Here is a 576,716-nt window from a genome sequence, read left to right on the forward strand (position 1 = left end):
GAAGATTCCCAGGAGAAGGAAATGGCAACCCACTCCAGTATTCTTGCCTGGAGAATCCCATGGATAGAGGAGACTAGTGGACTATAGTCCATGGGGTCGCAAGAGTCAGACACGACTTAACAACTAAACAACCACAGGATTACTGGTTTAACCTCTCTGCCCTTAGTTTTCTCAAACATTAAAGAGATTATTAATACATACTTTATAGGATTATTATGAAAACAAATGGAAAGCTTCTTTAAATTTCTTTGCAATGATCTGAAACATAGTAGATTTTTAAACAAGTATTGTCACTTTAAAAAGTATTGGCACTGGTGACTCGATGGTGAAGAATCCACCTGCCAATGCAGGAAACACAAGTTTAATCTCTGGTCTGGGAAGATCCCACATGCCAAGGAGCAACTAAGCCCTGGGCACAGCAGCTAGTGAGCCTGTGATCTAGAGCCCATGTGCTACAACAGCTGAAGCCCTCACATCCTAGATCCCATGTTCAGAAACAAGAGAAACTACCAAATGAGAAGCCATGCACCGCAGCTAGAGAGTAGCCCCTGCTCACCACAATTAGGTGGGCTTCCCTCATAGCTCAGTTGGTGAAGAACCTGCCTGCAGTGCAGAAGACCGGGATTCAATTCCTGGGTCAGGAAGATCCCCTAGAGAAGGCAATGGCAACCCATTCCAGTATTCTTCCCCGGAAAATCCCATGGACAGAGGAGGCTGGCAGGCTACAGTCCCTGGGGTTGCAAGAGTCAGACACGACTCAGCGACTAAACCACCACCACCACTACCACCACCACCACCACAACTAGAGAAAAGCCAGAGCAGCAACGAAGACTCAGCACAGCCAAAAATTACACAAAATAAAATGAAATTTTAAAGTACTGGCACTTAATTCTTTACACCTTTAAAACTTGATTCAATAAAGATTTCCTGAGTTTCTATTGTATATTATGCAGCAACTGCAAGACGGACTTGAAATGTAATTAAGAAAAAATCTTTCAAAAGCTAGATTGGGGACAAATGTGTAAATAGCCACCTGCAATGTGATATAAAAAGTGCAATCTTAACAGAATGGACAAAGTGGAAACACAAAGAAAGGAATGATAAATTCTTTCTTTACAATGTCAGAAATGTTTTGCAGAAGTGGGAGAATTTGAACCTATACTTGAATGTAAGGAAAGAAGCGATATGAATTTGCAAAGTTTTGAATGCAAACAAGGTCATGTAATATTGATCTACATGAGACCCATCTATCTGTTCACTCAAACATTTATTGAAAGCCTGTTTACATAGTAAAGCCCACTTACTATGTGCTAGGCCACAAAGACAATACACGTGAAAAAAATTCTTTATCATCATCACCACGTACATTTGCATTCACTGCTAGCCTTGAATTTGCTTATAAAAGACTGTAAGCATCTAGAGGGAGATTCATACCCCAAGTATTAAGGAATCCTCTGGACAACTGATGAAGGGATCATTTCATAGACTGAGGCATAATCCCTGCTTTCATTTTTTCATTTTTCTGACAATGTGTTAGGGTCACAAAAAGGAGAAGACATGATTTCTCCTTCAAAGAGCTCACATAGTGATGGATAAAGAAGGATACTTTGCTTTTTTTCTTCTGAAATTCCCTGTCTTTTTTGGGAAAGGTATTAATGATACTTTATAATACTTAGGCAGGTTTGTAAAAATGATCACTGAGATCATAACTCAGTGCAATAGTAAAGTACAACAGAAATTCTAGCACTGTCGCCATTTTTCACAATTTATGTCACAAATGAAAATTTGAAAAATCTGCATTATCATTTCATTTTTCTTCTTTACTCCACAAAATTAAGATTTCAGCCCAGGTCAACTTTTAGGCATCAACTATATGTACTGAATATTCAAGTTTGCACAAGATATGTTTGCCTTTGAAGAGTCTACAACTTAGTGAGGGTATGAAATCATCTGTCTGTAGAGATTATGGCAAAATTCCTTCTGAAAACTTATTGTCTGAAAATTCAGAGGGAAGATAACAGAAAGCAAAGTAGAATTTATTAAATTGTTCTTGTAAAGCACCTGCAGAATCGTTTGTATCCTAGTTTCTGCAGTCACATAAGAAAACCAAATTAAGTGTTGGATTTATTGTCTGCTTTGGATTTATTGTCTGCTTTGGGCATCTTGACAGAGGCTACTGTGTAAACTTAAGTCTTTGTTTCCTTGGAACTGTTGGACATAGGCATCTTGTATTTCTCACTGAGAAAATTTCTACCAACAGACAAAGGAGATTAAAGCAATAAACTAATTGGAATGCCTTAAGGAGAACTGGCATTCTTCCACAATAAGACAGCTCTCCTGTGTCTCAGACCAGATTGTATTTTTTGAAAATCCAGCCATTCTTTTAAGGGACATCCTGAAAACATAATAGCACAGAAATATGTGAATAAAAACAGTGGAAAAAGTGTATTAGGCAAATATCACTCGAAAGAAAGCGGGTGTAGGGTGTAAATATCTGAGAAAATTGAAAGCAAAGACAAACAGAGATAAAGATGGCAACACAATAGAAAAAGGAACAAGCCACCAAAAAGATACGACAATCATAAACTTTTATGAGTCTAACAATGAATCCAAGCCAAACCAATGGAAAGGCAAGTAGAAATTGACAAATCCATCATAGTAGGCAATTTCAACAATTCTCTATCAGAAATAGACATATCAAGTAGGAAAGAGAATATTTCAGCAATAAAATTAATAACCTTGGCACAAATGGATGAGTATAACATTCTGCACTGAACAAATAAAATACATTTATATATTTTCAAGTGTACATGAAACATTTACATAAATTGATCACAAATGAGTCATAAAAGAAATCCAATAAATTTTAAGGAATTATCTACTAAACACATTTCCTCACTGCAAAGCAATAAAGTTAGAAAGCAATAATTGAAAAAAAACTCCAGATGTTTTAAAAGTTTTAAATACATTTCTAATACATCATCATAGAAGGATACATGATAGAATTTACAAAATATTTAGAACCAAATGACAACTAAGTGCTACATATCAAAATGTGTGGGGTGAAGTCAAAGTGGATCTTAGAGGGGAAATTAAGAGCCTGTAGGTACATTTATTACTTTTTTTAAGGACTGAAAATAATTCAGTTAAGAAAGTAACTCAAGAGATTAGAATAAGAACAGAGTAAACTTGAAGAAAGTAAAACGTAAAACAAGTAACAGAAATTGATAAAATAGAACATTAAGAAGAAGCAAATTAACTAAAAAAAAAAAACTGGTCCTCTCAAAACAACAACAGCAACTAACAAATTCATGACTGTCTAGCAAGGCTTCTCAAGAATTCAAAACAACTTAGCATGTCTATCAACAGAGAATTATGGACTTTTCATGCAATGAAATGTATACAATAGTCAGAAAGAAGACTAGAGGTTAATGATCAGCATGCAGAAATCTTAAAAACATCTTCAGCCAGAAAAAGCAACGTGCAGAATATGTATAAATATATCATTTACACAAATAGAAGCATGCAAATCAGGACTATATTCTATTTTGGGGCACACATGTAGGAAAAATATGCAATCATTCCTGGGAAGTTATGGGGATAACAAAGAACAAAACTGAGGTAAATGTTACCACAAGGAAAAGAGGGAACAACGTAAACAGGATTGGGAATGAGGACAAAGACGGACGCTTTGTCTGTGTCTGCATTGTTTTCTCTTTGAACAACTGAAGGAAATAGGCAAAAAGTTAATATTTGCTTAAGCAAGGTTCAGTTCAGTTCAGTTCAGTCGCTCAGTTGCGACCCCATGAATCGCAGCACACCAGGCCTCCCTGTCCATCACCAACACCTGGAGTTCACTCAGACTCACGTACATCGAGTCAGTAATGCCATCCAGCCATCTCATCCTCTGTTGTCCCCTTCTCCTCCTACCCCCAACACCTCCCAGCATCAGAGTCTTTTCCAATGAGTCAGCTCTTCGCATGAGGTGGCCAAAGTATTGGAGTTTCAGCTTCAGCATCAGTCCTTCCAATGAACACCCAGGACTGATCTCCTTTAGAATGGACTGGTTGGATCTCCTTGCAGTCCAAGGGACTCTCAAGAGTCTTCTCCAACACCACAGTTCAAAAGCATCGATTCTTCGGTGCTCAGCTTTCTTCACAGTCCAACTCTCACATCCATACATGACCACTGGAAAAACCATAGCCTTGACTAGACGGACCTTTGTTGGCCAGGTAATGTCTCTGCTTTTGAATATGCTATCTAGGTTGGTCAGAACTTTCCTTGCAAAGAGTAAGCGTCTTTCAATTTCATGGCTGCAATCACCATCTGCAGTGAGTTTGGAGCCCAGAAAAATAGTCTGACACTGTATCCACTGTTTCCCCATCTATTTCACATGAAGTGATGGGACCACATGCCATGATCTTCGTTTTCTGAATGCTGAGCTTTAAGCCAACTTTTTCACTCTCCACTTTCACTTTCATCAAGAGGCTTTTTAGCTCCTCTTTACTTTCTGCCATAAGGGTGGTATCATCTGCCTATCTGAGGTTATTGATATTTCTCCCAGCAATCTTGATTCCAGTTTGTGCTTCTTCCAGCCCAGCGTTGGAAGTTACTCTGAGGTACTCTGCATAGAAGTTAAATAAGCAGGATGACAATATACAGCCTTGTTGTATTCCTTTTCTGATTTGGAATCAGGCTGTTGTTCATGTCCAGTTCTAACTGTTGCTTCCTGACCTATATACAGGTTTCTCAAGAGGCAGGTCAGGTGGTCTGGTATTCCCATCTCTTTCAGAATTTTCCACAGTTTATTGTGATCCATACAGTCCTAAGTCACTATAAAAAGCTTGCTTTCTCATTGGAGTATAACTGTGTTACAGTGTTTTTAGCTTCTGCTGTACAAGGAAGTAAATCAGCTTCATGTATACATATATCCTGCCTCTCTTGGACCTCCCCCCCATCACTTCCCAATCCCACCCATCTAGGTCATCACAGAGTGTTGAGCTGAGCTCCCTGCACTGTAGAGCAGGTTCCCACTAGCTATCTATTTCACACATGGTAGTGTATATACGTCAATCCTAATCTCCTTATTCATCCCACCCTCTTCTTCTTCCTGTCTCCACGTGTCCATATTCTATGTCTGCTTCTCTATTTCTACCCTGAGAATATGTTCATGTACCATTTTTCTAGATTCCTAAATGTCCATCAATAGATGAATGGACAAAGAAGGTGTGATATATACACATACATATATATATATATAAGCCATATAAACTAAGCCATGTCGTGTGGGGCCACCGAAGACAAATGGGTCATGGTGGGGAGGTCTGACAGAATGCAGTCCACTGGAGAAGGGAATGGCAAACCACTTCAGTATTCTTGCCTTGAGAACCCCATGAACAGTATGAAAAGGCAAAATGATAGGATACTGAAAGAGGAACTCTCCAGGTCGGTAAGTGCCCAATATGCTACTGGAGATCAGTGGAGAAATAACTCCAGAAAGGATGAAGGGATGGAGCCAAAGCAAAAACAATACCCAGTTGTGGATGTGACTGGTGATAGAAGCAAGGTCTGATGCTGTAAAGAGCAATATTGCATAGGAACCTGGAATGTCAGGTCCATGAATCAAGGCAAATTGGAAGTGGTCAAACAGGAGATGGCAAGAGTAAACATTTACATTCTAGGAATTAGCAAACTAAAATGGACTGGAATGGGTGAATTTAACTCAAATGACCATTGTATTTACTACTGTGGACAGGAATCCCTTAGGAGAAATGGAGGAGCCATCATGGTCAACAAAAGAGTCCGAAATGCAGTGCTTGGATGCAATCTCAAAAACGACAGAATGATCTCTGTTCATTTCCAAGGCAAACCATTCAATACCACAGTAATCCAAGTCTATGCCCCAACCAAAAACGCTGAAGAAGCTGAAGTTGAACAGTTCTATGAAGACCTACAAGACCTTTTAGAACCAACACCCAAAAAAGATGTCCTTTTCATTATAGGGGACTGGAATGCAAAAGTAGGAAGTCAAGAAACACCTGGAGTAACAGGCAAATTTGGCCTAGAGGTATGGAATGAAGCAGGGTAAAGGCTAATAGAGTTTTCCCAAGAACACACTGGTCATAGCAAACACCCTCTTCCAAAAACAAAACAGAAAACTCTACACATGGAAATCACCAGATGGTCAACACCAAAATCAGATTGATTATATTCTTTGCAGCCAAAGATGGAGAAGCTCTATACAGTCAGCAAAAACAAGACTGGGAGCTGACTGTGGCTCAGATGAATTCAGATTTAAATTGAAGAAAGTAGGGAAAACCACTAGACCATTCAGTCAGTTCAGTCACTCAGTCATGTCTGACTCTTTGCGACCCCATGAATCACAGCACGCCAGGCTTCCCTATCCATCACCAACTCCCAGAGTTCACTCAAACTCTTGTCCATCAAGTCGGTGATGCCATACAGCCATCTCATCCTCTGTCGTTCCCTTCTCTTCCTGCCCCCAATCCAAACCAGCATCACAGTCTTCTCCAATGACTCAACTCTTCACATGAGGTGGCCAAAGTATTGGAGTTTCAGCTTCAGCATCAGTCCTTCCAATGAACACCCAGGACTGATCTCCTTTAGAATGGACTGGTTGGATCTCCTTGCAGTCTAAGGGACTCTCAAGAGTCTTCTCCAACACCACAGTTCAAAAGCATCAATTCCTCAGTGCTCAGCTTTCTTCACAGTCCAACTCTCACATCCATACATGACCACTGGAAAAACCATAGCCTTGACTAGATGGACCTTTGTTGGCCAAGTAATGTCTCTGCTTTTGAATATGCTATCTAGGTTTGTCAGAACTTTCCTTGCAAAGAGTAAGCGTCTTTTAATTTCATGGCTGCAATCACCATCTGCAGTGATTTTCGAGGCCCCCCCCCCAAATAAAGTCAGCCACTGTTTCCACTGTTTCCACTGTTTCCCCATCTATTTCCCATGAAGTGATGGGACCAGATGCCATGATCTTCGTTTTCTGAATGTTGAGCTTTAAGCCAACTTTTTCACTCTCCTCTTTTCCTTTTATCAACAGGCTCTTTAGTTCCTCTTCACGTTCTGCCATAAGGGTGGTGTCATCTGCCTATCTGAGGTTATTGATATTTCTCCCAGCAATCTTGATTCCAGCTTGTGTTTCTTCCAGCCCAGAGTTTCTCATGATGTACTCTGCATAGAAGTTAAATAAGCAGGGTGACAATATACAGCCTTGACGTACTCCTTTTCCTATTTGGAACCAGTCTGCTGTTCCATGGCCAGTTCTAACTGTTGTCTCCTGACCTGCATATAGGTTTCTCAAGAAGCAGGTCAGGTGGTCTGGTATTCCCATCTCTTTCAGAATTTTCCACGGTTTATTGTGATTGACACAGTCAAAGGCTTTGGCATAGTCAATAAAGCAGAAATAGATGTTTTTCTGGAACTCTTTCACTTTTTCGATGATCCAGCAGATGTTGGCAATTTGATCTGTGGTTCCTCTGCCTTTTCTAAAACCAGCTTGAACATCTGGAAGTTCATGGTTCACGTGTTGCCGAAGCCTGGCTTGGAGAATTTTGAGTGCTACTTTACTAGCGTGTGAGATGAGTGAAATTGTGCGGAAGTTTGAGCATTCTTTGGCATTGCCTTTCTTTGGGATTGGAATGAAAACTGACCTTTTCCAGTCCTGTGGCCACTGCTGAGTTTTCCAAATGTGCTGGCATATTGAGTGTAGCACTTTGACAGCATCATCTTCCAGGATTTGAAATAGCTCAACTGGAATTCCATCACCTCCACTAGCTTTGTTTGTAGTGATGCTTTTTAAGGCCCACTTGACTTCACATTCCAGGATATCTGGCTTTAGATGAGTGATCATGCCATCGTGATTATCTGGGTCATGAACATCTTTTCTGTACAGTTCTTCTATGTATTCTTGCCACCTCTTCTTAATATCTTCTGCTTCTGTTAGGTCCATACCATTTCTGTCCTTCATCGAGCCCATCTTTGCATGAAATGTTCCCTTGGTATCTCTAATTTTCTTGAAGAGATCTCTAGTCTTTCCCATTCTGTTGTTTTCCTCTATTTCTTTGCATTGATCACTGAAGAAGGCTTTCTTATCTCTTCTTGCTATTTTTTGGAACTCTGCATTCAGTTGCCTGTATCTTTCCTTTTCTCCTTTGCTTTTCACTTATCTTCTTTTCACAGCTATTTGTAAGGCCTCCCCAGACAGCCATTTTGCTTTTTTGCATTTCTTTCCCATGGAAATGGTCTTGATCCCTGTCTCCTGTCCAGTGTCATGAACCTCCGTCCATAGTTCATCAGGCACTCTATCTATCAGATCTAGTCCCTTAAATCTATTTCTCACTTCCACTGTATAATCATAAGAGATTTGATTTAGGTCATACCTGAATGGTCTGGCAGAAGTGCACTGGCTGAGATGGACTGTGCAGCAGAAGTGTGGCGGAGAGGAGCTACCCATGCCCGAGGTCAGGGATGGTGGCCAAGAGGAGCAACCCCACGTCCAAGGAGCGGTGGCTGCATGGGCACAGGAGGGCTGAGAGGAGCTACTCTACGTTCAAGGTCAGGAGGGGCAGCCGTGAGGAGATATCCCTCGGCCAAAGTAAGGAGCAGCGGCTGAGCTTTGCTAAAGCAACCATGAAGAGATATTCCACGTCCAAGGTAAGAGAAACCCAAGTAAGATGGTAGGTGTTGCGAGAGGGCATCAGAGGGCAGACACACTGAAACCATAATCACAGAAAACTAGGCAATCTAATCACATGGACCACAGCCTGGTCTAACTCAATGAAACTAAGCCATGTCGTGTGGGGCCAACCAAGACAAATGGGTCATGGTGGAGAGGTCTGACAGAATGTAGTCCACTGAAGAAGGGAATGGCAAACCACTTCAGTATTCAATACTGAGAGATATCAATAACCTTAGATATGCAGATGATACCAGCCTTATGGCAGAAACGAAGAGGAATGAAAGAGCCTCTTGATGAAAGTGAAAGAGGAGAGTGAAAAAGTTGGCTTAAAGCTCAACATTCAGAAAATGAAGATCATGGCATCTGGTCGCATCACCTCATGGGAATTAGATGGAGAATCAGTGGAAACAGTGTCAGACTTTATTTCGGGGGCTCCAAAATCACTGCAGATGGTGACTGCAGCCATGAAATAAAAGATGCTTACTCTCTGGAAGGAAAGTTATGAGCAACCTAGATAGCATATTCAAAAGCAGAGACATTACTTGGCCAACAAAGGTCTGTCTAGTCAAGGCTATGGTTTTTCCAGTGGTCATGTATGGATGTGAGAGTTGGACTGTGAAGAAGGCTGAGCACTGAAGAACTGATGCTTTTGAACTGTGGTGTTGGAGAAGACTCTTGAGAGTCCCTTGGATTGCAAGGAGATCCAACCAGTCCTTTCTAAAGGAGATCAGTCCTGGGTGTTCATTGGAAGGACTAATGCTAAAGCTGAAACTCCAGTACTTTGGCCACTTCCTGCGAAGAGTTGACTCATTGGAGAAAACCCTGATGCTGGGAGGCGTTCGGGGCAGGAGGAGAAGGGGACAACAGAGAATGAAATGGCTGGACGGCATCACCAACTCGATGGACATGAGTTTGAGTGAACTCCGGGAGTTGGTAATGGATAGGGAGGCCTGGCATGCTGTGATTCATGGGGTCACAAAATGTTGGACACGACTGAGCGACTGATCTACTGAAGTGACTCCTCTGTCCATGGAATTTTCCATGCAAGAATACTAGAGCCAATTGCCACTTCCTACTCCAGAGGATCTTTCCAACCCAAGGATCAAACCTGCACCTCTTAAGTCTCCTGCATTGGCAGGCGCATTCTTTACCACTGTACCACCCGGGAAATTTAGCCCATGCTATCCAGCAATACAATTCTTGCCCATTTTCATTGGTCGGTTATTTCCAACAGGTTTCTCCTCAAGCACCCACAGCCTTCCATCTCATTTGTTCCACCTTTGCCTTGCCTTGCCATTTTCCCATTTTCAGGTTTTCTCTCAACTCCTACCTTATCTTTTACCTTCCTTGTTTCTTTAGTCTGAATGGTTACAGATGACAAGAATGGTCACTGACATCTTTACTTCCCCAGCGAGTCCGAGATGGGCTCACCACAGAAGATGGTAATCCCATTTCTTTTGTGAATTTACATTGTATATGTTGACCATATAAATATAAATAAAGCAAGAAAACTCAAACTGGCCTATTGCACTCTTCTGCAGTTTATTAATCCTGAGAAAACTGGTGTAAACTCCCCACTGAGGGGGAGAAAACTGTTCCTGAAAATCAAGGACCCCAAAGTACACATGCATATCGGTGAGACTCAAGAGCATGTAGTTTAAATAAAAGCAAATTAAATACATTAGTGTTTATCTTGGCATCACTGAGACTTACTAATAAAAAGAATTCTTTTTCTGAATGGAATTATAATGAATACAAAAAGGTGAAATGCTTTATTAAATTACTGCCATCTTCCCTCCAGGTTTGGGTTTCCCTCATGGCTCAGACAGTAAAGTATCTGCCTGCAATGCAGGAGACCTGGGTTCAATTCCTGGGTCAGGAAGACCCCTGGAGAAGGAAATGGCAACCCACTCTAGTACTCTCGCCTGGAATACCCCATAGACAGAGGAGACTGATGGGCTACAGCCCATGGGGTCACAAAGAGTCGTACACGACTGAAGTGACTTTACTTTCACTTTCTTTCCCTCCAGGTGTAGGATATACTTTTTGACATGGCACAAACCCCATGGCAACATTCGCTCTAACAGAATTCTGAAAGCACTAAGTTTATTTCATCAGGGTTTGTTTTTTCATGAAATAATCCTTAAGCAAGTATTCTGGTTCTCTGCTTCTCACTTCCTAATTTGAACTGACCTGGTGACATTTTTTTTTTGGTGGAACAATAGGACAGAGATTGATACGATCCCACTTGACTTAATGTCTTTGAGTTAATATGAATAATGTTGGATGATTTGATATTAAAATAAAAATTTCAGGGACTTCCCTGGTGGCCCAGTGGCTAAGACTACAAGCTCCCAAAGCAGGGGATCCAGATTCGATCCCCAGTCAGGGAACTAGATCTCACATGCCACAAAGGAGACGTGGCACAGCTAAATTAATTTTTAAAATAAAATAAAAATTTTAAAGCAACTTCCTAGACCTTGAATTTGGAAGACAATGCCTTTCCCCAGTATTAGAAATGTAAAGCATTTTAAAGTTGACTGTGCATTCTCCAGAGAGTTTGGTTTCTATTGAGCATGATTGTATGAAAAGATCAAGCCCCAAATAGATGAGAAGAAACTGAAAACTGTATTATGTTTCATTACAGAGAGATATGGATCCTATGCATGCACACATGCTGAGTTGTTTCAGTTCTGTCTGACTCTTTGAAATCCCATGGACTGTAGTCCACCAGACTCTTCTGCCCGTGGGATTCTCCAGACAAGAATACTGAAGTGGGTTGCCAGACCCTCCTCCAGGGGATCTTCCCAACCCAGGGATCAAACCCCTGTCTCCTGTGGCTCCTACTTTGCGGGCAGATTCTTTACCACTGAGCCACCAGGGAAGTCCATAGATCCTATAATCTAGACTAAATGAAATGGAAAAAGACTTTGGGAAAGACATGGCACCAATATTTAAATAGTCTAGAAATGGTGATAATTTATTCTTCTTAAAGCTGTCCAAGGAGGAAAACTTGGCAATGTCCTTTCCATGGTCTATACAGAGATTCACTGCTTCATGGTAGAATTCCTTACATTTAATAGAAACCTTTGAACTTTATGCTATTATGAATACATTCCAGGGTTTAGTATATTTGTGCATAAAACTTCTTTTCTGTGGTTAGGTTAATTTATTTAGGGAAGTTTCTCCAAATTTAATTGGTGAATAGGCATTTAAAGCCTCATTGAAAATAGCCAAATGCATAAACAAAGATTATACCAATTTACATTTCCACCACCAAGAGATGAAAAAGCACATTTCATCATATACTTGACGTCCAAACTGCTCTTGATGCGTAAGAAACGTACTTTGGGTTGCAGGAATCCACCAAGACACCAAGATACCAAGATACTAGCAGGATTTGGTGCTTTCATCTTCCTTTCTTCAGATGGTTTGGAGAGTATAAAACTGTTTTTATTATTATGAAGGAGGGCTGAAGAAGGGTAATCTACTTTGTAATTCAGTATCATATGGATTGTGTGATCTTCCATACATTTCTATTGACTTAACAAATCTTTGTTTATCTATTGCTATGTTCTATGTTCTAGGCTTTGTTTTAGACTCTGGGAGCAAAAATGGTTAATACATATTATTGTTCTCAAGATAAAAGTTACAGTTATAACTAAACTCTTCATCTAAATAGCATATAGCAGTGGTCAAAAGCAATTTGGGTAGTGGCCTATTACAATAAATGATTATTGAGGAAAGTCTTCTATACTATCTCTGTTAATGTTATTTCTAAACCATATTTCAACAAACATTTATTACTCCCTGTCATATGCAAGGCACTAACCTGAGAAATGCAATGTGAATCTGATAATGTGTGAGACATTAGACTCTTGAGAGTCCCTTGGACTGCAAGGAGATCCAACCAGTCCATTCTAAAGGAGATCAGTCCTGGGTGTTCTTTGGAAGGAATGCGGCTAAAGCTGAAACTCCAGTACTTTGGCCACCTCATGTGAAGAGTTGACTCATTGGAAAAGACTCTGATGCTGGGAGGGGTTTGGGGCAGGAGGAGAAGGGGACGACAGAGGATGAGATGGATGGATGGCATCACCGACTCGATGGACGTGAGTTTAAGTGAACTCCGGGAGTTGGTGATGGACAGGGAGGCCTGGCGTGCTGCGATTCAGGGGGTCACAAAGAGTTGGACACGACTGAGCGACTGGACTGACTGACTGAGTGTGTCTTTGTTGTTGTTGTTGTTGCTGTTTAGCCATTCAGTTGTGTCTGACTCTTTATGACCCCATGGACTGTAACCTGTCAGGCTCCTCTCCATGGGATTCCCCAGGCAAGAATACTCAAGTGGGTTGCCATTTCCTCATCCAGGGGATCTTCCTGACCCAGGGATCAAACTTGAGTTTCTTTGTCTCCTGCCTAGAGGCAGACAAATCTTTATAGGTCTCCAGTGTTTCTTTACATCTTGTGAACAGAGATTTGGTTCCAGATCATCCTTTCAAGGATGTGTGTATAGTGAACTGCCTTAGATGGTAGAGTTAATGTCTCCCTTTGGAGCAGAGGGCACTTTCAGTAATGTCCGATAGGAAAAGTAATATCTCCATTTTGGGAAAGGGTTTGCTTGTTAAAGATTTGGCTCTCAGGGTCTCTTAGCTATAACACAAACTCACTGTGCATGGAGCATCACCCTGGGCCATTCTGAGTCACCCCATCTATGGATGTGAGAGTTGGACTATAAAGAAAGCTGAGCACTGAAGAACTGATGCTTTCAAACTGTGGTGCTGGAGAAGACTCTTGATAGTCGCTTGGACTGAAAAAATCCTAAAGGAAATCTGCCCTGAATATTCATTGGAAGGACTGATGCTAAAGCACCAATACTGAGGCCACCTGATGCAAACAACTGACTCATTGGACAAAGACCTTGACGCTGGGAAAGATCGAAGGCACAAGAAGGGGATGACAGAGGATGAGATGGTTGGATGGAATCACTGACTCAATGGACATGAGTTTGGGTAAGCTCTGGGAGCTGGTGATGGACAAGGAAGCCTGGTGTGCTGCAGTTGATGGAGTCGCAAAGAGTTGGACACGACTGAATGATTGAACTGAACTGAACTGAACTGAATTGATGGAACTTGGGAGACAAGGAGAACTGGTGTGAATGTGAAGTTCGTGTTGCCTGATGAACTAAGAGTAATAAATCCCTTGTCTCTGATCCAGGAGTCTCCTGTTCTTTGGTCAGCATCCATGAAACTGTGGCAGACCAACTTGTTGGCTCTAAAATAGGTAAAATCTTGGCAGTGCCAATCAAGAAGTCTACTATTTAATCAGGAGTTTAAGAAAAGCACAGAGATAACCATGACACATTACAATTATGGTCACAGTTATTCAAAATACTATAGAGAAGGGCAAAATTGATTCTGACCAAGAGACAGTTAATTTTTTTTAAATTTTATTTATTTATTTTAGTTGGAGGCTAATTACTTTACAATATTGTAGTGGTTTTTTGCCATACACTGACATGAATCAGCCATGGGTGTACATGTGTTCCCCATCCTGAATCCACCCCCAACCTCCCTCCCCATCCCATCCCTCTGGGTCACCCCAGTGCACCAGCCCTGAGGACCTTGTCTCATGCATCAAACCTGGACTGGCGATCTGTTTCACATATGGTAACATACATGTTTCAGTGCTATTCTCTCAGATCATCCCACCCTCGGCTTCTCCCACAGAGTCCAAAAGAGTGTTCTATACATCTGTGAAGAGAGAGTTTCATGTAGGAAGTTAAGGGAAAGAAAAGGAAATGCCTCAAAATATTGTCATTCTCTTCCTATTTCTGTGAGCATTCTTTCTCAGTGTTATCTTCTGGCTCAGCATCTGTTGTTGGAAGCCCCCAAGATTCTGTCATTGGCCCACTTCTCTTGGCCATCTACATCCTTTGGGGAATTTTATCCATTCACATGACATCAGCTGCCCAATTATGCATCTTGACCCTGCATGTCTTTCCAAACTCCAGCTCTCTGTTTCTGATTGTCTACTTCACATCTGGATATTTTACAGGTGACTCAAACTTAACATGCCCACAACTGCACTTATTCTCTCATCTTCCAACATATTCATTCATCTCTTCCTTCCTGTAACTGTTGAAGGAATCATCGTTTCCCGGGCCTCATGCAAGAAATCCGCACAGAATTCTCACTGCTAGGCTGGCATGGGGTCAGAACAAAGAAAGTTAGTTTAATAGTTATCAGCCTGGGGTAAATAATGTCGCTAGAGTCAGTTAAGTATTGATACTCTCAATAAATTTGGACCTGAGAGTTGTCCTGTCCTTTCAAAGTGACTCTATCTCTAATCTGATCCACAAGGGATTGACTTGACAGTTCAACGTTACTCTTTTTATTTAATTCTTCTTGGAGTATAATTGCTTTACAATATGGTGCTAGTTTCTGCTGTAGTACAATGTGAATCAGCTCTATGTATACATATATCCCCTCCTTCTTGAGCCTCCCTACGCCCCAACCCCACCCTTCTAGGTCATCACAGAGCCTTGAGCTGAGTTCCCTGTGCTATACAGAGCTTCCCATTAGCTATCTATTTCACACATGGTAGCTCATATATGTCAACGCTACTCTCTCGATTTTTCCCACTCTTCTCCCCTGCCCCACGCCCTGATTCCACAAGTCTCTCTATGTCTGAGTCTCTGTTCCTGCCCTGCAATTAGATTCCTCAGTACCATTTTTCTAGATTTCATATATATGTATTCAGTTCAGTTCAGTTCAGTTCAGTCGCTCAGTCATGTCCGACTCTTTGCGACCCCATGAATCGCAGCACACCAGGCCTCCTCCATCACCATCTCCTGGAGTTCACTCAGACTCACGTCCATCGAGTCAGTGATGCCATCCAGCCATCTCATCCTCTGTCGTCCCCTTATTAATATATGATATTTGTTTTTCTCTTTCTAGCTTATTTCACTCTGTATTTCAAAGTTCTCGTTGGCTCCTCATCCTCATCCTTGTGCTCCGTGTCCTACCCACACTGGATACTGCACAGATCTGTTTGGTATCCAAGGGATTCACAGTCATTTTTGGAGAGTTGTTTTCTCCCATGAAGTGAATTAATAAGCAAGTTCTGAGGATTTTACCTCCTTAATAAGTATCCTATATCTGTCCCCTTATTTTTATTTCTAGACTCCACTGTCCTGTTGCAACCTTTGAACACCTATGACTAGCATCTTCTGCTGCCTCCTGTGTCCTCTATTTCTTTCTTGTATACTCTTTCTATAATGTTCTCTTCAAAAATTCAAACCTAAAAAATTCAAACCTGATGAAAATTCTGTGCTCAAGATCGCACAGTACCTCCCATGATTGACACCATAGGTCACTTACTATAGGTCCTTTATGATAAAGTTCAACTTCCTTCATAGGACAGACAAACCTCTCCATGATCTGAACCCTACCCAACTCTCCAGCCTCATCTCAGCTACTCCATCCCTCAAATCTCAAGATACAGCAAAATTACCCTGATTTTTAAAATAGTTATTTGTTTGGCTGCACTGGGTCTTAGTTATGGCACGTGGGATCTTCGCTTTTCATTGTGGTGTGCAGAATCTTTTAACTGCAGCATGCGGGATTTAGCTCCTCAACTGGGAATCGATAGCGGGCCCCCTGCATTGGGAGTGTGCCCTCTTAGCCACTGGCCCACCAGGAAAGTCCTTATATTGTACCAATTTTAATTCTTGCCATAAAATATGCTGCTTCTTGCCTCCAGGCTATAACTCACATGACTCCTTTTCCCTAGGGTTCACTTCCTACGCTCTCCTTCTGTCCTGTCTTGACTTAGCTAATTCATCCTGTTGCTTATTTCTCTATTGGTCATCTCCTTGAAGAAGTTTGTGAGGTTCTTAACCAATTCCTTGCTGAGTAAGTCTCAAAATATCACTATGCATCTCTAAGCCCTACCATGCTGGATTGTAATTACCTTTATTTCCTGTGTTTCTGGCTCTCTTACTAGATTAAGACACTTGGGAGCGAGAACTCATCTTTGCAGCCCTATTGGCTTGAATGGTGCCTGGCATATAAGTATTCAACAAATATCTATTGAATGATGACTAGAAAGATAGAAGAGTGAGAGATGAGCTATGAACATTTACATAGGTATTTAATTAGTGTACATTTAAAATTTTAATGAATGGAAAAATGGACAGACTATAGTATGGTGCTCTTTTGAAAGGGTATTATTAATACCATAACAAAGATATCAACAATAAGATAGATTTGGCTGCTATTCCTTATTATTATAAATATTTTCTTTTTTTCCTGCTAAACTCCTGGTAAATTAGTCATGTAATAGATACATTGGAACATAGTCAATACTTTCAAATTGACATATTTAACCTTTTGGCATGGTAAATACAAGCCTTTATAATATCAGCATGCATAAAAAGCAAAGTTTGTATTAATATTACATATGTTTGTCCTTCTTTTCTTTCTTCTTCCCCCTCTTTCTCTCTTCCTTTTCTTCTTTTATACTGAATTCATTTCCACTTATATCAATTCAAAAATGTACTCTAAGAGCAGGAATCCAACACTTTGGGCATTCATTGAGGTTCAGTGCATCCCTGGAGGATAATCCCTGGTAAGATGGTCTGGTGGGCAGGGAATCTGGAACTTATTAAGGCGCATAACTCAGAGATTCCCAAGAAAAGGGAAGGTCATTTCAGCACGTCCAGGGTGAGTGAGTTTCGTACATAGGGGGCAGGGGACTATTTTCCAGGGCCAGCATGGGAGAGTCAGAAATATCGTTAAGAAACTGTATTAGGGCTCTCCAGAGAAACAAAACTGTGTGCATGTGTAAGTATATGTAGCATATATGTGTACATATATATGCCAAGAGATATAAGGAATTCAGAAGCCTGGGGATGTGCTGTCCATAAGCTGGAGACCTAGGAAAGCCAGGTCAGGTGTTCTCAGATGTTAGTCCCATGGTGAGGGCAGGAGAGGACCCATGTCCCCACTAAAGCTGTCAGGCAGAGAGCGGGAATTCTCCTTTTCCCCCATTCTGTGCTCTAGCCATGCTTCTCAGTTGATGCGCTGATGCCCACCCACAGTGGGGAGAGCAATCTGTTTTGCTCAGTCTACAGCTTTAAATGCTAACTCATCGCCCTCATAGACACATCCAGAAATTGTTTAACCAAATACCAGGGCACTGCATGGCCCAATCAAGTTTACATGTAAAATTAACCATCACAGAAATAAAGCCCTTTTTTTGTTTAAAAAAATCTTTTATGATATCACTTATATGTGGAATCAAAAAAAAAGAGGGGGTACAAATGAACTTACAAAGCAGAAGTACAGTCACAGATGTAGAAAACAAACATAGTTGCCAGAGGATAAGGTGGGGAGGGATAAATTGGGAGATTGGGATTGACATATACACACTACTGTATATAAAATAGATAACTAATAAGGATCTGCTGTATAGCACAGGGAACTCTACTCAATACTCTTTACATGAGAAAATAATTTTTAAAAAAGAGTGGATATATGTATATGCATAACGGATTCATTTTACTGTACACCTGAAACTAACTCAACACTGTAAACCAACTCTACTCCAATAAAAACTAAAAAGAAAGTCTCTCAATTTTGAAAAATCATGTGACACAGGACATTTCCAAATCACATTTTGGAATACATATCAACATGGTAAAATGAGTGATAAAGTTAGACTACAAAATTATGTCACAGGTTGATCCAAATTAAATAGGTAGAGACAAATATATATATTATAAGTAAAAGAATATACATCAAATATAAACAGTGATAAATCGTTGTTATGCAGTTACTAAGTCCTGTTCGACTCTTTGTGACCCAATGGACTGCAGTATACCAGACTCCTCTGTCCCTCACTACCTCCCAGAGTTTGCTCAAATTCATATCCATTGAGTTGGTGATGCCATTCAACCATCTCATCCTTTGCCACCCACTTCTCCTTTTGCCTTCAACCTTTCCCAGCATCGGGGTCTTTTCCAGTGAATTGGGTCTTCACATCAGGTGGCCAAAGTATTAGAGCTTCAGCCTCAGCATCAGTCCCTTCAATGAATATTTAGGGTTGATTTAGTTTAGGATTGACTGGTTTGATCTCCTTGCAGTCCAAGGTACTCTCAAGAGTCTTCTCCAGCACCACAATTTGAAAGCATCCATTCTTCAGTGCTAAGCCTTCTTTATGGTCCAGATCTCACATCCGTACATGACTACTGGGAAAACCATAGCTTTAACTATATGGACCTTTGTCAGCAAAGTGATGTCTTTGTTTTTTAATACACTGTCTAGGTTTGTCATAGCTTTTATTCCAAGGAGCAATTGAATTGTAGGTTACACTGTTTCTTAACTGTATGTTCTATATTTTAAAAATTTTATGAAATAGACACCTAAATACCACTTTGGAGAATTTTAACTTTGTCTCTGAGGTGGGAGAAAGGCATAAACTCTTTAAGAGGTGAATTTGGGAGTGAGCAGAGTATTTACTCAGAGAAGGCCATGGCACCTCACTCTAGTATTCTTGCCTGGAAAGTCCCGGGGATGGAGAAGCCTGGTAGGCTGCAGCCCATGGGGTCGCTTCCCTTGTGGCTTAGCTGGTAAAGAATCTGCCTGCAATGCGGGAGACCCAGGTTCAATCCCTGAGTTGGGAAGATCCCTGGAGAAGGGAAAGGCTACCCACTCCAGTATTCTGGCCTGGAGAATTCCATGGACTAGTCCACGGGTCGCAAAGAGTCGGACACGACTGAGCGACTTTCACTTTCACTTTCACTTTCATGCATTGGAGAAGGAAATGGCAACCCACTCCAGTGTTCTTGCCTGAAGAATCCCAGGGACGGTGGAGCCTGGTGGGCTGCCGCCTATGGGGTCGCACAGAGTCGGACACGACTAAAGTGACTTAGCAGCAGCAGCAGAGTATTTACTGGAGTTGTGCATGATCTCAATTCTAAGTAAACGAAGGTGACACTCCAGCCTCCATAAACCGGGAACCTGAGTGTGAGAGCAGTCAGGGAAGAAAGATGCACCCAGTTTGGACCAGGGGGGTCAGGGGTCCAGGACAGGTGTGCCACATAAGCATATTCTCCCTGTCTTTCTCTTTTCACTGCTTACTTCAAAGAGGGGTAGAAACATATCTGATGGCCTCTCTTTAGAGGATTTGTCAGCAGGGAGCTAAAATCTCATTATCTTTCAAGGGAGAGGCTTAAATGTGGAACTGCCTCTGATACTAAAACTCCTTTGAAGCTTCAGATCACTGGAATACCAACAACAAACTTGCCCACATCCTGTGAAGATTTCTGCACTAAGAAATATTTATTAATAATTATTATTTGGGCAACAATATAAACAAAATGAAATGTTGTCTGCCTGTGCTTTGTTGCATTAAATATATTTACTAAGAAAAATATAAATTATCTTATGAACCATACACTTTTCTTTGTGGAAAGAATCTGAGCTTATCTGTTGATACTTCACAAGTGTTACAGTCAACTAAGCTATTTCTTTAACCAATATGTTAATGTATGATTGCTGCTGCTGCTAAGTCATTTCAGTCGTGTCCGACTCTGTGCAACTGCATAGACATCAGCCCACCAGGCTCCACCGTCCCTGGGATTCTCCAGGCAAGAACACTGGAGTGGGTTGCCATTTCCTTCTCCAATGCATGCATGCATGCTAAGTCGTTTCAAAAATGTATGACTAAAAACTATTAATACATGAAAATTAGTACTTAGTGATTAGTTAGTAATTGTGTTTTATTTTAGTAAAGTTCTTGAAACTGCAGAACTATAGAGCTAAGCTATGAATCACTTAACCACTCCTTTGGAAAGCCTTGCACGTAATTTACAAAGAACACAGGAGCCAGGACCACCGCGAATCACCAGCAGCTTCTCAGACTGACATCTTGTGTTTGCTTGGGAGGAAAAATACCATCTATAAAGAGCTTGCTTCTTCATAAACCCAAACCCATAACCTACAGAGTTACACACACACACACACACACACACACACACACACACACACGATGATGATTTTGGTAAATTCAACAATTATATTGTCATTTGCTTTTTATATTTGTTATAATTCTTGAATTTTATAAGCTCCTACTTTAGCCATAATGTTCCCTGCTTTACTAAACTGTAAATACTTCAAGCACAAAAAAGGGCTTCCTTGGTGGCTTGGTGGTAAAGAATCACCTGGCAAAGCAGGAGATGTGGGTTCGATCTCTGGGTAGGGAAGATCCCCAGAAGAAGGAAATGGCAACCCACTCCAATATTCTTGCCTGAGAAATCCCATGGACAGGGCAGCATGGCAGGCTATAGTTCATGGGGTTGAAAAGACTTAGACATGATTAAACAACAACAACGCACAGAAGAATTATTATTTAAAAGGGTGGTTTTAATACTTAGGCTTGTGTTATGAACTGTAAAATAAAATCAGTGGATCATGAATACTGCTAAAAATTAAACAGTAAAGAACAGATTAAAAGATCAGGATTCAGTATGCATTAGAAGCACACAAAAAAGCGATGTTCTGGAAAAATTTGTTTTGATAATACATGTATGGGTATACTGGGTTGCAATGTGATACATATTTTTACATATTTTACAATGGGAATACATTGTGCATGTTTTCAAAAAGCAAGCATGCCCCACAAAATCCATTTTGCAACTGGGAATATTTCTCCTTGATATGGATATCTTCCTTTAATATTCCTATATTGACACTGTACTACAGATATTAGTCAATGATCTACTTAAGAAAGGCAAGCTCTATATGGAAAGCAGGAAAGGAAGAGATGACAAACCAAAATTCTGAATATATTTTAAAATCCTTCCTTAAAGTACCCATATGGGATGTGCTTCTTTATGGCACTTTACTTTTCCATTTATACATTCTCTTGATAGACAGATAGGATAAGAAGTTTGATTAGTTTACCTGCATGTAGAGAACTTACTATGTGCCAGCTGCGGAGGATGCAAATATAGTAAAACAAGCTCTTCTGAGGGTGAAATCCTGGCAAAGGAAACTACAAACAAGGTAATAAACAGTAAACTAATAACACACTAACAATTTTAATATGTTGTAACTGATGGGTCCAGAGGCACATTTCCAGTTCAGTGACAAAATTGCAGAACTTGATTTCAGTAAATAAAATTTAAATTTTCAGATAAGTGAGAAGAACTGGGGGCCAATCTAATAGTAACCATTGTTGTTATGGAATCAGAGCCTTAAAAATCTTAAAAATGTCTAGACCTGATAAATGTTAATCGTTCATAATCCAGATGTGGTATCCTACTTAACAATAAGGAGGAGGAAATGGCAACCCAAGAACTCTAGTATTCTCGCCTGGAAAGTTCCACGGACAGAGGAGCCTCGTGGGCTATCATCCATGGGGTCTCAAAAAAGTTGGACATGACTTAGTGACTGAACATGCACACACTAAATGACACAGAGTAAGGACGACTTGGTTCAATTCAACACTAAATGAGCCCTTTCCATGTTCCAGGCATGGTAGCAAGACCTGGAGAAACAAAGGTGAATAAAAGACACTTTCAGTGACCATGGGTAATAATGGTCTAGTAGGAAAGCCAAACATAAAATCAGATGGTAAAGCACAGAGGAATTAGCACAATTAAAAGTGGAGTATTGCCAGGTATGACAGTGACAAGGGAAAGAGAGGGTCAGCTCTTTGAAGGAAACAGAATTTCATGGAAAAGAAAGGAAGAAAAGCATTCCAAGCCAAGAGGACCGCCTCTTCAAGGGCTTGTATTGGGTTGGCCGATAAGTTTGTTTGGGTTTTCCCATAAGTTGTAATGAAACATTTCGGCCAACCCAGTATTAGCATGGCATATTTGGGCAACTACAAGAAAGCACTGCTACTGTCTACTACTACCACCAGATTGTAAGGTATCAGCAGGTAGTCAGTCAAGATGAGGCTGGAGAGGACACCCAATCACATAAAGGAAGAATATTTTATACAGACAAAGGGCTTTACACTTTATTCCACTGACACTGAAGATAAAGACATTGTATAAGGTTTTAAGTGTAGAGTGACTTAAGTTAGGCGACAGTATGGACTTTAGTTGACAGGGAAAAGAGCTTAGAGACCCAGAAAACACCAGGGCTATGAACTTTAATATCACACTTGACTGCTAGCCTATTATGTGACCCAGAACATTCTGATATAAAGAAAACCAACATGTAATGTTTTTATCTCGTATAGCAGATAATGCAGAGAATTAACGAATTATGCACGTATAAAATGAAGCTTCACAGTTAGGAAGTCATGAAGCGCCCCTCATAGGAGTCATATAGTATCATATACCTGACTCACTTCTGAGCTTATCAGCATATCAGTCGTCATGGCCACTGCCTGGATTGGCTGGGTGACAGGACTGGCTTACTGTGGAATTAACCCCACAGACTCTAGCTTTAGGGACAGAGGTTCTACAGGCGGGAGCAGTCACCTGGGTTTTCCATTTGAGGACTGATGCTCTCTGCTACTTGCCAGATATAACTGTTCTTCCAAAATCGAATCACTCCCTCACAGCTCCGTTTGCCTCTCTAAACTTTGCCCCTTCAAAATCAGTACTTCAGGACTACCCTGGTGGTCCAGTGGTTAAGACTGAGTGCCCAAATGCACGGGGCCTGGGCTCACTCCCTGGTCAGGGAACTAGATCCCGCATGCTGAAACTAAAGATCCTGCATGCCACCACTAAGCTCCTGTATGCAGCGGTGAAGATCCCAAGGGCCGCAACTAAGACTTGGCACAGCCAAATAAATAAATAAATATAAATACGTTTTTAAAAAGTAGTCAGAAAGTTTTTTTCTTTTTAAAGAAAACAAAAGAAAAAACCCCAATACTTCTTTCAGCCCTTCCCATGTGTCAGTGCAGTGAAAGCCACTCAGTCGTGTTTGACTCTTTGTGACCCCATGGTGGACTTCTCCAGGCCAGAATACTGGAGTGGGTAGTCCCACTTCAGTATTCCTTTCTCCGGGGGATCTTCCCCACCCAGGGATTGAACCTGGGTCTCTCAGATTGCAGGCGGATTCTTTACCATCTGAGCCACCAGGGAAGCCCAAGAATACTGGAGTGGGTAGTCTAATCCCTTCTCCAGTGGATCTTCCTGACCCCGGAATCCAACTGGGGTATCCTGCTTTGCAGGTAGATTCTTTACCAGCTGAGCCACCAGGGAAGCCCTCCTATGCGTCAGGCCCTGTTCTGAATGCTCAACATATATTAAAGGATTACATTTTCATATCAACCCTATGAGATGAGAACTATTATTTTTATCTTAGTCTATTTGGGCTGTTATTACAGACTATCATAGACTAGGGGGTTTATAAACAACGGAAATTTATTTCTTACAATTCTGGAGGCTGGAAAGTCCAAGATCAAGGCATTGGTAGATTCTGAGTCTGATGAGAACCGTTTTCTTTCTTTTTTTAAAAAAAGCCTCTTGATGAAAGTGAAAGAGGAGAGTGAAAAAGTTGGCTTAAAGCTCAACATTCAGAAAACGAAGATCATGGCATGTGGTCCCATCACTTCATGGGAAATAGATGGGGAAACAGTGGAAACAGTGTCAGACTTTATTTTGGGGGGCTCCAAAATCACTGCAGATGGTGATTGCAGCCATGAAATTAAAAGACACTTACTCCTTGGAAGGAAAGTTCTGACCAACCTAGATAGCATATTCAAAAGGAGAGACATTACTTTGCCAACAAAGGTCCGTCTAGTCAAGGCTATGGTTTTTCCAGTGGTCATGTATGGATGTGAGTTGGACTGTGAAAAAAGCTGAGCACCGAAGAATTGATGCTTTTGAACTGTGGTGTTGGAGAAGACTCTTGAGAGTCCCTTGGACTGCAAGGAGATCCAACCAGTCCATTCTAATGGAGATCAGTCCCAGGTATTCTTTGGAAGGAATGATGCTAAAGCTGAAACTCCAGTACTTTGGCCACCTCATGCAAAGTTGACTCATTGGAAAAGACCCTGATGCTGGGAGGGATTGGGGGCAGGAGGAGAAGGGGACGACAGAGGATGAGATGGCTGGATGGCATCACTGACTCGATGGATGTGGGTTTGGGTGAACTCCGGGAGTTGGTGATGGACAGGGAGGCCTGGTGTGCAGCAATTCATGGGGTTGAAAAGAGTCGGAGAGACTGAACTGAACTGAAAATTTATTAATTTTTTTAATTGAAGGATAATTGCTTAGGGCCCGTTTTCTTGTTCATGATCTAATCATCTCCCCAAATCACCACCTGGGTATTAGGTTTCAACCTAAGAATTTGGGGAGAACACAAACATTCAGCCTATATCAATCATCCCCATTTTTTCAGAAGAGGAAACAACAAGTTGCCCAAGCTCCTGAATAGAAGCAGAGTCACTAATCAAAGCCATGCCATCTGGCATTGGAGTCAATATTTTTAATCACCATAAAATGCTGCCTTCCACAAATCTCAATTTAAAACGTATTTGGCAGGAATGAGGGACCAGTACATTGAATTTTGCTTTACAGAAAATTTTTCTTGGGGGTTTCTTTTTTGTAAACTGTAAAATCTTGTAAGTTTTGCCCCTGTACCCAGTTGTTACACTTTTATGTGAGTGGTTTGCACTGGCCCAACAATCTTAAGACAACATGTCTCCCCATATCATGTTTGGAAGTGCAGTCCAGTCAGACTGAAAGAGTACTCTTCTCAGTTGATTTTTTTCCACTACAGTTTAACCAAAACTCTCGTCTTACAAATAAAATCTTTCTGAAGCAGTTCTACCACAACTGGAGATTATATAAGATTTTAGAGCTCATTAAAATTTCTTTCCTTTAATACTCAAGGTTGAAATGAAAACTCTTCTGCAAGGTCAGCAATAAGAGCAAATCTAATGTAAGTTTTCTATTGATTAAAAAAAAAGTTGATTGCATTAATCTTTTTACTTTTTTATCTTGCCTTTAGGTCATAAGTTACCAGCGCTTTCATGGGAAAGAACTACTTTTCCCTATTCCCTGAAGCTTTTAAAGAGGATGTAATAGTAGAAAATTATTATTTTTTTAAATATACCATTTAAGGTTTAAGGATCTACTAACTGGCTGAAGGACCCCTGACCCTATCCATTCTTAAATGTTTCTTGAATCATTTTTGGAGCCTGAGCTTAATTTTCAGAAATGAGTAATTACTTAAATAGGAAAAAAATAGCTGGCATTTGATTGCTTTTCAGTTCAGTTCAGTTCAGTCATGTCCGACCCTTTGCAACCCCGTGGACTGCAGCATGCCAGACCTCCCTGTCCATCACCAACTCACAGAGTTTATTCAAACTCATGTCCACTGAGTCAGTGATGCCATCCAACCATCTCATCCTCTGTCATCCCCTTTTCCTCCCACCTTCAATCTTTCCCAGTATTAGGGTCTTTTCAAATGAGTCAGCTCTTTGCATCAGGTGGCCAAAGTATTGGAGTTTCAGCTTCAACATCAGTCCTTCCAATGAATATTCAGGACTGATTCCTTTAGGATTGATTGGTTGGATCTCCTTGTAGTCCAAGGGACTCTCAAGAGTCTTCTCCAATACCATACTTCAAAAGCCTCAGTTCTTCGGTGCTCAGCTTTCTTTATAGTCCAACTCTCACATCCATACATGACTACTGGAAAATTGGTTCCTTTTAATTTTTTAAAATTCTTCTTTCTGTGAGCAAAACTTCCAACTTTATGGACCTCTGATTCCGAGTGAAAATGTCAGTCTCTCAGTCGTTCGCCTCTTCACCACCCCCTGGACTGGAACCTGCCAGGCTCCTCTATTCGTGGAATTCTCCAGGCAAGAATACAGGAGTGGGTTGCCATTTCCTTCTCCAGGGAAGATTCCAACCCAGCGATCTGAACAGGGATCACCTGCATTGGATGCGGATTCTTTTCCGTCGGAATCACCAGGGATTTGGAGTAAAACAGACTAAAAACTGCCCCCCCACCTTTTTTCTCCCAAGACTTTTCTGAAAACTTCACATCAGTGACACAAAGCTGAAAACTTTCAGCAGAAGATTTTGTGAAAATCATCTTCAGTGCTTCCAAGGGGGAGGACAGGGAAAGTGTGAGAAGCATCTCCAGGGTTTTTCTGTAATTGTTATGGAGAGGTTTATTCATTGGCACAGACCTAAGCTAGCCATCTGAAAGGCAGTGGTTGTTTTCAAGTCCCCCTGGGTGGGTGAAGCAGGTGTTTGTTTTGTCTTCCATGTATTGTACACTGAATGTGTACTGAAAAATATAAAGAACTGATCTATGTAACCCTTTCACCTGGCCACCACTTGCCTCTGCTGGTGTGTGTGCTGTGTGCCAAGTAGCTTCAGTGGTGTCCCACTCTTGTGGACCTATGGACTGTAGCCTGCCAGGCTCCTCTGTCCATGGGGTTCTCCAGGCCAGAATACTGGAGTGGGTTGCCATTTTCTTCTCCAAGGGATCTTCCCAACCCAGGGATCGAACCCAGGCCTCTTATGACTCCTGCATTAGCAGGCAGGTTCTTTACTACTAGTGCCACCTGGGAAGCCATTATTTTCCTGGTGTAAAATAATCTTAAAAGAAAAAAAGTAGCACTTAAAAGTTAGGATGTGCTTAAAGAAACAGGAATCTTACAGCTACCTCTGAGCTCTGTCTGCAGGGAGTAGGCCACAGTCAATATTGGGGAAAACAGAGTGTTTATCACAGAAAGTGGACTGTGGGCTTGAATCCAGGCGTATCTATCTACAAGTGCTCAATCTTGCCAATTTACCAAATGTCTTGGTACGTATATCTAGAAAACGAGAATTAGTCCAACCCTGGGAGAGAAATGAGTGAGAAAAGCATGTGACAACAGCTGGTTCCCGTCGCCTCCCAGTAAATTGGCGTGTCTGTGGCTGTTGGTCTCAATCCCCGCCGTCTCCAGCAGCTTGTCGGTAGGTACAATGAAGGTGCCAACCCGACAGTCATCTTCCCTTGTGTGGATACTGATAATTCGTTACCTTTCTGTTTCTCGGTGATTAGGCCTTTTTCATTCCTCCTTGTAGCCAGTCTGGTGTAAAATAATCTTAAAACTTGAGTGTAGACTCAAGGGGGTAACTTCCAGCTGCTTTTCTGGAGAGTTTTAGGACTGTCGGGGCGGGGTGGCGGGAGGCACGCCAAGGGATGGATGCTTTTCCCAGCTGTGGCACTCTCAAGAGATGGGCACCACACAGATCTCTTGCGCCCTATAACAGCAACTCCAGCGCCACGGTGAGGGATGGACAGAAAGGGAGCTACATCTTCAGGACAAGTGAGATTCCCGAGCTCGCCGTGTTCCTCCGGGCAGGCCCCGGGAAAGCGAAGGAATGCGGGCGTGCGGCGGCGCCGGGCGAGGCTGCAAGGCGCCGGAGCGGTCGGACGGGGGAGCGAGAGCTAAAGCTTGCGGAGCGCGCCCAGACGCCCGCCGGATCCTGGAGCCGCCGCCTAGCCGAGCCCGCCCGGCTGCGGGGGGCGGGGGAGGCCGAGCGGGAGGCGGGGCGGGGCGGGGCGGGCGGCGCCGGGGAGGCGGGGGCGGGGTCTCTCCGAGCTGCGCAGGCGTTGCTCGCACCTTGTTGATTAGTCAGTGCTGGGAGCGCTGCTATGGCGTTTCTCAGACCCGCGGCTCCTCCTCACACGCTCCAGGCGGAGGGAAGGAGGGGTGAGAGGAGGAGGAGGCGAGCGGGCGGCCGCCGCAGCTGCAGACCCGGGGCCAGAGGAGGAGGCGGAGCGGGAGCCGCCGCAGCCACCCCGGCCGCCGCGGGGCTGCTGCCTGTCCTCTCCGGGCTTGAGGGCACGCGGGGCGCCCCAGCCATGCCCCGCAGCGGCAGCTGAGCCGGTCGCGGGCCCCCTCCGTCCCTCCCTCGCTCCCGGCTGCCGCAGCCGCCGCCGCGCCCCCGGGCTGCCCGCGGCCGGAGTGCCGGACGCCCCTCGCGCGTCCCAGCTCCGCGAGCGCGAGCAGCGGCGGCCGCCGAGGCGCGGGGTGGTGCCGGCGGCGGGAGCGCGGGGCCGGAGGAGGCGGGGAAGATGGACCCGGCGCCCTCGCTGGGCTGCAGCCTCAAGGATGTGAAGTGGAGCTCGGTGGCCGTTCCGCTCGACCTGCTGGTCAGCACTTACCGACTGCCCCAGATCGCGCGGCTGGACAGCGGTGAGTCCCCGCCCGCGAACCGCAGTCTTGGCTGGGCTGTGCGCGCCTGAGCCGGGGAGGGTGGGACCCTGGGGGGAGTGGGGTGCCCGCCCCCCAGGCGTTGGACTTGGCCCGCGCAGATGCCGCAGCCCTAGCGCGTCGCTCTCAACTCCCCCCAGCAGCAGCTAGAGATGTGAAAATCAAAGCCCTTGCAGGATAATTAAAAAGGACGCCAAAAAAAAAAAAAATCAACATTAGGGAAACCTCTGCAGATAGTAATCTTGGAGGCGAGCTGTCCCTCCCTACCCGCCTGCAAGAATTACTCAACCTGAGAAACCCTGAAGAGTTAGCTTAGGTAACTTTCTCACAAAATAATTGTGCTTTGGGTGGCATCTTTATTTTGGCAACTCTCCCCCGCCCCTCCCCAAGAAGGAGCGGATTTTAGGGGGAAAGGTCCTGGATGACCAATGAAAGAGATCACATTTCTCAGAGACCTTTTATTACAGCTTGTCTGTTTTGTTTAAGTCAACTGAAAGTAATTTAGAGCTGTGTGTAGCAAATGTTTTTAGTAGAGGTGATGGTATGCTTAAGGTTAATTATTAGCTTAGCGCATTTCCAGTCTGGAAAAAAAACTGAAGTCCGGAAAACCTGTATTGACCTGGAACCTGAGCTCAAAACTAAGACATGCTTGTGTTTCCTGAAATTGACAACCAGAGACTAACCCCACGTTTCCCAGCTGTTTGTTCTGCAGGTTGACATCTGCAAACAGGTAGATAGATGTGCATACTGTCAAGATACTTTTCGGTTTGAGAGCTGTGACAGACAAGGTGGCAGTTTAGGTGTGTTTTTCCTTTTGTGTTTTCGTAATAACTTCTGTTGATTTTGGCTTCATGCGGTTTCAGACTGTTTGCAGAAACAAGCTGGCCTCTGCTATGGGGCTGCTTGAAGCACCTGGGCCCAGGCCGGCAGGCAAGTTGATAAAGCTGAGCTCACGCCAAATCAGCACTGAGCAGAAAGGTGTCATTTCTGCTCAAAGGACTTGGGTTGCTCCTTTTTCTCTGGAGTCCAGGCATGTGTAACATGAGACGTTATAAGCATCTAAAGGCATTTTTGTTCCCTTTCTTCTGAGGAGTTAGATTAGACGTTTGAAGTACTGCTGTGAAAAATAAACGCAGGAGAGTTCAAGATCACTGTAAAACAGTCTCGCCGTGCTTACTAGCTTTGTTTAATTGGTGGTGGTAGTCGTGGGCATTGGGAATAAGCTAGGAGTTCTGAAACTAGTGATGAAGGGCAGGTGAGTTCAGGGATGGTCAGGTGGTATGTTTTGAGGCATTTCTGCTTAGAGTAGGAGTGCTTTAAATATGTGTCTGCAGGTCTGAATCAGAGAGAGTGTGTGTACTCTGAGTTTCATTTATTCTTACATTGTGTGACATTGTGTATACTGAAAGGTTATAGGATTCCTCACTTTTTCCTCTCTCTCATCTCTGCTCACTTCACCAAAACTTAATAGCTAGATGGTGTAAAAGTCACCCAAAAGTTTCATTAAACAAAATTTTAAGAGGCTGAATGTCAGTTGCAGACATAACTTTCAGCTTTACAATCCACTTTCTTCTCTCCCCGCCATTCATAAAAAGGATCTGAATCAGCAGTGTACTCATCCCACACTTCTTTTTCAAATTAGGACGTGGGTAGCAAGTCTTAACAGTGTGTCCTTTCAAGCTGTGGAATGGATGTTGATCATTATGTGTAATTCCAATTCCGTATTGTAAAGTTTCTCTTATTACTGCTTGAGGATCACAGTGGCCATGTACAAATTTGGAATCATAGCCAAATACTGCTTTATACTTTGGTCCTTTCACTTAGTCTCATCTTATTTAAAAAAAAAAAACAACTTTTTTTAAGCTACATGCTGTTTCATGGGATGATGGCTGTACCATATATCGAGTCCCCTGCAGTGGACACCAAAGCTGCTTCATTTTATGAATTTTAAGTTGTGATGTAATGAATACTCTTATACATAAATCTATTTGTTTGGGTTAGGATATATTCCTCCCCTGCTGAATAAACACGTAAATCCTTTTTAAGTCCTTGTTACACATTGCCAAATTGCTTCAGAGACTAAAGGTTGTACTCATGCTCAAGGGAGAATCATGGGAGTAGCAGCTTCCCTACAACCTTAAAATAATAAGTATTTTACAAACAACTAGAACCAATAAAATTTGCTAATTTGAAGGGCGGAAAGTGTTAGATTACCAATTAAATTTGGATAGACTTTAAAAGAGTTGGTCATAGATTCCATGTTTATTTTTTAAATGTGTCACAGCAGTGCACAGAACACATTAAGGACATGCCGCCATGCTGTATGTGAAATTTGTGCAGCCCTCATCCCTGTGTATGTCCTTTTGCCAGCTTTAGTGCTGCAGGTACATTTTACACACACACACACACACACACACACACACACACACACACACACACACACACACACACACGCACCCTATACTTAGACATGAAAGGTAGTCATTTTCCAAATCACTTGTTTTCAGAGAGGTTAGAAAGGAATGGAAAAACATGGCAGTAGTTGACATTACGCCAAGAGGAAACTATTGGCTGATTTTAAGCAATCATTAAAAAAAAAATCAAACATCTAATTTCAGAACTGTTGATTATTGGATGCCTACTATGTGCTGGTCTGTTTCTAAGTGCTTGATATATCTTGTCTCAAATCCTTAGCACCCCATTTTAAGGACTTTGGGAACCTGAGGTTTGGAGAAATTGAGCAACATACCTAGTAAATGATGGATTGTGATTTTTAGCCGACTTTCCAACTCTGAAGACAGACCTTTTATCTTAAACTGTACTACCTCCTTATACTAAACAGGAGTAGATTTAGAGTAGGTCTAACGTCTGCTCTAAAGAGCCCCACTGTCTCTCTTGAGAGCTGGAGGACCGGAAAGTCAATATTTTTAGAACAGAGTAGACATCGAATTAAGTGCTGGCCTCATCCATCATATTTAGACGATTTTCTGCTTCCCAAAGGAGTGGCTGAAAAGCGGTAAGGGGCAGAGAAGAAAGTAAAGAATCAGAGAAAGAAGGCAAAAAGTAGAGTCTGAGGGTCTAGGATATGTAGACATGCCTGTTGAGAGCACTCTTTAGGGCGTTTGCCATACTTAACATACTAACTACACAGTAATAGCTTTCCAGTTCTTTGCCTCCTGCATGTCACTCATGAATTGCCAGACACAGTCACTATTCCACCCCCAGTGGTGAAATTTGTCATTATTTAAGATAAATACAAAATTAGTGAGTCTTTTTTGCCTGGGAAATCCCATGGACAGAGGAGCCTGGCGGGCTATAGTCTGTGGGATCACTAGAGTCGGACACGGCTTAGCGACTAAACCACCACCACCACCACAGTGTGGCCTCATGAGTCTGGAGACCAAAAGAAAAGTACTCTAGAGGTTCTCCTTAAGAAACACATCTCTTCAGCCAGAATCTAACCCCATTCTGCAACACAGTTAAAATCAGATATTTAACCTCATCATCAGTCTTGGAAACTGTTGGCTGTAGAACCAGGTTCAACAAATGTTTTTATGACCGACAGGGTGGAGAGAATACTGATCCTCACCCATCATCAGCCCATCCACACTTAGGGGTAGGTAGGTGGGGAAATTGTTCTTTTTCCTCTGTCTCTTCAGTATTTTTTCTTGGAAGTGCTCTGAAGAGTTGTTCTTCAGCCGTGCTCTTTCAACTTTTTTGCTCTTACAGCGCCTGAAAGATTCTGTAAAAGCCTGTACTCTAAACACATTTCTAAATTAATTGCTAAAACTTTTCATCTTAAATAGTTTAATAGTTTTATATAGTTGTACAGTTTAAATAGTTGTAGAGGGTATCTTTCATCATACTGTCAACACTGACTTTTCAAGTTATTGCGTTGTTTAAAAAACTCTAGTAGAATCTATTTTTGATTCCCTCATAACTTCTCTTATAGCTCAGTTGGTAATGGGCTTCCCTGGTGGCTCAGAGGTTAAAGCATCCGCCTCCAATGCGGGAGACCTGGGTTCGATCCCCGTGTCGGGGAGATCCCCTGGAGAAGGAAATGGTAACCCACTCCAGTATTCTTGCCTGGAGAATCCCATGGACAGAGGAGCCTGGCAGGCTACAGTCCACGGGATCGCAAAGAGTCAGACACGACTGAGTGACTTCACTTCACTTCAGTTGGTAAAGAATCCGCCTGTAATGCGGGAGACCCTGATTCAATTCCTGGGTCGGGGAGATCTCCTGCAGAAGGCATAGGCTACCCACTTCAGTGTTCTTGGGCTTCCCTTGTGGCTCAGCTGGTAAAGAAAGTGAAGTCACTCAGTCGTGTTTGACTCTTTGCGACCCAATGGACTGTAGCCTACCAGGCTCCTCCTTCCATGGGATTTTCCAGGCAAGAGTACCAGAGTGGGTTGCCATTTCCTTTTCCAGGGGATCTTCCCAATCCCAGGATCAAATCCGGGTCTCACGCAATGCAGGCAAACGCTTTACCCTCTGAGCCACCAAATCCATCTGCAATGCGGGAGACCTGAGTTCAATCTCTGGGTTGGGAAGATCTCCTGGGGAAGAGAAAGGCTATCCACTCCAGTATTCTGGCCTGGAGAATTTGGGTTGCAAAGAGTTGGACACGACTGAGTAACTTTCACTTCACTTCATATTTGATTCTCAACGTTATTCATTTTTGAAATTCATGAATAAGTTCTTAACAGTTAAAATTTTTACGTCTTTCCTTTTTTCTCCTTAAATTCATATTTCCATTTCCTTTCTCCTACAGAATTTTACTCCAATGGAATATAGTGGTTTTTTTTTCTGTTAGAAGGAAGGGTTTATTACTTGTAGTAAATAAAGAGAACACCAGAGATCTTTCCCAAAGCAGTGTCTTATTGATCACTGCCTTACTTTCTGTACCAAAAAAAAAAAAGAATATAAATCAAAAACTAGTATTTCGTATTTCATTTGGCCACAGGCCCTTTTTATTTAAATATTTCAGGTTGTTTAAAACAAAGAAGTGGAAATTACCCGTGTTAGGAAAGGAGATACTCAAATGGTGGAGACTTGCACTCCTCAGCAGGGATCAGCATTTTCATTTGTTCTTTTGTTAGTCGCCCTGGGATCTTTACACCCTGGGGTAATGCAGATTAGAAAGATCTGGTGAAAGTTGATGCAGAGGAACTGCTTTTGTAAAGTGGGAGAAGGACCTTTGGGAGGGGGAGGTAATGAAGGACAGCTGCCATTCATCCTGGGAGGGATGTTCTTCCATCACAGTTATAGTTTCAGGCAGATCAGTTTTTAGACAGGAGAATATTTGAAAGTTGGGTACTTGGAAATTGACTCACTTCCCTGATGACTCAGACGGTGAAGAATCCACATGTAATGAAGAAGACCACTGGGTTCGATCTCTGGGTTGGGAAGATCCCCTGGAGAAGGGTATGGCAACCCACTCCAGTATACTTGCCTGGAGAATCCCATGGACAGAGGAGCCTGGTGGGCTATAGTCCATGGGGTTGCAAAGAGTTAGACATAACTGAGCGACTAAGCACAGCACATAGTTGTGATGATGAACCCCTTGGGAAGTGTTGGCTTTGCTTCAGACACATACCCTAGTTCAAAGAATGCTTGTCTACAGCAGGAAAAATGAGTGTATGGTCCTGCTTGCTGAAAGAAAGAAGACCAAGGCTGCATGAACTGCCAGGGAGAGAGAAATAAAGATGGTAGGTGTTGGAGGCAGCTGCATTGGGTGGATAGCTGCAGTTTCTCTCTCCTCGCTGTGGAAGAAGCAGAGTTGATTCCAAGCCCCAGGTGTGTGGCATGCTGGGGGCTTTGGTATTTGCTTTCTGCTGAGCTTTCTGTTTTATTGACTATGCCAAAGCCTTTGGCTGTGTGGATCACAATAAACTGTGGAAAATTCTGGAAGAGATGGGAATACCAGACCACCTAACCTGCCTCTTGAGAAATCTGTATGCAGGTCAGGAAGCAACAGTTAGAATTGGACATGGAACAACAGACTGGTTCCAAATAGGAAAGGAGTACATCAAGGCTGTATATTGTCACCCTGCTTATTTCACTTCCATGCAGAGTACATCATGAGAAATGCTGGACTGGAGGAAACACAAGCTGTAATCAAGATTGCCAGGAGAATTATCAATAACCTCAGATATGCAGATGATACCACCCTTATGGCAGAAAGTGAAGAGGAGCTAAAAAGCCTCTTGATGAAAGTGAAAGAGGAGAGCGAAAAAGTTGGCTTAAAGCTCAACATTCAGAAAACGAAGATCATGGCATCTGGTCCCATCACTTCATGGGAAATAGATGGGGAAACAATGGAAACAGTGTCAGACTTTATTTTGGGGGCTCCGCAATCACTGCAGATGGTGACTGCAGCCATGAAATTAAAAGACGCTTATTCCTTGGAAGAAAAGTTCTGACCAACCTAGACAGTATATTCAAAAGCAGAGATATTACTTTGCCGACTAAGATCCGTCTAGTCAAGGCTATGGTTTTTCCTGTGGTCATGTATGGATGTGAGAGTTGGACTGTGAAGAAAGCTGAGCACCGAAGAATTGATGTTTTTGAACTGTGGTGTTGGAGAAGACTGTTGAGAGTCCCTTGGACTGCAAGGAGATCCAACCAGTCCATTCTGAAGGAGATCAGCCCTGGGATTTCTTTGGAAGGAATGATGCTAAAGCTGAAATTCCAGTACTTTGGCCACCTCATGCAAAGAGTTGACTCATTGGAAAAGACTCTGATGCTGGTTTGGATTGGGGGCAGGAGGAGAAGGGGACGACAGAGGATGAGATGGCTGGATGGCATCACTGACTCGATGGACGTGAGTCTGAGTGAACTCGGGGAGATGATGATGGACCCGGAGGCCTGGCGTGCTGCGATTCACAGGGTCGCAAAGAGTCGGACACGACTGAACAACTGAAATGAACTGAGCTCCTTTTCTTAACTCTACCGTTCAAGTGCCTGGAGGGCTGATGGAGCAGAAACTACTGTGGCCACTCAGATGGCTGTGAGGCTCCACGCGGCTGTTTGAAAGTGTCACAGGTGTTTCTAGATTCAAGTGTTTATCTTTGAAATTTTTAGTGGGCACTCATCAATGCTTTTATTGGATTGGAGATGATTTTCTGAGGATCTGTAGTTGAATAACTGTTAGCAGGAAAGAAGTGCCTAGTATCTTATACACAAGGTAGGTTTTGAAGAAAGTCTCTTGAATATTCTTTTATATACTGTCATTTTCCTCTAGTTATCATGTATTTGAGTTGGCCATGCATAACAGGATCTTGTGTAGGACAAGTGGATGGTTATCAACATTTAGACTCGTAAGATGAGATTTGGACGTGGCTCCTTATTTTAAACGCTCTTGCTTTTCAAACAAGATGTCAATTTTGAAAGTCTTAAGGGAGTATCCACGTGACGAGAAAAAAAGAATCTTGAGATGCTCAGTTCATCTGTAAAAGGAAACCTGGTTTAATCATTGTGATTGACTGTATCATAGTTTAAAGAAAGTATTTTAGTCTCTTTACCTCATTTGGCTTCCTTATTGAAATAGCAAGTTTTAGTCGACCAGCTTGTAAACTCATTTATTTTTGTCTGAGATTCCTGAGGTATCTGTCTTTTCACTAACAAAGCTGCAGTTCTAGGAAGACTCAAACTTCTTGTCTTTAGCAGGACTATCAATCTTAAGAAAACCAGCCATTATATGCAACTTGAAAAATAACTCTTTATGTATTATTTTGTCATACTTGATAAAATATAAAATGCTTGCTGAAATATTTTTTAAATCTCATGGGATTAATTCTTCTTTAGATGACATTTCCACATGAAGTTGTTTCCCCATATCTCAAACCTCCACCCCTATTCCCAGTTTCATAAAAACATTTACCCAAATTTCATTAAAAGTATAAAAAAATTAATAAATTATCATGATTTCCCAGCTCCTAGCACGCTTCCTGGTATGTAGGAGGCATTCAGTAAGAATTGAATAAATGAATGAATAAATCTCAGTGTTAAAATTTTTAAGGCTCAAAATAGATTACTAAAGCTGTCTATGGCCTCTGCAAGTCTGGCAGAATTTCACTTTTGTTTCGGTTGAGACACACAAACTAAGGTGATAGGTCCTACAATTAGCAGTAGGAAAAGTAGAGACTGGTAAGATCATGATGAAATAATGATCCTTAGGTTCATTAGTTATCCATCTTTAAATTATTTCTAGCAATTAAAGCTCATTTTTTAAAGGCCTTTTTTTTTCTTTTTGTTTCTTACTAGTTCTTTCATTCTGAAATTCAGATGCCTTCTTCACATATTACATGTAGTATGTCATTGAATTTTTAGCCTTGTATCACCTAGAATGCCATACATCTTTGGAGCTAGTCAACTCTTATGATAAGCAAGAACCCGATTGGATAGCCAGCTCACCATTTAACTATCCATTGGTTCATCTTCTCAGAGCATCAGAAGCTCTTAGAAGTTTTACTTCTAAGCAAAGCAAGCCGCTTGGTTTAAGTAGTGTTGCAAAACTACTACTGCTAATTTGGTACAGTTGTTGTCTTCCTAGAATAGCCCCAAGATTGACTTGAAACCATAGTCTCTTAATCCCAGACAGTGAGTTTCCTTTTATGCCATTGCAAGAGTATTACATAGTGGTAGGAGGAGGAGGAAAACCCAGTTTTTCCTGAGCCCTTTTCTAGCCCTGTAGATGAATTACTTTATAAGGCAAGTCATTTTAATCGATTCTGCTAATTTTTAAACCTACTTTGAAATAAATATTTAAATACCACTTGAGCTTTGATGGCTTAATGGTTGTTTAATGAATATCAAGTTATTGAATTTAAAATGCAATGTGAAGTCTTATAGTTATGAAGTTGTTATTTAGGTTAATATTTAACACATACAGTAAGTTATGATTAGATCTGATTATAGCTTAGGGAGGAATAGAATTGTGAGTAGTGCTTATGTGTGTATCCTTGTGAAGATTTTTGAGTAATAGGCTGTGTTCTGTTGTTTTTTTCCATTCAGTAAAGAAAAATTTCCTTGGTCAGTTTTGTTTTTTTTTTTCCCAAGGTGATAATTTTCTCAGTAATAGATGTTAAGATGTTAGAAATGAAACTTTGCCCTTGATAATTAGTTCAAATTGACAGTATTTTCCTCCTAGCAGGAAACTAGATTCAAATATCTAAAAGTAACTGGAAAAGGGTAAATATTTACTTTGCTATTTTTAAACGTATCTGTTATCTTGTAGGTAATTAGGAAGCACTGGTTGTAAGAGACTTTGTCATCCATTCAAAAAAAGGTTAATGAAATGCCAGAGGAAATTCACTTGAATAACTCCAGGACATTCATCCATGCAGATGCCTCTCTCTTCCTTGAGTGGGCAAGTAAGGGATGGCTAGAATCAAAGACCTAATATGTATTTCATTGTCATTCCTGATCCTCCATAGTTTATCTTATGAAATCTTCACTTTGTTTCAGGTTAACATATAAAGTAATGAGGAATCCATTTTTACCTTGAATCACTGACTCACAAAATCAATGACATACCACATCCAAGTTAAAAACGACTTAATTAGTTATGCCTAAAAGAGAGAGAGAGAGAGAGCTCATGAAGGTTCAGATTACTTAAAAATAACATAAAGCTTTATTAAGATATTTTACTTTTATTTTTTCCTGTTTATTTTGGTCCACTCTTTGGTCCATTAAGAGGAAGGGAGCCACGGAGAGTAGACAGGATCAAGAGAAAAATTTTCAGAAGCTTATCATGGCCAGGTACATCACTTTAGGTTAATTTTAACTGTATGTAACAGGACCAAAAAATAATAATAATAATAATAGCAATAATGGCTTATCCAACATGGAGATTTCTTTCTTTTTCAAATAACAAGAGTCTGAAGAAACATGGCCCAGAATGACAGGGGCAGAATGACAAGAACCTAGGCTTCTCATGGCTTTCTGCTCTGTCATCCTCAGCAGGCCGTTTTCACTTCGTGGTTCTCAGTGGCTGCTGGAGCTCTAGCCATCATGTCTGCATCCCAGATAGAAGGAAGGGCCCAAGGGTATGTCTCACCATCGATCCTGCACTGCCTTGCACTCACATCTCATTGGTCAGGACTTACACACTCCTATGTGGACAGGAAGGCGAATGGAATCTTAATTGGGCACAGTGCAGGAAAGGGGGTCATTGAATATTGGGAGTTACCCATCAGCCTCTGCCTTTTAAGTTTTTGCCTTGATGCCTTTCCTTTTCTTTCTTTTTTTTCTTCCTTCTACCCAGAACTTACTAAAACAGTCATGCCTTGGGCCCCAATTCCTAGACATTTCGTTGTTTGGGTTCTTCTGCGGTTAAGAGAGTAGGAACTTCTTGCCCCAACTTTTCTCTCTTCATCCTTGAGCTGAAACCTTAAAAGCGGCTCTTTATTAGAGGTGGAAGTACTTTTTCAGTAAGCATGAAAAGTTGTATACTCTTAAGACGTTGTTAGAAGGCACTCTTGCATTCTTTTTTAGTTTGCCTGCTTTTCAGATTTTGCCCTTGACCTGATGCACACAATGGGGATAGTTGTCCAAGTTTTAAAACTATTTCTTTTGCCAGAGAGGCTTAGTGGTTGTTTTTTTCTTTTTTAAAAACATACTTACTATACCCCACCATCACCCCCAATATCATTATTATAGAGAGTTTTACTATAGGGAAACATAGACAGAAAATGACAGAAGTGAATATCAATGTTAATTCTAGAGGTTATATAATTGTTATGTAACCATTATTAACATTTTCCTATTATGCAGGCATGCCACGTACATGGAGAATGTATATAAAGTGAAACTAAACTGTATATGTGCTTGGTTGCTAAGTCATGTCTGACCCTTTGCAACCCCATGGATTGTATAGCCTGTCAGGCTCCTCTGTCCATGGAATTTCCCAGCAAGAATACTCGAGTGGGTTGCTATTTCATCCTCCAGGGGATCTTCCTGACCCAGGAATGGAACTTGAGTCTCCTGCGACTCTTGCCTTGGTGGGAGGATTGTTTACCACTGAGCCACCCAGGAAGCCCTAAACTGTATATGAAAGCGAAAGTGTTATTCCTTCAGTCATGTCCGATTCTTTGTGACCCTATGAATTGTAGCCTTCCTGGTTCCTCTGTCCACGGGATTCTCCAGGCCAGAATACTGGAGTGGGTTGCCATTCCCTTCTCCAGGGGATCTTCCCATCCCAGGGAGCAAACCTGGGTCCCCTGCATTGCAGGCAGATTCTTTACTGTCTGAGCCACCAGGGAAGCCCAAACTGTATATAAAACTTAAAATTTTACATTATATCATGAGCATTTTCTTTCATTATTAATCTTCTTTGAAAATAAAATTGTCATGACTGAATGCAATTCTGTTGTTATCAATTAACCATTATTTATTTGACCATTTTCTACTTACTAGACATTTAGTTTTGAATGTCATTTTATTTGAGGCTATCTTTATACTTAAATTTGTCTGTTTTACACATCGTTCATTATTTGAGGTTCCTGGAAGTGGGATTAAAAATTTTCTGTCTTTTTTCTTTTCTTTTTTTAGGTTGCTGATGTGTTTTGCTAATTGTAGCCAGGAAAGGTTGCACCATTAGCAGTTAATGAACATCAGTCTACATCACTGAACATCAGAGTTTTTTTTCAGTCTTTGCTAATGTAGATGATCTAAAAATTGGTACTTTTTCTAATTTGCATCACTTTGAAGGCTACTAGAATAAACTCAATGATTGCTTCATATTGTGAATTTTATAAGTTATTTGTTCAGTTGTTTTTGGTAGAGTTTTTTTTTTTTCCTCCAAAGCTCCTGAATAAAAATGAAATCCTAGTGTCCTTTGTTCTTTTTTTTTTTTTTTTGGTAGGATGTTTATAATAATCCCTAGGCTTCATGGGGGTTTAATCACTTTATAAACTTCTGTTCCATTTTTCTCTGGTTAACGTTCATAAATAGGCATTACCTGTTTCTGAAATTGAATAATTAGGGTTAATTTACTTCTCTTCATCAAGTTGGATATTGGATTTAAATGTTATGTTCCGTATTGCATTGTGGTCAGTCAATAATCTCATGAAAATCTTGGTAAAAACCATATTGTGTGTTAGCAATTACAATTGTACACTATTTAAGTTCAAGTCATGGATAGTTCCTCATTGGTACGTCACTGTTGGCAAATTCCTGTGCATTGCCTAAAACTAAGCTGACAGACTAAGTTCACCACTGTTTGATTTTAAAGACTAAGAATGAATGGACATGTGTATGAAAATGTCATTATTTTTGTGTGTAATCTATAATGAACCCTGAAGTGCTGCATTTAGGGCAGTTAGAGTTTCTGTTCGATTTCCTAGTCTCTCTTTTTGTAAGAGTTAGGTTTCAGCAACTTGAGAGTCTGTTGAAGCTTAGAATCTTGAGTATGAATGCAGGAGAATAAAAGCTAGAGATTCACAGATAACTTCAAGACCAGGAGGGAGGCAAATGTGATAGTTTGAATGTCATTTCATTTCCTCTGCTGCATATCTGTGCAAGTGTCGACGTCAGTGTAATGGTTAAGAAGGGAGCCAGAGATAAGAGGAGGCAAGCTGGGTTTAATTCTCTCTGTGTATAGGCAGTGATTGATGGGGGAATCAAAAATATTTTCTGTTGCCAGCTTGACACCTGAGAACTCTATAAATAGTTGCCTTTATCAGAAGGTTGAGGTGGCAGTTGCTGAAAGCACAGTATAAGATGACTTTAAGAGAATCTTTTAGCATCAGAGAAGAAGCCTCAAGCCAACTTCACAGAGGATCAGGGAATTCTGAAATTGTTCTTGCCCTCCCTCCAGTCTGCTCTCTTCTTGACTCAGTTGGGAAGATGTCAATCTGAGCAGGTTGTTCACAGTTTGAGTACAATCGATGTCAGAGGAGTTTCATGCTAGTAAATGAAGACTAGACAAGGAAGGAAGAAGAGAAATATATGAACTAAGTTATAAACATCATTTACAGTCTATCTAATTTTTTAAATTGTCACAATGAAATAGAATTTCATTTCTCCCAATTATAAACATCGTGTATTCAATATTAAGAATTTGAATACATGGAAATATGTTAAAACTTGAGGTTATCTGAGGTCCCACCACCCTGAGATAACCGTGATTGTCCTTTCATGCATCCCCTATTCTCCTCTCTCCCACACTCTTATAATTTCAGAGAAATGAGGAATTTTAGCTACCACTTTTTTTTTCTCCCTTCATGTCAACCCTCATGCCTCCAATCCAATCCTGTCTACCCACACAATCCACTTTAATAATCCAAGAGTTTGCTTCATATTTCCTCCCTACTCATATAATCCTGCATTGACATTAGATATGTAGTCCACCCTTAGTATCTTTGGGAAATTGATTCCAGAACTCCTACAGTTACCAAAATCCACCGATGCTGAAGTCTGTATAGTAAACTGGCCATAGTATCCATGGGTTCTATACCCACAGATCCAACCAACCTTGATACAAAGACATATACTGAAATAGGAGTCTGTCCTTGCTTTGTGAAAATGAAATTGTATTACATCTATTAATACTTCTTTATTTTTACATACTTCTTGGCTTCTTGTTTATGTCACTCTTGAGAATCTTTCTCAACCATCTGGTATAAAATAAATTCATTCCTTTTTAACAGCTGCATAATATTCCATGGTGCAGATCTACTCATTCTTCTGTTGATTGATGTCCAACTTATTTCTAGTTATTGGCCTCTGTTAATTATACTTCACTAAACCTCCATGGATGTAATGTCACGCATTTGTTCATTATTTCTATAAAATTCTGTGGTTTCTATCACATACCTTTTACTTGTCCCCTGAAACATCTTTGATGACTTTGTTTTCCTGATTCTCTTAATCTCACATGCACGGATGAAAATTAAATCTTTTTAGAAGAAACAATTTAGGGAAAGTAGGTGTTCTATCCCAGTGCATGCATGGTAAGTCACTTCAGTTGTGTCTGACTCTTTGTGACCTCATGGACTGTAATGAGGCCCTCCAGGCTCTTCTGTCCATGGGATTTCCCAGGCAAGAATACTGGAGTGGGTTGCCATTTCCTCCTCCAGGGGTCTTGCTGACCCAGGGATCAAACCTGCATCTCCTGCATTGCCAGGTGGATTCTTTATCACTGAGCCACCTGGGAATCCTCTGTCCCAATATCAAAACCCAATTCGCATAAGTGGAACTGATTTAATAGAAATTGCTGAAATGCTGTCTGAAAAAACAATACTCATTTCCATTATTGATGTATGAGAATACCATCTCTCCAAATCTGTGACAACCATTAGATACGAAGTATACAAGCAGTATTTTCCAGCCTAATGGATACAAAATAAGATCTTTGCTATGTTAAGTTGCAATTCTCTGACCATTAGTGATTTGTGTGCCCTTTTTATGTATCTGTTTATCACTTAGAGGTACTCTTCTGCAAATTGAAATAATTTTTACTGGTTTTTCTGTTGTATATTTATTCCTGGCGATTTCTAGATGCCATTTGTGTATTATAGAGATATATTTTATTTACATTTACTGAATATGTTGACTTTGTTTATATTATATATATCCCTTCAAGAGCTTAAATTTTTTATTTAGACAAGTCTCTTTTTCCTGTGTTTTCACTCTTGGCTGAGAAAGTGACTCCTGGATTGTATATGCATTTTCTTAGATATTCTAGGAAGATTTTTTAATTTTAAGTCTTTAGTCTGTCTGGAATTAATTTTTGCATATGACATAAGATTTTTATTTTCTTCCAGACTGTTGTTGTGCCAGTCCATTTATTCAGAAGTAGGCCTACTAAATTGAACTATCTTTGTCAAATTTGTTCTGTTCTTTAACAGTAGAAAATCCACACTTCACCCATACTTGTCTTTCAGGGATTGCCTTGGGATGTGATGTGAAAGCATATATGGTTACCGAAATCTGAAAACAATCCCTTTATTCCCCAAAGAAAGGAGTTTGGCTAGATCTGCCTCTAACCTTGCTTTACTCTTCCTTTCCAATAGCTGTGGGAGGCCTGAGATTTGTTTTTCTAAAGAAAATTTTAATTCATTTGAAAGTCAGTGCTACCCTGGTGAGTCTGGGAAATGATAGTAACTTGTTAAATGCCTTCTGAAAGCACAGACCAGATGCTTTGGCAATAAGTTTTCTCCAGGGAAGGATTTGTTTTAAAATACTTTACTAAGCTGGTGTGTGTGTGTGTGTGTGTGTGTGTGTGTGTGTGTGTGTGTATTGATTTACCTCATTATTTTGGAGATGAGGAGCATACTTCACACACTATTCTTAATGTGTATGTGTGTTTCTTGCTTAAAAATCCCATATTGACTCACATCTGTTCATTTATAAAGGCTTAAATTTCTCTTATGTTCCGTACCTCCCCACAAATTGTGGATGGCGTTGTCTTCCTCATTCCTCTTGATTTCATGTGCAAGGAGCAAAATTAAATCTTTGTAGGAAAAACACGGGGAAATGTGGATGTGATATCTCAATGTCCCAAACTGCATGAAAAAATGAGAAAAAAGTGCAAGAGGAGAATTCATAGAGATCATGCTTTGAGACTTTTTCTACTGTATGTTGTGACCTTTGTGCAAATTTACAGCAAAATCTCAATCCTGCGTTCCAGAAAGTCCTCCAGACTTTACGAGCTTGGAGTCAGGTGTGTTTAAAAGTTTCATCACTTCTCTTTTTAGATGTCTTTCTAAGCCGCCCAAGAGCAGGGATCCTGTCTTCTCTTTCCATTGTAACATTTCACAGGGTCTACTGGGGCTACCAGGTGCGACCCTGCCCCATGGACCTCCGGACACTCCGGCTTGTCCCTGTTTGCAAGCTCTGCTCCCAGACACACACAGGTGTACACACTGTATTCTTCTGACCTTTTAGCAAGTTCTGGACTTGAAAAGAAATGACAATAATTCCAGCAGCCACATCTTTCTGCTTCAGCTCAAGAGTTTGAGTCTTTCCCAGTCTTCTGACTTCTCAAACTCTCTCAAGCCTTAAATAGACCTAATACGCATTTGTACTCAGTCACTCTAGTGTCTGACTCTTTGCAACCCCGTGGACTGTAGGCCCCGCCCCCCACCGGCTCCCCTGTCCATGGGATTTCCCCGGCAAGAATACTGGAGTGGGTTGCTGTTTCCTCCTCCAGGGGATCTTCCCAACCCAGGGATCGAACCCATATCTCCTGTGTCTCCTGCATTGCAGGTGGATTCTTTACTGCTGAGCCAATGTCTTAATTTAGGACTTAGTGAATTGTAATTACATGTATTAACCTCATGAAAAGGTGAAAAATATTCTGAGGCTTAGTGAAGCCAACTCACTGTAAAAATATTGTTGGTAGACCATTGATATTTGGCTGTACTGTTTAATCAGAAGATCTTTAATTTGTAAGAACATACGTCAGAGTAGAAATGAACATATTTCACTGGTTCTAAGGTACATGTTTCAATATCTATGAAATTGGGATGCATCTGATAATTAATGGCATCTCATAGTTTAATCAGCAGCATTTATTCTTCTTGATTGTTGTAAAATAATGATTGTATTACAAGTGATGGCATCCTAAATTATTTGAACTGGGATAGTTTCATGGAGTATCTTTGCATCAGATCATTTCAAGTGCAAAGCATATGTGTAAAACAAGGACTCTTAGTGGATGTCACGCTACAGGGTAGAAGATAATCCAGATTGAAAATCAAGGAATGTTCCGTGTAATCCATCTCGAACTGAGAAAATATCAGGGTCACATTTAACACTTAACAGACAAGGCAAGGTTCCCTGTTGTATACAACCACAGCATAATTTTCCATCATACCACATTTTCCAACTTTAAAATGTTTGACTTGTTATAACCTCCATAAGGCAGAGACTGTGTCTTTCATGTTCCCCATTGTGTTTCCAGTGCCCACTTTGGCAACAGGAGGGCATTCAGTAGAACTTGCTCTAAGTACTCTTCAATATACAGTGCGTGCACGCACACACACGCGCACACACTCTCTCTCTCTCTCACAGTGTAGTGAGTTGAATGGCAGCTTCCAAAAAGATATGTCCAAAGACATGTCCATGTCCAGATCACAGGAACCTGTGTGTTAGCTTCTTCGCAAAAGAAATTTTTGCAGATGAATTTTCAGATGCAATCATTTGAGATGAAATCAGCCTGGATTATACAGGTCCACTGACCTGTGTCATTCCAAGAGGAAGGCAGAGGGAGTTTGAGACAGACTCAAGAGGAGGGAGAGAATGGAGCGACAGAGCCGCAAGCCAGGGTTTACCTGAAGCCGCCAGATGCTGGAAGAGGCAAGGGAGCACAGTCTCTCCAGCGCCTTCCAAGAAAACGGTCTTGATTTTGGACTTTTGGCCTTCAAAACTGTGAGCATAAATTTCTGTTGTTTTAAGGCACTCAATGTGTGGAAATTTATTATGGCAGCCAGAGGAAACTGCTGTATATATATATACACACACACATGCACAGAAGCATACACACATGCACAGAAGCATACACACATGTGTGAACACACACAAATTTTGCTGGCCTCTAATTAAACTCTCAGATAATATTTTTTTACATTAGAAGCTATAAATATATAACTTCCTTTTCTGGATTTCCCAGCGTGGACTTTACCCTAACATCCATCAATAGGGTGATGGATAAGCAGGATTATGGAATGTGGTTTTCACTCCGTGTTTGCTGCACAGCTGGTGGCTCACATACTCACTGTCTTATCAGCATAATGTTAAGTGCTGGGAACATGAAGGTGAATAAGCGCCGTTCTGATGCTCAGGGAATTCCGAGGCCCACTGAGTAGGTGAAGTGAAGTGAAGTCGCTCAGTCATGCCCGACTCTTTGCGACCCCATGGACAGTGGCCTGCACCAAGCTCCTCCATCCATGGGATTTTCCAGGCAAGAGTACTGGAGTGGATTGCCATTTCCTTCTCCAGGGAATCTTCCCGACCCAGGGATCAAACCCAGGTCTCCCTCATTGTAGCCAGGTAGATGCTTAGAATTAACTATTGTCATATAATAAGCATGGACATGCTTCATCCCAGAGGTAGGTTAATATTGCCAGGAGCTCCGGAGGCAGATTTCACAGAAACTTTATTGACCACTGAGCCAGCCCCAGACAGAGTGAGTAGGATTTCAGTGGGTTTAGAGGAGGGAGGCTGCTATTCCGGCCCGAGGTTAGGAATATCCTGAACAGAGGCGTGGAAGGGGGTGGGGGGATCTTGAAGAGCTGTCACATGTTTATCCTGTGGCTTAGCTGATGGCTGTTAGCCTTTCCCCCGCCTTCTAGGACACAGATAACAGGTGGTGTGATAACAGACTCCCCTGCAGCGTATCTGCTCAAGTCCCACATCTTGGTGCACTTCAGTGTGAAATAGTAAATAACAAACTGCAGCGACATGTTGCAGCCCATGTCTGCCCGTTCTCAGACCAACAAGGATTTTTTTATTTCCCTAATAATGTGTGAGCTGCAAATATTGGGAGCCATCTCTGGAGAGGCTCCCAAGAGGGGAGAATCATGGGCCATGTGCACTTCCTTGCCCAGCTAGTGATAAACAAAACTCCATGTCTTTCCGTCTCAAGAAAACCTGTTAGAGAACAAGCTTGTGATTGCTGTGACAAAGATGAGAGAAGGGAAAGGGAGTTTGGGATGGACTTGTGCACACTGCTATATTTAAAATGGATAACCAACAAGGACCTACTGGATAGCGCAGGGAACTCTGCTCAGTGTTACGTGGCATCCTGGATGGGAGGGGAGTTTGGAGGAGAATGGATATAGGTGTATGTATGGCTGAGTCCCCCTGAAACTATCCCAACATTGTTAATTGGCTGTACTCCAATACAAAATAAAAAGTTAAAAGAAAAAAAGAAAACTTGTTAGGGTTTGTGAGTCACATTTTCGTAGAGGAACTTGAATCCATTCCAGTTTTTATTTTAAGAATAAATTTATCTCTCAGACTTCTTCGTATTTCACTTAATCCTAGTACTGAGCAACATAGTCTCCAACCAGCTGCGTCATCACATCACGGTTGCCGATGAATGTTTGGAGAAAGAGCTCATCTTTGTTCCTGTGCTCCTTGCACGGTCCCCCTATGGAAGCACTCCTCCACTGGTGGTTAACATGAACCAAGGGGAAATGTCAGAAGGCTTTTGATGTGGAAAATCACATTTAGATTTTTAGAAGGATCACTCTCGTTTCATTTTGGAAGGTCACTTAGAGCAAGAAGAAACTGGAATTATAGAAAGGCAATATTTGGAAGCTATGGGGTTATAATCCAGGAGAAAGATGGCCTCCAGCCAAATCTAAAATGGGACTGCAGAGGAGGGGTGATGCAGAGAGGTGATGCCCTGGAAATAATTTTCAAGGTGAGATTTCCAGGATGGCCGAGTATGAGGAGGAGAGAAACGTTCAGGAGTCCTGAGGCTCCTGGCGCGGGTGCTGATGTCCTTGTCAGAGGTGAGAACACAGATGGAGAAGCAGATTGCAGGTGAGGCCATTAGTCAGGGTAGGCCAGGTGCGGCTGTGGTGTGTGTACTGGGCTAAATCACTTCAGTCGTGTCTGACTCTGTGCGACCCTATGGACTGACTGTAGCTAGCCAGGTTCCTCTATGAATTCTCCAGGCAGGAATACTAGAGTGGGTTGCCATGCCCTCCTCCAGGAGATCTTCCCAACCCAGGGATTGAGCCCATGTCTCTGAAGTCTCCTGCACTGGCAGGCGGGTTCTTTACCACTGGGGCCACCTGGGAAACTTGTGGTCTGGAGGCTGTGGTTCAGTTCGGTTCAGTCTGTGGTAACTGCTCCCAAATGTCAGCCTGTGAAGACAGCAGAGGTTTGTTTCTTCTTCGTGCTCCTTGTTTATCATGAGCTGACCGAGGGCTCTCCCCTGGGTCCTCATCCTCCCTGTAGGCCTGTGCTGATGCTTCCACACCTGATGAGACAGGAGAGCAAATACGCAGATCACGCACTGGCCCCTTAACGCATCCACCCAGCAGCGCTGCCCCTCACGTTCCTCTTATATTTTGTTTTTCGTGGCAGATCCCATGGCCACATCTAACGTCAGAAGCATGGAGGTGTGCAGTCTTTCCGTGGACCAGGAGTGTGACTCTCAAGAGTCTTGTGCTAATTTCTGAATATGTTGAGCTTGAGGAATTTATTTAAGGGAAATTCCGTTCAGAAGTAATTAGAAGACTTGGCTTACATCTTGAGAGAGTTCAGGGCTAGAGGAATAATGTTGGGAGACTTCAAAGTAGTGGTCATAAAACAGGTCGTGTGAGTGAGTAATTCATCAGGCTGGAGTAGAACCTGTGCTAACGATGGTAGGAGATCAAGGTTCATAAGCTTGCGGTTCCAAATGTTGCAACCCCAAAGCCGTATTATTATTCTTTTAGCTGTTTAAGTTTTAAATAATTTTAAGTAACTGTTGGCATAGGGGTTGAATTAATCACTTAAGTGGAGTTTAGCTTTTTCATACTCCAAAGTTGCTGACTTGCGTGTAGTGCTTTAAAAGATGCCTTTAAATTTTGCTGTGGGATTTCGGCCAGTTTTCTGGCCTGGCAGGGAGGGGAAAGTATTGCCAAGGATAGCTTCTGTAGTTTGAACTGAAGATCAGTTATAAGTTGATGGATACTAAGATTGCTGAGTACTCAGATAAATTAGAATACCGTATAAAGTGTTCTAACTGGTTGTGTCTCAGACAGAAAGGTACGGGCTTACCCTTGCTGTAATGATCTCTTTTCATAGGTCCAATTACTGGCAAAGGGAGGTAGTTAATAAGACTTTTCTCCACTGGCCAGTGTGCATGCATAAAGAGACATGCTATTTCTCTTCTCCCTCCTCTTAAAAGATTCTTGCGCTTTTGCCTGCCTGACCTCCATAGTAGTCTACACACCTAAGTTACACAGTTATTGATCTTTTCATACAGTCTTTTCAGACATATGTGATTACCCCAAATAAACTCTCCTCCCTTCAAGAGTATGTGCTTAACAGGAAAATTAAAAAAGAAAAAAACAATCAAGCCTGGTTTAAGGCATGTTACCATTATTTCTTTGAAGGAAACTGCAAAGTTACAACAGCAGTGATGGTTAAAATGACCATTTTGGTCTTCACAGTTGATGCAAACGAGTATTCGTCAGACTTCCACTTTTTGTTAGCACTGTATCTTGAATGGTTGCAAAATAAAAAAGAAGGAAGCGATGCCTATTACCTTCTTGTCCCAGACTCACAAAAGTATTAAAAGCAATTCTTCCTTATTCTTCCTCAGTCAGGCAGAGCCATTGGTGTTGACTCCTGGATGATAATTATAATCAACATTTATTGAGGGTAATGATGGTGCTGGTTGTTGCACAATAGTTTATATACATTACTGCATTTAATTCTCACAATGGCTCTTTGACATAAGACTACCTACCAGGAACAAGAGGCTGAAGGAAAGGAAATCATTTGCTCAAAGTCACATGGCTGGAAAGCTGCTAGCTGGTTTGAGAACCCTGCTTCCCTCCTCTCCTCTGCTTCTCCCAGTTCTCTGACCCACAAGAATTTTTCCTCACTCACGTTGCACATTGTTGTTCAGTCGCTCGGTTGTGTCCGACTCTTTGAGACCCCAGAGACTGCAGCTTGCCAGGCTTCCCTGTCCTTCACCATCTCCCAGAGCTTGCTCAAACTCATGTCCATCAACTTGGTGACGCCATCCAACCATCTCATCCTCTGTCATCCCCTTCTCCTCCCGTCTTCAGTTTTTTCCTAGCATCATCAGTGTCTTTCCCGGTAAGTCATTTCTTTGCATCAGGTGGCCAAAGGATTGGAGCTTCAGCTTTAGCATCAGTCCTTCCAATGAATATTCAGGACTGATCTCCTTTAGGATGGACTGGTTTGACCTCCTTGCAGTCCAAGGGACTTTCAAGAGTCTTCTCCAACACTACAGTTCAAAAGCATCAATTCCTCGGTGCTCAGCTTTCTTTATGGTCCAGCTCTCACATCCATGCATGACCACTGGAAACACTAGGGTCCTGGAGAACTGTTAGTGGAAGGTGATAATTCAGCAGGATTCTGGGAATTGCCTGCCAAGGGAGGTTTTCTGTTTCAAATGTTTGTTGTCTTCCTACCGCTTTCTCCCCAACAAGAAAGACTTGGGGGAGGAGGGGTAGAAACTGCCATGTGAAACTGAAATAAGAACTTTCTTCGTTTCGCTCTTGGCATTTAAAATGCTTGTTCCTTAATTGCCTGCCATGGTCTATGCATGCATGTATATTGGGTTGGCCAAAAAGTTCATTTGGGTTTTTCCATAGCATCTTATGGGACAACCTGAACGAACTTTCGACCAACCCTGTGGGTGTGTGTGTGTATTTATATACATAAACCCATATGTAGAGTCAAAGCCTCTCTCACCTTGGGATAAGAATGACAAAATGCCAGCCTTTCCAGAGAGCGTCTGCCCCTGATGTCCGTCTGTCACAAAGTCCACCACTTGTAGTCAAGTCCCTTCCTGTAATTGAGGAGTATACTGTATTTTATGATTACAGTGTGATATCGCAAGTGCTTTGGAAACCAAGTGAAAACAGGTAGATCAGTGTCATCCAAGGTGATAAGAAAGAACACGAGAGGTGCCATCAGGGCCTGTGGTCATACTTAGGCTCCGACCCCCGCAGGTCCTCCCCGCCCCCCAGTACACATCTGTACCAGGCAGTGTGTTCACAGTGTGTATGGATGAGAACAACTTGATTGGGGATCCTTGCCTGACTCGTTGGAGATCTGATGAAAGCGGCAAATCGACGTGTGCATTAACCCAGTTTGTCGCATAATTTCCAAGTGTTGCTTATCTGTTCACCTGTCGCCTAAAGCCAAGGGCTCAGAACCCCGAATTAGCATGTCCTATCACGGCACAGGATGTGGGCACCGTAGCACAGGACAGTCACAGCCGCATTAGGAGGGGAAAGGAGCACCCCATCCTAGGAGTTTATGACTTTTTAAAAAAATATATCAGATGGCTAGGTAGCTTTCCTTACGTTGGGGCTTCCTCCATAGGGAGTGGTGGTGGTGGCAGTGCCCCAGGGTGGAAAGTGGTGATTCTCAGAAATGGAACTTGGTGCTATTCACACAAGGCTGATTTCACTCTACTTTAGTTCCCCCCATCAGAGAGCACCCAGAGTTTACCCAGGTAAACTGTGACCCCTGGGGACCAGGTCTGGCATGCTGCCTGTTTAGTAATTGAAGTTTTACCAGCCGCACATTCACCTGTCGTCTCTGGCTGCTTTTGCACTTGAATACTAGAATTGAGTAGTGGCTTTATAGGGAAGCACTCTAAGAGGACACACACATTAGTATAACTTTTTCTTCTCATATAATATCAGTGTAGTGGTGAAGTCTAGAAAACTACATTTGTGTTGCAGCAGATGATTAGTAACAACCTCTTTGCCTTGGTTCAGTTCTCTTTCTTAAATTGTCCAGATCTGCTAGAAGGGTTGTAAACATCAATATAATTTTCAGAGATCGGGGAAGCTTTTTACTTCTTTGAGATTGGTGTTGTTTATTTACATTGATGAAAGTAGAGATGTCTGTACTTTGGACTGCAAGATCAAACCAGTCAATCCTAAAGGAAATCAGTCCTGAATTGGAAGGACTGATGCTAAAGCACCTGATGCAAAGAACTGACTTATAGGAAAAGACCCAGATGCTGGGAAAGATTGAAGGCAGGAGGAGAAGGGAACAGCGGAGGATGAGATGGTTGGGTGGCGTCACCAACTCGATGGACATGAGTTGGAGTAAACCCAGGGAGATGGTGAAGGACAGGAAGGCCTGATGTGCTGCAGTCCATGGAGTCGCAAAGAGGTGGACACGACTGAGCAACTGAACAACAACAAGAACGAGATCTCCCTAGATTCTGAAAAATGAATTCATCTGGACAGACTAGTCTTATGTACACTCACATGTAATAGTGGTTTAATCAGTGGCAGCTTATCTCTTTGGAAACAGGACAAGAGAGATCTCCAGATAACCCCCTTTAGAAATAGAGCAGTTTTGATTATTTATAACCCAACCTCTATGTGAAACGGTTTAAGTTTCATGCTGGGCTGGGTACTTGTTGGCCCTCTCAGAATATACTTAGTCAAAACAAACTGAATTATTTAGTGTCATTACGTAGCATAGAATCAGGAAAGACAAAACCATTTCACTAATCACACACAATGAATTTCAACAACATAACTTCTAAACTGTGTGTCTCTTGGATTATCCATAGTACTTCTTTTCATTAACGTCATTAAAAATTGTCTATAGAAAAGAAAATTGCAGTTGTGGAAAACTGTCTTTGATGGATAAAGCAGATGGAAAGAACAAACAAATACAAGGCCTCTGGCCTCACAAAATTTAAACTTTAGTACTTAATCTTTTAGTACTTGTATTATATCAATGTTTACAACTATTCCAATAGATTTGTATGATTTAAGAAAGAGAACTGAATCAGTACCAGTTCAGAGAGGTTGTTATTAATCACTATTGCTTTCCTGCAAAACAAATGTAGTTTTCAAACAGTTGTAGACTTCACAAAACATTGATAGGTATGAGAAGAAAAGAAAAAGTTACATTAATGTGTATATTGCCTCTTTAAGAAAGCTTGCTTTTCTATAAATGCAAATAATTTTTTTATAATATTGACAGAAGGAGCAGTAGGATTATGACAAAAAATTTACTTGGTTTCGTTTAATACATTTGTAAACATGAAGAAGTAAAATTTGAAAATCGAGAATCTGGTTGAATGATATACAGCTAATGATTTCTTATTAGAGCTATAACCAGAAAAATAAAATTGTCTTAAATTTGGTAATGCATATTCAGAGATTCTTTGGCTTAAAACATGGAGGAATAATTTGTATAGTAAATGTAAATGAATGATCAGAAACCCACTCATAAACTTCCTACTGAATGTAAATTAGATGGTGACGGATGCTGTTAATCTCTGTGAAACAGTTGTGACTGCTGTTTGTGTCTGCTTATAATAGGTGCAGCAATGTAGTGTTTTGTTTTTTGGTTTTTTTTTTGGTTAGCATAAGTAGTTTTAAAAGCAGCAAAGTTGCATGTATTTAGTTCTTTGTGTGTTCAGTACAATCAAGGCCATTGATGGCTTGTGGCAGTTGAGCCTCCTGGGATGATGTACTTAGTAAACATCTCTTAATAAGGTAACTGCTGCCCACTTACTGTTGGGAGATTGTGCTTGGTAACACTCAACAGGTCTAGATTTTTCTGTTTTCATTCTACACTTCAGAGAGTTTCATCTTCCCAGTGCCTGGAAAATTTAGCTTCCACATTACTCACCTAGCATAATTATAGGAATTGCAAGGGGATTTGAGAAAGTGTTGGTGGAAGCAATAATAGTCAACTCAGGAAGTCTCCTACAAGTCATCGTGATAAGCTCACAATAACAGCAGTGTATGAAAGAAAGAAGCACTGCTACTACATTTGTTGACTTCCTGCTGATTTTTGTGTTTTGTGGGTTTTTTTTTTGGGGGGGGGCGGCAATTGTTATTCTTTTGATCTCCAGTTATACATGGATTTTTCTCTCCAGTTCCCTCCTGACCTTGTGTGTGAATTTGAGAAATTAGGGAGCTTTTCTCAATTTGTTCACTATGTGGAGGATCCTCGTTTGCCCAGGATAGTCCCAGTTTGCGTCCCTTGTCCCAGAGTAGTATTAGTAGAATCCCCTTTCATCTGTGAAGGGCCCTGGTTTGGAAGATACATTATATGGAAATCCTGTTTATAGGTGAGGGGGAGATAATACACCACCCCCCTCCCCACCGCCCCGTCTTGTGATATCTGGTGATTGTATGAAACAGTATGAAAATGACCAGCATGATTCTTTTGGCTTACAAAAAATGAAAAATAAAATTTCCATTACAGTAAATTACCTTGAATTCTATAACAATGATGAATAATTTTGTTGATAGTTATCTTACATATATACATATTATTCAGAAGTGGTGATAGATGGATAGATATCTTTTACATACATATGTATTATAGGGAAATTGCTGTCTGAAATAGAGAATATTTTGATGACCATTTATGGTGCATCAGGAATCAATACTCTGTTTTGAAAGCAATGCTTACTCCTGTGTTTGTATCATTAGAAATTTTGCTTGCACAGCTCTGTATATTATTGTTTAATGTCCCTATCTGTTATTTGAATTAAATTGAAGGCTCTGGTGCCTTGTGGCAGAGCAGGAATTAAAATTTAGAGCAATTCTTATGATGCCTTTTACCTCAACATTACAATTCCTCGGATAACACATTTTTGCAACTGAAATAATTTGTGAGACTTAATTTCTGTCATGCTACTATGATCTTATATTTTTTGGTAGCAAAATGGATGTAGTTTAAGACCATATGACTTGATTCTGGGATTATTATATATGCTAATTTGATATTTGGGATTTACTGTAGGGATTTAAAACTATTTTTAGAAGGTGGAAGTAATTTGTCATGCTAGAGTAAGATGATTAATTGTGCATTAGAATCCTGCAAAGCACACTGAACATATTTATACATAGAACTTTGGCAATTTAAGCTAGGAATCTTAATCTTCAGCCATTCAGCTTCACTTAGTCATCTTTCATTAGAAGATTTCTGGTTTATATTCAAAAGCAAGAAATTATTCATGAATTCTAAATATTACCATATATAATAATTTAACAAGACTATTTATACCCTTCCTTCTCCTTCCTTGCTTCCTGCCTTTCGTCCTCCTTTCCTTCCTCCCTTCCTATAACAACATGAATGATGCTCTGGGGGGCGGTGTATGTGCCTCCATTTGAGGCATACTCTGCTGTTAGGTCTTTCTGATGGACTATCTTGGTTGTTATTCAGTCGCTAAGTCGTGTCCAACTCTGTGACCACATGAACTGCAGAACACCAGGCTTCCCTGTCCTTCACTATCTCCCAGAGTTTGCTCAGACTCATGTCCATTATGTTGATCATGCCATCCAACCATCTCATCTTCTGTTGTCCCCTTTTCCTCCTGTCCTCGATCTTTCCCAGCATCAAGGTCTTTTCCAATGAGTTAGCTCTTTGCATCAGGTGGCCAAAGTATTGGAGTTTTAGCATTAGTCCTTCCAGTGAATATTCTGGGTTGACTTCCTTTAGGATTGACTGCTTTGATCTCCTTGCTGTCCACAGAACTCTCAAGAGTCTTCTCCAACACCACAGTTCAAAAGTATCAATTCTTTGGCACTCAGTCTTCTTTATGGCCCAACTCTCACATCCATACATGACTACTGGAAAAACTATAGCTTTGACTATAGATGGACCTTTGTTGGCAAAGTGATATCTTTGCTTTTTAATGTGCTGTCTAGGTTTGTCATAGCTTTTCTTCCAAGGAGCAAGTGTCTTTTCATTTCATGGCTGCAGTCATCATCTACAGAGATTTTGGAGCCCAAGAAAAGAAAACCTGTCATTGTTTCCACTTTTTTCTCATCTGTCTGCCATGGAGTGATGAGATCAGATGCTATGATCTTAGTTTTTTGAATGCTGAGTTTTAAGCCAGCTTTTCCACTCTCTTCTTTCAACATCATCAAGAGGCTCTTCAGTTCCTCTTCACTTTCTGCTATTAGAGTGGTATCATCTGCATATCTGAGATTGTTGATATTTCTTCTGACAATCTTGATTCCAGCTTGTGATGCATCCAGGCTGGCATTTTGCATGATGTACTCTACATGGAAGTTAAATAAGCAGGGAGACAATATACAACCTTGATGTACTCTTTTCCCAGTTTTGAACCAGTCTGTTGTTTCATGTCAGGTTCTAAATGTTATTTCTTGACCTGCATACAGTTTCTCATGAGGCAGGTAAGGTGGTCTGGTATTCTCATCTCTTTAAGAATTTTCCACAGTTTGAACTGTCTAATCAGTAGGTCATAAATTCTTTTCTCTTCCTAAAAGATACGCTGAAAGGTCTATAATAGTTCTTTGGCCTTTTTGTGTGTGTGATCCTAAATGAAAGCTATAAATCTTTTAAAACAATTCTATAATTCACCCTTCTTCCTACTGAATATAGATTTCCCACCAGCATCTGTTAGTCCAAAGTATTGGAGCTTCAGCATCAGCCCTTCTAATGAATATTCAGGGTTGATTTCTTTTAGGATTGACGGATTTGATCTCCTTGCTGTCCAATGGACTCTCAAGAGTCTTCTCCAGCATCATAGTTTGAAAGCAACAGATGGTGATGCCCTTCTCCAAAACTAGGAAAAATGGCAGGCCTGGGTTGGGTAGTGGAGAGACTGGATGATGCCATCAGGGGCTGGATGTGCTGAGCTTGAGCTGATGGACGATGCAGGTGAGATGTAATTCAGGTATTTACTTGCTCCCGTCCATGAGCCCAGGTGTTCTGGGATCACATACAGACATTGGGTCCAGGCTGATGGTTGCGAAGGGAGGCAGAATATATACCTCTAGGAGGAATTGTTTCCTGTGCTAAATCTTGAAGGACAGAGAGGAATTAGCTAGCGAAGGGGGCTACTGTGTTTTCCTTTACCTTTCTTACCTGATGTGGCCTCCTGTTAATCTTTGAAAGTTTTACCCTTTTAAATGTTTGTGCTACAAGCACATAATCATTCAGTGTAGAATTTTCTGAACCAGTCCTTAGAAAAGAGACATAGAGAGGTTTTTCCCTTGCACAGTGGGAGCTTAATTCATCAGGGCTGGTTGGAAAGATCTGGGATGGCATCTAGCACTGTTGAGTGGCTGACGTTTCCAGGGGCAGCTTGGTTCTGCTGCTTTTCTGTTCCTTTTTGATCCTCTTTTGTTTTTGGAATATTTACTCTCTTGACAGTTATCCCTCACGTAATGACTGTACCTTAACCAGGATAGAATATGAAATTTCTAGTGACTCCTAAATGTGCCCTGGGATTGTTGCCATGTTTTGAGATCTGGTCTGATGGTACAATGACCTCTTTGAAGCTGGATAGGGCCTTCTATCTTAGCCCAGGCCAAGCTGTTGACACACAAACTAAGGCTCACAGGAAAACTGGCATTTAACAAACCTGGGTTCATAACCAGAGCAGGACCTGGGACCCCTATCCTTGAGCTCGATGCTATTTCCACAGAGTAGGTAACTTTTTAAAGCACTAACAGCTTTGTGCTGTGCTGTGCTGAACATGGAACAACAAACTGGTTCCAAATAGGAAAAGGAGTATGTCAAGGCTGTATATTGTCACCCTGCTTATTTAACTTCTATGCAGAGTACATCATGAGAAATGCTGGGCTGGAATAAGCACAAGCTGGAATCAAGATTGCCAGGAGAAATATCAATAACCTCAGATATGCAGATGACACCACCCTTATGGCAGAAAGTGAAGAGGAGCTAAAAAGCCTCTTGATGAAAGTGAAAGAGGAGAGTGAAAAAGCTGGCTTAAAGCTCAACATTCAGAAAATGAAGATCATGGCATCCGGTCCCATCACTTCACGGGAAATAAATGGGGAAACAGTGGAAACAGTGTCAGACTTTATTTTTTTGGGCTCCAAAATCACTGCAGGTGGTGACTGCAGCCATGAAATTAAAAGACACTCCTTGGAAGAAAAGTTCTGACCAACCTAGATAGCATCTTGAAAAGCAGAGACATTACTTTGCCAACAAAGGTCCATCTAGTCAAGGCTATGGTTTTTCCTGTGGTCATGTATGGATGTGAGAGTTGGACTGTGAAGAAGGCTGAGTGCCGAAGAATTGATGCTTTTGAACTGTGGTGTTGGAGAAGACTCTTGAGAGTCCCTTGGACTGCAAGGAGATCCAACCAGTCTATTCTAAAGGAGATCAGTCCTGAATGTTCATTGGAAGGATTGATGCTGAAGCTGAAACTCCAGTACATTGGCCACCTCATGCAAAGAGTTGACTCTTTGGAAAAGACTCTGATGCTGGGAGGGATTGAGGGCAGGAGGAGAAGGGGACAACAGAGGATGAGATGGCTGGATGGCATCACTGACTCGATGGACGTGAGTCTGAGTGAACTCCGGAGTTGGTGATGGACAGGGAGGCCTGGTGTGCTGTGATTCCTGGGGTCGCAAAGAGTGAGATGTGACTGAGCGACTGAACTGAACTGATGCTAAGTGGAGTCAGTTGTGTCTGGCTCTGCATGACCCTATGGACTGTGGCCCGCCAGGCTCCTCTGTCCCTGGGATTCTCCAGGCAAGAATACTGGAGTGGAGTGCCATGCCCTCCTCCAGTGAATCCCAAGGATGGAACCCGGTTCTCTTATGTCTCCTGCGTTGGCAGGTGGATTCTTTACCACTAGCATCATCTGCGAAGCCCCACTAACAGCCTTATTGAGGAATAAGTCACAAACCATGAACTTTGCTCTTTTAAAGTGTTCAGTTTGGGGGTCTTTGGTATATTCCAGAAGTTGTATAACTGTCACCACTATTTTTGTTGCTGCCAGAAGAAACTTCAGACCCAGTAGCAGTCACTTTTCACCCTTTCCCTTGCTTCTGGGAACTACCAGTCTGCTTTGTCAGGATTTGTCTGTCCTGGACATGTTGTCTGAGTGGAGTCATGCAGCACGTGGCCCTTTGTGACTGGCCTCTGTCACGTAGATAGCATCATGTTTTTAAGTTTCATCTATGATGCACTGTTTCGGCACTTCATTCCTTTTTGTGGCTGAGTAAATAGTCCACTGTATGGATCTGTCACATTTTATGTATCAGTTCATCAGTCGCTGGACGTTTGGGCTGTTTCCACTTTTGGCTCTTATGAGTGCTGCTGAAAGGACTTTCAAATACGGTCTTTTGTGTGGACATATGTTTTCATTTCTCTTGGACATGTGTATGCCTCGGAGTAGAGTTGGTGGGTCATATAGGAACTCTGTGTTTTATCAGTGGAGGAACTGCCAGATTCTTTTCCAAAATGTCTGCACCATTTTACATTCCCACCAACAATGTACGAAGGTTCTAATTTCTGCACATTATTACTGACTTTTTGTTTATAGCCATTCTAGAGTGTGAAGTGCTGTCTCATTGTGGTTTTGATTTGCATTTCCCTAATGACTAATGATGTTTAGCATCTTTTCATGTGCTTGTCCACTTGTGTGTCTTCTTTGGAGAGATGACCGTTCAATTCTTTGCCCATTTTAAAATTGGGTCATTTGTTTCCTTGTTGAATTACAAGCAATCTTTATGTATTCTGGATGCATGCCCTTTATCAGATATATGTCTTGTAAATATTTCCTCCCATTTTGTGGGTTATCTTCTCACTTTCTTGATGGTGTTTTTGGAAGCACAAAAGTTTGAAATTTTGATAATTTCCAGTTTATCTGTTTTTTATTGTCATGCACTTTTGTGTTACATGTAAGAAACCATTTCTTAATCCAAAGGCACAAATAATTTATTCCTATTGTATTCTTTTTTTAAGGTTTTTAAAATAACATTTATTTTTTAAATGTTAACACGTGCATAATAGGAAACAAAAAACGCAAGAAGCAAAAAACAAAGTCATCCATAATCACAAGTAGTTTACCATTTGACATGTTCTTGTAGGTTTCATTTGTGTATTTTCACAGCTAAGCATTAATTTTTATGTAATTAAGACCCTACAGTTATGTATCATGCTGTTTCACACATCATGAATATTTACCATTTCAAAGTCCGAAAGCTATGAGTATTTTGATAACCAAGAATACACTACACCAACTCAGTCTGGCAGGAAGAAGAGTCATCTTGCCTTTCTTCTATTGTGTTCTTTTAAAAGTTCAATAGTTTTAGCTCTTACATTCAGGTCTATTGAGTTGATCCAGTTTTAGTTGGTTTTTTATACATTACTTCTAAGTGATGACTTTTTTTGTGCTTCCCAGCTATTTTATCTTTAAATTATTAATCTTTCTAATGTTTCAGTTCATATGAAGTTACGTGAAAAGTTTTAAGAAAAAGTCTTGTTTTCGCTCTTCTGGGTCTTATGTTTGGTCTTTTGAGGGAATCTACTTAATGACATACAGTGATTAATTTCAACTTTTTTTTTAACCTAACGCTATTGTGAGCTGAAGAATACACATGTTCTCTTTTACAGTAGCAAATACAAGTCAGTGTAGTACTGAAGACTCTTGCTCTGTTAACCTGAACAGTTGGTCTCTGTTCTAGGACAATGTCTTCATTTTCTGAGAACATTTGTTTGGGATCTTTCAATGAAAGCATCTCTCTTTGCATCAGTCTCTTATCTGCACAATGAACAAAGCTACTGAGTAGAGGGCAAAAAGCTTAAAACATGCAGGTGACTTGAAAACCGCCACATCCCATGCTGTAGCGCTGAAAATTTACATCCAAATCAAAGCTGAATTTGGGAAACTTCACAGTCTACTCTTCAAATAACACGCTACACATTTTTCTTGTAAAGTCATTGATTATTTTTATTTTTCATTGAAACAGGAGGTTTTTTAGTTCTATAATATGCCTAATTCACACAGCGATACCGCTCTTTTTGTAAACACTGTTTTAAATGTAAGGGTGTCAATCTCTCTTTAAATGTACTTTATATTTCAAAGAGCTTCCGTTACCCTGAAATAGCACACGTTGACTGCAAAGCAATGGAATTTTCGTACTGAATTCACATAAATTCGTTTCTATTCTTTAGTCATTGTTTTGTTATACTTTGCTTTTCACGTTGTTAAAAATTATTTTGCAATAAATAGCTTAGCTTCTTACTTTATGGTGATGAATATCAAAACTGAGAATTATCCAGTAAATTCTGTCATTGTGATATAAAGGGTAACAGGTCTTATATAAATCCACAAGAGTTTACTTAGCAGTATTAAATAGAACAACAGATTTTCAGTGCTGCTTTTTATATTTTTAAATAGTAGATCAATAATGGTTTTCATGTAGCAGTTCAAGAACTTAGTTTAGTAGTTGGCAAAGCTACTTCTAGCCACTTCAGAGGGGTTTCTTCTTCAAAAAGAAATCAGTTTGCACCTGCCATGGACATGGATGGAAGCAAGGTTCAGCCTCATGGGGCTGCCTTCTGGGGCTTGCTGATGACCTGCCCCCAGCGCTGTGACAGCGACCTTTCCGAGGAACTTGGTAGGCGGCAGCTGGGACAGGAAGTTTGCTGTATTTTGGAATGCAAGCGAAAATATTGGTGCATTGTCATCTCCAGAGGACTCTCAGAGCACTTTTCTTTGTCTGCGAGGTCAGGAGGGTGGGCTGTGTAAGGAGAGATTACCATGTGGGCTGGCCTGTGTCCGAAGAAGGAACCTATTCAGATTTGGGGCTGATTACGGAATTGGAGAAATAAAGCAGCAGTAGGGGCTGCTTTTGTTTCCGGATATGAGGAAAGGCCTCTGTCCAAAAAAAAAGTGTTTGTGTCTGTGTGTGTGTGTCTGTGTGTGCGCGTGCATGTGTGTGTGCGCGTCCTCAGTTGTGTCCAACTCTCTGCGACCTCATGCACTATAGCCCACCAGCCTCCTCTGTCCATGGAATTCTCCAGGCAAGAATACTGGAGTGGGTAGCCATTTCCTTCTCCGGGGGATCTTCCCAACTCAGGGATGGAACCCAAGTCTCTGCGTCTCCTGCCTTGGCAGGAGGGTCCTGTACCATTGAGCCACCGAGGCATCCCAGTGAGCAGTCACTAGACAGAGAACACGACCACAGAAGAAGTCCAGGTCAAGGCAGCAGCTTTCCTCCTCTGGTTCTTCCGTTTTTTTTTGGAAAAGCTGTATATTTTTGATTGGTGATTATTGGCCACAGCTAACACGTATTAAGTGTTTATTCTGTAACAAGTAGTGTGTTTTTGTTTCCTTAGTTGGGTTATTTAATCCTCATAGCAGCAGCATGGAAAAGGCAATGGCATCCCACTCCAGTACTCTTGCCTGGAAAATCCTGTGGACAGAGGGGCAGTCCATGGGGTTGCTAAGAGTTGGACACGACTGAGTGGCTTCACTTCCATGCATTGGAGAAGGAAATGGCAACCCACTCCAGTGTTCTTGCCTGGAGAATCCCATGGGCAGAGGAGCCTGGTGGGCTGCAGTCCATGGGGTTGCTAAAAGTAGGAAACCGCTGACTGACTTCACTTTCACTTTTCACTTTCATGCATTAGAGAAGGAAATGGCAACCCACTCCAGTGTTCTTGCCTGGAGAATCCCAGGGACGGGGGAGCCAGATGGGCTGCCATCTATGGGGCTGCACAGAGTCAGACACGACTAAAGTGACTTAGCAGCAGCAGCAGCACAGAATGAAACACTGTTATCCCCACCTGACCAAGAATGGGGAATCAAGGTTGTCCATGGGATTGGCTGCCAGACCCCAAACTCTTGTGAAGTTTGGGGAAAAGTTTTAAAATCTTCTTAGTTACAGTAGATACTGCTGCGGCTGCTGCTCAGTCACTTCAGTCGTGTCCGACTCTGTGCGACCCCATAGACGGCAGCCCAAGGCTCCCCTGTCCCTGGGATTCTCCAGGCAAGAACACTGGAGTGGGTGCCATTGCCTTCTCCATACAGTAGATACTACTTTCTGTATATTTACTTCAGTATTCTTCCTGGGAAATCCCATGGACAGCAGAATCTGGTGGACTATAGTTCATGGAGTCGCAAAAGAGACAGATATGACTTAGCAACTAAACAGCAAAATGCATGTTACCTGAAGACTTGGTTCTGTACCCCTAGCCTTCCTCAGAGGATCTTTTTCTCTTTCAGAGATCCTGTAAGAACTGGGATTCTAATGTCTCTTTAGGTCTCTGAAACAGCTTCTGATGTGGATCAATTTTAAAGCCTTTATTGCATTTATTACAATATTGCCTCTGTTTTATGTTTTGGTTTTTTGGCCCCAGGAAATGTGGGATCTTAGCTTCCCCACCAGGGATCGAACCTACACCCACTGCGTTGGAAGGGGAAGTCTTAACCACTGGACCACCAGTGAAGACAGCTTCTGCTAGTTATGATTGTGATTCTGTATTTCATTGAATCTTACAAAATTATCAACTAAATGGCAGTATTATATATATAGCTAAGAAAACAAATGCCAAATAAACTGGAACAGTGCTGTTTATCACCTACAATTTTATTTTATACTTGTATATATACATACACTTGTATATACTTGTATAAAGTAAGTAAAGAGTAAGTTATCCTCTTTGAGATTACTTATAGATTTTTTCATTCTTGGGCCATAGAAACAAGGAAATATATGGGAAACAAATTAGGGTATTTCTCAGTCTTCTTTACATTCTGAGCGGAACTCTTCAGCCTCATTTTGCCACTCAGCTATAGATGTCTGTGCTTTCCCACACAGGATGGGCCTCTGTGTAGTCGAGAGCATTGTTGAGGCATCATCTCTTAGGAATGCTCTACCGTTGTCTCTAGGATCTCCAAAACTACAGCTTCTAATGCGTGTATGCACAGGAAATGAGAAGACATCAGAACCACCACCTAGGCAGCAGTGATGGTGAAGTGCAGGCCAAGTTTGGAGATGCAGGGTAGAGTCAAAATGTGGTGTTGTAATATTAGAGGAAGAAAACAAATCAAAAGCCCAGACTTCTTAACTTCATCACCTTTACTGGGGTTCATCATTTTATCTCCGGAATGTGCTTATGCTAATTATGAGTAATGATAACAAGGAAACAGGCAGTGTACTATTTCCAGTGTTATGTATGGCTGGTTGGTGAATTCACTCTGGACAGTTTGCTAGGAAATAGCAGCAGTCCTGGGATCTGAAGCTAGAATGTCTCATGATGTGGAGAAGTGTCAGAAGCCCGTTATAGTCACATGGAAGCTGTGTGAGCTTCAGCAAGGTACTTCTCTGTGCCCCATTTTCTTCATCAAAAAAAAAAAAAGGATGTTTACACCTCAGAGTCGTTTGCTGTAGTGAATTAATTTCTGCAGTGTGTTTAAACCATTGCTGCCTCAATATCTCTTGGTCCAAAAGTGGCCCAGAATCAGGCCCAACCCACAGGATGTAAATCTGCTGAGCCTTCTTCAGTTGTGGAGCTTTTATAGGACTGGAGAAATCTTCCGAAGCATTCCTATCAGACATACTTTTACCTAAGCAGTCATGGGCTTTCTCCTTTACAGATTTCCGCTTTGGGTGCTTGATGGGTGAGCCAGTTCCATGCTTATCTGTAGTCAGACTGGAGCAGAACCAAGGCTCAATTACTTGTGTACTTCTGCCTTCCCCCGTGTTCTTTGGGCAGGGGTGGGAGGGTGGAGAACTCAACTTCATGTCTCTACAACTCCTCATGTTAAATACAGAAGTTGTAACTAACCCCACCCCACCCCCAACAGTGTGTGTTCTTAGTCATGTCCAGTGTTTTGCAACCCCGTGGACTGTAGCCCACCAGGTTCCTCTGTCCATGGGATTCTCCAGGCAAAAACACCGGAATGGGTTGCCATTCCCTTCTCCAGGGGACCTTCCTGACCCAGGAATCAAACCTGCACCTCCTGTATCTCCTGCATTGGCAGGCAGATTTTTTTACCACGGAGCCACCTGGGAAGCCCCAGTTGTGAATTCAGAGCAAAGCAAATGGGCTTGGGAATTCAATAACCTGCCTTCCAGTGGCTGGCAAGCCTTCCCACCTGAGTTTTGTTCTGTCTAACAGAGAAGCTGGTACTTCAGAGAGCGGTTGTGAGAACCCTCTGCAGTGTTACAGCTTCAGCTCTTAATCTTTCAAATAATAGTGTTAGCCCAGTAAAGTCAGTAAAACTCAGTCACAATTAGACATCCCACCTTTGTCTAAAGCAGGGGTGGGGATGGGACCAGGGATCAGATGGGGACCTTTTCCAAACCATTCATGCTTCCCACCAAGAGTCCTTATTGAAATGAGTCACTCTTACTCATCAGGGCAGGGGCAAAAGACAATGTCCTGCTTCTCTTTCCATCCTCCAACCCTAAAACTCTTGCATGGGGGATACGAGGCCCCCAAGTTATTCGCCTTGAGAAGATCAATGCTTATTTGAATGATAATCATTTTAAAATCTTTTTTGGCAACCATCAAAACAGCCTTAGGAGGTAGTATTGTTACAGTTTTCATCTTACAGATAAGAAAACTGAGATTCAGCAGTTAGGTAAGTGCCCAGAGATAAAAGTAAAAGTTAAGTTCCATCATAAACTTATAAATCAGCCAAAGTCAGTTCCTGGTTTTCGTGTTTCAGTGTCATTTTTCAGGATGAGGACTTGACAAGCTTTTGTTCTTGACACTCTGTAGTTCCAGGGTCAGGAGAGAATGGGGTCTGTCTTCTGCTTCTGACCCCCCCTTTCTCAGCACAGTTTGTGAGATTCATAGCTCCCTGAGGGGAAGGGTCAGGCTGATAAGGGGTTCAGCTGCCTCCAGGGCCGAGGGGCCGTGTGGAGAAGTGCTAGCTGTCATCATGGGAACCAGGCACACCGCCAAGGTGAGGAAAGTGTGAGGGCTTAGCAAGACCTTGTGGAAGGAAGTTCATGGATCGAAGCCATAAATTCACAGGGCTGGTGGCTGTCCCAAGGCTGCTAGTTCGCTTGTGAGCCGAGGGTTAGACCAGAGCAAACAGACTTTCTCTGCCAGATAAAGCATGTTTATTTTTGTCTCTTATTTAGTTGTATGTTGTAGGCCTTCTCCCTTTCCTATTTTTCGCTGAGAGTTGAAATGGCAGCTGAAGTTCATTCCTTCCAAGTGAAAAAGAAAGAATATAGAAATGGGGGGGGGCGGGCGGCCCACTGTACGTGTTTAGTGTCTTGTGTTTTTGGTGGGAACAGTAGTTCAATTTATTGTTTTTATTCTAGGCTTTAGAGTAGATTTTGGTTATTCTGAGCTGTGTGTGTGCTCAGTTGCTCAGTCATGTCTGACTCTTTGTAGCCCCATGGACTGTATCTTGCCAGGGTCTTCTGTCCATGGGATACTCCAGGCAAGAATACTGGGGTGGGTTGCCACTTCCTTCTCCAGGAAATCTTCCCAGCCCTGGGATCAAACCCGAATCTCTTGCTTCTCCTGCGTTGGCAGACAGACTCTCGACACTAGCAGCACTTGGGAAGCCCCTATTCTGAGCTATTGGCTATCAGTTCACCGTTGTGAAGAGACTAGTCCAGTCCACTCTGGATGAAACATGAGGATAATAAACATTGCATAAAGGTAAGCTCAATTTGCTTGGTTTAATGATGTAAAGAGCACAGTTCAGTTCAGTTCAGTCGCTCAGTTGTGTCTGACTCTTTGCAACCCCATGGACTGCACAGTACCTCACAATTACACGCCAGGCTTCCCTGTCCATCACCAACTTCTGGAGCTTGCTCAAACTCATGTCCATCGAGTCGGTGTTGCCATCCAACCATCTCATCCTCTATCATCCGCTTCTCCTCCTGCCTTCAATCTTTCCCAGCATTTGGGTCTTTTCCAGTGAATCAATTCTTTACATCAGGTGCTCCATAAAGAGCACAGGGATGGAATAAAAACCCTTTTCCAAGTAAGTTAAAACTGAAACATTCTTTAAAACACCTGTTTGAATTACTTGTATTGGATTTTTAAAAAGAAAGTGGACACAGTGACTAAAGGCTCATTTTTGGTCCCATTTTCTGATGTTTGAAAACCCCCTCATTTCTGTCTCTTGGTAGGTAATTTTGTCCCTGTATTTGAAGGCAGGATGGCCTTGGCCTCAGGGTCATTCAGCCTGGTAGCCTGTTTCAAGATGTAATCGTCATCCTTGATGTTCATCATCCCCGGCTTTCACTTTCTTCTTTACCTCTAAACAGTCTAGAAAGTCAGCTTCTACCAGCATCTCCGGTTGTGGAGTTTAGACACCAGAGAGCTTGGGATCATGTGTTGAACGGTTGTAAAGGCTAGAGTTGCCTTCACCTCCTTCCTTTCCATATAGGACTAATGGCAGACAATTTTCATCCCTTTACACATGGTCTCACTCAGCTCTTTAGCTCTTTATCAGGTCCCCAGTAACAAAATCCAGGGGCTAGAAGGAAGCTCCAGGATAGTCCCACCTTGTCCCCATCGTATGATGTTATGGGAGGAGGCAAGAGCTGGAGGTTACGTCTTGCCTCCAGGTCCCTGGCTGAGTAATGGTGGAAATAGAACTGAAACCCATGTCTCCGGCTCTGTCTGGTGCTATTTTAACCATAACACATTACTTTGGTTAAACTTGTTTGTTTCCCAGCTGTCCCTTTTGTCATTGTAATTATCCTGTATCATTATAATGGCTTAAAATCCATGTGTGACGGGAAGAGCCACGTGATACTGTGACTTTGTCTTAACCCATATAGGAAGGGCTCCCTGTGTTGCAGAGGCAGGATTGACAGCTAGACGTGGCATTTCTCCATTAATTCCATGGTAACTTTTAAAGTCAGTGAGGGAGCTCGGATTTGAATCTGTCTGTCTTTGAAATCTCTGCCCCCTCAGTACCTCACAATTACATTTTCAGAATAAATAAACCTCTTATACTTGAGGTTTTCTTTTTAGTTTTAAATCTAATCAGGATAATGTATTTTTCTTGAAATATTACCCTGCTTTGTTTTAATTTAGAAATAGAATTCAAGACAAACTCTTGGAATGAACAGTGGGATGCATGTAAGCGGTCCTGATAATGAGGCTGCTTGAAGTTACAGAAATGACATCTGGCTTAAGCGGCTTCATCAGGTTGAATAAGAGAGGACATTGATAATTGGCTACAAAAAGAGGCCTTGTTTGTACTCGGAATTTATGTTCCAGCGGTTAGCTTGGAGTGTTTCTTTTACATTAGAAAGATGTAGATAAATATAAGTCCTTTTCATGTAATAGTTAATTTTCTTGCTTGTGAATCACTGGGTTTAAAACACAGCTTTACACACGTTCATCTAAATGAGTAGTAAGGCAGAGCAGCTACAGCGAGGACCACAGTGGAAAGCTGCGGTGGCTGTGTTCTGTGTTGTTCCGTAACTTCCTTGACCTTTGGAAGCTCTCAAGAGAACAGCTCTGGTGGGGGCTAGTTCTGCACGGCAGCTCTTATTAATACATCCCTCCCCACCCCCACCCGCACCCCCAACCCTGAAATTCTTGCATGGAGAACACAGATCTAAACCTCTTCCACCAGTACTTTGCTTTATCATTTGACGACTTAATTAGTTCTGCCTTCTTTCTTTCTTTCCTCCCTTATCACACTCAGTCCCTTTGGTGCCTTTCTCTGTTCTTCTCAGCCTCTGAAGTTGTGCCTTTTATCTGAGGAGAATGACTCAGTTTTCTTAAAAAGGCAGTAAATACAGAGAAAGAAACGTGGATATTATTCAGACCTGAGATGGAAGCTCAGTTCTGCTGCTTAACTATCTGTGAGACCTCAGTGACGATGTTTTTACTTATAAAACAGGGCTAGCAATACCTCCTTCAAAGGTAATAAAGATTAGTTAAGATCCTGTAGGAAAAGACCTAAAACTGCTCCTGGCACACTCCAGGAATTCAAACCTGAGTATTCCTCACACCTTTCACCCTTTTTCATGTTCCTTTGTGAAATTAGGCTTCAGTTCAGTTCAGTTCAGTCGCTCAGTTGTGTCCGACTCTTTGTGACCCCATGAATCGCAGCACGCCAGGCCTCCCTGTCCATCACCAACTCCCGGAGTTCGCTCAGACTCATGCCCATCGAGTCGGTGATGCCATCCAGCCATCTCATCCTCTGTCATCCCCTTCTCCTCCTGCCCCCAATCCTTCCCAGCATCAGTCTTTTCTAAAGAGTCAACTCTTTGCATGAGGTGGCCAATGTACTGGAGTTTCAGCTTTAGCATCATTCCTTCCAAAGAAATCCCAGGACTGATCTCCTTTAGAATGGGCTGGTTGGATCTCCTTGCAGTCCAAGGGGCTCTCAAGAGTCTTCTCCAACACCACAGTTCAAAAGCATCAATTATTCGGCACTCAGCCTTCTTCACAGTCCAACTCTCACATCCATACATGACTACTGGAAAAACCATAGCCTTGACTAGACAGACCTTTGTTGGCAAAGTACTGTCTCTGCTTTTGAATATGCTATCTAGGTTGGTCAGAACTTTCCTTCCAAGGAGTAAGCATCTTTTAATTTCATGGCTGCTATCACCATCTGTAGTGATTTTGGAGCCAAAAAAATAGTCTGACACTGTTTCCACTGTTTCCCCATCTATTTCCCATGAAGTGATGGGACCAGATGCCATGATCTGAGTTTTCTGAATGTTGAGCTTTAAGCCAACTTTTTCACTCTCCTCTTTCACCCTCATCAAGAGGCTCTTTAGCTAGTTCCTCATCCCTTTCTGCCATAGGGTGGTGTCATCTGCATATCTGAGGTTATTGATATTTCTCCTGGCAATCTTGATTCCAGCTTGTGCTTCTTCCAGCCCAGCATTTCTCATGATATACTCTGCATATAAGTTAAATACGCAGGATGACAACATACAGCCTTGACGTACTCCTTTTCCTAATTAGGCATAGTGACTCTTAATTTCATGAAGTAAGTAGCATCTTTCTCTTTTTCAAAGACTACTTGCTTTTCCTCGTGTAATAACAGTTTTAAAAAACCAAGTTTTTATTTTATGTCATTATTTTTGTTTAATTACTGCCATTGATTTCTACATTGATTTCTCCTGTTATGAAAATAATCCCACATTATTGGTTAAATATTCTGTGGCATATTCTGTAAACGTACCTACCAGGTATAATGTTTCTGAAGACAAAAATGGCCTAGTTTTCAAAAAACCAGTTTAATAATGTTAGAAAACTTTTGCTTTACTTTTTAATTTTGTATTCTGAAATAATTGTAGATTTGCAGGAATTACAAAACTAGTATAATGAGTTCCCATATCCCCTTAACTCATCGTTCCCTAAAAATCGTAGTTGTTGCTATTCAGTTGCTGAGTCATGTCTGACTCTTTGCGACCCCATGGACTGCAACACCCAGGCTTCCCTGTCCTCTGTGCTCTCTCCGAGTTTGCTCAAGTTCATGTCCATTGAGTTGGTGATGCTGTCTAACCATCTCACCCTCTGCTGCTGCCTTTTCCTTTTGCCTTCAGTCTTTCCCAGCATCAGGGTCTTTTCCAATGAGTTGGCTCTTCACATCAGGTGGCCAAAGTATTGGGTCTTCAGCATCAGTCCTTCCAGTGGATATTTCCTTTAGGACTGATTGAGTTCCTTTAGGACTGACTGATTTGATCTCCTTGCTGGACTCTCAAGAGCCTCCTCCACCACAGCAATTCGAAAAGCATCTATTCTTGGTGCTTAGCCTTCTTTATGGTCTAACTCTCACATCTGCACATGACGACTGGAAAAACCATAGCTTTGACTGTAGGACTTTTGTCAGCAAAGTGATGTCTCTGCTTTCTAGATTTGTCATTGCTTTTCTTCCAAGGAGCAAGCTTCTTTTAATTTTGTGGCTTCAGTCACCTTCAGCAGTGATTTTGCAGACCAAGAAAATAAAATTTGTCAGTGCTTCCTCTTTTTCCCCTTCTGTTTGCCATGAAGTGATGGGATTGGGGTCTTCCCAGGTGGCACTAGTGGTAAAAAATAATCCGCCTCCCAGTGCAGGAGACCTAAGAGACACGGGTTCGATCCCTGGGTCAGGAAGATCCCCTGGAGGAGGGCACAGCAACCCACTCCAGTATTCTTGCCTGGAGAATCCTAAGCACAGGTGAGCCAGATGGGCTACAGTCCATAGCGTTGCAAAGATCCGGACATGACTGAAGTGACTTAGCACACATGCATGCGACAGGACTGGGTGCCACGATCTTAGTATTATGTATGTGGAATCTTAGCTTTTTCATTCCCTTCTTTCACCCTCATCAAGGGTTCCTCCTTAACTTTTTTTTAATAACTTTTTTTGACTGCACTGGGTCTTTGCTGCTTTGTGTGAACTTTCTCTGGTTGCTGGGAGAGGGTGCTGCTTTTCGTTGTGGAGTACAGACTTCTCATTGCAATGGCTTCTCTTGTTGTGGAGCACAGACTCTAGGCACGTGGGCTTCGGTAGTTGGAGCACACAGGCGTTTAGTTGCTCTGCAGCATGTGGAATTTTCCCAGACCAGGGATCGAACCTGTGGCCCTGGCCTTGGCAGGTGGATTCTTACCCACTGCACCACCAAGGAAGTCCTGTTTCTCCTTAACTTTTGCCCACTCATCTTAGCATTCATCTGTGGATCTTGCTTGTAGAAATGTTGCAGGGTTTGCTAATAATGATTTTCTTTTTCATTCATTCTGTCTACATTTTTGAATTAGAATTCTTCTACAAGGAAGATTTGTCTTCTCATGTTTACTTATTAATTATCATTATTTATATCAGAATGAATGCATGGATATTACTTTTATCCTTTGGGTTATAATTTTATATTATCATTATTTACTTAGTTGCTCAAACTGTTCCAGCTTTGGCCACAGGGAGTTCTCATGGTGGTTTCTGTGTCCTTCAGAGTGCCTCCATGTCCTTTTTAAAAGCCCCCTTTCTTTCTTTCTGACACTATAGGATGTTCCAGGCTCTTTTTATGTTTTCGCTGCCTCAGGGTTCACTTCTCCAAGGAGCCCCAGTTCCTCTTAATAAAAGTTATGTTTATTCTCCTGGAGTGTCACTGCTTGTAGGCCTCTCTGCAGACAAAGTTAGGGAGTATATGTATGTAAACTAACACATGTATACACACGTGTCTTTATCTCTCTATGTATGAACTGGAGGGCCCATACTATATAACCTCGGAGTCGTATCTAGCACAAGGTTCGTTTTAACCTTCCTCCTTTGCTTATTTTTAACTTCTTTTTCCAGCAGTAAGAAACTGACTTTCAGTAACAAAAACCAATTGACCATATCTGTGTGGGTCTATTTTTGGATTCTCTGTTCTGTTGCGTTGATCTTTGTGTGTGTGCATTCACAAATACTGCACCATCTTGATTATAGTAAGTCTTCAAATCAACCAGTTTGAGTCCTCTGACTTTCTTTGTCTTATTCAAATTGTTTTGACTATTCTAGTTCCTTTGTCTTTCCCTATAAGTATTAGAATCTGATTGTCTGTGTTTACCAGTAAGACTCCTGCCAGGATTTTGGTTGAAGTTGTATTAAATCTGTACATCATTTTGGGGAGAATTGATATTACTGAGTATAATGAGTCTTCCCATCCATGAACAGGCTGTCTCTCCATTTATTTACATCTTTTGATTTCTTTCAAAGGTTTTCTAGTTTTCAGCGTACAGAAACATACCTGTACCTGTTTGTTTGATTTATACATAAGTTTTTCTTTCTTTCATTGCAGTACTGTTGTAAACAATGTTATGTTGGAAATAGACAAATCTTAGGGGGAAAACATTTATTTTACTATGATGTGTGATGTTAGCTTTGAATTTTTTTTCGTAATTTCCTTTATCGAATTAGAAAGATTCTCTTCATTGCTGAAAGTTCTTTTTTTTTATCATGAGTGGGTGTTGTATTTTGTGAAATGCTTTTTCTGTATCAATTGAAAGTGATCATGTGTGGATTATGTTTTTATTTTATTAATGTGGTAAATTACATTAGTTGGCTTCAAATATTAATCTCGCCATGAACTCTCAAGATGAATTCCTGGTGGAAATGGTATATTACTATTAATTTAACATTTTGTTGAGGATTTTTATCTTTTGAGGTATATGAGGGGTATATTGATGTAATTTTCTTTTCTTGAGCTGTTTTTGTCTGTTGTCAGAGTAATTCTGACTTCACAGAAAGAGTTTGGGAGTAACTCTTCTGTTTTCTAGAAGGGATGTAGAATTGATGGTTTTTTTTTTTTCAGTGTTCGGTAAAATTTGGCAATGATTTGGCCTCTGAGACTTCTTTTGGGGGAAGGTTTTCTAACTACAACTTTAACTTGTTGAAAAGACCGATAGGTTATCTGTTTGTTTGTTTGTTTTTTTTCTTTCAGTGAGTTTTGGTAGTTTGGGTTTTTGAGAAATTATTCCATTTTGTCTATATTGTTGAATTCACAGCTGTAAATTATGTTCTACTTTGTTTTCCTTTTCATGCCTACTAGGTCTTATTGATAGCCCTACTCCTCTGTTGTTGATAATTTTTCTCTCTCTCTTTTGTTCTTTGTCAGCCTGGCTAGAGATTTATCAATTTTATTGATTTTTCCCCCCCAAGAACTAAGCTTTAGGTTTGATTGATTTTTTTTCTCTATTTTTCTGTTTTCAATTTCATTGATTTCTGCTTTCATTTCCTCTTCTTAACATTTTAAAAATTTCTGCTCTTCCTACCGTCCTTCTGATTGCTTTGGGTTTCTCTCTCTGCTTTTTCTAGTTGTTAAGGTTGAAGCATAGATTGCTGATTTCAGGGCTTTCTACTTTTATAATACAAGCATTTCATGTTCTAAATATCTTCTACTACTGCTTCATTAGTATCCCATGTACACTGAAAATCCCGAAAGACATTGTTATAATTTTTGCTTTTAACCACCATACATATTTTATGGGAATTAAGAGGAAAAGGATAGTGTATTATATTTTGATATTCACCATTTCTGTTGCTTTTCTTTATTACTGATGCTTCTTTCTGGTACCATTTCTCTTGTTTGAAGAACTGTCTTTAGCAGTTTTTGTTTTTGTTTTGAGTAAATCTTCTGGCCAACAAATTTTCCCTTAGTTTTTCTTCATCTGAGAACATCTTTATCTCACTTTCATTTGTTAAGGCTATTTTCACTGGATGACAGTTCTTTCAGGACTTGAAAAATGTTCTACTTCTTTCTGGCCTCCACAGTTCCTAATGAAAAGTCAGCAGTCGTCTCATTGTTTCCCCAGGCAGCAGGAGAAGGCAATGGCACCCCACTCCAGTACTCTTGCCTGGAAAATCCCATGGGTGGAGGAGCCTGGTGGGCCGCTGTCCATGGGGTTGCACAGAGTCGGACACGACTGAGGTGACTTAGCAGCAGGCCACTATAGTGGTTCTGCTTTCAGGATTTTTGGCTCTGTTTTCCCATGTTCAGCAGTTTGATAGTGTGTCAGAGCCTGGATTTCTTTGAGCTTGTTCAGGCTGTTGCTGGCTGAGATTTTTGAATCTGTACATTTGTATCTACCAGGTTTCAAAGCTTACAGCCATTATTTTTTCAAACCTGTTTTTCAGCATGTGCTCTTCTTTTTCTTCTTGTGGGACTCTGATAACACGAATATTAGACCTTTTGGTATATTCTTGTAGAATCCCGAGGACCTGGTCAGGGATTTTTGTCTTTTTTCTTTCCATTGGATGATTTCTATTGATTTATCTACAGATGATGTTTTCCTCTATGAATTCTATCCTGGTATAGACTCCATCAGTTAATATTTCATTTTAGTTGTATTTTCCAGTTCTAAAATTTTCGTTTGCTCCTTTATATTTCCAGATTTGGGAGAGAGACCTTTTAATCTCTTCATTTCATGAGTGTTCACTGTTACTTCTTAAACCATAGTCTTAACAGCAGCTTTAAAGTCTTTGTCTTATAATTCCAATATTTGGGTTGGTGTCTGTCTTTTTCAAGTTAATATTTTCCTGGTTGTTTGTATGCCATGTAATTTTGGTTCTTAAGTGGGACGTGTTGAATATCCTGTTACGAAATTCAGAGTCTTGAGGTCTTGTTTAAATTTTAAACAGAAAATTGATTTGTGTTTTACTTTGTGTTAGCATTCATTCAACAGGTTAGGTTTAGGTTACAAGTTCCAACCTGCTTAGAAGGCAATGGTTCCAGTGGCAGTTTAGTTTTCCCAGCCTTTTGCAGTGCTGATTGGGTCTGACTTTCTTGTGCCCCACCCTGTAGCCAGTCTGGGTCTGGGCACTGGTCTACACTGCAGTTAATGCCCAAGGTGTTTGGCCATGTGCAGCTTGGAGGTGAGCCCAGGAGTCCTGTACAACTTTGGGCAATTTCTCTCTTGAACTCCCTTTTCTTTGTGATTCTAGTAGCATTTTCTGGCTTCTTGGTGCTCCCTTTCCAATCCTCTAGCCAAGAAGTCAAAGCTCTGTGTTTTTCCTTTCTGCCCTGCACTTCCTGCAGTTGCATTTGTGCCCAGGACCACATTTCGGGAGGACAGAGAGGCAAAGAAGCTATGGTAGAGAACAGACTTAGGGACATGGTGGCAGCGGGGTGGAGAGAGGGGCGGGTGGAGGCGGAGTGGCTTTGGATGAATTGAGAGAATAGCACTGACATATATACTCCATCATATACACAATACATAGCTAGTGGGAAGCTGCTGTGTGGCACAGGGAGCTCAGCTCAGTGCTCTGTGATGACTTCGCAGGGTGGGATGGGGTGGGGGGGAGGGAGGCTCAAGGAGGAGGGGATATATGTATACGTATAGCTGATTCACTTTGTTATACAGCAGAGGCTAAAGCAACATTGCAAAGCAATTATACTCCAGTAAAATAAATACTTTTTTTTGTAAAGCAACAGTGCTTTGCCCATCCTCTTGGGACTACCACTTCACTGGTCAGAGAGGATTCACCTCCTCAGAGTCTTAGGGACACGCCCAGCTCCTGACACCACTGCTACCGGACTGCTTGAAGACTCCGGGGTTCTGCTGCGCCAGCCTCTTGTCCCCTTCCCTAGTATGCCTGCTTCCAGTTGCTTTTCAGAGACCTCAGAATCCTACACCATGCATTCTGTCTGGGGTTTGTGATTGCAGTCAGTCGAGAGACAGTGGCATTTCTTACTGTATCTTACCTGGAATCTTGGAAGAATCTAGAAAGGCTGTGGCTCCCCTGAGGGTGCCAGTCAGGTTGATGTCCCCTTGTTTTCAATGTATTTGCTTATCTGTTCAACCATAGAGAGAGAGTCTGTGTGTGTGTGTGTGTGTGTGTGTGTTGGGGCTTGGAGAGAGAGAGGTTTCTGAACCCACACTTCTATGGAAAAACAAGTTTGATGATCAGTGTGCAGTATTTGTGTACAAGTCTTTTATTCTTTAACATGAAAATAGCAAGTAACAAACATGGGTTTCAAATCTCCTAAGGTCAGCTCCTTCCATCCCCTTCAGTGTGTTTATGTGCACAGTTCACCCGTAGTATGGTCAGATTCAAATGCTAAGAGAATGGTTAAAGGTTAGGTTTCACGTTTTTAAGATCCTCTGAGCCACCAGCACAGTCCAGCATGACTGTCTTTGGTCTGTTTTCTGGGTCTGAACGCGTGTAAAGCTGTGCTTCAGCGTCGCTTCTTTCTCCCAGTTACCAGTCTCCTCTCACTTTGATTTCACTCAGCAGTGCTGTTGGCCATTCTCACAGCAATAATGTAGTAAAGACTGACATGTAAACAGTATTCTGGGGCTTGGTTGGTGATTATGCCAGGACGATTGACCTATAATGTGTTTGCTAACAGAAAAGGACAAGGCTGGCTTCTTGAAACTTCCTGTAACATCCATTGTGTTCCGGAGTTCACATGAAGATATAATACTACTGTGACATGCTGTCGGAAACCGAATCCTTACTATATCAGGCCTGGATGCAGTAGCGTGTGACTGGATTTCACCTTACTGGATTGTGACAAACCACTATTTCTGGTCTTTTTCGAATGTGTTCACCAATCTTCGAGGTATAGAAAGTTGTTGTTCAGTCACTCCGTCCTTTCTGACTCTCTTGTGACCCACGGAGTATAGGAAGTAGCCAAGTGTTTAGCTCATTTTTGTTTTTTATATGTATACTCTAGGCTAATGACAGTAAAGATTAAAGAATGTCATTTTCCCCCTGCATCAGGAAGGGGGTGAGCTGAAAAGGCTATCTGGATCAGTGCTTTTCATTAAAGAAGTAAAGTGTCTTTTATCCACGTAGATTAAAATGTTGTCAAGAACCGGAGCCGGAAACACAGCCGGCAAACTGAAGTGCTCTCTGGCTTGTCTCAGCTTGGAGTCACTTTTAGGATTTGACAGTACTGCACTGTGAGACTCAGAAATATCTTGGCAGCACCAGAATTCAGAATGGCGTGCAGCCTCTCCTTGTGAGGGGACTGTGGCTGCCTTTGCCTTTTGTTTTGTGAAGGGACGCTTCAGGCTTGGTTATTGAATGCTGGTGACAGTGGTTCTGAGGTGAGCATTATTACGCACAATGCTGACGTTGTTTTATGAACTACGTATATTTGATTCACATGAAAGTAATAATCCCAAGTGGTAGATTATTGGTGTTAATGTCACTCAGATGATTTAGAACATCACTGGGGAGATTGAAGAAGAGTGAATTTCCAATAGCTAGTGTAGAATGATACACAGTTTGAATTAACTTGTTACTGAGATAGGAAAAGCCTAACAGTGAATACAAATTTGAACTGGGTCATCTCCGTTCATTCTTTGATAGAGATAATAAGCTGTAATATCAGCAGTAGATTCGAGATCTCCAACAGTCACTTTGTCCTTTTTTTTTTTTTTTTTTTTTTTTACCACCCAGTAGTGAAGGGAAGTGATGATAGGTTTAGTTTTTAGAGAGCTCTCTGTTCAGGGAAAGGGGCAGTACACCGAGAAACATAAAATTCATCCCATAAATGCTTTTGAAGAATACAAATTTTTGCTGGGGCTCTGCAAATGATAGAAACAAACTCAAGCTCCCTAATCGGAAAGAATATTGTAGTATTATGAAATGCAAGGGCAAAAAGGTAGTAGAGGATGAGACAAGGAAATGAAAAGATGGAAAATGATCTTATTGGCTCATCTTGGGTCACATGCCCACCCTTGAGCTGATCAGCTGTGTCTAGGAATTCGGGCATGTAGTCCAAATGTTCTGTCTGGGATTCCTTCTCTGTGGGAAATAAGTGACATGTAATGGTTAAGTGTTAATCTAGACAGAACCCCCCAAAGTGATCTATTACACTAAATGTTTAAACTTGCCAGCGGATTATAATTAAAGCCTGTAATAGTGTGTGACCTTTAGGAAGGTTACACAATTTATCAAACTTGCAAATATAGTAAGCTTTTCAACCATGTTCCTTTGCAAGCTATCGTAATGTTCTAACAGTTTTCCTCCATGTGGCTGCTCTATATCTCAAAGATCACTGCATTTCTAATGACATTTTATTGTTTAAAATGGATGACTTCCCTTTCCTCTTACATGACCCATCACCCTTTTCAGAGCTCTGTATACACGCTTTTCCTCCACGTATAGTCATGCTTTCTCACTCAGTTTTTCTGAAATTACACTAAACCTCTTCCCTCCCTTTATTCATACTGTTGTGTGTTGGCACATTTTTTGAGACCTAAGAAATTTAACTTTCACATTTAGAAAATATAGCTTTAATGTATTAGTAAATGATGTGGCATTTTTGAAAGGTCACTTTTTTTTTTAATGGTTGGAAGGAAAATAGGAAATATTCGTGAGTCATTTCCATTCTCCGTGAGATTAATGTCAGTGTTTTCCCTCTAAAGTTAGGTGTTTAATTTCAATGCAGAGTATCACTTATCTCCATATGCCTGACTTTAATCTTTGTGTCATGACAGACTAAAGTGATACAGCCCTTTGGAGTAGAAGTTTGCATGTGTGGTTATGGGTGGTAAGCATGTTGCATCTGCCAGCTTTTCTGTTCATGCTTCTGATGGTAGTGGTGTTATACCCAGACCACAGCTACCTTAGATGTCCCTACGGTCAAGTACTATCCTCTCTCTCTCCAGCTCTGTCATTTATTAACAGAGTGATCTTGGGCTAATCATTTCACCTCTCAGAGCTGTTGTTTTTCTCATCTGTAAATGTGGGGGGAAGAGTTTGTAGAGTTATTGACCTTTTTTTTTTAATATTGTTTTTTAAAAATTGGAGTATAATTGCTTTACAGTGTTGTGTTGGTTTCTGCTGTACAATGAAATGAATCAGCTACATGTATACATATATCCCCTCCCCCTTGGGCCTCCTTCCAACCTCCCTCCCTGCAATCCCACTGACAGAGCTATTGACCTTTAAAAACAATGCTTAACACAGTTCCTGGAAGTTCATTGCTGTTTACTTAATGGTAGTTTCTGTTAATTTTTAGATGACATGTGTTTCTTATAAAATATAACTTCATTAATGAAAAGCTCCTATGCAGTTAAATTGATATCCATTTTACTGCTTTGCAGTGGAATATGGCTTCTAAACGTGGAGCTCCCAGAAGCTATCATAGGAAGCTGGGGCAATGAGGGAAATACAGGCATAGGAGTGAACTGATAAAATAAGCGGCCAGCTCACTAGCTATTCAGGTCATGTTGAATTGATAGAGTTGATTACACTGTGAAAGCTCTAAATAGAATCAAAAGGAGGAATTCCTGTAGAATTAAGTCATAATGCATTTGAAGGCTGAAACTCAACGTACGTGTGATAGAAAGAACAAACCGGCACACAACAAAGTGAAGGTTAAATTGAAGTGAGAATTGCTGTCACCTGTGTATTTTACCAGGGCTTCCCTCGTAGCTCAGTCGGTAAAGATCTGCCTGCAGTGCAGGAGACCTGGGTTCGACCTCTGGGTGGGGAAGATCCCCTGGAGAAGGAAATGGCAACCCACTCCAGTATCCTTGCCTGGAAAATCCCAAGGCCAGAGGAACCTGGTGGGGCTACAGTCCATGGGGTCGCAAAGAGTGGGGCATGACTGAGCTACTAACACTTATCTTAGATCCTGAGATGCACATTTTAATGTCAGTAAGAGTATACAGTTTTTAAGAGCAGCGAAATAATCCTGCTTTGCCCACTATTGCCCTCAGGCCACTAGCAGAATATTTTATTTTCTCTTTTGGGCTCTAGAACTAAAGAAAACTGGAAAGGATCCAGGGAAGAGCGATAGCAAGACCCAAAGGACTGTAAAAAATAAGGCCCATGAGGAAGGGGTGAAGGAGTTGTGAATCTTCCGTTTGAAGAGAAGTTCAAGAGGCCACTTAATAAGCCTTTGCATGTGTGAAGGGTTGTCATGAGAAGGATACTGAGCAGTTGTTTCCTTTCTCACTGAGAACTGAGGGAAGGGGCATGGTTCCAGCGAGACATAGGTTAGATAAAAAGGATGACTCCTGGAGGAGAAGAGCAAGGCGTGAAATCTCTGGTCAGAGTAGCTGGCCCGTGTGTCTTTGACTGGACTAGACGGCTTGAGTCCTTGACTGTTTGGCTGTGTTCTTTTGAGGTCAGCCACGCATCGTCACTGAACTTCTGTGGACTTAAAATCTCAGCTGCAGGTGCAGCAGTTTAAAATCTTGTACCATGTTGTATTTCTTGATTCTTCATGCCCATCTCTCTTCTTTATCTTCTCCAGATTACAAGATGATACAGAGCACAGAATGAATTCTTGTAGCCACTAAAGACTCTCAGACCTGAGTAATGAGCAGACTACTGAGGGAGGTGGCCCCACCACGATGTGTATCATATATACTTGGAATCACTGTTTACCTCAAACGGTAGTAAATTACGTTTGAAAATAACTCTTTGGGACCTTCCCTGGCAGTTCAGTGGATAGGACTCTGTGCTTCCACTCCTGGCGTGGGGGGGCGGGGGCGGGCCCGCCCAGGTTTGATCCCTGGCTGGGGAACTAAGATTCTGCATGCTGTGTGACATGGCCACAAAATAAATTTGAAAAATAAATAAAAATAACTCTCTTCCTAGGGAAATCTTCACAGTTGTTAATGGGAAAAGTCTCCAAAGAAGATTTTTGTGCCACGATGACAGTTTAACCAATTGGTTAAATCACTGTGTTTCCTATCACTAAATATGGAGAAGGTTCTTTTTTCTTTTTTTTTTTTAGAGTGGGAGCCACTGAGTTAATAGAGTTTAAAAGCGGAATGTATAGAAAATTCTAAGTACATTGATAGTGGACTGTATGAGTCAGTGGTAACTAATTGATGTATGCCATCCCATTGGGGTGAAAGCAGTGGAAGGGAGGAGCCGGGTGATGATTTGGTTGACACTTCACTCAAACACAGACACTAAATTGGGACTGGCACAGAATTTTAAGTGCCTTTTTTTGGGCCTTACTGTTGTGATCTTTCTTTAGAACAGCCCTGATACACCCTTCAGAAGGCTGGCCTGCGAGGACGTTGTCTGTGCCAAATTACAACACAGAACAAGGGGCTGTTCTGTTTCATTTACTGAGAATACTGCTTAATAAGTACTATTTGACAACATGCTGAATTTAGAGAATGTTATAAGGATGTTTCACGCAGGAAAGTGGGTAAAACATCTGATGTTTACAAGTTCTATTTATATGTACATTGACAACAGGGTAAAGCCATGCTTAAAGCTGTATTTTTAAAATTTTGTTCATCCATATGAATGTATATACTGAGAGAAAATGATTTTATCCAGTTATATATACTTCATATCTCTATATAGTTAATGCCAATTTTTTTTCTTGTTGGTTTGAGATGTATCAGGCCCTGGTAAATTGATTTATCTTAACCAAGTTCATGCAATACTGATTTGTAACCTGGGATATTTCCCTGATTGCTTCCTGTCTCTTGACCTTGACCTCATCCTAGTGTCTTAGTATATAATCATAAGTAAAGGGAGAAAGAACTCAAAATTTTTAATAATATTTCTACATATATTTCAGTGACATGTGTCATAACTATCTCAAGTTTAATGTATCATAGATTGTAGCTCATGAAAGTACTTTTGTGAGACATTCAAATGTAGTTCTATTTATTAATAAACATCTACTCTATAGTCAGGAATAACTTATGAAATAATCATGTGTTGAGGTGTAAAATAGCATAGTGATGTTGTGCCTTCTTTTCTAGTTAGGTTTCTTTCTTAAATATGCTTTAAAAATAAGATAGGGCTTAGATATTCCCAGTGCCCCTTGCAATTTGAAGATTGTGTGCTTCCCTGATGTTGAGCTTGTGTGTAGCACACAATACCCTCCCTTCCCTTTCTTTTCCTTACTTAGGACCTAGTGCAACACGGATGAGCAAAGCGAACACTAGAGTTAAGAGAGAGAGAGAAAGATATAAGGATATACAAAACAATTAACAAGTGGCTAGTTTTCAGTGCTTTAAAGAATGTAAACTAATGTTGTTCAGTTACCTAGTCATGTCCGACTCTGCAATCCCATGGACTACAGCGCTCCAGGTTGCCCTGTCCCTCACCATCTCCCAGAGTTTGCCCAACTTCATGTTTATTGCATCGGTGTAAGCTAGTACCCCCCACCCCGCCACCTTATATTTTATTTTCTGAGTATCTGGCAATTATGTGGCATTTGTGATTCACAGAATGCACTCATCAACATCCTCATTTAATCCTCATTTAATCCTCACAACAGTTTATGAAAGAGGTGCTGCTCTTCACATTTCAATTAGAAAACTGTCTCCGAGATGATTGTGGCTTCCCTGGGATGACACAGCTAGTGTTGGGCCAAGACTCAGACTCTTCCCTCAGACTTCAGAAGCAGCTGTCTGTCTGTTTGTTCATCACAATATTCACTTGGGCTGGGTTTGCTCTGAAACTACAGTGAGACATATAATTTAGGTGAGCTGCATATGTGTTTGTGTGAAATCCAGGTAAATCATTTATAGAACAGGCGGTTTCGTTTTCCTTTTCATCTGGCATAATGGGATTGCATGGTTTTAAGACCAAGAACCAGGAAGTCTTTGCTTGCCAGTAACTGATTGGGAACTTTGTGTCCTTCTCTTCAAACAGAAAATGAAGGCTGGTGATGTTTAGGTTCTCCAGGCTTCCTGCTAGTTCTGAAATTCTGTGATTCCACATTTCATTATTACTACTCCATTTAGAATTTAAAAAAAAATTTTTTACATTCACTTTTTCCTAGTTGTCGATGCCTGGGCTCCACAATACTGTGGACAGTGACTGACACTGTGAAATTAAAAGATGGCTGCTCCTTGGAAGGAAGGCTATGACAAGCCTAGACAGCATGTTAAAAAGCAGAGAGATCACTTTGCTGACAAAGAGCAGTCTAGTCAAAGCTGTAGTTTTTCCAGTAGTCATATACAGATGTGAGAGTTGGACCATAAAGAAGGCTGAGCACCAAAGGATTGATGCTTTCAAATTGTGGTGTTGGAGAAGACTCTTGAGAGTCTCTTGGACTGCAAGGAGATCAAACGAGTCAATTGTAAAGGAAATCAACCCTGAATATTCATTGGAAGGACTGATGCTGAAGCTCCAATACTTTGGCCACCTGATGAGAAGAGTTGACTCATTGGAAAAGACCCTGATGCTGCCAAAGATTGAAGGGAAAAGGGCAGCATAGGATGAGATGGTCAGGTAGCATCACTGACTCAATGAACATGAATTTGAACGAACTTGAGGAGACAGTGAAGAGCAGGGGAGCCTGGTGTGCTGCAGTCCATAGAGTCACAAAGAGTCAGACACAACTCAGTGAGTGAACAACAGCAGCAGCAAAGTAATCTATGCCAGGGATTAATAGGCTTTGAGTTTTGGATAGTATAGTAGCAAAATCCCAAATTCTATTGAATAAGAAATAAGATCACATGGTAAGACACTCATTCGGAATTTAAAGAGTGAAAATGACTACAGACCACCAGTTATACAGGAGTTCCTTCCCCAAATGTAAATTGAGCATTAGTATTAAGTACTTGGGCTCCCAAGACCTTGAGCATGGAAGTGTTGTTCAGTCAGTCGCTCAGTCATGTCCAAGTCTTTGCAACCCCATGGACTGCAGCACGCCAGGCTCCGTTGTCCTTCACTATCTCCTAAAGTTTGCCCAAATTCATGTGCATTGAGCAGGGAAAGCAAGCTGACAAATATGAAATGTCATTACAAATAGAAGGATCCTGGGAGGAAGGAGTACAGAGTGCCAGGAGGGGGAGAGAGGGAAACCGTTTCTTCTGTGGGATGGAAAATAGAAGGAATGCACCAGTGAGGACTTCACTAAGAATGAGATTTTCCCAGGGGGAGAAAGGATAGTAGACCATCGTAGAGGCAGAAGGAAGCCTGTCAGAGAAAGCAGATCCCTTCAGGAGACTTCTTCAGAGAACCCCAGGTAGTTCTGTTTCTATCACATGCCGGAGGATGACTTCTTGGGGAGATAAGCTACATCCAGCCTGGGCCAGTCTTGTATGGACTTGAAGCTATCCTAGGCATTAAGGAGACATTTGATGAAATGTCTCACAGACGGATGAACTGATCTCTTGCAAAAGTGGCAGAGGGGAGGCAGCATAATTTCAAGTTTAAACAACTATGGGGGAAGGGCACTCTAGGCAACAGGATAAGCCTGAGAAAAGCCCACAAAGACCCAAGATAGATAGCACACGGGGCTGAGCTTGTCTTCACCCAGGGGTTTCTTTGGCCCTCTCAGGCCTCAGACCTTCCCAGTGTCATTACTGTGGCCAGGTCAGGAAGGCCTCCATGCTCTGCCCCATGGATTTCCGACTGTTTTCTCTTAGCAGTGAAGAGCCGTAGAAGCGTTCCAAGAAGAGTAGTAATGAGAGCAGATTTGCATTTGAAAGACTCTAATTGCAGCAAAATGGAAGCTGGGTTAGAGGGGTGCCAGGATATAGATGGAAACACCCTCACAATATCCCACTGAGATCTGTTGGGAGCCTGCCTTCAGTGAGAGCAGATGGGATGTATAGAAAGGGCTGGAGCCCAGAGAAACTGAGGCAGAATAACAACACCAAAATATTAGCAGAGATTTATTATTGTTCAGTCTCTCAGTCGTTTCTGACTCTGCGACCCCACGGACTGCAGCACACCTGGCTTCCCTGCCCTTCACTATCTCCTGGGGCTTGGTCAAACTCATGTCCATCGAGGCAGTGATGCAATCCAACCATCTCATCCTCTGACATCTGCTTCTCCTCCTGCCTTCAATCTTTCCCAGTTCAGGATCTTTTCCAATGAGTTGACTCTTCAAATCAGGTGGCCAGAGTATTGGAGCTTTAGCTTCAATATTAGTCCTTCTAATGAATATTCAGGGTTGGTTTCCTTTAGGATTGGCTGGTTTGATCTCCTTGTAATAACTTGCTGAATTACACACCAGCACGTGGCAGTTTGGGGATGTGAACTGAAGCAAGCTGTTTCTACAGTGCACACCCTTAATGACTACATTCTGTTGCCCCTGGATTAGTAGGCACCTGTGAGATTTGGTGAGGGGCTGGATGGAGGTGACGAGGGAAGAGGTCCCACCAGCAATGACTGCCTGGTTGACTGGGGGGGTCCAAGGAGGGGAGCTACCCTACACTGAGATGGGAGGAGTCAGAACTCTTGGAAGAAGGATCATCATTGTGGGATATATCTAGTTTTCAGGTTCTGATGGGGGGCCTGCAGCTGGTGATACTGGACATCAATTAGATACATAGACCTGGAGCTCAGGCTTGGCCTGTGCCTGACAGTTGTGTATAGTTCTGAGTGCACTTGATATCAGGACAAACCAACAAATTGGCAAAGCTGGATATAGTTTGAGTGACCCATTCACATGGTTTAGTTGCTAAGTCGTGTCTGACTCTTGTGACCGCATGGACTGTAGTCCGGCAAGCTCCTCTGTCCGCGGGATTCTCCAGGCAAGAATACTGGAGTGGGTTGCCATCCCCTTCTCCAGGGGATCTCCCTGACCCAGGGATCAAACCTGGGTCTCCTGCCTTGCAGGCGGATTCTTTATAGTCTGAGCCACGAGGCTCAGACGCTTTCATGATTGACCCTTTATCTGAAGGACTCTGGGTGGAGCTTTAGGCTCTTTCTGTATCTCCCCAGAAGTATTTTATAAATACTTCTCTACATATGTCCACGCAGCAGAAATACTGAGGAGGGAACTCCAATGTCACAGTAAGTGGGACTAGTCTGGGGAACCCCTCTGGCTGGTGGATTCTCTGTAGTAAGGACAGCTCCAAGGCAGAAAAACCTTCCTGTGTGTGAAGCCAATGCAGTTAGATACTCTGTAGCTCTCTTGTGTTCAGCTTTCTTTACAATCTAAATAAAAAGTATCCTTCACAGACCTCCCAAAGGTGTACGGTTTCCTGGTGGTCCTTGGGACAGATGAGTGAGGCGGTGGTCAATTTAACTGCCAGGATGGCAGCTCAGGGTCAGCGTTGTGATAGCCAAAGAGCAGAGGAGTCAGCGGATTAGGACACACATACACTGTCCCTGCCCCACTTCTCTCTACTAATGCTGATCACTGCTCTTCTGAGCTGCAGTGTTACCATTTCTCAGCTTAGTGTGTTTTCCATCTGTTGCCCTAATAGCCACATCTGCAGTGAATTAAGGCAAATCCTATTTCTCTTCCCCTTTTCTCTTTTAAAATCCTGAGCCAAGTCTCACTGGTTCTTTTTTTCTTCTTCTCGTTAATAAGTGTGTTCATCGTTGTGGGGGTGGCTCTTCTGTGCTGCACAGGCTTTCCTCTGGTTGCCATCAGTGGGGGCTGCTCCTTGTTGCTGCTCTTGCAGCGGCTCCTCTTATTGCGGGGCATGGGCGCGGGTCCGTGGGCTTCGGTAGATGCAGCTCGTGGGCTCAGTGGTTGCGGTCCCTGGGAACCAGAGCACAGGCTCAATGATTGCGGCACACAGGCTTAGTTGTTCCATGGCATATGGGATCTTCCCAGATCAGGGATCGAACCCGTGTCTCCTGCATTTGCAGGCGGATTCTTTACCACTGAGCCACCAGGGAAGCCCTCCCTGGTTCTGTGTTACATGATCCTTTACATGGTCCTTCCAGCCATTGCAGGGAGATGGGGACGTCTCACCCTCTCCATGTTGTTATCCTCCTGCTTAAAGTGATTTGAGGGTGTAATTTCTGTTCCTCTTCCCTTCATTGATTTAGTTCTTGGTGATGTTATATTCTGCTGTAGAAGATGTTTTGGATGTTACCCGTTGGTGTGGTGAGCTCAGTTGTGTCTGACTCTTTGCAACCCCATGGACTGTAGCCTGCCAGGCTCCTCTGCCCATGGGATTGTCCAGGCAAGAATACTGGAGTGATAATGCCATTTCCTCCTCCAGGGGACCTTCCCAACCCAGGGATAGAACCCGAGTCTCTGCATCTCATGCATTGGCAGGCGGGTTCTTTACTGCTGAGCCACCTGGGAAGCCGGTTATCTGTTGAAGTGGGCCTGTTATTCCCGTTTCACATGTTTACGCTTAGCACAAGAGCAGTATGTGGCTATTCTCTAGCAGAGGTGGGACTGGGACCTAGAACAGAAAGAAGTGTGTGGGATTGGCTGGCAGGTGTTTTTCTAGAACATAGCAACAAGGAGCAGTTGGCCGGACATGGACATCAGAGTCCCACCACTGCAGTCTGCAAGGATGCCAAGAAGAAAATATCTCATTTTTGACTGTATGACTTGGGAGTAGAAAACAAAGGCTGTCAGTTTTATCACATGTGTGTGATTGTTCTATTTTAGTGTCCTGGGTTTTATTTAGACCCTCTACTTAGATTTCTCTTGCATCTAGAAGAAAAACAAATATTGAAATGGAAGAAAATATTCTCTTTTTATTAAGTTAATGGAATAACATTTCTGGATACTGGTCCCCTGGATAATTCATAAAGTTATTTGTTTCTTAGAGCTGGAACATGAAACGGGATGAGGTAGAAGGTGTTTTTGTGTTCATTTCTATTATCTCCACATCATTCAGGTAAATTTCTTTAATTAGGTATGCCCTTGTCTGAAGAAAGTAAATGTATATATGTATGATGAACTACATTCTGGTTGTCTCCTGTCCCGCTCGGCAAGCTTAGAACATTCTGAGTCATTTGGTCACATTCACTTACTGACTCATGAATAGATGTTGGTTGTGGGGAGCCCCTCATTAATTGAGCCAGTCTGTGCTTTCAATGTGAAAACCTTTCAGGTGTTATTTAAATTTAACATAATTTAACATTTACTAATAATGACTGTTATGAATAGTTGCCAACATAATTTTGATCCATTGAAATAGATTTTTCATTTTAAAAAGTATATGTGTACATAAAACACTTGACAACTCATGCAGCTGTATCTTGCCTTTCCTCAAGCCAGCTAAATAGTCCATGTCTCAGATTACCCATTTAGGAAATGGCCCTGTGTACAGAGGATTAAATGTCAAAGTGATTTTTTTTTCTTGTTTCATTTTGCCTCAGATAATTTATAATTTATCTGTGAACAGTATAGTTGGTTAGGGGATGTAACTAACCAACTCAATTGATGATGTCTTCCCATTAATATCTGTAAATTCCTGGTTTAGTGGTGGGGGTTGGGGGCTTCTGTTTTGTGTGTGTGTGTGTGTGTGTGTGTGTGTGTTTTAATGAAAGGGTTTTTTTTTCCTTGGTTTGTTTTCCAGTTCTATTTCCTACTTATTAGAGGCCTCTATACTTTTAGGCCTACAGTATCTGTATAGACTTATCTATAAAATTAGGTGAGCTGATATTTTTAAAGCTTTTGGCCATTTATTTTCAGTATTTTAACATGGTGTTCTTTCACATTGAAGTTTTTTATTACATATATTCTGATTTGTAGAGGTAAAGCATTGTCTTGCTTCCACCTTAAAGGCAACCCAGCTGGAAAAATAGATATTCGGATGTTATTTGGCATCTGCACTTCTTGTACATTACCCTCTCTTATGTGTACAGAGAATATTAAAATTCAGTGGTTTTGTGTATTGACACTGGAAACATTAGATTTTCAGCAGTGGTGGATGTGTGAATCTTTGTTTCTATTTTTCAAAATCTTGTTTGGTTTTCTTTTTATGGCTGTTCAGGATTTTTGGAAATCAACTTAATATGAGAAAATTCTAAAAACTGTCAAATATGTAATTCAGATATTTTTCTAAGAATGTGTCTTCTTTTACAACTTCTATAGCAGTAAATCATAGGTTTGGGTTTGATTCTTCAGTATTTCATGTTTGTTTTGTCACATAATAAAGCTCAAGGGACTCTAAACCACATTTGAAACTAAAAATGACAGTGAAAATCCTGTAAGTGTGACTTACAGCTCAGTTTGTCCTCTTGAAATAAAATAGTTGGATTTAACATGACATTTGTACCTGGTGAAAATCATGGCTTTATTTTAATAGTTGATGTGAAGCATACAGTGCAAATTATAACACATTAATTATCAGAACATTTTCTCGTTGGAGGAAGAAACTACTGTGTACCTGGGCCTGGCTGGTAAAAGAAAGGGAACTCACTGAGGAAGGAAATAAGTCAAAGGCATATTATTCACGAACCTTCTAGCTATACAGTACTGTCCTGAGTCCTTTATGTTTATCCTCATCCACTCATCCTAACTTCCTTATAGTATTTTTTTTTTAGCATTTTATTATCTTCAGTTCAGTTGCTCAGTTGTGTCCAACTCTTTGTGACTCCATGGACCACAGCACGCCAGGCCTCCCTGTCCATCACCGACTGCTGGAGTTCACCCAAACTCATGTCCATTGAGTCAGTGATGCCATCCCACCATCTCATCCTCTGTCGCCCCCTTCTCCTCCTGCCTTCAATCTTTCCCAGCATCAGGGTCTTTCCCAATGAGTCAGCTCTTCACATCAAGTGGCCAGAGTATTGGAGTTTCAGCTTCAACATCAGTTCTTCCAGTGAACACTCAGGAGTGATCTTTAGGATGGACTGGTTGGATCTCCTTGCAGTCCAAGGGATTCTCAAGAGTCTTCTCCAACACCACGGTTCAAAAACATCAATTCTTTGTTGCTCAGGTTTCTTTATTGCTTTCTTTATTGTTCTTTATTATTTATTTATTATTTATTTTTGGCTGTGCTGGATCTTTGTTGCTGTTCGTGGGCTTTCTCTAGTTGTGGCAAGCAGAAGCTTCTCATTTGCCATGGCTTCTTTTGCTGTGGACCACGGGCCCTGGAGCTCTCGGGCTTCAGTGGTTGTGGCTCACAGGTTTAGCTGCTCCATGGCTGTGGGATCTTCCCAGACCAGGCATCAAACCCATGTCCCTTGATTGGCAGGTAGATTCTTAACCAATGGACCACTAGAGAAGTCCCTCCTAACAGTATTATTACCGTCATTTTAACTATGAGAATTCTGAGGCTCAAAGATATTAAATAGCCTAGAGTCACACAGTTAATAAATACTCAAATCTCAATTCAAACCTAAATCTGCCTCCGAATCTTAGGCTATTGAAATCCCGAACTGTCTTCCCCCTAGCATCTGGAATCATCATATACTCATTCGAATTAATGGAAGCAAAGAGCTGCAGGCAAGGAGCAGGATCCTAGGAATGTGCCTGGTGATTTGGCCTGCCCTCCCATCTGAGAGCTTGGTCTCTGAAAGAGTCTGAGATGATACCTGCCTGCTCAGTGCTTGATCTCGGTGTCATTTTATGGTGTGAATTTCGCCTCACACCATGTGATAGACAGACGCACATTGCGCTGACCGAATGCATCATCGTAGGTTCACTGTCTAACATGGGAGGACACGTGGGCTGTGTCAGTCTTACAGAGAGAGGAATGTCTATATTCTGCCTTTTAATGGATTGCCAAAGTGTCATTTTCCCATCTTCCTCGCCTGCCAGAAATGTGATTCCAGGGTATGTGCCAGACGCTGTACTAAGAGATTTAGTATATTGTCAATGTTTGTAGAAATACTGGTACTACAATGGCTCACCTGTTTTTCTAAAAATCCCTTGACATAGAATTCTTATCTTTTAAACATTAAGTACAGTATTTCAGAGCATAAAATTTCAGATTTAAGTAGGCATACTTCTGTTTTCTACAGCAGGAGTATTATTCCTGGTAAATCTGCTGTTGAAAAGGGAGTCCTTTGCCCCAGGGTTCATTTGAAAAGAGGTAATAATATATCCTTAATCTCTCTGTCTCTCTCAACATCTTTCTCTTCTATTTCATACATTCCTTTTTGTTTAGATTTCGCCATGGAGTTCTTTGACTCCCGTACCACTTAGTGCTTTGTCTGAATTCATCTCTATTTCTGTTCTTCTTGGGATTTCACAGTAAAACATAAAACGTGAAAACTCTTTCTATTATTTAGAACCCAAGGTTACAATTTTGGGGCCTTTGAACAGAGTATTCATCTAAGGAGGGGATCTTAGTGTAGATTTGTGGGTTTGGTTTAGGGTGGGAAGAGATCAATAGGAGATTTTTAAAAAACAAGTCTTTCTAAATATTCTGCTTTCTTTGAGGTGCTTAAATACTGAATAAGACCTTAGGGCTTTGTTTATACTTAGACTTATTTAATGTGAATGCTCACCCATTTCTACCCAAGAGTGTTCATTCAGAAAGCATTCATTATATACTTCTGTTCCACAGTGGTTTTGTGGAATGCAAACCAGAAGAGAAACAGATGATGTTGGGCCTGAAGAGGTGATAATCTGGTTGAAGAGACAAGGTTCCTGGCTGTTTCATGCCTATGCATTCAAAGTAAAGATTGACGCAGATTTAATGGTTCTAAGCATTTGTTTCATCTTTCTAAATGTTTGATACTTTCCACTCAGTAAAGGAACTAAACATCACTTTTAGGCTAACTAACTGATCATTTAAAAAATAGTCTCAACCTAAAAGTTGAGAGTTATATTTTATTTGGTGGGGATTTTTAGGACTTCAAGCCCTGGAGACAGTGTCTCAAGTAACCCTGCGAGAACTGCTGCTGGGAGGTGAGGGAAGGAACCAGGTTACATAGACATTTTGCAACAAAGGGCAGGTAGTCTAAATCTTTAAAGATAATTGTTAATTAAAGAAAACTAGATATCCCATGTTAAGGAATTTAGCAGTATGTATGGGAAGATGCAAGAGTCTGGGCTCACTGAAATCATTCCTTTCATTTGCATCTCAGCTATCCTGGGTTAGTTGTTGTTCAGTCATTTAGTCGTGTCCAACTCTGCAACCCCATGGGCTGGCAGCACACCAGGCTACCCTGTCCTTTACCTGAGTTTGCTCAAACTCAGGTCCATTGAGTTGGTGATGCCATCCAACCATCTCATTCTCTGTCACCTCCTTCCCCTTTTGCCTTCAGTCTTTCCCAGATCAGGGTCTTTTCCCATGAGTTGGCTCTTTGCATCTGGTGGCCAAAGTATTGGAGCTTCAGCATCAGTCCTTCCAGTGAATATTCAGGGTTGGTTTTTCCTTTAGCATTGGGGAAATTTGATTTCCTTTAGATTTGATCTAAAGGTTTGATCTGCTTGCAGTCCAAGTGACTCCCAAGAGTCTTCTCCAACACCACAGTTCAAAAGCCACTTCACACCCACTAAGATGCTTATAATTCAAATTAAAGATGGATAATAGCAAATGTTGGACTATGTGGAATAATTGGAACTCTCATTCATTGCTGGAGGGACTGTAAAATGGTGTGGTCAATTTGGGAAAAAGGTCAGGGAGTTCTCAAAAGTTAGATATAGAGTTACCATATGACACAGCAGTTCTACCCCAGGTATATATCTCAGAGAAATGAAAACATATGTCCATACGAAAACTTGTATACAGATGTTCTTATCAGAAGTATTCAGTAATTGCCAAAATTGTAAACAGCCCAGATGGCCATCATCTGATGATTGGATAAATAAAATAATATATCCATATAATCAGATATTATTCAGCCATTAAAAGGGATGAAGTACTGATTCATGCTACAACATAGATGAACCTTGGACACATGCCAAATGAAAGAAGTCAGACACGAAAGTTCACACACTTTATAACTCCATTCCTACAAAATTTCCAGACAAGGCAAATTTATAGATACAGAAAGTAGTGGTTGCCTAAGGCTGGGGTGGGGAGTAGAGACTAATTGTTAATGGGTTTGAGATTTCTTTGGGGATGATAGAAATGCTCTATAATTAGATGGTGGTGATGATTACACAACTCTGTGAATATACTAAAAGCATTGAATTGTAAACTGCAATCAGTGAATTTTCTGGTGTATTAAAGATTTTAAATGCATATTTATCTTGGAAATCACGTACACTAGTTGCACTGCATCCCATTGGCTATAACCTAGTTACAGAGTTACACCTACTTGCTGTGGGGCCTGAGAACAGTATCCTGGGCAGCCATGTGCCCACGAAGGGAGTGTTTCAGTGAGATATTATTGCTGCTGCTGCTATGGCTGCTAAGCCGCTTCAGTCATGTCCAACTCTGTGCGACCCCATAGATGGCAGCCCACCAGGCTCCCCTGTCCCTGGGATTCTCCAGGCAAGAACACTAGAGTGGGTTGCCATTTTCTTCACCAATGCATGAAAGTGAAAGTGAAGTCACTCAGTTGTGTCCTACTCTTAGCGACCTCATGGACTGCAGGCCACCAGGCTCCTCTATCCATGGGATTTTCCAGGCAAGAGTGCTGGAGTGGGGTGCCATTGCCTTCTCCAGAGATGTTACTGGGTCTCTAGCAATCTCTGCCACTTTCCAAGTTAAAGGTGAATCCTAATTTAAAAAACACAGCTACAGTTTATTATGGTTAAGTTGATAATCATGTTAGATGTAAAGCTTCCCATGAGCCTGAAATAATAACTTGGTTTGTTTTTTTTTTTTAACATTTTACATACAAAGAGAAATCTGACAAGGCAGAATTTTCCTTATTTCTTATTGCAAGATATAAGACCAAAAAAGGAGGTAATTACCTTTAATTTCATCTGGTAGGTAAATGTATGGGAGCTAAATAATGAAAAATGACCATGTTGAACTATCATCGGTGGTTTATCGATACCAGGTGGGGGCAGGTGGCTTGTTCCGCTCTATATTAATTAAGGAACCCAGACTGCTGGCAGCTGAGCTATCTTCAGCTTGTTCCAAGATCTTTCTGGGAATCAATATTCAGCCCGTGGCCAAGGAAAGAGCATAAAGGATGGCCTGTGGGCAGTGTTTGTGGGTCAGGACAGGAAGTAGGAAATGTCATTTCTGCTCCCACACATTGGCTGAGCACTAAGTGACGTGACACCGCTTATCTGCGAGGGGAGTGGGAAAGAAAAAGAAACCTGCCTGGTAATCAGCTCCTGACATCAAAGATATTTTTTAAAATGTTTAGTGAGAGAAATGCAGTGCTTTGAATAGTTAATTCAGTAGGTTTCCTTTATACATGAAAAGGATTTTAAGGTCAAGTAAATAATTAAAATTAAACAACACTATTAATAATGAGGAAGTATATGTACAGTATTATCACTTGACTGGCTTTCCTTTTAACATTGGTAAAATAAAGCCATGTACAGCTGTTAAGTTAGATTTGTAGTAAGAAAGACGTAGAACATGTCATTTACCCATTGTTGATAGACTTAGGTATGACATTAACAGTCTGTGTCTAAAACAGATTTAAATAATGCCCAATTCAGTAAACCTCATTCTCAGTATTAACAAATCAGATTATTTTAGTGGGGCCTTATTAGTCAGTTAACAGATATTGCGAGTACCCACCACAGAAAGGGTGCTACTGATGTCCTGAGAGGAAATCAAGCTAAAATGATACTTTACGAGAGAAAAATAAATAGCAATATAAGAACATAGTCAAGTGGGGTACTGTTAGTTGCTCAGTCATATGCGATGCTTTGTGACTTCAGGGGACTAGAGTCCCCCAGGCTTCTCTGTCCATGGGATTCTTCAGGCAAGAATACTGGAGTGGGTTGCCGTGCCCTCCTCTAAGGGGTCTTCCCCACCCAGAGACCAAACCCATGCCTCCTGTATGGGCAGGCAGGTTCTTGCCAGTGTGCCACCAGGGAAGCCCCAGACGATATATTATTTTTCAAGCAAAGCAGAGTCAGGACTTAAAGGATTAACAGTATGTGTCGTCTGTGGAGATAGAGCCTGTTACTCTGGTATGAAAAACTGCACCAAGAACAAAGACACAAATGTGGAAAATAAAAAAACACTTTAATTTACTAGCTGCCAAAATTACAACACAACTTAGAGAAGTGAGTGAGTCACTCATTTGTTCCATGTGACATGAGAACAGCAAAAATAAATAAATAACACCGTATTTACTTTCTTCTCTGCATTCCACTCAACCTTAATACAGAACTCATCTGCGGTAAGTTAACAGGTTTAATATCAAAACATTATCAGTTGTCATCGGAGTACAGTCGTATTTCATGTTTAAAAATAAGAAAGCATTTCAAAGAAATTTGGATTCTGCTGTGCCAGACACGAGGACTTGAGCTGATTCAGACACATTCTTGAGTAATTCATGTATAAAGGTACAGCAGTTATACACTTACTCAGACACATTCAGTTGTAATGAATTTCATTACAGTTCAGACAAAGCTAAAATAGAAAGCATTAAAAAAAAAAACACAACCCATAAGGTTCAATGTTGGGGAGAATACCTAAGTAAAGTTATTATAGAATACTTAAAAAGTGAAACAAGAAAGGCAGTTGCCTGAGGTGGGGGCTGAGGGTGGTGGGCAAAATGGGTGAAGGGGCAGGTGGGAGCCAAAGGCGAAAGTTTCCAGTTATAAAATGACTAAGTCAAGAGAATTCGATATACAGCATGGTGACTATAGTTAATATGATTGTATTGCACATGTGAAAGTAGCTAGGAGAGTGGATCTTGAAAGTCTCTTAGAAAAAAAAGAGCAACTGTATATAGTGGTGGATGTTAACTGAACTTCTTTTGGTGATTATTTTGTAGTATATTTAAGTCAGATTGTTAATATTTATGCCTAAAACTAACACCATGTTGTGTCAGTTATGCCTCAGTTAAAAAACAAAAAAACCATGAGGGCAGTGAATCCGGGCTGTTTCATTGCATTGCTGTGGATGCTAGTAGAACCAGATGGTTTAGAGAGGATCTCACACATTGGAGAAAGAAATGGCAACCCACTCCAGTATTCATGCTTGGAGAATCCCAGGGACGGGGGAGCCTGGATGGGATTGCACAGAGTCGGACACGACTGAAGCAACTTAGCAGCAGCAGCGTCCAACAGCACGTACGGTCTTGAATGTCTGTTCCTTATCCCCATGGTTCTGAAGGGTTTTCCCTGGTGGCTCAGACAGTAAAGAATCTGCCTGCAATATGGGAGACCTGGGTTTGATCCCTGGGTCAGGAAGATCCCCTGGAGAAGGGAATGGCAACCCACTCCAGTATTTTTGCCTGGAGAATCCCATGGGTGGAGGAGCCTGGAGGTCTGCAGTCCATGGGTCACAAAGAGTCAGACACAACTGAGTGACTAACACTATTAGGATAGATGATAAGCAAAAAAGTTACAAAATTAGTACAGTTTAAGTGAAAAATACTGGTATTCAAAGCAGGAAGACATTCATAGAGCTGGTCTATCAAGAGCCAGTAAGATGAGTCATGAGTAAATAGGGATTGGGAGATAAATTCAAATATAAGGCATTTCATTGCAGGAAAATGAGAGAAAGTGAGAGGAGGGCCCAGATGTATGAAAGTGCCGTGTGTATGTGGACCAGAGAACTGTTTTTTGCTCTCCAGTATATGATGTGGGGAACATAAGGTAAGAGACTCTTAAGAACTAGATCATGGGAGTCTTGACTATTGGGCCATGGAATTAAGGCCTCCTTGTGGCTGGGAACCTCTGAAGGCAGATGGGAGTCGAAGAAGATGAGCAGGGCTGTGTTCTTCCGACAGTTTCGTCTGCAGCAATATTTCAATAAATTGAAAAAGTGAAGAATAGAGGATTGAAAGCCCAGTCAAGAGGTTAGATCTATGAGAGCAGGTACTTGGTTCACTGCCGTATCTCTAGGTCCTAAAACATAGCTGGTCCTGGATAAGTATTGAATAAATGTGTGATGCCTGAATGAATAGCATGGCAGAAGTATGCAGAAGGTTAAGTCTGGACTCTGAGCTCAGAAGAGAAGTTAGTGACTGGCAGCATGGATTCGAAAGTTGTCGGTAACTAATTGGACCATTGAGAGATGTATACGATTGTAAAGGAGAGAGAAAAGGTGAACAGGCTAAGGGGAACATTGATTGTGTGTGTTTCAATCGTTGAGTCATGTCCAACTCTTCGCGGCCCCGTGACCTGTGGCCTGCCAGGCTCCTCTGTCCATGGGATTCTCCAGGGAAGAATGGAGGGGTTGCCATGCCCTTCTCCAGGGGATCTGTCTGACCCAGAGGTTGAACCTGTGTCTCTTGTGTCTCCTGCATTAGCAGGCAGGTTCTTTATCACTAGGACCACCTGGGAAGCCACTTGGGAACCTTGATTAATTCCTATAATTACAATTAAAAGGGGAGAAAACTAGGAGCAGGTAAGACGGAGACATCAGAAAAGTGAATCAGGAGATTATGTTGGTCAAACAGATAAAGGAGCACAGTTTGTGTAAGTCCAGATTATAAATATTTATTTTAAATTTTGAGATTTTTTTTTAAGTGGACTGACTTTAAAGAAGCCATAGATTTAATGTTCCCCTAACATGAGAAATGATTTTAACAGGTTGTGAGACTTGAGAATCAAGGGCAAACCAGTCAAATATTTATAAGTATATCCCAGATGTGGGGAAATTCAGGATGGCACTAACACAAAGAATGTAACACACAGTTCTTTGAGAGTTCTTTTTACTACATCTTTGAGCTAAATATGTAAGTTTTAGCATGTTATACATAGTACTTAAGCAACAGGATAATTATAGCACAAAAAAAATGTTTACTTCATGAATTCATTTAAATAGTGTCTCTATTAGTGACCTGCCCGAGGATATTTTAAGTGATTATATTAAGCTTTTTTTCTTAGACAATTTTTGTGAGACTTATTTTGCCTCAAGCAGGCACTTGGTTCAGTTGTTTTAAAAAATGAAAAAGACATAAGCTAAAAAATAGGCATCGGTTTCTTACTACTTTATGGCTGCAGCAATCATTCTGAATCCTCTTGATAGAGTGTTTACTGCATCAGCAAGCGGGAGGATTTCATGTTAAATTTTCTGACTAACTTCACTGCAGTTGCTTCTTAGCTGCCTCTTTAGAGCCCACTGTGGAATAAAATTAAAACAGTTTTTATGGACTAACAATTTAGTTGCAGAAAATGACATTTTCTCTTTTCCCTGAATGGCACTGTGTATTCCTTCGGAGTTTCCTGCACACACCCCACGGCTCTGGTTTCTCCTCCCTCATCTATCTCTTATACACAGTTGTTGTTTAGTTGCAAAGTCGTGTCCAGCTCTTTTGCGACTCCATGGACTATAGCCCCACCAGGCTCCTCTGTCCATGAGATTTCCCAGGCAAGAATACTGGAGTGGGTTGCCATTTCCTTCACCGGGGATAGAACCCATGTCTCCTGAACTGGTAGGCGGATTCTTTACCACTGAGCCATCGGGGAAGCCCATTTTTTATAGTACCACCACTTTAATTTTCCTGAAGCAGAATTTTGACAATCCAAAACTCTTCAGTGGCTCCCTATTCCACCTCATTTAAGCCCAACTCATCCATCACAGAAGAATCAACCCAAATGCTGTATATTCCCCGTTAGCACTTTGTTGATCCTCTCTGCTAAAGTCCCCACCTGCACTCTCAGTATCTTATTCCTCTTGCAATAGTGTTCATCCCATCCTGCCTTAGGTGAAATTACGAGAACGTATCTCACCCAGGAGAATGAGGGGCAAGGTCTTCTTTATATTTTTGCTCACTCCCTGGTTGCTTTGTGCATAAAAAATTCTCAAGTGTTTGGTGGTCATCATATTGTCCACATTAAATATGTACAGTTCTTTGAATATCATTTATAACTCAGTAAATCAGGTGAGGGGGTTGTTTTTTAGTGTCACTGTTTTTGGATTTTTGCGTAAAATCATACCTCTTTATTATTTTCATAATGTTTGGACAAAGCTTTCTTATCTAGGTTTTTTGTTTTCCCTAGAATTTCAAATGGCCTCTGCTTTTTTTTTTTTTCTTATTGACTAAAGAATAATTTCCTTTTTACACTTTCCTCAAGCTTTTTCATCCCCTCAGTCATGCTTGCAAGGCTGCCTCTCCAGCTGTTTTTTAAAAAACGCAAAATAAATACATGTTGTTGGATAAATAAATGAGAAATATCTCAAAACGACAAACTTGCAAGTGCCTCTTCTTTCTTGTATGTTCCTGATCTCTTACCCCTTTCCCGTGGTGCCTTTCACTTTGTAATTCATAATTTAATCATTCATTTGTGTTAATGGTCCTGTCTGTCGCCTTCCTGTTGGATTCCTGAGCATCCTTAGGGCAGGGCCATTTGTTTTGTTTGCTCCTGCATCTCAAGCACTCCGAGTAGAGCCTGTCTTACGGGTTGAGTCAAGGAGTGAGACTTGAGGCCAAAGGTCGGTGTCTTCCTATTTCTTGGGTTGTCATTGGTGGTTTTCAAAGGCAAAGGACTGTGGTGTTGGAAGAGCAGAGTAGTGAGTGGAACCATGGAGTGAGTATTCTGCCACTTATGAGAAAAGGACAAGCTTCTTGACTGCTCTAAAGGTCATTTCCTCACCTGGGGAAGATTCATAGGACCTAAATTACAATGTTTATGTGAGGACTGAGTTTTAGGGAGAAAAAGCTTCCAATAAAATTAATAGCTGACCTTTACTGATTGTTCCTAACATGGTCAGACGTGTGCTGCACCTTTCCATCACTTTCACCGCACGTCTTCACAGCTGCTCTGTGAAGCAGGGACTGTCGCCGTAAAGAGACAGTAAAGAGAAGGTTCCTGCCCAGGACCATACAGTGGCGGGGGCAGGGCTCGGGCTTGACCAGGTCTGCGGGGCCTAAAGTGCAAGGTTGTCACACCTGCCTCCTGGGTATATGCCCTTCCTATCATCCTGCCTCCTAATGGAGAGTGCCTAGAAGGCTGCTTAATTTCTCCTTTGGTGCAGCCATTCCAGATCTTTCTTTCACACTTGAGGGATGCAGAGGGCCCATGAGTACCAGTGGTCCCCTGGTGGTGGCTTTATGAACCTCGTCCTCCCACCATTTGTGACTCTGATAACCGAGTTGATCATTACAGCTTCCTCTACTTTATTTACTGAAAAAATACTGACACTTTAAAAATGTTTTGTAAAGTCTCTGAATGCCATTTCAGAACACCAGTGAAATCAATAATGAATCATTTATTCAGATGTATAAATATCAATATATTTAATATATTTTGACATCTTGATATAATGGCAAAAATAAGGAAGGCATATTGTTTTCTGTATAAAGCAGTTAGCCTCTTCAGGTTGCTGTTCTTTTGGTTGGTCCATTTTTTTGACCATTGAAAAATTGTAAACCAGGGTTAGTGGGGGGTGGATTATTTTAATATCCAGAAAAAAACATTTTTTAAGTTTCAGGGGATTTCTCATTTGAAATAGTTTGTTATTGGGTCAAATGCTGAAAAGTTACTTTAGAAAGTATTAAAATGAAAAATAATTTCATTTTATGTTACAAAGTTTCATTATTTTCAATTGAGTGGGAAATTTAGTAGGAGGCCAGAGAGAATTGGCAAAACATAAAATTTTATTGTTTTATTGAAGGATAGTTGATTTACAGTGTTGTGTTACCTTCAGTTGTAGTTACAGTTACATATCAGTTCAGTTCAGTTGCTAAGTCATATCCGACTCTTTGCAACCCCATGGACTGCAGCATGCCAGGATTCCCTGTCCATACCAACTCTCAAAGCTTACTGAAACTCATGTCCATCTAGTCGGTGATGGCATCCATCCATCTCATCCTCTGCTGTCCCCTTCTCCTCCTGCCTTCAATCTTTCCCAGCATCAGGGTCTTTTCCAAAGAGTCAGTTCTTTGCATCAGGTGGCCAAAGTATTGGAGCTTCAGCTTTAGCATGAGTCCTTCCAATGCAGGACTGAATTCCTTTAGGATTGACTGGTTTGATCTCCTTGCAGTCCAAGGGACTCTCAAGAGTCTTCTCCAACACCACCGTTCAAAAGCATCAGTTCTTCAGTGCTCAGATTTCTTTGTGGTCTAACTCTCACATCCATACATGACTACTGGAAAAACCATAGCTTTGAGTAGACGGACCTTTGTTGGCAAAGTAATGTCTCTGCTTTTTAATATGCTGTCTAGGTTGGTCATAGCTTTTCTTCCAAGGAACAAGCACCTTTTAATTTCATGACTGCAGTCACCATTTGCAGTGATTTTGGAGTCACCCTGAAAAAAGTCTCTCACTGTTTCCATTCTTTCCCCATCTATTTGCCATGAAGTGATGGGGCCAGATTTCATGATCTTAGTTTTCTGAATGTTGAGTTTTTCTGAATGTAGAAATAACACCAGAAAGAATGAAGAGATGGAGCCAAAGCGAAACAACGCCTAGCTGTGGGTGTAACTGGTGATGGAGTAGAGTCCAGTGCTGTAAAGAGCAATATTGCATAGGAACCTGGAATGTTTGGTCCATGAATCAAGGTAAATTAGAAGTGGGTTAAACAGGAGATGGCAAGTGTGAACATCGACATTTTAGGAATCAGTGAACTAAAATGGACTGGAATGGACAAATATAACTCGGATGGCCATTATATCTACTACTGTGGGCAAGAATCCCTTAGAAGAAATGGAGTAGTCCTCACAGTCAACAGAAGAGTCCGAAATTCAGTACTTGGGTGCAATCTCAAAAATGACAGAATGATCTCTGTTCGTTTCTAAGGCAAATCATTCAATATCATGGTAATCCAAGTCTATGCCAAACCACTAATGCTGAAGAAGCTGAAGTTGAACACTTCTATGAAGACCCACAAGACCTTTTAGAATTAACACCCAAAAAAGATGTCCTTTTCATTATAGGGGACTGGAATGCAAAAGTAGGAAGTCAAGAGATACCTGGAGTAACAGGCAAATTTTCCCTCAGAGTACAGAATGAAGCAGGGCAAAGGCTAACAGAGTTTTGCCAAGGGAACGGACTGGTCATAGCAAACACCCTCTTCCAACAACACAAGAGAAGGCTCTACACATGGACATCACCAGATGGTCAACACCAAAATCAGATTGATTCTGTTCTTTGCAGCCAAAGAAGGAGAAGCTCTATACAGTCAGCAAAAACAAGACTTGAGATCTCTTCAAGAAAATTAGAGATAACAAGGGAACATTTCTTGCAAAGATAGACACAATAAAGGACAGAAATGGTGTGGACCTAACAGAAGCAGAAGATATTAAGAAGCAGCAGCAAGAATACACAGAAGAACTATACAAAAAGATCTTCATGACCCAGATAACCACAATGGTATGATCACTCATGTAGAGCTGGACATTTTGGAATGTGAAGTCAAGTTGGGCCTTAGGAATCATCACTACAAACAGAGCTAATGGAGGTGATAGAATTCCAGTTGAGCTATTTCAAATCCTAAAAGATGATGCTGTGAAAGTGCTGCATTCAATATGCCAGCAAATTTGGAAAGCTCAGCAGTGGCCACAGGACTGGAAAAGGTCAGTTTTCATTTCAATCCCAAAGAAAGGCGATGCCAAAGAACGTGCAAACTACTGCACAATTGCACTCAGTTCAGTTCAGTTGCTCAGTTGTGTCCAACTTTTTGCAACCCCATGGAGTGCAGCATACCAGGCTTCCCTGTCCATCACCAACTCTGGGAGCTTACTCAAACTCATGTCCATTGAGTTGGTGATACCATCCAACCATTTCATCCTCTGTCCTCCCCTTCTCCCGCCTTCAGTCTTTGCCACTATCAGGGCCTTTTCCAATGAGTCGGTTCTTCACATTCATCTCACATGCCAGCAAAGTAATGCTCAAAATTCTCCAAGCCAGGCTTCAACAGTACGTGAACCATGAACTTCCAGATGTTCAAGCTGGATTTAGAAAAGGAACCAAAGATCAAATTTCCAGCATTTGGTGGATCATTGAAAAAACAAGAGAGTTCCAGAAAAAGTTACATATATTCAGTTACATTCATATTCTTGTTCAGGTTCTTTTTCATTATTGATTATTATGATATTTTGAATATAGTCCCCAGTGCTGTTTTTCTTTTTTATATTGAGTAGTGTATATCTGTTAATTCTGGACTCTTAATTTACCCCTCTCCCTCACCTTTCTCCTTTGATAAACATAATTTTGTTTTCTATGCCTATGAGTCTCTGTTTTGGAAATAAGTTCACTTGCATCATAGTTTTAGATTCCAAACGAAAGTGATATCATATGATATTTGTCTTTCTTTGACTTAACTCCATTAGTATGATAATGTCTAGGTCCATCTATATGGCTACAAAAGGCATTATGTCATTCTTTTTTATGGCTGAGTAATATTCTATTGTATACATATCCCACATCTTCTTTATCTTTTTATCTGTCAGTGGACATTTAGGCTACTCCCATATCTTAGCTATTGTAAATAGTGCTGCAGTGAACATTAGGGTGCCTGCATCTTTTCAAATTAGAGTTTTGTCTTTTCCTGATATTTGCCCAGGGATGGGATTGCTGGATCATATGTTAACAGTTTTTAGTTCTTTAAGGAACCTCTTTACTGTTCTCCATCTTGCCTGTAACAATTTACATTCCCACCGACAGTTTAGGGGGGTTCCCTTTTCTCCATACCCTCTCCAGCATTTATTGTTTGTAGACTTTTTGATGATGGTTATTCTATTGGTGTGAAGTGAGTAATACTTCATTGTTGTTTCGATTTGTATTTCTCTAATAATTAGTGAAATAGCTCAACTGGAATTCCACCACCTCCACTAGCTTTGTTCATAGTGATGCTTTCTAAGGCCCACTTGACTTCACATTCCAGGATGTCTGGCTCAAGGTGAGTGATCATACCATCGTGATTATCTGGGTTGTGAAGCTCTTTTTTGTACAGTTCTTCTCTGTATTCTTGCCACCCCGTCTTAATATCTTCTACTTCTGTTAGGTCCATACCATTTCTGTCCTTTATCGAGCCCATCTTTGCATGAAATGTTCCCTTGGTATCTCTAATTTTCTTGAAGAGATCTCTAGTCTTTCCTATTCTGTTGTTTTCCTCTATTTCTTTCCATTGATTGCTGAAGAAGGCTTTCTTATCTCTCCTTGCTATTCTTTGGAACTCTGCATTCAGATGCTTACATCTTTCCTTTTCTCCTCTGCTTTTCACTTCTCTTCTGTTCACAGCTATTTGTAAGGCCTCCTCAGACAGCCATTTTGCTTTTTTGCATTTCTTTTCCATGGGGATGGTCTTGATCCCTGTCTCCTATACAATGTCACGAACCTCCGTCCATAGTTCATCAGGCACTCTATGTATCAGATCTAGGCCTTTAAATCTATTTCTCACTTCCACTGTATAATCATAAGGGATTTGATTTAGGTCATACCTGAATGGTCTAGCGGTTTTCCCTACTTTCTTCAATTTCAGTCTGAGTTTGGCAATAAGGAGTTCATGATCTGAGCCATAGTCAGCTCCCAGTCTTGTTTTTGCTGACTGTATAGAGCTTCTCCATCCTTGGCTGCAAAGAATATAGTCAGTCTGATTTTGGTGTTGACCATCTGGTGATGTCCATGTGTAGAGTCTTCTCTTGTGTTGTTGGAAGAGGGTGTTTGCTATGACCAGTGCATTTTCTTGGCAGAACTCTATTAGCCTTTGCCCTGCTTCATTCCATATTCCAAGGCCAAATTTGCCTGTTACTCAAGGTATCTCTTGACTTCCCACTTTTGCATTCCAGTCCCCTTATAAAGAAAAGGACATCTTTTTCGGGTGTCATTTCTAAAAGGTCTTGTAGGTCTTCATAGAACCATTCAACTTCAGCTTCTTCAGTGTTCCTGGTTGGGGCATAGGCTTGGATTACCGTGATATTGAATGGTTTGCCTTGGAAACGGACAGAGATCAGTCTGTCGTTTTTGAGATTGCATCCAAGTACTGCATTTCAGGCTCTTTTGTTGACTATGATGGCTACTCCATTTCTTCTAAGGGATTCTTGCCCACAGTAGTAGATATAATGGTCGTCTGAGTTATATTCGTCCATTCCAGTCCATTTTAGTTCACTGATTCCTAGAATGTTAATGTTCACCCTTGCCATCTCCTGTTTGACCACTTCCAATTTGCCTTGATTCATGGACCTGACATTCCAGGTTCCTATGCAATATTGCTCTTTACAGTATCGGACCTTGCTTCTATCACCAGTCACATCCACAACTGGGTATTGTTTTTGCTTTGGCTCCATCCTTTCATTCTTTCTGGAGTTATTTCTCCACTGATCTCCAGTAGCATATTGGGCACCTACCGACCTGCGGTGTTCCCCTTGCAGTATCCTATCGTTTTGCCTTTTCATGCTGTTCATGGGGTTCTCAAGGCAAGAATACTGAAGTGGTTTGCCATTCCCTTCTCCAGTGGATGTGAACCGTGAACTTCCAGATGTTCAAGCTGATTTTAGAAAAGGCAGAGGAACCAGAGATCAAATTGCCAACATCCGCTGGATCATGGAATCAGCAAGAGAGTTCCAGAAAAACATCTATTTCTGCTTTGTTAACTATGCCAAAGCCTTTGACTGTGTGGATCATAATAAACTGTGGAAAATTCTGAAAGAGATGGGACTACCAGACCACCTAACCTGCCTCTTGAGAAACCTGTATGCAGGTCAGGAAATAAGTTAGAACTGGACATGGAACAACAGACTGGTTCCAAAAGGAAAAGGAGTACGTCAAGGCTGTATATTGTCACCCTGCTTATTTAACTTCTATGCAGAATACATCATGAGAAACACTGGGCTGGAAGAAGCACAAGGTGGAATCAAGATTCCCGGGAGAAATATCAATATCCTCAGATATACAGATGACACCACCCTTATGGCAGAAAGTGAAGAGGAACTAAAAAGCCTCTTGATGAAAGTGAAAGAGGAGAGTGAAAAAGTTGGCTTAAAGCTCAACATTCAGAAAACGAAGATCATGGCACGTGGTCCCATCACTTCATGGGAAATATATGTGGAAACAGTGTCCGACTTTATTTTTTCGGCTCCAAAATCACTGCAGATGGTGATTGCAGCCATAAAATTAAAAGACACTCCTTGGAAGGAAAGTTATGACCAACTTAGATAGCATATTGAAAATCAGAGACATTACTTTGCCAACAAAGGTCCTTCTAGTCAAGGCTATGGTTTTTCCATTGGTCATGTATGGATGTGAGAGTTGGACTGTGAAGAAAGCTGAGCACTGCAGAATTGATGCTGTTCAACTTGGACTCTTGAGAGTCTCTTGGACTGCAAGGAGATTTAACCAGTCCATTCTAAAGGAGATCAGTCCCGGGTGTTCTTTGGAAGGACTGATGCTAAAGCTGAAACTCCAATACTTTGGCCACCTCATGTGAAGAGTTGACTCATTGGAAAAGACCCTGATGCTGGGAAGGATTGGGAGCAGGAGGAGAAGGGGATGACAGAGGATGAGATGGCTGGATGGCATCACCGCCTCGATGGACATGAGTTTGAGTAAACTCCGGGAGTTGGTGATAGACATGGAGGCCTGGCGTGCTGTGATTCATGGGGTCGCAAAGAGTCGGCCATGAGTGAGTGACTGAACTGAATAATTAGTGATGTTGAACATTTCTTCTTGTGTCTGTTGTCCATCTGTATGTCTTCTTTGGAGAAATGTCTTTTGATATGCCCATTTTTTAATTGGGTTGTTTTTTTGATATGGAACTAAGTGAGCTGTTTTTATATTTTGTAAGTTAATCCCTTGTCAGTCACATTGTGAATATTTTCTCTCATTCTGTAAGTTGTCTTTTCATTTTCTTTCTGGCTTCCTTTGCTGTGTAAAAGTTCTTAAGTTTGATTAGGTTCCATCTGTTTATTTTTGCTTTTATTTCCATTAGTCTCGGAAGCAGATCCAAAAAAATATTGCTCTAACATATCAAAAAGGATTCTGCCAATGTTTTCTTTTCCTCTAAGAGTTTGAGAGTTACATCGTCTTACAATTAGGTCTCTAATCCATTTTGAGTTCATTTTTGTATATGATGTTGAAGAATGTTTTAATTTTATTCCTTTACATAGAACTGGCCAGTTTTCCCAGAAACACTTGCTATAGAGACTGTGTTTTCTCTATTTTGTATTCTTGCTTCCTTTGTTGTAGATTAATTAACCATAAGTGTGTGGGTTTATTTCTAGGCTTTCTGTTTGGTTCCATTGATTTATGTGTCTGTTTTTGTACCAGTACAGTACTAAAACATGTAAAATTTGAAAGGAGATTATAAGCATTTAATCTCAAGTACTGTTCAACAGAGAGAGATAAACTTAGAGATAAATTTTTTTATTTTTGGTAGTTATATTGTAGTGATTAAGAACATAAGCTTTGGGCAAATTCCCTGGCAATCCAGCGGTTGGGACCTTATGCTTTCACACACAAAGGCCTGGGTTCCACTCCAGTTTTAAGGAACTAGGGTCCCACGAGCCATGGTGCAGCCAAGAAAAAAAAAAAGAGCGTAAGCTTTGGAATCTGACCTAGGCTTGAATCTGCAGCTTTCTGCTCATTAAATCTGTGTGCTTAGACTATACATTTCTGTTTTAAAAAGTGATTTTGTTTATTTATGTATTTATCACATCTGAGCTGGGTCTTCGATACTGCATGGGCTTTCCTCTAGTTGCAGAGAGCTGGGGCTCCTCTCTAGTTGCAGTGTGCAGGCTTCTCCTTGCAGTGGCTTCTGTTGTGTGGAGCATGGGGTCCAGGCCAGGTGCACTTCAGTAGTTGCAGCACGAAGGTGCAGTTGTTGCGGCTCACCAGGCTCTAGAGACCAGGCTCAGTAGTTGTGGCTCATGGGTTCAGTTGCTCTGAGGCATGTGGGATCTTCCCAAGTCAGGGATTGAACCCATGTCTTCCATGCAATGGCAGGTGGATTCTTTACCACTGAGCCACCAGGGAAACCCCTATACTTAACATTCTGAACCTTCATTTTTCTTGCCTGTAAATAAGGAACAATATCTGCCTCATAATGTTATTCTATTACATTGAAATAATATATAAAACATTTAATTAGATGTGCTCAGTATATTGTTGGCACTCAGTATGTGTTTATTTTATTATATTATTGTTGAAATACCACTAAGATAGAATGAGGTATTTGACAATCTCTTTGCAGATAAATGGGAAACATTTTTATGGAATCCTGTGTATAGTTGTCAACTTGGCATGGAATGCCTTTTTTTAAATTGCTGACTCAAAAGTGGACTTTATCTCATCTTGGGATGAACTATCAACTTCTCCATTAGTGAACTTATAACTAATGAAATTGTGTTGCAGAGAATGGAGTAAGCAGATGCTAATTCTGTTTCTTATATAAAATTTGTTTTCCAGGAGAATGCATAGAAGGGCTGCGGGAAAATGACTACCTTCTGATTCACTCGTGCCGTCAGTGGACCACCATCACTGCCCATAGCTTGGAGGAGGGCCACTATGTCATTGGGCCAAAGATAGAGATTCCGGTACATTATGCAGGTAAAGCTCCTCTCAAGGGACAGGGCCAGGGAAGGGTACTTGAATATGCTAATTTTCTCCTCTACGGTGAGAAAATAGGAGAGTTATCTATAAACTAGAGGATATAAAGACTTGGACAAAGAAGAACAAAACACCTTGGTTACCAGATTCATTTTGTCATGGGAATTTCTAATTAATGCATGTACTTAAGCATGAATTCTTTTTTTTTTTTTTCTTTAATGATCTTGTGCATTTTTTAAACTTTTTATTTTGTGCTGGAGTATAGCCAGTTAACAATGTTGTGAAAGTTTCAGGTGGACTGCAAAGGGACGCCGCCGTACATGTACCTGTGTGCGTTCTCCCCCAGACTCCCCTCCTCTCCAGGCTTCCACATAACATTGAGCAGAGTTCCCTGTTAAGCACAAATTCTTCTTAGATATTCATAAAATAAAAATGTTACAAAGATCTTCTTTGGAAAGGCAGTCCATATGTGTAGGCAGCCTCTGAGCACAAGGATCTCTGAATTAACCTGAGCACAATTTGTGAATGACTTTGATTTACCATTGCATAAACAAGCATTATGGTCTGGTTTTAAAAGTATTGAAAAGTCAGATCCTGCACATGTCCTTCTGCAAAGGAGCATTTAGAACAGACAGCAGAGGTGACCTCACTGCTTTAGTTGAATCAAGATATTAGCTTCTTTCCTGCCTCATTGGGAATTCCATTCAGTGTAACATGTTACTGTTGCATTTATTTAACTAATTTTTAACTAGTTTAGTTAACATATTTGTTAACTAATTTTACTATTATTTAACTAATTCCTTTCCATGCCATTTAACTAATCTTTCTTAAGGGCTTTCTAAGTACTAGCACTGTTCTAGGAATTGAGGATCCATCTAGTATCTTGAATCCATTTTCAATAGTGGCAGTTTATACATGCAGTTTTTAAAAAGCATTTTATATATATATATATATATATATATATATATCCCCTATACTTCCTTCTGTTCCTCGTAGTTCATTATGTGAAGGCTCTTTTTCTTTTTCTCTACTATCATTAATGTTTCAAAAGTCTGTAGCAGGACGCCCTAGACCTCTGTCATGTTTTTGAGCGAAACCTCTGCATTGCCCAGAGAGTTGTCTGTCTGGAACAGGGGCTTCACTGTATTCCCGCTGCCTAGAACAGCAGTAATTGGTATGTGCTCAGTAAATATTTATGGGATGTAAGAATGGTTTGGTCCCCCTCTTGTTTCTAGGAGTCTTCATTGCTGGATATGACCTAGGAGTCACTAAACTTCTCAAAATCCTTATTACAGAAAAAATTTTAAGAAAAGATTTCTGTTGCCTGAAACCCTGTCCTAGAATTCTCTTTCCCAGCCATAGGAGTAGCCTTCATAGAAAAAGGAGGAACATACAGCTACAGAAAGTGTTAAGAGTGAGCTTGGGAGCCAGGCAGAGGGACAGAGAATGAACGAGAGCCTCCACCTGCCTGGCCTCTCCTGCCAGTGGTCACATGACAGGTGAGTTCCATGCTCGTTTTAGCCGGGCCAAAATGATGGCTCCGGTAGTTCGTGGAAAACCAAGGAGGAAGATGTAAGGTTGTGATTCAGATGAATAAATTTACCTAATCGGTTGTGTTCTTTCAATAGACTGGCTTTTAGTCTTTCCCCCAAACCCTTGTGAATAGCTCTGTGGCATTGCTTGTCCCAAACGAATGTTGTCATTTGATCAGATGTGCAGATTTCTTTAGAGACCCCATACGCCACCAGTCTCTCTAACTTACTGCTCAGAGCTCTCATGCTCTGATTCTAGTCCGCTTCTCCAGACCTAGCTTTTCCACTCTGAAGAGCGGGCCTTCCCCTCTGGCTAGCTTAGTCACTTTCCTGTGTCCGGGACACTCTGAGTGCTTTTCCGTGTAACCATTCCCCGGCCAGAGTTGCCTTCCTCAGCCCTGCTTCCATCAGAGCCTGTCGTTTCATCAGGAGTCGTCCCCATGTTGTCTCCTGATGTGTTTCCCTTGTATCACGTGCATTTGGTTTCACTGCATTACCTTTTCCTTGTGCTTAGTCACTCAGTCATGTCCACTCTTTGTGACCCCATGGACTGCAGCCCACTTGGCTTCTCTGTCCATCGGATTCTCCAGGCAAGAATATGGGTGTGGGTTGCCATTTCCTCCTCCAGGGGATCTTCCTGACCCAGGAATCGAACCCATGTCTCCTGTGTCTCCTGCTTTGCAAGCGGATTCTCTACCTGCTGAGCCATTGCCTGCACCCATACTTGCCAGTTGGACTGTACACTCCTTAACAAGTGAGACTAATTCAAAAAGCCTTTGTGAGTCCTTTGGATCTGTACACAAAAGATACAATTCTTCATGGCTGTGGATGTTCCATCCAGGGATCTCAAACTTGGCTACATATCTGGGAATCACCTGGGAAGCTTTAAAAATGACTGATGCATTTTCCACTTCCAAGATTCTGATTTAATTGGCTTTGAGTGTGGGCTGAGCATCAGGGTTTTAATAGCTCCTCTTGTTATTCAGCCAAGGTTGGAAATCCTTTGTTCTGGAGTGGGCATTCACTGTGTCAGATGATGAGATTTCCCCAAACACCTGCAAATACTTGGAAATGTTTTATTGTTCTAAATATATATATATATTTTTAACATTCATCTTCCATTGGGATAAAAGGTGGTATGTCAACAGCTTACTCTTTATCTGCATGAAAAGTGATAGTCCACTTAATTGGGAACCCCAGGCAGTATATTGCAAATGACACTTTTTCATTTTTAAAGTAAAGTTGAGGTGCCCAGGCTAAAAGGAAACATGAGCACCAAGATTGCACCACTTTACATGAAAAGAAAGAAAACAAAGGAAGAAAACTTTGAAATGGAACTCTTAGTTCAAGTTGCTGTAACAAAATTCCATAGACTGGATGGATTGTAAACAAAAGAAATTTATTTCTTGAGAAGTCCAAGATCAGAGTGCCAGCACATCTGATGTCTGGTGAGAGCCCACTTTCTGGTTCTCGGATGGTTATTTTCTTGCTGGGTCCTGATATGGTAGAGAGAGAGAGGAAAAAGAAGAGACATCAAGAGTGAGAGAGAACAATCAGCTTTCCCAAGTCTATTCTTAGAAGGGCACTAATCTCATTCATGAAGGCTCCACCGTCAGGACTAATTGCCCTCCAAAAAACCCACCTCCAAATTCCATCACATTGGGGATTTAGCCTTCAGCATCTGACTTTGGGAGGATGTAAACATTCAGTCCATAGCAAGGAACCACTGTTTTATGAGACTTGATAAAATCATTTCAAAGAACATCCTCAGGTATATTTTATTTCAAAGGATTTATGACCAACTCCAGCCTTTGGAAGAAAGAAAGCATAAAGTAAATAGTGGAGGCTAAAAATACCATTTATGTCTCTGGTTTACTAGTGTTCTAATTTTAGTTATTAGAAGAAACACTTATTCATGCATATTTCACTAATTTGTTATAACTTCATTTACATTGAGAGTCATCACTCATTCTTTGAGAAAAATTAATTAATAAATACATTTGATGTAGGAATAAAATCTACCAGCTTTGTAATCAGCCTAGTTGGATTGCTGATTGTGCCACTTACTATGTGTATTTGGGCAAGTTACTCCACCTCTCTGGATCTAAATTTCCTCATCTGTAAAGTGGAGACAATGAGTGCCTTTCTCTTTGGGTGGTTGTGAAGATTAAAAGAGGTGATGCCAGTTAAGCACCTTTCTGAGTTCTTGTCAGTATAGTCACTCAGTCGAATCTGACTCTTTGCAACCCCATGGCCTGTAGCCCTCCAGGCTCCCCAGTCCATAGGATTCTCCCAGGCAAGAATACTGGAGTGGGTTGCCATTTCCTTCTTCAGGGGGTCTTCCCAACTCAGTAATCATACCCCAGTCTCCTGCATTGCAGGCAGATTCTTTACCACTGAGTGAAGTCGGAAATGCTTACTATTAATACTTACCAAGTGCTCCATGGTGTTAATGGTGGTGATTATCGTTTCGATAGCACAGTGTTTCTGAAGATTTAACTCTTGGTTTTGAAGTACAGATTACAAGTTGAATTACTTTTCTGCTCATTAAAGCAGATTGACACCCCTCAGAGTTGTTTTGGCTACTGTTTTGTTGTTGTTTTAAACTTCTTATTTTGAGGCTGCAATAGTATGATAGATTCCTTTATATTATTTACCCATTTTTGACCATCATTTTGCCATGTTTGTTGTATTCTTTTCCATCTCTTTCTCTACATGTGTGCACACTCCCACACACACCCATATTATTTATTTATTTACCCCAAATCTTCGGAGCAGACCACACACATCCCCCTTGTACTTCATTATGTGGTTCCTAAAAGCAAGGATATCCTCGTATGTGACCACAGCAAATTCAGGGTGTTTAATACTTTGATTTAATCTGCAGCGCATGTTCAGGTTTTGTCATTTGTCCCAGTAATATTTTTTTCCCTCCAGGACAGCCTCTAGTCTGAGACCACTTACTGTTTTTTCCTATCGTGTCCCTTTAGTCTCCTTTAATCTGGGACCGTTCCTCAGCCTTTCTCATGTTCCTTGACAATCTAGAAGCATGTGGGCAAGTTGCTTTTTAGAATAACCCTCACTTTGAGTTCCACAGGCTCTTCATGATTAGATTGAAATTATGCACTTTGGGCTGATTGTGTCCTCCTGGGTGAAATCACATCTGGAGACACGGGTGTCCCTCTATCCCTTATTGGTGACCTTGATTTTGATCACTCGGTTAAGACATCTGATTTCTCTGCTGTATGATTAGCATGTGCTTTGTGTTACTGGGAAGTTTGAAAGATTCTTTGAGATTCTGTGGGTATCCTGTTCCTTCTCTAACTCCCTACCCCCTTTTATTGAGCAGCTGTTGATGATACCTGTCTGATTCAATTGGTACTTTGAAGGTGGTAAAATAGTGCATTTCTAACTTAACTCCATCATTCCTTCTTCTGTGTGTTGTCGTTCTGCGTAAGGAAGAGCTGTTCCTCTCTCCCACTGTGCCTTTACTTACCTGTAATTATCAGCATGGAGTTACAGATTCTTTCTTCATGCAGGGGGTCAAAACATCTCCCTGTCCTTGTTTATTTTGATGCTCGGCTTGTCCATATGTTGCCATTTGGGTACCAGCTGGCCCATCCATCTTTATGACTTGCCGCCTTTGTCCTTATTTTCTGGTATAGGTGGCAGCTGTTTTTCTCCTTCTCAGTGTACCATTTCCATCGGGGCCACTGCGCTGTCCCGTCCCAGGCAACACCCCTTACTTTGTGGTCTGTCTAAATGGTGTCCCTTGGAGTTGTGCAGTACACAGCCTAGGCAGCCACACACAGCTCTAATCACATATATTCCAAAAAATAGCAAAACTCAGCATTTCTAGAAAAGTCACAATCCCGAGTGCCTTTCCCATATTTTTAATCAGATTTTCATGAAATTCTTCATGTGAAAAGAAAAGCTGTCATAAAATTTTCAGAGAAGAGAAATACGACTTGAAGTTCTTATCAGAATTACACTCTCACGTGGTAGTGATAAGAATCACCTTACTCTGAATTCTGAAATTATTAGATGTGCTTTGAGAAAAAAAAATAATAAAGACATCCCTCTTTCTGACAAAGTACATTTTTTATTTGGAATAAAAAGAATTTTCTTAGTTTAACAAACAGTTGATTCCGAGAGAGAAAATGTGTTTAGTCAGCATCATGTATTTTGCTAAAGCAGAGAAACCACTCAAGAAAAATTGGCATAGGGTTTAGAAATGTGATGGCCACTTTCACACGCATTTTAGTCAAAAGGCATCACAGATCAATTTTATCCAAGCTCTAACTCCTTGTTGCTACCGAAAGGGCAAAGATTTCCTATGGAATGTACAACGGGGAATTCGGAATTTTTCTGCATCCTCAGACCATCTAAACTCCTGCCTGGCCTACTCCACTGCTAACTCACCCTGAACATCTCCTACCTCCCCAGTTTATCTTGGCTTGTTAAACAACAACAACGAAACAAAACAAAATTCTTTTTAAAAATTAGAAAAAGGAACCTAGTGCAACTTAATTATAGCCAATAGTTTGTAAAGATGAATGATCTCCCTTTAACAGTTCAGATTTCTCTTCGTCAAATTCCTTTTGTCTCTACAGTTCAGAGCGATCAGTCAAGCTCACTCAACATTGCTTACACTAAAGCAAGTGTCTTGGGTTTAGGCTGAACCTTCCTAGGGTATTAGCCCTGATTTGGTATTCACAATTTGACATTTTGTCCGGTAAGACTAATGTAAACTTCAGACTCCACAAAAAGCTGGATATGCTGTTGCCTCTGGAATTTGCCCTTTTAAGCTCCAAGTTTCCAACTTATAAAATGGAAATTTTCCTTAGAAAATACCGTGAACATTCTCTGAGCTCTAATTTGCGTTATTGACTCAACAGCTTCCCTACCTCAAGATGAGTACTAAATGATGTTACCTCCTCATTCTCACCTCTCTCCTGAAAACTAGCCAGAAAGAGCTGTCTGGGGACAGATCTCTGAGAAGTCAGATGAATGAGAATGTGAGGCGTCTGTGTACCCATGGCCCACCACTTGGGGAAGTAGTGGGATTCTGCCTGGGTTTATGAAAATGCACATCATTCAGTGGCATGCTTGGTGTCTTCACCAAACAGACTGCCACTTGAACATAAGCATCTGAGATAAACCCCCGCCACATTTGGCTTCTATTTTTAAATTCTCAGCCTCCTGCAAATCCAGTGACTCTTTAATAAGCTAAAATAATCTCAGTACTTCCCTCCTCCAGTCAATCCTAAAGGAAATCAGCCCTGAATATTTGCTGCTGAAGCTGAAACTCCAGTGCTTGGCCATCTGATACAAAGCGCCAGCTCATTGGAAAAGACCCTGATCCTGGGAAAGATTGAAGGCAAGAGGAGAAGGGGGTGACAGAGGACGAGATGGTTAGATGGCATCACCAACTCCATGGACATGAATTTGAGTAAACTGCAGGAGATAGTAAAGGGCCGGGGAGCCTGGCATGCTGCGGTTCAGGGGGTCGCAAAGAGTCAAACACAGCTTAGCGACTGAACATCAACAACAGCTTCCCTCCTAGCTACAATATGTACACAAAGAAGTAACAGTGGAACCCAAGGTTAGTTAGAATTGCTTATGAAATCTGCAGGGCCCTTAGCAAGCACCTGCATTTATATCAGCAGTACCTGTTTTTAAAAATGTAGGATGTGCAGTGTCTGTCTCTCAGGCAAAATTATAGTAATGTGATATCTAACATAACCTTGAATTGTAATCACTGAACAAAAGAAAATGTTGAAACAAGCTAATTTTATTCTCCTGGGTTGTGAGTTTAATTAGTGTGAATCATCCATTTATAAAAGTAACTACTTGTTTAGAGCAGTATGTGTACTTTCCCTGTTACATGGTGTAACGCTTATGTGATAAAATGGAAAGTAACCAGTCTGTCTTTTAAAAAGTCCTCAGTACAAATATTGGGCTTCCCAGGTGCATCAGTGGTAAAGAATCCACCTGCCAGTGCAGGAGACTTGGGTTCGAACCCTTAGTCAGAAGATTCCCTGGAGAAGGAAACGGCAGTCTTGCTTGGGAAGTCCCATGGACAGAGAAGCCTGGTGGGCTATACTCCAGTGGTTTGCAAAAAAAAAAAAAGAGTCAAAGATGACTTAATGACTAAATAATAACAGTACATGGCAAGCAATATTATCCTAACCAGTTTTGCCAGTACCAGTAATAAATATTAGCTAAGAAATAACCCTTTTTCATAATTGAATCTTTAGGTCACAGTTAACAATAACTTAATTTTATTCATTGTTGCTTCCCTGGTGGCTCAGACAGTAAAGAATCTGCCTGCAATGGAAAAGACCTGGGTTTGATCACTGGGTTGGGAAGATCCCCTGGAGGAGGGCATGATAACCCACTCCAGTATTCTTGCCTGGAGAATCCCCATGGACAGAGGAGCCTGGCGGGCTTCAGGCCACAGGGTCGCAAAGAGTCAAACACAACTGAGCAACTAAGCACATATTCTTTTGTTGGGCTTCCCTGGTGGCTCAGTGGTAAAGAATCTGCCTACAGTGCAGGAGACACAGGAGATGCGGGTTCAGTCCCTGGGTTGGGAAGATCCCCTGGAGGAGGGCAATGGCAACCCGCTCCAGTATTCTTACACTGAAAATCCCGTGGACAGAGGAGCCTGGTGAGTTGTGGCCAATGCGGTCACAAAGAGTCAAACACAACTGAAGCAACTAACCACACACACACATTACATTCTTTGCTTGTTTGTCTTCATGTAACTTTCACAACAAACCCACGAGACAGGTTCTATTTTCTGTATTTGTGCACCAGTGAGAACTGAAGTTTAAAGACATTAAGGATCTTGTAATATTACCCAGCTAATGGGTGTGATTGGAACTCAGGACTTGCAGCTCCACAACCTGTTTCCCTCACCGCAGTTCCTCTTGAATGTGCTAGAAGGCACTTCCACACGGAAGTCATCCTGACCATCACAGAGAAGAGAGATCTGTTAGAATTTGCTGGTAAATTTAGTAAAGCTTCTGCTCTTCTCTCCTTTCACCCAGCTCCCCACGTGTATCCTGACTCTAGGGGGAAACTAAGGAAACGTATATTTATCTTGACCTTTTCTAGATTTATAAGTCATCTGCATACAGGTGACATTCTCATCTCTCAAGTAAATTACAGAAAGTGGCAAAGACAGAAGAGCTGCATGGAGAGCCCGGGGCCGGGGAGGGGATGGAAGGAACCTGGGGGGCTTCCTACCCAAGTCTGGAGGCCCAGGGAGAGGGTCTTTTAAGTGTGACTGAGGACATTGGTGGTCTTCTAATGGACATTCTCAGTGAATAAATGGGAGAAAAATCAGACTTCACGAGGGGGTTAAAAATGAGTGGAAGGTGAGACAGCAGGCATGGATAACTATGTTTGTCACAGTATGTTAAAAAAAAAAAGCTGAGGGAGAGGACATAGGAGTGAAAGGCTTCTAATCTTTTTTTTTTTTTTTTAACAATAACAGAGTTGGAGGCATCTTTCTTGGTTGGAGGATTACTCAAGAGAGGATAAAGGGGGAAACTAATATAATAGCCCAGTGTCTAGGAAGTTGTCTCTGCCGATGTTTCCACTTCTTTGTGATGTAGTTGGCGTAGCTACTGTAACATAATGTTTGTGGTCAGAGGTCGGATGAATTGTTTCTTTCACACTTGGGTGTCGCCCAGATGTTTTAACTCAAAACAAAGAATTTAATGTAAGCATCAACCTTTGATAGAAGAATGACTTGAGGATTGTTGTCAGCCTTTGGTATAGCTTTCTAGTTTTACTTCTAAACACTTAAGAATAATAACCCAAGTAAACTAGAATGTGAGTGGTTTTCATCCTGAGATGACATTTGGGAATTATCTTGATTTTGTATTAGGTGTGATTCTTGTGTTACAGTTTTGAAGGAAAACATCCTTATTTGTTAGAGACACACTGAATTATTTAGGGGAGGGGAATATGATTTTCATGTATAATATACTTCAAAATCAAACATCAACAGAGATGAATATTGGGCAGGCTGTTCAAGTTGTTTAGTCTAGGTAAAGGCTAGATGGTATTCATTTTTTGTATGTTTCAAAATTTTTTGTAATAAAAAGGGGAAAAGGACTCCCTGACAACAACCAGCAGCAAAGTGAATTTTTGTGTCCAACTCTTCAGTGGTATTCGTAACAAAACCATTCCTACCTCAGTCCTTGAACCCTACTTACAGCCTTAAGTAGTTTCTGGAGGGGTAAAAGTTCACCTTTCCCTGGGTTGTTCTGTTCCAGGGTCAAGTGTAGAAACAGCCCAGTGCGAGGTGAACCAGAGAGAAAGGATTCTCTTTTCACGTGGTGGAACCATCCCCAGCCTCCTTTGGGGGCTTGATTGCTCCCAGTCCATCGGCTTCTAGGGCTTGACCGAGTTGGTGGTGGTAATTTATGTATAGAGGCGAGGTGGTGGGTGAGTGTGTGTGTGTGTGAGTGAGATTTGAGATGAAAGGAAATTCTTTTGCATTAGTTTCTCCTTAAAATCAGAGCTCTATGGGAGAAATGGAAAGGGGGCATATGAGTAAATACGGGGCAGAGTCGGTCTCACAGTATGTGGCTTTTCTTGATCTATAAACATCGGTAAAAAACTTTCATAAAATATGAGAATCCCTCGATTGCTGTGTTCACTTTTCAGCCTGTTTACTCTCATAATCCTTGAAAATCACATACTGAATCTACACACACAAAATCTAAGCTCTGAAATGTAAAACAGAGTATGCAAACAGGGATGGTGTTTAGAGTTCAAAACTCCAGGTTGCTGTTTTCTCTCTTTTCTTCCCCCCGCCCCCCAGCTTATATGTCAGTCCCGAATGGAAAGTTAGTACTTGAAAGAAGATTACTCCAGCTCGAGTCTGGTTTAACCTATGAGATGATGTGATTAACATCAGGTGGAAAGTTTGAACAAGCTGCCTGTAACCACGCTGTTAATGGGGTGTTTATAACATGGGTGGGGATGGGTTCGTCTCACTTCGTAATTTGATTTCCATGTTGGATTTGTACCTCCGAGAGGTGGTGTAACCTTTTCAAAGGTTGCCTTTCAGCTTTAAAGAATTGCTTTGAGGGTTTTTTTTTTTGTTGTGGTGGTGGTTTTTTTTCTTTGCGGAAAACAGGCTTCATATGTTCCAAAACTGATGCAGTGCTGGTAAAGCTTCATGAAGTCACTTTGCTCCGCAACCCACTCCAGTACTCTTGCCTGGAAAATCCATGGATGGAGGAGCCTGGTGGGCTGCAGTCCAAGGGGTCGCTAAGAGTCAGACACGACTGAGTGACTTCACTTTCACTTCTTACTTTCATGCATTGGAGAAGGAAATGGCAACCCACTCCAGTGTTCTTGCCTGGAGAATCCCAGGGATGGGGGAAGCCTGGTGGGCTGCCGTCTATGGGGTGGCACAGAGTCAGACACAACTGAGGCGACTTAGCAGCAGCAGCAGCACTTACCTTTATGACTCACCCTCCAGGACAGTCGTGTGCTGGCCTTCTGTTAAAGCTGTTACCCAACTGGGGAGTTATCAGGTGCGCTATCCACAGTGAAACGACAGACCACGTGTACCGTGTGAGCCTTTCTGACATTTAGGGCAAGAAGGAGATGATTCAGACACTCACATGTGCTTTTTTCCCAGAAGGTGTACCTCAGCAAGGTCTTCAACCTGTTAGGACTGGTTTACAGAACATCATGGGGTTTTGTCCCTAAGAGTGAGTCAAGCCAATGAGTGAGCGTGAGACAAACAAGAAACACAGAGCTCTTATCTTCTACACGTGAAAAATTGTTGTAGGTAAATGAGATGCCGTGGGCACATCAGTGTTTGAAATATTCCCTGTCTCCCCTCATGTCTTTTGCATCGCGTGAGCTTAATATTCAGTGGCCGTTGCATCTTTCTGTACAGTCCTTCACAGCATTTTCATCACCTCTGCATTCTTTATTTTTCTTTTTAAATTTTATTTTGTCTGCGTGGCATACTTTGTTGCAGTGTGCAGGCTCAGTAGTTGCAAGGCTCTGGCTTAGTTGCTCTGCAGCGTGCAGGGTCTTAGTTACCTGACCAGGGATCAAACCCGCGTCCCCCGCATTGAAGGGTTGATTCGAAACCACTGGACCACGGGGAAATCCCTCAGCTTTCTTACTTGTAGTAGTGAGGCCAGTCACCCAGAGAGGGAAATTTCAGTCCCTTGTCCACCTCATGCCTTTTTCTCTTTGCTCCTCAAAGTAATTGTGTGCCAAGTCTTGGCTTGTTTTTTTGTTGCTGTTGTTGTTGGCTTTTTGGTTTTGTTTTGTTTTGTTTTTTGTTTGCTGTGCTGGGTCTTCATTATAGCACACTGGACTTCTTTAGTGGTGGCATGTGGACCTACTTGTGGCATGAGCGATCGAGTTCCCTGACCAGGGATTGAACCCAGGGCCCCCTGCATTAGGGGCTCAGAGTCTTAGCCACTGGACCACCAGGGAAGTCCCCTGGCCAAGTCTTGTGGACACCACCTCCACAGCCCCTGCCGAAGCTGCTCCCCTTTTCCAGCCTGCTCTCACTGGGTCTCTGAAGACCCTCATGCCTCCTCCCTGTCCCCATCAGTCAGATTATTCTTTCTCAACTGCTGCTGTTATTTCGCCACTGACCAGGTAAGTACAGACTCTCTTCTAATCAGGGCCAGAATAGACTCAACTGGGAGCGCTGGTCTCTGATCCACACCTTGCCAGGCACCAGCCACAATGGCCTGTTTGCTATTCCCCAAATGGGCTGCACCCGCCTGCCGCACTCCATGCTGATCCTAGTCCTTGGATGGCTCACACTTCAGCCACCCCCAGCTTGTGAGCGTCTCCCTCACACACCACCTCCCTCAAGAAGCTTTTCCCAGTTTTCCACACCATATATACAGATAAGGTCCTTCCTGTGTGGAATCCTGTAGTAATTTGTGTCCAAGAGCATTTATTTCATGACCTTATTCTCCCCGCTTCTAAAGGCTCCTTGAGGACAGTCCTGTCCCTCATAGAACCTGGCACAAGCTTGGATGGTTTAAGGGCTCACTAAATATTTTTGACCGCATGGAACTTGAGTCATCTCTAAAGAATGAACTTTTTTTTTTCCCAGTCGGTTTACAAAGATGCCTGAGATGCCCAGAGAACAGTCTGATTTCCTTTCCCCTTGAAGCAGGCAGGTGTGGCTCTGAGCCCTTCTGTGACAGTGAGAGGGATGATTGTGATGCTCTTGATGGAGGCTCCAACTGTTGAATAAGGAGAGAGCAGTTCTGGTGGGGATGCGAGGTGAGGCCCTCCGGTCACCATTCCGGGAGAGGAGTCTTGACCGAGTGCCAGCTTGAGCAGAGCTGTGGGTTATGGACAGTGGTAAAGATAATTCAAGTGCTTTGTGGGTGAGAAGAGTGTTTGGAAAGGAAGGTTAGAAAGTCAGCTTGGAACAGATTTGAAGAGATTTGAGTTCTAGGATGAATAACAGGAACAGTAGTCTTTGTGCCTTGGAGGCAACAGCCCTCATAGTCTGTCTTTCAGAGGCCACCTCCTCCTACGCTGATTCAGAATGGTTGCTGAGAAATAAGAGAAAGAGAATAGAAAGTTGTTTGAATAGCCTGATGAAAAGATAAAGAAGACCTGACCTAGGCTGGAGGAAGTGCTGATGAGGTAAAAGTTGATATCGAGATGCAGGGGACAAGGAAAAAGAAAGATAATTCTTCTGAGTGTTTGGGTTTTTTTTTTTTTTTGGTCCAGTTTTTAAGAAAGCAGATTTTTGTTTTCAACCTCCCAGGCATAGGCCTTTCTCATGCATGCTTTTTCCTAATGGCTTTCATTTGTTTCTACCATTTTCTTTTTTGCTAAAAACACTCTTGCCTCTTAAAATGTTGTCAACAAAATAAATTTCAGGTTCTTCCTAAAAATAAATAGAGTAGGAAAGTAAAGATTAAGATTTCTTTTGAAGTGCTTTTGTGATCTTTTGGGGACACTCAGGGCCTTCTAGTAGATGTTTCCCATCACCTCAGGTACAGGAGGTGCTAGTGGTAACCTGTCTGCCAATGCAGGAAACGTAAGAGACATGGGTTCTTTCCCTGGCTTGGAAAGATCCCCCAGAGGAGGGCATGGCAACCCACTCCAGTATCCTTGCCTGGAGCATCCCGTGGACAGAGGAGCCTATCGGGCTACGGTCCATGGGATCGCAAAGAGTCAGACACGACCGAGATGACCTAGCACACACGCACTTAGACTTCCACATTGACAAGAATGTGCTCATCCTTTTAGTTTTTGAGCCTGCCAGGTAGTCAGGGATAGGAGTTCCAATGAAAAACGTGTTTGATACAAGGCATCAGATGAAAGGAGGGGAAAAAAATCTATACAAAAATCTAAAGGTCTAAAAGATTGATACCACAAAGATTTAATAGTTTGGCTTATATCTGGCAGTTACTTATTTCCTCCATGCAGTAGGAATTCTTCGTTCTGTGTGTCAAAATCTAGGAAACTTGAGTTTAGTGAAATAGTCTGGTCGTATGTTTCCATTGCTATGATAAAGATCTTCCTCTGTGAAAGGGAGTATGTGTTTCATAGGTTGATTTGTTAAGATCAAAACGTCTGCTGTGGAATCTGTCATAATTCTTAATAACTGTTACTTCCTTTATTTAAGAAAAAGAGTGTTTGTTTTCTTTCTTTGCTTTAACATAGACCCAAGTGCTCACGGAGAAGGCAATGGCAACCCACTCTGTACTCTTGCCTGGAAAATCCCATGGACGGAGGAGCCTGGTAGGCTGCAGTCCACGGGGTTACTAGGAGTCGGACACGACTGAGCAACTTCACTTTCACTTTTCATTTTCATGCATTGGAGAACGAAATGGCAACCCACTCCAGTGTTCTTGCCTGGAGAATCTCAGGAATGGGGGAGGCTCGTGGGCTGCCGTCTATAGGGTTGCACAGAGTCGGACACGACTGAAGCGACCTAGCAGCAGCAGCAGCAAGGTGCTCAACCAAGTTTGAGCAAGCAAGTTGTGAACTTCTACCCACCTCCCCTTCCCCAGGACATGTGGCAATACTGTGAGACACTTTTGGCTGTTGCAACAAGGGGAGGGGGACCTACTGTGACCTGGTGAGTAGAAACCAAGGATGCTGCTGATTATCCTGTAAGGCCCCGGAGGGCCTCCACTACAGAGACACCAGTGGTGCTGAGATGGAGAAAATCAGATAGCAATAATCATGTTGTTATTCAGTTCAGTTCAGTTGCTCAGTGGTGTCTGACTCTCTGCTACCCCATGGACTGCAGCGCGCCAGGCTTCCCTGTCCCTCACCAACTCCCGGAGTTTACTCAGACTCATGTCCATCGAGTCAGTGATGCCATCCAACCATCTCATCCTCTGTCGTCCCCTTCTCTTCCTGCCTTCAATCTTTCCTAACATCTGGGTCTTTTCAAATGAGTCAGTTCTTCGCATCAGGTGGCCAAAGTATTAGAGCTTCAGCTTCAGCATCAGTCCTTCAATGAATATTCAGGACTGATTTCCCTTAGGATTGACTAGTTAGATCTCCTTGCAGTCCAAGGGACTCTCAAGAGTCTTCTCCAGCACCACAGTTCAAAAGCATCAATTTTTTGGTGCTTAGCTTTCAGCATAAAATAGAGAATTTTTCAGCATAAAATGAGAACTTTTGATAATACAGCAGAAAATAAAAACTGATACAATAATATTATTTTATAACATTATATAATACATGTAACTGTAATATAATATTATTATATCAGTTTTATTTTATTTTGACAAAAATTCTGATTTTGCACAGCAGCTGCCAGGCAGACATGTCTTAGGAAAAAAATGTCAGGGTTGATTTGTAAAACATAAGAAGTTGCCCAGACTGAAAAAAAAGCATATGGAGCATTTTTTTGCTGTTCTCAAATTTCTGAATGGACACTGCATTCTGCACACACTCCCTGCTCCTGACAGCAGCATGGGTGTCATGGCAGGAAAATTCAGGGCACAGTGAAGGTTAAGACCCCTTTCAATACAAAGATTTGTTTAGCCTCCAGGACTACCCTGGCCCCTTCCTTCTCCCTTTTTATTAAAAAAGAAAAAGGTATATGTGTAAATGCCTGGAGTACGCAAATTTTAAGAGAACTAAAACGACATGGTAAAACCTGGTCTCTCTACTTCAGACTGCAGTATGTATGTATGTGTATAATATATGGTTCTTCAGATGTTGTTGAAATTAAGAATTTTATGTGTTTTATCTGGGGAAGGGTCCAGATCAGCCCTGCCTCCTCCAAATAGAAGTGTAGCATCATTTCACTATTGATCATCATTTCTCTATTGTTATAGCTTCTTTCTCATTTTAACAGAGTTCAGGCAGCTGCATAGGGAATCCAAGTCTAGGGGCCGAAGCTGCGCTGAAGCAGTACTGTTGCAGGTCTGGGGATCTTTCCAGACCCTGACTGAATAACTGGAAACACCTCCTGGACACTGGGCAGTGGGTGCAGAGGGTGGACAGACAAGTGGAGTGGAAGCAGTGTGTGTGTGTGGCGGGGGTGGGGGGGGTGGTTCTTTATCATACAGACCTGTGATGTCATTTCATGGTAGAAACAGGCCCCTTCCCAGATGAAAAAACCAGGGCTCTGGGATCCTGGCCAAGGTCCTGCTGTCAGTAGGTGGAGACTGAAACCCAGAGCCGTCCACCCATGAAGCCTGCCCACTACGCCCACAGCCTGCCTGCCACCTGCCCCGGGGGCCAGGTCACAGACTTCTGACAGGCCTTCTGGGTTTGGGTTGCACCCTGTCAGCATAAGCTCACCTCCATGATATTTTTTATCTGTGTTTCAGAGATAACCCTTTGGTAGCAGGTGGGGACGGCCCTCGGTGACTAGCAAATTGCATAGGTAAGGTGGAAGAGCCAGTATTACAGCCCATTGTTCCCGGGGCTGCTCCCCAGTCTATCCCAGCAGGTGGGTGAGTCTTGAAGAGACGGATACTATCTCAGGAATGAGACAGTGCACTGACTGGCTACAATTATCCTCTCTGTTTTTCCATCTTCCTCTACCTGGAGCCCTCTCGTCAGCCAGGACACACAAGTACTGTCCTTCCGCTCGTCCAGCAGGAAAAGCTCACAACTTTGAGGGTGTATTGTTCCTCCTCCCTCCCATGGGAGCGCCATGCAGAAAGGCCTCCTGTGTGTTCCCAGGGTGTAGAAGGGCTGGGGGTAAAAACCACGAACCCTATGTCCAGATAAAATGGCAGACAGCAGGGAAATGTCAAGTATGAAGGCACTGAAACTGAACCAGAGAATTCCCGGTATACATAACTTCACCTCAGCCCTGCTCTGCTCTGAACCCACACTCGTGGGTGGAGTGTTTCGTGGCGAGTGTGTCTTTTCTGTGAGGTAGTGGAAGGACTGTCAGGGGTGCACTTTGCCTGTTACAGGAACCATTAAGAAGCTGGTCTCTCGTTGATGCTGTGATTGTGGGGCGTTCCTGTGTGGCAGCTGTCGAGCGTGCTGCTGTGTAAAGAGGTGACGTCACTAGTGCCGCTGGTGTCCGGTCATCCCCGTCTGCTGTCTTAAGCAGCCGGGCACTCCAGACCTTGAATGACACTGAAGTGGCAGGAGCCTCCTTGGGTCAGCTCTGCGATTGCTGGCAGGCTCCAGATCATGGTCTCCTCCTGTCTTATGGCAAAAACCAATGCTAGCAGTGCAGTCTGGAAGACGATGAGGGTTCCTACTTTGATCTCTGCTCTTCTGTGGCTGTCTCAGTCCATTCAGGTCCCTATGACAAAATAATCACATACCAGGTGGCTTAGGAACAGCAGAAATTTACTTCTCACAGCTGTGGAGGCAGAGAAGTCCAAGGACATTGTGCCCATGTGGTCGGGATCTGGGAAAGGCCCTCTTCTGAACTGCAGATGGCTGACTTCTTGCTGTGTTCTCTCTTGGTGGAGGGGGCTGGAGAGCTCTGTGGGGTCTCTCTTATGAGAGCACTGATCTCATTCATGACAGCCCCCTCTCCTGACCTGAACATCTCCCACGAGTCCCACCTCCTAGTATCATCACATGAGCTTAGGATTTCAATGTATAAATGGGAGGGGGGAGAACATATTCAGTCCATAGCAGTGGCTTAACTGCTTGAATTTTAGTCCCCAACTAGAGTATGTAGTCTACCAAAGTGATAGTGTAGGGAGGAAGTTCATTGATCTGTTGCAACTTCTTAGGGGCTTTGTGATCATTTCTATATGTTGTCTAACTTTGCAGTGCCTCAGTTTCATCAGTTATAAAATAGGGGAAATAATAAACTATATATACTTGTTTTGAGACTTCCCAGGTGGGTCAGTTATAAAGAATCCACCTGCAATGCAGAAGATGCAGGTTCGATCCCTGGGTCGGGAAGATCCCCCTGAGAAGGAAATGGCAACCCACTCCAGTATTCTTGCCTGGGAAATCCCATGGACAGGAAATCTGGTGAGCTCCGGTCCATGGGGTCGCAAAGAATCAGACACAACTTAGTGACTAAACAAAAACAATATTTGTTTTTCAGCTGAAATGAGCTTAAAACTGATGCTTAGAAGAGCACCTGTCATATGCTGGGCATATGTGTTCTGTACAGCTGTTACTGTGTAGTTGATGTAGTAAGATAGAAAGGAAATGAGATTTCCAACATTGGAAAGGAGGAGAAAAACATATGATTGTCTCATTAGAAAATCCCAGTGAATCAACTGAACCAAAGATTATAAATAACCTTAGAATTTAGTGGTCAGATACAAGGTTAGGTTATAAAATCAATAATGCTCTCTAATACACTAGAAATCACTGAGTGGAAAATGTAATTTTTACACTGCATCCACAACACATTCTCATTTCCCTTGAAGGACCTTTCTCTTGATCTCAATGAAGATAGTTAAGCTTTGAGATGTCAACACATCTGTTACTCTGTGAGACAGGTGTTTCTTTGTTGGCATATGAAAACATGTTAAATCTTACGTATAGATTTGTTTTAACATTTAATATGTGCCTCCTACCTTTACATGGAGGATCTTATTTACAGATTTCTTCCAAAATTCTATTTTGAGATATCCTGATGAGTTCATACTATACTTTTAATTCAGTCATTTGTCTGAACATGGGGATGTGTGATGAGACAGTTTTCTTAAGATTATGGTCCAGATTTTTTTTAAACTAAGTGCATGCAAACTCTCTGTTAGAAATTAACCTTCCTGGCAACCTGTGTGTAGCTACAGTGGCGATTGTGGTAGTTCTTGCTCTGAGATGGACATAAGTCTCGACAAAACCTATGGATCACTCTACAGACAAAGTAGATATAAATTGGTTTGCAAAACTGAAAAAGACATGTGTACTCCAATGTTCATTGCAGCGCTATTTACAATAGCTACAGCATGGAAGCAACTTAGATATCCATCGACAGACGAGTGGATAGAGAAGCTGTGGTACATACATACTATGGAATACTCAGTTCAGTTCAGTTCAGTTCAGTCACGCAGTCGCGTCCGACTCTTTGTGACCCTGGGGACTGCAGCACTCCAGGCTTCCCTGTCCATCACCAACTCCCAGAGTTTACTCAAACTCACGTCCATTGAGTTGCTGATGCCATCCAACCATCTCATCCTCTGTCGTCCCCTTCTTCTCTTGCCCTCAATCTTTCCCAGCATCAGGGTCTTTTCAAATGAGTCAGTTCTTCCCATTAGGTGGCCAGAGTATTGGAGTTTCAGCTTCAACATCAGTCCTTCCAATGAACTGATTTCCTTTAGAATGAACTGATTGGATCTCCTTACTGGCCAAGAGTCTTCTCCAACACCACAGTTCAAAAGCATCAATTCTTCAAAGTTTAGCTTTCTTTATAGTGCACCTCTCACATCCATACATGACTACTGGAAAAATCATAGCTTTGACTAGACAGACCTTTGTTGGCAAAGTAATGTTTCTGCTTTTGAATATGCTGTATAGGTTGGTCATAACTTTTCTTCCAACGCGCAAGTGTCTTTTAATTTCATGGCTGAAGTCACCATCTGCAGTGATTTTGGAGGCCCAAAAAACTAAAGTCTGACACTTTCCAATGTTTCCCCATCTATTTCCCATGAAGTGATGGGACCAGATGCCATGATCTTCGTTTTCTGTATGTTGAGTTTTAAGCCAACTTTTTCACTCTCCTCTTTCACCGTCATCAAGAGGCTCTTTAGTTAGTTCCTCTTCCCTTTCTGCCATAACAGTGGTGTCATCTGCATATCTGAGGTTACTGATATTTCTCCTGGCAATCTTGATTCAAGCTTGTGCTTCATCCAGCCCAGCGTTTCTCATGAAGTACTCTGCATAGAAGTTAAATAAGCAGGGTGACAATGTACAGCCTTGATGTACTCCTTTCCCGATTTGGAACCAGTCGTTGTTCCATGTCTGGTTCTAACTGTTGCTTCCTGACCTGCATACAGATTTCTCAAGAGGCAGGTCAGGTGATCTGGTATTCCCAAAGAGTTTTCCAGAGTTTGTTGTGATCCACACAGTCAAAGGCTTTGGCATAGTCAATAAGACAGAAGTAGATGTTTTTCTGGAACTCACTTGGTTTTTTGATGATCCAACGGATGTTGGCAATTTGATTCCTGGTTCCTCTGCCTTTTCTAAATCCAGCTTGAATATCTGGAAGTTCATGGTTCACATACTGTTGAATATTACTCAGCCATGAAAAGGAACACATTTGAGTCAGTTCTAATTAAGTGGATGAGTGAAGTCAGTCAGAAAGAGAAATATAAACATTGTATTCTGACGCATATATATAGAATCTAGAAAGATGGCACCGATGAATTTATTTTCAGGGCAGCAATGGAGAAACCGACATAGAGGACAGATGTATGGACATGGGAGGAAGGGAGGAGGGAGAGGGTGAGATGTATGGAAAGAGTAACGTGGAAGTTTTACAGTACCATATGTGAAATAGATAGCCAATGGGAATTTTCTGTATGACTCAGGAAACTCAAACAGGAGCTCTGGGACCATCTAGAAGGGTGGGATGGAGAGGGAGATGGGAGGGAGGTTCAGGAGAGAGGGGACATGGGTGTACCTATGGCTGATTCTTGTTGATGTTTGACAGAAAACAAGAAAATTCTGTAAAGAAATTATTTTTCAATTAAAAAAAATTTTATATTTTAATAAAAATAAGAGAGATTTTTAGGCTTAAATTTTTTTTAAGTACATATAAGTTGGTTTGAAGAGCCAGAACAGGTATGAATTACTTTCTTTTAAAGTCTATTCACTGTTAGAATCAATTCCAAATCATCAGAGACTACCCAGATAGCTCAGTGGCTGAGGATCTGCTTGCCAGTGCAGGAGACGGAGGTTGGATCCCGCAGTCGGGAAGATCCCCTGGAGTGGGAAGTGGTAGCAGTTTTCTTGCCTGAAAATTCTGTGAACAGAGGAGCCTGGCAGGCTGCAGTGCGAGGAGTCACAGTCAGATGTGACAGAGCCCACAGCATGGGCGCGCGTCACCAGATCTAACGTCCAGCTGTTGCCTTTCATCGAATGATTTCTGGTTTGACTGCCTTTGAAGGGGCTGGGGGGTGGGAAGGATATCTAGGCTGACACCCACCCGGCTCCTCGGTCCATGGGATTTTCCAGGAAGGAATAGTAGAGGGGGGTGCCATTTCCTTCTCCAGGGGATCTTCCTGACCCAGGGATCGAACACCCCATCTCCTGCTTGGCAGGCAGATTCGTTACCACTGAGCCACCTGGGAAGCCCACTTGGAAGTCTTTGGGTGCTACCTTTTCCGTGTTACAATTACAACCTCTTGTCCCATTTCCTAGTAGAGTCAACCCCAAGCCAAACCCAATGGCCATTGGGCTGACTGGGCCAGTTTAACCAGTATTCCCAGTTCTGTTGAGATTGTAGCCCCACACTAGAGAGCTTTGTGCGTTGTTCCTTCCGTGGTGATGAGACAGGAGGCAGGTGTGGGAGCTTTGCAGGGTGGAACTTGCCCCTCTGGTGACTCACTGGGTGCTGCCCTTTGGGTGTAGCTTGTTAGTACTGCCTTGCAAGAGGTTGTCTGACCTCAGGAGGTGGAGCTTCCAGGGTTCTACTCATAAGACTGCCTGTTTAACCCCCTGGAAATATTTCAAGTGGGTAATTGCTCTCCACCTTCTAAAATCAATGGATTGGGTGTGTCTGTTTCCTCAGCTGACTTTTCTACATTGTTTCTCAGAAGAGCTAGTGTTGACAAAGGGTAGTGCATGTCATAGAGATGTTGGGCTTTAACTGTGCTTCTGTTATGAGTACACTTATGTTATGTGATTCTGATAACTTCAAGAATAGTTTCAGTGTAAAGATACAGCTTGCTTTATTAGTATATAATAATTTTGTAGACAATATTCCTTAAGTCTGTGCATTATTACGTCTGTGTATTTATGTACAGGTGAATGTCATTTCCTTGTGCTTCACAGATAGTGCTTTTTTTTTTTAAATTGCAAGTTTGTGGCAGCCCTGTGTTGAGCAAGTTTGTCAACACCATTTTTTTTTTTAATTTTTTTTTTTAGTTGGAGGAAAATTGCTTTACAGCATTGTGTTGGTTTCTGCTATGCAGATCAGCCATAAATATACATATATCCCATCTCTCTCGAGCCTACCTCTTCCCCCCATCCCACCCCCTCTAGGTTATCACAGAGCACCAGGCTGGGCTCCCTGTGTTATACGGCAGCTTCTCACCAACTGTTTTATGCAGAGCAGTGTGTATGTCTGTCAACACCATTTATTCCAGCAGCATCTGTTTTAGATGAAGGTATGTACATTCTTTTCTTAGACATAATGCTAATATACACTTAATAGATTACGGTAGAGTGTAAACATAACTTTTATATGCACTGGGAAACCAAAGAATGCGGCTGACTCACCTTGTTGTGATATTTGCTTTGTGGCAGTGGTCTGATATCTCTGAGGTATGCCTATGTGAAATGTCAGTGCTGTCTATCTCTAGGTGGTGAGCTTTCAACTGATTTAAAACACAAACCAACCCAAACCCCACCTCGGAGCTCCTCAGCCATACCTCCCTGCGTCTCACCTCTCCTTTACCTCCTAACCCACTGTGGCCTGACTTTTAGTTCTCATAGCTTGGCTGACATACTAATAGATTTTACTGAGGTCCTCTGTGCATCCTGCTTTCTACATCTCGTGGGCATTTTCCAGTCTTTTCCTCACCAGACCTCGCTGCCACAAGTGAGCTTATTGTTTGTTTTTCTCCTTGACATCGTGGACTGCCAGGGCGTCAGCACTTGCCCCTGGTTCTGAGCTCTGTCTCTCTGTGTCATCCACCCTTGGTGCTCAGTGTCACCCAGAGTGTCATCCTTGGCCCACTCAGCTCAGTGGAGCTTGTTCTAAAGCTGCCACACCCGCCCTTAAACCCGCTCTTCTTCCTGGATCCTGTTTGGTGGCATCACGTCCCAAGCCAGAAATCTGGGAGTCTTCCCACGACTTCATCCCCCACATCCTGTGAAGAAAAGTTGCCTGATTGTATCTCCTCTATGTATCAAGTGTATCCTCTGTTAAAAAAAAACAACACATGTCTATAGCCTTCATTGAAATCCTCTTGGTTTTTCACTTACAGTGGCCTTTGGACTGCCTCCAGTTTTGTTCCCCTACAATCTGCAGCCCACACAGTAGCTAAACGGTCCTCGACATTTAAGACACATAATATTTTCATTTATACACCTCACACCTTTGCTTTAAGTCGTTCCATGGATCCCCAGGCCAACAAGAGAAGGTCAGTATGAACAATTAAGACTCTGTGACTTCGATCCTGCCCGTCCAGTTCTGCGTTTGTGCAGTTCCCACACCTGCCCTGGCTTTCCTTTGGTCATGCCCTCTTCTCTGCCCTGAATGGTCATCCATCATCCAGGAAGCCGTTCTGGCCTTCTTGTAGCCCTCTGTCTCTGATGTTGCATGTCTGCATTTATAATTGGCCTTTTCCCCAGTAGATCTTGAGTTCTTTGAGGACGAGTACAGATCTTCCTTTGTATCGCTAGTGCCCACCAGAGGACCTGGCATATAAGACAATAAATCTTTACACTAACAATGTGCCTATGGTAGTGTGAATTGCCGATAAGAATTAGGATATATAAAGATTTTCAACAGCAGATAGTTTAAATATAACCTCAGTGTTAATATTACCTTGGCTTCTATCGTTGATCACCAGCCTGTGTGTGAAGGTGAGGAGAATTGAGCTTGAATGTTTTGAAGTGGCACACGCAGTATTTAAGCTGCTCTTGTTATATGCCCTGTACAAGGTTTAATTTATTTTGAAATTTTAAATGCAAGGGAAACAGAAATTTGGGAATCTTGAAAAGAATGTGGCTTATCATTTGAGGAACATTGGCTTAAATAAGTTCACAAAACATGACTGCAAATTTTGGGAGTCATGCCTGTAGTAAAAATTCAGTTCAGTTCAGTGTAGTCTCTCAGGCGTGTCCAACTCTTTATGACCCCATGGACTCCATGCAACACGCCAGGCTTCCCCTGTCTATCACCAACTCCCAAAGCTTGCTCAAACTCCTGTCCATCAAGTCGGTGATGCCATCCAACCATCTCATCCTCTGTCCTTCCCTTTTCCTCCTGCCTTCAATCTTTCCCAGTATCAGGGTCTTTTCCAATGAGTCAGTTCTTTGCATCAGGTAGCCAAAGTATTGGAGTTTCAGCTTCAGCATCAGTCCTTCCAGTGAATATTCAGGACTGATTTCCGTTAAGATGGACTGGTTGGATCTCCTTGCAGTCCAAGGGACTCTCAACAGTCTTCTCCAACACCACAGTTCAAAAGCATCAATTCTTTGGCACTCAGCTTTCTTTATAGTCCAACTCTCACATCCATACATGACCACTAGAAAAACCATAGCTTTGACTAGATGGACCTTTGTCGGCAAGGCAATGTCTCTGCTTTTTAATATGCTGTCTAGGTTGGTCATAGCTTTTCTTCTAAGGAGTAAGTGTCTTTTAATTTCATGGCTGCAGTCACCACCTGCAGTGATTTTGGAGTACCCCCCAAAATAAAGTCTGTCACTGTTTCCATCGTTTCCCATCTATTTGCCATGAAATGATGGGACCAGATGCCATGATCTTAGTTTTCTGAATGTTGAGTTTTAAGCCAGCTTTTTCACTCTCCTCTTTCACTTTCATCAAGAGGCTCTTTAGTTCTCTTCACTTTCTGCTATAAGGGTGGTGTCATCTGCATATCTGAGGTTATTGATATTTCCCCAGGCAATCTTGATTCCAGCCTGTGCTTCATCCAGCCCAGCATTTCTCATGATGTACTCTGCATATAAGATAAGTAAGTTGGGTGACAATATACAGCCTTGATGTACTCCTTTTCCTATTTGGAACCAGTCTGTTGTTCCATGTCCAATATAACTGTTGCTTCTTGACCTGCATACATATTTCTCAGGAGACAGGTAAGATGGTCTGGTATTCCCATCTCTTGAAGAATTTTCCAGTTTGTTGTAATCTACATAGTCAAAGGCTTTGGCATAATCAATAAAGCAAAAGTAAATTTTTTTCTGGAATTCTCTTGCTTTTTCTATGATCCAACAGATGTTGGTAATTTGATCTCTGCTTCCTCTGCCTTTTCTGAATCCAGCTTGAACATCTGGAAGTTCACAGTTAATGTACTGTTGATGCCTCACTTGGAGAATTTTGAGCATTACTTTGCTAGCATGTGAGATGAGTGCAGTTGTGTGGTAGTTTGAACATTCTTTGGCATTGCCTTTCTTTGGGATTGGAATGAAAACTTACCTTTTCCAGTCCTGTGGCCAGTGCTGAGTTTTCCAAATTTGCTGGCATACTGAGTGTAGCACTTTCACAGCATCATCTTTTAGGATTTGAAATAGCTCATTTGGAATTCCATCACTTCCACTAACTATTCATAGTGATGCTTCCTAAGGCCCACTTGACTTCACCTTCCAGAATGTCCAGCTCCACATGAGTGATCACACCATTGTGGTTACCTGGGTCATGAAGATCTTTTCTGTATAGTTCTTCTGTGTATTCTTGCCACCTCTTCTTAATATCTTCTGCTTCTGTTAGGTCCATACCATTTTATGTCCCTGTTGTGTCCATCTTTGCATGAAATGTTTCCTTGGTATCTCTAATTTTCTTGAAGAGATCTCTAGTCTTTCCCATTCTATTGTTTTCCTCCATTTCTTTGCACTGATCTCTGAGGAAGGCTTTCTTATCTTTCCTTGTTATTCTTTGGAACTCTGCATTCTTACGCTTTTGTAAGTACGTCATTACAAACTAGTCACATTTATTTCAAATTGCCACAGAGTAGTGCATAAGTGCTCAGGCAGTGGAAACTCATGATTTTCTTCATCCAGAACATAGAGAAAATAGATATTAAATCTTAGGTACTTTCTGATGATGCTTATAGCAACTTACAGCTCGGATGGAAAAGTTATCTTCTTCGATGCCCAAATTTCACAGCTAATGGAAATGAAGGACATACACATTAATATCCAGAGGGAAGACACCAAAGTGACGACTGTGTCAGAGTGATGTTGGAAGAAATCATTGATGTCATGGTTGATTTATTTTTTTATTTACAAAGTGCCCCATAGTGTGGTTTAGTTAATCACATTAAATACAGTGTGTTCACTTTAAATCATACCTGACTCAATCCCCCCCCCCCCCGCCAAAAACACCTTGATATTTTCAACTAAAAAGACTGTTTATTAGCTACCATAGAATTATTATCCTTGCATTAGGATTGACATATATACACCACCGTATGTAAAATGGTAGCTAGTGGGAAGCTGCTGTGTAGCACAGAGAGCTCAGCTAGGGGTTCTGTATGACCTAGAGGGTTAGGATGAGGGGGACAATGGGAGAGAGGTCCAAGAGGAAGGGGATATATGTCTACATATACACAATTCATGTACAGCAGAAACTAATACCAATTATACTACAATTAAAAAAAGAAAACAAACCTCCATGTAGACTTGAGGTGGGTATGTATGCCTGTGTGTGTGTATTTTACCTGCAACAAATAACATTATCCACAAAGTCTTTGTCGGTACTGAAAACAGAAGGGAAGAGTTACAGGTTAGTAAGCTTTGAAAACCTCTCTACAAGGCTGATGTCTAACTATCTCTTCTCTGAAAGATGCTGGCAAATATTTTTAACATAGGCAGACTTTCAGTCATTTGGATCTTTGTCCAAATTCACGATGTGGAAGTTTTTCTACATCGTTTAAAACAAAGCATATGGGCCCTGAAATGTGAATCTACATCCGGCACTCGTTTTGTCTTTCACTCATTCTCAGAATGTCTGATAGCATGTAGCCGTGCCAGAATATAGCTACCCTTCGAGCTGACGTGTGGGAAAGTTGATCCAATGAGAGGAACACCCAGCTGCTGTAACAGTTTCCATCTACCTTCACGAGAAACAATGGTGTAGGTGTACCATTCAAATCAAGTGCAGACTAATTGTTCACTTTCTAAGCGGGCAATTACTACATTTCATGTTGACTTCCCAAAGCAGATTTTTCGTGGTTAGCAATGCTTATTTATTTTTTTTTTAGATTTTTTTCTTATGTGGACTGTTTTTAAAGTCATTATTGAATTTCTTACAGGGTTGCTTCTGGTTTATTTTTTGATTTTTTGGCCCTGCGGCATCTTAGCTGCCCAACCAGGGATCTAACCATACTCTCTGCATTAGAAGGCAAGGTCTTAACCCCTGGACCACCAGGGAAGTCCCATGATGAGTGATATTTAAATGAAAGTGCTAAGCAGGAATGCCTTTTGTTTAATTTCACTCTTTATTGATAGGGAACTAGATTTCTCAGATTCCTGATCAAAATGCAGAGGCTGTTTTAGAAAAGCCATATTCTTGTGCTTGGGGTGAGTGGAGAGGGGAGAAAAAGGGGAGGAGGAGAGGAAGAGCATGTGAATGAATAGGTCAGAGGGTCAGGGAGTGATGTAGACACGTGGTGGTGAAGGGTCTTTATAGATTCACTTTCATTTCCTGAAGTTAATACTTTACCTCCTTAGGACTCAGCACCAGGGTCTGCTGAGACTTGATGACCTTAATATATGAAAGATAGAGTTTCCATAACCTAAAGGTTATCACTGAGGCAGTAGGAACAATGATGCAGAAGAGGAGAATGGTGGTTTTACCAATGAGGAAATATTGAGACATCTCTTTCAGTTCTCCAGCATAGCATTTTTTGCCTGATTTTCCATGAAAGTTACTTGTCTGGCACCAACTGTGACATATAATGAAGGGATGTGAAGATCCAGAGATTCATAGAAGTTCTATCAAGTGTTGAAATAATAAATAGCTCAGTTTTGATCACTGGTCCTCATGTACAGGCAACATTCACTAAGCACTTTTTTCCCCTCGGTGGATGCCCAAGGAGGTAGGCAGTGAAACTGCTCAAGCTGATACTGTCGTGGTGGGTGCATGTCACTACACATTTGTCCAGACCTCTACAGTGCACACTGAGAGAGCCCTTAGCTGTGCACTTCCATTGTGTATGCGTAGGTTCATCAGTTTTCATAAATGTCCCCTTCTGGTGGGGATGTTGATAACAGGGGAGGCTGTCCTTGAGTAGAGGGGCCAGAAAGCATTTGGGAAATCTTGGTACTTCTCAGTTTTGCCGTGAACCTAAAATTGCTCTGGGGAAAAAAAAAAAAGATGGGTTTGTCAGGAGGAGGAGATTATTTTCGGAGTGAACACCTCATATGTGTCATAGTCTTCTTGGCACTGACTTACCTCCCCTCCATCCCACAAGCCCCAGATTAATCTTGCCTCCCATGTACACCCTCGCCCGGCTCCCTGGGCAGTTTAGTCATCTCTTTGGTGACCGACCTTGCTCTTCTTCCTTCCACGTAGCCCTTCACTTTAAATGGTTATTTTGTTTCATGAGTGTCTCCCTGGCTTGCTCAGGAGTGGGGCTAGACCTAGTTCATCACCCTTGTATCCCTAAAACTTAGGAGGGTGCCAAGCTTGAAAATACTCAATAAAGAAAGCAAAGCAAAGTAAAATAAAATTTGGACTTTGGCAATGAGGACATTTATTGAGGGATTGCTCTTCTTGCATTTGTTTTAGCAGAGAGGTAATCTGGAAGTTAGGTGAAGTGTAAGAAGTGTCTCAGAGGAGAACATGTGTTCTGTAAATCATTGGAATTGGGGTTATCCCTAGATGTTATAAGGGCTTCTCTGGTTGCTCAGTGGTGAAGAATCTGCTTGCCAATGCAGGAGGTGAAGGTTTGATCCCTGGGTTGGGAAGATTCCCTGGAGGGGGCAGGGCAACCCACTCCAGTATTCTTGCATGGAGAATTCCATGGACAGAGGAGCCTGGTGAGCTACAGTCCATAGGGTCACAAAGAGTTGGACACGACTGAAGCAACTAGACATGCGTACACGCACTAAATGTTATAAAATGAAATATCTTAGGAGAAGAAAAAGGCTTAGTCTAGTCTTAGGATCAGTATGTAATTTTAGTCTAAAACAACCAGTTTATTGCTACTGAGTTGATAGTAAGGAAAACCCTGTTCTGACCCATGTATCAGCTGATATGTAAGAACGAGCCTTGACAGGTAAGAAACTCTTGACCCTCATGTAATAATATCTACTAAGGAGTGTTCTTCTACGAATCAAAAATCAGTATCTGACATAAACCCTGATCATTATTGCTACTAGTTAAGTTTCTCTTACTAGGTTTGAAAACAGTAGTTGAGCAGTTTTATTTAGAGGGAATTTTCTTGGGCTTTGCAGAAGACCAAGGAATATACATAGATATATCTTAAAATAAAGTGAAGTGTTTGCCATTTTTGTTTGGTGTGGGCCTTTTTGTTGTTATTGCTGTCAGTTTTGGTTGACAGGAATCAGTCTGAAACTCTGAAGGGCAAGCTTATAAATTAAGAATGGTAGCACTACTAGAAGGCATAGGGAAGAGCTTGGGGGTGATTAAGATGTTGTTCTGGTGGATCATCACCTTGCCCTTGTCCATGCACCTAGTATCAGTAACTTCTCTCCATTTAAGAAAAAAAAAATTTTTTTAATAAAAAGTACTATTATCCTTTAGAGTAGCTGGTTTTCTTTCTTTTTTTAAAAAAAAATTCAGGGTGTTCACTGTGAAACTCTTGACCTTCATATAATGATATTTGGTTTCTCAACCTTACATTTCACCTGTTGGCCATAAAAGCTGTGTTATTACTGAGGACCTAAATTCCACCCGCTGGTTTTTCCAGAATATTTGTAGAACTCTCTCAACCACTAAGAGCTGCCAACCCAGCTTTGGTATGTAGACCTCCCAGCTAGCCGGAAGCAAAATATAATTTAAATCGCTCTTCTCTGTTGCATAACTGCCCTTGACTTCGGCACTTAGTTTTCCTTAATGGCTTTAATCAAAGTTTATCTCGTATTATGATGTAGTGGTTAGACTTTCTTGTAAAAAAAAAAATAAGGAAGAGGATTAAAAGCTACTTTGGCTTGGCTTCCTAGTCTTTGTCCCTTTAGGTTTTGGAGTGGATGGATCTGTGTGAACAAGAATTTCTCTGTGATATACAGGTCCCTTCCTCTAAACATATAGATATGTAATACACTTTAAAGACTTTCTTTCTTTCTCCTGGGGTAGCCTTTGCCATAACTTTATTTATAAATTCATTTGTACAGCAGATATTGGGCGAGGATCTTCTGTGCCTGGCAGTGTCCCAGTCTCTAAAGCGCTAGAGAACCGTAAGCCTGCCAGGGGTGTGTGTTGCACTGTAGCTAAAAAATAGCACTGAAGAACATTGCATAGAGCTCCCTGGCCATACAGTAGTTTCTCATCAGTTATTTATTACTTATTGATATACATAGTATCAATAGTGTGGGGATATATGTATCTGTGTGTGTGTCAGTTGCTCAGTCATGTCTAGTTATTTATTTTATACATTGTATCAACAGTGTGGAGAATATATGTATCTGTGTGTGTTCAGTTGCTCAGTCATGTCCAACTCTCTCTGACCCCATGGACTGTAGCCTACCAGGCTCCTCTGTCCATGGAATTTCCTGGCAAGAATACTGGAGTGGGTTGCCTTTTCCTCCTCCAAAGGATCTTCCTTATAGCTAATACTGTGATGTATGAAACTAACATAACACTGTAAAGCAACTGTACTCCAATAAAACTTTTAAAAAAAGAAAAACTAGCACTAAGGAGGGAAGAAGATTACCAGGTGGTGCAGGGATAAAAAACCCACCTGAAATGCTGGAGCTGCAAGAGGCGTGGGTTCGATCCCTAGATCTGGAAGATCTCCTGAAGGAGGAAATGGCAATCTACTCCAGCATTCTTGCCTGGGAAATCCCACGGACAAAGGAGCCTGGTGGGCTACAGTCCATGGGGTAGGAAAGAGTCGAACACGACTGAGCACACAGGGAAACCCGAGGCACTTCATCATTTAGAGGGGGCTGCGAGCTGAACTTAGGTAAAGTGGGTAGAACTGCGCAGTGGTGTTCCTGCCGGGTCACAGTGTGCAGAGAAGAGAGAAAGTGTATAGGCAAGGAGAGAGGGCAGAGCATTGCACTGAAATAAACTTATACATTTGAAACGACTGAAGCCAACGATTTGTTGAAGGGAAAATGGAGAGGTAGAGCTAGGTTGGTAAATAGGAATCCAGTCTGGAGGACCATCTTATTTTCTGTTTCACTAAGGACTTTCAGTTCAGTTCAGTCACTCAGTCGTGTCCGACTCTGCCACCACATGAATCGCAGCACCCCAGGCCTCCCTGTCCATCACCAACTCCCAGAGTTCATCCAAACTCATGTCCATCGAGTCGGTGATGCCATCCAGCCATCTCATCCTCTGTCGTCCCCTTCTCCTCCTGCCCCCCAATCCCTCCCCAGTATCAGAGTCTTTTCCAATGAGTCAACTCTTTGCATGAGGTGGCCAAAGTACTGGAGTTTCAGCTTTAGCATCAGTCCTTCCAAAGAACACCCAGGACTGATCTCATTTAGGATGGACTGGTTGGATCTCCTTGCAGTCCAAGGGACTCTCAAGAGTCTTCTCCAACACCACAGTTCAAAAGCATCATTTCTTCAGTGCTCAGCTTTCTTCACAGTCCAACTCTCACATCCATACGTGACCACTGGACAAACCATAGCCTTGACTAGACGGACCTTTTTTGGCAAAGTAATGTCTGTGCTTTTGAATATGCCATCTAGGTTGGTCATAAGGTCCTTCCATGGAGTAAGCGTCTTTTAATTTCATGGCTGCAATCACCATCTGCAATGATTTTCAAGCCCCCCAAAATAAAGTCTGACACTGTTTCCCCATCTATTTGCCATGAAGTGATGGGACCAGATGCCATGATCTTCATTTTCTGAATGTTGAGCTTTAAGCCAACTTTTTCACTCTCCTCTTTCACCCTCATCAAGAGGCTCTTTAGTTAGTTCCTCTTCCCTTTCTGCCATAAGGGTGGTGTCATCTGCATATCTGAGGTTATTGATATTTCTCCCAGCAATCTTGATTCCAGCTTGTGCTTCTTCCAGCCCAGCATTTCTCATGATGTACTCTGCATAGACGTTAAATAAGCAGGGTGACAATATACAGCCTTGACATACTCCTTTTCCTATTTGGAACCAGTCTGTTGTTCCATGTCCAGGTCTAACTGTTGCTTCCTGACCTGCATATAGGTTTCTCAAGAGGCAGGTTAGGTGGTCTGGTATTCCCATCTCTGTCAGAATTTTCCACAGTTTATTGTGATCCACACAGTCAAAGGTTTTGGCACTGTCAATAAAGCAGAAATAGATGTTTTTCTGGAACTATCTCGCTTTTTCGATGATCCAGCAGATGTTGGCAATTTGATCTCTGGTTCCTCTGCCTTTTCTAAAACCAGCTTCAACATCTGGAAGTTCACGATTCATGTATTGCTGAAGCCTGGCTTGGAGAATATTGAGCATTACTTTACTAGCATGTGAGATGAGTGCAATTGTGCGGTAGTTTGAGTATTCTTTGGCATTGCCTTTCTTTGGGATTGGAATGAAAACTGACCTTTTCCAGTCCTGTGGCCACTGCTGAGTTTTCCAAATGTGCTGGCATATTGAGTGCAGCACTTTCACAGCATCATCTTTCAGGATTTGAAACAGCTCAACTGGAATGCCATCACCTCCACTAGCTTTGTTCGTAGTGATGCTTTCTAAGGCCCCCTTGACTTCGCATTCCAGGATGTCTGGCTCTAGGTGAGTGATCACACCATCGTGATTATCTTGGTCGTGAAGATCTCTTCTGTACAGTTCTGTTTATTCTTGCCACCTCTTCTTAATATCTTCTGCTTCTGTTAGGTCCATACCATTTCTGTCCTTTATCGAGCCCATCTTTGCATGAAATGTTCCCTTGGTATCTCTCATTTTCTTGAAGAGATCTCTAGTCTTTCCCATTCTGTTCTTTTCCTCTATTTCTTTGCATTGATCACTGAAGAAGGCTTTCTTATCTCTTCTTGCTATTCTTTGGAACTCTGCATTCAGATGCTTATATCTTTCCTTTTCTCCTTTGCTTTTCGCTTCTCTTCTTTTCACAGCTATTTGTAAGGCCTCCCCTTACAGCCATTTTGCCTTTTTGCATTTCTTTTCCATGGGGATGGTCTTGATCCCTGTCTCCTGTCCAGTGTCATGAACCTCCGTCCATAGTTCATCAGGCACTCTATCTATCAGATCTAGTCCCTTAAATCTATTTCTCACTTCCACTGTATAATCATAAGGGATTTGATTTAGGTCATACCTGAATGGTCTAGTGGTTTTCCCTGCTTTCTTCAATTTGAGTCTGAATTTGGCAATAAGGAGTTCATGATCTGAGCCACAGTCAGCTCCTGGTCTTGTTTTTGTTGACTGTATAGAGCTTCTCCATCTTTGGCTGCAAAGAATAGAATCAATCTGATTTTGGTGTTGACCATCTGGTGATGTCCACGTGTAGAGTCTTCTCTTGTGTTGTTGGAAGAGGGTGTTTGCTATGACCAGTGCGTTGTCTTGGCAAAACTCTATTAGCCTTTGCCCTGCTTCATTCTATATTCCAAGGCCAAGTTTGCCTGTTACCCCAGATGTTCCTTGACTTCCTACTTTTGCATTCCAGTCCCCTATAGTGATAGGGACATCTTTTTTGGGTGTTAGATTTAAAAGGTCTTGTAGGTCCTCATAGAAGTGTTCAACTTCAGCTTCTCCTGCACCTAACCTCGCGCCACTAAGGACTTTAAGCAACACCTAAGGAATATAACTTGAAAGAGTTCTGTACTCCTTCCACCACCTCCCTAAACCCTCCCCTATGTAACACTGGAATTCCTCCTTTCATTTTTTCTTATCCAGTGCATTCCCTCCATAGGTTTAACTCATGCTGGAGGAAAAGAAAAATCCTTTTTCTATTGCGTTATTTTAATGACACTGCTTTCTTTCTAAGATCAGCGCTCAGGAAGGCCTTTTGATGAGGTGCTGTCGGTCAAGGGGATAGGTAACCAAGAAGCAACTGGAGTCTGAAGCAGGGGGCATGCTGAAGTGAGACATGGGAGGGGAGACAGGCCATGGGAACAAGTCAGGAAGGGCGCTGTCACCTTCCTTAGTGTTTTGATCAACTCTCCCTCCTCTTTTCCATTTCCCCATCATAACATATACAGGGCATTCACCTGTTCTGTCCATAGTTCTTGAACCCAAAATTGAAACCATGATTTTAGGAAAGATTTTTGTACCACTTCCTTTGAGATATGTAGACTCTTACTGGATTTACAGGAAGTCTCCATGATATGTTTGTATCATGAAAAGAATATTTGAAATCAGGGTGGTTTCTGTGCTTTAGTATAGCCGTGGGTGTGGAATGATGGTATTTCACGATGATGTGAATGACTGATTTTTTTTTTTCTGTTGAATAAATTAAAATATCTAGCATTGCCAGAGTAGAACATCAAAGTTAAAGGCAATCGAAATGATTTTTAGTTTCTCCATAAAAATAAAGTTAATTCCATGTGTGTGTGTGTGTGTGTGTGTGTGTATATATATATATATATATATATATATATATATATGAAGGTTCTGGTTAGTATTTTAAATTATTATTCGGAGCCAGTGTTCTTTGCGAAGGTTAGAAATGAAAATTCCATCTTAGTGTCTCTTGCCCATTGTTAAAAGTTCCTGTAGGTCGTCAAAAGGGGTAAGTTTTAAAGAGCTGTGGGTTTGAGTTTTTGCATTACTCTGTCATTTCATGAAGTTAACACTCTGGAGACTGATTTCCTCCTCACTTTATTTCTTGTGATCTTACAGGTACATGGTATGTTCTCATATCTTACAACTTTCATCTGATTATCTTCATCTCATGTGTCCTTTTCCTACATTTTCCCACATTTTCTACTGTTATAACATTTGCCTATGTTTATAATTTTCTATATGAGTTAGATCAGAGAATTGTGGAAGTGTATTTTACTAACATTAATGTATTTACAATTTTCAGTTTTTCTGTTAGCACCAGCATGTCGGGCTTTTACACAATCAGTGAATATAGTTCTTGCTTTGCTCCCACACTTCCTGTGTTGCATGCTGTGTGGGGGAGGGGAGGATAGGGGTGTACACTTATGGCCCTGAGATGTTGAAATGTTCCTTTTTATGGAATCAGAAAAATGACCTTGACCTGAGTGTGTCTTACAGTCAGATTGATCAAGGGCTTCTGTGATACTTCAGAAAGTTTGAGAAGTTACCCGAGCCTCTTCAGAACAACCCTCCCTTCTATGTGTTGATGACTGCAAATCTACAAAGGCATTGTAGCTGATGAAAGTTCAGAATGTTACAGTGTTCCTGGCGTTGGGGATAAGGGAATTGAGTCAGCTCATTAAACCTTTTCTAACATTTGCATAAATTTTCAAATCCTTCATTGAAGCTTGATTTGTTAGGAATAAAGCCTGAGACCTAAGCTTTCAGTGCCCAGATCAAAAAAGATCTCCCACCTAGAGTTGAAATCTTAACTGAATCAAGAGAAATTCTAAAGAAATTTATTTTACACTTTTAAAAATTTTGTTTAATTTTTAATTGAAGGATAATTGCTTTACAGAATTTTTTGTTGTTTTCTGAAGAAATTTTATATCAGTTTTACCAGCTATAAATAGCATGTAAGATGATCACTGATAACGGTTTTAATTATATTATATCATTTATATATAGAATCTAAAAAAATAATACAAATGAATCTATACACAAAATAGAAGCTATCTTAACAGACATAGAAAACTGACATGGTTACCAAAGGGGAAAAGAAATAGGGGAGGGATAAATTAGGAGCAGGAGATTAACAGATACAAACTACTACCTGTAAAACAGGTAAGCAACAGATTTACTGTGTAGTGCAGGGAACCACACTCAACATCCTGTAATAACCCACAAGGAAAAATAACCTGAAAAAAGTTTAACTGAAGCCCTTTGTGCTACATCTGAAATCAGAACAACATTGTAAATCAGCTACACCTCAGCCAAAAATTAATCACTGATAATTCTAACCAGGATGGTTAACTGTACAACTATGATATTATATTCATTTTATAAAGAAACAGTGGTGAGGTAATATCCAAAAAGTAAATTTACTTTTCCAGAGGAATGAAGCCATGATAGAGTTAATGAGAAGGCAGTTGTTTTTTTTTAATATTTGTTTATTTATTTGGCTGCACAGGGTTAGTTGTGGCATGTAGGCTCCTTGTTGCAGCATGTGGGGTCTAGTTCCCTGGCCAGGAATCGAACCCAGGACCCCTGCATTGAGAACAGGGAGTCTTAGCCACTGGACCACTAGGGAAGCCCCAGCAATTGTTTTTGATTTTCTGAAAATAATTGGTGTTCTAAAGGTTTACTGTGTTCTTAAACAAGACTTTTTTTGCCTTGACACAGAAAAATATTTTTTCCCTTAAGAAACACAGGTATGCTTTTGTAATCTTGACAAGGAAGATTGTGGTATATCCAGTTTCTCAGGAATATTAATATTTTTGTTGGGCTTCCCAGGTGGCCCAGTGGTAAAGAATCCTCCTGCCAATGCGAGAGACACGGGTTTTGATCCCTGGGTCAGGAAGATTCCTTGGAGTAGGAAATGGCAACCCACTCCAGTAGTCTTGCCTGGAAAGTTTCTTGGACAGAAGTGTCTGGTGAGCTCTAGTCCATGGGGTCACAAAGAGTTGGATACAAGTGAGCAGCTGAGCTTGCACGCATGCACTGTTTTTGTTAAGTAAGGCTCATCAGGTTGGGCTGAAAACCAACCCCTCCATGTTCTTTATTGATGGAACTGAATACTTCCAAACTACAACTCCTGTTTATTGTAATTTAAGCAAATTTAATATGTGAATTCAGATATGAAGATGTATAGATTAAATGATTGCATATTTGCCATAGGACTCCTTGAACAATCTAAGAACTCCTTGAACTCCTAAGAACAATCGAACCAAATATGTACAGAATTACTCACTGTAGATGAAAATGTAGCTTTTCAGAGAGGTACACGCATGGATAGCTGTATAATCGGTGAATACTACTGGTTTCAAAATGCAAACTCGGCTAATAAGCAGCTCTTCTTTCTTCAGTAATACACATTCTTTTGTTTTGGTGTTTAAAATGCCTAGAATTTTTCTCTTTTGAAACAAACTGGAAGTGCAGATTGTAGTATAAATAGATGAAGTTTTTTCTTTAATATCTTGCACAGCATTAGATATTTGATCCCAGTGAGTACTAGTTATCACTGGATTAAACCATAGACGTTTGTCTCACTTGTTTTCCAGTTGAGCTTTTCAGTCATTTCTTCCTCTTTCCTATAATTTACCTTTACAACTGAAGTATGAAAAACTGAGAAAATCACATATTCCTTATGTCCATTGCTGATCAGCTATATATATTTAGCAACTGGAGGAACATTATAATTTCAAATATTATTTGTAACTTCAGTTCAGTTGCTCAGTTGTGTCTAACTCTTTGCGACCCCATGGATTGCAGCACACCAGGCTTTCATGTCCATCAAGTCAGTGATGCCATCCAACCATCTCATCCTCTGTCCCCTCTTCCCCTCCTGCCTTCAATCTTTCCCAGCATCAGGGTCTTTTCCAATAAATCATTTCTTTGCATCAGGTGGCCAAAGTATTGGAGTTTCAGCTTCATCATCAGTCCTTCTGATGAATATTCAAAACTGATTCCCTTTAAGATTGACTGGTTGGATCTCCTTGCAGTCCAAGGGACTCCCTTCTCCAACACCACAGTGCAAAAGCATCAATTCTTCTGCACTCAGCTTTCTTTATAATCCAACTCCATACATGACTACTGGAAAAACCCATAGCTTTGATTAGACAGACCTTTGTCAGCAAAGTAATGTAATATGCTGTCTAGGTTAGTCATAGCTTTTCTTCCAAGGAGGAAGTGTCTTTTAATTTCATGGCTGCAGTCACCATCTGCAGTGATTTTGGAGCCTAAGAAAATAAAGTCTGTCACTGTTTCCCCATCTATTTGCCATGAAGTGATGGGACCAGATGCCATGATCTTAGTTTTCTGAATTTAAAGCCAATTTTTTTCACTCTCCTCTCACTTTCATCAAGAGGCTGTTTAATTCTTTGCTTTCTGCCACAAGGGTGGTGTCATCTGCGTATCTGAGGCTATTGATATTTCTCCCGGCAATCTTGATCCCAGCTTGTGCTTCATCCAGTCTGGCATTTCGCATGATGTACTCTGCATGTAAGTTAAATAAGCAGGATAACAGTATACAGCCTTGATGGACTTCTTTCCCAATTTGGAACCAGTCTGTTGTTGCATGTCCTGGAACTCTTGCTTTTTCTATGATCCAACAGATGTTGGCAATTTGTTCTCTGGTTCTTCTGCCTTTTCTGAATCCAGCTTGAACATCTGGAAGTTCTTGGTTCACTGTTGAAGCCTCGCTTGGAGAATTTTGAGCATTACTTTGCTAGTGTCTGAGATGAGTGCAATTGTGCAATAGTTTGAACATTCTTTGGCATTGCCTGTCTTTGGGATTGGAATGAAAACTGACCTTTATATAACTTAAAGCACATTTAATTTAGGAGTGCAGGAGGAGTTAGATCCTTATAAACCCACTAAAAATCTTAAAGATGTTTTTACAAAGGACATGAAAAGGTCTTACCCTAGAAAAATGACAAGCTCCAGAGAGGTCACGATTAACAGGGAGGCCTGATGTGCTGTGATTCATGCGGTCACAAAGAGTCGGACATGACTGAGCGATTGAACTGAGCTGAACTGAGGGTAAATGTACCAGTATGGAAAGAGGGTGTCTATAGTGAAGGTGATGTAAGGGTGAGGAAACTATCCTGGAATAGGAATTCTGGTGTGGGAAATACTGAAGACCATAGCTACTTAGTATAAATATTGAGAATCTGCATGTTCAATCATGCTACCTCTGTATTATGCCTTCCTACCCTCCTTGCCAGGCCAGCTGTGGTAGTTGCTTGTAGCTGTTGAAGGTGACGGAAATGATTTATAAACTTTTATTTTTGTGTGATTGCTTGACAGTAGTCATTGTTAAGCAACACATGTAGATGATTCCACTTAAATTGGCGACACACACTAATGTAAAGACGTGCACTGTACTCAGCTATTAAATTATTAACCTGGCACCTAGGTCTTCAAAAGATGTTTGAGTGACTGGTTTCCATTCCTGTTTCTACCTGTTGATTTAACTTACTGATGCTGATTCGATGTGAGGTAATCATGATACGTTTTATAAATTCTACTAGGAAACATGACTGGTTGACAAATGTTTATAAAATAATTGACTTAAATAAGGTATTGGGAAATTCTGAAATGCTGATGTAAAGTTTTTCATAGAATGTCTTAATTCCATTTCTTATTCATTGGAAGTGGGAGAGTTGAATGTCAGATTTGCAAATACTTTGAAAATAATTTTCTATCTAAAATAAAAACTTAGAGGGATAACTTGTACACCCAGATGAATTTATAGTTAATGATACTATTGAAGTTAATAAGTAATATTCAGGTGGATTCTTCCTTCTGAATTTCATTGAAGAGATACAAATATCGAAAAATATTTTAATTTGGGAATGTCATCATCTTTTTGATTGATATTTGCAGTTGATCAAAGATTTGCCTTCCTCATCGTGCTTAACTGGCCCTAACATTAAAAACAGCTAGAGTTCTTAGGCTCTTGCCAACAAGAACTGTATGAGGAAGTGAGTCAGGTGTGTGTGGTTATGGGGTGGAGCTGGTCTCAGATTTCAGGACTATCGCTAGGTGCTTCCTGCAGTAGATTATCCGCATATGAATGTGCTAGTGTGTGGGGTGATGAAGGTGGTGGTAGTGATGACTGGGAGGAAAGAAAACTCATCCATCTAGGACCAGACAGAAGTATGCCTTGTCTTCTTATGGTTGGGCAGGATCTAAGGATTAGATAACAATCAGAAGTCTGTCATCTCTGAGAATTTCAGTATTTTAAAAAGAGTATTAAGTAGAACTGTATTTCCACCTAACTGGAAATGCCACCAGAATGAGAATATTTCTGTTTGGGGTCTGAAACAAAGAGGGGTGGTGGTAGTTTAGTCGGTACGTCGTGTCCGACTCTTGCAACCCCATGGACTGCAGCCCACCAGGCTCCTCTGTCCATGGGAGTCTCCAGGCAAGAATACTGGAGTGGGTTGCCATTTCCTTTTCCAGGGGATCTTCCCGACCCGGGGATCGAACCCTGGTCTCCTGCATTGTAGGCAGATTCTTTACCAACTGAGCTTCAAAGGGAGAACCCTGATTAAATGTGCTGATTCAGCACAAATGTTTAATATTTGCTCTTTCCCCAAATCAAGAAAAAATGAAGTGCAGAGCAAGTAGGGTATTGTTGACTAAAAAAAATGTACAACTTGAGAGTTGTGAGTGAAGTTTTATTTGGGGCAAAATGAGGACTGCAGCCCAGGAGGCAGCATCTCAGATAACTCTGCGAGACTGCTCCGAAGTGTCAGTGGGGGAAACTCAATTTATATATTGGTTTTGGTGAAGCGGGAGTTCAATGCCATGCAGCACTCATTTGATAAAAGGTTTTCTGTTAGTCATGAGGATCTGATGTCACTGTGAAGGTATTTAGTGCTTCTCTAGATATGAGGAGATGCAAGGATTGAGATCATAAACTCTATTCCTAAAAACATCCAACTGTCTAAAGACCTGTTCCCAGATTCCCTGGAGCACAGAGTGCCTCACTCCACCCTGAATCCCCTCGGGGGCTGTTGAAGGTCAACAGCCAAGCAGCCTGGGGCTCGGTCTCTGCAGAGGCAGACGGCAGATGCCTTTGTTGTTCAGTCCTTGGCACTGCTCTTGGTGAGTGCCAATTTGTAGTTGACAGTATAGACCCTTAAGGATAAACAGAAAAGAAGAGATGGCAGAACATGAAAGATATTAACAAGCCTCTAGTATAAATCATGGAAATATCACCCATAATCTTAAAATTTTCAGTAGAAAGAAACCATAGTGACGTGGAGATGCCAGTATTAAAAACAGGAGCTTTGTGAAAGTCAGAACACCCCATTTAATCCCCAGAGCCCGCCCTCAACTTGGCTTTGTGATGTTTGCTGGTCAGTCTAACTCTTGAATGTAGAAGGATTACTTTTTGCAAAAGTGATCCCCCAGAAAAGAGTCTATAGATACTAACATTTGGGGGTTCCCTAATAGGATGCTCCCCAGGTGATCAGCCTGAAGTGAAATTAACCAGTCAGCAAACCCATTCACCTGCACAGAATTTCCCGTATCTGAATTTTAATGTCTGTCTCAGATGAAGACTGGCAATAACCACAGAGCATCAGAGTTGTGGGGAGTGTCTGCAGCAGGACTGTCCAAGCAAACCACACACCAAAACAAAGAATCTCAGCACAGATACCATGCAGGAATCAGAAGAAAAGTTCCTTAATTTTCTAAAAGAGATCAAAGGCTAGAAAATGTTTATTAAACCAAAACAAGGTTTAAAAAAAAGTAACAAAATAAGCAAGGTCTTCTTTCAGAAATTACAAATATTGCAGAAATAAAGAAATTCAGTGGAATGATTATATAACGTAAGTTGAAGAGCTTTTCCAGGGAGTAAAATTTTGTAAAGGGGAGTATAGACTAGGAAGGAAGAGACACAGTGTAGGCAATGTAAGCCTCAATGTTTGAATAATAGGTGTTCTAGAAAGGGAATGAATGTGGGTGATTATCAGTATCATTTTTTTTTTAAAGAGAGAGCCAATACCTGATATGTTTGACCAAGTTTGGGAGGGCTTTTATACTTTGAATTAACAAGAATTAGTTACTCAAAACACAAAGCAGCTGTATGGCAGTCATTTACCCGGCTGTGGGGTGGGAGGGGGATTAAATATTACACAGGAAAGAATATGTAATCCATTTGGTTCCACTGTGACCTGTATAATATAAACACTGAATTTTGATTCTAATGCCCACATTAAATTGTCATGGGACCTAATTGGGTGGTTTAGGGCAGGAAAGCATAGAGTGAGTGTATGTGGTGTAAATAAACCTCCTATATGACAGGAAATCAATAAGTGATATATACAAGTGATACGTGTTTAGAAACCCAAAGACGGATATCAGGAGAAATGCTCAAAGAGTTAAAAATGAATAGCTCTGGGGAGCAGGAATCAGGTTGGAAGGTGTGAGGCGGGAGCTGCTATTTCTCTTTTTATTATAAGACACTTAGTGCCATCTGACTATTAAAACTATGGGCATGTTTTACTTTAAAAATAAAAGCAGGAGACAGGTATTGCAACAAAGCCTACCATAGACGGTTTTGGAAGAGCATATGGAGGTCACAGCAGGCGTGATGTGAACTGAGTGGACATCCGGGCAGTGTGAGGAAGACTGTGGCCGCCTTGGGTCTGGCACCCGTGGTTTGCACAGGGTTTGCCCTTCCTGTCCCGGGCGCCCCACGCTTGGCAGAATCCTCTGCCATCACTGTTTCAGAATTCTCGATAATTTAGCGACAAGAGGCCCCACATTCTCATTTAGCCCTGGGCTCTGCAAATTATGTAGCCAGACTCGCTTCTAATAGATACATTGTTTGAATTCTGTCCTATTGAGGTTGCTACTCCTTCCTTTGACCCTGACCTTCCAGTGGCCTGTTTTCACCCAGGCATTGCTGTGGCTGGCCTTAAGGGTTGGAGTAAATTTAGGTTCCTCCCAGCAAAGTTTAGAAGTCATGAATTACCACCTCCAGAAAACTGCCCTGGTTGGTTACTAATCTTTTGTTAGCTAATGCTCTTCTTAAAGAAGATATCTGACCAAGAAAGATGTTGTTGTGGTTGGTGGTGTTTGTTGTTGTCCTTCAGTCACTTAAGCCGTGTCTGTCTCTTTTGAAATCCCATGGACTGTAGCCTGCCAGGCTTCTCCTCTGTCCATGGGATTTTTCAGGCAAGAATGCTGGAGTGGGTTGCCGTTTCCCTCTCCAGGGAATCTTCCCGACCAAGAGATCGAACCCGCATCCCTGACAGACAGATTCTTTACCACTGAACCACCAGGGAAGCCGTTGGTGTAGTTTAATAGACCTTTTCTTTCTTTCTTTTTTTAACAGCAGTTTACGTTTGCAGCAAAATTGAGGGAAAGGTATCAAGATTTCCCATATATTCTTGCCCAGACATGCATGGCCTCTCCCATTATCACCATCCCCCACCAGGATGGAGCATGTTAAAATTGATGAACCTACACCCATCTCTATCACCCGGAGGCCCTAGTTTAACATCAGGGTTCACTCTCAGTGTTTCAGTCCATTCTGGCTACTGTAACAATACAGCAGAGTAGGTGACTATAAATAACAGAAATTTATTTCTCACAGTTTGGGAGGCTAGGAAGTCCAAGATCAAGGCCCAGGCCTGTGTCCTCACATGTGTAAAGGGGGCGGGGGCTCTCTATGTTCTCCTTTGCGTGCATGCTGTCGCTTCAGCCATGCCTGACTCTTTGCAAACCTGTGGACTATAACCTGCCAGGCTCCTCTGTCCATGAGATTCTTCAGGCCAGAATACTGTCGTGGGTTGCCCTGCCCTCCTCCAGGGGATCTTCCCAGTCTAGGCACTGAACCCCATGTCTCTTATGTCTCCTGCATTGGCAGATGGGTTCTTTACCATTAGTGACACCTGGGGAGCCCCAGGTTCTCTTTTATATGGACACTAATCCCACTCATTAGGGCTCCACCCTTGTGACCTGACCATCTCCCAAAGGCCCATCTCCTAATGCCATCACATTGAGGATTGGATTTCAACATATTAAGTGGGGGTGGGAATGTGGACACATACTCAATCTATAGCAGCATTGTATATTCTGTGGGTTTGACAACTTTATAATGATGTTTCACTATCATTTTAATACCTTGCAGATTGTCTCACTGCCTTAAGAATCCTCTGTGCTCTGCGTGTTCATCCCTGCCTGTCCCCAGGCCCTTGTTATTTTTAATTCTGAACTATATACTGAATTAAATGGTTTTCTTAGGAAAGGATATCCGGACTTCCATCAGAGAAGTGGAAAGCTAAGTTACAGCAGCATTTTAGGAGGAAGAAGTTGATGGTGACCCTGAGGTATGAAAGGACTCCCCTCAACCAAGGAGGACACAGAGAGGACTAAAATCAGGCCCTTTCTGGTCTCACTTGACGTCTTATAGTGAGCAGCGCCCTCTGTAGGCAGGTCTCATATCCTGACTGGTCACCAGGTGCCTGTTGGCACATCCCACCTGTGTGTTACTGTCAAGACCAGTTTGGGGATGCATGCACATCTGATGCGCTCTTTTAAAGGGTCTCCTCTGTGACCCATGAACTGACTGTCCAGTCTGCTGCTGATCTGACCCATGCATGTTGCTTGAACTCAGAAGTGGAGGCTAAACAGAGTCTGTCATGTGTGTTCAGAGGACCAGACAGACAGTGCCAGCCGAGAAATAGTGACCCGTTAGTGTTCTTGCCTGGAGAATTCCAGTGACGGGGTAGCCTGGTGGGCTGCCGTCCATGGGGTCGCACAGAGCCGGACACGACTGAAGTGACTTAGCAGCAGCAGCCATAAAGTGAGGAGGCATGTTTTCCTCTTTGGTTTTAGTAAATTCATTTTAAAAGCAGTTTCCAAAGAGGCGCCTTAGAAATGTCTTAAGCAGTAACAGCCACAGGAGTCTTTGTGCAGCCCCCAGAGTGATCTATCTGAAATGCACTGCTAATTTGGATATATGCCTTCTGCTGTATTTATCCAGTTCAGTTCAGTTGCTCAGTCGTGTCTGATTCTTTGTGACCCCATGGACTGCAGCACACCAGGCTTTCCTGTCCATCACCAACTCTCGGAGCTTACTCAAACTCATGTCCATCGAGTTGGTGATATCATCCAACCATCTCATCTTCTGACGTCCCCTTCTCCTCCCACCTTCAATCTCTCCCAGCATCAGGGTCTTTCCCAATGAGTCAGTTCTTCGCATCAGGTGGCCAAAGTATTGGAGCTTCAGCATCAGTCCTTCCAGTGAATATTCAGGACTGATTTCCTTTAGGATTGACTGGTTTGATCTCCTTGCAGTCCAAACTTTTTTATTAAAAGTTGTTATTTTTTGTTATATTGATTCATTAAAATTATTTAGTTATAACAGTTACTGTTTAGTATGAAGGAATAGATATGACTTGTGACTTGGATGAAATTTTTTCTGTTCTTTGTATTTTTTTTCCTAACTTTTTAAAAACTTCTTACTGGTTTTTTTTTTTTAAAAACTTTCTTTTGGAGTGAAAGTGAAAGTCGCTCAGTTGTGTTCAACTCTTTGCAACCCCATGGACTATATAGTCCATGGAATTTTATTGGAGTATATATATTGGAGTAATTTTTTATATTGGAGTAGACTTCACTTTCACTTTTCACTTTCATGCATTGGAGAAGGAAATGGCAACCCACTCCAATGTTCTTGCCTGGAGAATCCCAGGGATGGTGGAACCTGGTGGGCTGCCATCTATGGGGTCGCACAGAGTCGGACACTACTGAAGTGACTTTGCAGCAGCATAGCTGATTAACAATGTTGTGATAGTTTCAGGTGGACAGCAAGGGGGCTTAGCCATATATATACATGCATTCATTCTCCCCCAAACTCCCATCCTATACAGGCTGCTACATAACATTGAGCAGAGTTCCATGTGTTATATAGGAGCTCCTTGATGGCTATCCATTTGAGCTAGAGCAGTATGTACATGTTGATTCCAAACTCCCTAACTGTCCCTTCCCTTCATCATTCCCCTTGGCAACCATAAGTTTGTTCTCTGAGTCAGTGAGTCTTTTTCTGTTTTGTATTATAAATGAGTTCATTTGTATCATTTCTTTTTAGATTCTTTCTGCATGTAAGGGATGTCATACAATATTTCTCTCTCTCTGTCTGACTCTTTCTCAGCATGACAACCTCTGGTCCATCCATGTTGCTGCTTCTTTCTTTCCATTTTAGATATAAACAGTTTCGTAAAGGGTGAGAAGCTCTGATGCAGGGAACAGAACTCACATGGCGTGCCTTAGGGTACTAGCTAGAGCTGATGAAACAATTGGAAACCAGCCTCTTTTCTGTTTCTTAGTGGCTTTTCTTCATGTCCATTTGGTCATATGCCTAACACTGTGCTGGACACTGGATACACAAGGTCAAATAAGACACTGTCATCTGGCAGCTCCTGGTCCAGGGAGCAGAGGCACTGATCAGCTCCACATTGCGATAGAGGCAATAAATGAAAAGGTCAAGGTGTCCTTAGAGCCAAAAAGAAAGAGCTAAATTAGGTTCAGTTTAGGGAAAACATTTTGAGAAATTGATTTGTGAGCTGAAACCTGAACGATGCACAGAAAAGTAAGGGTGTGGCCATTTGAGTCAGGAACATACTGTTAGTGTAAAAGGAATCCACAGGGGGTCAGTGTCCCTGAGCTCAGGACAGGAGGAGAGGTAACACAGCACTGAACAGCCAAGGCCGTAAGGGACCACATAGCCAGGACCCCAAACTCCAGGAAGGTTTTTGCTTTGAACTCATACATACAGCAGAAGCCATTAATTCATGAGGAAAGGTTTTAACAGCAAAACTGTTTAAGTCTTGGATCTTCAGATATCATCATGATGATGGTCCTCTTTAGGAGGTAGCTCTCACACTTTACTGGAGATTTTGGCTTAGATAAACCTGGGTTCAGATTGCTCTTTGTGAGGGCAAATGGCTTAATTTGGTGATCCTCAGTTGGCATGATAATACCATATACCATAGTAGAGATTGAAAGACCTATGTGAGGTACTTGTACACTGTCTGACGCCTAGTAAGTTCTTAACAGATGGTGGTGGTGGAAATAGCAGTCGTCATCTTCGTTGCCGTTGTTATGTTTTTGAGGAATTTAAACAAGAATAAGTGGGCAGAGGAGCAGAGTAATAAATAACCAAACTATTCGGCCATTAAATAGGAAAGATAAATAGAAGAGCATGTCCTAAGAATCAAAGGAAGGAGTGTTCAAAATTACAGTTATGTAATTATCTTTATGATGGGAAAACTCAAAAAGCCCAGCAGTAGAACTTGAATAATTTCACTTTTTTTCCTCCTGGGCATTTTTACTTTGTACATTTATCACCTTAAACAGCTTGTAAAAGTTTAGAAAGCATACATGGAAGATGAATGTGAATGTTCATAAGACATAATCAAAAATCCCTGATCTATCATTATTAGTACATTTGGAATTAGTCATTTTTCTCAAGGAGAAGTTTTTGGAGACTGTAACTTTTTTTTTTTTTAATTGGAAAAAATTGCTAACCAGACCTGCTTCATGGTGATTCATTCTTTTCCCATTTTGTGCCTTAAAACAAACCAAGAGGCCAGATGTTTGATTGCCTAAGATGAAAGCCGTTTCCTTAGAAATCCTGAATGAAAGGGAAGTGCTTCTCTAGAAAGGCAAGGTCTGTTTGGAGGTAATCATGACCTGATTCAGGCAGTAGAATGTGGTTGTAAGAATGTTGCTCATAGCAACGAAGAGCACTTGAAGATATATTCATTTTCTAAAATAAGCCTTCTCTAATATTAAGTGTGTTTGGAATTTTCCTGAACTCTATTGAATGTTCTTTTTTTTCAACAATTGTGTGGACCTAAGACATATTCGGTTTGGTAGGCTTGTAATTTTTTGATTACTTCTGTTTGCTTAAAAAGCCTCCGTTTCTTTTATAGAATATTTCTTTACCTGCTAACACACTCCTCTTTGTTCTGTCTGTGAATGTAAATCAAACTTTGTCAAGGTATTAGGGGAAAAAAGCCCTTCATTCCTCTGGATTTATAAATATCAGGATGAAACCAGTAATTTTTAGCTGTCATTATTGAAGAAGATAAAAATGAAATAATGTCTAATATGTTTGTATGTTTGTTGAATTTTTTCCCCCAACTCCTGTTAGTAACTGAAACATTGAGCTGTAAAGCTCTAAAACAAGAGTGGAAAGCTAGTAATTTTCCACTTTCCTCTCTGTTCTTAATTTCTTAAAGTAAAATATATGAATAATTATCATAAACAGAAATCCAAGTAAAGCAGCCATATCCAAAATGTTTCTCTTCCAAAGGTACAAAATACGAAAATTTTATTCACTTACCTAAATATACAATTCTCAGTGCTGTCATTTTGTTCTTCATCATATGCTTCTTGTTTCGAGAGTTTTCTTTGTGTGTGTGTGTGTTTTAAGAGATTAGATATAGATTTGTTAAATAGTATAACTGCTGGGTAGTTTTGGAAAAACTTAGAATATCATCAGATTCAGACATGAGCTCTTCAATGTGGATAATGATCTTAGGACTGTTTTCTCTTAAACATTTCTTTCTTCTATCTCTGCTCCACGTTTTCATTCTTTTAATGGCCTGGAGAAGGCAATGGCACCCCACTCCAGTTCTCTTGCCTGGAAAATCCCACGGGCGGAGGAGCCTGGTAGGCTGCAGTCCATGGGGTCGCTAAGAGTCAGACACGACTGAGCGACTTCACTTTCTGTTTTCACCTTCATGCATTGGAGAAGGCAGTGGCAACCCACTCCAGTGTTCTTGCCTGGAGAATCCCAGGGACGGGGGCGCCTGGTGGGCTGCCGTCTATGGGGTCGCACAGAGTCGGACACGACTGAAGCGACTCAGCAGCAGCAGCAGCAGCAAAGACAGTTTGTGGAGTTTTCTGGAACAGAGTCTGGTGGCATAGCAATCTCTGTGGTAAATTTATCATCCGGCAAACACAGTAACTTCTCCTGCCGCTCCCTCTTCGCTTACCTTACCCATAACATTTGCTTTCTTACAAAGTATTTATTTAAACACGGTAAAGAGTAGAACACTGGAGGGAAGTCATAGGACTAGGATTCTAACTGTTGGTCTGCTGTGTGACCTCACGCAAATCATTTGACCTCTCTGGGCCAAGTTTAACCAGTGAAGCAAGGGAGTTGGCCTTTGCTATCTTTGTGTTCTCTTCTAACCCATTTTGGGGTGGTCAAAATGTCAATCCTACTTTCATAGAGGTTTAGAGAGAATTATAGCTTGTTTCTTCCTTAGCTAAAGTGTGTTATTAAAATTTCAGATTTGCACTGTAGATAGAAAAGAAACAAGTTTTCATGTGGAGGTAGTCCTGGTGGTTTTACAGTTAATTTTGGATTCTCCCAGATGAAAACTAAATTCTTCCAGCCATAGCTGTCTCTCCTTTGCCTTAGTGTTCATTCAGTAATGTAGCAAATATTTGTTGACCTAATGTGCTGGGTACCAGGCACTGAAATAGAATGTATTGTAAAATACAGTTGTCTCAAACTTGATGCACCTATGTATTTTAATATTTTTCTTTCTTAATTTCAGATAAATCTATTAGCATTTAGAAGTGCCACAAAATCTGTGAAACTTTTTCACATAATCCTTTCCTAATGCTATTTTGCTTATATTGTTAAATAATATTTTTACCAGTAACAGGAATTTCAGTGTAAGATTCCCACAACATAAACATGGGGCAGAAAAAGCAAATCTGTGGTACTGAATTATTAATTTTTTTTTTTTACTGCAACTTGATAGTTCTAATGAATTTGTTGGTTTTGATTCTCAGGATGACTTATACTTCACATATGTTATCTGTGGTTCCTTTGGCTTCCCTAATATTCATCAATTTCTTAACACAGACCCATCTAAGACATCATGTGTGAATCATTGTATTATTTGTAATGATTCATTTCCTAACCCACCAGCTTATTAATAGAAGACTTTATAAACTTTCTAATAAGAAAACTGTTTTCTTGACTTCTAAGAGTTCTCCATTATTCCTTCCACTTCATTTCCCCCTCCTCTTTTTCTTTACAAGCTCCACTCCTCCCCTGCCCTGCCCTTTCCCTGTGTTAATTTCCTCCAGCTTGCCGTGCTGTGCTGTGCTCAGTCCCTCAGTCAAGTCTGACTCTTTGTGGCCCCGTGGACTGTAGCCTGTTGGGCTCCTCTGTCCATGGAATTCTCCAGGCGAGAATACTAGCATGGGTTGCCATTCCTCCTCCAGGGGATCTTCCCGACCCAGGGATCACACCTGCGTCTCTTGCGTTTCCTGCATTGTTAGGCAGGTTCTTTATCATTAGTGCCAGCTCTATAAGTTCTAAATCAGAAAGGTCCAGGCTCCATTGACAGGCATTTCCATTTACTCATAGGACAGCATGGAATCGTTTCTCATTCAAAAGGCATCTTAGAATCCACTGTAAAGATGCAGTGATTTCCATATAGTCACAGCGATTAAATAATCATGTCCTGGACAGTTTCTAGAAACATACAGCCCTCCAAAAGTAAATTCAGAAGAAATAGATAATTTGAATAGACTGATCACTAGAACTGAAATAGAGTCTATAATTTAACTAACTCCCTACAAACAAAAGTCTAGGACTGGATGGCTTCACTGGGGAATTCTACCAAACATGTGAAGAAGAAATTATGCTGATTCTTTTCAAACACTTCCAGAAGATTAAAGAAGAAGCAATGCTCCCAAAGTCATTCTATGAAGTCACCATCACCCTGATACCCAAATCAGAAAAATACAGGACCAAAAAAGGAAAATCACAGGCCATTATCTTTGATTAATAGAGACGTAAAAATTCTCAACAAAATATTAGCAAGTCAGATTCAATAACACATAAAAAAGATCATACACTATAATCAAGTTGGATTCATCCTAGGTCACAAGGGTAGTTCAACATATGCAAATTAATAATGTGATACACCACACCAACAAAAGAAAAGACGAAAACCGCATGATCATCTCAACAGATGCAGAAAACGCATTTGATAAAATTCAATGTGCATTAATGATAAAAACTCTCACCAAAATGGTGGAGGGAACATATCTCAACATAATAAAAGCTATCTTTGATGAACCCACAGCCAATATAATACTCAATAATGAAAAGCTGAAAACTTTCCCACCAAATCCTGGAACAAGGATTCATGCTTTCACTGCTTCTATTCAACCGTAGTATTAGAAGTCCTAGCCAGAGCAGTCAGACAAGAAAAAGAAAAGATATCCAAGTTGGAATGGAAGAGGTAAAATTTGTCATTATATGCAGATGACATGATACCCTACATAGAAAACCCTAAAGACTCCCCACAAAAACCAATAGAACTGATAAATTCAGTAAGGTAGGATACAAGATTAACATATAGAAATCCATTGCATTTCTTTACACTAATAGTAAAATATCAGAAAGGAAAAAGTTATTTTTGGAGTCCTTTTAAAATATCACCCAAAAAAAAGGAAATACCCAGGAATAAACCTTACCAAGGGAGTAAAAGACTTATATGTTGACAACTGTAAAACATTAATACAGGAAATTTAAGATGATTCAAAGAAAAATATTCCCATGCTCCTGGGTTGGAAGAATTAACATTGTTAAAATGGCCATCCTATCCAAAGCAATCTATAGATTTAATGTGACCCCTATCAAATAATCCAGGAAGTTTTTCATAGAACTAGAATAAATAATATAAAATTTATGTGGAACCAGAAAAGACCCAGAATTGCCAAAGCAATCCTCTAGACAAAGAACAGAGCTGAAGGTATAACCCTCCCAGACTTCAGGCAATACTACAAAGCTACAGTAATCAAAACAGCATGGTTTTGGCACAAAGACAAGACATATGGATCAGTGGAACAGTATAGAGCCCAGAATTAAACCCACATATCTATGGTCAGTTAATCTTCTACATAGGATGCAAGAATATACAATCAATAAAAGATAGTTTCTTCAGCAGGTGGTGTTGGGAAAGTTGAACAGTTACATGTAAATCAATGAAGTTAGAACACAGTCTCACACCATACACACAAAAAAACTCAAAATGGCTTACAGATTTGAGTATAAGACATGACACCATAGAACTAGAAGAGAACATAGGCAAAACATTCTCTGACATAAATTATACCAATATCTTCTTAGATCAGTCTCCCAAGGCAAAAGAATTAAAAGCATAAATAAACAAATGGGACCTGCTGCTGCTGTTAAGTCGCTTCAGTCGTGTCCGACTCTGTGCAACCCCATAGATGGCAGCCCACCAGGCTCCGCCGTCCCTGAGATTCTCCAGGCAAGAACACTGGAGTGGGTTGCTGTTTCCTTCTTCAGTGCATGAAAGTGAAAAGAGAAAGTGAAGTCGCTCAGTTGTGTCCAACTCTTAGCCACCCCCCATGGACTGCAGCCCACCAGGCTCCTCCCTCCATGGGATTTTCCAGGCAAGAGTATTGGAGTGGGTGCCATTGCCTTCTCGTAAATGGGACCTAACCAAACTTAAAAGTTTTTTCAAAGAAAAGGAAAATGAAAGTTGCTCAGTCATGTCAAACTCTTTGCAACCTGCCAGGCTCCTCTGTCCATGGAATTCTCTGGGCCATAATACTGGAGTGGGTAGCCTTTCCCATCTTCAGGGGATCTTCCCAGCCCAGGGATCAAACCCAGGTCTTCCACATTGCAGGCAGATTCTTTACCATCTGAGCTACCAGGGAAGAAAAGGAAACCATAAGCAAAAACAAAAGACATCCTACAGACTTACATGTGGGATCTAGAAAAATCATACAATTGAACTTACTTAGAAAACAGAAACAGATTCACAGACATAGCAAACAAATGTATGGTTACCAAAGGAGAAGGGATTAGGATTCGGGGACTAACAGATACACACTATTATATATAGATAACCAACCAAGGACCTACTGTATAGCACAGGGAACTATATTCAGTATCTTATAATAACCTATAATGGAAAAGAACCTGAAAAAGAATGTATATGTAAAACTGAATCACTTTGCTGTCTACCTGAAACTAACACAACATTGTACATCAACTGTACATCAATCAAAAAAAGAAGAAAAAAATGTCATTTCTCCTTCCATGATCCATCTTTGTCTTTTTATCCTTAATCTACTGTCAAACTGCATTATTTTTAATGTACTTCTACCTAATGCAACTCAGAAGTTAGTCTATAGGTAAAAATGATACTTACATAATCAAAGAAGAAATTAGTAAATTAAGCCAGTTACTTGAGAAGTTATTGAAGTGTAACAAATTCTTAGTCCTTTTAGGTGGGCCAGGGTCAAAAAGTTGGCCATACTCCAATGAAATAGCTTTTATGTAAATAAAGAGTTGTGCTCAAAGGCCAACTAGAAAGTAAGGGGATATACTTCATGTGGCAGGATTGTCACTAAGAAATAAAAGTAGCATTTTAGGATTTCTCTGACCTTCCACTGCTGTATCATCTATGCTGAGAAAATACTTCACACATAATAGATATTTATTGGAAAAAGTGTTCCCGATTTTATTAGCTTCTAATCAGAACTTGTTTGTACATTTCTTTACGTCGGGACATGTTAAAGTATTAATTTAACATAAGTGGAATAAAAGTGGAAAATCATGTGCATGTACACTCTCATTCTAAATAAAATATCAATATAGCTTTTATTTCCATATTAACATCTGACTCTTCTGAAACCTGAGTGCTCTGTCAGAAGCAACAGATGGTCTGGTTGGCGAATGGAAATTTATAATTGAAAGATTTAGTGCGAGTTGGTTTCTCATTAATAAAAAAACAAATAATTGAACTCATTTGCTTTGTTATTTGTATTCACGGCCCCCTTGTGTTCTCAGTTTGTACCATGTATGTGTTCCAGCAGTTCCCAAAGGGAATTATTAATAATTAAGTAGTATTAATTTGTATCTCGAGCTCCTCTATCCCGTGGCTACACCTGGAGAGTGTCTTCTTCCTCAGGCCCCAGATCAACCTGTCCATCCTCCACTCTTGTCCTTCTAAACCCATTTTCCATGAAGATCTTTGCCTTCCCTCATAATCAGATGTGCTCACAGATCTAGTCTTTTTACTCCTGGGAAAAGAGAAGGTTGATCCACAGAAAGGAGGGAGGTAACCTCTGGCTCCTAGCTGTGCTCACTGGCGACCCCTTAGACCCTGCCCTCTCCTCTTTCTATTTCACTCTCTGCTCCATCTCACCTTCCTGTCCCTCGCCACCTCCTTCCACAGTCCTATTCAAGCTTGTCCTCTCCAGATATCTGGTTTTGTCCCTCATCTCCTGACTGTGGCCTCTTAAGGGCGACTCCCCAGCCCTCCGCAGCGAACACCCCAAAATCCTCTAATAGTGACTGGCAGTGGCAGGGTTCTGGGCTCACGGTGGCAAGACAGGGTTCCCCACTCTCAGGCCAGTGTTGCAGCACAGGAAGGTGGGTTCTTGCCCCTCACCTTGGGGTTGGCCTTGGGTGCGTCTCCCCAGCGTTCTGTGGAACTCTTGGTCCTGTCTTAGCGTTGTTATGTTTTAAATCAGGTCTTGTGTGCTGATCTGGCAGCATAATCCCCAATTTTAATCTTGTTTCTCTGGAAGATGTTAAAGTTTTGAAGAACTGGCTAATAAATGAACTTCTGGAATACCCATACATTTGGAAATTGGTGCCAGCCTGTTTCTGATAAGGGTCTATCCTGCAGCTGCTCAAAAGGGCTTTGTTTGGGGTGGGGGTTGAAAGAGAAGAAAGGGTTGTTCATTTTCCTTTAAACATTGAGAATTTTTAGCTCTAAAAGCACTTTTTAATCTTTTTAATTTACAGTATTTTTCCCTTTAAATTTGGGCATTTTAGACATAATACATTTGTACAGAAAAAAACATGTATTTCAGACACACAGAATTCCATAAATCTACGTGTCAACAGCTGTGTACCTACACTGAAGAAAAGATTCCCTTTCACAGGCATTTCTTTATGGCATGAAAACTAATATTTTAATCCATCTTTTCAAAGAATGTACCGAGAATTTTAATGTAGGGTAGGCAGTCAGAATTGAACTGTGGTATCACGTCGTGCTGAGCAAAATTTGGTTCTTTTTTTTAGGTTAGTGATGTATTCTGTTAGAGGCCTGAACAAAAAAAGAAGGTATGGCTTTAGAAATACTTACATTTTCATTTTTCAGGATATTACTCAGAATGTTTATTAATCAGGTTTCCAGGACATCAAATTTTAAGGTCATCGTTTTTAACTACCTCCCTCCACACTTCTCTTGGTTGAAAGTGAAAGTCACCTACTCATGTCCGATTCTTTGCGACCCCACGGACTGTAGCCTACCAAGCTCATCTGTCCATGGAATTCCCTGGGGCCAGAATACTGGAGTGGGTAGCCTTTCCCTTCTCCAGGGGATCTTCCCAACCCAGGGATTGAACCCAGGTCTCCCACATTGCAGGCAGATTCTTTACCCACTGAGCCACATGAAGCGTATATTCATGAACTTGATTGAACTGTGTGAAACTTGTGTCCTTGATCCCCACTATAAAGCTTTTCATGGAGAATGTCTGAACCTTTATTAATGTATTGTTTATGTCTGAATTAAATTAGGGCCAAGAACTGTAATTGTTGTTTTCCTGCTTGCATCAATACTTTTACATAAGTTCTCTCTACTGATAAATTTGAGTCAGATTAGTGAGTAATAAATCTAAAGATAACCTTTTAAAACCATTGGAGAGCCAAAAAATAAATATAGAATTGTGATTAAAAGACACCCAAACACATTTCATATGGTCCCAAAGTACTCTTTCTAGTTTAATGCAATTGAATTAAAATTACTTCCTAGTTATATTAAAATAGCATCACTGATAACCATCAACTCTTTTTTTTTTTCAGTGATGTAAGGAAATATAACAGTGCACTATAAAATTTAAAGTTGAACCTGAAGTTCAACTAAAGGACTAAGAAATTAAAAGTTCCTAGAAGAATGTTCATATCAGCTTTCTCTTGCAAACTGTTTTGCTAATGTTTGCTGTCTTTCCAGTTAAAAAATGGTATATACCATTGAAAAACAAAGTACATTTATCAAAAAGTAGGAACTTAGCTACTAAATTGTAATTTTATTGAAACATCGTACTCTACATCCCCAATAGGCCATAAAACTTAATGTGGAACAGAATGTAAAACCTTGACCAGTGGAATTCATGTGTTTTGAAACAAGAAGGCCATCACTTGGTTTGTTTCCACAGTATGAACTTTGATTTTTTTTAAAAAACTCACATTATTTTTATTGTATGAAGTAGAAATGAAAATTCTTCAATTTGTAGTTTGCTAAAATAGAGAACAAATATCTGAATAAGAACTTTTAGAAATAATTTGCAACCTTATAAGAGTTGACTTGACATGTAAAAGCTATTTTTAAAACTGCATTTAAAAACTCTTTATGTTTCTTAAAAAGAGTCTTATCTTTAGTTTGAAGTAGTAACAGCTAGACCTCATATATCACCAGAAATATTGACACCCACAAGTTTGAGTAGAAATGTGTTTTTTTTCCCTTATACCAAATTTAAATGTCTTTGGGTCCATATTTAATATCATAAAGACCCTGACTCTGTTTTTAAAACATTTGGGGCAAGAATGTGCTAATATTAGCCAAAAATCCTAATCAGGGTAGTTCTATTGAGTTTGGACTCTTATGGGTTATTTTATTCTTACTTTCCAAATTGTGAAGTGGTTATATTACTTTCATAAATAGGCTTTTTTTAAATCTCCGTGTGTATGTATATTTAGAGAGGAAAGAGACTCTGAATGACTCATTCTGAAAGGCGGGGGGTGGAGGGGGGGTAGTTTTAAACTTTCCAAATAGCTTTCTTTTCTCCTTTTCCCATTTCTTCCCTGAAACTTGTCAGTTACTGTACATAAAAAGCGTTCCCTTTATTTTAATTATCTCTACTGGTTGCCAAGGTGTAAATCAGAAAGCCCAAGTTTTCTCTGTCCGCTTCATAAACAAGACTCAGTTTTGCTTCAGACACTTGGAGCCCTGCCAAAGTTGTCATGATGATGTCAGTTTACCAAGAATGTTCACATTTCTCATGCTGTGTTCCACATTCCCTGGACTCGAGCAAATGTCCTTTTAGAGCTCATTTAAGTTTTAGGGTTGGATTAAAAATGCATGCCTTGATTTCAGTACTTTATGCTACCTTTTCAAAATCAAGGATCCGTTTTTAACAGCATGACAGTTTACATGCCCATGATCATTCTGTATTTGTTGGTTAAGAAAATACAGAATGACCAGACGTTTATCAGGTGGTAAAACCAGTAAGACTTGCCTGTCTTAAGTCAGTTGAAATTGTATCAATTTAGTATTCCCTCATTCGGCAACTGTTTATCTCATATTCTAATTCATTATATGTATTTCAATATATTTGTTGATTTTTCAAACTTTTATAAATAACAATGGCTTCTACCTGTATTTGGAAAGGCATAGTAAGTAAGTGTTAGTCGCTCAGTCGTGCCTAACTCTTCACGACCCCATGGACTGCAGCCCACCAGGCTCCTCTGTCCATGCGATTTTCCAGGCAAGGATACTGGAGTGGGTTGCCGTTTCCTTCTCCAGGGTATCTTCCCAGCCCAGGGATTGAACCCAGGTTTCCTGCACTGGAGGCAGGTTCTTTACCAACTGAGCTACAATATGTAGTCATTATTTGGGCTTCCCAGGTGGCTCTAGTAGTGAAGAACCCGCTTGCCAATGCGGGAGACATAAGGGAGGAGGGTTCGATTCCTGGGTTGGGAAGATCCCCTGGAGGAGGGCATGGCAACCCACTGCAGTATGCTTGCTAGAGAATCCCATGGACAGAGGAGCCTGGCGGGCTACAGTTCATGGGGGTTGCCGAGAGTCACATCCATAGTAGATATTACTCAGTGTACAGAATTACTTGACATCTTACAGTACTTCTTAGTTCTTGGCTAACTGATTGGAAACCACTATGCTATAGATGGTTATTTCTAGTTTTTTAATAAGTGATTTTGGCCAGTAAGCGATAAACATTAGAAAAACCTGACAATTTTTGAAAATTATTTAGAGAAATAACTGCATGTGAAGTGAGTAGTTTAACTTTTTAAACTCTATTGGAGAAGTTACGAGGACCCTGAAAAGTTTAGTTCTTCCAGTATTAAAAATGTATGTGAATTTAGTTTTATGAGCTCTCAGAGAACACACATTTAATATAAAGTCTGTTCTATTTTATGTCTACTACATTCTGAACAGTTTGCCTGTTAGGAAATGGACATGATAAAATCTGTGAAATATATTTGTCCTCGGACAGAAATCTCTGTAAACACCAAACAGATGATGTTTATATGGATTTCTTAGTTAGGGTTCATTAATGACCTAATTAGCCTAAAAAATAAAATACCGGTTAATAGTTATTTATGGTATGAATATATTTGATCCTTTTTATATCCTCTTATTTGAGTTGGTAAATTACATATTTACTAAGTGGAAAGGGGGGTTTTCCTTTAATATTCATGTTCGTATTGAGCTCTGGTTGCCTTTCTAGGCTGAGGTTGCATGTTGCCTGCTTTTCACTTCTCTTATGAGGATGTAAAATGTAGAGTTTTCTTGTACTCACCCAGTTTTGATTCATCCAAAATAATGAAACTTTTTGAGACAGATCCCCTTGCCAAATCGAAGACAGGTATTGTTAATCACAGGCAGAACCCTGGCCCTCTGCCTTTCTCATTGAGTGGCATAATGTATCCTTTTGATAATTTCTAGAGTAGTTCCTTGTGGCTTTCTACAAAAGTTTAAACTAGGCAAATTAAAATCTAGTTTGAATTCAGAGATTTTTAAATCTCTATTTTAAGAAATAATTGCAGATTCCAAAAGTAGTTTTCAAATTAGCAAGGAGGCCTCAACCAGTGTTTCCTTCCTGTCTTAGAACTCCTCATCACGTTCTCTGGAATGTCAAGAGTAAATTTACAGAGCTTAGAAAGGAAGTCCAACCGGGTCAGACTTCCAAGTCCTACCTTCCCAGAAAGTAATTCATGACAGTGACAGATCATAGTTAGTGAATTGCTTAATGCATGTTTATATAATGGAATATCATCAAGGTCTTCAAATTAAAAAGATAGTAACCTGGCCTGAAAAGAGTACCAGGACTAGTATCTGCTGGCCTCAGGTTTTGTTGTGCTGTTTTCAAGATCACCATTGTCTCTCTAGGGACTGAAACTGTCTCATAAACCCTGTTATAGTCCTTATTCCCACTTGTAGCCAATGCACAAAATACAAATACATACAAAAAAATACAAAATACATGAATATTTTTAATTGGCATCAATTTGGTCCTTTCCTGTGATTTTAATTAAAGTAGTTGTTTGTTTTCTGCATCCTATGGCATTTCCTAAAGAAGAGTCCTTTTCTTCCAGAAATCTCTTTAAATGGACCCAAATTCATCCTCTGTTATCCAGAGGATGGTTGAGTACAAGTTGCCTCCAGGAGCTTCCCAGGTGGCGGTAGTGGTAGAGAACCCAAGAGATGTAGGTTTGAGCCCTGGGTCAGGAAGATCCCCTGGAGAAGGGAATAGCTACCACTGCAGTATTCTTGGACAGAGGAGCCTGGTGGGCTACAGTTCATGGAGTCACAAAGAGGAAGCTGGTGGGCTGCAGTCCATGGGGTCACACGACTGATGACTGAGAGCACAGTTGCCTCCATTCACCTTTGAAAGGTTGCTTTTCTCCACCTGGCTCCATTTCATACTTCTCTTGTCTCCTTGTGTCTAATATGATCTCTCTTCATCTTTCTTGTTCACAAGCAGCCACCCGGAGTCCTGAGAAGGTCTGGCTCCACAAGGATAGGACACTAGTCCTTGGCTGCAGAGCAGTGCTTTCCACAGGCCAGAATTGCACTGTGTGTTTCGGCTGGTTGTTTTTAATGTTCTTGTTACTACACTTTAATCTCTTACTCTCTCAGGGATTTCTTTTCATCTTTAAAGGTCTTAAGGTCGTTGTTTTTTTTTCAGTTGTACGCACACTACTAACAATCTGAGGACACAAGGTCTGCATAGTTACATCCCTGAAAGGCCTTAAACCTGGCTCTCCTAGTGAGGGTTTGTATCAGATTTTATATCCAGATTCTCTTTCCAAACAGAAATGTCGTGCGAACAAAGCTGACCAGGTTGAACTGAACTGAGATGGTGCTGATCCTCTGTCTCCTGCCTTCTCTTTAACCCTGGTGACAACCTCCTTCCCTTTTGTGGGAAGTTCTTTTCAGACCTGCCACCTTCTGCAAGGCTTGTTCTTCCCTGCAGTTCAACTCTGCTTTATAAACATTCTTCTAGTGTTAAATTTGTGTTCGGGGAACCTTGGTGAAAGTTCTTGAGTCAGATGCTGTGAAGTTCTCCAAAATGCAGTGACTCTTCACTTTTCAACGTGTGAAACACAACCAGGGAGTAATAACTCAGTCATTTCTCTGATTCCCATAACATTAATGCATTTAATATAAGCAGCACAGTAAACCATTTGTTCTCTTGACCCCAAAGGACAGCCCAAACCCTCTGGGTGTGTTGGAATATTATTTTTGTATGTGGTCTGAAACAGAAGAACTGTCAACCAGGGCTTGGATACATTTTCAAAATACTAAGTTATCTTTAACAACATCTATCCCTTTATAAGAGGATTTGCTCTATTACTGATGAAACATATGCAGAATACTTAAGAGAATTCTCATAAAATGATGGTCCAATTGTACTGGGAGTGCTTTGGTAGAGTCAAGCCAATTAAGGTAAAAGATTTTATTTTCTATAAGGGGACCCTGATCTATCATTATGTTTAAAATTCTATACTCACTTGACTTAGCTGCTTCCTCTGCTAGTGCTCATGCTCTGTTGCTAAGTCGTGTGCAACCCTTTGCAACCCTATAAATGGTAGCACACAAGCCTCCTGTGCCCTCTACTATCTCCTAAAGTTTGCTCAAGTTCATGTCCATTGAGTCAGTGATGCTAGCTGATCATCTCATCCTCTGCCGTTCCCTTCTCCTCCTGCCTTCAGTCTTTCCCAGCATCATGGTCTTTTTCAATGAGTCAGCTCTTCACATCAGGTGGCCAAAGTACTGGGGCTTTAGCATTAGTCCTTCTAATGAACATTCAGTGTACTTCCTTTAGGATTGACTGGTTTGATCTCCTTGCAGTCCAAGGGACTATCAAGAGTCTTCTCCAGCACCGTGATTCCAAAATATCAATTCTTTGGCACTCAGGCTTCTTTATGGTCCAGCTCTCACATCTGTACATGACTACTAGAAAAACCATAGCTTTGACTATATATGGACCTTTGTCGGCAAAGTGATGTCTCTGCTTTTTAATATGCTGTCTAGGTTTGTCATTGGAAACAGAGACTTTATTTGGGGGGGGGGCTCCAAAATCACTGCAGATGGTGACTGCAGCCATGAAATTAAAAGATGCTTGCTCCGTAGAAGAAAAGCTATGACCAACCTAGACAGCATATTAAAAAGCAGAGACATTACTTTGCCAACAAAGGTCCATCTAGTCAAAGCTATGGTTTTTCCAGTAGTCATGTATGGATGTGAGAGTTGGACCATAAAGAAAGCTGAGCACTGAAGAATTGATGCTTTTGAACTGTGTTGTTGGAGAAGACTCTTGAGAGTCCCTTGGACTGCAAGGAGATCCAACCAGTCAATCCTAAAGGAAATCAGTCCTGAATACTCATTGGAAGGACAGATGCTGAAGCTGAAATTCCAATACTTTGGCCACCTGATACTATGAACTAACTCAATGGAAAAGACCCTGATGCTGGAAAAAATTGATGGCAGGTGGAGAAGGAGACAACAGAGGATAAGATGGCTGGATGGCATCACTGACTCAATGGACATGAGTCTGAGAAAGCTCCAGGAGTTGGTGATGGACAGGGAGGCCTGGCGTGCTGCAGTCCATGGGGTCGCAAAGAGTTGGACACGACTGAGCAACTGAACTAGGTTTGTCATAGCTTTCCTTCCAAGTTGCAAGTGTCTTTTAATTTCATGGCTGCATGCACCATCCACTGTGGTTTTGGAGCCCAAGAAAATAATATCTGTCTCTGCTTCCACTGTTTCCCCTTTTATTTGCCATGGAGTGATGGGGTCGGATTCTATTTCCTGTGCTCATTGCCAGTTTCACCAAATGAGCATTACCTTATCAAGATTGTAGTGAGAAGACTTCCGAAAGGTTTTCCTTTTTTTTTTTTCTTAGTCTACTGGAAGAACTTAGTATTGATTGGAATAGAATTATTTTGTCCTTTATCTTTTTGGCTCAGTCAGTAAAGAATCTGCCTGCAATGCAGGAGACCTGGGTTCGATCCGTGGGTTGGGAAGATCCCCTGGAGAAGGGGATGGCTCCCCACTCCAATATTCTTACCTGGAGAATCCCATGGACAGAGGCGCCTGACGGGCTACAGTCCATGGGGTTGCAAAGAGTCATACATGACTGAGCGACGAATGCACAAGTTATCTTTTTTATATCATAATTTTTTATTCTACTGATTTATCATTGAATGACATTTCTAATTAGCAACTGAAAATTTTGCCAAATTTTATATTGATTTAGATTTCAACAATTAAATGAGATTAAGTATGATTGCTGGAGAGGATTTCCCATGCCGTGTTAGTAATACTGGATTCCTAAGAGTGGTCTCCTAGTACACAGTCATTTCATTTAATCATTCTCATTTTAACCTTGTCCAAATCCCATGACTTTGTAATTAGTCTGTCCTGGGTTGACTGTGTTTGATTTGCTCATACACTTTACTTATCTAGTTTGCCTATAGACTATTTTATTGTAGGCTATTCACTAACTGTCTAATCTGTTACTTCATTATTATAGATTTATGGACAAGCATATGTATGTGTTTTATCATCTAGTAATGTTTTATTTTAAAAGTATTTTTGTATCAGAAATCCCTGTTTAATTTTGTACCCACATAGTTTAATTTCCCCAAAATTATTCAAGTAATTAGGCATTTCTAGATATAGTAAATTGCTGTTTATTCAACATAGTATTTACTTTTTTTCCCACTTAGTGTAATTATTGATAATTTCTATGAGAAAGCTAGCAGTATAAGACCAGGTTTCAATAAGATTGTAGCTTTTTCAATCAAAGTTAAGTTTGACATCTGGGTCCAAAAAGAGGTCCTGTCCCAAAGAAACAGGCTGACAGTTGGGGTATGGAGGTGGAACAGGGAGGCAGCGCAGTTGTTTGGATATAATGCAGAGGTGGTATTAATACCACTTACCAAGCTGGGCATTTCCAAGGCTTCCTCCTGAGTAGGATGTGAGAAGACCTGAGTAGGCTGCACAAAGGCCCCTGGAGATCTGAGCCTTGGCAGAAACAGAATATGATACAAAGACTGCCAGTGTGAGCAGGAGGGGGTCACACTGTGCCATCCCCACCCCTGCCCAGCCCACCTCCCCCCACCCCCCTGCCGCAGTGCTTGGGATGAAAGGGAACCAGGCACTGGTCCTGTGTATCCGGGCATGGGGGAGAAGAGCTAGGAGTGGGAGGTGCCTATGGAGATCTGGGACTGCTGCCCTCAGCAGGCGGCCAGGAAGTGCTGGCCTGCTGACACATCCATGTGCTTTCTGACTGCTCAAATGGCTCTAGACAGTGCTAAAGATGGCAACCACTATTCCCTATGAAGAGTAGGTACTTGTTTAGTCAACCAGTCATGTCTGACTATTTTGTGACTCCATGGACTAGCCCACTGGGCTTCTCTGTTCATGGCATTTCCCAGGCAAGAGTACTGGAATGGGTTGTCATTTCCTTCTCCAGGGGATCTTCCCAACCCAGGGATCGAACCTGCAATCCCCCACATTGCAGGTGGATTCTTTACTGATGAGCCACCAAGAGAGCCCAAAATGCTTGTTAGACAAATGGTAATATGTTACACTAAAATATGTAATAATCTGGAAGATACAAAATTGATTATATGAAGTACAGGTTTGGTTTCGTTTTAATCAGCTTGTCTTAAAGTGCTCTTGTGAACAATTCTAAAATTCACATGGAACTGCAAAGGACCATGCAAAGCCAAATCAGCCTGAAAAGAAGAACAAAGCCAGAGGCATCAGAGTTCCTGATTTCAAAATATGTTATGAGGCTATGGTAATTAAAACAGTATGGTATTTGTATAAAGACAGACATACAAACCAATGGTACACAGTAGAGAGCCTGGAAATAAACCCATGCATATATAATCAATTGACCTTTTACAAGAGTGCTAACAGTGCACGATAGCAAAAAGATCATTTCTTCAATACATGGTGCTGGGAAAACTAGCTATCCACATGCAAATAAATGGAATTGGACCCTTATATGACACTATACACTAAATTCGACTCAAAATGGATTAAAGACTTAAACATAAGACCTGAAACTGTAAAATCCCTAGAAAAAACATAGAGGAAGAGCCTCTGGACATTGGTCTTGGCAATGACTTCATTGATAATGACACAAAAAGGACAGTCAACAAAGGCAAAAATAGATAATTTCCAAAATATATGAAGGATAAGGAACTCCTGTGACTCCATAGGAAAAAAAAAAAATCTGATTTTAAAATGGGCTAAAGACTTGAATAGGCATTTCTCCAAAGAACAGATATAAATGTCCAACAGTATATGAGAAGATACTGAGTGTCATTTGAGAGATATTTCAGATGTCCATTTCATCTTTAGAGAAACACACAAATCAAAACCACAATAAGAAATCATCATACCTGCTAGAATTGCTGTTCTTAAGAAAATAATAAAGTATTGGTGAAGATGTGGATAAATTGGAACCTTGTACAATATTGGTACCCTGATGCTGGAAAAGATTGAAGGCAAAAGGAGAAGGGTGCATCAGAGGATGAGATGGCTAGAGAGCATCACTGACTTAAAGGACATGAATTTGAGCAAACACTGCAAGATAGTGTAGGACTATCTGTAACCTCATGGGCTACATGCAGTCCGTGTGGTCTTAAGAGTTGGACACAACTTTGCAAAGAGTTGAACACAATGCAACTGAACAATAGAAACACAATATTGAGGGGAATGCAGAATGGTACAGCTGCTATGGGAAACAGTATGGAGATTCCTCAAAAACTTAGAACTACCTTTTGATCTAACAGTCTAACTTCTGGGTATGTTTCCAAAACAACCTAAATGTCCATTGACAGATGAATGGATAAAGAAAATGTGGTCTTGTATGCTCAAGGATTGCAGTAGGCCCTAACAAGTTGCTTCTTTCCTCTGCCTATCCCTGCCCTACCCTTTTCTCCATTCTGGACCCAGAGTATGAGAAACTTTAAAATACTGCTGAGGTTAAGGGCCCCAACCATCCAGAGTAGAAAATCCACTGTATAACTTTACAGTCAGCTCTTGTGTATCTAATGTTCTGCAGATTCAAGCAACTGTGGATGCTACAATAAGTATTTATTGGGGAAAAAAAAATTGTGTAATAGTAGGCACATGTAGTTCAGACTTGTGTTGTTCAAGGATCCCCTGTGCAAATCTGATCACCTTACTCCCATGATAAACAAATTCAAGTGGCTTCTGGTTGTACTTAAAGTGAACGTTAAAATTTCCCTTCTATAGGAAAATAATTTCAATACATGTCAGTTCTTTTGTAATCTACTTGGTTTTACGTATTTGAGCACAGAGTAAAACACTACATCAGTCCTTAAGGGTGTAAGGTTGGAGGCAGGGCCCATTTGTGGCCTTAGCATGGTGACTAAGAGCCTAACTCTAGGACTAGACTACTTGGATCCATGTCCAGCACGTACTTACTAGCTCCACAGCCTTGGGCAGCAAGAATACTGGAGTGGGTAGCAGTTCCTTCTCCAGGGGATCTTCCCAACCCAGGGATTGAACCTGTGTCTTCTGCATTGCAGGTGGATTCTCTACCATCTGAGCCACCAGGGAAGCCTCACTTAAACTTCTTTGTATTATCAGGTTAATAGTAGCATGAAAGCATTTGGAAGATGCCTAGCATCTAGTAAATACTACACATTAGTAGTTAATTTCCTATTAATTAACAGTTAATTTTCCTCTCTACTATTGAGTTGCTATAATAAATATGCTTTACTTTCACAACACGTCAGTTTAGAAAAAAGTTTTAAAGAAAAGGGGAAAAAGAGATCCAAAGATATCAGAGGGCAGTTCTTATTACTGCCTGCCAGGCACTGTGTGCCAGGCCCTCGCCTATTAGAAACTTCATCTTATGCTACTTTCCTTTCCTTTGCTCTTCTGGACTCCCAGAACTCCAGTCTTCTCATTTCCTGCAGCCTGACCTCTACTTATCTTTCAGGTCTCAGGTCAGAGTGATTTCTCATGAAGCCCTTTCATTGGCCCCTTAGACAAGGCCAGATACTCTTGACCTTATAGAAGTTTTTTGCTTAAAACAGCATTTATCCAAATTGTAATTACATATTTCCTTGAGTGATTGCTTAGTGCCTGACACTCTGTCCCTTGACGAGAACCTCTCAGAGGCTAAGACTGTTCGCGTCACTTCCCATTCCATCGCCAGTGCCTAGCACAGCAGTTGACAAACTGAGATGGAGAAGTGTGTTCCACGGAACCACCAGGTCTGTGTGGGGAGCCCCTAGGCTCTGTGAGGACCTGGCCTCAGGAACCTTGGGGAGGAGGCGGGGCTGCTGTGTTTGGAAGGATACTGTCATTTCTGGCAAGGTTTTGAGTTGTATCCAGATCTTGGGGAAGCTGGGGAAGGATGTCAGCCAGGGCCATGATTATAGGATTAGGTTGCATTTTCAAGCGGTCACTCCAACACCAGGGAAGTGGATGGGTGGGTGGAATACAGAGCCAGACTGTAATTCAATTCAGAGATAAAAGTTGTTGATGCTCAGAACTTAGACAGCAGGGATGGAGCAGAGGAAGCAACTTCGAGAAATATTTGGATGGAAGGACTGATATTATGTGATGGGGAGGATGGGGGGGCTGTGTTGGGGTGATGAAGACAACTTCTAGGTTCCTGGCTTGTATTTCTTTGTGGATTATCACTTTCTTTTGAGAAGTTAAGAAACAGCAGGGTAAAGATCAGATTTAGAGAGAAGTACTCTGAAATGAGACTTAGGTATGTTAAATGCATGTGAGGCACCCTTGAGGAATTGTTTAGTGGAGGCTTAAAGTAGAATGGGCTCTGGAGACACAGATTTAGGAGATGTGGATGTGGATGCTGAAGGTGTGGGTGCGTGGTCCACGCAGCAGCCATTCCCGCAGGCCCAGCCCAAGCCCATTGTCTTCTGTAAAGAAATTTCAGTCTGCAGGGATCCCAGTCCTTCTGCCTGTTTTGCCCAAATTATACAATTGCTTAGAACATGCCAACTTGGGCTATAGATACAAACTTTATGTGCCCCTAAAGATAGCCACTCAAGCATCTTTTTATTTCAGTAGTCTTTCTTAGGGGCCTGCAGAGAAACTCTTACGAACAGAAATGTGAGTCCTGCCCCGTGAGCTCTCCTTGCAGCACTGGGACAATGTTTTCACATAGTAGGTATGCAGGACTCATAGTAGGTGTGCTTCTTTAGCCATTCATCGTGGGCTACAGCACTAGCAGGCACATCAGCAGCTGGTATGGAAGCAAAGGACATAATAAATTTAGATGATTTGGTGGTAAATAAAATTAAGGGTGAAACCCAGTATGGTAGTCAGGCTTCTCCAGAGAAACAGAACCAATAGGATTGAGGTGGGGGGTGTGTGTATGAAATAGAAAGAGATTGGTTGTTGGCAAGTCACAATCTGCAGGCAAGAGACCTAGGGAAGAGTTGCAGTTTAATTCTAAAGGCAGTTGGCAAAAGCCCCCCTCCCTCAGGGAACCTGAGTCTAATTTCTCAAGGCCTTCAACTGATTGGATGAGCCCCAACCACATTATAGAGGGCAGTCTGCTTTGCTCAGCCTTTTCATTTAAATGTCAATCCAATCCCCCAAAAACATCTTCACAGAAATTTCTAGAATAGTTTTTGACCAAACATCTGGGAGCCATGGCTGAGCCAAGTTAACACACACACAATTAACCATCACACTCAGTAGGCTGCCCTTATCTGTGCCATTAGCCTGCTCCAGAGAAGCTCTGAAGGGCTGCAGATCTATAAAAGACACTTTGATCATCTACAGCTTGTATGTATAGTAGCCAAAACATCCACAGTTTTGAGGGCTTTAAAGAACCAGAGGTCTTTATTACTTACATAAAGTTCAGGAGCTTTGCTGTCACATTAGGGGTATTTAAGCATCATGGCTTCCTTGTTTGATTTTGTAGTTTGCATTGCCTTTCAAAAGGGAAGTGCATGCCCTCACACTCAGAAATCAACAGTTCATGGTTTGTTTCCCATTTTACAGATGAGGAAACTGAGGCACCACTATTAGATTTCATACCAGATTTCTGGCCATTAAATGGCTGGGTTGAACCTAGGTCTTCTCATTTTAAATCAAGCCTTTCTTCTCTCTTCCTAACCCCTTGTTCCATAACATTTTATTTCTAAAAGAAGAGGGAGGGAGTGTGAGAGAGAATATGAATGAACAGGAGAATGAATATTTACAGAACTCCTACCTGAATTCAGGATGGGAGAAATAAAAAATTTTACCAGATTATGGGCTTGCCTTGATTCCTCTGGGCTATTTCACGTCAGAGGAATGCAGGTTTGCCATCCACTCCTTTCTAGTTCGGCATTATGCATGACTATATTTATGGACAAATAAATATGGAAACGCTAAAGAAACCACCTCCTTCACTCTCTGGGTCACCCTCCCTCCTGCCCCATAGCATTTAAGAGTGTTTTCACAGTCATCGCGTCTGCCAGGTTTGGATCCCATGTTATGCCTCCTTCCACTTTGTTTGGTTAGTTAGCTAATGTGTTTTGCATTCAACCAAGGAAATTCAAAATACTGTCTCCAAGAGAGCCAGCTAAGGGAGAAGTGCTGTCCAACTTGAGTGAGTTCTTTGAGTGATGATTGAGCAAACCACCCACTAATTTTAGGCTGGGAAAGGATGGGGCACAAACCAAGTTTTCAATAGAAAATAACGTCCTGCTAAGACATCCTATGACCCTTGGAAGTATCTTCTGGCTCTCCAGCTCTTGGCCATTCGGAAGGTTCATATCCCTACTCATTATCGGATTAAGCGTGGTGAAGGCTTCAGTTTTGAAAAGGTAACTTTCTACGTTAGATCATCTGGATCTCAAAGGTCATGAAAGTGAAGCTTGTCCTTCTTTCCGATGACTAATGTAGGTGGGAAGCAGTTGTCCTCAGGCACGCGTAAATGGATGAGCTGAGCCGTAGCACACAGGGCTACAGAATTTTTGTGTTACCACTTTCAAGCTTATATAGCAGATACTAAATTGTAGTGCACAATGTGGATTCATTGGCTGTACTTACGTACAAAAAAGTTTTCACAAAACTTCGCTGTGAACATCATCTGCCTTGGTTTCATTTGGTCTTGCACAAGAAAATTGCGTGTGGCTTTATTAGTCCCAATTCTGGCATCTTTTGGAGCTAAGAACAAGCCAGTAAAAATAAAACATATGTTTTCCAGGGATGGATTTCCTAGAGACAATACAAAAGCATAATGTATCTTTGCATGGAGTAGAGAGATGACATTTAATAGTTTATAGTTCTAAACTTCTTAGATTATGGATTTAAAGCTGTACAGTACTTGTCTTATAAAATAGGTGGAAACAAAGGTAACATTCATCTAAAGACCCTTGGACTGCATATTTTTAGCAATTACCATTTTCAGTCACTTGCTGTCAGTCAGGGGACTGATTCTAGCCCGCTGTGTTACCTTCATCTGCTAATATTATTTAATCCTGTTAATCTGTGAAGTCACTGGTAGGATTCTCACTTTATAGATGAAGTTTCAGGGAAGTTAAAGAGTCTCTCCAAGGTCTTGCTGCTGGTCAAGTAAAGTTCTGCTCTGAAGCCCAGGCTTTTTCTAGCCTTCAGCTTCACCTCATTACAGTGTTCAGATTGATGTCATTAAGTTCTATGACCGTTTATGACCCATATTTGATTTTTAGTTCAGCAGAGCATTTGACTGGGGGGTAAGTCAGAGCCAATGGATATTTGGCTTGTTGAATCCTATGGTTGCTATATGCTAACTTAAATAATGAAATACTAAAAATCCCCGTGTTTGCATTGTTGATGGCAATCAATATGTTTCAATTTTTTAAAAAAAGTATATTGTCAGGGGATTAAGATATTTAATTCAAGAAGCATTTGTAGAGCACCAGTATTTGGTAGGTGCTGTGTGATTGATTTTTTTCATGCATTGTGTCTAATATGATTTATACAACATTCCAGCAGTTCTTAATTATTGCTTGTTTACAGATAAGGAAGTAGTAGTAGTTCAGTCACTCAGTCACGTCCGACTCTTTGTGACCCCACGGACTCCAGCACTCCAGGCTTCCCTCCATCACCAACTCCTGAAGCTTGCTCAAACTCATGCCCATTGAGTCACTGATGCCATCCAACCATCTCATCCTCTGTCGTCCCCTTCTCCTCCTGCCTTCAGTCTTTCCCAGCATCGGAGTCTTTTCCAATGAATCAGTTCTTCACATCAGGTGGCCAAAGTATTAGAGCTTCAGCTTCAGCATCAGTCCTTCCCATGAATATTGAGGATTGACTGGTTTGATATCTTTGCAGTCCAAGGAACTCTCAAAAGTCTTTTCCAACCTAGCTTCGAAAAGAATAATACTTGGGGAAGGATGCTGTGCTTAGTCACTCAGTCGTGTCCAACTCTTTGGGACCCCATAGAGTGTAGCCCGCCAGGTACCTCTGTCCACGGGGATTCTCCAGGCAATAATACTGGAGTGAGTCGCCATGCCTTCCTCCAAGGGATCTTCCCAACCCAGGGGTCAATCCTAGGTCTCCCGCGTTGCAGGCAGATTCTTTACCATCTGAGCCACCAGGGAAGCCCAAGGATACTGGAGTGGGTAGCCTATCCCTTTCTCCAGGGGATCTTCCCGACCCAGGAATCGAACCAGGGTCTCCTGCATTACAGGAGGATTCTTTACCAGCTGAGCTAGCATGGACGCATACACAACTAGTAAGTCGAGCTGAGGGCTGCACTGGGGTCTTCTGACCTCATGTCCATCACTCTTGGTCCAGTGTTATTATGAACAGTTTACAACATGCTCTGTTGCCACTGTGGTCACCCTGCCATCTCTCAACCCACCATCAGCCCAACCCATCCCTGTCCTTTGCATCCCTCCCTTGTGAATTTCAGATAATTTAGGCATCAACCCAGGAAGCATTTCCTGAGTTGTAACTAGAATTGTCGATGGGAAATCATGCATCTAAAGAAAGTACTGTATTATGCAGCCATTAGCGGTTTGTGGAGGGACCTCCGCTCTTCAGAATTCATTTCACAGAAAGCAGTGGAGTTAGCTCTCAAGCATTTCTGAGAAATAAAGACAAGCGGTGGATACAGTGTAGTTCAAATCAGGACAACTCATTACATCTGCTGTGGGTGTTTAAGGAGGCCTGAGGTAATTGAACATGGTAACTGTGTTGCTCTGTCAGAGGGGTTTCACTGACACTTGTTTTGTTTTGTTTTCCCCGAGCCCATAATTGCAGAAATATTCTCCCATGGTGATTAGTTCCCAATTTAAAATGGACTGTTTCATTAAAGGTAACTCCATAATGAGACCAGTGAGGACCCAAGCTGTGTGCTTAATGATAGTAATTCCCTCCTCACTTGCTGCTTGACCAAGTGCACAGAGAAGATGGAAAGCAGAGCCTTCCCCTCAAGTCCTGCTTGAATCACAAGAAAAGAGGAGGTCGAATTACATTGCCTTTAAGGTCCCTTCCAGTGTTAGCATTCAGTGATTCTTTGGAATACTCACCAAATGGAAGTTCAGAAATTGATTCTGCTTTCACACCGGTGAGGGAAGAATGCCCACAATTGAATACCAGATTAGAAGCTGCAGAGAGGAAATAGTTGTCTTGAGTGAGTTCTTTTTATTGGAAATCAGCCTTGTACTACTGGACAGGAAATTAAGTTCTTGTCTGGGTCGTTAATCATTGTGCCGATCTGAAAATTGGCAGTGGCGGGAGGAGGTGGCTCTATCTGAAGAGGAAGCAAGGAGTGGGCAGAAAGAGTGATCCTAAAAGCTCTCCTGTCCAAGGGCGCACTAGCTGGCAAAGACAGGGTGATACCAGCCAGCCCCGTCAGGTACAGATGTCTCCAGTATTTCTGCTGAGTCTTCTGTTTGTTCCCGCACATCTCCTACCCCAAGGTGAGAAAGAGAAATAATCCTAGGATTTTTCACTGAAGAAAGGCAGAGAAGTGATCATGTAATGGGGGTCACGTGAAAAATCAAGTATTAGTTGCTCAGTCGTGTCTGACTCTGCAACCCCACAGAGCCCGCCAGGCTCCTCTGTCCATGGAATTCTACAGGCAAGAACACTGGAGTGGGGAGCCATTCCAGGTGTAGATCGAACCTGGGTCTCCTACATTGCAGGCAGATTCTTTACTGTCTGAGCCACCAGGGAAGTCCAGTGGGGGTCATATTTCCCTCTTTACCTCAAGAGGGATGTTTTAAGGGAGGAAGTCAAGATTGGGTTATCTTTAGTTCTTTTCATAGTTACATTGATAAGAGACAAAAAGAAAAAACAAAACCCACAGCAAAAATATGAGTAATAAGTTATGCCACGTCAGGACAGCTTGTGTCCTTCAAAACAACGCCCATCTCTTACTTTCTCTCTTTTCCCAAGTGGAACTCCACTCAGGAAACTTGGAAAGCCACATAAAGTTGGGGCTTTCCTCTTGGGCTTGAAAAGTATGGAGACCATTCTTGCTTTCCTTTTCCACCCCCACCCCCAGTATGTAACTGTTTGAGTGTTTGCACTTTGCTATTTATTTTTCCTTTAAGTTGAGAGGTTTTGGTAAATAAAACTTGGCAGCAGGTTTTATTTCCACAAAAATTACAATTGTGACATCTCAGGGTGTCATCTGTCTCCAAGCTGTTCCCAGTGGAGTCTAAATATACCACTGGGCTTTCTCATCGTTCCTCGGAACTGCCTCGGAAATCTGCACCCCTCAGGGTCTGACTGACTAAGCCTTCGACAAAGCTCTCTCTTCTCTTACGGATTTTTCTGATGGGAAAGTAGCTAAATTGGGTTGGGAGTTGAAGCATTTGGCTCGGTTACAGCTTGTGTGGGGCGTCAGTCTTTCTCTGTCTCCAGACACCTGCTCCTTTCTGGCTGTAATTTCACAATGTTCTTAACTGCTGAGTGTACAATATGGTCCTTAGCATCCTTGATGAATCCTGCCCTGAACTATCCTCCCGAGCACTGCGGGGGCGGGCCTGCATGGTGACAGTGAAGGTTTGGTGGAACAGAAATAGACTTTTGCCTTCTACCTGCAGATCACACTCCAGCCTGCATGCAGATGGGCAACTTTTTTCTAAACTTGTCACAGCTGCTCCCCCACCCCACCTCCCTTGGTGAGTGCCTAGATATAATTTCCAAAATTTAAAAAAAAAAATGAAATCACCAGATGATACATCCTGTCAGTGCAGGAGGAGTACTTTGAGCACCTAATGATGAAAAGAATGAGATCTGCTGGCATGAAGCAGCCGCCTCTTCACAGGAAGTCACATAGACTTGCAGTATTTGGGGCTCTTTTGAATGAAAAAGAGTAGGCTAGGTTTGGGGCTTCCCAGGTAAAGAATCTGCTTTCCAATCCGGGAAACTCCCTGCATTGGTAGGTTCGATCCTTGGGTTGGGAAGATCCCCTGGAGGAGGACATGGCCACCCGCTCCAGTATTCTTGCTTGGCGAATCCCATGGACAGTGGAGGGTGGTAGGCTACAGTCCAAGGGGTTTCGAAGATTGAAACATGACTGAGTGTGCACGCATAGGCTAGGTTTCCAACTTGTTGAAGTTTATCTGCCTAGCTCTAGAAGTAATATAAGTGACTCAGGAACTCTTGATGTTCTGACTTGGAGAACCGGATCCCAGCAGTGCCTGGAGGGGTCTTGGTTTTCTCAGCCTGCACCCCCACCTCCTGAAACCTGACTCTTGAAGTCATGATGACTTGTCTCAGTCAGCCCTGGTCTTCTCCGATTCTGCTCCTTGACTCTGTTACGTCAGACACTAGCAGGGACCATCCTTGAAACTCCCTTCCCTGTCTCGGTGGCAGTCCACTGTCCTGGCTTCCTTCACTTCATCTTCTCCCTCCCTTCGGTTGTCTTTGGTTCATCCCTGCCGTGTGGGTCTCAAGATTCAGTGCCTGCCTCTCACTTTCCCCTGCTCCCTCTTTCATTCTTTCTCACTCCCCTCTTCACATCTTCCTTTCTCCACAGAAAACCTAACCCTCCAGGCTTCCACTGCCACCTCCTGGAGGGGACTCTTTACTCTTGACCTCTCCCATTCCAAAGCTGTGCTGCGGCTGAATACACTTCCACTTTCTTATTGTCTCAGCTTCAGCTTAACTAAGGAAAAGAACTCATTTTTCACCCCCTAAATCTCGCAGGGTCTGGTTTTGTGATTGCCATTTCAGTCCATGGCCTAGACCACCACGTTGGTCCCGCACACTCCTACCCCTCTGTGCGGCTGTTCCCAGGGAGGGGCTCAGGCAGGCGTCCAGGGACACGAGTGTATGAAGCACTGAGTGCCAAGCCCCGTGCAGGCCGCTCTTCTGGGCTCCTTCCCCATAGTGCTCCCCCCTTCCTCTCAGGTGGTCGGTGGGAGGGACCCCACGCTGTCTCCCCGGAGATGGGAACAGGCATATCGCCCTTTCCGGCTCTGCAGACATCCCAGGACTGACTCCGTGCCCTTCGGAATAGGAAGAGGGGCTGGATTGTCCGTCCAGGCTGCCTGTGAGGGCTGCTCCCTTGGGGATTTCAGGACCGGCATCTTCTGCCTTCCCTCCTCCTTTGCGCCCCCTTTTTTGGAGTTGCAGGACTTGGGTCTGGGGTGCTTTCTCTGTGCCAGGCACCTGTGGCCTGCCTGGGGGAGGAGAGTACACATGGCTGGCGTTGGGTTTGGCGCTGAGTCCAAAAGAGGGAGAGAAAGGGAGCCAGGAGGAGTTCAGTGTGCCTGACCCGCGGCACCTTGGCTCAGACACGGGCCGCTGGCGCTGGTTCGTTCAGCGGGTCTGTCGTGCACATCGCGGAGGCGGGCAGAGCAACACGCGGGACTCAGCGCCAGCGCTCACCTGTGAGGGGAAGACATCACTGTGTGCAGCTCACTCTCTAGTTCTTACTTAGCTGGAACTGGGATAAGTGCTTCGAGCGTGTGGCAGGCACTCGTGGGTCGGGGCTGCTTCGCCGTGCCGTCTGCCGGCGAGGGGTCGGTGCCGGGTGGCCGCCAAGCAGGGCGCACGCCCCGTGCGCCGGAGGGGACATCCCTGGCAGCAGAGTGTCCAGGTCTGCCTCGGCTCACCACCCGGGAGCAGCTGGAGCCCCCCCACCTGGCTTCCCACCTGTCACCAAAGCCCATCGGGCTGGCCCTGCGCTTGTCATTCCCACCTGCGGTGCCTCCTGCGCTCGGGTCGGGGTTAGCGCCGTGCTCTCTTCTCTGATAGGTTCTGTGAGGAGTTGTGTCTCCTTGAACTCCATACCTGGCACTGGAAGTAGCGGAGGCTGTCTTCCGCCCCCGCCCCTAGACAATAAGAGTTGACAGTGGGCCCGGCAGGCTGTGTTGTCACAGCCCTCTGGTGATTTCAATGTACACTGCTTTGGGAACCACAGTGTCCTTGCCTGGAGAATCCCAGGGATGGCGGAGCCTGGTGGGCTACTGTCTGTGGGGTCCCACAGGGTCGGGCACGACTGAAGCGACTTAGCAGCAGCAGCAGCAGCAGTGGTGTGTCTCCCTTAAAATTTAATGATGTGTTGGACTTCGATGGTGGTCCAGTGGCTAAGACTCCATGCTCCCAATGCAGGGGGCGTAAGTTCCATCCCTGGTTAGAGAATATCCTGCATGCCACATGGTTGCAGCCAAAAAAAACATTTTTTAATTAAAAAATGATGTTATCTTATTTCTTATGAAATTTTCTTATTTTCTTAGAAAATATATCTTACTTTCTTGTAAAGTGTGTTAATAGTTTGTTTTCACAATGAAATTATTAAGTCCATTATTTTACCAACATTCATCTTTTTTACGCAGTGTTATTAACAGGTTAATATACATTGGGATGGGCTTGCCTGGTGGCTCAGACAGTCTTTACTGTCTGCCATGCTCAAGACCTGGGTTTGGTCCCTGGGTTGGGAAGATCCCCTGGAGAAGGGCATCACAACGCACTCCAGTATTCTTGCCTGGAGAATCCCCGTGGACAGAGGAGCCTGGTGGGCTGCAGTCCCGCCAGAGTCATACATAACCGAGAGACTAAGCACAGCACAGACATTGGGATACAGCCCTGGAATTTTCACCCATTTCCATATGACTAGTAATTTCGTCTTGGTCTGCTTAGGAATCCATGGTATAAGCAGAGCAATGGTAAATTCTTCACAGTCTCTGAAACCAGTTGAGAAGTTCTTACTGGTATAGAGTACATAACACAGGAAAGGCTGTAACCCCAAAACCATTCTTTATGTGGGAGGGAAATGTTTTAAAGATGATTAGATTTTTGCTACTCACAAAAGGAATGGTAATAGAATTGAAGGAAGGTACTTAGTTTGATGGAAATGATGAACTAGAAGGAGGAACAGATTTTTTGTGAGTTAAAATACTTGGTGAGGTTGGAAGGTATTTCCCATTCACTTCAAAAGCTAGGGTCTGGTTATGTTGGCATATATCTCAGTGGGGGCCTGTGTGAATTTTGAAGAGTACTGGATGGCAGCAGTTGTTTCCAGAAAAAATATTTTAATGTGTTGATCAAAGTCAGTGCTTGACCTGTCAAACATTCAGAGGTTCCCCTTTTCTTCTTTTTTTCCTTCCCTTCTTTTGTTCTTTTCTTCCTGATATATTAAATAAGCATTAAGAAGTGATAGAGTTCTCTGTCTAGAAATAAAAATGTGGGGGGAAGAGTGAATTTTATTCTATTCCAGGCTGATGGTTGTTTACCTTCCCACCTTTGTATATGCAACCATTTAAGTGTGTTTCTTATGCCTTTTTTCTTTGGATGTGTTTTTACCAAAGTGCAATGATTTGTGTGCAAATATTTTAGATTTACATAAATTACACGTTTTAAGTCTCATATTTCTTTTTTTTCCCATTTGGCAGTGTTCTAAGGATGCTCTGTGTTTTTAAAATTCATTTTTATTTTAGGGCTTTCCAGGTGGCTCAGCAGTAAAGAATCCGCCTGCTATGCGGGAGATACGGGTTCGATCCCTAGGTCGGGAAGATCCCCTGGGGAAAGAAATGGCAACCCACTCTAGTATCCTTGCCTGGGAAATCCCTTGGACAGAGGAGCCTGGCGGGCTACAGTCCACGGGGTCACAAAAAGTCGGACATGACTTAGTGACAACATTTTTATTTGACTGTCTGTTCGTGTGCTTTCCTGAGGATGGGCAGCAAAAGTCATGCATTCTCTTTATGCTGCTGTTTGAACATTTCTTTGGGATATGAACCCTGGAATGAAATTGCTGACCATAGAAATATGTAGAATTCATTTAACTACCTGGGGCCAGATTGCTTTCCAGAATGGCTACCCCAACTGTTCCTGCCACAGTCTAACAAGATTCCTTACCCACATCAGCAACAAATATGATGTGAAGTAATAGCTCTTCATTTCCATTTATTTGACCATTCAGTTTCTTGTCACCTGCTTGCTGCTGCTGCTGCTGCTAAGTCACTTCAGTCGTGTCCGACTCTGTGCGACCCCATAGATGGCAGCCCACTAGGCTCCTCTGTCCCTGGGATTCTCCAGGCAAGAATACTGGAGTGGGTCTTTAGCAAAGCCTGCTTATTAGTCAGTTGTCTATTCATTTTCTGGCCCACCATTGTGTTTATGATGGTGTCTTTTTTGGTGATATGCAGCATTTCATTGACTGTACTGTAGCCCACCAGAGTCCTCTGTTCATGGGATTTCCCAGGCAAGAACACTGGAGTGAGTTGCCATTTTCTCCTCCAAGGACTCTTCCTGATCCAGGGATCAACGTGCGTCTCCTGCTTGACAGACAGAAACTTTACCACTACCAGGGAAGCCCGGTGTCATCTTACTATTAAAAAGTGCATAGTGCTCTTTGCTGAGTATTCTTGTACTTGTGTGGTCTAATTTAATCTTCGCAACCATCACATTAAGTAGATGTCAACCTCAAGTACTGCAATTTTTGTTTGTTTTCATTGATACCTGTTTTCTTCATTATAAACTAGTATTATCTAAGTATAGTGAATTTTCTATGTATACTCTTGTACATGGCTAAATATTGGGGTTTCATCCCTCTTCCTAGGGGCCGAATATTAATGAAAATAGTGATAAGCCTTTGTATCAACATGGACATAATCTAATTTTCTGATGATTTTTATTTGATAGCCATCAAATTGATCCTTTCTGATTAGCCATTATTTCCATTCAGCATCTATATAGGATCTTAAGTGTTCTAAATTCATGTGGTAGCCTTCTGACATCCCTGGCATGTTAAATGTTTTTGCTTTTTATTATATAGTTTTAATAATACTGCTTTATATCCTCATTCATTCTAATTTTTAATTTTCCTTTGTTTTTTAAAATGTAATTTAATTTTACTTAATTTTTTTTTTTGATTGGAAGATAATTGCTTTACAGTGTTGTACTGGTGGTTTTTACTTTTAAGGAAATAAAACTCTAAAACCAGAAAAGGAAAAAGTCAAAGACGCTTAGTATAGTTTCAGAAATCACAGTCTCTGACTCAGCCCTAATTGTTCTTTTTAAATCTCCCCCAGTGATTTGGGTTTATTCGAAGCCTGATTTTACATTAGAAGCAAGAGTATTTTTATTTGGAACGTGTTTCTATGTCCTGACAAAGTCACTCTCCCCTGTGAGAGTCCTTCTTTCTAGCCTTGTTTATCCGATCAGACATTCCTGCCAGGAACAGCCCTGTTTACATAACTGCCCTCATTGGACGGAGTATTTTACTTAGCGCAGCCCTGCACTCACACCACAGCCTGTTTAACATGGAACAAGCACAGATCTGAAGCGCACTAGAGAATGCTCAAGATGTTTAATGTGCGGCAAAGAGAAGTGGAGGCGTTTGGATGAAAATGAAGCAATGCAAGAGGGAGCAAGAACAGGGCAGAGACCAAAGCAAACAAAAGGAGAGAGGGGTGTTTTTTTGGTGGGCAGGGCTGGAGGGGAAAACATGCTGGTTCAAGAGTGTGGGACAGCGGTGTCTACTGTTTGAAAGCATGTCATTCAAGAAACAGGCTTCCCAGGTGGCACTAGTAATAAAGAACCCACCTGCCAATGCAGGTAGACATAAGAGACCTGGGTTCAATCCCTGGCTTGGGAAGATCCCCTGGAGAAGGGAATGGCTGCCCACTCCGGTATCCTTGCCTGCAGAATCCATGGACAGAGGAGCCTGGTGGGGTACAGTCCATGGGGTCGCAAAGAGTCGGACATGACTAAGCGTGACATGACACACATTCATGAAACACTTGGACAGAAATGGAGACCCAGGTCTCAGAGCCCTAGCATGGCTATTGCATCTCCATTTGTTAATTAAAAAGGTTTAACAAGGACAAGGGGCTCTTTGTCATGTAGGGCCTTTTCCTTTGACTAGAGTTTCCATCTTTTACTGTAGTCTTGGCTGATTTCTAGTAACGTAGGACTCTGATCCACAACACTGCTCACAAATGTATTAGAATAATCGTATTTTTTCAAGTGTTTATTATTTCGGTTGTGCTAGGTCTTCGTTGCTTTGCCCGAACTTTCTGCAGTGAGCTTAGTTGCAGCGAGCGGGGGCCACTCTCTAGTTGTGGTGCATGGGCTTCTCATTGGGGTGGCTTCTCTTGTTGCAGAGCACAGGCTCTAGGCCCCTGGGCTTCAGTAGTTGTTACTCACAGGCTCAGTTGCTCCATAGCATGTGGAATCTTCCCAAATCAGGGATCGAACCTGTGCCTGATGCATTGGCAGGTGGATTCTTAGCCACTGCGCCACCAGAGAAGTCCTGTATTTTTTCCCTTTGGCTGCACCGAGTCTTTGTTGTGGCACACAGGCTTCTCTTGTTGCGGCTCACTGCCTTAGTTGCCCTACAGCATATGGGATCTGAGGTTCCCCAACCAGGGACAGAACTCGAGTCCCCTGCATTGGAAGGCGGATTTGCCAGGGAAGTCCCAGCGTGAGACATCTTACTCGGAATTGCTCTTCACTGAGCAGAGGGTGCAGGAGCAGCTTGTCATAGAAAAGGCGACCTTGGCCATCTCCCGTTCTCTCTCTTTCCCAGAACCAGTCTTTTCTCATCAAGCGGCTGTGCTCCACTCTGCACCCTGTCTTCCGCCTTGCTCTCTCCTGTCTTCCTCCCAGCTACCTGGCTTCCAACTGTGCCACTTCCTTAAATTGAGAATGCTTGGCAATGGCTCCTGCTCTTCTGGAGTTTTGCCCAGACTAATATAAGAAGGAGCCAACACTTTTCTCCTAGCCCGTCTTGCATTCTGAAGAGTCTCATGATTGCACTCCTTTTCTTTCAGGACAAGTTCCTCTTGGTCACATTTGACTGCTCTCTGATGGTCGTTGAGCCCTCACCAGGTGCTGCTCATCAACTGGAACCCTTTAGCTATGTTCAGTCATCCCAATAGCTGATGTGGGTGTTGTTGCCCTTGTATTCTGGAGCTAGGAGACAAATGGGAGGAGTGGAAGGCTATGACCTAATCCGGGCTGCACAGTGGGAGGGAGAGCCAGCTCCAGAAGTTCATACACTTAATTGCCGTGTGAAGATGTGGAGGCAAAATGATAAGTCATGAGTATGTGCTGAGCCATGAGAACAGAGCACACCTGGCACCCAGAGTGTCGTCGCAGCTTAGAGCTCTGCTCTTACCTTACCCGCAAAGCCTTTCAGGGGTTGCCCTGCTGGCATGTGCATATGTATGTGTGAAAGTGAAGTCACTCAGTCATGTTCGACTCTTTGTGACCCCATGGACTGTACCCTACCAGGCTCCTCTGTCCATGGTATTTTCCAGGCAATAGTACTGGAGTGGATTGCCATTTCCTTCTCCAGGGGATCTTCCCAAACCAGGGATTGAACCCGGGTCTCCCACATTGTAGACAGACGCTTTACCGTCTGAGCCACGAGGGAAGTCCCTATATGTATATGTGCATACATATAAATAGATGATGTGTTTATGTTTACACACACATTTACTTCATTTTGGGCTTCCCTGGTGGCTCAGACGGTAGAGAATCTGCCTACAGTACAGGAGATCTGGGTCTGATCCCTGGTTTGGGAAGATCCCCTGGAGGAGGGCATGGCTGCCCACTCCAGTGTTCTTGCCTGGAGAATCCCTGGAGCCCCTGGCAGGCTTCAGTCCATGGGGTCACAAAGAGTCAAACACGACTGAGTGACTAACACTCGCTTTCGTACTCTATTTCAGTTTTAGCTCCATAAAGTTCCAAACTAATTAATTTTAGTTCCAAAATTAAAAGGAAGGGTACATCTACATCCTGTCCCCACGTATACATAGCCTCACCCATCATCAACAGCCCCCACCACAGTGGTACCTGTGTTAAAATTTATGAACCTACATTGACACATCATTATCACCCAGAGTCCACAGTTTATGTAACAGTTCACTCTTGGTGTTGCCCAGTCTGTGTGTTTGGACAAAAGGATAATGGCATGTATCCACCATTATGGAATCATACACAGTACTTTCACTGCCCTAAAAATCACCCGTGCTCTGTCCATTCATCTCTCCTTCTCCACTAATCCCTGAAAACCACTGGTCTTTTTGCTGTCTCCATAGTTTTGCCTTTTCCAGAGTGCCGTATAGTTGGAATCAGAGAGAAGCCTAGAGCCTTTTCAGACTGGCTTCCTCACTTAGTAATAGGCATTCAGGTTTCCTCTGCATCTTTTTATGGCCTGTCTCATATTTTGTAGTTAAAGGATTTAATGAAAATGTACCCCTGACCTTTAGAAGTGCCACTTAGGACCTGTAGACTGTGTTTTTATTTCATTCATTTGCTAGCTTTTCCATCTTAAGTCCATGCCCTAAGCCAAGGTGGGTATTAAAAAATAGGCATGGTTCTCCCAGCCGCCTCTGATTATGCTGAGTATGCTCTACATCAGACTTTTAAGAAACTATTCGTGTTTCTCTGCATGGAGCTTTAATCACTTCAGCTTTGGCCTGAAGGTTCAAAACTAAATCCCTTATAATCAAGGCACTTTTTTTCCTAATGAAAACCACAGCTTGAGCAGCTGCTCGTGTTATTGTCTCTCCTTTGTGGTCCCACTGGTGTGTGGGAGTTGACTGTCGGGCTGTGGAAAAGGGAGCAAATGAGAATCCAAGAAAGGGGTCATGTTTCAATAGAGGAAGGACGGTGGAATGTTAAAATCCTTGAGTGTGCTCCTCGCCCTCCCCGCACTTTGGACATGCAGTTTGGCTCTCTTTTTCCTTTTTAAATACTTCCATAAGGCGTGGAAGAGAAGCACATATCGTATGAACCAGAGTACTGAGAATTCCTAGACCTCAACTCTGAGTCCACACAGAGTGCCTTCATTTTTGCCTGGAGTTGTAAGATGACAACAGAGCTTGAAAGTCTGGCTGGATGTCATGTACGTCCATATTTTTTTTGTCCATCTGTATCAGTGGGGTCTTCCTTTTCGTTTGTCTGCTTGAAATTGCTTATCATCTGTGGGTGATTTTTTTTTCTTGCGTCAATTTCTATATCTCATTTTCTTTTTCAGATTTGTTGCCATATCTCCTTTACACCTAATTTTCTCTTCCCTGCTTCCCATTTTCTCTTAACCTTTGTTTTCCCATTCAGTTTTTGGTACTATATGATTTTCAGTTCTACAAATAAAGCTCGAAGTTTTACTTTTGCTGTTCATAAGTTTTTCATCTAGATAAATAGATCATTTTCTCTTTCTCTAAAAAGATCCTACCTCGAATCAAACTGTTTTTTTACTTATCAGAACCTTGTGTTTTGTTTTTTTTTTTTTGTTTTGTTAATGTGGGCTTTTGATCCCTAATAGCAGCAGCTGCTTCATCCTAGCAACTAGTTCCAGTGTAAGATTTTTTTTTAATGGCTTTATTGAAGTGTCATATATATGTGTATATACATATATATGTATATATATTTCATAAAACTCATCCATTATAAACATACAGGTCATTGATTTTTTTTAATTTTTCTGCAGCAGCTTTATGGAGGTATAATTCATATACCAGTGCCAGAGATTAAAAAGAGTAGCTAGGTTCTGTTCCAACCGACTGGGTGAATTATCGGTAACACCATGTACTTTTCATGCTCCAGTCACCCTAAGTTACCCTGATATGAAGATAGGTTTTATCTTGTAACCAATTGCCAGGGTCATATGGGAATTAAAGGAAACCAACTGAGTAGCCCTCCACACTAGCACAGCAGTGTAAATAGTGAATGACCCTTCTTCCTACTAACTTGGGGGAATTTTTTCCAGTAACTTACAAGGCACAGTCACTTCCTCTCCCTGTTGACCTCATCCTGAGGAGGGTGGTACTGGTGGTTTGGGGCAGCAGCATAATCAAGGTGGGCTTGGGGTGAGAATGCATGAGTGATGATCTTGGACTTGCTGTTGGCTTGCTGTGACCAAAGGTGATTCTCCGATAATCCTCTCCCACCACCGCGGACTGTTGAGTGAGGTGATATGTGCGCGTGAACACCTTTCGAGTCAACTCAGGCTGGCTGTGGAGTCACCCTGACCGGGCTCCCGTCCAGAGGTTCAGGCTCCTTTTTCTTTCCTATTTTGTGTTCCCACATGCTGTGGGGTCTCTTTCTTAAGAAGCTGTTCGTTGAGCACTGGAACGTGCTTCTCTCTTCTCATGCTTTGTCAGTGCTGGCGTTTAACAAGTTCAGGCCTTCGGAGTCAGGCAGGTCTTATCATCATTCATTACCATCTTTAGATTGAAATGTGTGGGACTGAGGCCAAAAGTAGTGGGAGCTCCCGGTATGTCCAGGCTGAAGACTGTCAGTGGTATAGGTCTTAACCGAGCTTGCCCATAACGCTTAGGCTAAAAGCTGCAAACGGAGACCTCCCACTTAGAGTCATCCTTTCAGTTTTAGGGAGAGGGAAGAACCTCAAGAGCCTAGACTTCCCACCTAATTTTCCCAAGTATTTCCTGACTGATATCTGCCCACTCACATACAGCATCACATCCACCAGTATCGTGTTAAGCCGTTGTTCAAACCACAGTCACTCCCTCCTCTCTCTTAGAAACCCAGAGTAGTCTTGGGGTTAGAGGAGATTTTTTTATTTGAGTGAGCCATTAAATTAATAATTAGATGTGTTTACATTTTTAAAAAATCCAGATTTTTTACATCTGGAAGTCATCAGGTGCTCAAGCTATGAGGTTGCCATCTCCACCTTTTTATTAATTTTAGCAATTTGCAACTTCTCTGGCTATGTAAATCCTGGATTTTGAGAGTCTGAAGTATATGTGTGTGTGTGTATGCATGTTAAGTCACTTCAGTTGTGTCCACTCTTTGTGACCCCGTGGACTGTAGCCCGTCAGGCTCCTGTGTCCGTGGGATTCTCCAGGCAAGACTACTGGCGTGGCTTGCCACTCTCTCCTCCAGGGAATCTTCCCAACCCAGGAATCGAACCCACATCTCCTGTGTCTCCTACATTGGCAGGTGGATTCTTTACCACTAGTGCCACCTGGGAAGCCCATATATATATGCACACACACACACACACATATATATGTATAATATATATAATATATACATATATATAATATATAGTTATATATATTATATACACACATATATATTATATATGTATACATTATATATATATAATGTGTGTGTGTGTATATATATATATATATATATTTTTTTTTTTTTTCCCCTGTTCTGAACATCCACTCTTCAAAGCAAGAATTTGTTAAATTTCTAGTATGGACTCAAACTGAGTTGTCAAAGAAAACAACATGAATCCTGCTGTCAGAGTGCTTATGGTCTAATTAAGAGAACAATACACAAATAAGTGAAATAAGTAGAGAATAGTTAAACATTAACCTCTGGTGATAACTATGAACAAAGATCAGCATGAGCTGAGGTTGTGAGGGAGAGCTTCATGGAAGACATTGGACTTTTTAAATTCATTCCCTCTCTCAGCTGTTATTAAGTACCTACTGTGTGAATTGTGCAATATTGGACCCCAAGAATAACAAGGTAATTGACACATCCTATGCTTTCTTTAGAGAGTTTTTACTGTTTCGTTTACAAAGACATGTAAAAAAATAATGATAAAGTGTACATGTTTGGGTGTATTGGATAAAAATCTATAGATAGATGCTTGAATATAATAGGTGCTTGGATAAAAATCTATAAATAGATAATGGGAGCACAAGAGTGTGGTCAGTTATCCACTTGAGATAAGATGTTTTATAGAGGAGGCGATAAGTGAATTGGTTTTAGATGAGTTGTTGTTCTTGTTGTTCAGTCTCTCAGTCATGTCTGATTCTTTGTGACCCCATGGACTGTAGCACACGAGGCTTCCCTGTCCTTCACTATCTCCCAGAGCTTGCTCAAACTCATGTCCATTGAGCTGGTGATGCCGTCCAACCATCTCATCCCCTGGCACCCCCTTCTCCTCTTGCCCTCAATCTTTGGATGAGTAGCATGGCCAAACCTGGAAACAGAGGAAAGGCATTCCTGACCTGGAGTTCAGTTAAAGAGGTGTCATTCACTGTACATGGATCTACATGGTCTTTTAGCATGATGAGAGGAAAGTGAAGGCCAGATCTTAGAGGGCCTGTATATTCTCTGTAAAGTTAAATTGTACAGGAGGCGGAGGGTCACCAGAGTCTTTAAATCAGAGGGTAGGAGGGCACTCCCTATCCCCCGACCCTGGCAATCCTTTCTTCTCTGCCTCCACCCTCCTGCACCCCAGAGGCTGGCCGGTAGGGCTAAATCTGTAGACTCTCGTGCCCTTTGATTTCCAGCTAAGTTTAGCCATTGGATAGACAGCCCCAGCAGAAGATGGGGTAGGGGTGTGGTCAAGGGAGGAGGCTGGTCAAGGTCTTTATGTTCTCCAGCTTCATGCCTCCCTTGAAGGATGGCCTGGGAAGAGCTGCATCTCCCCTTCTCAGGGCAACCTGTTGACATAACCTTCTCCTTCCTGTTAACTAGTCCCTCCCTCGGCCCCACAGGTCTGTGGTGGTGACTCTTCTCTGATGCTATCCCTAGCTTATCACTGTGCTTCTGCTGCAGCCCACCCACACCATCATTAGTGGTCCTGCCATAAATAATTCCTCTGCAAATTATCCTCATTTAAAATATGATTCGATTTTAATTTTAAGCAGTCATGGAAAGAATTGTTTCCTGGAATGGAAGTCAAGGGGCAAAGCAATCAATGGGTAAAACTGGCCAAAGCCAGATGATGTGGTTGGAATATGCAGCGGTAGTAGGGGTGGAGAGGAAGTGATGCCTGCAGGAAAGGGGATGGAGTTGAATTGACACCAGTTGAATGAGAGAGTTCAGGGAAATGAAGGAGTCAAGGATGACCACCCAGGGTTCTGACTTGGGTGGCTGCTTAATTCAAAAAATAAAAAGATGAGTTGCCTGTATCAATTTTGAGAGAGATCTTTATGGGAGAACTACTGGGAGATAGGAACTAGGTGTTGGGTAGCTCAGTGTGGAATTCAGGAGAGATCTGACTGGTGGGAAGGTTGGTGTACTGTCAGCTTATGCATGGTCCTTGAAGCCAAAGTGATGGGTGAGCTTCCCCCAGGAGAGCCAAGAGACTGGGAGAAGGAAGGCAGTCATGCACAGAACTTACAAAGACACAAAAATGACCTAGATTTCTGCACAGACTGAGAAGAGAACAAGGGCACAAGCCAAGGGGAGAGGAGGAATATTGGTTGCCCAAGTGGTGAAGGAAATATTTGCAGAAGCTGAATGGAGCCAGGTCAGGGAAGGACGAGAAAGCTAAGACAGAGCAGCCTGGGCTGGGTGGTTAGAAATTAAAGAGCTATTACAGGTTTGTATATTTATTCTACAAATGTGTATTGAACACTTAGGTTCTTGAGTGAAATGAAATCCATTAAGGTTGTGTTTCAAGACGAGTAAAGTGAAAAGGCAGAGATGGAAACAGCCTTAAAATCTGAAGCAGTAATACCATTATGAAGCAATAAGAATCAAAACCAGAGCAGTCACAGTTCATGCTGAGGACAAATAGATTTCAAGGAAAGAAGGGGCAAGACACAGGCAAGAATGAATGTAGAAGCAGCAAGGTGAAGATGAACTGGTGATTCTCACCAGTACATGTTAGGAAGCATGTCATTTTTATGATAAATTGAGCCCTGGAAAACTTCTGATCATTCTGAAGAAGCAAATGACCAACTAGATGCAATGAAAAGTATAATTTTTCCCATTTTCAACAAATAAGAGAATAATTTGCGTAGTGTGAAATAGTTTGGCAGGCTAGAACATGTGTCCCAGAATGAATCAGAGTTTTGAATCCAGTTAAGTTCAGGGATGGACTTTCAGAATTGAAAGCAACGGTCTGACCACTTGTTTCATGGAGACTGAGAAACAAATAGAAATACCCACAGATGGTTGATGATGAAATTCATAATTTTTTGGTTGATGATTTCTTTCTGTTCATTGACTTTAATTCCTATTGTCTGTTGGTTACAAGTTTGGAACTTTTGTGCTGAGATTTGTTCTTTACCTTTCTTTTTATCCCAATTCCACTTCCAACCCCCAACCCTGGCCCCGAAATAAAACTGTAATTTAAGAACTAACTAGAAGTAATATTAGGAATCAGAGTGTAGAATAAGATACGTAATTTGTATGAAATACTACATTATGTATTGTATAGTATTTCACATTTGTATTTTCCTTTTTATTTTTTTTAAGATTTATTTATTTATTTATGGCTGTGTTGGGTCTTTGTTGCTGTGAGAGGGCTTTCTCTGGTTATGGCAAGCAGGGCTACTCTATTTGTGGTGTGTGGGTTTCTTATTGTGAAAATTTCTCCTGTTTTAGAGCATGGATTCTAGGCACTTGGGCTTCAGTAGTTGTGGCGCATGGACTTAGCTGTCCCGGACCGGGGATTAAACCCACATCCTCTGCGCTGGCAGGCCGACTCTTTACCGCTGAGCCACCAGGGAAGTCGTTGGGTTTTTATTTTTTTAATTATGCTTAAGCATATTAGAAATTTCAAAACTTGGTAGTAGGAAGCTGAACAGAATATGAAATATGAATTACCTTATTATCAAATACTTATATCTACCTTATAATAAGGAAAAGACAATTCAAATCTCAAGGTACTATTTTGCACCTATCAGATTGGCACTGATAATAGGAAGTGAGGAAACCATTGGTAGGAGTATAAGTGGGCACATGCTCTGTGAAGGTTAGTTTGGCAATATCTATCAAAAATAAAAACGCACTTACCCTCTGGCCCAGCAGTTTCCATACGCAGGCATTTTCCTGCCAATGTACTTGCATTCAGCACACAAAGCTTTTGGTACAAAGTTGGAAAGTTTGAATGCCTGTCAACAGGGGACTTGTTTAATTAGTTATTTGCACAGAGTAGAATATTGTGTACCTCTTAAAAAGAAGAAGACAGATTTTTATGGAATGATAGAAGAACTATATGGAATCCTACCATTTGTTTAGGTAAGAGAGGTCTTATGTGCACGAGTGGACTGTATCAGATACCATCTCTGGACAAATGTACGGGATGCAAAGAGATCTGAGGATCAGATTGGGAAGGAGACATTTTACCCTAAACCCTTACATACAATTTGAACTTTCTGGCAATTATATATATTAAGTAAATCATAAAAACTCTTCACATTACTCAAGAAAAGGGACTCTAGGTCGTTCACCAACAGTACTAGTGAAAGGTTTAGGTAAATGAGTTTTCATACGTTGTTGGTAGAAGTGAACGTTTATAGATGCTTTTTAGAAGGCAATCTATTGGTTGCTGTAGTTCAGAATAACTGATAAGATACATCTCTTTTTACCTGGCAGTTCTTTTCCATTTCGGTCCTATAGAAAATCCAACCTGTTTGCATGCGTGGAGTTAAAAATACAAAAGCACTTTTAAGTTAAATCTTGAGTGTAAGTGTAGACTCCTGCCCATGTTTATTTGTTGTTGTTCAGGTGCTAAGTTGTCTCTGACTCTTTGCGACCCCATGAACTGCAGCATGCCTGTCCTTCACCATCTCCCAGAGTTTGTTCAAACTTATGTCCATTGAGTCAGTGATGCCATCCAGCCATCTCATTCTTTGTCATCCCCTTCTCCTCCTGCCCTCAATCTTTCCCAGCATCGGGGTCTTTTCAGATAAGTCAGCTCTTTGCATCAGGTGGCCAAAGTATTGGAGTTTCAGCTTCAACATCAGTCCTTCCAATGAACACTCAGGACTGATCTCCTCTAGGGTGGACTGGTTGGATCTCCTTGCAGTCCAAGGGACTCTCAAGAGCCTTCTGCAACACCACAGTTCAAAAGCATCAATTCTTTGGCGCTCACCCTTCTTTATGGTCCAACTCTCACATCCATACATGACTACTGGGAAAAGGATAGTTTTGACTACGTGTTTGTTTATTTCTTGAAAAATGGCAACTGGTTTGTTGCTTCTCTCACTTGAGAATCCTCATTTCTTCACATCTGGAAATGACCCAGTGGTTTTAGAGATCCAGTTATTTGAACCATTTAGAGTGTATTTCACTCACACAACTGACTTGAAACCACCTAACTTCATGTTGGTGGGCTGTCTGAAAGAAGTAAGAGAAGAAAAGAATTCCTTCCTTCCTTCATTCGTAAGCCCCTACATGCCCCATGTGGTATAATACCAGGTACCACGGCAAATCACACATCCCTTGTAATTGCGTTTTCAACTTTCTGGAACTTTTTTTTTTTTTTGGCCATGCCAGTCAGCTTGTGGGTTCTTAGTTCCCTGAGCAGGAATCAAACCTGCGCCTCCTGCATTGGGAGCTCAGAGTCTTAACCGCTGGACCACCAGGGAAGTCTCTGGGACTCTTAACCACTTTTGTTCGTCTGAGCCATTCTTAGCTCATTGTTGCTTTGGTGTTCTGGTGCCGTTTTTGTTGCTTTCTTTTCTGTTTAATCATTTGTGCTGATTTCTGTGACCTTTTCCAAGCTGGGAGGGGGCGGGTGGCAGGGGGGAACTGGGTGGCTGTCGCCATTGACTTGAGTTATGGCCCCACAGATGGATAATAACGGCCCTGGCTCTCGCTTGGTTTGCTTTTCTTTACACACATGAAGCTGGCCACTGTGCTGAAGGGCAGGTGAGCAATAAACCAGAGTGGTGACAGGAGGTTGCCTACAGGCAGTGCTCATCACCAGCTGTGATGGGAGCAGGGAGGCTCGAGTCGCGGCGAGCCCCATCTTCAGGGGCACAGAACTCACTTCTCATTGCCCACTGCCCACAACTTTCCAGCCAGTAGCAAACAGGACAGAACTGAATTTGACCACCTCTTCCTCTCCTTGTTCTCTCTACACATCCCAGTGTTGTTGCTCTCTCGTTAATTTAGCAAAATTTGTTTCCATTTTTCATCTCTGACAAGTGACCTCTTCCTTCTAAGTAACAGAGTCCTATAGTTTGTTCAGCATCATATAGGAGCTCGAAACATAGATGCCTCAGGTAGGAGTTCGGGCCTCTTGGCTGTGCTTTTCTTTTTTTTAAAGCTGTATCAGGTCTTAAATTAGTTGCAGCACGCAGAATCTTTTTAGCTGTGGCATGTGGGATCTAGTTCCCCAATCAGGGATCAAACCCTGACCGCCTGCATTGAGAACTTGGAATCTGAGCCCCTGGACCACCAGAGAAGTCCTTTAGCTGTGTGTTTAATGCATCATCTCTGTTGAAGTAAATCACAGTGATTATCTTAAGGGACATACACCAAAAGACAGATATTTTCTGAATGACAGTTATCGTCAGCATATTAATTAATGTAGTTTTAGAAGCAACTCATGAAAGCAGATCAATAATTCTATCAGCCTTTGCTTTCTACATTATTATCTTCAGTTTCTGTAAATTGTAACCTATGAGCGTGCCGTTGGATTCATTCCTGGGAGTTTCGGGGTCCTGCAGACAGAACAGCTCTCTCAGTGGAGACCTTTTTTTTTTTTTAATGAAATTAACAAAACTGCTGAAAGACAATGCAGTTTCCTGCCTCTCCGGGAACAGGGTTTTGACAGTAACATCTCAGAACAGATGTTTCGGCAATCTCCAAATGTTTTTATTTGGTGGCACAAAGACTCTGTTATTCATGAAATGGTCTGTTAAAAAATTAGTTCCTCCGTGTGGGGGTTGTGGGAATATGTGTTACATAAATTGATTTCACATTTTGGCAGGGCACTGGTTCTTAACTCTTTAGACTGGCTCCAAGATTTGACTCTGACAAGTTCTGCCTTCCAGGCTGCAGCAGTGGGAGGAGCTAGAGCAGCTCAGCGTCTTTTTCAGAGCACTTCAAGTTGACTCATCCGAGAGTGTCAGATTCTTTTATAGGAGAACAGAAGCTAAGTCAGTAAAGTGCTTAGAAATTTGGTCTCTTAAAATACAGTGAGAGGATGTGGGCATGTCCGCTTTTCATTTGCGTTATTCCCTAATATAATCTACAGCTGCGGATTACAATCTGCATCTTACAATTCTGGGTTCTGGAATCATATTTAAAGGGAAAACTTCTATTCTTATGTTGCACATGGGTCTGGTTCAAGTGGTAAAAAATCCTCCTGAGATGCAGGAGGTGCAGGAGACCCTGGGTTCCACCCCAGCGTCAGGAAGATCCCCTGGAAGAGGAAATGGCAACCCACTCTAGAATTCTTGCCTGGAAAAATCCCATGAACAGAGGAGCCTGGCGGGCTACAGTCTATGGGGTCGCAAAGAGTCAGAGAACACATAATATCTTTACCTTACTAGAGACCTCAGTGTAACTACTTAGAGAAGTATTGGAATGTAAAGGCTGGTCATTTCTAAATATCTTGTTTTCTGGCCACACTTTCTGGGTCTTTGCTGTCCTCCCAGCAGGACAGAGGTCAGCAAACCGTGTGGCCTCAGGGCCAGATCTGACCTACTGCCTGTTTTTGTGAAGTTTGATTAGAACACAGCTGCTGTAATTCGTTTACAAATTGTCTGAGGCTGCTTTTGAGATACTTTGCCAGAGTTGAAATAGTTGAAGCAGACGCCATTTAGCCCACAAAAACTAAATTATTTACAGAACGAGTTTGCCAGCCCCTGCAATAGGAAGCTGCATATATACCGTGACCTGGTATTTAAAACATTACATCAAAACATTTGATATATTTAGATCTTAAAGGTATTTGTGGGGTATAAGAAGTATAAAATAATTATTTGGTTTTAGACCATTAATCATATGACAGGAAAATGTTTAAAATAAAAATACATGTATACACAGAAACATATAAACTAAAATCTTGCAGAACAATATAAATAAACTATATGGAAAAGAGGAGACAGAGGTTAATGGATGGTATTAGATATTCAGTAAACAGTTAAAAGAAATGAATGAAAGGAACTGATTTTTCTGATGTGCAGTGTGTTCAGATGTGAAAACATTTGGTCACATTTAGCCGCCACTTTGTTCTTATTCTTTCATCTGTGTGCGTTCATCACTCTCAGCATAGTTTCTTGGCAGTGCTCCCATGCGGTTGAGATCTTCCTATCCGTCTAACTGAGACGACAAACACAGGTGAGACTAGAAGGTTAGAATGTATGCAGCTTTACTGTTGACCCTGCAGCCATGCCAGACGTAATTATTCATTTGATCCATATACCAAAACTGATTTGAGCCTGCTGATAGTAAAAGATCTCAGTTCAGTTCAGTCGCTCAGTCGTGTCGGACTCTTTGCGACCCCATGAATTGCAGCATGCCAGGCTTCCCTGTCTATCACCAACTCCCGGAGTTTACTCAGACTCACGTCCATCGAGTCAGTGATGCCATCCACCCATCTCATCCTCTGTCATCCCCTTCTCCTCCTGCCCCCAATCCCTCCCAGCATCAGGGTCTTTTCTAATGAGTCAGTTCTCCGCATGAGGTGGCCAAAGTATTAGAGTTTCAGCTTCAACATCAGTCCCTCCAATGAACACCCAGGACTGATCTCCTTTAGGATGGACTGGTTGGATCTCCTTGCAGTCCAGGGGACTCTCAAGTCTTCCCCAACATTACAGTTCAAAAGCATCAATTCTTCAGCCCTCAGCTTTCTTTATAGTCCAGCTCTCACATCCATACATGACTACTGGAAAAACCATAGCTTTGACTAGACAGACCTTTGTTGGCCAAGTAATGTCTCTGCTTTTTAATATGCTGTCTAGGGAGGCCTGGCGTGCTGCAGTTCATGGGGTTGCAAATAGTCGGACACAACTGAGTGACTGAACTGAACTGAGGTTGGTCATAACTTTTCTTCCAAGAAGCAAATGTCTTTTAATTTCATGGCTGCAGTCACCATCTGCAGTGAGTTTGGAGCCCCCCCAAAATAAAGTCTATCACTGTTTCCATTGTTTCCCCATCTATTTCCCATGAAGTGATGGGACCAGATGCCATGAATGTTGAGCTTTCAGCCAACTTTTTCACTCTCCTCTTTCACTTTCATCAAGAGGCCTTTTAGTTACTCTTCACTTTCTGCCATAAGGGTGGTGTCATCTGCATATCTGAGGTAATTGATATTTCTCCCAGCAATCTTGATTCCAGCTTATGCTTCTTCCAGTCCAGCATTTCTCATGATGTACTCTGCATATAAGTTAAATAAGCAGGGTGACAATATACAGCCTTGACGTACTCCTTTTCCTGTTTGGAACCAGTCTGTTGTTCCATGTCCAGGTCTAACTGTTGCTTCCTGACCTGCATATAGGTTTCTCAAGAGGCAGGTCAGGTGGTCTGGTATTCCCATCTCTTTCAAAATTTTCCACAGTTTATTGTGATCCACACAGTCAAAGACTTTGGCATAGTCAGTAAAGCAGAAATAGATGTTTTTCTGGAACTCTCCTGCTTTTTGATGATCCAACGGATGTTGGCAATTTGATCTCTGGTTCCTCTGCCTTTTCTAAATCCAGCTTGAACATCTGAAAGTTCATGGTTCACGTACTGTTGAAGCCTGGCTTGGAAAATTTTGAGCATTTTTGCTGACATGTGAGATGAGTGCAATTGTGTGGTAGTTTGAGCATTTTTTGGCATTACCTTTCTTTGGGAATGGAACGAAGACTGACCTTTTCCAGTCCTGTGGCCACTGCTGAGTTTTCCAAATGTGCTGACATATTGAGTGCAGCACTTTCACAGCATCATCTTGGACTTGAAATAGCTCGGCTGGGATTCCATCACCTCTACTAGCTTTATTCGTAGTGATGCTTCCTAAGGCCCACTTGACTTCACATTCCAGGATGTCTGGCTCTAGGTGAGTGATCATACCATCGTGATGATCTGGGTTGTGAAGATCTTTTTTGTATAGTTCTGTGTATTCTTGCCACCTCTGCTTAATATCTTCTGCTTCTGTTAGGTCCATACCATTTGTGTCCTTTATCGAGCCCATCTTTGCATGAAATGTTCCCTTGGTATCTCTAATTTTCTTGAAGAGATCTCTGGTCTTTGCCATTCTATCGTTTTCCTCTTATTTCTTTGCATTGATCACTGAGGAAGGCTTTCTTATCTCTTCTTGCTATTGTTTGAAATTCTGCATTCAAATGGGTATATCTTTCCTTTTCTCCTTGCCTTTCTCATCTCTTCTTTTCACAGCTATTTGACAACCATTTTGCCTTTTCACATTTCTTTTTCTTGGTGATGGTCTTGATCACTGCCTCCTGTACAGTGTCACAAACCTCCATCCGTAGTTCTTCAGGCACTCTGTCTATCAGATCTAATCCCTTGAATCTATTTGTCACTCCCACTGTATAATCATAAGGGATTTGATTTAGGTCACACCTAAAAGATCTCAGACATGAAAAAAATAACTAAAGAATGCCTGAAGAACAAGCACCAGATTGAAAGAGAAGAGAAATGCAAGCAGCTTTACTGTTGACACCGCAGCCACACCAGACAGAATTGTTTATTTGGTCCATATACCAAAGCGTATTTGAGCCTGCTGATAGTAGAAGATCTCAAACACAAGAAAAAAATAGAGTGCCTGAAGAACAAGTGCCCAGATTGAAAGAGAAGAGAAGTGTGTGCAGCTTTGTTCTTGACACCACAGCCACACCAGACAGAATTGTTCATTTGGTCCATATACCAAAGCGTATTTGAGCCTGCTGATAGTAGAAGATCTCAGACATAAGAAAAAATAGTTAAAGAATACCTGAAGAACAAGCGCCCAAATTGAAAGAGAAGAGAAATGGTGATAGAGATAGGCGATCTGTCTAAGGGGTTAGAGATGGTTTGTATCAAGAAACCCAGGCTCTCTTATCCGAACCAAAATATCACTGATCATGACAAACAGGACAAGAAAAAGAAAATATAAGAATTCTGAAGCTCTTATGTCACAAGAGGGAACATCCTGTTTTGTCAGAAGGTACTCCCCACGGCAGGATCTTTTTTTTAAGGATGTGAACAGTGTCTGCAGCCACTTTTATAAGCAAACACAGACTTTCCATGGACACAGCAACCACTGGTCACACAGGCTCTTGAGCACTTGTAATGAGGCTAGTGTGAACAGAGGTGTGCCACAAGGGTAAACCAAACACAGGATTTAAAAGACAATGTGAAAAAATTGTATTTGTGAAAATTCTAACTCACTGATGACTACTTTTGTCCCCTTATTTAACACATCTGGATGCTGAAAGATTGCTTCATCCTGAAAGATAATTTCAGTAGCTTGTCTGATCTGTTCTTTGGTAGGATTGATTCCTGAAAAATATCCTTTGAGGCTCTGTACATTATTCAGATTTGAATGATTTTTAAGTACACCGTTGCTTGCTTTCTTTGTTGAGTGACAACATTCATCTGTGGTTTAGAAGCAAACCTTGTATACGGTAATGTAGTTCACCTTTTATTTACAACTCGGAAAATCTGCAGTTACTTCTGCATTGCTCTCTTGTCTGCCAGTTCCAGGACTACAGTAATTTTCTTTTATTTAGCAAACATTTATTAAGTACCTGTTGCATGCAAGGCATTGTGCTTCCCTGAATTTAGACATGTTGGATTTGGTGCTAATGGGACTTCCAAGTATAACCATCCAGGGGGCCTTAGATGCCTCTAGAAGTGAAAGGAAATGTAGACTAAATCTGCATAGTTGTTTGCTCAAGAAAAATTGAGATGTTTAACTTCACTGATCTTTAAAGAGATGCAGATTAATAAAAGGAAGAGATGCTTTCTAATATGCATGGAAGTGTCTAATTGAAAAGATACTCAGAACGAGATTGTGCTCCAACTAGGAGGCACCATAGCCTGTTGGTAGAAATATAAATTGGTTTAGGTTTTTTTGGGGGAAAAAAAAAATTTAGCCATGAATGGTAAACAAGAGATTGTGTTACTCTTTAATAATCTTACTCCAAAAGATTTATCCCCAAAACATGAACCAAAAGACAAAATCCCTGTGTGTCTTGAGAAGAGAGAAGGGAACTGAAAGTCGCTAAATGGCTACTTACGCTGAACACTTTGCATCATCTCCGTTAATCCCCACAGCTGCCCTGTGAAGTGTCCCCACTTTACAGGCGAGGAAGCAAGGCTCAGACGGATTTAGTGATTTGCCAGTATCATAAAACATGTACGTGGCAGAGCCCACTTACATTAGGCACCTGCCTAACTCAGACTAACTGTAGGAGAACAGAAAAACAGATAAACCCATTATTAAACGCTGTGCAAACATTGTGTCGTCATGTGGGGAAAAGGAGAAAAAATTACAAAGGAACAAGAGTATAAAACTGTAGATAAACCATGGATACTGAAAGTTTGTACACAGACTAGAGTAGTGAGAAAGGAAAAGTTTAGTTGGTTATAGTGGCAGAATTTAAGAAAGTAGTATTAAGATTGCCGTGGTCATTCTGAATTTTTAAAGATTGCTTTTATGAAAAAGATATGCTCATTTTGTATTTTTGAATGTGTTATTCATCGCTCTACGTCCTTCTAGAAGGTACTCGAGCTGTCGTGTCTGGGCGCATCCTCTATTTTGTCATCACCGCCTACCCTTTAACTCTTGAAAACGCTTCTATCAAGGTCCATCACCAGCAAAATCCCTACATCCGTAAACCCGTCTCTGACATTACTTGCATCTTGTTAAAACCCAAACCTGCATATACCCTGAAAACACTCCTTTCATGAAACCCTCTGAGGTGGTAGCTCTGTTTTGTTTTTGTGTTTTTGATTCAAGTGCCTCCAGGAGAAGAAGGGGAGTGAGTCAAGTGTTGCATGCAAAACTGTGAAATGAGACTGAGACCTGTTGGATTTAGCAGCTTGTATTTAATTGGGGGTTTTGATATGAGCAGTGGAATTGTTGGGGCAAAGCACCTGAATCGCCTGGCTTCTAGGATGTACGGCTTCTGGATTTTCCTTATTCCCCTGACCATTCCTCAGTCTGCACTTAAGCCCATGTTCGTCATCATTAAATGTCATGACTGAAAATATCATCCATGTGCTGATGGCGCTCAGCATTATCATCTCCAATCAGACCTTTCTCTTGACTGCCACACTTATGTTGTCCATCTAAAGAGCTTTCAGGGTATCTCCATTTCTATGTCTAATAAGGGCTTCCCTGGTGGCTCAGTGGTAAAGAGTCTGCCTGCCAATGCCAGAGACACCTATTTGATCCCTGGGTTGGGAAGATCCCCTGGAAACGGAAATGGCAACTCACTCCAGTATTCTTGCCTGGGAAATCCCATGGACGGAGGAGCCTGGCACGCTGCACTCCATGGGGTCGCAAAGAGTCAGACACGACTAAAGAAAGAAAGTGAAGTAGCTCAGTCGTGTCTGACTCTTTGTGACCCCATGGACTGTAGCCCACCAGGCTCCTCCCTCCATGGGATTCTCCAGGCAAGAATACTGGAGTGGGTTGCCATTTCCTTCTCCAGGGGATCTTCCCAACCCAGGGATCAAACCCGAATCTCCTGCATTGCAGGCAGATGCTTTAACCTCTGAGCCACCAGGGAAGCCCAAGACAGGACTAAGCCTGAGTCCAGACTTAACTCCTGGCCTTACTTGCTCATCCTACCCCTCCAGACCTGCCCATCTCAGTCAATGGCATCTCCATTCCTTTTCCACTCAGGCCAGATTCCTGACATTCTCTTACCTCTTCCAAACACCTGCCGTCTCACACCTGCATGATGGCGGGGCCTCTAACTGGTGTCTCTGCCTCTACCCCTGGCTCCTTCGCAGTGTGTCCTGAACAAGTGACCGGAACGATTCTTCTATAATCATCATTGCTTTTCCATGCACACCCCCAGGTGGCTCCCCGTCCTAATCAGATGAAGAACCACAGTTCTGCAAAGCTGTGGACCCTCAAAACCACCTGTTATTTCTCTGACTTTCTTTCTCTTCCTTCTTGGCTTTTACTCACCCCAGTCCAGCCTCACTGGTAGCATACCACGCACACACCAGCCCATCTGCCTGACGGTCTCTGTGGAGACTGTTGCCTGTGTTGAGAATTCTAAGAACTCTCCACCCAGCTCCATCAAAGTCGCTTTCTCACACATGCCTTCTCTGGACAGTGGGTACTCTCCAACCCCCTCACCCTATTTTTAATGGCACTTCTCACCTTCTGATGGGCTTGGCTGATGGCTCAGCTGGTAAAGAATCCAGCTGCAGTCCAGGACACACGGGTTTAGTCCCTAGGTCGGGAAGATCCCCTGGAGAAGGAAAGGGCAACCCACTCCTGTGTTCTTGCCTGCAGAATCCCAAGAACAAAGGAGCCTGGTGGGCTACGATCCATGGGGTTGCAGAGTCAGAAACAAGTGAGCACATAAACTCATTACTCACCTTCTAACATATTTTTTACTCCATTGATTTATTGTATATATCTCCTGTCTCCCACTACAATGTAAAGCTTCAAGAGGACATTTTTATCTGGTCTCTTAATTGATTTTATCTCCAGCATCTAAAATAATACCTCCACCTAATAGATGCTGTGTTAAAAAATATGTTGAGAATATGAATGGTCAGTATGAAAGTGTCCCTGTTTCTACCTGATGACCCATGGATGCATGCAGAGAACTCTGCCTCCTAAGAGTTTTTAATTCCTTTTCCAGTTTCTCAAGTGTTATAAACAGCCTTCAGAAAAGGACCGCTGAGAAACACGGTGTCACGGGCTTGATTGTATATGGTCTTTTATTCTAAGCTGACAGCAGCTCCTCTAGAATGTAGCAGTGAGTGTCACAAATGCTAAAAATGTACACGCAGCAGAGTAGATCCTTAACATTTTTAGGAATGTGTTCAAAGTTCTTCAAAAATCACCCAGACTATGGCTACCGTGATAGTATATCTGCACTCATGAATTTCACAGATGGTGGTAAAAAAGGAAGCCACCTGCTGCTCCAGATGCCAAGTGCCCTACTCACTGGAAGGGTCTCCCCCCAACACCAGCCCCTTCGGGCTCAGGCCGTGTACCGCAGCCACATCACAAATTATAGGAGCTTCTGAGCCCCTAGTATCGCCCATGTATTCTTGAAACCAAGGACATTGGTGAAAGCTAAGAGGCCACAGATTATTTTATTCCACCGGCACATTTTAAAAACACTAATTTAAAAAAATCAGTTCCCCCAGGCCACTCAACCTTGGTTTTAGAATATAATGTGGGGGGGGAGGCATCATTACAACTAAATAACAGCAGGACCACTGTCACAAGCCACATGTGCAACCATTTATAACACACTGAGTTTTCACATCATGTTTATACTCTAAGCAAGCATTCATCCAATTTGATATTGATCTTCTGGGAATAAACCCTGAATGTAAGCAAAAAAATAAAGAAACTACACATTTGCTTTCATTTTTAAGCTAATTTTTAAATATATATCCTAGTTCAGAGAAAACCTTCTGCCACAGTGGCTTTCTGTTTTTAATGTAGTGCTCAGAAGCCTCTGATGGAGAAGAGTAGGAGTAAGGGGAGGGGATGCTGTTGCCACGGTGACAGCTGTCCAGCGTAAGCATCTCACAGCTCTTCCGTTTATCATGTATTTTAGGGCAATTCAAGTTGTTGGAACAAGATCGAGATATAAAGGAGCCAGTGCAATATTTCAACAGCGTGGAGGAGGTGGCCAAAGCATTTCCTGAACGCGTGTACGTCATGGAGGAAATAACATTCAACGTGAAGGTAGCGCTAAAGAACCAAATATTTGTCATTACTAACCTCCTTTGGCTTTTAGGTCTTCGTGTGCACAGTTAAGTGCTCATCTGTGCCTCTTCCTATGGAGGTTCCATCTTCCTCGTGGGTTGGTGTCAGTGGCTAAAACTGGTCTTACAAGAACTGTGCTGTAGCTGAGCTGACCACCCAACCTGCTCCCCCTGCCCCCCCGCCCCGCCTCCATTATTACACTTAGCATTATCTTTGGCTAGAATAACTGTTAAGGCAGATCAAAAGTGGTTTTGGGGTTTTTTTCTCTCTCTCTTCTTTAAAACTCTGGACTTTATTCCCTAATATGTAACCATTTTTTGGCCAGATTCTTTTTTTTTTCCCATCTCCCTTATTTTTTATTTATTTTTTTACCTTACAATATTGTATTGGTTTTGCCATACATCTTGTGTGAGGCTAGATGCTCTGCTTGTGAGAGCAAGTAAATGGCACTGGGTAAATCTAATACCACAGACTCACTTAAGAGAGAAACTTCAGAGCATGCCTTGACATGAGCGTATAGTCTTCGTGGACTGTCCAGGTCAGTCTGCAGAGGAAAAGTTGAGGTCTCGAATGTTGCCCAGTAGGTGCTTGCTTTTCTTTCATTTTCTCTTGGCCACGCTGGGTCTTCACTGCTTGCCGTGGGCTTTCTCTTGGTGTGGAGACAAGCTCTAGGGCTCGAGGGCGTCAGTAGTTGCGGCTATGGACTCAGTAGCCATGATGCACGGGCTTCCTTGCTCTTCGGCATATGGAATCTTCCCAGACCAGGGATCAAACCTGTGTCCCCTGCACTGGCAGGCAGACTCCTAACCAGTTGGACCACCAGGGAAGTTCCCCAATAGGTACTATTAATCCTTGTTTATCAGAGAGCAGCTGAATAGTGTTTACTGTGCTGCATTGGATTTACACTCTATTCATTTATTTGGCCATGTAGCATGTGGGATCTTAGTTCCCTGACCAGGGATCAAACCTGTGACTCCTGCATTGGAAGCGTGGAGTCTTCACCACTCTACTGCCAGGGAAGTCCCCAGTTTCACATTCTTAAAGGGATAGTTCCATCCTCTCCTACACAGCAAGCTAGCTCCTTGAGAAAACCTGCTATTGAGGAAAGACTAACCAGAGAAGCAATGCCACCAACCGGGTGCAACTTCATTGCCCGCCAACCCTTTGCATTTTGTTCAGCAACATCCACAATTACACTGACACGTTTTCAATAGTGTTCACATTGAAAGGATTTTCTCTTTAACCTCATTTCAGCAGGAAGTCCAACTCAGTCAGGGTTTTCTCTGAAAATTTCAAAGTCTTAGAAGCAGATTCTGGTTTCTTGGAAATCCACTCTATTTGAAAAACAGCCCACGTGGTGTCTTGGTCCAAGAATGCAAGTGTCTTTGCGGATGGGTCACCCCACCTACACTCCCAGAAAAGGCGGCAGATACCCAAAACAGCTTTCTTAGTGCAAAAGTCAGCCCATTTAATCGGCTAGGCTAAATCATTCTTTGTCCCAGTGCTAAAACACAGTGCCATAATCTACTTCCTTTAGCTTTATTATTAAAATGGGTGAGATTTTGTGTTTTGTAAAGTCTTTTACTAACCAAAGTATGCTTATGTTCAGAGTATTTATAATTTTTAACTCCTTCAGTGGCTCAGGCTTATATTCATTTACAGTTGAAGATTGTGAGCACGTGTTCATTTTTAAATTCTCTCAGATTCATTGGCTGTAAGTTAATCAAATCCTGTTTCATTAGTATCTTGATTTAAATCTCTCCTTAAAATTTATTTAGAATTAACTAAAAGAAAGAAAATTTTGTTTAGGAAGGGAAGTTAATGCTGTAAAACTCTTCTGAAACATTTCATTTTGCGGGTAAATTATGAGAAATCAGACATAATTTTTTTTTTTTACAATTTTCAAGTATTAAAATCTAATTCAGTCTTTGGTGGCATATTGTTTACATGAAAGATTTTTTTAAAATACCTCTAAATGCTGTTTGTTTGTGAATTTCTACTGGACCAGCAATGAATGAAAAAGTAATACTGAAACCAGTACATTTTGATAGGGTTTTTTCCCCCCACAGAATACCATGATCGGCTATATTGATTAAAATTGTAATAGAGATATCATTTAAAAGTTTAGCACAGTGGTGTGCTAAACCACTGCTAACTCATATACTTAAAAATGGTTAAGATGGTAAATTTCATGTTATGTATATTTTACCACAGTTTTTAAAAAGCAAGAAGGCAGTGGAATTCCTGCTGAAATGAGGCTAAACAGAAAATCCTTTCAATCTGAGTACTCTCTAAAATGTGTCAGGATAATTGTGGATGTTACAAATAAGTGTACGGAGTAGTAGTTTATAGCATCTGTAGAGCTGGTTGAATTGAGGTTGAGTTCTATGCTATGCATGCATAAATATTTTAATACCTCTGGTCCATCACTGATAAAGTTTTAAGATGCCTTCACATCCAGCCTGCACTAATCATTAAGACAGCTTTCAATTCTATTCAAGGAAGAGCCAATGAAGGAACCTCAAGAAATTTACGTAAAAAAATACAAGTCTGTGTGCTCAGTGAGTAAAGACGCACATAAATAAACAAACCAAGGAGATTTGTGGGAAAGATTTCTGGAAACTCCCTGCATTTTAAAAGAAAATGTTGGATGCCATGGTCTTCTTTAAAACTTGATTATAATGTGCATGTATCAATATGCAGAGCTTAATGTCGAGAGCTCACTGGGGACAAGGAAGTGCTATGCTTTGTTGTTACATCCCCTGGAGAAGGAGAAAATAAAGGAAAAACAGTACAACCTATTCATAAATATAACTGTTACAAATATTGTTAAATATTATATAACATGAAATATTATATAGATATTATCTAGGAAGCAGTTTTTTGAAGGATAGGAGGATTCACAATTCCTTGAAAAATTTATCCTCTTCTTTATGCTTCAGATCAGTGTAAATCAGACCAAAAGAAATGACTTACAGTTAAGAACTGGCAGCTAACTGGCATCATCATAGTCAAAAGGCACAGTTATTTCTTGAAATAAAGAAATATTTATGTATGCACATTTATTCATATATATTTACAAGTGCAAATTGAAGCATGAAAAGAATACAGAGTAAAACAGAAGTCTTGAAAGAACAAGAACTAGTTTTGTTATTTTCAAGACTATAGCAAAAATTTACCTAAAATTCAGTGTATCATATTAGCACTGTTTGAGTGGGCATGGCAACCCACTCCAGTATTCTTCCCTGGAGAGTCCCCATGGACAGAGGAGCCTGGCGGGCTACAGTCCATGAGGTTGCAAAGAGTTGGACATGACTGAGCAACTAAGCACACACATTACTACTGTTTACACATTTATTTCAAAATAAGATATTCCTTTTATCTTGAGCTAAAGAAAATATGTCTTTAAAAGATGACTTGATATTTAAAAATTATCTACCTGATTGCCCCATCGTTGGATGAACTGCATGAAATGAGTTAATATATATTAAATATTTAATTATTTAAGCAGCAGATATATTTTGAGCACTAACTACATGACCAGCCTCATTATAGGCCCTGGAGTAAATATCATATACGTAAATCCCTGCCTGCTTGGAAATTACATTCTGCTGGGGATATAGAATGTAAATAAGCAAATACAGATACTATTATGTTGGCCCAAGAGTTCGTTTGGGTTTTTCTGTAAGATGATACAGAAAACCCACATGAACTTTTGGGCCAACCCAATACCTCCAAATAAAGAGAGAAAGATAGTAGATATACAGGTCTGGAGCTTGGGGGTATAATATATATTGAGGGCTTACCAGCTCCTTGGTGGCATTTGAAGCCATGGGGCTGAGTTCACCTACATCTCAACTGAGGGTGACCCCCACCCCGCCCCCTCCCAGGGACAGTTGACAGTGTTTGGGTACAATTTTGATTGTCACAGCTTGGGGAAGGGATGGGGACTACTGGTATCTAGTAATGGAGGACAAGGATACTGATAAATACCCTCCAGTGTCACAGGACAGGCCCCAAAACAAAGCATTATCGAGCAAAACCATCTAGAGCGCCAAGGTTGAGAACCCCTAACCTAGAGACTAGATGAAGAGTAGAGATCTGAGAAACAAGCCCTGGAGCTCTCCAGCCCTGGGGTATAGAGGAGACAGAAAGGAGTAATAGATAGTAGACAGTAGAGCATGTGAAACCCCAGCAGCCAAAGGACGGTAGTGTTTCAGAGAAGAATGGGCACTTGTGTCCGAAGCCTAGTGATTGAATTAGATAAGGACTGGCAACTAACCATTAAATTTAGTAAAATGGGAGCCTTTGGAGGCTTTGAGAGGAAGGAAATAATAAGCAGCTCAGAGACCCAGAAAGCAATTAACCAGGGAAGCATAGTAGGATGGTCCCAGGGTTCTATCAAAATAAATTTCAAGTGAAATTACTTAGCACCAGCTTCTTTTCCTTCCAGCCATCTTCAGTGGATAAATTGGGTTTAGTCTGAGTCGGGCTTTACCAAGTAGAATAACAGAGATCAGCGAAGAAGGCACAGATGAAGTGTCCAGGAGTGGCAGGTAGCAATGAGCCATGAGCTGTTCACTGGGTAAGGAAGTATGAATACGATAAATGAGATCTTGGAGATCCAGACGAAGTTAAGAGACTTCCAATGTGGGTTAAGAAAGCGAGGTGCAGACTAGGAGCAGCAATAGAATGTAGACTTCTTGGGATTAAATTTGAGGCAGTAACATAGGAAGTGATAGGAGTAGCTGTCTCTTCAAATCTAAATATGCCTGTTTTGAGTGGGCAGCCAAGGTGGGGGGAACAGAAAATGGCAGATGAGTAGGTCAAGAAAATGAAAGAATGTGTTGGCAGGTACCATTCTAAAGGAGATCAGTCCTTGTTCTTTGGAAGGACTGATGCTAAAGCTGAAACTCCAATATTTTGGCCACCTCATGCAAAGAGTTGACTCACTGGGAAAGACTCTGATGCTGGGAGGGATTGGGGGCAGGAGGAGAAGGGGACGACAGAGGAGGAGATGGCTGGATGGCATCACGGACTCAATGGACATGAGTTTCAGTGAACTCCGGGAGTTGGTGATGGACAGGGAGGCCTGGCGTGCTGCAATTCACGGGGTCACAACTGAGCAACTGAACTGAACTGAACCTCTTGCTGATCATTTTGTCTGTTTCCTCCAGTCCCTCCTAAGCTAATGGCATTCAGTGTTTTTAGAACAGCAGTCATCTGCCTCATTCACTGCTTTTTCTCTCTATTAATAACATCCAGCTTTTGGTTTCCATGGTGAGAATCTTGTTTTTGTTTACCCATTTTCCTGCCTACTTGTTTTTAACTGTGATAGGCATTTTTAAAATTACCTCTTTCAGTTTTTTCATCAACTGTCTGTATTCTCATGTTTACTTTCAAAGTCAGAAGATGTCTTATCTCTGAATTGGTCATTCCAAACCGAAGCCTCATTCCTCTGTGCTTTAATAAGAAACATAGCTGCACCAACAGTTTTCAGTCCTACTTCTCTCTTTAAACAAGGTGTCATGATCTAAAGGGCACATCAGACCAGGTAGTGTAGCTCAGGCTCTGGATTCAGAATTGAGGTCCAGACACTGACTGTGACCACAGGCAGGTCATAGGACCCCAGTGCCATCACCTGCAAAATGGGCAAAATACGGGAGATACCAAGGGAACATTTCATGCAAAGATGGACACAATAAAGGAGAGACAGTGTGGACCTAACAGAAACAGAAGACGTTAAGAAGTGGCAAGAATACATAGAAGAACTACACAAAAAAGATCTTCATGACCCAGATAACCGCGATGGTGTGATCACTCACCTAGAGCCAGACATCCTGAAGTGCGAAGTCAAGTGGACCTTAGGAAGCGTCACTGCAAACAAGGCTAGTGGAGGTGATGGAATTCCAGTTGAGCTATTTCAAATCCTAAAAGATGATGCTGTCTAAGTGCTGCACTCAATATGCCAGCAAATTTGGAAAATGCAACAGTGGCCACAGATTGGAAATATGTCAGTTTTCATTCCAATCCCAAAGAAAGGCAGTGTTCAAACTACCGCACAATTGCACTTATTTCACATGCTAGCAAGGTCATGCTCAAAATCCTCCAAGCTAGGCTTCAACAGTATGTGAACCGAGAACTTACAGATGTACAAGTTGAATTTAGAAAAGGCAGAGGGATCAGAAATCAAATTGCCAACATCCAATGGATCCTGGAGAAAGCAAGAGAGTTTCAGGAAAACATCTGCTTCTGCTTCATTGACTATGCTAAAGCTTTTGACTGTGTGGATCACAACAAACTGTGGAAAATTCTTAAAGAGATGGGAATATCAGACCACCTTACCTGAGAAACCCATATGCAGGTCAAGAAGCAACAGTTAAAACCAGACATGGAACAATGGACTGATTCAAAATTGGGAAAGGAGTGCGTCAAGGCTGTATATTGTCACTATGCTTATTTAAATTCTGTGCAGAATACATCAGGAGAAATGCTGAGCTGGTTGAAGCACAAGCTAGAATCAAGATTGCTGGGAGAAATATCAATCACCTCAGATATGCAGATGACACCACCATTATGGCAGAAAGCGAAGAGGAACTAAAGAACCTTTTGATGAAAGTGAAAGAAGAGAGTGAAAAAGCTGGCTTAAAACTCAACATTCAAAAAACTAAGATCATGGCATTTGGCCCCATCACTTCATCGCAAATAGTGGGGAAACAATGGAAACAGTGACAGAATTTATTTTGAGGGGCTCCAAAATCACGGCAGATGGTGACTGCAACCATAAAACTAAAAGATGCTTGCTCCTTGGAAGAAAAGCTACAACAAACCTAGACAGTGTATTTTTCTCTGTTTTATAAAGCAGAGACATTACTTTGCCAACAAAGGTCCATGTAGTCAAAGCTATGGTTTTTCCAGTAGTCATATATGGATGTGAGAGTTGGACCATAAAGAAGGCTTTCTAACTGTGGTGTTGGAGAAGACTCTTGAGAGTCCCTTGGACAGTAAGGAGATCCAACCAGTCCATCCTAAAGGAAATCAGTCCTAAATATTCATTGGAAGGACTGAAACTGAAGCTTCAATACTTTGGCCACCTGATGCAAGACCCAACTCACTAGAAGACCCTGATGCTGTGAAAGATAGAAGGCAGGGGGAAAGAGGGACGACAACAGACAGATGGTTGGATGGCATCACCAACCCAATGGACATGAGTTTGAGCAAGCTGTGGCAGACAGTGAAGGACAGAGAATCCTGGGGTGCTGCAGTCCATGGGGTAGCAAAGCGTTGTACATGACTGAGTGACTGAAGAACAGCAGCAGCTCCCCACCTCATAGATTTGTCATGAGAATTAAATGAAGCAATGCATTAAAGCACGCATGCTTTGCAAGTGTGTTGTGTAGGGGCTGGCTACCTACAGTCTCAGGGCAAGACACCTGTTTTGTAAATTAAGTTTTATTAGAACACAGCCATCCCCCTGCACTTCCTGTTGTCTGTGGCTGCTTCAACAATGTAACAGTTGAGTCCAGTAGTTGCAACAGAGACCATATGGCCCACAAGCCTGAAATGATTACTCACTGGCCCTGTAAGAAAAAGTGTGCCAACCCCTGATTCAAAACATAAAATCCAACTAAGTGAAGTTTCACATCTAAAAAAAAAATTTCCTAACACAGATGATCTCACTTACCCTTTATTTAGTACTTTATACCCTGTGACTGAATATTGAGAACACAGTACATATGTTGTTGTTGTTTCTGAATACCCTTTCACCTCAAATACTTTTTTGGAGCCTTATGCCAGAACATACATGCCAGTACAAATGTCTCCTAGCCTCGCAAAGCCAGCCCAGTAATAGTAAGAAATTCCCCCACACATGTATTTTCTCCCATCAAAATAAGACTAAAGCTAAGTCTTGTAAGTTCCGTCTTTTCTGTGACATTTGCAGAGAGAGCGAGAAGAAAGCACAGCCTTGGACTTAGCAGTGGGTAGCTTGCAGCTCTCCTTAACTAGGGAAGAGGCATCTTGACTTCAGTACTGTCGCCCAGAAGCTTTCCAGATTCAAACGACTCCTCTCCACTCTGAGGGTGCCTGAACGCGCTAACCTGGATGCTGTAACATTGCTCTTTTCATTCCAGTTAGTGAAGTCCAAGATCTCAGCCATTCCAGCGTAGATTTCCCTGGAGGCAGAATAATAAGTTTGCATTGTCTCCGCTGGGCAACGTGCCCCAACTCAGGAACTGTGTGACATTTCGATCCAGTATGGAGCATCAGTTCAGTTCAGCTCAGTTCAGTCGCTCAGTTGTGTCCGACTCTTTGCGACCCCATGAATCGCAGCACGCCAGGCCTCCCTGTCCATCACCAACTCCCGGAGTTCACTCAGACTCACATCCATCGAGTCAGTGATGCCACCCAGCCATCTCATCCTCCGTTGTCCCCTTTTCCTCCTGCCCCCAATCCCTCCCAGCATCAGAGTCTTTTCCAATGAGTCAACTCTTTGCATGAGGTGGCCAAAGTATTGGAGTTTCAGCTTTAGCATCTGTCCTTCCAAAGAAATCCCAGGGCTGATCCCCTTTAGAATGGACTGGTTGGATCTCCTTGCAGTCCAAGGGACTCTCAAGAGTCTTCTCCAACACCACAGTTCAAAAGCATCAATTCTTCGGTGCTCAGCTTTCTTCAAAGTCCAACTCTCACATCCATACATGACCACTGGGAAAACCATAGCCTTGACTAGACGGACCTTAATTGGCAAAGTAATATCTCTGCTTTTGAATATGCTATCTAGGTTGGTTATAACTTTTCTTCCAAGGAATAAGCGTCTTTTAATTTCATGGCTGCAATCACCATCTGCAGTGATTTTGGAGCCCCCAAAAATAAAGTCTGACACTGTTTCCACTGTTTCCCCATCTATTTCCCATGAAGTGATGGGACTGGATGCATGATCTTCGTTTTCTGAATGTTGAGCTTTAAGCCAACTTTTTCGCTCTCCTCTTTCACTTTCATCAAGAGGCTTTTTAGCTCCTCTTCACTTTCTGCCATAAAGGTGGTGTCATCTCCATATCTGAGGTTATTGATATTTCTCTTGGCAATCTTGATTCCAGCTTCTGTTTCTTCCAGTCCAGCATTTCTCATGATGTACTCTGCATATAAGTTTAATAAGCAGGGTGACAATATACAGCCTTGACGTACTCCTTTTCCTATTTGGAACCAGTCTGTTCTTCCATGTGCAGTTCTAACTGTTGCTTCCTGACCTGCATAAGGATTTCTCAAAAGGCAGGTCAGGTGGTCTAGTCACCACTTAAGCCTGCACAGACCTTGTAAAAACCATTTCCTGTGGGCTGGGTCAGAGCTCCGCTAACAGTCCTGTCACCTGGGTATCGGCTCCTGAGAACTGGGTTTGGCATCTGTTTCTGGCACGGGTTTCAGTGTCTTTTTTATTATTCAGTTATTTTTGGCTGTGCCGGGTCCTCCTTGCTGTGTGGGCTTTTCTCTAGTTGCGGCAAGCGAGGGCCGCTCTGTAGTTGGAGCTTGTCATTGCGACAGGCTCCAGGGCGCGGCTGCAGTAGCTTGTGGCAGCGCGCTCAGTAGTTGCAGCTCCCAGGTTTTAGAGCACAGGCTCAGTAGTTGCAGCACACAGGCTTAGTTTTTCTGCAGCACGTGGGATCTTTGGGGACCAGGAATCGAATGGGTGTCTCCTGCACTGGCAGGTGGATTCTCCACCACTGAGCCACCAGGGAAGCCCCAGGATCATCTTTTTTTTTAATAGGGAAAATAAAATCATTTAAAGTTCAGAGAACTTGAGTGACAGCTAAGTTTCTCAGTGCTGAGAAACATGACCAAGAATAAAGTGATACATCATTATAAATAATCCAGCAGGACTAGGAAATTTATAGACTCAGAGTTTTGATGATCATCAAATGTTAGATCTGGAAAGGCCCTTACACATCGCCCATCCCACTCCTCCTTTTAATAAATAGGAAAACTGAGAAACAGATGTCAGCTGACTTCATTGATTCATACAAAACCACAAAGTGACTTAGCTGCAAAGCCTGGTCCCCTAATTCAACCCAGTCGTCTTTTTTACTCCCTCGCATTCTGTCTGTGGATCTGAGATAAGGCCCATGACAATGATCAGAAGATCCTTTCACATAGACACAATAGCTTACATGATAAATTCATTTTCTTAAAAAAATGTAAATAGGTGTATTCAATAATTACTGCCTAGCCAAATCCTTCTGCCTTTTGTATCTGAAATGTTGATGGTCTGACACACAGGATTTGGCAACTTTTGTGAATGTTACATCTGGCAATTTTTAAGACCTTACTTCATTCCTGAGCATATTGCCAGTATTTCAGAAATGAAACTCTGCTAGTACACTTGATGTTTTCTGTCAGCACTGGATGCAGTTTCTAATTAGATAGCACGTGTCAAAATGAACCCCTTCAAAAATGCTAGTGTAACATATTAACCAGCATTTTTTTTTTAAGTATCAGCCAGTATTCACAGAGAAATAAGGTGGGTTCTTGCCTTGTTGTTTGAAGCAGTGGTAAAGATACAAGGAAGTGGCCAGAATGCGTCATTGAATCAATAAGCAAGAGTTGTAAAGTTTAATATGATTCCTGCAACTTGATGCTGAACCTTGGATGTTTTCCAAGGCTTTTAACTTCCTGAGAATCAGCCAGTTTTCCCCCCAAGCCATTGACTTGAGGCAGTCTGTGTGCCTTTTATCTTAATATATTCGTTCCCCTTTTTAAAGTTTCCATCTGAAAAAGTGCTGAAGAAATATCTTCCTGCTCTGCCAGCAGGTTAGACCGTATTTTGTTTCCATATGTAAGATAGCTAACAAGTTAAACATATGTCATATTACTAACTCAACTCATCTTAGAACACACTACAGACAAGGCTTTGAAAATACATTCGTGGAGAGGGTTTGGGCTGCTCTTGATTCTAACCCTTGTCATAATTATTTTACTCCCTGCCATCTCTCCGATCATGTTTACTTTTTAAAACAAATTTATTTACTTACTTTTGGCTGCACTGGGTCTTTGTTGTGGCACACGGGCTTGGTTGCTCCTCGGCGTGTGAGATCTTCCCAGACCAGGGATCAAACCCCTGCCCTCCTGCCTTCGCAGGCAGCTTCTTAACCACTGGACCACCAAGGAAGTCCTGTGTTTGCCTTTTAAAAGGCAAAACAGCTTATGGCTAGACTTTACTCTGGGTACATGGACCATCCTATGGTCATCCTGTAAAGTAATACAAAATAGTGGAACTGAATTCTGAGTTTTTTGGTTGTTTTGTTTTATTAAGAGTAGAGATCAGTCCATCTAGTCAAGGCTATGGTTTTTCCTGTGGTCATGTATGGGTGTGAGAGTTGGACTGTGAAGAAGGCTGAGCACCGAAGAATTGATGCTTTTGAACTGTGGTGTTGGAGAAGACTCTTGAGAGTACTTGGACTGCAAGGAGATCCAACCAGTCCATTCTGAAGGAGATCAGCCCTGGGATTTCTTTGGAAGGAATGATGCTAAAGCTGAAACTCCAGTACTCTGGCCACCTCATGCGAAGAGTTGACTCACTGGGAAAGACGCTGATGCTGGGAGAGATTGGGCGCAGGAGGAGAAGGGGACGACAGAGGATGAGATGGCTGGGTGGCATCACGGACTCGATGGACGTGAGTCTGAGTAAACTCTGGGAGATGGTGATGGACAGGGAGGCCTGGCGTGCTGAGATTCATGGGGTTGCAAAGAGTCAGACACAACTGAGCGACTGAACTGATAGATCAGTCATGGTGGTCACATCATTCCTAGTTTACGATCCCAGTCCTAGTTTCTGTCTTGACCATTCAGTAAAGGAATCCTTCTCGGGTTGTATGTTTTTAATGATGTCAGACAAGTGTTTTCCCCCCGTGTGTGTTTTTGTTTTAATGGATAAGGCTTATTTGCTCTGGCATTTCCTACCTCTTCTAGAACCTTTGGAACATGATTAATTTTAGGGTAGCTAGCTCTGGGGGCAACTGAATTATAACAAAAATCCTGTGTAAAATGACTGTAATTTTCTCTGAGTTTCTTAAAATGGATTGCGCTTTCTATCATCTGAAAGAGAAGTACTTGAACAAAATTTAAACTCATTCTCATCTCCGGGTCGGTATAGTTTTACGTTTAAATGGAAAGACCCCATACCCTAAGAATTAGGTGTTTTATGGTCTCATTTAAATTGTTTGTTGCCTCTTATGTTTGTTAGGTTCCTGCTTTAAGAGTCCGTATTTCGTTTCAGTTACCACTTCTGTTCTGCAGTGGGTTGAAAACTGGTAACCAAGTTGGGTAGAGTTTAGATAGGAAGAAGTACTCTAAATTAAGGTCCTTAAAGGCTTTTCCATAAGCCCTCATGTCACATCTTTTTTGGCTGCTCAGAGGCCTTTATTTCACTGCCTTTTTTGGGGGCTACATTTCAGAGAGATCAGAAATTATCAATTACTCTACAGCCTGAATTTTGTCAGATGTAAGAAAGAATTTTAAAAATGAAGAGTGAATGAACTTCGAGGTGGCCAATTTTTATTTGTAATTTCCAGTTTTTAAAAATCGCATCTTTTCCTTACCACGAGTCAGATGTCATTTATTTTCAAGAGTCATTCAGAACGATAAAATTGGATACAATGGTGAGGCTAATTATTTCAGTGTTTGAAGACAGCCCAGTGCTTTTTTTGTCATTTGCGGTTTCGAGACCTCCTCTGAAAAACTACCGGTTGGCAAGCCCTCCTTTGCGCCGTCACAAATTAAATCATGGCCATTGTATTTGTCATCCTTGCCCTATTTCCTGTTTAAAAAAATAAAACGCTCAGGATTGACATTTGTCTTAACTCTTGATGCCCTTTGCTTCCCGTTTTCTGCCATTTTCCCATAGAAAAGAGTTATAAAAACTGAAGTTTGGGGAGAAAGAGATCTAATATTGATTAAACACTGTCTAACCAAATATCAGTCAGATCAATCCTGATTTTTTTTTCAAGAGTTGCAACTTTAACATCTATTCCATGTCAGTCTCTAAAAGAACTGTTCTTAGGGGAAAAGTTGCCTGTTAACAGAGCTGGGGGGGGGGGGGGGAGAGAGAGAGAGTGAGTGAGTGTGTGTGTGTGTGTGTGTGTGTGTGTGTGTGTGTGTAAAATTTTACGTCAGTGTTTTTAAATGTTTCTTGACCCTGGGGTATTAACTCTGAATGGTGTTATGAACAGTAAAACCCTGATAGTTTCCTGGATTAGACCTATTAGAGTTGTTTAGATAAGACACTGTGAATGACTTCCTCTCAGGAAACATTGAAACTGGAAATGTTAACCAGGCACGCATACCCAAGCACTTAGGACAGAACACGCTGTTTCTTTTGCTATTAAAAAAAAAAAAACTTAAAGAAATTATGCAAATAAATCACATGTGTAGAAACCAGAGGAGATTGTTTGGCTCAGCTGCCAAAGGAAAAACACTTATTTATGAGCTCCTTCCTCTGTCACTGACAGTGACCACAAGACCGGTCAGTACGCTAGTCTCCTAATACTTGCAGAGCTAATTGCCAGTGTGAACGGTGACATCAGAGTTGGAAGCTTGGAATCACAGATTGTGTGCACATATGTCACGCATTTTTTTATGCATGGCAGTAGGAGTTACTTCCTTTAGAAGAACAGACATACAGGAATCTATAGACAAAACTGTTGCGTGCGCCTGGAGCATGACATTTATTGAAGATGGTTTTGATCTGTTTAATCTGTGTGAATTCTGCCTCACAAAGCATGTGGACATTCTCTTTCAGTTTCATTTGGTGTGTGGTACTCACCAGATCTATGATTTTTTTCATCCTGGAAGGTGTATGTTTATAAAGGTAAATAAGGAAAAATAGTCAGTACCAAAGTTACTGACTCTGGAAGCTAGAAAGAGATGTTTCTTCTTCTTATTCCCTCATGTTTGAGAAGCACTGTTGGCTCCCTGTTCCCTGGAAACAGTTTGTTGTATGAGTGAACGTGTGTGTGTGTGTGTGTGTGTGTGTGTGTGTGTGTGTGTGTGTGTGTCTCAAATCTCATGAGAATGCTTTCTCTCAACATTCCTGTCTCCAACCTGATCTAAATGGATGGACTGCCAAGTTTTTATTTTGCCAAGTTCCAATAAAAAGGAAGTACAGCACTGCCTCTGAGCTTGTTGGAGACCAGTTTATCCTAAAACAGTGTATTATGAATCATTTCAATATGTTCACTTCCTTTGGGATGTAACTGTAATGATATTTCAGGCCCTATTCTGACATTAAGTTTTATTCCGGGATAACACATTCAAAAAAAATTTGAGCAGTTCTTTGGTACAAAAGGAAAGATAATGCTTAGAGATAGTGGTTTGGGCTTGAAAGCAGTAGTGCATGAAAACAGAAAACAACATGAAAATACAGAGACGTGAAAGGCAACGTGAAACAATTATAAAAATTAAAACTTTTAAGAATTAGTGTTAATAAAAGTAATAATAACAGTTGTTACTGAGAGCATACCACTGTGGGAAGTTGTTTACCTACAGTAATTAAGCTTGAGAAGTCGCTGATGGTGTTCTCATTTTCCAGATGAGGAAGCTGAGACTCAGAAAGGTAAAACACAGGACTTCCCTGGTGGTCTAATGTGTCCAATGTTAAGAATTCGCCTTCCAGTGCAAGGGATCTGGGTTCAATCCCTGATTGGAAAGCTGAGATCCCACATGCCACATGACACCTAAGCCCAAGTGCCACAGCTGGAGAGCCCAAGCACCACAACGAAGATCCAGCACAGCCAAAAATAATAAATAAATAAAACAAAATGGCAAAACTTTTTCTAAGGTTACTTAACAGTAAACAGGATTCAAACTCATGTTGTAGCTTAGTTGTTAGTATTGTACCATTGATAGTATGGTACCAATTAATTTCCTAAGGCTGAGTGAAGTTGCTCAGTCATGTCCAACTCTTTGTGACCCCATGGACTGTATGTAGCCTACCAGGCTCCTCCATCCATGGAATTTTCCAGGCAAGAGTACTGGAGTGGGTTGCCATTGCCTTCCTAAGGCTGTGGTTCATTTATTCATCACCAGGGATCAGCAGACTTTTTCTGTAAAGGGACAAAGAGCGCATAGTTTGGAGTTTGCAGGCCATACAGTCTCTGTTGCAGCTACTCAACATTGCCAGTGGAGCATGAAGGCAGCCACAGACCATGCAGAAACAAATGGGCGTAGCAGTGTCCTAATAAAATTTTATTTGTAAAATCAGGTGGAAACTGTCAAGATCATAAAGAAACAAGGCAAGTTCAAGAAATTCACAGAGAACTGGGTGCAATATGGTATTCTGGTTTGATCTGGAAACAGAAAAAGGACCTTTGTTGAAAAATTCAGTGAAATCCAAATAAAGCTTATAATGTAGTTAATAGACTATACCAATGTTCATTTCTTAGTTTGATAATGTGCCATGGTTTTATAAGATGTTAATAGAAGAAGCTAGGTGAAGTGTATACAGGTACTCTCTGTACTATCTTTGCAACTATCCTACAAATCTGAAAGTATTCCAAATAAAAGTTAAATTTTATTTATGTGTTATTGATTTAAATTCCTAAACTAACTCCAGTATAGAGAAGTCCATGTGAATGCTGAGACCAAAAATAAACACAGTTAAGTTGAGGTCTTGTCAAAAAATAATTATAAAACTTATCTGAGTCCCCTAAAATTGATCTTAAACCTTTGGAGCCTGAACTCCTGTTAAAAGCAATATTATTCTGCCATTTATGTGCTGATACATGCCTCCTCCAGAATAATTCCCGGCCAGAGGCAACAGAACTGTCTGGTTTTTTATAGCACTGCTGTTAATTGACAAACTGCTTTTGCCCAAGGTTAAAATTATGTAAAGATGACCTGGAATGGGTAAGAAATTATTTACAAGGATTCTTACTACTTAGTTCTCCAAGAACATAATGATTACTACCCATTAAGCAATATGAATAATGTCAGTCACTTTACCCAAGATGCTTTGGTAACATACAAGAAAAAAATCCATCTCAGGCTTAATGTAAGCCTGATACTAAACATGGTAAAGATAAAATAGAACCATAGGCTAATCTCACCTGTGACCGATATTGGGTCGGCCAAAAAGTTCGTTGGTGTTCCATAAGATGCAATGGAAATCCCAAAAAAGTTTTTGGCCGACCCAGTACCTCACACATAGACCACATGCTGTTTAGGAGAATCATGCAGTGTGCTTTTAAGTGCACCATGATCACGCAGAGATTATTTCAGGCACATAGGGTTGCTTTGGGGCTTCCCTGGTGGCTCAGCTGGTAAAGAATCCACCTGCAATGGAGACCTGGGTTCGATCCCTGGGTTGGGAAGATCCCCTGGAGGAGGGCGTGGCAACCCACTCTAGTATTCTTGTCTGGAGAATCCCCATGGACAGAGGAACCTGGCGGGCTACAGTCCATGGGGTCGCAAAGAGTCGGACACAACTAAACGACTAAGCACAGCACAGGGTTGTTTTAATATCTGGAAATATACTGTTATAATATAAAATCCATACATCAAAATTTAAAATAAACATGTGACTATCTTATTGGATACAGAAACAGCATTTGGTAAAAAATAAAATTTAATTTCATTGTAGAAACTTTTAGAAAGCTAGAATTGGAAAGACAAATCAGTAATAATGATTTTTTTAAATATCCATTTCAAACTGACAGATTTTTTCATAGTTGATGTTAAAACACAAGTGATATTCACATTAAAATCTGAAATGACACTCTTACCACCACCACTCTATTATGAGGAGAAAGGATGAAAACTTTAAAAATGAAACAAAAAATTTGTTTGCATAAAACCCAATCACCTAGGAATCCCAAGAAAATGAACTGGGAAAACTATTACAATAAGATTACTGGACACAGAATATCCACAAAGCATATTTAACAACACAAATGAACAGTAATATTCAGGGACTGATAACAAAGGCAGACTTAAATACCAATGAGGGAAATAAAAGATCTGAGTACATGATGAGAGTTTTCATGTGACTTTGGAAATATGACTATCATGATGTTACTTCTTATCAAAAAAGCACCATGTAGATGTGCTTCCAATAAGATTACCAATGCAAACCATGGACAGGATGATACTAAGGTTCGTGGCGGGTGGGAGGCTCCCCTGGTGGCTCTAATGCAGGGGACAGATTCAGTCTTTGGTCCTGGAGGACCCTACCTGCTGCAGAACAGCTTAGCCCAAGTGCCACAACTACCGAGCCTGTGCTCTAGAGCCCTGTGCCCTAGAGGCCATGCTCTGCAGCAAGAGAAGCCACAGCAATGAGAAACCTGTGCACCAGAACTAGAGTTTAGCCCCTGCTCGCCGATACTAGGGGGGAAAAGCCCGCGCACGGTGAAAACTCAGCACAGCCAAAAATAAAGTTCATCTGGAGAAATAGATTAATATCTAAAAAAATATCTAAAATTTCCTACTGTCATATTTTCTTTGAATTTTTTATTTTGAAATAACTTCTGTCTTAAAGAATTGTTGCAGGAGTAATATAAGAGCTCCCTAACCACTTTCGATTCACCAGCTCTTAGCATTTTGCACACTTGTTTTATCATTCTGTATGCCCACATATATACATATATATGTATAACTGACACTTTTCTGAACCATTCAAGAATGAATTGTATATGTTATGCCCTTTGCCCCTTAGTAGTCAGTGTATATTTCTGAAGAATAAGGGTATTTTTTTATGTAAGCACAGTGCATTGATAACAGTACTTTTATTTACAGTCTATATTCTGACTTTGCCAAGTGTCCCAATATAGGACTTCATAGCATTCTTTCTTTCAGTACAGAATTCACTCCAGAATCATGTGTTACATTTACTTTTCATTTTGTTCTTTCACTTTAATCTGGAACAGTTCTTCAGCTTCTCTTTGTTTTTCGTCACATGGATGTTTTTTAAGAATACACACTAGATATTTTACAGAATATTGCTCATTTGGGGTTTGTCTGATATTTGCTCATGATTAGATTCCATTAATGAATGCCCTTGTAGTTGGAATGTTACGTGAGTGAGGTTCTGACTCTCTCAGGGAATCACACCCACAGGTATGTGATGGAAATACACTTCTTTTGGGTGAGTTTAGATTTTATCACTTGTTTCTACCCTCTACAATTACTTTTCCTCCTCTGGCAATTAATAAGCTTCTGGACGAAGACATTTTAAGATCTTGCCCGTTACCATTTCTTTAATCAAACTTCCATAAATTCAGTAACTATTAATGATTCTAGCATATAATCTTCACTGAAATAAGTACAAAATTATAATTTTTCCAGTCCCACTACTTCTCTACATTTGTCAGGTTTTCCCCCACTCATTTTTTTCATTCATTCATCTTTTTGTTAACAATATGGACCAATGGGGGCTAATTCAGGCCTGTATCCTTCTGACAGGATCGCATCATCTTAAGAGCATTTCTTTACTTCCCAGCACAACAGAACATTCCCAGCTCATCTTTTATCTTTTTTACACTAGCCTTGGAATCAGTCACTTATTCCAGGAGCCCTGGTTCCTTTTAATGAGGAATGGTGATAGTGGGAGTCTTTGCTTATTATCTGTTTGAAAGGACAAAGCTGACTAATGTGTGTTTGTGTGTGTGTGTTCTTAAAATTACGAGTTCATACTAATGCCTTCAATTCCAGTCCAACTCCATGAAATTCTTTCTTGCTTTTCTCAATTCCATACTTCTGTCTCCCCTGCCACAGTGAAAACTCCCAAACTATGGACACATTTACTCATTTGTTGAATCCTACAACACATGTAAAGTTGTTTCAGATTCGCTGTCCCTATAGCTCTATGCAAAATAAATCTACTAAAAAGAACACAATCTTGGTCGGTCTTTTGTTTTCCCAACACCCTCTTCCAACAAGAAGACTCTACACATGGACACCAGATGGTCAACACCGAAATCAAATAGATTATGTTCTCTGCAGCCAAAGATGGAGAAGCTCTATACAGTCAGAAAAAACAAGACCAGGAGCTGACTCTGGCTCAGATCATGAACTCCTTATTGCCAAATTCAGACTGAAACTGACGAAAGTAGGGAAAACCACTAGACCATTCAGGTATGACCTAAATCAAATCCCTTATGATTATACAGTGGAAGTGAGAAATAGATTTAAGGGACTAGATCTGATAGAGTGCCTGATGAACTATGGACGGAGGTTCGTGACATTGTATAGGAGACAGGGATCAAGATCATCCCCAAGAAAAAGAAATGCAAAAAGGCAAAAAGGCCGTCTGAGGAGGCCTTACAAATAGCTGTGAAAAGAAGAGAAGCGAAAAGCAAAGGAGAAAAGGAAAGATATAAGCATCTGAATGCAGAGTTCCAAAGAATAGCAAGGAGAGATAAGAAAGCCTTCCTCAGCGATCAGTGCAAAGAAATAAAGGAAAACAACAGAATAGGAAAGACTAGAGATCTCTTCAAGAAAATTAGAGATATCAAGGGAACATTTCATGCAAAGATGGGCTCGATAAAGGACAGAAATGGTATGGACCTTACAGAAGCAGAAGATATTAATAAGAGGTGGCAAGAATACAGAGAAGAACTGTACAAAAAAGATCTTCATGACCCAGATAATCATGATGGTGTGATCACTCACCTAGAGCCAGACATCCTGGAATGTGAAGTCAGGTGGGCCTTAGAAAGCATCACTACGAACAAAGCTAGTGGAGGTGATGGAATCTCAGTTGAGCTATTTCAAATCCTAGAAGATGATGCTGTGAAAGTGCTGCACTCAATATGCCAGCAAATTTGGAAAGCTCAGCAGTGGCCACAGGACTGGAAAAGGTCAGTTTTCATTCTAATCCCATAGAAAGGCAATGCCAAAGAATGCTCAAACTGCCGCACAGTTGCACTCTTCTCACATGCTAGTAAAGTAATGCTCAAAATTCTCCAAGCCAGGCTTCAGCAATACGTGAACCATGAACTTCCAGATGTTCAAGATGGTTTTAGAAAAGGCAGAGGAACCAGAGATCAAATTGCCAACATCCACTGGATCATAGAAAAAGCAAGAGAGTTCCAGAAAAACATCTATTTCTGCTTTATTGACTGTGCCAAAGCCTTTGACTGTGTGGATCACAATAAACTGTGGAAAATTCTGAAAGAGATGGGAATACCAGATCACCTGACCTGCCTCTTGAGAAATCTGTATGCAGGTCAGGAAGCAACAGTTAGAACTGGACATGGAACAGTCTGGTTCCAAATAGGAAAAGGAGTACATCAAGGCTGGATATTATCACCCTGCTTATTTAACTTCTATGCACAGTACATCATGAGAAACACTGGGCTGGAAGAAGCACAGGCTGGAATCAAGATTGCTGGGACGATGCATGATACTGGATGCTAGGGGCTGGTGCACTGAGACGACCCAGAGGGATGGTACGGGGAGGGGGATTCAAGATGGGGAACACGTGTATACCTGTGGCGGATTCATGTTGATGTATGACAAAACCAATACAATATTGTAAAGTAATTAACCTCCAATTAAAATAAATAAATTTTTATTTTTAAATAATAAAAAAAAAGATTGCCAGGAGAAATATCAATAACCTCAGATATGCAGATGACACCACTCTTATGGCAGAAAGTGAAGAGGAACTAAAAAGCTTCTTGATGAAAGTGAAAGAGGAGAGTGAAAAAGTTGGCTTAAAGCTCAACATTCAGAAAATGAAGATCATGGCATCTGGTCCCATCACTTCATGGGAAATAGATGGGGAAACAGTGGCTGACTTTATTTTGGGGGGCTCCAAAATCACTGCAGATAGTGATTGCAGCCATGAAATTAAAAGACACTTACTCCTTAGAAGGAAAGTTGTGACCAACCTAGATAGCGTATTGAAAAGCAGAGACACTACTTTGCCAACAAAGGTCTGTCTAGTCAAGGCTATGGTGTTCCCAGTAGTCATGTATGGTTGTGAGAGTTGGACTGTGAAGAAAGCTGAGCACCGAAGAATTGATGCTTTTGAACTGTGGTGTTGGAGAAGACTCTTGAGAGTCCCTTGGACTGCAAGGAGATCCAACCATTCCATTCTAAAGGAGATCAGTCCTGGGTGTTCATTGGAAGGACTGATGCTAAAGCTGAAACTCCAATACTTTGGCCACCTCATGCGGAGAACTGACTCATTAGAAAAGACCCTGGTGCTGGGAGGGATTGGGGGCAGGAGGAGAAGGGGACAACAGAGGATGAGATGGCTGGATGGCATCACTGACTCAATGGACGCAAGTCTGAGTGAACTCCGGGAGTTAGTGATGGACAGGGAGGCCTGGCATGCTGCAATTCATGGGGTCATGAAGAGTCGGACACGACTGAGCAACTGAACTGAACTATATAGTCAGTGTTCACAGTCACTTTGATTATTTCTCTGTCTCCAGTACTACTAGTTTATTCATTTGAAATGCAGTTGAGTCCATCTGTTTCCATTTGCATTCAGTTTTTGTTTAATTTCTTGTTAATTTTATTATTTTTATTTTTACTACGTAGACCATTAGCCCACTTTCTAACAGTCGAAACTCTCTAGCATGGTTTCCTCCCCGAGGTGTCACTTGCCCTCATGTCCCTTCCCCCAGGTTCCTCACCCCCCTCTCTCCTGGAAGTAACCAGTTTCATTGTTTTCTGGTTTATTTTTCTTATGTTGCTTTATAAGAAAAGGCAGAAATATATGTATACTAACTTTTCCTTCTTTCTTAAACAAGATGGTGGTATACCTTATACATTAAACTTAGTCTATTCTGGAAGTCATTCCATACCAATGCATTTAACTAACAGTCCTCTTTCTTTCTCACATAATATCAGTTCGTGTGTGTACCATAGTTTATTCAATCAGTTGTTGATGTTTGGGCATTTAAATCGATTCCAATACTTTACAAATACAAATAATGCTATAATGAATAACCTTGAACATGTGTACTTTCATACTGTTGGAGAAATATCTTTGAGGTAAATTCCTAAAAGTAGCATTGCTGAATGGAAGGATAAATGCATGAATAGTTTGGTTAAATATTGCTGAAGTCCCTGCCCCTGGGCTTGTACTATGTTGCATTCCCACCAGCTATGAACTAGAGTGCCTATTTCCCCATAGCTTTACCAACTGAGTGCAGTGTCAAGCTTCTGAATATTTATCAGTATTCTAGGTAAGAAATGGTATCTCAGTGTAATTGTAGTTGACATTTCTCTGGTTGTGAGAGAAGTTGAACAGCTTTTCATAGATGTATGCATCTTTTTAGTGGGCTGATTTTTCATGACATTTCTGTTTTTCTGGAGGGTTTGGGGTCATTTTTTAAAGAGCTGCTTATGTATTAGGGATATTAGTTCCTTTTCTGTGATATACACTGGAAATATTTTCTCTCAGTCTGTTACTTGACTTTTGACTTTGATTCTCTTTTCCCTTTCTATCCAAAAACTTTGAGTTTTTGGAATAACCACAAGTGAGGGCTATTGTTTATCAGATCTCAAAATGTATGATAAGGATATAGAAATTAAAACAACATTGTTATGATTGAAAATAGGCAGAAAAGTCATTAGGAAAAAATATCTGTATGCATTTGGATGTATGTGTTTTATAAATTTAATATATGATAAATGTGGCACTTCAAATTTGAGATGAAAGGGATGGTTATTTGGAAATGTACTGGACACTAAGTTAGCTATTTAAAAAGTTAAAGCCCTATCTTAAATAATCCAAAGAAATTTTATGTAAATAAGATAAATATTTAATAAATGAAACCATCAAAATAGCAGAAGAAAATATTGGTTAATGATATCAGCATTTCTCAACCTCAGCAATCGTGAAAATTGGACTGGATGAATCTTTGCTGTGGGGGCTGTCCTGTGCCTTGTAAGCATTTTTAGCACCATTCTTCGTCTCTGCCCACTAGATGTAAACAGCACCCTCACAGTCACAGCGATCTGGAATGTCAGGACACCCAGGGAGGTGGGGGAGGCGACAAAAGCACAGCTCAATGGGAACCGCTGATCTGCATCTACTCAACAAGAAGGAGCATAACACCAAGAATGATCTCTCAAAGGAAATCTTTTAAAATGTTTGCTACATTAAAAAAAAAAAAAAAGACTAACACTTAAGCCATAGAATTGAAATTCAGGCAACATATTAGGAAATATATAGCATAAAAGACATTCACCTTGCATAAAAAGCTGTCAGTAAGATGGCCATCACAGGGCTTCCATGGTGGCCCAGGGGTTAAGAGTCCGTCTGCCAAAGTAGGGGACACAGGTTCATCCCTGGTCCAGGAAGAGACGTGTGCCTTGGAACAGCTAAGCCTGGTCCACCACAACTGCTAAGCCCAAATGTCTCAATTACTGGAGCCCATGCTCCAGCAACAAGAGAAGCCACCAAAACGAGGAGCCCAAGCACCACAACGAAGAGTAGCCCCTGCTCACTGCAACTAGAGGCAGCCCGGGCACAGCAGCCAAGACCCAGTGCAACCGTGAATAGATATATAAACCTTAAAAAGAAAAGACAACCGTCACAATAGAAAAAATGGGTCAGGGACACAAGAAGACAGTTCACAAAAGAAAAGCTCTAAATAGCCTGATAAATATCAAAAAATCTTTACAAGCATAAATAAATGCAGGTTGCATGCATTACCTTTAATACTGGTAAGCATTAGTCAGCATGCGTATGGGGAAACAACCTCATAAAGTAGAAATATGAATATGTGTAACACTCCTCATTTAGCGCACACACACACACAATACACCTGAAGTACTGGGCTGGCCAAAAAGTTCATTTGGGTTTTTCATTACATCTTACAGAAAAACCTGAACAAACTTTTTGGCCAACTCAATACAGTGGGCAACACATATTAGACCTTTCAAATATATATACACAGCTTTGTTCATGCATTCTGTTTCTGAGACTTTATCCTAAGGAAATAAAGTGTAAAATGTTTGCAGTACTATTTATAATTGTTAAAAATTGGGAAATCCCATCTGCCTAACAGTAGGGAATTGGTCAAATAAATTAAGGCATAACCATATATAATGGAATATGTTAGGTCAGTATTAATATTAATGGAGTATATGCACAAATTACAGTGAGAAGCAGAGCAGTAAAATTGTATATGTATTAATATATATCCCTGAGATAGACTAATATACTTGTTTCTTTGTGTAGAAAAGGAATTTAAATTTTTGAGTTTGAGTGGTGCAATAAGCATAGTAATATTAGTTTTGCTTAAAACATCACTCAAGAATTTTTAACTTTTATATTAAAACAGAGTTGATTAACAATTTTGTGTTACTTTTAGGTGTACAACAAAGTGATTAAGTTGTACATATACATGCTATTTCTTTTTTAAGTTCTTTTCCCACTTAGGTTATTGCAGAACATTGAGCTGAGTTCTCTGTGCTGTATAGTAGGTCCTTGTTGGTTACCCATGTTCAACACAGCAGTGTACACATGTCAGTCTGAACCTCCCGACTGACCGACCCCTCACCCCCAGCCCTTCCCTGCTGGTCACCATAAGTTCTTTCTTTAAGTCTGTTTCTGTGTTATAAATAAGTTCATTTGTGTCAGCTTTTCTTTAGATTCCACATATAAGCAATATCATATGATAATTTGTCTTTGCTTAATTCACTTAGAATGATAACTTCCAAGTCTATCTATGTTGCTATAAATGGCATTATTTCATTCCTTTTAATGGCTAAGTAGTATTCCAGTGTATATATGAACCAGTGTTTGGGGGATTTTTTAGCCTGTGGTTGTTCGGCAGTTAGGTGTGACTTTGGTGTTTCGTAAGAAGTTGTACTCACATCCTTCTACTCTGCCATCTTTTCTTTCTGTTTTTATAAAATTGTTAACAAGTTATCTTTAGTGACTGGTCAGGTTATAGAATTTGCTCATTTTTATATCTGTATTTTCTAATAATTCTTCCAGTGAATGTGAGTAGTTTGTATAATAAAAAAATAGGAGAAATGAGACATTTCTCAGATCCTTTGTCCCAACTTTAGAAAATTTAATAAAATTAGCAAAACTTTAAAGGTAAAAAAGTAGTAGAATTTTAATATTTTAAAAGGTATTTTCTACTTTTTCTACCTATTTTCTACCTATTAGTATTCATGGAATTCATGGAAGTATTTGTATAATTTAAAAAGATACAGTAATAAAATTAAGGTCTCAAAATAATTATCTACATGGTAGAATACATAGGAAAAGAAACTAGAAAGATGTTTATCAGACCATTAACCATAGTCATCAGGCTCGTGGCTGTTATTTTCTTTTTATGTTTTTCTTCTGTATTTCTCAAAATTTTACTAAGGAATACAAAGTACCTTGTTCTTCAGGAAAAAAAGTTTTTAGAAGTCTAAAAACTAACATCATCCTGTTATTGTTAACCACAATAGAGAAATGGAGTGTCTAAATTTAGTATTAAAAACAGCATTTTCCTTTGTGCCTGCACATCCGTGTCTTAATATCAAGTTTTCTACTTCTCCATGTGACTAAGCTAAGGAAAACCCTGAAATTTTATTTATCCTGTTGTAGGTTGCTTCGGGTGAATGCCACGAAGACACCGAAGTTTACAACATCACCCTGTGTACAGGGGATGAACTCACTCTAATGGGCCAGGCAGAAATCCTTTATGCAAAGACTTTCAAGGAGAAGTCACGACTCAACACCATCTTCAAAAAGATTGGGAAACTCAATTCCATCAGCAAGCTAGGAAAAGGCAAAATGCCCTGCCTCATTTGCATGAATCACCGGACCAACGAGAGCATCAGCCTCCCGTTCCAGTGCAAGGGCAGGTTTAGCACCCGAAGCCCCCTGGAGCTTCAAATGCAGGAGGGCGAGCACACCATCCGCAACATCGTGGAGAAAACCAGGCTCCCTGTGAACGTGACTGTGCCCAGCCCACCACCCAGAAACCCGTACGACCTCCACTTCATCCGCGAGGGGCACCGCTACAAGTTTGTAAACATCCAGACCAAGACAGTGGTGGTCTGTTGTGTGCTGCGGAACAACAAGATCCTCCCCATGCACTTCCCTTTGCACTTGACCGTGCCCAAGTTTAGCCTCCCGGAACACCTGGTCAAGGGAGAGGGATGGCCCGAAACCCTGGTCCATCACTGGCTGGGTATCTGCCAAGAACAGTTCGACATCGATGAGTATTCACGGGCAGTCCGCGACGTGAAAACCGACTGGAACGAGGACTGTAAGAGCCCCAAGAAGGGCCGGTGCGCCGGCCACAACCACGTGCCCAATTCCCTTAGCTATGCTCGCGATGAGCTCACCCAGTCCTTCCACCGGCTCTCGGTCTGTGTGTATGGCAACAATCTCCATGGCAACAGCGAGGTGAACCTCCACGGCTGCAGGGACCTGGGGGGAGAGTGGGCCCCCTTTCCTCACGACATCCTACCCTATCAGGACTCGGGGGACAGCGGGAGCGACTACCTTTTCCCAGAAGCTGGTGAAGAATCTGCCGGCATGGCAGGGAAGTCAGAACTTCCTTATGAAGAGCTGTGGCTGGAGGAAGGCAAGCCCAGCCATCAGCCTCTCACTCGCTCCCTGAGCGAGAAGAGCAGATGCGACCAGTTTCGAGGTTCTGTCCGGTCCAAGTGTGCAACCTCTCCCCTTCCTGTGCCCGGAGCGCTGGGTGCAGCAGTGAAATCTGCAGAGATCGCCCTACCTCCGCCTCCAGTGCCTCCCAAATCCGAAGCTGTAAGTCCTTTCTGTTTTGGGGGTGATGGGCCAGTTCTGTCTCTCTGCTCAGTTCTCTGCTAATTTACTTTCTTTCTTAAAGAAAGGAAAACTCCCCAATGCAAGGTGATCAGAATGAGCAATTTGTTGAATTTGGAGTGAAATAGAAATACTTGGTAGATTTTTTTTTTTTTTTTTACCAGTTGGGAGTTAGAATTTTACTTTATGTTTGATGAGAAATGTGTGTATGTGTGTGTTGCTCAGTCATGTCTGATTCTTTGCGACCCCATGGACTGTATAGCCCACCAGGCTCCTCTGTACATGGGATTTCCCAGGCAAAAATACTGGAGTGGGTTGCCACTTCCTCTTCCAGGGGAATCTTCCCAGGAAACTCAAGAGAATTTTATTAGGAGAGGTTTAAACATGCTGCCTGGAGTACAGATAATAGGGAGAAGAGGGCAGAAGGCTGAGCAGAGAAAAGATATGAACTTGGTAACAGGTATGGAATGATGACGCCCTGAGCTCCAGCCGTCGGTAGCAGCAGATGGCAGGGAGAAATGAGCTGCTTGGGAACATTTCAGAGATGCAACTGGCAGTATTACTGATAAATTGGGCGTGAGTAGTGAAGGAGAGAAATCAGGAGACACTCTGAGATGTGTAGCCTGAGCAGCAGAGTGGATATTAGCACCACTTAGACTGAAGGAATAGATTTATTTGGTGGGGGAGAAGGATCAAGAGTCATCTGTCAGCATCATTTGTAACTCTCTCTTCAAAGTTACATTGAGATCAGAGTGTCATGGATGTGCTCACACACACACACACTGAGATCTGAGTATCATGGGTGTGCTCACACATACACATTGAGATCAAAGCATCATGGGTGTGCTCACACACATTAAGATCAGAGTGTCATGGGTGTGCTCACACACACGCATTGAGATGCAAGCATCTGGGTGTGCTCACATACATGCATTGAGATCAGAGCATCATGGATGTGCACACGCACTGACATCAGAGCATCATGGGTGTGCTCACGCACACGCATTGAAATCAGAGCGTCTTGAGTGTCCTCACCCACACTCATTGAACTCAGAGCAGAACCAGGCCCAACGTGGTTTTGTTCACCACCTCAAACACAGCTCACTCAGAACTTGAGAAGGCATCTGTCAAATTGTAATGGAAAAAGATATATAGGAGAGGAGAAAGAGCCTCTGTTTTGACCATGTTTTTGATTGACAGGCACTCTGAACCTTGCCTCACTTTTTTTTATCATGAATTTCATTATATCTGAAGGGAAAAAGTGCTCAAGGCATCAGATATAATTCTGTTCATTAATTTGATAGTATCTATGGCAGTGGTTTCCTTTTTTTCTATCTCTAGCAAAATCTTTCTTTTATAAAGGAAAACTTATATGAATCACAATAAATAGAATTACAGTCAAAACCCATATGACTGAAGGACAGATTGGAGGGCTGGGGTTCTCCCCATAGGCCTGTCCACTCTGTTCCCACCAGGTGGCCTCAGGGCACCTCTCTGGAAGCACTGGGCTGTGCAAAGCTTTGCTTCAAACCATGGAGTTATTGGGCCACATACTACACATGCTAGAAGAATCACCATCAGTAACCCCAGAAATAATGATTTTGGACTCCAGTAGCTTTCCCTTTTGGAGAAGGCAGTGGCAGCCCACTCTCGTACTTTTGCCTGGAAAATCCCATGGACGAAGGAGCCTGGTAGGCTGCAGTCCATGGGGTCACTAAGAGTCAGGCACGACTGAACAACTTCCCTTTCACTTTTCACTTTTATGCATTGGAGAAGGAAATGGCAGCCCACTCCAGTGTTCTTGCCTGGAGAATCCCAAGGACGGGGAGCCTGATGGGTTGCCATCTATGGGGTCACACAGAGTTGGACACTACTGAAGCGACTTAGCAGCAGCAGCAGCAGCTTTCCCTTTTGTAGGGAAGGTAACAGGTGAAAAGAGAGGACGACTATGGAGGTTAAAATGTGGGAGGAGAGTTCAGAGAAGAACAGTTTCTGGTTGGGCAGGAGAAGCCTTCATGGAGATCATGGCATTTCAGATGAGCTGAGGGTGTATATGTGAATGAGAAGAGCAGAGAGATGAGAAGGAAGGGTGTTACAGACAGAATGACCTGAGCAGAGGCAGGGGCAGATGAGAAAAACGCAGTTCTGCTGAGCAGGTGAAGTAGGGCTGAAGAGGGGGCGGTGAAGGGCAATGGCAGCCGCAGGGCCAGGCCAGGTCACAGATGGCCCTGGACACCAGGTAGCACTTTGTGCCAGAGCTGTCCAGGCAGAGCCCTCACCGCTGCAAAGCTTTCCCAAGAGAAGACCCACCTCCAGCTATTTGCTCAGAACATTAAAACTCCCCAGAAATTGCAGGGCTGCACGTTCCCCTCCTCTTTACAATCTTCCAGGGTCACTGAGCAATAATCAATCTGCCTGCCAATAGCAGAAGACACAGTAGACTCGAGTTCGATCCCTGGGTCGAAAAGATCCCCTGGAGGAGAAAATGGCAACCCATTCCAGTATTCTTGCCTGGAAAATTCCATGGACAGAGGACCCTGGCAGGCTACAGCCGATAGGGTCTCAAAGAGTCGGACATGACTAGCACGCATGTACTAAGGCACAAGCCCAGAGATCCCTGTACCCAGAAGTGGGTGTGGAATATTTGGGGGACTTCTTGGTGGAGTCAGAGTCCTTGGTTCTTTTACTCATGTCAGATGGTGTTCCTCAAAAATACAGATCAGAGGTAAGGGGAGGTAAGTAAGAGGTGAAGTGCTCTTAGCAAGTACTTTAGGCAGTTACAGGACTGGCTCAGCCCAGCTATATATTTGATGTTGCTTGAAGCTTAGAGTCCTTCTCTTCAACGGGACCGTGACCACATGAACTTTTCCTGTAGAACTCTGCTCCCACCTGGCTCATAATGGGGAGTCCTGTTTGTTGACTGACTGGTTGACTCATCCAATATGGTCACATCCAGTTATTTATGTAACCAAATCTTGAGGTAGGAAACTGGCGCTGCTTGTTTTCACTGTGGCTAATGGAAGATGAGTAAGAGCATAAATATTAAGAGGCCCTATCTTGACCTTGGTGCTAAAAGAAAAATGTTCAGAGTTAAATTTGAAACTGAAAGCAGATCTCACAGCAGAATGAAACATGTGGTACTCCAGTCTAAGCTGTAATTTCTTATGGCACAAGAGAACCTTCTTAAAACATATTCAGTGTTTATAGAATGCTCCAATCATAAAGACTTTTTATAAACACCTGAAATTACTTTGTTTTCCTTTTTTAAGAATCAGGCATTTCGAATGAAGTCATATATTTTATTGGTTCTGTGGCCATGAAACAAGTTTTCCAGTTTCAGGACATGCGTGGGATCCAGAGAATGTCATGACTGTTAGATGTGGCTTCAGCTTGTCGCTTTCAAAAGAGATCTTTAACGGGGCATAAATTCAAGTGCTCCCACAGAATTAAATAAAACTCCTTTGGATAGTGACAGTGGGGTGGGTCCAGGGAGAGAGATGGGCCATGTGTCTCACAGCTATCCTTCCAATAATTAAAGATGGTAATAAGCTTTCCTGTGGGGCCATTTTCAAGTAAGGCGTTATCTGGGAAAGTGACAAATCCCATCAGGTTTTCAGGAACAGAAGATACTGGAGTAACAGAACAGAGTCAAAGAAGGCATATCTTTCTTATAAAAAGCAACAAAGCTGGTAATTGGTGAATGAATTCTTCTTGGCAGCAGTCCATGGCCTGGTCTTATTAGGATCTACAGGGACAATGGCTCACTGCAGGGTGTGTGAGCCTGTGCCTTTTCTTTGGTTCTTCACCACCTGCTTCAGGGTCCTTTGTTGTTTAGTCACTATGTCCAACTCTTGCAACCCCATGGACTATAGCCCACCAGGCTTGTCCGTCCATGGAATCCTCCAGGCAAAAATACCAGAGTATGTTGCCAGGGTCCTTTGTTGTTTAGCTATGTCCAACTCTTGCAACCCCATGGACTGTAGCCCACCAGGCTTCTCTGTCCATGGAATTCTCCAGGAAAAAATACTGGAGTGTGTTGCCATTTCCTTCTCCAGGGGATTTTCCCAACCCAAGTCTCTTGCATTGATGATAGACTTTTTACCAACTGAGCCCCCAGGAAGCCCCCTGAGTTATAGCAAATATCTGTGCTATTTCTCCACATGTTGACAGTCTGTTTCTGTAAAAAATTCTGAAAAAGATTTTCTCCTTCAACAGTAACACTTGCTGTGTTTCCAACAGTGAGCTGCAGTTCCATCATCATCCAAGTTAATGCTTGACCATTTTCCTGCCGATATTCTGCAATGGAAAACTAGGCTGTGGGGCCAAAGAGAAAATCCTCAGTGTGTGTGTGTTGGGGGGGGGGGGGGGCCGCAGGGAATCAGTTTAGCCCTGTTAATATACTTTGTACTTGATGTAGCTACTTAGAATTATGCTCTAGTCCAGCAGTTCCCAACCTTTTTGATACCAGGGACTGGATTTCATGGAGAACAATTTTCCCACAGACCAGGGCTGGTTTCTGTTTCACCCACCGCTCCCCTGTTGTACAGCCAGATTCCTGCTCTAGCCTGTATCTTTGTAATGATCGTCAAATACAGAGGTTTTTCTCTTTAAGTGGTCCATGGCCTGTGGGTTAGAGACCCTTGTAATCTTTATAATGATTGTTGAATACAAAGGTTTTCTTCTTTAAGCACAAAATCCTGTGGCTTATCTTTCCCAAGAATAAGAGTCTTTTCCCTTCCCTAACTGGAACATCCGAGGAGCCAACTGGAACCGATGTTCCTAACTGGAACATCCTGGAGCTTCTGGTTCCAGGCACAGAAGAGATGCGGCCACTTCTGTCCTTTCAAATTGCTACAGACAAGCCCAAGCTGGGGGCCTGCCCAGCTCACTGAGGGGTGACATTTTCATTTTTTAAAATTGTGCCAAGTGCCCTCAAATCAGAATGACCTGCCAGTTCCACTTAAGTGGGTTATCCTTAATTGGTTCCTATGTTCTAAACATATCCTCTTATTTCATAACATTGTGGCCCTCATTCCATTATTTTAATTTTCTGACTGTTGGCTGATAATGTCTAAAATATTTACCTAGATACACTCTATAAGTGTATCTTTTTTTAAACCTCTTTGGAAGATGCCATTTTGGAGAGCAATGATGAGAAAGCCTGATACTGCTTGAAATTCTAGAAATAGAATGTTTGACTGTCAGACTATTCTGGTTTATGTGATGAATCACAAATCAGTATCAAAACTACAGGATTGCAACTTGTGTATAGCTACCTGTGCAATAGTATCAAACCTGAGGACCCCAGAGCCCAGGGGTTAATTAACATCCTCTTCCTGTCTTTAGTAGTAGGAGAAAAAGAAAAAGTGCATTCACTCTTGGTTGGATGTTAACATTACAGTGATTCCTAAGATTCATGAAAGGAAAATCCTAAAAGGAGCTCTAGGTTATAAACCACTTGTTTAAAACAAGTTTTACTGCAGTATGGATGGAGAATTCGTTAACCATTGGGATGGCCCCCTTGACATGCGAGAGGCAGGATGTAAGGATTGAGTCATAAGATGGATTGGTAGCATACATCCACTGTTACAAGATTTAAGTTCATTGTAAATAAAGTTCCTCCAATGGAGCACACTGTTACTGATGCTTGAGGAAAATAAGACAGAAAGGATGAATTTAATCCAGATTCCACACTGGACTGAGTTCAGTAGGTGCTTGAAAAGACTGACTGGCTACACAGAGGTGATTTGGAGCACCTGGATGAGAAGGTGGAAGGAGACACCAAGGGCCCTGAGTCTTCATTTCCCCTCTCAGTGGGATTTCACCAGAAGCAGAGTGATCTGCCACGCTGTGTGGTAGATGTTAGAGGCACAATGCATCACATCTAAGAGCACACGTAGCTTTTCATCCTCCCCCTGCCCCTTAGTGTTTCGTACCTTGGGCACAATGTTTCACTTCCTGAGTAAGGCCCTGCAAGACTTAATAATGACATCTTCATTGCATTATTGTATTGTGCAAAGTACTTGGCAGTATTCCCTGGCACGTGGTAAGTATTCAGTAAATAGTAGCAGTACCTCGATAGGAGATGAATTCTTTTTTTAGGGTCAGGTAGAAAATAAGTTTTTGGAGGTTATTTTCCCCTGTCCTTCCTTACCTAAGGTATAAAGGCGCCCCAGAGAGTCATGGAAACTGATGGAGACAAGGATGTCTACCTCCACAGCCAGGGCAGCAGAGAGTCCTGGCACCCAGACAGGGGACAGTCATCCCTGCCTTCCCAAAGTGCCTGTGAGTTTCATTTTCCTAGTTTTTTAAGATATCCCAGGAACTTAACTGGGTATAAAAGTAACAAAACCTTTTCATCTGAGTTTTAAAATTCTACTTGATAAGCTATATGTTACAGTTTTCTAGCTGTGGAGCCAAAATTGTAATTGTCATAAACCAAGAACTACAGAAATGCTCGGCAACCTATGGACCCCAATAATATGTAATCCTTTCATGGGGGATCTGGGGACTTTGTAGAACTAGAGAGTATCTATAAAAATGCCACATGTGGTTCCAAGGCTCCAAATGCACATCAAGAAACTCAAATTCCTAGTAAAACCTCTGTAGAAATATTAAAGCTGAGAAGTTGCCTTGGCTGATTTCATTAGGCATGGGTAGGGCTGGGTCATGGTGTTACCAGATGTCACAGCAGGATGTGGCCACCCTACAGAATGAGGGCCCTCACACAACTACCTAAATTAAGGGGGAAACCCTAAAATATATTGTTTAAAAGCTGAAAGAAGTGATTTTCAAGAGTTGAGCTGTAAGAATCAATTCTACTCTACAGCCAACAAATACTGAGCAAAGAGGAAACAGGCATGCATACTAAAAACAGCCCCTGCACCAAAAATATTAACCCTACACAGATTACATGAGGATGTTCCCACATAAAAATAGCCCTCCAGGCCCGTGGTAGATAATTATTTCTCCTAAATTCACAGAGTAAGAGAAATATAAATAAAAATGAAGAAACAGAGGAAACACTCCCAATTAAAAGATCAGTGGAATCCCCCTGAAAGAACCAAAGTGAAACAAACTCATCAGTCTAATAGACACCAAGTTAAAAGGAGATAGTGAAAATACTGAAGAAATTAAGATTTATCAATTGGAATTCAGATTACGGTAAAAAGGAACTAGAAGCTATAAAGAGGAGCCAAGAAAAAGTAGAAAACTCATTTAGCTAAAGGCAGTGAATAGCAGATTGCATAATGAAGAATGAATAAATACTGTGGAAGATAGAATAATAGAAATCACCCACTCAGAAGAAGCCAAATGAAAAATTAAAAATGAAAGCAAAGTAAGAAGCCTATGGGAAAATATAAAGTGTGCCAATCTACATATAATAGGGATCCCAAAAGGAGAAAAAAGAGAAAGGGGGATTGAAATTTTATTCAGAGAAATTAAGGCTGAAAACTTCTCAAACCTAAAGAAGGAACAGATATTCAGGTATAGGAGGCATCAGTTCAGTCACTCAGTCGTGTCCGACTCTTTGCGACCCCATGAATTGCAGCACGCCAGGCCTCCCTGTCCATCACCAACTCCTGGAGTTCACTCAGACTTACGTCCATCAAGTCAGTGATGCCATCCAGCCATCTCATCCTCGGTAGTCCCCTTCTCCTCCTGCCCCCAATCCCTCTGAGCATCAGAGTCTTTTCCAATGAGTCAACTCTTCACATAAGGTGGCCAAAGTACTGGAGTTTCAGCTTTAGCATTATTCCTTCCAAAGAAATCCCAGGGCTGATCTCCTTCAGAATGGACCGGTTGGATCTCCTTGCAGTCCAAGGGACTCTCAAGAGTCTTCTCCAACACCACAGTTCAAAAGCATCAGTTCTTCGGCACTCAGCTTTCTTCACAGTCCAACTCTCACATCCATACATGACCACTGGACAAACCATAGCCTTGACTAGACAGACCTTTGTTGGCCAAGTAATGTCTCTCCTTTTGAATATGCTATCTAGGTTGGTCAGAACTTTCCTTCCAAGGAGTAAGCGTCTTTTAATTTCATGGCTGCAATCACCATCTACAGTGATTTTGGAGCCCAAAAAATAATGTCTGACACTGTTTCCCCATCTATTTCCCATGAAGTGATGGGACCAGATGCCATGATCTTCGTTTTCTGAATGTTGAGTTTAAGCCAACTTTTTCACTCTCCTCTTTCACCCTCATCAAGAGGCTTTTTAGTTCCTTTCACTTTCTGCCATAAGGGTGGTGTCATCTGCATATCTGAGGTTATTGATATTTCTCCCAGCAATCTTGATTCCAGCTTGTGCTTCATCCAGCCCAGCATTTCTCATAGGAGGCATAAAGAGTCCCAAATAAAATGAACCCAAACAGATCTACACCAAGATATAATAGAAATGGCAAAAGTTAAAAAGAGGTTTCTAAATAGGCAGTAACAGAAAAACAAAGAGTTAATTACAAGGGAACCTCCATTAGTTTATGAGCTGATTTCTCTACAGAAACATTTGCAGGCCAGAGGAAATAGCAACATGGGGAAATCTGCAACCTAGGATACTCTACCTTGTAAAATTATCACTTAGAATAGAAGACAAAGAATTTCTCAGAGGAATGAAAACTAAAAGAATATAGCAATATTAAATCTATCCTAAAAGATATAATGAATGGTCTTCTCTAAATAGAAAAGAAGCAAGAATATATAGGAAAGAGAAAATCACAATTAGAAAAGTAAATCACTTAAATAAGCCAGTAGACAGATTCTTTTAAAGATCAGAAAGTTTTGTGAAAGCAGTGACAGCCACAATGAATAGCAAAAGGATATACATGAGTATGTTAAAGAGGACATCAAAATCATAAAATGCAGGGATGAGGAGAGAAATAAAATGTAAATATTTTTAGAATGTGTTTGAGTATATGACTTCCAGTCTAAAGCAAGTAGATGTAGGAAGGGGTTAAACTACTTGAAAAACAAGGTAACAACAAATGAGAACATTCAGTAGATTTACCAAAACCAAAAAGAAGAGAACACAAGCATAATGTAAAAGGAAATCATAAACTACAAAAAGAAAAACAAAAATAAAATACAAAAATCAACTGGAAAATAAGGTTTTACATGGTAATAAATACATATCTATCAATAATTACTTTAAATGTCACTGGATTAAATGCTTCAATTAGAAGACAAGGGAGGGCTTCTCTGGTGGTCCAGTGGGTGGGAATCCACCTTTCAATGCAAGGGACATTGGTTTGATGCCTGGTCTAGGAGGATTGCACATGCCACAGAGCAGCTGAGTCCATGAGCCACAACTACTGAGCCCATGCGCTGCAGCTACTGAAACCCACGTGCCTAGGGCCGGTGCTCTGCAACAAGAGAAACCACCGCAGTGAGTAGCCCACACGCCACAACTAGAGAAAGCCTGTGTGCAGCAACCAAGACCCATCACAGCCCAACAAAAAGATGGCTGTGGACGGCAACAAGGCAGTGATAGACTGGAATAAAAAATATGAAACAAGAGCCTACAATATGTTCCTTACAAGAGACCCACTCTAAGGCAAAAGACACACATATATTGAAAATGAGGGGGTGGAACAAGATATCTTATACAAATGGAAATGAAAATGGGGATCACACTATTCATATCAGGCCAAATAGATTTTAAAACAAAGTCCATAAAGAAAGTTAAAGAAGGACACTATATAATGATACAGCAATCAATACAAGAAGAGTATATCACACTTATCAAACTATCTGCACCCAATGTAGAAGCATCCAAATACATAGACAAATACCAAAAGACATAAATTGAGAATTGATGGGAATACAATAACAGGAGACTTTAACACCCACTCAATCAATAGATAGATCTTCTAGACAGAAAATTAGTAAGGCAGCATAGATCCTAAAGGATACAACAGTTAGACTTAATTGATATTTTCAGGACGTTATTTCCAAAAAAACAATATACATTTTTTTTAGTATAGTATACAGGGAACATTTCCTAGGATTGACCACATCCTAGGCCACAAAACAAGCCTCAATAAACTTAAAGAGTATAGAAATTATTTCTGATCGTAATATCTAAGCCTTTTCTCAGACCATACCAGATGAAACTAGAAATCGACTACAGAAAAATAAGAAAATTGATTACATGGAGCATGTAATCAACATGCTACTAAAAACCAATGAGTCAACAACAAAATCAAACAGGAAATTAAAAAAATACCTTGAGATAAATGACAATAAAAGCAAAACCAAACAAAATCTATGGGATACAGCAAAAGCAGTTAGAATAAAATTCACAATGGTACGTGCCTTTCTTAAAACATAAGAAAATTTTCAAACAACCTAATCTTAGAATTAGAAAAGGAGCAAAAAAAAACTAAAGTGAGCAGAAGGAAGCAAGGAAATAATAAAGATCAGAGAGGAAATAAAAGATTTTTTTATAAATAGAAAAAAGATCAACAAAACAAAGAGCTGCTTCATTAAAAAATAAACAAACTTGACAAACCTCTGGCCAGGCTCGCCAAGAAGAAAAGAGCAAGGACCCAAATATACAAAATAAGAAATGAAAAAGGAGAAATAACCAATACCAAATTCTAAGAAACCATAAGAGAATACTGTGAAAAATTATATGCCAATAAATTCAACAACCTAGAGGAAATGGACAAGTTTCTAGAAACATGCAGCCCACCAACACTGAATCAAAAAGAAATACATAATTGGAACAGACCAGTCACTAGAAGTGAAATGACATCTGTAATTTAAAATCTCCCTATAAACAAAAGTCCAGGACCATACGATTTCACATGTGACTTCTACCAAACATACAGTGAAGAACCTATGCTGATCCTTCTCAAACTCTCCCAGAAAACTGAAGTGGAAAGCACACTCCTAAAGACATTCTATGAAGCCACCATCACCCTGATACCAAAGCCAGACAAAGACAGTACCAGAAAAGAAAATTACATGCCATTATCTTTGATGAATATATATATGCAAAAATTCTCAACAAAATATTAGCAAACCCCAAATCCAACAACACAAGAAAAGATTATACATCACAAGCCCTTGCAGCACAGCTCAGGAAACCCCCCCTGTACTGCAATGAAGCCCTAGCACAGCCAAGCAAAACAAAAAAGATCATAATGCCACAACCAAGTTGGATTCATCCCGGGGTCACAAGGATGGTTCGATGTATGCAAATTAATCAGTGTTGTATACCACATAACAAAAGACAAAAACCACGTGATGACTCAATAGATGCACAAAAAGCATTTAATAAAATTTAGCATCCATTCATGATAAAAACTCTTAAACCAAAGTGAGTATAGAAGGAAGATACTTTTCAATATGATAAAAGTTATTTATCCCAATCCCACACCCAGTATAATACTCAACTGTGAAAAGCTGAAAGCCTTCCCACTCAATTCTGGAATAAGACAAGGATGCAAACTATATTCAAGATAGTATTGGAAGTCCTAGCAATAGCAATCGAACAGGAAAAAGAAAGAAAAGATACCCAAACTGGAAAAGAAGAGGTAAAATTGTCATTATATGCAGATGACCTGATACTATATATAGAAAACCCTAAAGACTCCACACAGAAACTACTAGATTGATACATGAATTCAGCAAGGTAGCAGGGTACAAGATGAATGTTAAGAAATCTGTTGCATTTCTTTACACTTAACAATGAACTATCAGATAGGGAATGTGAAAAAAAAAATCCCTTTTAATTGCATCAAAAAAAATAAAATACTTAGCAGTAAACCTGACCAAGGAAGTGAAAGACCTATATGCTGAGAACTATAAAACATTAATAAAGGACAGTGAAGATGATTCAAAGAAACAAAAGGATACTCCCATACTCTTGGATTGAAAGAATTAATATTGTTAAAATGGCCATACTGCCCAAAGCAATCTACCCATGTAATGAGTATCCCTATGAAATACTCATGACATTTTCCACAGAACTAGAGCAAATAATCCTATTCGAATCACAGCAGGCCCAGAATTGCCAAAGCACACCTGAGGATAAAGAACATAGCTGAAGGCATAACCCTCCCAGACTTCAGGCAATACAGCAAAGCTTATTGTTGTTTAGTTGTGGAGTTGTGTCCAACTCTTTTGCAATTCCATGGGCTGTAGCCCATCAGGCCCCTCTGTCCATGGAATTTTCCAGGAAAAGAATACTGAAGTGGGTTGCCATTTTCTTCTACAAGCAATCTTCCCGACCCAGGGATCAAACCCACGTTTCTTGCATTGGCAGGTGAATTCTTTCCGTGAGCCACCTGGGAAGCCCAGTACAAAGCTGCAGTAATTAAAACAGTATGGTACTGGCACAAAAACTGACATATGGATCAATGGAACAGAATAGAGCCCAGAGATTAAATCCACAAAACCTACAGTCAGTCTTCAACAGAAGAGGCAAAAACATACAATGGAAAAAAGACACTCTTCAACAAATTGTGCTGAGAAAGTTAACAGCCACGCGTAAATCAATGAAGTTAGAACACATCCTTACACCTTACACAAAAATAAACTCAAGATGACTTCAAGACTTAAATATAAAACCTGGCCCCACAAAACTAAAAGAAAATAACATAGACAAAACATTCTCTGACATAAATCATACCAATGTTTTCTTAGGTCAGTCTCCCAAGACAATAGAAATAAAAGCAAAAATAAACAAGTGGAACCTAATCAAACTTACAAGCTTTTATACAATAAAAGAAACCATAAGATGAAAAGATAACCTACAGACTTGGAGAAAATACTGCAAATGATGCGACTAAGAGGGGCTTAATTTTCTAAATATACAAAGAGCTCATACAACTCATCAACAGAAAGCAAATAACCTAATTTAAAAATGGGCTGAAAAACTAAGCAGACATTCCTCCAGAAGACATAGATGGCCAACAGGCATATGAAAATATGCTCAATATCATTAATTATTAGAGAAATGCAAATCAAAACTACAATGAGGTGTCACTTCATACCAGTCAAAATGACCATCATTTAAAAATCGACCAATCGCAAATGCTGGAGAGGGTGTGGTAAAAGGGGACCCTCCTACATTGTAGGTGGAAACGCAAATTGGTGCAGCCCCTATGGAGAACAGTATGGAAGTTCCTTCAAAAATTAAAAATAGTTATTGTATGATCTAGCAGTCCCACTCCTGGGCATATGTCCAGACAAGCTATAATTGAAAAAGATACATTCTCCCCAGTGTTCATAGCAGCAATATCTGCAATGACCAACTCACAGAAACAACGTAAATGTCAATCGTCAGATGAGTGGGTAAAGATGTGGTACATATTATAATGGAGTTTACTCAGTCATTAAAAAAAAAGAAAGAATGCCATTTGTAGCAACATACGTGTACCTAGATATGATCATACTAAGTCACTCAGAGAAAAACAAATACCACATGTACCATTATATGTGGAAGTAAACTATGACACAGATGAATTTACCTACAAAATAGGAGCAGACTCACAGCAACAGACTTGTGGTTGCCAAGGGGGAGGGAGGGGAGGAGAGGGATGGATTAGAAGTTTGGGATTAGCAGATGCAAACTATTATATATAGAATAAACAACAAGGTCTGCTATATAGCACAGGGGACTATATTCAATATCCTGTGATAAACCATAATGGAAAAGAGTATGCACACATATGTATAACTGAATCACTTTTCGGCACAGCAGAAATTGACACAACATTGGAAATCAACTATACTTCAACAAAATAAATTTTAAGAAAATAATTTATTTTACTCTGAATTTTTGTCTTTGGGCTCTCTCCTGTTGAATATTAATATTAGAGAAGGCAAGTGGGGAGGGATAAAGTAGGAACTTGGAAATAACATACACTACTGTATATAAAAGATACATATATCTGTAATCCAATAAAAAAGTTAGGTGATATAAATTAAGCTAAAAAAATTTAGGAAGGCACTAAAGGGAAGTTTTTCTTAAGTAAACCTGACATATTCATAGTCAAATTTAGATATTAAACAGGTTCATCTGGAAATGACTATTTACTTTTCAAAATAATTGCTCTACAAAAGGATTCACTCAGGATTCCACTAATTAACAAGGTCTCCTAAGGCATCTGACATTTAATTCATTTTAATTACAACCTTTGAGGAGTACTCGGTAAGCAAGGCATACCTGCAATTCCCATTTGTTAATTGAAATAACAACTGAATTATTACTGTGTTCTAGTAATTTTTGAAACTAATTGCCTTCGGTTTTATGTAGGTTATTTGTTTTTAAATGAAACTTTCTTGGCCAAGAAATTGTTTTCTCCTGTGTCTACTGAAAGTCTCAATGATTAGAATGTTAATAAAGTCACTGTAATAGTCTCTGGGCTAGCCCTTGTTTCAGATCTGCACTCTTGGGTTTACCATTTGCACAGAATCACGTTAATAGGAAGGTTATATCCTATCTCAGTGTATCTATCATGCATTATACTCCGTGCTCAGAAAAGGGCTTTATTCTCTGCCCCAATGGCATCATCTTTCTTCAGAGTCCAGGGAAGCACCCTGGAATTTAAACAAGCATTCTTTTCAGAGCTGCGGGCCCTCTTGTTTCCCAGCAGCGGCCTCCTGTGCCCTCGGCCTTGACTCCTTTGCCCCAAGCCTGGAGGTTGGAAGCCATGGCAGACCCGGGCCTGCCTTCGGTCCTTATCATCCACATACACAATGGCAAAAGAAACGCACACATCTGAGAATCAGGATTTCGACTGTAAATCACATCTACCCTTGCGTAATCCATCAAAGAGACGTTCATTGATGGCCACGTTGTCATTCTAAAACTTGAATTTCTGTTTGGCTGAGAATACCCCTGATGGGTATGTGACAGGGTTGTGAACTCTTTGTATAAAAGCCTCTTTATAAATCAGATTTCTTAAGGCTGTAATGATTGTGTTATCTGGGAGAGGGAGTGTGGGAAGAAATGTAAAATACAGGGCAGAGGGCACACGGTCAAAGCAAAGTTATGAAGTTCAGGGAAGCTTGGTTACAAAACTCTTTTCTTCGGAACACTGACAGAATCCCCAAGTCAGCTTTTTAAGAGAAGAAAACTCACAGTGAAGGTGAGTCCAGTTTTAGATCAAGCTCACCTATCGTGTCTGTTTTCTGAATTATTGTCAGCATAAAAGCAATGATCCTCGGTCTGCCTAAGGACGGCTGCAGCCCATTAGTGACCAAGCAGTGTGATCTTTGAGCACCAAGGTTTTCATCCGTAGGCATGGGATGCCGGATGCCGGACTTTAGACCATAGACAAGGACTCACGGAGTCTTAATGACAGTTACTTTCAGATCCACTGCTTGTATTTAAAAGTTGAGTAATTACTGCTACGGGCTTCCCAGGTGGCTCAGTTGTAAAAAATCCACCTGCCAATGCAGGAGACCCGGGATTGATCCCGGGTTGGGAAGATCCCCTGGAGAAGGAAGTAGCAACCCACTCCAGTGTTCATGGAGAATTCCATGGACAGAGGAGCCTTTCGGGCTACAGTCCATGGGTCGCAAAAGACTTGGACATGACTTAGCGACTAAACAACAGGCGCTGCTATGAAATTTTTTTCCCCCAGAAAAAGTTCAGCAAGGAACATGTCATTATAAGTATTTCATTTTCCTAAGCTGTCTCATTGGTCCAGTTGGTGAATGAATGGGGTGCGAAAGTGTCGTTTCTTTCCTAAGACAAGTAGAGAGTTCTGAGAAGCTAAGACTTTCCAAGAAGCATCATCAGACTAAAAAGCCCCCATTCCTATGCTGAGTAGCTTCATTGGCATACTGTGTCTTTTGTTGTGTTGTTTTAATCCATAGGAAGTGTCAGAGAAAGAGAATGTCACAGAAAAAAGTAGTTCATGTGTATAAGATACTGCAGTTGTATGTAATGTTTGAATTGTCTGCTAAACAGATTGCTAAATTCAATTGTCTGCTAAATTCAATTGTCTGCTACCCCTGTTTCCACCCATGCTCTAAGGAGCTTTGTAACACATTCTCATGCATTGTCTTTATCATGTGACTATTTAGGGAGAAGACCTTGTTTTCCATTTTTCATAAATTATTGGTCCTTCAGATGGGGCTCAGTTCCCCCCACCAGCTAAACAGACCTTCAGCTGTGAGGAGTGAGGAGGAGAAAAGATCGTTAAATGCCTATTCCAGGAGTCAGGGAACCAAGTTACACTTTCTGGAGAGTATTCTGAAAATAAATAGTCCCACTCTGTGATGCATGAGATTCTGACCACAGGTTGGAATTGGGTTTTGATCTTGTCAACCACCTTCACATAGCTACACAAAGCTTTCCGAAGTCACTTATTCTTCTGGGTGTGTCCATCTTTGCTCTGCATGTGTGCTAAGTTGCTTCGGCCGTGTCCAACTCTTTGCGACGCTGTGTACCACAGCCCGCCAGGCTCCTCTGTCCATGGGATTCTCCAGGCAAGAAGATTGGAGTGCATTGCTGTACCCTCTTCCAGGGCATCTTGCTGACCCAGCGATCAAACCTGCATCTCTTACCTGCATTGGCAGGCAGGTTCTTTACCACTAGCGCCACCTGGGAAGCTCTGAGATAATCAGCTGCCATTATTTTTCTGGTTTTACGTGGCCGGTACTGGCCTGGGGAAAGCAGAGAACTGTGGGGAAGTGTGTTCTGTCTGTCCCTGGAGTCAGTGTACACTTGACCTCCAGGTCATGTGCATGCAAGTACCTACTCAGGCACAATTTCAAGTTTCTTCCAAGAAAAAAGCCACCCTTCAGTCCAGTATCCCTTTCTAATAGCTCCTCCCTGTTCCTTCTTGTAAGGAATGGCCTCTCCTCACTAACTTCTCCCTGGCCTCCTGTTCTAGCTCTGACTCCCCTGGAATCTGCTTCTGGTCTCCTCACTCAACTGAAGCTTCATGTGCTAAGATCCACAGTGACCTGCTAATTGTCACACATCTTCCCGACCTGCCTGGACTTCTTGCCGTCACTGTCTTCACCCCATCTCTCTCCTGAGCTGTGCTCCCCACCGTCCACTTCTGTGACACCATCAGGGCCTGTTCCCTGCCGTGAGCAGTGAGGTGGTGCGGGCCCCTGTGTTTCTCTGCCTTGGTCTCCTCCTCTGCTGCCTCTTAGGGGTTCAGCCCTCTTCACGTCCTCAGATTCTGTCAATAGAACACTGAGCTCAAACTCTCTTCAACCCTGAACTCCTCAGTTTCTCCCAACGCCTGTTCTTCTAAGTGTCTGTCTGAATCAGTAGCACCGAGATTTGCCTCGCCTTCTAAACCCCCAGACCAAATCACCATCCGGGGGGTGTTTTCACGCCTCTCTCTCATGCTCACAACTCCTTCCGCCTCCAGACTTCCTCAGCATAATTGCCTGAGTTTGTCCTCCCTCTGCCTCTTGAATCATCCATGATCCTCCTGCTGATCTGCGTTCCACCGTCTGCTATTACGGAGCCTGTTTCTATCTGTCACATGCTGGCCTCCATCACCCCCCTGCCAGCTAATCCCAGGGGCTCTTCGCTCTCGGCAGCCCTACTCCACACCAGCTCAGTGAGCCTGTGTGGGCACCCAGCACGGAACTGAACAAGTCAGTTGTAAATGGAATCCATGTTTCTAGGAAAAGGGGAACTGATGCATGTTCTTCAGACTTTTAGGGGTGGTGGGAGTAGATGGTTCCTGTGGTCTGGCTGTTAGTCCCAGGACGGGCACCTTCCACAGCCTCCTTCAAACCCCACTAGGGAACTCTCTGTGTTAGAGACAGTCACTTTGCCTCTGCCTCGCTGAACATATGCTTCATAGACTAGAAAAGGGTGCTCGCTGTCCTCACAATAAATCTGCTCTCTGATTAGCCCTGGGTTGGCAGTCTGCACCTTGAACCCTGGGGAGAAGTGTCTTACTCCAGGGCAGCGTATCTTATCTCTGATAAGATGGGATTGTTGAACAGCCCTGTAGAAAAGGAACAAAACTTGTAAAGGATGAGAAGATTGTGCTGGGGGCGGGGCGGGGCGGGGGTGGGTGAGGAGATTGTGCTGGGGGCGGGGCGGGGCGGGGCGGGGAGGGAGAGGGGGTGGAAACTGCTGGAAAGAAAGGCTTTAGACCAGAGAACTGCTGGTAAAGCCAGATTATGGGTATGGTTGGGAGTTTGATCGCCCTGAATTCGTGCTGTGGATTGACCCCCATCATAACCAGGTGCCAGGAGCTTGGCTGTAAACACTCAAGCTGCTCATCACCAGAGATCACCAACCAGTAGGCAAAAGTCACCCATAATCTGTGATAGGTAATAACACCTGCCTCAGACACAATGCCAGCTCCTCGCTTAGCACCAGCGTTAGAGGGCTTATTCTTGATCATCCAAATACCTCCCCCCCCCCCACCCAGACACTTCCCTAATGAAGCCACAGCATTTCCCAGTTCAGAAATAACTGTCATCTTCACCAATGCCACAGCTAGGTTAGTGGTGGCACAGTTGATGGTGGTCACCGAGACCAGGTCTGCTAGACACCTTTTTTCCCCTAAATTGATACCAGTATGAACACACACACACACACAAATTAACACATAGCCCAGATGACTTATCAATAACAGTTTCCACATAAAAATATGAAAGACATTCTTATGGTATCCGTTTAAAAACAAAAGTACCTTGGGTTTGTCTGGTGACATCCAGTAACCTCTGCCTGCCATTCTAGGTGACATATTTGGGCCAGGGGTGTCAAGTCCCCAAACTCTGCCATCCACAGAGCAGTAAGAACAATGACCCCAGCATGTCCACTTTCAGGCTCCTTGAATATACATGGAGAGTGAGTAAATACAGACGGCATCTGTGCAGAGTTCAGAAGCAGTGACGAGTGCTGATCGCTGTGTGTGATGGTCCCAAGCCGCGTCTGTAGTGGTTAGGGCTGGGCCTTAGGCGGTGACGGGGGGCAGTTGGAACTAAAGCACAGACAGGCAGGAAAGTGCAAGGAAGAGTTTAGGTGACACTGAGCCTGCCCCACGGAGGGACCTGTGTGTTCATACAGGGGAGAGCAGGGGAAAACTAGAAAGATGGCATCAAATGGGAAGAAATCACTAGAAAGACTGCTACAGGCCTCGATGGGAGGCAGGAGAAGCTGGACTTTGTCCAGTAGTCAGAGGGGCCCCTGGAGATGGGAAGTAACATGATGAAAGCCACATGCTGAGACTTTTAGAAGGAATGTGCTGAAAATGTAACGCTTCAGCATGAAACGAAATATGAGGGAAAACTGGAAATAGAGTGATTGGCCATCCGGTCTTGTAAATTACCTTTTATTGTCAGATGAAATACATTTCAAGCCACAGCTACTTTTCTCTTGGATACAAATGTCCCATGATGAATTAAATCCAAAGGAAAGTAGGATGATTTCTGTTGAAAGGATGTAAGAGTTAGGAAGTAAGATGGCACCATAAACCCTGTGATATGTAACCTCGGAACCCCAAAGCATATAGAATTTTTCCCATAAAATACACTGCTGTACGACTTCCTTCGAGCACCCACATTTGCAGCCACAAGTTGAGAGTAACCCGTGGAGATGCGTTTGTCTGCAGAGCTGTGAGCAGCGCTCCCCCACCATGGGCTTCCTGCCCACACCTGCTGGGTGAAGCATTAATTTGTGCCTCCACCACATGACAGCTCAGTTCTTATCCCGGACGGGGTCCCTTTGAAGTCAGGTTTTGTTTTATTTTTAACTACCTTTGTCTCCGAAATGGGTTTCAGATAAGCCTAGTTCTTGAAGTCACATGATTACACCCAAACTGCCTGCTCAACCCACTCCAATATTCTTGCCCGGAGAACCCCGTGGACAGAGGAGCCTGGCAAGCTGTAGCCCATAGGGTCACAAAGAGAGAGGACTGAAGTGACTTAACAACACTGCCTTCTCATCACAAGGGAAGAACTCTTTTTATTCTGGCCTCATGTTAGTATCTCCTCACTGATCAGATCCCAAGGGTAAGAAGCTCTCTCATTCTCACACACACACACACACACACCTTTGTGCGTGAATTCCTTTCAGGAGTCATGTGGCCATCTCAGGAGCTTTCCATATTTCAGGTGCTGTTTGGAGTTTAGCTGGAAAGGCTCTCGGTCAGCCAAGCTCACCTCACCAGGCCCTGTCACCTACAAATACCTATTTTTATTAATAGTACTCTCTCTACCCCCAACCTGTGGGGAAGCTCTAAGGACTGACTGCCCAGTTAGGGAAGGAAGAGGCAGAAGCAGCTATAGGGAACCTTATGAGAAGAGAAGAGAGGGCTTCCCAGAGGTCAAATTCAACTACATGTAGCTGCTTTTCTGTGTTCCTAGGAGAAGGCAATGGCAGCCCACTCCAGTACTCTTACCTGGAAAATCCCATAGGTGGAGGAGCCTGGAAGGCTGCAGTCCTTGGGGTCGCTAAGAGTCAGATATGACTGAGTGACTTCCCTTTCACTTTTCACTCTCATGCATTGGAGAAGGAAATGGCAACCCACTCCAGTGTTCTTGCCTGGAGAATCCCAGGGACGGGGGAGCCTGGTAGGCTGCCATCTATGGGGTTGTTACCGAGTCGAACACGACTGAAGCGACTTAGCAGCAGCAGCAGACCCTGATCAGCCAATGATCCTATGGCAGAAACCAACACAATATTGTAAAGTCATATCCTTACATTAAAAATAAATACATTTTTAAAATGCGATTGTAATTGACATCTTAGCATATCATCATTGACATCTAAGTCAGCAATCCCTAATTAAGTGTAGGGGCAGGAGGAGAAGGGGACGACCGAGGATGAGATGGCTGGATGGCATCACTGACTCAATGGACGCGAGTCTGAGTGAACTCCAGGAGTTGGTGATGGACAGGGAGGCCTGGCGTGCTGCGTTTCATGGCGTCGCATAGAGTTGGACACGACTGAGCGACTGAACTGAACTGATCTGAACGACTAATGCCAAAATTTAGAAATTTCTAAATCAGATTCAGCCTTGACCCTTATACTTCTCTCTAATCCCATATTGAAATGTGACTATTTTTAAAATAAAAAAAATTGACAGACTCCTTATCCTCTCACGTTTTCCATGATTCTTGTCACTCTGGCATAAAGAGAACCAAGCACATCTATAGATGTTACACCCATCCACCCTAGACTCTAAAGACATTCCTTAAGAAAGAAAAGAAACACAGTTGCCTACTTTACAGTTTGATAGCAAGATGGAAACACTATTTTACTTCGTTTGTAATCAGTCCATGCTTCCAAAAGTCAGGGAGGGGAGCATCCCAACCAGAGCTTTTTACTGTCCTGGTTGGTTCTCGGCTTCTGCAGAAGACCCCAAAGTGGGGCAAGAGCCCCCCTGGGCCAGCTTACAAGCCTCTCTCTTCCTTATACAAACCTCATTTCCTCCACCACCACCTTCTTAAGAAAAGCTCAAAAGGGGAAAGCCTGCAGCTGTTGAAGAAAATCCACTGCTCTGAATATTTTGTTTCAGCCTAAGAGCTGCTGAGATGAAAACTTGTATCTGGTGGGTCCTCTGGGTGGGAGCAGGCCCAGGGAGAAATGCCAATGGATGAGACTTTTAATGGCTTCCATTTTGTTTAGACTTGAGATTTGCCGGGTCACCCGGGGTCACATAACTGTTCTTAATGGCTGGATTTCTACTGCAAGTGAATCAGGCCTTGGAAGCTGGTTTGAGGCCGGGTGCAGCATAGGTGGTAGCCAGTGTGATGTAACAGGAGCCCATCTCATTTGGTCTTAAAGAAACTACAAACCAAAAGCTAATGGGAGCTGTTATTTCATTGCCTTCGTTACCCCAGGGCCCCTGAGATGGAGGTATCAAGGAAAAGGTGAAAAAAAAAAAAAAGTTGGAGACACAGCCTAAATGCAGGCGAAGCCTTTTTCTTTCTTTTTGAGTCAGAATTGGCTCAGTGTTTATCTATGAAGGGTAGAGTAGCTGAACCAGGTATAAACTGCCCCCTGCTGTCTGATACAGAGAAGTACATAAAATATCTTCATTATAAAGAACCATGCTCTGAATGCCGGCTGTGAATCGCTAACAAGCCGGGGTGAAGGCAGGCTGCTGCCTCCTCTCTGGTGGGAAGATGAAGGGAGGGTGAGAGAGGCAGAGGCAGCTCTTAGACACAGTACTATTTTGGGGATTTGGAGAGCTGCCTCATTCCACCATCTGCCGCCTTCTCAGAGTATGTACGGTCTGTGGTCCAGCCCGGTACACATCACCCGGGAGCTTGTTAGAAAAATGCAGAGTCTCAGGCCCCGCCCTTGGTTACTGAGTCAGAATCTGCAAGAAACAAGATCCCCAGGGGATTGAGGTGCACGTTTACCCGTGAGAATCCCTGGAGGAGCTTTTCCGCTAGACAGGGTTCGCTCAGCCCCTAAGGTTTGGATCAAGTCGAATTCAGCTTGAACAGTGAAGAAACACCACTCCTCCGGAGAATGGCATCCTCTAGTAAGATCGTGATCTCTTAGACCCGTACTTTCTTCTGCTCCTCTTTTCTGCGTCCCCACGGATCACTGGCGCCCTCCCTGGGCTGTGCTTCCCCGCTACTTGCTACATTTCAGCAGCATTTGCCAAACTGGTTTCTTGCAAAATCGCTCCACGTCTGGCAGCCCCCTGTCGGCTCAGGTCACCCCTCCCCTCCGTCTATCGCAGCTGGTGTCACGTCAGAGCAGCCTCGGGCCCCTCCGGGTCGCGTGTCGCTAACCCCGCGTGTTCTCTTCTGCGCCAGGTCCGGGAAGAGTGCCGGCTCCTGAACGCGCCACCGGTCCCGCCCCGCAGCGCAAAGCCTCAGTCCACCAGCCCCTCGGTCCCTCCTCGCACAGCCAAGCCGGCGCGGCCGCAGACTCGCTCGCCCAGCCCCACCTTGTCCTACTATTCTTCAGGGCTGCACGACATGTAAGTCCTATGCCAGCGCCCACTTACCCCACAGTCCCCTCAGCAGCCAAGGCCCCTGGTCCTTGTAGACAGTGTCAGGGAGCCGGCCCCTCTCCGTGGTGTAGGAAAAGCAGTTTTTTCTCTTTTTATTTCTACTGGACGAGCATAGACCCTGTTGGTTCTGAGCTAGGATGGAGGAGCCGGTGGCATGAGCAGACTGCAGAGTCTGTGCGGGGTTCCGTGATAAAGCCTAGCCAATGCTGCTCTCCATTCTGAATTCAGCCGAGCAGACAGCAACTTCCAGGGAGACGGGGAATCACAGGGGTGCTGCCTCTACTCTGAGTTTCCACCCAGAGCCGGGGTCCCTTCCTTACCATCACTGACGGACCGTCTTCCATTTCCATCCTCCAGGTGCCCTGAGCGAATGCTTCTGCAGTGTGGCTCATTCCACGGTTGGCACAGGCTGATAACTTTTTTTTTTTTAAGAAATCTTTCATTATATTACATTATATCTGTCTCTATGTAACTGTCAACTGTTTCTTGTGTCTAGAGAAACAAATTGAGGTCTACCCGCTTCTCTTGGTCAGGCTGTGAAACCGCGAGGTCAGCCGTGAATGGCCTCTTCTCTTCTCCCAAAGAGGCAGACTTGGTTCCACCCACTGCCCACCCCACCCCACCCGGGCCACCCACTCTGAGCGCACTTGGGTTTCATGGTTGTTCTGAAGAGAGGGCCCCAGAGCTGCAGGGGGTCACACATGCTCCTGACAGGTTACAGTAGCTCTCCTTGGCAGGTGTTTTTTGTTCCCTGAACATTTAAATCCTCATGCTGGTGTTAACTGTGCAGAAACCAAGGCAAGCGTAAGCACTGTATTTGAAACGTTTCTTCCAGCCTCACCCTCTTGGATGGATAGGTCATCGGTGGTCGTGATGGTAGTCCTGTCCCTGTAGCACAAGACGCCCACTAACTGTTCCCTCACGCCCCGCTTGCCCACTGCAGACGTCACTAATCAATCAGACCCTATTGGTGATAAGCCCGAACAAGGCTAAAGACGTTTCTGATCACGAAGATCCAGGCACTCACTAACAAATTATTTTCTTGTAGTTAAAAATCTATTTGCCATCTCTGCTGTGGCTTCTTAAGTCAGTATCTTCATATCCGTAGTTACTGATGTATTTTAGTAATTTAAAGATTCTTTAAATTTTTTTTAAGTGAGGTTAAGTAGATACTTTACTGAATTCATGATAATAAATATTTGCTTCCTAACAACATTTGTCTACTCAGAAGTGACATCAATGGGCTAAAGCTAGGCTGGATGTTTCACTATCACTTTCTCACTCACCCCTCTCTCTATGTGTTTGGCTTTTAAGCAGCGTCACTAAAAGTGAGACGAGTCCCTCCGAGAGCGCTCCCGTGTCCTGCTACCCGTGTAACCGAGTGAAGGCAGATTCCGTGGACCCCAAGTCCCCGTGCGGCAGCCCCACTTCTGAAGCTCTGTCCTCCAGGCTCTCGTGGCCAAACCATTACTCCGGAGCGTCGGAGACCCACACCAGGAGCGACTTCCTGCTGGATCCGAGCCGCAGCTACAGTTACCCCCGACAGAAGACACCGGGCACGCCCAAGAGAAACTGCCCGGCCACCTTCGAGCTGGACGGCCGCGAGCTGGCCGCCAGCCCGCCCGGGCCGGGCCCCGCGGAGCCCGCGGGCTGTCCCAAGTCTGCCAGCTACTGCCTGGAGCGCTCGGGCGACAGGAGCCTGGCGGGCGGGCCGGCCAAGCAGAGCAGCTCCTGCCCCGCCTTGCCCCCCCGGGCCCCGAGGCCGCTGGAAGAGAAAGCGGCCCCGGACACCCCGCCTCTGCCCCTTCAAATCGACGGTGCTGAGGAAGCCCCCAAGTCCGGGTCTCCGGACCTGTCCGAGGACGCGTACTTCGTCCAGAAGGGTGCGCCGGACCTCCTCTCCGCGCCCTACCCCTTCTCGTCGCCAATCCACCTGCAGCTGGCCCCCCGCTCCTGCGGCGACGGGTCCCCGTGGCAGCCGCCCGCCGACCTGTCGGGACTCTCAGTCGAAGAGGTGTCCAAGTCCCTGCGGTTCATCGGGCTGTCGGAGGACGTCATCGTGTTCTTCGTGACCGAGAAGATCGACGGCAATCTGCTCGTTCAGCTCACAGAAGAAATCCTCTCGGAGGATTTCAAACTGAGCAAACTGCAGGTGAAGAAAATCCTGCAATTCATTAACGGCTGGAGACCCAAAATATAGCCAAATAAGCCCAGCTGGCATGGAGCAAAACTGATAACTGTGTTGTCCTAGACGGGACTGGCTGGGACCCGGTTTCATGGATTTTTTTTTTTTTTTTTTTTTTGCACTAAAAACCTTCGCTGTAAATAGGGATAAGAGAAAACTCTTACTATGCAGATTACAATTTTTGAATGGTGAACAGGCTATTTTGTACATCAATAAAAATGCTGTACAGAACACTTAGAGGTGTGCCTTGTACGTCACTCAACACTCAACAGCTGCTAAAAGACAAAAGGCATATTCAGAGAAATACTTCTTACCCAAGTAGGTTTATGCAAGAAGGTCTGATATTTATTTACAAAATAGCCAAAGCTGAAAAACACAAGAAATCTTAAACACACATAAACACACACACACACACACGCTTTTGAACAATTCCCTCCTCTGGGAGAATCAACTTCAGACAATTAACTCTAGTCTGTGCTCTGTTGTTTGGACTGCTCAGTGCTAATTGTTTTCCTCTTGTGCCTGAAAATGTTAGTAATATGAAATGACACTGCAATGTTACGTGCTTGATGGGGATCTTTTTATCAAAAGGCATTTTATCAAGTCTTGTGCTGGTAGAGGGTATAAGACGTCCTTAGAAATAATAAATCATGACCACAACAATTTATCTGTAGCTGCTAATTTTATTGAGCAGAGAAAAAATACCCAGAATATATATGTGTATGTGTATTTATCTAGACATGATACAAATGTATGTTTTCAACATCCCTATGAGTCTGATCTTTTAGGTAACATCTGTTCACTTTCAAATATCCACTGAAAGTTTGGGGCCATTAATTAAGTCGACTCTTAGGAAGAGTGGACAGAATGATGTCAAAGATTCTCAGAATCCTGTCCCTCAAAGCTCAGTCTTACCAGGCTCCAGCATGGAAAACTTGGAACAAACCAGTAGAGAGTCTCTATTGAAGAATTAAGTTGAATTTTAAACCTGTTACAGGCTGGGTTTTGCATAGAATACTGCCGTGCCCATTCATGTCTGGGGAACTGATCATTTCTGTTGAGTGGTAATTCTCGGCTTTGAGGGTCGTCTGCTGGTATCTGGTGATGAGGGGTCTGGAGAGCAGTTTGCAGAGCCATGTCTTGTGTTCAACGTGCTTTGTGCTTTAGGAGAGCTCGGAAGTCAGACACACCACCCTCTGCTTTGATGTGTGCTGCGTCTGTGGCATCATTTTTTAGAGCATCAATAAGAGTACTTGTCTAGTTCAGAAACCTCTTCTTTCCTCTCATCCAAAGAAAATACATGATTTACCATACTTTCATTCCAACTGTTTCAAAACCCTGGAACTGACAGTTTTTGCCCAACACGATAAATACGATGGCATCAATATCATTTTTGACTTTTTGAAGGAATATAAATCTTAGAAACATTTTCCTTCTCCGAACAGGTTATCATCCTCAGCCCTGCCTTCCTGAGGTCTGTCCCCACATTCCAGATGGACAGACAGCCACCCAGGTGTCAGAATTGGCTTGTATGTTATTATCCACTCTTCCTGCTCATCAAAATGAGTCCATGAGTGGAAAGACAAAACCCACCAGTTCTAGTTTTGCAGACCTGTTCAACATGGCTTCATTTCCTGACATGAAAGATATTTTTAATACATCTCATTGTTTAGAACTGAGGTGAATTAGAACTAAGGTGAACTGATACACTGTCTCATTTTCCATCTTTAATCCTTTTTTTAAATAAAGCCTTTCCCTTCACATGTCTCTCAAAATGCAGATACTCTAGGTTAAAAGTACCCCATAAAAAAAAATACCCTGTAAAACTTGTCAGACTGGGTCACCTCTTCATAAGTAACTGACACGTCTATGTAGAAGCTTCCAGTACGGCACTTAGATGGCATACGGCCGCTCTGACTTTTCCTGTTGGGAAACCATCCTTCAGTGCCAGGGGCAACCCCTTAGGTCGAGTTAACCTCTCAGAACCTTTCTTTAAAATAAAAACAGGGGGCTGTTGAATAGTTGCAACTTTTCTCTGACAAAATCTTGCTGAACCCATTCACAAATCCTTAGGCCCAGACACCGTTCTCAGTTCAGGAGGGAGGAATAGGTAGGTTTGAGTTTACTATGAAGGTTGCCCCACATGAACAACTGATTCTTTTTATCTTTTTCTTCCTTTGAAAATAAAAGTTCCTTCTGTTTTTTTTGTCTTGGCTTATGTACATTGAGTTTATATTGATGGCAACATAGAGACTCCTTGAGGGCAGGGACGATATGGCCTTTCAGTCACACACTCAAATTCACTGAACATCATTTGTGCGCTGGGCACCATGCTAGGATGACTTGACAGGTTGATATCAAGGACAGTTCCTGCCCTCTTGGAATTCATAATGTTTATATTTAAAACCACAGTTGTTGAGACTGAGTCTGTGTAAGAGAAACATGAAATCTTCTAAGCAGTGGGATATAGAGACAGTTAAGCGTGCTCTGTCTTTCAAAAAGCCACAGATGGAAAAAATGGCAGCTTCTATGAAAGGAGTATCAAAGAAACGCTGCAAGACCATCAAAACTTGGAAAGCGTTGGAGACACAAAACATTTCTGAGTCCCACTGGCTAGTATTCTTTTTTACTGACTGGAATTTTGTTTTAATTGGTAATAAGTATCCTCTGGCATGTCTGAAGCCACATGGCACCCTGACTAGACAAGGCTTGCATAGCCACAGAGAATCATGACAAGAAATGCAGGACAGGGGTAGGAAGGAGACAGCCCTTCCCTTCTTGAGCTGCGATTTTGCACTGAAAAGTGACCCCCACACCCAGAATCGTTTCTAGCCAACCAAGTCAGGACAGGACATCTCTGGCAGGTGCCTCACAGTCTGTGCACTGACCCCAAGGCCTGGGAGAAAGTGTCCAAACGGGACTCTTAATTTGGGGTCCTTAAATTCATGGCCAAAATCATCACGACCCCCATCAGAAAGGAAACTCAGCAATAAATCAAACCAAGCAGCGAAAATGTAAAATGTGGGGCTGACTCACATAAGGAGGGCAAACTCAAGCACTCACAAATTAGATCCCTCTCAGCATCTCGTAAACGCCTGCATATTCTCTCTCTTTTAAGTTGAGCCGCTCAACTTTATGAACTGTGAAATTTACATTGAGACCCTTTCAACCCACATATGCCGTTCAAGTTTATGAAGTTGCAGCGAGCTGCCCATTCGACTAAATTGCAGTGTTTATTCTTGTCTAGTGTAGAAATAAAACAGTCTTATGGGGAAATAGTATGACTGTCCATTCCAACTGTTTTCAGACACATGGGCAAACACCCTCTGGCAACATTCCAGAACCAACTGCACGTTGTCCGCATGACTCCTCGAGCAGTTCAGGGAGTGGGTGTGGATGAATAGAGGGTCCATCATTTAACCAACACTCCGTGTCACACACAAGTCACTACTCATCATGCCTAAAGAGTGTGAGGTTAACGTTTTGAATAACAAACTGGAAAATCAGACAGTTCTCCAAAGACCCTAGTGAACTGTTCAAAGATATTTCAACTTCAGTCCACCACAAAAGTGAAATCTATGGTTGGACACACAAGACTTTCAGAAACTTACCACCATTATACCAATTCCCACTATTTTTCTCATAATGGCACCAAACTGCTGGGGCAAGAAAAATAAGACAGCCAGAGGGCAAATAATGGAAAGTAGGACTTTTACAGGGTGGGGCTGTGATCGTGTGGAATGCTGATGGCTACTTCTTAGCCAGTCACGTCGTTTAGTCTTCAGAACTTGGTGTTCGAAAATTTGTCTCCTTGTGAAAGCCAGAAACAAAGGGTAAACGTGATTTGTCTTAAAACTGTACAAATATCTTCTGTAATTTTGCTGCTCTTAATTTTTAGGCTATGAGTTTTGTAATGAACTTATCGGATTATGAATTTCTTGTTTCCAACCTCATGTAAGGCTCAGATCGTTTCTTACCTATAAACATCTTCTCCCATTCTCATATGAAGTTCCCTTTAAAATATTGTTTGAGCTAAGCCTAAAAATTGAACTCCATCAAAAATGTGCGTATTTTCCTTGACTTAAATGGAAATGGTTTATTCTTTTCGAAGAATTCTGTAACCATCTTTACCATTTCTTGGCTTGGAACCTGGGGTTAACTACCAGTTAACAGTTGCACTGTTTCCAGAGCATTATCTATGGGCCCAATGTGTACCTCAAGATAAACATGGTTATGTTGTGTCTAAAAGAAATTCGTCGTTGATTTCAGTGGTTCTGAAATGTCTATAAATAAATAAATTTTAAAAGTTGTTCTTCTGGCATTGGTTCCTTAGTGAGTTGGACCCAGTGTATGGCTTTCTGAAGACTCTCTTTCCCATCCTCATGAAGCAGAAGGGAGCTTGTCTGAAGAGATTCTGAAGATTGCAAGTCCACTCCATATTGACAAGAGATTGAAGACTGGCTATCATATCATAAATGGAAGAAGCTGGGAACCAGGTAACCCAATGGCGTGCAAAGAGAGTGTAGTACCTGTGCAATCAGGAGATACGGGAGAAAAGACAAATACAGATGAACTGGTGAGCCTTAAAAGATAGTAGGGAACTTCCCTGGCAGTCCAGAGGTTAAGACACTGTTCTTCCACTGCAGGGGGCTTGGCTTCAACCCCTAGGTCAGGGAACTAAGGAATCCCACATATATAACTGAATCATTTTGCTGTATAGCAGAAATTAACACAACATTGTAAACTGACTCGAATAAAATAAATTTAAAATTTTTTTAAAAGAACTATATTGGGTTAAAATCAGATATCCTCCAAATCCTACCTATCTGAGGTTAGAAGAAGCCAAATCACTGAAAACAGGGAGTAGGCGCTGGGAAATTCTTATTTCACTGAAACGAGTTTTCCCAGAAGCAGTCCCCTCCCCACCTCAGCCCTTCCATGCTTAGCTACTCACACGTGTCCTTCAGGATTTACCAAGTAACATCCCCCAAGCTGACTTGGTCTCAGGTCTCTGTGCTGACATAGCCTTCTGCCTACCCTTTTGAGCTATCAGTCTTTGGTACGAAGGCTTATGTCTTCGTTGTCATATCTTCAAAAGTAATGCTACTTGAGGTTCTACCGAATGATGGCATGATGCCATTGCGTTCCTGATGGCGGCCAGTCTTCATACCATCAAGATCGAGACCCTGGAGCTACATAATAACAATGAAGTAAAGTCAAAAGAATGACAAATGAAATCTGTGGTCGTCATAAAATCTCTAAGACTAAAAGAGGGTAAGATAAGGACCTATTTAGAGATTCCAGATCGAGTTTGTATCCCTTGCCAAAGAAAAATTTTTTTCTTCTAACAGTTTGATGAAGGCAGTGCATTCAGTTCTTTAATGGATGTCAAGTGAACTAGGAAAGATCAGCATGTTTCCGTGGGTTGATTTGACTGTTGGATCTGAAAGACACAGGCCATTGAAGACTTGGATGAATGACCTAAGCTCCTACGTGACCTCAGGACCAGAAGCATGATGGGTAAAGATAAAAACCAGTTTGTGTTCTCGGAAGCACAGCTGGTGAGGAGCAGCCATGGGCAAACCACAGAGATCTAGAGCCAGAGAGAACCTTGGAAATGAGCTGGTCCAATCTCCTAGCTTTGTTGGAATGAAAGCCATGGAGGGTAAATGACCTCCCTGAGATCACATATGGTTTGTGACAGAACCAGAGCTGGAAATAAAATCCATTTTATAATCATTCCCGGGGCTTCCCAGGTGGCACTAGTGGTTACAAACAAAAAACCACCTGCCAATGCAGGAGACACAAGAGATGCGGGTTCGATCCTGGGTCAGGAAGATCCCTTGGAGGAGGGCATGGCAACCCACTCCACTATTCTTGCCTGGAAATTTCCATGAACAGAGGAGCCTGGTGGGCTATAGTCCGTGGGGTCGCAAAGAGTCAGACATGACTGAGTGACTTAGCACGCATGCTCTCATTCCACTACAACCTTATCTCTCAATTTCCTTCATTTTTAACATAAAAATAACATTTCATGGGTTTCTTGAAAGCACATGGAATGCCCTACCCTAGTCCTCCAACTTCTCTTTCTTCTAAGGCTAAAAATAGGAAATGATACTGAGTTGATGTTCCCTCCAGTTTTGTTTGGTAACAGAAGAAACATCTCCTGCTTGTAAAATGGAGGCTCTGAGTGTGTCTCCTGCTTTCTGATCAAAAACTCTGACTCAGTGGAGATCCTGAGACAGGTATAAGATGAAAAAATGTTTTAAAAACCCAGACTTAAATGTCCACCAAGAGGTGAATGGATAAAGAAGATGTGGAATATATGTACAATTGAATATCACTCAGCCTTAACAAAGAATGAAATAATGCCGTTGGCAGCCACCCGGATGGACCTAGATCATCATACTAAGTGGAGTCAGTCAGAGGAAGACAATTATCATATGATATCACTTATACGTGGAATCTAACACAGACTCAAAGACATAGAAAACAAATTCAGTGGTTACCAAAGGAGAAAGGAAGTGGAGGAATAAGTGGGGATTAACAGATGCACACTACTCTATATAAGATAAATAACAAGGATCTACTGTGTAGCATAGAGAATTGTATTCAATATCTTGTAATAATGTTTAATGGAAAAGAATCTGAGAAAGAACATGCATATATATAATGTATATACGTAACAGTGAGTCACTTTTCTGTACACCCGAAACACTGAAATTCCACTATACTTCAATTTTAAAATGTCCTTCCCCAAAAAATCTACACATAGCATACGCACCTTTTATGTCACTGTACCCGAGGAAGCCCCTAGGAAGAGTACAAACTGGGGAACCTTGTGAAAGAGGCAGCTGTAGTACTAACCGTGGCCACAAGGTGTCAGGCTTTTCCAACCAGCCAATAACTGCTCAAGGATAACTCCAGTCAGCCTTGCTGCTAAGTCGCTTCAGTCGTGTCCGACTCTGTGCGACCCCATAGACAGCAGCCCACCAGGCTTCTCCGTCCCTGGGATTCTCCAGGCAAGAACACTGGAGTGGGTTGCCATTTCCTTCTCCAATGCACGAAAGTGAAAAGTGAAAGTGAAGTCGCTCAGTCGTGTCCGACCCTCAGCGACGCCCATGGACTTGCAGCCTTCCAGGCTGCTCCATCCATGGGATTTTCCAGGCAAGAGGACTGGAGTGGGGTGCCTTAGTACAGAGTAAAATTTTAAAACTCGCCTCACTGATGGTGGTCTCTATATTCCCATCACTTTTCCACTTTCCTTAGTTAGCCAAAGGCATTCGAATCCTGAAGTTATATAAATAGAAAGAAATGGCTCATAAAAGATGAGGGATTTGAAAATGGGGGCGCTGTGCAGTTTCAAATTTAAGCCACATTTCCACAGAGGAATTTGCAAAGTGCAAAACTGACCTGTCAGCTTTTTTTTTTTTTTTCCCTGCTCCTTCTTGCAGTCTTTGGAATTTTGAAAGTGAATGGGGCAAATCAGAAGCTTTTGCATAAAGGAAATTTTAGTTCTTTTTTCCCCCCACTGATTGGTTTTGAGCAACAAAAACCCTCAACCAAAAACAAAAGCTGTCAAGTCAATTCTCAAGTGAAGATTGAGAAAGTATATCTCGTCCAGTCCTCTTTCACATTAACAACCAAACCATGAACCAACCTAACTGATCCTGAAGAACAAAGGAAAGATGAATTCTAACAAAGAATATCAGACCTCAGTTTGGGCATAAACATGTTTATGCTTCATTCTTTGCTTTTTACTACTGTCAGTTTAGCACAGTTATTAATAAAATAAAGGAAGTCTCTTTTTCAACTTTTAAGGAGTTGACTGATTTTACAAATTCAGTAAGCTACCAATAATTTCAGATGTAGTTTTAAGTTGCCATCTTGAAAAAAGTATAATTGCCAATTAAGGTTTTCCTATAATCATGCTTACCTGTTTCTATCACGTTTCAATGCTTTTTGAATCCCATGGGGAAATGGGATTTTCCTTCACTTTGTAAAATGATTGGCTATCCTGGTCCCATGTTTCTGTCCCGGTTACTCTGTTCTACACACAAGGACCCTTCTTTTGGTTCCTGGTCTATGCAAAAGCTGTACATATGCTGGTTCTGCGTTCATATCCTACTCCCCTCCCCCACCCCACAGTTTGAAAAGTCAGCAATGAAAATTATCACTGAAGCAAAACCTGAAACCAGGATAGCCAACCATTTCACACGGTGAGGAGCAATGTTTGTGTGACCTAGCTTCCGCTCTTGGTACAATCCCATTTTTTCCCAAGAAACTCACTCTTCACTGAAATCTGATTAAAAACACAGGTGAGCATGGTACACGTTGTGTACGCCAGTTATCTGGGGCACATTTTGAAGAAGTCAGATTTCCCTTTATTAATCAGCCTGGATGATAGAAAGATATGGGAGTTACTTGTGTCAGCAGAAGGAAGAGGCAGCCCACCCAGACACCAGTAACTCATAAAGTACTGGGATCCGCAGATCAGTTAATAATTGATAGTTTATTTGGAAGGCTGAGATAACTTATCTTTCACAGATACTAATTGCAACAGAACATTTTGAAATCTGGGCTGGGAAAATGAAGCACACATTTCCTTATTCAGTTAGCTGTTAGGTGTGCTATTAGTTAACCCTTTGAGAGAGGTCTTGTTTATTTATTTGCCTTACCATGCTGCCAATGTTGGCCATATTTAGAGCATCCGTTCATAGGCTTCGTCCCCTCCTGACTGTCATCCAGGGTCAGGGTGTCATTTGGGAGCAGGAAGTTTCATAGAGAAATCAATAGCTGTTGCTAGAATTAAGGATTTTATACCCATGTATTTTCAGCCATCCCAACACTCAAGTTCTAGATTGTGGATTATGCCACTTCCAGACCCTGACCTAAATCAGCTCCTCTCCCCACCAAGCACTGTAGCTCTCCGTATTCACAGTAGTGGCCCTGCCTCCTGCCTCTCCACCCCCGCAACCTGGGTTCCCTCTCGCACCTCCTTCCCTGAGACTTCTTAGATCTTAACTCAGACTTAGTCTGAATTTCACATATCCCTGAACCTCCTTTTTGGTCTATCACCAGTCTTCACCACAATGCCATTGTCTAACCTGACTTTCACAAACGTGTCCTTCCTCACAGCCAAAGCGATCCACCAGGCAAACAACACTGGTGAGACTGACTGAACTCACAGACAGATGGAAGAAGGCAGGGCGGCTGGTGTCTGGTTGTCTGGGTTTATTAACTGAAGTAATTTGGGGGCCAGGCCTCCCGTCGCTCCCAGACAGTAACAATTTGCTTTTTCAATCCTGGCTGTATGAGTGCTAAAGGCAGGTTTGAAATTACTTTCAGTATCAATAAAATATTTACCAGCCAGCCCCTCACCCTCCAGCACATCCCTAAGGTACTTTCCCTTAGAGGAAAGTGCGTCTCATTTGCAGCCTGAGTGTTTGGATGGCTGAGGGCACAGGGGTACCAAATCCTCAGTTCTAGCAACAACTACTGACTTCTTTCTCAACTTCCTCCTTCCAAATCACAGGCTGACCCTGGGCAACAGTCAGCAGGGGACAAAGCCTACGAACGGAAGGTGGAGGTTGACCAACACCCAGGTTTCCTCTGATTCTCAGCCCTGGCACCAAACCTAGCTGGTTGAGGTCACGGAGTCACTTCCTGCTTCTCATCCCAACGTGGCGCTCCCTGGCTGTCTGATTAGACAGCCAGTCCGGCAAAGAGGCTCCCCTTGAGATGTGTATTCAGGTCTTCCCAGGCCTTCTGTAAAGTTTCTGTGTGCAGCTGGTCCCTCAACGTGAGCTACACGTGTGCTTGCTTACAGCCCAGGTATCCAGCTGGTGTATACACATACAGCCACACCCATGCTGTGAACAAACATCCTCTCAAAGACTCACTGTCTAAACCCATGCGGAAGTGGGCCCAATAATGAACCAGAGACCTCTTCACAACTGTGCCCTCAGCTGCACAGACACCCAGCAGAGAAGCTCTGAAACGCTACCACACAGGTTTGATGGGTCTCCCACACGTGCACCCACCCTCTTCTTCAGGATGGAAGCTGAGGGAGAGTGTATTTTCTAGCGACAAATATTTGACACCTTTGGAGTCAATTCAAGTCAGAGTCGCACTCTTTATTATTGATGTGGCTATGACATCATTTTCTTACCTATAAAATAAGAATGACAGCTACCTACCCCTTAGAGTGGTGATGAAAATTAAATGAGTTGATATATGTGAAGCTCCTGACAGGCCACATAGTTCAAAGAAAGACTCAGTCCTGTTTTGAAATAGAATTAAACTTTTCCCTTTTAAAATGAAGCAAAAGATGGTGTGGGAATATTCCTTCTGACCATCCATTCATTCAGCAAGTGCTTCTTGAGGATATGTTATGTTTTCTGACAGACCAGGTACAAAAGCTGTTGTGAGTGCATAAGACACAAGCTAATGGTTTACAGACAGTTACATGATAGTAAAAATCATTTACTGAATAATTACTGTGTTCCATTCACTAAAACTTGGGAAATCACATACACAATCTCATTTAACTTACACAGAAGCAGTAAGAGGTAATTCCCTGGTGGCTCAGCTGCTAAAGAATCCGCCAGCAATGAGGGAGACCTGGGTTCAATCCCTGGGTTGGGAAGATCCCCTTGAGAAGGGAAAGGCTACCCACTCCAGTATTCTCGCCTGGAGAATGCCATGGGCTGTATAGTCCATGGGGGTCGCAAAGAGTCGGACACCAGTGAGCGACTGTCACTTTCACTTTTCACTTTCACTACTGTTGCTCCCGTTTTTGTTTTTATTTATTTATTTACTGGCCTTACCACACAGGTTATGGGATCTCAGTTCTCTGACCAGGGATCAAATTGGGCCCCTTGGCAGTGAAAACAGAGTCCAAACCACTAGACCAACAGGGAATTCCTTATTCCTCTCTTTATAGGTGAGGAAACAGCCTAAAAGGGTAAGTCATCCAAGATCACACAGCAAGTAGCCAGTTAACCCTGGATTCAAACCTGGGGCTCTCTGACTCGAGTCCGGGCTCTGATGTGGGAATTCGTGCTCTTGGAGCTCATCGGACAGATGGTCACTGTGACTTGGAGATCAGAGATGATCTCCTGCAGAAGCGGCATCTAAACGAGAATCTGGAGCGTGGGTAGGAGTTATGGAATAAGGGGGAGCTGGGAGAAGGTGAAGAATATGAGAGGAGAGGGCGGTATTGGCAAGGTCCTGGAGATACAACAGCGGAGCACAGAGTCACTGACGTAAACTGTTCAGTGGAGCACAGAGTCACTGACGTAAACTGTTCAGTGGGGCTGCAGCGTGGCAAATAGGGAGCATCAGTGAGAAGTGGAGCAGCAGGGGGAGGCCTCTCCAGGAAGGCCATGGCACCGCAGGCCGGGGAGGTTGGCCTTCATCCCGAAAGCAGTGGGGAAACTTTGTCATTGGAAGCAGGAGCCACAGGATGGCTGGGAATGTGGGTGGCAGGGGGTGTGGGTTATAAGGAAGTAAACTTGATTGTGGGGAAAGCCATTAGAAGCAATTAGAGGAAGGCCTAAACAGACATTTCTCCAAAGAAAGCATGTAACTGGCAACAAATACATGAAAGGAGGCTCATATCACTCATTATTAGAGAAATGGAAATCAAAACTACACTGTGGTGTCACCTCACTCAGGTCATCATCAAAAGCCTACAAACAATACATTCTGGAGGGGGTGTGAAGAAAAGGGACCCCCCCTACACTGATGGTGTGACTGCAAATTGGTACAGCCACACGATGGAGAATAGTATGGCAGGTCCTTAAAAAACTAAAAATAGAGTTACCATATGACCCAACAATCCCACTCTTAGGCATCTATCCAGAGAAAACCACAGTTTGAAAGGATATATGCACCCCAGTGTTCACTGCAGCACTGTTTACAATAGCCAGGACATGATAGATGTCCATACACAGAGGAATGGGTAAAGAAGACATGGTACCTATATACAATGGACTACTACTCTGCCATAAAAAGAAATGAATTAGTGCCATTTGCAGAGATGTGGATGGACCTGGAGGTCGTCATACAGAGTGAAGGAAGTCAGAAAGAGAAAAAACAAATACATCACCTGTATGGGGAATCCAGAAAAACAGTAGAGATTAACTTATTTGCAAAGCAGAAATAGGATCACAGATGTAGAAAACAAACTCATGGTCACCAAGGGGTATTAGCTGGGAGATTGGGACTGATCTACAAATATACTACTATGTATGAAATAGATAACTAACGAGAATCTACTGTATAGCACAGGAAACTCTACTCAATGCTCTGTGGTGACCTAAATGGGAAGGAAATCTAAAAAAAGAGGGGATATGTGTTTGGGAAAAAGAAAGGCAGCAGTTAGGAAGCACATAGATAACTTCTGCAAGGGGTGAGCTGTTCTTGGCGGGGCAGCACCAGTGGGGACATAGATAAACGGACTGACGAGAGCAGAGTTTAGGAGGTAAAACAAAAGGACTCGGTAGCTGATCCAACACAGCAGGTACTGCTTCAAAGGTAGGCACCTACAGCCGCAGGTGCCTATGACTCTCAAACTTCCACCACTTCCCCTCCTAATACAACATGAGACTGGAAAATACAAGTGTGATACTATGATAGTGTTTCAGAGCTATGAACAGAAACAACAGAATATGAATTTAATGATAAATGCTGGTGCCTAATCCAGAATCTCCACTGGACCTGTCCTGGTTGGAAGGATGAAACAGGAGTTCAGTCACAAAGCATCACTCGGTGGAGCTGGGCAGGAATCTGCCAAGGGAGTATCCCTAACTAGGGGTATCCTCCTGTCCTCTGAAACCACGGGGAGCCTGTGTGTGTGTGTGCTAAGTCACTTCAGTTATGTCCGACTCTTTGTGATCCCATGAACTATGGCCCGCCAGGCTCCTCTATCCATGGGATTTTCCAGGCAAGAATACTGGAGTGGGTTGCCATGCCCTCCTCCAGAGGATCTTCCCAATCCGAGATCGAACCAGGGTCTCTTATGTCTCCTGCATCAGTAGGAGGCTTCTTTACCACTAACGCCACCTGGGAAGCCCCATGGGGAGCCTAGGATGTCCCCAGAGTCAGAGGCTGCATGACTGGTTCCCCAGGGGCGCTAGTGACTGCGCTTTCACTGGGCGGGGCCGTGGAGCAGAAGGCTGTCCTCAGAGTGCCTGCAGCAGCACCAGGGGAACAGGGCTCACGGCTCCTGGGAGCAAAGGCAAGGAGGGACTGAGGACCGCCTCCAAGGAGTCCACTTGTGCAACTGGAGAGAACAGAAACTGAGGAGCAGGTGGGAAGGGCATGCTGTTTCAGCTTTGGGTATGCTGTATTTCAGGCCATCCACCCTTTTGGCTACACAGAACAAAACCAACTACAGCCGTTTAGTTGAGAAGGGGGGTGGGGGCGTTTTCCTCAGTAACAAGAAGCCCCAAGACAGCACTCAGGGCTTGCGCATCGTCTGCTCAAGGCCACCATCCAGAAACCAGGATGGCTCAGGTCTCCTGCAGCACCAGCCTTGCCCATGGCTTTTGTCCTCATGATTATAACTTGGATCCTGTACCTACAAACATTTCTTTCCTGACTTTTAAGTAGAAAGCAAGCTAGGACGTATGAAGACCAGAAGACACATGCCATTGACTTGGTCCTTTTTTAAGTCTCATAGATTTCCACTTGCCCAAACTAGGTCACATAGGTGAGTATTTTCAACCCTGAAGAAATCGGGACTCTAAGAGCAAAGATGAGATCAGATACTGGATAAGCAACCAGCAGTGTCTGCATGGGCTCTTATGCAACAGTCATTGCCCCAGTGTTGACCGTTGGAATGCAAGCCTTCCTGTTGGAGATATTTCTGATACATGGGTCAGCAGTTGAGGACAGAATTGAGCTCTAGAATAAGTTAGGCCGTTAACTCTCTGGGATCGCATACTTATTCTTGCCTGTATTTTCAGTTGTCTCACACCCAACAAAAATTTGAGACAAGCTGTTTATTACACCCACTGGAAATGCATAATGCTATTAGTATATTAAAGACTGAGAAATTCTCAATGAGAAACTACTGGCTATGCTGGCTGTTAGTCGCTCAGTCGTGTCCAACTCTTTGCAACCCCGTGCACTGTAGCCCGCCTGGCTCCTCTGTCCATGGGATCTCCCAGGCAAGAATACTGGAATGAATTGCCACTTCCTTCTCCAGGGGATCTTCCTGACCTAGGGATGGAACCCACATCCCCTGCCTCGGCAGGTCGATTCTTTACTACTGAGCCACCATTATTTCTCCAATGTTCCCTAGACCGTGCTTTGGAAAGCTGGTGAAGGCTAGTACCTAGAGATCATCTAGTTTAGCTCAAGATGTGACTAAGAATTAAACTGTGGGAAGAATATAAGAAATATGAGATCTCCACCCTATATAATAGGAAGTACAAAGCCAGTTTCCTGGACAGGCAATTTATGCAGTCATACAACCCCAAGCACTTAATCTTCTTCCACTTCCCAGGGGTGGCTGGGGTTCTATCTGCCCCTTAGGTCGTGACCATGGGTTCTTGTGGACCAGTCAGAGGTCCAGGTTGCCAGAACCATTACTGTCCTAAGTCCTGAATGGGCCAATCAGAAGGCTAAGTAATTGTGACTGATTGACATTGGGTCCTGAGTAGACCAATTGGGAGCCTAAGAAACAATGACTCTTTGATATCCTGGAGTCTTAGTAAACCAATCAGAAAGCTAAGTGACAATAACCCTTTCATGGCCTCTGTCTTGAGTAGACCAATCATCAGGACACCAGGTAACAGTGACCCATTGGTCTCTTAGATTATGGATAGAACAATTCAAAAGTCTGAGAGACAATACTACTACTACTAAGTCGTTTCAGTTGTGTCCGACTCTGTGCGACCCCATAAACGGCAGCCCACCAGGCTCCCCCATCCCTGGGATTCTCCAGGCAAGAACACTGAGAGACAATAGCCTTTTCATAATCTGGGTCTGACTGGGCCAGACAAGGGTTTGGATTTCTGTCAAGAATAAAGGTCCAAACACCAAAAACACCGTTCCTCCACAAAGACTGCAATCCAGCGGGCCACACTCAGTGGCTGTGGGGGGCTGCCATAGCCAAGAGCCCCACCCTTCACTGATCATAGTACCTACCGGTCCAGGGTTGATGATGGACATAGCTTGGAGGGGGCATTGTGGCCCTCCTGTACTCTCAGTGTTTGCTGCACCACTCTCCTCCATGCCCACCTGCAGCTTTTTTTTTTTAATTTAGTATCACCTGGTGGTTATGGTGGAGGATGGGCCTTCCCCACAACCTCTACCCCCACTGCAACCAGTCCTCCCTACTTAAGAAACTACCAGAATTAAACAAAAAAGGTACCCCACATCTGGGTTAATGCTCTCCTGTTGCCCTCGTGAAATTAATTTTAACTAGTGGCTCCAAATTTTCCAGGTGGTGCTAGTGTTAAAGAACATGCCTGCCAAAGCAGGAGACCTAAGAGATGCTGGTTCGATCCCTAGGCCTGGAAAATCCCCTGGAGGAGAGCATGATAACCCACTCCAGTATTCTAGCCTGCAGAATCCCATGGACAGAGGAGCCTGGTGAGCTACAATCCATGGGGTTGGAGAGTCAGACACGACTGAAGCAACTTAGCATGCACGCTGAATTTTCATTTTGCACTGAGCCGGGCAAACTCTGTGGCCAGTCTCAAACCAGCAGGATAAGCAACAAATGTACAGGGATTCCTATTTTTAGCTTTTGCCTATTTAAGAAGGAGTTGCCTGCTAGTTGAAGTACATTTACCCCTCTTGTTGATATATACCAACATATATGAACATTTTAAGACATAGAAGTGTGCTCTCATCCCTGTTAATTAACCCTCTTCCCTTACTCTTTTTTTTTTTTGAATGGGGGATGTCAAGTTTGCATTATATGTAGTGAAGAGAAATTAGCCTCACTTTATCATAAAATGGATATGAAGGGGAATTTAAAGACGGTTTTTTTAAGAGTAAAAAAAAAAGTAAAGGCTCTAATCTTTGCATTAAGGAAGGGAGCCATATTTTATTATGTTCAACATGAAGGAGAGTACATGGTGTTCGCGTTGGCTGTGTGCTTAGTCACTTCAGTTGTGTCTGACTCTGTGTGATGCCTTGGACTGCATCCTGCCAGGCTCCTCTCTCCCTGGGATTCTCCAGACAAGAATACTGGAGTGGGTTGCATGTCCTCCTCCAGGGGATCTTCCCAACCCAAGGATCGAGCCTGCATCTCTTACATCTCCTGCCTCGGCAGGTGGGTTCTTTACCACTATTGTCACCTGGGAAGCCCACACGGCCTCTAGTGGTGCCCAGTTGGCTGAAACAGATTGAAACAGTGGTTGATGCATGAATGGGTTTGACAAAGCCCATCCAAACATTAGAGAACCTCTCTAGACAAGCCAGAGGCAAGATCTAGTCACCCCCCCCTCCCCTGCAGACTCTGGTGAAGGGCAGATCCTATTTTTCTACCTCAAATCAATCTTTTTGTGAAGTTTATCTGGGGTTCTGGAACTTAAACTTATGCCAGAGCAGCAGCTGTCTCCTGATCACAAAATTCCCTCGATAAAAGCCCCAGAGCATAAAAGCCACAACCATAAATCTAACTGGTCCTCCACACTGAAGGAAATGCCTAAAATCAGGAATAAAACTGGAATAATTAGAAGCTCGGTTGGAGCTCCTTGCAATCAGGAATTTCTTTTGAAATCTCTGAATGTTGACAAAAATGATGCAATGATAGAAACAGACTTACCCACAAGTCAAGTTAAAAAACAAAAATTTTTAGAAGTTGATTTTTTTATCCTTCACTCCAGGCAAATAAGTATAGTTTATAATTTTTCCTTTCCCCTGTTCTACCACTTCAAGCCTAAAATGTATTTACATGAACAGCCCCCATCACCACAACCCCCATGAGTCAAATGCAACAAGGCGTTACAGGAAAAGCAAAGTGCTGTCTGCCACAGAGGACGATTGATGAGTGAGTATACTGCTCTGTCTAGAATAACCCATGTCTTAACTTGCTTTACCTTTGCAAAGCTTAAACAGAGTCTTGGGAGAAGTGTAGACAGAATGAAATTGTTTTTAGGAAGCAAGAGCCACATTTTCATTTCTTTGAAAGAGGAAAATTAAGCCCAACAGAAGGACAAAAAGATCCTAACAAAGCTTTGTGTTACCAAAATGAGGAAAGGAGAGTCTTTGTTATTATTTGTCATGGAAAATGGCAAGATAAGGAGCCATTAGGGATTGACCTTTCCACTGGAAGGAAAGAGCTAGTATTTAGATTCCTTTTCTGAGTCAGGAACTAGGTCTAATCCTCCTTATGTCTCCTACGTGGCAACCACTACAACCATTTCTTGGCAGTGGGTGTTTGGTAATATCTGTTGGTCATTTGATGGGTGAGTAGGTGGATTTAAATTCAGAAATCTTTCTTTTCTTCTCTAAGGCCTTTTTTCTCGTTTTCCTGGCCTCTGTCCTGTGGTGCCTGAGGCTGGCTGTCTTCTAAATACTGTTGTTGTTTTTTTAAATAATTGCATTTATTCATTTTTAATTGATTGATGATTACAGTATTAGCTTGATTTCTGTCATACATCAACATGAATTAGCCATAGGTGTACATATGTCCCCTCCTTCTTGAACCTCCCTCCCACCTCTCTAGATTATCACAGAACCCTGGATTGAGTTTCTGGAGTCATACAGCAAATTTCCATTGGCTGTCTATTTTATATATGGTAGTGAATCTCAATACTGTTTGAACCAGCATGCATGTACCCATCGGTTCAGTTCAGTTGCTCAGTCATGTCTACTCTTTGTGACCCCATGGACTGCAGCACGCCAGGCTTCCCTGTCCATCACCAACTCCCGGAGCTTGCTCAAGCTCATGTCCATCAAGTCGGTGATGCCATCCAACCATCTCATCCTCTATCAACCCCTTCTCCTCCTGCCTTCCATCCTTCCCAGCAACACGGTCTTTTCAAATGAGTCAGTGCTTTGCAGCAGGTAGCCAAAGTATTGGAGTTTCAGCTTCAGCATAGTCCTTCCAATGAACACTCAGGACTGATCTCCTCTAGGGTGGACTAGTTGGATCTCCTTGCAGTCCAAGGACTCTCAAGAGTCTTCCTCAACACCACAGTTCAAAGCATCAATGCTTCTGCAGATCAAGATGGCAGAGTGGTAGAAGGACATGCACTCATCTTCTCCTGCAAGAGCTCCAAAATTACAACTCTCTCTAAACCACCATCAACAGGAGAATGCTGGATTCCACCAAGAAAAGATACCCCACGTCCAAGGGCAAAGGAGAAGCCCCAGCAAGATGGCAAGAGGGGCGAAATCACATTTAGAATCAAACTCCATACCCGCCAGAGACGATCGGAGGGCTCAAACAAAACCTTGCGTGCACCAGGACCCAGAGACCCCACAGAGACTGAGCCAGACCTCTGTTTGAGTCTCCTGTGGAGGTACAGGTCAGTGGCCTGCTGCAAGGACAGGGGCTCTGGGTGCAGCTGGAGAGCCTGTTGCACATAGCCTGTTGCATAAGCTCTCTTGGAGGAAGTTGCCATTAACCCCACCATAGAGCTGCCAAGCAGATGACCCATAAGCTGCAGAACAATTATACCAAAGAAATTCTCACACTATTAAGAAAATTCTAGGACCCACAACAGATTTCCCAACCTGGGGATCTGGCAGAGGGACTGAGATCCCCCAGAGAATTAGACTTCGGAGGCCAGTGGGATTTATTTATAGAACTTACACAGGACTGGGAAAACAGACTCTTGGAGGTCACAGACAAACCTTTTGTGTACCAGGACCCAGGACAAAGGAGCAGTAACCCACAAGAGACTGACCCAGACTTGCCTATGTGTGTCCAGGAGTCTCTGATGGAGGAGTGGGTCGATGGTGGTCTGCAGGGTCAAGGGTACTGAGTGTGGCGATGTATGCACAGGACCTTTTGAAGGAGGTTGCCATTATCTTCATTAACTCCACCACAGTTTGGTCTCAGGTCAAAACAACAGCCCTGCCCATCAGCAGAAAGTTGGATTAAAGATTTATTAGCAGGGCTCCACCCATCAGAATAAGACCCAGTTTCCCCTCAATCTCTCCCATAAGGAAGCTTCCATAAGCCTCTTATCCTTACCCATCAGAGGGCAGACAGAATGAAAACCACAATCACAGAAAACTAATCAAACCGATCACATGGACCACAGACTTGTCTAATTCAATGAAACTATGAGCCATGGCATGTAGGGCCACCCAAGACGGATGGATCATGGTGGAGAGATCTGACAAAACGTGGTCCACTGGAAAAGGGAATGGCAAACTACTTCAGTATTCTTGCCTTGAGAATCCCATGAACAGTATGAAAAGGCAAGAAGATCTTACACTGAAAGATGAACTCTCCAGGTCGGTAGGTGCCCAACATGCTACTGGAGAAGAGTGGAGAAAAAACTCCAGAAAGAATGAAGAGACAGAGCCAAAGCGAAAAAAACACCTACTTGTGGATGGGACTGGTGATGGAAGTAAAATCTGATGCTGTAAAGAGCAATACTGCATAGGAACCTGGAATATTAGGTCCATGAATCAAGGTAAATTAGAAGTGGTCAAACAGGAGATGGCAAGAGTGAACACTGACATTTTAGGAATCTGTAAACCAAAGTGGACTGGAATGGGTGAATTTAATTCAGATGACCATTATATCTATGACTGTGGGCAAGAATCCCTTAGAAGAAATGGATTAAATATTTACTGTCATTTTTAACATGCGTCCCTCATAGTCAACCAAAGAGTCCAAAAGGTAGTACTTGGATGCAATCTCAAAAATGACAGAATGATCTCTGTTTATTTCCAAGGCATGTCCCCATATGAAGACCATAATAAGAGCCATTCTCCAGAAGGTAAGCAAGGGCCTAAACTTCTTGTTTTGTCCTTAGATTATAAAACATCAGACTCTCATGTCTTACTTATCTTGGCCCCAAGACTGCCCTACCTGCCCCTTGACCTGTCCCACCATGCTCAGGTCCAGTAAACATTTCTGTTGTCAGATGGGGGAATATAAACAAATTAAACCATTCCCATTTTGCTTTTGAAAACAAACTCTTCAAGTAGTGAATTTTTAGAAAAAAATATTTGCCAAAAGCAGTAAATGTCTTGAGATGCCCATATTTACCTAACTATTTAAATATTTTTTCTTAGATTTACAATTAAAGCCTATATTTAGTCTCACAATTGAAGCCAACAGTTTTCAATTCAATGAAATGATCTGTCATGGCTTAAAAAACCAGAGCGCCCATTTTTCCTAGCTTTTTAGTTTTTCTTTTCTCATTGAAAAACCCTGCAACTTAACATGTAATTCTCACTAAATTATAATGTGATTTTCTTTCTATGGTTTAAAACCATTTGCCTCTATTAGATTTGCCTTCTCGGATTCATCTCAAAGCAGAGAGCACATCAGTTGTCACTTGGAGCATCACCCATAGGGTATTTCAGAGATATCTTTATGAGTTCCTTCTTTCAAAAGTTTTTAGAGAGCACAAATTTTAAGAAACAAAAACAAAACACACTGTATAGTGTTCTGTCTGGGATTCAGAAAAGACAGGCAAAGGTTAACAAAAACAGAAAGAAATTTAACTCATTCCATTTTATTGAAAGCAATTTCCAAGGAGCTTATCTGTTATGAAGATAACTTCATCCAAGCATTTATTTAATAGTTAATTAGCAGCATCTCTTAAAAGATTTCTGCAGCCTACAAAACACAAGGCCATGATGCCCGCAATAATATCAACTGATGAACAAGGACACAGCACCTAAGTTTTCAGCTGATGATGTGGTAAAGATCATGAAATCCTGCAAAACTCAATCTAAAGTGAGTTATAAATCGTGCAAATACCAGCTAATGGATAATGAGATTCTGTTCTAATGTTGATAATGTGCAATGTAAGTGTTTCCTGTTTCTTAAATAGGATATCTTTGACCATTTAGAGAAGTCTTTAGCACCAAGCATTCACAGGCATGAGTATATTAAAAAAGCCATTTTGTGTATGCTGCTTCGAGGTAATGAGAAAATGCTTCTCGATGGGACACGCATAAGAGGAGACATCAATGTCTTATTAATAGGTAAGAGCACGCTGAGTTAATAGTGCATTGATAACTTATTTTTATTGTCCCCTCCTCACCACGCTTGTGTGACTCAGTGATGTAATATTAGCAAGAAAACAAAATGCTAAACTAGCACAATCACTGTGTCATCATTTTCTTGTATAAAAATGAACTTGCCTTTTATTGAAAACATTTTTTATCCTTGAGAACATCATTTGACCTTTTCACAAATGTCCTGTGTCCAATACATCAACCCCCAACCCCAAGTTCCCCACATATTTCCATATTACCCTTCCTTTGATCCAGCCCTAAATCCCAACTTTGATCTACCAAAACCCAAACACTCCAAAAAACTTGACTATTGTCTAAATCTGCCTCTAGCCTAGGCTATTTCTCCATCTTCCCATTTTACCCTTTGAGGAAAGGCTCAAAGTCCACTTGGAATTTAAGCAAATACTTCAAGGAGCTTTCACCCATCACTTACTGCCCCTCTTGATGCCAGACACTTGGAGGATACAAAATACCTGTGACACTGTATCTGCCTTTCTGTCTAGTTGTGGGAATGAGACAAATAAGTTCACTGAACTTCAATTTATTAAATAGTTACTCCATGCCAAGAGTTGCCAGCCACAGCCTGGAAAAAAAAAAAAGAGAGAGAGAGACAAAGATTGTCTTCAAGGTACTCACAAGAGAAAACAAGAGGATAGGCATGGAAAGAAATGGGTACAAGCAGAATGTTAAGAAAGCAATGGTGGAGAAGTTTCCAAGAGTAGGATTCCAGTTTTCAACACTTCCTGTGAGTGGTCATTTTAAGAACTCATTAGAAAATATTCCTGAAGACTTTCTCAGTATCTTCCACGTTTGGTGCTGTAAATTACTCATATTTCCACTTAATTGTCACCTTCAAGAGACGTGACCAGACTTCCAGAATAGCATAACCACACAATCACTCTTTTGTCTTTAAGCTGATTTGCAATCCTTTGCCAAGACATGTTTTCTCATGGTTTTATTGATTGCCTGTAAACTGAGAGAGAGCCAGAACTTTGTTTTGTCACCTGCTGTCTTCCCACCGTCCAGAAGGGAGCCTGTCACAGGAAGGGGCTCGACAGTATTTATGAAGAGATGGATGGTAAATGCATCCAACGATCCAAATGGATCGTCTCAAACTGGCCTTGCAGTCAGGCCATTTTCCCTTTCTCAAACCTTTACCCACTTTCCCTCCATCCATGTCAGCTCTGACTCCATATCCAGTGTCGTTCCAGAAAGAAAGCAGTTTCAGAGAAAACTCACCACGCCCTCACTGAGACCCTGTCAACAGGCCCCGATGCTTTAGACCAGGTCACAGAACTGAGGCCTATGACACCTGTGAAACTCTTTGTGCTAAGTCTGCACAAATACCCAACTGTGGCATAATTTTTTTTAATTTTAGACAGCTTTTAAAGGTTACTTTTCCATTTACAGTTTACAAAATATTGGCTATCTTCCCCATGTTGTATAATACATTCTTGAGCCTATCTTACATCCCATAGTTCATACTACAATTTTTAAGCAACATGTAGTAAACACTATGTAAAAAGTAAATTCTGGATATTAGAGGCATTTTTTTACTATAAGTTTAGAGTTTTTAGTTCAAATTTCACAAGGATTTGGAATTCAGGGTGATGGGGTTTGCTCATTGCCTTCCGTTTTATGTCAAATGGAAGGACTGCTGTTCCGAGATGAGGAACAATGACACAATCATATCTGCTAAATGAGTGAGAAATGTACCCTGAATATTATTCAGGCCTAACCAGCTATTAATAATGATCCAAACAAGAGAGTTTGTTTTAAAGTTTCTTTCTAAAAATCAATCCTTTGAAATGTGTTATTTACCAGGCCTTTGATTCTTCTAATCTATTCAATTCCACAAATGTTAACTGAGTACTTCAAAGCATGTGGAGCAGGGAGGAGTAGAGAGATGAGCAGCAGGCTAGGAACATTATAAAGATGAATAGGAACCCCAAGAGCCCTATAATTTAGTATCTTACCATGTGTTCTAGAATATTTTTATATTTTATAAAATATATATTTTATTTATATTATATCATGTGTTCCAGAATATTTTATATAAATATACATTTACATTTTATAAAATATTTATATATGCTTATAATATTTTAAATTTCTCTTAAAACTTTCTGCTTTGAAAAAGCATGCCTCTCTTCATTTTGTGCTTTCAGTATTCAAGACAGGACAGTGGTCAAAGAAAGCTCTGCCCCCCCCATCCCAGAACCACCTCTACTGAGGCAGGCTCACTCAGCCCCCCAAACTCATCCAGCGCCCCCCCAGACTGTCATGATTCTAGCTTTCCTGGTTGGCTTTTCTATTAAAAAAACAAGCAGGGCATCTGTTGCCCTTAGCTCACAAACGTCCTCTGCTACTTTATAGGAGGTAATATCCACAGAAGGCTGAAAATTAAAATAAACAGGACTACAGATTGTCTAAATTAGTCCACATTAAAGCCAGAGGAGCAGGTTGTCATTTAGCTGTTAAATTAGACTGCGGCTGCTGCTGATTTGAGCAGACAGATGACTGAATGACAAGTGTTAATAAACCTAGGAAAAGGTGCAAAGTAAGCCACAGGGAAGCAAGGAATGAAGAGCAGATGGACAACTGGATTTGAACAGAAGTAGAAAAACGGAATTTTTAGGTTGAGTTTTGTTGTTGGTTTGTTTTTTTTTTTTAAGATAGCAATAACCTATATTTCTACAGATGGACTTATTCTTCGTTCTGAAAGATTTTAAAGTCCATCTCCTTCCATTTGCTGTCAAAAAAGAAGGGCTAGGGGCTGATAGTAATAAGATACAGATAAGCATTCCATGAGTAAGGCGACTAGATGTTTCCATAAATCTCAGAAAGCATTTGTCACTTCACACATTGAGTTATAATACATCAGCATTTTATGATTCTAAACACAAATACAGGTCAATGAAAATCAACTAACAGTCTCCCTCCAGTATGCTGAAACACAAAACAACTATTCATTCGCTGCCATTTAGCAATGAACTATAGTTGATAAACCTTGCCGTTTTAAGAAAGAAAACTTTTCTGTTCGAAACTATTTGTTGAATGAACGTATATATGAATGAATGGGCAGATGAAATGAATCATCCAGTTGCATTCAGTGGCATTGAAAATAATTTCTGGGTTAAACTGTAAACAGAAATTACACTGCAGTACCGTCCTACAAGGACACCCTTGGGACTTGAAATGTGAGATGGGCCCGAAGTTTTACTAGGCAGTCCTCACCTGTAAGATTGAACAAAATGAAGCAAGTCTAGAGGATGGTGGGATTGGCCAACCAAGAGATTGTCATTAATGGTCACTGAGGCCCCTGCTCCAAGGGGACCCTAAAGGGTAAGTGTTAAGATCCCATGATGGGCTTTTTAAAAGGGGTCCTATGTTTCTGGAAGGTGAGGTAGAATTGAGTACTGCACATCCTTACTGATATTTTTCCTCTTGAAGCTCTCATGGACTCACATCAAAGTCCTTGGGAAATGGTAAAATCCAAAGGAAAAACCAAAACGATTATCCTCATGTAAGATCCTTATGCAGTACTGGTAACACTGCCACACACTCTCGCACAGTTCTAGAGAATACAGGACTGCTTCAGTCCACCAGCAGCAGTAGCAGCCCTCCACAGAACACCTTCAGGGCAGCCATGACCTGGCCTGGCATCACAGCTTAGCCACCATGACACAGCGGCACCACCAGAGTCCCCGGGCACTGGCAATTAGTGATACTGAGCATCTTTCCATACATTTATTGGCAGTTTGTATGTCTCATTTGGGAAAATGTCTATTCAGATCCTGCCCATTTTTAAATCTGATTAGTGTTTTGCTATTGGGTTGTATGAGTTCCTTAACCCCTTACCAGATGAAGTTTTCCCCCCTTTCTACAGGTTGCCTTTTCATTTTGTTAATGATTTCTTTTGCTATTTAGAATTTTTTTTAATTTGATACTGTCCCACTCATTTCTTTTTGCACTTGTTGGTTGTGCTTTTGGTGGCATATTCAAAAATTCACTGCCAAGACCAAAGTCAATGAGCATTTTTCTTGTTTCCTACTAAGAGTTTTATAGTCTCAGCTCTTATGGATAAGTCTTTAATCCACCCATTGCAAATTAATTTTTGTGAGTGGTGAAAGGCAAGAGTCCAGTTTCGTTCTTTTGCATGTGAATAGATGGAGGAGCCTGGTAGGCTGCAGTCCATGGGGTCGCGAAGAATCGGACCCAACTGAGCGACTTCACTTTCACTTTTCAATTTCATGCATTGGAGAAGGAAATGGCACCCCACTCCAGTACTCTTGCCTGGAAAATCCCGTGGATGGAGGAGCCTGATGGGCTGCCATCTATGGGGCTGCACAGAGTCAGACACGACTGAAGTGACTTAGCAGTAGCAGCCAGTTTTCCCAATATCATTTATTGAAGGGAATATTCTTTCTCCACTGAGTATTCTTGGCCCTATGTGAGGGTTTATTTCTGGGCTGTCTGCTCTGTTCCATTGACTTATGTGTCTGTTTTGATGAAAGTACAATATTATATTGATTACTAGAGCTTTGTAGTATAGTTTGAAATCAGGTAATATGATATTTCCAGCTTTGTTCTTCTCAGGATTGCTTTTATTAGATTAAGTATGAAAGGAAGTGAAAGTGAAGTTGCTCAGTCATGTCTGACTCTGCAATCCCATGGACTGTAGCCTACCAGGCTTCTCCATCCATGGGATTCTCCAGGCAAGAATACTGGAGTGGGTTACCATTTCCTTCTCCAGGGCATCTTCCCGACCCAGGGATCGAACCTGGGTCTCCTGCATTGGAGGCAGACACTTTAACCTCTGAGCCACCAGGGAAGATTAAATATAAGAAATTCAAATGTTATATGTGTTAAAGTCCAAGCATGTACAGTTTGCCTCAGAAGAGGACAACAAATGGAAAGAAGAGTTGTTGGAGTAATGAATAGCAGCTTTATTCAGAGAGCCAACAGACCAAGAAAACAGTGGACTCATACCACAAAGAACCATCTTGCCTGAGTTAGAATTCAGGTTTCTTTTATAGAAGAAAAGGAAGGGAGTAAAGTCAAACATTTCCTGGCTCCCATCGGCCTCCAGAGGGATGTGTTCATTTCTTCCTTCCTGCATCATCGCAGTGGGCCTGGTCAGGATGTTTCTTGTGAGTAAAACAAAGGTATTTTAGCTTAATGGTCATTAGATGGGAGGTATTAGCCCAGAGATATGCCATTATGTATAATTTAAGCTTATAGGCAACATTCCTTTAGTGATTAACTTGTAACAGAACACAAGAATTCTTCCCTATAACTACAATTGCCCGGTGTCAACATCTGTCCCATAAAACTGTGGGGAAAGGAACAAAGACCACTCTGGCTACTTATAGAGGCAACAAATATGCCTTAGAATATTTATGTCAGTCCTTTACCTACAACTGTTTGAACCCAATGAACCCCCTTAGCACTTCGTTGCCTAACACCAAAAAAAAAAAAAAAAAAAAAAAGATGTCTTTTTCATCATAAGGGATTTGAATACAAAAGTAGGAAGTCAAGAGATACTTTGTTCCACCTGGGGTTTGAGTTCCAATTCCACACACATACACATACCCACACCCCCACTCCCCCTGTGTTATTTATTTGGACAAAATTAAACTGATTGATGCTACAGTGAAATTACCATCTATTTCAGTTAGATAGGCAGACCTGTAGGACGCAAACACATGAACAGAGGTTGGTCTAGTGCCCAAAACTTTAACATAATTGGCAACTGCTAGGTCCGCTGGTAAAGAATCTGCCAGCAATGCAGGAGACCTGGGTTCAGTTGCTGGGTTGGGAAGGTCTCCTGAAGAAGGGAAAGGCTGCCCACTTCAGTATTCTGGCCTGAAGAGCTCCAGGGACTATACTCCATGGGGTTGCAGTGTCAGACTTGACTGAGCAGCTTTCACTTTCAGGTTGTTCCGAGCATTTGTAGAGTCTCTCACCTGGGCAGACACCTGGAATAGCCTATGCAACAATATTTCAAAGGGGCTCAGTTTAAGCCTGCTTCTGGGAGCCACTGATCCACAGTAAGGCAAACAGCAAGGCTTTATCCCAAGTTGTTAGTGTTAGGGACCAAACGACAGGCTCTAGGACCTGAGTCACGTTTACCAGAAAGAGACAGGATATGCGCTCATCCTGCCTGGCCAATCATGTAACGCCAGCTACTCCTGTAACTGAGACAAAGAACTGCCTGTATATAAGCTGCCATACTCCTTTGTTCGGGGCTCTTGTCGGATTCCCTTGTGTGGGATGAGACTTGGGCCCTAGCGTGCTAGGAATAAACAAACTCCCTTTTTGCCTTTGCATTACTGTGGTGGACTTGCTCTCTCGGTCGGTTCGGAGATACGGGCTCGGTGCATAACAGTTAGGGTTCATTTTCTCAGTTTTTCCTGTTGATTGTGCTCTCTAGGATGAATATGGTTCTAATGTCTTAATCAAAATCAAGGAATAATTTCCTTAAGAAAGATTTTAACCAATTAAAAGTACTAATTTTTAAAAAATAACTAGAAGACATACAATAGCCAAAAGGCACATGGAAAAATTCTCAACAAGGCTAATCATTAGAGAAAAATAAATCAATACTACAATGCAGTGTCACCTCACACTTCTCAGAATGGCCATCATCAAAAAGTCTACAAACAATAAATGCTAGAGTGGGTGTGGAGAAGGAGGAATCCTCCTACATTGTTGGTGAGAATATAAACTGGTACTGTCACTATGGAACACAGCATGGAAGTTCCTTAAAACACTGAAAACAGAGCTACCACATGATCCAGCAATCCCACTCCTGAGCATTTATCTAGAGAAAACTAATTTATATATATATGAAAATATACACATATCCCCAATGTCAATGCAGCACTATTTACAATAGATAAGGTATGAAAGCAACATAAATGTCTTATGACAGATGAAATGGATAAAGATGAGATACATATATACAATGGAATATTACTCAGCCATAAAGAATGACATAATGCCATTTGTGGCACCATGGATGTACCTAGAGATTATCATAGTAAGTGAAGTAAACCAGGCAGAGAATACCAAATATTGCTTATATGTGGAATCTAAAAAATGATACAAATGAACTTATTTCCAAAATAGAAAGAAACCCACAGACACTGAGAAAAACTTACGGTTAACAAAGGGGAAAGAGAGGGAGGGATAAATTAGGAGTTTAGGATTAACATATACACATTACTATATATAAAACAGATAAACAAGGACCTATTATATAGCATAGGTAACAGCACTCAATATTTTGTAATACAATTATAAGAGAAAAGAATATATATAACTATATATATAATCTAATATATATGATTCTCTGTGTACACCTGAAACATTATAAATCAACTTCAATTAAAAAATTTTAATAAATAAAAAAATAACTTAAAACTGCCAAACACAGAACCAATGGCCCACAAAACATTATGACACATGGTTATCATTTATCAGTCTTTTACTATTAACTTTAAATGGCCAATGGAAACAAGCAGCTCTGAGACCTTCCACCACTGATCACGATGGCACGATTGCCAGAGTGGCTGGGGCACCTGGCTCAGAGGGAGGGCTAAGTTTTGAAGCAACATACCCTCCCCATTTCATTCCCTTCCTTTTCTGATTTTCCCTGGTGTAATAGCCCAAATGCTCGCAAATGTAAAGAATTTCATCATCCATCCCTGCTTTTTCACAAAACAGCTCAAGAGTCATTCAAAAGCCACTGTAAAACCATAAATAGCAGTTGACCATCTAATCATCAAAAGGATGCCTTTTTGCCTTGGCATCAAACAACAGAATTACAATGCAAAAGTCGGCAGATGAATGGATAAGAAAGCTGTGGTACGTTTACACAATGGAATATTACTCAGCTATTAAAAAGAATGCATTTGAATCAATTCTAATGAGGTGGATGAAATTGGAGCCTATTATACAGAGCAAAGTAAGTCAGAAAGAAAAATACCAATACAGTATATTAATGCATATATATGGAGTTTAGAAAAATGGTAACGATGACCCTATATGTGAGACAGCAAGAGACACTGATGTAAAGAACAGAGTTTAGGACCCTGCGGGAGAAGGTGAGGGTGGGATGATTTGACAAAATAGCATTGAAACATGTATATTATCATATGTGAAATAGATTGCCAGTCCAGGTTCGATGCATGAGACAGGGTGCTCAGGGCTGATGCACTGGGATGACCCTGAAGGATGGGATGGGGAACACACGTACACCCATGGCTGATTCATGTGAATATATGGCAAAAACTACCACAATATTGTAAAGTAATTAGCCTTCAATTAAAATAAATAAAAAAACAGAAAAAGAAACTTGGTTACTGCTAAGACATACAATTTAAGATAATTACTAAAATTATCACTGATTTTATCATATGTACTTTAATTTTAGGAGTAGCATATGATTTCCAGAATGTGTACATTAATAATGTTTACATACTCAACAGAAGAAGTTTTATCAATCACTTATTTGATGATGCTTTTCACGTAACTTAACATAGCAAATAAGCCTAATTAATCTTCCCCTCTCTGAGATGGAGAATAATTTGAGGTGTCCCAGGGACCCACTGGAAAACTTCCAAAGTTAGCCAGAGATCAAATGAACTCCATTTAGAATTTGATCTTTGGAAAGTTTGTCAAAAATATAAAAAGGTTTTAACCAACAACAATAAGAGCTCAATAACAAGTACAGATCACTTAAAGAAACTCACAATTACCAAAAGTGGTTCAATATTTGAAGAAAATTTTGTCCTTTCAGAGAACCAAATGCAGGTTTTATGCCATTTTACCTTTACAATTCATTTTCTTAAGTTCAATCTTATCTTAGCAAATCCTGATCGTGCACCAAACTCTTTCAGTGTTCCTCCTCCACAAACCCTCCACAACTTTCCATATCCATATTATCATGTCCCTCCCTTTCTTTCTCATTCAGAAACATTCTAGGACACATCCCATCTTTGCATACCAGAATGTTTCCCATATAATTCTTAACCTTAAAACGTTACTCTCTAGTAAAAACCAAGAAGCAAGTACTTGTAAAACTGTCATACCAGCATTTCCCGATTGACAAGCTTATGTTTCATTCTTCCTCTCCGGAGAAGAGAAAAGGTAGGCAAACTTAGTCCTGCCAAGCAATTAATGTTCTGTTTCATCTTATTTGAAATGACCAAGATAGTCATTGAATTCTTTTCATTTAACTTAGTTCAGTTTTAACTTATGAAAATCTGGAGAGACTATTTTAGATAGACACTCCCAAAACAATTATTCAGATAAAGTTTACCCAAAATGCTTAACTCATTTGCCTCTATTTTATTTACTTCAAAGTTTTATCATATTGTTATTTTTCTTGCTAACAAGCTTTGTCACAGGAATAAATTCTTATTTAATTTCTAGGAAACCTAGATACAATAAATTATATTTAATGTTGAAAAGTCGAAAGGCACATCTGTCTTAATCAAACCAACAAGCTTAAGTTAACTCTAATACCAGATATTAATTCAATATTCCATAGAATGAACATTTCCTAGATCACATGAACCTGAAATTCATTCCAGCCAGTTTTTTTTATATTTGAGTATTTTACATAAGCACTTAATTTCCTTTGAGACAAATAGGACTTTTTACAAATTAATTTTGGCAGTGCCACACATCTGTAACACACACACAAACACAAGGACCTCAGTTTCCGTTTCAAAATTTTAGCCATGAGTCATGTTCAGTTCATTCTCTCAGTCATGTCCAATTCTTTGCAACCCCATGGGCTGCAGCTCACCAGGCCTCCCTGTCCATCACCAACTCCCAGAGTTTACCCCAACTCATGTTCATCGAGTTGGTGAAGCCATCCAACAGTCTCATTCTCTGTCATCCCCTTCTCCTCCCACCTTCAATCTTTCCCAGCAGCAGGGTTTTTTTCAAATGAGTCAGTTCTTTGCATTAGGTGGCCAAAGAATTGGAGTTTCAACTTTAGCATCAGTCCTACCAATGAATACTCAGGACTGATTTCCTTTAAGATGGACTAGTTGGATCTCCTTGCTATCCAAGGGACTCTCAAGAGTCTTCTCCAACACCCCCACAGTTCAAAAGCATCAATTCTTCTGTGCTCAGCTTTCTTTATATAGTCCAACTCTTACATCCATACATGACTACTGGAAAGAACCATAGCTTCGACTAAATGGACCTTTGTTGGCAAAGTAATATCTCTGCTTTTTAATATGCTAAGTTGGTCATAGCTTTCCTTCCAAGGAGCAAGTATCTTTTAATTTCATGACTGCAGTCCCATCTGCAGTGATATTGGAGCCCCCCAAAATTAAGTCTCTCACTGTTTCCCATGAAGTGATGGGACCAGATGCCATGGTCTTAGTTTTCTGAATGTTGAGTTTTAAGCCAACTTTTTCACTTTCCTCTTTCACTTTCATCAAGATGCTCGTTAGTTCTTCTTCACTTTCTGCCATGAGTGGTGTTATCTGCATATCTGAGGTTATTGATATTTCTCCTGGCAATCTTGATTCCAGCTTGTGCTTCATCCAGCCATGATGTACTCTACATATAAGTTAAATAAGCAGGGTGACAAAATACAGCCTTGACATACTCCTTTCCCAATTTGGAACCAGTCTGTTGTTCCATGTCCAGTTCTAACTATTGCTTCTCGATCTGCATACACAGATTTCTCAGAAGGCAGGTAAGGTGGTCTGGTATTCCCATATCTTTAAGAATTTTCCAGTTTGTTGTGATCTGAATCATGTACCACAAGGTAAAACCCATCAGTTACAGAAGTCAGATTCAAATTGGGTTTCCAGCAGATGGGACCAATCAACGTCACCTGTCTAGACTGCTAAACCTTTTTTACTAATATTCATGGAAAAGACACTTCTATTTCTATTTTCAGCTTTTTGGTGACTTTAAACACCAAGCAGAACCTTTCTCTTCTCCCTGAGAATGTCCCTCTGTTGGATAAGGACAGGTTTTGTTTTTAGATTTTTTTTCACGTTCCTTTCCTCCATTTGATACCAGTAAAAGTTTTAAATATCACAAAACTAATTTGGCTGTAAATGGAGAAACAGTACCAAACAAAGCGAAATAAAAAACTCAAAAGACAAACAGAAAATCTTAAACCCTCAAGTTTGGTCTTGGTGGTTTACATACACCTGTGACACAGGAGACCATAACTGATGTAATTAACGCAGCAAGTGTAGCAGTTCATGGTTCCCCGGGATCCCAAAATAACCCTGCCTAAACCCCTTATGGAGAGCCTCACAGGTACCGTGGCCACACGTTTTTCCAACAAAATGCCCTCCTCTCACCCATGAGTTCAGAGCTGTAATCACTTACCCAAAATATGTGTCCGAGAACTTTCCTTGGGGATATTTGAAACCTTACCTCTTTTTAGAGACAAATTCAAAACAAAACAGAAACGGCACATACGAATGCTAGCACCGAGAAAACAAACCAGCTCACAAGTCAGGTACAATGCAATAGCTCTTTCCTCTCTCCAGCAGGGCACCGCACTCAAACAGGAAAGAAAATGGGCTTACTCTAGGAGGGGGAAACAAAGCCCGAAACAAGACGCAAATCCCCCGGCTGTATACACACCGGAGTGACTTACCCTACTGTATGAAGCCCGTCAGCTCCTTGCTCCAACCGCTAAGCGCTGGGACAGCCAGGGCCACTTTGAAGAACTGTGAAGGTAGGATCCTCAGGATGGACCTCGGGAGTTGCTTGGGCCCAGCGGGTCAGCTAACCAAGACAGCAAAACTCCTGGCTGGGCCAAAACCCATTACTGAGTCCAAGCTCATACAACTTGCCACATGACAGGCCAATAAATGGAGAGATGGGTAGCAGATTGGAGAGGGGAGGAATGACGACTTTATTCACAAAGCCAGCAGACCAAGAAGACGATAGGCTCGTATCCCAAAGAACCAGCTTGCCTGACTTAGAATTCAGGCTTCTTTTATACCAAAGGGGAGGAGTAAAACCAATCGCTTCCTGGTTCCCATGAGCCTCCCTGCTCTCAGTCACAGGTGAGCCTGGTCAGGATGTTACTTGTGAAAGGAGCAAAGGTGTTTTAGCTTAATGCTCATTAGCTGGGAGGCAACGTTCTCAAAGATGCGCCGTCACTTATAACTTAATCTTGTAGGCAACATTCCTTTGTAGTAGAATACAAAGTTCCCTATTACATTTGGGGTCTTTTGCAGTTTCATATGAATTTTAGGATTGTTTTTTCCTACTTCTATAAAAAATGGCATTGGAATTTTGATAAGGATTGCATTAGATTTATAGATGGCTTTGGGCAATATGGACATTTTAAACAGTACTAAATCTTCTGACCCATAAACACATATCTTTCCATTTATTTGTGTTTTCAATTTCTTTTGTCAATGTTACAGCTTGCAGTGTACAAATCTTTCACCTCTTTCGTTAAATTCATTCCTAAATGTTTTATTGTTTTCGATGCTATTGTAAGTGGGATTGTTTTCTTTGTTTCTCTTTCAGAGATTTCACTGTTAATGTACAGAACTCTTCTACATGATTTCTGTAGTTGATATTACATCCTGAAACTTTACTGAGTTTGTTTATCAGTTCCTTGGTGGTGTCTTCAGCCTATTCTATCCTATCATACAGGATCACATCATCTGAAACATAGACAGTTTTTCTTCTTCCTTTACAATGTGTATGCCCTTTATTTCCTTCTCTTTTCTGATTGCTCTGGCTAAGACTTCTGATACAATGTTGAATAGGAGTGGCTAGAGAGGGCATCCTTGTTCCTGATATTAAAGAAAAAGCTTTCAACCTTTCACCATTGAGTATAATGTTAGCTGTGAACTTGTTATGCACACGTGCTAAGCCGCTTCAGCCATGCCCAACTCCCTGGGACCGCATGGACCGTAGCCCACCAGGCTCCTTAGTCCCCAGGATTCTCCAGGAGAGAATTGAGTGGGTTGCCATGCTGTCCTCCAGGGGATCTTCCTGAGCTCAGGGATCGAACCCATGGCTCTTAAGTCTCCTGCATTAGTAGGCAGGTTCTTTACTACTAGCACCACCTGGGAAACTCGTGGACTTATTATATATAGCCTTTATTATGTTGAGGTCACTGTTAATGAGACCTTAATTTTACTGCCCAGAACAGGGAAATGCTATTTCATATGCTATTCTGTTTTCCTCGTTTTTCATATATTGTTTAATGTTTAAGCCTCTAAACAGTTTCAAAGTCATTGCAGTATATAGAATAAGTATAAATCTAAATTAATTTTCCCAGTCTTGCTATCCAGTTACCACAATAATATTAGTAATGACTTGAGAAGAATTTGTAGTGAGTTTATATTGTATTCTAGTCAGAGAAGCAGGAATTCTCATATCCACCTCTGTCAACCATATCCATCCAAGCCTTCCCTTCAGTCTCCCAAAAAATTTGCTGTGAGAAACAAAGAAGAAAGTATCTCTTTGATAGAACTGGACCTCCCAACTAAAGCCTGCAACAGGACTTCCCTGGTGGTCCAGTGGTTAAGAACCTGCCTGCCAAAGCAGGGGACATAGGTTCAGTCCCTGGTCCAGGAAGATTCCACATGCCGCAGGGCAACTGGGCCCATACACTGAAGCCCCTATGCCATAGAGCCTGTGCTCCACAACAGGAGAAGCCACCACAATGAGAAGCCCCCACACAGCAACGAGAGAGTAGCCCTTGCTCACCAAAACTAGAGAAAGCTGGAGTATAGCAACAAAGACCCAGTGCAGACAAATAATAATAATAATGAAAGCCTGAGATAATACCAGATGCAGGGTACAGCAGCATTGTGATCGCCACCTTTAGATGGGTACACAGAGACGAGAGAGGCATGGCGGGCCCTCAGTCCACTTAGCCAAGCGCGTGGAAGATGCTTGACCCTGGAAACAGGGAGGCAGAGAGGCGAGCTGAGGGCAGAGTTGCCCACCGGCAGCTATATGGCTCTTGTTCTGTCATACATTAATTTTATAGGAAGTGAGCAAAGGAATAGAATCCCCTGGGCAATACTTCTCCTTTTAACTCAGTACTATAATGTTTTGGTTTTCATTACTTTCTAAAATATTTCAACTATGATCGATTTTATGTAAATATGTACACATTTACAAATTCATACTGAGTCCTTTAGTGCTCCAGGTGACTATCAAATTGTCAAGTTCTATTTTTTTATTCTGTTATAATTTCCTGTGATAAAATGCATCAATGATGCATAAACCCATGTATTATACTTAGGATGATCATCTTTATTTAAAATACTCAACTGGGAATATTACATATCTGTCCATTTATTCTTGTCCTCTTATTTTTCATGTTAAGATTTATATTTTAAATGTTGTGTGTCCTGAGTTAATTCTCAGTAATTCAATATTTGCACAAACAACTACAACAAATAATATTTCATTATCATTGTGTATTTTAGCATTATGGCACACACATATAATAATAAATCTTTATTTATGTTATATATTTATATATATGTACACATTTAAGAAAACTTATTACCTCTGACAAATTTTTATAGATTCTTTTATATTCTTTCCCAACAAGTGACTCATGAAACCTAGAAAATTAAAATGTTTATTTCTTTATTTCCATAATTTATCATTATTTTTTCCTTCTTAACTATCATTAGAATTTTTAAATGTTAACTGAGGCTTTTCTGTGTCTAGTAAGACTATCCCTAGTGCTCTTGCCTGGAGAATCCCAGGGACAGGAGAGCCTGGTGGGCTGCCGTCTATGGGGTCACGCAGAGTTGGACACGACTGAAGCGACTCAGCAGCAGCAGCAGTGTTAAATTAAGCAATTCCTTTTATTTCTACACATCTTAACATAGGCAATTTTTAAAACTAAATGGAAAGAATATGTGATTAAATATAAAAAATTCAAATGGTAAGTGGCAGGCTTTGATTCCTTTTATTGAATTAGAAAATAGTTATCTACCTATCTCTAAAAAATAACCATTTGGGATGGATCTCATAATCACCAACTTTGGGGGGCCATTCACTACTTTTGTTTTCCCTGAAGTCTTTCAAAACAGCACAGCCTATGAATGGGGTTAGAGGGAAGGGGAGGAAGGCAGGACATGGTGAGAAGGGGTCCTGAGACCAGAGTGGATTGTGTCCGGCAGAAGAGAAAGTAGCAGGAAGTCACCCTCCCAACTCCCCACAGTACCTATGTTTTTTGTCTTTTTCCTTTTTTTTAAAGTGTATAATTTGATAAATTTTTAAAAGTCTCTTTCTTTTAACTATATTTATAACATTCTATTGTTGACTTTCCTGGTGGCCCAGTGATTAACACCTCGCCTTCCAATGCAGGGGGTGCGGGTTTGATCTCTGGTCAGGAGCTAAGATCTAACATGCCTGAAGCCAAAAATCTAAAACATAAAACAAAACAATATTGTAACAAATTCAATGAATACTTTTTTTTTAAAGTTATATTAGTGGCTTTTAAAATAGAAAAGAGGATAATTAATGAGACTAGTTGCATGATCAACTGATTAAGGAATGAAATCTGGCCTGTAGCATAACTATAAAACACACCTTATCCTTTCAAAAAAATTTTAAAAAACATTTTTGGTCATTCCAACATTAGTTACCTACATAAGGCACAAAATAGAGCAGACATCCAATCCATGGTGATTTCCCCGCAGTCATTCTCTCTGGCTCCTTTTGCAACAAGGATATGCACTAAACCAGACTGGACCAAAGAGGGCACTTTACCCCTGACCACAAGAAACCAGCACATAGCCTAAGCCATGGCAATCAAAACCCTTCTCCACGATATTTCAGAATGGAGCTGAAGTCCTGTCTGGGTCAGAGCTCTGAGGACCTGAGTCTGGCACACCAACACCACATCCTCCAGAACAAAGCCAACACGTGCAAGAGATGGAGTGGGGATGGCCGAGGTTGAGGCTTGGTGGCACCCGCGTTCTAGATTCTATTCACCCCTGGGACCAGCTCAAGCCCAGCCTCCCAAGGTCACAATATGCAAGCCAATGAAGTCCCGTTTGCTTAAGCAAACTTGTCACCTCTTCACTTATAAGCCAAGGAATCCTGAATTCTACAACCAAAAGTCAAGTTTCAGCAAAGCTGTTTCTTGAATTTGTCTTTCTTGCTTCTCTGGAATCCCACAGGGATGTCTGTGATTAAAGAACAGTGATGGTGCTTCCTTAAAAGACAGCTACACTTTTCTTTCTCCTTTCTCATTGACTTTGCCAGGAAGCAGTGGTAAAATGCCTGGAGTCCTGAATTAGAAAGTCCTGGTCAAATTATTACCTCCAAATTGGGTTTGCTTCTTGGTATATGTCAAGCTAAAAGATGTAACCAAGATGACGAGAAGGAAGAATTAATAACTTGAAGCAAGTAGGGAGAATACCAGGGATATATCCCAGAGCAGTGTCCCCCAAAGAGAAAAACAGAAAATTTCAAGCTAAATGTATGCACACATTTATGAAGGGTTTGGGTGGTGTATGCATATTCATAAAGGGGCTAGAGCAGAAGAGAATGCAGCATAGAATTGGGGGAAAGGTTACCAGAGTCCAAGCTGAAGTTGATTGAAGTCAGGAGGGTCAGAAAAGGTCAACATTATCATCCTTTCAGTTCCAACAAGCTTGGGTTCTCAGCATGTTGCTACCATCCTCCACCTGGATGGGGGGACCTTAGCTCATGGAGAACTCAGATACATATCAGATTGATGTTATATCCCATGAGGAGGAACAGGTACTTGTTTTATCATTTTATCACCAAAATATTGTTTCTTAGACCATAAGGTAGGCTGAGTGCCAAAGGATTGAGGCTTTTGAACTATGGTGCTGGAGAAGACTCTTGAGAGTCCCTTGGATGGCAAGCAGATCAGACCAGTCAATCCTAAAGGAAATCAGTCCTGAGTATTCACTGGAAGGACAGATGCTGAAGCTGAAGCTCTAATACTTTGGCCACCTGATGAGAAGAGCTGACTCATTGGAAAAGACCCTAATGCTGGGAAAGATAGAAGGCAAAAGGAGAAGGGGGTGGCAGAAGATGAGATGGTTAGATAGTATCACCAACTCAATGGACATGAGTTTGAGCAAACCTGGGGGATAGTGGAGAACAGAGGAGCCTGGCATGCTGCAGTCCACGGGGTCGCAAAGAGTCAAACACAACTTAGAGACTGAACAACTGTTTCTTGATTGCTTTTCCTTTGTTTCTGTATTCCCTCACTTCCCTTAAGATCATTCATTACTGAGACCTGTTCAAGGGCAGGCATGCAAGTGGCCCAGCTTAGGTCACCAAATGCCTCAGGCCAAAAATGGTTTCTCTTCTGTCAAAAGATCTATGACTGATTCTCTTTCTCCAGGGACCCCCTACCCTATCTGTTTATAAAATCTCAGCTCGAGGATTTACTAGCTGAGAGATCGAGGCGCAGGGGTGACTCCTGGAGGAAATGGTCTGTTTGAATGGGTTCTATAATGGGGAGTCTTTCTCTAACTATCCTTCCTCTTCCCTATTCCAGCTTATATTGTTGCTATAAATGATCCAAGAAATTTTAACCAGAGGCAGCAGCAGCCAAAAGATGATACAAGTTTGAGGGAGATTAAGAATAGAAAACAAAGTTTCTTGGGACTGTTAGAGCTTCCAAGAAGAGAAATGTATTCTATTCTTTTTTAAGTTTTTCTCATTTTTTTCATCTGTGGACTAGGTCTTCATTGCTGCACTCAGGCTTTTTCTAATTCCAGTGAGCGAGGTCTACCTCCTCGTGGTGTGGGGGCTTCTCACTGCGGTGCCTTCTTTTGTTGCAGAGCATGGGCTCCAGGCTCATAGGTTCAACAGTTGTGGCTCACAGGCTTAATTGCCCTGCAGCACATAGTATCTCCCCGGACCAGGGATCTAACTCACATCCCCTGCATCAGCAGATAGATTCTAACCACTGTACACCAAGAAAGCCTTATGTATTCAGGTCTTTTCTGATATTAGCTACCTTTTTTTTTTTAAAGCTAGCTTAATATTAGCCTAAGAGCTTTCACACTATGAAAATTAATCCATGAGATACTGCTGAACTGTGAAAGTGGAGGACACCCTTGTGAGTAGGATGCTCCTCTGGCTAAGGTTTACAGATAAGGAAGGGTTTGCTGCCTTATCAGTTAGTGCATTATCTCACCATCCTGACAACCCCACGTGTTCCTTACGTGTGACAGTTTTCCAAGACTCCATCTAAAAGGAAATATTGCATAATCCCAGCTGCTTTGGAGGGTACCAAATCATTCTCATTAAGATTTATGAAGATGGAGTCACTCCGAAAGGGGACACCTTTGATCTAAGGCCACTCATCCAGAAAGGAAGTTCTTGAGGACCTGGGGATGATTTTGCTTTTGTTCCTTATATGATTATCAGAGAATGATGATAAAAACTTAAATCTTTTTATTGTGACCATTAGAATAAGCACACAAGTCAACCCAAAAGAACATGTAATATTGGGAAATACTTAGAAAGGGTGGTGGGGAACCAGACAGTTAATTCAACACATTGTCTGAACTATATACACTTGAGGTACTTACATGAAAAATATACAAATAAGATTCCTTAAAAAAAAAATTCTTCTCACAGTGTAGATGTCCTAATGTAGTGATTGGGAACCTGTGGACAAGTTAATCACTTCCAAAATTAAAAAGAAGAATATCTTACCTTTTTTCCTCTTTCTCCTGCTTCTGCCCACATATGCCTTTTCCAAGCCTCTGGGAGACCTATGTAGGGTCCACATGTGTGCCCAGAAAGGGAGCAGGAGAGGAGCTCTTGATATTCTTGGAATCTGTTATGGCCACCAGCTCAGGAACAGAAAGATTTCCTGAGTGGCAGTACCTGGAACACAGGCTTAAGGTCTTTGGAAGCCCAAGAGCAATTAAAGGCAGAGATGAGGGGGACTTCCCTATTGGTCCAATGGTTAAGACGCTGCGCTTCCACTGCAGGGAGCATGGGTTTGATCCCTGGTTGGGGAACTAAGATTCCTCATGCTTCATGGTGTATCCCAAAATTATAAAAAACAAAAGAGATGAGGAAAGACCTTAGGTCTGAGTCCTAGTCCTTGGACTGGCAGGTCAAATAGTAAAGCAAACTCTGCAGTTTGAGGAACTCCTTTGGAGTTTCAGTGAAACTGTGAATTGGATTTTCACCCCATGTCCCCATACTTAGGATTCTGCTCCTAATTCCAATGTTAGGAGTCGGGCAGGGGGCAGGAAGCACAGGTCTTCCCCAGGCCACCAAGCACTTCTGCACCAGCTGGGTGTCCTGCAACTCAACTCAGTTCTGACACTGTCTACTTGGAAATAGCATCAGACTTCACAGGTTAAAGACTTAGGCCTATTTCAGAAGTCAGTTGCAAACCCAGGTAATCACTCACGCTTCTGATCCAATGACCTCCACCTTTTTGGGTTTGATTAATTTGCTAGAGGAGCTTACAGAATTCAGAGAAACATTTTACTTACTAGATTACTGTCTTATTATAAAAGGATATAACTCAGGAATAGCAGATGGAAGAGATGTGTCCTGCAAGGTACAGGGAAATGGTACAGAGCTTCATGCTCTCTCAGCGGCCCACTCTGCCCACATCACCATGTGTCCACCAACCCCATCACCTTTTGGGGTTTAATGGAAGGTTCATTACATAGGCACAATTAATTAAATCACAGTTGATTAAATCATCAACCACTGATTTTTGGCCATTGGCCACTGATTCCACCTTCAATCACACCTTTCTCTGGAAATCAGGAGGTGGGATGAAAATTCCAACACCTTCATCTTGGTTGGTTCCCCTGGCAACTTGCCCCCATCCTTAGATGAGTTTCAAAAGTCACCTCATTAACATAAGACTCCTTTACAGTTCTCATTGTTTAGGAAATTTCAATGTTTTTAGGAGCTCTGTGGCAGAAACAGGAAGACCAAATACATGTTTCTTGCTAGAATTCACATCATCAGACACACTTAGCAGAATAGTTTCTTTCTGTTTGTTCTGCAAGTAGAGGTTTCATTTAGTTGGGATTTGCTGGATCATAACCACCTTAAACATTTAATGTAGGTTCTGCACAGGTTGCACTTAAAGGGCAGATCAGGTGAACCATCTCCCTCTCCTGAGGTATAGCCTGCTCCTCAGTGGAGTGAGGAGACAGAAAGTCCCAAATGGAGTCACTTGTGCTCAACTTGCATCACCAAGCCAAAACTTAATACCTGACTTAAGTGCAGTTTCAACCCCTCTGGGAAAGTAACCTTTAACCCAATCAACCTGGAAATCACCTGGTTAGCACTAGTGAGGTCATCTACCTCTTCCCATCCCCTTAGGAAGGTGGCCTGGCCTAAAATAATGCATTCTTTACTAATAATTTCCTTATTCTATCTCGTCAAGCCTTTAAAACCCTTCCCTGGGACTAACCGGGTTGTCTAGTGGCTAAGACTGTTAGTGTAGAAGGCTCAGGTTCAATCCCTGATCAGGGAACTAGATCCCACATACTGCAACTAAATATTCCACATGCCTCAACTAAGACCCAGTGTGGCTAAATAAATTACTTTTTTTTAAAAGTGCTTATGTTTAAAAAACAGGGGAAACAGTGGAAACAGTGTCAGACTTTATTTTTGGGGGCTCCAAAATCACTGCAGATGGTGACTGCAGCCATGAAATTAAAAGACGCTTACTCCTTGGAAGAAAAGTTATGACCAACCTAGATAGCATATTCAAAAGCAGAGACATTACTTTGCTGACTAAGGTCTATCTAGTCAAGGCTATGGTTTTTCCTGTGGTCATGTATGGATGTGAGAGTTGGACTGTGAAGAAGGCTGAGCGCCGAAGGATTGATGCTTTTGAACTGCGGTGCCGGAGAAGACTCTTGAGAGTCCCTTGGACTGCAAGGAGATCCAACTGGTCCATTCTGAAGGAGATCAGCTCTGGGATTTCTTTGGAGGGAATGATGCTAAAGCTGAAACTCCAGTACTTTGGCCACCTCATGCGAAGGGTTGACTCATTGGAAAAGACTCTGATGCTGGGAGGGATTGGGGGCAGCAGGAGAAGGGGACGACAGAGGATGAGATGGCTGGATGGCATCACCGACTCGATGGATGTGAGTCTGAGTGAATTCCGGGAGTTGGTGATGGACAGGGAGGCCTGGCATGCTGTGATTCATGGGGTCGCAAAGAGTCGGACACAACTGAGAGACTGAACTGAACTGATGTTCAAAAAAATACCCTTCCCTTTCTACAACTTGGTGGAACTCTTTTCAAGTTGACAGATGGAAAGTGAAAGTGAAAGTTGCTCAGTCATGTTGGACTCTTTGCAATTTCCTGAGCTAGGTAGTCCATGGAATTCTCCAGGCCAGAATACTGGAGTGGGTAGCCTCTCCCTTCTCCAGGGGATCTTCCCAACCCAGGGATCGAACCGAGGTCTCCCGCATTGCAGGCAGATTCTTTACTAGCTGAGCCAAAAGGGAAGCCCAATTTAGGACTCATTTAATAAAGCCAGTCTGAGCTTTAAATTTACTCAGTTGAATTTTCTGTTGTCTTACAGGTGGACCACACTGCCTACGGCATCACATGGACATAACAAAGTTAGAATAACCACAAGTTGAAAGCCAAATTGACCTAACTGTAAACATAATATTTTTCACCTGTCAAATAAGGACAATATGCATCACAAAGGATTGTTGTGAGACTTAAAAATATAAAACACCCCACAGAGTCTAGAATTGAGTACAGTTAAACGTACCCAGAAATTTTAGTTCTCTTCTCCTGACCAAGAAGGTTAGTTCTCCTTCTGATCATGCTGATTGCCAAAGTTCCAAAAGTTTATGGAGTGTCCATTTCCAGTGGCTTGTTTTTACCTCCTCGGTTGGTTTGAAATGGGTGTTTAACTGGCCAATAATTAATTGTTTCCATAACAGCATTTCCCAGTCATCTGAGAGTTCTGATGAAAATTTCCTATAATCGTTAACTCTTATGATGGCAAGCACTGTGTCTCTGATGTAAACTCTGAGGACTAGAGTCAGTGTTCTAGAAGGCTTCCAGGCTTTAATGGTCAGACTCGACTTCAGTGGTGAAATTTGGATTTATGGTAAAATTCTAGATGTCCAAGGATAATTATTTGTCCTCTTGGCAGTTCATGTTCTTATTTAAATATGATCTTTAAATATTAAAATATTTAATATTTGTTTTAAATTAAAATATTAAATTAAATAATTTAAATAGATATTTAATTTAATTATTATTTAAATTAATTAAAATTGAATTGAGTCAAAATTTAAATAAATAAATGTTTAATTAAATTAAAATTAAATATTTAATATTTGTTTAATATCTTTAAATATTAAAGATAATCAATGGAGCTTTTTAAAGTAAAAAGTAAAATAATTTTAATACTTTTTTTTTTAAAGAGAAATTTCCTAGAAGGAAGGAATGCCACAAGTTCATCATGTCAAAGAACATTTGATCTGGGTTTAAAGTTTTCACAGAGATTCCTTGTCCTCAATCTAATCTTTCAGGGTTCAAGGTCGGAGTCTCACTTTTGAAGATCTCAGTTTCTAACTGGTCTGTGCCACAGAGGGCTCTAGACCCCTGACTGGAATCAAGTTTCTATGAGCACAAGCTTGTTGACACATGTGTGAGTGTCTGTTGCATGGAAACATTTAATAGGCAAACAAGACATTCTAAGACAAACAACAGGACAGCAGAAAAAACAAAATAAAAAATTATACACAGATACATGAACTTTAAAGAACTAAAAAAAAAAATTAATTAATAAATAAAGATAATCTGAATGGAGTCCCATTCTTTCCAGGCCCCAAGCAGTGGTCTCCATAGAAATACAGGGATTTAAGGTCATTTTGAACCCTAAGATTAAATGCAGTTCACTCTCTCCCTAGAATTTCAAAGAACACATTAACTCATCAATATAACCAGGTACCAAAATGTACAGAAGAGTAAATGAAAGAGCAAATGTGCTTCTGTGGGTGTTTAATGACAAGGGCATGATTTTGCCTATGAAATAAGAGGTAACTAAATTCTACACAAAGTATGAAATTCTTTATTTGAAATAAAGAATCATTTGAAATAGCACAGTATTAAATGTCTTAGTAGAAAATCTGTCTCTCTGTGCAAAATTAAAACAATGGGAAACATCTTAAATTTAAAATTATTTTAGAATCTCTTAATTTTAAAACTAGTGGCCCACAAGAACTGAAAACTGTGATTATGCCCTAACCATAGGGCAATGCCACTTTAGCTGGTTTCCAAAAATACCCACTGTCCCTTGTCAGTCAAAACTGGTAGAAATAATTGATATCACAAACTTGCAATCATAGGCCTCACAAGTCTGACTTGACAGCCATGCTGCATGGCAGGCCTGGAACCACAGAACGATGCTTCCACAGGAAAAGGTCTTTAGATGATCAAATCCAACCTCATTTTACAGGGCGCAATATTCCTTTAAAGGAACCTACTATCTTCTCTGAACCAATGCTGAAAATTCTAGAACTGCCCCCACTGGAGAAGTAGTTAGCTACTTAATGCCTCAGTGATTATGCTTAGTCGCTCAGTCATGTACGACTCTTTGTGACCCTTTGGACTGTATCCTGCCAGGCTCCTCTGTCCATGGAATTTTTCAGGCAAGAATATTGGAGTGAATGTTCATTTCCTCCTCCAAGGGATCTTACCGACCCAGATCAAACCTGTGTCTCCTGCATTGTCGGTGGATTCTTTGCCCACTGAACCTTTGGGGAAGCCCTAACACCTCAGGCCACATGTCTTAAACAATCACAAGGAACAAGGACCATGGGAAAAATGACTAAAGAAAAATATCCTGCTGTGAGGATCATGGCAGGTACTGGATCACGACAGACTGAGATGGCTCCATTTCCCCTCTCACTTTAAAGAAAACTGAGTGTGAAAGGGGAGTTTTTGTATAATTGAAAAAGAGGGGACATTTATGTAAACTGTTACATGCTCCAGTTAAACCTTTGGAAACCAGTGTAAAAACAAAAATCCATACACTATTAAAAAGGTTAAAGCCTGAGATTAACGGGTAATTCAAGTTTGAACCCAGTATGGCCACATGATATTAATAAATGGCATTTTACCAAAGTGTATATGTACCTGCAGCCTTCTCAGGTGGTGTGAGTGGTAAAGAACCTGCTTGCCAATGCAGGAGACCTAAGAGACTCGGGTTCGATCCCTGGGTCAGGAAGATCCCCCAGAGGAGGTCATGGCAACCCACTCCAGTACTCTTGCCTGGAGAATCCCATGGGCAGAGGAGCCTGGGGGGCTACAGTCTATAGGGTCACAGAGAGTCAGATATGACTGAAGTGACTTAGCATGCATGCACACCTACATACCTGTTCATTCCCTTGTCTTTACAAAATCTTCACATATATACATGAGTAATATGACTATACTCATATATAAGAAACTGGAGAGGTTTTCCTCTATTGCTCCCAGAATTAAGAATATAAACTTCTCAAAAATGTATCTCAATCTCAATTTGGAAATTCCAGATTATGGAATAGTAACAGTTTGCCCAGGCTTCCCTAGTGGCTCAGTTGTAAAAAATCCACCTGCCAATGTAGCCATTGCAGGAGATGCAGGTTCAATCCCAGGTTTGGGAAGATCCCTTGGAGGAGGAAATAGCAATCCATTCCAGTATTCTTGCCTGGGAAATCCTATGGACAGAGGAGCCTGGCAGGCTACAGTCCATGGGGTCACAATGAGTTGAACACAACTTAGTAACTGAACTACATAACAAGACAGCTTGCCCATAATTTGGTGTGTTAATCATCCAAGAACCAAACAGTAGGAGACTAATAACATTTGCAACACAGAGAGTCATGACCTGCATAGAGAAAAACAATGATGAGATCTGCTTTTGAAGGGTTAAACTCTCTTAACCAGGGTTTTAATTGTAAACTGCCATGGACATGTGTTGGGAGCAGAGGCAAATACACAATTATAAAAACTACTTTTAGTTTGAAAAAATTGCTGAGAAAAAGCCATTATCATCCAAGATACTTGCTTCTGCTTTCTTACCCTGCCATTCATCATCCTTTTGATTTCCTTTTCTAGCAACAGCAGCTCTTACTTACACGATGGTTATGATGTGCCAGGCACTCTTCTAGGCACTTTGCATGTATTATGTAGTTTATTGTTCCAACAACATTGTAAGCTAAGCATTATTACTACTCAGTGTAGAGATGAGGAAATGAAGGCACAGACAGATTATGTAACTCTCCCAGGTCACACCACAAGTGTGCGGTAAGATTTGAACCAGGGCAGTCTGGCTTCAGAGTCTTAATCACCAGCATGTGGGCAACAATGTCTCTTTTGTGCTAAAACAACTCCCTACAACTCCCTCTGATTAGTGGTATATTCATCCAGTGAAATATTATTCAGCTGTGAAAAGGAATGCTATACTGATATATGCTACAATATAAATGAACCTTGAAAATCTTATGCTAAATGAAAGAAGCCCAACATAAAAGGTCACATATTATGTGATTCTAGTTACACAAAATGTCCAGAATAGGCATATCCATAAAGACAGAAAGCAAATTAGTGGTTGCCAAGGACTGCAGCGGGTTTGTGGGTGCTAGAGCAAGGAGGAAGAGAAATAACTGTTTAATGGATATGCAATGTTCTTTGGGGTGATTAAAATGGTTTTCCAGCACATAATGATGGTCATGATATAACATTAAGTGAAGTCGCTCAGTCATGTCCGACTCTTTGTGACCCCATGGACTGTAGCCTACCACACTCCTCCATCCATGGGATTTTCCAGGCAACAGTACTGGAGTGGGTTGCCATTTCCTTCTCCAGAGCATCCTCCCAACCCAGGGATTGAACTCGGGTCTCCACTGTCTGAGCCACCAGGGAAGCCCTACTGATATAACATTGGGATGTTCTAAATGTCCCTTTAAAATGGTTAAAATGGTGGATTTTGTTGTTTTAAAATTTTTATCACAATAAAAATGTCAGAAAAAAAAAAAAAGAAAGCAATGATGGATAGAATTGCTGGTGTCTTAGCACAAATCAAGGCAATGTACCAAGCTATACCAATAGTCATTGCAATCTTCACTGTGACATATTGTGTTAAATAAATCAATAAATGAGTAATTTTAAAGCCAATCTTACTCAAAAATATCCTTAATGAAGCAATAAATATGATTAACTTTATAAAATCTCAACCCTTGAGCATACGTATTTTTTCTACTCTGTCTGATAAAATGGAATGTATTAATAAAGGCACTTTTGTTTCATAATGAAGCATGGCTAAGTTAAGGAAAAGAACCTGTAAGATTTTTGAGTTGTGAGATGAATTAGCCATTTTTCTCATAGAACATCGCTTTTACTTTAAAAAAAAAAAACAAACTTGAAGGACAAACAATGGTTATTTAAACTTAGTTATTGTACAGATTTTTTTCAAAATTGAAAGAAGGCTATGATTTTACATACATATATAATGTAATATATATGAAGTTTAATATATTATATATGATTTTTAGTGTCTATGGCTTTTATAGTGGTTGCTTTAGGTATTACATTAGGTATATAATGATAAATTTAATAATTCAAAGAATACTGGCGCTTTTAACCAAAAAAAAAAAAAAATGTTCAAGTTGGATTTAGAGAAAGCAGAGGAACCAGAGATCAAATTGCCAACATCTGGGGGATCACAGAAAAAGCAAGAGAATTCCAGAAAAATATCTACTTCTGCTTCATTGACTACACTAAAGCCTTTGACTGTGTGGAAAACAAACTGTGGAAAATTCTTAAACAGATGGGATTACCAGACACCGCCTTACCTGCCTCCTGAGAAATCTGTATGCAGGTCAAGAAGCAACAGTTAGGGTACTGTTTCTGCCCCCTTCTGATGCCTATGTCAGAAGCCTTCTCTATCTCCTTTATACTTTAATAAAACTTTATTACACAAAAGGTCTGAGCTAGCAAGCCTCGTCTCTGGCCCTGGATTGAATTCTTCTCCTCTGGAGGCCAAGAATCCTGGCGTCTTTGTGAGGTTCAGCAACAGCCTTTCATCTTGGGGGCTCGTCAGGGACTCTTCAGGACAAGATGGGCCTGATCATCTATGTGAGCCTACTTCTGCTGACTCCAAAAATACTGAGTCTGCCATTTGATCCTCAAGACAATGCCATCCTGTCCTGGGCTCATTCCTATGCAGCATTTCACAATCAGTCTAACTGCTGAGTCTGTGGGGCATTCCCCTCTTCATCAGTGGAAGGCTTCCTGTGGTGGACATCTCCACTTCAAGGAAAAGACTTTCTCCAAGTCTGCAAATACCTTCGACAATAATCGCATGTGATGCCTCTTCTTAAACTAATAAGATGACATCTAATAACCTTAAGATGGACTGATGTAACTATGGACATAATATGACTTTTAATTTTGATTTTAACTTGTTTTAATGACTATTTTGCCTTGCATCTGGAACTGTGTAATTAGATTTGTTTCTAGTCGCATGAAGGCTTTTAAGTTACGAAAGGTTGTCCAAGCTCCTACAAGTGCCACAGCCTCCTCCAACTATTACTTGGGCCCTCTGGATCAGAGACCCTCAATATGAGGGTTAGGAGAATATGTTGCCTCAACAATTTAGGGACCATGCCCTAAACAGCAGGAAGTAGTTATGGAATGAAAAGGACACCCCATTCCCCTGGCAACATAATTCTCCTAAAAGAAAAGGGGGGAATGAGAGAGTCATTTCCTAGGCAGGTTGATGAGAAGTCTAGGAGTCCCCAAGGAGAGAGGGGTCTGGAATTCTCAAGGAGGAAGAAAGGACAAACTTTTTTTTCCCTCTACATTCCTTAGGATTATATAACAATAATGTATCCTGCCTGAGGACAGTCTCTGGATTAAACTTTCTGGCTAATGAATCAAGGCAAATTGGAAGTGGTCAGAGATGGCAAGAGTGAACGTCGACATTCTAGGAATCAGCAAACTAAAATGGACTGGAATGGGTAAGTTTAACTCAGATGACCATTATATCTGCTTGCAGGAATCCTTCAGAAGAAATGGAGTAGCCGTCATGTTCAATAAAAGAGTCCAAAATGCAGTACTTGGATGCAGTCTCAAAAACAACAGAATGATCTCTGTTCGTTTTCAAGGCAAACCATTCAATATCACAGTAATCCAAGTCTATGCCCCAACCAGTAATGCTGAAGAAGCTGAAGTTGAATGGTTCTATGAAGACCTACAAGACCTTTTAGAACTAACACCCAAAAAGATATCCTTTTTATTATAGGGGACTGGAATGCAAAAGTTGGAAGTCAAGAAACACCTGGAGTAACAGGCAAATTTGGCCTTGGAATGCAGAATAAAGCAGGGCAAAGACTAATATTGTTTTGCCAAGAAAATGCACTGGTCATAGCAAACACCCTCTTCCAACAACACAAGAGAAGACTCTACACATGGACATCACCAGATGGTCAACACCAAAACCAGATTGATTATATTCTTTGCAGCCAAAGATGGAGAAGCTCTATACAGTGAACAAAAACAAGACCAGGAGCTGACTGTGGCTCAGATCATGAACTCCTTATTACCAAATTCAGACTTAAATTGAAGAAGGTAGGGAAAACCGCGAGAACATTCAGGTATGACCTAAATCAAATCCCTTATGATTACACAGTGAAGGTGAAGGTGAAGTCGCTCAGTCGTGTCCGACTCTTTGCGACCCCATGGACTGTAGCCTACCAGGCTCCTCCATCTATGGGATTCTCCAGGCAAGAATACTGCAGTGGGTTGCAATTTCCTTCTCCAGGGGATCTTCCCGACCCAGGGATTGAACCCAGGTCTCCCACATTGGAGGCAGACGCTTTAACCTCTGAGCCACCAGTACAGTGGAAGTGAGAAATAGATTTAAGGGACTAGATCTGACAGAGTGCCCGATGAACTATGGATTGAGGTTCGTGACATTGTACAGGAGACAGGGATCAAGACCATCCCCACAGAAAAGAAATGCAAAAAGGCAAAATGGCTGTCTGCGGAGGCCTTACAAATAGCTGTGAAAAGAAGAGAGATGAAAAGCAAAGGAGAAAAGGAAAGATATAAGCATCTGAATGCAGAGTTCCAAAGAACAGCAAGAACAGATAAGAAAGTTTTCTTCAGCGATCAATGCAAAGAAATAGAAGGAAAGAACAGAATGGGAAAGACTAGAGATCTCTTCAAGAAAATTAGAGATACCAAGGAAACATTTCATGCAAAGATGGGCTTGATAAAGGACAGAAATGGTATGGACCTAACAGAAGCAGAAGATATTAAGAAGAGGTGGCAAGAAAACAGGGAAGAACTGTGCAAAAAGATCTTTACGACCCAGATAATCACGATGGTGTGATCACTCATCTAGAGCCAGACATCCTGGAATGTGAAGTCCAGTGGGCCTTAGAAAGCATCACTACAAACAAAGCTAGTGGAGGTGATGGAATTCCAGTGGAGCTATTTCAAATCCTGAAAGATGATGCTGTGAAAGTGCTGCCCTCAATATGCCAGCACATTTGGAAAACTCAGCAGTGGCCACAGGACTGGAAAAGGTCATTCTGCATTCCAATTCCAAAGAAAGGCAATGCTAAAGAATGCTCAAACTACCACAGAATTGCACTCATCTCACATACTAATAAAGTAATGCTCAAAATTCTCCAAGCCAAGCTTCAGCAATACGTGAACCACGAACTTCCTAATGTTCAAGCTGGTTTTAGAAAAGGCAGAAGAACCAGAGATCAAATTGCCAACCTCCGCTGGATCGTGGAAAAAGCAAGAGAGTTCCAGAAAAACATCTATTTCTGTTTTATTGACTATACCAAAGCCTTTGACTGTGTGGATCACAATAAACTGTGGAAAATTCTGAAAGAGATGGGAATACCAGACCACCTGACCTGCCTCTTGAGAAATCTGTATCCAGGTCAGGAAGCAAGTTAGAACTGGACATGGAACAACAGAAAGGTTTCAAATAGGAAAAGGAGTACGTCAAGGCTGTATATTGTCACCCTGCTTATTTAACTTCTATGCAGAGTACATCATGAGAAATGCTGGACTGGAAGAAACACAGGCTGGAATCAAGATTGCCAGGAGAAATATCAGTAACCTCAGATATGCAGATGACACCACCCTTATGGCAGAAAGTGAAGAGGAACTAAAAAGCCTCTTGATGAAAGTGAAAGTGGAGAGTGAAAAAGCTGACTTAAAGCTCAACATTCAGAAAATGAAGATCATGGCATCTGGTCCTATCACTTCATGGGAAATAGATGGGGAAATAGTGGAAACAGTGTCAGACTTTATTTTTGAGGGCTCCAAAATCACTGCAGATGGTGACTGCAGCCATGAAATTAAAAGACGCTTACTCCTTGGAAGAAAAGTTATAACCAACCTAGATAGCATATTCAAAAGCAGAGACATTACTTTGCCGACTGAGGTCCATCTAGTCAAGGCTATGGTTTTTCCTGTGGTCATGTATGGATGTGAGAGTTGGACTGTGAAGAAGGCTGAGCGCCAAAGAATTGATGCTTTTGAAGTGTGGTGTTGAAGAAGACTCTTGAGAGTCCCTTGGACTGCAAGGAGATCCAACCAGTCCATTCTGAAGGACATCAGCCCTGGGATTTCTTTGGAAGGAATGATGCTAAAGCTGAAACTCCAGTACTTTGGCCACTTCATGTGAAGAGTTGACTCATTGGAAAAGACTCTGATGCTGGGAGGGATTGGGTGCAGGAGGAGAAGGGGACTACCGAGAATGAGATGGCTGGATGGCATCACTGACTCAATGGATGTGAATCTGAGCAAACTCCGGGAGTTGGTGATGGACAGGGAGGCCTGGCGTGCTGCGATTCATGGGGTTGCAAAGAGTCGGACATGACTGAGCGAGTGAACTGAACTGAACTGAATCCTGTTATCTTAAAATGTAAATTATGGGAGTAGGTCTGTTGAGGTCTTTACAACCTCCAGACATTCTTTTGGTTTATTGGAGAGACTATAACTCCACTGCTAACACTAGCAAGAGGGTACTCTTTCTGCCCCTTTCTGATGCCTATGTCAGAAGCTTTCTCTGTCTCCTTTATACTTTAATAAAACTTTATTACACACACACAAAAAAAGAAGCAACAGTTAAAACCGGACATGGAACAACAGACTGGTTCCAAATCAGGAAAGGAGTATGTCAAGGATATATATTGTCACCTTGCTTATTTATTTAATTTATATGCAGAGTACATCAAGTGAAATGCTGGGCTGGATGAAGCACAAGTCGGAATCAAGTTTGCTGGGAGAAATATCGATAACTTCAGATACCACCTTTATGACAGAAAATGAAGAGGAACTAAAGAGCCTCTTGATGAAAGTGAAAGAGGAGAGTGAAAACCTGGCTTAAAACTCAACATTCAAAACAGGAAGATCATGGCAAATAGATGGGGAAACAATGAAAACAGTGACAAACTTTCTTTTCTTGGGCTCCAAAATCACTGCAGATGGTGACTGCAGCCATGAAATTAAAAGACACTTGCTCCTTGGAAGAAAAGCTATGACCAACCTAGACAGCATATTAAAAAGTAGACATCATTTTGCCGACAAGGTCTGTATAGTCAAAGCTATGGCTTTTCCATTAGCCATGCATGGATGTAAAGTTGGACCATAAAGAAAGCTGAGTGCCGAAGAATTGATGCTTTTGAACTGTTGGAGGACTCTTGTGAGTCATTTGGACTGCAAGGAGATCCAATCAGTCAATCCTAAAGAAATCAGTCCTGAATATTCATTGGAAGGACTGATGCTGAAGCTGAAGCTCCAATATTCTGGCCACCCGATAAGAAGAGCTGACTCATTAGAAAAGATTCTGATGCTGGCAAAGATTGAAGGCAGGAGGAGAAGGGGACGACAGAGGATGAGATGGTTGGATGGCATCACCGACTCAATGCACATGAGTTTGAGTAAGTTCCGGGAGTTGGTGATGGACCAGGAAGCCCAGTGTGCTGCAATTCATGGGGTTGCAAAGTCAGACACAACTGAGCAACTGAACTGAACTGAATTATAAATCAATAAGATGTAACATTATGTGTAAATTATTTATGAATATATATATATATAGATAACATGTAATACAATTCAACAGAGAAAATAATGCCAAAAATTAACTCCAACCTAAACCTTACACCTTGTACAAAAATTAACTCAAAATGTATTATTGAGTTAAATATAAAACAAAAAATATACAAAACATTTTTTAAATAGGAGAAAATATTCAGGATCTAGGAGTAGACAAAGATTTCTTAGATTTGACACCAAAACCACAATCCACTAAAATTAAAAAAATGATCAACTGAACTTTATCAAAATTAAAACCTTCTGCTCTGCAAAATATTATTTTAAGTAAATAAGGCAAGTGGCAGAGTGGGAAAATATGTTTCCAAACCACCTGTTTGACAATGAAATAGATAGATCAAAATATATTAAAAGTTCTCTAGACACTGTAAGAGCAAAAATCTCATTCAGAGCATGAGTGAAAGATGTAAAGAGATAGTCCACTGAAGATGCTATAGAGACAGCAAATAAGCACATGAAAAGAGGTTCAGTATCATGAGTCACTAGGGACCTGCAGACTAAAACCACAATGAGATATCACTTAACAGGCATGGCTAAAATAAAAAATAGTGACAAGGGAATTCCCTGGCAGTCTAGTGTTTAGGACTCTGCTCTCTCACTGCTGAAGGCCTGGGTTTAATTCCTGGCTGGGGAATTAAAATTCTACAAGCCTTAAGCGTGATTAAATAATAATAATAAAGAAAACAAGGAAGTAGCCACTTTCAGATGGAGGGGCAGATGTCCCCAGGGAGAACGGAGCTGCCCTCTGCTCTCTGTCCATCGGGACAGGACAACATGGCAATGGGGAGATTCTACATGGAAGCTCATTCCCATTGGGCAATTTCTAGGGAATGGCCTGTGAGGCCATGGCACTTGGCCCCCAAAGAGAAGGATCAGTCACTTGGAAAGCTATTCCCAGTTCTCTCTCTCTCTGACTTATAAACAGTGTTTTTCTTCCACAACAGCCTGAATTGCTTCTCCACTTTATCTATTTTTATTTTTCAATTTTTTTTAATCCCTTCCTTTAAAAACAAAAACACAGCAACATCTCACCAATTAGACTTTTACCAAAATAATGATTTATAGTGTACCCAGCTATTTACAGAGAGAAGATCCATTTACAGAAGGAGGAAGTGGTTGTAATATATTGTGGGTGAATCCATGATGAAGAATCTTTCATTTCATTTGCTGGCTGTATTGCAGAGTTAATCTTCAAAGTGCATATTGCTAAAGGGGGGAAGAACAATTGATGACTTAATTTCTAAATTTAATAACTGTCATTGAAATGCATCACAATGAAACGGTCTCATGTTTCAGCGAAGCACCCTCTACAGTCTTCTGGCTTCCCTCCCAGCTGGCATCCTTTCCAGGCTTGGACTTCAGGAAAATGCACAGGCATCTCCCACTTTATTCAGATGTTCAGATATCAGGGTGAGCACACACTTCAGACTCAGAAAAAAAGGTCATTTCAGTTTCAGATTTAAACTAGAGGTAGAGGTTCTGCTATCAGTGAATAAACTGTAGAAAGGCCTTGTGACCCCATGGACTGTAACCCGCCAAGCTCCTCTGTCCATGGAATTCTCCACGCAAGACTACTGGAGCGGGTTGCCATTTCCTTCTCTAGGGGATCTTTCCCACCTAGGAATCCTATATCTCCTGCATTGCAGGCAGATTCTTTATGGTTTGAGCCACCAGGGAAGCCCCAGAAATGCCTAGACTAAGTTGATTCCTTACTCTTGGGCATGTGTTTAAATGACCCAGAGGCAAAACAGTTGTGTTGTTATGTTATGGGGTGTGTGTGTGTGTGTGTGTGTGTGTGTGTGTTTCCATTTAAGGCCCTAATAGTTCCTTTATTGAATTAACTTCCTTCTTTTTCTGCTCTTTGTTTTATCATTTTACTTCCAACTTTAGCTCGATAAATCAACCTTTATAATAGTGCTTACATCTTTCAGTTTCCAGAGGACTATCTTGGTAGTCTCACCCTTCAGCTAACCAGTCCTCTCCTCTCTAATCACTTCCCCCACCATAGTTACTCCAACCCCCAAGTACTTCCCTAATGGCCCTGGGTTTCCACCAGGTTGACCTACTGGATCACTGGTTGATCTGTCCCTTTTAAGTCATAAGATAAGCTGGAAATATCTGTTTGTTTGTTTGTTTTTTAAAAAAACAAACCTATTAATATATACATTTTAAGTACTTTTCTAATGAGCTTGTGAAGGAAGAGATCCACTGCCTTATGACTAGCTTTAAATATCTTCCTGAGGTTCAGGAAACATGACAGCTGTATATGAGAATAAAACTGTTTGCTTTCTGTTCATTATCATTGTCCATTTTTTGAATAACTTCACAAAAAATTTAGTGTAGTTTATCTTTAGACAAAAATTTAGTTTGTCTTTAACAAACAAGGGTCTTCAAACAAATAAGTCTGTCCACTTAAAAAAAATCATAACTTTAAAATAGAGCTGCCTGGTCAAGCTTCCCTCACTCCATCACTTGTATCCCTGGTAAATATCCTTTATGCCAATACCTATCTCAGAGTCTCTGCTTCCCCCAGGGTAATTTCAAGAGTCTGTTGCAATTCTGGAGACCATCTAAGGCAAGGCTTTAAAATTTCTACTTGAAAACCTTGTCTTAGAGTTATCACACCTGAAGCCAGAATTAGTTGGAATCTTCTTTAATGCAAATGCCCCAAGTGTGCCTAGCACCCACTTTCTACAAGCCTGAGCTCAGCCTTTAGAACAAAGACATTTACATGGTTCATCTTTCCACTTAACCAGGTAGAATGAAATGTGTAGGCAAAAATCAGTCGTGCCTTTCAGGAGGGTCACAGACTCCCACCTCAGAAAACTGCAGAACCATACACAATTCTAGGTACAGTTTCAGGAGGATAATAAGCCTCCCCTCCAAAAGTTTTCAAGGATTCCAATTTAAGAATCGTTGATTTATAGTGAAAGTAACAAAAACTCATAGTCTCCAAGCCTTTTTCCCCAGGACAGGGAATAGAAAAAAAAATTTTTTAAGATATTAAAAAAGTCCTAATTTTTCTTTATATGATTCCATCAGTGGGTTTTGAGTAACCAAATATCAGAGTCAACTTACATTTTCCATAATAGTGTTGACTGTCCTTGAACTTGGCTCCTTACGATACTTCTTCCTGGTACAGTAGATGCTGACAAGAGTGACGATCAGCATCAGGGCAAACACAGCGGCAGTGGAAGATGTGGCGATGACAATGGTGTCTCGTGTTGACCCTCTCTTTTCACACCTTTCTCCCATGTACCACCAGTCATCCCCCGACCGACACCTACACGTTTGAAACATGACTGAGTTATGAGCTGACATTTAAATCTGAAAATCTTCACCATTGAAGGTGTGGGTCAACACTCAGGTCATTGACAGATGGAACCATTGGTCACCCTCTCAGACTGAAAGGATTGGTTAAACTAGCCCAGGAAGCCAGGCAGGGCCAACAGCAAGGAGCAATGAAATTATTCCTAATCTGGGATTTAAAACAGCAGCTCCTAGCTGGGGAAGAAAGTCAGCACAGACAGTGGAGAAAATTTAGTTCTCAGTGTCCCAGTCTGGAACATCCCAGCTGTCACTATGGCCAGGTTCTTCTCAGAATTTAGGTATCTCCATCTACGGAATGCGGACAGTCACGTTGACCACACCAGACTGTTATGAGGATTTATAACTCATGAGGACTATTTCAGGCAATTAGAAAAGAATGTGCGGGCTTCCCTGGTGGCTCAGTGGCAAAGAATCAACGTGCCAAAGCAGCAGACGTGGGTTCCATCCCTGATCAGGGAGGATCCCACCTGCCTCAGAGCAACTAAAGCTGTGAGCCTGTGCTCCAGAGCCCAGGAGCCACAACTACCGAAGCCCATGCACCCCAGAGCCCGTGCTCCCCAACAGGAGAAGCCACCACAGGGAGCAGCCTGAGCACCACAGCCAGAGAGAAGCGTCCACTCTCTGCAGTTACAGAAAAATCCATATAACAAGGAGAAGGAAAAGGCACCCCACTCCAGTACTCTTGCCTGGAAAATCCCATGGACAGAGGAGCCTGACAGGCTACAGTCCATGGGGTTGCAAAGAGTTGGACATGACTGAGTGACTTCACTTCACTCACTTCATATTTTATCACTGGAGAAGAAATAGCAATCCACTCCAGTACTCTTGCCTGGAGAATCCCATGGACAGAGGAATCTGGTGGGCCATGGTCCATGGGGTCTCAGAGAGTCGGACACAACTGAAGTGACTAAGCACACATGCATGCCACATAGCAACAAAGACCCAGCAGAGCCATAAATAAACAAAATCTAAAAAATATATAATGTACTCACTTTACATTAATAATTTCATTGTTCTACTGGCAACCCAAACTCCCAAATGGAGAGCAAACAATAAATACCCTATGAACAGTTGTGAGATGAGAATCAACTGATTTCACTCATATGAAATATCACATGAATCATACATTGTGGGAATGAAACAAATAGCTAACGAAAGGATGAGGAGATGGCACCCTTACCTGCACTCAGCTTTGCCATTCTGGAGAATGCAGATCCCATCATTCTCACACCTGAAACTTGTGCAGAGGTCATTGACGTCCAAGGTTGGAAGTGGGTCATTTTGTGTATTAAGGTGGGATATGTCTAAGGAGGATGGGGGGAGAGCGGGTAGGGAAGTCAGTTGGGGTTTAATGAGCATTTGATCTTTAAGTTCAAAATCAAACGTTCAGTTTGTAATACATTCAGGTAATCTTAAAGCACTGTCCAGTAACATTCACAGGAGTGAAAAAATCAAACAGGCGGGTTGAGAGCTAGCCTCCAAGGGAAGCTGGGCCAGCCTGTGGAGCTACAGCTGAACATGTGTTTGCCTGGGTCTGGGCTCACCTGAGCTCGAAGGGGAGCCTGTGTTCCGAATCCGAAGGGACCAACAAGGAAACAAAAGCTCAGAAATGCAAAGAAATGCAAAGAGGCCCTTGCCCAAGATCACAGGTCTCTTGCATGGCAGAGCAAGTAGATAGATATTCAGCACAAGATACCAGGTCCCCTGACAACCAAGAATCTGTTCTTTTCGGTGTTTTCTGATCCAAACAGGGTCAAACAGACATGATGAACATATGAATTTGTCTCTGCTACCTAAAATGTTTTCTCCCTCAATGAAAGTTATTTCTGAATCGTTTTTCCCCTGAAGTATTGCCGGGGTCCAGCCCCGGTGGATCCAGGGAATTCGAAGGGTGGACGGCGTCAGCGCGGAAAGACTTGTTTATTTATTAATGAAAGATTAGATTAAGAAACTATAGTGTAGTAAGAAGATTAAGTGGAGGAAGAGGGCTGAATAGCTTGCTTTACGCGGAAGGCCAATAAAATTCCAGACAAGGAATTTGCACCATCTACGTTGGGCCACCGGCGCCCGCTTGAATATCTAAGGGTGCCTCGCCTTAAGCTCCCTTTCTCGCGGGTCTTAACAGCCAGGGCAAGTAAGTAGACCTGGCAAGCCTCCGCGCTCCAGGTGGAGATTCAGCCTGAAGTTAAAGTAAAGAGCAGAGAGAGGGAAAGAGAGAGAAGAAGAGAGAGAGAGACACGGGGGGAGCCAGAGCCCCAAGAAACCAGGCCGGGAGACTAGTTAGAGAAGCTGGTCCAAGAAGCTGGCCCCGAGAGACTGGCCCCCTCCTTTATTGTTCAGAAGGCCTTTTATACTTTTGATAAAACACAGAGATCAATGGGTAACACAAAATTATGTAGCGTTCGCAGCTCAGACTCTTTCTATACATCATTTTGTATACAAAAGGTCTCAGGTGATTTACATTATCTTCTGGCCAAGAGGCTTGTTAACACTTTTTGGCTCTCTTCCTTAATGAATGTTAATTTTGTTTCCCCTGAAGTGTTTTTCTTTAATCTACATCTCCTTAAAGCATTAAAGTTACATCTCTATAGAACAAAGGTGCAGTGGGATATAACAAAGAAGGTACTTAACTCAAAGATCTAATGTTGCTAATACAAGGTCTACTACTTGTTTTTCTGTATACCAACTATATCTACAAATAAAGGATGTGAAAATTTGGCAGCAAATATTGACTCAACAAATGAAACCTTTAATCAGTCCTATTCTAAAGATTTTGACTCCTCGGAAGCCCCTACATTCCTAGGATGTTTTAAGCTTCCTGTGCCTCCTGCGGTCAGGAGGCCTCAAACAATCACACGCACAGCTGTGCGAGTCCTGCAGGCAGGCTAGAAAGCCATCAGAGGGTTTTTTGGATTGAAACACTCTTTCAAATGCAGAAGACTAAAGCCCTGAATTGACTTTTTCCAGAAAATGTCAGAAGAGTGGAAAAGCAGAGCACAAAAGCCGGCAGATTTTTGTTGGGGTACATGCTTAGGAATTTCCAGAGGGGTCCCTGAAGTCTGAGCATGCGTTGCGTATGTCAGCTTCCTTCCTCATGACCTTGTCACGGGCGGGATTCCTCACTGGCTCCCGGCAAAGTATCATCTAGATTTACTCTGACACTGAAATCAAAATTTCATGGGTTTTAATCACATCACCTTTTGTCACAAAAAATAGTTCTGACTTACTGAGATCCAAGTGGGTCTTTAATAGTAAATGAGTTAAAATCCTTTCACATAAAACATGGAAACCACCAGTTATTCCTGGAAAATGTTATTGGTGGCTGCCATGACTAAGAAACTTTAGAAGACAAGAGATTAATGCTGGTACTGACAAGACATATGTATGTGTGCATGAATGTGTATACATATTTAAAAGGGACAACAAAGTCCATTTCCACTTTCATTTTATGTTTTGTGTGATATTTTTATTTCTAGAATCCAAGAATTAAATTCTAGGGTATAATGGATATACTTTAGCTTATTTTTAAAGAAATTTTCTGGACTAAAGCTTTCCACTGTTGTTCCATGCAGTGGTAATTAATTTGTCCTAGCACTATCTCTGTTTCCATCTAAATTATTTTTATATTGTTAATAATTCATACAAAAAAAATCCCACTCATGCCCACTTCTTCCCACATCTCTATCTAATATATCAGAAAATAGAACCCAGAAGAACACAGTAAATAATCAATGACCACAAGAAAAAAAAAAAAAAGAATAGCTTAGAGAAAACTGTTTTTATTGACATACCTTCCATTGTCAGTAGGATATAAACATCATCTCCTTTGATAAAATCTCTGCTTTTCAGCAGTTCTTGGGTCATAAAGTTATGGAATCCACGGCCCCTACCTCTTTGAAACTGAGTTCCATTAGGGAAAATAACTTGTGCTCCCACTTTGGAAGGCCTGTCCCAAAAATAGTTTCCATTATCTGAAAAAGCAATTTATATTAATGGATTATGTTTAGCATCATCATAGCTTTTGGTGGCAGGAAAACACAGGCAATGTGAAGCACAATTAAGATGGAGCTCAAAATAATTAAATGATGTTATTGACCTGTGCTGTAGTCCCTGGCAAATCACTGGAGTTTTTCATTTATATTATCCTGATGGAAACGAGATGGCGCAGGAGAGAGGACCACACTCAGGGTTACTACAGAAAGTTTCCTGGGTAGGAGGCATAGGTAGTAAAGCTCTACACTTTTACTGACTGACCAGTGTAGAAATTCGGCTACCCATTAGAATAATTCTGTAGTGGCCTTCTGAGTTACAGACAGCCCTTTAAACCGAGTTAAATCACTGCATTACTGAGAGAGTTATTAATTTTAGCATAGAACAATTCATCTTATTAACTAAATTATTCGCCTAACATAGCAAAGTGCTTCAGGAATAGAAGACAGTGAAAAGCACTGTTTCTGGAAAAGCAGGTGATGACCCATCCAACCTTGAGACATTTTCAACATCATTCAGGGAAAAATGTTTTGAAAAAAAGATAAAGAAATTGTGAACATCAAATTCCCACATCTCTTTGTCAATACTATTTTTTTTTTCCTATCGGATTAGATTTTTATCCCCCCCCCCCCCAGCTCACTTAGGTCCATTCTTTTCATATACAGAATTCAGATTTGACAATAATATTGACCTTGTCATAATTCCATGTTTTACTTTGTTAGGTTCCCAGAGGGCAAAGGATTATTACAATTAGAAATGTGATCATTGCTTTCTGGGCACTGCATCTTTCAGTCTAGAAAGATGGGGAATGATGTCACCATTGGCAAGTCCCCCAGAACTCTTCAGTAAGAAGTTACAGTCCATTCCCACACCCTTCCCAACACTAAGAATATCTACTTAACATCTTTCTGATCAAAAACCACCCCCATTTCAAAAGCTGAGCTGTTTTTGATAATATCAGTGACAAGACAAGGACAGCATGCGTTAGGAGAACTCAGCATCTGAGACTCTCTCCCTGCCAGGCCCTTCCACAAGCTTCCCTCCTTGAACTGTAGAGACACTGTTAATAGAATTGTGGGGTTATTATTATTGTCCTGGTTTTGCTGCTGAGGACACTGAGGTTTCAAGAGATTATCAGTGCAAATTCACAATGCTAGTGAGAAGCAAACCTTGGATTTGAACCTAGGCTTGTCAGACTCTAAAACCAACAACACACCTCCTCCCAGGTGGTGCTAGTGGTAAAAAACAAACAAATAAAAAAACCCGCCTGCTACTGCAGGAGACATAAGAGACAGGGCTTGATCTCTGGGTCGAGAAGATCCCCTAGAAGAGGAAATGGCAACCCACTCCAGTATCTTTGCCTGGAGAATCCCATGGACAGAGAGGCCTGGCAGGCTATGGTCCATAGGATCACAAAGAGTTGGTCTTGATTGAAGTGACTTAGCACGCACACACTCCTCGTACAACCTTGAGAATTTAGGCGTTGTCATCAAATTCCAAGAATACAGCCAATATCTTCTCAATTTGTTGGCATCTCTGTTGATATTCCAGACAGTCTCCTGCCTGGGAGACTCTGTCCAGAATTGCTGAAGCCCTTCCCCTACATTGAAGAAGGAAATGGCAACCCAATCCAGTATTCTTTCCTGGAGAATTCCATGGACAAAGAAGCCTGTCCATGGGGTCACAAAGAGTCAGACATTACTGAGAGACTATCAGACTTTCCCCACATATCTTCTGATCCAAAGATTTGGGGCTCAAAGATTCCCTAGGTGCCTGGTTATGCATTCTCTCATTCCCAAATCATCCATCCCTCCTAGAGCAATGATTGTGTATTAATAATAAAGAAGATGAGCCACAAACCGATGGTCAGGAATGGGTCTGTCGTTAGACTCTGCTGGTTGGACATACGCTGTCGAATGTCAGGAGTTTGATCCAAGATTGTCATCGTGACTTGTTGCCAAGGACATGGCCACTCTAACTGATCATCATTGGCTCCAGAGATCAGGTGGAAATACATTCCTATTTTAGGCAAACTATATAGATCCAAGTAAATCTGAAAGGCATATCCCTTAGAAGAATAAAATGGAGGGCTGTAGAAAGACCCATCAGGGCTGCCAATGAGCTGTGTGAAATTCCTTATATGCCAGACATGATGAGGGCACCGTGTTTCTGAGAGATTGATGTCATCAATAGACAGGCCACCCAGTGAGGCACCAGCGCCTCTGACCCCTTCAAACACCACTCGAAATTTACTTGTCGCATTCAGTGTTACATGGTAAAGTTGCCAGCTGCCAGAGGGTATATCTGCAAAAGAGGTATTATTATTTCAGAGAGGATAAAGGACCATGTGGGTCACATACAAATTGACATTAGAGTCCTAATCTTCATGGCCAAAGGATCTTTCTAGAGCTGCTGCCTCCTGCAGGTGTAAGGTATGGCTTTCTTCTTCCTCCAGCTCAGGTCCAGTTACTCCGAGGCAGTTTTGTAGGGCCGAGTGGCTCTCTGGAATATTTGAATGCTTATCTAGCTCATTTTTATTCTTAGATAGATCACCATTTTCCAGACACAGGTGAGCAAACAATAGCATCTAACTCATGAGTACTCCATACCCAACTTATAAGTCACCTCCTCTCAGTCAGTTAAACGGACAAGCAAGCCCAAGACTTTACATTTGTACCAGATTCCTGTGGTCCTCAGCCAAAGCCTCCTTTAATCTACGTAAACTTTGATTGGAATATTTCCTCCACGTGCAAAATTTTCAATCAGTTTTTGGCAGTATTAGACAGGAATTCATCAGACCATAGAAGGTCCACAACCTACAGTTGGCTCCTTACATCATTTACCAGGGACTCAGCATTACAAGCTTCCCAGGTGGCACAGTGGTAAAGACTCCACCTGTCAATGCAGGAGAGGCAGATTTGATCCCTGGGTTGGGAAGATCCCCTGGCATGGCAAATGGCAAACCACTCCAGTATCCTTGCCTGGAGAATTCCAGGGACAGGGGCGTCCGGCCAGGTGGGCTACAGTCTATGGGGTTACAAAGAGTCAGACATGACTGAGCAACTGAGCATGCAAAGGCATCAGTATTTATTTGATACCTGGTACCATCTCCTTTCTTCCCAAACTGCACATCCCCCTAAACTATTACTCTCTACCCTGGAGAACAGTGCACCATAGGATATCTTGTGTTATTTTCTTATATCATACACTCAAATAAGAAGCAGTACATTAAACAATTTTTAGAAGCTCATCCCACAAAGGGAAAGAATAGCTCAGGAATTCATGTCAAATAGTAGTTAACACAGTGCCTTAAAATTTACATGTATTAGCACTTAATGAGAAACACGTAGCTTGAAAATCAGTTAGAAAGATCCAAATTACAGGAAACGCTGTTGTCCATGGAAAGACCCTGAATTGAACAAAAATCTTTCATGAGAGCTTCCCTTTGATTTTGATCAGTACTTTCAGCTTAAATTCTGGACTTCTAGGCAGGTTTCTTAAGTACACTTTGTGCTATTATCTATCAGTAATAACACCCACAGATTGCTAATACAAAGGATTATATATGTATAGTCATGTATGCATGCAATAATTTTATTTATAACCTTTTACATATGCATTAGATACATGTTATATACATGTATAATGTATGGTATATATACATGTCGGAAAAGGTAATGGCACCCCACTCCAGCACTCTTGCCTGGATGTATAATATGAGATTAAGAACCTCAGCTTAAAGTGGTCTTGAAGGGAAATATCATCTATGTTTCAGATTGTTTCTCCTTGTTAAACAGGGGGGAAATGGCATGATATATGGCATAACATGGATCAATTTTTATAATAGGTTTTAGTCAATTCATTCAAATCAAGAAGTCAATATGGGAAGCAAACAGTAATATAGTCACTAGCCTACAACCCCTCCCTTCCTCCCTCAGGGAACCTTCTGAACCATCTAATAGGTGGTCAACGTGACCCACCTCCCAGACACACGATTGGAAGGAAGGGTGGCCACCCCATCGTTATTGCCCTCTCTCCACTCCAAATTGCTCCAGCAGATACATTTAACCCAAATCATAACATTCAGAATCCTGCATTGGAATTTATGTTTTTTAGGCTACAAATTAGAGGAAGAGATCCTTCTCTAGTCTGATGGCACGTTTTTAATGTAAATGTAAAATACAAACTGCAAACTGGGAAGTGAAACAGCCAAAGCACCAGTTTTCTGGACAAAGCCCCTCTGAGATAACAGGACAGGTCCCCAGCCATGTTCAGGGACAGGTTCCATCCTACCTGCGGCCACTTTCTCTCTTCTCCATCCTATAATTTAGTTATGTTGAGCCAGTAACTCTTCCAGGTTTGCCTAATCTAGTTTCCATTCTATTTTATTATTTGCCAAGAACTAACTTCGCCAACACCAGAGACCAGTCTACAGTCTCTTAAGTGAGCGTCACGTATTCTATAGCACAGAAAGCACTTTCATTTTAGCTTCCTAACCACAGCATAAAACAAGGAGGATCAAGTTCTAGGTTCTAGGTTCATAACCCCTACCCTGTTGTAAGTGGTTGCATTAAATAAAACATTAAGATTGCCTCGCTCTGTTTGGGTTGGACATGTATGCACGGCTATATTTAAAATGGATAACCAACAAGGACCTACTGTATAGCGCAGGGAGCTCTGCTCAATGTTATGTGGCAGCCTGGCTGGGAGGGGAGTTTGGGGAAGAATGGCTACATGCATATGTATGACTGAGTCTCTTTGCTGTTCACCTGAAACTATCCTATTACAACATTGTTAATCAGCTATACCCCAATACAAGATAAAAATTTAAAAAATAAAAAGATGGCCTCACTTTGAATGTAAGAATAAAAATGTTGATACTGTACCTTTTATTTGTTCCACAAGGCTTACAGTCCTGCTCGGATGAGCCGCAGAATACTCCCTGATATAGATGTTCAGTTGGTCATCTTTACTTCCACTGTTGTACAAAAAAAATTGCAAGCACTGAAATCCTCGTTTAGGGTAAAGTATTCTACTTTCCAGTATTGCTGTGGCCCCCTCGTTTACAGAGCTACAGTTGAAATGCATGAAGAAGCCAGAACCTGTTAAGAGGATAAGAGCAGAACTGAGAAACCAGGTACTGGATACAGGGATGCATATCTTGTGGGCACTCTGTTCCCACTTAGTTCCTGCTGTATGCAGGGCACTGTTTGAGCACCGAAATGCAGATCTTGGAGCAGGCAGACTATGAAAATAGCAACATTAGATCACTTTTTTCTTACTATAGTTGTTAGTTTTCAAAAATGAAAAAAAAGGGGGGACTTCCCTGGGTCCAATGGTTGAGACTTCACCTTCCAATGCAGGAGGTGCAGGTCCAAAATCTGTTCAGGGAGTTAAGATTCCCACATGTCTGGGCCAAAAAACTAAAACATAAAACAGAAGCAGTATTGTAACAAATTCAATAAAGACTTTAAAAATGGTCCACATTAAAAAAATCTTTTAAAAAATGGGAAGAAGTGTTACCTGCTTAGTCTAGCCTCTCTCTCTCTTTCTCCATCCCTTCCTCCCTCCTACAGTAGTACCTATGGAGGGCCACTATCCACTATTCAAATCTACATTTAAAAAATATTTTTTATTGAAAATATGTGACATGCTGATGGTGATTGCAACCATGAAATTAAAAGACACTTACTCCTTGGAAGGAAGGTTATGACCAACCTAGATAGCATATTAAAAAGCAGAGACATTACTTTGCCAACAAAGGTCCGTCTAGTCAAGGCTATGGTTTTTCCAGTGGTCATGTATGGATGTGAGAGTTGGACTATAAAGAAAGCTGAGCACCGAAGAATTGATGCTTTTGAACTGTGATGTTGGAGAAGACTCTTGAGAGTCCTTGGACTGCAAGGAGATCCAACCAGTCCATTCTAAAGGAGATCAGTCTTGGGTGTTCATTGGAAGGACTGATGTTGAAGCTGAAACTCCAATACTTAGGCCACCTGATGAGAAGAGCTGACTCATTGGAAAAGACCCTGATGCTGGGAAGGATTGAGGGCAGGAGGAGAAGGGGACGACAGAGGGTGAGATGTTTGGATGGCATCACTGACTCAATGGACATGGGTTTGGGTGGACTCCGGGATTTGGACATGGAGGCCTGGCGTGCTGCGGTTCACGCGGTCGCAAAGAGTCGGACACGACTGAGTGACTGAACGGAACCATCATGTAAATTCAAGATAGGCATGTTCATTTGACACATTTATATATTGCCTTCTAATTGCCATCGTAGCAATAATTTGGCACTTCTATTTGATACATAGCATCATTTTTTTGGTGCTGGGAATAGTGAAGTCTAGTCTCTTAGCAGATTTGATGATTATAATATAATATTGTTGCCTATATTCATGATGCTGTACATTCCATCTCTAGGGCTAATTTACTATTTCTTACAAGCTTGTACCTTTAAACAATATCTGTCCTGTCCTCACCAACCCCCATAAAAGAAAAAGGAGAAGCACTTCCATGCTCTTAGAGACCCCAAGCCTTGCCCAGACCATCTGAGCTGTCAAGCAACAGTCCTGGGTTCTGAAATCTAGTTTCACCTATCTGCTGCCAGAAATTGGCAAATAAATAAAAACGTGGTACCTGTAGCTAAAAAATGATTATTTGATTCAAAACAAAATTTCAGTAGAAATGTTTACTCATCTGAGTAAAATTAAATACACTGTACTTTCTACCTTCATTCCTGTTTGCAACAGGAATGTGTAACCTCAACCAGCTGAAGTTGCGAAATGGATTAATTCCCAGTCTGGTGCTGTTCACTGGAAGATCTCTTGGATTCTGAAAGCTTCGAGGAAACAAAACCCCACTGCTCCAGAGGTAAGAGTCCTTCCAGAGAGTGGCAGCACCCCCACCTCCTTGCAATGGGCATATATTATGGGTAGAGGCCTCACAGAGCCCAGGGCTGGCCCATGGGGAAAAAAGCAAACTCAGACAGTAAAAGCAAAGAAATTAACCATATCCTTATATCATACAGAACCAATTCTTGAGTAGCACTAGTGGGCTATCATTAGTAATTCTAATACAAATAAGAATTCAAATTGCAGTATTTCACAGCAAAGAAAAAGGCTACCTAGAGCCTGTTATACAGAGTGAAGCAAGTCAGAGAAAAATAAATATTGTATATTACTGCATATCTATGAAATCTAGACAAATGGAACTAATGAACTTATTTGCAGGGCAGCAATGGAGACACAGACCTAGAGAACAGACTTTCCACACAGCAGGGGAAGAAAAGGGTGAGACAAACTGGGAGAGCAGTATGGAGACATGTACATTACCATATGTAAAATAGATAGCTAGTGGGAAGTTGCAAGTTACAGAGAAAACAGGGAGCTCAGCCCTGTGCTAAGTGATGACCTAGAGGAGTGGGAAAGGGTGGGAGGTGGGAGGGGGGTTCAAGAGGGAGGGGACATGTGTATACCTATTCATGTTGATGTATGGCAGAAACTAGCACAGTATTGTAAAGCCATTATCCTCCCATTAAAACTAAATTTAAAAAGAAGAAAGGAAGAAAAAGGCTTGAAGCACTGAGAATAAAACCCAGAAGAATCTCACTCCTGTTACCTCTGCACCGGCCCATGTTGGAGTGATCGCTCTCCGGCCCCTCAGAGACCTGGGAGAGCCGCTGCCAGTCAGCACTGTCTGCTGAACTCTGAATCATCCCACACACATTTTCCAGCTCAAAATCGCACGACTCCATAAAGCTCAAGGAGGAGGCTACAAAAGCAACAGAAACAATTACTGACATGCAGATCGAACACAATAAGCTAAGTAGTAAAAACAGCTCATCCCGAAGAACTAGGAATTCGAGGGTGATATTAAAGGGGACTCGCCGCTGAGTCAGGGTGATGGTGGCTTGAAGATCTCTTGATATCTGCAAAACCAAGACAATCGACCAACTGTGAGTTCTGTATAGGCTGCCTCCCTGAGTCTTGTTTATCAGATTAACTAACTGTGTTCGAAACCTGAGTAGAGCCGCTTCCCCGGTGGTCCAGTGGCTTACACTCTGTGTTCTCAATGCAGAGGGCCCAGGTTCCATCCTTAGTCAAGGGACCAGATCTTACATGCCACACCTGACTGAGTTTGCATGCTGCAACTAAAGAGTGTTTTTGCATGCCACAACTAAAAAGATCCTGCATGCTGCGGTGAAGATCAAAGATTTCAAGTGCTACAACTAAAACCTGGAGCAACCAAATAAATATTCTAAAAAGAAAGAAATATGAGTCTACACTCCTCTAGTTATTCAGATTAATAAACCACAACTCAAGTTATTTGAACTCATTTATATTATGACTGTATACTTCATTTGGACTGAAAAGAGTTTTGAATATAGTTGGTCTATACATTTGAGTTAGCAACAGTTTCAGAAACTTGAAGGGGGCATGCTGTGACAGGACTCAGTTGGTTTTTAAATCTGAAGCCCAGAACACATGAGAAGAAAAATGCTACTTCCATGTTGTCATTTGGGATCTGGGTGCTAATCTTTTTTTGTTTGTTTGTTTCCTTTCTGAACATCAAACTTCAACTATCAACCTACAATTAACTAACTATAATTTCAGAAAACCCAGCACAGAGTAGAATGTTTTCCTACAGAGCAGAGAGGAAGAGAGATCCTGTCAAAGAATCTGTCACATACAGCAGTTATACAGTTGATTCAACTTTAAGACATCAGAGTCACTGAAATCCATTCGCTGGCCAATCACATCCATGAAGTCTGGGACCCTTGTTACAATTGTAGGTTCTGATCCATTTCCGAATGCAGTTTTACTGTAGTGCATCACTGAGCTGTAATCATAGGGAACGTTCAAGGAATCTATTACTTGATCATCATAGAAGTCAAAATTTCTCTCTTTGCCTAAATGATAAATAAAAATTTTAATTACAAAATTTAGTTTATCTTACTCCAAAGACTGTTAACTTAGAAATAAAGACAATAAAACATTGTGCAACATTGGTTACAACTAACACTTGATGGTATTTCAAGAGTGCTTCAAATATTCCTGTATTGGAATAGGCTATTCAAACTTAGAATTATTATACCACCTGTCATGCTGAACTTGTCTAAGGTTTCACTGCAGCCCAAAGTTGGACTTGAGCATTTGGCCTAAGGTTCTAAAAACTGCTAATGGAAAGCTATGGCTTTTCCAGTAGTCACAAATGGATGTGAGAATTGGACCATAAAGAAGGCTGAGTGCTGAAGAACTGATGTTTTCAAACTGTGGTACTGGGGAAGACTCTTGAGAGTCTCTTGGACTGCAAGGAGATCAAACCAGTCAAAGGAAATCAAGACAGGGAAGCCTGGCATGCTGCAGTCCATGGGGTTGCAAAGAGTCAGACACAGCTTAGCAACTGAATAACAACAGTGGGTAGAAAGGGTCTAAAAGGTATTATTGAAACACTCAGTGTCATTGACTGCAATGACGAGATGTAGGTATTTTCACTGGATGAAGATGAAAACAATTGGGAGGTGTGATGGGATGGGATGGGGATGATGATGCAGGAAGGATTTATATCATCAGTGATTTCTCAGTTACTGGAATATGTGTAGATGTATGTAAATAAATACATTTAGAGAAGATTCCTGACCACTTAGCATCACTACAAATGGGTCTGATCATCAATGCATAAAGATGCATTATCAAATCAAGGCAGAAGTTTCTCACAAAAATAAGACATTGGAAACCTGAAGAACGAGGCCCTGGGTTGAAGCTAAGCACTTCTCTTGCTCTAGAAATCTTTTAGACTTGGCTATAATGTCTTCCCCCAGACTGTGGGTCAGGGCAAATGCAGGGGCAACTAATGTGATGTTGGGATTGTGGTGTCAGGGGCCCTCAGCACACAGCAGCCCTCACTGGCCTCATTTGATAGCCATGTCATCCCTCCCCTCTCACTTCTCTGCCTCCCCATCCCCCTCACCATATCCTATGGAGGCAAGACAGATGGAGAAACGAAATGTCACTGCAGAAAACATGAGTTCTAGTCGGACATGGATATTACAACCTTTCTGGAGATTTCCCTGGAGATCCAGTGGCTAAGACTCCATGCTCCCAATGCAAGAGGCCCAGGTCTGATCCCTGGTCTGGGAAATAGATCCCACATACTGCAACAAAGACCCATGTGGCACAACTAAGACCCAGTGCAGCCAAACAAACACATTTGGGGGAGGGGGGTAGGGGTGGAGAAATCTTTCTGACTTTGAGCACAAAGTCACAAAAAGTTCCAGCTGTTCAACTACTGCAGCGTTCCGCAATATGGGCTCCAAAGGATTATACAACCAAATACTCCAAAAAAAAAAAAAAAAAAAAGACCATGATCAAGTCACTTTGGAAAACGCTCCTGCTGGAGATTTGCAATTCACGTTAGTCGAGCAAAGACTCCGAACAGTACAATAGTGTAAATAGCTAAGTGTAATTTCTTTTAACCTAGGATTTCCCAAATTAATTTGACCACAGATTCCTTTCTACAAAACACCTGCGAAAAAATTGTGGGACAGTGCTCCATAAAATACTCTTTAGGAAACACTGTTTCCTAACATCACATCCAGCTCAAACTGGGGTTCTGGAAAACTGTTCCCCAATGGCCATCAGGGACTTCATCTCTTACTGAGTTAGAGCCAAATATGCTCAGCCGTGTCCAACTCTTGGTGACCCTATAGATTATAGCCTGCCAGGCTCCTTGTCCATGGGATTCTCCAGGCAAGAATACTAGAGTGAGTAGCCATTCCCTTCTCCAGGGGGTCTTTCCAACCTAGGGATCAAATCTGTGTCTCTTGCATCTCCTGCATTGGCAGGCAGATTCTTTACCACTAGCACCACTTGGGAAGCCCAGAGCCAAATGAAGTAAGATCAAAACATCAGAGTTTTCCCATTATTAATAGACAACACCAATGGCAGAAGAAAGCACATGTTTAGAGATCCAGTATTTACGTTTAAAACAATGTAAAACAACAAGATAAACCTACCTGAAATAATTCTGTTCCAAATTATGCTGACGTAGTCATTCCGATCGGACCGTGACTGTTCATGCCAGAACCCAAGGGCATGGAGAAACTCATGTTGAACCGTTGCTATTTTGTCACAGCCCTCTCCGATGGACAGTTGTTGCATCCCAGTAAATTGCTTCCCCACTGAAGACCAGCAGCTGACAGGGGAGTTTACAGTACAAGGAGGAGAGGCTTTTATATTGATGCAGGTTAAGGTCTTAGAGCTAAATCCCTAATGCCTAATCTACTGGTTACCTAAGATCCTAGATCTTTCACTTGTGTCTAAACACCGTGCACTTCTCCCAAAACCCAGTGAGGTATGAAAAGCCTTCCAGACCAGATGATCTTTGGAGAACTTGGGCTGACACCAAATGTTAAGGAGTAATTCACCCTCCACTCGGCCTGGCCTGATTTTTTCTGAATATCCCCAAATTTTTCAGATGGTCCTTGAATAAGGGTTCTATACAGGTAGAGAAACTACTCAGAACTGCTGACCTTGAGTCAAATAACTATCATCTTCTTAAGCAAAGTAGTAAGAGTTCTCGGATAGCAAGGAGATCAAACCAGTCAATCCTAAAGGAAATCAACCCTGAATATTAATTGAAGGAACTGATGCTGAAACTGAAGTTCCAATACTTTGGCCACCTGATGCGAAGAGCTGACTCACTGGAAAAGACCCTAATGCTGGGAAAGATTGGAGACAAAAGGAGAAGAGGGCAACAGAGGATGAGATGTTTGGATGGTATCACAGATTCAATGGACATGAACTTGGGCAAACTCTGGGAGATGGTGAGGGACAGAGGGGCCCAGTGTGCTGCAGACCATGGGGTCACAAAGAGCCGGACATGACTGAGAGACTGAACAACAACAACAAGAGTTCTTCGGTTAAAATAAATTTAAATACACATGCTTGCATGCGTACAGATGGGTTTTACTTGAAGGCAGAAGTAAGGAGCTTATTAGAACTCCCCTGGTGATCTAGTGGCTAAGATTCCAAGCTTCCAATGCAAGGGGCCTGAATTCAATCCCTAGTCAGGGAACTAGATCCCACATGCCCCAACTAAGACCTGAGGTAGCTAAATAAGTAGATATTAAAAAAAAAAAAAAAAAGAGTGGCTTCCTTGGTGCCTTAGTGGTAAAGAATCTGCCTGCCAAAGCAGAAGACACGGGTTCGCTCCTTGGTTCGGGAAGACCCCACATAGCACAGAGCAACTGGGCACGGGCACCACAGCTATTGAGCCTGTGCTCTAGAGCCCATGTGCCATAACTACCGATGTCTGAGTGCCCTAGAGCCCAAGCTCTGCAACAAGAGAAGCCACCGCAATGAGAAACCCACACACCAAAACTAGAGCGTAGCCCCCACTCACCACAACTAAAGAAAAGCCCAGGCAGCAACACAGACCCAACACTGCTAAACTAAATAAATAAAAGAAATAAATGGCACCCCACTCCAGTACTCTTGCCTGGAGAATCCCACGGACAGAGGAGCCTGGTGGGCTGCAGTCCATGGGGTTGCAAAGAGTAGGACACGACTGAGCAAATACACTTACTTAAGGAGTGCGGAAACTACAAACAGGCTGAAGGTCAGAGTCTTAGGGCGGATGGCATGTGACCCCACCCTCCTTGTCTTTACAAGGTTGAGACAGTGCAGTCTGGTTTTATGGCGAGAGGGAAACTACATCCAGCAAATAGCAATGGAAGCCCCAGCCTCCCTCAAGGTTAGGGTCCAGGGCAATCACTATGATGCAATGTCCCAGCCACAGCAATTCTCAGAACACTTAGAAGACAAACTCTTCAATTTACCCATTGCCCTTGAACACTGATATATAGCTGGGTTCTCCAGACCAAGGCTTGAAGTCAATGCATGATTTTAGGCGATAGCGTTCAAATGCCTTGAGAATAACCCCCCTGGCATTCATCTCTGAAGGGAGAAAACAAACAAAAATAAACTTATTAAAATTATCACCATTGAACAATTCACCATGGAAACAGGGCCTGTAATATATTGTTTATCATGAATTAATCCCTCTATGAAAATTTAGCATTTTATTTTTTACAAAACTTAGTATACAGTATCAATTAAGTATCACATGTAAGTATTTGGTTGTTCTTCAGATTATCTTATTTTGCCCCATGTATATTTCTCTGGAGCCAGGATAGTGCAGAAAGCAAAAAAAAAAAAAAAAAGGAGGGGGCGTTTCCTTACTTCTGAGAACACATATACTCATTCACAGACAACCAAAATGAACCATCACTGTCACATGCTTCATCTAAGAAGCTATAATATATATTTAAAGGCCTGCAGCAGAGTTTTTAATCTGAAGACCTTGAGATGAGAGGGACCATGAATATGTTGAGATAGTATTCAAAGAATTATGTCTATACCTCTATTCATATCTATCTCAGCAAAGTGCAATTTCTGGGGAGAGCGTTCATAAGATTCTCAAATGAGTTCAGGGTCTAAAATATGAATAAGAACAACTGCTTCCAAGTTGACTGCTGCTAACAGTTTAGATAGAACAGTGCTCAAAGAAGGCAGGGGCAAGAAACCAATAAAGGTATGCAGGAAAAGAAGCTCAGAGGGCAATCTGGGGGAAGGGGCCATATCAGGTGCATATGAAGAGATAGTCACAAATCAGAGCAGGTACTGGTGAAGTGAAGGATGGTGGCTGCCAGCAGTGGGTGACCATATGGCAGAGAAGATGGTGTGTTGACTGGTTCCAACCAGACACACCTGGGTTCTCTCCTATCCTCACTACTTACTTTTTTTTCTAAACCAGAGTCAAACATGACTGAGCAGCTAACTTTATGCTTTTTATACAATTAAAACAATGAACAACTGTTAAGTTAGAAATTTAACAATTATAAAAACAATTAACCATTCAAAAGTAAACATTGCAGGGGCAATTTCATACATGCATAATGTTCTTCAACAACTTGTCTGTCTAGTTCCAAAACGCCTTCATCACCCCAAGAGGACACTTTGTACCCATTAAACCACTGCGTTCTCTCTGTATGGATTTTCTTATTCTGTGAAAAGTGAAAAGTCTTAGTTGCTTAGAGTGCCCAACTCTTTGTAACCCCATGGACTGTAACCTACAAGGTTCCTCTGTTTGTGGAATGCTCCAGGCGAGACTACTGGAGTGGGTTGCCATTCCCTTCTCCAGGGTATCTTCCCAATCCAGGAACTGAACCCAGATCTCCCGAATAACAGGCAGATTATTTATGGTCTGAACCACCAGGGAAGCCCCATTCCTATTCTAGTCCTTCCTATTTTTTTTAACTGGAGGACAATTGCTTTACAATATTGTGTTGGTTCCTGCCATACAACAACATGAATCAGCCATCAGTATATCTATGTCCCCTCTATCTAGAGCCTCCTTCCCACCACCCCTCATCCCACCCCTCTAGGTCATCACACCACGAGGATGAGCCCCTTGTGTTATATAACAACTTCCCATTAGCTTTCTATCCATTTACTATTGATGCATAATCTTTGCCAATTTAATTCACCTTTGGAGTTTTGGTATTATCACAAGACCAGCTAAGAGGGGAAATAAAATCGACTTTGCAGGAATATTGTAAGACTAGCACAGAAAGAAGAGTGAAGTTCCAAGCACAGTAGTCCCCATGGATCTGCGGTTTCACTTTCTGTGGGTTTGGTTACCTGCCATCAACCAAAGTCCAAAAATATTGAATGGAAAACTGCAGACATAAGAGTTGATGATCATGAAACTGCATGCCGCTCTGAGCAGCCTGAGGAAATCTTGTGCCACACTGCTCCATCCCACCAGGGATTCCCCAATCTTAGATGTCCATCATCTGCTTTCAATATCCACTCATCGGCCTCATCAAGGCTCAATGACCCAGCATCACCCAAAGCAGATAATCCTCCTTCTGATGTGTCATCAGAACATCAATAGTAGCCTAATGACGCACATAGGACCTAAAATCCATGAATCTCTAACAGGCACTCAGAATTCAACCATTTACAATATCACACAAATGATACATGCTCAGGGACGTCCCTCATGGTCCAGTGGTTGAGAATTCACCTTCCAATGCAGAGGATTTGGGTTCAGTCCCTCATGGGGACCAAGATCCCACACACCAACAGGCAACTAAGCTCACATGCTGCAACTAAGACCCAATGTAGCTTAATAAATATTTTAAAAATAATAATTTTTTAAAATTATAAGTTTTCTAAAAGTAGCTATGAAAAAATAACACATGGTTATTATAAATAAATAATGAAAGAGAAGAGTGAAAAAGTTGGCTTAAAGCTCAACATTCAGAAAACGAAGATCATGGCATCCGGTCCCATCACTTCATGGGAAATAGATGGGCAAACAGTGGAAACAGTGTCAGACTTTATTTTGGGGCTCCAAAATCACCGCAGATGTGAAATTAAAGCCTTGGGTATCATCTGACTGCTAGTGGCAACTCTCCTGAACGGGGTAACAAAGCAACCGTGTGTAGCTTCCCATGAGTGAGTTACAGTTGCAAGCCTGAGTGCCAGATTTGAGGTGAGTGGTAGGAAGTAAGAAATGGAGGAGAAGGGTTAAAGGTGGGTCTAGAAATGAAGATCAAGGTCCAGGAGCAGGAAGGGGCTGCAGCCATGAAATTAAAAGACACTTACTCCTTGGAAGAAAAGTTATGACCAACCTAGGTAGCATGTTCAAAAGCAGAGACATTACTTTGCTGACTAAGGTCCGTCTAGTCAAGGCTATGGTTTTTTCCTGTGGTCATGTATGGATATGAGAGTTGGACTGTGAAGAAAGCTGAGCACCGAAGAATTGATGCTTTTGAACTGTGGTGTTGGAGAGTCCCATGGACTGCAAGGAGATCCAACCAGCCCATTCTGAAGGAGATAAGCCCTGGGATTTCTTTGGAAGGAATGATGCTAAAGCTGAAACTCCAGTACTCTGGCCACCTCATGCTAAGAGTTGACTCATTAGAAAAGACTCTGATGCTGGGAGGGATTGGGGGCAGGAGGAGAAGGGGACGACAGAGGATGAGATGGCTGGATGGCTTCACTGACTCGATGGATGTGAATCTGAATGAACTCCGGGAGTTGGTGTTGGACAGGGAGGCCTGGCGTGCTGCGAATCATGGAGTTGCAAAGAGTCAGACACGACTGAGCGACTGAACTGAACTGAAGCCCCTTCCTGCTCCTGGACCTTGATCTTCATTTCTAGACCCACCTTTAACCCTTCTCCTCCACTTCTTACTTCCTACCACTCACCTCAAATCTGGCACTCAGGCTTGCAACTGTAACTCACTCATGGGAAGCTACACACGGTTGCTTTGTTACCCCTTCAGGAGAGTTGCCACTAGCAGCCAGATGATACCCAAGGCTTAAGCTAAAAGACTAAAGCCCTACTGGTAGAGTTTCATACGGAAAACAGTACGGAGGTTTCTCAAAAAAGCAAAATAGAACTGCCATATGACCACTCCTGTGTATATACCTGAAAAAAACAAAAACACACCACCATCTGAAAAGACACAACGCCCCCCCCCACCCCCGCCAATGTTTATAGCAGCACTATTAACAATTGCCAGGATATGAAAGCAACCTAAGTGTCCATCAAGAGAAGAATGGAGGGACCTCCCTGGTGGTCCAGTAGCTAAGACTCCATGCTCCAAATGCAGGACACCCAGGTTCAGTCCTTCATCAGGGAACTAGATCCCACAAGCCACAGCTAAGAGTTTGCATCCTGTAGCTAAAGATCCAGCATACTGCAGCTGAGACCCAGGAAGGCCAAATAAATAAATAAATATTTCTTTTAAAAAAAAAGTTCCTTAACTTTGTAAAATTTTTAAAAAAAGAACCCAGATAAATGGATTACGAAGATTAAGTACATGAGGGAGTACCACTCAGTCATGAAGAAGAACAAATTTTTGCCCTTTACAGAAACATGAATGGACTTGGAGGCAATTACACAAGTGAAATAAGTCAGAGAGAAGAAAGAAAAATAGTGCGCTGCTGCTGCTGCTAAGTCGCTTCAGTCGTGTCTGACTCTGTGCAACCCCACCAGGCTCCACTGTCCCTGGGAGTCTCCAGGCAAGAATGCTGGAGTGGGTTGCCCTTTCCTTCTCCAATGCATGAAAGTGAAAGTGAAAGTGAAGTCACTCAGTCGTACCCAACTCTTAGCGACCCCATGGACTGCAGCCTACCAGGCTCCCCCATCCATGGGATTTTCCAGGTGACAGTACTGGAGTGGGTTGCCATTGCCTTCTCCAATAAATACTATAGATATCACTTATATGTGGAATTTTTAAAGTACAACAAACTAGGTAATATAACAAAAAAGAAGCAGACTCACAGATGTAGAGAACAAACTGGTGGTTACCAGAGGAGAGATGGAAGGGGGCTGGGGTAATATAAGGGTAGGGGATTAAGAGGTACAAGCTATTAGGTATAAAATAAGCTATAAGGATATACTGTACAAATGAGGAATATAGCCAATATTTTGTAATGAGGAAAAGTGTAGTATAACTTGTAAACATTTTAAATCACTATATTGTATACTTGTCAATTCAGTTCAGTTCAGTTGCTCAGTCATGTCCGACTCTGCGACCCCATGAATTGCAAAACGCCAGGCCTCTCTGTCCATCACCAACTCCTGGAGTTCACTCAAACTCACATCCGTCGAGTCAGTGATGCCATCCAGCCATCTCATCCTCTGTCGTCCCCTTCTCCTGCTCCCAATCCCTCCCAGCATCAGTCTTTTCCAATGAGTCAACTCCTCGCATGAGGTGGCCGAAGTACTGGAATTTCAGCTTTAGCATCATTCCTTCCACAGAACACCCATGGCTTCAACAATCTCCCATACTCTTAGCAACTCCCTGTTAAGATTTCTCTATCTTGAATGGCCAGACCAGACACCAAGACATCATATGGTGTCTCCACCACAGTGAGCCTGAAGCATTTCAAATCCTGCATGCCAAAAAGCAATTTCCACCATACTTCTCCATCACTCCCTCTTCAAGACATATTCCCTATTCTTGTTAAAGTCATTGCCATCCACCCAGTCACCTAAGAATGAATCCTGGGCACTAGCCCTTCTTTCCCTAGACCCATCTTCTTGATCTCTCACAGTGAATCACCAAATCTAATTGCTTCCTAAGCCTCTTGTAGAATGATTCACTCTTGTCTATCATCACTGAGAGTCTTGGTTTAGAAACGCTTTAATCCTTCTCTGAATTTCTTCAACAGTCTAACTGATCTCCATACTCTTTTTTCTGCGCCTCTGGTAATACATCTTCTGGACTGCAACCAGAGTGATAATGATCTCATTTCTGCACTAAAACCTTTGGTGGTTCCACATGACCCTTGGTATACACACCAAGTTCTTTAACCCAGGAAAGACTCAAGGCTGGATTCTGCCTACCTGTTCAACTTCATTATCTCCCCACTCTCAACCTAATTCTAACCAGTGGCTTTCTCCTTTCCCCATGCCTTTGCACATAGTGATCTGTCTTCTTAGAGCATTCTTCCGTTGCTGTCAGAGGCTGCACTAGCCCACACAGTGCCTTAGAAAGAAGCACCCCACTATACACCAGAAACTAACATAATATTATAAATCAAACATACTTTAATTAAGAAAGGAAGGAAGAATGGAAAGAGGGAAGGAAGAAACGGGCACCAAATCTGAGCAGATACTGCCAGTACTGTCTTGGTATGTGGATGAATAGCACTTCATCCAAAGAGATGAATGCCTCTTGATGAATATGATGCAAACGTAATTTCAGTCCCACTTGCCCCACCTCCCCCGGCACCTCTGTGTGAAGTACAACTTGCACAAGCTTCACAGCAGCCCTACTGCACAGGGTCACTTGCTCCCTGTTGTATATGCCTTTATATCTAGCTTGAGTTAAATGTCCTCCAATAGGCTCCCATAGGTCTTTGAACATATATCATCAATCATAATATTTATTCCATTCTATACAATTAGCTTTTGATTTATAATTATTTCTACTGAAATGAGGCTTCCTAGGTTGTGCTAATGAAAAAGAATCTGCCTGCCAATGCAAGAGATGCAAAAGACACGAGTTCAATCTCTGGGTCAGAAAGAGTCCCTGGAGTAGGAAAGAGCAATCCACTCCAGTATCTTGCCTCGAGAATTCCATGGACAGAGGAGCCTGTAGGCTACAGTCCTTGGGGTCGCAAAGAGTTGGACATGACTGAGCACACACACTGAAATATATGATGTTAGTCACTCAGTCAATGTCCAACTCATTGTGACCCCGTGGACTGTATAGCCCACCAGGCTCCTCTGTCCATGGGATTTTCCCAGCAAGAATACTGGAGTGAGTTGCCATTCCCTCCTCCGGGAGATCTTCTAGACCCAAGGATCAAGAATACTGGAGTGAGTTGCCATTCCCTCCTCCAGGAGATCTTCTAGACCCAAGGATCCAATCCATGTCTCTGGCATCTCCTTTATACAGGTAGATTCTTTACTGCTAAGCCATGGGGGAAGCCCAAATAAATGATACTTAAGCGAAAATTTCCCAAATGGCAGTTCTAAACTGATGCAGGCCAGTGATATCATTTTTATTAATCCATGGGTAAAATGAGAATTTTGTTTAGTGTTTTCCATGACAATAAATTTCTAATATAGAAAACTTATCCTTTCTTTTGGATTAGATTCTTCTGACTTTTTAGTATTAAAACATTATTTATTTTATAAAAAGAGGATGATAAAAAGAAAGTGGGTTCTTGTTAAATTCCTGACTTGGCAAAATAAAATGTTAGTAAAATAATGACAGTTCCTAGAGCTTTGTTTGTTTGTTTGGTGCTTGTTTTTCAGTCATGTGTGAAGTCTGAACATAGATGAAGCCTCTGCTTTAAAAGAAAGACTAGCTTCTGAATCTTTATGTTCCAACTGTCCAATACAGAGTAGGCTCTCCGTAAACCTTGGCTGAATTAATCCCTTTACTGGTCAAAGTGAAAGCTGCTCAGTCACGTCCGACTCTTTGCGACCCCGTGGATTATACAGTCCATGGAATTCTCCAGGCCAGAATACTTTCTCCAGGGGATCTTCCCAACCCAGGGATCAAACCGAGGTCTCCTGCATTGAAGGCGGATTCTTTACTAGTTGAGCTGCAAGGGAATTCCTTTACTGGTCAAAACTCAGCAAATATTTCTACAAAATCATTTAGGTTCTGTTCATTCTTCATTTTGCTTATTTTTTTTTTTCTACATAAGTGTATTTAGGCAGGCTACAATCCATGGGGTCACAAAGAGTCAGACACAACTGATAATGCATACACACACACACACACACACACACACACAGCCACACAAAGCAACAAATAAAACCTTTAATGGCCATGTGAATCTTCCCTTGAAAATACCGTCATCCTATTCTGTTAGGAACATACATTATTTGTGGACACTCCAAATTTCATACTAACCCAAGCTATCATCTAGAACATATGGAATAGTATGAGGCCACCTATATCTTTCTCCAACGATGGCATTTCTTTCTTGCATCTGTCAAAAATAAGTGGGAAAGGATTCATTGAAGGTATCAGTCAAAAATTATGAAACAAGCAATAGTTAAACCAGAAATAAAAGAAGTTTTAAGTTTTCCCAAGCAACCTAAGGGCTTCCCTGTAGCTCAGTGGTAAAGAAACCGCCTGTCAACACAGGAGACTCAGGTTCAATCCCTGAGTCAGGAAGATGTCCTGGAGAAGGGAATGGCTACCCACTCCAGTATTCTTGCCTGGAGAATTCCATGGACAGAGGAGGCTGGCAAGCTATAGTCATGAGGTTGCAAAAGAATCTAGACAGAACTTAGGAACTAAATAACAACAAGGCAACCTAAACAGATTGTCCGTGTGTGTATGCATGTACACATGTGTGTGTACACCTACTTTTATCATATCATAACAAACGTTTTAGGAGGAAATCATTAACTTCTCTTTTTTAATAAGGAGAATGGCAAGCATTAATACTTCCTTTAATCTTATTTCACTTCAATTATTCATATTTTTACATATCCTTTTAAGTGTTAGTGCAAGTTTATATGCCCAAAACATCAGAGTTTGGAGCAGAGAAAGGTTTACTGCAGGACCATGCAAGGAGATGGGTGGCTCAGGCCCCTCAAAACACCTAACCTCCTGAAGGGTTTTGGCAAAGCATTTGTAAAGGCCAGATGAGTGAGAGGGAGGCACAAGATATGTGATCAGTTCATATACAATTCTCTGATTTTCTGATGGGAAATCATTAATTACTATCATTAACTTTGTTGATAAAGTTGAAGAAGGAACCATGTAAAATCATGTAAATAATGATTAATGTAAAACCGGACTATAAATATGGTAGATTCATAGACTAGTTTCCTATATTAAGATTTAAAAACATATAAAAAGAAAGTGATAGCAAAACCTCAATCATCTTGATCTCACAATATGAGAAAAGTTCCACATGAGCTATGCCAAAGTTTTCCAAAAATTTTAAAATATTGAAATTTTTGGAATAGAAAACATAATATTTCATTAACGTATTCACCCAGCTAATGAAATGAACACTGTTCAAGAGAAAAGAGATCTATTGGTAACAGTGGATCTACATTTCTCAGGCTCTAGTGGAGGAGACAAACAGCATGTAAGAAAAAAATATAAACAGGATCTATTTAATAGTAGCAGAGGAAATAAAAAGGGAGATGTGAACAAGAATAAAGGAATTGGGGGGAGTGCATTAGATGAAGTGGTCAGGACAGGACTCTTTGAAAGGATGACATTGAAGGTGAAATGAGGGTGACAAGAAAAAGCCAGACTTGAAAGGTTCCTTGGACATCACCTGAAGAACTATGGATGGAGGTTTGTGACATTGTACAGGAAGCAGGGATCAAGACCATCCCCATGGAAAAGAAATGCAAGAAGGCAAAATGGTTATCTGAGGAGGACTTACAAACAGCTATGAAAAGAAGAGAAGTGAAAGGCAAAGGAAGAAAGAAAAGATACACCCATTTGAATGCAGAGTTCCAAAGAATAGCAAGGAGAGATAAGAAAGCCTTCCTCAGTGATCAATGCAAAGAAATAGAGGAAAACAATAGAATGGGAAAGACCAAAGATGTCTTCAAGAAAATTAGAGATACCAAGGGAACTTTTCATGCAAAGATAGGAATAATAAAGGACAGAAATGGTATGGATCTAACAGAAGCAGAAGATACTAAGAAGAGGTGACAAGAATACACAGAAGAACTATACAGAAAAGATCTTCACGACCCAGATAATCACAATGGTGTGATCACTAATCTAGAGCCAGACATCCTGGAATGTGAAGTCAAGTGGGCCTTAGGAGCATCATGACGAACAAAGCTCATGGAAGTGATGGAATTCCAGCTGAGCTACTTCAAGTCCTAAAAGATGATGCTGTGAAAATGCTGTACTCAATATGCCAGCAAATTTGGAAAACTCAGCAGTGGCCAGAGGACTGGAAAAGGTCAGTCTGCATTCCAATCCCAAAGAAAGGCAATGCCAAAGAACCCTCAAACTACTGCACAATTGCACACATCTCACAAGCTAGTAAAGTAATGCTCAAATTTCTCCAAGCCAGGCTTCAACAGTAGGTGAACCAAGAAATTTCAGATGTTCAAGCTGGATTTAGAAAAGGCAGAGAAACCAGAGATCAAATTGCCAACATCCGCTGGATCATTGAAAAGTGAGAGAGTTCCAGAAAAACATCTATTTCTGCTTTATTGACTATGCCAACACCTTTGACTGTGTGGATCACAACAAACTGGAAAATTCTTTAAGAGATGGGAATACCAGACTACCTGACCTACCTCCTGAGAAATGTGTATGCAGGTCAAGAAGCAACAGTTAGAACTGGACGTGGAACAACAGACTGGTTCCAAATTGGGAAAGGAGTATATCAGGGCTGTATATTGTCCCCCTGCTACCCCACTCCAATACTCTTGCCTGGAAAATCCCATGGATGGAGGAGCCTGGTAGGCTGGAGTTCATGGGGTCACTAAGAGTCGGACACGACTGAGCGACTTCACTTTCACTTTTCACTTTCATGCATTGGAGAAGGCAATGGCAACCCACTCCAGTTTTCTTGCCTGGAGAATCCCAGGGATGGAGGAGCCTGGTGGGCTGCCGTCTATGGGGTCGCACAGAGTCAGACACGACTGAAGCGACTTAGCAGCAGCAGCAGCAGCAGCAGCAGCAGCAGCAGAGTACATCATGAGAAATGCTGGACTGGATGAAGTACAAGCTGGAATCAAGATTGCCGGGAGAAATATCAATAACCTCAGATATGCAGATGACACCACCCTATGGCAGAAAGAGAAGAACTAAAGAGCCTCTTGATGAAAGTGAAAGAAGAGAGTGAAAAAGTTGGCTTAAGACTCAACATTCAGAAAGCTAAGATCATGGCATCCAGTCCCATCACTTCATGGCAAATGGATGGGGAAACAGTAGAAACAGTGGCCGACTTTTTTGGGGGGGCTCCAAAATCACTGGAGATGGTTACTGCAGCCATGAAATTAAAAGACGCTTGTTCCTTGGAAGGAAAGCTTTGGCCAACCAAGATAGCTGATTAAAAAGCAGAGACATTACTTTGCCAACAAAGGTCCATCTAGTCAAAGCTATGGTTTTTCCAGTAGTCATATATGGATGTGAGAGTTGGACTATAAAGAAAGCTGAGCACTGAAGAATTGATATTTTTGAACTATGGTGTTGGAGAAGACTCTTGAGAGTCCCTCGGACTGCAAGGAAATCCAACTAGTCCATCCTAAAGGAAATCAGTCTTGAATATTCATTGGAAGGCTGATGATGAAGCTGATACTCCAATACTTTGGCCACCTGATGCAAAGAGATGACTCATTTGAAAAGACCCTGATATTGGTAAAGACTAAAGGCGGGAGCAGAAGGGGACAACAGAGGATGAGATGGTTGGATGGCATCACTGACTCAGTGGAGATGAGTTTGAGTAAACTCTGGGAGTTGGTGCTGCATAGGGAGGCCTAGTGAGCTGCAGTCCATGGGGTTGCAAAGAGTCGGACACGACTGAGCGACTGAACCAAACTGAACTTGGAAAGATCATTCTAGACAAAGGAAATAGTCATTGTTCTACTCAGAGGTGGGAATATGCTTGGTATCTCTTGCATGTTTGAGGCCAGTGGCCTAAAGAAACGAGATTAAAGAAGAGAGGGGACAGGAAGAGAGGTAGGCAGGAGTTAAATCATGCAAGATCCTGGAGGCTGTGGGTCAACCTGGATATTATTCTAAATACAAGAGGAAGCCACTGAAGAGTTTCAAAGCGGGAAGTAAAAAGGTAGCACTGCTAATTTAAAAGATCATTTTGCTGTGGAAGACAGGTGACAGGGACAGAATGGAAAAGATTCTAGGAGATCAGCATTTGAAGTAGATAAATAGAAGAAAAGTGGATTCTTAGGAGTATAGATGCACTGTGGAGATAGAAATGTTAGAACTTACTGATAGAGAGGATGGCAAGGTGAAGAAAAGGGAAGAAGCAAAGGTGACTCCTGGAGTTTTTACTTATTATTCAGTGGAGTGGGGAGAGGGAGTGGTGATGAATTTACTAAGAGGGAAAACTGGAGAGGGACAACATGCGTGGGAAATCAGAGTTGAATTGAGGACTCATTATGTTTGAGGTATCTCATAAATATTCCAGAGGAACTGATGGATTAGCATCAGGATAGACCAGTTGGGACCTTGGGTGAGGAATGAACCAGAGTTATATATTTGGAGTCATCAGCATAGAGGTGACATTTAAAGCCCTGATACAGGATTGGATCAAGAAGGGGAGAAGAGCAGGCCAAGGACTAAACCTCAGATACTCTGTAGCTCTGATTCTTGAGTTGAAGTTCCCTTGGGGGTTGAGGGATATTTAAACATGATACCTGTGTTCATCTGCGTGCTATGATGGTGAGGTAAGAACCAGTACTCTTTATGAATATCTTAGGAGGATCTTTACATGACAACACTTTTCTCAGCTATTAGAGTAGAAGTCACAAAATCTCTCTCTTATGATAGAAAGCCAGATTCATTAAATTTACCAATTCAACTTAATTTTGCTTCAACTAGCTTTAATCAGTGAAGTTCTATTTAAAAACAAAAATCTCTTGTATGCTTAGTCACTCAGTCATGTCCAACTCTTTGTGATCCCATGGACTATAGCCCACCAGGCTCCTCTGTCCATCGGATTTCCCAGGCAAGAATACTGCAGTGGGTTGCCATGCCCTCTTCCAGGGTGTCTTCCCAACCCAGGGATTGAACCCAGGTCTCCCACATTGCGGGCAGTTTCTTTACCATCTGAGCCACCAGGGAAGTTCATAATTACTGGAGTGGGTAGCCTATTCCTTCTCTAGGGGATCTTCCTGACCCATGAATCGAACCGGGGTCTCCTGCATTGCAGGCGGATTCTTTACCAGCTGAGCTACCAGGGAAGCATTGCAATAATGAAAATCAATTAGATCAGTAAGAGCAAAGCATGCAAGATGAGTGACAGTCTTCAACTGCAAAGAAGTCTGAGTAATGAATGATGGAGATACCATTATGTGAATCCCTTAGCACATAATGTATTCATTGACTAAATGTGTCAACTATGATCCTACATCCTTAGAGACTGTTGGGTTTAACAAAACCCACACTATACATTGCCAGGTACTCGATTTCAGCTTGCAGTGATTAACTGAAAGTTCTTCCTTGCATTGTTTCAACTCACCTCATCAAGCATGATGTCTCCCTCAAAAAGATCCAGTCCCAGATCTAAGAAGGAAGATAAAAACTTTTGTTAGCAAATTGGATTCAAGCTCCCCACTTAACAAAGAATGTAAAATTTAAAATCCACAAACCTTCATTGATATCAAATATGTCCCGGTCAAGTCCATTATCTACATCTTTAACAAAAATAACAAAAACACATTGAATGTTGTGTTTATGAAAGAAGAAAATCTTTATCAACCACTGATTAGAAGTAAGCAAGTTTCTTTTGTATCATATAAGAGAGTACCATGCTCTGATTCAATATACATTGATTGATTGATCGATTGATTGAGAACCTCCCTTGAGTCAGGCTTGGGGCTATGGAGTTTGGCATACATCTCTACATGTCCCTTGAATGACAAATAACTTCAGGAATAAGAAATTGGTCACTCCATATAATATTAATTTGAAGGACTAGATTAGATGACTAGATAGGAAGCAAATGTTTACACAAGATAAAATCAGTTCAAGCAACCCATATATGTATATTCCTTGCTAATAATGTACCTTGGAACTCTCAAGCAAAATTCCTAATCTATATTTGAACTATTCTTTAGTTTCAAAAGGTAGATAATATGGCCAAACCTCTAAGTGTACAATTGAATAGGAAGAACATCACATCCATCTGATTTGGCATAAAGACAACAAAAGTAACAATAGTTGACATTTATGGGATGCCAATATGTCAGTCACTGTGTTTGGACTTTCTTATACCATCATCTTTTTTTTTTTTTTTGCTGAGTATGTGGAACCCCTGAGCAGAAACAATAAAACGTTCTTCAATAAATCAAAAGAAGCCAGTGCTTGACCAAAGTTCAATGCAAGTATGCATTGTGCTTAGCATTAAATGTGTCCTAAGTTCTTCTGTGCTGTTGCTCTATTATTCACACGACCTTCTTTTACTATGTGTGCTGCGCCATGCTCAGTCACATAAGGCAAAACTCAAAAAGACTCACCAAAGATTTCTGGAGTTGGCTGGGAAACAAACACATAAGAAAATGATATTATTATGATGTCTGTGACATAAATAGTCTTATTGATTCCTATTTCCATCTAGCCATCTGTGGGGTTTTGTTTTTACCTTAATATTATGGATTAGTTTCTGGCATGTATTCAGGAGAACTAAATCAGAGTCTAAGATAACTTTTTGACCCAAGGGTCTTCTCATTTCATATAAAAAATGAAACAGTCTGTTGTATGAATTTGAAGGGGTGAAACAAGAAGCCAAGTTCTCAGATTCAAAAGAAGGCAGAACATGAGTTCTGCCCGCCAATAAGTGTTCACATTAAACATGATTTTCTAACGAATTCATGGAGCTTCATTTGAAAAATCTAATAACTTATTCTTGGCATTAAAATATTATAATTTATAATGATGCTTTAAACAGAAAATTTTATTGAAGACCTCATTAACCATGGTTTAATTTCACATTTCACTCAAGACTCTGTCTTCGAAGTCAATATCAAATACTTCAGAAAAAAAAACTTATGGCTATACTTTGCAAATGAAAAAAACAAAGAAATTGAAAATAGATTCTCTACAGATAGCCAAATGAAGGGCTCCTCAGTGGCTCAACGGTAAAGAATTCACCTACAAAAGCAGGAGACACAGGAGACGTGAGTTTGATCCCTGGGTCAGGAAGATTCCTGGAGAAGGAAACGACAACCCACTCCAGTATTCTTGCCTGGAAAATTCCATGGACAGAGGAGCCTGGCGGGCGACAGTCCATAGGGTCGCAAAGAGTTGGACACAACTGAAGCAAGTGGGCAGCAGCAGACCAAATGAAACCCAGACCACATACCCAGCGGAAAAAACTAAGTAAACCTGAGATTTCTTAATGAAGTCTAGTTTAAAACGCTCTTGGACTTGTAGACAGTAGGTCTGGGTTTTATTCCTGCTTCTACCAATTACCAGCAAGTCAGTTCACCTTCCTGGTACTCGGATACTCAGAATATCTGTACAATGTGGTCACTGCTGGCTTTCTGGGTATTCTGACAGTTATATGATATAGTGTGAAAGAATGTGGCAAACTATAATAAAATGTCATACAAATGTAAGGGACAATTTTATTTAAATACAGATTACCTGTAGGTTCTAGAATCTCCATGCTAGAATCAGTTGGGATATCTGGCAAGCAGTGAGGATAAATTGGTTGGATGGTGACCACCCTTTTTTATATTAACTAGTGTCTTGATTGTCTCACACCTTGGCCACACACAGGCACACCCTCACAGAGGAATGCCAACACACCTCCCGAAAAACATTATCAAGCATTCATTCATAATTACAGTTTTAATGAGTCTCCCATGGTATCTCTTGTTCTCACTGCTGTAGTTCTTTTCACAGAATATTAGCTCAACGTAATAATTATTATTTAAAAATCACGACTAAAGATTATCCCCAGGCATTTGAGACTTCATTTAAAACCTCAATTATGGTTACCAGGGGATGTTGGAGGGAGAGATAAGCTGGGAGATTGGGATTGACATATACAAACCACTCATATAAGATAGGTAACTAATAAGGACCTACTGTATAGCACAGGGAACTCAACCCAATACTTTGTATGGAAAAAGAATCTTTAAGAAAAAGAAGGAAAAAGAGTGGATTATATGTATAACTGATTAACTTTGCTGCAAACCCAAAACTAACACAACATTGTAAATCAACTACATTCCAATAAAAATAATAAATAAAACCTCAACTTGGTTTGTGGTACCAACTACCTGTCATTGTAGAAAGATTGGTGTAACCTGATGAAGAAGAAGAGCGATTCCACGCTACAAGACTTAAGCCTTGGCTGTGCCCATGACATTCATTACTCACTCTGTCATGTCTCACATTCCTATAACAGCAATACATATCACATTCCTTAGTAAAAACGGAGTGATTTTCAAGTTTCCACCTTATCGTAAAAAAACTTGTTACACAACAATGAAACTGCAGAGAAAACATAATTTGATCTCATGTCCCTGACTTTTCCTCTGGTGCGTCTTCTTCTCACTCCCAGTACTCTGCCTGCCCCTGCTCACCGAAACAAAAAAAAAAAAACAAAAAAAAAAACAAACCCCACATTTAATTTCATTAACATTTTGAAATTCCTTAAAAAACAAAAAACAGGTTGTTCTTTAGTAATCATTATCAACTATCCCCAATTTTTCTAATTTTTTCCCCTACATTGTTTCCTTACCAAGCCAGAAACTGAGAGGAGGGCAGCAGAGCACAGAAACCAAGGCAGATCCCAAGAGGTCATGCTGAGACTACCAGCTGAAAGCTGTGAACTATGGAATTCAGAGCAGCATTTACTTTTTAAAAGGCAAACATCATAACGTATAGCCTTTGGTCTTAATGATCCCTCTGGCAGGTCAGCCAACTGCAGTAGTAATACCTCCAATCAAAAAGTTAAAGTCCAATATCCTTAGCACAGCTCTGCAGAGCTCATTGGTTGTTTTTTGTAGGTTTTTATTTCCCCTGAGTCAACATTCAGTAGCCAAACGCCTGACTGAGAACTGTTAACGAAACAAATTCTTTAATGTGTAATACTGGGCCCCAAGATTATTAAGAGCCACTTGAGAACAATAATATCAAGTTAATTTCTAATCTCAATCTTTCAAATGTAAACATTTGTGAAGTTCTTTCTGCTCTTCTAGCCCTGAGCTGCTTTAATATATCTAGTTATGTCCATCACGGTTTGTTGTTCATTCATTTAATAAAAATGTATTGATTTATAATACAAAATCCATTAATGTCCTAGAAATTTAGCATGCTTGACATTCACATTTAAAGTAGCAAAACAGCAACACATGTCCCTCCTGAGTATTCCCATCAAGCAAAGTCAAGAGAGCACTGAAAAACCAGTGTTCCCAACCCATCTCTCAGTTCTTGCTCACTTTTTCTTCTTGGGGTAATTTCTTTTGAGAGACAATCTGCTTTCTCATTTCCCAGAGTTTCACTCTCAACTTAAGTGTGATGTAGGATAATATTTTTGAAATGTGAATTTTTTTTCCCTCAGTATTTCTTTCACTCAAGACCAGTCTTTGCTCATTCTGCACTAATAAAAAAAGATTGGAGGACTTCCCTGGCGGCTTAGTGGTAAAGAATCCACCTGCCAATACAGGAGACATGGGTTCAATCCCTAGTCCAGGAAGATTCCATGTGCCACCGGGCAACTAAGCCCATGTACCACAACTACTGAGTCCAAGGCCCTGGAGCCTGTGCTCTGCAAGAAGAGAAGCTACCACATGAGAAGCCCTTGCATCACAACTAGAGAGAAGCCTCCCTCGCTGCAACTAGAGAAAAGCCCATCAGCAGCGAAGACCTAGCACAGCCATAAATAAATAAAGGATCTGAAAAGACATGATCCATGGACAAAAGACCTACTTTGTGAAGGGAGGATTCTTTGTGAATCTAAGCAAGTCAGCCCACCCTCTGAGAATAGGAGAAGAGTTAAAGGGGAAAGTTAAAGATGGTAGGGATGATCAATTTCTCACTTGTTCCTGGGGAACATGCACATAGTTTGTGGGATCCAAAATCAAACACACCTGCTTCCTGGTAAGAGATCCAAGGGACCAACATGCTCTACAAAAGAAGTCATGTCTTCAGTGCGTGTCTGTTAGTCGTGTCCGGCCCTTTACAACCCCATGGACTATAGCCTGCCAGGCTTCTCTGTCCTTGACATTCTCCAGGCAAGAATACTGGAGGGGTTGCCATTCCCTTCTCCAGGAGATCTTCTCGACCCAGGGACAGACTTCAGGCCTCCTGCATTGTGGGCAGATTCCTTACTGTCTGAGCCACCAGTGGAGGAGAATAAATCCTCTGAGGCCGAGAGTGCCCAGAAGTAACAAAGGAAAGGACCAGGCCTGACGGGCCACGTGGATAGGAATGTCTCCACAGCAGACTGCACAGAATGACAGCCAGCCCAGACAGAGGGATGGAAGTTTCGGAGGATGCTTGTGAAGACAGATGACATCGGGAACAGATGGGGCCTCAGCTGTAAAGTTTAGGCACAAGCCTGGGGGTAAAAGAAATCTTGAATTTGCTACAATTAAATGTCTCCACTTGTGTGGATAGGGACTCAAAATGATAACGTTGGTTCCAAAAAACTAAAGGTATTTATTACACATGTCTGTTTTGTGAGCTGAGATGTGAAGCTGAGACTCCTGACTGCATTCTGTATGTGTCGGGACAAGCAGTTCACATTTGAAGTTGGGGAACTGGAAGCAGGAAGAGAGGAGGCAGCATCCTAGGACTGATGGAGTCTGTATTGAGCCCTAATTATTAATACAACAAACGGACACAGCCTTGCTACGAATCTCACAGAGTCGTGGAGGCACAGCTGAAATCCAACTATAATGTGTTTTGACAATAGTTGATGGATAGCTTTTACATTTCCTTCTTTCTGGGGTTGTCAGTGACACTCTTTAAAGCGGAAATTATACCTGAGCTGCTCTAACACACCTCTGGTTTTATCCCACCCCCTAGGAAATTTTTTCAAGCTCATCTTGGAACCTAAAGTTAGATCCCAGGAAAACATCTCTATCTCTGGTTCTTGGTCCTCCCCTGGTCTTCCTTTCTCCCAGGTAGTATGGAAGGAACAGGGATTCATAACCAGGAAACCCAGGGCTTGAGATTCTCAGCCTTATGAATTGTTCTGAAAGCATCTTAAACCACTGGGAACTCATATTTTCCTTAGGAATGTAGTTCTATGGATCCTCAGGGAATACGAGTTCATTCTAGACCCGAGAGTTGCAGGCCATGAGTAAAGAACTTTCTAACAAGAAACAACAGAGAGATTGCAACAGAGATCCCAAAGACTTTGTATCTTTCTTCTTGTAATACCTGTTTCCTAAACTTGATTCTCTTTCCTGAAATAAAAAATATTTTTTTCAAAACAGACTCATAGATACAGAGAATAAACACATGGTTACCAGAAGAGATGGGGTGAGGGGAGTAAAGAGACAGAGGAGAGAGATTAAGAGACACAGGCTTCCACTTGCAGAATAAATGGGTCATCTGCATGACGTGTACAGTTCAGGGGATAGAGTCAGCAACTGTGTCGTATCTGCGTCTGGTGACAGATGGTGACTAGACATGTAGTGGTGAACATTTCGAAATGTATAGAAATACTGAGTCACTATGTTGTATAACAGGAACTAACATAGTGTTGCAGGTCACATATGCTTCAAAAGCAAACACATTCATAGAAAACAAGATCAGATTTTCAGTTCCTAGAGGCAGGAGTGGGGCGGGGGAATTGGATGAATACGGGAACAAGGCTCAGACTTCTAGTCATAAGATAAATAAGATCCACTCACTTTCTGAGACGGTCCACATCCTGTCCATGGAATACGTTATCTCTCTAGAGAAACTTTCACTTAAAAAGAGATAATAAGTACTAGGGATATAATGTACAAATGGTAAATATAATTAACACTGCTGTATGTTATATATGAAAGTTTTTAAGAGTAAATTCTGAGTTCTCATCACAAGGAAACTACTTTTTTTCTACTTCTTTAATTTTGTGTTTACATGAGATGACGGATGCTCAGTAAACTTGTTGTGATCATCGTTTCATGATGCAGGTAAGTCAAATTATTATATATGTCGTCAAGTCACCTTAAATTTACACAGTCCTGTATGTCAATTATAGCTCAATAAAACTGGGTAAAAAAAAGTTTTGTAAGTTATTTTATTAGTTTCCCAATATTAGACTTATGAAATCTTATAAGCACTTGTATAACGTATTGGAGAGGTACACAAATTTAAATTTAACTAAATGGATCTTTTTGGGGCTCCAAAATCACTGCAGATGGTGACTGCAGCCATGAAATTAAAAAACACTTACTCCTTGGAAGAAAAGTTATGACCAACCTAGATGGCATATTCAAAAGCAGAGACACTACTTTCCTGACTAAGTTCTGTCTAGTCAAGGCTATGGTTTTTCCAGTAGTCATGTATGGATGTGAGAGTTGGACTGTGAAGAAGGCTGAGCACCGAAGAACTGATGCTTTTGAACTGTGGTGTTGGAGAAGACTCTTGAGAGTCCCTTGGACTGCAAGGAGATCCAACCAGTCCATTCTGAAGGAGATCAGCCCTGGGATTTCTTTGGAGGGAATGATGCTAAAGCTGAAACTCCAGTACTTTGGCCACCTCATGCGAAGAGTTGACTCATTGGAGAAGACTTTGATGCTGGGAGTGATTGGAGGCAGGAGGAGAAGGGGACGACAGAGGATGAGATGGCTGGATGGCATCACTGACTCGATGGACGTGAGTCTGAGTGAACTCCGGGAATTGGTGATGGACAGGGAGACCTGGCGTGCTGTGATTCATGGGGTCGCAAAGAGTCAGACACGACTGAGCAACTGAACTGAAATGGATCTAGGAAAAAGTAAAAGAATGGGGAGTGTGGTGATGGTAGAAGTCCCTGGGCAGCTAGGGGGACACAAATTAAATAGTGTTCCAGCCAAGTGAAGGGCAGAAGAGCTCCTAAGACATCTGCATCCCCATGTGTTGTGCAGACAAAATTGCATTCTTCACACAGATCTTCTAAGCCCCTGCCCAAAATTACTATCTCTTACTCCATTTCCCAAAATCGTGGTATGTTTCTGTATTATTTAGGATTTTCCAGAGAAGCAGAACTGATAGGATATATATATAGATAGAGAAATTTAAGGAAATGGCTCACATCATTGCAGAGGCTTGCCAGTCCAAAATCTGCAGAGTGGGCCAGCATGTTGGAGACCTAGAGAAAAGTTCAAAGGCAGTCTGCAGGCAGAATTTCCTCTTCTTCTGGGGACCTCTGTCTCTCATTGCTTCAATCCTTCAACGGATTAGATGAGGCCCACTCACAGGAGGAGCAAGTTATCCGCTACTCAAAGTCTACTAATTTAAATGTTAATATCACCTAAAATACTTTCACAGGGACATTCATATCTGTGTTTGAAAAATATCTGGACCCTGTGGCCTAGCCAGGTTGACACATGAAATGAAGCATCACAGTTTTTCTGCTCTTCATTTCCTGGACTCTTGATGACCACCTGCTTATGGATGGCTACTTGTCACACTAGAGATGACTACTGTTGCTACTTAATACAAGTGTCTTGACTCAGTTATAACCCTGGCTGAAGACAAAGATGTCATTTATTACAGTTCATGAGGAGCACTAAGGACAATATGGTCACATCTCTGATGCTAGAGAAATATCAAAGGACAAAGAGTAATCTTACAGATTTCAGGAAGCCAGTAGGCTGAGACCCCAAGGAACAATTCTGTTCTTATACCAAATGATCCTACTTCAAATCTTTGTACTTATTTTATACTAAGAGGCAGCCCACAAAGAAAGAGTGGGGGGTGGGGGTTGGAAATTGCTGTGGCACAATGAGATAAACAGCTTCCTCCCATCACTACAAGAGGGTCACCAGGTGGCTTGTAAAGTTCTCCAACCCTAGTCTAGTTCAGTTGGCTTGGTGTTGTTAAGAATTTATGCCAAGCTCGAACAGGTCCACAGGAGGCATCCATTGACTCTGTGATGGAAATGATCCCAGCTGAGATGGCTCCTAAGCTAATACCTGTACATCTACTTTCTGGGACTGTTCAAGAGGTTTAATGGCCTCAGGGACCTCCCTGGCAGTCCAGTGGTTAAGAACTCTGCCTACCAGGGAGAAGGGCAGGGGGAAAGGATAATTACGGAGTTTGACATGGAAATGTACACACTGCTATATTTAAAGTAGATAACCAACAAGGACCTACAAGTTCCCAATAGGGAACTCTGCTTAATGTTATGTGTCAACTTGGATGGGAAGGGAGTTTGGGGGAGAATGGATACACATACATTATGACTGAGTTGCTCTGCTCTGAACCCGAGACTATCACATTGGTAATCAGCTATACTCCAATATTAAATAAAAAGCTAAAAAGTAAGTTAAAAAAAACCACTCAGCCTTCCAATGCAGGGGGCACAGATTCAGTCTCTGGATGGGGAAGTAAGATCTCACAAGTCACATGGTACAGCCCCCAAAAAGTTTTTTTGTCCTCAAACTCCAATCCAGTTTTCTACTCCTGTATCTCAGGCCTGCAAAGACTTGGAAGAAGGAATTAATCACTCTTCTTTCTGGCTGCACTTATGTATGACAGTCATTACCCAAAGTTATAGTTATTATATATATTATATAATCAAAGCTGTATATTGTCACCCTACTTATTTAACTTATATGCAGAGTACATCATGAGAAATGCTGGGCTGGAGGAAGCACAAACTGGAATCAAGATTGTCGGGAGAGATATCAATATCCTCAGATATGCAGATGACACTACCCTATGGCAGAAAGAGAAGAACTACAGAGCCACTTGATGAAAGTGAAAGAGGAGAGTGAAAAAGTTGGCTTAAAGCTCAACATTCAGAAAACTAAAATCATGGCATCCGGTCCCATCACTTCATGGCAGATAGATGGGGAAACAAGGGAAACAGTGTCAGACTTTATTTTTCTGGGCTCCAAAATCACTGCAGATGGTGACTGCAGCCTTGAAATTCAAAGATTCTTAGTCTTTGGAAGGAAAGTTATGACCAACCTAAACAGCATATTAAGAAGCAGAGACATTACTTTGTCAACAAAGGTCCATCTAGTCAAGGTTATGGTTTTTCAAGTGGTCACATATAGATGTGAGAGTTGGACTATAAAGAAAGCTGAGCACTGAAGAATTGATGCTTTTGAACTCTGGTGTTGGAGAAGACTCTTGAGAGTCCCTTGGACTGTAAGGAGATCCAACCAGTCCATCCTAAAGGAGATCAGTCCTGGGTATTCATTGGTAGGACTGATGATGAAGCTGAAACCCCAATACTTTGGCCACATGATGCAAAGAGCGGACTCACTGGAAAAGACCCTGATACTGGGAAAGATCGAGGGCAGGAGGAGAAGGGGATGACAGAGGATGAGATGGCTGGATGGCATCACTGACTCAATGGACATGGGTTTGGGTGGACTCCAGGAGTTGGTTAGGGACAGGGAGGCCTGGCATGCTGCGGTTCATGAGGTCACAGAGAGTTGGACACGACTGAGTGACTGAACTGAGATTTATATATACTATATATAAACTACTCACTGAAATTTGTAACTGCCAGTGCTTGGCACTTAATAGGTATTTGCTAAACACTTACTGGAAGAAATGGAGAATGAACTATTGAAAATCAATATCTAGAAATTGCTTTCGTTATAGATGTACTCCAGTGGCACTAGTCATATAACAAGTTTTTCTTGGGCACAGAGGCCAATAAAACCACATGCTTTTGTCCTGTATGTTTTTGTCCAATAAGAATTAACATTTCCCACTGGAAACAAAAGTAAGGCTTTGTTGTGATCTATTGTTCTGGGTTGCCTGTGCACAGATCAAGTTTTCACAGTTTCCTTGGGCCAAATCAGATTTACGTGCAAAGTGACGTAAGAGTCCTTCCCAGGGGTGAGGTTGTGTGTGTGCAACATGAACATGGTGTTAAAAGCTACTCATCAATATGGCAGTATTCAGTGTAAGCTCACTCCATTCATTTTTGAGGAAATTTCTGCCAAATACCCAATTACCATCGTTTGTCAGTTGTTCTTTAAGTAAATATGAGTTTTTTATGTAATGAGAAAAGCAGCTGCTGCCGCTAGTTTAGTTCATTTCTCAAAAAACACAGAGGTGTTTTTCCTCAAAACCGTGTACGTTGAGTGCATGGATCATTGGCTATTTGGGTCAGCTAAGGTGACACTCTTAGGCCCTTGATACAATCACTAAAGTGCAACTAATCTAATTTAACAACAAACAGGTGACACCTTCCATGTGCCCATGCGTCATCCAGCTTGTTTTTCCCTGAATTGGCTTTTTGTTTCATTTTGTTTTAGTGTCCTGAGAAGGTAAGCCACCCAGACATGTGCTGAAATGACAACTACTTTGCAAGGACTACATAAATGACACTGTCTGCCAAGTGACAACAGAAAGAGAGCAGGAGGTAAACAGGGTCCCATGCAGTGCGCAAGCCTGGACTGGTGCCGTCGGGGAGGAACTGGACTCGGCTGCGTTGGGTCTGAGCATCAGTGGCACTGCTCAAGCCTTTACTCCCTCTGGAGGGAGAAAACTTGCTGAACAGAAGCAAAGGAAATTTGAGAGTTTAGTTCTCTTTCTTCCTTCCGTTTTCTGGGCTCCAGCTTTGAACACGCAGTAACATTCAGCCTGAGCCACTTAAACCACAAAAACTACTGAGAAAGAAAAGCTTGATTGTCTGATTCACTTCATTGTCGTTAGCTGTGAATAGAAGCGATCCCTGAAGCACTCAGCCATGTGTCTGGCTCCTGGTCCTTTTTGTCACGTGTGCAGTCCTCTACAGCTGTCCACCAACCTTTTTCTTTTTCCCCATTAATTAATTTTTATTGCAGTGTAGTTGCTTTACAATGTTGTGTCAGCTTCTACTGCACAGCAAAATGAATAAGCCATATATCCCCTCTTTTGGACTTCCTTCCCGTTTAGGTCACTGCAGTGCATTAAGTAGGGTTCTATCTGCTATACAGTATGTTCACATCAATTGTCCATTTTATACATGGTACCAATAGTGTATAGGTGTCAGTCCCAATCTCCCAATTCCTCCCACCCCATCTCTTCCCCTTTGGTATCCATCCCCAACATTTTCTCTTGAAACCCCGTTTTCATTCTGAAAAATGAGGAAATCCCAAAGAAATTTTATTGTTCCGAGTTATCACACAATACTGGCCTTATTAAAAATAAAAAACTGAGAAAAAATTTAAATGAGCATAATTTATTTTAAAGTAACCATTTAAGAGGCTTCCCTGGTGGCTCAGTGGTAAAGAAATCTGCCTGCCAAAGCAGGCAACATAAATTCAATATCTGGTCCGGGAAGATCCCACAGGCCACGGAGCAACTAAGCCTGTGGAGCAACTAACAACAACCACTGAACCTGGGCACTCGAGATTCCAGGGCATGTGGGACCTAGTTCCCTGACCAGGGATGGAACTCAGGCACCCTGCATTGGGAGCTCAGAGTCTTATCCACCGGGTCACCAGAAAAATCCCAGGTCAATAGTTCAGTATTTTACAAAAGTAGTTTGGCCTGTGGAGCCCTAAAAGGGTCTCAGGGACACTCAGGGGTCTGTGGACCGTATTTTGAGAGCTGTTGCCTTCTAGCGAGGGGAAAATAGAACAAGACTCAAAATGACTGGGGTTTAAGCCTTTAGCTAAGAACGTCACCTATTTATCAGCTACTTGAGCATGGGAAAGAAACGCTCTGGGTCTCAACATTTTTTATTTATGAAATTGAAATAATAAAACAAATGGGCATGTTCAGTATCCTTTTAAAGTCATACACATAAAGTTAGTGCCTGGAATCCCAGTGGGCACTAGCGGTAAAGAACTCACCTGCCAACGCAGGAGACATAAGAGATGTAGGTTTGATCCCTGGGTTGGTAAGATCCCCTGGAGGAGGGCATAGCAACCTACTCCGGTATTCTTGGCTGCAGAACTCCACGGACAGAGGAACCTGGTGGGCTACAGCGCATAGAGTCACAAAGAGTCGGACATGGCTGAAGCGCGCACACACGCAGTGCCTGGAATATAGATCAAACTAGGATACGAACCAGAGATTCACAAATCTCTGGTAAAGGAGTTCATAAAAAGGAGCTCTTGTAAAGGTTCCATCCCTGATCAGGGAACTAGATCCCATATGCTGCGACTAAGAGTCTGCATGCCACAACTAAAGACTTCGCATGCTGCTACAAAGATCGGAGATCCCACATGCTGCAACCAAGACCCGGCACAGCCAAATAAATTATTTTTTTAAAAAAACTAAACTATTCTTCAATTAATATATTCATGCATTTGTTACTGAAGGAAGTCAGACAGAGAAGGAGAAGTATCATAAGACATCCCTTATACATGGAATTTGAAAAGAAATGCTACAAATGAATTTATAAAATAGAAAAAGACTCACAGACTTAGAGAACAAACATGGTTGCCAGGGGGAAGGATGAGGGGAAAGGATAGTTAGGGAGTCTGGGATGGACATGTACACACTGCTGTATTTAAAGGGGACACCAAGCTCATGGAACTCTGCTCAATTTTATGCAGCAGCCTGGAGGGGAGCAGGTTTTGGGGGGAGAATGGATCCATGTATATGCATGGCTGAGTCCCTTGGCTGTTCACCTGAAATGATCACAGCAATATCAATCAGCTATACCCTAATACAAATAAAAAGTTCAAAAAAATATATTCATGCATTTGTTCCAAAATATTTATAGAGAGCCACAGCCAGACACTGTGCTAGGTGACGGAGATGTATAAACAAACGACATGAGCCCTGCTCTGAAACAGTTTACAGGGACATTTACATTAGCTGTAAGAACTCAATCTGATGAGTGTCATTAAAAAAAAAAAGCAAGTGCCAAGGTCAAGCAGTGAAATACTTGCTTGGAGTCTATATCTGGATTTAGAAAATCAGTTTAAAAGGAGAGATGGGCTCCTGAGCCAATACGAGGGGAGAAGAATACAGACAGCCTGACTTTGACAAGGTTTACAGGTCACCAAAGTGCCCAGTGAGCTAAGAAGAGTGGGAGCCCCATCATTCTGAACTACAAACTCTGCCCTCAGATGGGGAAGAGAGTCACAACAAAAGTGCCATGAGCACCGGACTTTCAGGCCCCCACCAAGGCAGTGAGAAGGAGCAGCAGTTGATCCTCATACACACATCATGGGAACCTGCAGCCACAAATAATGCTCAGCTGTTCTATGACTGGGGCTTCCCAGGTCTCAGTGGTAAAGAATCCACCTGCCAATGCAAGAGACGTGAGTTTGAGCCCTGTGTCAGGAAGATCCCCTGGAGAAGGAAACAGCAACCCACTCCAGTATGCTTGCCTGGGAAATCCCATGGACAGAGAAGCCTGGAAGGCTACAGTCCATGGGGTTGCAAAAGAGTCAGACATGACTTAGTGACCTAAACGACAACACCACTGTGGGTTCTGGGTCCTCAAGTTTTGGACTTTGTGTGGCCAGAAGGGAAAGGTGTGCATGGAGGGGGCAAGATGTGATTCACTGCAAGTTTGGGTAAGAATAGAAGGGAAAGAAAAACATTTGCTTCAAGTGTCACAATTTAAGCCACTGGTCAGTGTTTCCATGGAGCTGGCTCCTCAGATGAGAATTCTGAAGGGTTATGAATGGGCCTGGGACACAAAAGAATTACACCTCACAGATACAGCTGACTAAGTCATCATTGTTTTCAGACAAAGCAGGCAGGACATACAAGCTACTGTTTCATCTTCATCTGAGAAAGGAGAGAGGATAGAGATAATGAGCTATCATGGAAATAAGTGTCATCTTACAAGTGGGCTTAGGGAATCTACTACCAGCACTACACATTTCAGGTCTGAGGACCAGGAGCCAAGAATAACCTGCCTATCTCACCAACCAGCCCTCAAACCAGTCCTGTAGAGTGAAGTGACTTTAGAAACTTCTGAGAATGACTCTATCATAGATTATCTTTTGACTTATATAGGTGTTTTCCAGTATGAGTTTATGAACAAGGAAGAATTTGGAAAGACAGATAAGTTCTCATTTGTACTTTTATATCATGGCATCCTTATGAAATGTATGGCTAAATGTTTGGATGGATGGGTAGGTGGGTTTGGGGTGGTTTGGTGTGAAATGTGAACTTGACAGCTAAAGATGAAATACATTTTGGAAGAAATTAAAATCTTCTAAGGAAGGGTACATCAGGAGAGCTATCTGGGGGTCATTTGCCCAGAGAATGGAGAGCACAATTCCAAGTCACAGTCCTGGCCTTGATCTGGAGATTGGAAATCACTGTGAACATCTCAAATATTCCAGGGCACTTACTTTCTAACTGATATGGTATCAGAAAATTTAGGGAACTTAGAGATCAGAGGGGCTTTTCCAAGTATCTTGGCTGGTAAAGAATCTGCCTGCAATGCAGGAGACCCCAGTTCAATTCCTGGGTCTGGAAGTTCCCCTGGTGAAAGGATAGGCTACCCACTCCAGTATTCTTGGGCTTCTCTAATGGCTCAGACAGTAAAGAATCTGCCTGTGGTGTAGAAGACCTGGGTTCGATCCCTGGGTTAGGAAGATCCCCTAGAGGAGGGCATGGCAACCCACTCCCAATATTCTTGCCTGGAGAATCCCCATGGACAGAGGAGCCTGGCGGGCTACAGTCCATGGGGTTACAAAGAGTTGAACATGTCTGAGCAACTAAGAACAGCACAGTACAGTACAGAGATCAGAGACAGCCTCAGAATCTCTCAGGTTTGAGAGTTATTTGGTGCCTATAATCCTCCCACATAATAATTCATGATGGGAGGGTATCCCTCACCATCCATTGAGCTTAACTTGAGATCCATAGTCACCAATAGAAATCAGTGGTCCTAATTGAATTAAACAGAGGAAATAATTACATCTTAATATCATTCACTTCTAGTTAAACTGTAACATTTCCCTCCATCACAAAAATAGGCTACAAATCCTAGTGATAACTGTAACTTTGTCATCAATAAAAATAACAAATATTTTCAAAGAGGTATGGGGCAGGAGTGAAGTGGATGTGGCTATAAAAGGGTGATACATGCTTATAATAATGTTTGCATTTCCATTATATCAATGTCAATATTCTGATTGTCATTTAGTTTTGCAAGGCATTACCAGAGAGGACACTGGATAAAGAGTATGTGGAATATCTCTGTATTATTTCTTACATTTCATATGACTCTAGTTATCCCAAAATAAAGTTTAATTTTAAAGACAAAAAACCCCACTATTTTCATATCAGATCAGTGTGTTGATATCTCAAAATATTCTTTATACTAATTGCTGATTTGAATTATGGTAGTTATGAGGACTGCAGCTAAATCTTGTCACTTAATACATTAATAAACATTTGTATTATTGTCACAAATGTATTTGTTTTGATAACTGTATCTTAATATAATTGGTTTTCTTTGCAATTCTATGTATTTTATTTCATGCATTTGAAACTTTATTCTTAGAAGGGATCTGGCTTTATCAAACTAACAAAGGGGTTTGTGGCTTAAAAATGTTAGGATGGAAGCTGCTTCCTTCTACAGTGGCCCATCTCCCCCAGGATGGACACCGCATTGAATTCTCTTGAAAGAACAGGCAGTTTTTTCATGACAGTTCCAGGAAGCGGCCCAAACCATCAAGTCAGAGGACTGTAAGCAAGCTGTTTTATCCATTAGGCACCATAGAAACAGGGCCTAGAGCCAATGAGCTTGAACAATGAGCTGTCCACACAAATGTCTGAGACAGATCTAGGGTGAAAAAATTTCCTCTCAGGTAACAGCAAAGCTATAGATGTGAAATTAATAAATGTCTAGTTAAATGTTGTACCAAATTTCCTGTGTCAAACTCATTTGTCATCTCATTTAATATTCATAACTATTTTTGCATTTGAAAAAAATTTACAAACAAGACTTTCTCACTTTGTAAAGACTCAAAAAAACATGATTATTAAGAAAGGCAATGGATAGTAAGAGATAAATAGGGAGTTTGGGATTAACATACACACAATACTATATTTAAAATAGATAACCAATAAAGACCTACTGAATAGCACAGCAAATGCTGCTCAAGCTCAATATTCTTTAATAACCTAAATGGGAAAAGAATTTGAAAAGGAATGACTATATGTATAAATGAATCATTCTGCTGTATACCTAAAACTGATACAATATTGTAAATCAACTATAATCCAATATAAAATTTAAAAGATTTTTAAGGTGATAAAAAAAAGGTTACAAACAAATATGTTCAAAAACAGAGCTATACCCAATATTTTATGGGGAAACTATATTTGCACAATGTGGAATGTCAGTACATTTTAGGATATTTTAGTATATTTGAAGAGATGTAAAGTGGGGCCTCAATTAAGGGAGAAGGCACAGGCCTTCAGAAGCCTTAAAACTGCACTGACCTGAAGTTGTAGCTTGTCCTCTTGAATCCTAAAAAGTTCAGTGTGTTTGCTCTGGGAAGATTCCCAATCATGGCATCACTTTTCCCCTCTCTCTCACCAGCTTCTCAATCCCCTCACCACCTTCCCTCAGCCTCCACTTTCAGCCTCACTCCCCCGCCCCTAGCACTTCACTTTCTGAGTCTCAGTATTAATGTTCTTTCAGTGATGAAGGTGGACTTGTCTGAAGGTCTTTGAGGAAACCAGACACAGCATTTCTGGTATAGAGAGGAAAAGCCAAGTGAGAGGATATGGTAGAATTCTGACACTAGAGGGCCAGGCACCGTCCCTTAGAGGTTCACAGATGTGGACAGAGGAAAACACAGTTAACATCCCACCCAAGCCAAATACAGATTCTTTTCAATCGCACTTCAGGATAGATCACATACTAGGCCACAAAACAAACCTCAGTAAGATTGAAATCATATTAAGTATCTTTAATAACCACAACAGTATGAGGCTACAAATCAACAATAAGGAAAAAGCTGAAAAAAGTACAAATACATAGGGATAAATGGCTTCCCTTGTAGCTTAGTTGATAAAGAATCTGCCTATGATGCAGGAGATCCAGGTTTGATTCCTGGGTTGGGAAGACTCCCTGTAAAAGGAAATGGCAACCCACTCCAGTATTCTTGCTTGGAGAATCCCATGGACAGAGGAAACTGGAGAGCTATATAGTCCATGGGGTCGCAAGAGTCGGACATGACTTAGCGACTAAAACACCACCGTAGGAATAAGCAATATGATACTAAACCACCAAGGAGTCACTGAGTAAATCAAAGATGAAACTTAAAAAATACCTGGAGATGAGTGGAAATTACACAATAAACCAAAATCTATCAGTCAGTCAGTCAAAATCAATGGGACACAGCAAAAGCAGTTATGAGGGGGTTTACAGCAATAAAATCCTATTTTAGGAAACAAGAAAAATCTCGAATAGACCATTTAACCTTACACCCAAAGGAACTAGGAAGAGAAGAACAAACAAAACCCAAAGTTATTAGAAGGAAGGAAAGAAATAATCAAGATCAGAGTGGAAATAAATGAAACAAAAACCAAAAGAAAGAAAAAAAAAATCAATGAAGTTAAGAGCTGGTTCTTTGAAAAGAAAAACAAAACTGTTAATGAAATACAGTCTAGTCCCTAGCTAGACTCCTCAACCATAAAAAGGAAAAGGAAAAAAAAGACAGAAAGAGCCAAATAAATGAAATCAGAAATGAAAGAGAAATTACTACTGACACTACAGAAATCCAAAGGATCATAAAAGATTACTACCAACAATTATACACTAATGAAATAGACAACCTATAAGAAATGGATAAATTCCTAGAAATGGCAGTCTCCTAAGATTAAAACAGAAAGAAACAGAAAACATGAACAAACCATCTGTTCATATTTTTTAAAAATCAAATTAGTAAAAAAATAAGACTCCCAGGCCATTCTTAATGGCCCAGTAGTGAAGACTCTATATGTCCAATACAGGGACGTGGGTTGGATCCCTGATAGAGGGACTAAGATCCTATATGCTGCCACAGTACAGCCAGAGGGAAAAAAAAAAACCTTCCAACAAACAAAAGTTCAGGACCACATGGCTTCAAGGGTGAATTCTACCAAGTATTTAAAGATGAATTAACATCTATCCTCCTCAAATTATTCTAAAAATTGAAGAAAGATGAATGCTTCTGAACTTATTCTACAAAGCCAGAAATGACCTGGATATCAAGACCAAAGACATCACACACACAAAAAGAAAACTAAAGGCCACTATCACTGATGAACATGATACAAAAATCCTCAACAAAATATTGTTGTTGTTTAATCACTAAGTCATGCTTGACTCTTTGAGACTCCATGGACTGCAGCATGCCAGTCTCCTCCGTCCTACACTAAAATATTAACAAAACCAAATTCAACAATGCATTAAAACTATCATTCTGTATGTTCAAATCTGCAAATCAATCAATGTGATAACAAACATTAACAAACTGAAGAATAAAAATCATATGACCATCTCAATAGACAAAGAAAAACAGTTTGGACAAAATTCAATATTCATTTGTGATTTTTAAAATTTCTTAACAAAGTGGGTGTAGGGGAACATTTCTCAACATAATAAAGGGTTTATATGGCAAGCCTACAGCTAATATCATAATCAACAGTCAAAAGCTAAAAGTGTTCCTTTTTAGATCAAGAACAAGACAAGGATGCCCACTCCTACCACTTTTATTCAGCATAGTTTAGGAAGTCATAGCTGTGAAAATCAGACAAGAAAAATAAAGAAATCCAAATTGGGAAGAGAAAGTAAAACTGACACTGGTTTACAGATAACATCAAACTATATATAGAAAACCCTAAAAATGCTACCAAAAAATTATTAGAACCAATAAATGAATGCAGTAAAGTTTGAGGAAATACAATTAATATTCTGAAATCTGTTGTGTTTCTATGCACTAATAATGAACTATCAGAAAAAGAAGTTAAGAAAACAATCCCATTTATAATTGCATCAAAAGAATAAAATACCTAGGAATAAATCTACCCAAGGAGGTGAAAAATCTGTTCTTGGAAAACTATAGAAGAAACTGAAGAGGACACAAACAAGTGGAAAGATACACTATACTCTGAATCAGAAGAATTAATATTGTAAAAATGGCCATACTACCCAAGGCAATCTACAGATTCAAAGCAATCCATTTCAAAACACCTATGGTGCACTTCCCTGGTGGTCCAGTGGTGAAGAATCCACCTGCTGGGCTTCCCTGGTAGTTAGGTAGTAAAAAGTCCATCTGCCAATGCAGGAGACATGGGTTTGATCCCTGGTTTGGGAAGACCCCACATGCTGTGGGGACACTAAGTAACTGTACCTCAACTACTGAGTCTGTGTTCTAGAGCCCACGTGTCACATCTGTTGAAGGCCACACACCCTAGAGCCCACGCTCGAAAACAAGAAAAACCACCACAATGAGAGGCCCACACCCCCTACAACTAAAGAGTGTCCCTTGCTCGCCACAACTAGAGGAAGCCCATGTGCAGCAACAAAGACCTAGCACAGCCATAAATAAATAAAAAACAAAATTAAAAAAAAATACCTATGGCATTTTTTCACAGAACTAGAAAAAATAATTCTGAAATTTATATGAAAACACAAAGAACCCCAAATACCAAAAGCAATTTCAAGAAAGAACAAAGCTGGAGGTAGTATCATCCCTAATTTCAAACTATACTACAAACGATACTACAATAATCAAAATAGTATGGTACTGTCACACAAACAGATATATAGATCAATGGGTCCGAATAGAGAGCCCAGAAATGAACCTACACATATATTGTCAATTACTCTATGGCAAAGGAGGCAAGAATATACAATGGGGAAAAAGACAGCCTCTTCAATAAATGGTGTTGGGAAAACTAGACAACTACATGGAAAAGAAACAAACTGGACTACTTTCTCACACCATATACAAGAAGAAACTCAAAACAGATTAAGGACTTAAATGTAAGACCTAAACCATAAAAATCCTAGAATAAAACATAGACAGTATGCTCTTTGACACTAGCCTTAGCAATATATTTTTTGAATATGTTTCCTCAGACAAGGGAAACAAAAGCAAAAATAAAACAAATGGGACTACGTAAACTAAAAAGCTTTGCACAGCAAAGGGAACTATCAATGAAGCAAAAAGGCAGCCTACTGAATGGGAGATGATATTTGCAAATGATATATCTGATAAGAGGTTAACATTCAAAATATACAAAGAACTTATACAGCTCAACATCAAAACAGACAACTCGATTGAAAAATGGGCAGAAGACCAACAGATGGCCAACAGGCACATGAAAAGATGGTCAACATCACTAATCATCAGGGAAATACAATTCAAAACCACAATGAGATAGCACCTCACACCTGTCAGAATGGCAACTGTCAAAAAGATAAGAAATAACAAGTGATCACAAGCATGTGGAGAAAAAAGAACCCTAGTACACTGTTGGTGGAAATGTACACTGGTGCAGCCACTATGGGAAACAGTATGGAGATTCCTCAAAAATTAAAAATAGAACTACCACATGATCCAGCAACTCCATTCTTGGGTATTTTTCTGAAGAAAACAAAAACACTATTTCAGAAAGATATATACACCCCTATGTCCACTGCAACATAATATACAATAATCAAGATATGGAAACAACCTGTGTCCATCAGCAGAGGAACAGATGAAGAAGATGTGGTATACATACTTACAATGAAGTATTACTCGGCCATAAAGAAGACTGAGATTTTGCCATCTGCGACAACATGGATGGACCTGGAGAGTACTATCCTAAGTGAACATACTTATATACAAAGTGAACATTCAGAGAAAGACAAATACAATATGATTTATGCGTGGACTCTAAAACCCAAAACAAATGAGCAAACATAAAACCACCACGGACTCAAAGACACTGAGAAAGAACATGTGTTCGCCAGAGGGGAGGAGTGTGGGGAAATATGTGAAATATGGGAGGGAAATAGAGGTGTAAAATTCCAGCTCCATAATACATGAGTCATGGGGATGAAATGTACAGAGTGGGGAATACAGTCAATAATACTGTAATAACAGTATAGTGACAGATGGTAACTCTAGCTTATGGTGATCACTTCATCATACACAAAAAGACTGAATTACTATGTTGTATACCTGGAACTAGCATAGTCTTATGGGCAAATTATACTTCAATAAAAAAGATATTTGTCAATATTTTTATATATTTTAAAAAATCCCTACTGAGAATATATCTTTAAATTCGCTTCTATAAGGCCTTTCTCTTGGTTGTGAGAATGTCATAAAACTTTGATATCTGTTCATGACTAAACTGTCTGAAAGCTTTCTTTAACATTACTATTGTTTCTATTTGAAAGTAAAGGTGTTGGGCACCATGATCTTTCCAGGGTTAAAGATCTCTAATTCTGCTGCCTTCTGTACAAACTGAATTACTTTACAAGCATACATTACTTGTATAGGTTGTAGGCAAAGGAATTTTGCTTTAATAACATTTCCCACATAGTCTGTTAAGGCACCATACTGGCAAAGTAATATTTTCAAAAAAGTAGAATTATGACTCTCATGAAAAGTTTAAATTTACAGATACCAAAGCTTTTATTTAATTAGTTGACAACAACAACAAAAAAATGTAAGAACCAGTTTCAAGAAGAATTTAAAGGATACTCATATTTAGGCAATCAGGAATATTGAAATAAATGTGCTAATAGTTGTAAAACGGACTAATATTATATAGGAAAATGAAATCTTCCTACCTTTCTACAGGGCAACAACCATTGTACAGTATCTCTACTGGACAACAGCATTTGCATGTTGATAAAGGTCATTTGCATGACCACCAGTGTTCTGCAACTTCGATTTTGCCCTAGTCAATAGGGAACAATTGATATCAGTGTTGGGACTTTCCTGGCAACCCAGTGGTTAAGGCTCTGCCCTTCCAATGCAGGGGCTATGGATTTGAGCCCTGATAGGGGAACTAAGATCCCACATACCATGTGGTATGTCAAAAAAAAAAAAAAAAAAATCAAACAGACATTGTCCTCTTGGCAGTGCATAGCACTCCACTGAAAGACAACCCAATAATCTCTTTAGCCAGCTTCTACTTCTGGACAATTTTCCTGACAATAAGCCATTTTATCAACAATTGTGAAAGTGAAAGTGTTAGTCACTCTGCTGCTGCTGCTAAGTCGCTTCAGTCGTGTCTGACTCTGTGCGCCCCATAGACGGCAGCCCACCAGGCTCCACCGTCCCTAGGATTTTCCAGGCAAGAACACTGGAGTGGGTTGCCATTTCTTCTCCAATTCATGAAAGTGAAAAGTGAAAGTGAAGTCACTCAGTCGTGTCTGACTCTTAGTGACTCCATAGACTGCAGCCTACCAGGCTCCTCCGTCCATGGGATTTTCCAGGCAAGAGTACTGGAGTGGGGTCCCATTGCCTTCTCCAGGGGATCTTCCCAACTCAGGGATCAAACCCCAGTCTCCTGCATTACAGGCAGATTCTTTACCATTTGAGCCACCAGAGTAGATCAACAAACATATCAAAAACAAAAGCATACCATAAATTAATGGTGAATAGGGACCATGGACATTACAGCTGAACAGTTGCTGGCTCCTCTACTTTCTTATTTCTGACCTTATAGTAACGAAGTATTACAATAGTTTCTAAAATTCTTTATAAACTATACAATTTCAATCCAAATTCTTTCTTCTGTAGAGGGATAAACCTGGAGGGGGGAAAAAGAGATTCCAGAGCTCACCTGAAAAAATAAACATTTAAAATAATCAAGAAAATTGAGAGAAGGAGTGGGCATAAGTGTTTATGTAGGAAAAGTGCAGAGATTTGTCTTGTCTATTGCTAGGTATTAGAAGTCATTTGGAATTCATAATAATAAAAACAGTAACAACAAGAAATAGATTAATAAAATGACATAAAGCCCCAAACCAGAGCCAACGTAAAGATCTACTATATGCTAGAGCTGATATTTGGAGAAGGCAATGGCAACCCACTCCAGTACTCTTGCCTGGAAAATCCCATGGACAGAGGAGCCTAGCAGGCTGCAGTCCATGGGGTCACAAAGAGTCGGACACACTGAGTGACTTCACTTTCACTTTTCACTTTCATGCACTGGAGAAGGAAATGGCAACCCACTCCAGTGTTCTTGCCTGGAGAATCCCAGGGACGGGGGAGCCTGGTGGGCTGCCATCTATGGGGTCGCACAGAGTCGGACACAACTAAAGCAACTTAGCAGCAGCAGCAGCAGCAGCAGTAGAGCTGATATTTAAAAACAGTAGACAAATGATGGGTTATAATTAACGATGTTGAGAAAACTGGATACATAGTTGTTTTTTTAAAAATTTGAGGACTAAAATATCACGTGCAACTAGCTGGATAGGGGTGGGGAAGAAGCTGGGACATTTTAGACAGAAGGTAGCCAGACCAAAGCCATCACTGTGAAGAAAGGAATATAGTGCAAGCAAGGATAAAACAGAGGTTCTAAATGGAAAGCCAAATACCCATCAGAAAATGATAAGAGCTGACTGAGGAAGAGCAGTCAGGAGCCAGCCACACTGGCCTGGGATGCCATGCTAAGCAGTCTTGAACTTGATCCTAAAAGCAATGGGAAGACAAGGAAGTTTTCAAGCAGGAAGTTGTCATGATCAGATTTTCATTTTAGGTATATTACTCTGCTGATTAAAGGATAGATTCAAGAAGATTAAGAGAGACCATTTAGGATTAAGGTGCGTAAAAAGAAGGTTGCAGAAATGCTTAGGAATATGAGCCAGATTCTAAAAAGGAACAGATGAGATGAGCAAGAGATAGGTATTGTCAATATCAGCCTTGGCTTGAGAATTACATCTGGGTGGTGAGAGAGAGAAGAAAGGTAGGATGATAGTAACAAGGGAGGTTCTAACAGGTTCTAATAGAGATAGGAAGAGACTGGGTGTGTTGGCAGCAAAGCCAGTCAGGAAAGATTGGGGGCGGGGGTGGGGGGTGAGGTAGAGGAAGGTCACAGGGGAAGTGCTGGCAGAGGACCATGGAGGAGCCATCTCCTCATTTTTTAAAAGACAAATCCACATATTGCTCTAAAAGGTTCATAACCATCCAGTCAACAGATTTCCATCCTATTCTATGCTGATGTTATTCTCAGTGTTTGGAATAAGGCAGTGAACCAAACAGATGAAATCCTGCCCTCATGGAGCTTATGTTCTCATGGAATAGAAGACAACTCTCAAATCTGTTACTTAAAACAGCACTTGTGGAAGTGATATGTGCCCTGAAGGAATGCAATTCTAGCTAAGGAGGTCCAGAGTAACTGAGGGCACTATTTACAGGAGGCAGTCGGCAGCCGGTGGCAAAGGTGGGCAGATCTTGCATCAGATGACATTTTCTGAGACCAGAAGGACAGAGTTTAGTGAGTGGTAGGTATAAAGTTTCAGGCTTAGGGATTCTGCAAAATAACATCTTTTAAGAAAATGAATAAACAAAAGTAACCTGGGAACTTCCCTGGCAGTCCAGCAGTTAGGACTCTGCACCTTCACTGATGAGGGTGCCAGTTCAATCCCTGGTGGGGGAGCTAAGATCCTGTCAGCTTTACTGCACAGTCAAAAAAAAACAAAACAAAACAAAACAAAACAAAAACCAGTGGCCTTAACAGTTACGAGTTATACAAACAGTGGCATTTCCCAATAAAAACTTGGGCTGCAAATCAACTCTCTATTAATCTCAAATGGGACCTAAAATGCTATTTAATACTTATTTTTGATCCACCAAACAGGCTTAAATTTTGGAGAACTGAAGGATAAAATTAGTATTATAATAATCCAATTTCTGTTAAGTTAGCATGGAAAATGCTAAGAGAAAATGACACTTAGAAAAGCCTGAGACAAATAGCTGAGATGTCTAAAATATTTTAAAATTTCCTTGTAATTTAATTATTCATCAAACATGTGTTCTACACCCACAAATGCTAAACACTGGCCTGAGCACCTCGGGTCAACATCTTGAGCCACAGCCCTGTCCTCTGAGATTCCACTGCTGAAAGGGATGGCAGACTGGAAACTACTAACAACTAGTCACATTGCATGGCTACAAAAGAACGTGGCCAGGGTGCTTTGGGAATATAACACCCAGAGAAAGAAGAAACCAAGAGCTTCTCAGAGAAAGCCCTGAACCTTTCCTTATGGGCTTCTCTGGTGGCTCAGATGGTAAAGAATCTGCCTGCAGTGCAGGAGACCTGGGTTTGATTCCTGGGTCAGGAAGATCCCCTGAAGAAGTGAATGGCTACCCACTCCAGTATTCTTGCCTGATGGGCTACAGTCCATGGGGTCACAGAGTCAGACATGACTGAGTGACTAGCACTTTCCTTATTGCCTTACCATATCTTATTCTTTTTATGTGCTCCAGCAGCTAGCAAACTACCTGGCAGACAAGAGGTACTCCACAAATATTTGCCAAATTGAACCAAACCAGGTGACACCTTGGTTAACTGTCATTCAGGTTCTTCCTCTGCCACACCCAGAGTTGTATTCCTGTCTTGCCCCAGCCCTCCTCCTACACTATATTCCTTCATTCAATAAACACATATATGACAGCTCTAAGTGCCAGGACCTGTTCTGACAGCCAGTGACATAGCAGGGAATAAAACAAGCAAAAATCCCTGCCCTGGTTAGGGTTAACATCCCAAGACAGGAGACGTGACTAAAATCTGTAGCATCATACAAGATAGAGCTATGGAAAAATTAAACTGGTCTGTTAGATAGGGTACAGTCAGAGAAGCAAGACCTCTAAAGGATACTCCCAGTGATGTGCAGGACTTGGTAAGTATTGGCCTGAGAGATCAAATTGTTAACATCTCTCTCCCACCACTTCTTGATTTGTGATGTCACACGTGTGTGCACACTAAGTCTCTTGTGTCCAACTCTTTCCCACCCCATGGACTGTAGCCTGCCAGTTTTCTCTGTCCATGGGATTCTCCAAGCAAGAATATTGGAGTAGGTTGCCGTGTCCTCTTCCAGGGGATCTTCTCGACCCAGGGAATGAACCTACGTCTCTTAGGTCTCCTGCTTTGGCAGGCGAGTTCTTTAGCACTAGTGCCACCTGGAGATCCCAGTGATGTCACATGAGTAGTTTAAAATTGCCTTGGAGCAGCTAAAGCCCATGTGCCACAGCTACTGAAGCCCGCATGCTCTAGGGCTGGTGAGCAACAACTACTGAGCCTGTCTGCTGCAGCTGCTGAGGCCAGGAGTTGCAGCAACTAAAGCCCAAGTGCCTAGAGCCTGGGCTCCACAACAAGAGAAGCCACCGGAATGAGAAGTCCTTGCACCGCAGCTAGAGAGTAGCCCCCCTGCTTGCTGCAATGAGAGAAAGTCCACGCAAAGCAGCGAAGACCCAACAGAGCCAAAATAAATAAATAAATACATAATAAAATGCCAAAGTAGGAATATTCTATGAGGGAAATTGGCAAGTGCTATGAATCAGGACTTCTCTTTTTCTGGAAAGCTAGTTGTTCAACATTTCCCAGAATAACACACACACACACACACACACAGATTTATTGAGATTTGACTTTATACAACTGGTTGAGTAGTCTATACAGGGCTATTTCTTCTGTGTCTGGGGCTGGTGCCTGAAGGGTTGGTAGCCAGGAGGGGAGATGGATATGAGGCAATCCCAACAAGGTGGAACCTGCACAGCTGAGCTAGAAACCAAGAGGATGGACTAGAACTCTCATCGCTCTCCCATCATCTCTAAGCCTCAAACTTCAGTGATGGGGAGAGTAGGTTAGGGAGGTTTTACAGGAGAAGCTGGTGCCCTTCTTCATGGAGCTAAACACATCTCTGATCTCAGAGTCTCAGAAACTAAAGGAGGATCCAGTTAGACCTAGAAAGTTGTGGGTTCAGCCACTTCCCCTTGCCAACCAGCTGAGCCAGCCAGGTGAGGCAGCAGGTAAATGACACCAGATGCGGCTACCCCAGTAGACCTTGTAACTATGTCAGTCCTCTGAGTGTAACCTTCACGTCTATCTTCCAAATGTCGTGCAAAATGTTTCTTTGACCCATATGACCTGGGAACTCTGTAGGAAAGAGAACCTGAGGAACGAAGTTCCAGCTCAGCTAAGTTGACAATATAAATCCACCATGATTAGAAAAGGGAATAAGGAGTATTGGTAGCAATTTTCAATAGGATTTTCATGGAAGTGAGACAGGAAGGGGGCAGGGCACAACTTTAAAAGAATGACATAGCTGCTGAGGATACAACATAAATGGGTTAGAACTGATTAGGCCTAAGATGGCAGATGATTCTTCAACTTTCAATAGAACTTGATCCTCGTTATATGCTCATTGTAATATATTAGCATATGCTAAATGACATATGGACTGCAAGGAGATCTAACCAGTCCATCCTAAAGGAGATCAGTCCTGGGTATTCACTGGAAGGACTGATGTTGAAGCTGAAACTCCAATACTTTGGCCACTTCATGCGAAGAGCTGACTCACTGGAAAAGACCCTGATGCTGGGAAAGATTGAGGGCAGGAGGAGAAGGGAATGACAGAGGATGAAATGGTTGGATGGCGTCACCAACTCAATGGACATGGGTTTGGGTAGACTCCAGGAGTTGGTGATGGACAGGCAGGCCTGGCGTGCTGCAGTTCACGGGGTCGCAAAGAGTTGGACACGACTGAACTGAACTGACATGACACACCCACAAGTGCCATGACAGTTCCAAGGCTGACCAGAAAAGGCCAAAAAATGGGCAGTGACCCAATTCCTGGAAATCCTTGCCCCTCTCCCAAAATAGTTGAAATAATCCTCCCTCTTATTAGCCCAAGAAGTTATCCAGCCCATAAAACTAACCACCCCATACTTTAGGACCACTCTAACCTTCTGAGATGGATCACATTCTGTCTATGGAATATGCATCTCTCTCAGTAAACCTGTTTTCACTTTACTGTGGCTCACTCTTCTGTGCAAAGCCAAGGACTCTCCCTTTGAAGCCCTGTCCCAGGAATTTGCCTGAGATCTGGGACTTGACCATCCTCTCACACACTATTTTCCTGCAACATCTATACAAAGGAGGAGGAAGGTGGTCTTCTCTCCCTCCCCACTCTTCCTTTGATTATGAATATGTAGCCCACGTAGTTCTCAGGGTAGAGCCCTCTGCCTGCCCACTGGTATTATTCACGAGCATTAATAAACCTACTTCTTCCCTTTCACTTTGCCTCTTGCTTGAATTCCTTCTGCACTGAGACATAGAGAACCTAAGTCTCCTTAAGTCCTGAGATGAGTTGTGTGGTTTCAGTTGGAAGATTGTGGGTCTGAGTCCTATTTCACAAGGACTTACTAATAAAGTGACATTTGAATAATAAATTGAAGGAAGTGAAGGAGCAAAACTTTGGGGATTTTTATGAGAAGGAAGTTCCAGGCAGAGGGGACAATAAATGAAAGACCCCAAGTTGGAGGCATACTTCACATCTTAAAAGAACTACAGGGTGACATGTGACTGAAGTGAGTACATGAGAGAGAGAGTATCTACAGTGAAGTCAAAAGGGTAATGGCCAGGTGTGTGTATTTGTGTGTGTGTGTGGTGTGTGTGTGTCCTGGGGGGAAGGCATGTAGGATTTTGCCAAAAACTTGGCTTCTACTCTGTGCAGGATAAGCATCCACTGGATGATTCTGAGTGGGGGAATAATAACACCAAACAAGTCTCATTGGTTTTATTCTGGCTGCTATCTCAGGAACAGACTGAAAGGTCAGCAAATGCAGACGGTAAGGTTGCTGCAAAAATCGACAGGAAAGCTGATGACAGCCTGTATCAAGGAAGCAGCAAGGTGGATGATGCTAAGAGGCTGGATTCCTGAACATCTTTCGAAGATAGAATCAAAAGAAATGGGACTGGATATGGGACATGGGGGAAACAGAGTAATCAAAGATGAGTTCAGGTTGGGGGCTGAGCAACTAGAACAAGAGAGTTGCTATCAACGAAAAGTGGAAAAATTGAAGGACAACCAAGCTTGGATGGGAACGGGTGATCAGGGTTTAGTTTGAACAAATTAAGCTTGAGTTTTCCTTTAAATCAAGTTGAAGATGACAGATCTATGAACTGGAAGTTTAGAGGGCAAGCACGGGTTGAAGACACTAGTGGTAAAGAACCCACCTGCCAATGCAGGAGATATGGGAGACATGTGTTTAATCCCTGGGTTGGGAAGATCCCCTGGAGGAGGGCATGGCAACCCACTCCAGTGTTCTTGCCTGGAAAATTCCATGGACAGAGGGGCCTGGCGGGCTACAGTCCATGGGGGTTGCAAAGAGTCAGAACCATCTGAGTGTCTGAGCACAGCAACACAGAGGTTGAAGTTATAAAGTTGGGGTTAACAGCAAAGAGTATTTAGCACCATGAAATTGGGTGAGACCACCAAGGTGCAAAATAAGCTGCAAGGACTAGACCCTGAGGTCCTGCCCACTAAAAGCTCAGGGACGCAAGGAGGAATAAGCAAAACAAACTAAGAGGGAGTAACCAGAGAGGGTCACAGAAGAACTGAGAGAACATGGTAACCACCTAGCAAGAGACAAAAAGACAGAGGGGGTGATTAATCAATTTGCAGATGAGCCAAAAAGGATCAGAACTGAGGGTAGATCAATGATTTAGCAAAATGTCACCTTTGGCCACCTTGTTATATAGTTTGGGGAGACCTGAAGCAATAACAACCACTCTGGAGTAAGTCAAGTAAGATCGAAATACAGAAGTTAGCGATGTTGAGTATAGACAACTCTTTAGAGGTGTGAGAGGAAGAGCAAAAATGGAACATGAGCAAGAGGCAGAATGGGGTCAAGAGAGTCTGGGTTTTCATTTTGTTTGAACCAGGAGAAATAATAGTGCATTGATAGCCACTTAAGAGTGAGTCAATAGAGAGGGAAATTTGTAAGATGGACAGAGAGAGGAATAATTGCTAGAGTAACGTCCTTCAGTAGATAAGCAAGGATGACACCTAGTACACACGTGGTGGGAGTCCTCTCTGAGTAAGTAAACTGGGTCTCTGCAGCAGACCATGTGAGGTGAGTAGACTAGTACCTGAGGCAGGTGGGCAGATGCGGGTGAGGAGGAGATTGTGGAAGTTCTCTTATTATTATTCCTAATCTCTCTTTCTATATAAGTGGAGTAAAAGTATCAACTCGATAGATTTGTTTGGAGTATTAAAAGAAGTTAATACATATGAACATAAGAGGGTGTGTGTGTGTGTGTATGCTTAGTTACTCAGTCATGTCTGATGCTTTGCAACCCCATGGACTGTAGCCTACCAGGATCTTCTGTCCATGGAATTCTCCAGGCAAGAATACTGGAGTGGGTTGAGACTCCCTTCTGTAGGGGATCTTCCTGACCCAAGGATCGAACCCAGGTCTCCCACACTGCAGGCGGATCTTTACCATCTGAGCCACCAGGGAAGCCCATAAGAGAGTGTAATAAATGTTAAATATTAAAATAGTACTACATATTAGTGTCAGTGATCTCATCTATTCTTGTGGTATTGAAACCACAACCTCCTATCCTTAACTTCAGATTTAAGATCCCTCTCCTTTGGGACAGTTCTCAGAATCAACAGGTCTAGAACTCAACTCACTTTGTTCCTCTCAGGGCAACTCCATCTCCTCCAAGCTCATCACAGCAAATGGCTCCTTCCTTCTCCGGTGGGGAACATCAGCAGGATACTCATTTTCTGAATCTCTTCCTTTCCCTCAGACTCATGCCTGAGCCATTTGGTAAGCATATGGAGCAGAAGGGGATTCCCTGGAGAAAGAGAAGTAGGCATGGCTTTCTTGACATAAGAGAAGCCATTTTGGCCTAAGCCATTTCAGCCTAAGCCATTTCGTGGTCTAAGCCTGGCCACAATGCTTGTCCTTGAACAGGTCTCAATGAGGATGACCTTCAAGGAACAAAAGAATGAACTGTTATCAGGCAAGAGAAATAACAATAGCAAAGAAAATTAATCAGCTGTAAAGATTCCCAGCTCTGTTTCAACAGTAAAGACTAGCCTGAAGAACTTTTTTGAGCTGTTTTGCAGAATTGAAACCCCCCTTGGGCCCTCAACCACCAGATCAACTAGAGCTTAAGGCATGATGATGCTGTCCTTTTCTGATCCTCCTGACTTCAATCAACTAAAGCTTGGAGTCTATCAACTTGGCCCCAATACAAATACAAAAATGCATTTGTCATCCAATAGCAACTGTGTGATAAATCTACTGGCTGTAATGTCTGAACATTTATATATGCATAGTAGCTATGGGTTATATTTTATGGTATTTGGATGATTTAAAAAAAAAAAACACACAAAATAAAACACTATTGAAATCTCTCACTAGAGCCAAACCAATATACACTGCATAATCTTTCAAAAGTTCAGCCTCCACCAGTTATTACCCTCCTCAAAGACCTTGCGTGCCCCTGGGGTAAAGAACAGGCCATTTGCTGGGCATATACCCAGAGAAAACCAGAATTCAAAAAGACACACATGTAACCCAATGTTCACTGCAGCACTGTTTACAATAGCCAGGACATGGAAGCAACCTAAATGTCCATCAACAGAGGAATGGATAAAGAAGAGTGGTACATATATACAATGGAACATTTACTCTGCCATAAAAAAGAACAAAATAATGCCATTTGTAGCAACATAGATGGACCTATAGATTGTCTTACTGAGTAAAGGTAAGTCAAACTTAGAAAGACAAATATCATATGATAACACTTATATGTGGAATCTAAGAAAAGGGGATACAAATGAACATATTCACAAAAACAGAAGAGTCATAGATGTAGAAAACAAATTTATGGTTACCAGGTGGGGGATAAATTGGGGGATTGGGATTGATGTATACATACATATATAAAATAACTAATAAGAACCTGCTGTATAGTACAGAGAAGTCTACTTCATACTCTGTAAAGGCTTATAGAGAAAAAGAATTAAAAAAAAACAAACAGTGGCTATAACTGATTTACTTTGCTGTACACCTGAAACACAGCACTATAAATCAACTATACTCCAATTTAACAACAACAACAAAAAAGAACAGAGCTTTTGAGCTTGGCTCCCAGGAGTCCTCGTGCTCTGCCCATCAGTCTGTCTTATCTCCCACCACACCCTCCAGGAACTGCTCTATCCACATTGCTTCCCTCCTCTTCTCCTAAATACATCTTCTAGAGTCTATTGCTGGCACTCTGCCCCTCCTATTCTTATCTAGGTATGACTCACCTTCCAAAGTCCAAGTCAAGGTTGGTCCCCTCTTCCTTGACATCAACAAAGTGATCTCTCCCTCCTCTGAGATTCTACAGTAATTATACTCCTTGGAGATGTTTTTATGGACATGTTGTCTTTTCCCACAAAGTTATTATATAAATTGAAGGCAGGGTGATATAGTACCCTTTGCCCTATATCCATAGTTTTGAGCCTAGTGTGAGTCTGAGGAAAGATGATTTTGCTAAAAATGTTATTTCCATCTGTTAGATACATAAAAAACTATGTCTTAAGAGGTATACTGACGCTGAAGCTCCAATATTTTGACCACCTGAAGTGAAGAGGTGATTCGTTGGAAAAGACTCTGAAGCTGGGAAAGACTGAGGACAAAAAGAGAAGGGGGAAGCAGAGGATGAGATAGTATAGTATATATAGTATCACATGCATAGTATCACCAACTCAACAGATAAAGAGTTTGAGCAAATTCCAGGAGATAATAAAGGACAGGGAAGCCTGGCGTGTTGCAGTCCATGGGGTCACAAAGAGTTGGACGTGACTTAGTGACTGAACAACTCGTCTGTGTAAGGAACTGGAAATAGGAGAGTTCAAACAGCATGCTTGCTCTCAGAAAATCTCCCTTCTAGCAATCACCTTCATGATAATCTTATTTTTCCTAAATAATCACAATCATACTAGAGGAACTGGTGTTCAAATCTTTAGAAGGACAAGCGGATATATTGACAGTCTAAATGGAAACTGCGGTGTGAACTCCAAGTTTCACGGACCCCTGGATGTGGCAGATTTGCTCTGCAGCATAGCATAGCATATGCGTGCTCAGTCGTGTCCAATTCTTTGCAATCCCATGGACTGTTGCCCTCCAGGCTCCTCTGTCCATGGAATTTTCCAGGCAAGAAATCCTGGAGTGGTTTGCCCTTTCTTTCTCCAGGATATCTTCCCAACTCAGGGATCAAACCCTCATCTTTTGCATCTCCTGCATTGGCAGGCAGATTCTTTGCCACTTGCACCACCAGGGAAGCCTATGGCCCTGGAGAAAGGTTTGTGCTGAGAAAACTGAAATAGGCATTCTCTTCCCTTCTGGCTGCCTTCTGGCTGCCTTCTGCCTGTCTACACTGTGTGCCTCTAGGACCCTCCACACAGTGTGGAATAGTGTATGGGCCTCTATACTATGACCATCTACACTGTGCTGACTGCTGCTAAGTCCACCCCTTCCTTTTCCTGTTTTCCCTTCAGTTCAGCAAACATATATTGAAAACCTACTGTATTCAAGGCATGATGGAAAGCACTGGCTCCTGGCCTTACCAGTATATACTTCATATAATATAATGTAATATAATATATATCCTTTATATAATTTGTTATATAGAACAGATATAAATTTATATGTTTTTATAATCAAAGTAAAAATTTATCATGAGGATTAGGCTCAGAAGTAAACATGTCAGGTAAAACCCACAGAAAATTACCCATGGGAAGTGCTTAAACAGTTTATAAATCCTACATTAAGGGGTACAGAGGAATGAGGGCCCCCCAAGGGAACAGCCAACTCATGCTTGAAACACCTCAAACTCACTGTGGGGCAGCCTGAGGGTGACACGTTAAGTGTGTATGAGATGAGAATTTGCTGTGTATGAGTGTGTACGTGTGTGCCTGTCTTTTTCTCGAGGAAAAGGAAAATCATAAAGATGTGTGCCGTAAGCACTACAAATCACCGTCTTTCTCTTTTGCAGATTTTGATTGCCCCAATACTGGACAATTTTCCACTTCGACCGTATTCCAAGCAACTGGTCTTTCAATGTTCTAACCTTAATGTAGTGGTTCTAGGCTGCCACCTCGTGGCTACTACACATGTGTTTTAACCAGTCTCTTGCTGCGCCGCTTGTAATTTGATGCCATTCCTAACAGCTTCTGCATTTTCATCACCACTGACTCCACCTGGCTTCAAGGAACAGTGTGTTCCTTACATGACAGATGAAGAGTAAAAATATGTGCTTTCTTATGAAAATAAATTACAATCTTTTACATCTTTCAGGATAAGTATCCCAAGAACTTACTAAAATTATAAAAATTATAATAAAATCTTGGCAGGGTGGTACATTACATTCTGCTGCTGCTGCTTCTAAGTCGCTTCAGTCGTGTCCAACTCTGTGCGACCCCATAGACGGCAGCCCACCAGGCTCCCCCATCCCTGGGATTCTCCAGGCAAGAACACTGGAGTGGGTTGTCATTTTCTTCTGCAATGTATGAAAGTGAAAAGTGAAAGTGAAGTCGCTCAGTCATATCTGACCCTCAGCAACCCCACAGACTGCAGCCTTCCAGGCACATTACAGACTAGACATCATTATGGTTTTCTCCCAAATTACATGTAATCTTTATTTTAAAACCCCAGTATCCCACAAGCAACAACAAATTCCTTTCATGAGCATTTATTGAGCACCTATTAGCCACTATGTGAAGGAGCCGCCAGCCTTGTAAGGAGGGAGACATGACAGACAACTGCTGTGTTGCCATCTTCTTACCCTGAGGATGTCCACTGGGGGCCTGGAAAGAGCACTCAAGTCCCCCCTGAAGGAGTCAGTGATGTCTTCACAGAAGAGTTTAGGCTGAGGCTTAAGTCAGAGGTCAAGGGGCCAAAGTCAGGGGGATGAAGGTTTATTGATATATCTGCTTCCTTGGTGACTCAGATGGTAAAGAATCTGTCTGAAATGCAGGAGATCTGGGATCGATCCCTGGATCAGGGAGAGGGGAGAGCAGCACCGTGAGGTGGGAAAGCAAACACAACACCGTCTTGGGACTCAATTCCCAGCTTCACTAGCCCAGGCAGCATGCTAGGATCTAGCTTTTAAAGAGACCCGTTTAAACATTCTTAGGGGAACCAACACCAAGCTGGACCCTGTGGGGCCCTCCCAGATACAAAAGTCTTTGCGTCTCCTGTTTGATTTTGTGGGGAAAACATTGCAGCCTCTGAGACCGTCCCTGAGTTCCAAAGGGCAGATTCAAACAGTTACTAATTAGTGGAGTGAGGAAATGCAGAAACAAAGGAAAGGCAGTCAAGAAACTGTGTGCGTGCACATGTACGCATGCACGTGTACTGTCATGTCCAACTCTGTGGGACCCTATGGACAGCCAAGCAGGTGGGCCAAATCCCAAACCAAACAAATCAGAATCTCAGGATGATGGGATAAGGGCATAGTTGTTTTTCCAGTTTCCCAGTGCTTCTGTTGGTCAGACAGTGTTGCAAACCACTGGTCTAGTTGGGAAAGAATCTTATACAAATTAACATAATGCTCTGATAACAAATCTCTATTGACATAATAAATGCTTCTCGGGGAATAAGTAGAAAATAAGCTTCATGAAGGCAGAGATCTTTGATTTGTTTATTGATATATCTGCTTCCTTGGTGACTCAGATGGTAAAGAATCTGTCTGCAATGCAGGAGATCTGGGTTCGATCCCTGGATCAGGAAGATCCCCTGGAGAAGGGAATGTCAACCCACTCCAGTTATTCTTGCTTGGAGAATTCCATGGACAGAGGAGCCTGGTGGGCTGCAGTCCATGTGATCACAGAGTCAGACACAACTGAATTACTAACAACAACAAAGATCTCAAGCACTAGAAAATATATAACATAGCAAATCAACCCATATTGCTGAACTATAACTTTTAAAATGAATAAATAGAATAAAATAGAATTTCAATGAATTTTTAACAAATGAATAAATAGATGAGGTATGGGAAAGGTATTCAAAGCAGAAATACTAAGAGACATGTGAATAAGTGTAGAGTAAGTGGAAAGAATTTCAGCTGACTAAAAGTAGGTTGTAGATTACAAAATGGACACTAGTGGAAAATGGTATTGATCTCTAGATTAAGGAAGTTGTTTTATCTACTGTGTGCAGAAATCGGTAAATGAGAGCAAAACACTACTAAATTTGTAATTTTCAAAAATAACCCTCAGTTTCTAAGGTTATCAAACATTTCTATTTATGTACCAGCATTCCTATAAAAAAGATACCTGCACTCATTTTTATAGTGAAAGAAAGATAAGGTTAATTACCTTGTGTTCAAAACTCAGTTAAGAGTTGGACAAAAGAAGCAAGACTGGAAGGTTGCCTGTATTTTACTACAGAAACACAAGATACAAAGAAAGATTCGGTTGGAGATTTAATATTAGAAGATGGTAAGAATATATAATATTGTTGGGAATAAATATCTCTTAAAGCAGATTAAATTATTAATAATAAGCAGTAGTAGTAGTAAGAATTCTTAATTGAATGTCTTTAACAGATTGGAAAGAATTTCTTTAAAGGAAAATTTGTCTTTGGAGGAAGACTCATGAATTAGTGGACAAAAAATTCAAATTTCAACAAGTTTAAAGGAAGGTAGTGTGATCCCCAGGCCAGAGACTTTAAAAAGAAAATGGTGGTTCCTGGAAAGGGTATTCTATTAATAATAATGTAAACATAAACTGATCCCATTGAGGAAGGGAAGGTAGAAATACTTAAAATCAAACTGCATGTTAGAAAGACACCAAAAATTTTAAATGGAATCAGTCTTGTAAATGGGATGTGTGCGCATGCGTGCATGCTCAACTCTGTCATGTCCAACTCTTTGAGATTCCACAGACTGTAGCCTGCCAGGATCCTCCATCCAGGGGATTCTCCAGGCAAGAATACTGGAGTGCGTGGCCATTTTCTCCTCCAGGGGCTCTTCCCAACCCAGCGATCAAACCTGCATCTTCTGCGTCTCCTGCATTGGCAGGCAGGTTCTTTACCACTGAGCCACCTGGAAAGTCCAGGTTAGTAATTACTTTCCTTTAAATGCCTTTATATACAGAATAAATAGCAGTGATGGCCTAAACCTGTCAAGGATCATTTCAAGGTTAGTGCACAGGATATCTAGAAGTCTTGAAAAATTCTGAAGATTAAAAAAAATTTTTTTTGAGATATCTTTTTAAAAAGAGGGAAAAAACAGAGATAGGTTTTATTTGGGGGAGAATGTACAATTTATTCCAGTGGTTCTTAAACTTTGGGTACATGAGAATTGAGCTTCTGTGGTGGCTCAGACGGTAAAGAATCTGCCTGCAATGCAGGAGAACAGGGTTCGATACCTGAGGCTGACAGATTGCTGACCCCATTCACAGAGTTCTGGACCAAAGGCCTGGGGCACGGCCTATGATTTTTTTCTAACAGATTCCCAAATAATGCCTATGCCTCCAGTCAGGCACCTCACTCTTGAGACACTCTCTGGTTTAGTCCATGTCTTGCTTTGGCTTCCACAGGAAGTAGATCCTGAGAAAACGATTCAGTGTAAGTTGTGTAATTGGAGGGACTGTAGGGAAAACAGGCAATGAGTGTTCTAGGAGCTTTTAGCAGAACCTGGCCAGTATGGGACCCTCAGGACTGCCTTGAACAAATAAGGTGAGAAGTGAACTCTCAGATAAAGAGATCACACATATCTAGATGGGGAAGGGCACATATCTAGATGAGGGTAGGGATACTCTCTGTTGAGAAAACAGTAAGTATGAAGACTCTCTGGTGATAAAATTGGAGGGAAGGAGGCAGGGATCAAACTTTAAAAGAATGACATAGCCCGAGGACATGATATAAACTGTTTAGAATCAAATAAGTCCAAGATGGCAGAACAGTCATCTTCCACCAGAACTTCGGCCTCAGTAGATGCTCATCATAATGATTCAGCAAGCTAAATGACACATCCACCAGTGCCATGACAGTTCTGAGACCAACCATCAAAGGCCAAAAAGTGAGAGGTGGTCTAATTCCTGAAAATCCCCAAAATAGCTGGAATAATTCTCCCACTTATTAGCCTATGAAATTAGCCCATAAAAACTAACCATGCCATATTTCAAGGTTGCTCCCTCCTTCTGAGATGCCCTACACTCTGTCTGTGGAGTGTTTGTCTAAATAAATTCACTTTTTATCTATCACTTTGCCTTTCACTGAATTCTTTCTGCAATGAGACATTCAAAACCTGAGCTTCATTAAGACCTGAAACCGGATGTGGGATCTCAGAACACCATGGGTTCGAGTCCCAATCTGAGTCACATGGTTTCAGTGGGAATGTGTGTGCTAACTTTGAAGGAATGGAATTTATGACTACAACACCCTGGTTTCTAGTAAGGAGAGTAGTGTAGGTGCAGCTGGGAAGGTTAAGAAAGAAGGAAGCCACGTAGGATTGTAGATCAACTTAAAAACTTACACTTTGTTTCCTGCTTGTGTGAGAACAATGGAAGTTATTGGATGATTTTAACCACAGAGAGATGGGAATACCAGACCACCTGATCTGCCTCTTGAGAAACCTATATGCAGCTCAGAAAGCAACAGTTAGAACTAGACATGGAACAACAAACTGGTTTCAAATAGGAAAAGGAGTACATCAAGGCTGTATATTGTCACCCTGCTTATTTAACTTACATGCAGAGTACATCATAAGAAATGCTGGGCTGGAGGAAGCACAAGCTGGAGTCAAAATGCTGGGAGAAATATCAATAACCTCAGATATGCAGATCACACCACCCTTATGGCAGAAAGTGAAGAGGAACTAAAGAGCCTCTTGATGAAAGTAGGAGAGTGAAAAAGCTAACTTAAAGCTCAACATTCAGAAAACTAAGATCATGGCATCTGGTCCCATCACTTCATGGGAAATAGATAGGGAAACAGTGGAAACAGTGGCTGACTTTACTTTTTTGGGGCTCCAAAATCACTGCAGATGGTGACTGCAGCCATGAAATTAGAAGACGCTTACTCCTTGGAAGCAAAGTTATGACCAACCTAGACAGCATATTAAAAAGTAGCGACATTACTTTGTCAACAAAGGTCCGTCTAGTCAAGGCTATGGTTTTTCTAGTGGTCATGTATGGATGTGAGAACTGGACTATAAAGAAAGCTGAGGGCCAAAGAATTGATGCTTTTGAACTGTGGTGTTGGAGAAGACTCTTGAGAGTCCCTTGGACTGCAAGGAGATCCAACCAGTCCATTTTAAAGGAGATCAGTCCTGGGTGTTCACTGGAAGGACTGATGTTGAAGCTTAAACTCCAATACTTTGGCCACATGATGCAAAGAGTTGACTCATTGGAAAAGACCCTGATGCTGGGAAAGATTGAGGGCAAGAGGAGAAGGGGACGACAGAGGATGAGATGGCTGGATGGCATCACCATCTCGATGGACATGGGTTTGGGTGGACTCCAGGAGTTGGTGATGGACAGGGAAGCCTGGTGTGCTGCAGTTCATGGGGTCACAAAGAGTCAGACACTACTGAGCAACTGAACTGAACTGAACTGAACCAGAAAATGATGAGAAGTTCGAGGATATACAATAAGGGGAACAAAGGCAGATGCCGAAGTCTGGTAGCACCCCTCAAGTAGGGGTGAAATCTTTGGATAGCGGGATGACAGTGAATAGGAAGAAATGTAAAGACATTTTAGAGATATTTTGCTGTTGTCCAGTCACTAAGTCGTGTTCCACTCTTTGTGACCCCATGGACTACAGCACGCCAGGTTTTCTGGTCCTTCACTATCTCCCAGAGTTTACTCAAACTCATGTCCATTGATTTAGTGATGCCGCCCAACCGTCTCATTCTCTGTCACTCCATTCTCTTTTTCCCCTTAATCCTTTGATCAGGGTGTTTTCCAATGAGTCAGTTCTTTGCATCAGGTGGCCAAAGTACTGGAGCTTCAGTATCAGTCCTTCCAATGAGTATTCAAGGTTGATTTCCTTTAGGACTGACTGGTTTGATCTCCTCGCTATCCAAGGGACTCTCAAGAGAATTCATCGGCACCACAGTTCAAAAGCATCAATTCTTTGGTGCTCAGCTTCTTTATGGTCCAACTCTCACATCTGTACATGACTACTAGAAAAACCATAGCTTTGACTATACAGACCTTTGTTGGCAAAGTGATCTCTGCTTTTTAGGAAATAAAACAGGATTTGATAAGACGTGGCTATGTGAGGTAAGGAAAGAGAAGTGCCAAGAACGACTCCTAGGCTTTTTTAGCCTAAAGAAGTACTGGAAGCTACTATGATTCTGAGTTTTAGAACACAGAGAACTAGGAATGAGGAGAAGGTAAGTGTGATGTATCACAAATTTGAGGTGCCTGGGAGACCATCAGAGATGCTGAGGAAATAGCTGGATACACAAGTCTGGTACTCAGAGGAGAGATGCAGATGAAAAGCTTAGATTGGTTTACATGAAGATGGTACTTGAAACCTGTATGAATGTGATCACCAATGTACAACGAAGGATGAGAATCCTTGATTAGGGACAAAGAACATTGTGAGAAAGAGGAAGGGTTAGGACTGAGCCCTGAAAAATTCTATCCAAATGCCTGGTCAAAGATGATCAACCCACAAGGAGTGTAATCTAAGGAGAACCAGGAAAGTAGAGTGCCATATATATTCCTAGGAAAACAAATGTCTCAATACAGTAAGATAAAACAAGTACTAACGAGCTATGAGACTTCCATCAAGGAAATAAGGGACTTCTCAGCATTAAGGTTCTAGTGACTTCCATCTTTTCTACTGAGGAAACTATTAGGAAGAGTGGTAGAAACAAAATTAGGAGAGATTAAAGCTCAATATACATGAATAAGAGTAAACAGCTGCTTCAGATGAATTCACACCCTTAGGTCTAGATTAACAACATCCCAGAATGATAAAGAGTGAGACAACTCCATGACAACAGTGATAATGACAGCTGTTTGCTGAGCACCTTCCACATTAAAACTTCATACTCAATCTGCAGGTTAACACGAAAAGAACATAAAGAATACCTATCTTCCATGAATCTACTTCTGCTGGGGATTGCCTGAACCCAATACACACCCTAGAATACTCTTATCTGACCTCTTTTCTTCCTCCTGGTCACTGCAGTTTCTCTCTTCCTTCTTGACTTAGTGATTCTGAACTGGTCACACGTTAACTGACCTATAGGCTTACCTCAGGATTCTGATTTTGGGGTCCAGACTCACAGGTAACTCAAGAAACACAGCCCAGGAGGACCCAGCTTTGTCATGTTCTCAAGGTGGGCTGAGTATCAATCTTTGATAATTATGACAGTAATCCCTTTACATTTTTTGATGTTATAATCTTCAAGTAATGATAAGGGCTAAAGAAGAGTACATATACGTATATGTATAACTGATTCACTTTGCTGTACAGCAGAAACCAACACTGAGAATCAACTATAATCCAATAAAAATTCATTTTAAAAAATAAAGATTAATTTTAAAAAGGCAAGACAAGAGACAAGTAAACCAGGAAGTCCCAGGTCTAGAATAAAAAGGACATAGGTCTAGAGGGGCTTCATGTGTACATTTCCATCTTTGGATTAAATGATGTAATGGCTCAAACCAACTCAAAATTTGTTATACAATTAACATGCCCTTTTCAGTATTCTAATTTTCACAAACTTCAGATATACTTGCCTCTTTATTACCCTATTTTCCGATATCACCTAATAAGCAGCAGAACCCGAACAGAATCACCATTTCAATTTATTAATAGACATGTTTGTACTGAAGAACCTCATAGATATCACAGACCTCTATCTGGATCAACTCCTAATTTTAGAAACAGAATGTCCTCTCCAATATACATGGCCTAAACAAACAATGGAGGACGCAAAAACTTCTAACTTGACTGAAATAATCACACCTTTCGACAGTGAAGACAATACAACATCACACATATAGTCCCCCTTTAAAGTAATGCTCAAAATTCTCCAAGCCAGGCTTCAGCAATACATGAACCGTGAACTTCCAGATGTTCAAGCTGGTTTTAGAAAAGGCAGAGGAACCAGAGATCAAATTCCAAACATCTGCTGGATCATGGAAAAAGCAAGAGAGTTCCAGAAAAACTTCTATTTCTGCTTTATTGACTATGCCAAAGCCTTTGACTGTGTGGATCACAATAAACTGTGGAAAACTCTGAAAGAGATGGGAATACCAGACCACCCGACCTGCCTCTTGAGAAACCTATATGCAGGTAAGGAAAAAAGTTAGAACTGGACATGAAACAACAGACTGGTTTCAAATAGGAAAAGGAATACGTCAAGGCTGTATATTGTCACCCTGCTTATTTAACTTATATGCAGAGTACATCATGAGAAATGCAGGGCTTGAAGAAGCACAAGCTGGAATCAAGACTGCCGGAAGAAATATAAATAACCTCAGATATGCAGATGACAACACCCTTATGGGAGAAAGTGAAGAGGAACTAAACAGCCTCTTGATGAAAGTCAAAGTGGAGAGTGGAAAAGTTGGCTTAAAGCTCAACATTCAGAAAACGAAGATCATAGCATCTGGTCCCATCACTTCATGGGAAATAGATGGGGAAAAAATGGAAACAGTGTCAGACTTCATTTTGGGGGGCTCCAAAATCACTGCAGATGGTGATCGCAGCCATGAAACTAAAAGAAGCTTACTCCTTGGAAGTAAAGTTATAACTAACCTAGACAGCATATTCAAAAGCAGAGACATTACTTTGCCAACAGAAGTCTGTCTAGTCAAGGCTATGGTTTTTCCAGTAGTCATGTATGGATATGAGAGTTGGACTATAAAGCAAGCTGAGCGCTGAAGAATTGATGCTTTTGAACTGTGGTGTTGGAGAAGACTCTCGAGAGTCCCTTGGACTGCAAGAAGATCCAACCAGTCCATTCTAAAGGAGATCGATCAGTCCTGGGTGTTCTTTGGAAGGAATGATGCTAAAGCTGAAACTCCAATACTCTGGCCACCTCATGCGAAGAGTTGACTCATTGGAAAAGACTCTGATGCTGGGAGGGATTGCGGGCAGGAGAAGGGGACGACTGAGGATGATATGGCTGGGTGGCATCACCGACTCGATGGACGTGACCTTGAGTGAACCCCGGGAGGTGGTGATGGACAGGGAGGCCTGGTGTGCCACAATTCATGGGGTCGCAGAGTCAGACATGACTGAGCGACTGAACTGAACTGAACTGAAGCACCCCTAACAGAACTTATGTTCCAAGGACATAGAAAGTGTACTTTGGAAATTACCAATGAGAATCATGTTACTTGACAACATTCTAGAACTGCTGGCTTGTAAGTAATTAGAAAATAGTAATTAGAGAATGCACTATATATTCAATAAATCACACTGAACTAAAAATATTTCATATTTTAAGGCATTTAATAGACCATGGAAACTTACATTGCCATATGTAAAATAGATAGCCAACAGGAATTTGCTGTATGGCTAAGGAAACTCAAACAGGGTCTCTGTATTAACCTAGAGAGGTGGGAAGGGGAGGGTGATGGAAGGGAGGTTCAAGAGGGAGGGGATATATGTATACCTATGGCTGATTCATGTAGAGGTTTGACAGGAAACAACAAAATTCTGTAAAGCAATTATCCTTCAATTAAAAAATAAATAAATAAGAGTTGTTAGCCTTGTAAACAAAATGCAAGAGCTGGAGACTAGGATATTTAGGCATATTTGTAAGTAGTTTAATAACCATACTCAAAGATTATTGTTTAGTAGTTGGAGCCTGTCTAAAGCAGTCTTTAGTAGTTTGCTCCTGAGTTAGCCTTGGTCCTAAATAGTAAGGCCAAAGTCTGCTTACCAAATTTGCAAATGAATCTTGGAGAGATTAATATGAATGCCAAAATCAAAATTCAAAACATGTAAGTGGCAACAGGGGCAAAACTAAAAAGGTAAAATCCAATAGTCATAAATATAAGGTCCTAAATTGTAAAAAATATTTTATAGGTTGTAATTGACATAGACTGCCATCAACGCTCATGCACACTTCAGCAATTTTGATAAAAATTTGGTTTCTAAAACAATGTCCATAGTAGTACCAAATCATCCTTCAATGATCAGAAGAAAATTTAAAGCACTGTATTGTGATCAGGGAACCAACAATTTAAAGAATTAACTATTTAATTTTTGATCAGATTAAAGTACAGAGGTAAGAGAAACCCAAGTAAGATGGTAGGTGTTGCAAGAGGGCATCAGAGGGCAGACACACTGAAACCATACTCATAGAAAACTAGTCAATCTAATCACACTAGGACCACAGCCTTGTCTAACTCAATGAAACTAAGCCATGGCCGCGGGGCCACCCAAGATGGGCGGGTCATGGTGGAGAGGTCTGACACAATGTGGTCCACTGGAGAAGGGAATGGCAAACCACTTCAGTATTCTTGCCTTGAGAACCCCATGAACAGTATGAAAAGGCAAAATGATAGTATACTGAAAGAGGAACTCCCCAGGTCAATAGGTGTCCAATATGCTACTGGAGATCAATGGAGAAATAACTCCAGAAAACATGAAGGGATGGAGCCAAAGCAAAAACAATACCCAGCTGTGGATGTGACTGGTGATAGAAGCAAGGTCCGATGCTGTAAAGAGCAATATTGCATAGGAACCTGGAATGTCAGGTCCATGAATCAAGGCAAACTGGAAGTGGTCAAACAGGAGATGGCAAGAGTGAATGTCAATATTCTAGGAATCAGTGAACTAAAATGGACTGGAATGGGTGAATTTAACTCAGATGACCATTATATCTACTACTGCGGGCAGGAAACCCTTAGAAGAAATGAAATAGCCATTATGGTCAACAAAAGAGTCCAAAATGCAGTATTTGGATGCAATCTCAAAAACAACAGAATGATCTCTGTTCGTTTCCAAGGCAAACCATTCAACATCACAGTAATCCAAGTCTATGCCCCAACCAGTAACACTGAAGAAACTGAAGTTGAATGGTTCTATGAAGACCTACAAGACTTTTTAGAACTAACACCCAAAAAAGATGTCCTTTTCATTATAGGGGACTGGAATGCAAAAGTTGGAAGTCAAGAAACACCTGGAGTAACAGGCAAATTTGGCCTCGGAATGCAGAATGAAGCAGGGCAAAGACTAATAGAGTTTTGCCAAGAAAATGCACTGGTCATAGCAAACACCCTCTTCCAACAACACAAGAGAAGACTCTATACATGGACATCACCAGATGGTCAACACCGAAATCAGACTGATTCTATTCTTTGCAGCCAAAGATGGAGAAGCTCTATACAGTCAACAAAAACAAGACCAGGAGCTGACTGTGGCCCAGATCATAAACTCCTTATTACCAAATTTAGTCTTAAATTGAAGAAAGTAGGGAAAACTGCTAGACCATTCAGGTATGACCTAAATCAAATCCCTTATGAATATACAGTGGAAGTGAGAAATAGATTTAAGGGCCTAGATCTGACAGACAGAGTGCCTGAAGAACTATGGACAGAGGTTCCTGACATTGTACAGGAGACAGGGATCAAGATCATCCCTATGGAAAAGAAATGCAAAAAAAGCAAAATGGCTGTCTGGGGAAGCCTTACAAATAGCTGTGAAAAGAAGAGAAGCGAACAGCAAAGGAGAAAAGGAAAGATATAAGCATCCGAATACAGAGTTTTGAAGAACTGCAAGGAGAGATAAGAAAGCCTTCCTCAGCAATCAATGCAAAGAAATAGAGGAAAAGAACAGAATGGGAAAGACTAGAGATCTCTACAAGAAAATTAGAGATACCAAGGGAACATTTCATGCAAAGAAGGGCTCGATAAAGGACAGAAATGGTATGGACCTTACAGAAGCAGAAGATATTAAGAAGAGGTGGCAAGAATACACAGAAGAACTGTACAAAAAAAATCTTCACGACCCAGATAATCACGGTGGTGTGATCACTCACCTAGAGCCAGACATCCTGGAATGTGAAGTCAAGTGGGCCTTAGAAAGCATCACTACGAACAAAGCTAGTGGAGATGATGGAATTCCAGTGGAGCTATTTCAAATCCTGAAAAATGATGCTGTGAAAGTGCTGCACTCAATATGCCAGCACATTTGGAAAACTCAGCAGTGGCCACAGGACTGGAAAAGGTTAGTTTTCGTTCCAATCCCAAAGAAAGGCAATGCCAAAGAATCCTCAAACTACCGCACAATTGCAGTCATCTCACACACTAGTAAAGTAATGCTCAAAATCCTCCAAGCCAGGCTTCAGCAGTATGTGAACCATGAACCAGATGTTCAAGCTGGTTTTAGAAAAGGCAGAGGAATCAGAGATCAAATTGCCAGCATCCACTGGATCATGGAAAAGCAAGAGAGTTCCAGAAAAATATCTATTTCTGCTTTATTGACTATGCCAAAGCCTTTGACGCTGTGGATCACAATAAACTGTGGAAAATTCTGAAAGAGATGGGAATACCAGACCACCTGACCTGCCTCTTGAGAAATCTGTACGCAGGTCAGGAAGCAATAGTTAGAACTGGACATGGAACGACAGACTGGTTCCAAATAGGAAAAGGAGTATGTCAAGGCTGTATATTGTCACCCTGCTTATTTAACTTCTATGCAGAGTACATCATGAGAAACGCTGGGCTGGAAGAAGTACAAGCTGGAATCAAGATTGCCGGGAGAAATATAAATAACCTCAGATATGCAGAGGACACCACCCTTATGGCACGAAGTGAAGAGGAACTAAAAAGCCTCGTGGTGAAAATTAAAGTGGAGAGTGAAAAAGTTGGCTTAAACTCAACATTCAGAAAACGAAGATCATAGCATCTGGTCCCATCACTTCATGGGAAATAGATGGGGAAACAGTGTCAGACTTTATTTTGGGGGGCTCCAAGATCACTGCAGATGGTGACTGCAGCCATGAAATTAAAAGACGCTTACTCCTTGGAAGAAAAGTTATGACCAACCTAGATAGCATATTCAAAAGCAGAGACATTACTTTGCCGACTAAGTTCTGTCTAGTCAAGGCTATGGTTTTTCTAGTGGTCATGTATGGATGTGAGAGTTGGACTATGAAGAAAGCTGAGTGCCAAAGAATTGATGCTTTTGAACTGTGGTGTTGGAGAAGACTCTTGAGAGTCCCTTGGACTGCAGGGAGATCCAGCCAGTCCATTCTGAAGGAGATCAGCCCTGGGTGTTCTTTGGAAGGAATGATGCTGAAGCTGAAACTCCAGTACTCTGGCCACCTCATGGGAAGAGTTGACTCATTGGAAAAGACTCTGATGCTGGGAGGGATTGGGGGCAAGAGGAGAAGGGGACGACAGAGGATGAGATGGCTGCATGGCATCATTGACTCGATGGACGTGAGTCTGAGTGAACTCCGAGAGTTGGTGATGGACAGGGAGGCCTGGTGTGCTGTGATTCATGGGGTTGCAAAGAGTCCGACACGACTGAGCGACTGAACTGAACTGAAAAGTACAGAATGATGAAGCTATCTTATGGAAGATAACTTCAATGGGATACCATCATGCCTAACAGTCTGAAAATATTCTGGAAAACCTCAGTCCCTTGGAAAGCACACCTCTCAGCTCCATGATACTAGAATCACAGACTTAATCACTTCTTGCTAAGCCATCATCTCTGGTCAGCTTAATCTCCATAAACTGCTGGAGTTCTGCAGCTTGTCAAGTCACAAATTATGTTTTTCTTCCCACTAAAAAACATTAACTGCTCTATTTAAAATGAATAACCAACAAGGAGCTACTGTATAGCACATGGAACTCTGCTAAATATTATGTGGCAGCCTGGATGGGAGGGGAGTTTGGGGGAGAATGGGTACATGCATATGTATGGCAGAGCTCCTTTGCTATTCACCTAAAAATGTCCTAATACTGTTAATCGGCTATACCACAACATAAAATAAAAAGTTAATATACTTTGTTAAAAAAAAAAAAAAAGAATACATTTTGGTTTATTTTGAAAAAAGTTCAAATATACAGAAAATTTACAAGACTAGTACAGTAAGTTCTCATATACCTTTCTTCTATTGTCTTTAGGCTTAATGTGGTGGTTTAGTCATTAAGTCCGGAGAAGGCAATGGCAACCCATTCCAGTACTCTTACCTGGAAAATCCCATGGATGGAGGAGCCTGGTAGGCTGCAGTCCATGGGGTCGCTAAGAGTCGGACACAACTGAGCAACTTCCCTTTCACTTTTCACTTTCATGCAATGGAGAAGGAAATGGCAACCCACTCCAGTGTTCTTGCCTGGAGAATCCCAAGGATGGCAGAGCCTGGTGGGCTGCCGTCTATGAGGTCACACAGAGGTGGACACGACTGAAGTGACGTAGCAGCAGCAGCCGTCAATAAGTCATGTCTGACTCTTGTGACCCCATGGACTGTAGCCTGCCGGGCTCCTCTGTTAGGTGTTAATATTTTGTCACATTTATCTGTGTGTCTTTCCTTTTAGCCTAACCACTCAAGAGCAAATTGCAACTATCATGACCTAATAGTTCTGATGTCTCTTTTAAGAACAAAGACAGTCTCTTACATATCTACTTTACATACTGGTGAAGGGATAAACACAGAGACCAACAGAACAGAACAGAGAACCCCCAAAAAGATCCACACAAGTACACTCAAGTGATTTTTGTTTTTTCCAAAAAACGATGAAAAAGCAAACTCCATGCAGGATGGCAGTCTTTTCAGCAAATGGTGCTGAAGCAACTGGACATCCATAAGCAAATAACAAATAAATAAAAAGGAACCTAAGCTTAAACCTCATACTTTACACAATTAATGGATTATAGGTTTAAAGGTAAAACAGAAAATTATAAAACTTTCAGAAGAAAACATAGGAAAAACATTTGTAGGACATAGGGCTAGCAAAGAGTTCTTATGTGTGTAGTATAATTCATAAAAGAAAAATCAATAAATTGTACTTCATCAAAATTTAAGGGTCTTCCCTGGTGGCTCAGTGGTAAAGAATCCGTTTACCAACCTGGAGACATAGGTTTGATCCCTGGGTCAGGAAGATCCCCTGGAGAAGGAAATGGCAACCCACTCCAGTCTTTTTGCCTGGGAAATTCCATGAAAGTGGAGCCAGGCAGGCTACAGTCCATGGGGGTGGTAAAGAATCAAACACGGCTTAGCAACTAAACAACAACAAAATGCAGAACTTTAAACCTTTTTAAGAAGAAAGAGAAGCCAAGACTGGGATAAAATATCTGCAAACCTTATGTGTGACAAAAGACTTGGACAAAGAATATATAAAGAATTTCTTAAACTCAATAGTAGAGAAACAAATAATCCAGTTGGAAAATGGGCAAAAGAAATGAACAGATGTTTCACTAAAGAGGACATACAGATGACAAATAAACATATTAAAAGATGCAACATCATTAGCCATTAGGAAAACATGAATTAAAACCACAATGAGATATCATCATATACCTATTTTAATGGCTAAAATAAAAATACCAAACGCTGGTGATGATGTATAGCAACTGAATCCCTCATACATGGTTGGTAAAAAGGTACAGCTGAACAACTTGGCAGTTTCTCATAAAACTATGTATACATATCCACAATACAACACCAAACTCAGGAAATGTTAAAATATTATATTACCTAATACATGGTCAATATACAGATTTCACCGGTTGTCCCAGTTACTATTTATAAAGGCAATTTTCCCCATGGTGGATCCATGCATTCTTAACCATTTAGAAACAAGTGGTTATTATCATGGACACAGGGTACATTTTAAGTTGCATTTTATTTTGTTTTTAGATATTTTCATAACTATACCACAATAATAGGTAAAGGTATTTATAAAAGCTGAAATATTGAGCCTAAGCTTTTCAATTTCTCAGGAGAAAAGAAATAAAAGTAGATTAAAAGGGGCTGAAATGGAGTGCTTACTACATATCAAGCATTGTCGTAATCTTCACCATGACCCTCTGAGGCAGGGCACTGCTATTTCAGATAGGAAACTGAGATTGTATTATACAGATTAAATGACTTACCCAAGGTGACAGTTAATATATGATGAGACTTAATTTCAAACCCAAGGTTTTCTCAAGAGTATAGGCTTCTAGGTCATTCATTCACTATTAGACTGGCTTCTTCTGTTTAAAGGGATCATGAGAAAGATTTTCTGAAGCACACTTCAGGCTCTAACGGTAAATCTTTTAGAGGAAGATGGCAGATCTCTGGGAAGTTAACTGGGTTGTAAAGCAAGGCAAAGTCATTCATTAAAGAGGAAATAAAACTAGAAAAAATAATTATTGAGCATAGAAAGTCAATCAAGTTTTCCTTTAAACTAAATTATTATTAATTTATTTAGTATTTGGGGGAAGGGGATGAACATCTTATCCTTTGGAGTGAAAACTACAAAAGGTAAATTAATGAGTAAATGATCAAAAATAGATTAGACCATAGATTTATAAGAAATCACACTCAATGTGAGATGTACATATATTTTTTTAAAATAGGCACAAATGGGGCATAATTACTTAGTGATATTAAAAATAAGAAAAAAAATATAAGGAATCAGGTTAAGAAAATAGAATTGATTAAAAAATGCAAAATTCAAACCTGTACTGGTGCAAATGCACACCACAAGATTGAGGTTGGGGGGGTTCACTCAGATGTTCATCCCACCAAATGAATTAACTTGGAAATCTTCAGGAAGTCTTTATTTTACCAAGAAGGAACAAGCTAAAAGCAAGTTATTTTTTAAAAGTATCTGAATATTGATTAACATAACAATGTTCAAATATTGTAAAAAGTATTACATTTTCAAGGCAAAACATTATGCCAACACATTCAAGCAAAAACTGGGTTTACTGCGAACTTAAATCTGACTAATGTTGTATAAAATACTTGCTTTTTTGAAGAATCCTGAAAGCAACTTTTTGAAGTAAATTTTTAAAAACCACCAGCTAGCACACAAAAATGTAGTTTCCGACAACAAACAAGTAGGTAGACAGAGGACTGATACACTTATGGATGAACAACCAACAGAAAGCCTTCTACTTTAAATACACAAGTTTTTTAAAGACATTGCATATGATGTCGCTTAAGGATGTTATCTTTGTAGGACGGTAGTTTTTTTTAAGGAATAAATTTATGTTAGGAAACAGTACATTATCTTACTTATACTCTAGGTAAGCAATAAGCAATCATAAGCATAAAGTGTCAGTTCTCCAACAGTACTTTCTATGAATATTGTTAATAAAATCCAACTATGTAAATACTCAGAAAACTAGTGTTTTCTTATATTCAAGATTATATACTATGACAAAAAATTTTTTTACACCATACTACATTCACTATGGGTTCATTAAATGTGTTAAGATTGATTTTTAAGGGATTTTCTACATTTAAGAATGTACCACATTTTTGAAGGGTAAAAGTCGTATTATCATCTCAATTAGATGCAGAGAAGCATTTGACAAAATTCAGTATCTATTAATGATAAAAACTCAACAAAGTGGGTACAGAGGGGACATACTTCAACAAAATCAAAGACATTTATCACAAACTCTCAGCTAACATATTCAACAGTGAAAACCTGAAAGCTTTTCCTCTACAATTAGGAATAAGACAAGGATGCCCACTCTTCCCACTTGTATTCAACACAGAATTGGAGGGAATTCTCTGGCAGTTCAGTGGTTAGGACTCTGTACTTTCACTGCTAAGGACACAGGTTCAATCCCTGGTCAGGGGCAAGCTGCACAGTGCAGCCAAAAAGAAACAATACAGTGTTAGAAGTTCTAGCACAGCAATTAAGCAAGAGAAAAGGTATTCAAGTTGTAAAGAAGGAAGTAAAACTGCCACAATTTGCCCATGACATTACTTACAGAAAACCCTAAAAACTACCAAAAAACTGTTGGAAATACACAAAATCAGTAAACTTGAAGGATACAAAATTAATATATAGAAAAATGTGATCCTTATATATATTAGTGACAAAGTATCAGAAAGAGAGATTAAGAAAAATCCCACTTACAATTGTATAGAAACTAACAAAATACCTAGGAATAAGGTTAACCAAGAATGTAAAAGACTTCCACATTGAGCACTCTATAACAAGACTTCCCTGGCAGTCTAGTGGTTAAGACTCTATACTTCCACTGCAGGGGGTGTGGGTTCAATCCCTAGTTGAGGAACTAAGATCCCTCATGTCATATCATACTTGTGCAGTATGCCACCCCTCCCCAAAAAAGTGTAAGACATGATTAAAGAAATTAAAGAAGACAGAAATGGAAAGATATTCTGAGGTCATGGATTGGAAGAATATTGTTAGTGTCCAGACGAACTAAGGCAGTTTACAGATCCAATGCAATTCTTATAAAAATTTCAGTGAATTTTCAATAGACTGAGAACAAATTCTAAAAATTGTATGGAACCACAAAGACTCTGAATTGCCAAAGCCATCTTGAGAAAGTAGAATGGAGCTGGAAGGATCATGATCTTTGATTTCAAACTACACTATCAAACTGTAGTAATCAAGACAATATGGGATGAGTATAAAAACAGACACACTAATCAATGGAAGTGAATAGAGTACAGAAATAAACCCATACATATATGGACAACTGATTTATGACAAAGAAGCCAAGAATATACAATGGAAGAGAGGTCAGTCTGTTCAATAAACAGTGTTGAAAAACTGGGCAGCCATATGCAAAAAGAATGAAACTAGACCACTACCTTACACCATAAATAAAACTTAACACAAACAGAGTTAAAGATTTGAAGACCTGAAACCATAAAATTCCTAAAAGAAATAGAGGCAGTAACCTCCTTGGCAAGTTTTAGCAATTTGTTTTTTTTAGATCTAACTCCAAAGGCAAAGGAAACAAGCAAAATAAATAAGACTACATCAAACTAAAGGCTTCTTCACAGAACAGGAAACTATCAACAAAATGACAAGGTAATCTATGGAATGAGAGAAGATATTAACAATTGATATATCTGATAAGAGGTTAGTATCAAAAATATACAAATAACTTATACTACAACTCAACAACAACAAAGCAAGTATTTAAAAAAATAGGTAGAGAATCTGAATAGATATTTCCAAAGAAAGATAAACGGATGGCCAAGAGGTACATTAAAAGCTGCTCAACATCGCTATCAGGAAAATGAAAACAAAAAGTCATAATGAGGTATCATCTCAAAATTGTTAAGACTGGCTATAATCAAAAAGACAAGAAATAACAAGTGTCGGAGAGAAGGTGGAGAAAAGGATATCCCCATAGACTACTGGTGGTAATGCTAAATTGGTGCAGCCACCATGGAAGACAGTATGGAGATTCCTGAAAAAATAACACTGCCATATAATCTAGTTATTCCACTTCTGGGTATTTATCTGAAGAATATGAAAACTAGAAAAGATATATGCACTCCTATATCCATGGCAGCTTTATTTATTTAAGCCAAGATATCCAAGTGTCCATCAAGAAGTAAACAGGTGAAGATGCGTTACATATATGCAATGTACTAAACATTTGAAGTAATCTTTACAATGTAGTGTTAGCAATGGAATGCTGAAGCAAATCTAGCAATGGAATACTGGCCATAAAAGACATGACATCTAAGACACAGGTGGACTTTGAGGGTATTTTGCGACATGAAACACAAATACCTTGTGATTTCACTTATGTGTGGAATCTAAAAAAATCATGTGAAACAAAACATATACAAACTCATTGGCAGAGAACAGACTGGCACTCACCAGAAGGCAAGGGAAATGGCAGAGAGGGTGAAATGGGTGAATGGGATCAAGTGGATGGTGATCAATGACAATTAGACTTATGGTGATTACTTTTGTAGCATATACAAATATCAATTTACAAAACGTTGTATATCTGGAACTTATATGGTGTCATATACCAATCTTACCTCAATAAATAAAAAAAAGAATGTACCATATTTCTTGCAGATGCCAACAAGTAGATCCTAAAATCTATGTGGAAATGCAAAAGACCTGTAACGAACAAAACAGTTTTGACAAAGAACAAAGTTGGAGGACTTTCTCATAGATTTCAATCAATACTCAACATAAAGTTACAATTATCAAGACAGTGTAGTACTAGCATGAGAGACATAGGTGAACAGCAAAGAACGCAGAGCCCTAACATAAATCCTGTTACTATGGTCAACAGATTGTTATCAAAGGCGCCAAGGGAATTCTTTGGTGAAAAGGAGAGTCATGTACTGGTTATCTACATGCAAGAACCATACTTCACACCATACACAGATCAACCTTAAAGAGATCACAGACTTAAATGGAAGAGCAAAACCAATAAAACTTAAAAAGAAAACATTAAAAAATCCGACACCCTGGGTTAGGCAAAGATTTCTTATATTAAGACATCAAAGACACAGAACCATGAAAGGAAGAAAAAAATGATCAAATTGAACCCACCAAAATTCAAAATTTTGTACTTCACACCATTAACAAAATGAAAAGAATGTGCTAAAACAATTTTAACTTACAAAACAAAACATGTTCTCTATCAAAAGGGTGTACATGAACCCTTGGGAAGAGGAAATGGTTTCTGAACATGAGCACCTCCAAGGGTCTATAAGATCAAAAATATTTTCATAAAAATACTGACATTTTTAATTGCCTTAGTGTGTTATTTGCAGTGTTAGTGCCTTATATGAATCAAGGCAGTGGCACCAAACATACTAGTTTTTACATCATGCATTCAAGTGCAGGGACTTCCCTGGTGACTCAGACAGTAAAGAATCTGCCTGCAATGCAGCAGACCTAGGTCTGTAAGATCCTACCCTAGGTATGTAAGATCCCCTGGAGAAGGGAATGGCTACCCACTCCAATATTCTTGCCTGGAAATTCTCAAGCACAGAGGTGCCTAACTGGCTACAGTCCACGGGGTCACAAAGAGTCAGACATGACTGAGCTACTAACACCCAAGTGCAGAGTCTTTCATTAAGATATTAAAAGAGATCTGTAAAGATGCCAGACAATACCACTACTCTCAATGAAACATTTCTTAAGTTATTTTCCACTAAAAATATTAACGTTAATGAGCTTAATATTCTATCTGGAAACAGAAAACTGTTGGTATAAAGCAATACTAAACAAACATTCATGAACTTTTCAAAAAGGTCAGAAAAACAATTTAAAACATTAAAGGTTAGGGATTTCCTTGGCAGTCCAGTGGCTAAGACGTCACCTTTCAATGCAGGGGTTATGGGATCCCTGGTCAGGGAGCCTAAGATGCCTCGTGGCCAAAAAACCAAAACATTAAACAGGAGCAATACTGCAACAAATTCAATACAGACTTTAAAAACCACATCAAAAAAACTTACAAAAAAAAGGGGGGATGGGTTCTTAAAGAGACAACTGAATAACCTAGGCAATCATATAAAAGCTATTCAAGTCATCTGCTAATACTACAAATATTGTACTTTGTTCTTCCCAACAGGATGAGATTCAGCAGATTATTCTTCATAAAGATTATTTTTAAAGACATTTTTTATTTAAAATTTCTTTTTCTGGATTATTTGTACTTCTAGGAGACAAAGACAACCCTCAGAATGGGAGAAAATAATAGCAAATGGCAAAACTGACAAAGGATTAATTTCCAAAATATATAAGCAGCTGATACAACTCAATACCAGAAAAACAAACAAGCCAATCAAAAAGTGGGAAAAAGACCTAAACAGACATTTCTCCAAAGACATACAAATGGCTAACGAATACATGAAAAGATGCTCAACATAGCTCACTCAGTTCAGTCACTCAGTCGTGTCCAACTCTTTGCGACCCCATGAATTGCAGCACGCCAGGCCTCCCTGTCCATCACCAACTCCCAGAGTTCATTCAAACTCATGTCCACCGAGTCCGTGATGATGCCATCCAGCCACCTCATCCTCTGTTGTCCCCTATCCTTCTGCCCCCAATCCCTCCCAGCATCAGAGTCTTTCCCAATGAGTCAATTCTTCGCATGAGGTGGCCAAAGTACTGGAGTTTCAACTTTAGAATCATTCCTTCCAACACCCAGGACCAATCTCCTTTAGAATGGACTGGTTGGATCTCCTTGCAGTCCAAGGGACTCTCAAGAGTCTTCTCCAACACCACAGTTCAAAAGCATCAATTCTTCGGCACTCAGCTTTCTTCGCAGTACAACTCTCACATCCATACATGACCACTGCAAAAACCATAGCCTTGACTAGACAGACCTTTGTTGACAAACTAATGTCTCTGCTTTTGAATACGCGGTCTAGGTTGGTCATAACTTTCCTTCCAAGGAGTAAGCGTCTTTTAATTTCATGGCTGCAATCACCATCTGCAGCGATTTTGGAGCCCCCCCAAAATAAATTCTGACACTGTTTCCCCATCTATTTCCCATGAAGTGATGGGACCAGATGCCATGATCTTAGTTTTCTGAATGTTGAACTTTAAGCCAACTTTTTCACTCGCCTCTTTCACTTTCATCAAGAGGCTTTTAAGTTCCTCTTCACTTTCTGCCATAAGGGTGGTGTCATTTGCATATCTGAAGTTATTGACATTTCTCTTGGCAATCTTGATTCCAGCTTGTGCTTCTTCCAGCCCAGTGTTTCTCATGATGTACTCTGCATATAAGTTAAATAAGCAGGGTGACAATATGCAGCCGTGACATTCTCCTTTTCCTATTTGGAACCAGTCTGTTGTTCCACGTCGAGTTCTGTTTTTTCCTGACCTGCATATAGGTTTCTCAAGAGGCACATCAGGTGGTCTGGTATTCCCATCTCTTTCAGAATTTTCCACAGTTTACTGTGATCCACAGAGTCAAAAGCTTTGGCATAGTCAATAAAGCAGAAATCGATGTTTTTCTCGAACTATCTTGCTTTTTCGATGATCCAGCTCATTAGAGAAATGCAAATCAAAACTACAATGAGACACCACCTCACACAGGTCAGAATGGTCATCATCAAAAAGTCTACAAAGAATATGCGCTAGAGAGGATGTAGAGAAAACAGAACTTTCTTGCACTGTTAGTGAGAATGTAAACTGATATAGCCACTATGGAAAATGGTATGGAGATTCCTTAAAAAACTAGAAATAAAGCCATCATATGACCCAGCAATGCCACTCCTAGGCATATACCGTGAGGAAACCAAAACTGGAAAGACACACGTAACCCACTGTTCACTGCAGCACTATTTATAATAGCTAGAATATGGAAGCAACCTAGATGTCCACTGACAGATGCATGGATAAAGAAGCTGTGGTACATACACACAATGGAATATTACTCAGCCATAAAAAGGGACACCTTTGAGTCAGTTCTAATGAGGTGATGAACCTAGAACCTATTATACAGAGTGAAGTAAGTCAGAGAGAGAAATATTGTATTCTAACGCATATATACAGAATTTAGAGCAACGGTACTGAAGAATTTACTTACATGCAGCAGTGGAGAAACAGAGAATAGACTTGTGGACATGGAGGGAGGCGAAGAGAGGGTGAGATGCATGGAGAGAGTACCATGGAAACTTACATCACCATGTGTAAAATAGATAGCCAACAGGAATTTTCTGTATGGCTAAGGAAACTCAAACGTGGGCTCTGTATCAACCTAAAGGGGTGGGATGGGGAGGGAGATGGGAAGGGAAGTTCAAAAGGGAGGGGATATACATATACCTATGGCTGATTCATACTGAGGTTTGACAGAACAAAATTCTGTAAAGCAATTATCCTTCAATAAAAAAATAAATTTTTTAAAAATTGTAAAAAACAAAAAAAATCAAGATTTTCCAAACAAAATTGTATAGAAATTGAAAAGACCTGCCAGATGTAAACATAACTGTTAAATTTGTACTGAAAACACAGTAATAGTAAAGACAACAGGCTCTATTTCAAAAACTCTGCATATTAACTCTTAATCTCCACAGTCCGTAAGAGGCTACACAATTTCTTCCAAACCACAGGAAGTGTATCAACTTGCAGAACCATCAAAACCAGGCTATCTAGTCCAAGAACCTAGGCTTGGTTAAGAGCTTTTAGTACCCCATGAAGATACATTTACTCCCTTCTTCTGTATCAACTGCAGCTGCCCTTTTTAAGCTTCTATTGGTAGTGTTACACACTACTGCCAGAAAATAGTCCTGACATATTTATTAAAATCTTGTTCCTAACAAAATGCCCTTGAAAACAGTATGAGAAAGGTCAGGTTCTTACCTGGTTTCAGTGGAAAACCATTTAGTTATACTCTTCACCTGTTTTTCCAGTTATTACAAAAGGAAGACCAGCCAGTCTTCAGGTTTTATCTAGACGTGGAACCGCTAGGAGTCAACACACATGAAAAAAGAACCACTTGTAATTCACTTAATTTTCACACACAAATATTTAAAAGTAGTTTTAGAATCAACTCTTTAGCTTTTCTGTTCTGGAAAAAAGACAAGTTATTGTAGGCAGCTGTAGACTAAAAACTGATGTACAAATTTCAAAATAATATTGAACAAAAGTAGCCAGATAAAGATTATAAAAACAGGGAAAACAATTTGTGATGTTAGTGATGAGTTGGCAATCAAATAAGAGGACTTATGGGATTCTCTGTATCCTCTTTTAATCTTTTGATAAAACTCATCTCTATTCCCCATCTTCTTCAGAACTGCAATAACTAGAAAATTACATTGTAAATTAAGTGGTATCACAGAATGAGCTTTTAATTCATATTTCTATTAGTTTTATACTATATGTATTCACATGTATTCTGGGCCACACCTTTTCTACAAATATCACCACTTCCAGAGAGGGTTTATTCTTTGAGTAGCAGCCCTAAGGGGTTCCTATCAAGTTATGATTCACTGAAGATTGTAATACTTACAAAGCATGTGACAGGTATATGACATTGTGTTTGGCAATACATTCTTATAACCCTGATACCTTATTTAAGGGTAACTTTTCCATTTAAAAATGTCTGTTAACCAGTTAACTAGCTTTCTGAAAACCCTGCTGTGTGAACACTTGATAAAATAGCTTTATAAGTTGATTAACATTTGAAATAAAGATAAAACAGGTTTGTAAAGTTGCTCCCAACATACACCATCAGCATGTGGTAGCTTTCTCCTATCCACGTTTTTAAATGCAAAATAATGGGTTATCTCCTACATGTCTTCCAGGGTGAGTTATGAGAGTTAAATGCTATCATGTTTGCCTCTAGACAAAATTTTAATTAGACACACAAGTAGGAGAAAACCATGTTTAATTGAAAAATAAAGCAATACATCTCAAATAAGACTGCTTAACAACATCAACTTTTGAGGCCTGTTAAGTGGTACTGTGAAATTTAGGTGTAAAGTATCAACAGTTTCCTCTCTATTCCTAAACCACTAATCAAAGGATGGGAGGTTTTCAACAAATATTTCCATACTGAGGAGTTCCCAGGTAACAGCAAGGAAAAGTTGGTATTTTCCTTATGAAAAAACTTTTATGAAAGACACACAAGACAATAAAATGATATTTAACTAATCCACAAACTTCAAAACACAATTTCATCAAGCTGATCTCTACAGTTTTCCTTTAAAGACGTTCTCGAATCTCCGAACAGTTTTACTTGACATACGGGAAGTATTAAATTCTGAAACAAAGTACTAAAGTTATTGCTTTAAACTGGAAAAATCTATGGTCAAAAGTCTTTTTTAAAAAAGAGTTCATTAAACAGCTATTCCTATAATTACACTCATATAACTGCAGAGAAACGTTCAACCACATAGGAAACATCACTCTTCAGGATGACAGAAACAAGGCGTATGTTAAGATGTATGGCTTTTTTGGTGATTGCTATTACTACCCATAAATAAAGTCATTACTGTTTGACTGAAAAAGGTTTTTACAAAACTCTGTTTCAAAATTAACATTTTTATTAAATCAAGTTAAAAAAACATTCACTGTAGAAAAGTCAACAAGGGTTTTAACAAAACCAAAATATACCTTTTTATACAACATATGTATATATTAGCAGCAAACTACTTCTGAGATTTTATGTTCTTTTAGTTATTTATTTTAAAGAAAGCATAAACAATTATATTAGTATGGAATGTCAGCTAATCCACTCTTCAGCTTTATTCTGTGATTTGGGCCTTCTAGTACAAGTTATTTTATGACTTTCATTAATGAATACTAAGAATGAACTCAATTTTGACTAAAATGTAGTGAAACAGAGTGGCTGGTAGGATCCATCTCACTACTATAGTCCCGCATTATCTTTCCGATAACAAATGAGCACCATATAAACATTTAATTGTGTAGGTGTGTAAACTCAATTTTTAAGGTGTCATAGTAGCCAAGTAGACAACTTAGCATTTGACTGTTACTTTAAAAATTTGGTAACATACAAAGTTTTAATCAACTCAGATAAACACATCAACCCCATATTACTAATCCCTTTTAAAAATCTTAATAGAAATTCTGCATATACCCAGACAAATTGCATGCTTGTATGTGTACATACACATACAAAAGTGCATGTATATATACATACACATCTTTAGCTTTGAACAAATTTCTAAATTGAGATGAAGTCAAACCTCTCATTTAAATATATAGAGAGAATGTAATATCACCAACTGCAAGTTTCTAATACAAGTTTCATCATAGCTAACCAGCAATTCTGTTACTGAAAATTCTGAAGCCAAAGAGCTGTAATTCAGCTTACTGTACTTTAGGCTTACAAATTAGTCAGCCAAACAAACAAGATTTGACATTACCAACTGTCCACCAAAGAAATCAATTTTTCTCTTGATATTTCCTTCTAACAGCAAAAAGGAAATATCTATACAATGAGCTTTTGCTTTTTAAAGAGTTAAAATTATTAAAGAAATCTCACTAGTCTTCAAAAATACTAAACATTATATAAATACAACTTTCTTATAGTTGAATTCTTCAGCTAGAATCTGTATTTAAAAAAGTTTCCTTTGGATTGTTTCATTTAGCACTTCAAGTCTCCATTTGCAACTCAAATAACTGGCTCAGTTTTGTTAGGTTTATATTAATCACATCATTCAGAATTTGGTACTATGTTACCTGTGTACAATAATGTCAATAGAAGGAACTGCACCAAATTTCAAAAGCAAGGAAAAATTCAAGAATATGTAATGCAAAAAAGGTAAGTACAATAGGGATTCTCTTTTCACCATTAATGAAATATAATCCTTTTAATGTTTATAAAGATAATGTCCGAAGCTTTATCTTTTAACTTATCAAAAGAATTAAGTTTTTACATGGCCCACCTTTATTTTTCAATTAAAAAACTAAAACAATAGACTGAATTACTTTTATTAATATACACATCAAGTTATTGAAATGGTGACTTCATGTAGTTTTCTCCTTAAAGATGGCACTTGCAGGTACAAAGATGCAGAGGTGTCTACAGCCTTCAGATGTTTACTTGAAAAGATTCTTCAACCGCAGTTTGATACTGGGTTTCCTCATCTAGCTGAAGATTCTAAAAATGTAACATTAACATGTCAATAGGAAAAACATATTCAATTACTCAAACTTTGCCCAATACATTACACATCTTGATACACATTACATATACTTGAAACTGTTTATGTTACAACAAACTTAAAAAATAAGAACTAAAATTTTAAAATTCAGTTATAACTATTTATAAATAGCTAATAAACAAAAGAGAGGATCAACAGAGAATGAAATTTCAGAGTTACAATGCCTGATGCTAACCTGAATTAACAGCATCTTAATCATAATATAAAGATTACAACTAAAGTCCATTCAATCTGATTATACTATTACTTCTTAACTTAAAAAAATTCTATTTCCTTTCAATTATGGTCCATGGATGCTTTAAATTAGGCCTCCTCTTTTACAATCTCAAATAATTAAAATTAAATGTTCTTCTGTGGCAAGGTGAAACAATCTGACAATCAGATCAAAAGTGGTTCACAAAATATATTTTTGTTTTTCCAAACATAATTCTCCAGATGCAGTAACCTTTCTTACATTGAGAATTCAGAATAATCTATAATTATACCATAAAAATGCTAAAATTATCTGACTATACCTGAATTCTACATATAGTTGACTATTTTTATACAGTATTGCTAAAAAGTGCAAATTACACAAAATAAAAATATATATCAAGAATGATGTAATTTCAACACTGGAGGGGCAGAGGAAATATAAATTCTGTTCCTGCCAGTCTCAGAATTGCCCATGCCTGTGCTCACCTAAACATGAAAACAAGTATGAACCATGTTTTGTCAGGCTGAATCTTAATAAGACTTTTAATTCACTTAAGATGAATAAAATGCAAATTCATAATTAATAAAATAAAAGTCATCTAATTTTTTTAAAACTATCAAGACACATTTCAGAAGTAAAAATTAAATTCATGCTTTGCTCTATAGATCCGTTTTTATATAACTTCCCTCATGTACTCTGTTCAAGCAGTGAACTAAGGCCAGAATCTGCTATTCAGTCTGGCCTTACCCTGGGTCAAGAAGATCCCCTAGAGAAGGGAGCCACTTCACTATTCTTGCCTGAACAATTCCATGGACAGAGGAGTCTGGTGGGCTACAGTCCATGGGGTTGCAGAGTCGGACACAACTGAGTGACTAACGCTCTCACTTTCACTACTTAATAAATAAGCTCTGCATTTTTAAAAAGAATGTCTCTCACATGTAGATATTATGAGTTTAACACGCTACTTACACTACACAAGAAATACATCCTCTAGCTGTCATACCCGGAGAAGGCAATGGCACCCCACTCCAGTACTCTTGCCTGGGAAATCACATGGACTGAGGAGCCTGGTGGGCTGCAGTCCATGGGGTCGCTAAGAGTCGGATACAACTGAGCGACTTCACTTTCACTTTTCACTTTCATGCACTGGAGAAGGAAATGGCAACCCACTCCGGTGTTCTTGCCTGGAGAATCCCAGGGACGGGGGAGCCTGGTAGACTGCCGTCTATGGGGTCGCACAGAGTTGGACACGACTGAAGCGACTTAGCAGCAGCAGCAGCTGTCATACCAACTTTACTTTTCTAGCAGGTATAATTTTTATTAAATCTAGATAATATTCATATAAATCAGCAGCTTGTTAATCCAGGGGCTTGCTCGTCCTCTATTAATAATCTCTCTAGTATAGGAGGTAGACAATAAATTCACCACTTACACAAACCAAAGTTCACCTGTTATTATCAAATCAATAGAACTTGCTCTATATCAATCCAACATGATACAGTATTTCACCTCAAAACTCATCCAGACTGAAAGGTTAACGTGACTTCAATGTTTAAAAAGTATTTTCTTAATATTGAAAAATTCACTTACCACAAATTCTCCATAATCAAACTGATGTCTTTGATTTAGATGACTAACAAAATTTCTAGTAACCTGGCTAGGATCTCCCCAAGGAAGAGACACACAAATAGGACACGTCTATAAGAAACAGAATATTTCAAATAAAAAATAATGAAAATAACTCAATATTATTATTGAAAGTATTAAAACAACATGTTACCAAAAAATTTTACATGAAGCATTTCTAAGGGCCAAATTTCATACTAGATTATTTCTAGACCAAATTACCTTAGATAAATTATACTAATCTGACACAACACAATAAAAAGAGAGATATTATATATTCTATTACTTAAATTTGATTATTCTACTTTTTAACAAAAACACCACATCCAGCCTTAACCAACTGTAATGACAATTATCGTTAATCAGTATGTAATCTCTGTTCAAGGGGCTCTCAAAGCAAGAACACTGAAGTAGTTTGCCATTCCACTATGGACCACATTTTGCCAGAACTCACCACCATGACCCATCTGTCTTGGGTGGCCCTGCACCACATAGCTCATAATTTCACTGAGTTACACAAGGCTGTGATCCATCTGATCATTTTGGTTAGCTTTCTGTGATTGTGGTTTAAGAAATGCAAAAAGGCAAAATGGTTATCTAAGGAGGCCTTACAAACAGCTGAGAAAAGAGAAGCAAAAAGCAATGGAGAAAGGGACAAATATACCCAACTGAATCCAGAGTTCCAAGGAACAACAAACAGACTTAAGAAAGCTTTCTTAGGTGAACGATGCAAAGAAACAGAGAAAAACAATAGAATGGGAAAGACTAGAGATTTCTTCAAGAAAATCAGAGATACGAAGGAACATTTCATACAAAGATGGGCACAATCAAGGACAGAAAAGGCAAGGACCTAATAGAAGCAGAAGAGATTAAGAAGACGTGGCAAGAATACTCAGAACTATACAAAAAAGATCTTAATGATCTGGATAACCATTATGGAATGGTCACTCACCTAAAGTGACCCTATGGAGTGTACCCTGCCAGGCTCCTCTACCCACGGGACTCTCTAGGCAAGAATACTGGAGTAGGCTGCCATTTCCTTCTCCAGGGGAATCTTCCTGACCCAGGGATGAAACCCACTTCTCTAATGTCTCCTGCATTGGTAGGTGGGTTGTTTACCACTACAACCACCATTCTGCAAAGATACAATTTACAAAGCTACCTCTCGGTAATGAGTCCTCAGTTCACCTTTCCTTACTTTGCGCTTTTCCAAGCTCTTCTCTTACTTTACCCTCACAATAAGCCTCTCTCTTCTTATAAGTTAGTTACCGGGATTTTTTTTTAGTAAGATTTTTTTGTTTTGATGTGGACAATTTTTAGTCTTTACTGAATTTATTACAGTATGCTTCTGCTTTATGTTTTGGTTTCTTGGCCACAAGGTATGTGGGATCTCAGAGATCCTGGACAAGGGATTGAACCCCTACCCCTCGCACTGGAAGGCAAGTCTTAACCACTGGACTGCTACGGAAGTTCCTGAAGGTGAAGGTGAAGTCGCTCAGTCGTGTCTGACTCTTTGCGACCCCATGGACTGGTAACCTACTAGGCTTCTCCATCCATGGGACTCTCCAGGCAAGAATACTGGAGTGGATTGCCATTTCCTTCTCCAGAATTTTAAGTATCTCATTTGGCTTCATAGTTATCAACCTTTTGATGACAAAATATACCTTACTGATAATGTCCCATCCAAATTTAAATTAACCACTGTCCCTTGTACACATGAAGGGAAATAAATAGAACAGCATACCTTAAATAGAAGACTGACATAAACACACATACTTACCACAGGAACTATCTGAAATAGGTGATTACTGTTACAATGATCCAGTAAACGCTGTCTGGTAAAATTTGATTCTTGACACAAGGGACACTTAAAGGTAGGATGCCCAGAAGAACTATAAAACAATTTTAAATGAAGCATACTGAATTTGAAATTGTAAGAATGATGCACTCCTATTTTTTGATCAATTACTATTTCTTTCTTTAAAAGTTACAATTATTAAACTAATCAAAGATTCTCTCATTTTTTGAAAACTATGTTTTCAATAAACAATCTACAAAAGATATTCCCAAACAATCTCAGTTTACAGTTCTCTTATTGTCTAGGAAACTTTTTCATGGTGCCTCTAAAATAGGCCTTAACAAAAAGAAAAACAAACCCAGTTGTCCCATTTATTAAGTAGATCTGAACAACTTAATTCAGTCATTAATGCAATCAATATATATCACTGTATATCTCTTGAAAATTTTAAATATTCCATAGTGTCCCAGTATGGAAACACCATATCTAGGAAATTAAAATTTTTAAAAGACTTCCATGAATATGGTATATAACTTTAATTTATCCTAGTTTCTAAGAATATACACACAAAATTCACAGAAAAATGAAAACATCAATTATCAGAATGATCAACATTTCAAAATATTTTGAGGATCATACATCACTGCCTTTTAATCCCTCAATTTCAGCAAGGGACAGTTCAACATTGACAACTTTGCATAAATTATGCATGGAAGAAACCTGACCACAGTGACACAGAAAAGCCAACTACTTCTAATTTAATGTGATCCACAAAGCAACTGATGCCTTTCTAAACTGCTAACTTCCAGCATTAACTGAATTTAAAAATTTTAATTTAAAAATCCATCATTGGAGAAATGTCTGTTTAGTTCTTTGGCCCATTTTTTGAGTGGGTTGTTTATTTTTCTGGAATTGAGCTGCAAGAGTTGCTTGTATATTTTTGAGATTAATTCTTCGTCGGTTTCTTCATTTGCTATTATTTTCTCCCATTCTGAAGGCTGCCTTTTCACCTTGCCTATAGTTTCCTTCACTGTGCAAAAGCTTAAATTAGGTCCCATTTGTTTATTTTTGCTTTTATTTACATTACTCTGGGAGATAGGTCATAGAGGATCCTGCTATGGTTTACGTCAGAGAGTGTTCTGCCTATGTTTTCCCCTAGGAATTTTATGGTTTCTGGTCTTACATTTAAATCTTTAATCCATTTTGAGTTTATTTTTGTGTATGGTATTAGAAAGCATTCTAGTTTCATTCTTTTACAAGTGGTTGACCAGTTTTCCCAGCACCACTTGTTAAAGAGACTGTCTTTTCTCCATTGTATATTCTTGCCTCCTTTGTCAAATATAAGGTGTCCATATGTGTATGGATTTATCTCTAGGCTTTCTATTTTGTTCCACTGATCTATATTTCTGTCTCTGTTCCAATACCATACTGTCTTGATGGCTGTAGCTTTGTAGTATAGCCTGAAGTCAGGCAGGTTGATATCTCCAGTTCCATTCTTCTTTCTTAAGACTGCTTTTGCTACTATTTGAGGTTTTTTGTATTTCCATACAAATTGTGAAATTATTTGTCCTAGTTCTCTGAAAAATACCACTGGCAGCTTGATAGGGACTGCATTGAATCTATAGATTGCTTTGGGTAGTATACTCATTTTCACTATATTGATTCTTCCAATTCATGAACATGGTATATTTCTTCATCTATGTGTATCATCTTTGATTTCTTTCATCAGTGTTTAATAGTTTTCTATACATAGGTCTTTTGTTTCTTTAGGTAGCTTTATTCCTAAGTATTTTATTCTTTTCATTGCAATGGTGAATGGAATTGTTTCCTTAATTTCTCTTTCTGTTTTCTCATTGTTGGTGTATCGGAATGCAAGGGATTTCTGTGTTAATTTTATATCCTGCAACTTTACTATATTCACTGATTAGCTCTAGTAATTTTCTGGTGGAGTCTTTAGGGTTTTCTACGTAGAGGATCGCATCATTTGCAAACAGTGAGAGTTTTACTTCTTTTTTTCTGATCTGGATTCCTTTTATTTCTTTTTCTTCTCTGATTGCTGTGGCTAAAACTTCCAAAACTATGTTGAATAGTAGTGGTTAGAGTGGGCATCCTTGTCATGTTCCTGACTTTAGGGGAACTGCTTTTGACGAACGGATAAGAAAGCTGTGGTAAATATACACAATGGAATATTACTCAGCTATTAAAAAGAATGCATTTGAATCAGTTCTAATGAGGTGGATGAAACTGGAGCCTATTATATACAGAGAAGTAAGTCAGAAAGAAAACACCAATACAGTATATTAACGCATATATATGGAATTTAGAAACATGGTAACGATGATCTTATATGCGAGACAGCAAAAGAGACACAGATGTAAAGATGAGATTTTTGGACTCTGTGGGAGAAGGCAAGGGTGGGATGATTTGAGATAATAGCATTGAAACATGTATATTATCATATGTGAAACAGATCGCCAGTCTAGGTTTGATGCATGAGACAGGGTGCTGAGGGCTGGTGCACTAGGATGACCCTGAGGGATGGAATGGGGAGGGAGTTGGGAGGGGGGTTCAGGATGGGGGACACATGTATACCCATGGCTGATTCATGTGAATGTATGGCAAAAACCACCACAATGTAAAGTAATTAGCCTCCAATTAAAATAAATTTTTTAAAAAATTAAAATAAAAATAAAAAATAAATCAAAAAAATAAAAAATCCATCAGTACAAAGTGATAAGTATTATTTACTAAAGTAATAGAAATTTCCAAAGCTTACCCTGTATTCTCTTGGTAAGTTTCTATGTTATCAGATGCAGATGTTTCACTCCTGTTACTAAAGAATCATTGGTGGGGGGTGGGGGAGAGAAGAGAAGTTAATACCTCAAGTGATAAAGCACGACACAGATTCATTACCTGCTAATGAAGACAACTAGTCTGAATTTGTTTGAAAAGCCTGAACTTCAAATAGTTCTGAACTATGATATAATTATGGCATTAATTATTTTTAAAATAAATTCTGGTAAGAAGACTGCTTATGATGTCCTTATCATATCCTCTAAAACTAACTTAGACATAGTTACAATAGTATACAGAATACAGAATTCTGCAGAATTATCTTAAATCCACAACACGACTATTTCTTCAGGTCCTTTTGACTTTCACATTAACAGACTCTCTACCTCTACCTGGACCAGTAAGTTTTTGAATGCTGGGGCAAGATCAAGAATTTGTGAACTTTCTGGCTTGTAACTAGGACATAGCTTAAGGTTGCAGCATCCAAAAAGGAGTAGGTTAAGAAAATATTTGAATGTTCACTATGTTTATATTTTCCAAAAAGGAATTAGGCTTTCTGACATTTAACACAGAGAATAACTTGATGTCCTCACCCGGACCCCATGCCAGTGTCGTGTGTCACTTGCAGTATTAGAGAAAATCCTGAGAAAGGTGGGCATGCTATAGGGATTGTCACCTATGCATTACAGAATTTCATCAATGTAGTCAATTTTATAAAAGCAAGATCTTTCAATAGCAGAAACATTAAAATAAAAATGAGATAGGCAGTGGACCAAAAAACTGTACCACACAAGAGCTTTGCTTACATCTGAGTACCAGAGTTAAAGAGTTATAAAGCTTAGAAAATTGATTATTCACTTTTCTTTTAACAGAATGACAAGCAATACTGTATCATCTACCTAACAGATATTCTCCAATGACAGTCATTTACCTTCTGGGAAAATACTGTTGTTGTGTCTCCACACATGTTCTCCACAAGGAAGCTTCCCTGATTTCATACTCAAATAGAAGATTATTAACCACTATTTTGTATCTTTTTAGCAGTTATTAATCTGTTTCTGCAGGTAAAGGTGGAAACTAAAAACTGCTTTTAAAATAAATTTAAACTATGGAGATTATTACATTCATTAAAAGGATGTTAAGACTTTAGCAAAAACAGGATGCCGCCTGTTTTTTTAATATCTATACCTGGTAACAGATTTTGAAACTGTTTTCAAGTCTTCCAAATAAATATAATCATTGGGTTTTGAACATACCCTTATAAAACATTTATAAAAACTTCCAAATGGTTTGTAAGAACAACTATAACATCAAAGAAGATAAAAAATTTCAACAAAAGCCCTTCTGAGATTCATCAAACAGGACTGAAAAATACAGGAATCTGAACCTATGACATATTTCTTCCATTTTGATCTATTATTTTCTGTGTTGTAGCTATCTTTTTCAGCCATGATAGTCATCAAGACCAAGTATCAGTAATCTAAAGATTTGGATCTAAATCTTTAAATTATTGTCACTGTATTAAATCAAGATTTTAAGAAATTTTAGAAATCAGTCAGCAAATTGTTTTCAATAAAAACAGTATTAAAACAAAGAATGAAAATATTTTGTACCATTAAATAAAGCAGTTATTTTTTAACTGGTGGAAAATTGCTTAAATATTTTGTGTTGGTTTCTGCTGTGCAAACTTCTCTTTAGAGTAACTTTTTCATCTTAAGCATTTGCATGTTCTATAAAATAAAGTATCAATCAGTACTATAAAATACATGTTTAGTCTTAAACACACATATACTGGGAGTATATTCTCAATTTTTTTCACTGGTAAGATACACAATCACAAAATTTCCAATTTAAAGCACTTTAATATCAAAGTTAATGCCCTTTTAAAATGCTTTTCCCCTCTAACTCCTCTTACAGTTTCTCTACTTTCCATTATTACTTAGTTATCATCATCATTCTAGCCCTTCCTGACTATCCTGTATCATGCCTACACTACTACTGGTTGCCTACTCATATATTCTAGAAACGTACGAATGAGCTCAACAGTATTGATGTATGGCAAAACCAATACAATACTGTAAAGTAATTAACCTCCAATTAAAATAAATACATTTATATTTAAAAATAAACAAATAAAAATGTTTAAAAAAGAACCACATTATCAATTTTTAAAAAACAACCATTTTATCTGATACAGAAAAACCATTCAATAAAATTCAACCTCCATAAATGGAAACAAAAACAAAAAAACCCTCTGATCACCCACAATGCTTTTAAAAATACAAATGCCTAAACTTAAATAGCAGACTATCTGGGAATGGAGCCAGACACATATGCTTTTATAACCACATAAAAGATTCTAATTTGAGTAAGAACTACTCAATGGAGAAATCTTAAAATTCAGGATGACATAATCACAGAACAGATGAAGAGTATTTATGTTTAAAAAACTGTAGTAAACTATACTTAATAATCAAATTTTGGACACATTCCCACTAAATCAAGAATTTTTAAAAGGTACCTGTTATATAATACTGATAGAGATCCTATTTAATGCAATAAATCAAGTATGAAATAAAGTAGTAAGAAACAAAACTGTACTGACAAACTAAATAAGTTTCTATGTAATAAATCCAAAAGAATACATAGGAAAACTATTTTGAACTATTAGAACTAGTCACCAAGGTTTCTAAATACAAAATTACATTAAAATCCTTAATATTACTACTCACTAGTAAAAACCACTTAGATTACAAAATGAGAAAAAAAGCTCTATTTGTACAGCAACAAAAACTAAAGGCTTTCCTAGCAACTAACATTTTCACTGTCACTACTACTAGGAAAAGATGTGTGTGCATGTGCGCGTACGCCGTGTGCACATACGCTCAGTTGTGTCTAACTCTTTGCCACCCCTCAAGCCCACCAGGCTCCTCTGTCCATGGGATTCTCCAGGAAAGAACACTCGAGTAGGCTGACATTTCCTTCTCCAACACAGGCATTGAACTCATGTCTCTTGAGTCTCCTGCACTGGCAGGCAGGCTCTTTACCATGAGCACCACCTGGGAAGCCAGGAAAGGATACACTAGAACATATTCATGTGTGCTCTAAATGGACTTCTTTTAGTACATTTTTTTTAACAGAGAGACAAACAGATGGGAAACAGTGGGAAAAATAAGTATCATATGATGCCAATTCTCTCCAAATTAATATGATTTCAGTAAATTCAAACAATGCTGCCAATTAAAATCTCTACAGAGATTTTCTGGAAGCTCAAAAGTCTGATCCTAAAATTCATGTGGAATAGCAAAGAGCTAAAAATAAGAGAAACGATTTAATAAGTACAACAAGGAGGAAAACTTTCCCTAACTGATCTGATATTAAAACCTATTGTTAAAGCCACAATAATTAATGTAACATGGTTCTTGAGGAATAAATGAAGCAACACAACAGAATAGAGATGTATAGGACCAAAATGGCATCATAAATCAGTGGGAAAGAATGGACTCCTCAATGAATGGTACTAGGACAAATGGTTATCACCTGGGGAAAACTTTTCCTACCTCACATTATACATCTGAAACAAATGCACAGGATATAAACATCATGAATAAGACTAGGAAGCCCATTCTATTAATACTAGATTAAAAAAAAGACAAGTAAACAGGACAGACTTCAGAGTAAGTAACACTTGGTCTAAGTTTTCTAAGAGAAGAAAAAGTCCACTAGCTGGCAAAGAGTATGGGTTAGAATGGTGGCGAAAGAGTGGAGGTGATGCAATGACAATGATTATGATGATGATGATAATTAAAAACTAACATTTAGGGAATTCCCTGGAGGTCTAGTGGTTAGGGGGCTTCCCTTGTGGCTCAGTTGGTAAAGAATCTGTCTGCAATGTGGGAAACCTGGATTCGATTCCTGGGTTGGGAAGATCCCCTGGAGAAGGGAAAGGATACCCACTCCAGTCTTCTAACCTGGAGAATGCCATGGACTAAGTCCATGGGGTCGCAAAGAGTCAGACACAACTGAGCAACTTTCAAAACTAGTGGTTAGGACTCTGGGACTTTCACTGCTGAGACTGCAGGTTCAATCCCTGGTCAAGGAACTAAGATTCCACAAGCGGCATGGTGTGACCAAAACAGAAAACAAGAAAGAAAAAAAAAGCTTAACATTCATTGTTTTACTTGTATTAACCTATTTATTGACTCCCAATCCAATTAGGTGTTTAATAGTATCATCATTACCCCTTTCTTTCAAACAAATGAGAAAACTGAGGTATACTTTCTTGCCAAACTCATACAATTAGTAAAGGAAAGAGCCTGGTACCCACGCAGTCTGGTTCCAAGCCTTCATATTTAACAACTAAGTCATTCTGTTTCTCAAGAATGGAAAGGATATGGTGGGAATAATTCAACATAGCTAAGGCACATGATGCAATAATGAGTGACCAAGAAAGCCAAAGGCTAAAAAAGGTGAGTGCAGATAAGAAAGGGCTTTAGAATAAGGGATTCTGTCTTATTAAGCTAGTTGCTGAATTAGATCATTGAACTCCTTGAGAATTTTGATATTTTCTCTCCAGAAAAATGTATATAGTACATACACACAAAATGGCAGTTTAGGTAGTTCACAGAGCTGTTACTGGCCCATGGAATTCAGGATGAGAAACACTGCAATGGGGGCATGGGAAGTCATTAACAAGGTACAGAGGGAAGCTACAAAGAGAAAAAGGTCAGAGCCACACTTTTGAAATACACTTTGACAACAGCAGGCAGAACAGACTAATGGAGGACCACCAACTAAAAGAATACTCAACAGGTCAAGTGAGAGATGATGGAGACTTGATGGGAAAGTGACAATAGGGTAGAAGGAGAATACAGATAAGGAATACTGCAATCACCTAAGACCAGCTGGATCTGGGGAATAAGAGGGAAGAAGGCAAGTCTCATGAGAAGAAAACTGAGTTATTTAACAAGTCAAGACTGCCCAAATCATATACTAGGAATTTTGCTAAGAGACAGAGACATGATTGTCGAACAAGACAAAGATAATCCCTGCACTTAAGAATAATCTACTGAGTTAATAAAAAATTGTTGAGTAATTCCAATACAGCAGAAATATAACTTAAAAAAAAAATCAGAAGGAATGAACCTAAGGGGAGAAAAAGAAAAAAAAAATCACAAAATAGAAGTGACCAATTTCATCCAATGACACTGAGCCAAGTAAAACGAGACTAGTAACCTAAAAAACAAGTAATCAAAGAATTATTTAAAACCTTTACCAGAACAGTTTTAACTAAGGAGTTGAGAAGAAGCTTTATTACAGTATGAGTGCTTACGAGTGGTTAAATTACTGAAAATTAGCAACATGTAAAATGAAATGCTACTAAAATAAAATCTTAAAGACTTTGCTTAACATATCGTCTCCTGGGAGCCTTTTTATAAAACTGCCAATACTGCCTTTCTTTACACAATTGTGTGTGCTTGCTGTTGATTTTTTTAAAAATCAAACACCTCATTATTTGGAGATAATTGCATAGATGATAATACTAAAAAGAAAACAAAAGAATGAATAACCCAAAAAAGAGGATAGTGGTTATCTCTGGGAGTATGGGGTTCAAATGGAGGATGGGCATACAAGGAGACTCTAAGGGGCTGGAAAATGCTATATAATTTTTGATTTCAGTTAGTGAATAACCAGGGATTTGCTTTGCGACTAACTTTTAAACCACACATGTGCATTCTGGCCATTCTTATGCATACAATACATTTCATAAAAATGTTTAATATACATAAACCTGATACAATAAGATACATATCAAACCAAAACCTAGCTTTAAAAGATTTGAGACTAACATAGAACTAATAATAGTACCAAGTCTCACTTTTACATGACATTTTTTATCAAAATAAAGATCTCAAACTAATAAAAAGATTCTAGCTTACAAAGACATTACTAAAAAGGGATTTCCTCTAGTTTTCAAGTAATTTCAGCTGCAAAAGAAAATACCTTCAATTCACAAATCTATTTTTCACTCAGACATGGAAATTTTCTTAAAATAATTTTTATTTAAGCTTAAGTTGAGCACAAAGTCAATTTCCCAGATTCAATTTAACATGTGTCAAACTTAAGACACGCAATTTAAAAACATAAACACACATAAATAAAACAAACAATACCTTATACAGCCTCCCCCAAATTTCCATTTTAACTATAAAAATAAATATTGCTTACCTGTTTCCTACTGAATCTTGAGAGATCTGAAAGTTTGGAATGATAGAAGAAACACCATATTCATCTTGATACTTCTTACAAGATTTGTAATGATGTCTCATGCGATAGAATTTAATCTGTAAATTATTGATTAAAAAAGCAATGTGACTTTCAAAAGAACAAACATTATATGATTCCATTCATATAAGGCAGAAGAGAATTCAGAGAGATAATGCAGAACATAGGTTACTAGATGGGATGGGGAAGATGGCGGGGCAGGGGAACAGCAAGTTACAAGTTAACAGGTACAGATTTTCTGTTTGGGATGATGAAAAAATTCTGGAAATAGATAATGGTGACTGTTACACAATGCAGTGAATGTACTTAATACCACTGTATTGTACACTTAAAAATGGTGTTTTCTACCTTACCATTCATAATAGTGCACTAACTGTTCACTTGATGCCTCATTAAATTGTGCATATATGTGTGTACATATATATAATACATATATCATATACATATGTTTTCTTAGCAAATGGAAATATATGTAGATATTTATCATATAAAAAATAAGGTTTACCATGATCTTTCACTTATTTAAAAAAAAAACTAAGAAAAGGCTATTTTACATTATGCATTTTCACCATATTAAAAAATAAATTTAAAAATCTTTAATGTATTGTGACTTTTAGTTTAAAAGGGAACTCATTAAGATTTGAGACACTGCCAACAAGAGGAGAAAAATAAGACAAAAACAGGTAAGTAGATAATCATGTCAATGTATGGCAAAACCAATACAGTATTGTAAAGAAAAATAAAGTAAAAATAAAATTAAAAAAAAAAATCCATTTAAACAAGAGACTTTTTTAAGTAAATTAATTCTAAAAATAAGAAGTTTCTGTCCATTAGATGCAGAGAAAATGGAGATGAGTCCAACAGTCCATAAACTCACCCTATAAATTAATAAACAATTTTATATTTGAAAAAAATACTATTAATAGACACAAAATAATATTAAAAGTATTAAGAAGTTACCTCATGGCACCAGGCTTATTTTTCTTTCTTTAACTACTGTAACCTGGCAGAGTTAGAAAATGCTTTAAAAAACTAAGTTCCCAAATTAACACTTGAAACATTTTTCAGTTTCTCTCTAAGGAGTAGAGCCAGAAATCTCAAGTATATTTTCCAACTTCACTTCATTGCCTTGTCAATTAACACCTCCCTCAAAGAGATGGAAAATCAGGTATGTCTTGTGTGAATGCATAAAAGAGCAATCGGTTTTGCTCAATGACTTTATTTGCTGTTTGAGAAAGTGGCTGTGATAAATCTATAAATAAGCCAATATACTCAAAGCCTAATTACCTCTACCATTTCACTCCCTCTCCAAATGACAAAATAAAATCCAGATTGTAGAATTAATGTTGCTTATTTGCCAATACCTGATTTTTCCCATCTGTTCCTTAAAAAGTAAGGAGTTTTCTGCCAAATACTTAGTGATTTTTTTAGATAAACACATATATATCCAAGTAGAGTGGGCAGTTAGAGTTTCCCTTGACTACATAATCCATTTGGCCCATTTCTACAGGCAAAATGACAATAATAATGCTACCAGAAAAACTACTTAAGAACTGAAAGTGTACCAGAAATGGGGTTTAAGGGAGTTAAATGCCAGTTTGTTCATTCAGTTTAGTAGGTAAATCAAGAGTGATTATTTTGAAAAAATGCCACGCTAAAAGTTATGGCAAATTCAAGGACGTATCTTCTGGTCTCTGTTCTCAGTAAGTTTATTATCTAGTAAGATCTACAGCCATAGCTTTTCTGGCCTTTTTTACCCTATTCTCAGCCTAAATAATTTCTCTTCAAAACAGTACACACCAAGATAATTCAATCAGAAATTTCAGAACAGAAGTTTGACTTTCAGAGAACTATATCACATTTACTCTACCTGTTTTGCACAGCATCTGCAGCTACCAGAAAATTTCCTCATGATATTTTCAAGGTCTAAGGCCCGTTCAGGACATGCTCTCTCTCTTCTAGTCACATTTCCACGACAGAGGGGACAATGTATTCCACTTTCTCTCATTGCAGTCAGGAAACACTTTCTACAGAAACTAAACCAAACATATGTGACACATTACTACAGGAAAAAGTACTCTTTTCATTTTAATGATTAAACACAGCAGTTATGAATACGTAATAATGCTAGGGTATTTGTATGTCAATAAACCTAGAATTTTTAAACTATATATTAATTTCTCAGTATAAAACTAGTGTCTGGACTAGATGGGAATATAAAAGAAGCTACACATAAGTCTCTTAATTTTTAACATACTACAGGAAAAATAGATATTATATAACATTATCAGAGAAAGCATGGTACAAAAGAGTGACTGAATCTTATCCTGCGTTGCTTAGCAGCTGTGTGATTTTTAGGCAGGCGACACACTCCCCTAACAAAATGAGAGAAATGGACCACACATGAGCTTCTGTCTCAAACTGATATACTTCAAGATGTTGTTCTACATGATATGAATATGTCTCCTACAGAAACCTATTTCAGAAACTGAAGTATTCAAAGCAATTAAGGTTTCTCTGCTACAGAAACCTAATGATGCCCAAACTTCTGTGGTCAAGATCTATGAAAATTCCCACAATATGCAATGGTACATAATTTGAGAAATACTTGAGAATCTATCTAGTTCTAAATATATATAACCAACATTCTAATTGCAACCAAATTCACCAAAATCTTCTCCCCTGACCTAAACAAATACCAAAGTTGAATCTCTTGCTTTTAGAAAAAACAGATAAAAATCACAGCTTTCTCTATCTGGGATCCAGAATCATTTAATCCAAACCCCTATAAATACAAATACAAATCTTTCACATCTATACTATCAAAAGTGGAGAGGTAAAAGTATGATAACATATCACTCTGAGTTTCTAAACTATGTGGCACTGAACAAGTGACTCTTCTTTAAAATCAGTTTCCTCACACATACAATGTTTCTATATATACTTGACAGGCTTGTTCAGAGGATTAAGATAGGTCATGTAGTCTTACTACATGTATAAAAACATTTACTACAGTACTTTTGACAGTCAGGAAAGTGCTCAATAAATATAAGGTAACATCACAAAGGTAGCACAGAAGAGATCACAATACGTTAAAACATTAAAAATACTCATCATAACCAAGAGTCAAAGAAATGCAAAACAAACTAGATGGGAGATTTTTTTTTTTCAGTTGTCAAAACATTAGTTTTTAAAAATAATAATAATAGACATAAAGGAGAGAAAAACTTATAAGTGCTCTGTATTTCTAAACTGCAACTTGCCAATAAATAACAAAATCCTTACTGAAGATGTTCCAAAACTCTGAATGCCATTTTCAGCTTTATTAACTACAGTTACAAAAACCATCATCTTTAAATTTAATTGTTTAAATTAAAAATTGAAATTTTGTTTACATTTTTTTGGTAAATTTTTAGTACAACATATTTTAATTCTTTATTTCAATGTTTGCATTCTTTAATCAGAGAGACTGTTAAAAAGAAAAAAGGAGAGGAAGAGTCAAACAAAAAAAAGCCCATAAGACTAACTGGAACAATAGTCTAGATCATGATACGGTCTACATTAAGGCAGAGGTAGGAAGGAGGAATAGAGGATCACTATTTTAGAAATATAGTTATCAATGTCTATGATCCTGTATGAAGGGAATGTCCTAAGTTAAAAAATAAAATATGACTTTTTGACAATTACTTGTGGGAGAATGAGAAAGAAAAGCATTTCTGATTTTGAAGACTAAGTAAAAAGTACCTGTATTAATCAAGTTAAGAAACACTGGAAGAGAAGAGTGAGTAAAAGGTGACAGTATTAACCAAGTTGAGAAATACTGGAAAAGTTGGTTTGACAGAAAACTACAAATTTAAAGCACCTACAAAAACCTCAATGCACAATATCCAGTAAACAAGTAGAAAGATGGATATGAAAATTAGGGAGAATATATGGAGAGCAGACAAGGTGAGACAAACAATAAAGAAACAATCTAGAGAAATATAAACATTTAAAGGAAGGTTTGAAGAACCAGAAGAACTAAGAGTAAATAATGTTATAGAAGCCCAGTCTAGTAAACTAACAAAAAGAAATAGTAATTAAAGAGATAAAGGTAAAGCCATCACCAAACTATGAAGCTTAACATTTCTCTTTAAATAAAAATTGAAACTGCCAAGCTTCCCTTAGTGGCTCAGTGCTGAAGAATCCACCTGCCAATGTGGGAGACACAGGTTCCATCCCAGATCCAAGATCCCACCTGCCACAGAGCAACTAAGCCCATGTGCTATAGCTACTAAGCCTGTGTTCTGGAGCCCAGGAGCCACAACTACTGAGCCCATGTGCCACAACTGAAGAGTCAATGTGCAGCAACTACCGAAGAACAGGCATGGCTGCTCATGCTTCACAGGAGAAGCCACAGCAATGAGAAGCCTGCACACGGCAACTGGAGAGTAGCTCCCATTCACCGCGATCAGGAAAAAAAAGTCCCACACAGCAACAAAGCCCCAATACAGCCATCAATAGATATACATAAAAAATTATTTTTTTGAAAAATTGAAACTAAGTTCGTATTAACAAAATTCATTACAAAAAAGATAACCATGCATAAAATTGATGGCGCATGAATGAACAAATTGAAGCAGGTTAGAATAACTATCAGCAGGTAAATTAGTCAATATGCTGGCTAACTTAATTAACTACAAATAAAATATAAACACAGAATATTATTTTTTGAAACTTGATGTACAAACAAAAGTTGTATTGGGGGGAGTAAACAGAATAAAGCATAATTTCAAAGCACACTTATTCAATATCTAAAATAGTATCAATCTGATGACACTACATACCTGCCAGAATGACCAAAATGAAAAAAGTGGAAAATAACAAGTGTTCAGGATGATGTGAAACCAACCTAAATTTGCATCTGGTGCTATAAAAGTATAAACTGACATGAATATTTTGAAGATTAATACAACCATTTGGCAGAATCTAATATAGACCAGTGGGCTTCCCCCATGGCTCAACAGTAAAGAATCTGCCTGCCATGCAGGAGCCTCAAGAGATTAGAGTTTAATCCCTACATCAGGAAGAACCCCTGGAGAAGGGGATGGCAACCTACTCCAGTATTCTTGCCTGGAGAATCTCATGGACACAGAAGCCCGGCAGGCAGTCCATGGGATCGCAGAGAGTCACACACAACTGAAGCAACTTAGCACACACAATTACAGACCAGCAATTTCATTCCAAAGTACATACCCAACTGATTTGCATATATGATCAGAAGAAATGTCCTGGGAAGTTCACTGCCACACTATATGTAACAGCCAACAACACAAATGTCCATCAACAGAATAATGCATAAGCAATTACAGCATATCCACAAAATGGAAACTCTAATATACTGCAATGAGAATGAATTCAGATGAACAATGTTGAGCTTTGGAAGCCAGATACAAAAGACTACAAAGTGCATGATTCTACTCTTATAAAGATCGAACAGCAGGTAAGACTACTGTTAAAAGTCAAAACCACGGTGTCCTGAAGAAATGGATATACAGCTCGGAGAAGTGAGGAGTTTCTAAAGTGCTGGTGATGGAGTCCTGGCGTTCTGTTGTTTGCTACGGGTGTGGAATACACAGATGTGCTCGGTATGAAAAAAATTCGCTGAGCTGGAATTAAATTTTCTCAATTAGGAGTAAAAACAGGGGTAAATATGTTTAAACTTATAAAAATAACTAAATTATCTTCTAATGGGACCTAAAATAAAACAAACCAAAAGCCCATCTGGGCTCTCTACTGTATACTCGACTGAGCCTTATCTATCTTTCCAACCAGGGATCAAACCCAGGTCTCCTGCATTGCAAGCAGATGATTTACCACCGAGCCACCAGGGAACCAAATGGATACAAAAACAATATGCTGTCTACTAGACACCCACCTCAAACCTAGGGACACATACAGACAAAGTGAGGGGCTGGAAAAAGATACTTCATGCAAATGGAGACCAAAAGAAAGTAGGAGTAGCAATACTCATATCAGATAAAGTAGACTTTTAAGACTATGACAAGAGAAAAAGAAGGACACTACACAATGGTCAAGGAATCAACCCAAGAATAAGTATAATATTTATAAACATATATGCACCCAACATAGGAGCACCTCAATATGTAAGGCAAATGCTAACAAGTATGAAAGGGGAAATTAACAGTAGCATAGTAATAGTGGGGGACTTTAATATCCCACTTACACCTATGGATAAAACAACCAAACAGAAAATTAGCAAGGAAACACAAGCTCTAAATGATACAATGGACCAATTACATCTAGTTGATATCTACAGGGCATTTCACCCAAAAACAATGGATTTCACCTTTCTTTCAAGTGCACACAGAACATTCTCCAGGAGAGATCACATCCTGGGCCACAAATCTACCCATGGTAAATTTTAAAAATTAAAATGATGTCAAGCATCTTTCCTGATCACAAATGTGGTAAGATTAAATATCAACTACAGAAAGGAAAAAAAAAAACCTACAAAAAACACAAACATATGGAGGCTAAACAACACGCTCCTGAATAACCGACTGATCACCGAAGAAATCAAAAAGGAAATCAAAATATGCATAGAAACAAATGAAAATGAAAACACAACACCACCTATGGGATTCAGTAAAAGCAGTGCTAAGAGGGAGGTTCATAGCAATACAAGCTTACCTCAGGAAACAAGAGAAACATCAAATAAGCAACTGAACTTTACACCTAAAGCAACTAGAAAAAGAAGAAAAGAAGAACCCCAAGTTAACAGAAGGAAAGAAATCATAAAAATAAGAGTAGAAGTAAATGAAAAAGAAAAGAAGGAGACTATAGCAAAGATCAACAAAACTAAAAGCTGGCTCTTTGAAAAGATAAATAAAATAGACAAACTGTTAGCCAGACTCATCAAGAAAAAAAAGGAGAAGAATCAAATCAATAAAGTTAGAAAGGAAAATGGAGAAATCACAACAGACAACACAAATACAAAAGATCATAAGAGACTACTATGAGCAACTATATGCCAAAAAATGGGCAACTTGGAAGAAATGGACAAATTCTTAGAAAACTATAACCTTCCAAAACTGAGCCAGGAAGAAACAGAAAATCTAAACAGACCAATCACAAGCACGGACATCAAAACTGTAATAAAAATCTTCCAACAAGCAAAAAAGCCCAGGACCAAATGGGATCACAGGCGACTTCTATCAAAAATTTAGAGAAGCGCTAACACTTATTCTAATCAAACTGTTCCAGAAAACTGCAGAGAAAGGCAAACTCCCAAACTCATTCTATGAGGCCACCATCACCTTGATACCAAAACCAGACAAAGATGCCACGAAAAAAAAAAACTACTGGCCATTATCACTGATGAACAAAGATGCAAACATCCTCAACAAAATTCTAGCAAACAGAATCCAGCAACATATTAAAAAGATCCTACATCATGACCAAGTGGGCCTTATTCCAGGGATGCAAGAATTCTTCAATATTCACAAATGAATCAATGTGATACATCATATTAACAAATTGAAAATTAAAAACCATATGATTAACTCAATAATGCAGGGAAAGCCTTTGACAAAATTCAATACTCATTTATAATAAAAACGCTCCAGAAGGCAGGCATATAAAGAACATGGTGGTGGTTTAGTCACTAAGTCGTGTCCAACTCTTGTGATCCCATGGACTGTAGCCTGCAAGGCTCCTCTGTCCATGGGATTCTCCTTTGCAAGAATACTGGAGTGGGTTGCCATTTTCTCCTCCACATGATCTTCCCAAACCGGGAATCAAACCCAGGTCTCCTGTATTGCAGGCAGATTCTTTACCAATTGAGCTATTAGGGAAGCCCCCACCTCAACATAATAAAAGTCATATACAACAAACCCAGAGCAAACATTATCCTCAATAGCAAAAAATCGAAAGCATTTTCTCTAAAATTAGGAACAAGACAAGGGTGCCCATGCTCACCACTACTATTCGACACATTTTGGAAGTCCTAGCCACAGCAATCTGAGAAGAGAAAGAAATAAAAGGAATCCAGACTGGAAAAGCAGCAGCAAAACTCTCAGTTTTTGCAGAGGACATGATCTTCTACAAAGAAAACCTTAAAGATACCACCAAAAAATTACTAGAGCTAATCAATGAATGTACTAAAATTACAGGATGTAAAATTAATACACAGAAATTCCTCACATTCCTATACACTAACAATGAAAAACCAAAGATAATAAGAAAACAATCCCATTTACCACTGCAATGAAAACAATAAAATATTTAGGAATAAATCTACCTAAAGAAACTAAAGACCCAATATAGAAAACTATAAAACACTGATGAAAGAATCAAAGATGACACAAATAGATGGAGAAATAAGCCATGTTTGTGAATTGGAACAATCAATATACTGAAAAGGAGTTTATTACCCAAAGCAATCTATAGATTCAATGCAATCCCTATCAAGCTACCAATGGTATTTTTCACAGATCTAGAACAACTAATCTCATAATTTGTATGGAAACACAAAAAACCTCGAATAGCCAAAGCAATCTTGAGAAAAAACAATGGAACAAGAAGAATCAGCTTTCCTGACTTCAGACTATACTACAAACCTACAGCCATCAAGACAGTATGGTACTAGCACAAAGACAGAAATATAGATCAATGGAACAAAATAGAAAGTCCAGAGATAAATTCACACACCTATGGACACTTTACTACCTTTGACAAAGGAGGCAAAAATATGCAATGGAGAAAAGACAATCTCTTTAACAAGTGGTGCTGGGAAACTGGTCAACTACTTGTAAAACAATGAAACTAGAATACTTTCTAATACCATACACAAAAATGAATGCAAAATGGATTAAAAATCTAAATGTAAGACCAGAAACTATAGAACTCTTAGAGGAAAATATAGGCAGAACATTCTCTGATATAAATCGCAACAAGATCCACTATAATCAACCTCCCAGAGTAATGGAAATAAAACCAAAAATAAACAAATGGGAACTCAGTTCAGTTCAGTTTGGTCGCTCAGTCATGTTGGACTCTTTTCGACCACATGAATGGCAGCACCGAGGCCTCCCTGTCCATCACCAACTCCCAGAGTTCACTCAAACTCATGCCCATCGAGTCGGTGATGCCATCCAGCCATCTCATCCTCTGTTGTCCCCTTCTCCTCCTGCCCCCAATCCCTCTCACTGTCAGAGTCCTTTTCAATGAGTCAACTCTTAGCATGAGGTGGCCAAAGTATTGGAGTTTCAGCTTCAGCATCAGTCCTTCCAATGAACACCCAGGACTGATCTCCTTTAGGATGGACTGGTTAGACCTCCTTGCAGTCCAAGGGACTCTCAAGAGTCTTCTTCAACACCACAGTTCAAAAGCATCAATTCTTCGGTGCTCAGCTTTCTTCACAGTCCGACTATCACATCCATACATGACCACTGGAAAAACGACAGCCTTGACTAGACAGACCTTTGTTGGAAAAGTAATGTCTCTGCTTTTGAATATGCTATCTAGGTTGGTCATAACTTTCCTTCCAAGGAGTAAGCGTCTTTTAATTTCATGACTGCAATCACCATCTGCAGTGATATTGGAGCCCCCCAAAATAAAGTCTGACACTGTTTCCACTGTTTCCCCATCTATTTCCCAGGAAGTGATGGGACCAGATGCCATGATCTTCGTTTTCTGAATGTTGAGCTATAAGTCAACGTTTCCACTCTCCTCTTTCACTTTCATCAAGAAGCTTTTTAGCTCCTCTTCACTTTCTGCCATAAGCGTGGTATCATCTGCATATCTGAGGTTACTGATATTTCTCCAAGCAATCTTCATTCCAGCTTGTGCTTCTTCCAGTCCAGCGTTTCTCATGACATACTCTGCATATTAATTAAATAAGCAGGGTGACAACATACAGCCTTGATGTACTCCTTTTCCTATTTGGAGCCAGTCTGTTGCTCCATGTCCAGTTCTAACTGTTTTTTCCTGATCTGCATATAGGTTTCTCAAGAGGCAAGTCAGGTGGTCTGGTATTCCCATCTCTTTCAAAATTTCCCACAGTTTATTGTGATCCACACAGTCAAAGGCTTTGGCATAGTCAATAAAGCAGAAATAGATGTTTTCTGGAACTCTCTTGCTTTTTCCATGATCCAGTGGATATTGGCAATTTGATCTCTGGTTCCTCTGCCTTTTCTAAAACCAGCTTGAACATCTGAAAGTTCACAGTTCACATACTGCTGAAGCCTGGCTTGGAGGATTTTGAGCATTACTTTACTAGCGTGTGAGATGAGTGCAAGTATGCGGTAGTTTGAGCATTCTTTGACATTGCCTTTCTTTGGGATTGGAATGAAAACTGACCTTTTCCAGTCCTGTGGCCACTGCTCAGTTTTCCAAATGTGCTGGCATACTGAGTGCAGCACTTTCACAGCATCATCTTTCAGGATTTGAAACAGCTCAACTGGAATTCCATCACCTCCACTAGCTTTGTTCGTAGTGATGCTTTCTAAGGCCCACTTGACTTCACATTCCAGGATGTCTGGCTCTAGGTGAGTGATCACACCATCATGATTATCTGGGTCGTGAAGATTTTTTTTGTACCGTTCTTCTGTGTATTCTTGCCACCTCTTCTTAATATCTTCTGCTTCTGTTAGGTCCATACCATTTCTGTCCTTTCTTGAGCCCATCTTTGTATGAATGTTCCCTTGGTATCTCTAATTTTCTTGAAGAGATTTCTGGTCTTTCTCATTCTATTGTTTTCCTCTATTTCTTTGCATTGATCACTGAGGAAGTCTTTCTTATCTCTCCTTGCAATTCTTTGGAACTCTGCATTCAGATTCTTATATTTTTCCTTTTGTCCTTTGCTTTTCACTTTTCTTCTTTTCACAGCTATTTGTAAGGCCTCCCCAGACAGCCATTTTGCTTTTTTGCATTTCTTTTTCTTGGGGATGGTCTTGATCCCTGTCTCCTGTACAATGTCACCAACCTCTGTCCGTAGTTCATCAGGCACTCTGTCTATCAGATCTAGTCCTTTAAATCTATTTCTCACTTCCACTGTATAATCATAAGGGATTTGATTTAGGTCATACCTAAATGATTTAGTGGTTTTCCCTACTTTCTTCAATTTAAGTCTGAATTTGGCAATAAGGAGTTCATGATCTGAGCCACAGTCAGCTCCTGGTCTTGTTTTTGTTCACTGTATAGAGCTTCTCCATCTTTGGCTGCAAAGAATATAATCAATCCGATTTCGGTGTTGACCATCTGGTGATGTCCATGTGTACAGTCTCCGCTTGTGTTGTTGGAAAAGGGTGTTTGCTATGACCAGTGCATACTCTTGGCGAAACTCTATTAGCCTTTGCCCTGCTTATTCCATACTCCAAAGCCAAATTTGCCTGTTCCTCCAGGTGTTTCTTGACTTCCTACTTTTGCATTCCAGCCCCCTATAATGAAAAGAACATCTTTTTTGGGTGTTAGTTCTAAAAGGTCTTGTAGGTCTTCATAGAACCGTTCAACTTCAGCTTCTTCAGCGTTACTGGTTGGGGTATAGGCTTGGATTACCGTGATATTGAACGGTTTGCCTTGGAAACAGAGATCATTCTGTCGTTTTTGAGATTGCATCCAAATACTGCATTTTGGACTCTTTTGTTGACCATAATGGCTACTCCATTTCTTCTGAGGGATTCCTGCCCACAGTAGTAGATATAATGGTCATCTGAGTTAAATTCACCCATTCCAGTCCATTTTAGTTCACTGATTCCTAAAATGTCGATGTTCACTCTTGTCATCTCCTGCTTGACCACTTCCAATTTGCTTTGATTCATGGACCTGACATTCCAGGTTCCTATGCAATATTGCTCTTTATAGCATCAGACCTTGCTTCTGTCACCAGTCACATCCACAACTGTTTTTGCTTTGGCTCCATCCCTTCATTCTTTCTGGAGTTATTTCTCCACTGATCTCCAGTAGCATATTGGGCACCTACTGACCCAGGGAGTTCCTCTTTCAGTATCCTATCATTTTGCCTTTTCATACTGTTCATGGGGTTCTCAAGTCAAGAATACTGAAGTGGTTTGCCATTCCTGACCTAACTGATCTTAAAAGCTTTTGCATAGCAAAGGAAACTATAAGCAAGGTGAAAATGCAGCCTTCAAAATGGGAGAAAATAATAGCAAATGAAACACCAAACAAAGAATTAACCTCCAAAGCATACAAGCAGCTCATGCAGCTCAACACCAGAAAAACGAACCCCATCAAAAAAGTGGGCCAAAGAACTAAAGAGACATTTCTCCAAAGAAGACACACAGATGGCTAATAAACACATGAAAAGATGCTTAACATAAATCATTATTAGAGAAATGCAAATGAAAACCACAATGAGGTATCATCTCACAACAGTCAGAACGGCCGCCATCAAAAGTCTATGAACAATAAATGATGGAGAGAAGGCAACCCTCTTACACTGTTGGTGAGAACGCAAACTGGTACAGCCACTATGGAGAACAGTGTGGAGATTCCTTAAAAAACTGGAAATAGAACTTCCATACAACCCAGCAATCCCACTGCTGGGCGTACACACCAAGGAAACCAGAACTGAAAGACAAATGTACCCTAATGTTCACTGAGCACTTATAAACAGTTCATTGAGCTGTTTACAACAGCTAAGACATGGAAGCAACCTAGATATCCATCGGCAGATGAATGGCTAAGGAAGTTGGGGTACATATACACAGTGGAATATTACTCAGCTATTAAAAAGGAATGCATTGGAATCAGTTCTAATGAGGTGGATGAAACTGGAGTCTATCGTACAGAGTGAAGTAAATCAGAAAAAGAAACACCAATACAGTATATTAATGCATATATATGGAATTTAGAAAGATGGTAACAACGATCCTATATGCAAGGCAGCAAAAGAGACACAGATGTAAAGAACAGACTTTTGGACTTTGGGATAAGGCAAGGGTGGAATGATTTGAGAGAATATCACTGAAACATGCATATTACCATATGTAAAAGACATGACCAGGGCAAGTTCAATGCATGAAGCAGGGTACTCAAAGCCGGTACTCTGAGGCAACCTAGAGGAATGGGGTGAAGAGGGAAATGGGAGGGGGATTCCGGATAGGGGTCACATATGCACCAGTGGCTGATTCATGTCAATATGTGGCAAAAACCACCACAATATAGTAAGGCAATTATCCTCAGTCACATCTGACTCTTTGCGACCCCATGGACTACAGCATGCCAGGCCTCCCTGTCCATCACCATCACCATCACCATCACCATCACCCAGAGCTTGCTCAAACTCATGTCCATTGAGTCAGTGATGCCATCCAACCATCTCATTCTCCATAGTCCCCTTCTTCTCCTGCCTTCAATTTTTCCCAGTACCAGAGTCTTTTCCAATGAGTCAGTTCTTCACATCAGGTGGCCAAAGTATTAGAGTTTCAGCTTCAACATCAGTCCTTCCAATGAATATTCAGGACTGACTTCCTTTAGGATGGACTGCTTTGACCTCCTTGCAGTCCAAGGGACTCTCAAGAGTCTTCTCCAACACCACAGTCCAAAAGAATCAATTCTTTGGTGCTCGGCTTTCTTCATAGTTCAACTGTCACATCCACATATGCCTACTGGAAAAACCATAGATTTGACTATACAGACCTCTATCAGCTAAGTAATGCCTCTGCTTTTTAATATGCTGTGTAGGTTGGTCATAGCTTTTCTTCCAAGAAGCACGCAATCTTATCATTTCACGGCTGCAGTCATCATCTGCAGTGATTTTGGAGACCAAAAACATAAAGTCTATCGCTGTTTCCATTGTTTCCCCATCTATTTGCCATGGACTGATGGGACTGGATGTCATGACATTAGTTTTTTGAATGTTGAGCTTTAAGCCAACTCTTTTACTCTCCTCTTTCATTTTCATCATGAGGTTCTTTGGTTTTTCTTCACTTTCTGCCGCAAGGGTGGTGTCATCTGCATATCTGAGGTTATTGATATTTCTCCCAGCAATTTTGATTCCAGCTTGTGCTTCATCCAGCTCAGCATTTCGCATGATATACTCTGCATATAAGTTAAATAAGCAGGGTAACAATACACAGCCTTGACGTACCCCTTTCCCAATTTGGAACCAGTCTGTTGTTCCATGTCTGGTTCTAACTCTTGCTTCTTGACCTGCATATAGATTTCTCAGGAGGCAGGTAGGGTGGTCTGGTATTCCCATCTCTTGAAGAATTTTCCACACTTTGTTGTGATCCACACAATCAAAAGCTTTGGCATAGTCAATAAAGGAGATGTTTTTCTGGAACTTGCTTGCTTATTTTATGATCCAACGGATACTGGCAATTTGACCTCTGGTTCCTCTGCCTTTTCTAAATCCAGCTTGAACACCATCTTTCAGGATTTGAAATAGCTCAACTGGAATTCCATCACGTCCACTAGCTTTGTTCATAGTGATGCTTCCTAAAGCTCACTTGACTTCCTAAGGCCCAGTGAAAACTGGTTCCATTTAAAAGGATGAAAAATTCTTCCCAACAATTATCAGCTCTCATCTAAAGTTATGTTGGTGGCTGCAAAAAAGTTCATGATTATTTCTTTTATTCAACTGAAATGACCTTTCTTATCATGCTATCTGAGTTATACTGTCTGATATTAATATTTCTATACCAGCATTCTTTGGGCTGACACACAAATACACTCAGAGAAGTTAGCACATTTACTCTCTGAAAGACTCAGTTCTGGTAAAATTACACATGCATTCCTAGAAATTACTGCACCATGCAAAGTCATCCAGTAAAAATCAAAGAGCTTACGGGAAAAATGGGACTGGGGCAAAACTCAAATGTGAACATCCAAAAGAATACTCCATGTAAAGTTTTAATTTAGCCTGAAAGAAGTACACACTACTCATTACAATAACTATGGGAAAGAGTATTTAAGCTTTATTTATGTTTTATATTCCTAAGGGAAATGCTGTAAGCAAGTATGAATACAATTTTTATGTACACTATGCTACCATCTGTGTAAAAAAGGGGAGGGGAAAGAATATATGTTCAGATTTGCTTATGTATATGTAAAACTTCTGAAAAGATATCAGAAGTGGGCAGAAGTGGATGCAACAAGTGACGACAGGAATAAGATTTGGGGAAGTTCTCTGCTGGCCTAGTGGTTAGGATTTCAAGCCTTCATTTCTGTGGCCTGGGTTCAATTCCTGGTCAAGGAACTGAGATCCTGCAAACCATGTGGCTTGGCCAAAAAAAAAAAAAAACAAACACCCTAAGTCAAATCTTAGTAACTAAGCACAGCTATCCTTTAAATAGATACTAAAACTACCTCTTAAAGACTGGTAAAAATATATCTTAGAAAGCAAAACTGATTTACAAAGGTGCAAAAACAGTTTAATGGAGGAAAGATAGAGTTTTTAATAAATGATGCTAGAGCAACTGAAAATCCATAGACCAAAAAAATAAACTCCACTCAAATTGCCCCTTTATATAAAGTTAACTCAAAACAGATCACAGACTGTAGTAAAGTGGGTAATGGCCATCCAAAGATATAGTCACTTCATAATTCCCAGGACAAGACAGTATCACCTTATAAGAGATCTGATTACTGTTAAGGATTGGGGATGAAGAAATTAGCTGGGATTATCTAAGTCGGTTCCAAATGCTACAAGTCTTTGTAAAAGAGGCAGAGGGAAATCTGACACAAACACACAGAAGAAAGCCATACTGACATGGAGGACAAGACTGGAGTGATGTGGCCCCCAGCTTCTCAAGGCCCTGCCAACACCTTGACTTTGGCTCACTGAAACTGATTTCAAACTTCTATCCTACAGAACTGTGAAAAAATTCATTTCTGTTGTTTTTAAGTCATCAAGTTTGTAGTAATTTGTCATAGCAGTCCTAGGACACCAATTCACAGAGCAAAATGTAAAACATATACCTTTTAGAAAAAGGTAGAAAATATTTAGAATACAGAGCTAGACAGAGTTCTTAGACTTAATGTTGAAAACACATTTCACAAGAGGAAAAATTGATCAAGTGGACATTATAGAAATCCTAAATGTTTGCTGTGCAAAGACTGTTAAAAAGATGATAAGATAATCCAAAGACTGGGAAGAAAAAATTGTAAATCACGTATCTAACAAAGGATTAGTATCTAGAATACATTAAAAAGTCTCAAAGCTCAAAAGGAAAAAGCAAATAATCCAATTAAAAAACATAGCCAAAAGAAACTGAACAGATATGATGCTAATTTTACCTGAGAAGATACAGATACTAAATAAGCACATGAAAAGATGTTTAACATCATCAGCCATTAGTAAAATGCAAATTAAAGTTATCAGATATCAATGCACACATTGAAATGGGTTAAATTTTTAAAAATTGACAACATGAAATGCTGGTGAGGATACAAAAAAACTGGATCACTCATACATTGCTGGTGGAAATGTAAAATGGTACAGACACCACAGGAAATAATCTGGCATATTCTTAAAAGATAAAACATGCAACCACCATATGATCCACTAATTGTGTTCTTGGGCATTTATCCTAGAGGAATGAAAGTTTATGTTCACACAAAAATCTGTACATGATTATTTATAGCAGCTCAATTTAAAATAGTCAAAAACTGACTATTCCAGATTGCCTTCAGTGGATCAATGTTTAATCAAAATGCAGTACATCCGTACCATGTATGCATGCATATTCACCAATAAGAGGAAATAATGATAACACACAAAAACCTGAATCTCTAGAGAACTGTGCTGAGGGAAAAAAGAAATCCCCCAAAATTATATATTGTTTGATTCCATTTATATAACATTACATAACATTCTCTCTTTGGTAACGGCTCTATTGAAATATGAAAATGAGATGGCTGGATATGGCATCACCAATGCAATGGACATGAACTTGGGCACACTTTGGGAGATGGTGAAGGAGGTCTGGTGTGCTGCAGTCCACGGGGTCACAAAGAGCCAGACACAACTGGGCGACTGATCAACAACAACTATTGAGATAAAACTCATATACCATACCCCATTCACCTATTTAAAGCGTACATTTCAGTGAGTTTTTATTTTTTTATTGTGTTTTACAGAGTTGTGCCATATTTAAGATTCTTGAAATGACAAAATTATGGAAACAGAGAACATAAGAATATTAGTGCTTGCCAAGGGTGAAGGAGGGACAGAGTGAAATCAAGAGGAAAGTGGGTGTGACTATACAAGAAATATAGGAAAAATCTTTGTGGTGATGGAAATGTTCTTTATCAATAAGATATCCTGATTTTATTTACAAGACATTATGATTAATGGAAACTGGGTCAGGGTACACAATTTGTCTATTATTTCTTATAACTACATGTGAATCTACAATAATCTCAAAATAAATAACTTATCCATATATTATAATGAATATTCACCTAATAATATGTTTTAAGTACTTACTACATAACAGACACTAGGGATACATCAGGGAACAAAAGCGATGAAAATCCCTACCTTGATGGGACTTACAATCCCAAAACAGTTAACAAGTCATATGATACTGTGCTAAAAATTAGCAAAAGTTACTAATGAAAGTGAAAAATCCCCAAAGAATCAAATTGGAAGAATTCAAATATACTAAAGAGATTTTAGAAACAATAGAAAAGGAATACCCTCTAAGAAATACTAAGGTCAACTAAATAGGCAAATTAATAACGATTCAAAACCATATCTTAGTAGATTCCAAGTAAGTCTGAAAATGGACGGACAATTTTCTTTAGAAGACTCAAAAAACAGAAAAAATGGACAGCATTATAACTTAGATAAAGGGAATCAAGTATCTCAAATCTGAAAGTATAATAAGATACAGTAATCTACCAAAACAAACAAAAGGCAGGAAAATAATGTAAAATAAGTAATAAATTACAATGAATTATTACTGAATCAGTCATAGAAATGACCACAAATGTACATAAAGTACACTCTGAACAATAAAATTATAAATTAGGATATAAACATTTAGTATGGAAAAACACATATAGCTTGCTAGCAACTAAAGAAACAAATTTTAAAGTGACTTCTAGACACCATTATAAACTGTATTAAACTAACAAAATACTGGCTTACAAAAAAAGCTGGCAAAATACAGATATATTTTCATAGTATTAATGGCATTGTGTAAGCCCAGTTTTGTAGAAAGCAACATGACATCTATACAAATAGCAGAAACTGTTTTTTGAGCATTTAACATGTGCTAGGCAGGGTTCCAGAAATTTTATCTTAACATATACTATCTTAAATTCTTAATAATGAATAAATGTTTAAAAGTTCCTTTATTTTACAGATAAGGAAACCAAGACTTTTAAAAAAATAAGTAAACAGGGCTTCCCTGGTGGTTCAATGGCTAAGACTGAGCTCCCAAGGCAGAGGCCCGGTTCAAGCCCTGGTCACGGAACTAGATCCCACTTGCCACAACTAGTAGTTTGTATGCCACAACAAAAAGATCCCACATGTCGCAATGAAGACCCAGCATGGCCAAAGAAATAAGTATGTTTATAAATAAACCTGTAAGAGACTAAGGCAAGGTGTTTCTTCGTTGAAAAAACAAGGTCCTGAATGTTCCCTCACCCCAAAATACTATATACAAACACAGTCCTCCACAAATTAACACCTACATATCACTTAAACCTCAGCAACAATTTCACTTCCTCAAGAAAGGTCTCTGACTACTGAACCATCCACTCACCAACCCACCTAGATCTGCCCCCTTCTTATACTTGCTCTTTCAACCTACAGGTTTGTAACTACACATTTATCTGACTGTTTATTTGAACTAAAATGTGTCTCATCAATGCCTGAGGGCAGGGATCATATCTAACTGTACACCACTGTATGACCAGCACTGTAACACAGAGCTAGGCACTTAGTTGTTGCTCAGTCACTAAGTCAATTCTGGCTCTTTGTGACCCCCATGGACTGCAGCACACCAGGTTCTTTTGTCCTCCACTATCTCCCAGAGTTTGCTCAAATTCATGTCCATTGAATCAGTGATACTACATAACCATCTCATCCTCTGCCACCCACTTCTCCTTTTGCCTTCAATCTAATAGGCACTGAACGCTAACCTACATTCAAAAATTTACTTAACCCAAAATACAATCCACAGTCCTCAAACCAAAACCATGAGCACCTTTCAGGTACAAAATACTTCAATACAGCTATAATCGTTCTTGTGTGACACAGCTGACAAATTCCCTTGTATTTACCCTCTGACCCAGCAATTCCACTTGTGAGAATTATCTTACAGGAAAAACTCTCACATGTGAAATGGTATTCATATAAGTTTAATCACTGTGACACTATCTGTAACAGCAAAAAGATTGGAAACAACCTACGTGTCCATCAGGTAAGAAATTAGATATATAACTAATGATACATCAAACAACGGAATACTGGAACACTCAGTATGTTCCAAAGGGGTCAGGAATTTCTGTCTGGTTTGTTGAACCCCTAGAGCCCTAGAATATACAATAGTACTGTCAGCACATAATGGACACTCAGTGTTGGCTGAATTAATGAAAACTCTACAACCAGAAAAAAAAGAGAAAGAAAGAAGGCCCTTTATGTACTGATATAGAATAACCTCCGCTACACTAAAACATGAAAATAGCAATGTAGAAAACAGTGCACATAGTATGCACTCTGGAAGAATATATAAGGTAATAATGACTGTGGGAGACAATCATATTATTTCCTTTTGTACCTTTAAAATTGTGAATTACAATATTCTCCATTCACAATAATACCTTTGGTATTAAACATATGGACCAAAACACTAGAAATAAGATTCCTTCTTGCTTACAAAAATAATCTAGCTCTTCATGTTAGATGCTATAAGTACTAAATTAAAAATATTTTTATATTTTGATGGGTTTTGAAAACTATAAAATATACATACAAGATTATTACTATCATTCACAAACATTACCTCGTTTGGTCCATCCAATAACACTGAGAAACAGGCTGCTTCTACCCCTGTTTTATGGAGAAGAAAACAGGCTAAAAGGAGATAAATTACTTGACCAAGTGATACAGCTAGTAAGCTGTGGGCTCCAAACACAAACCCATTCATATAATTATTCAGTATGTAAAAGTAGACCTGGGTTGCTGCCTTTTAAGAGCTTACAGTCTAACTGGAGAAAATGGCATCCATCAAATCAACTGACTCCAAAAATATTATGATTATAAACTGTGATAAGTGGTACACAAAGAAAGTTATTCAGGTCTTTTATCTCCATTCTACTGTTTCTGCCTCTGTACCATCATGCACATTTCTTCAAATACAAAACTGCTCATCTCCCTTTCACTAGACTATCTGAATTTGCTAGACAAAGTTTATTTCAAAACAAACTAGAAGGGAGACGGAAAAAAGGTACAAGTCAAGATAACTAGAACTATTTTGATATATCAAAGGAGCCTCCATCTTTAGGAAAGTGAAACAATTTAAAAGGTTATCTTTAAATTTCTCCTAACTTTAAGCAAATGCCAGATGAATTTTCCTTATCCATTCTCCAAACAACAGGTTGATCAGACATTGGGAGAGAAAAGCAACTTTCCCATCCATCAAGCTCCTGCTTCACTATTAATTTAAAATTGTATACCTTTTATCTTCCTAGTGTATAATCAAAATCATTTCCCAAAATAACTTAAAACTTTTTCAAAAATCAGATATTTCAAGGTAGTCTTCAAGACTAAATCAAATCAATCTTGTTATATAATTAAATAGCATACTTTTTTAATGATACCACTTTATAAATATTTTTCAAAAACATTTAAAGTCTTCAGAACTTTAAGAACAAGATGGCCTAGAGCAGCATTTATTACATCAGCCAGAAACCATATGAGCCTGGCTTTCAGAATTATAATTAGTATGTAGAAAAGAAGAAATTTTAAAAATATGTATTTAGAGCATGAATGCCAAACAGGATATCTATAAAGTTGCTCAAATTATAAGAAACATTAAGTGAAAATTGAGGGACTGGATAATCCAAAGCAGGTCAGCAAAGAATCATAAACACACACACAAAAATCATACAAATCTGTGCTTAATGTGAAGTGGAAGCTGATCTATATCAGCTCATTTTAAAAGATGCTTCCTGGGACTTCCCTGGTCATCTAGTGGTTAAGACTCTATGCTCCCAATTTAAGGGAGCAGTTAGATTCTTGGCCAGGGAACTAAGGTCCTGCATGCAGCCTGGTGCCACAAAAATAAATAAATAAAAGATGCTTCCTTACATACATGCCCCAAAGCAAATGGATTAGACTTCCATTTTTAACAGTCTGGCAAGGCATTTACTTGTCGTATGTAATTTTCACTGTGATAGAGCTTAGATCTAACAGCATAGGGAGTTATTTCCTTAACCATTCAAAATAGACAAAGGTTTGGTTCACTACTATACAGCGCAGGGAGCTCAGCTTGGTGCTCTGTGGTGACCTAGACGGGTGGGATAGGTGTGTGTGGAGACTGGTGGAGGCAGAGGGGGGCAGGTTCCAAGAGGACATATGTATACATACAGTTGCTTTCCCTTTGTTGTACAGCAAAAATCAGCACAACATTGTAAGGCCACTATACCCCAATAAAAAACAAAAAACACCTTAATTCCTACACTAAAAAAAAACACTCACTCAGTAAAAGCCAAAGTTCTTACAACGTTCTGTAAGGCCCTGCTCATAGTACTTAATACTTCCTAACAAACTGTATGACTTATTTGCCATGTTGTCTATTGCCTACCTCCCCAACTAGAATGTTAGTTCAGCAAAGAGAAAAATTTTGTTTTGTTTCTGCCTGGTACATAGTAAGTACTGAATAAAGATTTTTTGAATGAATAGAAAAAAAAGGGAGGCTTGGTTCAAAAAGCTTTTGAAGATTACAAAGGATAAAAGCAAGAGAGATAAATACTTTACCATTATGCCAGTATGTACCTTCTGAAACATACTGCTCAACTTTAATACTGTTAATTAATCTTTACGTGTTTTTCAAAAATCTGACCACTCTAAGGCATCTGAAACTCCTGACTACCTTTTCCTTAAAATTCTTCTTGGCTGCTTGTCACACTCTATCCTCATTTTCTTTCTATTCTGTCTAATCCTTCTCAGGCTGCACTTTTCTCAACTCTACATTTAAACATATGTTCTCCGGAACTTTGTTCCATCTCAATCTCTGTTATCTTTCAATTTATATACCTCCTCCAGTGGCTTCATCCATACTCATAGCTTTAGTTCCATGTATTCTAGATCTTTGTACATACACTTAACTACTGGGCAATCATCATCTTACACAGTCTCCTTAAAATGTCAGGAAACTTTTCTCTCCAGTCCCTCTACTGTTACCTTGGTTCAAGTTCTAATCATTTCTCTCTGACAGAGCAATGAATGATCTCTTCACTAATTCCACCAGTACCAGGCTAGACCAGGTTAGTAACTATAAGTATTCTAAAATTTAAATGTGACCATACTGCTCCCCTGACAAAATTGTTCAGTAGATCTTCATGGCTTTCAGCAAGAAGTTCAAATTGGCTTACACAGTAAATTCCTGCCAACATCTCTAAGCTCCATCTCACTACTCTCATCTTTGGCTCCAGCCAAACTTTATAACCTGGGAACAGTCATCCCTGATAACCCCTCCCCGTGCTGTACACCTAATCAGGGTATTCCCCAACAAACCTTGAATACCAACTCTGACCTAAACTATTACTTCATCCAGGAACTCTCTCCTCTACTTAGCTACCTGCTTTCAAAGCTCACATAAATTTTCCTCAATTTCTTCCATACCAATCATATTCAGATACAGATCTTCTCCATTAAACTGTGAACATTCTCCAGAGAAAGAGCACTTCGTATTCTCTGTACCTGACACCAAGAAGGCATCCAACAAGAGCTGTTTGAAGCAATGTTACTCTTGCATTAGTCACTCAGTCATGTCTGACTCTTTTGAGACCCCATGGACTGTAGCTTGCCAGGCTCCTCTGTTCATGGAATTCACCAGGCAAGAATACTGGAGTGGGTAGCCATTCCCTTCTCCAGGGAATCTTCCCAACCCAGGGATGGAACCCCGATCTCCTGCATTTCAGGCGGATTCTTTACCATCTGAGCCACCAGGGAATGAATGAGAATTAAACGGGCACGTATTTTTTTGGTAAGGTTATTCCAGTGATAATGAATCTGCTCCTTTTACCAGAATGGGCAAATCCTTCACTGCCGTTGAAATGGCATAGGGGCCCAAAGCTCTCATCACCTCATCTCTCACTGCTACTGCTAAGTCACCTCAGTTGTGTCCAACTCTGTGCGACCCCAGACAGAGACGGCAACCCACCAGGCTCCCCCGTCCCTGGGATTCTCCAGGCAAGAACACTGGAGTGGGTTGCCATTTCCTTAACCAGTGCATGAAAGTGAAAAGCAAAAGTGAAGTCGCTCAGACGTGTCCAACTCCTAGCGACCCCATGGACTGCAGCCTACCAGGCTCCTCCGTCCATGGGATTTTCCAGGCAAGAGTACTGGAGTAGGGTGCTGTTGCCTTCCCTGTATCTCTCACTACTCATGGACAAAAAATTTCTTTTGTAGCTAAATATAAATTTGTTTGAGGCCCAGGTTTGCTCTCTGTGAAAGGGGAAGAACAAATGACATTCTAAACTAGGTTTTTACAATATGATTTTATTTCCCCACTAAACTCCTTCTAATAATACCCTGCTCTACCATCATCGCCCTTTCCAAAGAAAATGTCTTCTCCTTCCACCTTAATTTATTGTTTAGTCAGAACCTTAGAGCAACTGTGTATGTGTTTGACAGAGGACGGTGTGGGTAAAGGAGGGGATGGAGGGTGAGTAGAACGTGTCCATTTCTCTTACCAAAATCTAGTCCCTATTTTATTTCCACATCCCAGCCCAAAGAAGATGATTTGAGAAAAACCCTCAACAAATCATCTCCACACTCATTTCCACAGCCTTGAGGTCAAGCCAAACTACAGTCTGATTTAACAAAATGTCTCACAAGGGAAGTGAACCAGAGCAAACTGCATGGAATTTTGAGGGGAATTAGAGATTACCATGAGCTCCAGGAGGTCAATGACCCAATGAGTACTAGAAATGATTCTGTCCAAAAAAGACCTATACTTCCTTACTTTGCCTTCCTTCCCTCCTTTTCTTCTATCCACTGCCAGCCCAAGCACATGCAAGGAACCAAGTTAAAATAAACACTTGTAGATTAAAAGCCAAAAGGCATACACTGTGCCCTAAACATCTCAAGATATTCTTTTAACTACCTGCATTTGTTGCACCAAATAATAAAGGAATAAAGACTGTCATTCATCTCCTATAAGCGGAAAAACTGTAACTGGTGTAACTTCTATTAAGAAAAGTCACATATTCTTGGGCTCATACAAGCACTACAGAAGAGGAGTAAGGAAGACAACAGATTTGGAATCGGAGTGCGAAGAGTGGGTACCAAGAAACAGCTGTAAGGAAATTTAAGACTAACCTCAAGTTCAACAACCAATTATTCACAAAATTATAGAACCCAACGGAAAGAAAAATCGATTTAGAAAATGGTTCGATTCCTTTCAGCAATTTGCAAGCACACAGAACTTTCAAGACTGGGTGTATTTTTTTCAAAACGAGATTTCCAAGCCTCACCTGCCAGAAATTCTTTTGTAAGTTTGGAATGGAGCCTAGGAATTGATGTGTTTATTTAAAATGTTCCCCCAGAGACCCCGATAGGCAGTCAGGTTTGTCAGAAGTGCTATATACCTTTACAAGAAGAGCTCCTTCTAATTCTTATTAACACCCTAGTAGCCTCTATTAATTATCGAAGTGCTTCCTTTAAATATGCCAAATCGAACAGCACCAAGCCACCTCAACCAACCCCTCGCCCTCCCTACGGTTACAGCCTTCATTTCAGTTCATTCCTCACAAGAGCCATCTTTCTCACTTCCATCGTTGTAGCAATCAAGTAATGAGCAGAATGGTAAAACAAAGGGAAACTATCACTTCAATACCCGGAAATCCTGTCAGTTCTAACACATGAGGGAAGCCAATCCATCCTAGAGCATTCCAATCTGCATTGAATTTTGAACCGATTAAAACACTCTCAAGGGTGGTCTGTGAAGCGGGACTGAAAGGTTAAGTTAGACAAGAGCTCTAAATCTGGAAACGATGGGCGGCCAAGGTCCTGAAAGGAAAAGGGAGACCTGAGAGCCGGGGTGGGGGGTGGGGTCGCGGAGCGCGGCGAGCGGGCACCTCAGGCGGGTTTTGACACTCGACACCCCAGCCTTCACTCGGGTTGCTAGGAAACAAAAAAGGCTCCACGTTCTCTGCAGCTCCTCCCGGACCCTCAGCAGAGAGCAGCGGCCCCGAGGAGAGAGGACGCCATGGGGACTGGCCTGGGCACTGCCCCGGGGGCGCGACGACGAGGGGGGGCCGGGCGCAGTGAGCGGGCCGCGAGTTCGGCGGCAGGGCGGCCCGGCCTCCGACTGACCGGGAATGGGCCCTCAGCGCCGAGCTGAGGAGAGGGGAGGCCGCGGCGGGCTCGGCTCCCACCAGGCCGCGTCCCAGGGCCCAGGGCGGGGTGCGGGGCCTAAACCACCACCCGGCTCCGCGCGGGGGAGGGGGCGTCTACTCACACGTGCTGACAGGCCGCAGTCCGCACGGGCGTCTTGAGCACCTCCTGACAGACGGGGCAGTAGAAATCATCTTCGGTGTACGACGTGGCCGCTGAGAGCTCCTCGGCCATGGTGGGCACGAAGGATGAAGGCGATGGCGGCGGCAGCGGCCGAGGTGGCGGTGGCGGCCAGGGGCCCTACTCCCTGCGCGAACCCGAAAGGGGCGGGGAATCGCGTCAGGAAGCCGCTCGCGCCAGGAAGCAGGAGGGGCCCTGGGGGGCGGGGCCCGGGAGGGGCGGGGCCGAGCGCGGAGACGCTACGGCCGCACGCGCCGGGCGAGGGTCGTGCCCTGGGGCGCTGCTCCCACAGGGGCAGGACGGGAAGGCGGCGCCTAGCGGGAGGCGGTGGCCGAGAGCCCGACGATTGGCTTCACGGTCGCTTCCGCTCGAGCCAGGCGCCTCCCCTCTCACCTGGGAAGGGCGTTCCTAGCCCTTCCCCCGCCCAGGGCCACACCCTTACCTGGCTCCGCAGGGCTCCGCGACCCCGCCCTCAGCCCTCTGCTGCCCTTCTAGCCTCGCTTTTCCCCGGCTTTTAGGCTCCTTTCTCCCACTCGCTCCCCGAAACCCCTCTCCCACCCGCGAGGCAGTCGGTCTCCGGGCGGCAACCTACCCAGGACCTCGGCTCCGCGCCCCACCCCGCCCGACCCCGCCCTGTACCCGCCTCACGCCCCGCCCCCCGCACTCAGCTTGCGTAGACTCTCACTTAGGAGCCCCAGAGCCCCGAGGCTGGTGAACACGCTTCCTCGGCTAAAGTTCGTAGAGAATCCCGGCGCCGTAGTTGGGCTTCTTGTCCAGCCTTTGCCGCCTTCGCAGCCAAGGCCGGGAGGGGAGAGACGGGCGGAATACGTGGTGCACATCGACCCGAAACGGGGCCGATCCTGAGGCTCATGGTGCACCGGGATACCGCCGCCCTCTCCAGCTGCTCTCCCGGGTCATCGCTCTGCCCGGGCGAGCGGCGAGCCTGGGATGGAGGAGAGGCGGTAACGCTGCCTCCATAGCAACCGGCGCTTGTAGCCCACAGCAGGTTGTGACATCACCAGCTGGGTGCTCACCTGTACCCCTCAGCCTCCCTCCAGCAAGGATCCCATCTCTCAGAACTCCTATCAAATATACTGGTGTTTTCAGGAATTTTTCCATTAAAAAAATATTGCCTTGCCTAATAGTGTTAAAGATTTGGTCCTTGTCAGAATGTTTTGATCTTGCCAAGGTGTGTTCTGTAATAATCCGTTATGAGATTTTAATCCTTTGGTGAAAAAAAATTATAGATAAGCCTCCTTAAGAGGCTTTAGACCTCATCTTCAGACCTTAACACAGTGAGTTACAGTCACAAATACAGTTTTCCACCAACACCATTGTTCTGTTGTTTGATAGCTTCGAAGAAAAATGAGGTAGAAGCATGGATCTAGGCATTTTACCGTAATCAACTAAATGTTTTTTTAATGAGTCCTTAATTCCAAGATATAGCCACACAATTGATAAGTGAATAAGATGAGGTCACAATTATGTGAACAGAGCTAAAGAAATATAGAACATCATAAAGCATCCTCAATTCACTTGAGGAAAAAGTTTGATTACCATGCTTTGTTAAAGCGTTCCACTATGGATGAATCAACTAGGAGCCACTGAAAGGACTTAATTCAATTCTGTCATTTATTGTCTACATTGTTCTTGGCACTGTGATAAACGTCATGCAGGTGTCATCAACTTTTTAAAAATATTCATTTGTCCTGGGTCTTAGTTGTGGCACTTGAGGTTTTGGATCTTCATCTGGGCATGTTGTTCAGTTGCCCAGTTGTGTCCAACTCTTCACAGCCCCATGGACTGCACCGAGCAAGCCAGGCCTCCCTGTGCCTCACCATCTCCCGGAATTTGCCCAAGTTCATGTCCGCTGCATTCATGACACCATCCAGAAATCTCATCCTCTGACACCCTTGTCTCCTGCCTTCAGTCTTTTCCAGCATCAGTGTCTTTTCCAATGAGTCCGGTGTTTGCGTCAGATGACCAAAGTACTGGAGCTTCAGTTTCAGCATGAGTCCTTCCAATGAATATTCAGGGTTGACTGGTTTGATCTCCTTGCTGTCCAAGGAACTCTCAAGAGTCTTCTCCAGCACCACAGTTTAAAACCAACAATTCTCAGCACTCTGCCTTCTTTACAGACTAGCTCTCAAAACCGTAAATGACTGCTGGAAGACCATAGCCATGACTATATGGACCTTTGTCAGCATGGTTATCAAGAGGTTCTTTAGTTCTTCTTCACTTCCTGCCATAAGAGTGGTATCATCTGGGCATGGGGGATCTAGTTCCCTGGAGCTTCCCAGGTGATGCTAGTGGTAAAGAACTTGCCTCCCAGTGCAGGAGACATAAAAGACATGCGTTGGATCCCTGGGTCAGGAAGATCCCCTAGAGGAAGGCATGGTAATCCATTGATCAGGGATCAAACTTCACCTCCTTGCAATGAGTCCAGGTGGTCCAGTCTTAGCCACTGGACCACTGGGGAAGTTAGAGGTATCATGAACTTTGCTCTCAATTTGTTTATACTCTTGGTTGTCTATCAAAATGATAGAACAAAAAAATGATATTTTCCAAAGTATCAATATTAAATTTTTCATTAACAGTGACTATGATGCAGAAGATGAATGATTGGATTTGTACAGACTTGAAATGGGTCTTAATGTACATCTTTAAACAACAATTCCTAGAATAATACTGAGTTATTTGTCCAGTAAACAGCGAATTCCCTCCACCACCAATCTACAGTGTTTGGCATTATTTTCTTCCTTTCATAAATAGCAAAAAACAGTAGAAGTGGAAGAAGACAGGCTAATTTTAGCTTCAGATTTATTTCTTCAGAGGAAGAAAAGCACCTGATGGGAGAGATACCTAATAGCAATAGTCCCTAAGTGCTTTTTAAATTCTTTCATAATATGGTTCTTGGTTCCAAATTTCACATTTTTGATACTATATTCCCAATCATATTTTACTTATTTTGACCACTTTTAGGAAGTAAAATGCATTTTCTACTTAGTAGAATGTTTCCCTTTACTCATTGAGAATTGTTAATTAGAATTAATTTTGTGACTTTTATTTCATTCTTTCTCAGTAATGGCACCCTTCCTCAATGCACTAATCCAAACACGTTTGTATTACTTTTCATATACTCTATGACTCAGGTAAGTCATTTTGGCTTACATATATGTATATAGTTGGCCACATGTGGAAATCCATCAAAAGTGTGGGTATAAGGAAAACGTAGTCATCTTTTGAGAATTAAGCTTAGAAAAATAAACCATAAATGCCAAAAGACATAACCTTCTGTCTTGGCAGCTTTTTATATGAAAAGCTACTTGATATTTTTATGGCATTTTCACAGATTTACTCAAGATCCATTCAGGTGTGTAAGTAAAATGTCTTCAGGTTTGGGGAACAGTAGGGGAAAAACTCTAAATGTTAGACCAATTTATAAACTTAGTCTGTTGAAATAATTTAAACATTTCCTCTAAGTTTAGGTTAAAACACTCAGTCTCTTAATAGTCCATCTCGCTCAGTCGGCTATCCTCAAAATGACAAGTGGGAGGATAAAAAGAAAGACAAAGGGTAGTTGACATGAACTTGAGACACTACTCTGGAATCCTGGTCCTAAGGTCTACAAAGTCTCCTTAAATTCTCGCTGGACTTTTCTACAGAGAGGATAATTTTGACTATTCTCTGAGATGCGGGTCTTGGGCATTCTGTTGCTGGTAATGTGCTGGTGAGGGCTACTCTGGCCTGTCCTAGCTGGGTCATGGCCCTGCCCTGTGCCCTTTTTGATTCCATCTCACCAATACTGTAGAACCTTCTAGATCTCTGCCACTGTCATCTTCTGGTTTCTTGATCCTCAATGCAGCAGGTCCCTCATGTTCTCAAGACAACTATACTCCAGTGTATCTCCGGGGTCCCTCCCCTCTGTCTCTGGGAGGAAGACTCATTGTATGTCATTGGATTTGCCTGAAGTGCTGACCCATAGGTTGGTTCTGCCCAGCTTATGAGGCCATGTGCTTTCAGCTCCCCAACCCTCAGCTCTCCTCTCAACTTATCCAACACATCTTTCTTCTCTCTTTTCCAACTATAATTCTGTCAATGAAAATCAATCAATCTAAGAACAAAATGGAAACTTTTATTCAAGCTAAATTTGAGAATTATAACTTGGGAACAGCTTCTCAGAAAGCCTTGAGATATACAATTGACTATTAACTCAGCCGTAAACAAGGAACGAAAATTGGGTCATTTGTAGAGATGTGGATGGACCTAGAGTCTGTCACACAGAGTGAAGTAAGTCAGAAAAAGAAAAGCAAATTTCGTATATTAATTCATGTATGTGAAATCTAGAAAAATGGTAATGTTGAACATCATTCCAGGGCAGGAATCGAGATGCAGACGCAGAGAACCAACGTGTGGACATGGCAGGGGAGGTAGGGGGAGGGTGGGATGAATTGGGAGATTAGATTTGACTTAAATGCACTACCATGGACTTCCCAGGTGGCTCAGTGGTAAAGAATCCACCTGCCAATGCAGTAGACACAGGTTGGATCCCTAGGTCCAAAGATTCCCCTGGAAGAGGAAATGGAAACCCACTCCAGTATTCTTGCCATGGACAGAGGAGCCTGCTGGGCTACAGTCTATAGGATCGCAAAGAGTTGGACGTGACTGAGCAACTGAGCACACACACGAATACACTGTGCTGTGCTGTGCTGAGTCACTCAGTCATGTCTGACTCTTTGCAACCCCATGGACTGCAGCCCGCCAGGTTCCTGTCCATGGGGATTCTCCAGGCAAGACTAATAGAGTGGATTGTCATGCCCTCCTTCAGGGGAATCTTCTCAACCCAGGGATCAAACCCAGGTCTCCTGCAAAGCAGGCAGATTCTTTACCGTCTGAGCCATCAGGGAAACCCAGCAAGTACACTACCAGGTGTAGAATAGATAGCTAGTGGGAACTTGCCATATCACACAGGGAGCTCAGCTCGGTGCTCTTTGATCACCTACGGGGTGGAATGGAGGGGCTGGAGGTGGGAGAGGGAGGAGATATACATATGCATATAGCTAATTCACTTTGTTGTACAGCAGAAACTAGTGTGACATTGTAAAGCAGTTATACCTCAATAAAAATAAACACATTAGTAAATAAAGAAAGCTCTGAGAACTGTTCCACCTGCTAGGAATTAAGGCACAGTTATATGAGTTTTCTGAGACAGAGGACAGTACATCAAATGAAGTGATATTGACATTTTACATAACTCAGATCTAAGCATCCTGGTGGCGGGTCATGTGAGCCCTTACAAGATCAAGGAGGAATGTTATCTTTTAAGGAGTTGTCTTGATAATGCTAGGAGAATGTTGCTTTTTATGGTTGAACAGGTGTTTCCTGCTAATGGGGGAGCTTTTGTTGATGCATGATGTGAATACACAATGCACAGTGGGAGGAGAGAGGAGGCCAAAGAAAACTTTTTTATGTTTAAATTTTTGTCTTGCCAAAAAATATGAATTATATTTCACAATCCCCTGGACTGGAAAGAAAGGACCTCTCTCCTTGCCATTTATGGCTGATGGGCTGACTGGGGTGCTCCCATATGTAAAGCTCTTCAGTCAAGTCTGCTAGGCCAGGTAGTTAACATACTAAAGGGGGAAACAAATACATTTAGAAAATTAATTTCTCTCTTGATAAAGCCTAGCTTTGTCTTATTACAAAATCTTCAAAGCTCGTTTTGTGGTAAAAGTAATTGCCTTGGAAGAGGTGAGTGGGGAAGCTGGGAGACGGAATAGGAGGGAGGCTCACTGTTCGCCATCTGCCCTTCAGTATCTATTTAAATTGGCATTATGTGGAGTCATGATGTTCAGCTGACTGGCATCAGTGCAGCTCTGCAAGTTCTTTCCAGCCTGGCCCATTCTGACTGGTCACTAGTCTGTCCTGAAGGGCCATTTGATTCCAGTTGTTAAATGTTATCAATATTACTCCTGACAATGTACATAAATAACCTATTCACTGAAGGCGTATAATTTTTTTAAGCATTTTTTTAAGTAAAGTTCTTTTCATTCCTGTTGAATTAATACTAATCAGCGGTGGCCACACGACTGGAAAAGGTTAGTTTTCATTCCAATCCCAAAGAAAGGCAATGCCAAAGAATGTTCAAACTACCACAAAATTGCACTCATCTCACACACTAGCAAAGTAATGCTCAAAATTCTCCAAGCCAGGCTTCAACAGTACATGAACCATCAACTTCCAGATGTTCAAGCTGGATTTAGAAAACACAGGGGAACCAGAGATCAAATTGCCAATACCTACTGGATCATTGCAAAAGCAAGAGAATTCCAGAAAAACATCTACTTCTGCCTTATTCACTACACTAAAGCCTTTGACTGTGTGGATCACAACAAACTATAAAAAATTCTTCAAGAGATGGGAATACCAGACCACCTTACCTGCCTTGAGAAATCTGTATGCAGGTCAAGAAGCAACAGTTAGAAATGGACATGGAACAACAGACTGGTTCCAAATTGGGAAAGGAGTACATCAAGGCTGTATATTGTCACCCTACTTATTTAGCTTATATGCAGAGTACATTATGCCAAATGCGAGACTGGATGAAGCACAAGCTGGAAGCAAGATTTCTGGAAGAAATATCAATAACCTCAGATATGCAGATGACACCATTTCTTATAGCAGAAGGCAAAGAAGAACTAAAAGGCCTCTTGATGAAAGTGAAAGAGGAGAGTGAAAAAGTTGGCTTAAAACTCAACATTCAGAAAATGAAGATCATGGTATCCGGTCCTATCATTTCATGGCAAATAGATGGGGAAACAATGGAAACAGTGAGAGACTTTTTTTTTTTTTTTTGGCTCCAAAATCCCTGCAGATGGTGACTGCAGCCACGAAATTAAAAGATGCTTGCTCCTTGGAAGAAAACCTATCAGCAACTTAGACAGTGTATTAAAAAGCAGAGACATTACTTTGCTGACAAAGATCAGTTTATTCAAAGCTATGGTTTTTCCAGTAGTCATGTATGGATGTGAGCTGGACTATAAAGAAAGCTTAGGCCAAAGAATTGATGCTTTTGAACTGTGGTGTTGGAAAAGACTCTTGAGAGTCCCTCGGACTGAAAGAAGATCTAACCAGTTAAACCTAAAGGAAATCAGTCCTGAATATTCATTGGAAGGACTGATGCTGAAGCTGAAATTCCAATACTTTGGCCACCTGATGCAAAGAACAGACTCACTGGGTAAGACCATGATACTGCGAAAGATTGAAGGCAGGAGGAGAAGGGGCCGTCAGAGGATGAGACGGTTGGATGGCACCACTGACTCGATGGACATGAGTCTGAGCAAGCTTCAGGAGTTGGTGATGGACAGGGAAGCCTGGCATGCTGCAGTCCATGGGGTCACAAAGAGTCGGACACAACTGAGCGACTGAACTGAATTAATACTTATTACCTCTTTTTCCCACTTCACCACAACATTTGTGCACACATGTGCACTCATGCACACATGCGCATGCACACACACACTCTCACACACACACACACACACACACACACACACATACACAGACGGATGCCTCAGGCTGGGGTATGAGAGTCAGGGGTACTGGCAGCAGCAGACCTAGAAGATGCCCCCTAGCATAAGTTCTCCAAATTTACCTGTTTAGTCTACCACAGTTTGAGACAGTTAAGTTTCAACTCCTTCATAAATGCCATTATAAATATGCATTTTCATGCTATTTACCTGAATTTAACTTCATATCAGCAGTGTTTCTATACACTATTATGTGTGTGTGTACTTAGTCGCCCGGTTGTGTCTGACTCTTTGCGATCCCATGGACTGTAGCCCGCCAGGCCCCTTTGTCCAAAGGGATTGTCCAGGCAAGAATACTGGAGTGGATAGCCATTTCCTTCTCCAAGGATCTTCCCAACCCAGGGACTGAACCCAGGTTTCTCACATTGCAGGCAGATTCTTTACCATCTGAGTCACCACAGAAGCCCATACACCTCAAGCCCCTTCATGAACACACCTGTACCCTTAGCTTAAAACATCCCCAGTTTAGCTGTTTAGAGGGACACTACTATGGGAAAGATCTCCTGTGTTCTCCCTACTCGCTGCAAATAATTAACTCTTTCTTCTTCCCATCTTTGGCTTGGTTGTGTCTATTGGGTCAGTACCTTCCAAGAGGTGAACTGTTTTCAGATAACATGAATGCACTTAATGGAGAGTGACAAGAATATAGGGATCTTGATTTCATATTCTTGAAGTGCGACAGTCACAAGCTGGGACTACACACACAATCAATTGTAATATGAAGGCTATAGAGCTGTCATTTCTAATAATAGTCCTATCAGTAGCCCCATTGGGCCTATATATATTGTGAAATAAAACCTCCATGTTGCAACTGATTAACATAGAGGTATGTATAGTCCCAACTTGTGACTGTCACTTTCAAGAATATGGAATTGAGATCCCTATATTCTAGTCACTCTCCATTAAGTGCATTCATGTTATCTGAAAACTGAGTTCATCTCTTGGTGGGTATTGAGCCAAAAGACACAATCAAGCCAAAGATGGGGAGGACAAAGAGTTTATTAGTGTCAGCAAGTAGGGAGAACATAGGGGATCTTTCCCATCCTAGTGGCCCTCTAAACAGCCAAACTGGGGAAGTTTTAAGTTAAAGGTACATGCATATTCATGAAGGGGCTTGAGCAGAGGAGAGCTCAGCCTAGAATTCAGGCAAAGGTTGACAGAGTCCAAGATTTAGTTGATTGAAGTCAGGAAGGTCAGCCTTACCTTTCCATCCTGCACTTGATTGGGGGCCTTGATTATTGTCGCACTGAAAGATACATCTTTATGTATATCCCATAAGGAGGAACTAGGACTCCACTTTATCACTGCACTTTTCTCTGTTTCTGCATTTCTTTGTTCCCTTAAGATCATTATTACTGAGACCTGTCCGAGGGCAATCATTGTGGCCAGACTCAGATCACAAAATGTCTTAGGCCAAAATGGCTTCTCTTAAGTCAAGAAAGCCATTCTCTGGGGACTCCCTTGTTTATCTGCTTACATTAACTTGGAAGGTATGTTAACAGGAACTAACAATCAGCCACCTCCTTCCTTCCCCAAGCAGAGGAAGCCAATCCACAGAGAGCAAACAGGCAGCAAAACAGACATTCTGAATGCAGCTCAATTTGTCCCACTGGATAAGCTATGCTGTCCTCAGAGGCAGAGCCATAGATTAAACCAGAAATGGCAATAAATGTCAACAAATCAACTCACATTCCAAATTTTCTTTGATGTTGTTTTACTAATGTTTGAGAAAAAGATACAAATTTGGAGAAAAAGATACCTGTCCCCGTCCTTCCTTCTAAACCACCTTCTCCCTTCCTCTTCTCTTTTTCTTTCATTTACTTCACACATTTATTGACATCTTCTGGGCATTGTTCTGTCCTGGGCTCACAGCCAGGACAAAGGCAACTATTACAAAAAGACTGCTGCTGCTAAGTCACTTCAGTCGTGTCCAACTCTGCGTGACCCCATAGACGGCAGCCCACCAGGATCCCCTGTCCCTGGGATTCTCCAGGCAACAACACTGGAGTGGGTTGCCATTTCCATCTCCAATGCATGAAAGTGAAAAGTGAAAGGGAAGTCGATCAGTCCTGTCGGACTCTTAGCAATCCCATGGACTGCAGCTTACCAGGCTCCTCCATCCATAACTAGTTCCAGTATAAAATTGAAGTCAAAAGCTTGACACCAGTTTTCAAAAGCAAACAAAGGCTAATTTTTAAGGTATAGAAGAAACCTCCAGAACATAAATACTCTCTGTTCATAAAGTTAATGATTCCAGTCATTTCCCCTTCAATACACATATATTTGTACTTCCTCAAAAGGAGATCCTGGGAGTAGGAAATGGCAACCCACTCCAGTATTCTTGTCTGGAAAATCCCATGGACAGAGGAGCCTGGTGGGCTACAATACAGTCCTTGGGGTTGCAAAGAGTAGGTCATGACTGGGCATCTGAGCACTCACACTAAAGGATACAATGCAAAGCCCCTTCCAGCTATGCTTCTAGAGGTGATGCCATAAGTCTACTCTTTTTCCAGTGCAATATCTCTTCTTCCTTTAGTTGAGTTTTAATCTAGTCCAGTTTTTTGTTTGTTTGTTTGTTTGGCTGGGTACATCCTGTGGCTTGTGGGATCTTAGTTCCCTGACCAAGGATTGAACCCGTGTCCTTGGCAGTGAGAGCACAGAGCCCCAACCACCCGACTGCCAAGGAATTCCCCTGGGTCAGTTTTCATATCTCATCATCCTGCTGTCTTTTTTAGAAACAAGTGTTATTTATTTATTTTTAAATTTTTGGCCACACTCTGCAGCCTGTGAGATCTTAGGTCCCACACCAGAGATCCAACCTGCGCCCCCTGCACTGGAAAGCAGAGACTTAACCTGGACCACCAAGGAAGTCCTCTACCTGCTATCTTAGACTAAGTCATAAATGTAATCCCTATCCACCCCTCTTAGGGGGAAAGCAGAGACTTAACCTGGACCACCAAGGAAGTCCTCTACCTGCAATCTTAGACTAAGTCATAAATGTAATCCCTATCCACCCCCTCTTAGGTACCACAATGCAGAACAAATACAACTACAATAAGAACTTCCACTCAGAACGTGGAGAGAGGAGAAGAAACCATAGACTATGTAGTGTCTGCTGTTGTACAGAGTTAATGGAGCAAAGCAGGGAACCACTGAGTCCCGTGAGCATCGTTTGGTTGACTTGACTGTGGTGAGAATCCTATTGTCAGTGAATCGGACTCTGATACTGCTGGCTGGGATCATTACTGTTGTCAGGGGAACATCTAAAAGGACCTTAGAATAGACTCTCCTGTATAAGAAGGGAGGGGTCTATTTTATTTGTAATTGCATTTTGTTAAAAGTATTGGATGTAAAAATGAGACTCTTCCTGATGAGGGGAAGGGATAGTTAGGGAGCTTGGGATCGACATGTGCACATTGCTGTATTTAAAATGGATAACCAACAAGGACCTACTGTATATAGGGAACTCTGCTCAATGTTATCGGGCATCCTGGAGGGGAGGGAAGTTTGGGGGAGAATGGATACATGTCTATGTATGGCTGAGTCCCTTTGCTGTTCACCTGAAACTGTCACATTGTCAATTGACTATACTCCAATACAAAATAAAAAGTTAAGGGAATTCCCTGGTAGTCCAATGGCCTAGACTCTAAGCTCCCAGTGCAGGGGGCCTGGGTTCAATCCCTGGTTGGGGAGCATGGATCCTGTATGCTGCAACTAAGAATTTGTGCAGCCAAATAAATAAATTTTTTAAGTTAAAAAAAAAAAATGAGACCCTTCTTGAGACTCTAGGAATTGGGATATTCTGCCTGGTTGATTTTATTTATTTTTAAAAATCAACTTTATTGAGGTATTATTTAAATACAATAAAATACATCTGTTTTGATCATCTTTGATGAATTTTCATAAATTCTGCACCATTGATTTTAATGAATCACAGGCCTGTTATACAGGTTAGGTTTCTGCTGGTGCTACAGTTCGATAAAATTTTAGTCTTCTGTTTATCAGTTTCATTTTCAGGGAACTTCCTGAAAGTAAACACCAAAAACTGTGTCAGGTCACAGGCTGCTAAATTAGAGACAAGTCTGGGCTTGCCTCATAGATTTCCTATTTGTTAGCAGCAACTCCAGAGAAGGCAATGGCACCCCACTCCAGTACTCTTACCTGGAAAATCCCATGGACGGAGGAGCCTGGTAGGCTGCAGTCCATGGGGTTGCTAAGAGTCGGACACGGCTGAGCGACTTCCCTTTCACTTTTCATTCTCTCGCATCGGAGAAGGAAATAGCAACCCACTCCAGTGTTCTTGCCAGGAGAATCCCAGGGAAGGGGGAGCCTGGTGGGCTTCCGTCTATGGGGTCGCACAGAGTCGGACACGACTGAAGCGACTTAGCAGCAGCAGCAGCAGCAACTCTGAGGATAACACACATATAGGGCACTGTTTGACAAACTTTGTCTCAGAGTGATTGAAGAAACACCCTGGGCTGACGGAAAACTCTATCTTCTAGAACTGCGGTCCTCAGCCTGTTAGAAACTGGGCTGCAGAGCAGGAGGTGAGCAGTGGGCAAGCAGTGGGCAAACAACTGAAGCTTCATCTGCCATTCCCCATTGCTCCCCATTGCTCCCATTACTGCCCGGACCATCTCCACCCCCCACCATGAAAAAATTGCCAAAAAGGTTGGGGACCGCTGTTCTAGAACCTCACCCTGCCCCCACCCTGAATTCCAGTCCAGTGTACTTTGCCATGCCCCTCCCCCCATCCTGTTTGTCAGGATGGGAGCCAGTGTGGGGCCCTGTGGTGTAGCCCAGGGAGTCCGGTACCCCAAATCTGCCATTAATCCCTCCCCGGTGGCCAAGATCTCACACTTTCTCAGTCAACATTTTAGTCTTATACAGAGAAAGGGAAGTGAATCAGGGAACTTCTTCACTTCAGTCCAGCAAATGATTCCTTTCTTCTTTATAAAAATTTTTGTTTATTTATTTGGCTGGCTCCAATCATTCTGGGAGCTTCCCTAGTGGCTCAGTGGTAAAGAATCTGCAAAACAGGAGATGCGGGTTCAACCCGTGGGTGGGGAAGATCCCCTGGAGGAAGAAATGGCAATCCACTCCAGTATTCTTGCTTGGGAAATTCCATGGACAGAGGAGCATGAGCTATAGTTCCTGGGGTCACAAAAGAGTTGGCTCGATTCAGAGAGTAAACAACAACAATCAGTCTGGGGTCCACCTGCTTGTATCCAACCTGAAGTTACCATCCTCCACACTGAGTTGGGGCAAGGGGCGGAGTGGGTCTTAGTTTCTGAGAAGTGTCTATCAGATTGCTCTGCACACCCTGCCCCATCGCTAGGCCTTTCCTTTGTTCCTGTATTCCCTCATTTCTTTGATGGGTAACTGTCTGAGCCTGCCCTTTGGGACTCATAGAAGGTCCGAGAAGTGAAGCCTTTTTCTTACAAACAAGAAATGAGGGGACACAGAAAGACTACTATATCTGGGAGGGCCATAGGATCCAGCTCAGTTTCAACAGCCCAGTCGTGTCCGACTCTTTGCTACCCCGTGGACTGTAGCCCACCAGGCTCCTCTGCCCATGGGATTTTCCAGGTCAGAATACTGGAGTGGGTTGCTATTTCCTTTTCTATGGGATCTTCCTGGCCCAGGAATCCAGGAATCCAGCCTGCCTCTCTTGCACTGGCAGGCGGATTCTTTACCACTGAGCCACCTGGGAAGCTCACACCAGTTTCAATAGTACCCATAATGAAAACAAGAACTGCCTTCTCTTTCCAAGCATCCCATCAAAAATCCTATAAATAAGTGGCGACTCAAATCAGTAAATATCTAAGAGAACATACAGCCGATGCAAATGGGGGAAAAAACAAGCAAACAAAGCTGTGTACTCTAAGTTTCACCTTAAGTCTGGAGAGAGATCTGTGGGTGAAAAAAATAGTAACAGGGAGGAGCACTGTTCAGTCTCTATATTTAAACCTTTTATTTTGGATTCTCAAGGGCTTCACCAGTGACATGACAGTTCCTTCCTAAATTTCAGCAACGATTATAATTTCCCAAACTGGGTGTCATAAAACTATATATTTGGTATATAAATTGGTATTTGGTTTACCCACATACCAATTTTGTTTGTTTGTTTATTGTGGTAAAAAAGAAAGTAACAAAAATTTCCATTTTAACCATTTTTAACTGTGTGGTGCAGTAATGTTAACTCTATGTACCTTGTTATGCAACAGGTCTCCAGAACTTTTTCATCTTGCAAAACTGAAATTCTATACCCATTGAACAACAACTCTTATTTTCCCCTTCCCTCTACCCTCTGACAACCACCGTCCTATTTTCTGTTTCTAAGAGTTTGACTACTCTATCAATAAAATAATAATAAAAAATGTTTATTACAAATTTTTGGCTGCATTGTGCAGTTTGCAGGATCTTAGTTCCTCAATCAGGGATCAAACTCATGCTCCCTGCAGGGGAAGGGAGGAGTCCTAACTACTGGACCACCAGAGAATTACCCTAAAGTAGTTTTCACTTTTATTTTAATATTTATGTATTTATATGGCTGGGTTGGGTCTTAGTTGTGGCACGTGGGATCTTTGATCTTCACTGAGGCATGCAAACTCTTAGTTGTGGTATGTGGGAACTACTTCACTGACCAGGGATTGAACCTGGCCCTGTGTTGGGAACGAGGAGCCTTAGCCACTGGACCATTAGCGAAGTCTCCACCAAGGTAATTTTAAAACCAAAACACCTCAAGACTGAATTTTCTGGAAAACACACTCTTGAAATACTGTCAAAGGATAGTATGGTTTCACAGTAAGACTTTGATCTTTTTGCATGTATTATTAAGAATGTGTTAAGGGGACAAGGTGAAATACACTTAGAGGCATATAAAAATATAGTAGATATTAGATCTAAATATTTCCTTTGTTTTATCTGATTACCTGGGTTTTGTTTAGTTGCTCAGGTTAACTTTACATTAATACACTGATAATCGGGAGCAAGTTAAACTCAGCAACTATAATATATAATGTACAGTTGTCCTTCAGAATTAGCAAGATATGAATGAAAGTGACATAATACTGCTTGTCATTCAGGAACTATATTTCTGGACTGAATGGCCACTTTAGAACTCTCTAGAAGAAAAGCAGTCTAGTAGTTTGGCCCACTTGACAAATGTATCTCTGAAGAGAAGAGCTGCCTCTGGCCTGAAGACCTTATTCATTAAGAATATCTTGCTTATGCTTCTCAAACTATAATTTGTTCACTAATTTATCATCAGATATTTGAAAAGTGTTAGTTGCTCTGTCGTGTCTGACTCTATGTGATGCCATTGACTGCAGCCCACCAGGCTCCTCTGTCCATGGAATTCTTCAGGCAAGAATACTGGAGTGAATAGCCATTCCCTTTTGCGGGAGTTCTTCCCAACTCATGGATCGAACCTGGGTCTCCTGCATTGCAGGCAGGTGCTTTACCATCTGAGCCGCCAGGGAAGCTCCTCATTAGATATTTATTGAGTGCCTATGGGCTTCCCTGGTGGCTCAGATGGTAAAGCACCTGCCTGCAATGCGGGAGACCTGGGTTCAATTCCTGGGTCGGGAAGATCCCCTGGAGAAGGAAATGGCAATCCACCCCAGCACTCTTGCCTGGAAAATCCCATGGATGGAGGAGCCTGGTAGGCTGCAGTCCATGGGGTTGCAAAGAGTCGGACATGACTGAGTGACTTCACTTTCACTTTCCTTTATAGATGCATGGCACTGTGGTAAGTTCTGGGGAAATAGTAATGAGTAAATTCAACATAAAGTTGCTCTTTTTATTATAATTTTGCTCCCTCCCCCTGCCACAAATACTTTATTAGAGAAAAAAATATATACTGAGGAGCTAACAAGAATATTTTGATCACTTGTCGGCCACTCATTTTTCCACTCAACAAACAAGCTGTTATTTATGGTCTGCTTTTGTGCTCCCTCAAATGCCTATGTTGAAACCCCTAAGCTCCAATGTAATGGCTTGGAGACAGGGTCTTTGGGAGGTAATAAGGGTAAGATGAAGTACCCTCATGACGGGATTAGTACCCTTATAAAAAGAGACACCAGAATGTTGAATTACTTGCTCCCTCTCTATGCCATGTGAGGACACAGTGGGAATGTGACTGTCTGTAAGCCAGGAAAAGAGCCCTCACCAGAAACTAAACTTCTTGATGATGGAGTCTGTCTCCAGAATTGTGAGAAAATAAATTTCTGCTTAAGCCACACAGTGTATGGTGTTATGATGTGACAGCGCTAGCAAATTGACACACATGTATTGAGCTGAAGGACTGATGCTGAAGCTCCAATACTTTGGACACTGATTCAAAGAACCGACACATCAGAAAAGACCCTGATGCTGGGAAAGATTGAGGGCAGGAGGAGAAGGGGACGACAGAAGACGAGATGCTTGGATGGCATCACCAACTCAATGGACATGAGTCTGAGCAAGCTCTGGGAGAGGGTGATGGACAAGGAAGCCTGGTATGCTGCAGTCCATGGGGTTGCAAAGAGTCGGACACAACTGAGCAAGTGAACAATGACTACTGAGCTTATAGTAAGGCCCTCTGAATATAACCCTTGCCTTTAAGGAACTCCCAATCTCATGAGTATCAGAAATATAAACAAAGGAATACAGTATGGTAGCTGTAGCAATTGGAGGTGTGGTCTAGAGATAGTGTGGTCTAGTGATATAAAGGGTGATTGACTCTGGTTCGATGGCTCAAACAAGAAGTCTTCTCAGAGAAATTATGAAATTTATTACAAGGGGAGGTAAGGTGCCACTACCAGGCTGCTCTGGAATGTGTACATTATACCACTAACACAACCACAATGTGCCAGTTCCTCCACATCTTCTCTGCACCAGCTAAGAAATTTTAATAGACTGATTCACAAAATATTTACTGAGAGCTTACATTATATCAGACATTGTGTTAAGATAGAAAAATGAAACATCATTATAGAGTTCAAATGAATGATGTAATTACTATACTTGCACATGTTTTATATGTGGGCTTTATTATTCATTTCTCTCGATTCTTAGTTCAGTTCAGTTACTCAGTCATGTATGACTCTTCACGACCCCGTGGACCACAGCAAGTCAGGCCTCCCTGTCCATATTTATGTTATTGTGCACCTCCTGTTATAGGCTGAATGTTTGTGGCCCCTGTGAAATGGAGTATTTCCTGCCATATCAATAAACAAGGAAGTCACAGCAATCAGCGATTCCAAATGTGAATTTCTGAGCCTGAAGGCGTCCAGGAAAAACAATGTCTGCTATCTGGCAGCCATCAGCCTCTCCCCACGGTTAGCAGTGGCCCTAGATAGCTGAGATGCATATAAAAGGAATGATTTCAGTAAGACCAGACTCTTGCATCTTTCTATACACAGAAAAGCGCTAAATGCTAAATTCCTCAACTTGAAATATCTGGTTTTCCTTAATTAACTGTAACCTTTTGATATTCAGACCACCTACCACTTGTTGCAAACTTCTACTTAACCTGACTTCCCCACCCCCAACAGTTCCCTCAGGGTCACTTGAGATGCTATCTCTGGAGCTTGAAGTCTTAAAAATTCCCACCAAATGAAACAACACTCAACATCTAGGTTGTGACTTTTTTCAGTCTGCACTCCCAAAATTCCTGTTGCAGTCCTAACCCTGTATGTGATGGTACTTGAAGGTGGATCTGTGCAGGTAATGAGGTTTAGATGAGGTCATGAGCAGATTAGTACTCTTATGAGGAGACGAAGAGACCAGAGCGCATTGTCTCTGCCATGTGAGGATACAGCAAGAAGGGGCCATCAACAAGCCAGAAAGATGGCCCTCAGCCAGAACCGAATCTGCTGACACCTGTGTTTGAATTTCCCAGCCTCCAGAACTGTAAGAAATAGATGTCGGTTATTTAAGCCACCCAGCCTATACGGTTAGTGGCTTCCCTAGTGGCTCAGATGGTAAAGAATGAGCCTGTAATGCAGGAGGCCTGGGTTCGATCCCTCAGTGGGGAAGATCCCTTGGAGAGGGAAATGGCAACCCACTCTGGTATTCTTGCCTGGAGAATTCCATGGACAGAGAAGCCTGATGGGCTGCAGTCCATGGGGTCTCAAAAGAGTCAGACACAACTAAAGTGACTTAGCACACGCGCACATACACACATATATATTTTTCCATTATGGTCTATCATCAGTTCAGTTCAGTTCAGTGGCTCAGTCATGTCCGACTCTTTTCGACCCCATGAATTGCAGCACGCCAGGCCTCCCTGTCCATCGCCAACTCCTGGAGTTCACTCAGATTCATGTCCATCGATATTGAATATAGTTCTCTGTGCTATACAGTAGGACCTTGTTGTTTTTCTATTTTATATAAAATAGTTTGTATCTGTTGATCCCAAACTCCAAATTTATCCTTCCCCCACCTTATCTCCCCTTTGGCAAACTTAAGTTTGTTTTCTACATCTGTGAGTCTGTTTTCTAAATTACTTCCTTTGTATCGTGTTTTAGATTTCACATAAGTGGTAATCATATGGTATAAGTGATATCACATATAAGTGATATCACATATAAGTGATGTCATTTTTCTTTTTCTCTGATTTATGATAATCTCTAGGTTCATCCATGTTGCTGCAAATGGCATTCTTTCATTCTTTTTTTAACAGCCTATGGTATTTTCTTATAGTCAGCTAAGTTGAACAAGACACTTATTTACTGAGGTATTGTTACAAACTTACACTTCTGCTTAGTTTCATAAAGACTTAGCCAGATTACAGGGGTTTAATGTTTTTATCACTCTTATGAACTTTATGTGATAAAAACATTATGTCTTTATATTACCAATAACTATGATAGTATAGACAGCAGAAATATCTACCGAGTACTTACCATGTGCCACTGTTTTGGATGTTGTCTTAAGATGCACGTTAAGATGTTGGTAAGTTAGTGGTGTGTACTTGCACTCAAATAATTTATATTCTGGAGAAGGGACACACTCAAAAAAAAAAAAAAGAAAGAAAGAAAATAAACATATACACCAATTTCAAATTCTAATAGTAGTTAAGCAGAAACTATTGAAGGAGGAAACAGAACAGGCTCTATCTTGAAAGCAGGGCTCCGTGTTGGGCCAGACTGTGGACTTTCAGCTATATGCCTAGTATCTATGGAAACGACTAACCAACTGGAAAACCAGGCCCCTGGAAGGAAGAGCCCCAGGGCTCTCCATTGCCTAAAAGAATACTCTAGTTATCTATGTAACCGAATAGAATCATACATTGTCCTATGCTTATTGGGGTATGACCACAGGCCTATTGATAATTGTCCACTGTTAACTACCTAGGCTTAAGGCATATGAATCACGGGTTAACTTTGATTGTATCTTTCTTTTTCCTTTGTTCAGACTAGTTTCAGGGAAACAGACACTTAGGGTCGGAAAAGGCAATGGCACCCCACTCCAGTACTCTTGCCTGGAAAATCCCATGGGCAGAGGAGCCTGGTAGGGTGCAGTCCATGGGGTCGCTAAGAGTCTGACATGACTGAGCAACTTCACTTTCACTTTTCACTTTCATGCATTGGAGAAGGAAATGGCAACCCACTCCAGTGTTGTTGCCTGGAGAATCCCAGGGATTGGGGAGCCTGGTGGGCTGCGGTCTATGGGGTTGGACAGAGTCGGACACGACTGAAATGACTTAGCAGCAGTAGCAGCAGCATACACTTAGGGTATATAAGGTTTTCATAAAAACTGGTTGAGTTTCTTGGCTAAGGAGACTGCCTTGGGCCCGCTGGTGTAATAAACTGCACTCCACTATCTGCATTGTCCTGAGTGAGTTTGTTTCCCCAAACACGTGGCTACAACACTATAATAGGATATAGACAAAAGAGGGAAATGACTGGCTAGAATTATGAGGAAAATCCTTTATGAGAAGATGACAGTTGAGCTGGGAGTTTAATGACTAGAAGGCAACCATGTCAAATCCTGGAAAGGGCTTTTCAAACAGAAGGAACAGGAAGTGCTGAGGTGCAGGAACCACTAATCCTGGTTTGCTTAATTAATTCGAAGACCAGCGTAGCTGAAATGTAGGGATTAAGGAATTGAGTATAGATGAAATCGGAGAAATAGGCAGGGGCCAGATCATGAGGGACTTTGGAAGGGAATGGAAAGCCATTTAGATTTTATCCAAGTAATAGTGAGAAGCCCTTGGAGCATTTTAAGCTGTGGGTAGAGAGAGGGGCATGATTAGAGTTATGTTTGTGAAGATTTCTCTGTCGGTTCTTTTGATGCTGGTTCAACAATGTAAGTGGAGAGAGGCTAATTAGATATTTACTATAGGGATCCAGGAAAGATATGATAGTTTAGACTAAAATTATGATTATTACTAAAAGTATGATTATTACTAATCATAGAGATGGTGAGAAATTGATAGATTTGAATACATTTTGATGACTTGCTGATGAATCCATCAGAATTTCAGACTTTCTAATTCTGTACATCTGGGGAGGGCCAAGAAAAGTGCAATTATACCAAGTAACCCAGGTGGTTCTGATGAATGTATACTAGATGTATACTGGGAAAATACAGTGGTAAACGACTGAGAATATACTTGGTGTTTCTTTCAAGGAACAAGAAAAATGATTTTTTAAAAAAGAAATTATTGTCATATGTTTGAGAAATAGACAGGCTTTTCATTTGGTAAACTGATTCCAAATTTTGAGGAAAGTTAATGAAAAACTGCCATGGCAAAAATGAATATCACTTCATGTTTCTAAAAGGCCAGTCTTGTTTTGACTTGCCATCCCTCTTTTTCATAGATATTTAAAAAATCTTTTACCTCATCTTCCTAGACCTCAGCTTTTCTATCAACTTTTCTTGGCTAGTACCTCTGTGGTTGGCATTAATATTATATCCTAAAATCCAGTTCTTTTCTACTTGAAATCGCCCTTTTCCAATGTCTTGAAATTGTTGTTGTTGTTCAGTTGCTAAGTCCTGTCTGACTCTTTGCAACCCCACGGACTGCAGTGCACCAGCCTCTTATGTGCTTCACCGTCTTCCAGTTTGCTCAGATTTATGTCTACTGAGTTGGTGATGCTGTCTAACCATCTCACCCTCTGCTGGCCCCTTCTCCTTTTGCCTCCAATCTTGTCCAGCATCAGGGTCTTTTCCAATGAGTTGACTCATCAGGTGGCCAAAGTATTGGAGCTTCAGCATTAGTCTTTCCAATGAATTTGCAGGGTTGATTTCCTTTAGGATTGACTGGTTTGATCTCCTTGCTGTCCAAGGGGGTGGCCATGACTTGCTGGAGCAAATGAGATGAGTGGAAATGACCTGTGTAATACACTCTCCTGTCCCTTATGGTGAGGAGTGGCTGGGGAGGTGATATGCAAGAACCGTGAGATCAAAGCAAGCTGGAATTCTGAGGCTGGAGAACTGCCAAGATTTAGTTCTTGCCAAGGTCAAGAACTGCCAAGATTCAGTTCTTGCCAAGGCCAAGAACTGCTGAGATTCAACTGCCAAGGTCAGTAGACTTTGGGTGAAGACTGAGATTGGGGGTTATTTGTAATCAAAGCATGGAAGCATGACCTAATCTATCTTGACCAATCTGTTTCAACTTCATTGTGCCTTTCTTTCTGACTGCACCATGCAGGATCTTAGTTCCCTGCTGCCACTGCTACTGCTAAGTCGCTTCAGTCGTGTCCGACTCTGTGCGGCCCCGTAGACGGCAGTCCACCAGGCTCCCCCATCCCTGGGATTCTCCAGGCAACAACACTGGAGTGGGTTGCCATTTCCTTCTCCAATGCATGAAAGTGAAAAGTGAAAGTGAAGTTGCTCAGTCGTGTCCGACCCTCAGCGACCCCATGGACTTCAGCCTACCAGGCTCCTCTATCCATGGGATTTTCCAGGCAAGAGTACTGGAGTGGGGTGCCATTGCCTTCTCCTCTTAGTTCCTTAACCAGGGATCAAATCCATGTCCTCTGCAGTGGAAACAGAAGTCTTAACCACTGAACAGCCAGGGAAGTCCCCATTTTACCTTAAATGGCTGCTTTGGGACAATAATTTTCCCTCATCAAGACCCATGCATGGCCTTCTCTGAAGCCTGCAGGATTAAGATATCAGATGTTCTAAACCTAAGGTAAAAACTTAATATTTCTTAGGTTTGGGATCTCAGACATAGGTGAGTCTCTGTCACAGTGAAAAGAAAAAAAGAGGAATGAGTTTTACTTTCTTTTCTTTTCCGAGAACAAAAAAAGATAAAGGAAACAGTGAGCAGACTTGGTCACTTCTAGTTTTTACTTTAACTATTCCTAATCTGTAGACTGTAACTAAATTTGCTTTTCTCAAAATTAACCTACTATGTAAATTACATCCTGCATCTATCACTCCCTAACTCTGCATGAGCTACATTCTGTGCCTATTATTGACTCTATGCTAATTACATCCTGTACCTGGTGCTTACCTTTACCACAGCCCACCCTTTGTAGTTTTCTATTTGCATTTTAGAAAAAAGGCCATAGTACAATAAACCAGGACAAATGGACTCAATGACTGGGCTACTGGACTGCCAGGCCCAATTACCAGGCTACCAGATGCTAGCTATGACTGTTTTGAAACAAAGCAGGAAGAATGCAAGACCTTTTTTTACTGTGAGCCCTAAGACTATGAGACCCAGGTTATATAAAGTCTCTCGGTTCCCCTAGCAGGGGATTGGAGATGGGGGAGTGGGGGAGAGCAAGTTCTTGAGGCTCTAGCCTGCTGTTTCCCCTCGGGCTGGCTGAGGATTGAAGCCATTCTATTTCTTCTAAACTCTGTCTCCATATTTTTTATTCAGCTTCAGTGTACAGAGAAAGCCGATATTTTTGCAGCAACACCTCTGTTATATTTTACCTTATTTACTTCAATAACTATAACCTAAGTGATAAAGGTTAAGTCTTCCCAAACAATTCTGGGTTCCCAATATCTTTCACGATGTCACTCAGAAAACAGTCAATCACAGATAATGCCCTTAAGACCTGTGTTCTGGCCTGTGCTTCTTGTGAAGAATCCAAAAAACTTTCTTATGTTTTAGCATATTCTGAACTGGAGCTACAGCCACCCAAAGCTTATTATGTATTTAGCAGGGAGGAGGATACACAACATTCATCTTCGTCTGGCTTTTTAAATTTCAGTGGAGCCCCTTGGAAGCAGAACCAATAATATAATTCCCATGGTGCTTAGCATTACCTTGACTTAAACCAGGATTTCTCAACCTCACTACTACTGACATTTTGGGCACGGAAATTCTTGTTGTGAGGGACTGTCCCGTGTATCGTGGAACGTTGAGTAGCATCCGTGGCCTTGACCCACATCCTGGGCAATAGCACATCCCCGTTATGACAACCCCCAATGCCTTTAGACGTTGTCAAATGTTCCGAGAGGCACAATTGCCTCTGACCAGGAACTACTGGCCTAAACGAAGGTGTATTTCTGCGATAGATATTGTTGAATGATGACAATTTAAAAATATCAGGTTTAAAAGCATGAAAAGGGTATTAAATGTAAAACATTATCAAGATCCGTATTTAAGAACAGTCACAGTAGAGGGCTTTCCTGGTGGCTCAGTGGTAAAGAATCTGCTTGCCCATGCAGAAGACGTAGGTTCAATCCCTGATCAAGGAAGATCCCACAAGCAGTGGAGCAACAAAACTCGTGTGCAACTATTAAGCTTGTGCTCTAGAGCCTGTGCTCTAAAAGAAGCCACCACAATGAGAAGAAACCTGTGCACTGCAACCAGACCCATGGACTGTAGCCCGCCAGGCTCTTCTGTCCATGAGATTTTCCAGGCAAGAATACTGGAGTGGGTTGCCATTTCCTTCTCCAGAGAATCTTCCCAACCCAGGTCTCCTGCCCTGCAGGGAGACTCTTTACCAACTGAGTTATCAGAGAAGCCCATAGAGTAGCTTGGCTCCCCATAACTAGAGAAAAGTCCTTGAAGCAATGAAGACCCAGCATAGCCAAAAAAAAAAAAAAAACGTACACTGTAGATATTTTAATGAAAGCAATGGTCCTGCCATTCTTTATTTCTCACAATAATACATATTTACAGAAGAAAAAGAATTGTATGTTTTAAATTCTGATCATTATACAGAGTTTTTGCAGTTGAATAAAAGGATGAATCTCTTAGTGACCTTTAAAAGTAACTTCAATGCTAATCGAAGGTACTAATTATATGCTAAACACATTTAATAACTGTTGTTAAGCTCACTTGAAAACACAAGACATATAGCACCCAGTAAAAGTAATAAAGCAATATCATTTGAACTAAGACCTTTTCAGAGATCTGACTTAGAAGTATCTTCATCATAGACTCGCAATCCAATTTCTCAACATACATTTTAGAAACTTGGGAGAAAAAACACGTTAAAGGAAAATCTCCATAGCTTTTTGTAGGATTTAAAGACTTTAGCCTTTTAAGAATCACATGTGAATCAGTTTTTCCCTCAAAAGGCCTTGAAACATTAAAAAAAAAAGGAACAAGATTTTTGTTATTAATCAAAAGCTTCAAATACTGGTTTTCATTTTTTTAAAACAATGTCATAAATTTTTTTAATAAAAGTTAAAGGCACAGTGAAACAATGAATAAGAGTTGCACATCACTATTTTAGAACTCAAAATATGCAAAAGATAAAATAATTTCGGCGGCCAGCACCTCATTTGTCCTGTAGGGGGCAAACTTCGGGAAATAGTGAAGGAAGGGAAGCCTGGAGAGCCGCACTCCATGGGGTGGCAGAGTCAGACGTAAACCAGCGGCTGAACAAGGGGGTAAACTTATCATAAGAGGAACCAAAAGACAGGAGGCAGAATTGCTGTACTGAGGTTTAACAGTGGCAGGTGACTTAAAGCTTTACTCACAATACAGTTTTTAAGTTTGGAAGTTTTTTCATGTTTTACAGATTTAAGGATACCTTTGTATTGCTCAGAATTAACCAAAATTTATTTTCTGGTTAGTAAGTATTCATACTCGGAAATATATTCTTTTATTTTTCAGGGATGAGATTTTTCAATCTAATGATTATCTCTGGGAAGTTCCTCTCCTTTTGTCTTTGTTGCCCAGTAGGTTCTGCTTTATTGGATAACCCATCCAAACTGCAGGAAGAGATGTCGTATCTCTGGGAAGTTCCTCTCCTTTTGTCTTTGTTGCCCAGTAGGTTCTGCTTTATTGGATAACCCATCCAAACTGCAGGAAGAGATGTCGTGAAACTTCAAATCTGTTGTCAGTTGTTAGCAACTGTGAAAAGCAAGCTTGGAGCCAGTATCTAAAATAGGAGGAAGTGACTTCCCTGGCGGTAGCTAAGACTCTGTGCTCTCAATGCAGAGGGCCCAGGTTTGATCCTTGGTCAGGGAGCTAGATCCCACATTCTGCAACTAAGAGTTCGAATGTTGCAACTAGAGAGTCTGTGTGCTGCGGCTAAGACCCAGTGCAGCCAAATAAGTTAAAGGAAAAAAGCAAAAGGGAGGAAAGAAAGCCTGTAGATTTCATCCAGGTTTATGCTTTTTTCTCATCATCTTGTTGTGGATGGTAGAATAGTAAACCAGGTTTTGAAGAAGTAATGGAAAATTTACTACAGAAAATTTAGGGGAACGTGACTATGACTACATTTATAAACAAAGAAGTTTACAAACAGTTACAATTAAGAAACTAACTATAATCAAAAAATGTTTTATCCTCATGAGTTGAAATCACTAGTCTTTATAACTTCTTTGCTTGCTTTCAAGATGGAAATATTCCATATCCAGACTTGTTGTTAAAGAGCCAAATATGAAAAATGGAACCATCAAAGGAGTGGTGGCAAGCACTAAGCATATAGTTACTTGAAGAACTAAAGACTAGATGGAGGGTAGAAGGGAGAGAGTATTGTAGATTACACCAGTATATTCTGAGCCATGTGGCTTATGGGATTTTAGTTTCCCAAACAGGAATTGAACAAGGTTCCCTGGCAGTGGAAGCACAGAATCCTAAGCACTGGACCACCAGAGAATTGCCTGAAAACGTTGATATCATACAACTTTATTTATTTATTTTTTAGTACAACTTTAAAAATAGAAGATTGGGGAGAACAAATGAAAAACATTTTTAATTGTTCCAGCTATCATAATGGTAGTGGTTTATTAGTATTATTATTTTGAGACTGTTGCATTTGTAAGGCAGTTGAAGAAAACAAACAACTGTGGGATATTCTTATGTCCTTGAAAATCTGGACTCTCAGTACAGAAAAATAAAAGACACAACTGTAATAGAAAGGATTAGGCAAAAACCTTGCAGTACTTAATTTGATTTGGAAATATCAAAATAACTCATAAAGTGTTCTATCTTAGAGGAAAAAAAAGGTATTTCTTAGCTCTCTCCTAGAAACAATAATCAATCTAGCGACAACAAATCTGACAGTCCCAAATATGGTTTTGAAGCACTGTTTCTCACTGAAGGAACCAAGCTTCTTAAGAGAAATGGCCGATTCCAGATCTGGTGCAAAAACATACAAGTTGAGCCTGGAGACTTGTCACAGGAGACTACAGGAAGCCATTAAAGACTGCTAGAGTAGTGTCGAAAGGACTCAGAGTCAACTTGATAAGGCTCCCAATGACCAAAAACAGGACAATTTGAGCTTTAATAGGGCAATACTCAACATGGATTAAAGTCCATCAAGTATGTTTAAATCCATGAGTTCACTACACTTAAAAAAGTGATGTACAGAAGATGATAGAAAACAAGTTTATAAGCCTGAAAATTGATAAATCAAGGAGAAGATTCAAGTATTTATTTTTCTTTTCCTCTATGAACTTGACCACTGGTTAAACAAACAGTAGACAGGGGGAACATCTCTTTATATATAAAAATGTTCCAACTAATAAATGAAAAAGAAATGACAGAAACTCTAACCCACAACAAATCAGTGGATCTAGGCATATCCATTTCAGCTGACATCAGAAAAAGAGCAAACCAGACATTCTCTGCCCTCTGTTGAAATAATACACCATGATCTATATAGTCTGGTCAAAAGGTTGAACCTGAGTCTGCTCAAACCTCTGGATCCATGTATCATATCCAGATGACAGAAGAACATGCTGAATTGAGCCATGAGTATGCTATTAACAAAATACAGATAGTTGGGTATGTATAAGACCAGGTTCTTCAACAGATAAATTTTAAGGGAAAGAAAGAAGGGGGAACCCATATATTAAAAAGAGACATTAAGAGATATAGCTAACAAAGTAATTTTAAGTGAGTAAGATTAAAAACTAGTATTAAAAAAAAAAACTAGTATAGAGATACAGACTTGGGGGATAAACTAAGAAATACAAGGAAGTGAGTACTGTTAAAATCAATGTAGTGGTTACTTCTGCGGGGCTGGGGAAGAGGGTTGTTAACTTTGACAGGACACAGAGGACATCCAAGGTGACTGGCAGAGTTCTAAAACACTGTTTCCTTACAATAATGAAATAAGCTATACGTCTTTTGTTTGGTTTTCAGTATTTGTTTAATTTTTCTAAAAGATAAAACTAAGAAAAAAAAAATCAAAGCCCTTAGGATTTTCCACTAAAAATTATGGATGGGAATACTTCTGCTGTAAATCTCAGCTGATGGTTCTTAAGAAGTTGCCTATATTATAGAAATATTTCTAAATAATAAGCTACAAATATTTGAAAAATATAATATTAAATTCTTATATGTGCATAGTTATAAAAAGTCAAAGCACTAAGTATACATTCCTAACATGAAATTACAGTATTGTTACAGTATTATGTTATAGATTTGGTTAAATGATCATTGTTGACTTCCAAAATTTTCCTTTCCTACTCCCATACAAGGTTATGGGTATCATTCTATTAGTTGTTAGAACATGAGCACTGGAACAGATCTCACATTTCCTTGAGTATCCACACTTTGTTTCACTCTCCATAGAACAAAGATTAATTATCTTGTCCAATCATAAGAGTAGTTATCAGTATGTAACATTACACACAATGTCATCCGATTTGCAAATAAATATCCTTCACCCACATACTAAGCCTTATATTCTCTTTCATGTATTAATGGCAGATGGAGACTTTTTTTGCTGTTAAGTGTCTCAGAAACGAAAGAACATAAAACAGACCTAAGTCATCAAAGTGAAAGCAGTTTTAAAATGCAATACAACAATAAACATGGACAAACATATAATGTATTGTACTCTTTTCTGCTCATCAGACATTGACAGCTTCCCTACAATTTTTCAAGCAGCATCTTAAAAAAAATGGTGCAACTGTACGATACCCTCTTTTCTTTTAATACAGTTATGCGGTATTCGAGTGATTCACGTATTCCAGAAGTGACCGGTCTAAGACCCTTTGGATAAGAGCTTCCTCAATTATATTGAAATCCTACAATAAAGAAAAAAAATTAGAAACATACAGTCAGACATGACAGTTTTCAGCAACTGGCGGACGAATGTTAAGACAATGCCTCATTTTGCCAAATAAAATGAATTCAATCCCCAAGTTTCCATACACACACACAAAAAACTCATAGAACCCAAGACTTTTGCTCTGGGGCTTGTGCATTTTCTATTTCATTTTCACTGTCTATCAGTTAACTAGCTATCATTATTTATAAAATAATCTTGATCTGGAATTTAAAGTTTTTTTATCTGATCTAACTATAATAGTTTTTAGCCAATATTACAAATCTGGGTCAGAGTGCTATGCTCCACATAAACATATAATATGGAGTGAAGTTAACACACTCTCATATGATTCACCATTCCCAGCAGTACTACTGAATATCTAGTTCTGAAAAAAAAACTGTTGGAAACAAAACGCTCTTTCTCCTTGCCTCCTTAAGTCAAAACTGAATTCAAAACTTTAGGTCAGCACATTCTCTAAGTAAAACAAAAACTAAGAGCCCCATCTTCTGCAACCCATCTCCTCTTCACCAGTAAACTAAGAAAATAAAATCTTTATTGGAAGTTCACTCTAAAACACAAAAGCAAACAAATAAAGCCCACAAGAAAGTCATAAAACAGAGCAGAGCACAATATTTGGACTTAATGCCAGGTTGCTGTTCAGTAGGTAAGTCATGTCCAACTCTTTGCAACCCCATGGATGACAGCATGCCCGGCTTTCCTGTCCTTCACTATCTCCTGGAGTCTGCTCAAACTTCATGTCCATTGAGTTGGTGATGCCATCCAACCATTTCATCCTCTGTCTCCCTTTCTCCTCCTGCCTTCCATCTTTCCCAGCATTGGGGTCTTTTTCAATGCCAGGTTGTTCTGAGGCAATTTATTAACTTTTGAGCATCAGATACTTCATAGCTAAGTAAGGATAATCATAAAGTATGTATTTCACAGAAGTTGCTATAAGGAATGAAATGAGACAACTTGCATAAAATGCCTAGCATAGTAGTTGGTAGTTGAGGAAACACAAAAATCAAAAGAACACTGTTTTGACCTCACTTCCACATCCAAGAATGTGATTTTGAGGGGGCAGAGAGTATTCTCACCTAGGTGACCTCTTCCTGGCCAGCCCCAGGTCATATGTAAATGATCTTGAAGAGAATGGACTGAACAATGAAGAGTCAGAACAGGTATGGAACCAACCTGGCTTTTAGAACATCTCATGGAGCTATGATAAATAGAAGAGCCCCTACCTTTTATGAAAAAATGACATGTGGCTCTTGTGAGGGCTTGTGTGCCTTAGTGGCCAGAAAAGACATTATTTGAGAGATGGAGGAGAGATTATGAAGCCTGTGGTGTGGTCTGTTCATTCTTCAAGTGGTCCTAATATTTCCATTTAGTCTCTCCCCATCTCCAGTTTGCCTAACATCCATGCCCAAACTGAGTAAATCACTTGACGTGCATCATCTCATTTAATCCCCATGAGAGCGTTCGGAAACAGTATGTACTTTGCTTAGTCCTCACTTTAACAAATGAACAGAGGCTCCAAAGTTAAATACATTGCCCAAGGTCACAAGTTGTGACAGGACTGTTACTGAAACCCAGCTTCCTTGTGTTGAATCTGGATAATCATCCTGGGCACATCAGATTGCATGGAGAAAATTTCCAAATGATAGCCTTCAACAATTATTAAATTCTATTTAAACTGCATAAAAAGAAAATAGTCAAAATCATGTGAAAATTATATGCAAATTAAAATTTAACTCTTAACATTTCATGTATTTCAATAGACATAACAATAAAATGTACCACTCTAGAACATGGCTATGAATGTCCCCATGATAAGCAATCCCATTTGCTGAAAGGGACTCATGGAACAATGCATCATTCTCACAGGAAGATGCATGGACCAAAGCAGAACAAAAGCTATGCTAAATGCAAAAAAGCAAAATGGCTGTCTAGGAGGCCTTACAAATAGCTGAGAAAAGAAGAGAAGCGAAAAGCAAAGGAGAAAAGGAAAGATATAAGCATCTGGATGCAGAGTTTCAAAGAATAGCAATGAGAGATAAGAAAGCCTTCCTCAGCAATCAATGCAAAGAAATAGAGGAAAACAACAGAATCTCTGGAAAGACTGGAGATCTCTTCAAGAAAATTAGAGATACCAAGGGAACATTTCATGCAAAGATGGGCTCGATAAAGGACAGAAATGGACCTAACAGAAGCAGAAGATATTAAGAAGAGGTGGCAAGAATACAAAAGAACTGTACAAAAAAGATCTTCACGACCAAGATAATCATGATGGTGTGATCACTCACCTAGAGCCAGACATCCTGGAATGTGAAGTCAAGTGGGCCTTAGAAAGCATCACTACGAACAAAGCTAGTGGAGGTGATGGCATTCCAGTTGAGCTGTTTCAAATCCTGAAAGATGATGCTGTGAAAGTGCTGCACTCAATATGCCAGCACATTTGGAAAACTCAGCAGTGGCCACAGGATTGGAAAAGGTCAGTTTTCATTCCAATCCCAAAGAAAGGCAATGCCAAGGAATGCTCAAACTACCGCACAACTGCACTCATCTCACATGCTAGTAAAGTAATGCTCAAAATTCTCCAAGCCAGGCTTCAGCAATATGTGAACTGTAAACTTCCAGATGTTCAAGCTGGTTTTATAAAAGGCAGAGGAACCAGAGATCAAATTCCAAACATCTGCTGGATCATGGAAAAAGCAAGAGACTTCCAGAAAAACATCTATTTCTGCTTTATTGACTATGCCAAAGCCTTTGATTGTGTGGCTCACAATAAACTGTGGAAAATTCTGAAAGAGATGGGAATACCAGACCACCTGACTTATCTCTTGAGAAACCTATATGCAGGTCAGGGAGCAACAGTTAGAACTGGACATGGAACAACAGACTGGTTCCAAATAGGAAAAGGAGTACGTCAAGGCTGTATATTGTCACCCTGCTTATTTAACTTCTATGCAGAGTACATCATGAGAAATGCTGGGCTGGAAGAAGCACAAGCTGGAATCAAGATTGCCAGGAGAAATATCAATAACCTCAGATATGCAGATGACATCACCCTATGGCAGAAAGTGAAGAGGAACTAAAAAGGTTCTTGATGAAAGTGAAAGAGGGGAGTGGAAAAGTTGGCTTAAAGCTCAACATTCAGAAAACGAAGATCATGGCATCTGGTCTCATCACTTCATGGGAAATAGATGGGGAAACAGTGTCAGACTTTACTTTTGGGAACTCCAAAATCACTGCAGATGGTGATTGCAGCCATGAAATTAAAAGATGGTTACTCCTTGGAAGGAAAGTTATGACCAACTTAGATAGCATATTCAAAAGCAGAGACATTGCTTTGCCAACAAAGGTCTGTCTAGTCAAGGCTATGGCTTTTCCTGTGGTCATGTATGGATGTGAGAGTTGGACTGTGAAGAAAGCTGAGTGCCAAAGAATTGATGCTTTTGAACTGTGGTGTTGGAGAAGACTCTTGAGAGTCCCTTGGACTGCAAGGAGATCCAACCAGTTCATTCTAAAGGAGATTAGTCCTGGGTGTTCTTTGGAAGGAATGATGCTAAAGCTGAAACTCCAGTACTTTGGCCACCTCACGAGAAGAGTTGACTCATTGGAAAAGACTGATACTGGGAGGAATTGGGGGCAGGAGGAGAAGGGGATGACAGAGGATGAGCTGGCTGGGTGGCATCACTGACTCGATGGACGTGAGTTTGAGTGAACTCCAGGAGTTGGTGATGGACAGGGAGGCCTGGCATGCTGTGATTCATGGGGGTTGCAAAGAGTCGGACACGACGGAACGACTGAACTGAAGTGATCCTTTAGCTTGTTTTATCATTTCTGATAATGGGAAATTGAGTCTTAAGTATCAGAACTATCCATACTATATCAGATTTTTCTTTCATCTTAAAAAAAATTCTGACTATAATGAGAATGGCTATGAGTTGCCCATTATTAATGGGTAGCTGATCAGTATACAGAGGTTCATTATATAATTCTGTCTACTTCTGAATATGTCTAAAATTTGTTCTTAATAATTTAAGTTGAAAACATTAAATAAACTTGAATTTTATATTTTATAAAATTTAAATTAAAAATAGAGCCCATGTGTCTCACTACATTGATAATGTTGTATCTGTTATTGGCCATTCAGTGTATTATTAAATGAGTGCAAATTCTCTGAGCCATTTCATTACTGATATGATCTTCTCTCAGTTAATATGTTTTTAACTTCATAAAAATTATAACTATTTAGTGGGCGGCATTTGGAGAAGGCAATGGCAACCCACTCTAGTACTCTTGCCTGGAAAATCCCATAGATGGAGGAGCCTGGTAGGCTGAAGTCCATGGGGTCGTGAAGAGTTCAACATTACTGAGCAACTTCACTTTCACTTTTCACTTTCACGCATTGGAGAAGGAAATGGCAGCCCACTCCAGTATTCTTGCCCGGAGAATCCCAGGGATGGGGGAGCCTGGTGGGCTGCGGTCTATGGGGTCGCACAGAGTCGGACACGACTGAAGCAACTTAGCAGCAGCAGCAGCAGTGGGAGGCATTAAAGTAGAAATTAAAATAACTGGAAAGTGAAATCTGGGTCTTTATACAATGGCTAATTATTTACATCACAAAAAAAATGATTTTGTCTAAAGCAGGTAACTACTCTTAAAGTAGTTATATAAAATATATATATTTATAAAACACAATTTATAAAACAGTTTTTATGTTTCTTCTTTAATACTAATACTCAACACTGCAGCTACATATGCATTTTTTCTCTATAATCTTATAGTAAGACTTCTTATATTAAGAAAGGTAAGCTTAATTCAGCATAAAAACACAATGTAGAAGTAAGAAAATATACTTACTAAGAAATCATCATAAAACAAAGTGTGACTGACTTGCAAATGTCTTATTAAGCTGCCATTGAAGCTGCTTCGATTCTCATTAGGTACCAAACGGCAAAGCGGACAGAACTGGAAATAAACAATATCCAGAGTTCAATAAAGAATTTTAAATAATCATTAGTGTCAGCGATAAAAAATTAAATAGCCATTCAACAAAGTTAATTTTAATTTTATGAATCTATTGGCCATACCTTGGTATTATGTTTTAGAATTATATAAATATTAAAGCAACATAAACAAATAAAATTGCACTTCTTTCTTCATACACATTTCTTGTATATAAAGAGTATAACTATTTGTTTCATACTTACCACTTTATTATTTAAATAATATTACAGTCAGGAGGTGTGCCATAATTTAATTAGTTACCTACCTCTTGTAATACTAAAGTTTTCTTAGGTATGTGCATATTTTGCTATTACAAATTACATTATCTACATTGCTATTGTTATTACAAATAATATTATCTATAGTTATATATCAAATTACATTTTTGAGGGGATTATTTTCTTAGGATAAATGACTATAAATGGAGATTAGAAGGTCAAAGTTATGAACATTCATGGTTCATAATATACACTATATATGATACATGATTATAGTTTTATATTACCACTAGCAATATAGATTATAATATACCAGCATCAGATATTAGTATTTACACATATTTTCCTAATTTAATAGCCATGAATGGCCATCTGCAAAACCTTCTCATTTTGAAATATTTATAAGCTCAAAAGAAATGGCAAAATAATGCAGACATACATGTCACCATCACCCAGCTTCCCCAAAATGTTACTTCTTACATAACTATGGCATATTATCAAAACCAGGAAATTGGCAATTAACTAGACAACATCTGACTTAGATTTCACCAGCTTTTGCATGAATTCATTTTCTGGGGTGGGTATATATATTCTATGAAATTTTATCATACATATAGTCATATAACTACCAACACAATCAAGAAACAGAACTGCTCTCTCACTACAAGAAACTCCCTTGTACTATCCCTTAACTTCTCTCCTGAACCCTGGCAACCATGGATTTGTTCTCTAGATCGGCCTTTTTTTTCTCTCTTTGCCTTACTGCCTGGCATGCAGGATCTTAGCTCTCTACCAGCATCCGGAGCGCACCCCTTGCAGTAAGCTGAGTCTTAACCACTTGATCCCTAGAGAAGTCCCACAAATGGATACCACTCTTATCACCTAAGCAGATACTGCCAGTACAGCATAGCAAGTGCTGTAATCAAGATCTGAACAGACAACTGTTCAAGACTGATAAGGGAATCATTACTTTTTTTTCTGAGAAGTCAGGAAAGGATTCAGCCAAGTTGCATGCAGCTGGTGTGAATCTTGAAGAACGAGTCAGCCATAGCAGAGGAAAAGCACCACAGGCAGGGAAAGCAAAGTGGAAAAAGGCAGGAAACCCTAAAACGACCAGGCCTGCTTAGGCAATGGGAAAATGCTCAGTGAAGCTGGAGACAGGGCATGTTGGGGGCAGCCGGGGGAGGAGAGTTTGGAACAGTAAGTTGGAACCAGTACTAATCGACATACACTCTTCTGAGCAGCTCATGTGATTTCTGTTCTCCCCGTATCGAGTCAGAGGAACAGAGATGACTAAGCCTTGGTCCCATGATTAAGGAGCTTTGAGCCCAGTGGACGGGAAATCTACAGAAAACCTGGAATTTCAAGCAAAGTAGTTTTTCTTTTCAGTCTGATGTTAAGAGAACTAGTGGAGGCATCAGACTTCAGGTGTATAGAGAATTTAGTTGTGTGACTGAAGAGACTTTCACCAGAAAGACACTACAAAACAATGGATGACAGTCTATACTACTTTAAAAATTTCTTCTGTTTCTTGAATTGGGGAATTTGACATAAGGAAGGAGAGAGTAAGAATAGGAAAGGGAAAGAAATGGTAAAGTGAGAGACTGATGATCATGACCTAAGTCCTTAAGTGTTCACCTACACTCTCCCTAAGGTTGTTGTTTAGTTGCTTGATTGTGTCTGACTCTTTGCAACCCCATGGACTGCAGCACTCCAGGCTTCTCTGTCCTTCACCATCACTTGGAGCTTGCTCAAACTCATGTCCATTGAGTCGGTGATGCCATCCAACCATCTCATCTTCTGTCATCTCCTTCTCCTCCTGCCTTCAATCTTTCTCGGCATCAGGGTCTTTTCTAATGAGTCAGCTCTTCACATCAGGTAATCCAAGTATTGGAGCTCCAGCTTCAGCATCAGTCCTTCCAATGAATATTCAGAACTGCTTTTCTTTAGGATTGACTGGTTTGATCTCCTTGCAGTCCAAGGGACTCTCAAGAGTCTTCTCCAACACCACAGTTCAAAAGCATCAGTCCTTCAGTGCTCAGCCTTCTTTATGGACCAACTCTCACATCCATACATGACTGCTGGAAAAACCATAGCTCTGACTGTACAGACATTTGTTGGCAAAGTAATCTCTCTGCTTTTTAATATGCTGTCTAGATTTGTCATAGCTTGTCTTCCAAGGAGCAAACGTCTCTTAATTTGATGGCTGCAGTCACCATCTGCAGTGATTTTGGAGCCCAAGAAAATAGAGTCTATCACTGTTTCCACTGTTTCCCCATCTATTTACCATGAAGTGATGGGTCCAGATGCCATGATCTTCATTTTCTGAATGTTGAGTTTTAAGTCAACATTTTCACTCTCTTCTTTCACTTTCATCAAGAAGCTCTTTAGTTCCTCTTCACTTTCTGCCATAAGGGTGGTCAGATGCATATCTGAGATTATTGGTATTTCCTCTGGCAATTTTGATTCCAGCTTGTGCTTCATCCAGTCTCACATTTCACAAACTGTACTCTGCATAGAAGTTAAATAGGCAGGGTGACAATACACAGCCTTGACATACTCCTTTCCCAATTTGTAACCAGTCCATTGTTCCATGTCCAGTTCTAACTGTTGCTTCTTTACCTGCAAACAGATTTCTCAGGAGGCAGGTAAGGTGGTCTAGTATTCCCATCTCTTGAAGAATTTTCCAGTTTGTTGTGATCCACACAGTCAAAGGCATAGCCAATGTAGCAGAGATAGATATTTTTCTGGGACTCTCTTGCTTTTTCTATGATCCAACGGATGTTGGCAATTTGATCTCTGGTTCCTCTGCCTTTTCTAAATCCAGCCTGAACATTTGGAAGTTCTTGGTAAACGTACTGTTGAAGCCTGACTTGGAGAATTTTCAGCATTATTTTGCTAGCATAATAAATGAGTACAATTGTGTGGTAGTTTGAGCATTCTTTGGCATTGCCTTTCTTTGGGATTGGAATGAAAACTGACCTTTTCCAGGCCTGTGGCCACTGCTGAGTTTTCCAAATTTGCTGGCATACAGATTGCAGGACTTCCACAGCATCATCTTTTAGGATGTGAAATAGCTCAGCTGAATACAATCACCTCCACTAGCTTTGTTCGTAGTGATGCTTCCTAAGGCCCACTTGACTTCACATTCCAGGATGTCTGGCTCTAGGTGAGTGATCACACCATTGTGGTTTTCTGGGTCATGAAGATCTTCTTTGTATAGTTCTTCTGTGTATTCTTGCCACCTCTTCTTAATATCTTCTGCTTCTGGTAGGTCCATACCATTTCTGTCCTTTACTGTGCCCATCTTTGCATGAAATATTCCCTTGGTATCTCTAATTTTCTTGAAGAGATCTCTAGTCTTTCCAATCTATTGTTTTCCTCTATTTCTTTGCATTGATCACTGAAGAAGGCTTTCTTATCTCTCCTTGCAATTCTTTGGAACTCTGCATTTATATGGGTTTATCTTTCCTTTTCTCCCTTGCCTTTCACTTCTCTTCTTTTCTCTTGTAAAGCCTCCTTACAAGAAAGGAGGCTATTTGTAAGGCTACTTGTAAGGCCTCGTCAGACAACCATTGCCAATTTCCTAACGTCAGCTCATCCTTTACTATCTCTCTTTATTCAGATATGCTCCCAGACCATACTACTATTCAGTTCAGTTCAGTCATTCAGTTGTGTCCGACTCTTTGCGACTCCAGGAATTGCAGCACGCCAGGCCTCCCTGTCCATCACCAACTCCTGGAGTTTACCCAAACTCACGTCCATAGAGTTGGTGATGCCATCCAGCCATCTCATCCTCTGTCATCCCCTTCTCCTCCTGCCCCTAATCCCTCCCAGCATCAGAGTCTTTTCCAACGAATCAACTCTCCGCATGAGGTGGCCAAAGTACTGGAGTTTCAGCTTTCACATCATTCCTTCCAAAGAACACCCAGGGCTGATGTCCTTTAGAATGGACTGGTTGGACCTCCTTGCAGTCCAAGGGACTCTCAAGAGTCTTCTCCAACATCACAGTTCAAAAGCATCAATTCTTCGGCACTCAGCTTTCTTCACAGTCCAACTCTTGCATCCATACATGACCACTGGAAAAACCATAGCCTTGACGAGATTGTCCTGTGTTGGCAAAGTAATGTCTGCTTTTTAATATGCTATCTAAGTTGGTCATAACTTTCCTTCCAAGGAGTAAGCATCTTTTAACTTCATGGCTGCAATCACCATCTGCAGTGATTTTGGAGCCCGATAAAATAAAGTCTGACACTGTTTCCACTGTTTCCCCATCTATTTCCCATGAAGTGATGAGACCAGATGCCATGATCTTCATTTTCTGAATGTTGAGCTTTAAGCCAACTTTTTCACTCTCCACTTTCACTTTCATCAAGAGGCTTTTTAGTTCCTCTTCACTTTCTGCCATAAGGGTGGTGTCATCTGCATATCTGAGGTTATTGATATTTCTCCCGGCAATCTTGATTCCAGCTTGTGCTTCTTGCAGACCAACAATTTTACAGCATACATCAAAAGATACTGGCCTCAAAAAAAATAGATTCATAGATGATAACTTACTGGTTACTAGTGGGGAGAAGGAAGCGGGGAGGGGCAACATAGAGGTAGGGGATTAAGAGATACAAACTATTATGTATTAAATAAGCTACAAGGATATATTGTATAACACAGGGAATATAGCTAATATTTTATAATAACTATAAATGGGTACAACCTTTACAAGTTGTGAATCACTATATTGTATACCTATACTTGTAACTTATATAACATTGTACAACAACTATACTTCAATTTAAAAAAAAAACCAGACGTTGGCCTCATCTCAGTATGGACTTGATCTGATGGTGAACGCAATTGGTAAATAATAGCCACCATATTAGAAGCTACCACCAATTTCAGTCTTTCGGAACGTCTGTTATGATGGATACCCAGCTCTGTCTGTGGTTTAGATTAATCCCCACGGTAGCTCAGTCAATTGAAGAACACTTTTTATATAATGGTAAATACCATTTGAGGAAGAAATTAAAGATAACTGAATCCAATACCAAAAGAGTCATGCATTGAAAATAATTACGGGCAAATCTTCCACCAAAATTAAGGTACCAGATTGAACACCTAATAATAGGAGTTTGGAAGCAAATCTAATGAAGATTTTCTTCCTTCCTAAACATTTATGCATGTACGTTCCCACTGCTCCATAAAGCTACAGATATTCTGAATACCCACGGAAATAAACTGCTGTGGGGATTAGGGCTCAGCTTCTGTCAATATAGTTTTTAATTTCAAACCAAATGAAGTCCTGTCTCTTCTCACAAAGAATGAATCTCAGGATCAAGGCAGAAAATAAATCTACCTTTGAACTTGGGTGGATGGAACTATGATTTTTACAATATCCTATTTTTCATATCACTATATCTATCCTACTGTAGCTAAGTTCTCCACCAAGAGCTGGGCCTGCAATGTTGAACAAAGAAATTATTAATAAGTTCTATGGCTTCATGAACCTATTAATTTGGAGGGAGAGACAGACACAAAATAAACACACAACATACAACTGTGATAAATGAGAAAAAAAAGCAAGAGCTGAAAATAATTTTGGTGTCAGGGAACTGAGATTTAAGGTGAGTTCTAAAGGATAAATAAGAACCAACCACTGAAAGAAAACACTGGACAAAGAGGATAGCCAGAAAGTGGGGTTCTTGCTGAAATATCTTCCCTTAATATGATAAAATACTAAATTTCTCTCGAGTGGTCTCATAATTCAATCTGAAGCATGCTGTATCATTTGCCTCTTTTAAGTCTAATATTACATAGATATACTTTAAAAAAATGCAGCAGAATATAGTTAATTACTGTATTATGAAAAGGACTTGTTGAAACTTCTTGATGTTCTTAACCTACTACCCTAGTTTGCTTGAGCAACTCAGAAATAAAGGATTAGTTGCTTGTGGCTTGATTTTTGAATTATCTAATTCTATCTGGAAGGCAGAATCCTTTGCTCAAATCTCTATCTAGAGACTACTTATATCTGTTAAGTCAGATGACATCACTGACCTCTGCAGGCAAACCTAGCAATTCAGTCCTTTAAAGCAGTAATCCCTCACTACATTCCATGCCAATCCAGAGGCAGTCTTAGACTCAACCCTCCTTGTCCAAGGACCTCCTTGAGGTATTTTCACGTATGTGTCCCCATTAGTGCTGCGTAAATGCTGCCACAGGATCTGCCTCCAGCCTTTTCATAACCACAGGTTTAATCTGACTTCTAGTGGCAAACTGAAAGTCACTCAGTCATGTCCGACTCTTTGCGACCCCATGTGCGATAGCCCACCAGGCTCCTCCAAGCAAGAATACAGGAGTCGGTTGCCATTCCCTTCTCCAGGGGATTTTGCCAATCCAGGGATCAAACCTTCATGTCCCAACTGCAAGCAGATTCTTTACTCTCTGAGCCACCAGGGAGTGGGGCTTGTCTTAAGCTTGTACACTCAATCAAGCATGAAACACTAACGGAGGAAACCTGAAGATATTCTGTTCCAGTAACCACTTTTACACAGCCCTAGTGTTTTACAGAACCATGACTTTTCTGAACAATCTGCTCCTGCCTTAAGCCAAGACAGCATCCTTCCCAGCTTGGGTTCCCCAACTGTGAGAGTACACAGCTTCCTCTAGGAAACTTGCTCTAGCCTTGATTTGATATGGCTGCAAACATCACCCAGTACCCAAGCATTACCACCTGATTCTTTTACTACCCTGCAATGCGGGATACCTCGGTTCAGTCCCTGGGTTGGGAAGATCCCCTGGAGAAGGGAACGGCTACCCACTCCAGTATTCTGGCCTGGAGAATTTTATGGACTGTATAGTCCATGGGGTCCACAAAGAGTTGGACACGACTGAGCGACTTTCACTTAGGCTTTTTAACTGCTAAATTCCACAGGCAGTCTGATCCCATGATTCCTGATTTATTTCTATCCTTTTGGCAGTTTTCTTCAGTGACTTCTATGACCTCTAAATAACAGAAGACCCAGCTTCCACGGGTGACCTTCAATCTGATGGCCAAACTGAGCAGCACATGGACAGGATTTCTGCTGGAAATGTGCCAATGGATACATCCAGTACCAATGGATAGACACGTAAGGTGCCTGGCCTGGATGGATGCTATAGTGCTGCCCATAGTCCAGAATGCCTAGTGTTCCTCCAGCCAGACCAGCACCTGGGCACTACTAGTCACGGCTCAGGCTGCGTTGATGATATCTCCTTCATAGGGTTGCTGGGAGAAGTTAAAGAGGCACTCGGTCAGTTCTGTTCAGTCGCTCAGTTATGTCTGACTCTTTTTGACCCCAAGGACTGCAGAATGCCAGGCTTCCCTGTCCATCACCAACTCCCAGAGCGTATTCATGTCCATCAAGTCGGTGATGCCATCCAACCATCTCATCCGCTGTCGTCCCCTTCTCCTCCTGCCTTCAATCTTTCCCAGCATCAGGGTCTTTGGCACTCAGCTTTCTTTATAGTCCAAATCACATCCATACATGACTACTAGAAAAACCATAGCCTTGACTAGACGGACCTTTGTTGGCAAAGTACTGTCTCTGCTTTTTAATATACTGTCTAGGTTAATCATAGCTTTTCTTCCAAGGAGCAAGTGTCTTTTAATTTCATGGCTGCAGTTAACATCTGCAGTGATTCTGGAGCCCCCTAAAATAAAGTCTACCACTGTTTCCATTCTTTCCCCATCCATTTGCCATGAAGTGATGGGACCGGATGCGATGATCTTCATTTTCTGAATGTTGAGTTTTAACCCAACTTTTTCACTCTCCTCTTTCACTTTCACCAAGAGGCTCTTGTAGAGTCTTCTCTTGTGTTGTTGGAGAGTGTGTTTGCTATGACCAGTGTGTTCTCTTAGCAAAACTCTGTTAGCCTTTGCCCTGCTTCATTTTGTGCTCCAAGGCCAAATTTGCCCGTTACTCCAGGTATCTCTTGACTTCCTACTTTCGCATTCCAGTATAATGCAAAGGACATCTTTTGGGGGTGTTAGTTCTAGAAGGTCTTGTAGGTCTTCATAGAATTGTTCAACTTCAGCTTCTTCAGGATTACTGGTCGGGGCATAGACTTGGACTACTGTGATATTGAATGGTTTGCCTTGGAAACAAACAGAGATCATTTTGTTGTTTTTGAGCTTGCATCCAAGTACTGCATTTTGGACTCTTTTGTTCACTATGAAGGCTATTCCATTTCTTCTAAGGGATTCTTGCCCATAGTAGTAGATATAATAGACATCTAAGTTAAATTTCACTGAGTTCAAGAGGCACCCAGAATTCAGTGTATCGGGAATTCCCCTGCAGTCCAGTGGTTATGACTTGGCACTTTCACTGCAGGGGCCCGGGTTTGTTCCCTGGTTGGAGAACTGAGATCCTGCAAGCTGTGCACATGACCAAAACAAACCAAAAGACAAACCAAGAAAACTCAGTATGTGGTAGTCATTATTATGCCATCTTAATGTTTTCTTTCTTCTTTTTTAAATATTTACTTATTTATTTGGCTGTACCAGCTCTTAGTTGTGGCATGTGGGACCTAGTTCCCTGACTAGGGATTGAACGTAGGTCCCCTACATTGGGAGCTCGGAGTCTTAGCCACTGGACCACCAGGGAAGTCCCCCAGTGCTTTCTTCAAGCTTCCTCTAGGAAGGTACCCCAGGGACCAATCGTAAAACACTTCCTTAGCTCAGTTCCTCCAAGGGCAACTTAAACAGGAAAAGCCCATGACAATCTCCGCTGCTCCCCCAACACATATCAAGCTCCTAGCTAGCCATTCCAAGAACCAAACCCCTGGATCATTAGGGTGAATAAAAAAAGACCTTTGACTGTGCTGTGGGGCTTTTCTCTTGAACTTGCTAGTAGAGCACAGGTGTTTATGCCCCAGAGCTAGATAGACACTGGGCTTCAAACTATAGCTCTGCTTACTTACCAGCTGTAAGACTTAACCTCTCTGAGTCTGAGTTTACCGTTGGTAAAATAATAATCATCTCTATCTCATAGTGTTGTTGTAAGTGCTATCTATCAATCATCTAATAAACTTACATTTCAACCTCATCCACCTTCCAAAAGGATTTTATGAAAAGAAAAGAAAACTTTAAAACTCAAAAAACCCCCAAACTTTTACATATATGAAACACACACACACACACACACACACACACACATTTTAGTTCTGTTTCAGTTCAGTTCAGTTCAGTTCATAAAATCCAAAATAATCTTCAAGGTATCATTTTACATCTGTCAATTTAAAAATAAATGTAACCCAATTTTGGCCGGCTAAGGTGAAAGCAGTTTACTCAACAATTGCTGACACAAATATAAACTGACTCAAACTTTTTAGAATACGTTTTGAGTGTTAATTAAAACTTGCACTCTTGGGCCCCAAAATATCAATTTATGGAATTTCCTCTTAAGAAAAAAAATGATATAGAAAGAAAAGTTTAAACCTACATGAACGTGAATGCAAATCCTAAAAACTGGCAGCAATCCAAATGTTAAAAACAAGTAAAATGGCCAAGTAAATGATGATGACCCATGATGACCCATCATCACCCTGTCTTACCTCTCAACTATACAAAAATGAAAATTGTAAGAGCCACACTGCAAAGCAGAACTAAGAAAGGCAGCATTCACAATAGATCAAGGAAATAATAAACAATATGCATTTTAATCTGTGAGCCTATTGATAAATATTCAGACTCTGAAATAAAATAATGAATTGATTAATAAAGGTGAATGACTTCCTACTTTTCATGTCTAGTGTATTATTGCCTTCATAACCATATTTGCATTATTAAAAAATGTTTCTCAGTTAGGATGTGAGCACAGTTAGCATACTAACATTAAATCTTAACTATGCATTTTTGATCTGCTTAGTTGATTATGCCCATGATTATCTGTAAGAGACAATGTTGTCTAATTCCATAAATGAAAGAGTAATTGCACACTGGTAATTCTTGTCGGTTTCAACTAGACACTTTCACATGGTGTTCATAGTCATAGAATCACTGTAACCTTGACATAAATTATCCTTTATGATATATCCATAAATAGAAGCCCATAAATGGATTTTCTAATGTATATCAAATTTAGATACTGCAGAAATATATAGTAACAAAATTTCTCACCACAGGTCTCCTTTCTGATCTGTGATGAGTAATGCAATGATCCAGCAAACTGTCTTCATCCAATTCCTTCTGACAAAAAGGACATACACACCTGGAAATTGCATAGAACACAAATATTACTGAAATTACTGATAATTAGACAGCAGTCACTTAACTAGAGATAAAAAACAGAATGTAGGTGGATCTAGTTTCTAGTGCTCATTCTTTCGATTTCATATTCATTTTCCTATCCTGATAATAATCTTGGTGCCTAAATTTTTTCTCATGAGCAATGCAAATGTGTAACCTCACAGGGGCAGGACAGAGACACAGTTAGAGTGCACTTGAAGCACTTTATTTTCTTTGAAAGGAAAGTACACTCTGAGTGCTCCATTAACTGAGAAACAGAGGATCATACCACCCAGCTGTATCTATGTTACTTTTTCTGTCTCTTTTACTTCTTTTTCTAATTCAGGTAACATCTGAATTGGGTGTTACTTGTTCTCCAGCCAGAATATCTGATGACACTGGCAAATATAACCACAGATGTCAACTCACAGTATTAGCATCCAGTGAAGAAAGAAAAACAGCCCACAACTACCCTGTTACTTCTTTATGCGCATCTAGGAGTACCTGTCCTTCGCATCTGTGTTGTCCAGTGGAGTAGCTATTAGGTATGTGTCTACCGGGCACTTGAAATATGGTCAGTCCAAACTGAGATATGCTAGAAGTTTAAAATACACTCTGAAGTTTACAAGCTTTATATATAAAATGTCTCAATAATTTATATATTGATTACATGTTCAAAGGAGAATATTTTAACCAGTTGAATACATACATGAAAAATTAATTTCACTTGTTTTTACTTTTTGAATATTGCTACTAGAGAATTTAAAATTACATGTGTTCTGCATTATATTTCCATTGCATAGTGCTGCCTTAAATTCTGAGGGACAATACGGAGGCTTGGAATTTTTCACTCATTTTCCATTATAGATATAACTTCCTGTTCCCCAAGACATGTATTCTGGATAGTTTCCTTGCATAAGAACTTGAAAAAATTTGAATTATGTTATAAGTTCTATAAAGCAAAGATTTCTATATTAAATGCAAATATTAATCTATCTTGTAAGACTAATTAATCAACAACCCTTCTCATTTTGGTTATTTTAACTCTTCGTTGTTTAATTCTAACTAGCAGGATAAATTAGTATTCATATACTTTAAAATTTTCATATCAACTTTCCAGTCAAACCACATGCTTCTTTAGCTCGCTTGTTAGCCTTCCTTCCTACTGGTCCCTGGGACCAGTCTAACAGAATTCAAAACTCTTCTTAGAGCTAAAATACTCAGAATTTACAGGAGTATGGAATAAATCTAATCCTATAATAAAAGGTGCATTTGCAAAGTAATCTCTAGAAAAACATTCAGACTTCTGGATTATGAAATTTAAGATATATTGGAGTAGTATTTCTTAAAAAAAATTTTTTTTGGCTGCATTGAACAGCTTATAGGATTTCAGCTCCCCAGTCAGGGATTAAACCTGGGCCCTTGGCAGTGAATGTGTAGAGTCCTAACCAGTAGAGTGCTAGGGCATTCCCCTTTTTTATCTTTAAAAAAATTTTTTTTATTGAAGTAGAGTAGATTTACACTGTCACGTTAGTTTCAGGCATATAGCACAATAATTCAGTTGTATATACATGTATATACATTCTTTTTCAGATTCTTTTCCTTGATAGATTATTACAAAATATTAAGTATTTTGTCCTGTGCTAAAGTGAACAGGAACGAAAAAGCCTCTTGCTGGAAGTGAAAGAGGAGAGTGAAAAAGCTGGCTTAAAGCTCAACATTCAGAAAACAAAGATCATGGCACCTGGTCCCATCACTTCATGGGAAATAGATGGGGAAACAGTGGACACAGTGTCAGACTTTATTTTGGGGGGCTCCAAATTAAAAGACACTTACTCCTTGGAAGCAAAGTTATGACCAACCTAGATAGCCTATTAAAAAGCAGCGATATTACTTTGCCGACTAAGGTCTGTCTAGTCAAGGCTATGGTTTTTCCAGTGGTCATGTATGGCTGTGAGAGTTGGACTGTGAAGAAAGCTGAGCGCCGAAGAATTGATGCTTTTGAACTGTGGTGTTGGAGAAGACTCCTGAGAGTCCCTTGGACTGCAAGGAGATCCAACCAGTCCATTCTAAAGGAGATCAGTCCTGGGTGTTCATTGAAAGGATTAATGCTAAAGCTGAAACTCTAATACTTTGGCCACCTCATGCAAAAAGTTGACTCATTGGAAAAGATCCTGATGCTGGGAGGGATTGGGGCAGGAGGAGAAGGGGATGACAGAGGATGAGATGGCTGGATGGCATCACTGACTCTATGGACACGAGTTTGAGTGAACTCCAGGAGTTGGTGATGCACAGGGAAGCCTGGCGTGCTGCGATTCACGGGGTCACAAAGAGTCAGACAGGACTGAGCAACTAAACGGAACTGAATTGATACATGTAATTTCTTAAAATGAGCATAACTAACATTTATCTTCAGGAGAGGAAAATAAATTATACTGAATATCTCTACTGGATAGCTGAATTCATAGGAAGACTTAATGGTTTCAAAGCCATTATCTCCATTCAGTAGTACACAAAGCTTTATCTATTTCTTCAGCAGAGGCAAATGCCAAACTTTGTAATTCCTTTGCCATTCAGAATTGTTGTCCTTCAGTTGCTGAGTTGTATCCAACTCTTTTCCACCCTCTGAACTGCAGCATGCCAAGCTCCCCCATCCTCCACTATCTCCTGGAGTTTTAATGACCTAGATTTATTTCCTTTTTTTTTTAAGAAAAAATAATGATCAATATCCTCCGTTACACCTACTAGCTGTCTCTATCCTTCCTCCAGCCCCATATAAGATTACCCAGCAAACAGATTGTAGGATTCAGAATGCCCACCCCATGCGTGTTCTTTCGTGTTAGAATATATACTGAGATGTCACTTTGTCCCTTCTAAAGAGTAAGCAGGAAAATGAGCGGGAATGAGCTGGGAGACTGAGCAGTGGTGATGGAAAACTAAAGACAATAATCTCATAACCATCATCTCCTTCAGGACTCTTAGTCACAACACAGAGCCTAACAGAAACTGAACAGTTCTGCTTTCTATTTTTGAATCTTCCTCCATATAAACTTGTCTGAGGAAGCTTCCTCAATCTCTCCAGTGTCCAGTTGGTTCTCCCCAAAGTTTTTAAAGCAGAGAGAGGAAAATTCTTTTGTAATTACTGCTATTAATCATTGAAAACAAATGATTACTAATAAGAGGGATTATGATTAGGAGCCAAAACATAACCATATACATATTTTCATAATACAATGTTAAGCTTTCCAGCCCATTAAATTCTTTATAAGCATGTCAGATTTAGCATTAAAGCAAAGTGTACAGAAGCAAACCTTGCTGTTGTCTCTCCAAGCTCTTGCAGTGGTCCGTACTTATCTATGTACTTCTGGCATGTTCTTATGTGTGCTCTCATTTCACTGAGGCAAACCTGTATGAAAGCAGATCAAAATAAGCTCACTGTTCAAAAGAGGCTCATTTCAGTCAATGAAGTCTTCTGTGACCAACTTCACTGCTTTCTTTATTTCAAATAAGGTCATAGTGTGGGGTTAGTTGATTAAAAGGATGAAGTCAAGGTAATAATTCAATCAATTTAAGGCATTATCAAGAATAACACTGATTTAAAATTTCTTTATAGTTAGAAGATCCGGGAGCTGAGTTCTTGAATTTGATTCTTTTAGAAAGCATATGTTTTTCAAAGTGAAAAAATATATATTAAATCAAATTTATTGTTTTTGGATACTATTACCTAAATTAGTGATGGAAAGAAGGAAGAAAGAAAAAGAGCAAAAGGAAGGAAAGGGGGAAAAAAGTAAAAAGAAAGAGATAAAAAGAATAAATAAATGGATTTTAGAGATGTCCGGAGTAAGCAAAAAGAAATCCTGTGCTTCAGGGAAAGATATAAATACCATGGCTTTATAATACATCCAGTAGCATTACATGAATTCACAATACACAGCACTTAATGGCCCCATTAAGAGCAAATATAAAGGACAGCTCTTGCAGTCCATTTTTATGAAGGCAGAATAAAGAGCCCTTGTCCTTCCAGATATACATTCAGAGATCCTAACCATGAGGGATCTGTTGCTGCATAGCACATATTCTACTAAATGTGTCATTAGAAACTCTGATAAGATCTTGTGCTAAAGGAAGCTTTGTTAGGGTTGTGGTAAGGTAGCCGACCCACCCTGCTTCATTTTGCCCAAGCTACGGAAGTTCAACCTCAAACATGAAATCTGCCATCTCAAGGAAGCAGTCGTAACTGCTTCACAAAAGACAAAAATAAAAGCAAATGGAAACGTTAACAACAAATCCTTGCTTTATCCATCTAAAAAGATGTAAAAGCTAGGACCGATGTAGGCAGCTGTCTTAAAACTGACTGCTTTACAACATTTAACATCCAACTTTGCACATCAGTGCTCTCTCCTCTCCTTGTGACTTTCGTTAAGAACAGTCCTTGATCAACATTCCTCATATAAATGTAGCCATCTGGGGACTGTATCCTGACAAGTGAATTGATAAATTCATAGGGTGTCTACCCCAGACACAAAACTAAAATCAGTTGTCAGTGGTGGCAGGAGTATATAAGCCACTGCGCTTGCCTTAAAGGTGTTTATATTCTAATAGAGGAAAAACAAATGAACAAAGGATGTGAAGACAAGCAGATAGGAAACCATTCAATACTGGGGACTGGGATACTTATGAATGGAGATCTGGCCAGGACTCACAGGAAGCAGAGTTGAGAATGCCTAATATCCCAGCAAGAAGAGACAGATACAAAGAAATCTCCCAAAGGAAAGATCAAAATACTTGTGAATAATCAGAAATAGGGAGTGAAAAAGAAAGCAAATTCTGACCCAGGATAATAGAGAGAATGCTCTTGTTTCTGACAGATACCAAAGAACTGGATAACAGAATAATACGCTGAGTTTGATTTTTTGCATGTTGAATTTTAAACGATGGCAAAATATCAAAATAAAAATAAGCAGTAATGATTACTAAGAATGTGAAAAGCTATTGATTTTGAGCTATTGATTTGAGCATTCATTTCCCCAGTGCTAAAATGAATCCTATCCAGTGATGTTAGTGGTAAAGAACCTGCCTGCCAATGCAGGAGATGAAAGGGATGCAATTCAATCCCTGGGTGAGGAAGATTCCCTGGAGAAGGGAATGGCACCCCACTCCACTATTTTTGCCTGTAAAATCCCATGGACAGAGGAGCCTGGTGAGCTACCGTCGATGGGGTTGCAAGAGTCCAACACGACTGAGCATACAGTGCTAAAAGCCACTTGTGGTTTGTCTTTAATCCTTACAACCACCCTGTGACACGAACACTCTTTTCCTTCAATTTACAAAGACTCAAACAATAACTCAGATTAATAATTTGCCCCAAATCACAAACAGTAAGTGAGAGAATTAGTGCTCAACCCTAAGATGTCTGACTCCAAAGACCATGCATAGATTCCGTAGTCTCACAGCCATGAACAGATTTGGGTCTTATATAAATATTCAAAAAATGCATTTGAGCATTTACTATGTTCCAGCCACCATTCAAAGTTCTTGATACAGAACCTAATAAAACAGACACAATCCTTACCCTCCTGAAATCTGGTGGGGATAATGGATAATGGACATTAAATTTAAGTCACAAATATGTAATTACAAATGGTGACAAGTTAAAGAGAAAGCACAGAGTGCTAAGAGAAAGTGTTTAAGAGATTATAATTTAGATGAACAATCAGGAAAGGTTCTCTAAGAAATTGAGATCTTCAGTATAAGACCACCCTTTTGATCTCTAGACAGGTAATATCTAGATATATTCCCCTTAGCAGTTCAAATGTAATGTATGTAAAACTTAAAACGTAACTCTGTAGATTCTTCTCCAAATTTGCTCCCCATATTAGCACTTTCACCTACTCATCTCATAAACTTGGAAGCCATCTTTGACACCTCACTCTTATGCACCCCACATCCAGTTACTCACCAATTTTATTCAATCCCTCTCTTAAATACACCCTGAAACAACCTCTTATTCCATACCTAGTGCTCTTACGCTAACCCAGATTCCTAACCACTTATCCTAAAGGCCACTAAACTGACTCCACCACTTCTGCTTTTGCTCCCTCCAAACCATTCTCCGTGCGCATGCCTGAGGGAGAGCTTAAAAATATAAACCTGATCAAAAGCTTACACTTTTTCTATGACACCCTATGGCATTTAAGATAAAATCTAGAATCTTTGACACAGCTTCTAAGACCTCACATGATCTAACCAGACTAGTATAGTATCAACGGTAACAGGGAGGCAGCGGTCAACAGAGATAAATACGGCAAAGCCCAGAGCACCAGAGATGGAATTACGCCACTGGGCTTGAAAATAAAGCTACTCACTGGGTGGGCTACAATAACATAATAGAGGCCACATAGTAAGGGGTGAGGAGAGCAATGGGAAGGGAGGAAACGGAGGTGGTCGATGAAAGCACTTGTTTGAGAAATTAGGTGATGGTGGGCATCAGGTGACGGCTCTCCTGCAGTCCCTACTTATGAAACAGGAGGACAGGAAGAGGAGAGACTAAGACAATCCACTTTGAAATCCGAGTAGGATGAGGTCAAAGGCAGAGGTGAAATGACTAGCTGTCTGACAATTTTCTCGGCGGTCTAAGCTGGTAACTATGAGCAAAGGCAGGGTGACGTACCAGAGTGTCACATTCGGTGCAATTCCGGAACTCGGATTTCATTCTCTTGGCGACATCAGCTGCTGGAACGCCTTCGGAAGGAAGATAGGCCCGGCAGTAAGGACAGGTCCACTTATTGTTCTTTAGACTGGTAGCGATGCAAGAACGGCAGAATCTACAGGACACAAACCAAGAACACGTCACTCTCCTTGACAGGAATTAAGGAGCCACCATGGGGGGTTCATGTGTGGAAACTGTATTTTAATGATACCTCGGATACTAAGAGCAGTTCTGCCAAGTGGAAGCTCCATCTACACTATTATAAAATAGATAATAGATGAGAACCGATTGAACAGCTCTGGGAACTCTAGTCAGCGCTCTGTGGTGATCTAAATGGGAAGGAAATCCCCAAAAGAGGGGATACATGCATACAGATAGCTGATTCACTTTGCTGTATAGCAGAAACTAACATAACATTGTCAATCAACTATACTCTAATAAAAATTATTAGAAAAAAAAAAGAGAGAGCTCCATTTGCATCGTACACTTGCTGGAGAGTCTCTTTATCTTCCCCGTGGGTCACAGGTTCTCACCATATGTGCTAGACACATAAAAGGAGACAGGCAAGGTGGTGAAACAGCCTTCCTATAAACAGAATTCAAACTATAACTCAAATATCACTCAGCCACAAAAAAGAATGAAATAATTCCATTTGCAGCAACATGGATGGATCTAGAGGTGATCCTACTAAGTCAGACAAATATCATATAATACCATTTATATGTGGAATTAAAAAAAATGATACAGATAACTTATTTGAGCAGACTCACAGACATAGAAAACAAACTTATGGTTACCAAAGGGGAAAGGGAGAGGGAAGGACAAATTAGGAGTTTGGGATTAACAGATAAGAACTACTACATACAAAACAGATAAGCAACAAGGATCTATTGTATATCACAGGGAATTATATCAATATCTTATAATAACCTATTGATATAATAGAAAATAATCTGAAAAAGAATCTATATATCTGTATGTATCTATGTACAAATGAATCACTTTGCCTACACCTGCCATTTCCTTCTTCAAAAGTGAAAGTTGCTCAGTCGTGTCCAACTCTTTGCAACCCCATGGACTATGCAGTCCATGGAATTCTCCAGGCCAGAATACTGGAGTGGATAGCCTTTCCCTTCTCCAGGGGATCTTCCCAACTCAGGGATCAAACCCAGGTCTCCTGCACTGCAGGTGGATTTTTTACCAGCAGAGCCACAAGGGAAGCCCCCTGAGAGTAACACATTATAAATCAACTACATTGAAAAAAAAAAAACCCTATAACTCAAAGGATATCTAACATACTCTTTTCTTTAACCTTATTTTACCTTAAAATTTGTGTGTCAGGGGAGGGGGGTAATAGGTCTTTGTTCTCTGGGTTTTTGTGTGTCAGATAAAAAACTAACAAGTTGAGGAGGTGAAAATACCAGACACATTATAAGTGTTCATAATTTTAAACTCATCCTCAGATATAGAAAATTACCTAATCAAAATTACCACTATTAGGAATGTCCTCCATGTCAATAAATACATTCTCTGGTTTTCTCAAAGATAATCTTGACAAAATATTAACATAATCAACAGAATTCACACAAAATCTTGACCTATTTACGGGGAACTGTTGAAAATTAAGTGCACACAGTAAAAGTGAGCATTTCAATAGGTTATACATATTAGCATAATTTGATAGCTCTTGAAAAGTTCATCTATCATAGGTACACAATTCAAGGAAATTTCACAAACAAAATTCGCAGATAGCCATTGTGCATGTGTGCTTAGCTGTGTCCGACTCTTTGTGACTCCATGGACCGTAGCCCACAAAGTTCCTCTGTCCATGGGATTTCCCACGAAAGGATGCTGGAGTTGGCTGCCATTTCCTTCTCCAGGAGATCTTCCTGATCCAGGGAGCAAACCCACGTCTCCTGTATTGGCAGGCGGATTCTGTGCCACCCGGGAAGTCCCATATTAGTCACTGTGATTAGCCATTACTGATTCTTCAAAGTATTCTTTTCTCCCTTGTGATAAAACCCTTACATACACATAGAGGATATTTATGTCTGCAGTGTTCCTGAGACATTTGCTTGATGCTTTTCCAGTGGTCATTTATGGATGTAAGAGTTAACTATAAAGAAAGCTGAGCACCTAAGAACTGATGCTTTTGAACTGTGGTGTTGGAGAAGACTCTTGAGAGTCCCTTGGAGATCCAACCAGTCCATTCTAAAGGAGATCAGCCCTGGGTGTTCTTTGGAAGGAATGATGCTAAAGCTGAAACTCTAGTACTTTGGCCACCTCATGCGAAGAGTTGACTCATTGGAAAAGACTCTGATGCTGGGAGGGATTGGGGGCAGGAGGAGAAGGGGACGACAGAGGATGAGATGGCTGGATGGCATCACCAACTCGATGGATGTGAGTTTGAGTGAACTCTGGGAGATGGTGATGGACAGGGAGGCCTGATGTGCTGCGGTTCATGGGGTTGCAAAGAGTCGGACACGACTGAGTGACTGAACTGAACTATGTCTGCCCAGCACCCATTTCCCCTTACTCCTGCCACAGCATCCTGATTTTGCTCTGCAGGACCCACCCCTCTTACATGAGATGCAAACTGGTGGGACCCCAATTCAGGTGCCCACAATCCCTTGCTGAAGGCAGAGAACCTGATGTCGACCAGACTAAGTGAGTAAACCGTCTCCCTGGGAGACGCATGCTAAACAGTGACACAAGAGCTGATTCAGCAATAACTTGATGGGACTGCCCTGCTCTTTATGTACAACCCTGGATCTGCCTGGGTTCCTACCCTTTTCTTCTTTTTGTTACTAATGTTGTTTGGAAACTTTATGTTTTGATATAATTTCAAACAAAACTTTTTTTAATGCTGTGCCGTGAGGCATGCAAGATGTTAGTTCACCAACCAGGGATTGAACCGGTGACCCCTGCATTGGGAGCCTGGAGTATTAACCACTGGACTGCCAGGGAAGTCCCCATAATTTCAGATTTGACACACTGCTTTTTATTTACAAAGTTTATAAGAGACCTTAGCTCATTTAACCTTAACAACCCCCTAGAGAAAGATCATTATTTCGTTTACAGATGAGCAAACCATGGTACATACTGGTTGTTACTTCTGCAAAGTCACAGCTACAGAAAGTGCCTGAACTTGGTTAGTCTTAAAGCTGGGTTTTCTTTTTCTTTTTTCTATTAAGTGGCAGTGTTCAGTGCTATAGAATTCTACTATTTTCTGTTGACCAATCATGATATGATGGTATTAAATGAGTGATAGTTATATAATCACAACAGTAAAAGATGTTTAGGTGTTTACCAGTTTTCACAACCAACAATCAGACAAAAAAAAAGATAATTACAATTGAGAGCCATAAGGGAAACATGGTTAACCTAACAATATAAAATAATTATATACAATTTGGGGGGTGAAATAGAATGATGTGGTAAGTGGAAGGGCATACATGCACAAGTTTTCATCCACACAGCCAGTCTATGTCTTTTGGTTGGTGCATTGAATTAATTTACATTTAAGGTAATTACTGATATGTATGATCCTATTACCATTTTCTCAATTGTTTTGGTTTTATTTTTTGTAGGTATTTTCCTTGGTTTTCTGACTCAAAGATTCAGTAACCTGTCTTGCCACAGCCACAGTTGCCCTTGGAAACAGCAATACTTCCAGAATCAAAAGATCTAAGTCCTCTGCTGTCTTTTACTTCTGCATGCTTCAGGTGATTAACTGTAAGTTCTATGGCACAATGTTCTTAACGTTTCCTTGCGTCCCTAAGGATTGGTTCTCAAAGTGTAAGAGTATTTATTACAAACAACAGTCCAAATGCCCAACTCGTAATTAACATTTCTAATGAACACTTAAGGTTCTGGCAGGAATTCTTTGTCTACATGATTTAGGAGCAAACAGGTAACATTGTGTTTCTTGTCAACTAAAAGTCACCCCCTCTTTGCTCACACTGATTTGAGTTTTGCACAAACCGAACACAAACAGAAGATGAATACTGGTGCAAAGCTCCATGGTGGGCACTGGTCACATTACCTCACTTCACTCCTGCAGTAATGCTAAATGTTCCTCTTTCTCTCTACCCTGACTGATGGCAAACTGAGGTTCAGAGAGGTGTTAACAACTTGCTGAGGTTACACAGCTGTGAAGACAGTAGTAAGCTGTTTGTTGGGTGTTTTTTGCCAGTCGCTCACAGCATGTGGGATCTTAGTTCCCCGACCAGAGATTGAACCAGAGACCCTGGCAGTGAAAAGACTGAGTCCTAACCACCAAACAGCCAGGGAATTCCTAAGATAGTAATGTTTTTTATCCTCAAGCAGTTTTGGGAGAGGCTCAAAGTCTGTAGTCTTTTTAAAGACCCTTGGGCTTCCTAGGTGGCATTAGTGTAAAGAACCCACCTGCCACTGCAGGAGATCTAAGAAATGTGGGTTCGATCCCTTGGTCATCCCCTGGAGAAGGAAATGGCCTGGAGAATCCCATGAACAGAGGAGCCTGGTGGGCTACAGATCAGTTAGACACAACTGAGGCGACTTAGCACGCATGACAAGTAGAAGCAGCAAAGCTGCTGAGAGAGATCACTGATTGCTGTACCTGTATAAGCCAGGTGGGCTTTACCTAGAGTATATTTCTGCTGTTATTTTGTAAATACTTCGTACGTGTTTTTGTAACTATGATCAATAACCACAATAATGGAAATTCCTAGTAGATATTCATGAAAAGGAGCACATTTGAGGCATGTTTAAAACCAAGTCTCTCCCTATAACCCATTTAAGTCTGTACAGTCGTATTGCCTGTGGCACGAAACTCTCACATAAGCCTGATACAGACACTGTTGCATTATATGAGAATATTAGCAGTAAATCTGGTAGATGAGTCCATTAACTGTACTCCTTTTAATAGAAGTATTTATGAAGTAGAGAAAACACATCAAGATCAAGGTGTTTTGGAACAGATTGAATTTACTGATCATGAGTACATAAAAACCACAACATTGTCACCATGCAAACATGCTGGATGCCGCTGCAGCTCAAGCTTACTTTCTGGGCTGCAGAAGCAAGACTGCAGAACTGCTGAGTTCAAAAGATTTGAGGGGAACATTCTCTCCTTAAAGGTGTAGCTATCAAATTCAAGTCATGAGTGCTGGAGTTTCTACCATCCCTACCCTGGTATCTTGGCATGAAAAGTATACAAGTGATTGGGACTTCCCTGCTGGTCCAGTGGTTAAGAATCTGCCGACCAATGCAAAGGACACAGGTTCAACCCCTGCTTGGGGAACTAAGATCCCATATGCCACAGAACAACAAAGCCCATACCACAGAGCCTGCGAATCACAACTAGTGTCCCTGCCTGCAACAAAAGATGCCACACGACACAACAAATGTCCCTCATACTGCAACAAAGACCCAACGCAGCCAAATATAGAAATGTTTGGAAAGTAAAAAATGATCAAACATTTTCTGAGGGGCCTAATCAGAGACCACAGAGGTTATTCAGCTTTATGTAATATATACTACATAACAGACAGAATACAGACAGAAAGTGTTAGTCGCTCAGTCATGTCCTACTCTTTGCGACCCTATGGACTTGCCAGGCTCCTTCATCCATAGGATTTTCCAGGCAAGAATACTGGAGTGGGTTGCCATTTCCTTCTCCAGGGGATCTTGCTGACCCAGGGATCGAACCTGGATCTTTCTCATTGCAGGCAGCATCTGAGCCACCAGGGAATATAGACAAGATAACTCAAAACTAAAATGTCTCAGAAAGCAAAGTGTAGAACTATATATGCACAGTGTGAGCTTCCTGCAGGCCTGTAGGTATATAAGAATATCTGGGGTAAAGAAAATAAGAACATTTACTTACCCATTGAAAAGACGGCAACTGGAAAGAAAGGGTGTGTGGTAGAAGAAGGGTATTTTCATTGTCAAATTTTAAGTGTGAACCACATCAACTTATTACCAACATTAACAAACAATTCTTTTAAAAAGTAAATCATCTGCAACCGCTTGGGATCAATGGTCTGGTAATGTCTGATAACACGAAACTTGCAGGTACCCCTTGACTCAGCAATACCAAGCCCACGTATTCCCTCAAAAGGAATTTTTTAAAATGTCCATTTGTACAAGAATATTCAGAAGGAATGTTTTCATAATAGCCCCAAACTGGAAATAACCCAGATATATATCAATAAAAAAGTGAATAAACAACCTGTGGCACAATCATACAATGAAATTCTACATAGCAATACAAAAAGAACAAATTTCTGATATAAGCAATAATATGGATAAAATTTAAAGACATATGAGTGAGGAAACCAGACACAAGTGACTATATTTCACTTTAGATGAAGTTCTTGAACAGGCAAAACTGATCTATGATAGAAAAAAAAAGTTTCAATAATGACTGTCTACAAGGGTACAAGGACAGGAATGGCTGGGAAGGGGCATGAGAGAACCATATGGGGGCAATGAGACTATTCTATATCTTAATAGGGGTTTGGGCTAAACACAGGTCTAAGGGCAAATGTTATACCTAGAATGGATGCATTTCACTATGTGTAATTTACTTTTAAAAATCCCATAAATATTGAACGCTGGTTAATATTAATATAATGCATGCTCATATGAGAAGGGGTAGAGTGTGCTAATGTTTTTAACCCACTCTGAAATGCATTTAAAAAATCAGATGGATTGATGGATAAGTATGTGATAGAGAGATAAGTGCAAATATGGCAAAATGAACAACTGAATACAGATAGTGGATCTATGGATATTCACTGTACAATTCTTTCAAATTAGCTGTATGCTTGACATTTTTTCATAATAAAATGTTAGGGGAAATTAATCATCTTACTATGATGATTTACTTAAATTACTTAATTAAATTTTTTACTCCTGAGAAAATTTAGTTGGAAAATTAAGAAGGGAAATGTTCAGAGGATGAGAGGTCTGAATTTTTTTTTTGAAATTTTTTTTAACAGAATGTGATTTGAAGAGGAAAATAGTTTTTAAAATATATTTTTAAGAGCACTGAAATTCAGAGTGAGGAAAAGTTTAGCTTGCATTTATGATTATTCAAATAAATTTAAAGAGCGGGAACAATTGAAAAGATAATAAAAGGCTGAAGAGAGAAAATACAAACTGTAAAAAAAAAAAAAGAATTTGTATGGCTTTCAGCAAGAACAATTATTCTATGGTTTATAATGAAGACTTTACAAAACCTGCACAAATCTCCCCAGACTCAACCATATAAGCACAGACTTACTAACGAAATTTTTAATCACAGCTTATGATTGCCAGACAGTGTTTGACATGCCAGGGGTGAAACCATGGCAGTGCCTGAGGTCCCTGCTCTCAGAGTTCCAGGATGAAGAGAGAGGAAATAAGCAGGTAAACAAAAGGACGGGCAAAGGATGAATGCCCTGAGAAGAAAACAGTTGGCAATAAAAATAGAGCGGGTGGGGCAGAGGGAGACGTAAGATGGGTGGTCCCTGGGATGACATTTGAAGACACCAGACTTCAGAAGACCCGGGAATGGTTTTCTAAGCTGAACACAGAAGGTACAAAAAATAGGGACTGTTTTGCTGAGATACGGAAAGCCAGTGTGGCTGAAATGCAGGGGGCCCAGGGTCTACCTGTGTAGGATACAGATCATAAAGCCAGAGCTAAGAGTGATGGGCAGGCATTGGAGGGTTTTAAGTGGGAGTGATATGACCTGATTTACATTACAGAGATCACTGGGGTTCCTCTGTGAAGAATGGATTGGAGGTATGAGAGCCATAGCTCAGAGTTCAGCGTTAAGTCCACCATACGAGCTGGTTCAAGAGAGAGTGGTGGGGCTTCCCTGGTGGCTCAGTGGTAAAGAATCCACCTGCCAGTGCAGTTCAGTCCCTGATCCAGGAAGATTCCATATGCCGCAGAGCAACTAAGCCCAAACTGCCACAACCACTGAGACCGTGCTTTAGAGCCTGGGAGCTGCAACTACTGAGCCCCTGCGGCACAACCACTAAAGTCTGTGCACCCTAGAGCCTCTGCTCCGCAACAAGAGAAGCCACTGCAAGGAGAAGCCCGAGCACCATAGCTAGAGAGCTGCACCTGTTCATCACAACTAGAGAGAAGTCTACACAGCAACGAAGACTCCAGCAGAGCCAAAAATAAACACAATTATTTCAACAAAGAGAGAGGGTGGAGGCTCAGACCAGCAAAGTAGCAGTAGACAGTGTAGGCGGATAGACAGATTTAGGATCGATTTGGAAAGCAGAGGAAAAGGGTTTAGGATTGACCAAATGACAATAAATATATGCCCCGTTACTAAGTGAAAGAAGTCAAATACAAAAGACTATTTACTGTATGATTCCAGAACTCAGTGACAGAAAGCAGACGAGGTGTTATGTGGGGCGTGGATTGACTGCAAAGGATTTGAGGGGATTTTTTTTTTTTTCTGATGTTGTTAGGTCTTTTCACTTAGTCTCTTTTTTTTGTAATTGAAATATAGTTGATTTACAATGCTGTGTTAGCTTCAGGTATACAGCAAAGTGATTCAGTCATACCTATGTATTTACATATTAATATATATATTCTTTTTCAGATTCTTTTCCATTATATTACAAGATACTGAATAGTGTTGCTTGTCATATCATAGATCCTCGTGGTCTGCCTATTTTGTATATAGCAGTGTGTACCTGTTCGAGGGAAGTTTTAAGGTAAAGGAACTAACTGTCCTAGACCTTGTTTGAGGTGGTGGTTATAGAATTGTATACAATTATGTACCATGTTACCTCAATAAAGCTGAAAAACAGAACCCCACGAAACAAAAAATGCCTCAGTAAAAACACTGCATGAAAACCACAGAAATATACACTGCATAGAACCATTCAGAGTCCTGTAAGCGTCCCTCCCACAGAGCCCCAGGCCCTGAGTAGTAGCTACTCAGTAAATGGTCAGCAGATTGAAACAACTAAATCGAGGAATGGGCCAAAGAGGAATTTTCATGGCAGGGGCAAATGTTCTTGCTAATAACTAAGTGTTTTACTCCTTCTGGGAAAAACCCATGGAGTAAAAATGAACACAAGCCCAAGGAGGTAAGGAATTTCCATGTCTGCCCTCCTTCTCCCCTCCATAAGACTGTATGATGACTCACAACAGACATGATCTGAATGAGGAGAATGTAGGTAAAAGCTGAGGATGGATGTCAATAGCATTTTTTTTTTAAGGTTGAGTTAATGTTTTCAAAAATTTTGAATGAGTTGTCATTGCTTCTCTCTCTCTCTCTCTCTTTTTGCCACCCCTGCGGCACACGTGATCTTAGTTCCCGGACCAAGGATGGAACCTGTACCCCCTGCAGTAGAAGCATGGAATTTTTACCACTGGACCACCAGGGAAGTCCCAAATTGTCATTGCTTTAAACTTCTGGCTTCTCTTGAAAAGCTAAGTCTCCTGCAGCTCTGGACTCATGGGTTGGTGCCCGTTCCTGTTGGCGTTTACCCTCCTCTCTCACTCACACCACTTGCCTCCCCTCTGTTGAGCTTGCAGCTCCTGATGACATCAATCAAGAACTAGATAATGATTCTAAGAACTTTAAAACTGGTTAGAAACTTAATTATCCCACCCCATTGTGTATTTTATTAACCCCTTTGCTAATCTGTTTCTCTAATTAAGTGATTAGCAATAAAACTCAAACAACAGAAAAGTCGGCAAGGTATTGGAGGAAAATGAGGAAAGGGTTGCTGAGGACCTTGGGTAATTAAAGTTATGTCCACAATCTTAGGAGGGAAAACTGCATCCTTCCTAGTAGAATCAAGGGACTCCATGGGGCCCAGGGCTAGACAGGCAGAATAAGGAACAAGAAGTGAAGTGAAGTGAAGTCACTCAGTCGTGTCCGACTCTTTGCGACCCATGGACTGTAGCCTACCAGGCTCCTCTGTCCATGGGATTTTCCAGGCAATAGTACTGGAGTGGATTGCCATTTCCTTCTCCAGAGGTGATCCCCAAATGCAGTTCTGGAAGAAGCCCTTGGCAACATGTGGTTGGTCTAACATTTTCTTTACGTTCTCAGCATTGGGGTGGTTCACTGTGGGAAGGCCAATATGAAGCTGAATGAAAATTTTGGGTCCCTTGGGGAACACATAAATAGAATAAGGGGCATTTCTATTGTTATTCAAAGGGAGGATGAAGGCTTCCCTGGTGGCTCAGTGGAAAAGAATCTGCCTACCAATGCGGATGTGGGTTGATCCCTAGATCAGGAAGATCCCCTGAAGAAGGAAACTGGCAACCCACTCCAGTATTCTTGCCTGGGAAATTCCATGGACAGAGGAGCCCGGTGGGCTACAGCCCATGGGGTCACAAAAGAGTCAGACATGACTTAGCAACTAAACAACAACAACTCCAATATAAGGCAATAAGCACACACACAACCAGTCTCCCTTTTACCACTGATGGATGGATCAGCCTGGACAGGCCCAAGTGCAGTTCTTCTCAGAGCACAGGCCCTCAGCCACTGTTCTTTGAAATTACCTTCAACGTTTTTATGTAGTCAATGAGGTTACTCCATCCTGGAAATCATTTTGCCTCCAAAAACTGACTCTGCCTTCGGAACATTGAATCTACACTCCATTATGAGTTGATTTTTATATTTAACCCCCCTAAGGAAAATTTCACTTCCTTTCACCTGTAATCTTAGAGGGGTGCCTCTCTATAACCCTCAAACACTGTCCTCAATTTGTTGCATCTTACTGTCAGTTAAATAGGGTTATTTGAGGCTGTACTTCTCAAACTTGAAAATGGATAAAAATCACATGGGCTTCTTGTGAAAATGCAGATTGAGACTTAGCAGACCTGAGTTGGGGGCTGAGATTCTGTAGTGCTGCTGGTCCTAGGACCAACCAGTGTTATTTGCTCAGTCGTGTCCGACTCTGCGACCCCGTGGACTGTAGCCCACCAGGATCCTCTGTCCATGGGATTTTCCAGGCAAGAATACTGGAGTGGGTAGCCATTCCCTTCTCCAGGGGATCTTCTATGGAGAATCTCGTGCAGCATAAAAACTTAATCTGCATCATTATTTATTTAAGTTCTGTTTGTTGGAAAATGTGTAATTTAATAGATCACTAATATTTATCATGCCTATGACAACACTAATGTTGCCAGGTAAACACCAAGCAGTCCAACCATCAAATGAGGCAAATTTTAGGACAGTTTAATCACATCTTTCTAAAATTCTCAGTAATATAGGCACAAATGAATAACCCTATAAAAGGAAGGGAGTTCAATAACTATGATGGGACTCCTATCTATGACTCAAACTCCATGGCATCAGTTGGCTGGCACTATGAAGTGGTCGTCCAAAGTGGTGCTCACAGAAGTATTCAAATTTTGTCTTAGAGTCACTCGTTAATTCAAAATACTTAACATTTGCTAAGCTTGGGAACTTAAAGCAGTGGCAATGTAGAAAGTGGCATTCCTTTATTAGAACAACGGCTCTCAAGAGTTATGGGTCTAGATGGAACAAGACTCTAATCATCAAATTCTCCCCCCAACCCTCACTTTTTTTGGGTCACTTTGCTCAGCATATGGGATCTTAGTTCCCCAACTAGGGATCAAACCCAAGCCCTTTGCATTGGAAGCACAGAGTCTTAACCACTGGGTTGCCAGAGCATTCCCAATCATAGTATTTTGAGTGATGCTTACCCAAGTACATTAGAAGGAGAAGGCATTCTACATGCATTTGCTTTAGCATCAGGGGCTTAAAAGGCTCATGTTTAAACTGCAAAGTTTCATCTTAAAATCAAATCACAGATCAAGAAGCACATGAAAGGATGCTCAAGATTGCTTGAGCATCAGGGAAATGAAGATCAAAATCATGCTATCACCTCACAACTATCAGAACGGCATCACCAAAAAGCACACGTAACAAATGTTGGTGAGGATGTGGAGAAGAAGGAAGCCTCATACACTGTTGGTGGGAATGTAGATTGGTGCAGGCACCGTGGAAAACAGTATGGAAGCTTCTCAAAAAATTAACAATAGAGTTACCATATGATCTAGTAATTCCACTCTTGGGTATATATCTGAAAAAAATGAAAACACAAATTCAAAAAGATATACACAACCCCAATGTTCATATCAGCATTATCTACACTAGTCAAGATATGGAAGCAAACTAAGTGTTCATCAATAGATGAATGGATGGAGATGAATGAAATACTACTCAGCCATAACAAAGAAAGGAATTTTGTCATTTATAGCAACATGGGTGGACTTAGAGGGCATTATGCTAAGTGAAACAAGTCAGAGGAAGACAAATACTATGGGATACAACTTACATGTGGAACCTAAGAAATACAACTAGAGAATCAAAAAGAAGCAGACTCACAGATATAGAAAACAAACTAGTGGTTACTACTGGAGAGAGGGAAGGGGGAGGAGCAATTTAGGATTAGGGGATTAAGAGGTACACACTGTTAGGTAAAAAATAAGCTACAAAGATGTATTATACAACATGGGGAATATAGCCAATATTTTATAATAACTATAAATGGAGTATAACCTTTAAAAATTATGAATGACTGTATCGTACATCTGTAACACAGAATATTGTACAGCAACTACACTTCAATAAAAAAAAATCAAATCACAGGTCAAATATTACATCAGTGATAATCTGCAATCACATGGGAAACTCCCACGACCTCCCACTACTTCAATTTAACCACCTGCATCTGTGCCCATTTAATATTCTACATCCTCTTACACTGATGAACTGTCCATTTCACTAACTAAGCCCAGCCCCTCCACTGAAAATCATAGCTCTGGCATTCTCTCTTCTCTACTGTGCATCAAAATTTCCCTCACTAAGAGGAAAACAACAGAATGGGAAAGACTAGAGATCTCTTCAAGAAAATTAGAGATTGCAAGGGAACATTTCATGCAAAGATGGGCTCGATAAAGGACAGAAATGGTATGGACCTAACAGAAGCAGAAGATATTAAGAAGAGGTGGCAAGAATACACGGAAGAACTGTAGAAAAAGGATCTTCACGACCCAGATAATCATGATGATGTGATCATTCATCTCGAGCCAGACATCTTGGAATGTGAAGTCAAGTGGGCCTTAGAAAGCATCACTACAAACAAAGCTAGTGGAGGTGATGGAATTCCAGTTGAGCTGTTTCAAATCCTGAAAGATGATGCTGTGAAAGTGCTGCACTCAATATGCCAGCACATTTGGAAAACTCAGCAGTGGCCACAGGACTGGAAAAGGTCACTTTTCATTCCAATCCCAAAGAAAGGCAATGCCAAAGAACGCTCAATCTACTGCACAATTGCACTCATCTCACACGCTAGTAAAGTAATGCTCAAAATTCTCCAAGCCAGGCTTCAGCAATATGTGAACCGTGAACTTCCAGATGTTCAAGCTGGTTTTAGAAAAGGCAGAGGAACCAGAGATCAAATTCCCAGCATCCGCTGGATCATGGAAAAAGCAAGAGAGTTCCAGAAAAACATCTATTTCTGCTTTCTTGACTATGCCAAAGCCTTTGACTGTGTGGATCACAATAAACTGTGGAAAATTCTGAAAGAGATGGGAATAGCAGACCACCTGACCTGCCCCTTGAGAAATCTGTATGCAGATCAGGAAGCAACAGTTAGAACTGGACATGGAACAACAGACTGGTTCCAAATAGAAAAAGGAGTACGTCAAGGCTGTATATTGTCACCCTGCTTATTTAACTTCTATGCAGAGTACACCATGAGAAACGCTGGACTGGAAGAAACACAAGCTGGAATCAAGACTGCCGGGAGAAATATCAATAACCTCAGATATGCAGATGACACCACCCTTACGGCAGAAAGTGAAGAGGAGCTAAAAAGCCTCTTGATGAAAGTGAAAGAGGAGAGTGAAAAAGTTGGCTTAAAGCTCAACATTCAGAAAACGAAGATCATGGCATCCGGTCCCATCACTTCATGGGAAATAGATGGGGAAACAGTGGAAACAGTGTCAGACTTTATTTTTGAGGGCTCCAAAATCACTGCAGATGGTGACTGCAGCCATGAAATTAAAAGACGCTTACTCCTTGGAAGAAAAGTTATGAGCAACCTAGATAGTATATTCAAAAGCAGACACATTACTTTGCCGACTAAGGTCCGTCTAGTCAAGGCTATGGTTTTTCCTGTGGTCATGTATGGATGTGAGAGTTGGACTGTGAAGAAGGCTGAGCACCGAAGAATTGATGCTTTTGAACTGTGGTGTTGGAGAAGACTCTCAGAGTCCCTTGGACTGCAAGGAGATCCAACCAATCCTTTCTGAAGGAGATCAACCCTGGGATTTCTTTGGAAGGAATGATGCTAAAGCTGAAACTCCAGTACTTTGGCCACCTCATGCGAAGAGTTGACTCATTGGAAAAGACTCTGATCCTGGGAGGGATTGGGGGGCAGGAGGAAAAGGGGACGACCAAGGATGAGATGGCTGGATGGCATCATGGATTCGATGGAAGTGAGTCTGAGTGAACTCTGGGAGTTGGTGATGGACAGGGAGGCCTGGCGTGCTGCGATTCATGGGGTCGCAAAGAGTCGGACACGACTGAGCAACTGAACTGAACTGATTGGTTCATTTCCATCTGCAGACAAAACATTTCATTCTGTTTTTAAAAGAAGATGCTCTTGATCCCACATCTTTTTCCAGTGATTGCTCCAATCTCTCTCCCCCCTTTGCCTCCCAACTCCATGAAAGGGCTTTTGATACCTTCCGTCTCTCACTTGCTTCTCTGATCCCTTGAGAACCCACTCCAATTAGTTTTGGAGCCCACATCCCATTTAAACTACTCTTCACAAGGCCACCCATAGTCTTCACATATAGTAAACCCAGTGGTCAATTCCCAGCCTTCATGCACTTGCCTTTTAAAGCAGCATGGATCACGTGGGTCCCTCTTCCCTGGAAAATACTTCTTCTTTTCTAAAATAATTTTTAGTAATTAAAAAAAAATTTATTTATTTGGCTGCACGGAGTCATAGTTGCCGGCATGTGGGATCTTTGTCGTGGTGCATGGATTCTCTAGTTGGAGCACACAGGCTCAGTGGTTGCCCTGGGCAGGCTTTTAGTTGCTCTGCAGCATGTGGGATCTTAGATACCTGACCAGGGATCCAATGGGTACCTTCTGCAGTGAAAGCGCCAAGTCTTAAACTCTGGATGACAGGGAAGTCTAAAAGGTACAAACTTTGGGCTATAAAATAAGAAAGTCATAGGAGAGAATATAGAACATGACTATAGTTAATGATACTGGATTGCTGAAAGATGCCAAGAGAGAAGATCTTAAAAGTTAATCATTATGAGAAATACAAATTTTGTTAAGCATATATTCTGACAGATGTTAATTAGACTTTGGGTGGTGATCAACTTGCAGTATTTACAAATATCAAATCATCACGTTATACACCTGAAACTAATGTTACATATCAATTATGCTGTGCTGCGTGCTATGCTTAGTCACTCAGTCATGTTCGACTCTTTGCCACACCATTGACTGCAGCACGCCAGGTTCCTCTGTCCTCCACTATCTCCTGGATCAGTTCAGTTCAGTCACTCAGTCATGTCCGACTCTTTGCAACCCCATGAATCACAGCACACCAGGCCTCCCTGTCCATCACCAACTCCTGGAGTTCGCTCAGACTCACTTCCATCGACTCCGTGATGCCATCCAGCCACCTCATCCTCTGTTGTCCCCTTTTCCTCCTGCCCCCAATCCCTCCCAGGATCAGAGTCTTTTCCAATGAGTCAACTCTTCGCATGAGGTGGCCAAAGTACTGGAGTTTCAGCTTTAGCATCATTCCTTCCAAAGAAATCCCAGGGTTGATCTCCTTCAGAATGGATTGGTTGGATCTCCTTGCAGTCCAAGGGACTCTCGAGAGTCTTCTCCAACACCACAGTTCAAAAGCATCAATTCTTCGGTGCTCAGCCTTCTTCACAGTCCAACTCTCACATCCATACATGACTACTGGAAAAACATAGCCTTGACTAGACGGACCTTAGTCGGCAAAGTAATGTGTCTGCTTTTGAATATACTATCTAGGTTGCTCATAACTTTTCTTCCAAGGAGTAAGCGTCTTTTAATTTCATGGCTACAGTCACCATCTGCAGTGATTTTGGAGCCCAAAAAAATAAAGTCTGACACTGTTTCCCCATCTATTTCCCATGAAGTGATGGGACCGGATGCCATGATCTTCGTTTTCTGAATGTTGAGCTTTAAGCCAACTTTTTCACTTTCCACTTTAACTTTCACTATCTCCTAGATAGTTTGCTCTAATTCATGTCCATTGAGTCGCTGATGCCATCCAACCATCTCATCCTCTGTCGACCCCTTCTCCCCCTGCCCTCAATCTTTCCCAGCATTAGGGTCTTTTCCAATGAGTTGGCTCTTCACATCAGGTGGCCAAAGTACTGGAGCTTCAGTATTCAGCATCAGTCCTTCCAATGAATATTCAGGACTGATTTCCTTTAGGATGGACTGGTTTGATCTCCTTGCAGTCCAAGGGAATCTCAAGTTTTCTCCAACACCATAATTCAAAAGCATCTTGTATTTATTTACTGATTTGCCTGTACCAGGTCTTAGTTGCTGCATATAAAATCTTACATTTACAGCATGCAAACTCTTAGTTGGGGTATTAGTTCCCCTACCAGGGATCGAACTTGGGTCCCTTGCATTGGGAGCTCGGAGTCTTAGCCACTGTACCATCAGGGAAGTTCCAGGACACTTTTGTTTAGATGTCTCCCTATGAGACTACTATACATTCAACAGGCCTAATCATGAGGTCACTAACTTCCTCCTGAGCTAAATTAAACTCTGGTCCCCTTCATCTATCTTCCACATTTGTCTCCCTTTGTATCTACCATATCAAATTTCTCTGAATATTTCTTTTAAATGTTAAATCAGATTTCCTTTTAGTTTCACGTATACAGTTTCCACTCATCTCTTTCCCCAGCTCACTGACAACAGAAGATAGGCAGATGTAGGAAGTCTCAGCCTCCAAATCTATTTTTACAATTGATAGGGCAATACAAATGGCGTCAGAACATTAAAATGGAACTTCTTAAAGTCCACCAAAGCAAGAAAGAAGCTAAGAATAAGACTATCCGGGACATCTTGGAAACGTCACAGATTTTATCTTCTTGTGGCCCAGTTCGATTCCAAAAGAAATCCAGAGATGAGAAAACCCATAACTGGGTTTTTGCTTGCTTTATGGAACGACTTTGACGGAACAGAAACTGTTTTGACACCTGAAACTAATACGACATTGTAAATCAACTATACTCCAATTTAAAAACCAACTCTGTTTTGAGTATTATGGGCTACTTTTACATTTTTAATACTCATAGAAATTTCATGACTCACTTCATTTTACAAATGAAGAAACTACGATTCAAAAAGATTAAGCAGAGTGCTGATTACCCAGCTGGTTACTGGCAGATAGAACTTCAAATTCTGCTATCAAGCTCTGCTGTTTTACTCCATCACAGTACATACATACGTGCAACATTACAACATTAATGTGCAACATTACAGTACAACATTCAAGGTATTGTTGCTATATTATATTTGCTCAACTTGAAACTGGTTTATAAGCCAAAATTAGCATAAACAACCTAGGTTAATAAGTTTGGAAATTAGCTTAAGTCTGGGATAATATAGCAGTTTCATTTCATTTCCTCATTTTCCAATTTAAGTTCAATGGAAGAGAGTAATTCATTTAGGAAGTACAAACGGCGTTAGGCGGGCTCACAATCTCCAGAGCAGAAGGGACTCTAGTTAACACTGACAAAGTGGAAGAGGCCCAAGTAAATTTGCCAAAAGTAGGAATATGGAAATTGTGCCCATAGCCAGAACAATGGACATAGCTTTGTCAAAACAAAGAACAATAAAGTGAGGGAAGGCGATTTGTCCAGCCCTTGTGCTACTTCATGGCTTTTTTTCCCAGTTGCTGGTTTCCTATTCACTCTAACAAAGAAAAAGATTAAACACAGGATTTAACATTTCACAAGTTTTTATTACCCTTTAGCAGAAGCAAAACACTGCACATACTAAGCTGCAGCATTCAAAAATCCAAACTAAGGAAAACCGTCAGATAACAATCTCCAATAGCAATGCTGCCCGGTTCAGTCCCACAAAAGAAAGTCGTCCAGACTTGATGCCACGGTGTGTGTTCCCCGCAACCGAAAAGCTTTAACTCTGATACAGACTAGGGATCGAACCCGCGCCTCTTAGGTTTTCTGCATTGGCAGGCAGGTTCTTTACCGCTGAGCCATACAGACTAAATTTAAATGTAACTATCCTGAGGGTTTACTGCTCTGAGCTAATCAATATATTTCATACATGATACAATAACGTCTTGGCTTCTATCTTGACCTCCGGGGAATTATGTCAATGTGGACGGCTAGGAAACTACATCAGGTATCAGGCAGGACGTAAATTAGCCTTGAATTTAAAGTACAAAGCTGAAACGACAGGCCCTGAAAATACAGCCACAAAATAATGCCCAGGGGCACTCTTGCTTTGAACATTGTGTGGGCAGCAGATTTTTATCCCTGGTTCTCTGCTGGGCTTTTCGGAGTTGAAAACTGTTTCTCAAATGCTAGGCTATAGGTGTCAAGGACCATCTAAGTCCTTTTAAAGACGTTTTGTGCACTTGCATTCATAATTTATGACACTTCTTTTTTCCCCGGTAAGCCAAAAAAGCACTTACTGCCTCGGAGCTTCATCAAACTAGTCGGTGATCCAAAGAAGGCATTAAGTGGGTTTTCACTCAGGCTCTATGAAATCTGCCCCGCCCGGCCCCCGCCAATCTCACCAACACGCCCAGTCACACACCCAATGCATCCACCGGAAGAAAGCTTTTTAAACGAACAGAACACAAACTCACAGACCCAACCCCCAACTACTAGTTACTCAGGCACACGTTAAGGAGGTGCCAATTTTATACAGGGATTTTGTTTTTAAACTCTTCCTAGAAACGACCACAGCTGTGCGCTCCCAGAGGGTTTTCGTTACAAAGCGTGCATGTGGTTTTTAAGACAGTTATTTTTATCCCTACTTCCTACCGTGTGAGGGGGCGGTGAGCAACGCAGGTAGTCAGCAACCTCCGTCACTCGGGTGACTGGGCTTTAAAAGGCTGCGTTCACAGGCTTGGGGGTAATATTCAAGCCCCAGATCCCACCCTGGCGGCCACAGAAAGTCACTGGGACTGTCCAATCTGACGGTTCTTTGAGAGACCTGGGCGTCTGTGTCGGGAAAGGGAAGTTGGGGTGGAAGGACACTTTGCACAGATCCTTGCCTGCTCAACAGACCAGCCTCGGCAGGCGTTCTGGACCACACGTGCACAGAGCGAGCAAAACAAAACCAACTCCGGCTCCCGGCGGAGAGGGAAGCGCCGCGCGATTAACCGAGGGGAGCGGCCACTGCGCTCCGCCGAGTCCCCGTCTGGGTTCCCCGCGCGTGCTGCTCCTCCACCCCTGCGCACCCTCCTCAGCTCGCCAGCCCTGGATCCGCATCCCGGGGGCTCCACACCTGGGCTGCCAGAGGAGGTGGCTCTCGGGAGCGCTGTAGGACCCGCTGGTTGGTGTTTCTCCCCCCTTGAAATCCTGTGTCACTTTCCGACTGGGCACTTTCCCAGTGGTCCGCCCTCGACGGGCCCAGGTTTCTCCTCACATCAGTCTCCCCGAAGTGCTGTCATCTCAGTCCCCCATTCCCACGGCTCCTCTAGCATCACCCACCGCCCCCCCGACCCCCGACCCAGGGCGGGGAGGGCGCGCAAACCCAGCTCCCCTGGCACTTACACATGGCCACAGCGGGTCCGAACGGGGTGGTGCAACACCTCCAAGCACACAGAACAGTCGAAGGACGTGACGGGCAGCTCAGGGTCCCCCCGGCGCTCCAGGGCCCGCGGGGTGGCCGAGGCTGGCGCAGATTTCCCGCTATCGCTGCTCAGCACGGAACCCATCCCTGCACCTCCGGCCCCAGACGGTCGCCAAAAGCTCGGTGCCTGCGGCCGGCTTGTTTTGTTGTCCTGCGGTGAAGGAAGGAAGTCCCGGCCCAGCTGCGATCGCCGCCTCCCCGCGCGCCCAGCCCGCGCAGCCGGGGAGCAGCCTCGGTCGCGGCGCCCAGCCTGGGTCTAAGGCAGGCCGAGTACGCGGCCGCTTTCGGAGTGAACCTCCCTCCGCTCGCTGCCCGAGTCTAGGCTGGGAGGCGGCGGCGGCGGGGCGCACGGTGCACGCCAGACGTCCCCGGGCCCTGGAGGATTGAAATCTGACACCTCAACTGCAGAGCAGAGGACCTGGGCTGGCGGTGAACCTCGGCGGCAATCGCACGACTCCTCCTTCCGAACCACTAGAGCGAGTGAATGAAAGTGCGGGCGTGGTCTTCCCTGAACGCAATCGGAGAACACCCACTTGTAAGGTGATGGTCCTCTCGGTCTTGCAATGTAATGATTACTGCTGTAGCCACAGAGAGGATCTACGAGCGTCTCCGAAGAAAGTGCTAATCACTACTTCCGTCATCTAACCAACCCTCCATAAATGGAGAGGTAGCAAGCTGTAGTGGGAAGAGTTCTTGGAGCTGAATTGAGTCCCACCTCTAGGATAGGGATTCCAGCGCTAAGTTCTAGGAACGTCCCCCTCCCCCCACAACCGCCCCTCCCCCCAACCTCCGCTGCCCGCTCCCCGCCCAGTTTCCTCACCTTAGGATCTCTTGCTGTTGTTTGTACTCCTCTCCATCAAATACACCAGTTATTAATTCACGCATTTAATAAAACTTACTGAGTGCCCACTGCGTGACAGACTCCGTTTTGGTGATTGGGGACACAGTTTCCAACAAGCAAAAATCACAGTTCTCACAGAACTTACTTAAAAAACATTTTGGGGGAAGATAATCATAGATTCAGGGTTTCCCAGGTGGCGCAGTTGCTAAAGAATCCTCCTGCCAATGTAGGAGAGGCAAGAGATGCCGGGTTCCATCCCTGGATCGGGAAGATCCCCTGGAATAGGAAATAGCACTCCACTCCAATATTCTTGCCTGGAAAAATCCCATGGACAGAGAAGCCAGGTGAGCTACAGTGCATAGGACTGCAAAGAGTCGGACACAACTGAGCACCCACGCAACAGCAACAATTATAGATTCATATTCTCATTATTAAGAGAACCCATAGTAGTACATAGTATGCATATGCAATACACACATACAATAATAAACAATAATCCTATACACTTCATCCAGTTTTGCCCATATTTTACTTTTAATGAGACGATATAAGGAATCAACAAATAAATAAATAAACTTGTTCATTTCAGATAATAAGAGCCAAGAGTAAGATAGAACTGGGAATGGAGATTGGGGCAGTAAGCATAAGAAGGTCAGGGAAGACTTTTTGGTTTTGGTGATATTTGAGTAGAGTCATGAATAATGAAAAGGAGTCAAACACTCCAAGATTTAGGGAGAAACTTGCTAAGCTCTGGGAATGGTGAACCAGGCAAGAACAACAATAACAACCAGCCCAGAAAGAAGGGTGTGGAGCTGGAGAATGGGGGGCTAGGAGTGTAAATGGGATGAGATGAGATGGCAGTCAAACCTGATCATACTCAATCTTTCAGGCCAGGACCAAGAATCTGGGTTTTATTCCAGCTGCCATGTTTGAGTACTCTGACTGCTGTGTGGTTTGGAAAAGACAAAAGCAAAATAAGAATGGAAGCAGAGAAACCAGTTAGGAGGCTACTGAATGAGTCCAAGTGAGGATAATAGTGGCTGAAGCAGGGGCTTCTCTGGGTAGTAGGTGAGAGATGGACAGGTTTGGGATTTATTTTGACAGAAACCTAAAAGGGCTTGCTGAGAAAATGGATACAGGAGTGAAGGAAAGATAACTATTGTTTTCTGTAAAAGAAAAACCCCTCTTTTGATTCCCACATGCCCCTTAGCTCCTGTCCTATGTCTCGTTGACCGGATTCTCTGCTTTTTTATGTCTTTGTTTCTTAGTTACCTCCTAATGCAGTCCAACCTGGGTTCTGAACTGACCGCCGCTCCACCTTCATCTGTCTGAAAACCAATTCATTACCAACGTCACCAGTGGGTGGCCTTTATGTGGCTCATTTTAGTCCCTTTCTTGCTTCACCTCTTACCCACATTTGTCAGTGTTGGCTTCTGCATCCTTGGAGAAACATGTTTTGGCTTTCCTTCTCTCTTTCTGGCTGTTCTCTCTCAGTCTTCTTCTTTGGCCTCCCCTGCTCCATGGAAAACCTAACTGCTGGAGATGGTAGGATTCTGTCTTGGGATCTTCCCCCTTCTGATCATTTATTCCCTACCTAAGAATCTCAAAAATCACATCCATTCTGCTACCATCTAGGTGGCAAAGTCTTTATCTTTACTCTAGGCACTCATATGCCCAACTGCTTACGCAATATAATCAGCCCGTTGCTTCAGACACCTTCAGCTCAACATGGACAGTAACGCACTCACCTCCAGCTGTTTATTCCTCTCTTAGTAAATGGCACCATAATCTACCTAGTAGCTCAGTCCAGATACCTGGGAGTCACCTTTAATTGCTTCCTCTTCTTCATTTACATTGAATCAATCCCAATCATGATTCTGCTTCCAGTAAATCTCTCAATAGTTATTGAATTGTTTCCTTTTTTCTCTATTCCCATGGCCAGCCCCCACTTAACTTTAAATCATTGCATTCTCTTGTGTGACCTGATGCAGTAGTTGCTATATGTTCTGGGCTTCCCTGATGGCTCAGATGGTAAAGAATCTGCCTGTGATGTGAGAGACTTGGGTTCGATCCCTGGGTTGGGATCCCCTGGAGAAGTGGATCCACTTGCATTCCCTATTGCCATTGTCCAATTTCTTATCCACATCGCAATTAAAATGACCTTCTGGAAAGCAAGTATCTTACGTCACTCCATGCTCAAAAGACTTAAATGGCTCTCCATAACCCCTAGGATTACATTTCAAATCCTTAGCATGATCTTCAAAGCTCTCCATGATCTTACTCCTTCAATAACTATAATCAGTAGAATACCTCTGCAACAGGGAATAGAAATTCAACAGAAGGCACCTTAATCAATAAAGATATTTATTATCTAATATGTAGATCAGTCCACAGAAAAGCAGTTCCAGAGATGGCTCAGCAGTTGAAAGATGTCTTCAAGGTCTCAGCCCTTTGCCATCCCATGTCAGTAGTGTCTTCCTTATGCTGAAAGATGGCAGGCAGTGCTCCAATAACCGCATCTACACACAACAATCTTGAAAAACAGAAAGGAAGGATAGAGTTTCCTTCTCCTAGCTCCTTTTCCTTTTAAGTGGGAGGAAAACATTTCCTAGGTGCCTTCTGTAGACTTCCCCTTATATCTTATTGGTTCAAACTGGGCCCCATGACCATTCTTAAACCAGTCACTAGCAGAGAACCATGAGGATATTTTAACTGGTTTAAACTCATAATATACTCTATAGGGCTTGGCACTTCAGTTATCTGAGCAGTACAGTTAGGGGATCCTTATCAGGAAAGAAGATTAAGAAATTGGGTAGGCCCACAATAGGGCCTCCCAAAATAACCATTTTGGCTCCCATCTCCTTTCACTCTCTCCCTTATTCTGTATGGTCCTAAATTTCTCTGCTTCTTTCCGTTCCTTGACTGGGATGGTCAGAAAGCTGTTTCTGATCTCAGGGATTTTATACATGACTTTTTGCTCTGTTTGAACACTTTCTACCAACACCCACCACTTTCAACTCCCTCTAATTCAAACCTCACGTCTTAGTTTGGTGACTGTAATTCAATACTAATATCACAAGGTAGATATTATTTGTTCCCATTTTATAGGCTCTGAGAATTTAACTTAGCAAAGGGCACACAGCAATTATGTGGCAGATCAGTATTTTAATCCTAGATGTTTTATTTGTGCTTTTCACTAAAGCACTTATGTAGAGATGAGAAACACTGAGAATCTTAGAAAAGAATAAGACAAACATTAGATAAATTAAGGCAGGAAACTGGGACCTGGGAGGATAGATGGCAATTACACAGCTGATATTATTTATAAGGCTCTTAATAAACATAAAATGGACAGTAATGATGATGATGAAATTAGGCAGAGAATAAATTTATAATCTAGACTCTAGGCCCTGAAAGGGATCAGAAGCATACATTAGTAAAAAAGAAATTTGACAGCCCTGTAATCAACATCTCTGGTATCAAGAAGTCTGAGAATCTTAAACCTAAAACGAGAATACAACTGCCAGGAAAAATACATGATTTACTTATCAACTTATTTGTAGGAGTGATGAAAAGAAATGAATTTACAATTTCAAGTGGCATTGAAGATATGAGAAAGACATGTTTATACTCATTTTTTTTGGTAAAATTTTTGTTATAGGTTTTATTTATTTGATATTGGAGTATAGGCAATTAACAATGGTGTTGTGATAGTTCTAGGTGGACAGCAAAGGGCCTCAACCATACATATACATGTATCCATTCTCCCCCAAACTCCTCTCCCATCCAAGCTGCCACATAACAGAGATCCCTGTACTATATGGTAGGTCCTTGTTGGTTATCCACTTTAAACACAGCAGTGTGTGACATGTATATATTCTTTGCAGTTTGTTGTTAGTACCAAAAACTTAGAGAAAACATAAATATCCACAATAGGAAAATATTTTCATAAAGTATGGTACATTTACTTAACAAACAGATAAAACAACATTTAAAAATGTGGAGCTTGCTATTTTTAGGCCTGTTTGCAGTATTTAATTTAAAAAACGCATGTAGGCGAAATGACATGGATGTTTATTAAAGTATTATTTGTAATAGCAAAATACAAGAAATACTTTGAATGTTCACCAATAAATGACGAGTAAATACATTATAGTACGTTTTACAATGGAATACTACGCAGTCATTGAAAAAGAACAACAGGACTTCCCTGGTGGTCCAGAGGTTAGGACTTGGTGAAGTCACTGTGATGACCAATCCTCAGTTGGGGAACTAAGATCCTACAAGTAGCGTGGTGTGACCAAAAAAGAAAAGAAAAATAGAAGGAAAAGCACTTCTATAACTCTCCTCAAAGGAAGCATTCCAACATGTATTACTGTGTGAAAAAGACTTTAGGAACACAATTATATGTACTGAATACTATCATTTATATATTTTAAAGGTCTTTAGGCATACACACACACATACATATGCACACATATATGGACTAATATAAACATATTGATTTTTTAAAAATATACACAAGAAATGAGTAAGTGTGGATGCCTTGAGAGAGGGGAACTAATCACTGAGGAACTGGAGTGGGAAGAGATAGTTTTACTTCATGATCTATTGATTGTTTTGACATGTTGAACTGCAATAGGTAAAAATTAATCATTTTAACATACAAATATCCTTAAACTCAACAATTCAAATCCTTGAACCAACATGTGGACAAACGTGCACAAAAAGGCACAAACAGGAATGTTCCCCGAAGCATTGTCTATAATATCAAAAAATGCAGGCACAAAATTTCCATGGGGAATGATGGAATATAGTATGATACATACATACTGTGGAAGGCAATGCAGTAATAAGGAGACTATTACTAAAATACTAAAATGCTATTACTAAAATAGCAAAATTTTTTAGCCTATAACTATGTATCAGGTATTAATCTAAGTGATTTATGTTACCTAATTTAATCATCATAATAACACAAGGTAGTGTGAATAAATGTTAGTTGTCTCCGGCTTCATTCATCCAGCAAACATCCAGGGAGAGTCTACCATGTGTCTAGCTCCTCACGAGACACTGAAGACACAGTCAGGAGCAAGACTCAGTGGAGTGGGAGCTAGTGATTTTGTCTGTCAAGCATCTCCTCACCTCATTCAGTGACAGTACCACATCCTCTTCCTTTGGAGGAACTGACTTTTCTTCATCTCATGTGACTTTGGTGGGGCCACCAGTCATGTGTCTCCTTTGCAGCCCTCAGTGCCCTCCCTTGGCCTGAGCAGGAGTTCCTGTGACTGGGATCTGCAGCCTCTCTGGTGTCTATCCTTCCTAAATGTAGTGGACAAACCTCCTTTTTATCTCCTAGCCATGCCATATCTTACTAATGCTTCCTTTTTCACTTGACTCATTTATTCAGAATTGAGTTTTGTGGCTTGCAGCCAAACTCACTCACACATTCATCCTGTGTTCTGAAGGCATGTCATGGTCAAGTAGGTTAAGTTGGACAGAAAAAGAACATTACATTTATAATTCAATATAAGACCAATCTATTCAGAGAAAGAGCATTACTGGTGATGACTTAACCCAGGTGGAAGGTAATGAAGGGGAGGAGTGAAAAAGAGGATTTCAAATAGAGGGAATCTGAAATGAAAGAAAGATGGGCAGAACATTGCAGATAGACAATCTAGTGGGCACAGATAAGAAGGTGAGAAGTGGCATGCTCTGTCCTTTGTTGCTGCAATTTTAAGCACACAGCAGATGTTAAAGAGAGAAAAACCCAGAGACCTACGCAGAGGTGATATCATGAAAGCTGTGTTTGACAAGTGAAAAAAATTTCCACTTGCTTCTGTGCCTTAGTGGAGCCAATTAAGAATTTAGGTAGAAGAGCAACATGGCCATACCATGATTTTGACAAGTCACTCTGTCCATGTCAAGGGTTCTCAAACTTTATGTATCATCAGAATTACCTGAGGAGTTTATTCAAATAGCCTCATTCCAAGACATTTCAAGTCAGGAAACCAGGAGTAAGTTATGGAAGCTGCGTTTTTAACAGTCCCCCAATGGTTCTGATGCAGGGCTCGATGAACCATTCATTCCTTGTGAAATGTGGTTCCACATAATGGGCAAGCAGTAGAACCTTTGGGTTACTGTGACAGAGGCATCAGTTTCCAGGAGAGAGTTACTTACATGCGTCCCTAACATAATCTGTTCATCACCTTGTGTGCCTCCTCAATACTGGATGAGAGTACACTGGTTAATACCCTGGCACCGAAACATACACATCTCTATTTACAAAGACAGTTTACAAATTCCTAACTATAAACTTATCAAGAGTAATAAAGATTCTTAGTGTTCAACAGAAATATGAGCATCTGATATGCAATCCTGAATGGTGTTAGCACAACCTCCACAATTTGGTGTCATTTGATGACAAAATAGGTACTATTCCCTTTTTAAAGGAAGAAGAACATTATAAAGAATGAAGCTCTGCTGAATGAAAGACTTATGAGTTCCCTCCAGATGAGGACCCAAATCTTTGGCTCTGGTTTCAGCATAATTGGTTTTTCACTCTTGGAATATTGTCCTCAGTTTTACTGCTAAGAAATCACATTGCTGTCTGTTGCTAGGTTTCCCAAGTAACATGTTAGGGGCAGCTGTCCCCGTGCCATTCTAACCATCGCCATTTTCTGCAATCACAGTCACATTACGGCCTATCCTCAAAACATGCTGTTTGATTCCAGGAATAACTCGGTGAAATATTTCCATAATTTTCAGTGGGCAGCACAACTGGCTAATGTTTGGAGCAAATCCACATTTGAGGTGTTCTACCTCAATGAACATGAAATCATAGTATGCCTAGAGTGGGAAAGGACCCTAGAGGCTATCTGACCCTGTTCTCTCATTTTGCAGGTTAGTAAACCGATTTCCACTGAAGTGAAAGCAGTCACACTGCACATTCTTCAGCATTTCAAATGGACATATTTAGAAGAAAAATTAAGTCATTAAGTACCTGGAAAGCACTGGCCAACCCAATACAGGTGACATAATCTATTTTGGGAGGCAAGATCACATGTGATGAAAAGTGACAACAAATGATTTTTTAAATAGTAGTTTAAAACAAAAATAGAATCACTATTAAGAAAGTAGTCTATGATTCAGTTCAGTTCAGTTCAGTCGCTCAGTCATGTCCGACTCTTTGCAACCCCATGAATCGCAGCACGCCAGGCCTCCCTGTCCATCACCAACTCCCGGAATTCACCCAGACTCGCGTCCATCGAATCAGTGATGCCATCCAGCCATCTCATCTTCTGTCATCCCCTTCTTCTCCTGCCCCCAATCCCTCCCAGCATCAAAGTCTTTTCCAATGAATCAACTCTTCACATGAGGTGGCCAAAGTACTGGAGTTTCACCTTTAGCATCATTCCTTCCAAAGAAATCCCAGGGTTGATCTCCTTCGGAATGGACTGGTTGGATTAGTTGCACACAAATACCAGATCTTTTTGTGATTTTGCGCAACACTAACCTTTATATACAGAGAAGGCAATGGCAACCCACTCCAGTACTCTTGCCTGGAAAATCCCATGGACGGAGGAGCCGGGTAGGCTGCAGTCCATGGGATCGCTGAGGGTTGGACACGACTGAGCGACTTCACTTTCACTTTTCACTTTCATGCATTGGAGAAGGAAATGGCAACCCACTCCAGTGTTCTTGCCTGGAGAATCCCAGGGACAGGGGAGCCTGGTGGGCTGCTGTCTATGGGGTCACACAGAGTCGGACACGACTGAAGCGACTTAGCAGCTTAGCAGCAACCTTCATATAAATAGTTCACTGTTGGACATTCTTCTACTACCTACACAACTAGCCATCTTTTATCACAGCACAATATCAACGCTTCCAAAAATTGTCTATTAATTCCAAAAATTGTCATTGCTTTCCGTGCTGCCATTATAAGCAAATATTGGATTGGCCAAAAAGATCGTTTGGTTTTTCCTTAAGATGTTACAGAAAACCCTAACAAACTTTTTGACCAACACAATGCTATAGCTAAATTATGTCTTTTCATCTGGGGAAGGCAAAAATATAGTTTGCCATTATGTATGAGTATATATAAATGTAATTCCATTATGGAAGTCTTTAAGCTGGTAGATAATAAAAATAACAACAGATACTATTTTGATTGATTACTGTGGATCATGCACAATGTTTAATGCCAAGTATTGATAGATAGGGGCTTTCCTGATAGCCCAGTTGGTAAAGAATCTGCCTGCAATGCAGGAGACCCCAGTTCGATTCCTGGGTTGGGAAGATCCGCTGGAGAAGGGATAGGCTAACCATTTCAGTATACTTGGGCTTTCCTTGTGGCTCAACTTGTAAAGAATCTGCCTGCAAAGCGGGAGACCTGGGTTCAGTCTCTGGGTTGGGAAGATCCCCTGGAGATGGGAAAGGCTACCCACTTCAGTATTTTGGCCTAGAGAATTCCATGGACTGTTATAGTCCATGGACTTTCACTTTCATTGATACATATAAGAATGTATTTGTCAGTACTAAAACAAAAAGTCATGTATATATTCATATACATTGCTGTTGTTTAGTCCTTAAGTTGTGTGTGACTCTTTTGCAACCCCACTGACTGCAGCTCACCAGGCTCCTCTTTCCATGGGATTCTCCAGGCAAGAATACTGGAATAGGTTGCCATTTCCTTCTCCAAGGGATCTTCCTGACTCAGGGGTTATACCAACGTCTGCTGTGTCTCCTGCATTGGCAGGCGGATTCTTTACCACTGGGACCCCAGGGAAGTCCATATTCCTATATATACATGTACATTTATACACATGTATGTGTATAGTTGAATGTTTACAATGACACATTTCTTTCGGATCCCCTTTTACAAATTTAGACTAAGAGGGTAACTTGCCCAAAGTCAAACAATCCCCATGTGGCAGAGCCAGAATTTGGCACCACCTAGTTTAGCCTCCTAAATCTATGTTTCTGGCCACTACACAAGTATATATGTCCACAGTACCATTTTCCCCCATTATACCATCAGATACATAGGTAGGACTGAGTCTGTCCTGTTTATGCTGCTTATTTCCTCTAATGCATTAAAAGGTTAGCACTCTGAGTTCCCAAATCCAGAAAATAATACAGGATATGGTGAAAACAGGCAGACTTGATTTTTTGAAGGCATAACATAGGTTATTCAAAGTATTTTATAGTATTAAAGATGTCCCTAGAATAAAGCAGATGTAAATTTTATTACTCCCATTTTATTCAATACAAATGGAAAACTCAAGCATACAAATAGGCCTAAAACACCACTTATTTCTAGGCTTTATTGTTGTTTAATCACTAAGCCATGTCTGACTCTTTGTGATCCCATGGACTGTAGCTTGCTAGGCTCCTCTGTCCGTGGAATTTCCCAGGCAAGAATATTGGAGTGGGTTGCCATTCCCTTCTCCAGGGGATCTTCCCCACCCAGTGATGGAACCTGTGTCTCCTGGGTTGGCAGGCGGGTTCTTTACCACTGAGCCACTTAGAAAGCCCATTCCTGGGTTATGCTGTCACAATTTGGAAGGTAAGTCAGTTGAAAAATATACACACACAGAAACTAAGGGAGAGGTTAAATTCCAATGATCTGGAGTGGCACCCACAGCAAGTATATGGATTTTATGTAGAAATTTCTGGGGAAATCAATGGTAAGAGCTCTTGCTCCGTGCCTCAAAAAACAGGCACTTTCTCCTTTTAAAAAACAGCATAGCAGTGAGGGTTGTGGTGTCATTTTTTGACAGTATATCCTGATCCATGTTGGTTGCAACATGCAAAAGAGCCATGGTGTCCTCAGGTGTTGAAATAAACAACTACCGCCTATAAGACAGTGCTCAAATAAACACGTGTTCGGTGTCTGTGTTCCTCTTTCCCTTCCTCGGTTTGTTTTTGATCTTCTGACCTTTTGTACAAGCAACAAGAAAAGTGTGACAGTGTGGAGAGCCACAGTCCACCTGGGAAGTAGGTGCATGCCCTTGGGCCAGGGTGACAACGTGCTGTGAAGTAACTCTCCAGATGCCATACTAAATATACAGACCTTTTTTTCCAGCTGGTGCCCGACCAAGTTAGGTGAGGTGCTGGCTCGGTGGAATCACTGTGTCCCTTTATGATGAGCAGCGGCGGCTGTTGAAAGAAAAAATGCTGTGAGTCAGTGGACAATGGAGTACGTTTATTAATTTTAAGACTGCAGCTGGGATTACTGACAGCGCAGCAGTTCTCCAACTTCAGTAAAAGTCTACCAACATAAACGTCTTCACTGGGAAAGGAAAGTTTATTAAAAACACAAGATCCAAGATTTGTATAAAAGATCATACAAAGAGAATGTTAAGTATGTGCCATATTATAAGTATGTGCCATAATTTTTTGTAGTGTAGGTGTAGAATATACCGCTAATGAATTGTATTGGCCTATTTACTTCTTTTCTTGGTCTCAATATAAAACTGGCTTCCCTTCCAATGTGTTAAACCAGTTACTATTAAAATGTCAACAAGGGTCTAGTAAGCAGTTTTTTTTTGTAGTAATTGTGTGATCAGAAACACATCAATCATATGATATTGCTTATATGTGGAATTTTAAAAAATGGTACAAATGAACCTTTTTATATAACAGAAGTAGAGTCACAGATGTAGAAAACAAACCTATGGTTACCAAGATGGGAAGGAGGGAGAGATAGATTGGGAGACTGAGATTGACATATACAAACTACTATATATAAAATAAGACAACTAATAAAGATCTACTATACAGAGAACTCTACTCAACACTCTGTACTGACCTGTATGGGAATAGAATCTAAAAAAAGAGTGGATACATGTATAACTGGTTCACTGTGCTGTACAGCAGAAACTAACACAACACTGTAAATTAACTATACTCCAATAAAAATTAACCTTAAAAAGAAACACATCAATATAGTTTGTTGATTTTTAGATTAATTTTTAAATTTACATGTGAGTCTAATCAAAGATGATTCTAGTCAAAAGAAACAACTCTAAGATTGCCTTATATTTAACCTTTGTATTTACGATCGTTAACCATAATACATTAGCACACTCAAAAGATTTAATGGAAATACCGTTTTATCAGATTGGCTTCAGGGAATCATCTGGAACTCTATTGCCAAACGAGAATGAATAGCCAAAAGGTTAGTCAAAAACTGAAGTTACCAACAGTGATGGTAGAGTAGCAGTGACACAAAAGGCAAGCAAACTTTAAATGGAAAGTTTTTAGGTTAGGGCTTTCCTGGTGGCATAGCTCAGGTGGTAAAGAATCTGCCTGCAATGCAAGAGACCCGGGTTCGATCCCAGTGTTGGGAAGATCCCTTGGAGAAGGGAATGGCAACCCACTCCAGTATCCTTCCCTGGAGAATTCTATGGACAGAGGGGCCTGGCCAGTACAGTCCATGGGGTCGCAAAGAGTCTGACACAGACACACCATATAAAATTAACACTAATTATGAGCTAACTCTATCCTCAACATAAAACTTATAGGTATCAAAACTAAACACAAACTGTAAACTGAAACACAGTGCCCCTGGCCTAACTCAGAAATAATGATCTTCTTTATGGAAGGGCAGTGGCTTCTTCCTAGCTTGTCTTTGTGTCAAAGTGAATAAAGAAAAGTCAGACAATTCCATGTCAGCAGTGCAAAGGCAAGAGAAGGATCAGTGTTTCCTTCACGCTCAGGCTCTGAAGAGTCCTCCTTCAGGAAACAGTGGAAAAATCGATGCCAGATGGCTCTCAAGGAGCCGCTGCTAATGCTTCTGCTATTGTCAACTCCCCCATGGAAACGTTCCCACCCAGCAGGGCAGGGCCGCAGACTTCATATCTCATCAACCACTGACCTCCAAGGTAGAGGTGTGGTCTCACCCACAGGTCCTAGCAAAGGCCATTTCTCCCAGTACCAGTGAGTTATGACTTGGCTTTCAGACAAGCAACAGAAATCTCCTCCCTTTTCCACCTTTGATTTGTGTTGAAATAGTATTTTAATCAGTTACAGAAAATTCATAAATAACATTAGCTATCACTTATAGGGCACTTATAAGCGACAGATTTTTATCTTCTTGGGCTCCAAAATCACTGTGGATGGTGACTGCTTGCTCCTTGTCAGGAAAACTATAACAACGTATTGAAAAGCAGAGATATCACTTTACTGACAAAGGCCCATATTGTCAAAGCTATGGTTTTTGTAGTAATCATGTACGGATGCAAGAGTTGGACCATAAAGGCTGAGAACTAAAGAATTGATGCTTTTGAATTATGGTGCTGGAGAAGACCCTTGAGAGGCATTTGGACTGCAAGGAGACCAAATCAGTCAATCCTAAAGGAAATCAACCCTGAATATTTGGACGGACTGATGCTGAAACTGAAGCTCAATACTTTGGCCACCTGATACAAAGAGCCAACTCATTTGAAAAGACCCTGATGCTAAGAAAGATTGAGGGCAGGAGGAGAAGAGGGCAACAGAGAATGAGATCATTGGATGGCATCACCGACTCAATGGACATGAGCTTCAGCAAACTCTGGGAGACAGTGAAGGACAAAAAGCCCAGCGCGCTGCAGTCCATGGGTTGCAAAGAGTCGGACACAACTCAAGAGACTGAATAACAACAAAACTAAGGCACTTATCATGTGACGTTAAAGTGTGAAGTGCATTACACAGGTTAACTCATTTCACCCTTAACTCTTAAACCAGTATTATTACCTCCATTTGAAGTTAAATAACTGGCATACAGCCATGAAGCTTGTAAGTGGTAGAGCTGGAATGTAGCCACGGGTCTGGATGACAATGAAGTTTCAGTTTTAATTGCTGCTCTGTTTTCTATTCTAAAGAAAATAATTTAAAAGAATGACTTCATAAATAATCCCATAACCCTGGTAAAACTGCTTTCATTTCCTTGTATTCCCTTTCATTATTCATAGGAATATTACTGGGAACTTCTTTTTCCATTTATTGTTCCCTCCCCCTACTCTATCCTTTCAATTTAGCAAGAATAACCACTTTCCTAGAAATGACCTTGTACTCAACACCTCACTCCCAGCCACCCGCCACTGTTTGTTAGTTCAGGATGGCTACCTGACCCAAGCTGGGCTGAGAAGTCTGTTTCGCACACATTTCGAAATTCGGGCAGAGAGATTTCAAAATATAGATAAGCGAAGCAGAAGGGAGGGAGGGAGGGAGGGAGGAGAGAGGGAAGGAAAAATGAATCAATTTATCTCTGCATTGGCGGTAAGTTGTAAAATTCTGAAGCTACGTGCCATTATGCTCTTCATCGTGGACTGCAAAATAGAGAGCCTTTAGTGATTAAAAAAAGGCAAAAGCACTGGAGAGAGATGGAGAATGAGGAAGACCTTGGGACTCTACAGTGCTTCAGGCTTTAATTTATTCCAGTGGGGACTCAGTCCTTGGATTCTGGGACATGTCCTGATTGTCCAGAAAGTTCTTTCTTTTGCATAAGATAGCTAAAGTTTGTTCTTGTCACTTGCAACCAAGAGTCTGAACTATTAACAATACTTTATAAAAAATAAATGCTTTTTTAATAATAAAAAAAATAAAAAGTTTCCCAATAATCTGTCTGGTAAGAACACTGATAGATCTGAAGGAGAGGTGGTATGAGTGAAGGCTGGAGACGCCTCTGCTGTCAGCTGCAGGCAAAGGCAGTTTAACTCACACCTACCAGCAAGGAGGGTGTACTGGCTTCTGCAGCTACAAGCCCAGTGGAAATGCAGGCTTCAGGGCCGACCTAATTCAAGGCCATCAGCATTATTTCCTTTTATCTTGCCAGTTCCATGCCCACCTCCCACTTAGGCAAGTGGTGAGATAACCACCTGTGAGTTAAAGGAAGCTTTCCTAATGTCCTTAACACATTTCACATTAATGCTTGCTATTATAACCCTTGTGACCAGGGCAATATTATATGCTGAGTTGAGGCCCAAGTTCTTGAACTAGCACATGGAAAGCAGGATGGTGATTCATCAAGGTTACCTTCCTGAAAAACATGATTGCATACCACCCAGCAATCCCATTCCTGGGTATATATCCAGAGATAATCATGATTCAAAACTATATTTGCACCCCAGTGTTCACTGCAGTACTCTTTACAATAGCCAGGAAATGGAAGCAACCTAAAAGCCCATTGATAGATGAATGGATAAAGAAGATGTGGGACATATATGTTGTTGTTGTTGTTTAGTCACTAGGGTCGTGTCTGACTCTTTTGGGACCTCATGGACCGTAGCCCACCAGGCCCCTCTGTTCATGGGATTCCCCAGCCAAGAATACTAGACTGGGATGCCATTTCCTTCTCCAGGGGATATTCCTGACTCAGGGTTCGAAACCACATCTTCTGCATTGGCAGGTGGATTCTTTACCACTGAACCACCAAGGAAGCCTGTGGTACATATATATAATGGAATATTACTCAGCCATAAAAAAGAATGAAATAATGCCATATTCAGCAACATAGATGGACCTGGAGGTTATCATACTAAGTAAAGTAAGTCAGACAAGAGAAACGAATATCATATGTTATCACTTACATGTGGAATTTTAAAAATGATACAAGTAAACTTATTTATAAGCTTGTATGAGTATAACTGAATCACTTTGCTTTACACCTGCAACTAACCATCATTGTTAATCAACTATACTCCAATATAAAATAAAAACCAAAAAGAAAGAACCTGGTTGCTACTGCAGGCAGAGTAGGAGGATGATGGAGTTTACTCTAGACACTCTTTGGGCTTGCTAGCATCCTTGCCGAGAGACAATGGGTAGAGTGTGAACAGCACTGAATGTGGAGCCAGGCTGTCTGAGATTTTTCAGGTTCTTGGCTTCCCTGTGAGTCTTCTTCTTGTCCTTAGCTGCCACTGGTGCTGTCATATTCTTTGCTTAAAGAGGGCAATGGAGTCTTTAGTCTGCACTGAGGAGCCTTTGTTCTCTGGTGTCCTTGATATGGCTGATGACTACTCCTTCTGAGACTGCCAGTGGGGCTAGAGATGATCTGGAGATCGCCAAAAGTGAGTGAGCCCACCACCAAACCTACCTGGACTGCAGCTGCTTCCTGTGACAGCTCAGTATTTTTCTTGGCCTTGAATTGATCCGCAGTGGTACTGGGTGTGGAAGTGCTCAGCACATGGTAAGCACTATCCCAAATGTATAAGAGGCCGCACAGTTAAGAGCACAGAATTCTCAAAACGGAAGGCCTAAGCTTAGACCCCAGCTTTGGCACTTAACAGCTGTGTGATCTTGGATAACTTGCTTAACCTCTCTGTGCTTGATTTTGTTTCATCTGTAAAACAAGGTTAGTAATAGCACCTACCGCAGGGGGTTGTGAGAATTGAGTTTATAACGTGAAACGCTTTGAAGAGTGGCTGGTACATGTAATAAGTCGCTTCTAAGTATTTCCTAATGTTATTATCATTATTTATTATCTTAGGTTGAATTTCCAGGAAATAGAGTCTGAGATAGGAATTTTGGTGCAGGAAGGTTTTTGGTAGTACTCTTGGGATCAACCACTCTGAGTGAGGTTAGGGCTGGGCAGAGGGAGAAGCTCAACCGCGATACCATTGTAACAGAGCCTGCGGGGTGAGGTGGGCAGGCAGTTGTCCTACATTGAGGCCTTTGCACCATCCCTCATTCCACACCCCTGCCTCCCTGTGAGTAACGTTGGAGGTAGCCTCCCCCTGACGACAGGTCTAATCCAGAGGGAGGACCATCTCTAGGGTGGGACTTGGTCATGAAGTACTAACAGACAACACTTGGGGAAGCTGGTCGAGGAAGAGTAACTTGGTCATGGAGGGGAGTCTGGGTGGTACACTGCGGCATCCAGTACATACACCTTCATGCACAACCCCCTTTTATGAGATACATTCACTCAGGAGTCATGCCAAGTTCAGCAATCTGGGCATTATGTTGTCATCTTTATCAATTCTAGCTATAGCTCCCCAGGAGGGCTATGTCTGGATGATAATTAACCTCCAATGTCCCAGTATAATCAGAGAAGAAGAAAAGTGATTAAAGGGTTGGAAAATGCGAGGCTGGGTAACAACATACAGTTTCAAACACACATCACATCCTGTTGCACAGGAATATTGGGCTCTCAATGCCATGTGGAGATTTGAGGATTTGGTTAACCACACTGGCAGTCTGCACCCTTTCTCTTGCCCTGACTGAGCCCTGGTTCCATCCTCTGGGATGATCACTTTTATCCAATGTCCTCTTTGGCTGTATGTGGGGTGAGCATTAGCACAGAATCCTCTCCTAAGGGTTATATTTAATATTATACAACTGATTTCGTGATGGTAGGCTCTCCAGGTCACGGGAATTGCATAGTCATCACATGTTCAAAGTGAGGACATTTCCAAAAAGTCCTGAACAAACTTCCCTTATTGGTCTGAATCAGGTGATGCCCGTTCTCAAAACAAGAATGGTTTCAATAACTTAGGTCTGGGATACTGAAGTAATAATTGGGGAAGGGGGTGACTTTGTCAGGCTGGGGAATATCTCTATTGCTGTAATCAATTTCTCATCTGTTTGGCTGCTACTCGACGGGAAATGAAGTCATTGATGTTTGGGAGTGATACAGTCATTGCCCTGTCAGTTCAGTTGGATCCACTGGCTGAGTAGGCAAGATATATAAAGCACTAACAAACTGAAATTTTTGCAAGCTAATCTCCTCCAATTACACTCAAGAATCCCAAACTATACTTTTAGCCTATAGAATTGCCTAAGGGGATGATCTATTCTAGAATATAATGGAGGTTGACAACTTAACAGGGGGTTGTGTCAGCAACAGAGAAGAACAAGGAGCAAATTATTTGACCTTACTTGTATTGCTATTATAAGGGTGGCTCATTGTTGATTTACATTAGATGTTCTGGTTTTGAAATCATAACGTCAAGGGATACCTAAAAATGCAGTAATCAATTGTCTTATCTTCCTCCCCAATTAGGGATCTCATTCAACCTACAGACTTAGTATATGAGGTCTTAAACATGGTAGGAACATCATGAAGGTTTGTTAAATGCCACGTGAAATTCCTTGTAACTAGTCATTTACAGTTACTCCATATTTACTGATAATTTCAAAATGAGCTCTGCTTGGAATGAAACTTTTACTTCTTTCATCTATCTGTATGCCTAGCATAAAATACATGAATATAGGGAGTTCTTAAGAAACTGAATTATTGTTATTAATGTCAACATAACTTTATAAGCAAGTATTTGAAAGTAGTTGAAAACAATTTGCTTAAGATGTATAAATGTCATTTATATTTATTTAGTGAAAACTATTCTTTATGGGAAAAAAAATGAGCCACTTTGCCCAAGGCTTTGTCCATGTGCAGAACACACAGAAATATAATAGCAAGCATCATTTACATGTCAGTGATTCTCTGTGCCAGTCACTGAAGCAGGGCTTCTAGTTTCGTCCAGTTCGACCACAGCTATTTCTGGGAGTTATCAGGAGGTATCCCACATATGCTTGCAAAAGAGTCCTTTCCCATTGGGCATTGTCATGGCTCTACAGTAACACCTTCACCAAATTCTATTACCCTTTCCTGGGTGCTGCTGCAGACCTTTGCAGGGGTGCCTTGATTCTCTGCCTGACACAGGGTTATTTGCCTGCTTCCCCTACAATTAAAAAACTATTTTTATTTATGTATTTGGCTGCGCTGGGTCTTACTTGCAGCATGCAGGATCTTTAGTTGCAGCATGTGGGATCTAGATCCTTGACCAGGGACGAACCCTGACCCCCTGAATTGGGAGCATAGAGTCTTAGCTACTGGACCACCGGGGAAGTCCCTCCCCTACAATTTCAATAGGCACCACTGTCTCTGAGTATCTTTCCATACTAATAAATAAGATTATATCAAGTATTTTTGTTAACTCATATTGTTCTCAGTATACATAAAAATTTATATAATTTACTATATATTTTAATAGTATTTTATGCATTGTACCATAACTGATTAAGTTCAGTTCGGTTCGGTTCAGTTCAGTCGCTCAGTCGTGTCAGAATCTTTGCGACCCCATGGACTACAGCATGCCAAGCCTCCCTGTCCATCACCAACTCCCAGAGTTTACTCAAACTCATGTCCATTGAATCAGTGATGCATTCCAACCATCTCATCCTCTGTCATCCCCTTCTCTTCCTGCCTTCAATCTTTCCAGTATTAGGGTCTTTTCAAATGAGTCACCTCTTCATATCAGGTGGCCAAAGTATTGGACTTTCAGCTTCAACATCAGTCCTTCCAATGAACATTCAGGACTGATTTCCTTTAGGATGGACTGGTTGGATCTCCTTGTAGTCCAAGGGACTCTCAAGAGTCTTCTCCCATACCACAGTTCAAAAGCATCAATTCTTCAGTGCTCAGCTTTCTTTATAGTCCAACTCTCACATCCATACATGACTACTGGAAAAACCATAGCCTTGACTAGACAGATCTTTGTTGACAAAGTAACGTCTCTGCTTTTTAATATGCTGTCTAGGATGGTCATAACTTTTCTTCCAAGGAATAAGTGTCTTTTAATTTCATGGCTGCAATCACCATCTGCAGTAATTCTGGAGACCAGAAAAATAAAGTCAGCCACTGTTTCCCCTGTTTCTCCATCTATTTGCCATGAAGTGATGGGACTGTATGCCGTGATCTTTGTTTTCTGAATGTTGAGCTTTAAGCCAACTTTTTCACTCTCCTCTTTCACTTTCATCAAGAGGCTCTTTAGTTCTTCTTCACTTTCTGCCATAAGGGTGGTGTTATCTGCATATCTGAGGTTACTGATATTTCTCCCAGCAGCCTTGATTCCAGCTTGTGCTTCCTCCAGCCCAGAGTTTCTCATGATGTACTCTGCATAGAAGTTAAATAAGCAGGGTGACAATATACAGCCTTGATGCACTCCTTTTCCTATTTGGAACCAGTCTGTTGTTCCATGTCCAGTTCTAACTGCTGCTTCCTGACCTGCATACAGATTTCTCAAGAGGCAGGTCAGGTGGTCTGCTATTTCCATCTCTTTCAGAATTTTCCACAGTTTATTGTGAGCCACATAGTCAAAGACTTTGGCATAGGCAATAAAGCAGAAATAGATGTTTTTCTGGAACTCTCTTGCTTTTTCCATGATCCAGCAGATGTTGGCAATTTGATCTCTAGTCCCTCTGCCTTTTCTAAAACCAGCTTGAACATCTGGAAGTTCACGGTTCACGTATTGCTGAAGCCTCGCTTGGAGAATTTTGAGCATGACTTTACTAGCGTGTGAGATAACTGATTAAACCAATCCCCAATTATTGGACTTTGGTTATTTTGGTCTTTATTACTACAAATAATGCTGTCATGAACATTCTTGTAGTAAAACCCTGCACATTTCTTTGATTTTTGTTTTAGGATCATAATAGCTAATTTAATATTTTGCCCTATGTGCTCAGCTGCTCAGTTGGGTCCTACCCTTTGCGACCCCATGGACTGTAGCCTGCCAGGCTCCTATGTCCATGGCATTTTACAGGCAAGAATACTGGAACAGGTTGCCATTTTCTCCTCCAGGGGATCTTCCTGACCCAGGGATTGAACCCAAGTCTCCTGCACTATCAGGCAGATTCTTTACCACTGAGCCACCTGGGAAGCCTGCTTCTTGAAAACAAGGAAATGATTTCATAAGTAGTTCAAGGACTGAGGAGTTTTCAGAATTTAGAAGAACTACTGATAAAAACAGAAAACTCTAACAATCATACATGTATACCAGCTTAATTACCAGCTACAACAATTCAAGGAAGAGCTGTCCAGTGGCTCAGAGCAGCCTTCCTGGCTACGTTGGTTTTGTTTAGAAACTGCTCATCATCAAGTAAACAATGTGGTTTTGGAATAATTTTCAGACATTTTTATTGTTTTGCTTTAAATATGCAACTAAGTCATTTGAATCCAAAGAAGAGTACTGTAATATGAGAACTAAATGAACTCCTTTAATTTGACTGTTTTTTAACCTGTTTAAGTACTATAAGAACTTAAACAGGAGAAGTAGAGTTTACGTAAGAGCACATTCCAGAGAAATTAATAATGGGAGTGCAAATGAGGGTGAGGAAAGGACCTAAGGAAGTTCCTAAAGCAGAGCCAACTGTTTGATAAGCCAAGTTTTTCATAGGAAAACTTGTAGCTGAAAAATGGAAATTAGGAAGGAGACTGTAGTTCCTAACATTTACGTCAGTTCTGCTTTGTTTCTTCTGCTGGTTTCTTCACTGTCAGCCAGAATCTAAATCTGGTTTGCTATGGGCAAATCCCAGGTAAATTCTGTACCTCTTATTCTAGTCTTCTCTCTTTTCTCAGAGGCTGGTTCTCGTCATCATAATCCTTACTCAATGATAGTAGATTTCTCTATATCCAGGTAAGTCACCCAGTCATGATGATTGATTTGAGTGACTCACAAATCAGCTGCTTGCCTGAAATAATAATAGCTATCATTTACATATGCCACCTTACTTTCATTATTTGATTTTGTCCTCCAGAAACTGTGTGCACACGTGCTAAATTGCTTTAGGTGTGTCGGACTCTATGCAACCTTATGGACTTGCAGCCCTCCAGGCTCCTCTGTCCATAAGATTCTCCAGGTAAGAATGCTGGAGTGGGCTGCCATGCCCTCCTCCAGGGGATCTTCCAGACCCAGGGATGGAGCCCATGTCTTTTAGGTCCACCTGCAGGTGGGTTCTTTACCACTAGCGCCACCTGGGAAGCCCTCTGATAACCCTAAATTACAGTAATCTACAAGGAATAGAAACTGGACTCAAGACCACATAAAGAGTAAGAACTTGCACTGGCTTATAGAACAGGAAGAACAAACACAATATTGGCTTCCAGGCAAGGTTTCATCAGGATTCTGACTCCATTTTCTTACAATTCTGTCCAATTCTATGTATCAACTGTGTTCTGAAGCTGATTCCCTGGTGGTGTGGAATGGGTTCATTGTGTGCTTTGGGGGGTTCCTTGTGTGCTTTTCAATGTATGCGGTGAGCAAAAGATTTCCCTGAGACTTCCCTGATGGTCCAGTGGTTAAGAATCTGCCTTACATTGCAGGGGATCCAGGTTCAATCCGTGGTTCGGGAGCTAAGATCCCACATGACTTGAGGTAACTAGAGAGTCTGGGCACCACAACTAGAGAAAGTCCACATGCCACAACAAAGACCCAGCACAGCCAAAAATAAAAATGAATAAATCTTTTTTTTTTTTTTTTTTACAACAAGAGATTTCCTGTCCTTCCACTAGCAGAGAAAGGAAAACCTTTCCCAGAATCCTCTACTAAGTCCTTTGTGCTACAGTGGGCTGCCATAACTAAATATCATAGACTGAATGGCTTAAAGAAATTTGTTTTCTCACAGTCTGGAGGCTGGAAGTCTAAGATCAGAGTGCTGCTATAGTCAGGTTCTGGTAAGTACTTTCTTCCTGGCTTATAGACTGTGGCCTTCTCTTTGTGTTCTCACATTGCAGAGAGAGAGATATGTGTGTTTTTCGATGATCCAGCGGATGTTGGCAATTTGATCTCTGGTTCCTCTGCCTTTTCTAGCTGTCTGGTGTTTTTTCTAATAAAGGCACTAATTCCATCTTGAGGCCCCATCCCCATGATCTCATCTAACCCTAACTACCTTCCAAAGGCACCATCTCCAAATACAAATACCATAGCACTCAGAGTTAGGGCTTCACTATATGAATTTTGTGGGGACAAAACTCAGTCCATAGTGTCCTTCTTCGTATTTGCCTAGCCATTCTGGCTTAATAATTTGCATGGAGAATGAGATCTCATGATTGGCTTGGCTGGATCAGTTGAAGTGAAAAGAATTTGGGGGAGTTGACCACAAAGTCCATGGTTGTGCATTGTGCTCAGTTGCTCAGCTGTGTCCAACTCTTTGCAACTCCATGGACTGTAGCCTGGCAGGTTTTTCTGTTCATCAGATTTCCCAGGCAAGAATACTGGAGTGGGTTGCCATTTCCTTCAAGCCTGAGTCTCCTGCATTAGCAAGTGGGTTCTTTACCACTGAGCCACTTGGGAAGCCCAAGTCTGTAGTTAAGCAGGTACATTTCACAAATCAGAAGACTGAATCTGAGAGAAGTTAAGCCAAGGTCATGCATATAATGAGTGGGAGAGTCAAGATTTAAACTCAACTGACTCCAAAGCTCTTGTTTTTTGTATTATATGATGTTAGCATCACTTGTTTGCTTTTCTAGTTTGTAGCTTACCTGTCCCTTCTAGTTTTAGACTGCTTTCTCTCTTTTTTTTTTTGACATGGATCAATTTTTAAGTCTTTATTGAATTGCTTACAATATTGTTTCTGTTGTATGTTTTGGTTTTTTGGCCCCAAAGCATGTGGGATTGTAGCTCCCCAACAAGGGCTTGAACTCACACCCTCTACATGAAAAGACAAAGTCTTAACCACTGGACCACAGGGAAGTTCCTGTTTGCTTTTTTGAGAGCAGACACCTTGCTGTGGCCCTTGCAGCCTGTATGGACAATCCAGGACCCTGAGCTCCATGCCGAATCTCAGGTTCCACGTGTGGAAGACTAGGCCCTAAATTAAATAGTTCTGTACTACTCTTTGGACTTTGACTGAAGGCCTTTTTTATAAAGTCCTTACTTTTTATAGGTCAAGTCCTCCTTACTTAACTTCTTTGGTGGAATGCTGCCCTTTCACTTCCTGAAATCTCCACTCCTTTCAAATCCAGCTACTTGCAGAACTCAAAGAGACCTTCCATCATTAGGTCTCCCTGCACTTGACCACACTCTTCAACCTGACTGGAGGCCTCTGATTGGATTTTGTGACCCTCCTGGTGGAACTTTGAAGTAAGACACTATGATTTATAATAAGAAATATATGTTTGGCCTTTACCCCTGTCTCTATTTCATAGAGTTCGAAAACCTCTTGGAATTTCCTAAGTGATAAGAGTGCTGGGAGTATCTTTTGTTATAGAATTTGGTCTTTTATCTTTGGTTCCTGAAATAGCTCCAGAGCCATAAAGGTGAAAGAAATGTCTTATTATTCATAACCTTTCAACCACACTTGAATGTATTACTTTTAGAGAGCCTCTCAAGATGTGGGCTGGTTGTCAGGGGAACCAGCCATGAATAGAGGGTTGGAACTTTGAGTCTTATTTCCCCAACCTTTTGGAAGGGGAGACGGGTTGGAGGTTGAATCAGTCACCAGTCAGCAATGATTTAATCAATCGTGGCTATGGAACGGTCTCCACAAAACCCCCAAACAATGGGATTCAGAAAGCCTCAGGGTTGGTCAACATGAGGGGTGGCTAAGAGTGACACTCCCAGAATGGGCACGGACACATGCGGCCCCTTCCCACACACTTTGCCTTATGCATCTCTTCCATCTGGCTGTTTTTGAGTTGCATCCTTGTATTAATATAATAAACTGGTAATTTAGTAAAGGAACTGTTTTCCTGAGTTCTGTGAGCCTCTCTGGCAAATGAATCAAAGCTGAGGAGGGGGCTGAGGGAACCTCCGATTCATAGTTGGTCAGTCAGCAGCACACGTGACAATCGGACTCTCCATTGGTGCATGAAGCATGCATGAAGGGGGTGGGGGTGGGGCAGTCTTGTGGGACTGAGCCCTGCTGAAATAAATTTCTAGGTCCAAGATGGAGCTGCTCCTGCCTCATCAACAAACCAATACTTTAACTTTGGTGTACCAGTAAATTCTCCACTTGATCAGAATTGCAGGATATCCAGCCAGTCACTCTCCACCTGCCAAGAATCTGTACCAACTTCATTAATCTAAATAAGGTCAGATATGCAATCTCAGCCAATTAATTTAAGGCAGATAGTTTTTCCTTATTCCCCGATTGACCTGTTAGCCTTCAGAGGAAATGCTCACGTTCTAAGCCAATCATCTGCTGTTTCCATGTTGCCTCTTCTAACATTTTATAAAACTCGTTCTGGCCCAAACATCTCTTGGGAAGACTGCTCTTCTACTTGTGAGGCACTGTACTCTCTTCCATGTATTATTTTCCCTTGAATAAAGGATATACTATTAATTACTAAATTGTCTTTACTTGTGGGATCCGATGCTATTTCCAGGCAGATACTGTCAGAATTGGGTAAAATTGTAGGACACCCAGTTGGTGTCCCAGAACTCACTAATGTATAGAAAACCCACACATCTTGTGTCAGAAATGAGGTGTATTATCATAGAGTATTGAGAGCAGGGCAGACCCACAATGGGAGTGTATATTTTTCTTTACAGATCCATATTTGAATTTAAGCTCTCTCTACTATTTTGTGGCTGAGGACTTAAAGCAAGCTGCTAAAACCTTCGGAACTCAGTCTCCTCCTTGAGGGACCATGGATACTAATAACTATTTGATAGGTTTATTCTAAGAGATCAGAGTCTGCATGTGCAAAATTCTGACAAGTAACAAGTACTTAACAAATGGGAAGTCCTTCAAGACTGGAAGGTATACCTGCCTTATCAATTTCTTTTCATCTTCCCAACCTGAAATCCTTACTGTTTCTCTAAACTCTCATAAAAATCACAGCTAACACAACTGGTTTGACTATTAACCAGGCCTATGTTGTGATAACTCTTCTGTTGCTGTCTTGGATTACTATTTAAAATGTATAACTATTTAACTTTCCATTCAGATGATAAGCAACTTGCAGTTTCTGCTTAATATAGCACAGTGTCTTCCCCATGTATTTGTAAAGAATATTGAGTACAGAGCTTTCGCTTCTCCAAGCATAGTTACCACCACTTTAACATGCTCAGTAAATAGCAGTCTTCTCAAGTAGGAGGTTGACAACAGAAATAGGACATAGGAAGACTATTTCCCCCATGCATTTGGAAGGACTGCAAGCACTTCTGTGAATAAGGACATGGTCCCTAATTGCTATTTTTTTCTAATAATTAAATTTATTTTTAATCGAAAGATAACTGCTTTACAGTATTGTGTTGGTTTCTGCCAAACATCAACATGAATCAGCCATAGGTATACCTATGTCCCCTCTCTCCTGAACCTCCCACCCTCTTCCCTCCCAATTCCACCCCTCAAGGTTGTTACAGAGACCCGGTTTGAGTTCCCTGAGTCATACAGCAAATTTCTATTGGCTATTTATTTTACATATGGTAAAATACATGTTTCCATGTTACTTTCTCCATACATCCCTCCCTCTCCTTCCTGTGCCTCCCAGTCCATAAGTCTGTTCTCTATGTTTGTATCTCCATTGCTGCCCTGCAAATAAGTTCATCAGCATCATCTTTCTAGATTCCATATATATGCATTAGTACACAGTATGTGTTTTTCTCTTTCCGACTTACTTCACTCTGAATAATAGGCTTTAGGTTTATCCACGTCATTAGAACTGACTCAGACGAGTTCCTTTTTATGGCTGAATGATATTCTATTGTGTATATATGTGCCACAGTTCTTATCCCCATTCATCTGTTGATGGACATCTAGGTTGCTTCCATGTTCTAGCTATTGTAAATAGTACTGCAATAATCACTGGGGTACATGTGTCTTTTTCAGTTTTGGTATATGCCTAGGAGTGGGATTGCTGGGTCATATGGTGGTTTTATTCCTAGTTTTTAAGGAATCTCCATACTGCCTTCCATAGTGGCTGTATCAATTTACATTCTCACCAACAGTGCAAGAGGGTTCCCTTTTCTCCACATTCTCTCCAGCATTTATCATTTGTAGATTTTTTTGATGATGGCCATTCTGATCAGTGTGAGGTGATATCTCACTGAAGTTTTGATTTGCATTTCTCTAATAATGAGCAGTGTTGAGCATCTTTTCCTGTATGGTTTATTAGATACCTGTATGTCTTCTTTGGAGAAAAACTTATTGCTGTTCTGATATGGATGGGGCTGGTACTTTACAACTCTGAGATTTCCAGTAACTGCAAGGACAACTTATCTATGGTCCTCCTGCCCCAAGTGGCCTGGCTCCTATTTCAAGCCCCTCTTGCCCCTATAAAGATGGCTTCTACCTTGGTTCCTAGTGCAAAAGTTGTTTTTCTGGTATTCCAAGCATCCCATACCAAGAGTGATCTAATTGTTCATCCTAAATAGGAACCTGCTATTTATACTTTCTGTCAAGACAACAGCATTACTCAGTACTGTCCAGGTCGGTTATCCCTCCTTCTCCTGGTATTGGATCTTTGCCTTGCATTTTCTTGTTCTCTCCTTGAGGACCAAGAGCCTGTCCCTGTGACACAGACAGATTGGTAGTGGAGGCCGCCGGAAAGCAACAGATCTCCCAGACATGGATTGCTTTAACCAGAGGATACTGTCCTTTGCCCTCTTGGCTGGACTTCTGCTGTCAGCTGAGTCAGACCCTCCCAACCCTCTTCCTAAGGGAGTGAGTTTGGCTGAGTCCCAAGATTAGTGCCCATTTTACTCCAAGAAAAGAGCCGTGCTTCCTGTGATTGGGCAACTGCTGCTGTTAATCTAATTATCTGGTTAAAGTACGAACAGTCCTCAAGTAGGGGCACACAGACACAGGGAGCTTTGCACTGACAGGACTCTGCCAATTCCACTTGTGCTGGCATCTACAGGACTCCCAGCCCTCCTAAGTAGGTCATTGGGTCAGAATGCTTTGGGGAGTTCCAGCAGACCACAGTGTCACCTTGGCTGTGGTTCCCAAGCCACTTCCCTTCACCCCAGCTTTCCTCCTGGTTGGGGGATGGTCCTCTCTGTTTCTCTGCCAAGTCACAGACTTGGATTTCTCTGACTACTAGTTTTAGGCACCACTTGACACTAAAATACTTCCCAAGATACTTCTATCACTATAATTTCTCCTTTAATTAAAAACACTTTCCTTGGAAGGCCATGTTAAAAATGCACATTGACTTGAAGGGAAAAAATGCCAATTATGAAACCCAGGATGTCACTGCTTTTGGGTTACTAGAATACTGATACTTCAAAAGACAGTTTTTAAGGTGGTGGCGGGGTTGTGGGGGCGGGGGTGGCGGTCTCTAGACATCATTTACCAAAGAGTTATCAGTGTAATTTCATCTCCTTGAGGGTATTTTCGGGAATAGAAGGACAAGATTATAAAAGTCCAGTTAAAAAATCTTCCTTGAAGTAATTTCAGCCCTATTTTACTGGTCTGTATCTCTCTTTGGTGATCTCTCCACTTCTGGAAATTCAGGTAAATTCAACTCAACAAGTATTAATAAGGCCAACTCTGTGCATGGTATTATACTAGGCACGGTGATATCAAGAAGAATAAAAGAGTCCTGCCCTTTAAGAAACTCAAGAAAGAATAGCACATTCTGTATTCCGTGGAATTTATCTGCCCCCCAATTTTCAGCCCCTACCTGTTGTTTTATTTCATTTCAAAACTGAGTATAAATACATTGTGAGAAAAGCAAAAGAATCACATTAAGATCATCCACCACCCAAGTACATCGACTGAAAAAGAACAAAGTATACCTGCCTCTGTCAAGGAAAATTCCCTGGTATGTTGCAAGTGCATTCTAATTCCCAATGTCTTCTAGAGATTTTTTTTTTTTTTTTTGGTTGTTGAGTCTCTACGTACACAGTAAGCTTAAATACAACTAGATTCACATTTATAGTAAATCCCAGTGCATAATTCCCTCCCACTTCTTTCAGGAGCCAAAGAAAAGATCAAGAGAACAGGAAAGACTATCACAGCAGTTTTGATAAAGCTGAAAAAGCTGCCACTTGCGTGAAAGATGAAGTCATTTCATTTTTTTCAAAAGGCTCATGAGTCTGGGTAAATGGGTGTATTTAGAAAAAACAGAAGCAGAAGACTTTTAATTATCAAATTTCTTAAAATAAAATGGGTTGCCTTGACACGTAGTGAGTTCTTGACTAGCTTTAAACACAGCCAAAGCTAGACATCATCTAGAAAGTGTTGTTGTAAAGATGAGGATGTCTGTATGTTTTAACAAGGCATCTATGGCCCAGACTCAAGAAAAGGAGGGACCCCTGAAAGATGCTGGGCCTGTTGAATGGCATTGAACATTTTAAAGACCCCCCTTTTTTTGCTGGCCTCTAAAAATACCAAGTATGGAAAATTTATTGAATGAACCTTGTTCTCTTGAGAGTGGAGGGAACTTGATAAGACATGACGCTATTTACGTGATTACCCAGGTTTGGAAACTCCCAAGGAGGTGTTAACACTGGGATTGCAGATGGAGTTCACTGGCTGTGCTAACAGGAAAACTCACATCTGTTTGAGGAGTGACTCATGGCAGGCTGAAAGGCTGTTGCTTTAAAAAAGGAGACAGAATCTGGGACATTATTCAGGCATTTAGAACAAAGTTTAAACCCACGCTGGGACTGGTGCCTGGGTATTCATCAACTTTGCAAAGGAAAACAAAATAAAACTGAAAACAATCTAGGGAGATGAAGTAAGGAAAAGAGTCAAAAGTATATTTACATGTTTGTGATGCTGTGCTTTTAATAATGGTTTTGCTTGCAATGTGCCACTGATGACCGTCTAGATACAAGTTTTAAACCAATGGGACAGGACGGTATCATTAGTTTCAAACACTGTCTGCATACTGTATAGACTCTTAAGTATTTTACTTGACTCACTGTCTGGAGAACTAACATTCTCAGACCCAGAACTCGAAGTTATAGAAGAAATACGTCTCATAATATGAGGTCCCTGAATTGCCTGGAGAGTTGGTTCATCTATATAACAATTGTTTTTACACATATCCTTTAAAAATCATAATAGCTCACACTTCAAATCATAATCTGTGCCAGGTATCGTTCTTTACATGTACCTTTAACTCTCTTAAGGAAACCTGCCTTAGAGGTTAAAGGAAAGTGAAAGTCGCTCAGTCATGTCCACCACTTTGTAACCCCACGGACTATACAGTCCATGGAATTTCCCAGGCCAGAATACTGGAGTGGGTAGCCTTTCCCTTCTCCAGGGATCTTCCCAACCCAGGGATCAAATCCAGGTCTCCCACATTGCAGGCGGATTCTTTACCAGCTGAGCCACAAGCAAAGCCCTTAGAAACAGACTTTTTTCTTATATAAGTCATCCTTGTGTCAGTATATGCGTAGTAGCTCCCCAGCCAGGGATGGAGCCCATGCCCCCTGCAGTGGGAGGATGGAGTCTTAACCACCGGATCCCCAGGGAAGTCCCAATCTCTTGTTTTGTATTTTTGTTGTGTCTTGTTTTATATGCCTGTGTGTGTTTCTCACAGGATGTTGGCGCATCACTTTATGTAAGCCTTCTCCCAGAAGCTTCAGAAAAGAGAATTTATCTATTCCAAGAATCCCAAGACCCCCCTGTACCAGAAGGGAGGTTAATTTTTAATAAGCATCCTAATGATTCTTGTGGATATTAAAGTTTGAAAACCACTGCTGGTATCCTTCTTGAATTACCCAACGTACTAGCAGCCCCTCTTCACTTTCTCCTCTTGGAGACCTGCCCCTCAGGACGTGCCTCTTGTTCAGTTTCTCCTTTTCCTCCTGTCTCTGGTACTTCTAACCCATTGCAGGTAAAGCAGAAGAACTTGCAACATACTGAGAAAGCATATTTGGACTCCTCTTTCTGTATTTACGAAACCCTGGTGGGACTTCTCTGGTGGTCCAGTGGCTAAGACTGTGCTCCCAGTGCAAGGGACCTGGGTTTGATCCTTGGTCAGGGAAATAGACCCAGGCATGCTAAGTTACTTCAGTCCTGTCCAACTCTTTGCAACCCTATAGACTATAACCTGCCAGGCTCCTCTGCCCATGGGATTTCCCAGGCAAGAATACTGGGGTGGGTTGCCATTTCCTTCTCCAGGGGATCTTCTTGACCCAGGCACCGAACCTACATGGCTTAGGTTTCCTGCATTAGCAGGAGGGTTCTTTACCACTAGCGCCACCTGGGAAGTTCAAATAGCTCCTGCATGCCACAAATAAAGATCCCGCATGCCGCAACTAAGACCAGGCACAGCCAAACAAATTTAAAAAACAAACAAAAAAGGAACAGATATTAGGGAAAAGGTGGAATAAAGAACACACCCCAGAGAGGTGATTGTTGTCATAAGGTTAAGAGTATAGTAAATGAAGTGGAATGTCTAAGTCACTATAGCACATTCACAGACATCTTCAAGACTTGGACCTAGAGCTTTCCTTTTATTTCTCAAAGTTATCATCACTAGTAATGACTTAAGAAAAGCAAACACTGGAAGTCCTTTCATTTTTCAGATTTTCCTGCCTCTCATAAAGTGTGCTTACTTATCCACCTAATAATATATCATAACTTTTGAAAGAGTAATGCATATTAAAAAAAACATAAGAGGAAATACAGTGAAAAAAAAAGTCCCTCCCACAGTCATCCAACCAATGACACACCAGCATGGCCACTTTATCCTCCACATACTCTGTGCATACCAAACCCACAAATATATACACACCCCCTTGGGCACACAAATAAAAGCATACTGTATACACCATTGTACTTCTTGCTTTATTTACTAAACATCTCAATGCTTATTGCAAATCACTACCTCATTCTTATTAACAGCATATCCAGTAAGTTAGAATATGATGTAGTTGTGATTCCCCTTCTTTCACTATATGGGTCTTGCAAAGATAAAGATATGTCTTTGATGACCATAATCATTATTTTCAGGCTTTCCTCACTTTTTCCACTGCCTTCAAAGTATGCTCCAATATAAATGCAATGAAATAACTGAGGATTATTTAACCCTTATTATTTGGATTCATCCTAGGTGGATCTTGCGAGCATGCTGTCACTTAAGTCATGTTCGACTTTTTGTGACCCTATGGACTGTAGCCCACCAGGCTCCTCTGTCCATGGGATTCTCCAGGCAAGAATCCTGGGGTGGGTTACCATGCCCTCTGTTCTCTAACCATGGATGGAACTTGGATCTCTTATGTTTCCTTCATTGGCAGGAGTGTTCTTTACCACTAGTGCCACCTGAGAAGCCCCAAGTAGATCTTGCTGCTAAGTTGCTTCAGTCGTGTCCGACTCTGTGAGACCCCATAGACGGCAGCCCACCAGGCTCTGCCATCCCTGGGATTCTCCAGGTAAGAACACTGGAGTGGGTTGCCATTTCCTTCTCTAATGCATGAAAGTGAAAAGTGAAAGTGAAGTCGCTCAGTCGTGTCCGACTCTTCGCAACCCCATGGACTGCTGCCTACCCAGCTCCTCCATCCATGGGATTTTCCAGGCAAGAGTCCTGGAGTGGGTTGCCATTGCCTTCTCCAAAGTAGATCTTAGGTTCAATCAATAATACTGCACAACTCACAGGTAAAAAGAAGACTAAAGGGTACAGAGGAGGAGAACTTGCTAAATCACATCCCAGTATTTGCTAATGCAGTGTTGCTTTCAACTGCAGGCTGTGACCCGTGGGTAGATTGTGAAATCACTTTAGCTGGGTTAAATATACAGCATACATTAGAAAGAAAGAAAAGTAGAAAAAATATGCAGCACATGAGAAAGGTAAGTATTGCTTTATAACATTTGTTTCAGTTTTACGTTTATAAGTTTGTCTATTGGTTTCTGATATGAAATATATCCCCACCCGTGCATGTGTGCTAAGTTGCTCAGTCATGTCTGACTCTTTGAGACACCATGGACTGTAGCCCACCAGGCTCCTCTATCCATGGGATTCTCCAGGCAAGAATACTGGAGTGGGTTGCCATGCCCTCCTCCAAGGGATCTTCCCCACCCAGAGATTAAACCCGAGTCTCCTGCATTGGCAGGCAGATTCTTTACCATTGAGCCACCTGGTAAGCCCCTTAGTCTGGTACTCAGGATCAAACCACTCTACCATGTCTTGCTTTTGCTTACTCATTTAAATCCCAGGACTTCCTCCACATCTGTGGAGGAAGCTAAGACTTTTTCTTAAGCTTTCTGCAATCCAGGTCTGCTTAGGGAACTAATCTGGGCCCAGAGTGGGAGATGCCAAGGCCTTCCCTTGATAATTCCTCTGCAGCTCCACTACTATTACATAAGGAACTCTGCATTAAGTGTTACAGGAGTCCCACTGAGGAGTGACTCAGTATCTAACTGGTCTGAGATACTGTAATCTTGGACAAGCTACTTTAACTCTTCTGTGTCTCCAGGTGCCACATATAATATGAGGAGGTTGGACACTAATTTTGGATATCCCATCCTGCACTAATATTTGGGGTTTAATCTGGTGTGTTTGATCTTTACAGTAATCCTGAAATTCCTTCCTTCCAGCATTTTCTTCCTCTTCTTTTTTGACTGACTTTCAAAGTGTTTTGGAGGGTCTGCTTTTTGCCAAACACTGTATCAATGGCTGGAGACATGAAAGTGAAAATGATGGTGAATAATTTTTACATCCTGTTCCCAGCAATCACCTACTTGGACAAAACAGTGCTTCCTAAATCTGCTCTCAACCCAAGTGCACCTTGATCAGTCCAGTTCAGTTCAGTTGCTCAGTCGTGTCTGACTCTTTGCGACCCCATGGACTGCAGCACACCAGGTCTCCCTGTCCACCACCAACTTCCGGAGCTTACTCAAACTCATGTCCATCAAGTCGGTGATGCCATCCAACCATCTCATTCTCTGTCATCCCCTTCTCCTCCTGCTTTCAATCGTTCCCAGAATCTGGGTCTTTTCCAATGAGTCAGTTCTTCGCATCAGGTGGCCAAGGTATTGGAATTTCAGCTTCAGCATCAGTCCTTCCAATGAACACTCAGGACTGATCTCCTTTAGGATGGACTGGTTGGATCTCCCTGCTGTCCAAGGGACTCTCAAGAGTCTTCTTCAATACCACTGTTCAAAAGCATCAGTTCTTGGCGCTCATCTTTTGATCCCTGGTTGGGGAACTAAGAACCCACATGCCACAGGGCACAGCCCTCCTACAAAAAGTTAAAATTGAGTTAAAGGAAAGTGATTACTGATACTAATACAACTTCTCCTTTAGAAGGGTATAATGTCCATGTGATGCCTAAATATCAAATATACTGAGAAGGCTGATACAAAACTAAATGTCTCATAAACTTTCAACAGCTTCCCAAGTGGCATCAGTAGTAAATAACCTGCCGGTCAGTGCAGGAGATGAAAGAGATGCAGGCTCAATCCCTAAGTAGGGAAGATCCCCTGGAGGAGGGCAAGGCAACCCACTCTAGTATTCTTGCCCAGAGAATCCCCATGGACAGAGAAGCTTAGCTGGCTACAGTCCATAGGATTGCAAAGAGTCAGATACTCTTTGTGATTGCAGTGATTAAGCATGCAAACTTTCAATTCTATTCTGTAAGCTTTCTTAAAAACACACAAAAACAGAAACAAACAAAGAAGGGAATTCCCTGGTTGTCCAGTGGTTAGGACTCTGTGCTTTCATTGCTGAGGAAAGGCCCGAGTTCAATGCCTGGTCAGGGAACCAAGATCCCACAAGCCATGGGGCACAGCCAAAAAAGCCAGACCCAAATAAAACAAAGAAAAAAACCAACCAAGCAAAACATGCTGGCTTTTCATTAAGAACATTCACACATACTTTTGGAATGCCTGCTGCATACATGGCCGGCACTGTAAAACTTTTCTTTCTTAAAATTCCTATTTGTTATATGTATGACCTTTAAAAATCTATACTTTCTTGATGATGGAAGATAATAGTTGCATTGTACCTTGTACTGGTCAAGTCACATCTGGGACTCTGTGTTCAACTCTAAGCACTCATTGTTAGAGAAACACAGACAAATGAAAGTATTCTCAGAGAAGTGAGGGAACTTAAATCATCAATAAATGCAATTGCTAAAGAGGGTGTATATTTTGGGACCAGAGAAGAGTAGATTATAAGGGAACATAATAGCTAGCCTGGTGGCTCAGACAGTAAGGAATCTGCCTGCAAAGTGGGAGATCCAGGTTCGATCAGGAAGCTATCCTAGAGAAGGGAATGGCTACTCACTCCAGTATTCTTGTCTGGAGAATCCCATGGACAGAAGAGACTGGCAGGTCACAGTCCATAGGGTCACAAAAGTGGGACACGACTGAAGCAATTTAGCACACACGTAAGATGTAGATTAGAATTTTGTATTTGATCATCAGGGGCAACCAGAGCCTAGACTACCCCCTGGCTGGAATATTGTAGCTTTTAACTCTTTCTTGAATATGAGATTTTTATGTTCCTTCTTGCGCTTCAGTTAGTGTGAAACCCCGAATCTGATGAAGGAATTAGGCCACGTCGTACAATTCTATGTTACATTCAAAAAGTTTACCTGGTACAATTTGATACAGAACCTAGACTTTCTTTGGAACCATGTTTCTCATAGCTCTAAAATGACTGCAATTGTGTGCTTGGCATCATTCATATTCCTGGTGTGTATTTCCAAGTCGTACAAAATATCTCATATTATGACCTCAAGGACATAATTGGAAGAGAGGTATAACGTGCAGTGCCAGAAATGTAACCTTTCAGCTTTTTAAAAATTGAAACTTCAAGGGCATTGTCTTGAAATAGATTGAGCTCAACTTGCCTGGCAATTTTCTAGAAGAAAACCTGTTATCAGTTTTCAAAGAACATCCCAGAAAGTACTCTCTGACTTTGAGAAGTCGGATGAAAATCGCACTCCGTGGGCGTCACATCCTGTGTGTGGGCAGAGTGCCTCTGTGACGCCTCAGTCATGGACGCACTGCTCCGAGCGAGCGCTGGGGGTGTGAGTAACCGGACAGAGTCAGTGAGTGTGTGTTGGGTGAGGAGTGGGTGGGGAGAGGGACACGATAGGAGGGTGGAGCTCCGCAGAAGCACGGAAGGAGGACTAGCAATGCCACTGCAAGCAGTGCTTACAGCCTTCAGCAGAGCAGCTGAGATTATGCACAGATGTCTGCAAGGAGATTGCGAAGATTGAGTCGTCATTCCTTTCCGGAAGGGCATTTAGATGGATGAAAGCAGAAATGCATATTCAGATTTTAATTCATTGGTGTCAAAGAATAGAGACACCTACAGATTCTGAGGATGGTTAAAATAACCTACTTTATATTTGAATATTGTATCTTTCAAAGTTCTTCCACATTTTATGGGGCCAAATGTAGCACTGTAGCAACTTTAAAATATTCTTGAAATTTTTGGACTCCCACACCTGCATAATGGCTGCCAAATTTAGTGTATCAAATGTCTGTGTAAGGCCAGTGAATTTAGTGGGTTATCAGTGATGATCTCAGCATTTTATTTTCTTAGTGACTAATACAGAGACTGGGCTTTCCTGGTGGCTCAGAGGTAAGGAATCCGCCTGCCAATGCAAGAGACACAGGTTTGATCCCTAGACTGGGAAGATCCCCTGGAGACCCCACTCCAGTATTCTTGCCTGGAGAATCCCATGGACAGAGAAGCCTGGCAAGCTATAGTCCAAGGGGTCACAGAAGAGTCAGACAAGACTGAAAGACTAAACAACAACAATAACAACACAAAGACTATGTCTCCAACTTCATATTCTGGCCCACTGTGTAGTTTGGAAGTTAGCGCTAGTTTTGTGGTGCAGAGTAATGTTCAGAAGGAAATTTGGCCAGGACACTAACTCGATTGCTTGAAAGCATGAACAAGTGGTCCAGGATGCATTTTATGTTTGTTCCAGTTTATTCTAAGAAACCTTATAGTCATATGGTTTTAAGACTTGCGCCAGTGATTCCTCAAACTAAAGCAGAAATGTTATGTATTATTTTTCAAACAAATATTCTTTATACTTTGTGGTTTTTCTCAGAAAACAAACTCTATTATTTCTCAAACACAATATTAAGGATTCTATTCAGATCCATGTATTTATCGAGTAGAAAGTCAAAACACAAATTATGACATCATAAAGAGTCATGGCAATAGAAGGGGTATGGAGCATATAACAGGTAAAAGAGTATGGAGTCACAGTCTGACTGGGAGTTTAGATTCTAACTCTACCACCTACTACATGAGATTTCTTGGGTGGATCAATAAATTTCTCTGTGCCCTGTCATCTTCAGTTGTGCACTAGACATAATAATGGGAGACACTTCCTAGAACTGAAATTTCAATGAATACACATTTAGAACACTCTGAACAGGGCTGAGCCTTTGGCAAAATTCTCTGTAAGTGGTAGCTATCAGCATTCAAGGATTTCTACTTGAATTTTAAGAATTCACGCCAAAGTTTCCTTAACTTTACCATATGTTTTGAAGCATTTTGAAAGAATTTTAGATCTTTTTAGAAATTATACTTAATTTCTATATTTCAGAATTTCAAAGCAGTGGATAAATATAACAATGTTTAGACATGTAAAGTGAAATAATGTCATTTTAAAAAGTGAGAGATTTTAGGTATGTGTAAAAATGAGAGAATATAGGTCTTTGTACATTAAGGGACTTGCCCAAGACATGAAAGACAAGGACTGTATCAGGGATTCTGCCTTCTGATAATATTTGAAGCACTGCTTAAACATATAAACTATTATCTGCAAGGAAAAGTAAATAAATACACTGAGTCAACTGTGGATCACAGATACTATTAGCACTTTTGTACCTACTGGTGTGTTTATAAACGTGGCTTTCAATGCAAGGTGAGTTAAAGTCCAATGTGAGTTTGAGTTGAGTCATCTTAGCTTCTGCAAAATGTACTCAATTGCTTTTGCATGACAGCAACCTCAAGATGGTATCTATACATAGGCAAGGTAGAATGATTATCTGGGGAAAGCAAACCATGTAATTCAAACCAAATGACATCCTTTGGTCTGAACTTTCCAAATAACTATGACTAAATTGGTTGTTCTTTGTTTTATTTTGTGTCATTTTGGAAACTGGGGGATTAGTAGGAAAAGTGGATGAGGGAAGAACTAAATTACCCAAACAGTGGTCTCAATTTTCTACCCAAGGACAGTCAGTGTTGACCCTTAAAATAGAGGACAGAAAGTGCTGTGAAAGTGTTTTGCCTCAGAAAAGGAACCCTACCTTCTGTCATTTCACTGTTATAGAATAACTATTTAAATTTTGTTTTAAAACTATTGTCATTATTAAGATGTTTATTTTAAGCTGCTATCAGCCAAAACCTATATTTGCAGTGTCACTACTGCCTGTCAGCAGAAAGAAAGGCTAGCACATTGATTTCTAAATGCATGTCTAGGAGGAGAAAAAGTGCTCAGACCTAAGATATGAGAGGATTCAATTTTCCAGTGGGTGTGACTTGGATTCAATCTAAAATGTCAACCCAAGAATCACCAGTCAATATAAAACTCTCAGTTCTTATACATACACATGAAATAACTAGAGCAAAATCAATTACTTTTTGTCACCACTTAAGAATATTTGTTGTTGTTTAGTCACTAAGTCGTGACTGACTCTTTTGTGATCCACCAAACTCTCTGTCCATGGAATTTCCCAGGCAAGAATACTAGAGTGGGTTGCTATTTCCTTCTCCAGGGGAACTTCCCATGCCAAGGATCAAACTCAAATCTCCTGCTTGGCAGGTGGATTCTTTACCACTGAGCCACCTGGGAAGCCCCACCTAAAAAGAATAGAAACCTTTTAAGAGTATTGAGAGACTTTGGAAGATGGCAGAGGAGTAGGTGTACGAGGAATACATCTCTCTCCAAGGATACATCAGGAATACACCTTCAGACACAGAAGTGCATGCAGAACACCAGCTGAGAGCAGACAGGAGTGCCTGCCCAGCAGAAAAGAATATGTAGACCCACGCAAAACTTGGTGGGATGAAGGAACTAGGGGGAAAAACAGGAGTGTTAGTAGGACTGGACCTGCCCTCGGCGGGTTGGGGGAACTGAAGCAGGGGTACAATCCCCACATCCCGGCAATTGTCTCTGTCAGAGGAGAAACATTTAAGGTTGAGAGGGAAACAGCTGATCTGTGGCAGCCTAAACAGAATGAGAAGCAGACAGTCCTTGCTGCAGCCATACATACCCTAGATGGCACAGTGGGAGCTGGAGTTTAGGGACTGCAGAGCAATCCCAGGGCAAGGGCTGCTATTGACTGTGGAAAGACGGATCGAGGGGATGTGAGGGAGGAGATTGTGGTTGGGGGGTGCCTGTGGAGGAAAGCCAGGCAGCCATGGAAGCAAGCCAATACTGCTGAGTCACGCATAGCGGGTGGAGCCATCACCATAGCCTCTCTCCCCCAACAGGCCAGCATTGGCAGCTGAACAATAGAGATGCTGGCCTATCAAATGCCTGTCACACTGAACTACAGTGTAGGACCCCACCCAGCGTTCTCCTTTAAGTGCCTGATGCGGCAATCTACAGAACAGGACCCCAGTCACGGGGTGCCTCTCTATGTGCCTGATGCACTGAACTACAGAGAAGGACCTCAGACAAGGGAGCCCTCTAAGTGCCTGAAAGAGTGGAGCTACGGTCAAAGACTGGCTAAAGAGGCCTTCTGATTGCCAGCTACAAGAGGCTTGAAAAAAACTCTGACAGGACCATAACTCCTGCGGCGGAGGCAATCTGTGTCCCTGCACACATGGTGCCACCAGAGACCCCGCAAGCCAGGCAGCTGCGCCACCTTCACACTCAACTCTCACTGGGGCAGAGCTGCCACAGGAAAACAGTCTTGTGTCAATGCGCACAGGGTCCCTTCGGCAGCGTCTGACTCCTTGCGAACCTGTGTACTGTGGCCTGCCAGGCTTCTCTGTCAGGGAAGGGGGTTCTCCAGGCAAGAATACTGGAGCGTACTGGCTAATACTGGTTGCCATACCCTTCTAGAGCACTTATTTCCTGCTGCCTTAGCCGCCAACTCCCCTGAGTACCCGGTGCTGCCAGAACCCCTGCAACCCAAGCAGCTGCACCACCTCCACACCTGCCCTCACACGGGCAAAACCAAGTCCTCCAGGGCAGCCTCAGGAGCAAACCCCGGTGGATGACCCATATCTAGAGGTAAAAATAAAACCACAATTGAAGCCCTGGGACAGTGTGTCTAAGGAAGACCACCCCAAATCCTCCCACCAGCTATACAAGCTGCAGATTAAATCCACAGGATCGATTAGGCAGACTTTGTGTCTGTGGAATATATAAAAGGTCACTGACAGCTCTCACCGAAGAAAATGCACTAGTTCTGATAGCTGTGGACATTGGAGGCTAGAACACAGAGGAGTAGGAGCAGATTAGAATCTGAGCTGCCCTCACAGCAAGTCCAGAGATGAGCACAGTGTTAGAGGGCATCCTAGGGAGGTGAAGTGGACTGTGACTCCGAGCAAGGGAAAGGACTCTGACAACAGTGACTCAAGAAAAGCATTTATTCTTAAGTTTTGACTTGTTCTGTAGATTCTTTTGGATTCCCCCCCCGGACCCCCCACTGTAGTTGTTGATTTTATTGGCACTATGAAATCTAACTAAACTTTTGAGCTTTTTTCTTTTCCTCAGTCACAATTTTATTGTTATAAACCTCTGCCTCTATATTGGGATTTTGCAGTTCTGGGGAGGTTTTTTTTTTTTTTTTTCCTCTTAAAAAAATTTTTCAAACCTATTATTACTTTTTCTACATTTATTCCTTTGTTTACTTTTCCTACTGTTCTTTTCCCCTTGCAGTTAATCTTCATTGTATATAAATCTTCATCTACCTCTATTTAACTTTGCATAGCTATTCTTTTTTCTTTTCTTTCTTTCCTTTCCTCTCAACATATTTGTTAGTTTTATTTTCATTGTTTTATTCCCCAACTGGCACCTTGCTTTAGTTTTGTTTTCTAGTTTGTGCTTTAGTTAATTTTGTTCTTAACTGGTAAATATAAATTTTTATTTCCTTTGTTCACTGGGTCAGTCTATTGTACTTTATTTTTGTTGGACTGTTTCGACTTTGTTCATGGGTATATATGTATATGTGTATATTCTATTATTTTAATTATTATTTGCCTGATTTTGTGACTGCCATTTCTCTGGGGTTCATCTTTGTTTCTCGTTTTTGGATATTTGTTTTAATCTCACTTAATGCCATAACAAACCACTTGTGGAATCTTCATTCCTGACCAGAGGTCAAGCCCTGAGCCTTAGGAGTGGGAGCACTGACTCCAAGACCCTAGACTACCAGAAAACTAACCCTAGGGGGTAACAAATAGTGAGAGTGAAAACTCACGCAAAGGAAACCACTGTGATACACAAGACCCAGGATCACTCAACCACCAATAGCACCCTGTGGAGGACGCCTCATCTAAACAACAAACAAAACAAAAATACAAACCCAATCATCAGCAGACTGGATTACCACCTCACTCAGCCTTGCCCATCAGGGGAAAAACAAACAAGCAAACAAAAACTCAGCACAAATCTCACCCTATAAGAAGCTTACACAAACCACTGGACCAACCTTAGAGGGCAGAAACCAAAAGGAAGAAAGAATTGAACCTTGAAGCCTGGGAAAAGGAGACCTCAGATACAATAAGTTTAAAAAAAATAATGAAAAGGCAGAGAAATACTACACAAATGAAGGAACAAACTAGAAACACAGAACTCCAAATAAATGAAGAGGAAATAGGCAAACCACCTGAAAAAGAATTCAGAATAATGATAGTAAAGATGATCAAAAACCTTGAAAGCAAAATGGAAAAACGCAGGAATCAATTAACAAAGACCTAGAAGAATTAAAGAATAAACATGAACAGACAAACAACACAATTACTGAAATTAAAAATACTCTAGAAGGAATCAATAGCAGAATATCTGAAGCAGAAGAATGAATCGGCTGAGCTGGAAGATAAAATGGTGGAAATAACTTCTGAAGAGTAGAATAAAGTAAAAAGAATGAAAAGAACTGAGGATAGACACAGAGACCTCTGGGACAATATCAAATGTACCAACATTCAAATTATAGGGGTCCTACAAGAAGAAGAGAAAAAGAAAGTGTATGAGAAAATTCTTGAAGAGATTATAGTTGAAAATTTCCCCAACATGGAAAAGGAAATAGCCAATTAAGTCCAGGAGGCACAAAGAGTCCCACACAGGATAAACCCAAGGAGAAATGTGCCAGGACACATACTAATCAAACTAACAAAGACTAAACACAAAGAAAGAACAGTAAAAGCAGCAAGGGAGAAACAACAAGTAACATACAAGGGAAACCCCATACGCTTAACAGCTGATCTTACAGTCAGCAGAAACTCTGCAGGCCAGAAGGGAAAGGCAGGATATATTTAAAGTACTGAAAGGGAAAAATCTACAACCAAGATTACTGTACCCAGCAAGGATTTTATTCAGAATTGATGGAGAAATCAAAAGCTTTTCAGACAAGCAAAAGTTATGAGAATTCAGTACCACCAAATCAGCTTTATAACAAACATTAAACGGACTTATATAGTCAAGAAATACAGGAGAAGCAAAAAGATCTACAAAAGAAACTCCAATCCAAGCAATTAATAAAATGGCAATAGGAACATATATATCAACAATTACTTTAAATGTAAATAGATTAAATGCTCCAACCAAGACACAGACTGACTGAATGGATATAAAAACATGACCCATATATATGCTGTCTACAAGAAACCCACTTTAGACCTCAAGACACATATAGACTGAAAGTGAGAGGATGGAAAAATATATTCCATGCAAAAAGGAAGCAAAAGAAAGCTGGAGTAGCAATCCTCATATCAGACAAAATAGACCTTAAAATAAAGAAGATTATAAGAGATAAGGAAGGATACTACATAATGATCAAGGGATCAATCCAAGAGGAAGACACAACAATTGTAAATATGTATGCACTCAACTTATGAGCAGCTCAATACATAAGACAAACACTAACAGATATAAAAGGAGAAATTGACAGTAACACAATAATATTAGGAGACTTTTAAAATCCCACTCACAACAATGGACAGATCATCAAAACAAGAAAATTAATAAGGTAACACAAGTATTAAATGATACATTAGATGAGATGGACCTCATTGATATCTCCAGGACATTCCATCCAAATGCAGTAGAATACACCTTCTTCTCAAGTGCACATGGAATATTCTCCATGTGGATAGACCACATCTTGGGTCACAAATCAAATTTCAGTAAATTTCAGAAAACTGAAATTGTATCAAACATCTCTGAGCACAATGCTATGAGACTAGATATCAATTACAAGAAAAAAACTGTAAGAAACACAAATACATGGAGAGTAAACAGCACATTTCTAAATAACCAACAGGTTACTGAAGAAATCAAAAGGGAAATCAAACAATTTCTAGAAACAAATGACAATGAAAACATAACAACTCAAAACCTATGGGATGTGGCAAAAGCAGTCCTAAGAGGCAAGTTTATAGCACTACAATCCTACCTCAAGAAACAAGAAAAACATCTAACAGACAGCCTAGCTTTACACCTAAAACAACTGGAAAAAGAAGAAGAACAACAACAACAAAATTAGCATAAGGAAAGAAATCATAAAGATCCAAGCAGAAGTAAATGAAAAAGAAAAGAAAGAAGCAATAGTAAAGATTAATAAAACTAAAGCTGGTTCTTTGAAAAGATAAACAAAATTGACAAGGCTTTAGCCAGACTTATCGAGAAAAAAAAGAGAAAAGAATCAAATCAACAAAATTAGAAATGAAAAAGGAGAGGTTACAACAGACAATGTAGAAATACAAAGGATTATAAGAGATTATTATGAACAATTATATGGCAATAAAATGGATAACATAGAAGAAATGGAAAGATTCTTAGAAAAGTTCAATCTTCCAAGACTGAACCAGGAAGAAATAGAAATTATGAGCAACCCAATTATAAGCACTGAAATTGAAGCTGTGATCAAAAATATCCCTAAAACCAAAAGCCCAGGACCAGATAGCTTCACAGAATTCTATCAAACATTTAGAGAAGAGCTAATGCCTATCCTTCTAAAATGCTCTCAAAAAACTGCAGAGGAAGGAACACTTCCAAACTCAATCTATGAGGCCACCATCACCCTGATATCAAAACCAGACAAATATAACACACACCAAAAAAACTACAGGCCAATATCACTGATGAACATAAATGCAAAAATCCTCAACAAAATTTTAGCAAACAGAATTCAGCAACACATCAAAAAGCTCATACACCATGACAAAGTTGGGTTTATTCCAGGAACGCAAGGATTCTTCAATATACTCAAATCAATCAATGTGATACACTGTATTAACAAACTTAAAGATAAAAACCATATGATAATCTCAGTAGATACAGAAAAAGCCTTTGACAAAATTCAGCACCCATTTATGATGAAAACTCTTCAAAATGGGCATAGAAGGAACCTACCTCAACATAGTAGAGGCCATTTATGATAAGCCTACGGCAAACATTATTCTCAATGATGAGAAACTGAAAGCATTCCCCCTAAGATCAGGAACAAGACAGGGGTGTCCACTTTCATCACTGTTATTCAACATAGTTCTGGAAGTCCTAGCTACAGCAATCAGAGAAGAAAAAGAAATAAAAGGCATCCAGATCAGAAAAGAAAAAGTAAAGCTCTCACTCTTTGCAGATGACATGATACTGTTCATAGAAAACCCTAAAGGTAGTATCAGAAAATTACTAATCAGTGAATTTAGGAAAGTTGCAAGATACAAAATCAATACACAGAAATCATTTGCATTTCTACATACTAACAAAGAAAAATCAGAAAGAGAAATTAAGGAATCAATCCCATTCACCATTGCAACAAAAATAATTAAATATCTAGGAATAAACTTACCCATGGAAACAGAAGAACTGTACACAGAAAATTATAAGACACTGATGAAAGAAATCAAAGATGATATAAACAGATGGAGAGATATTCCATATTTCTGGTTAGGAAGAATCAATAGTGTGAAAATGACTATACTATCAAACACAATCTACAGATTCAATGTGATCCCTATCAAATTACCAATGGCATTTTTCACAGAACTAGAACAAAAAATTTCACAATCCATATGGAAACAGAAAAGACCCTGAATAGCCAAAGCAGTCCTGAGAAAGAAGAATGGAGCTGGAAGAATCAACCTTCCTGATTTCAGATTATACTACAAAGCTACAGTCATCAAGACAGTATGGTACTGGCACAAAAACAGAAACACAGACCAATGAAACCAGATAGAAAGCCCAGAAATAAACCCATGCACCTATGGGTACTTGATTTTTGATAAAGGAGGCAAAAATACACAATGGGGCAAAGACAATCTTTTCAATAAATGGTGCTGGGAAAACTGGACAGCTACATGTAAAAGAATGAAATTAGAACACTTCCTAACACCACACACAAAGATAAACTCAAAATGGATTAAAGACCTAACTATAAGACCAGAAACTATAAAACTCTTAGAGGAAAACAAAGGCAGAACACTTGATGACATAAATCAAAGCAAGATCCTCTATGACCCAACTCCTAGAGTAACAGAAGTAAAAACAAAAGTAAACAAGTGGGACTTGATTAAACTTAAAAGCCTTTACACAGCAAAGGAAACTATAAGCAAGGGGAAAAGACAACCCTTGGAATGGGAGAAAATAATAGCAAATGAAACAACTGACAAAGGATTAATTTCCAAAATATACAAGCAGCTCATACAACTCAATACCAGGAAAACAAATAACGCAATCAAAAAGTGAGAAAAAGACCTAAACAGACATTTCTCCAAAGAAGACATACAGATGGCTAACAAACACATGAAAAGATGTGCAACACTGCTCATTATTAGAGAAATGCAAATGAAATCTACAATGAGATATAACCTCACACCAGTTGAATGGCCATCATCAAAAAGTCTACAAAGAATAAATGCTGGAGAGAGTGTGGAGAAAAGGGAATGCTCTTGCACTGTTAGTGGGAATGTAAACTGATACAGCCATGATGGAAAATGGTATGGAGATTCCTTAAAAAACTAGGAATGAAAACAACCATATGACCCAGCAATCCCACTCTTAGGCATATAACCTACGAAACCAGGGTTGAAAAAGACAATGTATCCCAATGTTCATTGCAGCACTACGAACATGGAAGCAGCCTAGACGTCCATCAACAGATGAATGGATAAAGAAGCTGTGGTACATATACACAGTGGAATATTACTCAGCCATAAAAAAGAATACATTTGAGTCACTTCTGATGAGGTAGATGAACCTAGAACCTATTATACAGTGAAGTGAGTCAGAAAGAGAAAGATAAATACCATATTCCAATGCAAATATACAGAATCTAGAATAATGGTTCTGAAGAATTTATATACAGGGCAGCAATGAGAAAGAGACATAGAGAACAGACTTATGGACATGGGGAGAGGGGAGGAGAGGGTAAGATGTATGGAAAGAGTAACATGGAAACTTATATTACCATGTGTAAAACAGATAGCCAACGGGAATTTGCTGTATGGTTAAGGAAACTCAAACAGGGGCTCTGTATCAACCTAGAGGGGCTGGATGGGGCAGGAGATGGGAGGGAGGTTCAAAAGGGAGGGGATATATGTATACCTATGGCTGATTCATGCTGAGGTTTGACAGAAAACAAGTTTGACAGAAAACAACAAAATTCTGTAAAGCAATAGGCTGCTACAATTATCCTTCAATAAAAAAAAAAAAAAAAGAGTATTTGTCACCAAGGTTGTGAACTAAGCCAATAACTATCTTAACTGACATTGAAAGAACACAACACCTCATAAATACAGATTTCTTTTCCCCAACTGTATCTTTTTAAAATTAAGTAATTAATTTAGTTTTGGCTGTGCTGGGTCTTTGTTGCTGTGTGGGCTTTCTCTAGTTGGGGCAAGTGGGGATACTCTTCAATGTGGTATGTGGGCTTCTCGTTGCCATGGTTTCTCTTGTTGCGGAGCACAGGCTCTAGTGTGCACGGACTGCAGTAGTTGCAGCTCCATGCTCTAGAGCACAGGCTCAGTAATTGTGGTTCACAGGCCTAGTTGCCCTGCAGCATGTGGGATCTTCCCAGATCAGGGATCAAACCCAGATCTCCTGCATTGGCAGGCAGATTCTTTACTACTGAGTCACCAGCGAAGCCCCTCAATTGTACTTTTTAAACTTTCAAATTTCCTTTGAAATTTATGTTGACTAATGGATACTGACTCAAAGATGCAGACTACTTTAAAAAAGTCTAATGAAAAAAGCCATAATCATGTAGAATATGTTATTTCACTACAACAGGATTAAGTTAAGAATCATGAAAGAGGCATCTTTCATGTAATGAAATATGTAATAGGCTGCTACATGTAATAGGCTGCTACAACAAAATACCACAGCCTATATACTAAAAGTGCTGAAGGGGAAAAAACTCTGGAAAAACTGTCCTACAAAAATAAGAGTGAACAATCATAAAAACTAGCATTACTATAAATTAAAAAAAAAACACATAGCATAGGTGGCTTAGGCAACATAAATTGTTTCCCAGTTCTGGAGGCTGGAAGTCTAAGATCAAGGCATCAAGTCAGTTTCTCATGAGTGCTTACTTAGTGGCTTGAAGACAGTCACTTTCATGTCACCATGTTTTCTCATGGTCTTTTCATGGTGGGTGCATGAGAGGGGAGAGAGAACGAACTCTGATATTACCATTTATAAGGACACTAATCCCCATTTGTTGTTCAGTCACTAAGTCGTGTCTGATTCTGCAACCTCATAGTCTGCAGCATGCCAGGCTTCCCTGTCCTTCACTATCTCCCAGAGTTGGTTCAAACTCATGTCCATTGAGTCGGTGATGCCATCCAACCATCTCATCCTCTGTTGTCCCCTTCTCCTCCTGCCTTCAATCTTTCCCAGCATCAGGGTCTTTTCCAATGAGTCAGTTCTTAGCATCAGGTGGCCAAAGTATTGGAGCTTCAGCTTCAGCATCAGTCTTTTCAGTGAATACTCAGGGTTGATTTCCTATGATCTTACTTAAACTTAATTACTTCCTTAGAGACTCCAACTTCAAATACAGGCACACTGGCATCTAGGGTTTTCAACATATCAATTTTGGTGGGGCACAATCAGTTCATAACATGTGGAAAACTTCAAATATTTAGAAGTTAAACAAAAAACTTCTAAGTATCCGTAGGTCAAATGAGAAATAACAGGGGAAATTGGAAAAATATTTCAAACTAATGACAACAAAAATACAAGATATCCATTTTATGATGGATGTAACCAAGGCAGTGTTCAGATAAAAATTTATAGCCTTAAATTCTTAATAAATTAAATAGAAGAAAGTTTTAAGATCAGTGATCAGAGATTCTACCTTAATAAACTTTAAAAATGAGCAAGGTAAACCTCTAAATGTAGAAGGCAGGAAATAAAGCTAAGAGCAGAAATCAACATAATAGAAAACATCAAACACTAGAGAAAATTAATAAATGTAAGAGCTGATTTTCATATTATTTACAAATTATCCTATAAAGATTAGCACAATTAGTCAAACTTTAGAAAAACTAATCAAGGGGGAAAAACCCCCACATATTACCAAGGAGTTAAAACCACAAATCCTAGAAATATTAAAATAATAAAAGATATTATTAAAACATTTCACCAGTCAATTTGATACATTACATGAAATAGAAAACTTCCTAGAAAAATATAACATATTAAAATTGGCAAAGATGAAACAAAATCTGAATGGCCCTGTATCTATTCAAGAAACTGATTTTTAAAGAGTTTTTTGGCTGCATGGTGAGGCATGTGAGATCTTAGTTCCTTCCCCAGGGATCAAACCTGCACCCCCAGCACTGGAAGGGGAAGTCTTAATCACTGAACCACCAGGGAAGCCCCAGAAACTGATTTTTAAACCAGATACATTTTGATGAAGAAAAACCCAGTTTCAATGCTAAATAATCAAATATTTTAGTTATAAATAGCACCAACCTTGCATAAACTCTTTCAGAAAGACAAAAAAACTGCCAGCTATGTGACCAACATAGCTACAAACCAGAAAAATATATTAAATACAAATAATTTAAATTACAGACATTAGTATGGCTCATGAGCATAGACTCAAAAATTAATAAAATATTAGTAAATCAAATCCAACAATATATGTAAAATGGAAAATATATCATGATAAAGTAGGATTTTACCCTGGAATGCAAAGCTGATGAAACATTTGAAAATCAATCAGTATTCACCATAATAACTGAATAGAAAATAAAAGAAACATGCCTTTTTAATAGATGCAGAAAAAGTGTTAGACAAATCTCTATACCCAGTCATGATTCAGTTAACACCTAAATCATGAGCATAATCAATGGCGAAATGTTCAATGTTTTCTTTCTAAAGTTCAGGTCCAAGTAAAAGATACTCGAACAATTTTTTTTAAGTATAATTGAGTTAAAATGCTGTGTTCGTATCAGGTGTATAGCAAAGTGATTTAGTTATACACCTCTCTATATATACATATATATATTTATTTCAGATTATTTTCCATTATAAGTTATTATAAGCTATTGAATATTCCCTGTGGCATACAGTAGGTCCTTGTTGTTTAAGGATACCCATGGTAATACTTTTATTCAACCTTCTAAATAGTCATTGCAATAAAAAAGAAAAATAAATGCAAAGCATAAAAATAAAAAAGGAATAATCCTATGTACTTGCAGATGATGTATAAAAATGCTGCGCCATGCTATGCTTAGTCACTCAGTCATGTCCTCCTCTTTGCGACTCCATGGACTGTAGCTCACCAGGCTCCTCTGCTCATGGGGATTCTCTAGGTAGGAATACTGGAGTAAGTTACCATGCCCTCCTCCAGGGGAGTCTTTCCAACTCAGGGATCAAACCCAGGTCTCCCGCCTTGCAGGCGGATTCTTTACTGTCTGAGCCACCAGGGAGCTTTTAACCTGGTTTCCAGGAAACCAGGCAGGATTTCTCCTTGAGCCTAAATTTTATTAATATGACCTCTGATCATGTAACCCAGCATAAATTTTTGACTGCAAATAAAAATATTAGAGCTCAGTCTAATAAAATGTTAGAAATGATTATAAAATGCTAGAAACCAACTGCTAGAAATAATGAATTTAAGCAAGATCAAAAGGTACAAGGTCAATATACAAGTCAATTATATTTTTATATGCTGGTAGCAAACAATTGGAAATAAAAAAGAGTCCATTTACAATATTACACAAAATGTTAAATACCTAGGAATAAATTTAACAAAATACATATTAAATTTCTTTTCTGAAAAGTACAAAACATTGCTGAGAGAAATGAAAGGACTAAGTAAATGGTGAAATACACTATGTTCATGGGTTAGAACATTCAATATTGCTAATATCTCAGTTCTCCCCAAATTGATTTATAGATGCATCACAATCCCAATGATCATTCTAGTGGGGTTATTTTTGTAGAAATTGATGAGCTCATTCTAAAGTTTATTTTAGATGTGACCCAGAGTAGCCAAATAATATTTGAAGTTGCTCATTCAAGAAATATTTATTGGTAGATGATATAAGATGATTTAAAATAATTTTAAAGCAAGAACAAATTTAGAAGACTTGACCTGATTTCAAGACCTACTGTAAAGCTATAGTGATCAAGATGGTGCAGTGCTGGCAGAAGGATAGACATAGATCACTGGAGCAGAATAAAAAATACAGAAATAGACCTTCAGCTATGGGGTAAATTTTCTAAAAGGTGCCAAGGCAATTCAATGGGAGTGAAAGTTCTTATAACAAATGATGCTATGATAACTTGATATCTGTATTAGAAAATTAATGTCAACTCAGTCTCAAATCACTTACAAAATTAACTTGAAATGGATAATAAATCTCAATCCTAAAGCTAAAAACTATAAAACTTCAAGAGAAAACAGAAAAATATCTATGGCACCTTGAGGTTTTCTGAGGGGAGGCAAATTTTAAAAATTAAGGCACAAAATATTAATATAAGTGTACAAATGTAAAACTTACAGATCACTGAACTTTTATAAATGGATACATCTATGCAACCACTCCCAAGATCAACGTCTAGAGTGTTACCAGTGCCACAGAAGTCTATCTCAAGCTCCTTTCCAGTCAATATTCCTTCACCAAAGTTAACACTATCCTGACATATCATTATAGCTTAACTTGCTTGTTTTATTTTGCTACTTGGAATCATATAGCCTTCTTTCCACATGTAGCACTGGTTTACTCTCTTTGAATAGTATTCTATGAATATACTCTAATTTATCCACTCTATTGTCAATAGGGTTTTTCTAGTTTCGAGCTATTGTCAATAAACTGCTATGAACTTTCTTGTACAAATCTTTTGGGGCATATATAGTATATGTGTTAAGTGTGTATTTGAGTGGAATTGCTGGGTCCATAAAAGATTGTTTGGCTTTAATAGGTAACTGAGATGTGACTTGTGTTTCTGAGAGTCTTGGTGTACGTAAGGAAGCCAGTAATGGGTTTATTTAGTTCCCAGGATTCTAGTGTAAAGAGTAGCTGAAGCCAACTGGACTGAATCATTTTAAACTTCCACCAGTAGCGTATGAGAATTCCCGCTGCTCCACACTTTTGCCAACACTAAGTATCAGCAGTGCCATAAATTTAGCCATTATGTTGGGGGATAAATGACGTGGAACATACTTACATATGCTTATTAGGCATCTGGATGTTTCCTTTTGTGAAGTACTACTACATGTCATTTGCCTACTTAAAAATTGCAGTTTGTCTTTTTCTGATTGATTTGTAGAAGTTACAAATATATTCTGGATACAATTTTTATCATATATGTATATTGCAAATATCATCTCTTATTCTGTAACTTACTTTTTCATTGTCTTAAGAGTATATTTGTTAAATAAAAATTTAAATTTTAGTCAAGTCCAATTCAGCGATCTCTTTCATTATGTATCTTGTGTTATGTTCAGAAAGTCTTTACATATTCTAAAGTCTTTGACACATTCTCCTATGTTATATTTTTAAAGTCTCTTTTTTTTCCCTTTCATATTTAAGTCTATGAGCATCTGGCATAGAATTTTGGTGTCTGTTTTTGAAATTTTTATTCTTTTCCACTGATCCATTTGTCTGCACTTGAATCAATAGCACATTGTTTTTGTACTTTATTTAGAAATGTTTTGGTATCTGACAGTGTGAAACTCAGGCTTCCCTGATCTCAGTGGTAAAGAATCCACCTGCCAAGCAGGAGATGCAGGTTTGGTCCCTGGGTTGGGAAGATCCCCAGGAGAAGGAAATGACAACTAAGGAAGTCCCTTAGACAGAGGAGCCTGGTGGACTACAGTTCATAGGGCCACAAAACAGTTGGACATGACTAGTGACTAAACAACAACACCAGTGTAAACTTTCAGCTTTGTCCTTTTTTTTCAATATTGAATTTGTTACTTATTCTTTTACATTTTGACATAAATTTTACATCAGTTTCACTAAATTCTCAATTTCCACAAAAAGTTTTTTTCAATATGGGAAGACTCATCATCTTTAAAATGCTGAATCCTCAAGACTTCTCTGGTGGTCCACTGGTTGAGGATGCCACAGGTTTGATCTCTGGTCCAGAAGGATTCCACATGCCTCAGAGCAACTAATCCCGTGCGCCACAATTATTGAGCCCCAGCACCCTAAAGCTCATTGTTGTTCAGTCACTCAGTGTCCAAATCTTTGCAACCCAATGGACTGCAGCACACTAGGCTTCCTTGTCCCTTACCATTGCCCGGAGCTTGCTCAAATTCATGTCCATTAAGTCAGTGATGGCATCCAAGTATCTTGTCCTCTGTCACCCTCTTATCCTCCTGCCTTCAATCTATTCCAACATCAGGGGCTTTTTTAATGAGTCAGTTCTTCACATCAGGGCTAAAGCAGCTTCAGCATCAGTCCCTCCAATGGACATTTAGGGTTGATTTCCATTAGGATTGACTGGTTTGATCCCCTTGCTGTCCAAGGGACTCTAAAGAGTCTTCCCCAACACCACTGTTCAAAAGCATCAAATCTTTGGCGCTCAACTTTCTTTATGGTCCAACTCTCACATCCAAACATGACTACTGGAAAAACCATAGCTTTGACTATATGGACCTTTGCCAGCAAAGTAATGTTTCTGCTTTTTAATATGCTGTCTAGGTTGGTCATGGCTGTCCTTCCAAGGAACAAGCATCTTTTAATTTCATGATCACCATCTGCAGTGATTTTGGAGCCCAAGAAAATAAAGCCTGTCACTGTTTCCATTGATTCCCCATCTATTTGCCATAAGCTTGTAATCTAAAACAACAGAAGCCACTGCAATGAGAAGTCGGCACATCACAACAAAGAGTAGCCTCCACTCACTGCAACTAGAGAAAAGTCGCACAGCAATGAAGACTAAGTGCAGCCAAAAATAAAGATATAAAATTTTAAAAAGCACCACTGAATCCTCAAATCCATGGACATGGCATACACCTTAATTTACTTGGGTCTTCTCTAATTTTTCTCAGTAATATATTGTTGCTTTCTGAGTACAGATCTTACACATCTTTTATTAATTTTTTCCTTAGGTATTTGATGTCTGTCAATGTTGTTATAAGTTATATTGTTTTAACTTTTATTCTCTTTTTTTTTCTAGTGATTTTTAAAAATATACTGATTTTATATGCAGTGACATTACTAAATTCACTTACTGATCCTAGTGGTTGATCCAGACTCTCAAAATGGCTATACCTTTGTAATGGTCTCCATTCCTCTGTCTTCTACATTTTTTTCTTAACAGTCTGTCTTCCCTACTCTGTTTCACAACTCTGGTGTCAGCTTACACAGGCGATATTAGTGAACTAAACTTACGTCTTGGTGGGCAAGAATCGTTCAGAACCATGGAGAGCAGCCCACATGGTTCAAACTTTTCTTAGTCTTCATATGACAGCTCTTTGTGGGCTTTGTTCTAAACTCTGGAGTTTAGACTACTGTCTAGTCTATAAAAAGTAGTCAATAAGTATTTACTGAATGAAATGAATCTTCCATGGTAAAATCAAATTCATGTAGGACTATAAACATTTTCATAGCTCTTGATGTGCTGTGCTAAGTCACTTCAGTCATGTCTGACTCTTTGTGACCTTGTGGACTGTAGTTGGCCAGGCTCCTCTGTCCATGGGATTCTCCAGCCAAGAATACTGGAGTGGGCTGCCATGCCCTCTTCCAGGGCATCTTCCCAATCCAGGAATCAAACCTGCATCTCTTTTGTCTTCCGCATACTTCCCTGGTGGTTCAGATGGTAAATAATAAGATTTTTCATTCTGATCTATAAACCACATATATCTTTTTTCTTGTCTTATCATGTTATCTAGGACTCCAGTATGATGCTGAATAAGAGGAGTAACTGACATTCTTAAGTAAAAGAGTTCATTCATCAAGAGAATTTAGCAATACTAAATTTAATGTACTTAATGAGGAACCTCAAATTACATGAAGCAAAAATTGATAAGAGCTGAACTGAGATATGACACATCTCCAGTTATTTCTATACTTATCTCAATAATTAATAGTAGTACACCAAAAATTTTAGTCAAAATTTTAATCTAAAGATATAGAGGGATATCCTTCTATGAAGAGGGATATAAGGATATAAAGCTAGATATAAGAATGGTATCATAGGGAAGTTCCCTAGGATTCCAGGCTTTTGCTACCATGGCCTGGAGAGAGTTCAATCCCAGGTCAGGGATCTGAGGTCCTGCAAGATTCAAGCAAGACACGGACAAGAAAAAAAGAATAGTACTGTAGTTGAATCGTCCCCCTGAAAAAAAGATATGCTGAATTCCTAATCCCTATGACTATAAATGTGACCTTATTTGAAAACAGGGCATTTGGAGAAGTAATCAAGTTAAGTAAGATGAAATTCTACGGGATTAGAGTGGGCCCTAAATACAAGGATTGGTGTCCTTCTAAGGACAGAGAGAGAGATTTGAAGATACAGACACACAGGAAGCAAGCCAAACAACAAGCAGATACTGGAGCTTCCACAAGCCAAGGAAGGCCAAGATTTGTCAGTATCCACCACAAAGTGGAAGCGGGAAGAGGATTCTTCCCTAGAGCCTTCTTAAGAAGATAGTTTGATATTTTGCTGATATTTTTATTTGGGGCTTCTAGAATCCAAAACTATGAGAAAAGAAATTTCTGTTGTTTTAAGCTCCTCAATTTGTTAGAGCAGCCCTAAGAAACCAATGCCTCAGCAGTAAAGAGTCCATCTGCCAATGCAGGAGATGCAGGTTTGATACCTGGTATTATGGAATTCATCACTGTTTTTTCAAACATGCAAAGAACATTTACCAAGAGAGACCATATTCTTAAACCAACTCTCAATAAACTTAAAATAATCCAGTCATATCAAGTACCTTCTGATCACAGTGGAATTATAAATCAGTAACAGAAACATATTTGAAAAATCCCACGTTTGAGAAATGAATAACAAGCTTCTAAACAATCTGTAGGTACAAAAAGAAATAGCAGAGAATTTGGAAAGTATTTTGAACCAAACAAAACTGAAAAACAAACATATCAAGTTTTGTGGGATGCATTTAAAATAGTGCTTATTAGGAATTTAACTTATTGTAGCATCTTTACAGGAGCATCTAAGGGATTTTACTTTCGTCATCTGTGGCTGTTAAAATTTTCATGGGTTGAGATAATCTACTAAGTCAGGAGAATGGATTTGAATGTGTACCTTTAAAAATATTTTGTAATTGAATTATTCTTGTTCATTGCTATTGACTTTATGAATTTAGAATTCTTTATTGAGTACTATTTATTAATTCTCATGTTTTCAGCAAATTTGTCTGGCCTTTCTGAGTACATAATAATCTCCTTTTCTTTTCCAATACTTATTTTTATCTCATTAGCCCCAAATTTCAGAATTAGTATGAAATAGTAATAGCAATTATTAGTATCAATGCCTTATTTATGATTTTCACCAGAGTGCTTCTTATGTTTATCAACTTCTCAAAGAGATCTGTGCCTGGAGAATCCCAAGGATGGCGGAGCCTGGTGGGCTGCCGTCTATGGGGTTGCACAGAGTCGGACACGACTGAAGTGACTTAGCAGCAGCAGCAGCAGCAAAGAGATCTGTAATTCTGAAAATTAAGAACCATTGTTTAGAATCCTGGGTTATTAGCATTCATACAATATTCTATAAGTGATGATTCTTGAGATCAGAAAGTTTAAATGACTAGTTCCAAGGTCTTAAAAGTAGGCAATGGAAGAACCATGACTAGAATTCTCTTTCATTTATGGTTTTGTTATCAAACCTTACAACACAAATTGTAATAGTTTTCCTCATCTCTGATTTTTTAAAAATTGAAAACATTGCATTTGTATCCTTTTTGGTAAAAAATTTATTGAGATACAATTCACACATTTAAATGATATAGTTCCTGGCTTTTAGCTCATTTACCAAGCTATACATCATCATCACAATCATTACTAGGATATCTCCATTACTCCAAAAGAAACCTTCCAACTCTTCCATTCCTCCTGTCTCACTGTTTACCTCTAGGCCTAGGCAAGCACTCATCTGTTTTCTGTCACTATGATGTACCTACTCTTAATATTTTTATACAAATGGAACCATATGTGGTCCTTTGTGACTGGCTTCTTTCACCTGGCATGTTTCATTGTTTATTCATGTTGTGGAATGTATCAGTACTTCATTTCTTGTTATTGCCAAATACTATTCTATTGCACACCTATAAAGTGAAAGTGAAGTCACTCAGTCACATCTGACTCTTTGCGACTCCACAAACTGTAAGCCTACCAGGCTCCCCTGTCCATGGGATTTTCCAGGCAAGGACACTGGAGTGGGTCGCCATTTCCTTCTCTAGGAGACCTTCCCGACCTAGAGATTGAACCTGGGTCTCCCACATTACAGGCAGACGCTTTATCATCTGAGCCACCAGGGAATTCCATTGCATACCTATAGCACTTATTTATCAGTTGATGAATATTTGGATTGTTTCCACATTTGGCTATTACAAATCTCCTGTTATGAACATTCAGGGGCAAATTTTTGTGTGCACACATTTTCATTTCTCTTAGGAGTGAAACTGCTGCATCATATGGTAACTCTATGTTTAACATAGAGTTAAACACAGGAAAACATCTTGCCTTCCAAACCAGCCGCACCACTTTACATGCACACCAGTGGTACGTGAAGCTTCAAATTTCTCTACATTCTTGTCACATTTGTCATTGTTTTTGGATTATAGCCATTCAGTGGGTGTGAAGTGGTATTTTATTATGGCTTTGATTTTCATTTCCATGTTGGTTAATAATGGTGAACACCTTTCCATGTGCTTACTGCCTATTTGTATATATATATATATATATATTTTTTTTTTTTTTTGAGAACCATCTGTACCCATTGCTCATTTTCTAAAACTTTGGGAATATTTAAAAGTATATTGGTCATTCAAATTTCCTCTTTTGTGAATTTCTGTCACTTGCATAGTACTGTGTTGCAGTCTGGCACTTATACAGTATCAACTGTATTATTGCCTTTTTCCTTATTAACTATAGGAACTCTTTAGGGTAGAGATGTTTCTTTGTCCATTTGTAGCTTGAATTTTCACTACTTTGTGATCTCCTGATAAAAGACCTTAAATTTAATATTTTCTGTTCAATTATCAATCTTTTCTGCTACCGTCTGCAATATTTGAATCTTGTTTAAGAAATAGCCTTATATCCTTCATGAAAGGCAGGCAGTGTAGTGTACTGGTTAAAAGGGAGACTCAGGATTTCCCTTGTAGTCCAGTGGCTAAGACTCCCACCTCCCAATACAGGGGGCCCAGGTTTGATCCCTGATCAGGAAACCAGATCCTACATCCTATAACTAAGACCCGGCACAGTCAAATAATTAATTAATTAAAAATAAATAATAAAATGGGAACTCAAGACACAGTTTCAGTCAGTTCAGTCGCTCAGTCGTGTCCAACTCTTTGCAACCCCATGAATTGCAGCACGCCAGGCCTCCCTGTCCATCATCAACTTCCAGAGTTCACCCAAACTCATGGCCATCCAGTCGGTGATGCCATCCAGCCATCTCATCCTCTGTCGTCCCCTTCTCCTCCTGCCCCAATCCCTCCCAGCATCAGTCTTTTCCAATGAGTCAACTCTTCGCATGAGGTGGCCAAAGTACTGGAGTTGCAGCTTCAACATCAGTCCTTCCAAAGAACACCCAGGACTGATCTCCTTTAGAATGGACTGGTTGGATCTCCTTGCAGTCCAAGGGACTCTCAAGAGTCTTCTCCAACACCACAGTCCAAAAGCATCAATTCTTCGGCGCTCAGCTTTCTTCACAGTCCAATTCTCACATCCATACATGATCAATGGAAAAACCATAGCCTTGACTAGACAGACCTTAGTCAGCAAAGTAATGTCTCTGCTTTTGAATATGCTGTCTAGGTTGGTCATAACTTTCCTTCCAAGGAGTAAGCATCTTTTAATTTCATGGCTGCAATCACCATCTGCAGTGATTTTGGAGCCCCCAAAAGTAAAGTCTGACACTGTTTCCACTGTTTCCCCATCTATTTGCCATGAAGTGATGGGACCGTATGCCGTGATCTTAGCTTTCTGAATGTTGAGCTTTAAGCCAACTTTTTCACTCTCCTCTTTCACCTTCATCAAGAGGCTCTTTAGTTCCTCTTCACTTTCTGCCATAAGGGTGGTGTCATCTGCATATCTGAGGTTACTGATATTTCTCGTGGGAATCTTGATTCCAGCTGTGTTTCTTCCAGCCCAGCGTTTCTCCTGATGTACTCTGCATAGAAGTTAAATAAGCAGGGTGCCAATATACAGCCTTGACGCACTCCTTTTCCTATTTGGAACCAGTCTGTTGTTAAATGTCCAGTTCTAACTGTTGCTTCCTGACCTGCATACAGGTTTCTCAAGAGGCAGGTCAGGTGGTCTGGTAGTCCCATCTCTTTCAGAATTTTCCACAGTTTATTGTGAGCCACACAGTCAAAGGCTTTGGCATAGTCAAGAAAGCAGAAATAGATGTTTTTCTGCAACTCTCTTGCTTTTTTGATGATCCAGCGGATGTTGGCAATTTGATCTCTGATTCCTCTGCCTTTTCTAAAACCAGCTTGAACATCAGGAAGTTCATGGTTCACATATTGCTGAAGCCTGGCTTGGAGGATTTTGAGCATTACTTTACTAGCGTGTGAGATGAGTGCAAGTATGCAGTAGTTTGAGCATCCTTTGGCATTGCTTTTCTTTGGGATTAGAATGAAAACTGCCCTTTTCCAGTCCTTTGGCCACTGCTGAGTTTTCCAAATTTGCTGGCATATTGAGTGCAGCACTTTCACAGCAT

At 41.0% G+C, this 576,716-nt stretch overlaps 4 protein-coding genes, 2 long non-coding RNA genes and 2 other non-coding genes across 12 annotated transcripts; 3 read left to right on the forward strand and 5 right to left on the reverse strand.

The window, feature by feature from the left end:
- Positions 1-28,284: 28,284 nt before the first annotated feature.
- GAREM1 (GRB2 associated regulator of MAPK1 subtype 1) lies at positions 28,285-265,034 on the forward strand. 2 transcript variants are annotated; one of them, XM_069568936.1, is made up of 6 exons: positions 28,285-28,879; positions 108,688-108,828; positions 208,729-208,859; positions 234,433-235,605; positions 258,341-258,507; positions 259,855-265,034. In XM_069568936.1, exons 1-6 carry the CDS (start codon positions 28,759-28,761, stop codon positions 260,738-260,740), a joined length of 2,619 nt encoding a protein of 872 aa, XP_069425037.1. In that variant the 5' UTR covers positions 28,285-28,758; the 3' UTR covers positions 260,741-265,034. The 2 variants fall into 2 exon arrangements, with proteins under 2 accessions (XP_069425037.1, XP_069425038.1); XM_069568937.1 differs by having other exon boundaries at positions 28,300-28,879; positions 259,858-265,034.
- Positions 32,868-32,940, forward strand: TRNAW-CCA (transfer RNA tryptophan (anticodon CCA)). The gene has a single exon. It is a non-coding gene; the product is annotated as a tRNA-Trp (tRNA).
- A 21,630-nt stretch (positions 265,035-286,664) lies between the features above and the next one.
- TRNAW-CCA (transfer RNA tryptophan (anticodon CCA)) lies at positions 286,665-286,736 on the reverse strand. The gene has a single exon. It is a non-coding gene; the product is annotated as a tRNA-Trp (tRNA).
- A 28,334-nt stretch (positions 286,737-315,070) lies between these two features.
- On the reverse strand, positions 315,071-350,552 carry MEP1B (meprin A subunit beta). Its single transcript, XM_069568303.1, has 15 exons — positions 350,332-350,552; positions 348,098-348,116; positions 347,231-347,275; positions 347,101-347,144; positions 341,814-341,892; positions 334,197-334,314; positions 332,373-332,551; positions 330,048-330,266; positions 328,976-329,128; positions 326,242-326,457; positions 323,216-323,659; positions 321,157-321,336; positions 318,546-318,669; positions 317,114-317,318; positions 315,071-315,241 (listed from the first exon to the last, which is right to left on the reverse strand). The coding sequence occupies exons 1-15, from the start codon at positions 350,392-350,394 to the stop codon at positions 315,227-315,229; spliced, it is 2,103 nt and encodes a 700-aa protein (XP_069424404.1). The 5' UTR covers positions 350,395-350,552; the 3' UTR covers positions 315,071-315,226.
- A 56,346-nt stretch (positions 350,553-406,898) lies between these two features.
- RNF138 (ring finger protein 138) lies at positions 406,899-448,564 on the reverse strand. 4 transcript variants are annotated; one of them, XM_069568944.1, is made up of 8 exons: positions 448,327-448,564; positions 447,586-447,768; positions 423,789-423,954; positions 421,862-421,977; positions 415,617-415,673; positions 412,823-412,934; positions 411,007-411,114; positions 406,899-409,156 (listed from the first exon to the last, which is right to left on the reverse strand). In XM_069568944.1, the coding sequence occupies exons 2-8, from the start codon at positions 447,693-447,695 to the stop codon at positions 409,088-409,090; spliced, it is 738 nt and encodes a 245-aa protein (XP_069425045.1). In that variant the 5' UTR covers positions 447,696-447,768; positions 448,327-448,564; the 3' UTR covers positions 406,899-409,087. The 4 variants fall into 4 exon arrangements, with proteins under 4 accessions (XP_069425045.1, XP_069425043.1, XP_069425044.1 ...); XM_069568942.1 differs by lacking the exon at positions 448,327-448,564 and adding an exon at positions 448,234-448,265; XM_069568943.1 differs by lacking the exon at positions 448,327-448,564 and adding an exon at positions 448,084-448,241.
- Positions 448,565-459,022: 10,458 nt separating this feature from the next.
- Positions 459,023-467,918, reverse strand: LOC138428307 (uncharacterized). The gene is made up of 3 exons (XR_011252378.1): positions 466,123-467,918; positions 459,392-459,637; positions 459,023-459,255 (listed from the first exon to the last, which is right to left on the reverse strand). It is a non-coding gene; the product is annotated as an uncharacterized lncRNA (long non-coding RNA).
- A 3,321-nt stretch (positions 467,919-471,239) lies between these two features.
- LOC138428308 (uncharacterized) lies at positions 471,240-474,521 on the forward strand. Its single transcript, XR_011252379.1, has 2 exons — positions 471,240-472,322; positions 472,414-474,521. It is a non-coding gene; the product is annotated as an uncharacterized lncRNA (long non-coding RNA).
- On the reverse strand, positions 473,264-518,381 carry RNF125 (ring finger protein 125). Its single transcript, XM_069568945.1, has 6 exons — positions 517,670-518,381; positions 497,810-497,963; positions 494,451-494,545; positions 491,032-491,122; positions 480,514-480,621; positions 473,264-475,624 (listed from the first exon to the last, which is right to left on the reverse strand). Exons 1-6 carry the CDS (start codon positions 517,831-517,833, stop codon positions 475,538-475,540), a joined length of 699 nt encoding a protein of 232 aa, XP_069425046.1. The 5' UTR covers positions 517,834-518,381; the 3' UTR covers positions 473,264-475,537.
- Positions 518,382-576,716: the final 58,335 nt, after the last annotated feature.

This window comes from Ovis canadensis, chromosome 23 (assembly GCF_042477335.2).
Source record: "Ovis canadensis isolate MfBH-ARS-UI-01 breed Bighorn chromosome 23, ARS-UI_OviCan_v2, whole genome shotgun sequence".
Taxonomy (NCBI): Eukaryota; Metazoa; Chordata; class Mammalia; order Artiodactyla; family Bovidae; genus Ovis; species Ovis canadensis.

Coding starts and splice junctions, on each gene's coding strand:
- GAREM1 (XM_069568936.1), top strand. CDS start 28,759: ATGGACCCGGCGCCCTCGCTGGGCTGCAGCCTCAAGGATGTGAAGTGG. Junction 28,880..108,687: donor GATCGCGCGGCTGGACAGCG/GTGAGTCCCCGC, acceptor TTTGTTTTCCAG/GAGAATGCATAGAAGGGCTG. Junction 235,606..258,340: donor TGCCTCCCAAATCCGAAGCT/GTAAGTCCTTTC, acceptor CTTCTGCGCCAG/GTCCGGGAAGAGTGCCGGCT.
- MEP1B (XM_069568303.1), bottom strand. CDS start 350,394: ATGACCTCTTGGGATCTGCCTTGGTTTCTGTGCTCTGCTGCCCTCCTC. Junction 347,145..347,230: donor CATATTTGATATCAATGAAG/GTTTGTGGATTT, acceptor CTTCCTTCTTAG/ATCTGGGACTGGATCTTTTT. Junction 330,267..332,372: donor TTGGAACAGAATTATTTCAG/GTAGGTTTATCT, acceptor TTTATCATTTAG/GCAAAGAGAGAAATTTTGAC.
- RNF138 (XM_069568944.1), bottom strand. CDS start 447,695: ATGGCCGAGGAGCTCTCAGCGGCCACGTCGTACACCGAAGATGATTTC. Junction 423,955..447,585: donor ACTGCGGCCTGTCAGCACGT/GTGAGTAGACGC, acceptor TGTTTGGTTTAG/TTTCTGTAGAAAGTGTTTCC. Junction 421,978..423,788: donor GCAGATGCTGTGCAAAACAG/GTAGAGTAAATG, acceptor AATAATTTACAG/ATTAAATTCTATCGCATGAG.
- RNF125 (XM_069568945.1), bottom strand. CDS start 517,833: ATGGGTTCCGTGCTGAGCAGCGATAGCGGGAAATCTGCGCCAGCCTCG. Junction 494,546..497,809: donor GCACCGAATGTGACACTCTG/GTACGTCACCCT, acceptor GCTTTCATACAG/GTTTGCCTCAGTGAAATGAG. Junction 491,123..494,450: donor CTTGGAGAGACAACAGCAAG/GTTTGCTTCTGT, acceptor TGCAATTTCCAG/GTGTGTATGTCCTTTTTGTC.